Raw genomic sequence first — 576,716 nt, 5'->3', positions numbered from 1 at the left:
TCAGCAGATATACATCTAAGCAAACAAATCGCGCTAGAAATAAAGGAATCTCGAAGAGGACACGGACTCACTGATCCAACCCGAGTCAACAGGAGTTGCAACATTACCTTACATAAAAGGCAGCGGGGAGTAAATCAGAAGAATCCCAATCCATCGCTAAGTCACCAACCAAAATAGGGCGAATGCTGAAAACCTCGAAGGACAAAGAGCCGCTATTTTACACACCAATGGTATGTAAAATTCCTTGCTCATGCGTAGTTTACAGTTCCAACCCTTCCACCTAATTTCGGGTCAACAGATGTAATCTTTTCTGTATGTTGGAGACATGCAGACAGATTTGTGAGGAGTTGCCCGAGTTTTTGATGCGAAGACAAAAGTGGGTATAGGAAGAACACTCTGAAGAAGAAACCAATATGGAGGAAGAAAGGAGATAAAAACTTATCATGTAGCGCTCGGAACCTCAGTGTTAGCGCCTTTTTGGAGTGGGCAAGCAAGTTCCCAGTCGGCGATGCAGACGAGAATTCTGCAGTTCTTCGATGGTGGACTACTTGACCTTCTTTGCATTTAATTTTAAAAAGTAGCTTGGAGAGGCAAGAGGCATGAAAAAGGAATATAAAGAGCACTGGCTGGAAGGATAAAGAAAAAAGAAAAATGCTTCCCTAAAAGGGAGCATGAACCAAGGTTGACGGAAAGAAAAACGTGACACGCAAAAGAAAATTATAAGTGATTATAATCCTTAAAAATGATTTTCTCAGGATGGTCAAATCAAGTCAGCCGAATCAGACGTTCCCAAAAAGGAGAGCGCACGATGGATAAAAATTTTCCCACCAAAGTGGAGAAATCTTTTGTGGGAGAGGCACAATTACGGGCCAAAAAGTAGGGCATATTATTACAACGTAGAGACATTGATGAAATCACAACCAAGGAGGATATCCGCGAGGCTTTAGAAAAACCGGTGTTCAGCACTCCGCAAATATGGGACCTAGCAAGGCATATGGCGACACGCTAACGAAAACTACTGGTTGAAAAACTTCCAGCAGTAAAGGAAAGTAAAATTAAGTTGGTTTATGTGCTAACTCAGAGAGCAGGTGGTCCTAAATCGCTGTGTTATACATATAAACGGTTGACATCCATAAGGCGCTCATGCTTCCTGGGGCGATCCAGTCGGCATCTTGGGGGAGTCGTTTCCACTGCATGGTGTAGTCAGCAATGCACTTGCCGCCCCTCCGGTATGTGTGACTTATTCACAGTCACTTCCCGCATCGCCCACAGTTGAGACACCTCCTCGCCGACAAAGTTCTTTGTTTGAAATTGTACCAGTCCAGCGGCTTTGACGAAGATTTGATGTGGTGGTCACTTTCAATGTGTTACTCCCATATAGCACAATTACAAAAAGAACACTAGTACAGGTCGGTCTAAACTTGATCTTGGCGTTGACGGAACTGTATTTCCAGATTTTAGGTAATGAAGCGAAAGCGGATTTAGCGCTGTCAATTTGTCGGGCAACATCAGTAAGGTGCTACCTTAGGGAGAATTGACGCTTACGTGATATACAAATCGATTGAAACTTTCGATACAAATAGGGAGAGTCTGACGACCCGCCAGACTGGGAACCTTAGTTTTGCTGCTGTTTGTCTTCATTCCACATCAACCTGCCTCTTTTATAAATCCATGACCATTTGGCCAAGGTTCATGTTCTGAAAGGAGAGCAAACAGATGTCATCAGGCTAGCCCTCCAGAGAGGGCAGCGCGAAAAACGTCACCGATAACAAGAAGAAATAATATCGATGACAAGATGCAATCCTTGCGACTGCCGTTTTGGACCTCTTCCTTCCATATTCACGTTGTTCAAAATTTTTTCGAAATCGATGTAGAACATTTGCACGTTATGATGACTAGCCCTTTCATCCATAAGAGGCGGAACCTCACCGCATGTAATATGTTAAAAACGGTGGTGAAGTGTTTTTTCCAGCTGCTCATCACTGCGGATCAAGAGTCGACCATTGCCGTCCTTCACAGGACCATCGCAAGGTTTGTGAGCACATGCAAGTTCTTTGGTGATGCGGTATACACTTTCAAAATCATTGCGAATTCCCTTTATCCCTCTGGCCATTGATCTATTCGCATGATTCTACAATCAGCAGACATACGATCTGTCTGCTTTTCAGAATCTGACCGATGACCTGCGTAGCACCAGAGAAAAAAGCGTCTATGATGACTGCCGAACGTTCATTGATATTTTCAAGCGGATTGTTTGTCTTCCGAACGGGAAGGTCGATCTCCCACTGTTGAGCGATTGTTCATACGGGGTCGGCCAGTGAAGATCAAAATCACCTTCAGGCAAGCTCTGTGCACTGTCTCAAATGACTTGAATTTGGCTAGATAGTCGCCAAAGGCATCGTGACTGTGATAGGTCAAAGAGGTGCAAATGATGAGAAGGAGGCCATATGTTCAAGGAGTGCAGACCCTGGATATATGTTTTGCAAAGAAAAAAGGGCGTCAATTGACATCGCAGATCGCAGAAAATACCCAGTATTTAGGATGCAATGAAGAAATAAGGTTGATATATCTCTACTCGGGCAAATTACCTATGAGATCACCAAGAAGTGATAGAGTTTGCTATAGTTGGATTTAGAGCAAGATTAGCAGCACCAAGCGCGAGACCCCGAAATCATAGCGGATGATTTCAACTCATTGCCTGTGGTTTGTGGTAATCGAACTACGAACACCAGGGATTGTATTTAGCCCGAGATTTTCGCGGAGAAAGATTTGATGCTTGCAAACACCGGGAGAAGCTCGGCTCAATCCTTGATTTGACATATCTGAGTACCACATTGGGGAGGACATTGGTCTGGTTTATCAATGAGGACAACTCTTATAGCGACCACCAGGCAATTTGCCTCCAGATCGAAAATGGGTCGTGCACCAATACGCCTTCCCACGGGACTGTAAATTAGGGACGCATTCATAAGGATGCTATTGTGAAGCGATAATGCCGATAGTATAGTATAAATGATGAGACAGGCAATGAGAGGATGTGTCAAACTATTGGTAGAACAAAGAAATCGCTAAGTTGCGGTCTCTATGCCTTCGATTAAGAAGGATTTGCCGCCAATGTAGAGCAAGGCCAGACTCCAGCAAAATTGGAAAGTACACACGAACCTTCGAAGTAGGCTTAGTAGAGGTATACACACCAGCCGATGCGAGTTTTGCTGACAACATTGGGTCATTTCGCCGCTTCAATTGGGAGGTCTATTGTGGTAGGCTATATACCACCTTGTATTTTTCTTAGTCTTATCACAGTGGATTCACCTACATATAAACCGAGCAGTGTTTTTAAAGTGTTACAAATCTGTACTTTTGTAGTTCACACCATTTTTACCTCTCCTACTCCACCTAGGATGCTTCGATTTTCTTTTGGAGGTATTCTGACTTACTTTCGTGGCTTGTAATAAGTTGCTTGTTTGTGTACGCCTTATGCGATATACCCATTCGCCCAGATCCAATAAGGGACCGCCTGCCTCATTTTTCTACTACTTTGGAGTTTGTCATGGAGATTTTGAATTTGTATCTCTGCGCCGTTCACGGGGCTTTAATATTTCCTTTCTACCTCGAAAGCACTTTTCTGCTGTGTTAGCCTCTCTGCTATTGGAAGTATTGACATTTGAGATATTTGTGTGACCGCATCTGCGATCAGTTTCTCTTGGAGAAGGTTACCTTGGTCCAGGTCCGAAATACATTGCTCGTATTTCACGCACCAGGTTTTTCATTTCGTTGCGAACTAATATTGGGGTGGTACAAGCTCCACGTTGTTTGCAGCATTGGCGCCAGCAGGTTTCCGTCCCAGCTTCTGGTCAATTTCATATTTGCTTTGCGGCGATCTTAATATTGTTATGCTCAAAAGGGTCGTTTACGTGTGTGGTAAGGCCCCCCTCCTTATTTCGCCGTAGATCTAAACGAATTAGTTTATAAACTGCTCCCATTGCTGCGCCGTCTTCCGTGTGCCTGTAATAGCAAATTTTGCCAATTGTAGTGAGTCGATTAACGAAATCCACACAAGTGGCGATAGCACATCTCCTTGAGGGTAAACTTTCGTTGCTGTTGTTGTTAGATAGCGATCAACACCCATTTCAGCGCAGAAATCTCTACTTGAGCATAGCATAGATCCACTTAAGTAAAGTGTTATCGCCACCATGCGCTCAGGCGGCATCACACAGTTTTTCTAAGGGCGCATAATCGAAGGCCTTTTCAATGTCCACGAACACCCCTGTTGAGTATTGATCTTTGGGAATTGCACCTCTGAAATAAAAAATGAGGAGCAAACTCTCAGTACTGTCCAAAATGTTATGCATGTTGGTTTTCATGTAGTGGGGGAGAACTTAGCGCTTTCCCACGAATGTGACGTTTAACACTCTCTCCAAACATTTCAGCTAGAATTAACTGAAGCTGATTTGTTTGAAGTTCGTCGGGTTTGACTAGTCATCGTTCCCAGGCTTCGGTTGGAAGGTAGGAAGGTTTTTCCTTCGCCCTCGCCATTCGCCATCCAATTCCTCACCGCATCTTCTAAAGGAGCTTCGTTTCGAATATTTTAGTCTTTTATATGGACGCAGTGAATGAAGTTAGTCAGCTCAGTCTTGATTCGCGTTGCTTTCACAAGCACGATTCAGAAGTCTGATTCAGTTTTTAAACTTTTTTGCAGTTCTTGGTTCCACTAAGGAACTGTTTTATGATATTTGCCTCGGGGAAATAGAGCAAGGCTTTTCATACCACTCTAAAAGTATGCGATTCACAGATTCCACTTGGTCTTTTATCGCTTATCGCAAAACATTTAGAAGTTTTTACCACGGTCGGAGTGTAAGCAATTTTCCACACATTATTATTTTTCGCTATCAAAAGGAAGATGCTCTACAGTTTTCTAGTACAGTAGAACCCTGGCGGTCTGTATAGCCAAGGGACTGACGATTTGGTATGAAATATCGGGAATAGCAATTATCGGGAGTGCAAAATAAAGAAAATGAACTTTGGCGAAATACGAATAATTGATGCACTAATTATCAGGATTCCATTTTGTAATTGAATTCCAATCCATGTAGAAAAAAGTGAACCACCATATGGTGATTGTCCTTGAGCACCTTCGGACTGTTTTGGTCTAGTTCGAAGAACCAACCTGAAACCTCAACGAAATCAATGCCCAGGTTCACCCAGCACGTTTTCGATTTTTCCTTTCTATTTTTTGAGTGTTTTCATCTTATCATCTGTCCGTTTCCCCGTCTTTCTGTCATACGCAATTTTCTACAAATTTTTTGCATGTCATAGCCCGTAATGGAATTGTCTTCCCTCCTTAATATGCGACCTATCCACTGTCACTTTCGCCTTCCGATCACAATGCGTGCAAGTGCCAAGCCTGTGCGCCGACCGAATTTTGCGTTTGAGATAGTGACGGGCCAGTGTACTCCGATGATACGACGCAGACAGGTGTTCGCAAAGGCTTGGAGCTTCTCAGCAACAGTGGAATTCACTTTTCGAATCTTTTGCCATATAGTAAAAGAATGGAATATTAGCATAGAACATCTGATCACGGTGTTGAGATAACTGCATTTCAAGATTTTAGACAAGCCAGCAAAACCTGATCTCGCTGTTAATGCGCCTGGCAACATCCACTTCTTAGATATTTAATTAAAGACAATACACAGACAGTAAATTCCTTGTTACATATTGCCTTCCGTGGAAGAACAAGTAAATGGCTTACCTTAGGTTTAAAGCTTAGAATGGAGACGGAGTTGGTATGAGGAAAATAATATCGGGATCGGAACAGTTTATCAGGTAATTACAGTGTTCGAAAAGGGTGCACATATCAAGCAAGGGAGATTGAGGATGCGGAGCGGTGACGGATAGTCCACCCGGTGAAGGTTCCTTTTAAAAAAGGGGATCCGGATGAATTTACGTTGTACAGCTTTAAGAGCGCCACGTTCTTGGTTGCGGAAGGGCACCAGAATACATAGCAATATTAAAGGGTGTTTCTGACAAGAAAGATGAAAAGTGTTAAGTAGGGCTGAATTGAGATAAAGCCGGAGGAGGAATATAAAATAAAACTAGACGTTTTGGAAGCACGATGATGTCAATGAAGTCGAAACTGAAATAAAGTTTGGGGAGGGTTTAAGCGAATAGCACACCCAAGTAGCATTTGCTGACAGCTTATTAACCGAGCACCTACAGATCAAAGTGTGAAGAGCAAGAGAGCACAGCCCAGTGGAGGTAAAACAGAGGCAAGTAATTTAGGGTCGTAAGCGTACAGTAAACGCGGATATGTGAGAATGGAGGGGAGGTCACTGGTAAAAACAAGAATAGTAGCAGGCCAAGTATGGAACCTTGGGGAACACCAGAGGAAGGAGAGAATGAGCGGGATGAGTGTCAATGAAAAAAAGTATGCAGAAGCGATATGAGAGGTAGGAGAAGAGCCAATATATGATTAAGGGCGGGGGAACGTTGAGCAGAGAGAGTTTGGAGAGGAGAACATTGTGGTCAACGGTATCAAAGGCACTCGTGAACTGAGGCATTTAGCAACGAAGTTGGTAAAGACCAAAAGGTTTGAAGTAGTGTTTCTATGTTTCTTTTACAATAGCCAGAAAGTCATGGAAAAATCACAAATTTATCGACGCTTTCGATGCTCTGTCCATTAATGCAGATGGGGAGAATGCGATGACCCGTCAGATTGAGAACCTTCGTTTTGTTGATGTCCATCTTCAGTCCAACTCTACTTACCTCTCTTTTCAAATCCAGAGCGATTTAGCCACGGTCCATCATCGGGTGAGGGACAAATAGATGTCATCACGATAGTCAAGGTGTCTGTGAGGAAAGATGTTCATTGAATTCCTCCACATCTTCCGCACAAGGTAGCATGAGGAAGGCGATAGGATGCCACTCGGCTTTCTCCTCAAAATGCTTCGAGATTTTATCTCAATGCAGCACGCGACATTTGCGACATCATGTCGCGCTGATAACTGTTTTTATTCAAAAAAGTGACTGACGGTTTCGTTCAAGGCAGAGGCAACTCTTCAGATGCTGCCTCATCTCTGCCCTGGGAACAGCGTAAATGAAAGTGGCTACTGGTGGTAATTGCTCCTTTATGTATAATCAATATGAGTGCGAATTATAACTAAGTAAAATCCGAAGCGAAAATTATTTAGAATTTTTTGTATTTTTGGGTGTTAAGCCCAAAAGAAGTGGTCCGTGGAGGGAAACGTAGAAGAAAGTTTCTTCCCAATTGGTTCAGTCGGATATAAACTGGATGCGGACTAAGGGCTCCCTCAATCCTCAAACAAAAATAATAGCGATTAGTTTCTCCGGATACACTGCCTGTTCACACTATCGAAAGTTTACTTGAAATCGATAAAGAGCAGCTGCAGCAGATCTAAATTCCGGGCACTGTTTCAAAATGATTCGTAGGGTGTTGATGTGGTCAATGCAGGGGATTCGGAGGGGAAACCCGCTTGCTCTCTGTCGAACAAGCTCCCAAAATATTCTTTGATGAGTTCTTTCTTCTTTTAGCTATTTTCTTTGCAAAAGCAGGGAGCACACAGATACACTTCCAATTGTTGGATTCAAAACGGGTGCCTTCCTTTCGAATCTTCACGATCATTCCCTTCTTCCGCTCTCTGGGAAACGTCTCGGACTATTAAAATTTCCATACGAGTGGAAGCAGTAGATCTGCAGTAACTTCAGGTGCGGCATTAAATAACTCTGCAAAAGAACCGCCAATCCCACCGGCTTTACTCTGAGTGAATTGATGGCTGAAATGATTTGTCTTCTGCTTGGAGGAACAGTCCGTATACTATGCCGACTCCTATTTTATCCGCCGAATGTGATGTGGTTAAGAACCGTGTCCAGTTTTCTTTCTACTTCTTCATTTCCTCCCCTCATTGAGCAGTCGACCATCCTTCATAGGAGCATCGAAAGAATTCCGCTTCCTAACTCGCTTGCCAAGCCGTTATTGATGTTTCGGTAGCAATAAAGTTTGACGATTTGCAGGTTGCTAGACCACAAATTTTTGCCCCTTTTAGTCGCCTCTTACGACAAGCAGGGAAGATTTTGAGTGTATTCATAAGCCTCAAGTCCCAGGGCGCGAACCCATTCAGTAAGTGGCATTAATAGGTGGAATTCAAAGAGGAATCCGTTCAATACAAAAATGGTGTACAACTTTTTTTTCCTTCTGACATTCGTGTGTGATACCTGTGTAGGGTTTAATACCCTACGCGAAAGTCGAAAATCTCAATTAATATACTGGTGAACGACGCTGAAGAAACATAATAAGTGTAATTTACAGAATGAAAATAATTAATGTTATATTTAAGGATGGAGTTGTAGGACGACCAGTGGTGATTCTTACTTACCTACAACCAACGGATGCAGTTTGCGAGGAATGTTGAAAATTTTTTCTGAGTTAATCTACTATAATTTGTTACAAATTCATTGCCTTACCCAACATGTAGTATTTCTGCTTCCTTGTAGGTTTACATCACTGTTGTAAGTGCTCCTAAAGTCTTGCTTTATCGTGTCAATTATACTTGCTTTAAACTTTCTCCTTTTCCACTGGGGCTACAAAACATAAGTTTTCTGCATTTTCCATAATATCCTCCCAATCTCTTATCCTGCAGCTTCCTGCCGATGATAGTATGGTCTTTCTGAATTGTCATAAAACGACAGTCAAGGACGAGAGGAGGTGGCAAATCTCTCGCAAAGGATTGGACAATAAATCGCTCCAGGGGAGTACGGTGTCAAGCGCATCTAGAGCAGCGTTATTTAAAGTTCAAAAGTTGGACATCCACAGGGCACCGAGGCAGTAACAAAAAAAGTAGAAAAAAATAAAAAGAAATAATAGAAGCGAAACAGGACAAAACTGTACTGGAATCTCCTTCCGTCCATGTCTGTTCGAATGAAGCGAACAGAGAACAAGTAGCTGCAGGCTATTCCAGAGACTCAATATGGGAGCAGAACGGCAGCAGTGCAGTGTACGGATGAAAAAGTTATCCTGCGAAGCAGGGAAAAACGGAAAGTTTATTATGCGAGCACATTTTTCGTCCGTTAAGGTGAAGGACGTTCTATATTAAATTATTCAACTTTGCGATGGTGTAGTTCTCTCATCGGACGCACGTTACCTGATGAGTTTCAATGAAGTTTTTTTGTTAGTCAAAGAATTACTTTCTATCTGAATATCGCATAAAAGAGTATGGCACATGTTCACACTGTGATTCAATTCTCGGGAGAGGAGCTGCTGCTTCACCAAGTAATTGAAAAAGGACTCGCCTCTCGGCACTTTATTTTGAAGTTCAGACATGTCATAATAGCAAATCTTCTCTTTTAATGTGTTCTTTGAGAAGTGTGTACAGTTGAATTTCACATAGTAAAATGAGTCGAGTTACATGATCATTACCAACTCTAACTTAGCCCGCTAGGCCCATATTAAACGCATTATATGTCGACACTTTGTAGTTCTTGAGCGAAGCTACAAATGTTATAATAGATTTTCCTGCTTTCCTGAAACCACATTATTCACGTAATATTCCTAATTTTGTAATATTTCATATATTTAACGAATAAATTTATTGCTTCTCGTTAAAGAATGCCTTGCTGACGTGTTCGTAGTGATGTTAGACTGCCTGAACGAATATATTTGATTTTTCCAGTGTTTACGATGTTTGTTTTCGTCTGTGTGCCCATATCCGTTTTCCATTCCAATAAATTCCATTAAATTTACTCCCCGATCGTCGTTCGAAATGAGTTATTTCACCAGCGTTCCCACATACATATGTAAATACGAGTACATACCATATATGGTTCTACTTCCTTAAATCAAGAGACCCAGCCACCGTACCACTCTGCATCTATCACACTACGTATGTAGCAATAAATTGGACATACATACAAATCAATAAGATATATAAAGCTGCCAAAACAATTCAACGTCGTGGACTCGATGCCAAAAGGATGCTGTTTCTGCGGTAAATCGGGCACACATTTAATGGTTATAAATCAGTCAAGCTACTTTCGGTCCTTCTGTGCTCCACTATTTACAGGAGCGATTTTTCCGGCCTCTGTTTTCGGATATCCTTTTTTCATCAAACTAATTTACAGGAGCTTTGTCGGTCACTATTGAGCAATTGAAAGCTAAGGATAGAAACAGCTCGCTGGAAAGTACGAGCAGTCGTCCTTCACTTTGGGGAGATACAAATTTTTATATCTCTTGCTTTCCGTTTTCCGTTTCGTTTCCGGTAGTTTAAAATTTGAAATCTACTTGCTTATCAATTTCCTGTCAGGATACATCGGTTTATTTACAGTTTCCGAGTAAATATAAACAATACAAAGAAAAAACAAGGAAACACATCCTCGTACACGAACTAAAATGTTGGATGTAATCTCTGTGGCAGCTAATCGCTGAAGCCGACACGGAAGTTTATCCTTCCGAAATATATACTTTTTGTGCTGCGCATAATGGAACTTTCGAAAATCTTGCTAGGATTCTAGGAACAAGGGATATGCATTGAAATTCCTCTATTTCATAAAATGATTCATATTTGTTTAAAACTTGGAGCAGTTCACGAGAATTGGACTAGAAGAGAGAAAAAGGGATTCAATTTCATTGAACTTTACAGAGAAATATCCTTGGAATAATTTAGCAAGTCTTCAAGAAAATCGACTCGCGGAACTGAAAAATGGGCGTAGGGGAACGCTCCCAATTGCAATCTGTGCGTACTTTTCCGTATACGTATGTAACACACTTAGCCATAATATCCTTGTTGAAGGGTCAGAGATTTTTTTCGCGGCTAAAATCAATGCGTCCCAACCTCGGTGGCCGACGCTTTAAACAACCAATCATATAATCTCAACTTCAGCATTCCTTACACGATGCTGAATTATTGTTTTGCTTGAGAGAAAATCTATTTAATTTGATAAATGAGAATATGTTTCGGACGGAAAGGAAAGTAATCTCCAATCGAAATAGAAATATACGCAACCTACTCGCAGTGTACAAATGGAAATTGCTGTCAGAGTGGACGTTCAATTCCCGTAAGACGTTGTGTTGCTATGCAGAGAGGCGTAACGTTCACCGACAAAATAGAAAATAAAAATTAAATCCCCGGGCAGAATAAGGGTCAACGAGTTTAGAATTTCTGATAAGGTTAACGATTGCTTCCTGTTTTACTGTTTTCAAGTAGATGCCAGTGAGAGCCTCAAGCGGGAGGCAGAAAGTATCGGATCGGATGTTTCACGTAATCATAACTTACGGTTCTTGAAGCTATTATGGAACGTGCAAGGACCCATAACAACATTCTTTCATGGTCATTTCCTTTTCTTCTCCATTATGGCGGCTGCCTGTCGTCCGGGTAGCCTTTCCTCTGCATCCATGGTGGCCAAGGAGCACTTGTTTTCCCTGCCCCACCCAACCGAACCATTTCGAAATAAGTTTGCGATGAGTCCTTTCTTTAGCACAACTTTCGCCAGCTTTCAGACACCGCAGGAAGAAAGTGTACAAGAGTGAAAAGATTACACAAAGTTAAGAAGCACAAGAGTGGAAGGCGAAGTGGCTTCCCTGGATTGAAAGAAATGGAAAAAAGGATTTGTACGACAGCGTTGTCCTTGTTTTCAATAAATCAAATGCGGCTTTGCACAAGATTAATGAGGGTCGGCTGATGAAAATTCCTTGATACCAAGTATTTGAGTCTAATGTCAATTGTTATTTTGGTTCTGGCTATTTGGCAGCGGTACAGGTCCAAGGTTGTCTATGAAACTCCTTGTGTTTACTTCGAGGAGGTGTCAGGATTATTAAGCGTGGGTAGGTGCCTTTAACTTTACTTGGAGAGGATTTCTAAAAGCAGATAATTAGAAAAACTTTAAATGATCTCGGTTAGTCCATGAGGTAGCAACGTACAGAGTACTTATAGACAAATTGGCTTGAAATTAAAGTAAGACCATTGAAAAGGACATTGCAGAGTAGAAACGAATGAACGACACGATAAATCCGGAGTTTAAAATTGTTATCGAGTATCGAAGAAGCAAAGTATGCAGTTGAAGGGCTTGTAAACCTAGACAAGCCTAGTGCATCTTGTCCTATTTTACATTGATAAATACTATAATCGGAAGTATTCAAATTAGTATCAACCAACCATGAAATTATGATATTAATGATTCATTAAAACTCCCCAAAAATTTTCCACACCAATTCCCTCCTTGCTGAGTAGTTCAGGAGGGCTTTAGCTTGTCCTAATTAAAGCCGCTGTGCAACTTTTCATTTACCATATCGCTAATGACCCCAAACGCTTAATGGGGATACTCAGATTTTTCTCAACTCGCTGCCGACAGAGGTATAATAATAACCAGATATGTTGGTACAGAGAGGCGGAATTAATAAATTAATAAAAACAGAGAAACGGAGCGAGAGAGTGAAATAAAAAACCAGTGATTCCATCTTAGAAAATTCATAAATCCTGTGGTTTAATCTTTATTTTTTTTTTGGAGTAAAAATCGGAAAAAGCAGTGTCTAAGCCATAGCTCAATTGAAATGGGAACAATTGAGCGGAACGCTTGCGATGTGGGAGCTTTGCTTGCGTCGACCACGTTCTTTGTTTATATAGTGTCAATCCAGCGTACTAGAATTACACCATGTAAACAGGTGTTGACGTAGGCTTAGAGCCTTCTAATGAGAATGGGGGTCACTTTCATTCCCATACAGCAGCACAGAAGAACACTAGCAGAAAATAGCCTCAACTTGATATTGCTATTGACAGAAATGTATTTCCAGGTAATCAAGGACATTGTGAACAGAACAGTAGACAAGGAGTGCGGGCGTCTTGGGACGTTGTGGGGGGAGCTGAAGCGCATTTGAAGTAACCGCTAGCGATGGCCCCTAAGTGTGGTTGACGCGCTATACCCTTCGGCTACCATACATTCATATTAAAATAATGAAACGATCGTTTGTTCCTGGATTTATGCAATTTATAAATTCCAAAGACGGCAGACTGGTCAAGGACAAAGTTGGTTTCTGAAATACAGTATATGAGTATGTCCTTTCTAACTACAGAATTTCAGCTCAACCGGTTTATTTCATTTAATTCCAGACTATAAGGCTCAACTGTTCTATACTACTCGCGTTGCATGTATTATTATGAAATGCAAAGCAAGTAGTACGTTTCGAAGGCAATTTAGATTTTAAGGTAATCGTATTTTAATTTATGAGAATTAATTATGGGACCAGTATAGTTGAAACTATTGGAAGTTGTCGTAGTAAATGACTGAAATGCTTAAATTGACAATTTCTGGTGGGATCGACTTCTCAAAAACTTTCTGCCGTAGCTTGCTTTTCTTCGGAGATTTCGGTCGGGATGAATGGCATGAAGTATTCTCTGGCGGAGAGTGATTGGACGTAGAGATTGTAAGGTTGGGTCCAGTCACCGAATTTAACCTAAGTGCCTGTGAGCTGAATGTGCCCTGTGAGTTTGACTTTAAGAATACGCTCAAAGTCTTCCCTATTTGTCGTATGAAGCAACTAAAGGGGATGGAAATTTGTGGGTTAGCAACCTGCAAATTTGGAAACCTTATTGCTGCGGAAAGGTCAGCAACGCCTCGGATAGGAACTAACTTAACGGATACGACTTTGGCTATCCAAGAAAAACTACAACAAGTAACAAGGTCATCAGAGTGCTCACTTTCTCCAACTCAAGCGAGAATTCCAACGATATAAGCTGGACATTCTGGGCATAAGCAAAGTAAGATGGTGGGACTCTGGAGAGTCCTCCTCTCCCTCTTTCGACTCTAACGGTAATATGTTTTAATACTCTGGCAAGTCAAGTGGTAGAAGACTCGAATCCGGTGTGTGTGTTGATTTTGACGGGGCTTCATAAGATGTGGTTGACTGCAGAGTTGTAGAAGCGATAGATGATCAGGAAGAGTTGAAGGCTCTACTGACCGCTGCGAGTGATGGGGGACGTATCCCCAGAGACTGAAAGACGGAGATGATTCTTAAGGATACCCGTTTTGAATGTAACAATTGGAGAGGTATTCGCGTGTTCCCGCCGTCGCAAAGATAATAGCTAAAATAATCCTGGGTCACATCAAAGAACATGTCGAAAGGTTGATGCACAAAGAGCAAGCTGGGTTCGGCTTCGGATTCTCCTGCGCCGACCACATCAAAACCTTACGGATCATGTTGGAACAGTGCACGAAATTTAGATATCCGCTGCAACTGCTCTTCATCGATTTCAAGAAAGCCTTCGGTAGCCTGAAAAGAGGGGAGAAATCAGGTGAAACTAGTAGCTGTTATCAGTTTCTGAGAGTAGAATATTGAAAGTGACCTCCATTGCTATTCAAAAGCTTCAAGCTTTCGTCAATACCTCTCTGTGTCGCATCATCGGAGTGCGTTGGCCCGACACTATCTAAAAGGAAGAACTTGGTCGGTTCACAAGCCTAGCGCTTGTATACACGGTGATCGGAAGACAGAAGTGGCAGTGGATAGGTCAAATACTAAGGAGGGGCGACAACCGCGTTCCCACTACGCCATGTAGTGGAGTCCACTCTCCTAAGATTGGCGCAGAACAGTAGAGAATGAGTACGAGCTTCTCGGGAAGTCGTGGGGAGTGCGAACGGGCATTTCAGGTAATGCACAGAACCGCGTAGGTGTGGGTTATGCGCCATACCCCATCGAAGGGTGAAGGAAAACCGTATAAATATGTTGCAGAATGACCCAACGATTTTTTCTTCCGGAGATAAGATAGGAACATGTTAATTTAATTTATTTAATTTGTTTATAACAAAACTTTGAAAGGAAAAAACTGATTGCTCAGAAGTATGCACTGTGTGAAATTGGCAAATCCCACAGTTTACGAAAAATTGAACGTATTTCAGCGTATTATTTCGAATCGTAACATATATAGATAATTTTATGAGATTTTTATTTTTAAACATAAAGTTTGCATCTGAAAATTGGATGCATTTTACAGGTACAACGAGCCGAGTTGAGAGTGTTACGAAAGTGTCCAACTCGTAACGTTAGAAACGTAGAAATGCGTCTCTTTGCCTAATAACGAATGTCCAATATTTGTGTTGTATTATGGATAAGATGGCGGGTCAATAATATAACAGGCAGTGCAGAAATTGTGTAAGATGTGCGATATTGATTTGACTGAATAAATTATTAAAAATCGTAGATTTTGAACTCATAGATTCCATCGCAATCGCTTGATTGCATCATCGTTTCCCTACTTAGCATGAAGCCCTCGTAGAAAGCTTCAAAAGATCATGCGTAGGACTTGGAGTTCAACAAGGTTGACAGGTTCTCTTAAACGTGGTGAAAAGATCGAATACCATTAGGCCAAGTCATGTCCCATTTGTGCATTCTTCGCTGCAAGAGGGGCTCAAATGGCAAATGGACCGTCCGGAATTTCTGAGCTTTACTAGTACAGAAGCAAGGAAGCGGGTACCGACAAGACATTTCAGTTGAGCTATATATAGATGTAAACGGAAATTCACAGTTTCTGAATACGAGATGTCCCTCTATAGCTCTCTGTCAGCCCAAATAGATGTAGGTTGCCTCGGTGAAGTACGCTTGCATGTCTCTATGCTAGACTGCCTCAGAAATGTACTGTGAGTTGCCGCTAAATGGAAACTTCAAAGATTGACGAGAGAAAAAGTGAAATGTGCCGACCAGCTGGGATTCAAAATTTGAAACATAAAAAGAAAAAATAGCGACTAGAGTACTCGCAGAGCCGAACGAGCCGGATCTAGTAGCGAATCAGTTGTGGACAATCCACATCACCTCCACGACGAAAGCCTCCATCTAGCCTGAGATGATGAAGTATGCACACCGCAATGTCCTTTCGCTTGCTCCCTGCGACTGCACACGAGCGACAAATTTTCGTGGCCGCAAGCGTTTCAAAGATTAGTATTTATTGACTTCATTAAAAAGTGTGTAATGAAAAATCGGCCAAGTTTTCAGCTTGTTCAAGAAGGGAAAATTTGAGAGAAAAACCCTTATTTATTGAAATATTTTAAATAAAACGAATTATTATTTTGGCATTCCGACATTAAATGAAGTTTCAAGTAGTCCGTTCAAGCCGCAGATCATTATAGGGTAGCCGAAAATGCACAAGACCCCCTTACCCATCGCAGTTACCTATACTTTTATAAATGTCTGGTTGGATTTCTAGCCAATCTACGTAAGTACACTTTCAGACGCCTCAGCTTTTTAGGAATCTAAACCTCACAGGCTTGTCATTCCTGCTCGCCCGTTGAGGAAATGCTATTCGCTCGCCACACGAATCCACTGATCAGATTCAAAAGTTTAGTGGATTTTCTCCTTATACAAAATACTACTGCTTCAGAACCTGCAAAATCGATCACACTATTGGATTATTTCTGTTTCTTTGCAAAGTACACGTTACTTTTGATGAATGCATACGGGGGAAAGTAGCTCGAACAAAATGTTGGGTGCTTTTTCGATTGTGTGGAGCACTCACCTTTACTGAACGCACCTTTTTCTTTAGCCTTTGTGCCGTTCACAAACGGAGCTGGTTTGTCGTGATCGGTTGCGTCATTTTTACCTGTCGTTTACCCGATCTGGATTTATTCGTGAGGCCTAGAAATCACCATCCACCGTATCAAGGCATGTTGTTTCCGCCGGCCTTTTCGTCCGTTACCAACGACCTCGATGTTCAGATCAATCTTGGCAAGTGAATTCTAAGTTCGATACTTTCGTTGATTCGTCGATCAGAAAGAACATCAGTTTTGGAACGCCACTTCATCTAGATCGCATTAATGCGTGAAACAATTTCATAACGCAATTCTCCATTCCCTGATGGCATTGACTCGAGATATTTAAATCGCTCAGTTCTGGGCAAGTCACTGCCATTGACAATGATAGTGCCTGTTTCATGCGGATCGATCGTCAAAACTCAGTTTTATTCAGATTCAATCTGAAACCGTGTTGCATAAGGCGATCATTCCATTTTGGTCAAGTTGCTCAGATCATTTTTGCTATGAGCTGCATCTGAATGAAGGTGTGTATTGGGCACTGAACGTTGGATGTCCCGTGTGACAGTGTCCACAACAAGAACAAAGAGGACTGGTGAGAGGGCGCTTCCTTGATGAATGCCAACAAAGACACGAAGCGGTTTTGATATACCCACCACACTTCGAACTTTACTTTTCGGATCATGGTAGGGTAATTTAACCCAGCGCACGAGTTCTTCTGGCACTAGGTGTTTTCGTAGAGTTCAAAACCTGGGGATCGGCTTTGTAGTTACTGACAATGGTAAAATGTCGTCGTTTTAAGAGAACATAGCTGGTTTGCGGTGAAATGATCGTTTTATGAACCATGAATTGGAAATATTTGTCAGTGCCCAAAAACGATTACACGCTCGCCGCCCTCATAGCGTGCTCCAAACTCACCAACGTAACCATTAAGATCGGCTGCAAACATTGAGCAGTGAGAAGTTGTCAGTCATTTTTCTTGGCATCAGGTCGACCTGTCTGTGGTACATATGCAGTGAAGAAGTGAGTCCTGCGATCAGCTGATATAAGGTGAGCTTCATCAGGCGGTCATCAGATCGTTCGACTTCTTTAATGGTGTCTCGAAAATCCTCTGAGATGGAAATACCAACAGCGTATTGAGTGTGTGCGCTACCAAAATGAAGAAGTTGATAGTCACTTTTACCGGGTTGGGGTTCAATGTCGCAGTTTTTCGCACCAGAATATCGGGTTTCTTATAGAGCGTAGATATTAATGGGCCTTTTCCGTAGGGATCTCGCTCATTCCGCCTTTGTTCAGATTAATTTATTTACGTCTTAACGCCGTCCATGCATCAAGAACCCTTTCCTATTTCTCGAAAGGACCATGGTGCCGACTGAGATGAGTGCACTAGCACACACAGCTGGTGAAAAACGAGCAGCATAGATTCCGAATTATAAAAAGATGTGAATTTTGAATTTTGTTTTTCATCGCGGTGCTCCACTTATGGTGAATTTGATGCTTTGCTTCTCGTAAAATGCTTCAAAAAATCACAAGTAGGGCTCGCAGTCAAAAAAGACTACAAGTTTTTTTTAAAACCAATAAAAATATGGACGACCACTAGCCCAAACCATGTCCGACTTGCAGATTATTCGATTAAACAGGGGTCAAAATGTCCAATGGATCACCCCAAGCAAGCATGTGCGCATCGACAAGACATAGATGCAGGCGGAAGTATACGATCAATATTCGCCAGTTTGCGAATATGGGATGTAGTTGTCTGATAGCCTAAATAGATGAAGGGTGATTCATTGGCCATCACAGATTCGCGCCGAAACAGAACTTTCAATTTAGGAATGTACCGACAACACGGGATTTACAATTTGAAACAAAAACAAATCGGAAAAACCTAAGCTCGGCGATTCAATTGTGAAAGGTTTCGTGTATTTCATATTTAAGACTATTTGAGTCTCCATTTACTCCATTTGTACCTACCACCTCAAGTATCTCAGACTATTCGCTTTGGTGTGATATTGACATCCTGTCACAGATTGCAATAAATTTGCACGGAAGAGAATGTAGTGTCCGCACTTTTGCAATATGGGCGGTATTTCATTCGTCTTCCTCAATCTGAGAAGAGAAGGCTTTCAATAATATATAATATTCTCTCCTATTCTCCTATTTTACCCCCCTTAGCTTTCCTAATTACCCTTATGAATTTAATAACTCCCATCTCGACATTCATTTATATTCAACATCAAACATTTAAAATAATTAATTTTACTAAAAAAACCCTAACAATTAGTCTCTTTACACTGAACCCAAAAAATCATTTTCATTTGAACAATCCCAAATTTTATTTATTAATATTTTTCGAAAAGTCCAAGCGAAAATTGACCCAGCAAACCCCTCGATGATCCTCCTAACAAGGTATTACCTATTATTGGATGCAGGCAACGTGATTGGCCTTTGAGGAACCCAATGTGCATGCTGATTTTAATACAATGCAATTTGGTGTAGTTGTTACTTTTCCTTCACTGGCTTTGTATTTCGAAGTTCAAGGTCGGGATCGGCAAAAGGAGGCATTAGCAAGACCGACTGATGGAGGTTGCCAACTGACCAGCTGGACAGAAAGAAAGGTCGTTTTTCCGTTTCAAAGAGTGTGATCTTGAGAGTTTTGTTGTGGTGGCTTGACGGAGTTTACTTCCTCCTTATTAACTGTTCATTGCTGTCATAGTGACAATTGGCGGAAAACTTTTAAAGAATTGAAGTGAAAATAATTTAATTTGTACAATTATTCCAAAATACAAGAAATATTTTCCGAAAAATCAGCTCGTGTCGGTTGAATCCTTTTTTGATGAAAGACTCGTAATTGTACAGAAGTGCGGATGAATAGTGAATTAATGCGGTTCTTTAGATGTTGATATTCAGCAGGGTCCTCAGGGCCATGAGTAAGTAACTTCCCTGAGTATTACCGCAAAGACTACATACGCCCGATCGTATCACTATTAAGAGTAAACATAAGAGTTTTGAACAGGATTTTTTTTATTATATATGTGCAACAGGCAACAACTTTCTTGAGGAGGTGAAGTAGAAGTTTCGGATTTGACTTTGTTCTTGTTCACTCATCAAACATCTTGACGAATTTGTTCCGTAACATATCATATAAAACGGCAATAAATCATTTCTAACAGGAAAATGATGAAAGACTTATTCAATCAGTAAATACAACAAAGTTATCTCTTGCTACGAATATCGGTACGCTCGTATTCGCATCTTTTCGCCGACCTCGCTCGGGTGGCAAAAATGCCATACTGAATGGGACACATGAATCCTTTCAACTCATCAAAAAGCTATCCAGCACACAGCTATCTGACAAATGTAAATAGTTAAATGGTTATCAGAGGCAATTCATGTGTTTACGGCGCATTCCTTTCGACTTCCATTTATCAATCCGCTCTTGGTCCGACTTCAGCCTACTCAGAGGATTGAAAGATCGACACTTCAAGCTAAGTGAAGTCAGTCCGCAATCTGCCTTACAAACAGCTACACGTAAGGAACTCGTCTGCTCTTTGCTGTAAAAATAAGCATGTAGCGAGTCGACTTGGCGATGATGGTGCGCCGTCACGTTAACCATACCCCTGCCTCCGATGTCACGAGGCAGGTTCATCCGCTCCACGGCAGAGTTTGGATAATATATTCGGAAATTGGACATATGTAGTAGTTCATATCCGCGGTTGGACGTTTTTGAAGCGGTTTTGGTCCATGACAATAATCCGATTGCATATGCCAGTGAAGGGTTAGTGAATATATTCAGTGCGCCTATTTCATTTTTCCCTGAAAGATGCGATTTCAGCACATGCTTTATACATCGCAGGAATTCGAACAGCAGAGCATCCTTCAGATCACCAACTCGAGCGCGGGGTTTCGGTTATAGCTTGGAAGTGGAGATCACCAATGATATGTTGCGGATGTGGTTCGCAATGATCTTTGCGCATGGTTTGGATTCGATATTTATATTTCTAGGCCAGATTTCCTGCAAATGTCAGGATTAAAAATGCCAATTATTCGCTTGATGTTCTTTAACTACATCAAGTATGTCATCTTGCACTTAGCACCAAGGCCATATTTGATGGTGAAACCATGCACTCTATCATCATTTAGCATTAATGAAAGGGGGTTCAGTGGCATGCAAAGCCAAAGGAAACTCACCACATCCTCCTGGAAAATACCGTTCCGGGTACAGGTGGGCTCTGAGATGTTGGTACCCTCAGATGAATCCACTGATAAGGTGGTATGCCATACTTAGCTTTGGATCACTGCTGTATAGATATAGAGCTCGATTAGCCAAGTATATGCGCCGCTGTCAAAAGCCTTAACATAATCGACATCGCAGCTAAAGACATTTCTTTGGTCTCTAGTTGCTTGTCCTACAGTTATCGAGTCCATAATGAGTTGCTCTTTTCAACCCCTTGACCCGGCTCGCAACCTTTCTGCTTCTCAGATAGAATGTCGTGGGTCTCGAGGTGTTCGTTGGACCTTCCACTAACAATGGATTTTATAAATTTGTTTGTTGTTTGTTGTCCTTTTTAGGGACAAACTAAGTAATTCCGGCAGTGAGGAAGGGTAGACATTCTTGAGGCCGAGCATTGACCTGATTTATACCATGTGCCAATCGACTATGCGTACTGATAATTTTCTACAACAGAAATTCCGCACCCGATCGAGACCAGCACCTCGCCAATTCTTCGAAGTATTTACATCTTGCCGACCCTCCTGTTCGATAACATCCGCAAAATCTCTTACTCGATGTAGCGGCATGGCGGGTACCTTCAGCGGTAATCTACTGAGCACGCTCAGTATACTGGCTGGGTAAACTCCAAAGCCCACCCCGGTATCCTTTCGCTTTCGTTACCGAAAACTGCACTGGACGCTCTGAAATTGTGCTGGGATTCTCTGATAGATCAGAAAAAACTCCGCTGGTTCCTCGCGTACGTTTCATTATGAGCACGTCTGAAGTGACTATTGCCACACCGTCATAACCGAATGGATACGACAGAAAGTTTCTGCTTTAAAGTGTTCAAAATTTCAAGTACGAATGTCTCACTGTGTCTCACTACATATGGCATGGTTCCGATGAACTTTTCCACTTCATTTTTCACAATACACAAGTAATTGTGTAATGTTGCAGCGGTGACATATAAGCATACAGTTGAAACTCAATCTCTCTAACGGAAATATTATACGTAGAACCTAGGAATACATAGTTTTTGGAATTTGTCCCAAACCTCAGCGGAGACTTCAGCTGGGCGTTGAAGGAGTGAGCTTCGGCGAGTATTGAAACTGTTGCTTCCAGTGTGCTGCCGTCTCGGCCCCCATTGTGTCGTATCCACCAGTTTCGGCGATGAGTACAAGTCCAACACGGTCTCTGATGACGGCCGGTATTGCGTTGCTGCAACTGATAAAGCGGTCCTAGTCTGCGACTCGCTGCACAGTGACGTGCACGTATTGCGGGAACCGCTGGAATCTCTGGTGCGACAAGGGTGGTAAGATGTTGTGCCTACCCTCGCCGTAGTTATTTCGCAGTTGGAGCGAATGATAAATTGATTCACATACTCAGTCTACTTCATCCGTTGCCAACCCGAATCTGCTGAAATAGTCGACCCAGTTTGTGGCGTTCGTAGCCATGCTCCCTGTCCTAGACATTTTTCTCGGAGATGGTTACAGCGATTGACACCAAATTTGGGAGAATGCTGTGAACGCTCACGCATACTGTGAGTTACATGATTTTACCGCGAATTTAAGGGGGGTCCCCATACATTCAAAAGAAGGCGTACATTTTTTTTCCATCAAATATAGGTCTCGGATAGTAATTTTTGAAGCCGGTCTTAGTTTTGACATTTGTTAGAAAGGTGGGGAATGCGGGGGGTTGAAAGTGATCATTCCTCTAAGGGAGCCATTCGCAGAAACTACCCAACTGTAAAATCTGAATGAGGAGGCTGTCACTATATGCGGTCGGGGCTCGGAAATACCTTCCATACTGATATCTGTCCAAATAAAGTTAACAATAGTACAATTTATATTACTATAATTTTTGGTAATTGGCTGCAAAACCCCCTTAAGTTCATGCTAGCAATAGCAGCATCATCTCACCAAGTTTGGTGGAAATCGCACTATTACTAACAAAGTTATAATATGCCAAAGTTGTCGCTTCTTTGCAAATTCAAGACTGTGAATGTCAATATCATCCGAAAGTGGATATTCTCACATAATATATGCATATATTACGTGCTACGTACTAAGAAATACACAAAACCTTTCGTACCTGAAGCGTCTAGCTTCCGATTTCCCGACTTGTTTAAGGTTTTGTATAAACACGAAACGTTATTAAAATCGGTTTACTGTTTGTCTGTCCGTCACACGCACTTTTCTCGGAGACGGTTGTAGCAATTGACACCGAATTTGGTAGAAAGGTGGGAACTGCGAACACTCACGCATATAGTGAGTTACATGGTTTTACGTAGAATTTAAGGGGGTCCCCATACCTGCAAAAAGGGGGTGTACATTTTTTTCATCATATATAGTGATGTGGGGTATCAAATTAAAGGTCTCGGTTAGTACTTTTTGAAGCCGGTCTTAGTTTTGGCGTTTGTTGGAAAGGTGGGGAGTGCGGAGGGTTGGAAGTGATCATTTCTTTGACGAACCCATTCTCAGAAACTGCCGAAAAATCTGAAAAAAATCAGAAGGCTGCTACTGTATGGTGCCTAGGCTCCGAAACACCCTCGACACCGATACCTGTTCAAATAAAGTAAATAATAGTACATTACTATAATTTTTAGTAATTAACAGGCAAACTCCCCTTAAGTTCACCCTAGAATCACGAAGTTTTGCAGAAATGTAGGCTACAGCATAGAGCACTATTGCTAACAAATTTATACTAGGTCAAAACTGTCGCTTCTATGCAAATTCAAGGCTGTGTGAATATCACTTGAAAGTGGATATTTTCACATAATATATGTATATTTTAAATGCTACGTACTAATGGGACAAATTCACACTCAAATTTCTTTATAAAAGAAATATACAGAACCTTTCATACCTGAAGCGTCTAACTTCCGGTTTCCCGATTTGTTCATTCTTGGAATTTGAATTTGATACCTAACTGCCAGGTGTGGTGATAGCTTCCTCAGCAAGTAATCTGCTAAACTGCAAATTTCTTGGACTTTCCTCGTCTACCTCCAGAGACACTGCGATGGCTTGCAGCCATTCAAACTGAAGCTATTCATTCCTGTTCGTTTCACAACTGGATTTAGGATCGGCTTAGGTCTGAAAGCAATGTTTATCAATCTACATATATTTACTTTGACTTTAGTTACTAGAATTTTGACAAACAGCCACTCACTAGAAGGGTCTGGTCGCACGCGTTAACTTCCGACGTCCTTGGGCGACAGTTAGCGATAACTTTTCGATTCTTGCGGCTTTTTGATTGATTATCAATAATAATATAATATAATTATAAAATTAACTCTGAATCGTCTGAAACAAAAATTGCAATTGACTAAATCTATCGGAATCAACATAGGCAAATAAATACCAGATCATTCCATTTAGGTTACACTTAACCAGAATATTTTTATTAAAATGAATTACTAAAGTAAGTAGTTCCTAATAGATAAAATTGACTTACATTATATTGATTGATTGTATTGCTAATATTGATTATATTGATAATATTGGACTGTTATCGTCTACGTTGAAGTGGTGAAATCACTCAACATCATCTTTGAGTGATAAACAATGAATAGTTCATGGGAGGGAGGCAGAAAAGCAAGGTCCAGTGACTGGCAAGGTCCACTCTAACCGGCCGTTAACAAATTCTACAGAGCTCAGTTGGACTTCTCTAGACGCACACATGATAGAAGCTAAACGAAATTAGGTAAGGGCTGACTAATTTTTAAACCTGAAGTAAATTTCAATGTATCCCTCATCCTGGAATATCCATTAAAATAATACAATCTTGATAATTTCGCCTAATTTCCAGAGTTTTCTAGAGTATATCTCTCATTCGCAGCTTTTCTTGATTATAATTAGTCTGTTTTGTGGCGGTATGCATAGAAAGCAATGAATCGACAAAAGCTCATCGGAATTCTTCATACAAGTTATGTAATTATTGTAAATGTATTATAATTATATATAAATCAGACCTTTTAGTGGAATGAGTATATATATACATATACGTATAATCTAGCTGGTAGTTGGCATCCCCGGAAAAATGAAACGGAATTAACCATGAAACCCACATACATTCTATTATATGTACATTTAACATAAATACGAATGGACAGATATATGTACATAAATACATTTTTATCCTTTGGGTAATTTTCTCTTCCTTGACATTATCTGAGTATTCTCAACTTGATCCAATTACCATATGTCAGTCGAGTTTTTAGAAATAAATGTGTTTATTGTGTAAGGTTTTCTCATCTGGATAGGGCAAATTGGGGTTGAAATTGGAGATTTCAGAGAGACTGAGTAGTCAAGAATCTGCTGCCTGGATAAAACTGGCTTGCAACTATTTCAAAAAACATCCTTTTTTAGGTTATTGTGGTAAAATGTGAGTCCAATAATCTTTGTGGATATCGAGCTTCCATTAACAGCCATGAAATCAGCGCTCGTCCTACTTAATATTTTGATGCATGCTTACCATTATTGATAACAAATATGAGGAACTCTTCATAAATTTGTAACTGAGAAAGGGCTATCTTTGACTACTGTTATAATAAAAGTCAACACATCATGTAATGCGACTATCCCCTATAAAATGCGGCCAGAATATGACCTCCCAATTCATTTGAAATGAAAACATTCACCAGAATACAGACTGTCGTAAGAAGCGATTCAGATATGTACTTTCCACAAGTTACGTTTCATTATGCCTTCCCTTGTATCTTTCCGTATATTTGGGAGTCATACGGATCGGTCACACTGTGCTTATCAAAGGCTTTTATCTATACGATACATGTCAAAGTGAATTAGAAGGCTTGAATGTAATTGAGTTGGGAATAAAGTAATTAAAGCTGGTGGCAACGTGGTCACAGTTAAAAGAGATCGAGGCAGATAAACTGGTGCCTTGTTAAATTCATATAAGAAATTTAGTGTTAAACGAATATCTGTTGACGTAAAGCAAAATATAAGAATAAGGTCACAAAAGGGCAATGAGCAAAGTGAAAGGTTTGGATTAATTGTAAGTTTCTATGGCCATAGATGTGACTATCTGATTCCGAGGGTAATTTCATTGTGACATTCTAATTTCTCCTAGAAGAAAATAGGTTCGAAAATATTCGAGAAGTAAAGATAGGGGAACTGCACACAATTTTGGCTTTTGACAACAAAATAAATAGGAAAAAGTAGCTATTTTATTTATTCTTCTAATGTTGGCACCTCTATGTGTTCTCCAGTAATTATGATAGATTTGCTTTACCATTAATTACAAAACTAGAATCTTTTTCTATGAGGGGGAAATTTTCAAAAGACTAATCTCGGAGTTCACGATCCCTGAGAATGTGAGATTTTTACCCACTAAAACCACCTCCGCCAAGCTATGATTGAGATTTCCCCTTCCAGCAGCTTTCTTTGCATATTTAGGTTTCGTTCTTATTGGGAGAAGACCTTGTGAACCGTCCAAGCACTTTGGTTGGCTTCGCTGAGAAACTGGCTATTCGTTAGTAGCTTATATCTTTAGGTATCTTTATGTTAGCAAGTCGTTTGGCTTCACTTTTTTCAGTCGTCTCATTATATTAGCGATATCTGTCAATTTCTGGACTTCGTTATTTTCATGTGTTCATAGTCCGTAACTATGTTTAGTTGCTTGATCTGGCACTTACCAACTGCACCTTCAGGTTCTTATGCAGCTCCTTGAATGAACAAGGGAGCGTCTATCATGCTTCTAAGCACTTTATTTTGGAACGTTTGTATAACCTGCTGGAGCTGGATGTCATACGTTCAGATGGGCGCTAGGATCTGCTTATAAATTACCAGCTTGTTGTCGATGGTCAGCTTTGAATTCGCTCCCAATGGCGCGTACATCTGTATGTCTGTATCTGGCATTTAGCTCGCCCTTCTTTCTTAGGATACGTGAGCTTACCATCAAGAACCAACTGCCTGTGGCATATCTTTTCCGTTTATGACGTTGGCTGAATTCTCTTTTTTGTTTGACGATGTTAATGCACGTTGGTTTGCATTCGTTGACTTTTATTTTCCATTTCTTGATCCACTTTACAATGTCAATAGCTGTTTATAACTTTATTTTTACTTCTTCCACAGTTTTATCCAATTGTCGCTATTTTGCACGACATACATGATTTTAAAATATCGAAAAATGGGCGACATCGTGAAAAATGGCTGAACACACCTGCTTTTTTTTCAATGCTTTTCGCGGAGTCGAATCGGTGGGGTGGTATTAGATTTCGATCAATGATTTGCTTCAGTCTTTTAAGGAGAAGCCGAAGAGATCTGCCTTATCCTGTGCAGAACGAAGCTATTGCCCATTTACCTGTTTCACCATCAACAACCTGCCTTAATAAGGAAGTCCAGACATCCCGGTTTTGCGCCGAGGTCCACCAATTCGATATAACTAAAAGCTGTCTGGTTTCCTGACCTACACCATCGCTCCATCTCAGGCAGGGTCTGCCTCGTCTTCTTTTTCTACCATAGATATTGCCCTTATAGACTTTCCTGGTTGGATCATCCTCATCTATACGGATTAAGTGACCCGCCCACCGTAACCCATTGATCCGGATTTTATTCACAACTTGACAGCCATGGTATCGCTCATAGATTTCATCGTTATATGGGCTACGCAATCGTTCATCCTCATGTAGGGGGCCAAAAATTCTTCGAAGAATTCTTCTGTCCAACGGAGCCAAGAGTTCGCCATTTTTCTTGCTAAGAACCCAAGTCTCCGCAGAATACATAAGGACTGGCAAGATAATAGCCTTGTAGAGTAAGAGCTTTGACCCTATGGTGAGAAGTTTCGAGTGAAATAGTTTTTGTAAGCTGAAATAGGCACTGTTGGCTGCCAACAACCGTGCGGGGATTTCATCATCGTAGCTGTAATCGGTTGTGATTTTCGACCCTAGGTAGGAGAAATTATCAACGGTCTCAAAGTTGTATTCTTCTATCTTTATTCTTCCCGTTTGACCAGTGCGGTTTGATGTTCTTGGTTGGTTGGTTTTTGGTGCTGACGTTCCCATCATATATTTTGTCTTGCCTTCATTGATGTGAAGGCCCAGACATTGGTCAGGGTCAGCCTAGGCAATCTTATCAATTTCGTCGGGATACCGAATTCTCTTATGGCCGTGTAGAGTTTTACCCTGGCTATGCTATCATAGGCGGCTTTAAAGTCGATGAGGAGATGGTGCAACCGTTGTCCATATTCCAACAGTTTCTCCATCGCCTGCCGGACAGAAAAAATCTGATCTGTTGCTGATTTGCCTGGAGTGAATCCTCTTTTCAATGGGCCAATGATGTTTTGGGGGTACCTCAGGGGTCGTTAGCGACTTTTAACGGGTCGCTTCCGATACGGTGTGTGACGTCCCCGAGGTACCCAAGTAAGTAGTTCTGACCTCCTAGCTGGCAGCATACCTACGTCCTAGGTAGTAGCCTCGAGAAAGCTTCTCGGTGAAGAGTGAACCGCGAATAACCGGTACACGTCGGGACACACTGGGAGTCTCCGGAGCCGGCGACAACTCTCTGTCGGTATCGACGGGGTGATGTGAGCGTAGCTCTGCCAAGGTGGTAGTTGTGACGTGTATCAGGAGCCAGCCCCTTCGGGACCCTGGTCGGGAAGTGTGCATTGCACCGGTGTTAGTAGACCGCGTTGCCCCGAGCGAGCGCTGATCCGTCCGTGAATTCCGGGAGCGTAGGTCAGGCCTCAGGGAACTGAGGTAGGGGCTGTGTCCACGAGGGTACACCCGTTCCTGACTATTGCGGCCCGCTTCCTTGCACACGAAGCGCTGGTTACTTTTTCATGGAGAATATTCATAAATTTATAAAAAAGAACGACGAAACAACAGGCAAGGAGGAAGAGGTGAGTGCGTTTGGGCGGAGCACAAAAATGTGTCGTTCACCGCAACATTCAGCGAAAGAGGCAAAGAGGGCTGACATACCCGATGTGACACCGGGGCACCCAAATACAGAGAAAGCCTCATCAAGTGGCGCCACTGACCGTGCAGAGATGGCAACTTCAATACCTTGCAGTGCCCCTGTTCTGGAAGTAACCTCATCAAATCGAGCGGAAGTGCATTCGACCGTCCTCGCTAGAGCCGAAGACGAAAGGCTCATCAGAAAGTGCGCAGCAGTGGTGAAACGTATGCCGTCGGCAACGTTACTTCAGAGGAACGTCAGCAAAGGCGTAAAAAACGGGGTGATGGAACTGGAGGAACTACTGAACCGCATTTCCTTTTGTAGACGAACGTGGAGAGCAGCGGAAAACGATTGTAGAGCAGAAACAGTCGCACTCCCCGCTGAGAATGCTGCTTGCGTCAAACCGACCGCAGATAGCATTCTGCAAAGTGAACTGGGGAAAAAGCGGAGAGAGGACGACGTGCCTGAAGTAGATTTTATCGAAGTAGCCTCCAGGGCCCAAAAAAAGAAGGCGAAAAAGGAAAAAAGGAAACAACGGATTCCGTCGCCAGAGACACGTCTGTCCAAAAACAAGGAGGCTGCCAACCAAAAGCCAGGAGCCGAAAAAACGAAGAACCGAAGAAGGACTAAACCGTCGGCTCTGCTCATTAAGCCGACGGAAGGAAAGCATTTGCGGAAGTCCTTAGTGAAATCCGCTACAGGATGAAACTCGAAGAAAACGAGGCAGAGGTGTCTTCGATACGGAAAACGAGGAGTGGTGGAGTTCTCGTCGAACTGGCTCCCTAAGACGACCGACAAGAGCACGTTCTGCGAAGCGGTCAAGGGGCTATTGGGGAGAAGGCTCTTGTTTCCAGCCTAGAACCCATGTGCTCTCTAGAAATACGGGATCTTGACTGCCTCACAGAAAAGGCCGAAGTAGAGGAGGCGCTAAAGCATGAATGTCCAGAGGTAACCAATGCCAGGGTAGGTATTACCTCTGTAAATGCTCGAGGCCAAAACCTCGCCGTGGTGGAAATCCCTGAGCAATATGCAAGGAAACTCCTTACCAGCGGGAGAATCAAAATCGGATCGGTATTATGCAGGGTACGAATGCGGATAGTCTCCACCAAGTGCTACAGGTGTCTGGACTATGGACACACGTCAGCAGCTTGCAAGGGTCCGGACAGGAGGACAGCATGCCGGAGATGCGGCCAAGTGGGTCATCAAGCCAAGACCTGCAAGGAAAGCGAAAGTTGTGTTCTCTGCAGGAATCATGGCGCGTCTGGTGAAAGCGTCGCACACACTGCGGGCTTGGGACGGTGTCCGATCTTCAGGGCGGAATTGGAGAGGGTTAGGGTACGAACGCTATGATCCGCATTTTGCAAATTAACATGAATCGGAGTGCAACCGCTCACCAGTTGCTAGCACAGTTCGCTGCGGAAGTAAATGCTGATCTAGTGCTGATTAGCGAACAATACCGAAACAAGCGCCCTTCCTGATGGTATCTCGACTTATCAGGTACCGCTGCCATCTGGGTTCGGGACAACGTTCGACTTCGTGTTCTTGCCGAAGGTCGGGGGGACGGGTTTGTCTGGATCCGGTGTTTAGGGATAACGTTTTTTAGCGTTTACCTGACGCCGAATGAGACAATGCTGGATTTTCGGCGCCGGCTTGATGCTCTGGAGGACGCCGTTTCGAGCACGGAGTGACGAATCCTGGTTGGCGGTGATTTTAATGCCAGGGCTCTTGAATGCGGCATGCCTCAGTCAGACTCCAGAGGAAAGCGAATTCTGGATATGGCGGCAAGAACCGGCTCGTAGTTTTAAACACCGGATCCACGCGAACGAAGCATTCCTGACATCACTTTTGCGTCGGAATCTCTGGCATCATCGGCGGACGGGTAGCGAGTCCTAGAAGACTTCTCGACATCTCATCATTACATTGCGTTCGAAGTGTTTGACGCTACTTGCCGGTGAGCACCAACACGACGTTCCCCCTGCGTGTGGAATGTCGCGAAAGTGAACATCGCAAAGTTCGTCGAAGCTCTTGGAGCAGGTAGGGCCGCGCTGGGGAAGGGCACTCCGGGGGGTGGTAGTGTCGCAGCTGACACCGTCGTAAATTCAGTGATGAATCTGATAACGACGGCGTGTGAGGCTTCCATGCCACGGAGAGGCCCCAGGCGCGACAAGCCTTCTATGTACTGGTGGACGGCAGAAATTGCCGACCTACGGAAGGAGTGTCATAAGCTCCGCCGTTTGGCACAACGTTTGTACGCCAAAGAGGAGGCATACGCCATAAAGGCACAATATAGTTCAGCAAAAAGGAGACTCCGCAGCGCTACAAATAAAAGCAAAGCGGCTGGCAAAATCTTGTTAATTAGGTGAATTAGGATCCGTGGGGACTTGGCTATAAGCTTGTCACTCGGAAAATCGGGGCTCTGCGGAAGCCCTGCATACAGAGCACCGGCCAGATGGACCGCATTGTGCGGGCATTGTTCCCCAGACACCCTGTACGGGTTGATGTAAATAACGCGGAAAGCGTCGTGGATTGCCCGCTTTTCACGATGAGAGAGCTCGAAGAAGTGGTTCTCACTATGAAGAACAGGGAGGTGCCAGGTCCCGATCGCATCCCGGCGGAAGTTTACAAACTGATGTTCCGCCAACGGCCAGAATTGCTGCTTGAAGTGTTCAACGCGTGCTTGAAGAAGGGCATTTTTCCTTGTCGCTGGAAACTGGCCAGACTCGCGTTGATCAGTAAGGGTAAAGGAGACCCGGAGCTCCCGTCTGCATACCGACCGCTGTGTATTCTTGACACGGCCGGAAAAGTGCTCAAGAAGCTCATCAGGGGTAGACTCGCTGAAGCGATCCGTGCTGCCGGGGACTTATTCGCAAGGCAGTTCGGGTTTAGAACAGGAAAATCTAGAGTTATGGAGGAGGTCGTAGATGCGTTTAATCGAGCCGGGGCATACAGCCGCCGATCTCAACGGATAGTACTTCTCATTACGCTTGATGTCAGAAATGCCTTCAATTCCGTAAGATGGACAGATATGCTAGGCACACTAGAGAACTCCTTTCACGTCCCAAGCTATCTTTTCCGGATATTAAGGGATTATTAAAAGACCGCTCCCTGCTCTATGAGACGCTAGAGGGCCAGAGGAGGATGGAAATCACGTCGGGAGTAGCACAGGGATCCACTCTAGGGCCGGACCTCTGGAATGCTTCCTACGATAGTCTGCTGAGACTCGATATGCCCGAAGAATCGCGCCTGGTCGGTTATGCAGACGAAGTTGCGGCACTTGTTGCCGGGCGCACTGTTGAACAGGCGCAAAGCAGACTTGGCATATTGATGCGACGGGTAAGCGGATGGATGACTGCTCACGGTTTCAACCTTGCGCTAGAAAAAACCGAAGCAGTCATCCTGACCAGAAGGATAATGCCGGCCCTGCGTCCCATATCGATCGGGGAGTCAAAAGCAGCGATTAAATACCTTCGTTTAATGCTCGACTCGAAGATGAGCTTCTTCGAGCAAATCAAAGCAGCAGCGGACAGGGCTGCAGCTGGAGTCGCGGCCTTGAGTCGGCTAATGGTGAATGTCGGGGGCCCTATATCAACTAGGAGACGCCTCCTCATGGGAGCAACGCAATCCGTTCTTCTCTATGGTGCGGAGGTATGGGCTGATGCCCTTGACAAGGAGGTGCATCGTAAACGCCTCGCTCAAGTGCAGAGGCGGGGAGCTTTGCGAGTGGCGTCTGCTTATCGCACCGTCTCCGAACCGGCTGTGATGGTGATTGCGGGAGTGATCTCCGTTGCGCTCCTTGCCAAGGAGCACAAAGCTATCTATCGCCGTAAGGCGAAAACTTAAGAGAAGTGATTGCTCGTGAAGAACGTCAACGCACCCTTAGCGAGTAGCAACTTTCTTGGCAAAATGAGCCAAGGGGCAAGTGGACTGCGCGGCTCGTCGACAAATTAGGCCCGTGGTTGAACAGAAGGCACGGTGGGATTGATTACTTCCTTACCCAACTTCTAAGTGGGCATGGAGGTTTTCAATCTTACCTGCACAGGATTGGAAAGGCGAGATCTCCTGATTGTGTATTCTGCAATGGAGTGGCGGATGACGCTGAGCACACCTTTTCCTCTTGCGAGAGGTGGGACGGCTTCCGCCAGCAGCTTTATGCAGACACAGGGGAGCTCTCTCCAGACAACATTGTCAGAGAGATGCTGAAGAGCGTTGGCAGCTGGAATCGTATTGCGCATTATGTTCGGGCTCTTCTTATTACGAAGAAGATTGAACTCGACCGGCAGAGGGATCGGACGGTAAGGGGTTCCCTGAACTAACAACAACTCCCTTCCTCCCCTACCCTCCCGTTGGTGAAAGGAATTCTCTGATTTGAAGGCTTCCAAAGCCGGGAGAACGGGAGGGCTAGCCCGAAGTAATGTGTCAAACGGTTCCACGTTAGTTCTCTGATGACAGGGAGGTGTTTAGTTGGTAGTCCGCCAGCGTTGTTGCGCTGTTACGGGAGTCCAACACTCTGTGCGTATTCACCTACCCTACTCCCAAAAAAAAAAAATGATGTTTTGGGGGTATGTGGCTATCCGGCCTAGCCCGATACCGGGGAATATCTTATAGATGGTACTCAGTAACGTGATACCTCTATAATTTCTGCACTGTGTGATATCTCCCTTCTTATGTGTGAGACAGATAATGCCTCTTTGCCAGTTGTCAGGCATTGATTTGCTGTCCCACACCTTGAGCACAAGTTGATAAACCACTTGGTGTAATTGGTTGCCTCCATATTTAACCAATTCGGTTGTAATTCCATCGGATCCTGGTGACTTATGATTTTTAAGCCGATGAATTACATGGACTGTTCCTTCCATACCTGCTGGTGGCAGTATTTGTCCGTCGTCTTTAGTTGGCGGGACCTCCAACTCGCCGATATTTTGGTTGTTCAGTAATTCATCAAAGTACTCAACTCATCACCCCAATATGCCAATTCTGGTGCGGTTGCTCCCCTGTACTTTTCGAGTTCATAGGCCTTTGGTTCTCCCAAGCTTGCTTTCTCCATCTGTGAAGTCACTTCTTGCTCGCCGGAGTTCGTGATAAGTCTCTGTGCGTCCTTTGAGGATGCAACATTACTCGGTATGCAGCATGCTCTTCCCTGTTTATCGAAAGAGGCGACTAAAAGGGATAGAAATTTGTGGGCTAATAGCCTACAAATTTTAAAATCTTATTGCTACCGAAACGCTGCTGACTTCATGACTACGATCTTTGGCTATCGAAAGCGGACTATGATTGGTTTCTGTAATGCCCACACGTTCCTCGACAGAGGTTGCGGAAATGCTCGATTTCCCTAAATAGAGCGAAAATCCCAGTTGAACATTCCGGGCCGCGCGAAGCGAAGTGAAGTGTTGGGACTCGAGGTAGTACTCACCGCCCCCCCCTGCCCCATTAATGGCAATGTACAAACTAAGTAGGTGCAGACGCGAATCCGGTGTCAGGTTGTTTCTAACGACTACCGCAAGTCGTGCCCTCTTGACTTGGAAGCCGGTTTCTGCCGGACTTCTCCCTATTAAATTCCGGTCTAGGTTAAGGAGGAGCAAAATTGTACAATGCTACACACCAACGGAGACTTCCGATATAGTGGAGAAAAATGCTTTCTACGAGGAGGTGACATTGTAATCGTGATGGGTGATCTGAATACCAAGGTAGGATCTGACAACACCTTGCTCGGATTTGTGATGGGAAAACATACTCTTGTTGACCGCAATGGTAATGGTACGAGCTTCGTGAATCTCTGCATTTTACGCCACCTCGTCATTGGGGGTACATAGTTCGAGCATAAAGTCTGCCATAAGGGCAGTTGGGTTTCAATTAACCGACGGCGTACGAGCAACCAGATCGACCACTTTCCAGTCAGCAGTAAGTCCAACGTCGATCGCTTGTGTGACCCAGCTGTCGCTCGACAGTGGGTCTATTTTTCTAATCGAGCAGAGAAATGCTGAGTAACCCGCCTGCTAGTATCAATGATGATTAGGTTGAAGGTTCTATTGACCGCGGTCTGTGATGGAGGGCATGATGCGCTCGAACTTCAATACAAGCAAAATTTCGAGAAGTTCGGCGTAGTGCACGCCGTTACAAGAGAGAAGTTGCTATTGCGTTGGTCGGGAGGCGGAAGACGCCACAGATTGCAATTATGCGATTGCAAATGTTCCGATGGTTCTGTGAAGGACGTCAACGGTCAACTTCTCAACCACGATAATGAACAACTGAAGAGAGAAAGAACATTTCACCATAGTTCTTAACCGTATCATATCCGGTGAGGTTCCTCCCCTTGCGGATGAAATGGCTAGTCGCCGTAATATGCGGATACGGACTGTTTCTCCAAGCAGAAGAGAAATCATTTCGGCCATCAATGCACTTAAACGGAGTCAATCTGGCTTGACGGTCTCCCCACAGAGTTATTTATCGCCGCAAGTGCAGTTACTGCTTCCACGCTAGGGAGGGTTTTGAGTGTTACAATTATAGGGGTATCTGTAAAAGATGATAGCTAAAATAATCATTGAAGGCATCAAAGAACATTTCGAAAACTTGATCAACAGAGAGCAGACTGGCTTTCGTTGTGGATTCTCCTGCGTTGACCACATCAATACCATGCGGTCCATTTTCTGACAGTGTATGGAGTTTAGATCTTCGCTGCGCCTGTTCTTCATTACTTTCGAGAAATCTTTCAATAACGTGGATAGAGAGTGTATCTGCAATGCTCTACGCAGGACGTTCTACATGTTTCCTTGCCCGAATCAGTGTTGGGCATATTTGTATTCGTAAATACGATTACGAATAAATCCGCACGACGATTTTCTATGAATACGAATCTATCCGGAATCGGAAAAGTAGATATTTTGGTATTTTATACAAGTGAATATGAATGCAGCTGTATTCTCACGTCCAAAAGTGAATACAAACGTATTCGTATTTAGGAGTACGAATACGAATTCTATTGGATTAAAATTTCCAAGTGAAATACAAATTTTTTGTGTATTTAACTGTTAATATTCGCCTGGATAGCGAATACGAGCCCTTTAGTGATCTGATGACATTCTACATACAGGGTGCGGCAGCATAATTTCCTTTTTTCAAAACTCAATAAAAACTATTGTATGCATCGGAAAATATTTATTTATTTTTGATGTGACGTCCCCCATTCTCCATACATTGCGTAATCCGATTTCTGGCGTTTGCCATGACTCTCGTTAGCATAGCAGGTGTTATGTTGGCAATTTCTTCTTGGATGTTGGTCTTCAAATCTTGTAGGGTTCTTGAACGGTTCACATAAACACGGGATTTCAAAAAACCCCATAGAAAAAAATCACAAGGGGACAGATCGGGAGAGCATGCCGGCCATTCCAAATCGCCTCTAATTGAGATAAGGCGCTCTGGAAAGTGTTCCCTCAAAACAGCCATCGATGCTCTTGAAGTGTGTGCTGTTGCACCGTTCTGTTGGAACCAAGTGTCCCCCAAATCCAAATTTTCTAGCCGTGGGAAAAAAAATTCTGTAGCATGTTTACATACCGGTCCGAATTCACTGTCACTGTAACCTCATTTTCCTCAAAAAACCACTGGACCAATAATTCCAGCTGAGGAGATTGTACATCACACTGTGACTTTGGGTGAATGCAAAGGCTTTTGATGCAATTCTCGAGGGTTGGTGTCAGCCCAGTAGCGCATGTTTTGTTTGTTAACCGACCCACACAAATGAAAATGGGCTTCATCGCTAAAAAAAACAATAGCACCTCGGGAACAACATCAAGAAGAAGCTCACACGCGTTCATCCGAGAATTGAAGTCACGTTCTGAAAGTTCCTGCACTATCGCCATCTTATAGGGATGAAAATGAAGATCATCACGAAGAATTCTTCTCACAGAACGATCGGATAGTCCAAGGGCAGATGCGTGTTTGCGCGCAGAACGCCGTGGCGATCGCAACATTGACGCTCTCACTGCTTCAATGTTCTCAGGTGATCTAACGGGCCCAGGGACTTTGTCGCACTTGCAGTTTGTCTGAATGTAGTGACCCATGTAACAATTGATTTGCGGTCTGGGACGGGAGCCAACGGGGCTAAATTAAAGCGATTCCGAAATGCACGCTGTGTTGCAATAACCGAACATCCGCTTGAAAAGTAAACCTCAACCTCAACCAACGCATGATGGCGACTGAACCGTATCGGGACAAAACTTTACAGTATCCCCTCCTGAACGAGACCACTAGCGCTCCGCTGACATCAACTAACTGAGTGGCGCGCATTTTAAAAAAGGAAGTTATGTTGCCGCACCCTGTATATATGGAAGTGTCTGACTTAATATCCAAAAAGAAAATTTAAAGGCGTTGCAGATGTAGACACAGTAAGTACATCGTATAAACTCGAAAGATATTTTCAAGACTGAAGAATTGTTTTGTGAAGAAAAAGCACTTGAAAGCAAAGACACCCACTTCATCAGACAGATAAATGTCTGTGTCAAACAAATTTCTGTTTCATACAAAGTCTGCTTCTATATCAGACAAATGTCTGAATCTCCCCCCTGAATCTCTCCTCATCAGGCAGGCAAATGTCTGCGTTTTTGTAAGACAAATGTCTGCCTCAGCTAAATGTCTATTTCTGTATTAGACAAATGTCTGAGTCTGTCTCGGATATCAGACAGTCTGTATCCGACAACAGGTAGACAGATGCCTGTGTCTGAAGCCAGCAGGTGGTTGGGCAATTGACCCACACAGTCCATGCGTATAAATAATTGCCACTTCATAAGTAAATATTTAAGCTTCTAAATGGAGGATCGCCAAGCTCACAGTGGACACGTACACACACCTATTGTGTGAGTCGATTGCCCAACCACCTATTTACTCCAGGTAGACATTTGTCTGGCGGCATCTTTCACCAAACACATCGACTACGCTGATGACATCAATTTGCTCTCTCACTGTATCATGAACCTTGACCGAATGGGTCTAGAAAGGCAAGTAGATTTGGACTGAAGATAAACACCAATAAAACCAAAGTAGTCAGTCACGGGTCATCAGTGGAGGAGGAGAGCGAGCGTCTCCGATAGTAGGGGGGAAATTAAAGAAACTGAATGACGTCGATATATGATTTATACTTTTTTATGAAAAAAAAGATGATCTAGCTCGGGGAAGCACACAGCTTTTTGTGGTGGTCCGAATGAAAAAAAGATATTATGTATTTTGTGTCGAAACTTGTCGAAGTATGTAAAATATTATTTAAAAAAAAACAAAAGGGCGAATCTGCAAAAAAGAAATTTTCAAAATTGTTGTTAAAAAAAAGATGAATTCTAAGAAAATTAAATATATACCTATAGGTGTAGAAAATGAAGGATTCAAATTTCAACTAAATTGGCTGAGCATTTTTTTTTGTGAGTGCTTCCCCAAAACTTTGAAAACATGTCCTTAAGTAAAACGCATTTAAACTGTAAACTGTTAATTTTTCGTAACGAAACTTACTAACGTGGCGTTCTTCACTCATTGTGCTATAACTGTTGATTTTAACTTTGACTTACTGTCACTTTGTTGTTAATATGTAGCAGGATTTAGCGAGATTTACACAAAACTTTGCACCATCGTAATACGCCTTGATCACATCCGAAATGAGGATGTCCACGATCGATGTGGGGTTGTACCGATGGTGGAAAAATTGCGAGAGTAACGCCTTCGATAGTATGGTCACGTAATTCGCACTAACAAGAATTAACTCGCCAAGGTTGGTCTAAACATCGAAGTAGATGGTAACCAAGCAAAAGGTCGACTGGAAAAACGGTGGCTTGATAGGCTGGATGGGAATTTAAAAGTTTCGCGACTGCATTCAGATCAGGCCTTTGATCACGACGAGCCGACCTCACTTGTGAACAAGACAATGGCGAAAGAAAAAGTGGAAGATTTGTTTCTTGCAGCTGGGTATTCACTTAATTGCAACCGATTTGGGACCGAAGGGAATTTTGGGAATATTTTTTGATACTTACACGATACATATGATTTTCAACTGAATCAATACAGAATATAAGAATAATTGATTACGGTTGTTTGTATTTTTATCCATTGTTGATGTTTCAGAGGTTTCATTGTTTTTTCCACTGCTGTGTATTCAGTTTTTTGCAGAAGTGCATGTACATATGTACATACAAAGCAATTATCCACACAAAACTTTTTCGTAAAAAAGCCATAAAACATTTCCATTGGAAATTTTCCGTTTCCCTTATTGTTTAAAAGTTCATAATCTGTTTTACGTTTGGCAGAACTTTTGCAAACAAGAAACTACTCTTGGAAATTAATATTTTTCTTTCGTATTTTCAGAAAAAGTGATTAAATTATCAACAAATTCTTCCCAGCATAATTTATAATGAAATATCCAATTACCACATTACTGACAAGAATTTCTCAAAGCTGATTCCAAGTGCACTAAGCAGAAAAGTTTTTATTTAAAGGAAATCTTTAAGACAAGATAACAGATAAATTCATTTCGGGAAGAAATAGTTTTGTTTAGCTATTATGGTCGCAATTGTATTTCATTGTTCCGAACGTTGCTTGGTTGCGGAGTTGGAATGAACAAGAGCAACTGGTTCTGCCATGAATAGAATCCGTGAAGGACTTATTTTTCTCGTTTTTTTTCCCAAGATTTCTTCTCATCTTTGCCAGGAGTGTGTTTCTTGTCTTATTGTTCCGGTAAACTTACCTGATAACAGTTTCTGCTCTCGAAACATTATTTCAGGCTATCGAGGATTTTAACCTGGAAATTACTTGTAGGGGAGGTGAGTGATGCTAAAATTGAACTTTCCACAATTGTAGAAAAAACACGAGAATAGAAGCGATAAAATAATGGATTTTTTTTTGGTTGGCAAGTTCATTTTATGATCTCAATTTCGATACTTCATCGTTTCTATTTTTGAACTTTCCCAGCATTACGGTTTTCTTTAAATAAAAAAACCTACCCTTCGGTTCCTCTATCTTTCTGTGGTTCCATTCTATTACTATAATTTGGAGATGCACGATGGTTGCTTTATGTATGTACTCTGACTATTTATGTCCTCCACCGAAACAAGACCTAAGGGAACCGATACCGTATTTGGCAACATATAGTCGTGAACACCTGATAGGTTGCGATGAGAAGAAACCGCAAACAGGCGCAGTTGATGGGGATACTGGAGGTATTGTAGTGGAACACCAAGTTTACTGGAACAGCAATAGAAAAAGCATCGGAGCTACCCTAGCAGATATACCCAGCATGTGACGTTTCCATGCCAAGACGTGCACACTCTCAGAAGCGAAACCCTTATAACTGGTGGAGCACTGAAAAAGCGAAGTGTCGTGTGGAATGCCTGAATGCCAGAAGGCGAAGTCAACGGCGAAGAAACACGCCAGAGCATGAACAAGCTACCCGGAACATAAACAGGCACTCAATGATGAGAACGCGTAACATATTTTATGAGAAATAATAAATATGGTCCAAGAGAAGAGAGACTATTTGATTTCATCACTTCAGCTGGTCTCATTACTCCCAATTAAGAGGTCAAGTTTTTCTTAAATTGGAGGCTGCTGGTTCAGTTACTACAATTTTGAGTGTCTCGGAACATTAACACTAGGACAACGACCATCAATATCATCGCAGAAGTCGCTAGATCACAGCGGGCCCTTTACAACAGATGAGGAAAGTTAAGAGCATTTCATGAAACATTCTCGAATGTTTAGAATATTTACACTACCTACAATCTAAAGTAAAGTAAACCAAGGAAACCCCCAACGTAGGGCCTGTACAATCGGTACTTATTCAAGAATGCAAATTTGTGTCAGTTTAGAGGGATCGAGGGCAAATCATAGTGTTCAGTTTCTTTAACATCAACAGGAATACAACAGGTTTTATGTAACTGCGATACCTCAGGCGGAATAAGGACAATCCCTAATCTCTTGAATAGGTACCATGATCGTTGTTGCCAACTTTAATTAAGAAAATTATATATTTATATATATATATAGGACAACTTCTTCTTTCGGTTTTCAAAATATACAAAAGACGTCAATCTAATCCTAAACTGCATGATTGAGACGATATACGAAAGACCAAACAAGCCGAGTTTTCCAATGGATAACATATTAAACAGTTAAACATCATGCAAGAACTGATGGCACCAAATTGCTGGTTATTCATGAGCAATAAATCTGTAAAGGGTAAGGAGATGAGGTATCTTGCAAGATATCCGAATATTTGGAATATTCTGAAACTTGTCTAGTACAACCGAACGGAATGCTATTTACATCAACCCTGGCGGAGATACGAAAGGTCATGAGAATCATTATGAAGGGAATTTAGCTTGGCAATGTCACCAACCAGAGCAATTCATATACAGTGGCAGTCCTAATAGCCATTCGTAGGAGAGAAAGGTTGGCATCTTGTCTAAAGTAACCCACAAAAACGGCAGCAGTCCTGCAGGACGAAAAGATTCCACTGTTCCAACGATTATTACGACATGTTCGTGCCCGTCCCCTATTAAATTATCTGCAATAGATGATAACTAAAATAAGTTACTATTATATCAAAATAAGTTACTACTCTTACTACAAATGATGAGACAATCGCTTGGAGAATCATTCACAAGTACAAGGTCTTGAGTATTCGCAAAATTGACTATATGCTCGTCACCCTCATTGCACGCTTCAAACCTGTCGCCATTTACCATTTCACTTGCATGACCATTAAGGTCGATACAGTGATCGGAAGGCAGGTTACAAGTCACTCGCATCAAGGAATTGCCAGGAGCCATCTCGACATCTGGTTCACCTGTTTGTAGTGCGTGTGTGGTGAAGGAGTAGATGGTGCGATCAGCTGATATAACGGTGAACTTCATCAGTCTGCCAACAAATTGTCCGACCTCTTTAATACCATGACGGAAACTCTCTGAGATTGAATGCCAACACCGTAGGGGTTGTGGGATACCAAAATAGCGAAATTTATAGGCAATTTCACCTAGTTCTATGTCGGAGCTTTTGGTACTACACCATGAGATTTCTTGTAGGGTTCCCCATTGGCTGATAGCATTGACCCGAGATATTTAAATCGCTTAGTTTTATGCAGGTCACTATTACAGGCAGACCGTGATAGTGGCTGTTTCGTGGGGATCGGTTGACAAAAATTCAGTTATGTTCAGATTCAATTCAAGACCGTATTGCAAGTTGCCCGAGATCAACTTTGTTCTTAGAAGCTAGGAGACCATGTGGTCATGAGCATTGGACGTCCCATGTTATAGTGATGGACACATCCAGGACAGAACAGAGGCAAAGAGGAGTGGTGAGTGGGCGCTTCTGAGAGAAACACGAAGCGATTTTGATACATCCGCCATAATTCGAACTTTGCTTTTCCGATTGTGGTAGAGCAATTCAACCCAGCTCTCGATTTCTCCTGGTTCTAAATATTGCCACAGAGCATCCCGAATGAGTTCGTGCGGTTCATTAAATCCAGAAATCCAATGTGAAGGGGGCGATGCTTCTAACAATGTTTCTCCATCTGTAACCATGCAAGGTGCATTATGTCAGTAGTTTCGCAGTTCTTCACTAACCTGGCTTCGTTCATAGTTATTTGAACGATACTGCGAATACGGTTGTCAAGAATTCGTTCAAAAATCTTCATGTTTTGGGGCAGTGACCGGATTGGACGGTAACTGTGATATCTTCTTGTATTCAGATGGTGTTTTCCTTACACACTGTTGGATCTTAGCTCCACGCTTTACAGAGCTCAGATGCAGCGTCGTCAGATCCTGTAGCTTCCCTCAATTTCATTACTTTTATTGCTTCCTCGCGCTAACAGGCGGGCTTTTGATAAACAAGGGTAGTGAATTTGAGGTAGCGTTTCGTTGAAATCTGTTTGTCATCTATCCGTCTTGGCCATCGATAAGCCAGCATTTTATCGTAGAGGAGCTTATTATAGAGCCATTTCTTCTTAATTACCTGCATTTAGACATTCTCATTCCAAAATCAAGTGCCTTGCTTGATAAACCGACTTCGAGGATTGCATGGGCCGCTTGTAGATCGTATTTATCTTTTTTCACGATTCTTCGACATTCGGTATGATTGGCAGTCGCGTAAGCGAGATAATTTCTCCGTTTTTATCACGAAATCGCCACACCACACAGATTTTGAGGTGCAAAGAAAACGGCTTTGCAGTTAGTGATGGCGACAAATTGGAGGCGTCGTATGAAGGTGTATTCGGTTGATGTTTTATTGCTCCCGCTATAAAATGTAGGAAGATGAAAAAGTCATTTGATACAGCACGTGATGACAATTATAAGATTCTGAGTTTCCGCAGAAACGACTATAAGCTCGTCATCCTCATTACGGGTTTAAAACCGTTTTCTCCATGGCGCCGGTTGCCATGGAGGCACGTACGTCACAGGTTAGGTGCAACGATAAATTGACTGAAGCTATCTGTCTCGACGTTAAGTCGACCTTTCTGAAGTGCGAATGCAGTGAAGAAGGGAATCGTGCAATCAGGTAATATAATGCGGACCTTTATTAGCCTAGTGCCCTGTCAGTTGGGGCTTAAGAATACACTTAAAGTCTTCCCTGCTTGTCATAAGGGGCGACTAAAAGGGATAGAAATTTGTGAGCAACAACCTTAGCAATTTTCGAAATTTTATTGCAACCGAAACGTCAACAACGCCTGGCATATGGACTGACCTCACGGCAACGACCTTTGGCTAACGAAAACGGATCATGATTGGTTTGGATGTGCGCATGCTCCTCGATATCAGTAATGAGGTTCCTCAGAAAGCTCGTTTTCGCTAAGTCGAAAAGGAATTCCAGCGATATAAGCTGGATATTGAGTGTATGCGCTACCAAAATAAAGAACTTTGTACTAATTTTTACCGTGCTCGCTTTCTATATCGCAGCATCATCGAAATTTTTGTAAAGTGCAAATATCATTGCAGCTTTTCCCAAGTTCTCTTCTGAGTTTCTTCGTCTTTCTAGAGGGGGTACTAATTTTTGGAATGCAGATACGTATTTTGTTTGCTCAGTCTAATTTAATTGTTTCCTGACACCGTCCATGCGTCAAGAACTCTTGCTCATTTCAGGACAGGACTGTCCTGCAACTGCTAACGATTTCTAGGAATTGATTTGGTAGACGTTATCGATGAAGCACTATATCACCGTTGCGTAATTTTAAACCGCAACGCATAGAATTTGAAAACTTTTGAATGTGTTTAGTTCGTATGATAAAAATATAATTTAAGGCAACCATGGAGTTGAGCAATATGGAATAAACATAGTGAACGGCAGGCGAGATTTACCTTCAAAGGATCAAAATCCGAGGGGCTAATAGGAAAATTCTATTATTTTATGAAATTGCTAAGGAGGTGCGAAGGCGTTGAAGAATACAATTTTAATAACGAATGGTTAAATTATGCAGAGTAATAGAAAATGGTTACTATTTTCCTGATGAATGGCACACAAATTTAATGGTGTGATAGGGACTCAAATATCTAAATCCCGATCCACCTCCTAAAGTCGTAAGCCAGTAATGAGCACATTTGGACAAATGTCTAGGTTGGGCTAGCGTAAGGTGTAGATAGAGCCACCTTTTCAGATTATTTGAAACCCCTGGGTTTGGTTGATTGCATTTGACAAAATTGTTCATATTCCACTCCCGGATTCTTTACAACGTGTCATAGATTTATGGAGACCCAGCAGTAAAGATAACAAACAGAAAGTTCCTCTTGAATTTTAAATGTTCAAACGTAATTTTTATTTGGAGAAACACGAGCGGAAAGTCATTTTCAGTTACTTGGACACGTTTATCCAAGGGCACCGTCATTTTTACAGATTGGATGATTCTTTTTGATCTTCGTCTTTATGCAGGTATAATGCTGCGATTTTGATTCTTTCAAAGTATTTAATATTGGCTCGGGCGCCGTGTTATTCCCATCTTTCACTAGACTTTGTTTCGAATCTAACTTTGTGTGCTTTGTTGCAGAATTCCTTTTCATGTGGTATAAGGACACTGTACATCTGGATTGCCTTCAGGATATATCTGATTTATGAGTATTTTTGTGTGATTACCAAATTTTTCATTCCACTGTGGCTTATTACTTGAGCATTGTAGGCTAAATTGATTACTTCGGGAGGAGCTATTTCGACCGACTCCATGTCTAATCCAATAAACAACCATATCGACCTCTTTTAGATATACTTATAAGATAAAGTCACGAAAGGAAGGACTGGGTGCGTCGAAAGAAAAATGTCTACAATTTCCAGAGTCATGAAAAAATGCCCTACAAAATGCACTCTCCTGTGTCGACAACTCTACTTGATCCTTTTCTACCTTTAAACTGCCCGATTCCCAATTCTACCTCGACTTCAGAACCAGAACAATGCCTTTGTGAATGGTTCTGCTTAATGGCATTTCACTGGTTTCCCTCTGTTTCCTCCATTTTATTTTGTTGTTTTCTTTCTTACTTCTTTATCTCTCCTCCACTTGCTCTAATTTTTTTCTGTTCCTGTTTAAAGATCAGTATTGTTTCCATACTTGTGCGGGAGGTTAAAAACCTCCTTGTGATGCAAAAGGTCGAATGCTTTCCACTGTAGCGATTCTTATATGAAGTAGTCAACTATTTTATACTCGTGTGTTTGAATCGCAAGTTGGTAGTTAGATTCCAGGGAAAATAGATGAAGAAAAAGAGAAAGAACAACTGTAGAAAGTTTTCCTTTTTTACTTCCGAGATGTTCTTTACCCTCTCACAAGTTGTAGAACATCTCTCTTCGCACGAAAGGCGAATGTTTGTGTTAGGGTTTTCATTATTCTATTACGATACTGCAGTTTGCAAAAAGGATTTGGTATACATTTCCCATGAAAAGAAAAATGAGAGTTTCTCAGAATGCATTCTCGTCCTAGATGCAATTTATCGATCTGCAGCAGGGGTTTCTGGCTTTTCTATTAAGATTGAAGCGTTCTGTAGAGGAAGGAACCTATATAAAAGCTTGTTATTGTTGTCAGGATTCATATATATTATAGTATTGGATTCTTGTCTGTGGTTATGTTTGTTAAATTATTATCATCTCGAAGCCTCTGGCGCACCTGCGAATATATGTAAAGGATGGTACAATAGTCAGTATCCCAAAGCAATTAAACTAGCAAATTATTCTAAGAATATGAAGGATAAATATAATTGGAAGCCTCTGAGCGAGCAGGATAGATTTTTTCATTGCGATATACCAAATGTATATATATATATATATATAATATATTCCAGTCACTTTAATATGGTTTTAGTCAATTGATTCTGTAGCTCTGAGCTCTAGCAATTTCACTTATTCAACGAAGCCAGGAAGTAATAAACAATTTATCAGATAGCAGAGTTATTTGTAATTTTTCCTAATAATTGCTTAAGCCTGAAAAATCCAAGCGGCAAGTTCACTTATATGAACACGTAACTGTTGTTCCATCGTGTTATATTCTTCTCTACAGAACTCCCGAGATTCCTCTATAATGCTGTGGATCACATTTTTCATTGCATTCATAAAAATACTTGCTCCCTTTTAATTTGAAAATATTGATATCAAATCAGAAATTAGTTCTCGTTGTGAAATTTCGAGCATTTAGTTTAATGTAATGAAGTTGAAAACGTCGACTTCTATTAATCTGTGATAATGTAACCATTTATATTAGTTATATAATTAAATAGAGTAATGCACGACTTTTTCTGTAATTTTGAAGTAGGAAAAATTAAAAACTTTAATCTTAAACATACTCTGAAATGACTTCACCCTAATATAGAGCCAATAATTTGTTTTTGGATAGGAAATACGACTACCAGCGAAAAAGAAATTTATTTGACGCTGCTTTACCTGTGCATTGGGACCAGTGCGACAGAAGTGGTTCCAAGCTGTTGATTCCTTCTGCATTCATAGTATGTTAATATACATGAGAGCGAACGATTCCATAGCCTACAAAACAACTCCAAAATTTGACTCAATAGGTAAGACGGTCTGGTCCCTTAACCCGTATCGGTAAGGATAATCTAGCTCGGAATGTCGTATAAGGACAATATCTGTGGTAAAAAAGGCACGGCAGACCACGCCTCCGATGGCATTGGATAGGACACTAGACAATTTTTAGGGATATGGAATTGGTGAATCTTGGAATGGCTGAAGTTAGCTTGGGATCAGTCTGAACATAAAAGACTCATAAGAAGTCAAGCGAAACAAGCGCCACTATTTTAGAACATACCGTGCAGAATTCGAAGGCGAAAGAGAGACTTCACGACGTTGCGCAGTCTTCAAATGGGATGAATTTGTGGCGCGGCAGGATTCGCAGCATTCGAAATTTATTTCGAATGTTGCGAATGCGAACAAATAGATGGCGCGGACCTCGCCACTTTTTTTAGAACTCGCCACGGGAGTGGAGGACTAGCGGTGAGAAAGTGCCGATGGTTGGGACAGGAAAATACCGCATAGAAATAAGCCGGTCTCTCCTGTCTTGACCACCGGCAAGTAAACTCGGCACGTTTTCAAATAAAACAAAAAATTCATCGTTGATCGGAATTTAGGCGTTCTTGTATTGTGTAGTAGTTTTGTAAAATTAAGTTCAATTAATATTAATACTTAACTAAATTTTACATATCGTTTTATTTAAACAAGAAAACGGCGTAGAACTGTGAACGTGTGGAACAGATAACTGTTTGGTGACGCATACGGAGAAAAGAAGTGAAATTTCACAACAAATTGGCCAAGTTGGACTTTCTTAAAGAACAGGGTGATAATTTCATAAACCTTAGAATTGAGTCAGTACAGACCCTTTTGAAAGCACATCATTCAAGAAAGTAGACAATGAATTGGACGGGAAAGAATTAATGGTTTCTGCACACTGTGCAACACAAGGTTGCTGAAGACGAAGCCGAAACACTACGAAAAAAGTTCTCCCCTTTAAGTATCTCAAAACACTTGGATGGATTACACTTACCCAACGATGCTAGTAGTGTATCGAGCCATTAGAGCGATTTATAGGAAATAGTTTCCTAGCATGTCTGACTCTAGGCTAACTGCCTACATGTTGACAGAATATCATGGAAGCGTTCATAGCCAAGCTTTGGAAAGATGACCAGTCAAACCCGAAGAGCTTCAGAGAAGCTAGGTTAATATCAGTCTCCCTGATATGTCCCGAAAGACTGGTTGATTTTCACATTCGTGAAAGGGCGAATAGTCCTACCTGTTTTGTGGAAATTAACGTGCTTACCAGTTTAGAAAGTTTTGCGTTTCCAAGATAGAAAGCTTTTATGGTTACCAAGATTGAAATAAGGAGTATACGCTGGGGATGTTCCTGATCGTTGAAGTGGTTTTCAGTGAATCCAAATAGGCAACATCCAAAAGTGCGCATCGCAAGGTGACTATGCGAAAATGTGTTAACACATCCCGATTCTCCCAAACATTTCAAGCAGTGACGCCGTGATTTTAAACTGCAGAGACATAGATTTCAAATCGAACACAGTGCGAATCAAGACTGGAGTCCACTAGGCCAAACTGTTACCGTGTCTGACTCTTCGGGCTATTGTACAGGTTACTAGATGACCGCTCTTTGCATCACCATTTATAATCGAGTAAGTGCTTCGGTTTCATAGAATAGTACACTATTATTCAACCATTTGTTGGAGGCTTCGATGTCAATGTCTGGCAACAACAAATTCTCTATATGACCTCCGTGAATGGGTTTCTCTTTACAAATGTCGATCTTCGGTTAACCTGAAGTAACATTCGACATGGCTTTTCACGTATTATCTGCCTGAGGGTAACTTGATGCATTTGGCTAGAAGATTGTTTCTCGAAAATGTTTTTTGAATCAAGTACCAACTTTTCGGCAGCTCGGCTGTGTATGTTGTTGTTTGCAAGAACTACCCTTACCCGTCTATTGACAGATTCTAAATCAGCATTACTTCACTGTGTCACACCGAAAGTACATATATTGAAGGACGGGAATGGCGAAGGTGTTGATTGCCATGACTTCATTTCTTCCAAACAGCTCAGTTTTCAGAACAAGATGCAGAAGTCGTTCAAAATTCCCCAGGGACTTAGATTTAATTATTGCCTTAGCAGGTATTATTGCTTGCAACATGCTGAAGTATTTGTAGACGTTGTTCGAATTCAGACCTTGAATTTGGATGTTATTTTGGCCGTATCTTTTGTTATTAGTGTGTTTTCCACGAACAATTGTTTTCACGCGACATTTCTTTAAACCCAACTGCATACCGACGATTGATTGACGACGTTCTGCTTCGAAACATGATTTAGTTTCGGAAAGTGGGTTGTAAACGCGTGATGGAGTCGGTGTCTGTACCCTGATGGATTCTTTCCAAACCCGTGACCCGGTAATAGCCGCGGACAATAAATTCGTTGAATTTTTTTGTCCAAACCATACGACGTCTCGCTCTCCCGTCCCAGGTGGTTGACATCATAACCGCCAAAACATCCCAGTGCGAAGAACCGTTCAGGTTTTTTTGAGCGAGTCTTAACCCTGTTGGGTACTGTCTTCATGTACCTGGGGTCCTATAAATAGAAATGTCCCTAACTTTATTCCCACGAGTAATGGGATTTGCGAAGGAGGTTTACTCCTCCAGAAAGGGAAGAATAGTTTAGGGAAGATGAACGCATATGGAAAGTTTCTGCTTGTCCGCGGCTACTTATTTACAAGAATATCTTGCAATATTCGTAACCGACCCTATGGGTTATGTCATTATCTGAAAATTATGACATACGCCGGGTCGTATTCAGATCTGCGTTTGTAACTCAGGTCGGAATTAGCCTGGTACGCCAGGTATATATTTTCTGTATTTCCTTTTTATGGGTGTGCCAGTATGTTACGGTGGCTTGCTACTATCGTGGATAAGAAGCTTGCCGTGATCGTTCCTCACAGGACCATCGAAAAACTTTTCTTATCTGCAACTTTTTCGTGATTTTCGGTGTGTGTATACGGTTTTAAGTTTAGGCTTTTATTTTCTAATAGTGACTTAATAATAATAATAATAGTGACCAATATAGTGACTTATACCTAGGTATGATTTTTTTTTAAATTGATGATGGTAAATAAAAAAGAAAAATATCCTACTTGCTTCAAGTGATTTTTTTTGTGTTTATTATATCGATCTTAATATTTGTTATTTTTAAGAAACGTATTTGCTTAGACTGTTTTTACGGTGGTGAGATGGTTGTTCACTCCGACTGTCTGAGCTTCTATGTCCAATACAGTAATGCAATTCCATTACCCACGACTGACTCTTCTCACTACTTCTCGTACTTTGCCCCAGTAACAGGGCTCAGGCGCGTCAAGTTCATCCCGGCCATCAACAGGGCATTCAGTTCCTTTCCGTCTTCACGTTTCTGTAGTCAGCCTAATCTGGCGTCCTTTTGGGATGTGGCCGACAACTTCACCCATGCGAGTGATGATGGCACTTTTTATGCCACCCGATGCTTATCTATTTTTTCAGGCACTTTGCTTGGACTTTGTGTCTTTACACAACAAGAATGTTTTCTGTTTACCAGATAACAGTGAACTCATATTGCATGTCTACGTTTTGCTTCCTTGCGAGCAAACCAGCATTGTACACGCAGTACCGACACATAAGCGACCATCACATTCTGCTCCCTTTAGAGGGTGATACCGGCACCCCTTTTGTTACGCACATTCAATCAATTTTACCTGTATTGTTGTGAATATCCAAAAGAATGGCCGGAATTCCTTTTCACAGTAGATTTTGTAAGTTTAGGATTATCTTCCTTTTTATGATGGATGAGAAAAGGCAAATAATGGTCAAAGGACCTGACAATAGTAATAAGGAAGAATGCATTATTTAAAATAGACCATCGTAGCGCGGTGGTCAAAGGGTAGTATAGGTCCCAGGGCGAAACGTGGATTGTTACCAACGATGGAGCATAAAACCTGGGAAATGCCTGCTGAACCAACACCAACAGCTCTACTACTAAACCCTATCTCCACCTCCACGTGGTGACCGCTGGGAGCTCTTTCTTAACGAAAAGCTGCAGACGGAGAACGATGAAGGCAAGTCTCCCGCGCCTAAAAACGGGACAAATTGTACCAACTGGTCCTCCAGGTTGGGGTTGGGTAGGGCTGACAACCCTACACGGAAAACAACTTGTTACGAAGCCACAACAGGAGCCTCGGACAGGACGGATTTTAAAACGACGGACCCGGCAACGACAACGGAATAACGATTTGCGCATTTTCTAATGGAATGTGCGCTCCCTGTACAGAGATGAAGCTGATGAGCAGCTAGCCGATACCGTATCCCAATATAGGGCTGATATAACAGCCTTACAAGAGATGCGATGGAGAGGAACCGGTTTCCTGGAGAAGAGCCGCTACACCATATATTATAGCGGTCATCCAGTAAACCATGTGCTCGGAGTAGGCTTCTTAGTCAGCCAAAAAATGAAACCTGCTGTTATCGGCTTTAAAAACATAAACGAACGGCTATGCACTCTGCGCTTACGAGACAAATTTCAAAATATAGGCCTCATTAACGTTCACGCCCCTACAGAGGAGACTGCAGAGTCGGAGAAGGATACCTTCTACGAGGCAGTAGAACGAACCCTCGAAGCCTGTCCCAGATATGATATCAAAATCATACTTGGGGATTTTAAGAGCCAAGTAGGCAAGGAGCCCGTATTCAGGCGATACGTTGGCTCCCACTTACACGAAAAAACAAATGATAACGGACTGCGGACTATTCAATTAGCAGGGTCGCACGAAATGGTTGTTGGAAGTACCTAGTTTGCGCGGAAAGCGGTCCACAAACATACGTGGGCCTCTCCAGATGGGACCACTTTCAACCAAATTGACCACGTGTTGATCGAACGCCGCCACCACAGCCTTGATGAATGTTAGAACATATAGGGGGGCCAATATAGACTCGGATCACTATCTCGTTGGCATGGTGCTCCGAGCTCGAATAACAATATCACCTAAAATCCCCTCTGACAATCAGGTGAGAGTGAACACTAAAGACATCCACAACACAACCCTCCGCAACACCTATAAGAGGGAAATGGATGCCGCAATAACCGCAGCCAACAGAGGACCTGGAGATGAAGCATCAACAAATGATTCTCACAATCACTTGAAGAACGTTATCATGGATACGACCACAAACATACTTGGCCCCAGCCGCAAAAGGAGTCGGAACCGCTGGTTTGACGATGATGTAAGTTAGCAACGGAACGGAAGAATGCCGCATACCGAGTAATGTTGCATTCTCAAAGAACGCGGGCACGCGCAGAGACTTATCACGAACTCCGTCGAGCGGAGAAGCGACTTCACAGACGGAAAAAGGAAGCCTGGGAGAACCAACAAGTCTATGAACTAGAAAAGTACAGGGAGCAACTTCACCAGGCGCGGAAGTTTTATCAACAAGTCAGCAAGATGGAAACCTATACACCTCGATTCTCATCCTGCCGAGACAAAGAGGGAAATATGATTTCCGACAGAATGGGCATATTAGAGCGATGGGTTGAGTGCTTTGATGAGCTACTGAACAACCAGAACATCGGCGAGTTGGAGGTCCCGCCAACTGAAGACGACGGGCAAATACTGCCACCACCAAGTTTGGGAGAAAAAGTCCGTGCAATTCATCGGCTAAAAAATCATAAGTCGCCAGGAGCCGATGGAATTACAGCAGAATATGTTAAATATGGAGGCGACCAATTACACCAAGTGGTTTATGAACTTGTGCTCAAGGTATGGGACAGCGAATCAATGCCTGCCGATTGGTAACGAGGCATTATCTGTCTCATACATAAAAAGGGAGATATCACACCGTGCAGCAATTATAGAGGTATCACGTTGCTGAGTACCAGCTATCAGATATTCTCCTCTATCTTGCTAGGCCGGATAGCCCCATACGCCCAGAACATCATTGGTCCATACCAAAGAGGCTTCACTCCAGGCAAATCAGCAACAGATCAGATTTTCTCTGTGCGACAAGCGATGGAAAAATTGTTGGAATATGGAACAGTTGCACCATCTGTTCGTCGACTTTAAAGCCGCCTATGATAGCATAGCCAGGGTAAAACTGTACACGGCCATGAGAGAATTCGGTATCCCGACGAAATTAAGACTGATTAGGCTGACCCTGACCAATGTGCGAGGCCAGATAAAAGCAGCAGGATCACTCTCAAGACCATTCGGCATTAACAACGGTCTACGACAAGCGGATGCGCAATCATGCGTCCTCTTTAACCGGGCCCTCGAGAAAGTGATCCGTGATGCTGAGGTAAATGCAAGAGGTACGATCCTCTTCAAGTCCACCCAACTACTGGCCTATGCTGACGATATCGACATCATGGGAAGAAACACCCGAGACGTTCAAACTGCCTTCATCCAGATCGAGTAGGCTGCGCGGGATCTTGGGCTGCACATCAATGAAGCCAAGACAAAATATATGGTGGCAACGTCAGCACCGAAGACGAATCAACATCAAACCGCACTGGTCAAACACAAACACGAAGAAGAATAAGGATAGGAGAATATAACTTTGAGACCGTTGACAATTTCTCCTATCTAGGGTCGAAAATCACAACTGATAACAACTACGATGATGAAATCCGCGCACGGTTGTTGTCAGCCAACAGAGCCTATTTCAGCTTACAAAGACTGTTCCGCTCGAAACGTCTGACCATAAGGTCAAAGCTCTTACTGTACAAGAATATGTATGATCTTGCCAGTCCTCATGTATTCCTCGGAAACTTGGGTTCTTAGCAAGAAAAATTGCGAACTCTTGGCCGTGTTCGAGAGAAGAATCCTCCGAAGAATTTTTGGCCCCCTACATGAGGATGGACGATTCCGTAGCCTAAACAATGACGAAATCTATGAGCGATACCATGACCGTCCGGTTGTGGATAAAATCCGGCTCAATAGGTTACGGTGGGCAGGTCACTTAATCGGTGTGGATGACGATGATCCCACCCGAAAAGTCTATAAGGGAAATATCTATGGTAGAAAAAGAAGGCGAGGCAGACCCTGCCTAAGATGGAGCGATGGTGTGGGTCAGGACGCCAGACAGCTTTTAGGGATATCGAATTGGTGGACCTAGGCACCAAACCGGGATGTCTGGAGTTCCTTATTAAGGCAGGCCTAGACCGGATACCGGTTGTTGCGCCGTTGATGATGATGATGATCGTAGCGCGCAGTGAAGACATTTTCAAATGATCCTCCTAAAAAAATAGAATAAAATGAAAGTTCTTCAAATAATTTTCTTGTTGTAGTAAAAACTTCTTGACCATTATTGATGTAATTACAGCATATCAGACCGTAATTAACTGGAGGGAAACTGTTGGGAAACACCACGCTCAGTTCTGTCAATGGCAGTAACCTGCCCAGAACTGAGCGAATTAAATATCTCGGATCAATGCTTTCAGCCAATGGAGAACTGTGTACTGAAATTGCTTCTCGCATTAATGCAACCTGGATGAAGTGGCATTTCACAACTGGTGTTCTTTGTAATCGACGTATTAGCGAACGTCTCTAAGCTATCAAGATATCATCATGGAAGGTACTTCAGAACTTAAGTATGAGAATGGGTTTTCAGCCCTTGCGCTCCCCCTTGTGCATTAAATGCTACAACTGAGGCCATCATTGAGCACTAATCGAGACTTTTCATTTGATATCCCACATGACCATATTTAGTGGAAAAAATGCTCCACTTTTTTGCATGTACTGACCCCTCCATTAAGTTCCACTTAGTACGATGTAACTCACTGTTTTGCTATTTTAACCCTTTTGCAATTTTTTCCCAATGAAAAAAATGTTTTCTAGTATTAAATTATGATACAAAATTTTTAATTAACGAATTTGATAATTCTTAGTATTTGTCTTCAGCGGCCAAAGTGGGCTCCTCTAAAAAAGGAAAATCGGGTCATTGAAAATCCAGAATAAAAATAAGAAATTATAAACAGAAATACATAACCATAGTTCAGATCAGAACTACTGATGTGTAGAATGTATAAAAAATTCATCACGATCGGTTCAACAGAACTTTGTTAGTGCTTCGCATCAGCTGAAAAAATGTGTGAAAATTGTCGTTTTGTAATCATAGCATCATCATTTGCTGTAACTTCATCAATATTTAGAAATTTTGTCTAAAATTGTATATTCCCAACATATTCTACTTTCAAAATACATGCAAAAGGAAACCCCCCTCAACAAATACCAAAAACCTGTTCTCGTTGAGAGAATGAAGGAGTCGGTCAAGAACAAATGCTAGACGGCGTATATTTCGCGACGTTATTGCATTTCCATAAATGGAGTTCTGTTCCATTTACATTGCTAAAATCCCAGTATTTATGTCAAATATTTGTACCTGACTATCAGCTCCTATAAAATAAATCTCATCTCTTTCACGTGCGATATAACATTTGTTTGCCCACGGCATCCTTTTGATTTCCGGCGAAAACGGCATCCGATGTCCTGAAACACTTAAACCGATTAGACTGATACCATCCGCTCCACTACAAATCACACGGATACCAACTTAAGGCCAAATAGCACCGGTAGTAAACAAAAATTAAGTAATACGATACTAAACATTATATTACCAGCAGAAGTGAAACGGAAAGCCCAGCTAAACAACGTAAGATAAAGATCAGTTCTAAAAGCAAATCGTTTCAAAAAATTTATGAGCCCGTAGTAAATAAGGAGGAACATCCCATAACTGGCAGCTTAATGGACCATTCAATAGTGGCGCGCTCTAAAATGTGAGTTATCTACATACGTACATCCGAGCATGTGTATTGTGCGGATGTGTGGATTTTTTGCCTATGCTCCCGGAGCAACATATAAGTGGGAAAACTGTATTTCCTTTACAATCTGCCAGCGAAACCATCATGGCAAAATGCCTTCAGCCCGCATATATAACGTTCATAAAATACCGGACGGACATCTTCGTACGGGGTTTCTGCAATGATGGTTGCATTATTTGAATGGAAAATATCTCAAAAATAAAATATGACATTAGAGATGGAAATTTTCACAGACGCTTGTAATTCAGGTTACGGACCTGCCGAAAGAATTTATTGCGGATTTTCATTTCAGCGGAGTTTTCTCGATAGAATGCTCGCGAATACCGCACGGAAAAGTGGTTGGAACGAGTAGATTTAAGTTTCGTGTCTAGGTAGACTCCAGCCCCTCAAATTCCGTTAATAGTAGAAGGCAACTGTTTGAAAATTTCATCTTTTTCTGGTTGCTTCCTCCCAAACTATCAATAAAAATATGAATCCACTTTACAGTTTTACAAACCTATGTTGAGCACGTAGTTATTTAGATGGGCTGTAGCATCCGCGCTGATTTTGTTTTTTAAACGGTTTTCCTCAAACAGATCTTGTAAACTCAACTATCACGTAGTATTGGTAGTTTAGCGACATGTAGGCAATTTCGTTTTAACCTTTTGTCCTGGGTCGAGTTGTAGAAAAATTATTTGGCTTATATATAGCATTCCTCTACTATCTAGTATCCGTTACCTACACTATCCTCTTTTCAAATGTCTAATTCAAATGGTCGTCTATCTTCACCTACTTATCAATAGTAAATCCATCCCTAATATATTGTGAACACAACAATGGCAATAAGTAGTCGGCAGTAGAGCTAGGTCGGCTCCCCCCTGCTATTATCAGTAATCGAGGGATTGTGACCAGCAGAAAATCGGCATCAATTCATGAGATGGCTGGCCCATGGCGACAGGTGTCTGAAGATGAGAACACAATATTGAAAACTGCATTTTGAAAGAATATTTGGGACGCCAACTTTAACTGTACTATGCTGGTTGGCGTTAACTATTCGACATTCCGTGCATACAAGTAGGAGGATCTTCAGCTCATGGTTAATTTGCTTTTTAAAGGCTTCTTCATTTCTAAAGCTTTATTTTCAAAAGTGTAGATATTTCCCTAAGCTTTAGATGACATAATAAAAGGGAAGTTCCAAGGATTTTCTTTTCTACGCAACAATCCATATTGGATCAGGGCCATGAAGTGTGTGTGCACTTCATTCAAGACCGTAACGGTACACTACAGTAAATTGTAGGAGGCAATATGGTCAGCATTCGGCTCGTCCGAGATTATTACCCTGATTTGACTCAGGTACTCATTCACAGCTGAGCCGACTGGTATCCGACGTCAAATCACGATACAAATCCCACTGCCACCAGTGAGATTTGTACCGCGACCTTCCGTATGACAGCCTTGCGCTCTAACCACTCAGCTATCCGGACACATTTGCCTGTATACAAAATGAAAAATACCAACTGTTTGAAGTAGTGATCATCTTTATTCCAAATAATATTTCAAACACCTAGAAGTTTTTATCATGAATCCTTTCAATTCAAGATTAGAGCTCTGATAGAAGAGATCTTTGCACAATCGGGTGGTCAATTCACTGATGTGTTCTTGTTTTGAAACAAATCATCATCATCAACGGTGCAATAACCGGTATTCGGTCTAGACCTGCCTTAATAAGGAACTCCAGACATCCCGATTTTGCGCAGAGGGCCACCAACTCGATATCCATAAAAGCTGTCTGGGATCATGACCTAGGCCATCGCTCCATCTCAGGCAGGGTCTGCCTCGTCTTCTTTTCCAACCATAGATATTGCCCTTACAGACTTTACGGGCTGAATCATCCTCATCCATACGGATTAAGTGACCCGCCCACCATAACCTATTGAGCCGGATTTTATCCACAACCGGACGGTCATGGTATCGCTCACAGATTTCGTCGTTATGTAGGCTACGGAATCGTTCATTTTGATGTAGGGGACCAAAAATTCTTCGGAGGATTCTTCTCTCGAACGCGACCAAGAGGTTGCAATTTTTCTTACTAAGAACCCAAGTTTCCGAGGAATATATGAGGACTAGCAAGATCATTGTCCTGTACAGTAATAACTTTGACCTTATGGTGAGCTTTTGTTAGCTGAAATAGGCTCTGTTTGCTGACAACAACCGTGTGCGGATTTCATCATCGTAGAAAAATTATCAACGACTTCAAAGTTGTAGTCATCTATCTTTATTCTTCCCGTTTGACCAGTGCGGTTTGATGTTGTTGGTTGGTTGTCTTCCGTGCTAATGTTGCCCCCATATACTTTGGCTTTCTGTGCAGTTTGTACGTCTCGGGTCATTCTTCCCATGATGTCGATATCGTCTGCATAGACCACTAGTTGAATGGACTTAAAGATGATCATACCTTTTGCATTTACCTCAGCATCATGGATCACTTTCTCGTGGGTCAGGTTAAAGATGATGTATGATAGGCGTCACCTTGTCGTAGACCGCTTCTCATGTCGAATGGCCTTGAGAGTGATCCTCCTGCTTTTATCTGGCCTTATTAATTTCGTCGAGATACCGAATTCTCTCATAGCCGTGCACAGTTTTACCCTCGCTATGCTACTAACTGATGTCCATATTCCAACAGTTTTTTCCATCCCTTGCCACAGAGAGAAAATCTGATCTGTTGCTGATTTGCCTGGAGTGAAGCCTCTTTGGTATGGGCCAATGATGTTGTGGGCATATGGGGCTATCCGGCCTAGCAAGATAGAGGAGATTATCTTACAGATGGTAATCAGCGACGTGATACCTCTATAATTGCTGGACTGTGTGATATTTCCCTTTTATGTATGAGACAGATAATGCCTCGTTGCCAATCGGTAGGCATTGTTTCGCTGTCTCATATCTTCGCCTCCATATTTAACTAATGCGGCTGTAATTCCATCGACTCCTGGCGACTTATGACTTTTAAGCCGATGAATTACACGGACTGTTTCTCGTATACTCGGTGGTGGCAGTATTTGTCCGTCGTCTTCAGTTCGCGGGACCTCCAACTTCGCAATATTTTGGTTGTTCAGTAGTTCATCAAAGTACTCAACCCATCGCTCCAATATGCCCATTCTGTCGGAAATCAGATTTCCATCGTTGTCTCGGCAGGATGAGCATCGAGGTGTGTAAGGCTTCATCTGCTGACTTGCTGTAAAACTTGCGCACCTGGTGCGGTTGCTCCTTGTACTTTTCTAGTTCACAGACCTGTTGGTTCTCCCAGGCTTCCTTTTTCCGTCTGTGAAGTCGCTTCTCCGCTCGATGGAGTTCGTGATAAGTCTCTACGCGCGCCCGCGTTCTTTGAGAATGCAACATTACTCGGTATGCGGCATTCTTCCGTTCCGTTGCTAACTTACATTCATCGCCAAACCAGCCGTTCCGACTCTTTTTGCGGCTGGGGCCAAGTATGTTTGTGGCCGTATTTATGATAACGTTCTTCAGGTGATTGTGAAAATCATTTATTGATGCTTCGTCTTGAGGATCTGTGTCGACTGTCCATTTCCCTTTTACAGGTGTTGCGGAGGGCTGTGCTGTATATGGCTTCAGTGGTGTTCTATGTGTTCTATAAGAAAATACGCAAATCGTTATTCCTTTGTCATTGCCGGGTTCGTCTTTGTGTTATGCGTCCAATCCGAGGCTCCTGTTGTGACTTCGTAACAAATTGTTTTCCGTGTAGGGTAGTCAACCCTACCCAATCCCAAACCTGGAGGACCAGTTGGTACAATTTCTCCCGTTTTTAGGCGCGGGAGACTCGCCTTCATCCTTTTCCGTCTGCAGCTTTTCGTTAAGAAAGAGCTCCTAATGGTCACCACGTGGAGGCGGAGATAGGCTTTGGTAGTAGAGCTTATGGTGTTAGTTCAGCAGACGTTTCCTAGGTTTTATGCTCCATCGTTGCTACCAACCCACGTTTCGCCCTGGGACTTATACTATCCTTTGACCACCTGAAGCAAAGCTTCAATAAAAACGAGCGTTGTCTACGTGTCAGTCGGTCTGTGGCTGGCTTGCTTTAGAATCTGGAGATTAAGTACATCATTCCATATGATGTTCCACAGCTCAGACAATGTGCACTTGTGGTCCCTCATTGGTATCATACCAGAGCCTTCTTTCCGCTAAATAGCTATCCTCACTAGCAGGCAGATGAGAATAGCACTCTTCGCTAGGCATTTTCGTATGCAATTCACACCTTAGCATAACAACCGTGTAATATTGACCGGTACTACCCTGATCTGGATTTTCGGAACTTTTGCTGTCAATCTGAAAGGCTTCACGGGGTCTCAACAAACGGGAGCAATCTATTGTAGATTATCCACACTAGAATTTTCTTTACAGTGTTCAGAAGACATACGAGTCTGCAGGCGGATGGCTCACCTGAAGGTTTACCGGCCTCAAGGCCGCCATCCACGTAAATTCGGGAATGCCGGAAGAGCCCGCAATGCAATCGCCCACAAGTTGAAATGAATGCAGCATCCACGTATCGGCAAACCGTAACATCATTAGTTTAGCTCTAAACCTGGAAGGACTTGAGACGAGATTTTGAGATATTTTTGATTGTTAGCATTTATCAAAAATGTTTATTAGCGATAAAGGTGCCCATAAAATTCTCGCTTGCAACCTAAACAAATATGAAATTCTCGCTCACAACCTAAACAAAGATATCTAGCCGTTTGGCCGAGTCATTTTTGCTGCTATCAGTCAAAAGGGGCAGACCAAATATATCCTATCTACGTAAGGGCCGCCGGTCAAATCAGGATCCTTCACGTGTAATTGACAGGCAGAACTGTGCGTGTATGACGGGCTTTAGGCGGCGGTACCAACTTTTGCCACTTCCATGCTACAGGAAATATTTCCTCGGATATGCACGATTCAAACAACTCAGCTTCCAGTCTGGATTTCACGGCGGGCGGGGGTTTTACTGTCTACTATTCTACCGTAGATCTCCAGTAGTCCGCCTCTGGTGACAGACGCCGTCCAAGGTTTTATGTCCGCTTTTGAGCAAAGCCTCTTAAAGCATTTTCTCTTACTTCGCCATATAGGGAACTCGAGAATTTTGCGGGCTTCTTTATAAGGACGTTCTTTTTAAACCTGATCAAGCAAGCTGGCTAGTTCGCCATTCCATCGTTTGTTGGGTCTTCTCCCGGAGAATGTGTATCTCTTTGGCATGGATGCGGTACGTACTTTGGCGATACATTGTGTTCCATGGATGGATCCCGCTTTATTAGGTCGGCCTCGCCGCACCTCTATGAAAGTCTGCTCTTCCAAAGCTTTCGCAGATCAACCTGACATTTCTTGCTCTACCCTGCGCTTTTCACAGAGTTCAAAGGAGATCTGGTGACTGATGTGAGTGTAGCTCTAGCTGATACGACAGTTCAAGGCTGACAAAAGATTAGTCTAGAAAAAAGGCTTGAAGTACCCCTTAAAGCTGCTTCTGGACTACCCCACTGGAGAGTCCAAGCGTGGAAGTTACCGACAAACACCTTTTGAATGTGTTCTTGCTATAATTCGATGAAAACATGTAGTCTGTAAGTCGCTATAGATACAGCAAGTGACGTCGTTTTGCCCGAGAACTGTACAACTCGGACGGATATATACATATCTAGGTTATTACCACAACTAATCAATTCACGCACATACATATGTACACATATGCGCTTTTACATATGGAATAAAGCATAAATATTCAGCTGCTTTCCTAGTCATTCACGGTGGTAGAAAATTTGAGAAACACACGTCCGCTCCAGATCCGACACCCGAAGACCCGCAAGACCACTATTTTGAGCTGCCTTTACGACGAACTTCCACCTTCACGATGTTTTTAAGGTTTTGTGTAAAACAAAACCTTATTAAAATCGATTCAATGTCTGTCTGTCTGTCTGTCTGTCACACGCATTTTTATCCAAAACGGCTAAACCGATCCGAACGAAATTTGGTGGACAGATGGGAACTATGAAATCCCACGCATACAGTGAGTGGCATAAATTTAGGTGGAGTTTAAAGGGGGGCTCCCCATACATGCAAAGGGGGGATTCAAAAATTTTTTTCACCGGATATAGTTGTGTATGAAATGAAAGGTCTCGATTTGTACTTTCCCAAACTGACATTAGTTTTGGCATAAACTGCAAAGTGCGTAAGGAGTCAAAATGTACGCATTTGAAGTGAGACAGGACTCATTTTCGGAAACTACCCAACCTAAAAATCCGAAAAAAATCAGGGTGGTGCGCCTAGATGAAATCTAGGCCTCAAAATATGTCCCATTTCGATATCTGCTCAAATAAACTTACTAATAGTATATTACTACTTTTTAGAAATTTACTGAAAAACCCCCCTTAGATTCATCCTAGGACTTCCGAATTTTGTACCAGCATAGGGGACAATATTTCGTATATATGTGCTAAATTTCATGGAAATCAGGCAATTAACGCCAAAGTTATAGCAGTTCAAACTTAGCAATTTCGTCGAGTTTACTGCTTCCAAAGCCATGCAAATCAGATGCTGACGTCATAATTACCCAGAATAATTGACATTCGCGTGGAATATTAAAGTCACAGTTATGAAGAATCTATTTATCTGCAGCTCTTTTTAAGGTTTTGTGTAAAACACTTATGTGAAATGTAATCTTCGAGAGATGTCCCATTCCGGCATCTGCTCAAAAAATTTACTAATAGTATATTATCAACTTTTAGAAATAGACTAAAAAACTCCCCTTAAGTTCATCCTAAGCGTACTAAATTTTGCACCGACATAGAGGACAGCCTCGTGCATACACATGCCAAGTTTCATGAAAATCCAACTATTAGTGGGAAAGTTATAGCAGTTCAAACTTATCAATTTCGTGCTAATTAACAGCATTCTAAGCCATACAAATAAGATGCTGACGTGAAATATTAAAATTCCATTCAAGAAGAATCTAATTCTCCCTAGCCCTTTTTAAGGTTTTGTGTGAAACAAAACCTTATTAGAATCGATTCGATGTCTGTCTGTCCGTCTGTCTGTCTGTCTGTCTGTCTGTCTGTCTGTCTGTCTGTCTGTCACAGCCGATTTATTCGGAAACGGCTGAACCGATTGTCACGAAAATTGGTAGGAGTATGTGATCTGCCGTTCCCTTTACATGCAGCAACTGACGCCATTTTGTGTTAAGTTTAAGGGGGGGCTCTCCATACATGTGAAAGGAGGGTGCAAAATTTTTTTTTATAAAATGTGGCCATGTGGGGTATCAAATGAAAGGTCTCAATTAGTACTTTTTGAAACTGGTTCAATATTTGATATTGGGTGAAACATAGGGGAGTGAGAGCTCAAAATATGACCCCCAAAAAGTGTAACAGGTCTCGTTCTCAGAACCTATCCAACCGAAAAATCTGAAAAAAATCTCAGTAGTGCATCTCTACAAAATCTAGGCCTCAAAATATATCCGGTGCCGATATCTGTACAAATAAAGTTAATAATAGTATATTTCTACATTTTAGAAATTTACCCGGCACCCCCCTTATGTTCATCCCAGAAGTACAAAATTTGGCATGGGTATAATGTAGAAAAATCCAACTATTATTAACAAAGTTATAGGGGGTAAAACTTTACCATGTTTCGTGAATTTCATGCACTCTACACCTAACCTGCATGACGTCATCATTACATATCAATTCGTCAATACCACAACGAAATGAGTTCTTAAGAATGAGGTCGCAAAGAATTATTTTGTTTTAGTTTTTTAGTCATTTGCATATATCAATTACTCCAACCAGACATGTTTGTATGTAGGCATATAGTATATGCGTGCTAATGAACTTTGCGGGTAGAGCCTAATTCAGATAGATATAAGATGTAAATCGGAAATATGGATATGATCAATTTATATACGTGCCTATATGTGTACAGTATTTGAAAATAGGCAGTTTGTTTGTTTAGGGTGAGCGTAACATCTAAGGCTGTAATATGTACGTATGTCTCGTAGTTTTGTAGCTGTATACGGGTAGAAAAATGTGCGTTGATAAGATGAACACAAAACCTTTATACCCGAAGCATGAGCTTCCGGTATTCCGACTTGTTTGTATTTGATGTTGGTTAAATTGTTTTCATTCGCTAATAATATTAAATTGAGAGCATGAAGCGTATGAGGTTGACCATTATCAACACAGGGCTTTCCATCAAATGATTTATTTAAATCGCTTTCTAGAAAATAGAGGGCAATGGAATTTTTAGCTATATTACACGGAGCTGTCGTGCACTCGTCGCTCCTCACATCTTTTTCTTTTTCTTCAGCCTTCAGTTCACAAGCGGGGTCGGCTCGTGATGATCGGTTTCATCATTTTGTTTTATGACATGCCTTACCAGGATGTAATCGCGAGACCTTTAAATCCCCATCCAGCGTATCAAGCCACCATTGTTTTGGCCGGCTTTTTGGTTGCGTACGATTCCTTTCGATGTTCTGATCAATACTGGTTGTTGAATTCGAAAACGCCTCTCTTGCAGTTTTTCCACGATCGATGCAAACCCATATCGATCGCGGATATTCTCATTTCAGACGTAATCGAAACGTGTCACGCCACCAGTGCAATGCAACATTTTCGTCCCCATTACCGGAAGATGCCGTTCATTGTCCTTTATAGTCGGCCAACACTCAGAACTATAGAGAGTGGCAGACGGACGACATTGCAGTAAATTTTAAATTTGGGACGTGTGCTGATACGTCGATCACAAAGAACACCAGTTGGGGAATGCCACTTCATCCAGGTTGCATTAATGCGTGAAACAATTTCATTACGCAGTTCTCCATTGGCTGATAGCGTTGACTCGAGATATTTAAATCGCTGAGTTCTAGCAATGGCAGTAACCTGCCCTTCGAGATACTTAAATCGCTCAGTTCTGGCAATGGCAGTAACCTGCCCAGAACTGAACGATTTCAATATCTCGGGTCAATGTTATAAGCCAATGGAGAACTACGCTATGCTCCTCACATAGGGAAACACAAAACCTTTTATACCTGAAGCGTCAAGCTTCCGGTTTCCCGACTTGTTTATAGTTTTTTATTAACACCACTCCTGTTCCTCAGGTCTCACCGTATCCGTTGCGTAAACCTCCACATCCTCTCGGACGAGAAGCATAGGCACTCCATTAAACGTGACATTTCACAAGAAGGAATTTAGTACCGATCCATGCGGTACCCCCGCTGTGACTTTGTACTTTTTCGAACCCTCAACCGTCCCATATCGGAGAGTTCTCTCTGAGAGGTAATCTTCGATGCGCCTCGCCAAATATCTATGAGTACCTGTGCTAGCCAATGCGTTTTTAATTCTGCCTCAGTTAGCGAAATTGAATGCGTTGTTGCATGGATCCAGGGCGTCTTTTGCCAGGTTTATTGGGCGTGCTGAAATCCGTACTGGTGCTACGATAGACCATTGCCACTTTCGATGATTGGGAACAGTCTGTTATAGAAGATTCTCTGCAACATCTTCCACATTGTATCCAATAAATAGATCGGATTATGTGATTCTGGATCTCTAGGTGGTTTATTGGGTTCGGAAAGCAACACTAACTTTTGGTTTTGCAATTGACCAATGAATATTTTGCCTTATAGGCACGCCTCGAAGGTGTTTGGCTCGCGTCCAGTCTTCTCTGCTTGCTTCGAGGCTCAGTTAGAGATATCCTTCAAATCTGGGGCCTTACTGTCACAGATCCTACCACATATTTCCATTAGCTCCTTCTGGGTAACTGTAGGTATCGCGCATTCGCTGACCTGGATCACAGTTTGTATTCCGCTGTTTTGGTGGTTAGGAAAAAGAGTGGAAATAATTTCTTTCAGGAGGCACAGACAGGTTACCTGGGTGTCCGTAGAGTACACGGCAACCCACCAGGCAATCCTTGCTAGCTCCTTTCTGAGCTCCATTCGCCCTTGATCTCCATGGAAATTGCTTGGCGGTCATTGTAAGCGTAATCCTCATTAACTTGCCAAGCAACTTTTTTTTACTAAAGCAGCGACCACGTATGTCAGGTTCACCCCAGGCCCCTTCCCCTGAATGTGTATGAGGTCGCCACATTCGCGAGTACAACATCTAGCTCCGTGAATGCTTCTAGCAGAACACGTTCTCTCACATTCGTTGTCCAGCTGCTTTGTCCAAGAGCCTACGCATTAAAATCATCTAGTATGATTATCGGTCATCGTCCTGATGTGTCCCTCTGTTCCGCATTTCCTGTATTGCTTCGACGTGTAATACCCACTGGAACATGTGATGTGACCGAAATCAAGGCATCTTATGCTCCCTAAGACCACATATAACCCAACCTTCTTACACCCGCTGCTGTCAACAGTCTGAGCGCTGCCTCTACTGGTATACTGATGGTGGTGGTTTGTACCCCACCGTATGCTTTTCCCACAACATCATTCTCCCATACCAAACAGGCTTCACTCCAGGCAGATCAGCAACAGGTCAGATTTTCTCTTTGTGGCAAGCGATGTAAAAACTGTTGGAATATGGACATCAGTTGCACCATCCTTCTATCGACTTTAAAGCCTCCTATGATAACATAGCCCGGTAAAACTGCACATGGCCATGAGAGAATTCGGTATCCCGACGAAATTGAAAAGACTGACTATGCTGACCCTGACCAATGTCCGAGGCCAGATAAAAGCAGCAGGATCACCCTCAAGACCATTCGACATCAACAACGGCCAACGACAAGGGTATGCCCTATCATGTGTCTTTTCTAACCTGGCCCTCGAGAAAGTGATCCGTGATGGCGAGGTAAATGCAAGAGGTACGATCCTCTTTAAGTTCACGCAACTATTGGCCAATGCTAACGATATAGACGTCATGGAAGCACGACTCGAGACGTACAAACTTTCTTCATCCTGATCGAACAGGCAGCGGGAGATCTTGGGCTGCACATCAATGAAGGCACCCAAAATATATAGTGGCAACGTTAGCACCGAAAACCAATCAACCATCAACATCAAACCATACTGTTCAAATAGGAGAATACATCTTTGAGACCGTTGACAATTTCTCCTATCTAGGGTCAAAAATCATAACCGATAACAGCTACGATGATGAAATCCGCGTGCGGTTGTTATCAGCCGACAGAGCCTATTCCAGCTTACAAAAACTTTTCCGCTCGAAATGTCTCACCATAGGGTCAAAGCTCTTGTCAGCCATCATGTATTCCTCGGAGACTTGGGTTCTTAGCAAGAAGAATTGTGAACTCTTGGCCGCGTTCGAGAGAAGAATCCTCCGAAGAATTTTTGGCCCCTACGTGAGGATGGATGATTCCGTAGCCTAAATAACGACGAAATCTATTAGCTATACTATGACCATCCGGTTGTGGATAAAATCCGTTTCAATGGGTTACGGTGGGCGGGTCATTTAATCCGTATGGATGAGGATGATCCAGCCTGGAAAGTCTATAAGGGCAATATCTATGGTAGAAAAAGAAGACGAGCAGACTCTGCCTGATATGGAGCGATGGTGTAGGTCAGGACGCCATACAGCTTTTAGGGATATCAAATTGGTGGACCTCGGCGCAAAACCGGGATGTCTGGAGTTCCTTATTAAGGTAGGCTTAGACCGGTTACCGGGTTTTGGGCCGTCGATGATGACGATGTATGCTTTTTGTACCGTTTTTACCGTTGACTCTTGGAGTCCAGTATGGCTGAAATCCGGATGGCTCAAGTGGTTAGACCGTTGACCGGCTCTCGTAGCGGAAGGTTGCGGTTGCAGAAGGATTTGTTATTGTGACTGGATGTCGGATACCAATCGAGTCAGCTATGAATGAGTATCTGAGTCAAATCAGGGTAATAATTTCGGACGAGTTTAATGCTCACTACATTGGTCTTGAATACAGTGTTTTAACACATTTTAATGATCCAATTGGGTTGTTGCTCCATGGATTATTATGTTTAAAGTCGAACTCCTGCTGCAAGGCTTAGTGATCTCATCTGAATCTTTCCGAAGTTACAGCTACATGAGCAAGCAAACAGCTTGAGCTGTCCTTGTACCTGGTGCACTTTTTGGTGGTTGAAGTTTTCTTTCTAAGGGTTGATGGGTGAGTTGACTCGTTTAACCGTTTGTGCAACCTCTTCTACGGTTTTTCCTCTCCCGGATTTTGATTGGATGTCAATTGTGTTGCCTGTCTAGTTGATGCCTCTTATCATGACTTTATATTCTGATGAATATTCCTGCGTTCTTTGATAAATTCGCAACGCTCCAAGTTTTTATTACCTAGTACGATAAAGGCAGCTCCCGATTAGTCGCTCAAACTTATGTCGTTCGCTTAATTAGACGTCATTATTTCCTCCTTCCCGTATGCCGCTATACCCTTCCCCAGGAGAGAAGCATTTTCATTTGCAGGGACTATTGTCTGTAGGGGTGGGGATCAGTATGAAGAAATATTTATTTTTTGCTTTGTATCAATGGAAGAACCTGCATAGAAAGTTTCTTACATAAGATGAACAAACCCCTTATATTCAAGGCGCACAGTTTCTGGCATTTAAATTTTTTCGTACCGTTCTTTTCTCACTACTACACTTTAATTTACCAAATAGTTAGCACAGTGCTTCAAATTGCATCTGGTCCAGTCGAGATCTCACTGTTCTTCCATCTGTCTGTCACAAGCACTTTTCTCAGAAGTGGTTATACCTATTGACACGAACTTCGGTAGGAAAGTTGAAATTTTGAACCCGGCGCATGCAGTGAGCAACATCATTCGACGTGGAGTTTAAGGGGGGCGAGAGACTAGTTCCCATAGAGATGAAAGGCGATTGCAATATTTCTATTTCGCTGAATGTTTCCAAATATCAGAAAAAAGGGGGAGAGGACGGGAAATAGTTTTAACTACCCAACCCAAATAGGATATCTAGGGTCCAAAGTAACTACCATAAATATATAATCGAGATTTTTTAGGGTTTTGGTGTATGTCTGTTCTATTAGTTGACTTCAGTCGACTTGTAATTGACTAAGCCATCACAGACCGAACAAAAATGCAATTGAATTTTAGAATTTCGCAAAAGAGCGGCATATAGGGGAAACAAAGGCGTCAATATTTAAGCATGTATGCAGGAAGATATTCTGAAAAGCTTCTACTCACTAAGACGGAGTACAGAAGGCAAAGTAAAGTACTTAATTTAATTTATTTTTATAACCAAAAGGCAACGTGTATAATTCCTCAAAGCCCTAACAAATCTACGCTAGATAATTTTCCAGAACTATAAATACTTCACAGCAGGTGGAACCTATAGAAGCCTCTGCCTTTCATAAATATGCATATTTGCTCTAGTCGGTATCAAGGGTTATCATACTACAACTACTCATTTACAAAGACTGAAATTAAATTCAAATAAAATATCACTTTCAAAATAATGTAAAGGAGAACTTAATATTCCTGGCACAGCAGAACAAAAGCGCTTTCATCGAGATGTTAGGGAAAGAATGCATATCCTTGACAACAAACAACTTTTCAAAAGCAGGAGAGGATTGCTGATACGACCCATTTCGTGCTCGTAGAAGATGAGAATACAAACAATGACAATTCTAAGCTAAAAGGAATTCATAACGTTATGCTTCCTTTCAGAATCTACCATTAACAGATTAGATATTTTGTAACGGATTTTGAGTCGAAAATCAGAAACATGTTAACTTCTGCATACATAGGTGTAACGGAACAGTCGCCGAAACTTTCAGGTTGAATGCTTTGTTTCAGTATCTTTCTTCCAATTTCTCTAGATCGTTTCGCACAAACTGGGTTTTTATTGCTTCACAGAAACAGGGCTTTATTCAAATTGACGAAGCATCTCCCTATATGGAGTAATTGCAGGAAGTGCGAACCGAGGAAACAAAAGATATGGAAGTAAACTTCTGTTAGACTAAGTGAAAGGTTGTACCATCCATAAATGAGGATAGGGTTCGAAGATATCCATAGGAAACGTACGTACACATGTTCTATTTAAAAGTGAGAAAAGCACAGAAACCGTAAAAGTGGGACGGCAGCAAAGTGGGTTTTTACGGAAGATTTTGCCCCAATCGCAACGCCAGTCTAACATTAATGAATGTGCAAATCGAAAACGTATTAAAATCGATGCGGAAAAGTCGGTAATTTCGGTGAGATGCAAACCGAATGCCGCAGACTCTTCAGTAAATGAGGGTGTTCACATAAGAGTACACTTATGTCTACAAACATAAAGATTAGTTGAATTATCATCCTATCGGCTAGCAGCAAGGCTGGTAAATTTACAGGACTGCCCTTGTATATTTCTGTTGCATTAGACTGGTATAATAAAATCTGTCGAATTGGATCGGTAAAAGGGGCTAGGACCTTATTTGATGAGAGATCCACGAAGTCGAGAACCTGCGTCTTGGTGTCAAAATTGTTCGCCACAACCATGTTAAGAATATTCTAGGTCCTGGGAACACCTAGTTGCGATCATCTTCCAATACCAGGTTAATAGCGAAAGGAAAAACGTTGTACTAGCCTCTGCTTACTTACTCTTTGACCTTTTCTGTCGTCCGCCGACGCAAGAACTGAGGGATCTGGTAGTGTATGCAAAATCAGGCGGAATCAGCAAATGCTAACAAAGAGGTGAGAACCTATTTGATTTAATTACTATAATTGGTTTGAGGATCGTGATCATAGGGTGCGTCCCGACGTTCGTAGGGCCAAGAAGAAATTAAGTAATTGACCTAACTCTAAGTTGTTAAAGGTGATCAGAGAGGGGTGGGTGCTAGACAAAGTCTCACTTATAGATTACAGTTATTTAGAATTTAGTCCGATTGTAGTCTGTAGATTGTAGTCTGCCTATTGAATTCTAGGAAAACGGCTTGAATAAAGTGGAGATATTTAGGCGAATAAAAACTCATTGAACGACTGAAGACCTATTGGAAAATTTTGTTCTATTTTGCGAAGCAAACACGGTAAAACGGTTTCCTAGTGGAACCGAGAATTGCAAAAACTTAAGGAATTGACCAGACGTCTTCTGAGTCGTGCTTGTAAAAGCAATAAGAGGGGTTAAATTTGCGGAGTTGAAAACGTGAATAAAAGAAGCTCGTAAAACGTTCGAAATCAGGCACTTTTAGACAGAAAGCTTTGAAGAGTGCTTAAAAGCGGTGATTTGGAAAAGTTGGACTCTCGTTGAAAATTGGGTGGAACTTTCACGATTTCCAGAGTGGAGTCTGTACAGATTCTCTTAGAAGCCCACCATTCTTGAGAGCGGGTAACTAAAGTGGCAGAAAGAGAATTGGTGGTTTCTGTAAGCTTTTCGTCACCCATGTGTTGCAAGGGTAATTGGAACACTGAAACTGGTTCCCAATGATAACGCGAGACTTGCTATATTATTCTTTGAATATTTCAAAACAGCTAGCATGGACAGTATCTATCCGAAGCTAGAGGAAGGGTAGAGCAACTTCTGAGAAATATTTTTCGAGTGTGTCTTGAGTAAGGTTAAGGTAGTCTTCATATCTAACCTTAGAAAAGATGGTCAATTAAATCCAAGGAACTTCACACAAATCACCTTAATATCACTTTCGCTGAAATTACTGGAGAGATTGGTTAAGAATCACTTTCTTTGATAGTCGCTAACGCTGCAGCCACTGAATCAAAGCGAACACGCTCACCAACGTGGAAAAGCCTATACTACGCTCTTCACGCTGTAGTTCCAAAGATGAAGGACGTAACTGTAAAAAGGGAGTACGTTGGCGGTGCTCGTGGACATTGAAGAAACATTTGACTGAACGCCTTTCAAAACATTTGTGATGTCGTCTGAGAGCGTGGTGTCGACGAAACTTTAATTAATTAATTTAATTTAATTAAGTTTACGATCGCAGAGATTAATAATAATCGTTGGCGCAACAATCCATATTTGATCAGAGCCTTGAAGTGTGTTAGAGCACTTCGTTCAAGACCGTAACGGTACACTACAGTATACTGTAAGAGGCAATGTAGTCAGCATTATGCTCGCCCGAGATTATTACCCTGATTTGACTCAGGTACTCATTCACAGCTGAGTCGACTGGTATCCGACATCAAATCACGATGCAAATCACACTGCCACCAGCGAGATTCGAACCGCGACCTTCCGTATGATAGCCTTGTGCTCTCACCAAATAAATAAATAAATAAAGAAAGTAAGATGCATAGAGCATTGGAGGAAATATTGAGAGAACTGAATCAAAAACTGGCAATGCCTTCTGATTCACAGAACCCCACCCATGTGTCTGGTAGAATATATAAACTTATCCTGAAACGTACAGAAACCTAGGACGAATCAGAAAAATGCATAGTGGGATATACTAGCGATCCCTGATCTGATCTGATTCTGATTCAACACTGATGGCTCAAGAGAAGAAAAGGGTTCTGGAGTAGCAGTTTATATTTCAAATGATAGCCATTGGGATGATATGCAATGGTCTTTCAGGCTGTATGCTATCCTAAGGGCGGCAATCTGTATGACTGGGGCGGGCGTAACGCTTATGATGATGCTCAGTTCTCTTGTTGCTAATAATGGACATTAAATTTATCGAATTTTCTATTGTCGAACGAAGACGCGGACACGAATTCAAACTGTTCCTAAAAGATTACAAACCCTAAACTCAACAGCCAACTACAGACGAGTTCCCCTACTGCTGGTGCCCCTGGCAAATTGCAAACCAATAGAGTAGCCAGTGGCCAAATAGAAAATATTCATCTTCCCGCCTCCTACCGAATTCCGAATGACTCGATAGCTAATCCCTAAGAGAAGAAGAAACCCTTCGGCGCAGGCTGTTCAGGAGCAGATACTCAGCACATTTTAACACCGCTCAAGCAAGAACAAAATGTCAACCGGTTTTGACAAAATCCAAACCGTTCCTTCCTTTCGAACTCAGCAATCCACAAATAGACCCAGTCCTCAAAGAACAAGAAAATCCATTTCAGCAAAACAGCTTCCGGCCAATTTCAATTCTCGCATCTTTAGTTTAAGTCTTTGGTCGAACCATCAAAATTTCCGTTAGCCGCAACTAACCCTCCCTTTCTTCCTCTTTCACTCTGTTTTCCTTGCAGTCTATCTCCTCCTTGCTTTTTTTCTACCTCTTTCTCTCCTCCCTCCCCCCCCCCCTTTCAACCAATTATTATAATAGATTGGAGGTTTTTATTCCAAGTTTTCCTCCGAAGTTCTGTGTACAACTCAACAATGCTGTTTACCTTTCATATAGGTTAGTTCCCTAAAAGTATTGTCAAGGAAAGCCGCACTACCTCCTAAAAAAACTAACGCGCACTTTTACTTGCTATAGTACACATAGTAAATATAGTATGTAGTCCAACCTTTTAACTAGCAGGAGCTTTGCTTTGCTTTGCTTTGAACTGTGGCTTTGAATGAACAGACCTTCAAAGAGGTGTGGTTAGACCACCCTAATAAAGCAAGTATCTCTTCAGAAAGAGCTGTCGATATGATACAATGTTTCGCTCAAGCACGTAGAAGACCCAACGTCTGCTGTAACTGTGAAGGAGGAGGAACAGGAGACAGCACTGCCCCTGACCTGGATGGGATATCGCACAGGACCCTTAAACTTTCCATGAAGTCTGGACCGGATATGTTCACTGAGTTGTTTGAACCGTGCATATCTGAGGCGATATTTCCAGCAGAATGGAAACGATAGAAGTTGGGACTGCTGCCTAAGAATGGTAAACATTCAAGTGAACTATCTCCATATAGACGTGTATATCATGGTTACGCCGCAGATTGGTTGGTAAGAATCCCGCGTACTGATTGGCCCAGGGCTTTTGAAGATTTTCACTATCTAAAAAAAGGTGACTCAACCAACCACCTAAAAAAATGTGACTCAACCTACTTTGCCTGACATTGTCCCACAGCAGGTGTAAAGGTTTCGTCCCTCTCCTCACAGAATCTTCAAACAGTGTTCACAGATATCGCTACCTACATTAAGTTAGACTGCAGTGAGCAGCGAATATTGCTACTATGATCTGGGTGCTCCTCGTGGTGAGGTTTAAACCATCTTTGGTTCGTTTCCGCTAATCTTATTTAGTTGGTCGAGTATGGTTTTCTCCGCCGTTCCTCTTGGCTTTTCAGCGTAGTGATCATGAACCCATTTCCGATTCCACAGAGTAGTTCCGGCTCGTGCAGCTAGTCCGATGCCTCCTTGCCTTCAAACCAAGGCACAATACGCTTACGCATTAGTGTCCGATAGTTGAGTGGTTAGAGCACAAGGCTGTCGTACGGAAGGTTGCGGTTCGAATCTCATTGGTGGCGGTGAGATTTGTGTCATGATTTGACGTCGGATACCAGTCGACTCAGCTGTGAATGAGTATCTGAATAAAATCAGGGCAATAATCTCGGGCGAGTGCAATGCTCACCACATTGCCTCCTACAGTGTACTGTAGTGTACCGTTACGGTCTTAAATGAAGTGCTCAAACATACTTCAAGGCCCTAATCCAAAATGGATTATTGTGCCAACGATTATTATTAGTTCAAAGTGCGTTTTCTTTGGACAATGGACAACTTCGTTATGAAATTGCTTCATGCATTAACGCAACCTGGATGAAGTAGCGTTCCACAACTGGTGTTCTTTGTGCTCGACGTATCAACGAACGTCCCAAATCTAAAATTTACCGCAATGTCGTCCGTCCAGTTGCTCTCTAAGGTTCTGAGTGTTGGCCGACTATAAAAGACAATGAACGGCGTCTTGCGGTAATGGAGACGAAGATGCTACGTTGGACTAGTGGCGTGACACATTTTGATCACATCCGAAATCAGGATATCCACGATCGTTATGGGGTTGCAGCAATCGTGGAAAAGTTGCGAGAGAGGCGTCTTCGATTCGTGCAGGCCTAAACAACGATGGCTTGATACGCTGATACCTACCGATTAAAACAATGTCTTCAATATAACCATGGACATGGAGTGTGTTAACTCTCCAAGGGTTTCGTCAACATGCTCCAGATTAATAGTGATAATACCCTACCCTGTGGAAAACCTTGAGTAGTCTTCATCACAATTGAATTTGTATCCTTTGGTACTTCTATTTGCCTATTTTCTAATATTCTCTCCATCCGGAAACAGAATATATTTCCCACCCTCTTGCGGATCAGGGCATTTCGTATTTTTATGTATTTTACCTTTATGGCATTTTATATTACATCTGTCAGCTGATACAGGACAATTTCGGTTAATCGTCTTGCCCGGCAACCGTGTTAACATGAATGTTAGTTCTAGTATAATATATACCTTTTTTTTTTTTGTTTTTTTTTTTATGGATGGAGGTGGAAATCTTAGAAAGACGCTGCTGCGCCAGGTTGCAGCAGTGTGTGGGATTCACACCCACTAAAACCACCCCCACTCTTCCGCCCCTCCCCGCGGGACCACCGTGAAGTATTACTTCGCGGGGGAGGCTCTGGTTCGCTATACCAGCTCGTCCATGTCACGTCTCCGTCGCGCCGCCTTCCGAGCTCGATCCAACTCCAGGAGTTTTGCCTGCACCACGGCTACTGCCTCATTTACCGCCATCCAGTTTTCCTCCGACTTCAACATCTCTTCCACCAGGTTGGAGGGCTCGATGTCCGCCCCTAAGATGCTGTTCAACCTCCTTTTCTGCTGTAGAAATCTGGGACAATAGAACATAACGTGCTCCGGGTCCTCCAGTGTAGCACCGCATTCAGGACAGTTGGGAGACTCGTCCAACTCGAAGCGATGCAAGTACTTCCTATAGCCACCGTGTCCCGTAAGGAACTGTGTCAGGTGGTAATTCAATTCTCCGTGCTTTCGGTTGACCCATTTCTCGATGCACGGGATCAATGTATGGGTCCACCTGCCCTTGTCGGAGTTATCCCATCGTTGTTGCCACTTGCCACACAACTCTCTCCTGATGGCTTTTCGGAAATCCGCATTCACCTCGGCTGGATTTGCCTTCCGTTTTTCGTAGAGCCAGTGTGCCTCGCTCGCTAGAAGATCTATAGGGATCATTCCTGCGATAACACACACTGCCTCCGTCGACGCCGTCCTAAATGCGCTGCACACCCTTAGCGCAATTGGCCGGTATGCCGAACATATCTTCCTCCGGTTGACCGCGTGGTTCAACGCTCCCGCCCAGACAGGGGCCGCGTATAGCAGGATCGACCTCACCACTCCCGCGATGAGTAGCCTGCGACTATACTTCGGCCCTCCCACGTTAGGCATCATCCTTGCAACGGATGAGCTGGCATTTGCTGCCTTTTCTCGCGCATAATCCAAGTGTGCCTTGAAACTCAGCTTGGCATCGATCATCACCCCCAGGTATTTGACAACCGATTTTGAGACGACCTCACGATTACCAACCCGGATGGTAACCGTGTTGTTCTTCCTACGGTTGGTAATGAGGACCGCCTCCGTCTTTTCGTTCGCCAGGTCCAGCTTGGCCATTCGTAACCATGACTTGATGGTATGAATGGCTTCATTTGCATAAAGCTCCACGTCCTCGGGATGCTTTGCAATTGCAATTACCGCCAAGTCGTCCGCAAAACCAATCAGCGTTGTCTCCTCCGGCACGCGAAGGCCAAGCACTCCGTCGTACATTATGTTCCACAGCAGCGGTCCCAATACAGAACCTTGAGGTACACCTGCTGTCACAATGTACTCCTTCGGCCCGTCGTCCGTCTCGTACCAGAGAAGTCTATCCGAAAAGTAACTCTCGATGAGCCGAGCCAAGTAGCTAGGAACACCCAGTTTGGCCAAAACGCCCTTAATCCAGCCCCAGTTGGCTGAGTTAAAAGCATTTTTGACGTCCAGCGTCACCAGAGCACAGCATTTGCCCATGGCCATCGCATTTCGAGCCAATTCCACGACCTTTGCTACTGCATCGACCGTAGAACGGGCTCGCCGAAACCCATATTGCCGCTCTGAAAGACCACCCGCAAGCTCGATGAACGGGAGCAGCCTGTTGTATATCACCCTCTCCAACATCTTCCCCATGGTGTCTAAGAGACAAATAGGGCGATATGAAGAGGGCACGCCGGGTGGTTTTCGAGGCTTCGGTAGCAAGACCAGTTTCTGCCTCTTCCATTGGGCGGGAAACACTCCTTCCGCCATGCACGATTCGAATGTGCTTGCGAACCACCTTGGTCTGGCCTTGACCGCCACCTTCAGAGCCCTGTTCGGAATTCCGTCCAATCCCGGAGCCTTGCTGTCCCCAATACGTCTGCAGATTTCCCAAAGTTCCTCTTCGGTAACATCAGGGATCGAGAAGACGTCCTGCTGAGCTGCCAGTTGGGGTTCTCTTTCGTCCTGCTCCTGCTGCGGGAAAAGAGTTGCAATTATTTGCAACAAGAGCCGTGGGCATGTCACCTGAGGTGATTTTCGCCCGCGGATCTTCTTCATTACAATTTGGTAGGCTGTACCCCACGGATTCGTATTAGCCTCCATGCAGAGCTTCTGGTAGCATCCCCGCTTGCTTCTCCGAATGGCCTTCTTAAGGTTGCTTCGCAGATCCCTGTATTCTTCCTCACGCTCCTGGTGCTCCGGCCTTCCTCTTGTCCTGTGGGAAAGTCTCCTCGCTCGGAGACAAGAGGATCTCAAGGCAGCGATCTCCGTGTTCCACCAGTAGTTTGGCCTCTTGCCGTGGTGCAAACGTCGTCGTGGCATCGTAGCGTCGCATGCTTCGGTTACACGCTGAGACAGCTGTGTGACCCTTTCCACCGCTGTTCCATCCGGATCATGGGCTCCCTCCAATGCGGCCAGGAATATCTCCTCGTCGAAAGCTCCGATAGACCAGCCAACCGCCTTAGCCTTTCCACCTCCAGAGCGTCGTTGACTGCTTCCCCGGTTCCCAATGTGGAGGAAGATGGCCTGGTGGTCACTGTGGGTGTAGTGCTCACTCACTTGCCAAGCCATCCCCCTCACCAGTGAAGTGCTAACAAATGTCAGGTCAACGATCGAACCCGACCCTCTTCCTCGAAAGGTGGGCACGCATCCAACGTTGGCCAGCACGATGTCCAGCTCCGCAAATGACTCCAACAGAATTTGACCTCTGGTGTTCGTCGATCGGCTTCCCCAGTCCAGGGCCCACGCGTTGAAATCGCCCGCAATGATTTTAGGGCTGCGGTCTCTAGCATCCAACACCAGACTGTCTAACATCTCCTCATATTGTGCTAAGGTTGCACTAGGAGGAGCGTAGCAGCTGTAAATATGGACACCGTTGACCTTCGTCCTTATAAAACCGGCTGCCGGGGGGGCCATGACTTCCTGAATGGCCTGTCTTCCGCACGCCCAGATTGCGGCGTTGCCAGACGCATCCACCGCCCAAGTCGCACCGCCGTAGTTTCTGTATGGCTCGCAAATAACCGCGACATCGACATTCGACTCTCGAATGGTTTGCGAGAGCAGGTCCTGAGCTGCCTCACAGTGATTGAGATTGATTTGTATCAATCTCATTTTCCTGTGCGGTTCAGCTCCCTCCTATATACCGGACATCTGCTGCTTCCCGCAATATGCCGGCCGTCCACGCCCTCTTTCCCACTGCATAACATACACCGTGGATCTCCGGTGCAATCTTTGATGAAGTGGCCCTCTTCCCCACACTTCCTGCAACTCCTCGACCTATCATGCTGGCTAGTGCATGCCGCCGCAAAATGGCCGAAATCGAGGCATCTGAAGCATCTCTTTAGAGAGATTTGTTCCCTGAGCCTGCACACGACCCAACCTACTCTTACCTTGCCCGCGGTAATCAACTTAATAGCTGATTCCGCCGGCAAACTAATAATAGCGGTCTGTGTGCCACCATATGCCTTCTTCATCCTTTTTATGGCACTCTGGTCTATATCGCCAAGGTTGAACTGCTGCTTTAGCGCAGCACAGATGTCCTCCCGTGAGGTGACTTCATCTAGGTCCTTGCACTCAACCACTATCTCCTGTTTCCGAGCTCTTACCTCAGCTTCCTCTCCAAGTACACTTTCCACCTTCCCGCGGAAGTTATCGGCCGACTTGTCGGCGGATTTACTTAACTCCAGCATCAGATCCCCTTTCTGTGTTCGCCTAATACGGCTCACATTATCCCCCAAATCCTTCAATTCCGGATCTGACTTCACCTTTCGCAGGATGTCGGCATAGGACATATTTCCCTTCTTGGAAATAATTATTATTTCCGGGCGGAGCTTCTTTTTGTCCTTTTTCCTCTTGTTGCTCACCTTAGTCCATTGTTCGGGCCTCCGGGCGTTGGTTTCTTCCACTTTTGTAGGTGTTGTGGCTGCAATCGTGAGATTACCGACTTTCGCGGGTACTCTCGCCGACTCCGCCTTCTTTGGTGAAGAGGCTTTTTTCTTCTTCGGGGCTTGCTGTGGTCCAAGAGGCTCGCTGGTACCGTCTCTAGCCCGTTTTCCTGTCTTCCCGCCTGCTTTATCACGGGGAGGCGTCACCTGCGTTTCCCTTGTGACCTTGCCAACTGACGCTTGGGAATTCTTTTCTTCGAGTGCCCTGATATAAGACAATTTAATGCCTCTTATCAAGGCTCGAATATTTTGATGGATATTCCGCCTCTCCTTGATGAACTCACACAGTTCATTTATTCGTTCCCCAAGTGTAACGAACGCCATTCCGGTATGTTCTCGTTTGCTTTCGCGCCTTGCGCCACAAGGAATGATCTCGATTAAGGGACTATTCGTATTTCTTTCAGAGTCCCGTGACGAATCTCGACTACCAAAAAGAACCATTGTTCTCGGTGGTGATCTCCCAAGCTTCGAACTCCTCCTAAAGGGATCCGGTGTGGACCTAATTTCCAATCCACCATTATCTCTTGTAGCATTAGATGCCACAGTAGCCAAGTTTCCCACTACTGAGGCACTGCGGTCGTTGGATATCGACGGCCGGGAGCCCGCTTGCTCACTCCCAAAAACCGCCGGCACTGGGTTTCCGAAGCCCTGCACCGTAAAAAAACTACTTTTCTCCTCTTCCATATTTGGTTTAATTTCTGGGTGTCCTTCCCATAGCCAATTTTTATCCACGGGTGGGCGTTTACTTCCCACCTACCCGGCCTGCGCATAAGCATGCCCATACACGCACATCTCCGGATGCGTGCATATGCATGCCCATGACACATTCGCCGAGCATTCCCTTATCCGCACGAAGGGACGCGCCTGATGGGAGATTTGGCAACTCCGCACAGGAGTATAATATATACCTTTTTAAATACGTTTTAAATACGACTGATTTTAGGCAGATTGGTGTGAAAGATGTAGGGTGGCTTTATGGTTTGGCAACCGATTGGAAATTAGTTGCACAGCACAGCTGACAGCTGGGAAATTCTGTTGCCTTAGTATACCAGAATGGCATCTCGCCCAGATATTAATCTTGACAAGGCTGCAAGCATGATTAAAGCTATAACACCAATAAGTTGGCAGAGTCGACTCAGTTTAGATGGAGTACTGGTTAGCCGCTGATCTCGGCTCCGAACAGGAGCTCCCGTAAGGGTTTACGTCAACTCGCGCGTGACCTCCCCGCCCCTCGTAGACAATGACGTGGACCATTTAAGGCGATTGTTTTTTCTCAAGGGGAAAGCGCTTGCGGCTGCAATCCAAACTACAACGACAATACCAACGACCACAATAGCTACAATAATTACGACGACACAGCGGTGAATAGTTGAAACTTTTTGAACGAGAAACAACACACCGACATATAGCAGGGGCAGGACAGAAGAACCCAGATACAAAGCAAAGAATGCTATGCCCTTTGGAAGAACTATGGTATGCAGAAAATATGGGACTCATATTCCCGGTTACGGCGGTGCCCGGTCTTCAAAGAAAAGTTACACATATTGCAAAGAAACATGCATTGAGGGCAACTGCTCGCGACCTTATGATGGTGTAAGAAAGAAGACTTATTGCTTCACTGCGAGCAACACCGATAGGAGCTCACCCTTGTTTTATGCTGATATATCCGCCATTGCTGCGATCTGGGTGAGAGATACGGTTAACCTGCGAGTGTAGGCCCATGGATGCAGAAATGGCTTCGTTTGGATTCGTTGTGCCGAAGTGTCTTTAGTGTCAACGGTCAACGATGGAATTTACTGGATGATTTCAGGGCCAGCAATCATCAGTACATTTCCTTCAAAGTAACAAATAGCTCCTCTCAATGTTCTATTGCCCGGCAGACATCTACTGGGTGAAACATCAGGAAAATCAGCGCTGGAAAATTTGCGGAAGATCTCTCAAGAGGGGTAAATCATCGACAACGCGCAGACATACAATGCTGGGCTGCGCATATTCAAAGTAGCAACGAACCCCTCGGTTATTAAGAATGCGTTCAAAAATCTTCATGGTAAGGGAAAGTAACCGGATCGAACGGTAATTTGAACAGTGCTGGACTACTATTCTTTTTCCATATTGGAATAGTGGTACTTTCTTGCCAGTCAGGATGGTGTTCTTTCTTCCTGAATAACCCGATTAAAAAATTCACGGAGCCACAGTGTTGGGTCCCAGCTCTTCGCTTTCCAGAGCTGAGATGCGATGTCGTCAGGTTCTGTTGCTTTCCCCAATTTCATTCATTTTGTTGCCGCCTCGACTTCAGTTGCGCTGACAGGTGGAACTGGTCCAAATGTCGGCAATGATTGTGGAAACATTACAAAACATTTGTACTTAGCAAAGGGGTGGTACAAATTCTTACCCATTTAGCAGTAGTGATGTTCAATGAAGAATTTTTATCCATTTCCCAAGTCATGGACGTGTTGGGGATTACTTTCGAAGACGAAACGCGCTTCAGTGACTTTGCATAAAGGGCCCTGATTCAACAGAAAGAGGAAAATGCAGTCAATTGAGAACATTGTAGATTAAATCGTAAGTTTCTGCAGTCTTGTTTTATACCGCACTTTATCTTTTAACCAGTTTTCTTGAAAGTTGACTTTTTTATACATTGGACCATCACTTCTACCAGAAATATTTATCGAATTCATTCAATTTTTTTGAGTTGTTCAGTGAGCATTTCGCTATGACTACCCGAGCCAGACTTTGGAAATTTTGTCTTTTTCCATTTTTATAGCCTCTCAAGGGTTAAAATTTTCAAATTTCAAAATAAAAATTCCGAACGGGGGAACACAGCCAAGGGAACACTTGTTAATGAGAAATATTTTTTTTTATTTCAAGTAGAAAAAATGACAGTTCAGGTGCTTCAAGGTCGCTCGTGATATTTCGACAAGGACTACGTCAAGGACGTTTCAAGAACATAAGAAAAGTGGGGGGTGCTTTTCAAAAATATTTTTTAACAATAGTAGTAATAGTAATTGCGGAGCCTAGATACCATATAGTGGCAACTGCCTTTTTCATATTTTTTTTTGTTGGGTCGAAGACTGAGAATGGGTAACCGAAAGAAACTACAAACCAAGACCAGCTTTGAAAAGTACTAATCGAAACCTTTCGTCGGATACACCACATGACTTTATTTTCTGAAAAAAGAGGGTTTTTTTTCTATTTGTGGGGAAACCCTCTCCCCTGAAATTCCAGGTAGAAGGATGTAACTCACCATGTGAGTGAGCGTCCACCGTTCCCATCTTTCCACCAGATTTGGTCTTGATGGGTATAACTGTTTGCAAGAAAAATGCGTGTTACAAACAGATAGACAGACGGACAGACTGTAAACCGCTTTTAATAAGGTTTTGTTTTACAAAAAATCTTAAAAATGGTCCTAAAATTTATGTTTGTTGGTAGAAGACCGCCTTAAGACGAAGAAGAGAGAGGTGGGCAGGAAATGTGCCGGTGAGCTGAGTACGCTTGACCAGAGGTAATGTGTCAAACGGTTCCGGGTTAGAGTTCTAAACGCACCATGGGGGTATTTTAGCCAGTAGTTTGGCTGAAAGAGTAATCTAGCGTTAATGCATTTTACTAAACAAAAAAAAATTGTTCCAGCCTAAGACGAAGTATTGTCAGTTGATTAAAAGTGCAGTATAGTTTTTAGCTTCTCCTCTAACAGGATTTGGACGGGGCAGTGCTACTGCGCTATCCGTAGGATCTCAACTCCTCGCTTTTCAGCTTTTGATTTCGCTCTCCACATGGCAGAAGAAAATATATTTTCCATTTGCCTCATAGCTTCCGTTATAAGTTTTCTTGTCATATTCCTGTAAAGTTGTATGACAATTTAATATTTGTCATAAAAAACCGTTGGTAAAAACTCGTATGTTCATTATAAGCTAAAGACCGTTATTAGCAACAACAGCAACATTATACAGCATATTTTAATGTGCCTGTGTAGTTTTTTGCGGAGGTGCCAGCAGCATACACTAAAGTAGTGCCACTAAGGGTGTCATTAAAGCTTAAAAGGATACCAAGGATGATATCGCAGTAGCACTTAATTACATTCCCCTAAATATTGTCAGCATACAACAGAATGTATGCAGCACTACAACAAAACACAACACGACACAACCAACTTGATAAACCATAATGTTCCGTCAGGATGAAGAATACCTTTTTTCTCCCTACACTTGGTTTCAACTATCGTAGGGACATACTGTGCTACCCTCATTTCTGTTCTAGGATGATAAGAAATTATTACATTTCCTATACATACTTGTGAACATAAGGATTGCTGATGAGCAGGGTAGAATTTCGTCCTTTTAAAATTCTTGAGAAAATTTATGTTTACTTCCTGCTCCTGGGGAGTTATTAATTAAGGAAAGGGGGTGAACGAATGCCACCTCGTTTTTGTTGATTTTCTAATTTTCTCCCATGCCAAACTGAATTTAGTTCTGTGGCATGGAAGTGAATATAAATAGGTTCATTCCATGGCATAGAACACCAACAGCATGAAAAATAATGGCATTGTTATGTTTACGTTTCCTACGCTCAGCATCTAGGAATGCCGGGTAAGTCCCCAACATTTTGAAGTTGGGTCGTCTTTAAGGTTCGTTTGAGTAAGCTGGGCAAAGCTTAAATCATAACCAGAAAATGGTCCATGGTTAAGTTTTCGGCTCGGAATGTCGACTTACGCCCCAGCAAAATGGGGGTTCAAGAGGTAACCCAGCATCTTGAGAGTTTAAAGACGGCCTATCTTGAAAATCGGAGTGGATTCGCATATATTCCGCTAATATTGATTTATGTGGCACAAGCACACGCAAAATAACTTCAGCCATTAAACATCAATCATATCAATCAATCGGATTCCAATAGAGATGACATAATGATCCAACTTAGCAAGATAAAGGGGGGAAATATAGGTGGAAGAAGCACGTGTAGTCATTCGCTCCCCGGAAATGGAACTCGGAAAATATCCGTAGGTTCGATCGGTGTGCGTTTGTCTTTGGATCGTCATTTTATTTTCGGGAGGTTTACGATGAATAACAAGAAAATTAAACTCAAGATTGAGAGGGAAAGCACTCGGTGAAAGCCAATGTAGCAGAAGCTGCTCCATAAATTTTACTATTTGTAGTCGGAAAGATGAAATAATTGAAATAATTATTCGCATTTGTTGCTTGTTTTTGGGATATTTTCGGCCGAAGGTACGGAGCGTGTTCGTCGGTTGGACATAACTAAACTCTGGGTTTGGCCCCCAAGTAGGCATCATGATATCTTTCGAAATTACTGAAATTAATGACAAATTTATCCTCTTTTAGGAAGTTTTAGTGCTGAGTTCTTTTGATAAAAGAGGATTACCTTTCAAACCTGCAGCAGTTATGATGTTTCCAAATTTCTATTGTATATTTCCTTCAAGTATTTATGAATGTCCAATCTGTTGGGGGAAGGATATTTACTAATTATGAGTTGCTTGGATTTATTGCCTTGGGCAGTACGTACCGCGTTGTAGAAATATTTGATTTATAATCGACAGCAAAATCAACTCTTATTTTTAAAGACCCGACTTTCTCATTTTATTGGCAGAATCGAGATTTGAAGTGGAAATCAAGGAGCAATTTGTAAGAAAGTGCAAATTTTCCAGGTATGTTGCTATCTGGTTAGGGCCGTAGAGAGAAAGTTTAGAGCTAGAATGAAAACTATGTAAATAAACCAGGCCAAAAAAGAAATGCGAGCCCCTTATAAGAATTTCTTTTAGCAGAACGTTATTACAATGGGTTCGTTGTTTGCCAGCCTTTTTTCCTTTTGGGGAAATGGACATTTTAAAAAGTGACTGACCTTGGGATGTCGCGTGAGACATTTTCACCAACTATTGTAAAACGGCGGGTGATGGATAGGATGGCAGTGATGGCATTGAATTATGATTTGGCAAAAGAATAGGTTGTACATAAGCTGACAGCTGTGGTATTCTATTACCTTAGTACATGAGAGTGACGTTTCGTGGAAACGGCTTTCAGGTTAATTATGCAGATGCTTCCGTTACTATAATAACCTTGACAGCGCTGCAAGTACATTCAAAGCTATGACACCATTAAGTTGGCAGTGCAGGTTCAGTTGAAATGGACTCCTGATTAACGCCTGATCCCAGCTCTGAACATAAACTCCCATAAGGATTTGTATTAATCCTCGTTTGACCTCCTTGCTTACGTAGACAATCACGGGGATCATTTAAGGCGACTGCACTTTCTAGCGAAGATAGCGGCTTGCAGCTGAGACCCAAATGACAACAACAGCAACAACAAAAGCGACGACACAACCGGCCAAAGCTGAAATTTCCAGGAGGAGTAACAATATACTACGATCAGCGCTTCAGGCAGCTTACATTAGGGATTGGACTATAAATCTCTTTCCAAGGAGCGTTAGTTAAGACGACGACATGCTGAAAAAGTCCCAACGGTGAAAACGACTGGAAGTGGCTGCGGATCCTCTCAGCCAACAAGAAGAGACACCATTTAAGTCGAGTTTAGAAAAGGGGCCACGAAAATAGATGGCTAACTCCGAGTTGTGTGTCACCCCTTTGTCTGGAAAAAAGGGTAATGAACTTACCAATTAGACGGAAATGCAAGTCATCTCAACGGAGACGATGGGCCTCATCCATAAGACAAGAGTAGAGGAAGAGAGGCTACTTAAAAAAGTCTGAGGTGGTCCTACGGAAGACTGCTACTATCGTCCAGTGAAACATCTCCATGGATATCAAAAATGGCATAATGGAAATGGAGGAACTACTGGAACTTATTGCACACTATTGAAACTCCAGGAAGACAGCCGAAGAGGCGCTGAGGAAAACGCACATCGTTAGTGCAGCTCCCGCCAGAGGGGGAAAAAATAGCAATCAGCAAGAAGAATTTCGCGAGTTGGTAACCAAGCGGACCAAGCAACGTGGAAAAAAGCGAAAACTAAGAAACAACAACCTATGATAAGTTGAATAGTGGAAGCAGTGGCCCAACTATACCATAGCCGAAGTCTACTACGACGACAACATCAGCGGTAACAAAAAAGAGAAGGGCAAGGTACGAAGGGGAATCTTTCGCGGAAGCCTATTGATAAGTCCTAAACAACGCTAAACCAGAAGACGCTGGGGTAGAAGTCAAATCTATCTAGTGGAGTCGAATCGGTGATATACTTGTCGAGCTTGGGACAAAAACCGATAAAAAGACTACATTTTGCGAGGCAGTTCCGAACATTCTAGACATAAAGGCAGTGGTTTCCAGTCTAGGACGCATGCGCACCTTTCAAATAAGGAATCTGGATTGTGTCACTAATACGGAAGTGGTTAAAGAGGCGATAAAAAGGGATTACCCGGATGTGAACAAACTTAAGGTGGGAGTTATATATGTCAACTCCAGAGGACAAAAATTGGCCATTACAACTGCTTTTGAGAAGAAAGAGAGCCAACTTCTATATTGTGGGAACAAATGATCGCGTGGATCATTTGCAGAATAACAAGAAGGGTAATTTAAACCCGCTACTTTAAGTGCTGGGCGTACAGACATACGGCAGAGGCTTGCCAGGGAAAGCATTTTATGTTACAAAGGTGGCGAACACGGACACAAAGCAACGACTTGTGAATCGGCATTGCTCAGCCCACAGGAGGGGGCGGGGAAAAGGAACTCCGCTATGAAATCAACAGGCAGAAGGCACGTTGCTGACGGGGCCTCAGGTATAAGCTGGTTACGAAAAAACTCGGTGTGCATCGATCACCCTGTTCTATGGAAGTAGTGAAGATGGAAGAAATCGTGCAGGTACTTTCTTCTCTCCACTCCATCCGAACAGATTCTGTCGATGAAGGAGTGAACACTGGGAAATGCCCACTCTTCACTGCAAAGGAGCTAAAGGAGGCGGTCCTGTCCATGAAGGACAAAAACGGTAGCAATAATTCTGATGATAAGTAAGTACCCCCGGGGCGCTGTCAGCGTATCGTCCTTTCAGTATGTTGAACAGAGTGGGAAAACTATCTGAGCAGCTCATGAAGCCAATGAGTGTTGTGAGACACTACTCACCAACACAATATTGTTTTCGAGCGAGGCGATTCACAATTGATGCTATGGAAGAAGTGGTGGCGCGAAAACTGGCTGGGGCATGCAGTCGCCACTGTCAACGAGTTATCCTCCTTGTGACCCTCGACATAAGGAACGCCTTTAATTCTGCGAGATGGTGCGACATGCTCGAGGCACTGAAAAATCGTTTCCATAATCTAGGCTGCTTATTGGGGATGTTTCGGGACTATTTAAAGGACCATACTTTACTCCACGAGGAGAGCGGAGAATGAAGATAACATCCGGGTCGGCTCAGGGATACATCCTCGGCCCGGACTTTTGGAACGCTTTACGGGATAGCCCTCTATCATTGGAGGCGCGAACCTAGGCGTAAATATGAATTAACCTCCGGCGCCGCATTAAATGGCCTCAGAAACAGCTGACGGACTGACATGAGATTGGGGTGACAAACGTCAGGAATAACAATTTGTCGACAGAGTCACGAAAAAAAAGAGTCACGCCCGTCGACCAGAGAAAAACGTAAAGAAAAGGATTGCACAAACAAAAGTATAATTACGGTATAATAAAATGTAAACATGTTGTTCATTATAAGATTCGAAACTAGGATTCGAGATGTCTGATGAATCGCATCGTTGAGCTAGCTCATCGCACGCTGGGAATGGTGATGCGGCGAGTAAGCAGATGGATGATTGAGCATGGATTCTTTATACCTCTGGAGACAACCGAAGCCGTTGTGCTGACCAAGGAGAGGGTTCCCGCAATCCTCCTTATTCAAGCGGATGAAACCATGTTCTTGTCGAAGCGGCAGTGAAATTCCTCGGCATCATGATAGACACGAGGATGAGGTTCTTCGAGTAGATTCGCAACACCGATTTGCCGGTTGATAGCCTCTTTTACGGTTTCAAAATATGGGCCGACCCCCTCAGTAAGGAAATGTACCGTAACCACCTAGCGCAAGTATAAAGACGAAGACGAGTTCTGTCCACCTATTGTATCGCCTCCGAGCCAGCGGTGATTACTATCGCGGGAGTCATTCCGATCGCTATCCATGTTGCCGAGTGAAAGTTTATATACCTCAGAAAAGGCGATGGAAATATGGAAGCTGTCCAGAGCTGAATCCAGAGTTAGAAGGACCACACATCTCATGAAAGACGTGCGGTTCAGGTTCAGTCGAAAACATTGTGCGGTTGACTATTACCTAATCTAGCTGCTCAGTGGACATGAGTATTTTCAATATCAGAAAACCACAGTCGCCCGACTGCTTTTATTGCAAGTACGTGGTGGATCATGTTGCAACATATTTTTCGTCTGTAGAAGAGGGGAACGCCATCACTATCACTTTTCGAGGAAAGGGTGTTTTGCGTTCCCGGACACCATAATTGAGGTCAAGCTGCAAAGCGAGGATATGTGGAGCCGAGTGGCACTTTACACTCAAGTCAGAAAAGTAAGATTGATTGGAGAGATTTCAGGGTAGCTGAGACTCCCCGAATCCCCGGGGTTTTGCTCCTATACTTAATAGGCCTGGCCTAAGGTAATGTGTCAAATGGTTCCGGGTTAGAGTGCTAGACGCGGATGCAGCTTTAGTTCTGATTTACACCGCCAATTTGTAAGTTCTGGAACCTGGTATCAACGAAGGCATGGGATATAGCAATCATATAACAGTCACCTTTGCGGTAGCTCTTCGGTTGTTGCTCGAATGTTTGACATTCTACGCAATTCGATTTGGAATCGACGTTGAACTTTCTTTCCAGGTCTTACTTTCATTGAAGCCCTCCCCTCTTTCATTCAGAATCATTCTTATTTATGGCACGCTTCGTCTACCAATGCAATTCCCGCTGTGATTCTTTTTTTCATTTTCATTTTCCTTAGCTCCTTACGCTCATTCATTTACAGACTAAGACTTGTTGATCTGAAATTTGGAGCGTGATCAATAACTTAGTTTTTGCCAAAAATTGAAGCATTATCAATTGTTTAATGTATCTTCTTCTTCCTTCGGTTTTGTTCGGTCAGTTGGCTTGTTTTGATCGATTGGTTTACTTTCTTCGGTCGTAGTTCTGATCTGGATGGATCGGAAACGCACTCAAATAACTATAACGAATAAATTAAATAAATAAATTATCCAGCCACTCTTCTTTCGGTTGGCTTAAAGTGCATGCCCATGCCATCGAAGACATCTCTCTCGCAATTTTTCTACGATCGCTTTGCTTTTGAGATGTGATCATAGCATGTTGCGTTACCGGTCCAAAGCAACATCTTTGCATCCAGTACCGCGGGGCGCCATTTACTGTCCACCAACAACAAACAACGTTGTTGGCTGCCAACATAGCCTATTTCAGCTTACCAAAAACTGTTTCGCTCGAAACGTCTCACCATAGGGTCAAAGCTCCTATTGTACAAGACAATGATCTTGTCATTCGTCATGTATTCCTCGGAGACTCGGAGGTCTTAGCAAAAAAAATTGCGAACTCTAGGCCGCGTTCTACAGAGAAATCCGCCGAAAGTATTTTTAGCCTTCTACATGGGGATGGGCGATTCCGTAACCCACATAACGACGAAATCTATGATACCATGATCGTCTGGTTGTGGATAAAATCCGGCTCAAAAGGTTGCGGTGGGTGGGTCACTTAATCCGTATAGATGAAGATGATCCAGTCGAGAAAGTCTTTAAGGGCAATATCTATGGTAGAAAAAGAAGACGAGGCAGACCTTGTCTGGGATGGAGCGATGGCGTAGGTCAGGACGCCAGACCGCTTTTAGGGATATCGAATTGGTGAAGCTCGGCGCAAAACCGGGATGTCTGAAGTTCCTTATTAAGGCAGACCTAGACCGGATACCGGTTATTGCGCCGTTGATGATGATGATCAGCAAGAGGCTTTCTAAAGGTGACGTTGTGATCATGATTGGTGGTCTTAATATTAGGGAGGGCTCTGATAACGCTTGTGGCATGTGATATGAAAACGCGGTGGTAGAAATTGCTACGACAAAAATGAGGGGTTTGCGACTTTCTGCGAACCATAAAGCCAGTTTCCCCTTAACTGGCCGGTAACGGTTATCGAATTAGATCGACCACATCGCGATAAATAGTAAATCTCGGATCTAAATGAAGTAAAGATTTAGCTGATTGCCTGGTCAGGGAGGTAGATGGGAGACGGTAGCGAACTGAACCTAATCTGCTTGAGATGTGGCAAATCTTGAAATCTTGGTAAGAAAGCAGACGTTACCCCCAATGGCAATGATTTTAGATTTGTATACCTTATCACGGAAGAGCTTGCAGGTGTTCGCAAGTTTCTTGATGGTCCTGTGAGGAATTTTAACGGCCACGTCATCCACGAAGATGAATAGCTTAAGATGTGGAGGGAATATTTCACCGCGGTTCAAGTTCCACCTCCGGTTGAACAAATGACTAGGCACCGTCAAATGTGAGGGGAAATAACCTCTGCCATTAATGCCATCAAGTGAAGCAAATTCGCCGGGTTCATGATCTCCCTGTGGACCCGTGATTGTTAAAACACTGAAGGAGCGTACTTGTTTTCAATGTGACAATTGAAGCGGTATCGATGTGTCCACTGTCATTGCGCACAGTGTAGCTAAAATTGTCTCGCAATATATTAAATGGCATCTCGTTTATTTTCGGTATGCATACTCCTGTATGCTGGTGTTGACGATCACCTTACAAGTCTGTTGCGAATACTAGACGTGTTCTGCCGTGATATTCGGATGGAATTTGGATTAGATAAGTATCGAATTCTTGCCATCCGTAAAGATCATCACGAGGTGCATTCCGGACATAGCATTGGTGGCCTCCATGTTTAAGCTATGACCTAGACAGACTTCTACAAATACTTCCGAATTCTGTAAGGAATCCATGCTTGATCCGATGGATGCTTTGCTTCCCGAATTCCTGTGACATGTATAGTTGGTACGGAAATCGCATCGCAGGGGGAAAGTATAAAAGCATATTGAATAAATTCGCTACCTCGTTACCTCTTCACTGGCTCCTGGAATCGTAATATTGCCTTGGACGAAAACCGATTTGGAAAACGTCCAGCGGCGATACGGATAACTGCCGAATGCAGCATCCAAACTTTCTCGTGGAGCGGATGAACCTGTCTCGTGACATCAGAGGTTGACGTAGCATCACAACATCAACGCCAAGTTGGCTCGCAACGCGCTTACGTTTTCAGCAAAGAGCGGGTCCCTTGCATGTGGATGTTAGAAAGTCTCACTGTGGGTTGACTCCACTTAAGTTGAAGGATCGATTTTTCAATCCTCTGAGTGAAGCGTGGTCAGACAAATAGCATGTCGATACATGGATATCGAAGGCAATGCACTGTAAACACGTGAATTGTCTTTGGCAACCATTTGAACCATTTAAACAGATGACTGTGTGTTGGGGAGCTCTTTGCTGAGACGGAGGGATTTATGTGTGTCATTTAGGACGTGGTCGCCACCCGAGGTTATAAAAAGCTTATAATGAAAGAGCGGGTGGAGAATGACCAGTGCTGAACGTCCGGTTCGGCGTTAGAGACGTTGGACCATCTCTTTTCTGGCTGCATTGTGATGACACCGGTGCAACAGGCATAAATAACACTAGCGAATAGAACAAGCAAGTTTTTATTATTTCAAATAAATTCATCGGTAGAAATACCGCGTAATTATACTCAGAAGTGGTTGTAGTTCCTATAATATTATCACCTGCGGGTAATGCGCCTAAATCACTCACAGCTTCGCTTGATATGCTGGGACTCCCGTACAGTCTAGTTCAAGGGGTATCACATCGCATCCTAAAAGGAGTATTACTTCTTTGCTGGTTATAGTATATGTTACCTATAAACTGTATGTCGTTTAAACTTGTAACTGACAGAAATGTTATTATGTTTAGTACTTTCAAGTATTTGAACCAACCATCTGTATTCTCGCAGGTGCCTTAGCCTACTTTGCACAAGTGCCGGACAGTGAACATGTGTGATGGTTACCTTTACCTTTCGAAATAAAGACCACCCTTGCCCGCCTCCATGCCGTTGATATATATTTCGGGCTGCCCCTTACTACCTTTTAGGAAAGATCCTAGCAGCATGATTTCTTCATCTCTCTGGAGTAGTGCTGGGAAAATACCATCTACCCCGAGTGATTTCACTGGCTTAAAGCATACCCCTTTGCTAGTTTCCACTTCAATTTTTCTCCCTGTGAGGCTTACTTACTGAGGCGATCAGGCATCAATGAGGATCTGTTCGAATACAGTCAATTACCCCCGTGCAATGAGCACGGTTCGCTTAACACCCTGGATTGGAGGTGTTTTCGATTCCGCAGTCTAAATCTGTTGCGTTTTGTTAATAGTGGGGTTACTTTGTACATTGTGTGGCAGTCCCCACCCACTAACGGTCCTGGTAGACCTTCATAGATTTCGACACTATGAGTACGATTTGGACAAATTTCTGCATTTTTTGAATAAGATTTCTAGTTAAACCAATACATTAACGATTCACTGCTGGTGGTTGGCTGACAGAGCGCGGATGGAGAGTTTATTCTTCCTCTTCAATATCCTTCCCTAATTAATTTTAGATAAGACTATCTTTTAGGTTGGTTGCATTTCATGCTGTCCACACGAGAAGTCGACACCAGCAAAGTAAAGACAAAGACAAACAAAACTTGAACAAAGATTTTCGCCCAGAACAAAAGATCAAGGAAACTGTCATGCGTAGTCTCGTCCAGTAATGCATAGTTTACTTGTTTGGTAACGAGTTTCAAAGGCACAGAAAAATCATCTTTGAAAATTAAATCATCTCAACTAATATAAATGCACCGTTTGTTCGCGATAAAACTAAACATCCATAAACTAAGTATTACAAAGAAATTCTTTTCCATTTTCATTTATAAGGAGACAAAATACCATAAATGTTCAGCTGCACACTCACCGGGATGAAGTCGACTTATGGAAAGAATATTATCTTTCGATGAGGCCTTTCTGAAACAGACTTCCTAGAGAGCATATTCAGTTACAAATTGTATCTTTTTCCCGCAGTCATTTCAGTTCAAATTAAATTCCCAAGTATTTGAAAGTGAGTTACACGAGCGGAAAGAAAAGGCAGTAATTATTAATCAGTCAGGCCAGATCGCATGCAATAGACGCAGAAATAAAGAATTCATTACTTTGAGAGTTCATGCGGAAGATTTGGTAATGTCACGCACGTGACACACTGCTTAAAAGTGACTTTTCTGATTCCTACAAAGCACCCTGTGTTGATTTCTCATTTTACTAAGCCACGTCCCTTTATTCTGTCTGTTGCTAATATAATTGTGTACCTAAGTCTGTCTTGCAGCTCTAATGGCCGCGAAAGCATAGTTTCTATTAAGTATGCTCCTCGCCCGATGCGAATCTTCAAATGACATCCCGATGGGACAATGAATGTACAAGTGATTGTTGTTGACAATAAAGTCGTAATCCAACAATCTAAATTTTTATGCACATTAAAATTTTGATGGGGCAGCTTGTCTTTCGTGGCCCCAGCCATCACATTCCGAGCGTCTGTCGGTTGGATTTATCTTTTGAAAGGCTCCCATCATAAACTTTCTGCGTATGATGTCATTAAAGTTACGGTGAAAGGAAATGCCAGGGATGTTTAGCGGAATACCTTTTACGGTAGAGGAGAAGGACAAACCGAATGAATGGACGTTAATGATAAAACACTTTAATGTCTTAATTATTTCCATTAAGTTGTCATTATTAACAACGAGGATACAAAAAGGATCTTTATGATTCGCTGAATAAAAAACGTGACTCTAACGTCGCGTTTGCACAGAGCTCCCCGTCTCGCATTGGGAGCAGGGAGAGCCTTGTGTGCCTGGAGTGTATGGCGTGAGTGAACTGCGTTTGCCCCTTTCACTATCCTTTCTAGATAAAAAGTGATGTGGTGTTGTTCATTAAAGCTTACTTTCATGGGGACCATCTGAAGTAAACTCGCCGTCATTTCGGAATCTTCTATTCAGGAGATGTTATGTGAACGCTTTATTTCGTGTTCTTATTAGAAAATTTAATGAGACTAGTTGCGCGCATCTCATGCTCGTAGGTTTTAATATTTTATGCATGGGCTCTTTCCCGAGCTGAAATATCCGAAACTTTTTTCCAGACTGTGCCATTTTCTCCTACATTCATTCCGATGGACGAATCTAAAGCAGAACAAAATGGAGAGTGGGAAGAAGATTACCCTTGACAGGGAGAATCGTTTAGGTAGTTTCGCTCGTTGTCTTTACAAGCTTGCTCCTATTAAAATGATTTTTACAAAGGGACGATGGCCAATGTATATTCATTTGTTCTAACATTTCTTTTAATCAAACTGACATTAATGATGGACCTTTTGTCCCTAATTAATTATGAAGCATGGAAAAGGAGGGACATCGCTATATACTGTGCACAATATTTGAAAAGATTTTTTCAACTTTCATTTGGATATTTGGCGCTGAATGTGGGCAACGTTCTTAATGGCGGCAATAGCTCGAATATTTCCTCAGAACTTTTGTTGGTTTTGTTTCCTCCTTGACAAGAGGAAGAAGCAAATATTCCCATTTCTATGTACGCTGCGAAGAAATGCTCGTAAACGCTATTGGGCGAGGTAGTTTCGTCGACTACGTAACTCCAATCGTTGCTTTTTCCGTGGGAACTTAGTACTTATTGAGCAGTATCGTTAGGAATTTCCACGCATTTGGTAAATGGCATCATTTTACATTTGGACATCAAATGAAACGTCTTCATTAGAACTTTATAAAAGAGGTCTTATGATAATTTTGCCATTTGTTTTAACGGAGCGGAGTGAGTGGTTAAAAGGTGCTCATTCTACCTTATCGGAAAGTTGCTCTGATTTCTCTATGTAAAAACTAGGCGTCAAAATATATATCGCGCTCTTTTCTGCACACAGCACATTTAGAACCCTTATTTCCTCCTTGAAGTTCATCCTAAGCGTAGAAAATTTTACGCGAATGCTGAAGCAGAGGAATGTGATCATCCGCGTTGACCATACTCAACCATGCGGGCAGAGCTACTCTAATAATCGAAAAAGTAGCCAATGTTGACTTTATCGGTCCGCCTGCACCCAAGTCCTCACGAAGTGTCACGTCTACTACGTGATTGCTGGTTTCTGCGCCTTGCGGGCGGAATGTGGGAGGGCGGATGGGTGGCTTGTTTTTGAATACATGGTCCCTCATATATCCCTTACAAGAACCTACGTGCCCCGACTCGGGTGCATCGGGATCGCAGTCGACTCATAAAACGAGAAGTATCCTTAAGAAGTTGCTCACCAATTTTTTAACTAGGAACTAAACCAAACTCGACCACATCTCAATTTCTTACACCTTCTTCTTCTGTAGCGCTACAGTCCGATGACGGTCCTTGACGTCTCGTCTTTATTCTTTTCGTTCCTCCAATTTTGGAAACTTGTGTTATCTACTGGGTCCTCCCACCTGTTTTGGTGTTTTTCCTGTTCTGGGTGGACGTTGCCCTCCAATTTGCCTTTCAGTAGGCAGCTGGGAATTCCTCAATCGTCATACGCTTTATATGACTTACGCACTCGACCTTTCGAGTGTTAATATGGACGAGGACTTCATATGATAGGTACTACTCACTGGTGTAACGGATTGGGTGTCTGTCATCCAGCTTCATAAAACCTAAAATTCTCCTGAGGACCCAATATTCGAAAGCGTTGATTTTTTTGCTCTTCAGTCTAGTGAATCGTCCTCTTGTCGCTGCCATAACATAGGACAGGCCGAATCAAATTTTTATTATGTGTTTTGTTGGCAATAGTGATTGATTTGATTTCGTTGATTTCGTCTATTTCGAATGTTGTGAATTTGATTTGACAGTGGCCACCATCGATGTTCTCTGTGGCGGAGCAGGCCATGAAGAAGGAAAAATTGAATTAGTGAAAAGTCAGAGTGAACAGACTGAAGTCGTAGACATTGAATAAAATAAAATAACAAAAATAGATTAAAGTGTTGTTATAACTAAATTGGTGACCCCAAAATCGGCAACGCGTGTTCTCAAGACTGCTTTTCGACGACCTAAGGGACCCTGAATATCTTGTCGTTTTTCGGACTACTAGCATTTTTCGATAGGCGACCGCACGTCTGGTGAGAGGATACATCAGCAGGACTAGGATTCGATGACGAAGTAACCGAGCCAAGAAAATCAGACAGCAGATAAATACAACTCAATATTTTCCTCCAGGAAGTTCTTTTATTGATGCGGCGCGGCACCATTGATTGTTACACGACTAACCAACAATCAACCGCCATCGTCATCTTCCCCTCGACTAAACCATAATGCATCGAGCGCCTTTAAGACTTCCCTCCATTGGGTCATTTCGCCATTCGTGATGGGCGATAAACCGTCTCTGTTGACGTAAACAAGGCTTCTAATTTTAAGGATGTCAGCAGTGGCAACGTGACCAAATTCCAGAATCCCACCAACTTGCGGCAACAAGCTTAGCTGCATCGGGACCATCAATTTTGGAGCTGCCGTCAACTCCACAATCGAATATAAATTTCCCCCTCAACCGCAAACGAGTGAAATCAATTATTTATCGATTCCTGAACAAAGCATTTTTACCCAAAATGGACCTGTTTTATATGTCGTTACAGATGATTACATGTACATCTTTCAGGTATCTTAGGAACAAATTTTAACCCAGCCTAATTACATTTTATGCTATCTTTATTCTATTGGTATTACATGTCAAACAGATTTTTTACACTTTGCTTATACGTTAGTCAGTGGAGTTTCGCCTTTGTTGATGAGCTCTTTTTTTTCTTTTTGGCCTACGCATCCGCTTCGGAGTGCGTTGCTGGTATCTGCGTTTTGCTCGAGCGGGCATTTGTGGGTACGATCTGCCGGAGTTAATGCAGGGCCTTGTTAGAATTCGGTACACCCACGCCTTCGACAACACTCGCGTCGTTAACTTAGCTTTAGTTATGTTGTGTGTCAATGAAGACGCGCAGGCCCATCAGACCCTCATGTGACCGCCCTCGCTGTCCGCGTCCCTCCATTTTGGCGACGGAGTCCGGAGCTGTGGTTCGTCCATTTGGATGCACAGTTCCAGATGCCCGGAATAACGGCGGACGCGACCCGGTTCAACTACGCGATAGTCGGTCTGGGTGAGGAGTCCATCCTACTGGTGGTCGACGTAGTAAAATCGGACTCTTACACACTGTTGAAGACTCAGCTAATCAAATGCCTGTCGGTACGTGGATCACTTCCTGGCAGGTTTGTCGTTGCGCGATCGAACTCCCAGCCAATTGCTGTGCGAAATGAGGCAATTGAGTGGGAGTAAGATCGACGACGACTTGTTAAAATAACTCTGGCTGCGACGACTCCCGGAGGGCACCCAGGCGGTCCTCGCGTGCGCCTCTGGTTCTCTGGAGGCGCTGGTCGCTGCGCCAGATAAGGTGCACGAAGCGCACGCGCGTCCAACAATAGTGGCCGTTCAGCAGGCTTCTGACGAAGTTCGCGAGCTGAAGCGTGAAATAGCCGCGGTAGTGGCCAGTATGGCTGAAATGAGGGCGACGCTGGACGCTCAGCGTTTGGGCACCAGGTCGCGAGCTCGCTCGCGGTCTGCTGCTCGAAAAGGGCGATCTGGTAGCAGGTCGTCAGGACAACCTACGAACCGAAGTACAGTGGGGGGTCCTGGCGACGGCCACCCAGAACGCAGCGCCACGCCGCCTAACAATTTACGACCCTCTCAGCAGGCACAGCTGTCTCGTAGATACTGGCCCATCCACCATCCACTATTTCTTCAATTGTTAAAACTGGCGGCAGCAAATTCCTCTCGAATTAACACATACGGATATAGGCAAGTGGACGTGAGTCTTGGCTTGTATAAGACGTTTTCGTGGCGATTCTTCCTGGCGGAAGATAGCTTCCCCATACTAGGCGCAGACTTCTTGTGTCACTATGGGTTGCTGGTGGACTTGCAAAACAAGTCTCTTATAGATCCCACGAACAACCTTAATTCGTCGGGCCAAATGGCATCTCACCCAAGTTACAATCTTTCCGTACTTTTAGAAGACATTACCGACTTTCGTGTTCGGGTACTTCTCCATAAGTTCAGCCAGATTACTACCGAGTGTAGTCCCTCTAAACCAGTGAAGCACAATTTGCAGCACCATATTAACACTACTGGTTCCCCGATCTTCTCGAAGGTGCATCCCCTATCACCCCAGAAGCTGGCTATTGCAGGGAAAGAGTTTGAACAACTTATGCAACAGGGTATGCTGGTTTTCCCCACTCCATATGGTCCCTAAGCTAAACGGCGAATGGCGTCCCTGTCGGAATTAAAGAAGGCTAAACACGCAGACTGTTCCAGACCGATATCCTATTTCTCTCACCCACGACTTGGCGCATCATCTCGCAAACTGCCGCATTTTTCGACCTTGGATTTAACCAAGGCCAGGGGGGTCTGGCCCCAAAACAAAGGACACACGAGAGATCGTGTGGTCTGAAGAGGCTGTCCGCGCATTCAATAAATCCAGACAGTAACTGGCTGATGCTATACTCTTGGCATTTCCTCGACAAGATGCACCCCTAACCGTTTTTCTTGATGCCTCTGACATCGCAGTAGGTGCTGCTCTTTACCAAAAGGTGAACAAAGTCTGGCAGTCGTTGAGCTTCTTCTCCAGATAGTTAAACCCTGCTCAACGGAACTACAGCGCCTACAATCGAAAGCTGCTCGCCGCGTACTTGAGGATTAAGTACTTCTGATTCTCCCTTGAAATCAGGCCGTTCACAGAGTTCACGGACCATCACATATGCTTTAAAACAAAAGCCCGACAAGGCGTCACCTCGTCAGCTTCGACACCTGAATTTAAAAACCAGTTTACGTCAGACATCCAGCACGTGTCCGGCAAGGACAACATAGTTGCTGACGCTTTATCACTTGTCTCCGAGGTTAACATCCCTGCCGCACTCGACTTCTCGGCTATTGCCAAGGCACAGGAGGATGACGCAGTACTTCAGAACTTCAAATCCAGCCGCAAATACAAATTTCGGGAGTTGCCCATCTCCGACTTGAACCTCTTTCTCTGCTGCGAAGACTCGGAAAAGGCACCCCGGCCATACATTCCGGCCATCTTTCGCAAGGAAGTGTTCCACGCGGTTCACGACTTAGTGCATCTAGGCATCAGGACAACAAATCGGCTAGTCACCACAAAATACTTCTGGCCCTCCATAAAAAAAGGATGTCAACTCCTGGGCGTGGGGTGGGGGTGTAAAGTCACCAGGCATGTAAGGAAAGAGGTCGGCTTTTTCCTACGCACTACCTAGCCGTTCCACACCATACACCTCGACATAGTAGGACCTTTGCGAGACTCGCACGGTTACAAGTATTGCCTCACAATCATCGACAGGTTTACGTGGTGGCCTGAGGCAATACCTCTGAAAGACATTACGGCGCAATCTTGTGCCGAAGCCCTCTATCGATATCGACATCATGGGAAGAACAACCCGAGATGTACAGTCTACCTTCATCCAGATGGAGCAGGCGGCGCGAGATCCTGGGCTGCACTTCAATGAAGGCAAGACGAAGTATATGGTGGCAACGTCAGAGATCAGCTGCAGTGCTTAATATGGAGAATGAGTACTCTATGACTACGTATTTGAAGTGTTATATATACCGTGTAGGCCTGCCACATGCTCATATTACAGTTACCTGGCCTGATGTGAAGGTGGTTTCTACTTTCAAACCGGAGAACTTACAGGGACGCAGAAACTTTCGGTCGGTCAGTCTAGCTTCCTTTGTAAACAAAAAGAAAACTAGAAGGACTAGAAGATCAGTTCATAAGGGACGCCTACCTATATCCCTGTGTGAGAAATTCACTGCAGGCGAAATGCCCACTAGAAAGCCAACCAACGGTAGCAGCAACGCATAAGCTCACGGAATAAATTAAAAAGGTGATGCTCGAAAAGGAATACGCCTTAGGTGCATTCATGAACATTAAAGGTGCCTTAAATCTTCTCTCATTCATGGCGATTTATTACGCGGCAAGAAAGCATGGAATCAATCCGGAGGAACGAACACATAGTAGCCAGATGCAGGTCTATTATAGGTGTGTTAGAAGATGCCGACAGGGAGAAGGATACCTTCCTGGTGGTGGTGGCTGGTGGAAAGCACAAACATCTTTGTGCAAGCATTCACGGACGATTTAGCTATAATAATTATCGGCACTGATGAACTGAACAAATGGCTTTCGAAATATCAGTGTTGGAAAGTATAGTAAAACTAAAACAAGTCTTAATTGTTCCATATGATTTAGGCTAGAAACACCGCAAATTAACACGTACAGATTAGTTATGTTCACTAGCTGTTTCTTGCCGAGGCTTACTCAACTGAACAGAACATTCCCGATGTGGGTACCAGGGCCCTCTAGAATCGTTGTCAGCGACGAAGCTGATAGATTGGCTCACCAAGAGTCAGAATCCACAATGGTCGAATCAGGGCCAACATTCGGTATACGGCTATTCACTGCCAAATCTACCTTAATAGGTGAAATTGCAAGGATTTGCTGGCAGGTGAAAAGGAACATGCAAACTCTCTTAGGTCTTTTAACAGGACGCTGCTGCTTAAATTGATATATGAGAAAAATCGGAAGGTAGCCTCGGCTATAAGAAGCCAATGTAAGGAAGTGGATAAGATGGTCCTGCACTTCATAAATATAAATGTAGGACAAAGTACCTCAGCAAAGTTTTCTTCGGGAAAAAATTTGCATACTCTCTGCTCATCTTCTAGAAGCAAAGATCAAATTCCCCTGCGAACGCCGCAAGGCGGAGGCCATTGTATAAGCAATATTGCATGGACTGTGGCTCCTCTCACTAAGCTAAGCTTACCTAGCATTGGTAATCAGACGTTTCAAGAGTCAATAAATTAGAGGCGCAAATTTTCGTAAATTTTATTCATTTTGTGAACGGGCGACTGACTCGCCGAAGTGATCCAGAATATCAGAATTTTTCATCGAAAGAATACCTGTTTATATATCTTCCCGGGATATACATGCACTTTAAGTTCCTCCCTTCGCAGGGCTCAAGCTTTTCCTTAATGAGAATAACATAGAAGCTTTTAAGTAACAATATTATATCCCTTTTATTGGTTTGGTGTTACGGGTTTCAGCCAGTTTAAAATTATTATGAAATGACCCAATTGATGGAAAAGTTAGTTAAAGTCTATAGTATTCACTGTGTGCCACCATTAAAAACTGCGTTGGAAAACAACTAAACCCCGATGTCCTGGAACGTAAATTGAGTTTGCAAACACTACTTAAAGGACAAACATCGAAAAAGCTCCCGGCATTATCTTGCAACTGTTGTTCATTACCCGTAAACATATTTATCTCCGACCAGAAGAGCCGCAACACAGCAGCAATATGTTTCCTCTTTACTTTAGCCCGAGGGCGAACTGCAACTTTATCTCAGATAAATAAAATTTGGTTTTCGATACGCCAGCAAGAGTTTGTTCTCTATTATGCGAGTGAGCTGTTAGTCATAAGTGTCCTTTGTAGCTGCATCTCGTTCGCAGTGTGAAACGAGGGGCAGAAGTTAGTAATAACGTTCTAGTCCTAGTCGCTGTGGTGACCGGGTACAGAGTGCTTACTACTATAAAATACAATTACTCACATGCATCCTTGGTAGTGCGGCTTTGGTACACAGCTCACTTAACATCCTACCTTGGTTACCGAGCTACAATCACTTGGGAGAAGGTGTGTTGGCGCACGACACGGCACAGTAGAGACATTGAAAGCGATATATCTCGTCTACCATTTTTGAGGGTCTACTTTGTGACGAAAAGGAACAATTGGATTCCCACGTATGATTCTCTATCTTTTTGCGCTTTGTGAAAACATTTCTGCTGCTTTGAACATCGAGAACCCAAACCCTATCCGCTCTTCACAGTGCTTGATAACCGATATACAAAGTCAGCCGGAGGATATTAGTCCGCAAAAGGTATCTGATGTTTATGAATGCTTTTTAGCAAAGAATCAAAAACTGTAAACTGTTTTGCTAAAACGATGAATCTGCTGGCATGCATGGTAATTTTGTTGTGCTCCTCTTTACAGGAAAAGCACGAATTGGCCTGTTTAAGTTTGGTGCGCCCATAAGAACGCCAACTATATGGAATATTAATTGAAATCAGCGTGCATCTCATCCTGAGGCATTACACTCATCTCCGTAACCACGAGACATTAATTAGACTATTAGAGTCAATTGAATCTACTGACGCGCTCCCAGTATGCAGCCACCCAGCCTGAAGTGAGCAACGATGCTGATCGCCCTGATCGCTCTTGCCCTCGCCACATCCATTAGAATCAGTTTTAAACAAATCCTGTACAAGCATTATTCTAATTACAACACAATTTCAATCACTTCCAGGCTTATTTACCGGAATTGCAGTGATTCGATTCATATGTTCCTACAATAGCATTTCACTTTATGGAGCACTCCAAGAGTCGTTGGGAACACCGTTTGGAGCTTATGGCGTCGGGTATTGGCTTCGTTCGAATGCTATATTCTGCCGTGAGTGTCAAACGTTATTCCGCACGGCAAGAGTGCAAATTGTATAAAGTCTCAATTTGCTTAAAAGCGTTTTCATGTTTCCCATCTACAGGGATTGTGTGTTCAATCGACGCTGGATTCAGTGTTACGGTGGCAAAAACATAATGGCGGGTTGTTGACTTCCTACTTTCTTCTTCTGCGGAAGATGCCACGGATTTGCCTCTTTTATTGTTTGAATCCTGTGCAGCTACGCTTTCGTCTATTGTGGGATTAAACAAGATGAGTTTAATTAAGTACAAAAGCTATTTGCCAATTACAATCTATGTCTGTATGTGTACCCCTAATGATTTGCATGCGCGAAGGCAGAGTGGCATTAACTCTGTGAGCAAGAGAAGCAAGATGTGGCGAAAACTAACATTAAAAGGAGATATTGCTCGTGACCATGTAATCAACAGTCCGCGCATAGATCAGTGTTAGTGGAACCATTTTGCACTCTAAATATGAAATACATCTACATATATGGGACAAATCATATCACCCCATTGTTGACAGTTCCGGGCGATTTACTGCAGCTCCCTTCATGGTAGTCGAACGTACACTCCCCTCTTCTATGTCGTGTAGCCCTGCGGGAATCGATTCAGTTTTGCAAGCTTTACTTCTTCCTCTTTTCCTTTAGCTATTGTCCCATTCACAAGCAGGCTCGGCAATTTCATAACGCAGTTTCCCATTGGCTGATAGAGTTGACCTGAGGTATTAAAATCACTCAGTTCTGGGCAGATCACTGCCGCTGACAGTGATTGTGCCTGTTTCATGGGGATCTGTCGTCAAAAATTCAGTTTTGTTTGGATTCAATCTGAGACCGTGTTGCATGAGGCGATTATTCCATTTTCGGACAAGTTGCTCGAGATCATTTTTGCTATCGAATGCTAGGAAAACATCATCTACATAAAGCAATGTGTAGGACGCTGGAAGTTGGATATCCCGTGTGACGATGTCCACAACAAGAACAAAGAGGAGTGGTGAGAGGGAGCTTCCTTGATGAACACTAACAGAGACGCGAAGCGGTTTTGATACACCCGCCATACTTCGAACTTTACCTTTTGGATCGTGGTAGAGCAATTGAACACAGCGCACGAGTTCTTCAGACACGAATTGTTGTCGTAAAGCATACCAGATGAGTTCGTGTGGTACACGATCAAACGCTTTCTCTAGATCCAGAAATGCAATGTAAAGAGGGCGAAGCCTCTCACGGTGTTTCTCTATTAGTAACCGAACAGCGTACATTACGTCAGTAGTTTTGACAAATCCGGCTTGATTCACGGTTATTTCAACAATTTCGTGAATACGGTTGTCAAGAATGCGTTCAAAAATTTTCATAGTATTGGAAAGTAACCGGATCGGACGGTAATTTGAACATTCTGTTGGATTTCCTTTCTTTCTCCATATTGAAACAGTGATACAGTGATTCTTGCCAGTCAGATGGTGTTATTCCATCCTGAATAATCAGATTAAAGAATTCACTTAGCCACAGTGTTAGGTCCCAGCTCTTCGCTTTCCAAAGCTCAGATGCAATGTCGTCAGGTCCTGTGGCTTTCCCTGATTTCATTCGTTTTATTGCCTCCTCGACTTCAGTTGCCCTGACAGTTAAGTCCTTGAGAGTTTTACGTGAGTACCTGTCTGGAAGACTTAATCCTACGGTCTTCTTAAGACACGGATTGATTTTGTGACCACAATCAGAGCCCCGTTGAGACAAGCAACAACGGTACCAGTCTACCCCAAGTGCATGGCTTAGCGTTCATACTGGTGGATGCAAGACATACCTAAATCTCTACCGAACTAAGGAGTACGTCACCCGTGTTGAAACGCAACCCCACGCCGAGGCCCGAAAGGTCTCTTCTCGCTTGAGCATAACCACAACCCCCATGAAACTCCCACTAGGAGGCCTACCGCAAATAACCGAGCTGTACTTACATACAACGGGAGTTCACCCGAAGTATGAGAGTCAAGGAGCTATCCCGGTTCCCATGGTACCAGTGTACCCCGCGCAGACTCGGGTCTGATCACCCTGATTAGGCATTTGGAGCATTTGCCTACTGCATCACGGCCGGCAAACCAAAGTGAGTACAGCATCTCCCGGTGCCCCCACTATGATGTGGAAGTGGAGGATGAACAAATCCTTTAGTTGAAATCTGGTCAAGGTATTCTCGCCATCTATCCGTTACGGTTTTTAGCAAGTCGATACAAATCTTACTCGCCATCCCGAGTGTCCAGTTTATCGTACCGATTTTTGCAATGGTTCGCTCGGGTGACAGCGACTGATTTCTTTCCTTCTTCCCGGTTGGCATTTTTATAAATCTGCCAATTAGCAAGCGTTTTATCGTCGAGAAATTTGTGGTAGAGGCGTTTCTTTTCACGGGCCTTCATTTTAACATCGTCATTCCAAAGCTAAGTATCTCGGTTGATGTACCGCTTACTCTGCTTGGTGACCCCGAAGGTTGCAGACGCCGCTTAGTGGATCGTATCTTTCATTTGGTTCCAGGATTCTTTCACATTCGTAATGGCCGGTAATCTTGTAAGTGAGATCGTTTCTTCTTTCTTCTCACCATTTAATGCGTCGCGGGTCAGTGCGTTCCCCACGCGTTTTATCGGTGGCATAGTTCGCAGGACGGTAATCAACGGCCGTTGTTGATGGTCTCATAGGGAACGGCTTTGCAATCAGTGACAGTGGTAAAATGTCGGCGTCTTATGAGAACATAATCGATTTGCGTTTTATTGTTCCCACTATAAAATGTAGGAAGATGAGACAATCGTTTTGTGAACCATATATTCATAAGTACAAAGTCCTGTGTGTCCTCAAAATCGCTAGCCACCTTCATTGCGCGCTTCGAACCTCTTTCTCCATGGCGCCTGTTACCCGTCTGTTTTTTCATCCACATGACCATCAAGGTCGCCGGCAATGATAATATAGTCGTTAGCAGGCACGTGACAAGTCTTTTTATCGAGAAGTTGCCAGAAGGCATCTTTCTCGGCATCAGGTCGACCTATCTGTTGGGCGCACGCGGTGAAGAAGTGAATAGTGCGATCAGCTGATATAATGGTGAGCTTCATCAGCCGATCATCAAATCCTTCGACTTCTTTAATGGCATCACGGAAGCTCTGATATAGCAATGCCAACACCATATTGAGTGTGTGGGTTACCAAAATAGAGAGGTTTGTAGCCATTTTTACCACGTTCGCGTTCAATGTCGCAGCTTTTGGTACCAAACCATCGGAATTCTTGCAGAGCGCAGACGCCGACCATGCGTCAAGAACCCTCGACCATTTCTCGACAGGACCGGGGCCCGACCTTCCGCGTCGACTGAGGTGGACGCCATAGCATTTCTCTGTGACTCAATACGATCATCATGTTTGTAACGAAATTGCATGCATTTTCTTGGTCGGCCTATCACTGGAGCTGTCACCAAGAGAAATCAGGTAGGATTTAGTATAGTGGAATAACTCCAACTATACTCTATTTATCTCTTTCCTTGATCACAGCATTTCATTTTTGTTTTACTGAGGATAGTACAAAGTACGTTGCCTCAAACCCTCCTTCTTTACCTGGGCTTCATAATATTCTGTTAAGGGGAAGTTGCACCGCGTTCTTAAAGAACTGTCATTCCCCTTTTTTGCTGGTTATAGTGTACTTATTAGCTATAGTATCTCAAGCAAGCCTATAACTGTTAGGAATTGAATAGAATATTCCCGACTTTCAAATCTTTCAACTTTGCACCGGGTATTAAGTCTTCTTCCTCGACTTACTTTGCACAGGGTCGAACACTGCCCCAGAATGTGTATAAAGGTGTTAACATATTCTGCACAGAACTTGTAGGCGGTGTCTGGAGATATCCCTAGCTTCCCTAGGTGATAGTTATTCAATCCCCTAAGCCATTTAAGTGCTTTGATCGCCGCTTGGCTGTCAGTCAGAATAGCAATGTCCGGCCTCCTGTAGTTCCTTTGGAGATTAGAGGCGCGTCTGCCTATATATGCCTATATATATATTTCCGCCTGGAATATGCTAGTGTGTTTGCCCATTTGCTTCAAGTACATTTTCCTGCGACCAATCACCTCGAAACCTTGAAAACATAACCAAACAGCTATGCGCTCTGCGCTTCCGAGGCAAATTTAAAAATATAAGCCAAATTAACGTTCACGCTCCTACACAAGAAACTGCAGAGTCGGAGAAGGATACCTTCTACGAAGCAGTAGAATGAACCCCTCGAAGCCTACCCCAGATATGATATCAAAATCATACTTTGGGGTTTTTAACAGCGAAGTAGGGACGGAGCCCTTATTCAGGCGATACGTTGGCTCCCATAGCTTACATCCAAATACAAATGAGAACGGAATGCGGCTTATTCAATTAGCAGTGTCACACGAAATGGTTGTTATAAGTATCTGGTTTACGTGGAAACGTGCGCAGAGTGCATAACCGTCCGCTTATGTCTTCAAAGCCGATAACAGTGGGTTTTCTTTTTTGGCTGACTAAATACCTGCTCCAAGCACATGGTTTACTGGATGGTCACTATAATATATGATGTAGTGACTCTTCTCCAGGAAACCGGTCCCTGTCCCTGCATCTCCTGCAACGCTGTTATATCAGCCCTATATTGCGATAGGGTATCGGTTAGCTTCTTGACAGCTCCATCTCTGTACAGGGAGCGCACGTTCCATGAGAAAATACGCAAATCTTTATTCCGTTGTCGTTGCCGGGTTCGTCGTTGTATTAACAGTCCCGTCCGAGGCTCCTGTTGTGGCTTTGTATCAAGTTGTTTTCCGTGTAGGGTTGTCAGTTCTACGCAACCCCCAACCTGGAGTACCAGTTGGTACAATTTTTCCCGTTTTTAGGCACGGAGACTCGCCTTCATTCTTCTCCATCTGCAGCTTTTCGTTAAGGAAGAGTTCTCAGCGGTCACCAAGTGGATAAAATCTCGATAATCTGGGTTCCGGGCGATATTGAGTTAGTAGATAATGGGTAGCAGATGAGCTAACCAGGAAAGGAGCAGGGTCGCGTCTATATGGAACAGAGCCATCCTGTGAAATCGGAAATGGGTTCATGACTGAAAAACAGAGAAGAATGGTTGATTGAACTGCACTCGGCGAACTTCCTAGAAATGGAACAGGCCAAGGCTCCCACGGGAGGATACAACCCTAAGCCCTCGAAAGATCGCTTAAAACTCACCAAGAAGAGCCTCCGGATCAGTTGGAATATTTATTGATCACCGTAGGTTAAACCATCACCTGGGGAAGTTTGAGATAATTACGGACGGTATCTGCAGATTCTCTGAAGGGAGAGATAAAACTTCTATAAATTTTTTGGGATAGTGTGCGGAACTTGTGCAGATGCAAGTTCAGGTACCTGCGAGAACACTTACTTCTAGATACCTGGTTGAAACACTTGCAAGTGGGGATTATACTAAAGTTCCTGTCGGTTATTGGCTTAGACGACATACTATGGTTTATAGGTGTACTGTTCCCGTTAAAGAGGTATGCCCGGATAGCTGAGTGGTTAGAGCACAAAGCCATCTTACAGAAGGTCGCGGTTCAAATCTCACAGTTGACAGTGGAATTTGCGTCGTGATTTGACGTCGGATACTAGTCGACTCAGCTGTGAATGAGTACCCGAGTCAAATCAAGGTAATAATCTTTCGCGAGAACAATGCTGGGCGCATAGCCTCCTACAGGGTACTGTAATCCTGAAGTGTACCGCTATGGTCTTGCGCCAACGATTATTATTATTATTAAAGGGGTATAATGTTTTTTTAGGATGCAGGGCGATGCATCTTGACAATATTATATTATAGTTTATAGTGAATAAACATGAGAGCGCTACCTAATACAGAGACTGTTGAACTTCGCAAGAAGTATTAGTTACACCCTCGCTTTCTCACACCCTATCTGCAGCTTAAAAAACAGCAGAGCAAACACCCCAGGTGGTAGAGTAGTTGTACAAGAAACAGAGTGCGATCCTCTAAGTAGGTCGATTCTATAGAGAATGGGAGAACCAATAACTGCGGTTCATTGAACCCTTATGTGGAAGTTGGAGAGTCAAAATAAAGAGGATCTCATTAGTACTAAAGGTACAATAACAAGTAATAATATTGCAAAGCAATTGCCAGCGCCGGTCGAGTGCGCGAGCACCCAAATCAAGAATATTTCACTCAGTTGATCGAGTTTCAGCAGTAACTGGCGACAACCCAACACCAATTGACTAGATAGACAATAAGTATTGGTATTGAGTGCTGATAACGCTTCCTGGCTGTTGAAATAAATTCGAATGGTAGGACCCGACCAATTTTATCGAAAATTTTCTCCTGATTCCAATAAGATGCTATACACCTCTGCCGGGCCGCTCTTTTAATAGTTTTTTTTTTTTTGAAAATATCATTCAGTCTGCAATATCACGCTGCCATTTACTAAAAACTTCCCAAGATTAAGAGAGTATGTCTTCTCCCCGTTAAATCAGCAAATAATCATAGATTTGGGCTTGTCCCTTGATATTCCCAAAGGGATTTCTAGATGGATTTATTTATTTTATTTATTTGTTTAATTTATTTAATTTAACGGACAACAAACAGAGTAAACTCCAATCCATTATTGTCCTCAGGAGGAGGAGAAAGCAAAAATCTCATATTACGTTTAGAATTACTTAAAATAGAAAAGTTAAAAGGACCAAGCTGTTCTGCGTTGTAATTTCGGCAATGCCTAAGAATCGGAGAATGAAAGTAGACTTCGAGCTCTGCAAAGAACACGTTGAAAATGTCTGCGCTACATGTGTTATAAGACGCAGGACGGCAGGTGATGTCGTCAGCGGCGGAGCAGTCCATCAAACCCGAGGAAAGTTTAAACAATGTCCATAGATCCAGATACGATCTACGCTGTTGTAGGAAGGGAAGGTTCAGAAAGTGGAGGCAGGAGGAGTAGTCCACACGAGGGAAGCTTTCCTTAAAGAAGAGGGAACGGGTGAATTTACGTTGCACATTTTCAAAGGCAAGACAATCACAGTTACGGGAGGGTGACCAGATCACGGGGCAATACTCGAGGGTATTTCTCACGAGTGAATTGAAGAGAGCTAAGGAGGGTTGAATGTAGTCAAAATCAGAGGAGGAGCGAAGTATAAAGCTTGATAATTTTGCTGCTCGATTGATGACATTGAGGCAATGGGTATCAAAGTAGAGCTTATTGCGGAAAGTGACTCCGAGGTCTTGAGTGAAATTTAAGCAGGATAAGGAATGTCCGTTAAGAGAGTAGAAAAAAGAAGCGGGTGACGATTTTAGAGAGTAACAAATAGAGTGGCACTTTCTGACGTTTAGTGTTAAACCATTAGTCGAACACCAACGAACCAGAGTGTCCAGGTTAGATTGAAGGGAAACACAGTCCACAGGCGACGATATAGCGAAAAACAGCTTAAGGTCGTCTGCGTAGAGCAAACAGGGACAAGTAAGAAGGGGAGGAAGGTCATTAATAAAAAATAAAAATAACAAAGGAACCAGAATAGATCCTTGTGGGACGCCAGAAGAAGGGGAGAAGGAGCGGGAAATACGGCCGTCAAAAGGGACGCGGCAGGATCGGTTGGAAAGGTAAGAGGCAAGCCATAAAAAAAGTGGTATGGGATCGTTTAGAGACGAGAGGTTGGCTAGAAGTATTTTGTGATTTACAGTGTCGAACGCTTTCGCGAAGTCAGTGTAAATGACGTGCACTTCTTGCCGTGAATTTAGACATTTGGCGACAAAGTTGATAAAGTCAAGCAAGTTGGAGGCAGTGGACCTACGTTTAGCGAAGCCGTATTGCTCTTTCACTATGTGGTGGCCAAAGTGGGCGGACAACTAGTCGCTGACATATCTTTCCAGGATTTTGGAACAGGAGGAGAGGAGGGAAATGGGACGGTAACTCTCGGCAAGCGTACGATCGCCACTTTTATGAATGGGGATGATGAGAGCCCACAAGCCGGAAAATGATTCTCTTCGAGGCTTTTGTTGATGGATAGGGGAAGGAAGATGGACTTAGCAAAAAGAGCTTTGGAAGACCATCGTAGCCAGGTCCGACATTGGCATCAAGTTTGCCAATGAGGTACTCGAGAAGGATAGGGGTAAGAAGGGGCGCGGTAGGCGATGCAGGGCAGGCTACATCCACTATCGGGAGGGATTCGGTGGAAGGAGGGGGAACATAGACTGACGAAAAGTAGCGGCAGAGTAAATCACAAGATAGTTGGGGAGAGTTAACTGAGAAGTCAGAGAATTTAATGGACGAAGGGGATAACTGGATAGGGCAGCGGTAGTTGCGAATGTGGGACCAGACTACACTAGTAATGTAGTATAGCTGCGCCAGTGACATAAAGTCTAGGTGTGTTGTTAGCTTCCCACCGTTTTGCGCCTAAATGCCACGGACGGAGTTGTTCTCAACGCTACAGTAAAACCAAGGCAATCAATTTTAAGATCTGTTCTGGAGATTTTCTGCTGTTAGCAATGTTCAGCAAATGATGCATGCATACATTGAAAGTGATTTTATAATGGATGTGCAGATCCAGTGTACACTTTTTCAACTGATTAGGACTTGATCGATTCAAGGCACAGTTAAAAGCAATTTCGACGCCCCTAAATGTGCCCAAGGGGTATTTCTTAAAGTATATCGCTTTCTCAATTTATGTGTGCCGAGGTAAACATTTTTCGGCAGACAGGCAGGCACTTCCCTATTTTGGTAACTCACGGTGTTTTGTACTTTTTTAGCGCCAAGGGATCCCACCGTGATGTCAATAGATCGACTGGCCACAATAAAGAAAAGAGTTTCGATAACCAAATTGTGAATCTGCAGTTTGACCCAAGCTAGATATCCTAATAGCCTCAACCCCCTCGTGTAAGATCTTCAGAACTTTGTCAATAGGAATGTTGGGCATTTGCATCGCAGTTTCCCACCTTTACTTGTGTTATCCCATGACTTTACTCTTGCATAAATGTTTGAATGGAAATTCTATCGTCGTTTTAGGGGAAATAAGCAGAGACATTACTAATAAATGTCTTTTTCTTGTATGCTTAATTTGGTCATAGCGGTGTCGCGATTGCCAATATAAGGAGGCCTTTTGAAACCACCATGCAGGAGCGGAAGTATACACTTCCGTTAACATACAATAGGTTAGCGTGACGATAATTGAACCCGCTAATTTTTCCATTAACAACTCATGGATTGTATTTAGTGTATATATGTGGCGCGGCAGGATTCGCAGCATTCGAAATTTATTTCGAATGCTGCGAATGCGAACAAATAGATGGCGCGGAACTATCCACTTTGTAGAGCTCGCCACGGGAGTGAAAGACTAGCGAGGAAAGTGTGCCATGAGTTAGGGGCAGAAAGAAACACATGAAGCGAGATGATTCTCTTCTGCCTCTAACGTGTAAATAGTCGTTTGCTCTTACTGATTCATTAAAATTAATAAATTCTAATTATTACATCTATCGAGTATTGATTGTAAAAACCTAGTCTATGTTCCGGTGTACCTAAAAATTGTGGTTTGCAAAGAAATGGACTATTTTAGTTAAATATACATAAATGTCTAACAGCAATTTATTAGAGAACTCGTTAGAACACTGCTCCGTTTAAAATGTTGCAAATATATTCAAGAAATATTTCATCCTCTCATCACTCGGTTCAAAAACGTCGATAGTGGTGAGAGCTCACAACTGATCACCAATTCCTCCTGCTTTGCTGAATTGCAGCATCTAGGTTGCAGGGTTGAAGCCCATAAATTGATCTAAAGCCTCAGTGCAATTGCAATCTCCATTGGAAAGCCAGAAAAAATACTTATTGAACGGTGGTAGCCCAAGGACCCGCATCAGGGTTAGGCACGCACCCTCCGACACTTTTTTGAGAAAGGAGCAGTCTGTCTGAACCAATTATTCATACTATATATTCATCGACTACGTTTAGCCGTATAATAAGGTTGCAAAGTCGAGCAAGAGAGAAGCATTGTTTCTGCTGATCGTGGGAAAAAACTTTTTATCGATTATTATATTGTCTAAAGTTAGGAATAGCAACATCTAAATGCCAACGTCAGATTAAAGCTGTCTCACGTCAACGTTCTATACTCCGCGGCGTCCGACGATTTAAACAAATTAGTCTGAGCCAAATAAACCCATATCTGCAAGCACTGTGGTAAGACGCAGAAACCTCGAAGATCCCTTCGGAGGGGCACATTGATGTCTGCACTCTACAAAAAACTCTGCACAATATGGGGCGGTGTCAAAAGCTGCAACAAAAAATGTGAACGGGTTAAAAACGTTTATGAACTTCTTTGTTTTAGTAGCCCACATTATGTCTAGGACAATCACAAGAAATCGTTTGGCACATTACTCCATCACTCATTGTAAGACGCACCGACAGACAATGGCTCCTTCCGCAAAAGAAAAGGGTGTGACTGACTTCCTTTCAGTAAATGCAGTTGGGAAACCTTGATTACCCGATTATGTCCCGACTGAAATACTCCCATCCGCCGAGCAGCTGCGTTAGGTAATAGCCAAACCGACCGCGCTTTCGATTGAACCATGCGCTGAGAGTGCAGGCTTCCTCTTCACAAGCGACGACTTTCCTATTTCCTTCACTATTTCCGACGTCCGCTCAGCAGCCCGCAGAGCAATCAGAATAGCTCCTGCTGGACGCAACTCTAAAAGTTCCTTGCCATTTTACTTGAACTAGGTGCTTACGATATATTTCCTCCTTGAGGGCGCCAGTCCATACTTTAGAACTTTAACGAAGAGCAGACCGAAACGCGCATATCAGCAACCCCAGGATTAGAAATTGCAAATATTCAAGCTGAACCCTTGCCTGTGGTGTTCGGAATCTGCTCAAAGAAGTCCATCTTCGTGTCTATCATGATGCCGTATCTTATCACAACCTTGGAATGAAGGGTTTGTTAAGGTTTCGGCTCATCTTTTTACTTAGCAAGAATAACGCAAACGACTACATCATAAGACGCAACCATTTTCTCGTTCCCTATGAGACAATCGGCGGTCAAAGGGTAGTATAGGCTGCAGAGCGAAACGTGGATTGGTACCCACGATGGAGCGTAAAACCTGGGAAACGTCTGCTGGAGCATAACTGGCAGCTGTACTACCAAACCCTTTCCACCTTCACGTGGTGATCGCCTCGGACAGGATGGATTCTAAAATGGCGAACCCGACAAACACAACGGAATAATAATTTGCGCATTTTCTCAAGGAACATGCGCTTCCGATACCCTGTAACAATATAAGGCTGATGTAACAGCGTTACAGGAGATGCGTTGGACAGGACCCGGTTTCTTGAAGAACAGCCACTACACCTCATATTATAGCAACCATTCGGTAAACCATGTGCTCGGAGTAGGCTTTTTAATCAGCCAAAAAATGAAACCCGCTGTTATCGGCTTGGAAATATTTTCAAGCGAGAGGTTACGCACTCTACAATTGCGAGGCAAATTTAGAAATATAAGCCTAATAAACGTTCACGCCCCCACAGAGGAGACTACATAGTTGGAAAAAAATATCTTGTATGAAGCAGTTGAGCGGACCCTCGACGCCTGCCTCAAGTATGATATCAAGATCATACTTGGAAATTTCAATAGCAATGTCACACGAAATGGTTGCTGGAAGTACCTGGTATGCGGGGAAAGCAGTCCACAAACAAATAAGGGCCTCTCCAGACGGGACCACTTTCAACCAAACTAACCACGTGCTGATTGAATGCCACCACCTCTCAGCCTTGATAAATGTAAGAACATATAGAGGGTCAATATAGACTCGGACCACTATCTCGTTGGCATGATGCTCCGGGTTCGAATAACAACATCACCCAGAATCCCCTCCGGCAACCAGGCGAGAGGTAACACTGAAAGCATCTCCAATACTGCACTCCATAAAACCTATAAGAGGGAAATGGATACCGCAATAACTGCAGTCAACAGAGGTCCTGGAGATGAAGCATAAGACTGACTAGGATATCTGTGATCAATGTACGAGCCCAGAAGAAAGCAGCAGGATCACTCTCAAAACCATTCAACATCAACAACGGTCTAAGACAAGGGGATCTATCATGTGTCCTCTTTAACCTGGTCCTGGAAAAAGTGATTTGCGATGCAGATATAAATGCGAGAGGCACGATCCTCTTCAAGTCCACCCAATTACTGGTCTACGCTGACGATATTGACATCATGGGAAGAACAACCCGAGATGTACAGTCTACTTTCATCCCGCTCGAGCTGGAGTCTTGGAGGCAAGACGAAGTACATGGTGGCAATACCAGCGAAAAACCAAAGGAATGAGCAACATCGAATCGCACTGGTCAACCGAAAAAAATGAAGATAGGAATCTACAACTTTGAGACCGTTGAAAATTTCTCCCATCTAGGGTCGAAAATCACAACCGATAACAGCTATGACGATGAAATCGGCACACGGTTATTGGCTGCCAACAGAGTCTATTTCAGCTTACAAAACTGTTTCGCTCGAAACGTCTCACCAAAGGGTCAAAACTCTTACTGTAAAAGACAATAATCTTGACAGTTCTTATGAATTCCTGGGAGACTTCGATTCTCAACAAAAAGCTACGAACTCTTGGCCGCATTCGAGAGAAGAATCATACGAAAAATTTTTGGCCCGATGAAATCTATGAGTGATACCACGACCGTGTGGTCGTGAATAAAAACCGACTCAACAGGTTACGGCGGGCCGGTCACCTAATCCGTACGGATAGGGATCCAGCCCGAAAGGTCTATAAGGGCAATATCTAAGGTAGAGATAGAGGACGAGGCAGACCCTGCCTGAGGTGGAACGATGGCGTAGGTCAGGACACCAAATAGCTTTTTGTTATATCGAATTTGTGGACCTCGTCCAAAACCGGGGTGTCTGGAGTTCCTTATTAAGGTAGGCTTATACCGGATATTGGTTGTTGCGAAATGGGTCATACCCGATAAGGGCTGAGGCCACTAAGAATTTAATGGAGGTGATTTCATGAAAAAAATTAAGAATCGCGGAATCACGGGGAAAAACATGATCCATAAGCTATCCATGCAGCTGCTATGCAGGTCCATTACAAACATGTTTATGATAAACTAGTCAAAGAGTATTATCATAATTCTTCATCAACGCTAACAGAATAGCAAACACTTCTGCAAGGACGTTATTCTGATCGCAGAACTGTCGCCATTTGGAGGAAGAAGCAATTAAACCAATGAGCCAGTGAAAACGACTGGACGTGACGATATCGCAGCAAAACAAATAGTGTTACTGAACAAGGTAGAACAGCATCTGACTGGAATGGAAGCAAGACCGCTACCATTTAAAAAATAAGGTGGTCCAGCAGAAAATTGGAATGATGTTCCAATAAGCGTGAACTATGCTGGGTTATTCAAGATCTGCGGAACTACTGACGCAACGCACGATACGCTGTTACATATGGAAAACAACTGTGATCGATATACCAACGAACATTGCAAGTCCAAAATGTATATATGTATGTTTGTGAGTACCCGCCGAATAAAAAAAACAGTGAATGCTGCCTCGCGGAAATGGAAGCGAAGATGTTGTGTTGGACTAGTGGCATAATGCGATCATATCCGAAGTTAAGAAATCTGGGATCGATCAGGGGTTGCACAAACCGTGGAAGTGAGGCATTCTCAATGCTATCGACTTGTAATTCGCGCTGACGGGAACTCACTTACTAAGATTTGTCTACGCATCGAAATCGATGTGAAACGACGAAATGACTGACCGAAACCTCGATGATGATTTCAGAGTCCCGCGCGTCTAGATATTTTGTTTATTCAACTCACACTGCAAATCAATTTCTTTTTTTCCCCCTACCACAAGCACCGGGAACTATCGACGTTGAGTAAATTTGACGAATATTGAAAGATTTAGCTACTAGATTAGCATTCTAAAAGGAATCGGGACGGGTCTTTCTTCAACGAGTTTACCGGTGTTCTTGACTTAAGTGGAGATTGCTAAAGACTTGCGAATGACGGCCCAGTTGCTCATGGAATTACATTTGATGTTGCCGGGGACACCAAAATCCGTCTACCATCGGTGGTTTTAACTATTGCCACCACAACGGAAGAAGTTTACGAGTTCTCGACGGCGACTTCCACAAAAAGATAATCTTTTCGGACAGGTAGAGAACGCATGTCCGGATAGTTGAGTGGTTAGAGATTATGAAATCCACGCACGGTTGTTGGCAGCCAACAGAGTCTATTTCGGCTTACAAACTGTTTCGCTCGAAACGTCCCACCATAGGGTCAAAGCTCTTACTGTACAAGACAATGATCTACCCAGGCCTCAAGTACTCCTCGGAGACCTGGGTTCTTAGCAAAACACTGCGAACTCTTGACCGCGTTCGAGAGAAGAATCCTCCCAAGAATTTTTGGCCCCGTACATGAGGATGGACGATTCCGAAACCTACAAAACGACGAAATATATGAGCGATACGCCGCCCGTCTGATTGTAAATAAAATCCGGGCTTAACAGATTGCGATGGGCGGGTCACTTAATTGGTATGAATGGGGATGATCCAGCCCGGAAAGTCTATAAGGACAATATCTACGGTAGAAAAAGAAGACGATTCAGACCCTGCCGGAGGTGGAACAATGGCGTAGGTTAGGACGCCAGACAGCTTTTAGGGATATCGAAAACCAAGGTGTCTAGATTTCCTTATTAAGGCAGGCCCAGATCGGAAACCGGCAGTAGCGCCGTTGATAATGACGATAAGGCAATCGCACTTGAATTGTTATCGTTTTGAATAATGTGTATCGAGTGAAGTTTACGTTACGCCCACTTTTAAGGTGGGGCTTCGAATTGCAATATAATTCCACTTGCAGAGAGTTGATCAACAATTGGGCAGTGCAACGTTGGGCGTGTGGGATCAGAGACGCGGAGTTAAATACGACAATAACTTAATAAGGTAAGGATAAGTTTAATTACTCGTTGCTGGACGTAGAAGCGAAAGCATCAACCAATTTTTGGAAACACCTGTTTGGATACTTGATGCTCGCTTGATTCGCTGAGGTTGATCAAACTCTGTGAAAGTTGAGTCATTATTTCCTTGACTGAAGATTTCTCAGCGTGTGCTCAGTTGCACCGATAACTTCCGTCGGGGAATTCTCCACGCGGATGTTTCTTCGTACATTATACACATCTGTGCACTACCGAGAAAATTTAGTCGATATGCCCGAAGTTTTTGGCAGTTTTAATACTGCACATTTTTTAGTTTCACATTTTCGACGGTAATCTTTGAAGGATGTACATATTTCACCTTGAAAACTTCACATGACTGGCTATAAAAATACCAGATTGATATTTGATAGGGAGCGGGGAACTCCCAATTTTAAAGACTGTACTTTGCCTGGTCACAAAATTTGCAACCGACCGAATTTTCATAAGTGGGTGCTCTGAAACGAGTTCGGCCATATTTTTTTCGTGGTCAGTTTCTCTGTGGAGACCACGGATAATTATGGACTGAATTCAGAGGAATGGAGGGGTTTTTGTAGTGACACTAAAGCCTTGCTCTTTAACGAGTGAATAAGTTTGGTATCCGGAATAATGATGGTTCTATCACCTGTCGTGTTTTATAGGGTCGTTTAAAGCCGTTGTCGTTTTGCGATTTCAGTAGCTATGTGATATTAATATTACATACCGCAATTGAAAGAATTATTTCCTTTTTGAGCTTTAAGGCTCCTAGTAGAGGAGGCACTGACTCTTGGGGAGCACTTACACTTTTAGTATTGACCTGCCGTTTTTTGTCTTTTTGACTAATACTGTTGCCAGCATAGATTGCAGGGGTTTTATGGCGTTTCTAAGTTTGGCGATAGTTTTCACCAGCAACTTAATTTAAATACGTTGATTCTCACCTTGCCGCAGTACATCATCATACTTAGCTCGCATCTCGTCGATCCCGCTTTGCTCTATAGGCATTTGTTTCTGTGATTCTAAATCATTGTTGATTTCGTCCTCAGATCACATGGGTAACTTCAGCCTCACGTTATTCTTGGAAACATGGTTGATACACAGATCGCCCTGGGTAGTTTTGCTAAAATTTAATTTCAAAAAAGCATTTTGTTAGCTTATAAAAGTAAAGGAAACTTAATTCTGGAAACTAGTCGGCACAGAGTGCCTAAAAGTTTGTTTGTTGAAAAGTCACGACGTCTGACGGCAATAAAAATCTTTGCTCCTGAAAACTGACAGTTGGTAGCAGTGGTGAGGACTTTCCCTGGGAAGGCACACGTTCAGGCTGGTGGCAATCCACTTTCTTGGAGCCTGAAAAAAGCGTATGTTCTCCATAGCAAGCGGATGCAGAGTGACCGATAGTAAAACGCAAGCAAGGCTTTATATGGAAAATCCCAGAGGAAAAAGAGGGAGGGGGTGAATTACGCGGAAGAAATGGCCCACTGATGAAAATTATGTAGGCCCTCTATTACCTTTATTTTCATTGGAATTACCTTTCCGGGCTCCCGAGAAATGTCTTAGCCTGGGAGAATCCTCTCTGAAGTATACTTTCATTAAAATACCATAGTCTGACACAATATAGTGAATGAGAGATATATGTACATACATACTTCGCTGATAGCATGAGAGTCTTTCAAATCAAGACGTCTTCTTGAATGACCAAAGCATACAAGGATTGATGAAAAATGACGTGTATAATATGAATAGTCCAGATTGAAGTTATCTTCCTTTAAATTTCTCTGATTATAATCCTCCTTTGACATGAACTTTATGATACTATTTATGAATAGTCCCATTTTCCACCGTCTACACATACTCGTACAAAAATTCATTTCTGATTGAATTTTTCCTGATTGAATTTTTAAATGAAACTATCTTACTTCTGCTTCAGCTTGAGGGGTATTTATTCCATTCTACCCCTATGACGACGGAATCAAAGGTAACCTTTGATATATCAAAATACCAGCATGAAATGCCCACAAGGGCAGTGTACGATATTCACATAAAAAGTAATATTATATCCACATGTCATATTCATTCGCCAAAATATTGCATACTGCATGCTTTCATCGAACACATGTACATACATTTTTCAGTATTTTTACGAGGATACGGTTGAGCAGATGCTTTTGGCATAATTCTTTGACGACTGTCCTTTTGCCGATTCACTCTCTAATTTGTTGGCAAGTATGAACTGGAAATTTTCTGGATTAGAGTTTATTGAAACAAAGGCCACTTTGTCGCGGAGTCCATGCCAATGGATAAAGGACGGCATGGACCACGTTCATTTCCTTTTGAATGAAATGTTTTATTCGGTTTATATGGACACCAGTAAACTGCGTGCTTTGTAGTTTGGAATTTAACTTGTATTAAGCCGCCCCAAAAGAAATGTGTCTAAAGGCATATGTGTACATGCATAAAACACAAATCAAATAGCTGCAAACATTGATGTTTCGTCTTAAATGTAACTTTATAGGCAACTTTGCCACTACAGTGTTGTTCGCTACCTTGATTACTATAAACAAACAAGTCGGAAACCAGAAGCTCGACACTTCAGATTTGAAAGGTTTTGTTTATCCTTTATGTAATAATATTTGGATACACGATGGTTTCAATTATAAATATCTTGCGTTTCATATCCGTTCAACATGGACGATGTTCAATTCGATGTGGTACTGACATTTTATCTCTTATTGAGTACCAATTTACCTTTGAAACTTGTTAATAATTGTAGAATTTCCACCAAACTTTCCAGTAGGCTGCTTAACATTAAAACTTGTATTAATGCAAAACTTTAAAAATTTTAGAATAAAGTGAGTGGCTTCGCGGTAAATTTCGAAAATATATTAATATACCATTATTAACTTTATTTGAGCAAATATCGGTACGGAAGGCATTTCATAGCCTAGGTACAGATACATATATAGTGGCATCAATGCCATTTTTTTTCAAAATTTTTCTGATGGAGAGTTTATGAGAATGGTTTATTTAATTTCAGAGACCCATCACTCCTCCGTTCCGCAACCGGCTTCAAAATTAATACCGGATTCGCAAATAACTAATCGAAGCCTTTCATTTCATACATCACATGATTATATTCGACAAAAAAAAATTGTGTCCACAGTATCCGGTTCGTAGCTCATCCTACCGTAGTTTCGGGTAGTCCACCTACTTATGTGTGAGATCAGCCTGTGTGTCCAATGGCCATTCTTCGCGTGGTCTATTTGTCATGAAGGTAATGACCTCATTCGCTAATTTTTCTTGCTTCTTGCTTCTCGTACAAGCAGCTTACTCGATTGTCTAATATCCACTGGGATCATCGCCGCAATATGCATAATCATCATCATCAACGGCGCAAAAACCGGTCTAGGCCTGCCTTAATAAGGAACTCCAAACATCCCGGTTTTGTGGCGAGATCTACCAATTCGATATCCCTAAAAGCTGTCTGACGTCCTGACCTACGCCATCGTTCCATTTCAGTCAGGGTCTGCTTCGTCTTCTTTTTCTACCATAGATATTGCTCTTATAGACTTTCCGGGCTGGATCAACCTCGTTCATACGAATTAAGTGACCCGCCTACCGCAACCTGTTGAGCCGAATTTTATCCACAACCTGACCGTTATTGCGCATAGATTTCGTCGTTATGTAGGCTATAAAATCGTCCATCCTCATGTAGGGCCAAAAATTCTTCGGAACACTTTTCTCTCGAATGCGGCCAAGAGTTCGCAAGTTTTTTTTCCAAGAATCAAAGTCTCCGAGGAACACATAAGAACTGACAAAATCATTGTCTTGTACAGTAAGAGCTTTAGCCCTATGGTGAGACGTTTCAAGCGCAACAATTTTTGTAAGCTGAAATAGGCTCTGTTGGCAGCCAACAATCGTGCTTGAATTTCATGGTCATAGCTGTTATCCGTTGTGATTTTCGACCCTAGATAGGAGAAATTTTCAACGGTCTCAAAGTTGTAGTCTCCTATCTTCATTGTTTTCGTTCGACCAGTGCGATTCGATGTTGTTTTGGCGCTGACGTTGCTACCATATACTCTTGCCTTCATTAATGTGCAGCCCGAGATCTCGCGCCGCCTACTCGATCTGGATGAAAGTAGACTGTAGATCTCGGGTTGTTCTTCCCACGATGTCAATAGCGTCAGCGTAGGCTAGTAGTTGGGTGGACTTGAAGAGGATCGTGCTTCCTGCATTTACATCTGCATCGCGAATCACTTTCTCTAGGGCCAGGTTGAAGAGGATATCAAAGGGCATCCCCTTGTATTAGATGGTTGTTGATGTTGAATGATCTCGAGGGTGATCCTGCTGTTTTTATCTGACTTCGCAAATTATACATGCTGCTTTATAAGATGTTGTCCGGTAGGTGCAATATATTCGGAGGGCACTTAGCGGATGTGCAGGTTGAAGCTGTCTGCGATTTTCTTCGATTTTTACGGCTGATGTCCACACTGTTTTAGCGTACAAAAGAAAAGAGCTGACGACTCGAACTAATCGTCGGCTGTGTTTCGGGCCGCCAATATTTGGAAGCACCTTTGCCAATGTTGAATTGACGGGCGTTGCTTTCTGCCCAGAAAGAAGCGAAATATATGTGCACCGATTCTATTCTGAATAGTTTTCTGTTTCCCCCACTTTGTAAAAAGTATCGACTCCGTGTTCAATTCGGCAAGCCTGAGCCCGAAGTCTTCAAGCTAAAACGTTATCATCCAGATAGTCCCGCTCGCATAGAGTGACTGGTATGATTGTATGTGACGATCACTCCGACATCATGTGCGAATCTGACGACAAAGTCTTGCTTAAGTACTGGAGCCGTAGGAGGCGATCATGTTCCGTAGCAGAGGACCCAGAGTAGACCCCTGCGGAACTCCTACCGTTATATTATACGCCTTCATTTCTTCATCCGAACCATGTCGGAAGTAGTCGAAGATTATATTTAATATACGTATATTTTGGCGGGGTTTGCATCTGAAGAAATTGAACGCGTTCTTGATGTCGATATTCACCAGTGCGCAGTATTTCCCTTCGTCAAAGGCTTTTCTTGGTCTCTGGTAACTGCATCCAGAACTTCATCTGCGGTTACTGGGGAGATGTCTTCGCCATTCATCAGTATCGTTGTTAAGGGTTTCCGGATGTTGGGTAAACAATGTCGAAATTATCTCACACAGCATCTTTTGGCTCGTAATAAGAGGATACCTTTTATTGCTATCCTAATCGACTTGCACCCTCCTTACCATCGGTCAGAGCCTGCCTCAGCACAGATTCGCTTAAAACAATATCTTATACTTTTTGTGATGGTCCGCTGCAAATTTTTGCAGAAATGTTTATACTCGAGGTATTGTTCTTCATACTCTGGCATGTTTCTTCGGCGTTGACTAGTTTTCTTGCGTTCCGCACGGCATTTCGTTATTTCATCGTTCCACCACTAGTTGGAATTGCGCTTTTGAAAATGTACGCGTTTTGGCATGGAAGCATTTTATACTCGATATATTTGCTAGTACAACTGCGACACCTCATCAGCATTCTCAGTAAACTTAGTATTCCGCAGCAATACCTTCAGAAATGTATCCTCACCTAGTGATCTGACCACTCTGCTTCTGGTGTCTTGATGAGGATTAATTATTCTGTGCCGCTTATCTATCGTGACATATATAGCCTGATGGTTGCTATGCGTCTACTTTTAACTTACATGCCAAGGTAGATCCTTGATCGGTGAGTCACTTACGAAAGTTAGATCCACCATGGAGCCTAATTCATTACGCCTAAATACGTTTCCAACATTAGTCAGGTGACGTTTAGGTAGGAGAACACTTCCAGTAGAATTCTTCCCTTTCATTTTTTTTACCGACTTCCCCACTCCACTGAAGTCGCCAGCAATAATTTTAGGGTTGTGCTCTTTTGGCTCTTTTATTAGTCTGTCTAGCATATTGCAATAATCTGGTATTAACATACTTGGAGAGGCGTAGCAGCTGTAAATCTAGAGGTCATCGCTCTTTACCCTCACGAAGTCATGCTCGCGATGATTCACTGGTTGCTGTAAAGCTTGATACTCTAAGCAGCCAGCCGCAGTCTTACGTCCGTTTCCTAAGGGTCTTGATGGATACTCTTGTATTGTTCACAGACAAAAACAATTCCGATTTTCTGTGCTAGCAGATACTGAACGGTTCTGTAGGATGGACATCTGGAACTACCCGTTATGTTGTTGCAATTGCGAAGTTTGATTTCTTCACATAAAAGGCAGTGAGGGTTTTTAATGCAATCCTTTGTCAAGTGATTTTCTCCTTAATATTTTCGTCACAGGTTGAAGCTATCGTTGGTGCTAATACAGGACTTTACCCGCAGGGAATACTTTCGTAGCTGACGCACCGACATGGTTAGGGTCACTGTCTACGTTCCGCTGTAATCTCTTATTAAGCTCGTGATATCCGCTTCCTATACGCTTTCTATTATATTTTCACCTGCCAGTTATCCGTGGATAATGTGATCAGAAGGCGGAAGTAGCAATCAATAAGTAGTACATTAAGGAAGGGCGACAATTCCATTGCTGGCTATGTCATCCCATGTGATAGATGCGCTAGGCCCCCCCAAAGGGTGAATTACTTTCGTATATATAGTTTTATACTGCATGAAACATGCAATGATTGAAAAACGAGTGCGTTTTATAGGACTAACACCCCAAACGTGTTAAGTGGCTTTTGAACCGTCTCAGGCGGAGCAACCTACTAAGAAACGAGAATGATACTGATCGATATTTTGGCCGAAAAGTTGACACGTCAAAATTGCTTAAAGGAAAAAATTGTTGAGCAAGTGGCAATTGCGGAGAACGGTCGGTGGATCCACAAATTGATTTTCAACGTCAATGTGTGGACGCATGGTGAGATAAACTATAACTTCACGCAGTTTCTGATGCAGCATGACGGATGACATTCCAGCTGCGATGGTATTCCATGGCATCCGGAGCATTTGTTCCTCCAGTACTGTAGATTCGTAGCTGAAGCGAGGGGTGTAGTGAGATGGACTGACCGATAGGCATGGATGGATTTGGAGAAAAAAGTGTTTACACGTAGTAGCACCTTACCGAGAACACCAGTAGCAAATCCGAAGAAACGCCAACACTGGTCAAACACTGTAATAACACTCACCGCATTTTTTTAAAACGCGCAACAGTCGAGGGGATCTGAGATTTGACCAGAAGTGTCAACCGCACCTCAAAGACCCAAAAAGGGATTTTCAAAACATTCAACTGATTACTTTCGCACTGACTTTACCTACCTACTTGGTGAGAAAGCCACAGTGCGCCTCCAAAAATATAAGATCCACATACAATGTAGGGTTCATGATGAGATGACATCGAAAAGAGGAATCTTCACTGCCTTGAGAGAACGATTCTAGTTGGAGAAATTCGCGGCGATTGCGAGAAAGCCTTTGGTGGTACTGAAACGACCACAACATGATTACCAGTAGAGGCAGTGCAGAAGTTGTTGGTGATCGGAAAAGTGCGTATTGGTCAAGTTGTTTGACTGATGGAAATGCCTCATGCATTTGGTAGCACTGGTAGAGCCGATCAATATAGAAGGAGTAAAATTTTTTCCATATTGGCCATGTTGGCAGAGAATGGCTAAAGGGACCCCAAATGCCTCTTGTGTGAAAGAAGGACCCGATAACTGGTATATTGCTTGAAGCGGTTAAAGTTCGGAATTCAGGATCAAATTTATTGAATCAGATATCGTTATGGGGAGGGTTAGATATCATGTGCAAAGTTCGCTATAATTTTCTTCAGATTTTCTAGCGTAGTTTCTGAGAAATTGTCTTTGAATTGAGTAATTGAGCCTTTTCGGACTCCTCCCATTTGCATCCAATGTCAAAATTAATATTGGCTTCGGAAACTACTAATCAAGACTCTCTTTTGGTACCCCGCATAACTATATCCAGGGGAAGAAAGTTGTGCACCTTCTTTCGCATGTATAGGGACCCCCCCCCCCCCTCCCCATTAAGGGGGTCATCCCGTGTGTCGGGTTGGAGAAATAGATTTTTTTTGCATGAATTGTACCTATATATAGTGGAAAATAAGTGGGCAAAGGGATTTTCCGATATTCCGAGTCGTTCAGAAATTACAGTGTTAAACAGGTAAGGAGTTTGCAGCCGCGGCTAGAGTACTCGATGAGAAAGAGCATCGAATCTTTTTTTACCTGTTAGTTTTTTACCTGAGCCTTATAAATTCTACCACAGGTATATATATAGAAAAATGGAAAACCAATCAATTGTCTAAACTTATTTGCTGTTTGGAATAAAAAGGATAATCCAGCCTACTGAAAGCACTGAAAGGCTTTCAAGCTATACTCAGTTATATTTTGTTGTAAGTATTGTGCTGTTTGGGTGTTCAGTGATTTTTTTAAATGGATCGTTCGAAGGGAGATCTCTTTAACGTTCAACGTCATGATCGCACTAAAAAACGAGTATTTCATGGGTATCAGAGAGGAAAAAGGACTTCGCATTAACATGAGCTAAGAAACTTTTAGCAAGCATGAACATGGATATTCCAATGCGACAAGTTGTGTATATTGTATATTGGATTTTGATGGAGTTTTCTCCGGTATTTCTGCAAATAATAAAATATACGTAGTAGTAAAAAAGAAACGCGTAGGACATGTCGAGAAAAGAATGGGAACGCGGCTCAGAAATGCAAAGAAGAATCACAAAGGCATTGGTGGAAAAGGGGCTGGAAAACTTACTGATAAGGTTAATAACGACCTCACTACATTTTTTGGGCTAGCTATTCGTCGACAAGCAAATTCGATAGAAGGAATGAAGCAAGAAATTTGGGCAACTTGTTGCCTCTCCAGACGAAAATCCTCAGCATCAAAATTGTCCAGCAGGCGAGGACAGTTGGTGCAAATGGCGCAAAGCGGAAGCTAAAGGAGAACTGGATAGTTTCCACCACGAGAAGGCACCTTTGAATGAAGAAGTTCAAACAGTCATCAAACCAATCTACCAAGATTTGTCACGAGAGGATCTGTTGAACAGATGTTTAGGAGCAGAGACCCAGAATAACAATGACTCGTTAAATGCATTGATCTGGACTTTTGCTCCTTAACACCATCATTCTTGGGCCAGAAATAGCCACTTTTCTGACTGCAATTATTTTCAATGAAGGATTCAATGGCATTCTCAAAATCCTAGTGACAATGAGATGTCAAGTTGGTCACATATGTCAGGTTTATGCCGCCCGCCGTAATGAAGCGCGAATTTGGCGGACCGAAAGACGATCGACTGACCTCGCTAAAAAAGCCAGAATTGAAACCAGAGAGCAACAATCGGCCTTGCAAGACTTTTTTGAAGAAACGGAGGGTGCTCTCTATGGACCAGGTATAGCAGATTAATGGTGAGTTAAAATTTTACTGTTGATTATCACATTTAAATTTTCAAATGCGTTTTTCTCGAAACTGCATCTTAAAAATTGGCTGCCACCATAGCTCAAAATCTATCCAACCAAATTCTTTGAAATTTTCCGCAAACTAGGATAATTGCAATCGGACGTCGGTCGTTTTTTTTATTCATAAAAGAAACCAATCTACGAATTATTCATAAAAAAACACCAAAATCCAAAAAATTAAGTTTAAAAGCCCACCAAAAATTTACCTTTTAATATTTTCTAATTATGCTAATTTGCGGACCGTGGAATATTGTCCATATTAAAATGCCGTTTAGTTTTCTTTCCTCAGATGAACACAGCGCCCTCCAGCGTGGCAGCAGAAAAACAATTTTTTTTGGAGATGGGTGCATAATTGACACGTATGAAGCTGAAAAATTTGTCACATATACTAGAGATATCAATAAACATATGGTGAAAAAATCACGTTTCTATCTTTATCCAGTCCTCCAAAATAATTTTTCAAAAAAAGGCAAAAGAAAACGGCCTACACACGGAATGTCCAAAATCTGGAAAGGATGCTGTGAACGTCAACATGAAGTAAAGTCTCTTCTTCACCAATACTCTTCTTGTACTGTTATAATAAAGTAGCACGTCTAAATTAACCATGACTATCACCCAAAATTCCAAGCTTTAATCAATGCATCATAAAAACAAGTCGGAAAACCGGAAGCTCGTCGTTTCAGATATGAAAGTTTTGTTGGTCTTCCATGTAATAATATTCAAGGGGGTTTGCAGTATATTTTAAAAATATATTAATATACTTTTTTTAATTTTTTTTAGTAGATATAGGGTTCGGAGGGTATTTTCGAACCTAGATCTCATATAGAAGCATCATCATCTTTTTTTCAGATCTTACTGGTGGATAGTTTCTGAGAATGGTGCTTTAATTTAAGTAATTCTTTAGTGACCCCTTCGATCCTCTGTTTCGCAATCAGCTTCAAAACTATGTCCTGGTTTGGAAAGTACTAATCGAGACCTTTAGCTGGGAGGAGAGAAGGAATCACTAACAAAACTTGAAAAGAGTGTTATCAAGTTAGAATTCCACAAATTCGAAACAGGTTCTGCTGCGTTTCCGGTATTTTTTTTATCAAAGTACCATCTCCCCTACCAAGGAGTGGACAACCTGCGTGGGAAAATTGCAACCCAAGTGAGCTAGAAACATTGATAGTCAATCAAATAATTCTCGTGCTTTGAAGAAAGTTTTGATCAATTATTTACTTATGCATTGTACGCAAATTCGTTTCATGCATGGAACCAGCTTGTGTTCCGAATCGTAATCGATGAAATGTATTGCCACCTGCGAAACGAGGCAGTCGATAAAAAAAAGTTATGTTCATTATCTTTCCATTTATTCGGACTTTCCGCTTGCAGGAGATTCCTTTCCAGAATAACACCAAGCATTAATTAAATATTTAAGGATGGGTGGCCTGCATGAAGACCGACTAAAGTATTCATTTAGTTACATTGTTCTTGGGTATACTTCTTTGGGTATTGAAAATAATAAGGAGCATTATCGGGAAGGATATGGTCCATAAAATAACCAAAGGGCACACGTGACCTGGGATACACTTACACTTGCCATGTATCCCAAAATGATATAAACCCACACATCCTTTTCCCAACTAACCCACTTCATCATGAGTCGATGTCACGTTGGGCGCCCCATGCGAAAATCCATTCTTCATCTCGGAATATCATAAAACAAATCCTCAGCTCAACTTTTCATACTATCTCCCAATCTCTCTTCGATAACCTCCTTTCACGTCGCATCGTTTCTGCTGTAGTTTGGGGCCTGTTTTCCTATCGTTCTCGGTCCATTCTCGTCGACTGACTCGTGTCCATACAATATTTGCTTAGGGCATTGTTCGGATTTCACGACTATTTTTCATTTATTACTGGTGACAAATTACAGCCAGGTATGGATAAATTTAGGATACCACATACGGAAGAATCACTAAGAATGGATGCTGTGGAACTAGTGTGGCCATGTATATTTCCACATTTAATTTTGAACAAGGACATGGTTGTTGCTGGCTCCACAATATTGATTGAAGTTACTCGGAGGAAACGCATGCCAGGTGCTTAATTGGAAAGATTATTTGGACCTCATATCGCGGGAAAGTTTCCTTAAAAAACGTAGGCCAATCATAGATTTTACCAAGTATATGTTGAGGTGGAATGTTCGTATTTGATCCATTTTAGCTCGACAACCCCTACCCAGCATGAAACTGCGGCTGGGTCGAATGGTTACGTTCTAAAATTGCTGTTGCACTTTCATACCTACCTGCAAGCCATATCAAATGTTGGCAAATTCCTGTATATGTATGTAGTCATCTATAATCTGGACCAGGGCGAAAACTAGGATGGGACTGGTGATAGATGTGTCTGGAATTTGTCTCCTTCAATTTGAAATAATTGTGGACGCCCATAACCAATAGGCTGCATGGCAGATTAACAAACTCAAATAGATAGGACCCACATGACCTGCTTCGATCCGGTTAGTGATGTTATCAGCTTGGTAAGCTTGAAATCAATGTGTGAGGGAGGTCGCCTCGAGCTCTGCAGTCACCTCCATTTCCGAACTGTGCATTTACGTGAATGTTACCGAAACCTGTCTGTGGGAAATGGCAGCACCTAAATTGAATAACCCCAGGAAGGCAGAAATGTATGATTCTACACGAGTGCAGCGCAAAGTTTGCCGAGTGGAAGGCAATGTCATAAATGTTCATACTTCCTACATGTTTGAATGTGTTAATGGAATTAGCACAATAAACAGGTACGACGGTCACCGTAAATTCATGATTCCCTTCATAAAATCAAACTACGAAATAATGACATTCGGATGTGTAATGAATAATCGCTCTAGTATTTACAGCAGTACTTCCTCCCCCACCCTAAGCGGATCATGGATATCCAAAAACCTTTTCGTTCAATCGTTTATAGAAATTCATCGCAGTATGCAAGTCAACAGTTTATCATAAATTTTGCATAGGACACCGTAAACAAACTCACTGAAAATCTTCTCTTTATATGTACTCGTATGTATCTTCGAAATCGAATACGCAATTTTGTTGTCTATTCAGAAGCGATTTGAATGAAATTTGGGGTGTGTACATATATATTATAATTTTACCACTAATGGTAGGATTTCCGCTAAATTTCATAGTATGTTTTATATCTTACATTGTTGCTAAATTTTATGGTTCTAGGATAAACTTCAACTCAATTTCCCAAAAATATAATATTATAGTGTTATCAACTTTGTTTAAACAGTCATCGGTATAGCGGGAATTTTCAGCCATAGATATCAGATAGGATAAATTTTCTTAAAATTTTTTCGACTGGATGGTTTCTGAGAATCAAATGTTTCAGTTGATACCCACATCCTTATATTTGGCGAGGCATCAAATTCAATGCCGAACGATGTTATTCATTACAGGCGAGGTTGTTCACAGTTTCAACCTTGTCCACAAATTTTGCATCAATTGGAACAGCCGTTTCTGATAAAAGTACAAAAGGCAGACAGACAGATAGATGGACATCCGTGAGGAGTTGCCTCTCCCATCAGGCGCGGCCTCTCCCATCAGACGTGCGTATAAGTAAACGAATGTAAACTTGCAAGCATTTGGAGGAGCGGGTGCATGGCATGTAAAGGTCAGGAAGTGGACAAAATTGCAAGAAAAGGACAACTATGACGGAAAACCGAAAAGTTGTTGGTACCTGAAGACTAGTTGGCAGTAATTGCGTCCCAGGCACCTGTTGATGTAAGCTACAATAAAATTCTGTATTACCTTGAATACACCGATATGTGTCAATGAGACGCCCACGTTCCTCCTCGAGTGGGTGGGTGGTGCGGCGCTAATTCAGAAGGTGTGCAGTGGAAATTATGTCTGAAAGGTTATTGGTTAAAGAGGCACCCGGACTGGATGGAATACTAAACGTGGTTTTCTTCCCTCAAACATCATCTTGTCGTGGTGGGGTAGGAGTGTGGTAGTTTACTACGCATTAAGGGTTTCTAACAATACATAAAGATGGAAGCAATGGATTGTAATTCTCCTAATGGTAAGGAGCCACAGACATCCAATTCACTCGCGACTTTGAGAAATCAGGTCGTGGTCGAGGCACGGAATTTGGAGGCTTCACCGGATTCATGCCCCCCAAGGAAAAATCTTTAGAAGACAGACTCTTCACTGCAGTGGAAAACCGGCACCCAGTGGCTACGGCGTGGTCATCGCGAAAGGATAGTAGGGGGCTAGAAACTTGACTACGGCCGGCCTGCTGATGACACTGTTCCATGACTCTTCCAAAAAATGGGAGATGAACGCTTGGCGGAAGTAAACTTCAACCAGAAAGAGAGGGGACTACAAACTTGACTGTCAGAACCTTCTGTTTCGCCGCTATTACGAAAAGCGGAAGAAAGGAAAGCTGTCGATGTGGACGCAACGGGTCTAATTCCAGTATATGGAAACAAATCCATGCAGCTCGGACACCGTGAACCTGGGAAGGCTCGCAGACGATAACAATGGAAGGCACTACGCAAGAAAGTGTAGTTTCTTGGGAATGTGGCGATAACCAGAGAGCCAAGAGAGTGGAATTTTGGCGGAAGGTGAGGACTAACTGGTAACCCCGGTGAGATCCACACTGGACCTAGCAGACTTTTATTTATTTCAACAAACATAAAAGCTAGTTAAATTAACCCCTTCCTATATATTGGTAGGATGGCTGAAAAATTTCCAGGACTGTTCTTATATATTTTTAGTCCAAGAGCCATGTGTTCGTTTTAGCAAAATCTGTGGTATTGGATTAGTAAAAGCGCCTGCATCCTGATATCAAAATTATAGGAGGCAACCATAATAATAATAATCGTTGGCGCAACAATCCATGTTGGATCAGGGCCTTGAAGTGTGTTAGAGCACTTCATTCAAGACTGTAACGGTACACTAGGAGGCAATGTGGTCAGCATTGCGCTCGCCCGAGATTATTACCCTAATTTGACTCAGGTACTCATTCACAGCTGAGTTGCAGTTAACTTACCAGGTTATTGGTAAAAGGAGCACCGTCGTAGTTGCTTCTGCTTACCTACTCTCTCTGTTTACTCTTACTCTGGTGTAAGTTGAGTCCTTCTGAGAACTGGTCAATTTTTCGAGTGGTACCCATCCCAAAAACACTTAAGGACCCAGAACTTTTGACCAGTTACCGTCCTATTGCACTCATTGATGTGTTTGCCAAACTACTTAATTTTATGATCAAGGTCCGTATCAATAATTTCTTAAATGAATATAAAGTTTTGCCTGCTGTTATGCCCGTTCGGCAGGCAAATCTACTCTACTTGCATCAATGATATCCTTTGCACATTTTGATAGGAGATGGTTTACCTACCTACCTTGGCTGTAGTATTGGAAGTGAAGAACGCCTATGAGAAGGTTGATCTGGCTACCCAAAGCGAAAAATTGTCACATTTCTGCTTTCCTGTTGAAATTGTTTTATGGGTGTCCAATTGACGCTTACAACTAGAGCTAGACAGGGTTCAAGTTGGAAATGCCATGTTGTTAATGTTGTTTAATCTCTATACCAAATCCCTGTATAATAAAGGATCTGATAGTATTGAAATCTTCCATATGCGGACGATTTCCTCATTTTGGCCACTGGAGATGATTGGCTGTTAAGTTCCAAATGTTTGCAAAGGCAGGTAAAAGTTTGTTGATGAATCCTGAAGATTGGTGGTCAAAGAGTAGTGTAGGTCCTAGGGCGACAAGTGGATTGGTACCCACGATGAACCATAAAACCTGGGAAACATCTGCTAAACCAACACCAACAGCTCTACTACCAAAACCCCATCTCTGCCTCCACGTGGTGACCGATGGGAGGTCTTTCTTAACGAAAAGCTGCAGACGGAGAAGGATTTAGGCGAGTCTCCCGCGCCTACAACCGGGACAAATTGTACTAGCTGGTCCTCCAAGTGGGGGTTGGGTAAGACTGACAACCCTACATGGAAAACTGAAGTTACGAAGTCACAACAGGAGCTTTGGACTGAACAGATAACACAACGATTAACCCGGTTACGACAAAAGACTAACGGTGACAGCGTTACAGGAGCTGCGTTGGGCAGGCACCGGTTTCCTGGAGAAGAGTCGCTACACCATATATTATAGCGGCCATCCAGTGAACCATGCGCTCGGAGTAGGTTTTTCAGTCAGCCAAAAAATTAATGTCAACATAAGCGAACGGCTATGGGCTCTGCACTTGCGAGACAAACTACAAACACACAAACAAATATAATACTCATTAACGTTCACGGCCCTACGGAGGAGACTGCATAGTCCGAGAAGGGCACCTTCTACGAGGCAGTTGAACAAACCTTCGAAGTCTTTACCAGATATAATATTAAAATCATACTTGGGGATTTTAGCAGCCAAGCAGGGAAGGAATTTGCATTCAGGCGATATGTTGGCTCCCATAGCTTACATCAAAATACAAATGATAACGGACTGTGGATTATTCAATAAGCCGTGTCAGACGAAATGGTTGTTGGAAGTACCTGGTTTGCGCGGAAAGCGGTCCACAAAGGGCAATATCTACAGGGTGCGGCAGCATAACTTCCTTTTTTTAAAACTCAATAAAAACTATTGTATGCATCGGAAAATATTTATTTATTTTTTATAATATAGGTACATGTCTAAAGTTTTTATTTAAATTATTTTGAAGATCAAATCTATTAGGTGACGTCCCCCATTCTCCATACATTGCGTGAACCGATTTCTGGCGTTTGTCATGACTCTTGTTAGCATAGCAGGTGTTATGTTGGCAATTTCTTCTTGGATGTTGGTCTTCAAATCTTGTAGGGTTCTTGGACGGTTCACATAAACACGGGATTTCAAAAAACCCCATAGTAAAAAATCACAAGGGGACAGATCGGGAGAGCGTGCCGGCCATTCCAAATCGCCTCTAATTGAGATAAGGCGCTCTGGAAAGTGTTCCCTCAAAACAGCCATCGATGCTCTTGAAGTGTGTGTTGTTGCACCGTCTTGTTGGAACCAAGTGTCCCCCAAATCTAAATTTTCTAGCCGTGGGAAAAAAAATTCTGTAGCATGTTTACATACCGGTACGAATTCACTGTCACTGTAACCTGATTTTCCTCAAAAAACCAGAGACCAATAATTCCTGCTGAGAAAATTGCACACCACACTGTGACTTTGGGTGTATGCAAAGGCCTTTGATGCAATTCTCGAGGGTTGGTGTCAGCCCAGTAGCGCATGTTTTGTTTGTTAACCGACCCACACAAATGAAAATGGGCTTCATCGCTAAAAAAAACAATAGCACCCTCGGGAACAACATCAAGAAGAAGCTCACGCGCGAGAATTGAAGTCACGTTCTGAAAGTTCCTGCACTATCGCCATCTTATAGGGATGAAAATGAAGACGATCACGAAGAATTCTTCTCACAGAACGATCGGATAGTCCAAGGGCAGATGCGTGTTTGCGCGTAGAACGCCGTGGCGATCGCAACATTGACGCTCTCACTGCTTCAATGTTCTCAGGTGATCTAACGGGCCGAGGGACTCCAGTTTTTCCTTTTGTCGCACTTGCAGTTTGTCTGAATGTAGTGAACCATGTAACAATTGATTTGCGGTCTGGGACGGGAGCCAACGAGGCTAAATTAAGGCGATTCCGAAATGCACGATGTGTCGCAATAATCGAACATCGGCTTGAAAAGTAAACCTCAACGACAAAGGCACGCTCCTCACTATTCCAACGCATGATGGCGACTGAACCGTGTCGGGACAAAACTTTACAGTATTCCCTCTTGAACGAGACCACTAGCGATCCGCTATGACATCAACTAACTGAGTGGCGCGCATTTTAAAAAAGGAAGTTATGCTGCCGCACCCTGTGTGATAGAAAAAGAAGACGGGGCAGATCCTGCCTAAAATGGAGCGACAGTGTAGGTCAGGACACCAGACAGCTTTTAGGGTGGAACTCGGCGCAAAACGGGGGTATCTGGAGTTTGTTATTAAGGCAGGCCTAGACCGGATACCGGTTGTTGCGCCGTTGCTGATGATGATGAATTAGATTAGTATAAACAAGTCGGGAAACTGGAAGCTGGGCGCTTCAGGTATGAAAGGTTTTGTTTGCTTCTTCTGTGAGTATATATATACTCGTTATGTATATGCATTTAGCATGTCAGACTATTCACTTCAGTGTGATATTGATATTTAGTTGCAGTAAATTTATACGGTAAAGACAGTGACTTTGTTAGTAATAATATGATTTTGATCAAGCTTTCGGATAATATGCTTCATATTATGTTTTATACTTCTACCAACTTTTATAACTTTGGGATAAACTTAAGGGGGGTTTTACTCAATTTTACCTAAAATATGGTAATATACTATTATTAACTTAATTTGAACAGATATCGATATGGAGAGGATTTTGAGGCCTAGGCACAATGTTGATTGGGTAGTTTCTGAAAATTAATTCCGTTAAAGAAATCATCACTTTCCACCCCTCCTACTCTAACGAATCTCAAAAAACGGCTTCGAAAAGTATTAATCGGGACCTTTCAATTGATACCACACATGACTATATTCGGTGAAAGACAGGCTGACAGACTGACATTGAACCGATTTTAATATGATTTTGTTTTGCAAAGAAAACCTTAAAAATAGCTAATAAACCCACTGATGAGCAAACTTGTTAGTACTCATGAAGGGAACAAGTGGTTCCCGAAATATCGGGAATATAAATCAACACTAGCGAATAGGAAAAACAAGTTTTTATTATTTTAAATAATTTAATCTCTGGAAATACCGCGGAATTACACTCAGAACGACCATGATTGCTTTATGGAATGTGCACACGCTCCTCGACAAAAATAACGAGGGTCCCCAGAATGCCCTCCTACTCAAACTCGAGCGAAAATTCCAACAATATAAGCTGGGCATTCTGGTTATGATGTAGAAACATTGAGTAACCATCACATTGGCCGAGAAGTTCAAGTACATGGTTTTTGCGATGCTTCTGAGGAGGTTTTCACGTTGATAATTTATATTCGGATCATTGATTTTTGCGAAGAAATCAATATTAACCTTTTGACTGCTAAAACAAAAGTTGCACTACTTAAGCTGTGCGGAGCGGTTTTACTCATCCAGTGGCTGCAATCCTTCGTAGAAACACAAAACATTCAAAGTCCATATAATGTGGTTAGCAAATTGTATTAGCTTGAATTGCTAAGGATTCAGAAGCTTGGGACTTATATATAGCCGACAGGGTATCCAAGATTCAATAAACAGGGAAATCATTAAATATGTGTCCTTTAATGAAAGTCCTGCGGATGTAGCTTGAAGAGGAGTAAATCTAGCTAAATTAATATCGCATAACCTGTGGTGGAGAAGTCTACAATGGTTAGCCAACAATGATAACTGGCCACCCAACAAATCAATTACCCCGATAATTGAAGAGCCTTCGAGCTCGATCGTTTCACTAGTTTCACAAGGCAGCTAAGATTAGTGGCTTACTGCCTGCGTTTCGCGAAAAACTCGAAGCTTCCTCGTTTTGAATGGATTCATTCATCCCTCACTTCAAAGAAATTGCAATGTTTTAGTGATTGTATCATAAGACTGATGCAACAAGAAGTCTTTTCGCAGTTTACCAGTTACTTGAGTGCTACGCCCTTCCCCCACCCTTTACGTGCTGCGGCATTGTTTACAGGGGCCATTCGACATTAAAATGTCCAAGGGAAGAGGAATGAGAGTGCTCGAAGGCTACGTAGCAGTTTTCATCCGCATGGCAACAAAACCAGCTTATCCGGAGCTCGTAAGGGAACTATCCACTGACACCTTCCTGAAACTTACAGTAGTTTGTAACTCATCGAGGAAAATGCAAGGAAGTCTATAGGGGCAACGGAGCGGATTTCGTCGAAACAAAGAACCAATTAAGAAGAGATCTTCAGGAAGCCATGTTGCAGTCATGTAAATACGCTTCAGAAGTAACAGCGAGCTATGGTATAACTTGGAAATTCATTCCGCCTGAGAGATTCCATATCGGAAGGATCTGCGAAGGAGGAATTAAATCGATGAAGTAACATCTGAAACACCTCCTGTGTGAAGCCATCTTAATATTTGAGGAATTTACAACCTTGCTATGTCAAGTAGAGGCATGTTTCAAATCTAGACCAATCAGGCAACTTTCGGGTGATCCAGGTGATCTTGAACCACTAACTCCAGGGCATTTTTTGATCGGTTGACAGATTTTATCCCCTCCTGGGCCATATCCAGATGATTCTGATATTCATGAAAAGTAAAAATGCTTAAAGTAGCTCATTGTAGATATCTGGAGAAGATGGTCTAATGAATATCCTACATTTGTTTCAACAAGGGACCAAATCGAAGGTTACGGGAACAAATGCGAGAATCGGTGAGCTGGTACTCCTGAAAAACGAGAACTTGCCAGGTAGAATAATCTGCTCGAATCCTTGAAATGGTGAACTCATACGAATCGTCTCCTTAAAAACCAAAAATTAGACGAAGAAAAGACCAGTTAATAAGATATATCAACTTCCCATTATGAGCTATGAAGACAATGATAGCCGTATGATCGTCTCACCATCGACCATTGACCATCATCCTCAGCAATCTCAACAGCAGCAAGTCATTCGCAACAACGATAGTCTCATACTCAAGGGAGCGACAAAGACCTGTTTCTTCTATAGGTCACCAACAAGATTCACACACATCGTAAGAGGAGGATACGACCTTGCACTTGGGCCTCCAAGCTGCTAACACTAACATTCCTCATTCTTTATTGGATAATATTGGCATTTTGCAAGTGAGTTGGGAATAATATATCTTAAAGCTGGAATCTACTCGTATGTTGAAAATCTAGGCAACGCTAAAGAAAAACAACGCAATCTCCATATACAAGTGAGCTGAAGCATATCAGGTTCAACTATAGGTAAATAATACGTGGCTTGCAATAAGTGATTTACGCCAAAAACGAAGCAACTCTCACATATCACATATCATATGGTGACAGTTGACTGTATCATATGGATAGCAAGAAACAAGGTTTAATCCAAAACATAAACGAGGTGATTGCTCAAGCATCATCCAGTGAGAGGAAATGAAGAGGAATTCTCGGAAAACTCCTAAATAGTCCTAACTATTAACAATGACCTACAACGAAATGGCATCCTATTACTAAATGAGAATCTAGTTGTTTAGATGCCGCCAATAATCCACCACATTAAGTACAGCGTCGACTGCATCATCGATGAAATCTATAATCACAACCCTAAAAGGCGTGTGAAATACAAAGCAAAATCAATTAAGAGGCATCATCTGGAAGAGCTCATGATGCCTAACACGCGGATGTTTGTTGCTCAGGAAAGCAGGACAATTGCTCGTTTGTGCTGGCATGAGACAGGAAAGAAAGATATACAATACATTCAAACAAAGGAAGTCATATTAAGGTAAATCTCCGTCAAAATTGTGACAGCCTCTGTAAAAATACATCACTAAACATGACCAGCCCAATAATAAGGAACCGAGCGAATATTATTGAAAATGCCACCCACCTATTAAAACCTGAACAGCAGATATTTGATGTTAAAACTGGCCTTGACCTACAGGGCATCATTAACCACCAACGCAGGATAACAGGAATGATAATTACGACCTTAGGAATTGCTCTTGTGCTGTTGCTCGTCAAAATAATCACCCTGCCTACCTTCACAGTGTGCAAGCAACCTGGCAGAATCTCTTCTCCAGCATCGGTTCCACCAAGTATCATCGAGCAGAACAAATCACGAATGATGTCTCCACTGGCGCTTTCTCAGCAGATATCTTTTTGATGCCCCAACTGATGTTTCTGATCTTTCCCAACCGCCAATCAAGAGGTAAGGAAGATCAGCTTGAATTACATCTACCATAGCAGGCCATCGATGCACTCTTTCCCGCTTCAATAACTATATATTAGAATAAACTATTCACGCGTAAACAATACTAGCTCGAGATATTCGTAATGATAATTACAATTTAGTAAATTTGAAGTTTGAAGGTCAATTTGGGAAAATTATTCATTTCCGTATTGCATATTAGCGACCTATCAGAGCTCATAGTATAGTTCGATGCTCTGTATGCTCGTATTTCATTTCTTAACGTAAGACATGTGGTCTACCCCGGCACTTTTGTTGGCTTCGCTGAGGAACTGGCTCTTCCTCATTAGTTTATATCGTTAGGCATCCTTTATATTAGCAAATCGTTTGAGTTTACTCTTTTCAGTCGTCTCATTACATTAGCGGTATCGGTCAATTTTCGGACTTTGTTATTTTCATGTGCTCGTAGTCAGTGGCTACGTTTAATTGCTTGTTCTTGATGACTTCACTTATCAACAGTACCTTAAGGTTCCTAAGCATTCCCATTATGAATGAACTAGGGAGCCTCTACTCTGCTTCAACGCACTTTATTTTGGCGCGTTTGTATGCCCTTCAGGTTAGATTCTTTGGCACAATCCAAGAGCTGGATGCCGTACCTCCATATAGGCCTTAGGATCTGCTTATAAATTAGCAGCTTCTTGCCGATGGTCAAGTGGAAATTGCTTCCCAATAGCCAGTACATCCCTCTGTATCTGTATCTCCTCCGTGAGTTGATAAGCAGTGTTGATTTGTTTCCTTGAATGTGCTTCTTGAATACTGCACATTTTGTATATTAGTCAGCCTGGGAGGATAGTCTTTTTTCCTCACATATTCGCTGACCAGCATCATAAGAGGCTAGTAATCGGACATTATATTTTCATTATTGACAACATGGATGTATTCCCCTGAAATCCGCTTAGTAATGAAAAAATCGATGACATAAGGTGTTTTTGCTACGTCAATCGGTCAGTATGTAGGCATGCAGCTGGAGTAGTGTACTGTGCTCTTCCTGCTTCAACGAATGCTTTGCCTCTGGATGTTAAAGTCCCCTTCGAAAATGAAGGAGCTTCCTATGGAAGAGTCGAACGAAATCTTCTTTATTGACACCGAATCGGGGCGGACAATATATATTCTTGTCAAAATTTTGTTTATTTACTATTTGTTGTTCGTCATGTCTTCTATTCAAAATGGTAAGTCTATCTAAAATAATTTTCAGTATTTGATTATCATTGTCATTTTTTTGGTTAGTACCTTGCTTAACCACCTGCGAGTATTCTATTTTCTCGGATCTAATAAGAGGCGTTGGGTGGCTTTTGCGTAGCTTAGGTTGACGTTTTTCTGGAGCAGCGAACTTTGGCGGTAGCGGTCCTTTATGTCTTAGCTTCCGCAATTCTTTCCTAACTTCACAGTCTCTGTAACTGGCTGGGTGTTGGCTCTTACAATTTGCCGATTTTTCCGGCGAAGCTCTTTTGTTTGGACATTTTGATGATTTATGGTCACCAGCCCATTTGACATAGCCTGGATTTCGATTACAATAACTTTGAGTGTGATTGAAATCTTGCCATCTTTTGCACTAGGGTATTAGGTCGCTGACTTTTCCCAGTGCTTCCATTTTGACCTATAAATTAAGCAAGCTCTTCAGTTATGAATTCTGTTTTGTTTCTTCACTATTGTCGAACGTAAGCATGAACGATTGAGTTATGGTTGTTCCCTTTTCATTGAAATTTTTTTCTTTATTCAGTATATTCACAGACTCTAGGATCTTAAAACCCTTTTCCTTTTGGAATTCACGTTGGGTGGACTCCCCTAGCCATAACCCTGAGAGGCCTATTGTTTTTGTCTTCATAGGTGTACCATTATATTTTTTCCATATTCAGTTTTTTCAAGAGTTTCTCAAGTTACTCAAGTTTCACCTTCAATCTCGTTTGAATTTTCGCATTCTCACTTTTCGCGGGACTTTGTCTAACGATTTCCGGTGACGAGTCTGCCTTTCTTTTCCTAGACGCTTTTCTTATTTGCAAGATCCAGTCAGTTCCTCTGGCCAGTTCTTCTTCATCTATGTGGTATCCTTTTCATTCACACTAGGGCTGCAATACCTCCTTGAGGGTGAACTAGCCTGAGTAGTTTCCTTGAGGATTTCATTCTCCTGTTATAGTTCTTTAATCTGCTACCTAAGCTGTAGTTTGTTGAGCATTTTGCGCACTTTCTCGTTTTTAATTTTCTGAGATTTTTACGCTACATCACTAGCTGATTTTATAGTTTTAGGTTTTCCTTCCTTTGGTGTTAGCGGAATTTTTTTGTTATTTGGATTATGTTTTTGATGGTGGTGATCTTATAACCCTCGAATTCCTACGAAAAGGCTCAAACAGTCCTTCCCAGAATCCGTAGGACCAATTTTGTAGTAATGCCATCTGGGGTATATATGGTTACATGTCCTGTAACATGCGTCACTCCACCTTACACAAACGCCACATGCCCACAATACGTATGAGTCATGAACACCTTATCTTATCTTACTAAACTCGAGCGAAATAATATAAACATTGTCATTCGAACAAGAAGCTAGAATCTATCCATAAGAGATAAGCGACATTTGAACATAAACAAAAACATGACTCAAACGAGCATTGAGCGATATCGAGTTACAAAAGATGCAACTTTGCAAACTCAGCAATTTGCGCCCTTTGTTCAACTCAACTATAAATAAGGTAGAATTGATCTAAGTCTTTAGTCTTAGGCAAAATTTCATCGAGAAAATAAAGCTTACTACTCCGAGTAACCGCCGTGTTTTTATTTTTCATTAACCGACGGTACAAGCTCGTAACTGGCGCAGTCGGTTTCGGTCGTCACTTAGTTATTTTGTAAAAAAAAAATTCCGCTAAGCCAAACTCAATCTAGAGGACACGGCAAGGAAAAAACATACAAAAAAAAAACAAACGCGATCGGGAACTTGCAACAATAAACGGTCACCGTAACACCAGTTGTGATTCCGGTCAACCTAACAAACATAAAAAAAAAGGGTATTGCAACGCCCAGACTCAGAATTTTAAGAGAATTCGGGTCAAACCAATATAAAAAAGGCTTGCATCGCCTCATAGGACGAATTTTAAAAGAATTCTCCTCCAACCAGGACAAACTGAGTTGGCTAATATATAAACATCAAGTAACATTATTAGTGAAAGTGTTATATTAAAAAAAAAAAAAGTCATCACCAGATCCTGACAACAAAAAAAAACTGAAAATAGCACGCTACCGGTGGGGCGAGTACGCCTACGGAAGCCCTTAAATCAGTTCAACTTTAAATCCTGAACAACTATAGTTCATCACCAGTATCCAGCAGTGTCTCGACCTCGTAGACATTCATACTGTCATCGCAAAGTAAGTATCTAAGGAACTAGAGGCCTTAGGTAAAACCTTTAAACCAACCAACCAACCAATCAACAACCAACAAAATGGCTACACAACAAGGACCAAGTGTCAGTAGACCAGAAGTCCAACCCTTCACAATCCCATACAATGAAGTCCTTCGACGAGCGGAAAACATACCGATATTCGATGGCGACAAACATATGTTAACTACGTGGATATCACATGTCAACAAAATACTAGCATTAGCACCATTTGGCGACGAAAGAATGTTCGTCTACGATATTATAATACAACGAATAAAAGGCAGAGCTTTACAAGCCTATTTAAATCTCCCAGACAAAGGCTGGCACTCCGTTGCATCAGCATTCAAAAACGAATTTGGCGTATCAGAATCATACGACTCAATCATCGCGAGACTACATAGAATAACTAACTTTAACCATAAATTAAACAAAAATTATACAATATACGAACTGTATCACAAATTATTAGAAATCAAAAATCTGCTTTCGCTTAAATATGAGCAGGATCCTAACCAACTCGACTCTATCATCTACAATCATAAAAATTCCGACAAAATTGTCTTAAGTAAATTTCTAGCGCTTCTTCCTAGAGCAGAATTTTGGGCTCTAGACGCGAAAAAACCAACCAATTTAACTGAAGCTTACAACTACCTCAAAGAAACCATTGACAGAGTGGATGCTACGGCAATGAAAGACGAATTTCAACCCACTAAATATCAGAAAAACCCCAATTATAATAAAAATAATTTCAAATACAACAAAAGTTTTAACAAATTTAATAGTCAAAACATTGAACATCCTCAAAACAGAGACAACAGTAATTACAATTTCAAACAAACTAACCAAAGTTTTAATAAACCCCAAAGGAACTACAATTCCGAATATAAATATAACAAATTCAATAACCATTCTCAAAAAAGGAACGAAACTAATAGGTCAGAAATTCCAGACGCATCCATGCGAACACAAATTACCAATCCTAAATACAATTCAGGATATACTCCCAGACCAAACCTAGACCCCAAGGACATGAGTTATATTTCCAAAATGTCCACACAAACCATTCAACCTGAGCAAAATTTTCAAATATTTGCCTCGGAAACCCTTTACCAATAACAAATTTATCAATCGATGGTGAAACAATTCCAATTCTGATAGACACAGGAGCAACAACATCTAGTCTTGATCAAAATTGTCTTCAAAACCTACCAAAAATTAAACTCGACATTCCGATCCCAATAGCAGGATTAGGCGGTAACTACAATGTTACACACAAAATTAAAACAAACATGCCAAAAGAATTTCAAATGCCAGAAGATCACAAAATCTTATGGAACATCATGGATTTTTCAAACAAATCTTTCAAAGGTATAATAGGACAAAATCTTCTATATCCACTGAACGCAGCAATATTCTCTGGATTTGGATACCTACAAATAGGAACAAACAGAATCCCTTTCAATTACGCTCCACCACAGGAGATCAATAATGCTGAAGTCATAGAACCCGTTATTGAACAAAAATACCAAAATTTAACCAAAAATTTAAACTTAGAGGAACAACAGTCTCTCACCAAAATCCTAAAAAAATTCAACAACTTAATGTATAAAGACGGAGATTTACTTACAGCAACCTGTCAAACCCGTCACAAATTAGACTTAACGTCAGACAAACCCATCTATACAAAAATTTACAGATTTCCACCTGTCCATGAGCAGGAAGTGAACAGACAAATAACCGAAATGCTAGAACAAGGCATTATCAGAAAAAGTCAATCACCCTACAATAGTCCAATTTGGGTGGTCCCCAAAAAACTTGATAATTCAGGGAAACAAAAATGGCGAATCGTAATCGATTATCGTAAATTAAACGAAATAACTGTCGAAGACAAATTCCCAATTCCAAACATAGAAAACCTGTTCGATAAACTCGGAAAGGCACAATACTTCACTACATTGGACCTTGCAAAAGGATTCCACCAAATTGAAATACAAGAAAAAGACAAGTTCAAAACAGCCTTCAGTACACCTCAGGGACATTTCGAATTTAATCGTATGCCCTTCGGTTTAAAAAACGCACCTGCTACTTTTCAGCGCATGGTAAATGAAGTACTAGCGGATCATATCAATAAAATCTGCATTGTCTATCTAGACGACATTTTAATCTTTGGCACCTCCATACAGGAGATGGAAAATAATACCAAAATAATCTTCCAAAAATTACAGGAACACAACCTGAAAATACAAGTTGATAAATGCAAATTTTTCGCAAAAGAAACCGAATTTCTAGGTCACATATTAACTTCGGATGGTATAAAACCCAACCCAAATAAAATTGAAGTCATAAAAAAACTTAAAATCCCTAAAACTTTGAAACAAATTCGCAGTTTCCTAGGTATCACTGGATACTATAGAAAATTCATCCAAAACTACGCAAAAATAGCGACACCTTTAACAGACTCACTCAAAAATGAGAATCAGATCGATTATAGCGATCCCAAATATATAAACTCCTTCGAAAAACTCAAACAAATGTTAATCAACTATCCAATCCTGAAATATCCAAACTTCAAGGAAAAATTCACTCTAACCACAGACGCTAGCAATAAAGCCATAGGAGCCATTCTATCGCAGAAAGGACATCCAATCTCTTATGCTTCGAGAACCCTCAATGTACATGAACGGAATTACTCTACCATAGAGGAAGAGCTTTTAGCAATTGTTTGGGCTACAAAATATTTCAGACCCTACCTTTACGGTGTAAAATTCGAAATCAAAACTGATCATAGACCATTAGTATGGTTACAAAGTCTCAAAGACCCCGATTCAAAAACCCTTCGTTGGCGCATAAAACTCAACGAATATAATTTCAACATAAGTTATGTAAAAGGTAAAGAAAATCAAGTTGCTGATTTCTTAAGCCGCATCAATACAGACCAAAATGAAATTAACTACCAAAATAAAATACCATCAGATATAGCAACAATTCACTCAGGAAAAGAGGAATTGAACGACCACATACACATTCGAGAAGGGATAGTAAACACTTGCAAACATCAAATAATATTAGTAAAGGAAAAACAAAAAGAACTCAAAACAGTTCATAAAAATAGACATATCTACATCGATGAAATAGATCTTAACAGTGAAAATTTGACAACTGAAATCTTAAAACGCAATCTACCAGAAAAAGGAAAAATCGGAATATATAGTGAACTTCCATATTCAATATACAACAAATTACAAATACTAATCGTGAAACTATTCAGTAACAATCTAAAATTGCACTTTATAAAGTATAGCAAACGAGCAATCGATCTATTAGATCAAGAACAAACACTCAAAATAATAAAAACAGAGCATGAGGAAAACAAACACCTCGGCGTTAATAAAACCTATGAAAACCTAAAAGAAAAATACTATTTCCCTAAACTAGAAAAACTAATCAACGAATACATCGATAATTGCGAAACATGCGGTAAAACCAAATACGACAGAAAGCCGTATAAAATCAAATTTGAAATTTCAGAAACCCCTAATGACATTAACGAAATAGTCATAATGGACATTTACATGACTAAAAACAAAAATTATTTCACAACTTTCGACAAATTTTCCAAATACCTTCATATAAAATATACTCTCGATAAAAACCCTATAACCCTAATAAAACTAATACAAGAATATATAACGACATTCGGCAAACCCAAAAAGGTTATATTCGACAACGCTTTCGACGTAATATCAATAACACAATTTCTAAAGTCAAGAGACATAGAATACCACACAACAGCCCCAGGATCCCATACAGGAACGGCAGACATTAACAGATGTCACAATACACTCACCGAAAGAATCAGAACTATCCAAGAAATAAACAAACAAAAGGATTTAGACTTCGTCATATTAGAAGCTGTAGAATCATACAACAACACAGTACATTCCACAACAGGCTATACCCCATTCGAAATTCAATTCGGAAAAATCAACAAAAACAAATTAACAGAAAGAATGCAAAACAGAAAAAACATATGGATTTCAAAAATTAACCAAAAACGTGAACAAAAACCCGATATAGAAAACAAACAAGTCTACGTAAAGAAAACTTTTAGAAGAAAAAACGAACCTCTATTCGAAAGAAGAGAAATAGAGAAAGACAGTAATCAAAATATAATACAGAAAAAGAATAATAAGAAAATTAACCTTGATAGAATCAAACGTCAACCCAAATACTATAAAAACAAAGAAACTAATACAAAAGAACTAATAAAGAAAGACCCTATCAAATACCCAATAGAGAAATACGGTATTTCCATTTACGAAAATGATCTAAAAACCCTCGATAATCAAAACTGGCTCAATGATAATATAATAAACTTTTATCTAAACCTCATAATAGAAAATAACAATAAAGTATATGTATTCAATACCTTCTTCATAAACAAATATTTAGAACAAGGATACGACTCTGTTAAAAGATGGACCAAAAAAGTCAACATATTTAACTACGACACAATCTTGATACCAACCCACATAAAAGGTAATCATTGGACATTAATAGTCATCAACAACAAAACCAAAACAATTTCCAACTACGATTCCCTTGGAAATAACAACAACTACACGTTAGAAAAATTACAGAATTATTTAAATCTTGAATCCCTAGACAAACTCAAGAAAGAGTTACCCGAAAAATATATAACCATTAACGAAATAGACATCCCTCATCAGCACAATAGTTATGATTGCGGAGTCTACACCCTTAAATTCGCAGAACTAATAACTCAAAATAAACCCCTAATATTCACTCAATCAAACATACCCTTGTATAGACATCAAATCAAAGAAAATATCCTTAACGGAAAAATAATTTGAAAAACTTTCTTTTTCAGATGATAACAATCATCTTTATCATGTTACTATCCATGGTAACTAGTGAACCCCAGTACATTAAAAACGAGAAAATTAAATCAAACTCAGGAATAATCTTAATCCCCAAGAACGAACCGGCAACTTGAATAAAAGATTGGTACAGAATCTACCACACCATTAACCTAAAATCCTATGTAAAAGCCATAAATAACATCCAAAACACAAAAATCAATAACAGTTTCATTAAACACACAATTAACTTAATAAAATCAGAATTAACACTAATTAATCCAAAAATTAATACAAAAATATCTCAAATAATCACAAATAACAAAACCCTTGAACAACAAAAGAAAGAAGAATTCGAACATTGGAATGAATGCACCTTCCTGAAATATAACGAAACATTAGATAAAATGAACAAATGCCTAGAAGTCAAAAACTCTTTCCCAGATTACAAACACTTACACTCAGTCAACATGACTACTCTGGAACTTTACGTTCAACATTGTAATGATAATCCCAAAAACGAAGAATGTATACCACTGTTTAATAACGCCTCAGAGCATAGCAACTTTTTCAAGTGCATGAAAAAAGACACAGTCAAAAATTGTCACACCCACCATGTCATACACAAAAGAGGACTTTTCAATTTCATTGGAACTGGATATAATTGGTTATTCGGACTAGTTGATAGCGACGAATACAACCAGATCCTAGAGCATATGCAGATCATTGATTCCAACAATCATGAAAGTATAAAAAAATTAAATAATCAAATTAAAATAAACTCAATATTGCAAGAAAATATGAACCAAATCAATAAAAATATAAATAATATTCAAAAGCAAGTTAGCACAGAATTTGTAAAAAAGTTAAATGAATTTCAAAAGTTAATAAACGAAGAATTAATTGAAATTAAAATCACTCAAGCCTTAAGTCATATTCAAGACGAATTAGAAAAAATTATTGACAATATTAACTCTGCAAAAATAGGAATAGTGACAAGATCTCTATTAACAAAAGACGAAATAAATTCCCAAAACATCAGTCTTAACCAATTAAAATTAACAACACTAGTTGTACTACAAAAAGAGAATAAACTAACCTTTGTAATATCAATACCAAACATTATTGAGTACCCACAATTCTTTGTAAGAAAAATTGTAAACCAAAATTTTGAATACCTAAACATAACCAATTCCATTGCTATAAAAACATCAGATAATAAATATTGTAAATTAGAAAAATACATCAAAAATTTATGTAAACCAATAAACTGTAAATCTTGTAAAGTAAGAGATGAAAACTTCTCATACATAGAAGAAATCGAAAATGGAAAAATACTCGTTGTAAACGCAGAAAAATTAAATTGTGTACAAAAATGTAAACAAACGAATGTAATAACACTTGAAGGAAATTATGTAATAACCTTTGTAAACTGTGAAGTTACTATTAACAATAATACTTATGTAAATAAAGTAATAAACCATATTGACAACCTTGTAACAAGTCCAATTACAAACATATCAGACATACAATTTGAGTTCAATTTCACAGAAATTAAAATGAAAACCTTTCAGAACAATGAAGAAATTAAAGAATTGCATTACATAAATAAGAAGACCTGGATATCAACTTCTACTATTCTCCTAATAATCTCAATAATTCTAGCACTAATTCTTTTCACTTATTGTAAACTGAAAAATAAAACAATAAAAATTAAAAATTTCATCCCAACGGTAAATAAAATTAGAGAAAACCAGGCAAAATTCAATAAGGAGAACGAATCTGTTTCCTTTGAGGACAAAGTAAAGTCAAAGGAGGGGGAGGTTACATGTCCTGTAACATGCGTCACTCCACCTTACACAAACGCCACATGCCCACAATACGTATGAGTCATGAACACCTTATCTTATCTTACTAAACTCGAGCGAAATAATATAAACATTGTCATTCGAACAAGAAGCTAGAATCTATCCATAAGAGATAAGCGACATTTGAACATAAACAAAAACATGACTCAAACGAGCATTGAGCGATATCGAGTTACAAAAGATGCAACTTTGCAAACTCAGCAATTTGCGCCCTTTGTTCAACTCAACTATAAATAAGGTAGAATTGATCTAAGTCTTTAGTCTTAGGCAAAATTTCATCGAGAAAATAAAGCTTACTACTCCGAGTAACCGCCGTGTTTTTATTTTTCATTAACCGACGGTACAAGCTCGTAACTATATATATTTCATTGTTTTGTTCTCTTTCATATGGGTGGGTACAATTTATACCTTTTGTCAGGTCTAGCGGTCTCTGTATTAGAGTGCGCGGTGGAACACCGTCCATGTTTGTTTACCACACGACGTTGTCTAAATGGGAGGGGAAGAGGAGGGAGTCGGCTTAATCCAGACATGGACCTTGTCACTGGTCACTGGTTTTTGCGAGTTAAAGGCGATCAAGAACCTTACCTTGTGTATCTGAATACATTGAAGCCCTCGTTTTCGTTTTATATAAACTTAGTTGATAAAATAAAATCAAAGTTTCAAACCTAACGGTATTCTTTCTTTCTTTTGAAATCACTATATTCTGCAGCCTTTTCCGCTTCCCTGGCCAGCGTAATAGTAAATTGTCCCTTATCACGGCGTACACTAAGCTGAACTTCTCGGGATTTCGTCTTCCATCGCTCGCAGTGGTCAATAGAGCCTTTAATCCCTTCTGCAATCGATCCACTTCCACGATTCCGCAGTCAGTCAGACCTTATGAAGCGCCTTTGGGGCGAGACCAAGGACCTGTGTACCACCCGAGAAAAGAGCACCTTTCAGGGTAGCCCATTGCTCATCGATATCTTCAAGCAGGGTGCTCACTATATCTATCGTCCAATTAGCAAGATCGCTCTTCCGGCTTCGAGCGTTTAATTGCTCTCAAAAAGCATCTTTCTCCATTACATCGGAACACTATGTTGATGCATAGTGTTGCACAACTATGATGCTGTTTAACCTGGACCGGAATCTTGCAGTTAGGGGCCGGTTCCGGCTCCCAGGTTAAGAGAGCATGTCTTTCGGTAGACGTCAGAGGCAACCCGACAACGGATTCATCACTGCTACCATTTGGCCCTCCAGAGTACAAAACACATTGCCACAAGATGGAGAGGAGTACTCTCGAGAGTCCCACCATCTTACTTCACTTAGGCTAGAATGTCTAGTTTATAACGCTGAGATTCTGGTTCAAGCTCGAGAAAGCGAGCATTCTGAGGACTCCCGCTATCGTTGTCGAGGAGAGTGCGCACATTCCGTAAATCATTCATAGTCAGTTTTCGATAGCCAAAGGTCGTAAGTTAGTACCTATCCGAGGCATTGTTAATGTTTCGGTAATTGAGTTTCAAAACGCTCAAAAATATTTGTCGCTTTTAGTCGCCTTTTACAACAAGTAAGGAAGACTCTGAGTACATTTTTGAGCCCCAACTCACATTGTTGTTATGTCTTGATGCCACTAGAAAACTGGTAATGACGGTGAGATGAAATGCGCAACGATTGGGCGAAGCGCACTTGCACTCAGCAACCTGAAAGCGAATTGCTAGGGGAACACAGAGGTTGTGAAAACTATCTGCATTGATTCAGGTAAAAAAATGCTCACTTTTGAATGAATATCATAGCAAATTTAAAGACACCACACGGAAAAAGGATGCTCTCAAAATCAGCACAACATCACAAGATATTATTAAGGCGCTGCTAAGTGGGTAGAACTAAAACCCGCAGTGAACTTCGTAATAACTGGTATTTAGGCAAGCTGCGCAAGGAAAGCGTGATAAGGCAAAAAAATGCTTGTTTGGAGCGGAAGATCTTTAACCAAATAATAGTGCCCGACAGCTCCCCAAAGAAGAAGGCTAGAGGGAAGGAGTGGTTTTAACGAGTGTGAATCCCACATACCTGTGCAACCTAAAGACATAGTATCTTTCACACGAAGCCTTATCAACAATAAGCAAAGGCAGGAATACTGTGGAAACATATTCTTTACAGGAGCATATGTATAATAAATTTTTGCTTTTGTATTTATTTCAAAATCATTGTGAAATCGACCAGTTTATATTCATTTAAACTATTATATGCTTGCTTTTCAATGTATATATCTGCAAATTTCAATAATCAGCGAATGAAGTCGTATAGAAGTTCACAAAAGTTGGAAGCAGTTTATGATTCCTCAAGCTCAAAGTGCAACCTACAAAATTCTCCTGAATGTTTTCATCATAAACAATGGCGTATGCATTAAACACCTAATCCACCCCAGCAGATTTCCTGTACTCCATTCTACCAGGAATTCACGATCCAATCTGGCGACTTGACACTACCATATAAAGCTATTGTCACATCAAAAACGGAATAATATAAAAGGATATCCACACATGAAAGCAATCCTTGCACGCTTCCTCCTCTGGGCAGTACTTTGAATACCAAACTCAATATCAGGACGGGAGAACAAAAGCCAGATCATAGACAACGGAATAAATTTTGCGGTGCACAAAACTAATTCCCGAAATTTGTTGTAGAGTTATGGGAGGGGAAGAAAGTCATAAAATCTCGTCTGGTTACGTATTCCTTTATAATTGTTGGACTTATGCTCTTCCGGTACACTACGGAGCACATGGCAAAGCTGTGGATTAGTGGCGGGATTGCTTTTACGTACTGGGCATATGATGATGCTACCGCACTAGTATCATATGGCTGGGGAGAGTGTCCTCATTTGCTATATTCCTGGGCACAGTGGTCGCCACATATTTGGGATACCCAGACCCTGGGTCTAAAAAGAAATTTTTGGGTGATATTTCTGAATAGAAAGGCATGTTTCGAATATATACTTTAGAAATTAAAGTAACCGAAAAGTATTGCTTATATTTGATAACAGGGTTAATTCAATTATAATATAACAACATAACGCGATGGCCGAGTTGGTTGAGAGTCAGTTTCTCGATCTCTTTCCTCCGGGTTAGAATCCTTGCTCGCCATGGATGTTTGTATTCATCTTAGTCATTTCCTGCTGCTGAAACTTATTATTTGCATAGAATTGAGTGTGAAGGGAATGAAACTGATGCATAGTCTCTTTGGAAATCAAATAGCGAAGAAATATGAGTTAGTCTATGAGGATGGTTTATTCTCTACAAAAAATGTATAAAGTACACTATAGTGGCGGACACTAGTATGGTATTCTCGTCTCTACTTCTTATGGCCGAACATTAGAGCAAAGTTTTATAAAGATGTCGAAACCTTGCGTTTCAAAACTTCCACGCATTTGCCTAATTGAAATTTATGAAACCTCGATTGCGACTTACTCATTTGCTATCATTAAAGAATAAGCTTTTCAAAACTAAGATCTTTAGATTTGGATTTTTATGACGGAAATAATTTTATACACATACAAACGTTTTCAAAAATGAGCAATATACTTTTTCAAACATCACTGTATTCTGAACTTAAAATAATTATACTCAGGGATTCAGGACATCAGGGAAAAAAATTCAGCCACAACAAAGTACGTTTCATGTAATGAGCGCGATTTTTAATTAGGAACGGGTAACACAACATACGTCACAGTTGGGATATTTTTTATTATAAATTATAGTCAGTGCCACCACTTCTGTCCATTGTCGTTAAAAGATCCTCACATTTTCATTTTATACTTTACGGCAGTGAACATCCACTGGCAAAGGAGAGTCTAAGCCATTATCCGAGCAATAGATGTTTAAAATATTTGGTTGCCTAATATAGATGTAAGAGTTGCTTATTAACAGTGCTCAATTTTGTCTTGTTTAAGGTTTCGTGTGAACAAACCCTTATTAAAATCGATTCAATGTCTGTCTGCCTGCCTTGTTATTTTTGTAAGAAGGTGGAAATCTTCAAAAAACTCTGGCATGGATACGCAGGGTGTGGGAATTTTACCCACTAAAACCACCACCGACCGCCCCCCACCTACCCCGTGGAAACACCCTAATATATTACATCTTGTGACGAAGTTAGCTCAATTTCTTCTATTTTCCATGCGCGACGTTCGTAACCTCTTTCGCTTTTCACAGTTCGTCCTGGCTTGTTGCGATCATTGAGTTGATCGCATCCCAATTCTCCTGCGATGTTAGCATTCTCCTCACTACATTTTCCAGTATTAGTGCTTTACCTTCCTCGGGGACTTCCACGCAGTTTGGACAATTGGGTTAATTGTCCAAGTTCACCCTGTAGAGGTACTGGCCATATCCCCCATATCGCGTCAGAAACTGAGTGATGGTAGGGATCAGCCTGCATGCCCACCGGCCCTTTTCCGAGTGGTCCCAACACCCCTAGCATCTATTTATAGATCTCACCCTCTCAGCGTCCTTTGTCTGCGACAAACGAGAGTCTTTTGCTAAGCTATCAATTAGCATCATTCTGGCGATGACGAATGCAGCCTCATCTAAGATGGTTCTGAAACCAGAACACACCCCAAAACCCGGTCCAAACGCTACGTTTTGTAAAACTTTTTGTCTGCGCAGTTCAACATGTTGCAGGCAAAATGTAGCGTGTGGACACGAAAACTGCGCAGTTTTGAGAAATGCGTAGACACGATAAAACTGCGACGCTAACTGAGCAAAAGGGTTCAGTTTTCCCTAAACTGCGTAGGCTAGTCGCACCGCGGACGCTAGCTAAGTTTTCGGTTCATTTTTAAAGAGAGAATGGCAGACCTTTGGCAATGTTCCCAAGAGTTTTTGGCGGAGTTTACCCCGTTGTACGAAAGTGTGCCATGTGTTTATGTGAAATCCAGGGAATACTGTATTAGGAATAAAAAGTGGCAGGCATATGATTCGAAGAAATTGATTCGACTGCAAATAGAGAAACAGTTGTAAGAAGAATCAGTTTTTGAGGAGTGTTTATCGAAAAAAAATCTTGTCGATCTTTGTCAGGAAAATATGATATGACAAGCCATCTCTCAGGTATTTTGATTTATTGCAGGCAGTCCAGGAATACCATGGATGAAGATGAAGAGTTAACATTGGGTGAAACACGAGGACATGAGGTAAGAAAAATAAATAACTTTTTCCTTTATGTAAGAAACTATTCATCATCATCATCAACGGCGCAACAACCGGTATCCGGCCTAGGCCCGCCTTAATAAGGAACTCCAGACATCCCGGTTTTGCGCCGAGGTCCACCAATTCGATATCCCCAAAAGCTGTCTGGCGTCCTGGCTTGCGCCAACGCTCCATCTTAGGCAGGGTCTGCTTCGTCTTCTTTTTCTACCATCCATATTGCCCTTATAGACTTTCCGGGTGGTGGGATCATCCTCATCCATACGGATTAAGTGACCCGCCCACCGTAACCTATTGAGCCGGATTTTATCCACAACCGGACGGTCATGGTATTGCTCATAGATTTCGCCATTGAGTAGGCCTATTTTGCTCATACAATATTCTATAAACTTATGATGAAGCGAGCGTGTTCATATTGTTCCTTCATCTATTCCCACGGGTAAATGGATGTTGAAATGCTAGAAATCTGCGAAAATCAAATAATGCAGAATATTCCTTACCAGGATAACCGATATAATAAAACAAACCACCAAAAGAGCTGAGCTCCTGAAGACCAACGCATTTATTTTTCCTGTTCCACATACATCCATCTTTCAAGAATGTTTATAAGTCTTGGAACTTCAGGCTCTCTTGTGCTGTCCCCTGGCTTTCCCAAGCCACCGAAATACCTCGTAATTTGCCCGCTCTTTATTTTTTCTGTTCATTAAGTTTTTGTCTACTTGGGGTTTAAAAATACACTTACACTCTTAACTGCTTTTCGCAAGAGAATACTAAAAGAAATTTGTGGGCTAGCAACCAGCAGTTTTTGAAATTTGGCTGCTACTGAACAGTGAACAATGCCTCAAATAAGGTCTGAGCTTACGTCTGGGGTATTTCGCTATCGAAAACGGAATATAATTGGTTTCTGGAACAGTATAGAAGGTCCATAGTATGCTCGCTTTCTTCAATTTGAGCGAGAGTTCCAATGATATGAGTTGCAGATTCTGGACCTAAGCGAGGTAGAATGATAGAACTCTGAAGAATACTCCTCTCATATGCTTTTCAACTCTGGAACGCCCAGTGTTGGGAGATGCGAATCCGGCATAGGGCTATTTCTCATGGCTACTGGAAGGGGCGCTCTCTTTACCAGGGGGGAAGCTGGTTTCTGACGGAATTTTGACTGCAAGAACCTGACCTAAGTTTAGGAGCAATTATACAATGGTATGCACCAACAGAGGCTTTCCATATAATGGAGAGAGATGTTTCCTATGAGGAATCACACGCAGTTCACGCAAGGCTTCCTAAAGGTGACATTGTGATCGTGATGTGGGATTTAAATCACAAGGTGACCTCTGAGAATATCTCGCTCGGACAAGTGGTAGGGAAGCACAGTCTGGGAAATCGCGACGATAATGTTGTGAGGTTTGTGATTCTTTGCAGTTTCCATCAGCTCATCACTTGTTGCACATTGCTAAAGCATAGAGCTTGCCCTAAGGTCAGTTGGTTTTCAATTCGCCGACACCGTACGAGTCTTCAGATCGGTTACCTTGCGACCAGCAATAGATAGGCGCTGACATCAGCCTGGAAAAGAATCACCATCTTATGGTCATCTTCACTCGCTTCGGTGTCCGCTCCGATTGGGGAGTTGCGACCCCCCAATTTCGACATAGACCGCCTCTATTATTCAGCTGTTGCTCAACAGTGCGAGAGTTATCTTGCTGATCGGATGATAGCTACATGCTTGAAAATATCGGTGAGCATGGGATCGCCATCAAAAATAATATTTTCACGAGTACTACGCAGGTAGTCAGCTGTGTCCTATCATAAGATCCGGCTGACTGAGGGATCGTCTAAGCGTTCGAACTTCGATAATGGTCGAAATGGCAAGATGTTTACAGTAGCATGCACTGTGACGAAGGGGAATTTGCTATTGCGCTGGCCAAGGAAGCGCAAGATATGCGCAAAATGCAATGGTTTCAGAAGTGTATACCGCATGGCGAAATAATTTGCTTGCCATTTCACTGGGTCATGGGCCTTGACCAAATGATTTGGAAATAGAGGCAAGTAAAGTTGGACTAAAGATAAGCACTAGCAAAACTGATCAATTTGTATGTCGTTATTTCTGCCGAACATTAACAGCGTTCGTTTTAGCAGCTTTGTCTAAAATCTGGAAAGGTAGTTATCGCAACACCAAGATCAAGGTGAAATTGCCGCGTGCTTCTCTCTGTGTTGCTATATGGGAATAGAACATGGAGAATTACCCCCACTGTCACCTGAAATTTCCTAGCCTTCGCTAATACCTGTCTGCGTCATATTATCGGACTACGCTCTTGTGACACAATTACAAACGAAGAAATTGGCCGGCCCACAGGCCTGGCATCCGCAGGTACATAATATGATCAGAAAGCACTGGATTGGTAACACATTAGAAAAAAGCGACCATCTCATGGAACAAACTCGTCCAAGAGTAAGAGCACCGGGCGTAGAAGAGTAGAGGAAGAGCGCGATGGCCTCAGGAAGTCCTGGTGAAGATGAAGCGTATTTCACGTAACCGCGCGATGGCTCGTAGGCATGGTTGATGCACTATACACCACCCCGGTAAATGGCAACATATATGTATGATCTCTGGTATCTCCGAAGCTAACTCAACCGGGAAATCTGAAGGAAGTCTTAAAGCGGCCGCTATACAGTGTCTAGGCTCTACTCGTCCCTTCATCCCGATATCTACTCAAATAAACTCAATAATGCAAACACACTACTGGAATTAATTTAAATTCTAAAATTATGAATATAGTATAGGCTACTATATAAAGTAAATAAACCCTATAATAATATGGACTACTAGCTGACCCGACAGACGTTGTACTGTCTTACCGCACTGCCGTTTTCGCATCAACTTCCGGTTTCCTTCAAACTACTTTAGACCATGTCAATTGAGAGTTGCCAACGTAGGTTGCACTAGCCAGATGGTGGTAGGAATTTACTGATTTACATTATGTAATACTTACCTTGAAAGTAGTACTCCAACATTTCGATGCCCTGGTTACGAAGGCTTTATCCCTGAGGTGACCTTTACTACGGTATTCATAGATTTAACGGTGCCATATTGAAAGGTACTGGAAAATTTCGTGACCAGTATTACTAGTACATTTTAGATGTAATAAACGTGCCCAAAAGGATATTTTGTCACAGAAAGTAACCCGTGAACTGGTGGAGAGTTGAAATAATACCTCTACGAAGGAACTATCTCAGATTTCGGTGGATTGCTCAACGTAAAAGAGCCCAAGATGAGCTAGTCAATAGTTCACAGAATACAGGATGCGAAAAAGAACTCAACCACGAAATCAATTAGCAAAAACCATAATGCTGGCAGAAGCTAATCAGTGATATTAACATTGGATGGATAGAGGAAGTTGTCCAAATGGTCGAACTGGCTAAGACTGTCACCACTTTCGACGAGTAGCGCGACGCCAAATGTTACAAACCTTCTCAATTGAGGGAGATGAGTCAATATGCTCAAATTCCAGTCTATCTTCGGTGGATATGGAGGGGCTATTTAGACCGGGCCCTATCCTGCAGGAAAAGCAACGCATAATGAAGGTCACACTGTCGCGTCTTAGGGATCTATCCTTGGTTTGGAACTTTCGAACACCTGATGAATTAGCTTACATACAGAATTATGCTTGTTCGCATATTGCATACGAGCCGTAATAGCGCAGCCAGAAATGTGATGGTCCAACGTCCGTAACGCCGAACCGAGTTTACCGTGCATTGCCTTCGACTTCCATTCATTTATCCGCTCTTGGTCCGACCTCACCGCACTTAGAGGATTAAAAGATCAATCCATGCCGCCGCATGTAAGGGAACGATCTGCTCTTTACTAAAAAATAAGTGCGCAGCGCGTCGGGTGATATCAACAAAGTGGGCCTTATTTTATTGTGAAACCATGCCTTCTAGGATCATTCAGTAGCTGTGTAAGGGGTTTTGTGGCATACAAACCAAAGAGGACTCAACGAACCTACCTTGAAGATACCTCTCCGTATAGGGATGGACTCTGAGGTGTTAGTACCCTCAGAAGAACGCACTGACATAGAGTATGGCACTCTTCCGGGGCTGTCGCCAAAAACTTTATTAATTTTGGATCAATATACTACAGACGTAGAGCATTGATTAACCAGGTGTGCAGAAAGCTGTCGAAAGCCTCAGCGTAATCGAGAGCAGCCAAAAAGACTTCTTACGCATTTAGTTGGCTGTCCTACAACTATCGAGTCAATAATATATTGCTCTTTGCAACCCCTTGACCCGACTAGGCATCCCTTCTGCTCTTCGAACAGAATGTTATTGGTCCCGAAACGCGTATTGACCATTCCACTAATAATGGATGTTATGAATTTGTAGAAGGTTGATAAGCAAGTAATCGGTCTTGTATCTGCGGGGTCCTGCACCATGTCCTTTTTGGGATAAAGTAGGTAATTCCTGCAGTGAGGAAGGGTAGAAATTTCGCCGGCCGACTAATGACCTAATTTATGTTATGTGCCAGCCGACCAAGTATACTGGTAAACTTTTTATACGAGAAATTCCGTTCCAATCCCGAGCAACTCCTCCTCTTCTTTGAGCTTTTTATGGCTCATCAAACCTCCGCCAAAATTCACGCCGGCATTTTGGCATTGCGGTTGCCTTTCACTCAGTATATGCAATATGTTAAGGGAGAGCTGAACATATTTTTTTGGGAATTGCGGGGTCCTAAGTCCGCATCCACACACACAGACCAAACGACGAGCAACTTACTCCCTTTTTTTTGGTCCGCAAACCACTCGTTTAAGGCTTAGCGTTCATCCCGAACCTTAGCAGAAACTTCAACTGGACGGCGGAGGAGAATGCTTCGGCGAGTACTGAAACTGAAACAGTGCGGCGTGGTGTTGCAGATGCCGCCGTCTCTGCCTGCATCAACAGTGGGTTACCAGTTTCCGCGATGACATCAAGTCGAACACGCTACCTGATGATGGCTGAGATTATCGCGCTACGAGCAACAAAGCGGTACTGATCTGCACAGCTTATTGTTGGAAACGCTCGACGAATCTCTGATGCAACAAGGGACGGTACGATATTGTACCTGCCTCCGCCCGTAGTAGAAAAGGAAAGGTGCATTTCCACAGTCTACTCCACCCGCTGCATAAGAAAATCTTCTTAGATGCTTGGCGCCGATTGTGGCGTAGCAGCTGTAACAGGTGGAGCTGCGCTGCTGGTCATCGTGGCGCATAGACGTCGATCTATCGTGCTATCCATTACGGGAGCCCGACCGAGTCACCAAGCCATACGACTCTCGCCGGTTATCCCTGCTGTATTTTCAGTTTATACGTAGCTGCTAGATGTGGTGACAGCTTTCCCAGTCAGTAATCTGCAGAGCTACAAAGTCACTGGATTTTGCTCACCTATCCCCCGAGAAGCTAATCCAAAATTCACGATAATGGAATTATTTATACAAATTTGGAGCCTCACAGTATATTCCATTTGGACATCCGGTCAAATAAGATATTACTAATAGATTACTAGGCCATTAAAATTGACTAAGAAACTTCTTCATGGTAGGAGTGCGCAATTTAGAAGAAGCATACCAGGTAATACAACGTGTGACACTTGAACGCTTGTTTCACTCTTTTGTGAAATATCCACACCGCCCAGTTGTAATTTTCATTTTTTCCACAATTTTATTGCAATAGGCTTCAGTTTTATTGCCATGACATTTAGCGCTATATAGGTGACCAGCCTGCAACAGCAGGAAAAACACAAAGACAAACGGGCCAGGTCTCCCACAGAAAATGCTAAAAAGCCGTTTAATCCTAAATAGTCAAGAGTCCGGTTTCCAACTTGTTTCCTTGACGTTTGAGAAAACGTGGTTTATTCTTCTAGTTCTTTCATCATGGATATTATTTCAACCACAGTTTAATAATACACCCATTCACTTGATAAAAGTATCTTATTTTGTATAATAAATGAAATTGTTGGTTGCGTACTATGCACGAAAATTGTCCATTAGAGCTGTCCTAAATCGCTACAGCATATATGATGCTGGAATCTAAAGCAGATGACATCCTAAGTGCCCAAGCGACTTGCCAGAGAATGATCCCTAACAGGCATTTTTCCCTTCATTTGCATGTTTGTTCCATAAATCAAGAACTGATGGGCACAATACGTATAGAATATTCTCGAGAAGAGTAGAGCTTAAACACTGCATTTGAATCCTCAGAAAGGGAGCAAAAAACTCTCTGGGAAATAACATTAATAGAATCTTCTTCAATGTGCATATGCATAGGGAATCGTGCAGACGATAAGGACGAATTCTTTTGAAATTCAAATGTGAGCATTCCACTGTAAAAGGGGCCACTTTCTGTATCTCTCAAAGCCCCGGGCAAGACATCAGGTATAAAATGTCTGATGTCAACTGCTTGTAATGCAATTTAACATGGATGCGCCCTATCTTTTGTTTCAATTGTGACAATTACCTCTGAACGAAACAAAGAAATACTTGAATAGAAGAAGGGCGTGTCTGATGTAACTGCTTCTTTGATTGAATTCTGAAATGTATGTACATTGCGCTCAATGGGTTAGCCTTGGGTGTTGTTCAGACTTTATCCTGTGGAATAACCCTATTAAGAGTTATTGGGTTGAACTTCTTTAAGTACCTAGTATGTGTAATGCCGTTATGCAATATATACATATTTTGAAGTTTTTGTGTCAAACTAAAAGTTATTAAATTGACTGCAATCTGCCATGTCTTCAAATACCGTGGAATATCAGTATCATCCTATCATACTGAAAACTTAAGGCCCAAGAGCTTTCTTGCTACCTGTAATCTACTGCAGAGCTACTCTAGAATCTCAGTCACCTCAGTAAATAGATTTTATTCTAAAAACGAAATACCTTTGTATTGACAATTGAAGTTAAGCGTTATTGGTAATGGCAAATGTTTAAATCAAGAACAATTCAAATTATTTTGAAGGATTTGTTGAAAAAAGAGGTTTATTAAAATTGGTTTACTGTCTGTCTTTTTCTTTTTTTGAGCAGGTGGAAATCTTCAAAAGGCACTGGTCTGGACATACCAGCGTGTGGGATTTTTACCCATTAAAAGCACCCCCGACTCCCTCCCTGCCCCGCGGAACCACCATACGGTATTGCATCACGGATTACTGTCTGTCTGTCCGTCTGCCTGTCTGTCACAGTTGTTTCTATCCGAAACAGTAACACAGAAACAACAAACAGAATTTGAAACTATGAATCCCAACGTATGTGATAAATTGTATTGCTCCACATTGAACAAATAGGGTCCCCCCAAATATGTAAAAGAGGAGTGCACATTTTTGTTGACCAAATATAGTCACATGTGGTATGAAATCAAAGGTCTCGATTGTTTCTTTCCAAAGCGGTTAATAATTGTAATGTGCGTGGCAAACGGAAGGAGTGCGCGGGTGCTGAAAGGATGAATTGCTTTAAGAATCCCTTCTCAGAAACTACCCGCATACATACATTTGAAAAAAGTGTGATGGTCCCTGCACATGGTGCCTACGCTCTGAAATGCTTTACGTTACCATATCTGCTTAAATAAAGTTAATAATAGTATATCTTTATTCAGTGGAATCCCAATAATTCGTATGGTCAAGGGACTGACATTTGACTCGAAATATCGGAATCACCAATTATCGGGAGTACAAAATAAAGAACACCCTCTTGAATTAAGGTGGTCAAACAACTATCCTGAGTGCCCGAGATGACCTAGAGGGAAGGGTTATCCCAAAGCTTAAAAAAAATTGGGTAAGTGACCGTGAATATCTGCCTGATATGTGTACGATCCCTCACGTGTCATTTTTATAAAACAATGCATCTATACCGATGCGTGGGTCCGCACCGAATCTAAAAATAACCCAGTGAAGGGAATTCGCGACGGCCTAATGAGATAAACCAGAACGCGAGCTACACCTGAAAAATAAAAAACGGCTCGACCGCGTGCGTGGAGCCGACTATCTACAGACTCGAGTGTCGCCGCCGAGGGACGGAAATCCACGACGGATCACAACCACAATCACTGTTTCGTCCGCCTCAGATTTTCAATGAGACGCGGCCCCTGTGGTTCTTTCTCATCCTTGACATCCTCCCGCTAATGTCACTATTTGTTCAACACCTAATCAATTCCGCAAAACCCTCGGATGGCCAAAATGTCATCCCAACCATAGAAAATTTGTTTCACCTGTGTGCTAAAAAACTTCCGCTCATGGTGTTTCTTAACCAAAAAACAACAATCGAGTTAGATATTGTCTTCTATTTGTAGTTAACTCTAAAATTGATAGACCAGTAACTTACTCCAAACTACAATTTTATTTTATAGTGTATATATATATTTCGGGAGCAACTTACCCTCTTCCAAAAAATTGGTTGGGTAGTTCGCCGATTCAGGAAGCAAGTGTTCCTCAAGCGAAATGCACCGGCGGTAGGTCCAAAAAATGCTGAAAATGTAAAGGAGAAGGTCATATGTTCCGGGTGTGCAAAGTAACAATAGCAGCCGTGCCTGGACTACAGATGTAAGTGACAAGGCGGCAATATGAAGGAGTGGAAATCAAGCCAAGTTTAAAGAAGTTGTATTGCAATGCTCCACCAACCGCAACGATAGCAGAATTTGGAGTAATGTTAGGTATGCTAGTTTCGGATGCAAGAAGTCGAAACTCGAAGATCATAGCGGGCGATTTAAACAAGTGGGTCGTAGATTGGGGCAGCCCCACTGCCAAAGGAGGCCATGATAATCGGTTTCGCAGATGATTTAGCCATGGTTGTCGTTGCGAAACAACTTGAAGACGTTGAGGTGTACGCTAAAGAAACCATTAGTGTCATAAAAGCCTGGTTGTAGATGGTTTGACCTTGCGGAACAAAAGACGGCGGCGGTCTTGATTACCAACCGTAGGAAGAGGAATATGGTTAATGTCCATGTTTCTGGTCACATCCTCACTTTGAAGTTCGTTTTCAAATACCTGGGAGTGATGATTGACGCTAAAATCAATATTATGACACATTTGGACTATGCCTGTAAGAAAGCGGCGAATACCAGCGTCTCATTAGCGCGGGTGATGCCTGACATCGGAGGTCCAAAATACAGTCGCAGATTACATGTGGCCGGAGTCCTTCGCTCCACACTATTATATGCGGCACTAGTTTGGGAGGAAGCATTAGCGTACGAGAGTATTCGGAGAATAATATCAGATAAGGCAGCGTGTGTTATTGCGGGAATGATCCCGATGAACAAGTGAGACGCGCTATATGTACGCATCCAGCAATGACACGGCTAGATTAAGTACCATTTGACGCAATTCTTCTCAGGGCATGGTGGTTACAGGAAGTATCTGTACCGATTCAGTTTGGATGATTCTCCCTTTTTTCCTGAATGTGGTTGCACATCTGAGGACTGGAGCATGCTATGTTCCACTGACCATGATTTTACGCAGAGAGGAGAAGCCTGGAACACTCTCTGAAAATTAGCATAAGCCCGCAGAACATTGCCGAGGAAATGCTGAAGTCGGAGGGAAACTGCTGAACTCCACAATCAAAAGTGCACGGAGTCCACAAGGAGAAGAACGGACGGTTTGATCGCTTAAAACGTAGTCCTCCCATTCCACATAGCGGCAGTGTCTTTCTAAGATTTCTACCTCTATCCATGAAAAGAGACAGACAGACAGACAGTAAACTCATTTTAATAAGGTTTTGTTTTACACAAAACGTTAAGGGGGTTATCCCGTGTGCCGGATCCGCGGAATCGAAATTTTTTTTGGTATCAATTGTATCTAGATATAGTGTAGAATATATGGGCAAAATAATTTTTTGATATTCGGAGTCGTTCGGAAATTATAGTGTTTTTTTTTTTTTTTTTTGGGAGTAGGGTAGGTGAATGCGTTTACGCACAGAGTGTTGGACTCCCGCAACAGCACGCTGGCGGACTACCAACTAAACACCTCCCTGTCATCAGAGAACTAGCCTGGAACCGTTTGACACATTACTTCGGGCTAGCCCTCCCGCTCTCCCGGCTTTGGGAGCCATCAAGTCAGGGAATTCCTTTCACCAACGGGAGGGGAGGGGAGGAAGGGAGTTGTTAGTTCAGGGAACCCCTTACCGTCCGATCCCTCCGCCGGTCGAGTTCAATCTTCTTCGTAGTAAGAAGAGCCCGAACATAATGCGCAATACGATTCCAGCTGCCAGCGCTCTTCAGCATCTCTCTGACAATGTTGTCTGGAGAGAGCTCCCCTGTGTCTGCATAAAGCTGCTGGCTGCTGGCCGTCCCACCTCTCGCAAGAGAAAAAGGTGTGTTCAGCGTCATCCGCCACTCTATTGCAGAACACACAGTCAGGAGATCGCGCCTTCCCAACCCTGTGCAGGTAAGACTGAAAACCTCCATGCCCACTTAGAAGTTGGGTAAGGAAGTAATCAATCTCACCGTGCTTTCTGTTCAGCCACGGGTCTAATTTGTCGATGAGCCGCGCAGTCCACTTGCCCCTTGGCTCATTTTGCCAAGAAAGTTGCCACTCGTTAAGGGTGCGTTGACGTTCTTCACGGGCAACCACTTCTCTTAAGTTTTCGCCCTTACGGCGATAGATAGCTTTGCGCTCCTTGGCAAGGAGGGCAACGGGGATCACTCCCGCAATCACCATCACAGCCGGTTCGGAGACAGTGCGATAAGCAGACGCCACTCGCAAAGCTCCCCGCCTCTGCACTTGAGCGAGGCGTTTACGATGCACCTCCTTGTCAAGGGCATCAGCCCATACCTCCGCACCATAGAGAAGGACGGACTGCGTTGCTCCCATGAGGAGACGTCTCCTAGTTGATATAGGGCCGCCGACATTCGCCATTAGCCGACTCAAGGCCGCGACTCCTGCTGCAGCCCTGTCCGCTGCTGCTTTGATTTGCTCGAAGAAGCTCATCTTCGAGTCGAGCATTAAACCAAGGTATTTAACCGTTGGTTTTAACTCTATAGTCAACTCGCCGATCGATATGGGACGCAAGGTCGGGATTCTTCTTCTGGTCAGGATGACTACTTCGGTTTTTTCCAGCGCAAGGTTGAAACCGTGAGCAGTCATCCATCCGCTTACCCGTCGCATCAATATGCCAAGTCTGCTTTGCGCCTGTTCAACAGTGCGTCCGGCAACAAGTGCCGCAACGTCGTCTGCATAACCGACCAGGCGCGACTCTTCAGGCATATCGAGTCTCAGCAGACTATCGTAGGAAGCGTTCCAGAGGTCCGGCCCTAGGATGGATCCCTGCGCTACTCCCGACGTGATTTCCATCCTCCTCTGGCCCTCTAGCGTCTCATAGAACAGGGAGCGGTCTTTCAGATAATCCCTCAATATCCGCAAGAGATAGCTTGGCACGTGAAAGGAGTTCTCTAGTGTGCCCAGCATATCTGTCCATCTTACGGAATTGAAGGCATTTCTGACATCAAGCGTTATGAGGAGCACTATCCGTCGAGATCGGCGGCTGTGTGCCCCGGCTCGATTAAACGCATCTACGACCTCCATAACAGCATCCACTGTAGATTTCCCTGTTCTAAACCCGAACTGCCTTGCGGATAAGTCCCCGGCAGCACAGATCGCTTCAGCGAGTCTACCCCTGATGAGCTTCTCGAGCACTTTTCCGGCCGTGTCAAGCATACACAGCGGTCGGTATGCAGACGGGAGCTCCGGATCTCCTTTACCCTTACGGATCAACGCGAGTCTGGCCACTTTCCAGCGAGAAGGAAAAATGCCCTCCTTCAAGCACGCGTTGAACGCTTCGAGCAGCAATTCTGGCCGTTGGCGGAACACCAGTTTGTAAACTTCCGCCGGGATGCCATCAGGACCTGGCGCCTTCCTGTTTTTCATAGTGAGAACCGCTTCTTCGAGTTCTTCCATTGTGAAAAGGGGGCAATCCACGACGCTTTCCGCGCTGTTTACATCAAGCCGTACAGGGTGTCTGGGGAACAATGCCCGCACAATGCGGTCCATCTGGTCGGTGCTCAGTATGCAGGGCTTCCGCAGAGCCCCGATTTTCCGAGTGACAAGCTTATAGCCAAGTCCCCACGGGTCATCATTTACCTCATTAATAAGATTTTGCCAGCCGCGAGCTTTGCTTTTATTTATAGCGCTGCGGAGTCTCCTTTTTGCTGATCTATATTGTGCCTTTATGGCACATGCCTCCTCGTTGGCGTACAAACGTTGTGCCAAACGGCGGAGCTTATGACACTCCTTCCGTAGGTCGGCAATTTCCGCCGTCCACCAGTACATAGAAGGCTTGTCGCGCCTGGGGCCTCTCCGGGGCATGGAAGCCTCACACGCCGTCGTTATCAGATTCATCACTGAATTTACGACGGTGTCAGCTGCGACACCACCACCCCCCGGAGTGCCCCCCAGTGCGGCCCTACCTGCTCCAAGAGCTTCGACGAACCTTCCGATGTTCACCTTCGCGACATTCCACACGCAGGGGGAACGTCGTGTTGGTGCTCGCCGGCAAGTAGCGTCAAACACTTCGAACGCAATGTACTGATGATCACTTGCCGAGAAGTCTTCTAGGACTCGCCACCCGTCCACCGATGATGCCAGAGATTCCGACGCAAAAGCTATGTCGGGAATGCTTCCTTCACAACCTGAGCGCCGAAACGTTGGCGTGGATCCGGTGTTTAAAATTACGAGCCCGGTTCTCGCCGCCATTTCCAGAATCCGTTTCCCTCTGGAGTCTGATTGAGGCATGCCCCATTCAAGAGCCCTGGCATTAAAATCACCGCCAACCAGGATTCGTCCCTCCGTGCTCGAAACGGCGTCCTCCAGAGCATCAAGCCGGCGTTGAAAGTCCGGAATCGACTCATTCGGCGTCAGGTAAACGCTAAAAAACGTTATCCCTAAACACCGGATCCAGGCAAATCCGTCCCCCCGGCCTTCGGCAAGAACACGAAGTCGAACGTCGTCCCGAACCCAGATGGCAGCGGTGCCCGATAAGTCGAGATACCATGAGGACGGGTCCTTGTTTCCTTTATAGTGTTAAACACGTAATAAGTCACATTCCAGATTTATGTCGACCGCCCTAATAAAGCGCCTATTTATCGATCCAAATGACGTTCGAATGACTTCACTACAAATACAAGAAATGAAGCCAAGGCTATATATGCATTTATTGGAGAAACCCAAATTTTATAGACTTGGTAGAGCAGATTAATGATCAGTTAAGATTTTATGGCTAAAAATCACATTTTACTTTTTAAATGCGTTTTTCTCGAAACTGCATATTGAAAATCGGCTGTCACCGTAGCTCAAAATCTATAAAACTAAATTCTTTGAAATTTTCACCACTTATTCAAAACATATTTCTACAGTCCGTAAACTAGGATAATTGCGATTCATTCAGTAGCTTTTTTTATTCATTAAAGAAGCCTTAAAAAAACACCAAATTTTACAAAAAAAAAGTTTAACATGGCATCAAAAATTTTTTTAATATTTTTTTTTCTTTAAGATGATCGTACCGCCCTCTAGCGTGGCAGCAGAAAAACACTTTTTTTTGGAAATGGGTGTATAAATTGCTCTATATTTCAATAATGCACTAAGCTATCGGCCTGGAAAAATTATTGCGCCTGCTCAAGATATTAACAAATATATATGGTGAAAAAATCGTATTTGTATCTTTATCCGGTTCTTCACAAAAAAATTGTAAAAAAAAGCGAGAAAAAACGGCCTTCACACGGGATGACCCTTTAAAATGTGTATAAAATCTCGCAAAGCCTACATTTTTGTCCGAATTGCCTTTAATTCAATAGTTGTTACTCAAATTTCATAGAAATTTTAGTTTCCCATAGATGTTTTTGGTTGGATTTTGCGAGTCCTATATTTTATTTTTCGCGAGTAGCATTATGTCTGACTATTTAAAACTTAACTTTGCTAAGTATACGAGTATATAGTTGTTACTCACCCATCTTTAGGTATAGTGCGTTAATCATATCTGCACGCCATCGATTCCAGTTAGCTGAAATCTGCTTCAGATCTTCCCAAAAATTCCCGAGACGCTTACACTTCTTCTCTACTAATCTGCGCCAAGTGTTCCTGGGCAACTCACTCGTCGGGCATCCTGGGAAAAATTGTTCCACTCCATGGTGTAGCAAGCAATGGAATTAATGCCCCTTTAAGTGTGGCCTATTGCTTTGGCATTCCGTCACCCACGGGTGACTACGCGACGGCGAAGTGCTTTGTTTCAAATACTACGAGAGCACCGTACTCCGATGATGCATTGTAGGCTGGTGTTGACAAAGACTTGGAGCTTTTGAGTGATAGTGTGAAGTCACCCCCTTGTGTTTCTACCATATAACAACACAAAGAACACTAGCACAGAACAGTCTCATTTTGATCGTGGTGGGGGAACTATATTTTCAGATATTAGACAAGGCAAAAACAGATCTAACGTTGTTAATGCGTCGAACGATACCCAGTCGTCGCTAGCATCGATACTTGCCTCCCTTTCCAACTTCGCCCCATTTAGCCAAGGTCCATGCCCAGGTGAGAGAGCAGACAGATTCCATCAAGAGCATAGTCGTTTTTGAGAAGAAAAGTTATAGTCCGTTGAACTCCTTCCCATCCTCCGGACAGAGCAGTATGAAGAACGTCGCCGATAACAAGAAAAAATAATATCGGCGACAAGATGCAACCCTGGTGGACTCCGCTTTGAAGATTTTACCTTAGTGCTAATCGTGTTTCGCTCTGATAATGGCTATTAGTGTCTTCGGAATGCCCCTCCTACGTAAAACACCCCGGATACATTCCCTGTTCACTCTGTCGAAAGCTTTCTCAAAATCGAAATATACAGAAGCTGGAGGTGCAGCAATAAGTAACTCTGCGTAACACCGGGAGAACTCCTGTTTGGTGCTCGAATTCGAACTTTACTTACAGTTACGGAAACCGTTTAACTAAATATCCGGAACCAATTATATACCATCCATTTTCAGTCAACAGATGCAATTGAAAATTATCTGCAGGTATCAGCAGACCGGACATCCATTTTTGCACTGTAGTCAAACACAACCAACTCAACTAGCTTCAATACCATCTTCTTCGTTTTATTTTTCTTTAAACTCCATGGAGCGTCACCAGCCGACGTACTCTTAGAAACAAAGCTCCTCTCTCACTTCCAAGAGAACTGATTTTTGCTTAGCTGATTCCGGAACTCATGTGCGGATTAGAGCTCGTTGAGGCGACGGGCTTTAGTAATACCGGTTCAATGCTTATCCCCCCTCCCCCCAAAGGGGCTACCTCCTAATTTACACCACAATAATTGTTGCCGGCGACGGCCTCAGTGATTCCTAGTGTATCCCGTCTTGCATCCGCCATACGCAGTATACACATTACCGAGAAATTTTCTTAACGCTATCACCTATGACGCACGTATAATGCCAGCTGTTAGTATTTTCAATTACGTTAGTTAGTTAAAAGAACTCTGGGGGTCTCATTTTAAGTTTGCACTTTTTGACCTTTTGCAACAAATATTTAAACTTACATTTGTTTGTAAAAGTGCTGATTGACACTTTTAATTTGACATCCCACAGATGCAGCAGCATTTGTCCATCGTCATCAGCTGGTAGGAGCTCCAACTCACCAATATTCTATTTGTTAAACAGTTCATCAAAATACTTAACGCATTGCTCCAATATGTCCATACTGTCTAAAACAGATTTTCCTTTCTAACTTGGCAGCATATGCATCAAATTGTATATGGATTCATCCTTCTGACTTATTGGTAAAATTTCCGCACCTGTTTCGTTCTGTGCCTCTCGACTTCACAGACCTGTTGGTTTTCCCATGCTACCTTTTTCTGTCTATGAAGTTGTTTCTTCGCCCGACGGATTTGGTGGTAACCCTGCATGTGTTCTTTGATGTTTCTGCATTGCCGGGAATATAGCATTCTTCCGTTTCACTGCTCGCTCAAAATCACCATCGAACAAGTCTTCCGACTTTTTCTGCGACGGGGGCCAAATAAGTCCTTACCAATGATAACTTTCCTCAAGTGGTTGTGAAGATCGTTTGTCGGTTCTTCATCTTCAGGACGTCAGGTATATTTCCATCCATCCCTTATAGGCATAAGCCAAGAGTTTGTTATGAATGTCTTTAGATGCATCATCTGGTTGTCAGAGGATATTAGAAGTGATGACGAAAAAGTTTCGTTCACATATGATCAACTTGGTTGCAAGTGGTCTCAATTGACGATACGTGTGTTTTTTTGTAGATCTTTTTCCATGCAAACAAAGTACTTCTAACAACCAATGACGCTGTTAGTTGCATACTTCACAGTCCGTTGTTGTGGTAGTTTTACGCAAACTATAGAGGCCCACGTATCAACGGAAACTACTCAACCCAAAAATCTGAAAAAAATCAGGGTGATGCGCATATATGAAATTAATGAAATCTAGGCGGCAAAATATATGCCATTCTGATATCTGCTCAAATAAACTTTTTATTTTTACTATATTGCCAACTTTTCAAAATTGACTGAAATATTACCTTTAGGTTTAACTAAGGATCACCAAACTTTGTAGGAGTGTAGAAGTCAGTATTGCACATAATACTGACCGGAACCGATATTTTTGTGTATTTTACGGTGCCTCTCCATACTCTTTAGGCTGCTCATCAACCTACATTACTTACTAATATACCCACCGCCTCTAAGTACATCAAAAATCCTGTTAACTGAATGGTGAGTTTCGCAGTACAGCTGAACAATTTCGAACTGTCGTTGCGACATTTGTCTCACCATGATGATTTGCCGAACAAACGTCAAATAACAGTTTGACATGATTCACACGGCATATGTTAAAAAATCCTATTTAAATAAAGGTCGAAATGAGTCCTATATGTGTACGGTATGGCCTCTGTATAGTGCATATCTTGCAAAGTGGTGATATAAGCTCTATTTTTTTTTTGTGCGTACACGGAGGTGGAAAATCTTAGAAAGACACGTCCGCCGCCCGAATGGCGGTACTACAGCGGGCGGGTGTGGAATTCGCACCCACTAAAAACCACCCCCGGTATCTCCAGCCCCAGCCCGGCGGGACCACCCTTGAGGTATTACTTCGCGGGGTAGGTTTGCTCTTAGGCACTTATCCTTCTCCTATTTGCAGCTTTCCTCCTTCTTTGTTCTTTCAGCAACTCCTCCTGCATTTGGATGATTGCGGAGCCAACCGCAAGCCACTTCTCCTCGGACTCCAGCATCTCAGTAACCAAGCTCTCCGGGGTCCCGCTCCTGCCCAGCACCTGGTTTAAGCTCCTTCTCTCCATCGCAAATCGTGGGCAGTAAAACATCACATTCTCTGGATCCTCCGGTATGCCATCGCATCTGGGACAGTTCGGAGAATCATCCAACCCAAAGCGTGCCTGTAGCAACCACCGTGTCCCATGAGGAACTGGGTAATGTGGTAGTTGGTCTCCCCATGTTTTCGCTCAAGTCAAACTCTAATGTTGGGAATGAGTCTGTGCGTCCACCGACCTTTCGTAAACTCGTCCCATCTGCGTTGCCGGAGATCAAGCGACTCTGACCTTGCCGCATTTCTACGCTGTGCATGCCCCTCCATTCGTCTTGCATTCTAAAGGACACTCATTTCTTTGGCCAGAATGTCAACCGGGATCATGCCTGCCACCACCAATACTGCCTCATCTGATGTGGTTCTAAAAGCACTGCAAACCCTCAAAGCCATCCGCCGGTAAACCGAGTTCACATGCTTCCATCTCTGAGAGTGTGCAAGCGCCTCTGCCTACACAGGCGACGAGTAGAGCAGGATGGAGCGCACTACTCCGGCTAGCACCAACCTCCGGCAATGTTTCGGTCCACTAATATTTGGCAAAATTTTTGCAAGTGCCGTGGTGGCACTGGCTGCCTTTTGGCATGCATACTCTAGGTGTTCCCTAAAATTGAATTTGGTGTCAATTATTACCCCCAGGTATTTAATAGCCGGCTTTGATACGACCGTATGTCCACCGACCTCCACTTTCACAGTGTTATTTTTTCTGCGGTTCGCTATTAAGACCGCTTCCGTTTTCGCGTCCGCCAAGGTCAGCCCGGCCTTTTCTAGCTAGGGCTTTACCGCTCTCACTGTTTCCGTTACGTAAACCTCCACATCTTCTGGGTGTCTTGCTGCAACAACCACAGCTAGGTCATCAGCAAAGCCGACAATCGTAGTCCCCTCTGGGACGGGAAGGGCAAGCACCCCATTATATATGATATTCCACAACAGGGTACCAAGTACCGATCTCTGTGGTACCGCGGCTGTGACAATGTACTCTTTGGGGCCCTCATCCGTCCCGTAGCAGAGAGTCCTCTCTGAGAGGTAGTTTTCCACCAAATTCGCTAAGTATCCGGGGACACCTATGTCAGCCAACGCCCCTTTAATTCTATTCCAGTTGGCCGAGTTCAATGCGTTTTTCACATCCAACGCCACCACGGCACAGCAGCAACCAGAATTCAGTGCGCCTTTTGCCAGGTTTACCACCACGCCAATTGCGTCCACTGTCGAGTGGGCGCGTCGGAAATCAAACTGGCGTTCCGACAAACCATTGCTGGCCTCGACGATGGGCAGGAGTCTGTATCCAACAAGCAGATAGGACGATACGACACTGGGTTTCTAGGTGGCTTGCCAGGCTTCGGAAGCAACACCAACTTTTGCTTTTTCTACTGGGCAGTGAATATTCCTTCTTTTAAGCAGGCCTCGAAGGTGTTGGCGAAAAGGTCGGGCCTAGTTTTCACTGCCAGTTTCAAAGCTCGGTTGGGGATGCCATCCAAACCTGGGGCCTTGTTGTTACCGAACCTACCACACATTTCCCGCAGCTCCTCCACAGTTACAGGCGGTATTATGCCGTCATTTAGCTGGACAAAAATTTGCCTTCCCCTATTTTCGTGGTGAGGGAACAGAGCGGTAACAATCTGTTTCAGGAGCCGCGGACAGGTCACCTGGTGTGATTTCCGCAGCCTTTTCATCACCACTCTGTAAGCCTCGTCCCAAGGGTTTATGTCGGCAGTGTCGCACAGCTGTTTGAAGCAGTTCTTTTTGCTCCTCCGGATGGCTGCCTTTAGGCGGCCACGCAACTGCTTGTGTGCCTCCTCTCGACCGTCGCCACCGGGTTTTCCCCTGAGCCTCTGGCAAAGCCTCCTTGCCCGAAAACATGCGGCCCGCAAACTTGCGATTTCGTTGTTCCACCAGTAGTTGGGTTGCCTACTGGGGAGCAATCGCCTTCTGGGCATAGTAGCATCGCATCTCTCCAGCCGTACCATTCAGGGATATGTCGGATTTGAGCACCGCGGAAAACGTGTCCCCCTCGAAAGCTTTCACTGTCCAGCCAAGCTTACCACCCGGCATTCTGCGAAAACTCTTTTCGAGCTCGATCCGCCCTTGATCTCCATGCAGATTGCCTGGTGGTCGCTGTGAGTATAGTCCTCACTGACATGCCAAGCGATTCTTCTGACTAAAGTGGCACTCACGTATGTCAGGTCCACTATAGACCCCAGGCCCCTTCCCCAGAAAGTGTACGAAGATCCAACATTCGCCAGTACCACGTAAAGCACCGTGAATGCTTCGAGGAGAACACGTCCCCTGATATTAGTTATCTGGCTGCCCCATTCAAGAACCCACGCATTGAAATCGCCTCCTATTATGATCGGCCAACGTTTTCTTGCATCCAAAACAAGAGCGGCAAGCATCCGCTCATACTCGGCGAGTGTAGCGCTAGGTGGAGCATAGCAGCTGTAGATGTGGATGCCCTTCACCTTCGCTCTGATGAAGCCCTCCTCCGGGTGCTCCATTATTTCCTCGAAGGCTTGTTCTCCATAAGTTCACAGCGCTGCTTGGCCCGTTTGGTCTTTGACCCAAACGCTACCACCGTGGTTTCGGTATGGTTCACTTAGTGTGGCCACATCGATGTTTTTCTCGCGGATGGTTTGCGCGAGTAGATCCTCGCAATGGTTGAGGTTGATTTGTATCAATCGGGTCCGCTGTGATGTTAATTCGGTCCGACACTCCTTCTACAGATTGGAAGCATATTATTTTCATGTAAATTCGTAAGCCCTATCCAACCCCGAATCTGGACGACCAATTTAGTAGTTCATCCCGGTTTCAGGCGGGAGAGACTGGCCTACATTCTTCTTCGTCTGCAATTTTTCATTAAAGAAGAACTACCAACGATCACCACGTGGAGTTAGGGATAGGGTTTGGTAACCGAGCTGTTGGTATCGATTCAACAGGCACTTGTTTTTTGCTTTAACCACTTTTTGTAAAGTAATCCCCTAATATATGCTCTTTTAAACAAAGAATGAAGGAGACTTATGGTTATCTTCACGCTTTATTGCAGAACTCGTTACTTTCATGTTAAAACATAGACTATGGACAAAATTCTCGATAAACCTTTTGTTCTACCAGCGGATGGAAATAAAATGGATAACTTTTCCGCTCCATGCAAATGCTACCATACAAACGTAAACGCCGAGTTTACATTTTGTGAATAAATTAGTTAAGTAGTTTTTAACGGTTAACATTTTGTGAATAATTCAAAAGGTTGATTCGCTCACAAGCAACTAGCGAACAGCCGTCCTTGTAACAGTCGGTGTAGCAGTTTTTTCCTTCAGTTCACATTCACGGTTCAACTTTTACGTAAACAATATCTTTGAAGATATAACCACTTTTCACAACCTTTCAAAATATAGCTTGAATTAATTACTAAACCAAAAAAATCGTCCTGCGAGGGTTTCCATGTAATGGTTTATGTAATTAATTGGAAAATTGTCTGAATGGAAAACTTACTGGATAGGAAAATGAGATGTTTCCATTCGATGTAGATTTTTCATCAGAACCGTCATTTTAAAATTGTTATCCAATTCCCTAAATTTATCATAAAACATAAATCGCACTCGATTACAAACTGACTACATTTCACATATCTCCCCAGCTTCATAAATGAGGACAAACTTTGTGCCCGTATTTCACCAGCACGTACTTTTGTTCCTTCAAATTTGCATGGCTGGATTCAAAGCAGGACTACAATTGTAATAGACAGAAATGCAACCATTCTTTTATTCTGTTGTTGTATTGTTTCGCCATTACCACTAGACCCGTTTTACACTCTATTCTCCATTAGATTTCGTTCAATGGTGAAACGCTTTCTCCGCAAATCTTGCTGAAAGGAAAAGTGCCGGTGGAAGAAAAAAGGAATAAAGTACAGCAAATGAAAAGCGGAAAAATTATACCTCCATTCCAGAGAAAGGCGGGGGAAATGAAACTGAAGCAAGTTTTTATTACTTTGCTGAGTCCTTTTCATAAATTGTAGCTCACAGCCAGAAGCTACAATTGGGAGTACCTCGATATTGATGTTAGGGATGGGGATAACGTTGCGTAACGTCGGGCTCAAGCCGTTGATTTGCAGGTGCTGAAAGAAAACTTAAACGTAAATTATAGCGAGCGACCGTGAGAGGGATTCATTTCATCAACCCAGAAAAATGTTCAAAGCGCTAACCCACAGTAAGTGCAGCACATATCCTCGCATATTTCGCGTTCTTTCAGGAGTTGGTAAATCGATTGATGTTTCTAAAGTGGGTGGGGACCGGTGGTTTAACATTCTTGGAAGGATGGTGTTCACTTTCTTATACTAAATACGTGCAGTAAGATTACTTCCGAATGTTGAAAGATAGACTTTTCCGTGCAAGCAGCTCTCGCTGTAAATATGTGCTTGGTTAGTAACGAGATGGTAAAAGTCTCACCAAATATGGGTTAAGCCCATTATCACTTACAACGGAGTCACGAGTGGAAACCCCGGAGAGTCTACAAAAGTGTAAGGTGTTGTCCTTACGACAACGCTCATGTTTGCGTTACACTCCTGTAGGACATTTTACAAAAATTTCGTTCTCTTCAAGTGGTAGTGAATTGAAACGCCAAATTGTTTTCTTTCACATCTTTGATTTTACGGTAATTGCTGGAAGGACTTGGCATCTGAGTCAGTGTTCCGTGCCACACTCCTGCAACCTTCCAACGCGGTGTTCAAGTCGTCCGCACACAACCTTTCTGCTCCAAGAAATTAAATAAAACACGTTCTTTTCCATGTTCTTTGTGCGCTTTAAGAAATTTTCATAGAACAACTTTTGGCAACGAGGCGGGGGCTTTTTTCTCCTATTATTTACTTGAGCTGATAAAAATTTAAAGTCAAAATAATCGTAAAGTTTGGAATCTTAACGATGATTGTTCGTAAGAAGACCAGCGGGATGAAAGTAGGAGCTCGTTGCTAAGAGAGGGTGGCAAGCTTGTATGACATCGCGACGTTATCATCACTCCTGAAGAGAGATTTGTTCAGTGAAATCATTTACGGGTATTATTTACATAGTGAATTTGTTTGGCTGCTTGATAGCTTAATTAGGTGCCTTTGCATACTTTTGGTAAACTTTGAAGTTTATGTTCAGAGCTATTGGGAAATGTTTTGCAGATGATTTGAAGGACTTATTTGTTTAATATTGTATGAAATGAGAACCTTCTTTATAAGTTTGAAACAAAGTGTCGTTTGGAAGTGATAGAATTTCAACTTGAGAAGGCCGGCATTTTCATTTGCAAGTATGGAGGAATTTGTGTACTATATGCAATAATTCCATGAAGTAGCAATTGGCGAGAAGGACCACTCGGGTTGACCATGGTCAATCATGATGCTCTTCCAAGACATGATTCAAGATTCGCCATCTAAATGCATCAGCCATGAAGTGCGCAATCCAGCCGGGGAATATCTTGAGAGGGTCTTTCTGACCTTACTTCCTTACACCTAATTCACAAAATTTCACGCAACGCTGCAAAGCGACAGTCGTTGCATCAATAGCTACAAGGAATTTAAATATCACGTATAAGAACCATGGGTTGTTTATTGGGAATTCAGGGGCTTGAATTACCTAGGTACAGACTTCTTGTATGCCAATGAAAGTGATAGAACCCGCTTCCGCAAAGTGGTTCCAAAGGACCTTCACACTATCTTATTCAACAACATACGCGGCGGTGACATCACAACGGCCAAACTGACAATAAAAAATCAACCGGGAGATAAGGAGATTCTTTGTGGCTCTGCTTATTTCCCTTATGACCTACACGGAATTCGTAAAAAAACAGATCTGACGAAATTAAAGGCAAGGGGGTTATCAGCAAGATGGTGTTAACGTCCACCATATATGCTGGGGAAGTTCCAACATCAATTTGGATAAGGAAACCACTTTCTTTAAAGTAGTCAGGCGAGGGTATCAAACGGTATAAAGCTCCCGGATCACAGGTGCATGAATTTCATAATGGGCATGGATTCAAATCCAACCACTCCATTTCGGAATCCGCGAAAGATAGATTTCGCAACGTGCAAATTAGAAATGAGCGCTCGAGTTACGACCTCTGGGAGGCGCATCATATTCATTGCTGGGATTATTTTCTCAGTCCCCCCCCGTCTAACTAAGACACTAAAGAAATGCAAACCATGGTGGAACGGAGATTTGGTTAACTAGAAAAGAAAGGCAACGGTGGTCTTCAACCCACCTCTAACCTCTGATTCAGCCGCTGATTGAAATCGATACATGGAGGCTCAGAAACCTCTAAAGAAAAGTATAGGTTCGCCTAAGCGATCATTATGGAGACGTTTTAGCGAAGAGGGTAATCGTCTCGAGTCAACCTCAAACTGGGTTATCCACGTTTTACAAAGTGGAAGGTACACAATAAGCGATGAAGAAACAGCAAATTATTTACTCGAGCTAAGTACAGCTCACCAACATATAAAATCTCATCTCAACCAAGAGATTAGATTCTGACATGCAACGTGGTATCACTGGAATGGATCGAGTGAGCATTTACCTTTAACGGATGTCATTATTAACTGCCCTTACGTCACGTAAAGGTCGCAAAAAGCTTCCGACCGGTCAGCCTAACTTCCTTTCCACTAAAAGCATTGGAAAAGGTGGTAGATTTCTTCATAAGGGATATATACACACATATTCCACTTCACTGATAACATGTCTTCCGGAAAGGCAAATCCACGGTGACAGTACTCCATTGAATAGTAGCAAAAGTTGAGAAGGCGATGTTTAAAAAAAGTACGGCCGAGGGGCATTACTGGGCATCGAAAACGTCATCAATCATTTGAAGTCCAGTGAGATAAGATGTCTTAGGTTCTATTCACAAGGAGGGTTTCTCCTCCCTCAAGTCAGGTCCCCCGCAGGGGTTTAGTGCAAGCATTTACGGGCGATCTATTCGTAATAATTATCGGCAAGTTCGCGATCACAGTATGTGACCACTTGAATGCAACTCTGCATGTAATCCGTAGTTGTTGCCTGCGTAACGGACTCATTGTGAACGCTAGGAAGATTGGACTAGTAATAATAATTCACAGTGAACGTGAGGTGGCGCAGCTATGGCGGAAATCCAGTTGGAACAAACAGTGAAAAATTCAGGAGTACATTTCAATTCGAAGCTAACGTGAAAGCATCATATCCAGGATGGATCTATACATTCAAAATAAAACCTATTTTGATGTTCACATGCATCATTTGGTGGCCGAGAATGAACTTTGGAAACATGTGCGACTTGAGCGCTTTGCTCGCTATAAACGCAACTCCATACTCCTTGTGACCCAATGGCTTGCCACTTTTGAAAATTATTTGCGAATTCATATTACTTCATTCGCTACTAATTGAATTTGTTTCCTGGATTGCAATCATGTTCAATTTGTAAATCTTGACCTATTGTAGGAGGGCTTTGACGGCCCTTGCTTTGTTGAGGGAGCATACATCTCAAGATTCGAAAGAATAGTCCATTAGAAATTTGCTTGGTCGTCGTTGTTTATCCGTCCAATCCCCCGCAAATGTTCCATGTTCCTTAACATGGAGTAGTTGTTACACGGATCGGCTTTCGGCCCATCGCAAATCTCTATCCAGGGGGGGCCTCCGTGATAGCTACTTCATGCGGTTTGAAACATGCCAACGATTAAGTGGCGACTACCATGGCGGTTTCAGGCCGAGACTATCCACAACCGACCAGCTATTGGCCGTTAAACTAATTTTGCAAAAGAGCTGGGAATATGACGTTGACGTGTATCAAATCTTTGTCGACTTCAAACATGCATTCGGCAGTATATGTGTAGATCGTGGAGTACTGTACAACATAATGCTACAGTTTGGTATACCAACTAAACTAACACGACTGATGAAGATGACTATGACCAACTCCATGTCACATCTCTTCAAACTAGCGCTTGAAAACGCTACCCGGGCAATGAATACCAACACAATTGTTAGCGTGCGCAGATGGCATCAACATCATGTGCCGGAAACTGACCGACGCAGAGGAACTTCTTCATACTCTTGATGCTGCTGCGATAGAAGTTGGACTGCGCATCAGAGAGGACAAATCGAAGATAGTGATGCAATCAAGAAGCAGGACGCCAGCTCATCGCCGTAGTGGACCTCAACAGCAAATTCGTAGACAACTTTATATATCTGGGTAGCAGCCTGTCAAAAAACACCAATGAGACTGACGGGGTTGAGCGATGGACGCAGCTAGCGAATAAGACTTTCTTCTCGATCGTTTACATAATGAAATCGGAGCATGTACACAGAAACACGAAGCTCCGGGTATACAAAATCATCATACGACCAGTGCTATGCTATGGTTGCAAAGCCTGAACCCTAACCCAAGCCTCCGAAAATTTGCTAGACACATTCAAAAGGAAAGTACTGCGACGAACTTTCGGAGCATTCCGCGACTGTGGTGGATGGCGCATTTGGTACAACCAAGAGTTGTATGAGCTGTACGATGAGTTAGAAGTCGCGAAACTTGTTAAACTAAAACGCTTTCAGTGGGCAGGGCATATCCAACGAATGAGCGACGATCGTATGCCTAAAAAGACTATGAAGGGACGACGTGTTGGCGGAGCGAGACTGGGAGAAAGACTTAGAGCACGGTGGGAGAGTATAATATATATGGACGCCAAGTAACCACTGGGCTTCCAAGATTGGAAGACGTTATCACGTGACCGAGATAAATGGGGGACAACGATCCAGGCGACCGGGGCCCAACGTCAGGCGACGACGTTGTGCCATGATGATGATGATAGCGATGGCTTTGGCAACCACTAATCTTAACTGTCACTTTTTCACTATGAGTTCATATGCGATACGTTCTTGAATAAACGAATTCTGGTGTACAAAGAAGATAACCCAAAACAAATTGTATCCAGGTGAACATCACCTTTAATGTACAAATTACTAAAAACTTTCAGAGTAGCCCTGAAAATAAGACTTCGTTTTTGCGGTAGTTTGTGTAGCGGGGTTATATACTTTTGCATGTACCATTGTAAGCATCGTTGTCCGCTTTACGGAATACAACTTTCCTTCCTGTAAAAGTATCGTATTTTGTAAAGTTTTGATGACATTTTGCATATACTGAATTTCATCTTGTGTTTATGCCCACAGTTCATAAATATCGTGGTGGGTTCGATTTTGCGATAGTGTTCTGTGTTTTTTCTACCATATGTTAGTCAAACTGGCAAAAAGTACTTTGAAAAATATTGGAATTTGTGGCATCATTCCTTGGTCTTTTGCTCAAATTGTGTGATTAGTTGCAGCCCTCCTTGCTAATTAGCTCTAAGAATTCACATTCATCTCTTCTTAGGTCACATAAAACATCCTTCAGTATGGTTAAGCAAATTTTGAAGATTTTCTTTTGTGTATGCTTCCATCAGTTCATATGATTCTTTGAGAGGTTAGCAATTACTTTTTGCTCTCTGTCGGATGCTATAAAAAGTATGTAAGTTTTTATTGGCACTTCTGATTATTTCATATCGCCTTCACGAAAGATTAGCTTCCACAAAAAGAGAAAGAGCCGATGAAGGGGCCAACAATTTTACTTTATCGGTTTGTGCAATTCTGTATACTTTTTCCAACTCTGTAAATATTGCTTTTGTTTAAATTCCAACTTCGAATTTGAAAATTTATGCTTCAAATGCTTAAATTCATCATTAGAACAGTGTTTGCTATACAAAGTTGAACTTTCCAAGATTTGAATTTTTTGTTTTTTCATTTTATCAAAAAAAGACCCGGGGTCACTACCCTAACCCCTAAGCCACCAGATGACACAGAAATAGAAAATTTTTCAGGATAACATAACGTGCGATTTTAAAATCCAATTATCTATTCTTTTCACTGTCTTGATATTTCACCCGTAGCTAAAAACGGGGCAGGAGTGGGTGGCTAATTTGATTATAATTATATTTTCTAAACTCTAGCCTCTCATTATAAACCGGGAAGAAGCCGGGAGTAAAAGAAAAACCTTTATAAATATAAAGTTATGTTATATATTGAAGCAATTCAAAACGATGTTTTCAAACAGTAACAAACCAAAGACCTATCAGAAAAAAGTACAGTGAAATATTTCAAGTGTATGTATTCTTACCTGCTCTATCCAAATCCAGAATAATATTTTTAAACAAACAATGATGCTGTCACACTTAGGAAGCAGGAAAAGATAGCTGCACTTTAAGCTACGGCGAATTTCCGACTAAAGTCAGAGCGCGGGTGCAGCCGACAAAAAACCAATAACGGCTGCCAATCGTTCTCTATCCGCTTAACAATGACAATAACCAGTATCTTTCCATTTACAATGAATTTGTAGAAATTGATTTTAGACCGGCCAGATCGCCCAAATATCTCTATGTGTGGCACCTGGCAAGGCGGTCAATCATAAGGACATGCGTCCATATGGAAACTCTTTGCAAACATCAAATGGAGTTGATGCCCGCTGATCATCATCCAGATACTTTCTTGAAAAAACATCATCATCAACGTCATAACAACCGATATCCGGTCTAAGCCTGCCTTAATACGGAACTCTAGACATCCTGGTTTTGCTACGACGTCCATCAATTCGATATCTCTAAAAGCTGTCTGGCGTCCTGGCTTACGCTATCGTTCCATCATAGGCAGGCTCCGCTTCGTCTTCTTTTTCTACCATAGATATTTCCTGGCTAGGTCATCCTCGTCCATACGGATTAAGTGACCCGCCCACCGTACCCTATTCAGCCGGATTTTATCCACAACCTGACGGTCATGATATCACATAGATTTTGTCGTTACGTAGGGTATGGAATCCTCCATCCTCAAAATTCCTCCGCCAAAATTCTTTGGAGAATTTTTCTCTCGAATCCAAGTCTCCGAGGAATACATACAGGCAAAATCATTGTCTTGTATTGTGTGAGCTTCAACCTTATGGTAAGACGTTTCGAGTAGAACAGTTTTTGTAAGCTGAAATAGGCTTTGTTAGCTGCCAACAACCGTGCGCGGATTTCATCGTCGTAGCTGTTATCGGTTGCGATTTTCAACCCTAGATGGAAGCAAGAAAAATAAAAAAACCTACTCTGGCGTAATCACCAAAAGAAAAGAATGGTCAATCAATATCAAAATCAGCATCGAATATATAAAAAATGTGCTAAAAAAATTGAAACGGTCGAGTTTGTAATCTGGAGTTAATTTTGAGGATTATGACGCATGACTCAAATAAATTTAAAATATTTTTAATTAGCACGGGTGGAACCAACTTGTAGCTTTTCTCTCACAAAAGATATAATTCATTGCTTTCTCAAATCAAAATATCTTCAAAATAGAGTACGATATACATGATTAAATCTAGCATCTTTTTTGTAGTTCACAACGATGGACGTGGATTAATCTATCTATCACTAAATTTTCTGTTCTCTTGTCTGCCAATTTCCGTAGCACCCTAGGTATAAGAATCGTAAATTAATCAAAAGTGCATACTTTCTGGCCGCTAGTTAAAGATTTAGCCTGCATATCTGCAGCAAAGCTCCTTCACTCGTATTTTGAGCTAGCGAAACGGAATTAAGTCTAAAGCCTTCCACAAAGTCCACTTGGAACAGACTACGTTATATTGCTTGTAGGGTTCATTGACAACTCCATATATCACAGAAGCGGAAAAAAGCTGTGCAGATGACATTTCCTACAATTTTTATCTACTTCGTCCAACCTTTTATTCAACTTGATGCAAAGTAATCCGTTTATGTTATCTTTTGCATTTGTTCCGTTGATTTATCTTATTCAATATTAAATATAGTTTCCCATAAACAAAAGGATATTTGGAGATTTTTTTAAAAGCTACAACTTCAAGGGTAATTATTCTAACTTTATGGACCAGCAGGACAGAGATATTTTATTTCAAAAATAGTATTTGAAAGTGCAGACCCTGCCGAATATATTCCATACTCGGACACAGGCTTCTATTCAAAATAAAGGGGGTTTCACACGAAAGCTAAAGTATAACTGATGAAGCGATTATTTAAAGTAAGTTGAGAAACCAGAGCGCTCCAGATATGAAAAGTATTGTGTATTGCTTATGCATATTTAAGTGGGCATTTGTCCCAGTTGTATCTAGCTCCGATTGTTTATGCTGTTAGTTTGTCAAACCATTCACTTTAGTATGATACTGACATTCAGAGTCGTAGAATGCAAGAAACTTGCAAAAAGTGGCAGCTTTGAACTATTATAACTCTGTTAGTAATAGTCCGATATTCAGCAAACTTTGAGGTATTGTGCTCCATATAGCTCATATTACTGATGATTTCGGGATAAACTTATATGAGGTTACCAAATAATTTCCAAATGTGTCCGGATAGCTGAGTGGTTAGAGCACAAGGCTGTCGTACGGGAGGTCGCGGTTCAAATCTCGCTGGCGGCAGTGGGATTTGTATCGTGATTTGACGTCGGATACCAGTCGACTCAGCTGTGAATGAGTACCTGAGTCAAATCAGGGTAATAATCTCGGGCGAGCGCAATGCTGACCACATTGCCTCCTACAGTGTACTGTAGTGTACCGTTACGGTCTTGAATGAAGTGCTCTAACACACTTCAAGGCCCTGATCCAATATGGATTGTTGTGCCAACGATTATTATTAAATAATTTCTAGAAAATATACTTATGATAAACAGTTTTCGGCATTGGAAGTCTTTCGGGGCCTACATACCAATCAAAAAATTTCTTCTCAGATATGTGGATTGCGTAGTTTCCGAGAACGGGTCTTTGAAATAACTGCCCCTTTCCGGGCCTCCGTACTCCATCCCTTTAAAATCAATTTCATAAGTAATATCGGTTTCAAAAAGCACTAATCGAGGCCTTTTTTTTGATAACCCACGTGACTATATTCGGTGAAACACCGCTCCCCCCCCTCCCTTAAGCTCAATGTGAAACTATGTTACACTTTGGATGCATCACAGGTCCCATCTTTCCACCAAAATTTCGTATTAATAGGAGTAACCGTTTCTGAGATACAAGACAGACGGACAGTAAATCAATTTGAACAAGGTTTTGTTTGACACAAAACCTCGTAAAGAGTGATTTCTCAACTTTCACTATTTTTACCCACTTAATAATGTGCATGGACCACCATATTCTTTTGCAGATTTTTCGATTGGATAGTTTTTGAGATCAGATTTTGTTTTTGCAGCAAGTGATGGAAAAACTGTTGGAATATGGACAACAGTTGCACCATCTATTCATCGACTTTAAAGCCGCCAAGGATAGCATAGCCAGGGTAAAACTGTACACGGCCATGAGAGAATTCGGTATCCCGACGAAATTGATAAGACTGACTAGGCTGACCCTCACCAATGTGCGAGGCCAGATAAAAGCAGCACGATCACTCTCAGACCATTCGACATCAAAAACGGTCTACGACAAGGGGATTCCCTATCATGCGTCCTGGTGGAAGAACCACCCGAGACGTACAAACTGCCTTCGTCCAGATCGAGCAGGCGGCGCGAGATCTTGGGCTCCATATCAATGAAGGCAAGACAAAGTATATGGTAGTAACGTCAGCATCGAAAACTAACCAACTAATAACATCCAACCGCACTGGTCAAACGGGAAGAATAAAGATAGGAGAATACATCTTTGAGACCGTTGATAATTTCTCGTAGTTAGGGTCGAAAATCACAACCGATAACAGTTACGACGATGAAATCCGCGCACGGTTGTTGGCAGCCAACAGAGCCTATTTCAGCTTACAAAAACTGTTCCGCTCGTAACGTCTCACCATAGGGTCAAAGCTCTTACTACAAACTCTTACAACGACCTTGCCAGTCCTCATGTATTCCTCGGAGACTTGGGTTCTTAGCAAGAAGAATTGCGAACTCTTGGCCGCGTTCGAGAGAAGAATCCTCCGAAGAATTTTTGGCCCCCTACATGAGGGTGGACGATCCTGCCTAAGATGGAGCGATGGCGTAGGTCAGGACGTCAGACAGCTTTTAGGGATATCGAATTGGTGGACCTCGGCGCAAAATCAGGAAGTCTGGAGTTCCTTATTAAGGCATCCCTAGACCGGATGCCGGTTATTGCGCCGTTGATGATGATGATAGTTTTTGAGAACGTTCGCTTGGAATAATTAACCCCGTTCGAATCCGACAATGCACCCCCTTTGCAACTAGTGTAAAAACCAATATCTGCTTCGGAACGTACTCCTCCAGACCTTGCACTTGATACCCCACATGGCTATATTCGATGAAAAAAAAATTTGGACTCCTTAAGTTCAACGTGGAACAACGTAATTCACTGCGTGGGGGTTCATAATGACAACCTTTGTACCGAATTTCGTGACAAATGATGTAGCCTTCCTTTTTCGTGTGCTGCCTTTAAAATAGCTTAGCATGGCTTCTACGAATACTTTTTCAGATTCATCAAATTCAAAATTTTGGATCTTGAAAAAAAGTATCTTGCATCCTTTTCCTATAAAATACATGGCTATAAAGTGCGTTTTCCTTGCATCGTTTACAGTATTTCGAGAGTAATTATCTTCACATATTCGCTTATCGTGCTTGTGCTGAAAGTAATTTATTGCATGGGTGCATCATGTTTTAATCAAATTAATGTCCTATTAGAGTGCACATTTCACTGTAATTACATCTTATTAAAGTTTCATTCTGTCGATGCCGTCCTACTTTATATATTCCGACCTTCATGATTGCACCCAAAATAATTTGCTGAAATGCCTCAGTCATTAAGGCTATACCAACGGTTAATTGTTTGATAGGACTAATTAGCCAAATAAAATTGCATGTAAATCTTTCATCCAGGCAATTTAATTAAAGATTACAACAAAGATATTTGGCGATTTAATGATTGTTTTAATGATATTTGCTGGATGGAATTGAAATTTCCAATCAAATGTAATTCAGAGCTGATTTTATGGAGAAGCAATTGATTGGAAATCCATTTTCTGTGAAATGTGTGCGTTCTTTAGAATTCCTACCCCATCAAGTGATCATCAACAGCAGTAAAAGGGAAAAGAACGTGTAGAACGATACTCGTGAAACCTCAGATTTGCGTATTCAGTTCTAATTGCCTTCTTCACTCCGAATTCAACAAATTAATTGAGAATGTGGCAAACCAAAAGAATTCAGAACCTCTCACTCTCGGGGCACATGCTACGTTGCAAAGACAGTAAAGGTTTCAGAGTCGTCATGGTACGATACAATAAAATACCCAAAGGCCAAAGACCATCCATCCCATTCGTTGTTGATTTGACGAAATTTCAATAAGTTTTTCGTTCTTTGTGAAATTATCTTTAAATAGAGTCCTTTAATCAACAGTTTAATATCTACTTCATGGTTTGGATTAGTGCGTACACGAGGACGTAGGTAGGCATCTTTGAGTGTGGTATGCGTATAAAGTAGAACCATTGAGCTGGGGGAGTAGTGGGATATTCGCAGCTGCTTTATGTTTCCCGCATTTCGATTAAATGTGATATTTCCTGAGATCTCCTTTGGATATTTTAAGTACAGATGTTTCAATTCAGCAGAGTAAATGAAAGGAAGTGGAAATTCATACAAACGCAGATACGTTGTGCGTGGTGAGAAATGCCTAAACGTAGCTTTTATTGGGTTCTAATGGAAGAAATTACACTATTACGCACTATTAGGTTGTCATAGCAATGCGTTCAAATGAACCCGGTAGTTGTGAATTTTATGCCATTGGAACTCCTCTCACTGGTGGCAGTGAGGTTTGTATCGTGATTTGACGTCGGATACCAGTCGACTCAGCTGTGAATTAGTACCTGAGTTAAATCAGGGTAATAATTTCGGGCGAGCGCAATGCTGACCACACTGTCTCCTACAGTGTAAGGAAGTGTGCCGTTGCGGTCTTGAAAGAAGTGCTCTAACACACTTCAAGGCCTGATCCAATATGGATTGTTGCGCCAACGATTATGTTATAGGGGCTAGTGAACGCAATCCTAAGAGCAACCACTTGGGTGCTTAAGGGGGTCATCCCGTGTGTCGGGTTGGAGAAATCGATTTTTTTTTTTGCATGAATTGTATCTATATATAGTGGAGAATATGTGGGTAAAGGGATTTTCCGATATTCCGAGTCCTTCAGAAATTACAGGGTTACACAGGTAAGGAGTCTGCAGCCGCGGCTAGAGTACTCGATGAGAAAGAGCATCGAATCTTTTTTTATCTGTTAGTTTTTTACCTGAGCCTTATAAATTCGAACACAGGTATAAATATAAAAAGATGAAAAACCAATCAATTGTCTAAATTTATTTGCTGTTTGGAATAAAAAGGATAATCCAGTCTAGAGGGAGCACTGAAAGACGTTCAAGTTATACTCAGTTATATTTTGTTGTTCAGTGATTTCTTTAAATGGGTCGTACGAAGGGAGATCGCTTTAACGTTCAACGTCATGCTCGCACTAAAAAACAAGTATTTCATGGGAATCGATAGTTATCAGAGAAGAAAAAGGACTTCGCATCAACATTAGCAAAGAAACTTTTAGCAAGCATGAACATGGATGTTCCAATTGTGACAAGTTTTGTATATTGTATATTGGATTTTGCAGGAGTTGTCTCCGGTATTTCTGCAAATTTCAAATAATAAAATATACGTAGTAGTAAAAAAGGAATACGTAGGACATGTCGACGAAAGAATGGGAACGCGGCTTAGAAATGCAAAGAAGAATCACAAAGGCATTGGTGGAAAAGGGGCTGGAAAACTTACTGATAAGGACCTCACTACATTTCCTGGGCTGACTATTCGTCGACACGCAAATTCGATAGAAGGAATGAAGCAAGAAATTTGGGAAACTTTCTTCCATAAATGTTCTACAGACGAAAATCCTCAGCATCAAAATTGTCCAGCAGGCGAGGACAGTTGGTGCAAATGGCGCAAAGCGGAAGCTAAAGGAGAACTGGATAGTTTTCACCACGAGAAGCCACCTTTGACTGAAGAAGTTCAAACAGTCATCAAACCAATCTACGAAGATTTGTCACGAGATGATCTCTTGAACAGATGTTTGGGAGCAGAGACCCAGAATAAGAATGACTCGTTAAATGCATTGATCTGAACTTTCGCTCCTAAACACCTACATTCTGGGGCCAAGGTCGTAGAAATAGTCACTTTTCTGGCTGTTATTATTTTCAATGAAGGATTCAATGGCATTCTCAAAATCCTAGTGACAATGGGATGTGAAGTTGGTCACATATGTCAGGTTTATGCCGACCACCGTAATGAAGCGCGAATTTGGCCGTCCGAACGACGTTCGACTGACCTCGCTAAAAGAGCCACAATTGACATCAGAGAGCAACAATCAGCCTTACAAGACTTTTTTGAAGAAACGGAGGGTGTTCTCTATGGACAAGGTATAGCAGATTAATACTGAGCTAAAATTTTACTGTTGATAATCACATTTAGATTTTCAAATGCGTTTTTCTCGAAACTGCATCTTGAAAATCGGCTGCCACCATAGCTCAAAATCTATCCAACCAAATTCTTTGAAATTTTCACGGCTTCTTAAGTACATATTTCTACGGTCCGCAAACTAGGATAATTGCAATCGGACCGGGAGTTTTTTTTATTCATAAAAAAAGCCGTAAAAAAACACCAAAATCCAAAAAATTAAGTTTAAAAGCCCACCAAAAATTTACCTTTTAATATTTTCTAATTATCCTAGTTTGCGGACCGTGAAATATTGTCCACATTAAAATGCCGTTTAGTTTTTTTCGCTCAGATGAACACAGCGCCCTCCAGCGTGGCAGCAGGAAAACACCTTTTTTTGGAGATGGGTGCATAAATGAACACCTATTCCAAAAATTAGCTACCCCCTTAAGGGGGTCATCCCGTGTGAAGGCCGTTTTTTTTGCCTTTTTTTGAAAAATTATAAGGACTGGATAAAGATAGAAACGTGATTTTTTCACAATATGTTTACTGATATCTCTAGTATATGTGATAAATTTTTCAGCTTGATTTCGTAGCTAATTTTCGGAATAGGTGTTAATTTATGCACCCATCTCCAAAAAAAGGTGTTTTTCTGCTGCCATGCTAGATGGCGCTGTGTTCATCTGAGCGAAAAAAACTAAACGGCATTTTAATGTGGACAATATTTCACGGTCCGCAAACTAGGATAATTAGAAATGTGATTATCAACAGTACAATTTTAGCTCACCATTAATCTGCTATACCTGGTCCATAGAGAACACCCTCCGTTTCTTCAAAAAAGTCTTGTAAGGCTGATTGTTGCTCTCTGATGTCAATTGTGGCTCTTTTAGCGAGGTCAGTCGAACGTCGTTCGGACGGCCAAATTCGCGCTTCATTACGGTGGTCGGCATAAACCTGACATATGTGACCAACTTCACATCCCATTGTCACTAGGATTTTGAGAATGCCATTGAATCCTTCATTGAAAATAATAACAGCCAGAAAAGTGACTATTTCTACGACCTTGGCCCCAGAATGTAGGTGTTTAGGAGCGAAAGTTCAGATCAATGCATTTAACGACTCATTCTTATTCTGGGTCTCTGCTCCCAAACATCTGTTCAAGAGATCATCTCGTGACAAATCTTCGTAGATTGGTTTGATGACTGTTTGAACTTCTTCAGTCAAAGGTGGCTTCTCGTGGTGAAAACTATCCAGTTCTCCTTTAGCTTCCGCTTTGCGCCATTTGCACCAACTGTCCTCGCCTGCTGGACAATTTTGATGCTGAGGATTTTCGTCTGTAGAACATTTATCGAAGAAAGTTTCCCAAATTTCTTGCTTCATTCCTTCTATCGAATTTGCGTGTCGACGAATAGTCAGCCCAGGAAATGTAGTGAGGTCCTTATCAGGAAGTTTTCTAACCCCTTTTCCACCAATGCCTTTGTGATTCTTCTTTGCATTTCTAAGCCGCGTTCCCATTCTTTTTTCGGCATGTCCTACGTATTCCTTTTTTACTACTACGTATATTTTATTATTTGCAGAAATTTGCAGAAATACCGGAGACAACTCCTGCAAAATCCAATATACAATATACAAAACTTGTCACAATTGGAACATCCATGTTCATGCTTGCTAAAAGTTTCTTTGCTGATGTTAATGCGAAGTCCTTTTTCTTCTCTGATAACTATCGATTCCCATGAAATACTCGTTTTTTAGTGCGAGCATGACGTTGAACGTTAAAGCGATCTCCCTTCGTACGATCTATTTAAAAAAATCACTGAACACACAAACAGCACAATACTTCTAATACAGTATAACTGAGTATAACTTGAACGCCTTTCAGTGCTCACTCTAGACTGGATTATCCTTTTTATTACAAACAGCAAATAAGTTTAGACAATTGATTGGTTTTCCATCTTTTTATATTTATACCTGTGTTCGAATTTATAAGGCTCAGGTAAAAAACTAACCGGTAAAAAAAGATTCGATGCTCTTTCTCATCGAGTACTCTAGCCGCGGCTACAAACTCCTTATCTGTTTAACACTGTAATTTCTGAAGGACTCGGAATATCGGAAAATCGCTTTACCCACATATTCTCCACTATATATAGATACAATTCATGCAAAAAAAAAATCCATTTCTCCAACCCGACACACGGGATGACCCCCTTAACCAATAATTAAATGGAAGCACTTTATAACTGAAAGTAGGCCGGAGATAGTCCTCTAGATGTGCACAGCTGGCAGGCGCTGAGCAAGAGGAACAATAGAACCAAGCTTGACAGAGTCTACAGAACTGCAGGTGTAGGCGCTACTGCTCGACTGAACTCATCAATAGACTGCTACACTTCCTTCCCTGTACCTCCATATTTAAGATACTTTACCGTGCAGTTGACATGAGTCCGAATTCTGGATAGAAGAGTCTTTATTACCCGAAGTTTCAAAAGGAATTTAATCCACTTTATCAATTTATTTGTTTTAATGAACAATACATAGGAAACAAATTTCTAACTGAATATTGCATTCAGCGAGAGAAGGAAGGAGGCAGAACCAAAACAATGCTGCAGCCCATAATAGGACCGGCATAGTCTCGGCTCCATAAAGCGGTCTAAGAAAATGTCCGCACTGAATATGATACGAGAGGCGAAGCGGAAAATAATATCTGAGTTGGCAAAATAATAAATCAAGAAATTTCAGGGTTTGAAAAGGTTCACGTATCAAAGAAGACCCAGCGTTGTCGGAGGTAAAGGAGATTGAGCCTGCAAATAGACAAAACGACCCAGGTGGATTTTGAAGAAGAGGGGCCAGGTGTATTTTCGCTGCATAGCTCTAAAAGGATGACAGACACAGCTAGTGAAGGAAAACCGCACTACTCAGCAATATTCAATGATGTTTTTGACAAGGTAGATCCCACACTCTATATACCATTTAGCAGGTCAAACCCTCGTCTGGACCCAGTAACTACAATTTAGCTCCTTTTCTAGAAATTTTTAATATTAACGCAGATACAATCGTTTAAAGTTCTCCCCAAGATTCCTTCATTCTTACGTAATTTTCTTGCCAGGGGGGCCCACAACGTAAACACCATTTTGCAGCTCAAACTATTCTCTTGAAAAAGTGATCACGAGACCCCACAACCTGTATAACATTTCACAGCTCACCCTTTTCTGGACGCAGTGATCATGAATTAGAGATACAGGCATTTAAAGTTTTGCCCAAAATTCCTCCATGCTCCGCAATTTTCCCTCCAACACCCACAACCTATATACCACTTTGCAGCTCCCACCCTCCTGTAGACCCAGTGATCACGAATTCAGCTTCTATTCTTGAAATTCTCAATATGAACGGAGATACAAACGTTTAAAATTTTTCCCAAGATTCCTCCGTAATTTTCCTGCTACTCTGACCGCACAATTTTGCGGAACAGACCCCCGTCTGGAAGAACTGATCACGAATTTAGCACCTTTTCCTGAAATTCCCAACATTAGCGGAGATAAGAACGTTTAAAGTTTTTCCCAAAATTGCTTGGTTCCTATGTAATTTTCTTGCCAAAGGTACCCATAAACTACATACCATTTTACAAATCCATCCATTTCTCTAGACCTTGTGATCACGAATTCAATTCGAAATTCTCAATATTAACGGAGATACCCAAGATTCCTCCAATTTTTCTGCCACCAGAACCCCACAAACTGTACACCATTTTTCCGCTCCAGCCCGCCTTTGCACACAGGTATTACGAATTTCTCGAAGCCCTGAACATTAACGTAGGTGTAAGGTTGTGTAAGTAAGTAAGGTTGTGTTGTGTAAGGTTTTCCCAGGATTCCTCCATTCCTCCACAATTTTCCTGGCAGCCTCATCCGATAATTTGTATACAATTTAACAGCTCCAACCCTCCAGCTAACATTAACGGAGATACAAGCATTTCAGGCTTCTCCCAACATTCCTTGATTCCTCTACAATTTTGCTGCAACCCAGACCAGACAATCTATAGACAATTTTACAGTTCCTCTGTTCTCAGTGATCACGAATTAAGGTCCTTTTCCCGAAATTCTCAATATTAAGGTTCAAATTTTACCCAGATGCCCCTATTCCTCCACAATTTTCCTGCCACTCAGACCCAACCACTTTTATACCGTTGTGCAACGCCAACCCTCCTCTAGAACCCGTTATCATGAATTTAGCTCCTCTCCACGAAATTCTTAATATTTAAAGTTTTCCCCAAGATTTATGCATTTTCCCGCAATTTTCCTCCCACACACACAGCACAACATATACACACTTTTACGGCTCGGATCTTTCTCTAGACACAGTGAGTACGAGTTCAGCTCCCTTTCTCAATATCAACGGAGATACAAGCGTTTAAATTTTTGCCAAGATCCCTCTATTTTTCCGCAATTTTTCTGCCACCCGGACCCCACAACCTATATAGCATTTTACAGCACCAATCCTTTCCTGGACTTAGTTATCACGAATTTATCTAGTTTTCTCGAAAGTTGCAATATTAACAAAGATAAAGCTTTTCCCAATATTCTTCCCCAGAGCCAACAAGCTTTATCCCATTTTAAACCACCAACACTTCTCTAGACCCAGCGATCACACATTAGCTGCTTTCTGGAATTTCTCAATATTAGCGGAGATACAAGCGTTTAAAGTTTTTCCCAAGATTGCTCAATTTTTCCGTAAATTTCCTGCCACGCACACGCATAATTTATATACCATTTGACAGCTCCAACCCTTCTCTAGGCCTAGTGATCACGAATTTAGCTTCTTTTCTCGAAATTCACAATATTAACACAGATATTAGCGTTTAAAGTTCTTGACCAGATTTCCTATTTTTTCGCAATTTTCCTGCCACACAAAGCCAACAACCTATATATCGTCTGACAGCTCCAACCTTTCTCTAGATCTTCCGCAATTTTCCCGCCACCGAGCCCCAACAGCCTATACATCACTTTAGAGCTCCAACCCTTCTCTAAGCCCAGTGGTCACGATTTAGCTCCTTTTCTTGAATTTCTCAATATTAACGGAGATACAAATGTTTAAAGTTTTACCCAAGATTCCTCCAATTTTCTTGCCATACGGAGCCAACAACCTATATACCATTTGACAGTTCCAACCTCTCCCCGCAGTGATCACGAATTAGATCCTTTTCTCGAAATTCTCAACATTAACGTCCTCGGAAATTTTCCCGCCACCCACATCCAGCAGCCTATACACCATTCTACAGCTCCAACGCTTCTTTATACCTAGTGATCACAAATTTAGGTCCTTTTCTCGAATTTTTTAATATTAACAAAGATACAAGCGTTTAAAATTTTGCCAAAATTCCACCATTTTTCCGAAGTTTTCCTTTCCACTTTACAGTTCTAACCCTTCCCTAGACCCAGTGATCACTAATTTAACTCCTTTTATCGAAATACACAATATTAACAGAGATACAAGGATTTAAATTTTTCCTGAGATTCCTCCTTTTCCCGCATTTTTCCAGCCACACAGACCCAACAACCTGTATACCATTTGGCAGCCGGAACCCTCCTGCAGATCTAGTGATCACAACCAATAATGGAGAATGCCTAGGAGCATGTCTCATTGATGTGGAGAAAGCCTTCGATACCGTGTCGTTGGATGGATTAATTTATAAACTGCTGCAGAGCAACGAACAGTAGCTCCACCCACAGTTTTTGCTGTATTTGCCGGCAAGCAACTCGATTCATTTGACTTTAACAAGTCACCAAGTCGGCCTATAAAACGGTGACTGACGTGCAAGTTGAAGATGTTCAATGAGTTCCTCACGGACAGCTGGCGCATAAAAATCAATGCATAAAAGTGCGAACGTGAAAAGGAATTGGAAAAACTTCCATATCGCTCCAGAGACTTTTCTATGCTCCTCACATGGGCCGAAAGGTTAAGGTAATCTGTTACCTTATTCTGGTAAGACCAATAATCACCTATGGGTGCCCAATTTAGTTTAACGCGGGTGCTAATCAGATGGAGGAACTAAGGATCTTTGAGAGGAGATGTTTGCGAGCTTGCACGGAGCTAAACAGGACAGCTGCGTCAAATTATGAACACTACGTCGAGAATCGATACGGTACTTGTGAAATTGATTCGGAACAACATCGTGCGATCCGCGTCGCATGGCGAAAACTCCTGGATTTCGCAGCCTTTCTACCCAAAAGATGGGTACTGTGACAAGACTCTCACCACAATCTTCATTCCTCCTGAAGCGTTCGTGTATCTGGGCAGGAATGGCTTAATTATTGATTCTGCAGGCGTGCCGGTTATACATGATATATCATATATAGGCGTAGCACCGACAAGAAAATACAGTACTCTTCGAACTTGTCTGTAAGGGCTCCGGAATTCGACTGGAGATACTACAGAGCGATGGCAGTTGACATTACAATATAGATTAAATTAATCTAAGCTAAGTTTTTTTTTCAGATTAAACTATGTATATTATTTTTAATTCCCTTCTTTAAATTCATATATTAGAATAATTTTAAGTCTTTGCTGATAAGTATCTTTTATACCCAAGAGGTCAATGCTGGAAGTGACGGATTTTCGACCATTTTCCGGTACAAATTAGTAATAAAAAAAAAACTTAAGTAAGAAGAGGATTAAGTTAAGAGGAGTACCCTATGGGGCAATTTAGTTTTGATAAACGTTGTTAGCCTGTAAGATCAGTTTGTATACATATATGGTCACAAATAAGGCACTTTTTTAAAACTAAAAAACAAACCTAGTGATCACAAATTTACCTGTTTTTCTCCAAATTCTTAATATTAAGACAGGTGCAAGCATTTAACATTTTTCCCAAGACGCCTCCACTTCTCGGCAATTTTCCTGCCACCCAGACCGTAAGACCTATATACCATTTTACAGCTCAAACTCTCCTCTAGACCCAGTGATCACAAATTGAATTCGTCTTCTCGAAATTTCCAATATTACCTTATATAAATGCTTTTGAAGTTGTTCCCAAAATTCCCCCTTTCCTGCAAACCAGTCCCAACAACCTTTATACCATTGTGCAACTCCCCTGTCACCTCAGGTTGCTTCACCCTTCGCGAACGGCACACCCAAAGTCACCGTTGCCTGAGTTCCCGGTCATAGAAAGGTATAGGCAAATAATGGGGGTGACTGAATGGCCAGTTAAGGCTCCGTCCTTGCCAGTCTCTCGGTAGGCACATAGGAGCGGAATCGTCTCGGGCTACTTAATAACCACTGGCTTCATATGGCGAAGTCTCACCACCTGCGCCAAGTCAAGGAAGATTTGGTTCACCTCCTGTGCTATTTTCGTGCAAATGCATACAAGATTGCAGTGGTCTGCATGGGCCTAGTACCCTACAATTCGCATTGCTGTATCTGCGGTGAGGAAGGAGAAAGCCTCAAGCACCTTTTTTGCGATTGCTCAGCTCTAGCTAGTGTCAGGTTACCGACGCTAGGCAAACCTTGAGGACTTCAAGGAGGTCTCTTATTGAAAAGTGCAAAAGCTGCTATCCTCCGTAATTGTTACGGGCTGGCTCTGAAAATCTGGGCCTGACGGACTCTGTCCTCCTTGCTCATACCATAGCAGTCATAGCCAGGCTTAGGAATTTGTGATCTCAAAACGGCTCGCCATAGGACTCATTGGGCTCTTCGGATCGGCTACTGGTACCTATCTATCTACTCAGGTAATTTATCCATTATTTATGAAATTACTACAAATATATGTGTGAACGTGAAACAAACTGCAATAAATTAATTAGAAACATTTCAGTGAGTTCAAAGCGTTTGCTTTTCAAATTTTACTTACGCACAGTAGAAGCTTTCATAAAACTCTAGTTATCTATTCATATCATAATATAAATGGTTCGGATAAGGTTTGAACAGCCTTTTTACCCATAGCACATATTTTGGCACGCATCTTCACGACTCCCGGAAAATGTAGATATTTAAATACAAGTACTTTCCTTTGTTTTTCTCCTGTTGTCGCTTTATAATTTCTTATTCTGTATTCCAATGAAAAGTCCCTACAGTACCTACCCTGATATTTTTTTTTCAGAAAATATGCTGGAAATATTTTGCCCCAAATTACTGCCTCTTTAGGAGGGCTCCTTAATTGCTTGGTATTTACTTACGGGGACATTATCACCAAATATTCATTACGCTCCCAACAACCAATAAATTTTTATGGAGAATGGCTACTTGTTCTGCAGACTAATGAAAAAAGGACGATTTAGGAATGCATACTTTTTTTAATGTGACCCATTAAAGAGTCATTTTTCTTGTTGTTGATGCTCGAAACAGAATCGGTGTAATTAACCCGGTTTTGTGAGCGTCCTGATATTCCTGCAGTTCTCGGAACAGACGATAATTTGATGCCGCCATTTGGGAGACTTATTCTCGGAAGCACTTCTCCAACTTGGCTTCTAGTACTGACACCAAGAAAAGGATGAGTCTCTCAGCAGAGTTTATAAAATCAACTCCGTGATAGACATTTTATCGTATGGATTAAATTTGTAGTAAAAAGAAAGTACAAAGCTGATTATGACGTAACTTGCTAGCTTCATGTAATAAGTATTAATCCGACGGAAAATATGCCAGTCAGTTGTTTCGGGCAGACAAATATCCACAAGTCATTTATTACCGTTTAAAAGGAAAAAAGTCGTTTAATTGCATGGAGACTTGATTAGGATCTGAATATTAACTTAATTCGCTCCTGACCTGCGAATATTTTGTGTTTGAAGGGGGGGAATTCGACCGTGCGGTTATCATTATTTCATCTCAATTATATAGAGAAATTTACCAAATAATGATTTTAGCCACCCTGCCCTGCCCACAAGAGTGGGTACCTTTGCTAGACGGTAAGAACCGACCTTATATCGTGGAGACACGGGCAATATTCTCATAGTTCCCATAGTTAGGTCCAGAACTTAAGTTGCTGTAGTTGGAGAAAGGCTACATATTCAGAACCTGATGAGGAGCGTTTGGAAATTCCACAAACCAAACACAAATCCTTTCTATACCGAAAACCCATAGCCGTGGGATCAGTTCCAATCGGAAACATTGCTGGTGTTTCGGTAACAATAACGTTTCAAAACTTGCAGGTTGTCTATCCCTTTTAGTCACTTTTTATGATGATCAGCGAATATTTTGAATGTGTTTTTCTTTCGCATGTCGTTTGCGAAGAGAAGTATTGGTACCAGGTGGAAAAGTGGATCTGTACCCACGATGGAGCTTCAAACCTGGGAAACGCCCGCGCAACCAACACCAACAGCTCTACTATCAAACCCTATCTCCCCCCTTCCCCGTGGTGATCGCAAGGAGTTTCAGTCAATGAAAAACAGCGAAAAGAGAAGGATGAAGGTGAACCTCTCGCACCTAGAAACGGGACAAATTGTACCAACTGGCCCTCCAGGTTGGGGATTAGATGTAGAAGCCACAAAAGGGTCTTCGGGAAGGATGGCTTCTACAACGAAGCACCCGGCAAAGAAAACGGACTAATGTTTTGCGCATTTTCTCATTGAAAATGCGCTCCCTGTACAGATCTAATGCTACTCGGCAGCTTGCCGATACCGTCTTCCAATATAAGGCTAATGCAACAATGCCGCAAATGATGTGTGGGACAGGGACTGGTTCCCTGGAGAAGAGCCAATACACCATAGATTATAGCGGCCATCCAGTAAACCATATGCTCGGAGATGGGTTCCCAGTAAGCCAAAAAATGAAACCTGCTCTTATCGGCTTTGAAAATAGAGAGAAACCGCTATGCGTGCGTTTGCCAGGTAAACTTATAAATATAAGCCTCATTAACGTTCACGCCCCTACAGAGGAGACTGCAGAGTCGGAGAAGGATACCTTCTACGAGGCAGTTGTACGGATCCCCCCAAGCCCGTCCGAAGTATGATATCAAAATCATACTTGGAGATTTTAACAGTGAAGTAGGGACGGAGCCCGTATCCAGGCGACACGTTGGCTCCCATAGCTTACATAAGGATACCAATGATAACGGACTCTGGAGTATCTGCAGTAGGTATACGCTGACCTACCCAAAACCAGTTAACTTTTTCACCAGGATGGTGTTTTACTGCTTGGTGAAATTTGAACGCAGCTTCGCCAGCGCAGGTGGAAAACCCCAGCTGCTTCAACTGTAGGGAAAATACGCAATCGGCGAGTTACATAATAAGACCCGCATTAATCATATCCGCGCACGGCAAACACAATCCGTTCTCTCAGCTAAACGGACCCCATAACCCAAATTCACAAATATCATCTAAACATCCAACCCGCAATCCCACGCACTTTCCTATGCATTCAACGTAAAAACACTCGTCCTTACCGAAATACAACAGTTTCGTCACCGATCGCGCAGTCAGTGAACGCAAAGGAACTGCCATTCTTGTCACACTCACCCCGCTCCGGGGATCGCTGTTGTTTCCGTCTCCAACCACAAATCAGATAAGATTAGATCAGGATCGTCCAAATGACTCACAAGAAACGTCTCTCCTTCGTACTAAAACTTTAGTGCCGAACATAATTCGCGGTAAAAAATTATCATAAACCAAAATGGCAGAGGTCGGCCAGCTGGACCCCCACTCCTTACAACTTTCCCTCATTTCAGCGTTAGAGCACCTAATCCTATATCGACTTCTTCCTGTAAAGCAACAACCTTCTTATCATTCTCACGGCATCGCCACCTCTCAAGACCTCTCAACCATCCTAAGCCTGGATGACTATAACGGTGTACTCCTGCTCAATAACACTGCAGACACATTTGCTTAAACTCACACAGCACAATATACGCTAATCAGGGCAGACCTAGGGCACGTATCCTGTTTGGACCTGATTTTCAGTAGCTTAGTCGTGGTCAGACTGGAGGATGCGTGGGCAGAGAACGAGTATATTATATTTCCTCGGCTTACATGGCTCACAACCGATCAGCTCCGCCAGTAGCATTTGACGACCACCATAGTAGCAAAGAAGGCCAATCGGCTGATAGGCTGGAACGCCAAAGCAAGGCTTATGCTTTCGGGTAGCTCGAAAATCAATGGAATTGATGAGTCATTCTTTAATTTTATTATTAATGCAAATCTATCGATGTGAACAGTGGCAGTACACCAACCTTCCATTTTCGCAGCTCGGAAAACTCAGACGGCTGGAAAAAGGTCCTCGATATGATCGCATTAACCAACAATGAGACTCTTAAGGTGGAGAATTGGAAAGTGCCTTACTAGAGACCTTTCTCAGATCATAGCTAGATATTTTTCAATCCACCGCAGAGATCTCCAAACCTTTCAGAGACCCCAGGAAAATCGACTGGAGTCAATCAGCGATGCGCCAATTGGTAAGATTGGAACGACAAACGAAATGGGGGGACATTCGATACCGCCTTAAAAGTCTCATGTCCTGCTAAATGTAGCAAGAAGACACTGCCATCAGGATGGAATTAATATCCATCCAGCCTCCTTAAGCTAACCAAGGAGATCTTCCACATCTGTTATAGGCGCAAATATTGGCAGCCATACAAGCACTAATTGAAAAAGTATAAGTCTGCTATCAAGACTGTCAAGAGGCGGTCCTAGTTGGACTATTTTCAGAATATTTAAGTACTAGCGAAACACTCAGTATGATTTTGTCCCAGAAATAGGAGCCCCCCCTTTCTGAAAAAGTCAGAAAGTTCCTAGACAGAATTTTCTGGTGAAATTTTTGGGCTGTTGGTTCTGAGGCACTTTCTCGCCAGTGAGGAGGATTGTGAGTAAGAGCTTTTGTTCGGAGGGTATGTAGCTGCATCAGGGATTACTGAGTACAAGATGGGCTCAGCTATAAACAACTTTTCTGCATATAAATTCCCGGGTCCAAATGACATAATGCCAGTCATATTACAGAAGCAGCAGTGTCTTGGGTTGTCTAGATTTATCGGAGCTGTATCTCTTTGGGATACGTACCATAGTCTTGGATACGCGCACCAGTGATTTTCATACTGAAAACGGGCAGGCGCGACCAGGTGTCCGCGAAGGACTTTCGCCCAATCAACCTAACCTCTTTCGTGTTGAAGACACTAGAACGCGTCCCGCACTTCTAAGTCCGAGAATGTCAACCACAAAGGCAGATCTACATAAACCGGTTTCCACGCGGTAATAGACACGGTTCAGCGGTAACTGCAGTACAAGTACTTTAGCCCGAGATATAAATTAGATATCGGAGGACCATTGAATAATGTTCGCAATCAAGGAAGCCTTGACTAGTATTGGATTGGAAGGGTATCCCACGTATTGGATAATATCCATACTAAGAACCGGGACTGGATTAGTCCAATCTGGGAGGCAGCTACATGGACAGAGTGGCGCCATCTCTCTGATCCTCTGGTTAATAGTGATGAAGGAAATTTTGTGAATATTGAACAGCAGTGAGGTGAAAGTGGTGGCGTGTGCCGACGACTTGGTGATATTAGTGTCAGGGATGTTTCTTCCCATTATTATCAGTTTTGGAAAAGGTGTGCTGTGGGCCGCAAAACGCGGATAACAAAAACAAAACTGTTGCTATTCACCACCAAGGTAAGGGTATCCAAATTTCATTTATCGCGGTTGAATGGACAAAGGTTAAGTTAAATTGGAGATTAAACATAAAACTGCCGGTTAAGGAGGCCTATATAACCTTCTATGCTTGCAAAGAAATGAGACTCCGGGCAAGGATGGTTCTCTGGATGTACACAGCTGCATCCTATCCTAACGTACGGCTTTGAGCAACAAGCACAGTAAAATGAAGCTTAATAGGATTCAAAGAACCGCGATGCTACCAAGGCTCTGCAGTGCTGCCCGGCAGATGTCGTCAATGCACACCTCCCCTAGTCTTCCACATTAAATACATTAAATACGTTGCAGCGCGCAGTGCCGTTAGACTACGTGAGTTCGGATGCTGGATAGCGAAGCCATACGACCATATTTACATCGTATATGACTTCGGGAAAATTGGGCATTTCTCACGGACTACGCCACATGCAAACCAAATTTAACGAAAAACTTTAGTGTGGCACAGTACTCTTCATCAATGGATCAATGATGACCTATGAAGTCGGTGCCGTATGGTCTCCCAAGTTTCACAAGTGTATTCCAAGCGGAAGTCCTCACCATCCAAGTCGTCAACAAAGTTCTGCATGACTAGAAACTCCTCTTAAACCACTAGTGAGAATCTATGCGTGGTACAACCGCTTTGAACTTGAAGATGGTGATGTGATTCGCGAAAATTGCAAATCAACGTTGGGGCAGCCGTTAGCCCCTCTGTCTACTACACCCATTCACCTCAATGGCGGGCGATAACTAATCTCACGCGTCAATACTATTATCCGACATCCTTTCCGGCATGATCTGCTAAAATAAGATGGATAATCTGTGATATTCCAGCTTAATATCAAAGTTCCGAAGATGAATCAAACCTATAGGAATTGCCTCGTAGTATTCCTCTTTGAGATTTGTTGAACATGGCCTTATCGAAACAATCATGGGAAAATAAAAGCATCCTTTCTTTGCTTTATAAAGAATAAACTTTCTCGTTTTGTAAATTAGAACATTTTTGCGTTTGACCTCTTACTTTGTTACTATAAGGATTTGCCATCCTCATTAATTAAAGGCGCTTGTCGGTTTTTTGTTCCATCTTAAAACTTTTAAAGCCCTGCAGAGCAATGTCCTTCAAAAAGGAAAGTAAAAAATAAATACTCTGCACAAATGGAAAACCCTCCAATTAAGCGCACTAGGCTAAAACTCAACTATAAATCTTTGGAAATCTTAGAAAATGCTCACGCTGAAATACCGTGCAAAGCACAGAGAAAACTTACCGCGGTTCACAACTTTCTCCACATTATAGGAACTCCAGTTGTGGCACTAACTCAGAAAGTAGACAGGAAACAACCCCAAGGCTAGTACAATGCAGTATGTAGACACCCCATAAGATGGAAGACTAGAAGCTAAACTTTGAAATCACTTAAAAACACACCCCAAGACGAAAGGGTTTGGCACAGAGCGGATAAACTTTTATTTGCGCCTTTCCACTATCAGCACCTCGCAAGCAAACAGCTCAGGTCCATTTCCATCCAACCGTTCAAAAGTTATCCTGTCGGGGCACTCACGTTGGCCTTGTTTGTAGTCCCATTCGGAACGATGGAAGTTTTCCGAACACTTACCGATGGCACTGACATTCATAATGTTTAGCGTGGATTTGAAGGAAGCGCGCAGACTCGTATTTTTTTGATTCCAACTACGTGTTGTGGACTTTATGAAGCTAACAGTAATTTTCTAATGAGTTAACTGCCATCGAGATTTTAAACCAACTTGTAGATGACGTTTATTTTTATGAGAACATGATTTGACATTAAATTATACCTAGGAATACTACCAGCATAATTTGAAGGATCTAACCCCATTCATCCTTAAAAGCAATTCAAAATTAGCAAATGTATTGCTTGCGCCTATTATTTTTAAACTTTTCGAACATGTAAACTTTGGAAAAGGAATTCGTCTTCTCCTTTAATGACTCAAAAGGCGAAGTTGGTCCTTGGTCTCCAGGGATAAAGGATTTTGAAAATATGAATAGTTTTATGTCTACAAGTGAAGTTTGCAACTTCCATTGCGATAACTAGTACATTCAGGCTAAATTCCATTACGGCATCTGAAGTGTTAAGGAAAACTTCCTTTTACTGAATCCTTACGTGGATATATCCTCCGGGCGCATACTCATCGTTGATACACAACTTTGCAGTCGTACGGCTCCGCGTCGCATAACTACTGTGTAGTGTGGACCAGAGACCCGCGAAAATGTTTGCCTACTACCCCAACTTGAGATACAGGTGGGGTTCGTCCAATATCCTTCAGTTATCTCTTTTAGTTTATCCCGGACTAGAATATGACACAGATGGTCTGTACTGATTGCAACTCGTACGTTTTTACTACCTGTCGGATTATATAAATATACATATATATGCAGATGCAAATCTTAGGTTGAGCATCGACATCTCAATGTGCCCGTTATCCTTGTTTTGTTCTGCCTCTAAATTTCGGGATTATCGGTGAGGGATCAGTTGTTCCGCATAGCAAATTCTGTTGGGATTTTCAGGAATCTGATTCGGTTAAGTGCTAGTGATTTCGGAATGTGATCTCAAGGATGATGTGAACCGGTCCAAAGCAAACCTCAAGTGTTTTCGCATTTTCGTTGACCCATAAGATTGATGCCATCCGATAATATCGATAAAATGGTGCGAGTCCTGGTTGATGCTGTGCACATGCATTGCTCCTTCAAAACGTGAAGATCCCCCTTTAATCCAAACAATTCGCGCTCCATAATATATCATGCGGTCTCGGGATTATCTGCTTCAACGGTAGTCTGATATCGTATCTGTTAGTTTGTTGTATCTTCACCAAATAAATCAAAATGAATGAAGAACGGCAGCTGGTCCGCCCAATACCGCCGTTTTAGTGAATGAATAGATGAATAGAAAATTATCGCATTTGGGAAGAAAACGAGATGAAAAAGGGAAATATCAATGTCGATAAAAGTGCTGAGTTCAGGTTCCGTCAGTAAGAAATTGAAGAAAAGTTAGAGGAGTGCGAGGAAAGTCTTAGGCAATTGTGAAAATATGTTTGATCTCGATTCGGTGTAATAAAAATGTTGGAAATAAGAAACCCAAATGGATTTTTAATTGAATTCCGAGTGGATAATTTCAATTAGTCCCGCTTTTCGGTCTTTTTGGCGGAGTGCAGAGAGAGGCTGTAGCGTGGAGTGTTTTGAAAGTGTATTGCGTTTCGTTCGTCCGATTGAAGAGGGTGAGAAAGCTCGATAATCGCGTCAATTCCAGACCAAATGTATAAATGAAAATGAGAATGGAGCTGCTGCCTGTTGGGGTTATATTGTTCCACTTAGCCCTAATGATGGATATCGTGGCAGGTGTTAAAGATGGTGAGTAATATCTCATTTGTTCTCGTACAGTTACATTTTCTGGGGCACATTTATTTCTATTTGATTAAGAGTAACGGCTCACCAGTCACATATGGAACTACCAAGGGGTGTAGAATTGCTCGCATCTGTCGTGCCTCAATATCTAAAAGATTGAAGGGGGCCGTAGTTGACCTATTTTTTGTTATTGGCCCATTTACTCATTGGAGGGTAGGCGTAAATTCCTTTTAGTTCTAGACTCAGAAAGGAAATCCTGCTGCACGTCTTATGCTTTTTAATCTGATGTTATCCAAGGAGGATTCCCTTGATGCCTGATATGGTTAAGCATTTTCGGAATTGATATCAATGCAGCCTTTGAAAGCTATTGCAAAGAATATTGGAATTCTTGGATAAGGAGAAGTTGTGTATGCCTTTCTCACAGATAAGGGTGACTATACTTCAGTTATATTCGACAAAGTGCAATATGCACTTTTTGTTAGAAGGTTGTAGTTCGTTCATGTTCTTAAGGATAAATACAATTTCATATGGAATAGACCATTGGCTCTGTCGCTACTTCATTCTTTACAAATCTGCATTTTTTAACGAAAAATATCCGAATGGCTGCTTACTTCCTGATATTCTTCCCAACTTCTATCTATACAAATTTAGATTCTTTCTTACCAAAGTGTGCGGTAAATACTTCGTACGAGTGTAAAAATTTAGTTGTAAATAGTTTTTAATAGATTTGTGGTGGTTTGATGATGTTAAAATGAAATATTATTCAATATTGCTTGTAGTTTAATTTTTTTTAATAATAAACTTTGATTTTCTGCCTTCGCGAACAATTCTATACATATCAAGATACATGCAAAGCAATGAGGAGGAGAGTGTTTATAATAGCTGGGTCCGAGAAAGGAAAAATATTGTTTTAGAATTTTCACATATACAGAAACGATTTGCGGAACTCCCAAGAAAGCGATTTGCAACTGCATATATATTATGTCCCCTGTTCACTCCTCAGAATCATGGAAAATATTCTTTTCCTCTCATTATTGTTTTCCGGCCTACCTGATTTTCAATGAGACAATGCTTCAACTTCATTTGTAATCAGTGGTGATAGGTCATAAGCTTACAATAGCAAGAGAAAACAAAGACGAACACAAATTTCCACGGCCAAGAAGGATTCGAATACAGAACAACAAGGTCGATAGGATGAGCCTCCCGAGTTTCTGTTTCTAGCTGTAAGCTTCCTTCTGTATAGACATATCTGGATAGATAGAAGAAAAGTATCTACATTTTATTGAGATCTACCAAATATTTCTCCATGCTTTCGTTTGTTTAATGGACTAAGATTTGAAGATAAAGTCGGTCCCCAGAACTAGGGATCAGAACGTCAATTGTGAAAATTTTGTATAAGGTTGAACCGGACGGGACCACACGGTGCTCATGAGTTTATACCAGTCGTGAAAATGTTACATAGGATTGGACTAGAAACGAATTTAATTTCTTATAATAACAAGGAAATTTTACTTTAAGTTATAAATCCATTTACCTACCATAAGGAGCCGAAGGGCTTTTCTAGGTCTACTGCATACCGTTTACCGGATGCCATTAAGACAAGATGACAAACAAAATGGTCAAAGAAATCACCTTCTACGCCATCAAGGATTTATTTAAGATATTGAGCGCGATGACACGTTTTGGTTACTTCTCGAGCATGTGAAAATGTCATTGTAATTACTCCCGTAAAACTAGGAAAAGGTCTGAAGCAAGTACATGATTACTAGAATAGTATCAAACGATCAAACGTCTTTACAAAACTGCTAGTATTAAAGATTGTGCTTGCTAAAAATTTTCCGATGAATTTGGCTTCCGAGAAAATCGTGACACAACAGAATTGGATCATCATTTCGTTTCAACAATAAGGCACTCTTTCAACGGAAAGAAATATTACTTCGCCGTCTTTCTCGACATTGCCTAGTCTTTTAACAGAGTATGGCACAAAAGATTATTGTGTAAAATTAGGAAACCTATACGAAATTTTGATTCTGATTAAAATACTGATCATTCTATCGAAGCATGTGTCCCCCAAAGAAGCGTATTAGGACCATTACTCTATCTGATACATGTTTCCAACATGTAAGTTGACGATAACTTGCTAGCATATTCGGTTGTGGAACACACAGTGATCCGCAGTTCTCACAGAAATAGCTAAGGAGGCGTCAAGATCCTTAGAATTCTATCTCAAGAAGCTAGAGCAATGGTTAACGACATGCAGAAACCGCATGAATGAAAGCAAATACTGTCATCTTATATTAACTCTAACTTGGTAAACTAATTTTGGACTAATGAATAGTTCCAGATATTATATTGACCGTAAGTCCGCCTATACTTGGGGCCAGGGCTTGGCCAGCTCTGGGGGGTCCGTGGAGCAAAAAAGAGGGAGTAATTTGCTTCCCATTAGATATGGTCCAACTTCAAATGGATGCGGATTTAGGACCTTTCTATCCTTAAACAAAGAGTTTATATGTTTTCTTTTGTCTGTTAGATTTGATCACTAGCATTAATTCTATAAAATCAGAACAGACAATAATAAATAAAGTTCTCTAAAAAATAAAAAAAAGAGATTATCGTTGACATCGAGTCAGGTATTCACGATGTCATGGAGATAGCTTAGAGCGTACCGGATCCGGAGTTCAAAGTTGTGGTTAGAATTAATATTAAAGGTCGAATCAACTCGAATGTCCTAATCCGCTCAAAAAGTCTTCCTAAATTTGACAGAAGGAGAAAGAGATTAAAGGTTTTTATTTCGAAAGAGATACATTTCATTATTTATTAAGAACTGCAAAAAAATTTATTAAAGGTGGGGGAAGGTTCCTGATTACGGATGACTTTCTGTTAATGTCTTGAATGTAAGGGTCCAATATGCTTCAAGGCCAACAATTAAAAGTGCTGAGTTTATGGGAGTTTGCGGAATTGAAGTTTTTGGCTGTCAAATCGAATCTATAGCTTGTTTCAAGAAGGAGGTACTTTTAGCTAACTCCCAAAATATTCTGTAAGGACTTCCGCTTTTCTGTCATTACTGCAGATGCACTGTTCTTTGTAGGTAGATCATTATGTTTTGAAACATGTTTACGAATGAATTCTTTATTATGAAATTTCGCCACCATTTATTAGACTGTCATACTCAAAACATTATTCCAGAAGAGCAATGCTCTATAATCAGTTCTAAGTTTATTTCCGTTTTTATGGAAATTCCGCTTGGGAATTCTACGCCAAATCTGTCCGATCTTCAGGTGTAACACACTGCTCATCGAAACAGAGCATAAAACACGCTCATATACGAACGCTCCCCAAATACGGAAACCAAGTTAGAGGGGGAGGAAGATGTGGTCTTCGAATTGTGCTTTATACCTTGGACTGGGTGTGTGTATTCTGCTTACTTTAGACCAAAAGGACGAAAGAGACCTTGGTGCACCTGAGTACTAAATGATTTTTCTCGTACACGAAAATAGTACCATTGAACAATTCTACTAGGAGGCTTATCTCCACCTTTCTCTGATATTGACTTAAATTGGAAAAATGGAAAGGGACAAAAAGCGATGGGATGATATAGAGATAAGTTATTAGATGTCTTTATTAGGGGATTGCGAATGCCTAAAGTCTTTAGCACGGAACGGGTATCGATCTAACGCAAGCACTGAGTTTCCGTTCAAAACTACGAATGCTAGTAGTACAACAATTTCGCAAAAGAGCCCAATCATTAAACTACACTTGCTCCGTCTAGGCAAAAACTTGATGCTGCCACCAAGAGGAGTCATCTATACAGAGCTTACCAATCAATATCAGCTGTACTCAACGCCTCCATATCCAAACAAGTGGTACCAAATCAAGGCAAGATCCCACACTCCCAGGAGGACCCTAGAGGCCGTACCTTGGCCTTAACCATGATTTGAGCCAATAGAAGTGGATCTGTTAATAAGAACACTCATAATGAATACCAATATAGGTTCAAGCACCCTAGATACTAATTCTCTTAGGGCATCAACCTGACAAAATACAATGAAATTTCCCCCGGAAACATTAGTCGATCAGTCACAATACCAGGAAAAATCAATTACGAAGAAGATCCTCACGAGATAATTTCGCCTGAATATGTGGGAGATAAAATTGGCGATATTCACCGACAGCTATCGTATCAGGAACTCTACTAGCTCAACGAAGTAGAGGAAATATGTTGAGGTCTAAATTTTTAGAATAAACAGTTCCTCCCTTCCGTATTTTGAATATGAGGAGAGGAGCATTTTGATAGACAATGAGTCCATCAAAAATTATATTCAACCAGTTTGTAAAAAATCCAGCGCTAAATCATAAAATCTTTTTCGCCAACTCTGTAGGCGGTAACATCAATCAATGTCATGCTTCTATTAGTCTCTTTGGACCACCAACTCTATCGCTCAATTTCTATTGCAATTTCTATCGTAAACCATAACCTACGACATTTTCACGGTACAATTCACACCATCATCCGCTATCTTCACCACAATAATAACATTCGTTTCCGCAAACACAACGGCCATCACAATTGATTAATAGAACGGCATACAAACTGACTTTACAATTAAGATACAGGCGGAAATTCGCTCTATTGATTCTAAGCCAAATACCCTTTCGCACTTAAACAGGTAGTGAAAGATGAAATCCAGAAACTCTGAAGGGCGGCATTATTGAAAAAGAGTTTATGCATCAACAACCAAGAAGTATAGGTTAAGAATAGACTCTAGAAAACTATATACTATGTTATTTTTGCCCTAAGTCCACATTTAGTTGATGTGGGACCGGATCATTTGGGAATAATCTTTCTTCCACATTTGTCCTCCACGGACCAAATATAATACCACGACTATGCCAGTTGTATATCCCATCTTAGAGATTATTAACATATTGTATCATCTAATCTAGTGCTATCTAAGATCTGACAACCGAGTTTAGTCACATCGCTTTGATGGAATTTGGCCACTAAAATGCTGCCTTCTTGGTTAATCATGTGAAATACAATTCCAGTTCCCTCCTAATTTGTAGAATGGTTGTGAAACCTTTCAAAGAGTATTTCATGCAGTCTGAAACATCATACTGGAAAAAGGGTAAAAAAGGTATATAGACGATATTATAATAATGGGAAACTATGAATTAAACCACATGAGTAATATTGACGCAGTCTGGACGGCACTAGATGTGGCGAAGCTTAAAACCCAATTGGATATGCATATTTTCATGAAGACTTCAGTGAAATATTTGGTATTTGTTGTCTCCTAGGATCGCGTTAAGACTGGCCTATGAAAGGACGAAGTCATTGTGATATTGCGATTCTGCACAATGACGAAAAGGAACTGCGTTCACACCTGAGGCTATCTGAATATAGTATTCGGGCGTTTTATTTTCGAATATCAAATTGATGACGCCCCCAGTTAGAGAATGAGACGAGTGCAGGGTTCTTACAATTAACCCCAGTAGAATACATATCCAACTGGGTGTTACAGCTGAAGTTGAAGTGTTCAACAATGTTGGTTTGTTCCAACTTTGAGAAGGATTCCGAGCACACCATAGACAACTTACAACACGCTGCTTGCGTAGTCTAGGCACAAAGCAGCAAATCTATAATATTTTTGTTACGCACACACAAAGCAGTGTAATCTCTGCTTCCTGTACGGCACCAAAAAGGTGAATATTATCAGTGATGATGCGTTAAGCAATAAGAACGCCAATACTACAATGGCAGGTAAAACAAAGACGCATCCTCTAGACCTCCGAAAGATTCAAATGTTGATCTCATGACAGTAAATGTCACCAGTGACGATAGTCCGTCACATGCAATGGACAGCGTATAGCTAAGAAAGATGTAAGGAATAGTAGCAGATAGTATATCCAATTTAGGTTAACATGTAGGGGTTTCATCAAAATCATACCTTCTGCTGACTAAAAGGGCTTCGCCGGTTTCGTAATCATTCTTTATGCTAAAGGTGGTTTTTTAGCTTACTTTAGAAATTTTGTGTGAAAAACTGGATAAAGGTACAAATACAAATTTGCACCACGTAGAGGCCGCAGTGATCATTTTAAAGAAAAAATGTAAAGGACATTTTAACGTGCGGACTTAACCACAGTCCGTAAAATGGGATTGTTAAAAAATATTGAAACCTACATTTTTGGTGCCTTGTTAAACTTTTTTTTGTAAATTTTGGTGTTTTTTCAAGGCTTCTTCAATGAATAAAAAAAAACTACTGAATGAATCACAATTATCCTAGTTTGCGGACCGTATAAATATGCTTTGAATAAATCGTGAAAATTCCAAAGAATTTCGTGAGATAGATTTTGGGCTATGGTGACAGCAGGTTTTCAACATGCAGTTTCGAGAAATCGCATTTAAAAAGTAGAATGCGATTTTTAACCATTAAGTCTTAAGAAACCATTAATCTGGTATACCTAGTCCATAAACCCAAGGTTTCTTGAAGAAGCACATGTAAAGGCTTGGCTTGGATTCTTATGATTTTAGCGAAGTCATTTGAACGTCATTCGGGCCTATAAATATGCGCTTTATTACGACCATTGACTTAAACCTCGCATGTGACATTTTACTTATTAAACGCTGTAATTTCCGAACGACTACGAATATCAAAAAATTTTGCCCATACATTTTACATTATATCTAGATACAATTGGTACAAAAAAATCGATTCCTCGGATCCGACACACAGGATGACCCCCTTAAATGAGCCTCTAAAATATAGTGGAAGACTGTTTTCAAAGAACCAATCAATACTTGGGCAGTGGCAGGTTGAGCAGGTTTGAAGCTAACTACAGAGTAGAAGTAACACTATTTAACTCCAGAAATGGGTAATAAATTTGATAACAACGAAGGGTCGCGGTTCATTATTCTGGGCTGAAGCAACTGTATTTTGAAAGATGTTAGAGGAGGAAGTAGAAATAAATCGGGTCACAACTTTGGTAAGAGATGCCGCAGGAAAACATCAGATTTAGTTAAACTCTCTGATATCTGTACTGCGTTTACTGCGCTGGGGTCATTTCGCTTATCTTTTTATTTTCTCAGCTTCGTTTCTGGTAAACATGTACCTATGTTCCCGTATGGGGACGTTTTATTATTCTTTTACAACAAACTTAAGGAAAAATATTTCATAGTTTCGATAGAATGTATCTTCCACCTAAGATTCTGAGAAGTTTCTTGAGAAACTGCCATATTCTCTGAAGTAAAAAGCCATTGTATCCAGAAACATACTGTAAGGAGCATGTGCTTTGTGTTTCTAATTTGGCTTGCCTTTAGGGCTATTGGCTTAGTTCCTGCCATAATAACTACTATTATCTTAAACAAACTGGAACCGGAAACCGGAAGCTCGGCACTTCAGGTATGAAAGATTTTGTGTGTTTCTTCTGTAAGCATATTTGAGTGAAGAACTATCCAATTTCTAGGTAGCATTTAGCATGTCAAACTACACACTTTAGTGTGATATTGATATTTAGTATTTTGGGTGGCATTAAATTTACACCGTAAAGAAAATTTTGAGCTATTTTGTTAGTAATGTAGCGATTTTGATCAAGCTTGTTCATACTACATGGGGGGGGGGGGGTTCTATTCACTTTCCCATATACGCATAGAGGCAGCTACATAACTCTTTTCAGATTTTTCGGTTAAGTGGTTTCTAAGAATGGGTCCGTTAAAGAAATCATTACTACACCTATCACTCCCCGTCTTTCCAACAAATGTCAGAACTAAGACCGGCATCGAGAAGTACTAATCAAGACTTTTCATTTGATACCCAACATGACTAAATTGTACACCCCTTTTATATATATGAGGCCGTCCGCCCTTAATCGCAACGTAGAATGGTGTTACTCACTGTACGCCTGGGCATTCACAGTTCTCACCTTGTCACCAAATCACGTGTCAATCGGTAGCCGTTTCTGAGAAAAGTGCGTTTGACAAACAGACAGATAAATAGATAGACAGACAGACATTGAACGGATTTTAATATTTAAAAACCATACTTGCGCATTGATTGCACGTAACATACTCTTCAGTTACCGGCGGGTATCACATTAGAAGACACTTATGCTTACAAACATAAAATTTATCCAAATTAACCTGACGGATCCTCGAGACCGAGAGCCTGTATCCTGAAATCAAAATGATTAAAGACAACCGTTGGTAAACAGCGGATTATACAATACCTGATTTGGCACTTTGAAGCCTACAATGAGGGGCTTACTAATTTCCTGTTGAGTTTTTCTTCTTTGAATGTTCCGTATGTACATATGTAGTGATAGAAACTTCATCATCGGTGCATCAACATTCGACATCCCTAAAAACTGTCTAGCGTCCTGGCCTACAGCATAATTCAAGCAGGGTCTGCCCCGTCTTCTTTTTCTATCATAGATATTGCCTTTATTGACTTTCCGGGCTGGACCATCCTCATCCATAAGGATTAAGTGATCCGCCCACCGCACCGTATTGAGCCGAATTTTATCCACAACGATCGTGGTATCGCTGATCGATTTCGTCGTCGTTGAATCGTCCATCCCCTTGTAGGGGGTCAAAAATTCTTGGAAGGATTCTTCCCTCGAACGCGGCCAAGAGTTCGCAATTTTGCTTGTTAAGAACCCTATAGAAACTTACAAACTTCAATTGTATAAAAATAAACTAAACCGCCAAACAAGGTCTTAGTGGTTGACATTTCTCTGAATGAAAACTTGTTCTTTCCCGTTCGAAGGTAAGTTTACTAGCCACTAGAAGTTTCTGTTGAATATCGCTAACTAAATTTACCTAGTGTGTTTGAGTCCCATATTTTAACTAAGCTCTTTGTAAGGACTCTAATCCTCGATATTGCAGATCACGTTTCTGTGTTTCCGGATTCGTAACGAGGGCGAAGCGAAAAACGGCCGATGAGTTATAAGTCAATGATAGCATATTCTTTACCAACAAATAAAAATCGTCGCATGTATCGTAAGAATACAGAAGCATCACGAGAAAGTTGTTGACCGATGGGGATCCGCTCTTGATAGCCCTTCGGTACCTGTATTGAAAAGAGAAAGATTTGGCCTTCGTTACATTATAACCTGGATGCGGCACTTTATAAATCAGATGGGTGTAGGTGTGTACAGGGGGCCACGGGCCGATAGCGAGCCATGCTCCAGACTTGACATAACTTAAAATACGCACTGTTGAAGTTATGCAGAAGCAAGCTAGATTCTCATGGACTATCTTCTAGTATAAAGCGCTTTCCACAGTCAAGCAATGGACTCTTGATTAACTGTTGTTTGTCAACCTCATAGGTAGCATAAAGGAATTAATATCTTTCGTTAAGTCCACGAACCAACTTTAGGGTTTAAATTTCACTTCCTTACCCCCTACAACGGCCTTGAGAGTTGTTACATCAAAATAACCTGCGCTTCATAGAGTAGTCACTTTCATCTACAAGCCTACTTCAGTAAGAATTTTGACTTTGCTAGCTGGTAATAGTAATTATAATCGAAATGCCGTGAAAGGTTGAAAGCTCAATACATATGTAAATACGTACATACACAATTGGACAATGAAGATAAATTTAAATTGCAAATTGTAATTTCTCTTAGAATATTAAGGCGACGAATAAGATAAATGGTGAATTTACATTTCTTGGTTGGTGGTGTTATTCTGGCGGAGAGGGATGTCATGAAGTGCAAAGCTAATAGATTTGGAGAGAAATATTTAGCATGCGAGGCATTTTAAGAAAATTAAATTACAAATAAGTCAAAGAAAGTTCAAATTCGGACAAGTTGTTTTCAATATCGGTTGTAGGAGTTTTCATGAAAGTTTGCTTCTCTCTCCATGAACTCTGTGGGCGTAAATTGAACATTTAAAACTCGATACCTGAAAAGGTGAAGGAAGCTGGTAATGGAATTTGATTGGATAAAGTAAAGAGCAAATTGTCAGTTTTTGAGAATGAGTTGAACTTTTCAAAAATTATAATATTTAAAAACCAGCGGAATTTCTTATTAGTATTTGTTTCTCAAATATATTGAAGGAAACTGAAATATATTTCAGAATCATCTCTATTCCAAGTGTTTAAATCTACCGGGAACCCCAGAGACCTTAAACCATTGACACAAATTTGCCTATTGAATCAAAGCTGCTGGTACATGACCATAACCAGTAGATCAAAGAACTCACCATGAGCACGGTGAGCGCATTGAAAAGTATTGCTAACCGTTACTCTTTATCTACTTAATAGGGAAAACCACTCTTGAACTTTCGTGAAACCCACATCATTTTCATGGTTTTGTGTAAAACCAAACCTTATTAAAATCAGTACTGTCCGCTTGTCTGTTTGTCTGTCTGTCTGTTCGTCTGTCTTTCTGTCTGTCCGTTACACGCATTTTTGTCGAAGACGGTTACAGCTATCGACACCAAATTTGGTGGAAAGGTGGGATTAATGAACGCTCACGCATACAGTGAGTTATACCCTTTTATGTAGAGTTTAAGGGGGAACCCAAGCATGCAAGGGGGAGTGTACATTTTTTTTACCAAATAATTATCATGTGGTGTATCAAATGAAAGGTCTGGATTAGTATCTTCCAAAGTCGATTTTAGTTTTGAATTTTGTTGGAAAGGTGAGGAATGCGGGGTTTGTAAGTGATCATTTCGTCAATGGACCCATTCTCAGAAACTATTATACCAAACTGAAAAATCGGAGAGAAATCATGTGTGAAATGTCTTTATGTAAGCTTGCGGTTTCCCGACTTACTTTCATTTAGGCTTACTTTAATATCTTAAAAATCACACAGAAAAGGCGTATGAATGATGAAAATCTATAATAGTTCGAAATGTGCGGTCATTTTCATTGCTAATGAAATCGTCAAAAGAGGCATCTGTTCCGTTCTAGTGATGGCACTTTTAACTTCTATTTTGTAATAATTTATATAGCTGATAACATCGTTTTCAATAACTGAATTATGAAATAAGTAAAAATAAAATATTTTTAGCGACCGTAAGGAGCTCAGGTTTAAAATATTGATGAATCTTTGAAGGCCACAATATAAGTAACTATTTGTTTCGAAATCTACTCAAAATCTTCATCGGCACAATTATCGGCACATAATGCAAATATTGAACTCGAAACGCATAGGGATGCGGTGAAATTCTTGTCTGACGCTGCAAAACAGGCAGGAACCGACGTAAAATTGCTAAGGAGTAAAACGCAGGAAAAGGGCGATAATCTAGAAAGACAAGCATTGCAGATTAAATGTAAGACGGACTTGTCCATATCTTTCACTATCCTGGTTTTTCCCCTTAATGGAGGTATGCTGATGATGAAAGATACAATAATCTAATATTTCACTGATTCTAATATTGATACCTTTGCGATAAAACAACGTGGACCAATCAAGATGAATAATTTGTTGAAAAATTAGATCTTTTTTTCTTGTATTTGCTATTTTTGTGACGTTTTGGTCTTTGATTTACGCCGTTCTTTGTTATTAATAACGTAATCTGTAGTGCCAGATCGCACTTCTGTTTAAAAATGCGAAAAGCAAGTTGGATTAACGTTATCTTTGAAAGGATACAGAAGTAACCTACGTTATACCAATCAAATTGTTTTTCAGTGCTAAGTCACAGCTGCATTGAACGTGACTCACTTAGCCTAGCGCATTTCATATCATGTATATTTCTTGTGGACAAACGCATTTTCTTAACATCATTCGACGAATATAATTAGTATAATTTGTAAGAAATAAGACAAAATCGGCAGCCTATAAGTATAAGAATTATTGAAGAATTCCTAGAATTTCTCGGCAATTATTTAAGTGGAGTTCATTCTCAGTGCTCATAAAGTCCAAGCATTACAAAAAATTAGTATTTTTTTGTATGATCATAAGTGTCACTCAAACTTGAATGATTATTATTATATTAATTGTTGCTTCTCCTACGTCTTAGAGATGTTTGACAGTTGTATTTTATTCCAACAAAAACACACGTAATCTACAAATTCTAACCGCTGGTTGCCTCTTATCGCTTGGTATATAGCACTTTGTTCGCAAATTAACGATATTCCAGATAAAGTTAACAATTTTCTGTATCAAAAGAAAGAACTTCCACGCAATATATATGTCTTTTCAAAGCAAAATTCACGATTTTCCAAGTGAAATTAACATTTACCAAAATCGCATTCACTGCTTTCCAAACGAAATTAGCATTCCCCTAAATAAAATAAAATTAGCATTTTTTGTGGGTGCCACGCGAGCTCATGATCGACTAAAAACAACAACGAGTTGACGATTCCAAGCAGTGTTTCAAGTTTTCCCTTCGCACAAATCCGAATTTATAGACGAATCGTAGCTCCATTATTTCATACCAGCATCAAAACGATTGTCATCTGACTGGACTAACGTGGTGAACTGACTCCAAAGCTTGCAAAGATACAACAATCGACTGGGAAGGCTATGGCAACAGTATTTTGGGATGCGCATGGTATAATGTTCCTCGGCTATGTCGAGACGGGACAATCATTAACAGCGACCATCTCGTAGCGTTATTGGAGCGCGGAAGAATGTTCCCATTTGAAAAAAAAGAAAGATCTGTTTTGATCAGGATAGTGCTCCATGTCACAAATCAATGAAAACGATGGCCAAAGTCATAAATTGGGCTTCGAATTGCTTCCGTATCCACCTTATTCTCTAGATCTGACCCCCAGCGATCCTTTCCTGTTCTAAGACTTCGAGAGAATGCCCGTTAGAAAGGAATTTACCACTGATAAAAAGATGATCGCCGAAACTGAGGACTTTTTTGTGGCTAAAGACAAATCGTACTATAAAAATGTTATCGAAAAATTGTATGACCGCTATTATTGTTGTATCGCCCTCGCAGACAACTATATTGAAAAATAACATCGATTTTTTCTATGTTTAGCTTCAGCATTTTCGTCGAAAGCACACCCTACCATGACAAAAAATTCCGGGACTAGTCACAATTCCAACAGTTCATAGGGGAAATGTAACTCCGATTGCAGCCGTGACAGATCAAAAAGTTCATTACGCGAACGTAGTCTTTCCATCTTAGATTAACGACAATTCAGATGAAATTAACTATTTTCAAAATGAAATTATCCAAATTCACACATTTCCAATTCAGATTCATGCCTTTCCGAAAGAAATTAATATTTTTCCAAATCATAACTATAAACGTAGTTTTGTGAAAGGTTTTTTTTTTAAATTACTTAAGAATTGGATCCTGTAAATTTGATTTGGAAAAATGTTATTTTCATTTGGAAGGCCATGAATTCGATTTGGAAAGTTGCTGACTACCCTGGAATATCATTAATTTCAGGTGGCATTGTGTTATATTTTGATCCAATCAACATGGGGATGGGGATGGGGAGAAATTGTGCATATTTTTAAAGGTCATGGGAAGGAGCGTTAACCATAACGAACAATGCCCAGATCCACAAAGGGAACGAAATCAATGAAATATTATACTGTACAGAAGTAAATTTCACGTTTTTACTGCTATAATCCTCTATAATGAATCTAATTGAGAAAGTATTTTCAAAAGTCTACTGATCTGTTCGGGAATGCTGCAAGGGATTTTTCATGGTATCGTACCTTCACAAATTTAATAAACTAAAAAGATATTTCAGTAACATCCGGAGATTTGACATGCTACGCACTTGATGTGGTGATGTTTCTTCCACCTACACCAACTGGTGTCGAGTTACATTAACGAGTCTCACACATTTGAAACTTAAAAATTAAAGACGTTTTCACCTCAAATTAATGACTTTCCACATAAAATTCATGTCTTTCCAAATAAAATTTATAATTTTCAAATCAAGTTAACATGTGTCCAAATGAAATTTACAGGATCAAATTACTAGGTAATCTACAAGGCAATGTAGTTCCAAATGTTCGCAATTAACAACATTCCAGACAAAATTGATAATTTTCCAAACGAAGTTAACATTTCTTCAAATTGAATTCACGACTTCCCGAATGAAACTGAGCAGTTTATCAAAATACTCAACCAGTGTTATCGGAAGCAATTATTAAAAGGCGCTTTTATATGAGCGAACTTAGATTGAAGCAAAAGGAAAATATTTTCACGTCTGCTGAAGCGAGGGGGTTGAAACACGCATATTTAAACAGTGAAAAGACCGAAACATTTATTTTAATGTAATACAGATAATACAAGGAAGGTAAAGAAATTGAACATAACCGAATGCAACAAAAGTTTGAGGGCAGCAAGAAAAACGGATTATAATCAAAAACCAATCAAATTCGAAATCCAGTTTCAATTTTCGCTGTTACAACTGTAAGACAACAATGCATCGAATTGGAAAAGGAATCAATTCGACAGAAATTTTGTTCCTAGCTTCCTTCAGTATATCTCGGAAATAGTTTTTTTGAGGAGATGTGCCTTATATGTACTTCAAGTGGTAGCAAATGCTACAGATGTTCAGGTTGGCTTTGAAGCCTCAACTTAGCTGATTTTCACCACGGTTGCATTTGACAGTTGCATATATGTATGTTTATAGTTTCAAGTTAAAGACGTTGCATTTACTTTTGCCAGACCACAGAATTGAATATCAATGTTCAAAATGCTCTGCGTAGGCCCTAAAAGTGATGTTGCCCACCCGTGCATATAAGATAATTTTCTTCTAATGTCGTGCCGTTTCTAAACGGACTTTTATGAGATTCGTCGCGATATTTTTGAACTGCCAATTCCGCAGTTGCTCGTACCACTTTATATCCAACTGAGTGTACTTTTCTATACTTTTCATGGTATAGTGAGCTGCATTCTTTCAAACCGATATTTTGTTGCTGCGATTTTACTGGAATTTTGACCGAATTCACGAAGTGACCGCAAATGGCGTAACATTACTAGTTCAGCTTTCAATCACTTTTTCATTCAGCAAAATGCGAAAGTACTGAAAGTACCTATTTAAAAAATAATAAGTACTGAGGTATTGATGAACTTCAGAAGGTGCCAAACTACCTTTGGTACTAAAAAGGCATGACTACGCTCAACCCATCGCTAAAATATGCTTCCTTGTCTCAACAGGATGAGCACCGAGGTGTATACGGCTTTATGGTACTAGGCTTTTTACTAACGTCCATGCCTCCTGCAGTTGCTCCATGTACTTTTCCAGTTCACAGATCACTTGGTTTTTTCGGGCTTCCTTATCCTCCTTATCCGTGAACCTCCTTGTCCGCTCAATGTCGAACAACGCACCCGGCAGTAAATTATAAAAGGGATTTGTAAGATAAAGAATGATTCCGCACAATTTTATGGACTTTCTACTTTTATTGTATCTGGATCGATTGCGTATTTTTTGTCGCTTATATCGCTGTCTAGATTCAAAAAGCTTATGATCACATTCTAACGTTTCAAGCCAACATTGCTTCGATGGGCGTTTGGTCGCTTGATATTGAGTTCGTGCCACGTGTTACCCCCATGATCCAAACATCTTTGTATTCATAATCGCGAAGGGCCGTTTATTGTCTTGAATAGTCGATCAGCATTGAAAAATACTAAGGGCAACAGAATGGGCAATACTGTAGTAAATTTTGGGTTTGGGATGCCCGTTGATCCGTCGATCACAAAGAACCTCAGTTGTGGAACGCCACTTCATCCAAGCTGCGCTGATACCGCAAGCCATTTCATAGCACAGTTCACCGTTGACTGACAGCATTGATCCGATATATTTAAATCACTCAATTCTGGACAGATCGTGTTCCGTGATCGTTCTACTTTTGGGCAAGTTTTTAGAGATCAGCATTTTCTGAGACGCTTGGAAAACATTATCTACCTGGGCCAGAGTGTTGGACCATTGAATTGAATGTCCCGTATCACTATCCATAACAAGAGGAAAGAGAAGTGATGAGATGGCGCTTTCTTGATAAACATTGGCGGAGGAACGGAGCGAATTTCGTGTACCTGCCATACTTCGAACTGTTCTCATCGGATCACGGTATTGCAGTTTAACCCAGCTCACGAGTTCCTCTGGCACTAGGTGTTGCGACAGTGCGTACAAGTTCAATCCCTGTGGCACACGGTCGAATGCCTTCTTTAAAACCAGAAATGTGATGTAGAGAGAGCGATGCTTCTCAGCATAAATAACCTTTACTCAGAGACGAGCTAAGATTTAGCATATTGAAGTAACTGAAATCATACTTAATTTATCTCTATTCCTGATCTGTGTTTCATTTCTCTTTTACTGATGGTAACACTAAAAAGTTGTGATAAACCTTCGTCTTTTATCTGGGTTTGGGATTAGGATGTTATATTTAAGGTAGGATCCTTTGGTAACAAATATATAAAAATGCATCTCGTTCGTGTAAATTTACTACATATACTCGGAGTATAATAGGAATACTAAACGAATTCATTTATTAGCAATGAAAACATAAATCGGAAAACCAGAAGCTGGGGGCCTCAGGTACAAAGGTTTTGTGTTCATTTTATGTGGTTAACTTCCTATGCACGTTTTTCGATTCATCAATTCAGTTTTAGCTATGTAAGAATTCAAAATATTTCCATATATTTTTCCAAACTTCAAGAGATATTTACATGTTAAGGATAGATATGGTTCTCATCCAAAACAATCATTGTCCATGCCATACACGCAAATACATATACATATGTACGTTATTGGGTAAAGGCATCTCGATATTTCTTCTTTACTCCATGCCCAAAAGCATACGTGCAAACCAAGGTGCGTATACATATGTACGTAAATTGAATATTGCTGGTAATAACTTACATTCATTGGATACCACCCACAAATTTCATTTGCATATACCAATGGTTGTCTCGAGTAATTGATACTGATATACAAATAACTCAAAAGGCTAAAGGGAAAACTAAGATATGCCCTTGTGACTATCTATAACTTTGTTAATAATGGGGGAAGCGGATTTACTTCAAACTTTCCAGAATGATGTCTTATTTTATCACTTATACAGATGTCATCTAGGATGAACTTAAGGGTGATTTCCGGCTAAATTTCTAAAATACACTAATATGCTATTATATATCGGAATGGGGTGTATGATGAGGTCTAGATCCTGTATAAATGCCTCATTTTGATTTTTCGGATGGATAGGCTCTGAGAACGGGACCTGCTTCACTTTTTGAGGCTCACATTTCGAGCGCTCATCCCTCTATCTCCCCCCCCCCTGTGTCACCATCAGTCTGAAAATGTACTGCTGGAGTCATTTCATTAGATACATTTGTGAACCCCCTTTGCATATATACGGAGCCTCCTCTTAAACTCAACAGAAAATGGCGGCGCTACTTACTATATGTAAAGGCATTCACAGCTCACAAGTTCTCACCAAATATCCATTGAACCGATTTTAATAGGGTTTAGGTCCATACAAAACCTTAATAAATGGTGTATCAGTGCATAACTTTGTAGTACATAAACTGTTGCAGAAGTTGGGCAAAACGGTCCGCATTCGATCACTGAGTTTAAGTGTTTTTGGGGGTAGTTAGTACTTATTTAGATGCGGGAACAAATGCGGATATCTTATTTTCACTTTCTTGACTTTCTTAGTCAATTGTAAAACAGGTTCAGACACTACAGAATAATAAACACTTTTATCAGTCATTATTATAATTGTAAAGGAGCTCAGCTGTTGCTGTGAAGATTTTTCTTTTTCTTAAACTTTTACTTAAACTGGATTTGCTTGAATTTGAAATTTCGCGTTTATTAAAAGAACATTCCATAATTTCCATTCCGACTAACAAATGATTCCAGATGATTTGTCAGGGCGAACCGATTACTGTGAAAACTTGTAAAAATAAGGCAGCTTCCAGATAATTCAATAAATTATTCAAAATTTATTCCTTTTTCATATCATTTTCTTATGGGACTTAAGTTGGAGGACATCCAAGTAATCAATAAATAAATTGGAGGATAACATTCACCTAAATTTACCATTTGCATACTTACTTGAAGTTTCCAATTTCATTGGAATCTGAGTTGAATGCCAATAGTAAAAATGTTAGGAGGCCTACCAATGGCAACGGGAAAATTTATCTTAAGTTGAATGAATTGATTCCTGTTGCTATGCGATTGTAGGCTGAATTTTCCATTGTGTGCATTTAAGCTGAGATTCACGATTGTCCGATCAAAATTGAAGAATCTTGACATTGATACCGATACACTATTATGGGGAATGCTCGTTTGGGGTTTCTTCGTAAATTGTCCAAAAATATACCGACTTACCTCGTACAGACAGGATAGAGACGACCGTCTGCTGTGCCAACCTTTCAAGTAATTTAACCATAATTGGATCGTCTATATGTGAATTTATTTCCAGTTATGCTTTGAATTTGAAAAAATATTTCATCATTTGTGATTGAAAATGTCCCAAATAACCTTAGAATACTGTGCTGGTAAGTGGCGAGACAGTGTAGGATTTATTTTTTTCTCATTAAGGCTTGTTGATATATTCTTGAAAAACTGAGGGATTGAACTTTGGAGGTCACTGTCATTATTTTTTCGTGTTTGAGCGGAGGTTGGACTTTCAAGTTCATTCCTTGCTTTCAGATTATCTAAATCCCGACTCCAATTATATTGTCCAGTTACAAAGTTATTTACTTTCCTATAATCTTATATCTACGGTGACCGTTTGCAACGCAATTTCTCATGGTCGACATATTAAAGCTTTAAGATGGAAAGAAATTTATAATATCTAGAAACCTTTTCAAGGTTTTGTGTAAAAAAAGCTTCATTAAAATCGGTTTAGTATTTATGTTCCGTCTATTTGTCACACACACACGCTTTCCGCGAATGGCTACACCAATTTGCAAGAAATATGGTGAAAATTTGGGAATTGTGAATTTCTACGAATGCACTAAGTGACATCATTCTGTGTTGAATTAAAAGATTAGAAAGTTCTTATTCAAGCAAAGACTTTTTTTCTCCATATGTAGCCTCCGAAAATGAAAACTATCGATTAGTAGTTCACTCACATCTGGTATTGGTTGCAAAGTTAAGGTGAAAAGATAGGAAGTACAATTTTGAAGTAAGGCAGGCCTAATTCTAATTCTCACTACGCAATGGAATAATCTGAAAAAAGATAATAACATCTCATATCGCTCGCTACTAAAATAAAGTTAATAATAGTGTAGTACATTACCAACCAAGCCTTTCAGAATAATGATCAGTCGATTTTCCAATACGCTATAAAAGATAAATTTGACAAAGATATGAATCAAAATTTTGTAGATTTCAACGTGCTATAAAACTTTCTAACATTTTGCAAAGAGTATAATAAATCTCTGTTGGAACTCTGTCGATAGGTTTGAAAGTTTCTTTAAGCGGAATCGTTAGCGTATTATCTAACAGATATACATGTATATGGTCAAATTTATTTTTTATAGCGTGTTGAAAAATCAACGGGTCATTCTTCTGAAAAGCTATAACTCGGACCTTAACCGCCCAATTGAAAAAAAATACAAATTTACTCAAGGTTTTAAACAAAACTTCGCCTAAAAGGTTGAAGGTTTTTGGCAGAAAGGTACACCGGATAGGCAGAAAAAAGTCGATTTGAATATTTACTATTGAGTTAGAACTGCAGCAAATTTGAAAAAATGCAGTTTTGAGAAAAATGGGAATAAAGATGAAAGTGCTGATTGAACTGAACCTAACCTGCAATTCCACGCCCATATAAATTCTCTTCCTCTGTTTCGTAATTCATCTGCTGATCTGTTTCAGTTCTCCTTCAAGCTGACGGGGCCTCTTCCGATATTCTGCTAGGCACAGCCTGATGGCATCTCTCTCGTTAGCAAAATCTTTTGCTTTTGCCCGATTGTCATCACACTGGTGGCAAATGGTTTACCGTTTCTTCATCGCTTTCTGTATGTCTCCAGATCGGCTTATGTTCTTAAACAAGGATCCGCTTAAGTTTTGAGGCTGGATCAAGAGAGTTAGTCTATTCGCAAAACCGTGTGCATGATGATCTTTTAGCGCATCTGGTCCTCTTTTTTAGAGCTGTCTGTGCCTTTTTATACCTATTCCAGCCAGCGGATGAAGAAGACTTCAGAGGACGATTGAGAAGCACCTTTGTCGTTCTCCTTTGTTTTGCCAAATCCGAGTTCCACCTTTATCTTTCTTTGGTGCCTTGAGTTGGTCGCTTTCTTTGAAAGCTTCTATCGTGTTAGTCGTGATCATCTGGGTTGTCTTCTCAATTCCAGTAATGGATTTGGTATGTCTCCCAGGGATTGTGACCGGGGCGCCCAGTCGCCCAATCTTCCTGCCGTGGATTCTGAAATGGAGCAGTCGGAGGTGGATCCAAGCCGATTACGAAATCATAGCGCCCGAGCGGTCCGAGAGTGTGATATCGTTTGATACTCTTCACTCTCCGACAAGAGCTGCAATGTCAGTGGATGCCACGGCGATGTCGACGACCTCTCGCCTGATTACGTTGAAGAAAGTGGGTTCATTACTCATATTGGATAGCTGTGATGAATGTCCCACTGGGAACTTCTTTTGCGTCATAGGGAAATGTGCAGAGCACCATAGAAACCCATTGTCTTCTTTTGGCCTTCTGTGGTTAGTTTGACCGTGGAGATATTTCGAGACCACCATGCATGTCTTGCCTATTGCCTATTGATTCAACGTCTGGTAAGTCTGGTTGCCTCTTTACGATGCTGGAAACTTTCACAATAAGTAGATTTCACAAGTGAATCGATCATCTTTTTACAATACTTTCCTGCAAGAGGGGTAACGCCAAAACGTGAATAATGCCCACGGTTTTTCATGTACCATCTCCTGACACCGTCAAATTTGCATCAGTTTGTTTTCTTCTGTTACAGATATTTTTTTGATTCTGTTGTTGTCCATAAATTCGCGAAGCAACTGGCATAAGTTTGTGAGTTGAATTTTGTTACAAGATCCATTAAACGGCAAAGAAAAGTTCACTCCGTTTATTCTAATACCCAACAGACGCATCCGATTACACGCCATTTTATTTCAAATGCGTTTGAATCATAGGCCCGGAATTAACGTATGAAACACCGCATTCGCACTTCGCAGTGAATTTAAATCTTAAGCCCGGTGCGGCCTTTTAAAGCACTGCATTGCTAATTGCAGAGAAAAAAATGAAGAATGTACTATCCATAAATTTGATCGATCAGAATTTCTTCGTCGTTTGTATGTAGCAGTTTCTCAACCGACGTATTGGTATTTGCAACGGACTGTTCAAATTTCTTTTAATTCCCGGTAAATTTTTATTTTTTGGAAATTGACACATACCTAGGATCATAGCGAAAACCGCTTCGGTTAGAATACCGAACCTTTCGACTGAGTTACGCCTATTTGACCACCGACCTTTACGTGGGCCGGGACGGCCGGTATCGAATGGAAAACGTTTTGGTCAACCGGCCAGATATCTTTGTTCAGGCTGTAAGCGAGGATTTCCTGTTTATTTAGGCTGTGAGCAAGAATTTTAGGGGCATCCTCATCGCGGATGAACGTTTTCGATAAATGCTCACTCAAAAAACATATCTCAAACTCTCATCTCAAGGTCTTCCACATTGAGAGTCACACTGATGACTTCCCGGTACGTGGATGGTACTTTCAGTTCATCTTGCGGCCGGGTGCACCCGGGTTCTGCCGGCGTAACTAGCAGGCAGAGATGTATGTATGTGGGTGGCAGCATTAAGTCGTCCAAATTGGCCAGTATCTAACTGCTTTAAAAGCAAGGGACTGCCAACTATATGTGAAAAATTCCTCACATTATTATCTACTCATATGTATCTGTGAATGCGAAGATCAACAATATTGTCCATAAATCTATTATAGTTATTTATAACCCCCCTCCCCATTTTCAAAGCAATTAATTAGGGACGGCCTCTCAGGTAGCCTACATTTCTAATCGACGAGCAGCTAGCTACTCTCAGAAGGCGGTAATTCAAAAAGTATTTAAGAAAATATCTTGAAATTTTGACACGTTATTTTTAAAGCTAGAAAATATCAAAAAAATCAAACTGGTTATGTCTTTTAAATAAAAGAAATGTCGTTTTAGATTGGCTATTTTCTTTCCATCAATACAATTTGGGTAAAAAAACTACAAAGAATAAAGCAAAAAATAACATTAAATCCAATTTGAAGTTCGGCGAAGTAAACAATTTAATGAAATCTTTTTAATGATTACTCCATCAAAATCGTAGGTGCCTCGGTGAATAAGCGAAATAAAAAGATTGAAAAAAAAAACATTCGTACGATGTCCCTTCCAGCATTCATTTACTAAAATTATTTTGCTTCCGCTTCCTTAATTTGCCGAGAATCGTTTAAATGGGAACCTCTTAGACTATCTATGTATTCTTGTGCGGATTACGCTGCCGCTAACCTCAAAGACCATTGACTTCAATGGTCTATTCAACTGAAGTTACAATGAAATTTTTTAAATTCATTTTGGTGTAGTGAATTTAATGATGATCTTTTATATGTTTCCTGGTTTCATAAGTAAACAACCCTGAATAATAAAAATATTTGAATGGACGACCAGGCTAGCCTTTTTTTTTGGTCTCGTTTTGGTTTCTCTCAGTATTTTCATCTTATTTTGGACTTTTTCAATAATCTACTTTCCCTGGAAACGTATAACTAGAAATAGACGACAAGGCGAGCAAACAGGAGATGTAGTTAAATTTGGTTAACTTGACTGACACATACTGTCTCATAGCTGCTCCTCTTAAGTGATTACTTAAGTAAAAGCAAGTATTTATTAAATAACAAGTCGGAATACCGGAAGCTCGCGCTTCGGGTATAAAGGTTTTGTGTTCATCTTATGGAAAAAAACTTCAACGCACATTTTTCTGTCCGTATATAGCTACAAATCCAACATAATCCTTCATATTTTTCCAAACTACGAGACATACGTACATATTGCAGCCATAGATAACACGCTCACCCTAAACAAACAAACTGCCTATTACCTACTGTACACATATATGCACGTATCTAAATTTATCGTACCCATATTTCCGATTTACTTCTTATATCTATTTGAATTAGGCACTACCCGCAAAGTTCATTAGCACGCATATATTATATACCTACATACACACATGTCTGGCTGACAAATAACTAAAAAACTAAAACAAAATAATTCTCTGCGACCCAATTCATAAGAACTCATTTCGTTGTGGTACTGACGAATTGATATGTCATGATGACGTCATGCAGGTTGTAGAGTGCACGAAATTCACGAAAAATTGTAAAGTTTCACCCCCTATAACTTTGTTAATAATAGTTGGATTTTCTTCAAACTTGACCAAACTGTGCATTATATTCTTCGTTACAGGCATGCCAAATTTTGTACTTCTGGGATGAGCATAAAGGGGGGTTCCGGGTAAATTTCTAAAATGTGGAAATATACTATTATTAACTTTATTTGTGTAGATATCGGAACCGGATATATTTTGAGGCCTAGATTTCGTGGAGATGCACCACTGTGATTTTTTTCAGATTTTTCGGTTGGATAGGTTCTGAGAACGAGACCTGTTACACTTTTTGTCGGTCATATTTTGAACCCTCACTCCCCTACGTTTCATCCAATATCAAATACTGAACCAGATTCGAAAAGTACTAATTGAGACCTTTCATTTGATACCCTACATGGCTACATTCTGTGAAAAAAAGATTTGCACCCTCCATTCACATGTATGGGGAGCCCCCCTTAAACTTAACACAAGATGGCGCCACTTACTGCATGTAAAGGGATCACCAGATTACATACTCTCACCAATTTTCGTGATAATCGGTCCAGCCGTTTCCGAATAAATTGGGTGTGACAGACAGACAGACAGACAGACAGACAGACGGACAGACAGACACCGTCTCGATTCTAATAAGGTTTTGTTTCACACAAAACCTTAATAATAAAAATGAATACACACATTAGGGAATGCGTTCAACTTGAAGACATCGCAGAAACTGGCTGCCAGAAGTCAATCGGCCAAGGAGAGCCTACATCAACGCAAAGAACATTTTGACGGACTACGGGCAGTAGATTCAGTATTCGTTGAAATATCGTCAAACCATTGTTCGGATATCACATTAACTATGTGTTGATATATCGCTACTGAGTGTATAGTCAGTCGTTTATTGTGGTGCGGTTGCGGTCAGTCTGCCCGGCCAGAAAATGCGCTTTCATATTAATGATTTGAGTGAACGAAGAGATCGACCGCAGAAACCTGGTGCAACTCATTAAAGTGTCTCATAACCGTATCTATGGCAGCTAGATAGCTATGGCATTACTAGCTAGTCTATTTTATAAAAGGAAGGTGTGTAGAGGCTGCCTCAGGTAGAACGATGGCGTAAACCAGAACGTCAAACAGCTGTTAGGGATATCGAATTGGCGCAAAACCGAGATTTCTGGAGTTCCTTATTAACACAACCCTAGATCGGATACAGGTTGTTGAATCATTAATGATGGGAATGATTACTAGGCTGACCCAAATCAACGCTGGCAATTCCAGCAGGCATGTAAAAAATAAAATGCATAGATTTTACCGAATCAACGTTATCCGCAGTGAAATGCCCATAGTTGAAATTCTGGACACAGTGAAATAGAAACTCTATTGTATGCAGTTCAATCGAAATTACTGAATTGCCGCCGAAACCTCTTATCAAAGCGCTATCTCGGGCTTAGCGGAAAAGGAGGCTTAGTGGGACATTAACGGATCGAGCCTGAGGCCAAATGCCCCTAAAAATGACATAATGGAGAACACCGCGAATATAACACCGATTACTTGCTTGCTAAGCTCATACAAATTCAGAGCATCCGTTACCAGTATAACGATGAGCGCAAATTCTGTCCTAATAGCAGGCTGTTGAGTTGTATAGAGGGATTGACAAGAACAAAAAGATATCAACTTGATAGATAGCGCAGGCAACTAGAGGTCAAAGGAATTTATTTAGGGGCTACTTCTCTGATTTTAAAGCTTTTGAAAGCATTCTTCATACCTGGCTAATCGATCTGTACTGGGTGGATTAGATAGTAGTAAAAATTTTGGCAACGTAGTCCAGCCATATTTTTCGTCAATATTGAAGCGTTCTCCTTCATTTAAAAATTTCATTTCTTCAGTTATGTTGATAATGTCCCTTACATTAACTTTCAGATTTAAGTAGAGATTGATTATAGGGCGCTAGTACTGTTTATCAATTCGGGTCATAGTCAACGACACATTATTTAATCATTTGAATCTGTTACCCACAAGATTCTTAACTAAATTACAACTTGAGTCTATTCAGGGCTTATTTCTGGTAGCAAATTCATCTGCTCTTCGATGTGAAAAAATGTGAGCAATCCGAAACTGCTGGATTTTCAGCACGCCTTCATTTAAGCTCGTTTCTATTAAATTGTTCCCATTTTTAAAAGTTCCTAAAAGGAAGTCGCGATGATCGAAGTGATTAAGCACCAGCCTTCCAATACCATTGTACCGGGTTCAAATCCACGTTTCACAAGACGTTTTCGTAGTTTTCTTCTCGGAATGTATCTAGTGTCCCATACCAAGGCATCTTTCTTTTAACCGGAAATTTTCTGCGCTCTGCACAAATTCTGAAGATATGTTATCTTATTTTCATTTGAAAAAAATACACACAAATACTCGCTACTGATATTTGTCTCCCAAAAGAGTTGTCAATATGCAACTTAATCAAGGCAGCTCAAGACATACAGCTAAAGTACCATAAAGGAGGTGGCCAATAACAAATGAACATAATTCCAGTAATATAATGTAACTCTGAACGTGGCATTTGGGCCCATCTGATATCACTCTGACAATACTTACTATTTTGCCCGGAGTGCCCTTCTCCTATGGAGTGCTTCAAATACACTTTCCGTTAAAGCTAAAAAATAATCTTTTCGACTCCGTAAAAAGAAGGTAGAGAGGGAACCTAAACCCTGGAAATCAACCTGTTTCAGTTGATCAAGTTTTCGAGGTGTTTTTGGTGCATGGTCATTATATATAATATCATCGTTGTGATAGGAAGGGCCTGCAAATAGATGGTATCTCTATATGTCGGATTTGAGAGAGGTACTTTTCTATGGGCCTTAACGATGATCCGCTTTCTCTACCATCTGGGAAAGATCTCAGTTGCAGAGGTTGAAGGTAGGCGTAGTTCTGCGGGGAGACAATCAAGACTGGCATGTATGGTAGACCCGTTGCTGATCAAAGAGAATCGTTTATTCTTTTCTTGTCTGGCTTCCTCTTACCAATGTTGTGATGTCAGCGAGTCAGGCGCTAATGCTTCTTGTTTTGATTTTTGTTTTTTGCAATCCAACTTCTGCTCAGCAGTACTGTTTTTGAAAATCTTCTTTGTTGCTCCAGCGTGTACTACTTCACCTTGATCGTGTTTATTTCGTTCGCACTCTGTTAGACTGGTTGAGCATAGGTTTCGGAGCGTCATTCAGCTTATAATCCTTGTTGTGTGGGGAGTGAAAGTGGATGATGCATCCTGAAGCAATTTAATTTAAGTACCAATTTGGTTTTACGGACCCTTCCGTTCACATGGTCAATGTATCCAGATAATTTGCTGAATCCGATCTCCCCAAGAGAATACATCTTCGCGTTGTATGAATTGGGGAGTCGTCGACTAACTTCCCCGACGGGCAATGTAGTCGCTTGAGGTTGTCATCTAACAGTTCCTGCAATCCATTAATCCTTTTTTTTAATTTCATCACTAAATGTGTTCTATCAAATTTGTTTGGTTGTTCCCATATATACGGCCTTATATTCTTTGTTAGTTTTTCCTTCGCACAATATCTTCTTCCACGTTGATTTGGCTAGACTTGATTCTCTCTCTTCCAATCAACACGAGCCGACCCCGCTTCTGAACGGAACAAAAACAAGAAGGAGAAGCAGATTGCCTTCGTGTGCAGTATTTCTTGACGTGGCTAGGGCCTCCGAAATTGGGCATTTAACATCTGTTTTCGGAAAGCCATTTTTTTAATGTTTCAGCCAGATTCTACAGTCAACTGCAGTTACATAAGGTATCAGATAAACTCCTGGAGAATTTCGCCCACTTCTGCCTTGGAGAGGTTCAGAAATTATGTTTAGTAAGGCCTTCATTGCAACATCTACCATGACGGATGGTGGTGGCCTGTCCATTGTGTTTATACATATATACTCTCCATGAAACTGAACGTATTGTGGTCCACAACGTAAATCCATAGGACTTCCAAGAATTGATTCTTAGGAAGTTTGGCATAACTACTAATGATTTGCCAGTTTTCAATCATGCTTCTGAACGCTAGTCTGGTAGGGACAAAGGAAAATGTATATTATACAAACTACATCTTTTCCCCCTTTGTGGAGTTTTTTATTTTCTCTCCAAATCCTACGAATTTGAGGGTAAACGCTACTCTCTAAATATTTCTCCAAGAATTATTTTTTTCTTTCTTAGTGCACGTCATTTTGTGGAATATATTTAAATAATTTAAATAACATTCATCTTACAATCTTCGAAATTCTCCGGAATGGTTATACTTTCGATATATGTGAATGAAGGCCTATTTGAAGCATGTGTTGATTTTCTGGGGAAACGCTTATTGGTATGTAGCTGTCTACGCCGTAGAATTATTCGCGATTGCTCAATAATCTCCTAAGCGGTTGTTACATGCTTTACATCTATTAATAGTTAAAACCTTAGGGATTAGCGATTTTCTTTGAAGTTAAAATTTTCAGTTTGATCTCATCATCTGTGTGACATACAATTTTCTACTGCTAACTCATTACATATCAAGTATTCTAACGTCTTTGATTATTTGATTTATTACGGCTTTGGAAATGTTTTGTAGAAAACTCATCAAAAGAGATGAATTTGTCAGTAATGATGCAACGATATTCGTATTTTGAATGAATTGATTTTTTTTTTCCATTCCTATCATTGCACAAAAATACAATGTTGAACTATATTTTTGGGTTTCACTTTTCCGATTCTTCAATCCTGCCCTGGTCTCACAATCATAAGAATGTTAAGACAGAAATAATCATTAACCATCTTTTTATGAAAGTTAACATCACAAACCTATGTGCGTGCCCATGGTAGCTTGCAGTTAGGTACATTTTGCCTAGCAAGTCAATCCCGGTGATGGGATGACATTTGCTCATGTGTTGCAGTGGGATTGCAATATTTGCACAGAGATAGGCGCGAGTCTGTACTTGCTGCTGAAGCATCAAGTTGGTGACCTGATAGAATGCGATCGAGTGAAAAGGGACGGATCATGTGGGGGCGATCACGGATGATCTACTATTGGAGTGGTTTTAAAAGATTGCTGTTTGCAAACTGGTGAAATAAGTTTTGCAGGCATGTTAGAAAAATTAGCCCGCAATTTCGTAAGGATTCTATTTGTTTTAATATTTTACAAGGTTCAATTATTATACCGGGCCAGAAGATGAATGCCTGATGCTTGGCTAAGTTCCAATAAGCTTTCGGAGTTCACTTTACATTCCAGGATTATAGCTGGCCAACTGCTTAGCGAGTTATTGTTTCACCCCGTGGCCATTATTTGACAAATCCAATGAGGAACATCTAAAAAAGTAGTTTTTCCTTTTCTTACAAAAACATATATTTTGCATATACATACATATTTCGGAAACTAGTTATTGCTTAGGTACAAGATCTATAGCAAAGATTCTAGGTTACCAAGGATCAGATGTTAACCGAATATGCATAATGAAAGTAATGGACATATGACAGTGCGAAATGGGTAATCCAAGAATTTGCTGAGATGTGAGATGCATCCAGCAAACCTGCCGTAGAGAATACAACCGAACTAATTTGGAAACTACAGGATGCTGGGAACATAAACGGAAATGAGTCAATGATATCTTTTAATGTAAAAGTGCCATTCTCCAGTGCACTGGTGATTCAGGCGATATACCAACTAGACGTGTGGTTTGGCAAATTCAACAAAAACTGCAAATGGAGGAAGAAGGTAAAATCATAAATAAACTTCATCATCACTTTGCATAAATAAAAACTATTATCCTACACTATCAAATACTTATTTTAATATTAAAAATCTTATAATGAAAAGAAACGATATTTAGTCTAATGAAGAGCTTTTAGAGCCCTGCCAAACGAGGCGAATTTATTCGTCGCTATAATTGCCCGCAATCCGACTCGAGAGTTTACTAACATATACGGCTATGAATGGGAATTTCCACATCAAAAGGTGCGAGACCCGCATTGCTGCGATGGAATTATTATAATTCCAGAGGCGAATTGTGTGTGATCATCGCATCCCACGGCAATCTGTCCCTGCACTTACAATGACAACATCCACTACTGGTGGATCTTAGGTCAGTAATATAATACTTGCGGTTGGAAATGCTACCAAACACAAAAGATGTGAAACGTGTAAACGTACGATCTGAGAAACAGCATTTCCGAAGTTATTTGCCACTCTAGAACGCGCACGGATTATTGGCAAATATAAATTCGTTGTTAATTTGAATTTTACGCCTTATCATTACTGAAACTGGTCCAATAGTTGTGAAATGGTCCAATCTCCGATAATGACCACTTTCATATTATATCATTGATATAAATTTATATAAAAGTGTTGATAAAGGTTGACCCATCTTCAAGAACAAAGAGTTATATTACAGCAAAACCTTACTTCATTTAAATCAGAAGTAAACGTATAGTTATAAAACGGACCGCATTAATGAACCGTTCCACCCAATACTCTCATGTGCCTATTAAAGCCATAATTTGATTACAGCAAGAATTGGCAAATCAGTTCAATGCTATTATTATTTTGTCTTTCCGTCATCGCACAAGCCTCTGTAATTCATATATAATAGCTCCTATTATTTCTTGGAGGGAGATCTGTGATTCAAAGTAGACTAGTGAATATTGATTATTCGCACAAAGGTGAAAAAAAGCTATAATTTGCAAAAAAGTAAAAACCAACAATTTTTCGGTTCCTTGCAATGAAATCTTGTTCTCAATCTATCAAAATGCATTACAGTGCCTCATTGTTAATGCTATACTCTTATGCCCCCGCATTAATTCATCAATCTTTCCACAGCGAGGCATTTATAAAAATCACCTTTAAATTACTTTTCTTATCCTCTCATATCAACATTGTATTCTCCGTGAATGGTTGTATACATATATGAACACAAACCCATACGTACACATCAAGGACCTATAGATGTTGAGCAGCTGCTTACTCCAATGATAAATGTTTTGCGATTACACGTATTGTGAGCACGAGATATCGGGTTTTGATATGAAATCAGAAAGGAAACCCATTTCCAGCAAACTAATTTAGACCTTTCCCATCAATCTTAATGTCTACCTTGAAAACTCTACCCCAGACTCCATTCCATTGGTATAATTTCATCCTGCTTTTCTGTTTTGCTTTCACTGAATTCGGGTTGAAATTTTTGACCCTTTCATTTATTGGACATTTTTGCTAGAAAGTTAGTAGTCAAAAGTAGAACCGGCAGAAAACTTTCTAACCATTTTTTGTACCAAATTAAAATTTCTGTTGTTTTAAAAACTTTCCTTTTTGTCTTTCTTTTAATTAAAATTGTTAGTATAAATAAACAAAAAAAATCAAACTTGCGTGGGGTTTCGATTTATGTTTATGTTTAATGTCAAAGGGACAACACTCAATGGAAATACTTTCTCCTCAAAGATTGGCGACACTGTGGAAGGAAAGACAGAAAATGTCACCAGGGAGTATCCAAGATTCTTGATACTTTTAAGTAACATTTTTCTTAGTGCCCAGATAGACGACGAAAATTAAAAATATCACAGCGAATATACAGTCTACAATGCAAATTTATTGAATTATACAAATTTTGTGAGAACTTTCTCTTCCGTCAAAAATAAATACTAAAATAAAGTAATTCTTTTAGAAACTGAATACGAAACATCGGTCGTGTGGGTGTTTAGGAAAATCATTCTAAAAATAACTTGCGATTCGAGGCAACTAGCATCTTATAAAATCCCAGATTTCTACATTAAGCCAGTGACTTGGGTTAGACAATTACCAGCGAAGTTGGAGGTTCAATTTTGTGAGATGAAACCGTACATTCGAATTGAATGTCTATATTTGAATTGATATTAATTATAATAAAGCTGTTATTGATTCCAAAATTAGTTGCTTTTAAGGCCAGCATAATTAGTTAATCGGAATGAATGCGAACAGTTTCGAAAGTTAGGTTAGATACCCAAACATTTCTAGGAAATTTGATTCTCACTATCCTTTTATTACATTACATGAAGTGCGTTACGCAAGAATTTCCCTGTGATTAGTAATTAACAATAATTGTGTCTCAGCAACGCATCTTTACGCCACTTTAGATTTTCACATTTTCCATGTGTAACCCTTTACTGAGCTTTTTGTAGACAAGCAATTTTGGACAATGGACTATTCATTTAAACAGGAACTAAAGTGAATTATGAAATTGCTAACTAAATTGAAAAACAATTGCAGGAAAAAATGTTAAAACAGAATCATTTTTAGCAATTTCCACAGAATAGATGGATAGATGTCCTTCAAATTAATTCAGAGACTTCGACAATGAAAACTGTAATAGCTAATGCATTCAATCCCGACTAACTACAGTTCCTTTAAAATATTTAAAACAAAATGTTCTTCAAAAGTGTCTGCTGTTGAGTTTCGTTCTACCTTCGTCAAAGAATGAACAGTTAACAAACATCTAACACTGATTCTTTTTAATACTTACTTAGACCTGTCACTTAATCCGTATGAACCGGAGTTCCCAATTTATACCCTGATCAAATGATGACATCAGGTTAGCCTCAATGGTATTGTTACTGACAAATAATCCGATTGTAATTGAAATTTTAATTTAAGTTACTATAACGATTTTGTAGTTGTGAGTTATATAGAAATGTTGTCCGAAAGTATATCGTATCACATGATACCCAAACAAATTTATAATGACACTTCTAGCTTCTCTGTATCTAGATACGCGAGGTGACGTAAGGATGTTGAAGATAACATATTTTTACATCTTAACCAATAACCACCATTTCGTTTACCTTAAATTAACCACCTTTAGTGCTTTGTGCAGAATTTGCGCTACTAATCCCGTCGTTCAAATCACAACTGGGACTACTAAGATTCCCTAGAAGTCTCACTCTAAGGGGCCGCAGTTCCGAGTTTTTCAACTTCTTTCACCGACAACCACACTGACTGCATCACTATGCCTGTTCCTCATTGAGAAATAGAACTAGAATGGATCTATTGTGATCAAATCTGTCGTTGGTAGCAATGCTGTAGTCCCAAAATAGTTCTAACATTCAGGACGCAGATGCAATGTGCTGAATAATCTCCTCTTCAAAGATTTTTAACTGCAATAGGAGTTGGTAATTGGAGAGTCATGAAGAATGCGCCATTTACAGATTCTCTTGAGAAGTTATAAGGCATTGACGTTTTGCTCCCCAACCTGATTCATCGTAAACATTTCGCTGCTGTAACACAGGACTGGTTGAATCAACATTTTGTAAGCTAAAAACTTTCTTTTCCTGAGTTCAGAAGCTATGACGGCTTTACGGTTCCTGACAGGGAAGAGGAAACTCGTCAGGTGCTGCCTCACTTCTGCTCTGGAAGCAGGGTGACTGAAGCGATTCACAGAAAATAAATGCTCCTTTGTATAATTTGCAAAACACGACGTGAGTGCGAATCATATATTATATATATTGAACGTAAATCCACCCATTTTATTTTTAAAATTGGCAACACAACGAGAACGTTTTGTTCATAATCATAATCCGCCTGTTAATTTCACCTACTTTGTTGTTGTCCTTTGTGTGAGTCGCGCCTAAATTCACAAAACTGTTGGCTTTTTTAAAGCTGCAGTCGTCTAGTGTCGCCTTTTGTTTAACGGAAATACTTTGTCTGGTCTGTGTCATCTTATTGGTCATCTCTTCATTTATTTTTCGGACAACTTTCTTTGTTACTTCGTCAAGCTAATTTTGTATTTTCGCTTGAGCGCTGGACCCACTCATTTACGTTCTGCTGAGTTTAATCCGTTTTACTAGTGCTTCAAATCCTGACAACATTTTGTTCAATACCTACCGATCAATACTGTTGCATGCCAATTTGAAGTCAAAGACAATTCAATATATTCCCAGCATTTCTTCAGTATCTGTTTTACTGGAAATATCTGATCAATAATTTACTTTTCACGTTGAAATACTGCATTCGTTAACATTGTAATTTTGAGAAAGCCTCGTACCATCTATCGATTGTTTCTGACAGCACTTTGTAACACGTATTCAACAACGATATAATGTAACAGTCCTTGCATCATAGTTTCGTCAGACCAAATGGTGTTTAGGATGCCATGAAGCTTGGTCGCTTATCCTGTATTTCTTGTTTGTAATCACCCGGCAAGGTATTCCAGACGCCTCGTAACCTTCCGTCCTCCTCTTGTCCATCGCGGGACTGTTGTACATACCTACGTTACTGGTGGCTGTATTTGAAGATGAGCCCGGCACTCGGCAAGGGTAATTGCCCTCCGTGTGCTATTTGCCGAGCCTGATCTAGTGCTTTCGATGACCTCCTTCGACTCGTCTCATGGCATCTGGGACGGGGATGATTGCGCACCGTCCGTCCACCTAGACATCAGGCAGGCTTTTAGGGTTCACTGTGGGAGAACAAAGGAGAGCAATTATGGCTCCTATAGCCCTGAAGTGACCCAGTCACTTTAGTCCCTATCTAAGGCAAATGATTACCTTTGTAAAAATACCAAAGTACAGAAAGAAGCTGTCATCTTTCAAAGAAGGATCTGGAGTAAAGAATAATAGTGCCGTATTTCAAATTAAAATCGCTTTATGTCCTAAACGACAAAAGTGTAATTACGGAATAACTACAGTTAAGCCGCCTTTACATTGACAACTACACCACCGTCGTCCAATGTTTGCATGGAGGTACTTCCCTGCAAGGGGCAACAAAGTACGTCCACGACTTGATTTAAGGCTTTACAAAAAACCTTGAAATAGTCAGATGACGGCAACAGCCCAGATCAAGTGACTATTTCGGATGTTGGTACTTACGCAGAGTAGGTAGTAACGAAGAAGTTGCCTCTCACATTTCCCTACGCCGTTTAATTTTCGCCGACATCAGCATTCAGACTTTGGCCGAGATGTTGATTGTCAACTGTGTGGACGTTTCCACGGGGCCTATAGCCCACTGCCTGTATTGCGTCTCTATTTTAATCTACTTGCTTTGATTGTAACAGCAGAATACAGATATCTTTCCAATTGTTGAGCCCCGCGTTGGTTAAGAACCGTGGCGAAGTGTTGTTTCCATCTTTTCAATTGTTCGTCATTGTGGATGAAGACTAGTGCCAAAACAAATTCTCCTTTGCCACGGTGCATTTTACTCTTTTGTTCATTTTGGCATTCAAATCACCTAAGAGAATCCTACCGCAAGCCTCATAAAGTCTCTTCTGAACTATATGTATTTGTTGATAGAAAGCATCCTTCTCCACTATATTGAAAATTTTCGTTGGCACATAGCACTGTACACATAAGAGCTCCATAAACCGGTCCAGAATTTTGCAGTCAGAAAGCAGGCCCCAAATCAAAAGATGCTTGCGATAGTCATCAGTAACAATCTCACACTCGATTCGCGTCTACCATCACTTGCCTTTTCAGAGTTAAAAACTACATTGCCATAAACAACAGTAGGGAGATGGCTACTCTCCAGAGTCCCACCATTTTACTTTGCTTAAGCCCAGAATGTCAAGCTTATATAGTAGGGACTCTTGGTCAAGTGTCAGAAAGCAAGCATTTTGAGGTCCCTCGATTCCATTATCATGGGGCATGCGCATCACCAAGTCTTAAGGTCCATTCCAGCCATTCCTATCCCAGTATAGGGTAAACAGGTTGGCCGTCTATTGCACAGCCGCGAACTGGGAGGACCAGACCCCTTATCTCTATTTTAAGGTACAGAGTTTTCGCTAGACATCCTCTCTCGTCTACTACGTTGCTTTATCTGGGGATGATCAACAAGGGCAGGGAAACCTACATAAAAGTAGGAAAGTTCACCATGCAGGTGCGCCAGCATATAAACACAGCTCTGTTGAAGTCCCTGTCGTGGTATGTGGAAGGTCTTTCTCACAAAGCGAACCAAAAATACCAACAAGCCAGAAGCCGGAAACTCGTCGGTTCAAATGTTTTTTCACTTTAACGTAAAAATGTTTGATTGTCTGATGGATGGATTCACCATCCAACTTTCCATTAGATGAAAAAAAATATTATTTTTTGGAAATTTTTAATTCTATTAGAAAATTCTAATTGGGAACATCATTCAACTTAGGTTGTTGTTAACTGTTGGCGGCATCTATCTTCACTCATTCAATTGAGATAATAGAAGCGCTGATTTACAACTTCAATTATGCAGTGTTGGACTATTAAAATTTATTGTTTCGAAACATTTTCAAAGATATCTTCTGCATCTCAAAATACCCAAATATGGAATGTAACTCATCAGTGAATTGACAATGGGGTCATTCAAAACGCGATCGGGCGGAGAGAAGACAGCGCTCCTCTCGTTGCTGAATATTTTACATTGACGAAGTCCTTCTTCTCCCTGATCAAACAAACCCACGTGTCTTTAATAACTTACCGAAGGTGAAGATGCTTCGATGGCAACCACTTCACGAAGCACGTCGGTAATTATAGATTTAATTTGTATGCACTTATTGCCTGTGCAACCCGATGCCAATGAAGTGACAGTTTGTCACCTTCTTTCGCGATTGCATTAATTGCCTTTCCTTCTGAATTTTATGGGTGCCTCATTTGTACCACGGAAGGTAAAGGTGGCATATCTGGCACGAATTTTAAAAACAAACAAGGGTTTTGGCTCTGTGGTTACAACATCAACCAGCGTTCAGCAAAGACGACTCCCTTCCTTTCACTTTCCGGCTCGAATTCATCCTGCGACAACGATCTTTTAAGTGGCAAACTAACTCTTCAAATATTGGAAGCGGAGTACATTTTAGGTCAAAAGACTGAACACGTACAAAATATTCATCTTAAGCTGACCATATCTATTATCTAAATTTGGTATATATTAAGCGTACTTGCTTTTCCAACTTGAAAATTCCGTCACTTCACCGGAGCCAACTACACACTTGTTCTCCGAATAGCGATGACACCAACAGGATTTTATGAAACCGCAATCAACTATTCTTTAAATTGTATCTAGTCAGATAATGGTACATTTTGTACCTTTCATATTTCTTTTGAAAGCATAACATTCAAATTTAAATTTGGAACGAAATTAGATGCGATAATAACGTTTTTGATCGATTTGCTATCCACAGCCTTCCAAATCAGGGACCTTTATGAAGTTTCACAAATTTTAACCTACTTTTGGAAGAACTAATGATTAACACTTTCTATAAGGAAGCGTCGATGGCGCAACGGTCGAATTTGAGCCTCTTAACCTCGTGGTCATGGCTGTTTGTGTTCGTCTTTGCGGTCCCGGTACGGCAGCTTTGCCACTTGGAAAATTAGAATTAGAAAATTAGAAAAAACGTTTTTTTCTTTGGGAAACCATTTTTGATTATCCATTCTAATTAATATTGAAACTATAACTGACTTATAGTTAGTTATACTAAATCTGAGGTATAATCTAAAGACTAAACTAACTAAGGTACAGGTATAAAGAAAGGAAGTCTTTCAAGACATTTTGAAGGAAAAGTAGTATGAGCAGATGTTTTAATTAAATTTTTTATGGGAGCAGCCAGTGGTACGATTAGGGACAGCGCAAAGGGTAAAATACGTGTAGGAAAGGTTTGGCCATTAGGAGGTAGGGATTGATAATGAAGATAGGTAGGTTTTGTAAATTGGGGGGAGTAATTACCAGTGTTAAAGGCTACTCTATCTTTGGGGTCGAAGGGGTGGAAGGAATTGAGGGAACAGATGAGTATGAACTTTGGTCAAACTGAATAACCTATACAATAATGGATTTGGGGTGTGTTTGACATTTTGTTGTGAAATAAATGGCGTGACGGTCGAAAGCAACATCGACCTGGTTAGTTTTGCAGGAAGAATTGGTTGGAAACATATTTGGAATGTTCAATCGGTCGGAGCCCTTCTATTTGAAATGTGGAACTATCGGATCAAAAGGGGTCTGATAAGCTGTTGGTAACAAAACAGCATAATTTACTGGAGCGGCTAGGCACAGTATTTTAGAACAAGATATAGGGATTTGCACCGTTTGCACTGTCCAGTTCATTCGAAATATGGCGTACTTGGGAAAGACGAGAGTTCATTGTCAACCCTAGGTAGGTGACTTCATTCACAGTAGGCATGGGCGCATCACGGATATTGCGGGAAAGAACAGTAATGTCACTGCTTATTTTCGGCGCGATCATCATGTTTCCGCGGAACACAATTATTTCACACTTCTGGAGATTGAAGCATAATTTTCAAGGGGAAAAAGTAAAGCTGGTCCAAATAAGAAAGTATAAAGGATCAGGTAATCCGAGTATGGGGCATTTTGATGCGCTTAGGGTCATAACTTCGTTTAGGAAGGTCAGCGCTAAATAAACAACACAACATTATATATGGTAATAATACAACTGAAGCATGTTGTCATTTAAAATCAAATAGCAAAAAGTAACAATACCAAAAAAGGTTGCCACAATAGAGTGATCAGAACACATATATAAGGCAATACAGTTTGGAAGGATTGGAAAGAAGGGTAGACTGACATTTATGAGTACAAGGAAACTCTTCTAGCAAGATCTAACGAAAAGGATTTTTTCCACAAAATCGTCGATGAAACACAAGACCAGAACTCATCAGGCAGGTCTAAAATAACCACAATTCAGAGGCTTGTCTCCAAAATAACTAAATCTATTTTTTTAACTTTTTCGAATTTCCATTATTTTTTTTTAGAAATCCCACAACAACAACGAGAGTGTACAAAAATATTGCAAAATGCGGGGCTGAAAAACCTATTTCGTCCCGAAACATACTATATTTATTTATTTATTTTGATCGACAATAAACGGAGAGTACTATATATAGTGGCCATACCAAGCAGGGAAATTATTATATATTATCTTTTAAACACATGCTACTATTAGAAGTTTTTATTTAATTGATTTATTCAAACGAGTGGTTTTAATATAATGCCAGCAACAGAGATAGATACGCATAGATTGAGGGAAGCAGCTAGGAAATGCATCCGGAGTTAAGGACACTTCGGGCTATTGCCTTCCAGCAGAGCAATACTTACCTAAGTTACACACATCTTCGGTGGCTTTCGACTGCACGTCAGTTCTAATGAGATGTTGAAATTAGGTGAAAAAGTGAGTGCATAGCGCTACTATAATTAGCTGAAGCGTTTAACCAAAGTACTGGAGGTGTAGGGTGCGTTTCTGATAGTTTCTATGCAAGGATGTCAAAATAGCGAATAGCGAATTTATAACATTCAACTTTCAAACTTTTAAAGCAGTTACGGTAGCTGTTGGTGAAAAAAATATTTTTAAAAATTGTCTGAAAAATCTTTCATTTGGTCGAGTTAATGCTGTTTTGTTGAGAAAAGCATGAATTAATATGTACACTTAATATAAAGTTGAATAATCAATTCGTGAAATTTTTTCTTCAAATTATCTTCACCTAGCGCTATCTCTGGCGCCTTTGCAATTATTCTATAAAACTCCCCGCTATTCACTTCAATACTAACTTGCCAGGATAATAACGTTCGTCGAAAGCCTCTCGATTTTCAATGTAGGGTGAGTCAACACTTTTCGGCGGCCGTGCACCTATCGTAGAGTTTTCTTTCTTTCAGTTGTAATTTAAAAGGTCACATGACATCGACTCCGAATGAAACATCGTTTTGTTAAACCCACAGCTTTTAGGAGGACCGCTTTTCCGAGTACAATGCTCTGGACAATATAATATTGATTACGAGTTTTCCGGTCTCCGTCCCCTTTCCACCATTATCGCGTCACTACTTGTATTGGATGGTGGGCGTCCGTTGAAATAGACGGAGGAAAAAAGCGGACAAAAACTCAATTCAATAAAGCAGCTACACCGTGAACGTATATCTAAAACAGGATCCTATGCGAGATTTATTTATGGTGCTTGGCCACGGTATCTGGACTTCATTCCCGAAATAAAATGAATAGCCCGTTACATTTGTGTAGAGGAAAGCATTTACACTATACATTGTTAGATTTAGATTTCTAGCCTTTATGCTCTGCATTCGTTCGTTAGGCATCCTTTATTCATCTAGCCGAGAGCTAGAGCGTAAATTCACTCTGTACAATGTATCCTACCTCCTTTCATCCTATTTTAAGTTTCATATATAATTTAAATGGTGAGTTGTGTGGATTTGACACCGTTTTGATATTCTGTGCTTTGTGTAGGTAGCACGAATTTTCCGTACGCTCGTACGAGTATGTTTCCAAACCTATTAGTATTTCCGCATATTTTACAGTTGAGTTTTTCCATTGCCCAAAAAAAAACTCTGCACTTCGCTGGACGAGCAACACATTTTCGGGCTTTGAAATTGGATTTCAACATACAGACACCGGGCAAATATGATTTGAATCTAAATTGAAAAAGGTCCTTTATACATACAGCATGTGCCAGTGCATGCAACGCATTTCCGTCGTATTGTATGGGTAACGTTTTGCATATGATTTAATAGTCAATTAGAATCAATTGAATTAATTGACGTAGCAAACTCATTACAGATATGCCAGCTGCGAATCGTGCACAACATGGACAATTGACAAAATTTCACAATAATGAAATGGTCGAATAATCATAAAATTTTTCAATTGAAATTTTGCATTTAATAATGCAATTCAACCAGCAACACTAGAGGTAATGGTAAAAGCACAAAATAAATCTGATTAAACAGTAAATATATACACATATCGACATTTGATGTCTCCGCAATATCATGCTCGAACTGCTAGATATGCGTTATTAAAAGAAAACTTAGTATTGGCATAGACGGTTATTGCATAGAGAATACCTATCTACACAATAGCTTTAATGATTTCTTCATTACTTCTTACCCAATATATTAATTTTTCTTAAATTCAACATCCATTGCCTTGAATTAAATTTAAAAACAAATTGCACAGAATGAATAATGTACCATATGGCATCGGTCAACAACTACCAAGTTAATATTTTTGTCAGTTCACCTTCAAAATCCTGAAAAGCAATGCTCCCAGCACTCCTACACGCGTTGAAGTCATCATATTTTGCTCCGTTCTTGTCACGATGTTCGCTGCTGACATATCACTGATTGACAGCAGTTTATGAGGCCTCCAGGAAGACATCAATAACACAATAATGGAATGCCTCTCCGGCATTTTCTCCGTCAATGGTGAATTCCCAATAGGGAGGTCACGAATGTATTATTTTATTGGCAATTAATTTTCCTTGTCGTTGTGATGATAACAAAATTGATAAAATACCCTCAGGAGTTTTTGTTATCTTCTTTTGCTTTCTTCTCTTAGGGTGTGGATTGATTTTCCCGGTATTTCAATCGTTAATATTTTTAACCGTCGTCGCCGAACAGGGGATATATTGGGTTTAGTCGCTTTCACATTTAAAAACGAAGTAAATGTCGCTCAAGGAAATAAATTAAGAATACAACAAAGGATTTTAATTAGTCTGCCGCTTCTTTAAAATGTTAAGCGAGTCTCAAATGTAAATATTTGATGTAGGCTCTTCACTTGCCTATTATGTATCTGCCTACAAAGCAGGAATAAGAAAGGCCGCAGCAATATGTGTATGCGAGTTTCAAAAAACACCATTCGTTAGAATTGTCTCCAACGCTTTATTCGAGAAGAATTTTCAGAAAAGCATTACACTTTTTGGTTCATTCACACTTTGGAATCATCGAATATGGAAATTTAAAAGAAATATGGTAGAGATCTTGCAACAAGAAGAGAATACGTAACAATGTTACTTTGTATAATATCTCCAAGTCGTTTAGAGCTCTTTATCTAAACGCGTTATTTCCCTTCCCCCATCAGATATACATACAATTGAAGAAGTAATGCAAAGCTACCCAGCAGCACAACTTAGCGCAAAGAACACATAATTGGGTTTTTATTATCGGCTTTTGCATTTAAAGTCTTTAGAACTCTTGGGAATGAGGGTCTCTCTCACCTCCATCAATAACATTATGTAGTGCAAAATGCGGTTGGGTGCCTCCATTCATATTAGTATTAACATTTTAAGGTTTTGTGTTCATGCATAATTCTCTCCAATAGGACGCAGTGTGCCAAGCGTAGGCAGCCTCCCTAAAACTAAATCATAATGGAGGATCTGTCTGCACATGATTACGAAAGCGCTTATCAGATACGTCGATGTAATTTAAAATAAGAAAACAAACCAATAACAAGATTGCTTTTATTCCCTTTTTCAGTGCTATACATTTACTCATAATTACGATTTTTTGTGTAATTACATAATTAAATTTGATTACAAACGTCTCTAAAGTGACCGACAAGAGTTCAGACAACACGACCCCGTGGACGTTCTGATATGAGGTCTAGATGAAGATGCAAACCACTGAGATTTTCTTAATATAAAATCTTAAAAATAGATCCAGAATTTGACCGTATAAAAAAGAAAACCGTAAATGGTGAGGTGTATTGAATAATAATTCCACTGAACTCGACTCTTCTTAACGAGGCTCGGCCCGCTAAGTCTTCACTTGCAACCAAGACTATCGAAGCCGACAGATGGGTCTATAATGACACCAGTCCATTCAGTGACGACATATAGCACTGCGAATAACATAGGAGGAAACTTCTCCTAGGTGTAAAGAGCACATCCTCGAAAGGCATTAAGCTTGGCTTTGAGTCGGTGCTAAGATAATCTGCCGTTAAGAGACGTAACGTCTATTACGGATCAAACATCCCTTCTCCCAAATGTATTGGCGCTGCCAGTATCTGCTAGAACGACATTCAGACGTGGGTTCGCTTCGCAACTACCCCAATCTTCGACCCAACCGTTGGAATCGAGGAATGCTTGGGAAGCTAATGTTCCTTCCATCAGTTCGAATTCATCTAGCGTGAGGCTTGCGCAGCGTAGCAATTGAATATGTGGATATCGCCTACCTTAGCTCGTATGAATCCGTCTTAGTGTCTTCGATTGCTCCGTTTCCACAGGTCCAGATTGTAGCGTTCCCACGTACTCGAGGAGGGTGATCAGACCCGAGTCTGCAAGGAACTCATCTGAAGTGGCTCTGTCACGAAGCCTCACCGGAGGTTATCTGGTACCATGGGAACCGGAATGGCCCTCTGAGAGCATATGCTCCAGGAGAATTCCTGGAGGATGTGTTCTCGGCTCGGTTATTTGCGGTTGGCCCCCTAGTGGAAGTTTCATGGTGGTTGTGGTTATGCCTACATCGCGGGCAGAGCCCCTCGGAGTTCAAGCGTGGAGTTGCGCTGTACAACTCGGGTGCCGTACCCCTCAGCTGCGGCAGAGGTGTTAGATAGGCCTCGCATCCACTGGTATGAATGCTGAGCCTGCACTCAGTATAAACCAGGACCGCTCTGCTTGCATGGCGGGGCTCTGATTGTGGTCACAAAATCAATCCGTGTCCGAAGAGGACCGTGGGATTATGCCTACACGGCAGGTGCTCACGTTAAACCCCCAGGACTTTCGGTCCAGATTGTAGATTTTCCGTTTTTGTCTGGTATCAAAACACCACTGTGGAGATCTTTGTAGTATTCACATATGATGGCAACGTTAATTTCATTTTCAAGCACGCTTTGGGACAGCAAGTTATGGACTGCTTGACAATGGTTAAAATTCAGCTGAAGGAATTTCGTTTACGAAAAGCTCAAATCGTTCTGTTGAAAGCCAGACATCTGTTTATGCTTGTAATATGGTCGATGTTACTCTCCTGTGCTTCTATGCATAGTAGGCATTTAGGATTCGCATTGCACTCTTTGGCAATATGCTCTTTTTCTCCGCGTCTCCGGCACAACTTACACCTGTCATAATTGCTTGTATAGTATCTCAAAACATATCCTCTTTGGCGATATCTGTTCTCGCAGTCGATAGCTGACCCAGTCAACGCAAATTTTACCAACAGTACCTGAGTACCACCGTATGCATTACGTAGCCTGATCACATTGGACTTAACGATCGAATCTAGCCCAAGTGGGGTTTTTAAGGCTTCGCATATCTCCACTTTCGTGGTGATTTCATCCAGGTCCTTGCATTGCAGCATTGAGTCCCGGATCTTCTTATGGAGATCGTGGGACTTACTCTTTTCAGGTCTAAGCTCAAGCATTAAAATGTCTGTATTGACCCAAGTCCAGGAGGGAACTATTTGCCTTAACTTTCCGCAAGATTCTCGCATATGTCGGCTTGCTTGTTGTTTTTATCATCAGCGCATCTGCCTGCGATCTGGTCTTCTTTTTTCTACTTTAGTCTAAGTAGACTCATTCATGCTTTTCACCAGATGGTTCAGTACACTCTCATTAGGTAAGATTGTTTAATTGCGTCGGTTTTCTTCTCCCCTCCTTCCACTTCGGGGTTCGCTCTTTGGATTCTCTGTTAGTATTTCTATGTTGTTTGTGGGCTATCAGGTTCGAAATCATCAACCTAGGGGTTTGAGAACGTGTCTTTCTCGTCGCCAATTGCAGCATTTACGCTGTTTGCCGCTCAGATTTTTTTCGTACTTACATTTTGTGTAAGCTCCAATTTCCGGTCCATATCTCCTTTTCCTGTTGGCGATCTCAATATTCTGCCGCTGCGCCTAAAACGATCGTTTATGTTTTCAAGTGACTCTTTGTCCCATTTGCTCGTAGATTCTAGGAGTACTAGTAGCTTGCTGTCACGATACCCTTCAACAACGGGGTAGATATTTCTCCTTTTTGTTAGTCCCTCGATCCATTTTTTATTTACTTTTAAAATTTATAAAATCACAATCTATTAAATTAGCCAGTAACAACAATGGCCATGGTATTTGTCCGAGTAATTGTTACTTGTATGCACATTACTTTATTTTAGGAAAAAAGATTCAGGTCGAGATTGATTTCGTCACAACGCAACTGAGGTACGCGCTCTAGCACTAGGTTACACGCTGAACGATGTTATTTGTCTCCATATAGCACTACCTAGCTTGCAGTCATTGTAATAGAGACAATATAAGTTGCTGATCGTCTGTCTGCTTGTCACACTTTATATCTCAGAAACAGTTATTCTTATTTAAGCAATACACAAAACCTTTCTTACTTGAATCGTTTAGCTTCCGGTTGGTTATTAACACCATAAAGACGTGAATTTTCATAATATCCTATTTGAGGCTACATTTTGTGTAAAAAATGTTCGAAAGAGTAATAGAAAATTTTTGTTTTTATACTTCAGGAGTATATTTATGGTACCCAAGAGAATTACATTAATATGCTGAGTTTTGAATTTGCGAGAAAAAGTCCCGAAAATGACCCACATTCCAGCCTATCAATTAGGTTACTCCCTCCAGTTTAGAGTGAATATAATTTTCAAAAACCACAACTTTTTTCTTCAATCGTTGCGTTTTTGGAGTGAAATCTTCTAATATCAACAGTTTTACCATTAATGGTTTAACGACTGTGAGAAATGATCTAACTCACTACGAGATGTCAAAACCTTGCGTTTAAATAAGTTCCTCGGAGTGTATTTTGGATATTATGTAAGTTTCCAAAAAAACTTCTTCCGAGGAAGTGTTACTCATTTGCGAGAACGCACTCTCAAATTATTAAACAAGTCAGAAACCGGAAGCTCGACGTCTCATGTTTGTGATATTGATATTTCATCTCTTAGGGAATCGTAATTTAACATAAAAGTGGTGAATTTGACCTAGCAAAATAATAATCATTAGCGCAAAAACCCATATTAAATCAGTCTTAAAGTGTGTTAGAGTATTTCGCTCAAGGTGGTAACAGTACATTGCTGCCCTGATTTGACTCAGGTACTTATTCGCAGCTAAGCCGACTGCCACCAGTGAGATTTGAACGGTGACCTTCCGACAACCCAGTGCTCTGACCACTTGAGCCATCCGAACACTAGCGTAACTTTGTTAATATTTCCAAACAACTTTCCAGTATGCTGCTTCATATTAAAACCTATATTATTACAATTCTATGGATCAAGGATGAACTTCAGCGTGGTTCGCACTAAATTTTCTTTATATTATTATTTTTTTTATTATTCTGTTAACAACAATTTGAGCAGATATCGTAACGTAAAGTATTTTGAAACCTACATAGATATTCTTACGAATTTGCTTTTATGTAATTCCGACGCTGTCACCCATTTTTTTAAGGTTTTGTGTGAAACAAAACCTTATTAGAATCGAGACGGTGTCTGTCTGTCCGTCTGTCCGTCTGTCCGTCTGTCTGTCTGTCTGTCTGTCTGTCTGTCTGTCTGTCTGTCTGTCTGTCTGTCACAGCCGATTTATTCGGAAACCGCTGGACCGATTGTTACGAAAAATGGTGAGAGTATGTAATCTGGCGATCCCTTTACATGCAGTAAGTGGCGCCATTTTGTGTTAAGTTTAAGGGGGGCTCCCCATACATGTGAATGGAGGGTGCAAATTTTTTTTTCACAGAATGTAGCCATGTGGGGTATCAAATGAAAGGTCTCAATTAGTACTTTTCGAAACTGGTTCAATATTTGATATTGGGTGAAATATGGAGGAGTGAGTGCTCAAAATATGACCCCCAAAAAGTGTAACAGGTCTCGTTCTCAGAACCTATTCAACCGAAAAATCTGAAAAAAAATCACAGTGGTGCATCTCTATGAAATCTAGGCCTCAAAATATATCCGGTTCCGACATCTGCACAAATAAAGTTAATAATAGTATATTTCCACATTTTAGAAATTTACCCGACACCCCCCTTATGTTCATCCCAGAACTACAAAATTTGGCATGCGTGTAATGAAGAATATAATGCACAATTTGGTCAAGTTTGAAGAAAATCCAATTATTATTAACAAAGTTATAAGAGGTGAAACTTTACAATTTTTTGTGAATTTCGTGCACTCTACAACCCGCATGACGTCATCATCACATATCAATTCGTCAATACCACAACGAAATGAGTTCTTATGAATTGGGTCTCAGAGAATTATTTTGTTTTAGTTTTTTTAGTTATTTGCCAGCCAGACATGTGTGCATGTAGGTATATAATATATGCGTGCTAATGAACTTTGGGGGTAGTCCCTAATTCAGATAGATATAAGAAGTAAATCCGAAATATGGGTACGATCAATTTATATACGTGCCTATATGTGTACAGTATTCAGAAATAGGCAGTTTGTTTGTTTAGGGTGAACGTAATATCTATGGCTGTAATATGTACGTATGTCTCGCAGTTTGGAAAAATATGAAGGAGTATGTTGGATTTGTAGCTATATACGGATAGAAAAATATGCGTTGAAATTTCTTACATAAGATGAACACAAAACCTTTATATCCGAAGCGCGAGCTTCCGGTATTCCGACTTGTTTAGCTTTGCGTATTCGTCACTAGTTAGGTTACTTGCTTTACGTAGGCTCGTGTCACTGGATTGCGTAGCACTAAACAAACCCCGTTCTATAACTTTAATACAAGCTTTTATTAAACACTAAATTATACACACGTACTGTATAATTAATCATAGAACAAATTCCTTTAACTGGTACAATTCGAGGCGTATTCATAACCGACGCGATCTGCTCTAACTTTAGAACTAGACTGATTTTGTGGGCGGATTCCCGGCCCCTTTACACCCCGCAGAACATTCCAGAAAGGCATGTAAAACTACTTTGCGCCTTTGACAAAATCTTCTTGCCGACATTAGAGTCTGTAAACAATTATCGCAACTAAATATTCGCCCTACTGGTATACAATGTAGGGCGTCTTGGCTAATTGTCATAAATACGATTTACATTGACGTCACACATAATTTTCGGAAGTGATTTTCGTGACAATATCGTGTGCATGGACCACCATGAATTTTTCAGATTTTTTGGTTGGATTGATTTCAGCGAAACCTTTAAAAGAAATTACCAAGAAAGAAAATAATGCATGTATATATATGCTCCACCAAATCAAATGCAGCGCTGCAATTATTATTAGAAACTCAATTTTTCCATGAATTACTACGCAGATATATAATTTGAACCCTTCGAAGATTTGGGCCATCGGTCTATATATATTCTCGCTTTACTTTTGTTAGTCCTCAGTACGACTGCTTTTGCCTCCATTTACGAGTGTAGAGCATTTTGACCAATATTCATCAGTGTCAACAAGAAGGACAAACATTACCAATGTACATAGCGGAGGTACATTGAGTTTCTGTACTTTTTGCCAACAAAACCCTGCTTATAATTTACTAATAACCATGTAGTCAGCCTTTGTTCCGAAATCAATTCTCAGGTTGAAAAGGAGTTCTTTGAATACCTTGAGCAAGAGCTTAGCACTAGCCTGACATCGATTAGAACCCATGTCATAGATATTTTTTTTTAATTAAGGGGATATAAGGTTCACGATGAATGTAATTCAGTGTAATTGTAGGATTGGTTTTCACAATAATACATAGATTGAAAGACAATTAAATTCAGGTACACTAATTAACGTTTCTTCTCTATTAATTATGGGGTTTGTCACTCTTCAAGTTAATAGATTGTACAACAAGAACCCATTGACGAAAAATAAAGATAAATGAGTTCTGCAAATGTCAGAAGAGGATTAAAGAGAAGAAATTTATATTTTCGGTGAGAATACTGAACAACGCAAATGTTTAGATGAATGACCAAACAGTTAAGAAAACTATAAGTTGCCCTGCTTAACGAAATTCACCGTCTTCTTACTAACTAGGATCATGTGCGAGTTTTTAGACTTTCCTCTAGTATAATTCAATCTTTCTAAAAGGCTTCCATATGTCAGAAACTATAGATCAAACATAAAAAAAGTTATGAGTCCCACCGTCAGTTATTAAACGAAGAAAACCGAGAAAGTGTAATTACTGTCATAACTTACATTCGTATTCACACATACGGAATTTGATAAATTATGATTCACTTATCATTTCTCAAGCAGAAATAGTTTCGTAGTTTATGAATTATATCCTATTGTATGTTAAATGTCGCTTTTATTTATAACCTGTTGTATATTATTATATCCTGAACATACTTAGCCTAGTAGCTGTTTAGATTTCGTTAATTTATTACCTGTAACTCATTTATCATATACCTGTAGCTCTATAATGATATGTTAGGAAGTCTTGCATGTAAAGAGATTATTTATTTTTGTTAGATTATCGTATAATGTCCTTAATACATACGATTAAAGAATATTCTGATCACACCGCATTATATAAGCAAATCTTACTAACTGATTACATTCATCCTGTCATATCTTTTGCGTACGTACTGCATGGATTATATCTCGGGGAATTTTATATATACATACAAATCGGAAAAAATTATATACATTTGATTAAAGCAAAGCTGATTACCATAACACAGGTCTGATTATATCTCCATACAAGATGGATTCCTCCTCAGGTTGCAATTGACTCTTCCTTTTTAGTAGCACTGCCGTATTCAAACTTCTGTATCACAGTATTTCCTGATGCTTAATGAGTTGCTTAGTACCATCAACAACATCGTAGTATGATGTTATAGTCGGCAGTTGATGGCAACATGAAAAACCTTCGGATAGATCCCTTAGAGGAATGCTATAGGTGCCGGTTTCCTGTGTAAGTCAAACGACCCTTTTTGGAGTTATCCCATCGTTGCCATTTCCTGTACAATTTATTTCCCTTAGGTTTTTCAGAAACCCGTAGTTGCTTGCGACAAACACACATTCCTTGTTTCCTAGAGACAGTGAACCAGGTACGCTAGAAATTCTATAGAAATAGTTTCCGAAATTTTGCACTACCCCACACAATGCTATCACACACGCCCTGCAAAATCTCAGCTTTTCCTCCGCCAATTCAAGTTTGCTTTTAATATAATGGCATGAATGGTTTGACTTCTATGAAATGTGGTTCCCGTAAGTCAACTAACACCAGGTTGTCTGCATTACAAGAGATAATATTTCACAAGAGGTTTTCCAAGGAGGAGGGACATTTGCTGCTATAATGTGCTCGTTTGGTCCGTCATTCCTCCCAATACGGAGAAGCTTATCTAAGAGGTAACTCTCAATTAACATTTTTAAGTAAGCAAGGACATCTAATTTAACCAACAGAACTTGGCTTAAGTAGAAAGATTTTTGACAACTGGTGGTGATGCATCACACTAGCCAACCGCCAATATCACCCCCTGAAGTAGATCTACGACCATTGCTACTCAAACCCAGACAGCTTAGTGGTTAGAGGAAGGGGTTTCAATCATGACTGGATGTCGGATGCGTAACTGATTCAAATCATTCATACAGTATACCGTAGTCCTGTGTTGTTCCATTACGGTCTTGAATAAAATGTCTAACACACTTCAAGGCCCGGACGCAATTATTCTACCCGATCCGATGATTTTCATTATTATTGTTACCCTATCCACTCTAGAATTGGCTAACCGAAACCAACGCTGCTGTTTTGGTGTTCCACCTATTATTTCAATAACTTGGAACAGCTTGTGATATTCGAAACAGATAACACGTTATGAAGGGAGCATTTTTGGGCTTTGGTGAAAGGACCAACTTCAGCCTCTTGTACCTGCTGAAGAATAATCGCTCAACCATCCATGATTCAAATGTGCTTAACGCCCACTCACGCCTGGTCTTAGTAGACAATTTGAGAGTTTTGTTCGCAAGACTGCTACAAATTTTCAAAAGTTCCTGCCCAAAAATCGCGAATTGAGGTCCAACTATCTCCTCGCTCCCTTCCTTATGCTGAAAATGTAATTATTTTCAATAATAGTCACCGATACGTCACTTAAGATGCTTTTTGTTTACGCTCCTTATTCTTTAGAACTTTGAAGGCAGTATTGTATTAGGCTCATGATGCGGTAGCATGTAGTATTTTTGAGATATTACTACTCCCGGTCCTCCAGTATCATTATTGCCCCTAGGCAAAGTCTCTTTGTTGGGAGATAAAACGACCTCAATATTGAAATTTCCGTGTTCCACCGGTGGTTTGGTTGCTTGTTGTGGCGCGAACGACACCGCGGAGTTACATGCCACACTTTTCTATTTCTGCCTGATCGAGACCTCTTTCTAGAACACTCTTTCATATCTTTTCCTTAAAGGAATCAACCCACTATAGCTTTTTATTTCCAACGTGCCTTTGAATGCTGCTTCCAAGGTCGGGAAAAGTGGCCTGATGCAGTGTTCATTTTCTTCCTAGTCCATTCCTCTCACAAACGATAAATTGAGGAATATCGAGCCAAATTCCGAGCCTAACTCTTTAATCGAAACGTACGTATGCATTCTCAATTGACTAATTTGATGTTATATCATCTCACTACCTGGCATAACCAGCAATGAGTTATTGCCCTTTCCCTTCTTAGCATGTGGCCTATCTACTGCCACTTCCGCCTTAGGATCGGATAGTCTGATTATTTGCCTGCGCGCTGACCAAGTTCTTTGTTTGAAATAACATCAGACCAGCGTATTCCGATGATAGGTTCTTGAAAGATGTTCACAGAGGCTTGGAGCTCTTCAGCGACAGTGGAAGTCGTTTTCCATGTGCAGGGCAGCGAAAGCGGATATAGCGTTCACATACAATTTGGTGTCACTGTCGGCAGAAACCACGCTTCCCAGATATACAAATTGATCGACGTTTTGGATACTTTGCCCAATCATGCAAATGGGGAAAGGGTATTGGCCTGTCAGACTCACAACCTTGGATTTATGGTATTTACATTCAATTCAACTGTGGCTGCCCTTTTTTCAAATCCAGAACCATCTGTTCAAGGTGCATGACACGGTGAGAGGGCAAACAGATGTCATCAGTCTCCATGTGTATCAGTCAAAGTGGTAAGCGCTCAAGTAGCTTCACAAAAATTTGGGTAAGGTTCACAAATAAATGCTGCATCAACATTCAGCTTGCAAATTGCTTGTGGGTGTAGTTTACAACTGGCTCGAAATGGATTTTTTAGTTTCCGTGCCAACCACGCATCTTTTTCATGTATTAATTCCGGTACAATTTCTAATAAGGTAGTTCCTTCTCTTCACCTTCTGCATCTCTTCGACTTCATGCCAATTGGAGCATACCATGCAAAATAGCTAAAACCTAGTCGTCTGAAGTATCTTTATATGTATCTTTACATTTCGCATCACCTAACCTATTATATTTTCAGTTGCCCGCGATAATCAATTCAATTGCCTTCTCCCAGATATAGTGATCATTCATTTGGATTAACTGTCCTTTTTGATAGTATTTTCTTTAGCACCCAAATATCCTTCCCACAAGTGACCTTCTATTTGAGTGTTACCTCCTACTTTAGGGCTTTAATTTCAGCTCACTCCACCAACATCTTTTCTACCTTGTTATAAAACTGGTCAAGGGCTTCTCGGGTTCACTTAATATGGATCAGATTATCGCTCAATAACGTCAACTTCAGGTTCGTGAAAGCAAAGCAAGGATATTGGTGGGAGGATGCAATTACCATTTCCGAGTTAACTTTACTACAAGCGGTTTGAATGTTTATCTACTCCAGTGTCTTAATGCTATTAAGGAGTGAATGGCAACAATTTAAACATACAAATATATATATTAATGACAAAATTTCCACTTCGTACCAAAAATGTTAATATAGATTCGCGAGCCATCGGAATGTTTTCCTAGTCATGATATCAATTTCCACTGCAGCAGGGCGTAATTTTCGTTGGCGTTAACCACTTACATTTAAAAATCATCCCAAAACTGATTCGGTGTAAATCCCCCCTACCATTACCTTTTGGAACATTAAAAGACATAGTAGCCAGGTTTGTCACTACTGTGTGTATCGATGGGAGAGGTAGAGTTTACCAACTTGCATTCCGCTTCCATTTACATTAGACTTTTCTCTCTCGGTTAAAAATTAGGCAAATATATAAATATATAATAATATTGTTACTGAAACTTGGACTATGTCCTAGAAGCTCCAGTATGGCAAGAACACCTCTAATTAATAGGAATCTTAATATGTTTCTTACTTCCAAATATTTCAACTTGACATGTGGTATTAAATATTCTCCCAGGTGCCTCACCCTAGTTTGTACAAGTGCCGGACACTTTGCTAGAACATGAATGGAGTTTCCCCTCGCAGTCTCCTAAGAAATACTTAGCTTCCCCAGGTGATAGTTTAGCCTGCAATGAACAGCATTTCGACTTTGATCTAGAGGCTCTTCTTAGGAAAGTTTAAACAATCTACCCACAACTATTCATTTCTTACATGTAGGTTAACCCAGTATAGCCCTCTCAGTGGTTTTTGTTTATTTTTAAACATCGTAGTCATGAACTCATTTCCGATTCAACAGAAGGGTTCGGGTGCGGGTAGTGGCGCCCCCGTTCGTTCAATGGCCAGCTCGTTCGCTGGCGCATTGTCTTTTAACCCAATATGGTCTGGAACCAAGAGTATCCAGACCTTGGGCGAACACAGTCTATCAAGGCCTTCGCATTCCAAATTGAAGTCCACCTAGTTGGGCCTGAATGCCTTAATGCCCGCTTCACTGTTGGTAGGAACTACAATACTCTGCCCCCATTATTCCTTTGGAAGTTTAAGTAGGCACATCTATCTATGGCGCAAGTTTCCGCCTGTAATGTAGTAGTCTAATTTCCCATTTGTTCAAAGTATGTTTCTATGGTCCAGTGACCCCGGCACTTACTTCCTCTTCTGTGGGGGATCCGTCAGTGTACCAGATAATCAGTTGTCGATTTAAGCCGTTGGTCGCCGCTTCGTTTTCCCAACTGCCTGTTACTCTGACGAGTTTCAAACTTCACGTCTGCATGAAACCTCGTTGTCATGCTCTCCCTTGGTATAAATATTTCGGGATAATGCCCAGAAAGAATATACATCTTCCTTTGTTTTAGGCAACTTCCCGCTATCCTGAAGGTCGCCCTCCTTGCCCTCCTATCTCTTGGGGAGAGGTAGAGAGTAGTTACTCAAAGAAGGACCTATTCTTAATTCTCCACTGGTACTCACGCAAGCAGTCTTTTCAGTTTGTCTCTGCAGATTGCCGCCTCATAAGTAATCATTGGCCCTATATGTATATCCAAAATTGTACTTTCAGGGTTAATCTCCATTTCTTCCAGCAATGGACCTGTAAGCAGCCCTTACAGCTTTCATATATGTTTCCACGATGTCTCTTCTAAAGTAGTTTTAGTCTAGTGTAATTCATAAATATTTGACCTCTTTTCCTCGTTTCAATTCTATACTATTTATTCTAATTGCTCTCAGGTTATAAGTTTGCGATTCCTAGTGAATGGTACAAACTATAAAGTCGGCTTCCATAGTTTGCGGAAAACTTGCAATGACAGAGGACTCCGTATTATTCAACTAAGAGTGTCGTAGGAAATATAGAAAGGTATCGATAAATGCCTTTGACAATTACATGAAAAATGTCATTATTGCAAACATTTTTTGCGGAGGACGGAGCAAAAGAATACTGGATACTGGCCAATGCAGAAATCTCAAAGAACGCGACAATGACTTCACAGACAAGTTAGAGGTATCTGGGAAAAATAGCTGTGAAAAGTACAAGAAGTAACTTCACCAAAAGCGAATGTTTTACTAACAAGCCTGCAAGTATGAGGCGCATCCTGTCGAAATAAAGAGGGTAAATGTATGAACTTTTGGAGTGATGGGTTGTGTATTTTTATGAATTACTCAAGGTCGTTGAATTGAAAATCCCGCCAACTTAAGACGAAGGGCAGTTGCTCAGAAAGTGTCCATACAATTCAATGCCTTAACAATCACAGGTTCTCAAGAGCCCATAGAATCACAGCCGAATAAGTTACATTTGTAAATGACCAACTGTACAAACCTGTTTACCAATGCTTAAAGTTTGGCACACTAAACCAATGCGTAATGACTGGCGACGTATGATCCGTACATTAAAGGGAGGTACCCCTCAATGCAGCAAATTTAGAAGTATTACGCTGCTGAATAAGACATTATGCTAGAATGGTTAGTCCAATATGCTCAGAATACCATTCGCCTATAACAATTAAGCTACACTCTAGGCAAATCAGCAACAGGTCGGACTTCCTTTTTGCGACAATCGAAAAAACAGCTGCCCAGGAGAAAATTCTGAAAAATATAACAAGACTGATTGGGCTAACCCTGATCAATGTCCAATGCCATCGGCCATCACCAACAGTTTAAGAAAAGTGGATAGTCTATCTTCAAACCTTCTTAACGTGGCCTTAAGAAAAGTGGTTTGAATATGCTGACGAAAACAGCGCATGATTGTTGGCAGCCAGTTGACACTAGGTCAGCTTACAAAAACTGTTCAGTTCAAAACGTCTCACGATGGGGTTACAGTTCCTACCGCACAAGGCTGATCTTACTAGTCCCCATGTATTGCTCGGACCTTGGAGACTTCGGTTCTTAGCAAGATATATTACGAACTGCTAGCCACTTTGAAGAGGAGGACTTTCCGAAGAACTTTTGGCTCTTACAAGAGGATGGACAATTCCGTAGCTTATCTAACGATAAAATTTAAGAATGATACCACGAACGTTTGGTTTTAGATGGAGCGATGGCGTAGGCGAAGATGCCAAATACCTGCTAGGGATACGAATTGGTAGACGTCAATGCAAACCCGGGATTTCCACAATTTGGTATTAAGGCAAGTCTAGATCTGTAACCGATTCTTACGCTGCTTATGTTGACGCTGATTACTAATGTCAACCATCAGCATGTGCTATCATACTTCGCCAGGTTTAGTCGTATGACTTCATATATTCACATATATTCGTTAAAAAAATTAAAAATTAAATTTAACTAGTACGTAATTTTCCAATATTTATCTTACAACTCAAGTCATTCAACCATTTATTGGCAGCAATACTCATTCTGTAAATACATATGAAAAGCCACATCCTGGAAGCATATTATCCCCAAGCACAAACCAATTCAAATTGAATACAACGCAGATATTTCCTCGGGGCTTTTCAGACTAGGTCATGATTATTTAAATAAACAAATACTCTGGGATACTAATCGCTGCACGGAGCAATCGAATTTTCTATCGACCTTCGAATGGAACCCTTGCCTACGCGATGAGCGTCATTTTACCTCCCACGAAACGAAGTGTTTAGGGACCAAATCTTATTTCGTAATCGAACTTGCTTACCGGCAACTCCATTTATTATTACCAACATTTCATCCATTATTCAATACCAGGCAAGATATTAACGTTCATCAATTATTCATTTTATGTTATTCGTATTAAACAAGAGTAATTTCCCTTTTTGAACGAAATATTACCGTAACATGGCGCACAGGTCGATTTGTTGAAATTAACTTCGTGACCGGTTAATTTCAAGCACTTTATAAATAAATGAATTTTCATTTTTCTCATCTGGGAGATTTTCATTGAAATCTTGCCTTGTTCATTATTTATTTTTAATTAGTTACAGATAAATTGAAGGGATATGTTGATGGACAGCGCCACACTCGAGGGTTTTCTTTTAGTGTTACGAAATATACTGAATATCTAAGTACATTCAATTACGTACTTTATAGCTACTGCGGATTTAATTGTTTGTTTCGCTCCACCTAACTAAGCTTCTTGTGGTTTAAAAATTTCTTCAGATTCAGAATTTATAATTGAACATTTTCAGGCGGCAATAATATCTTTTTTTAAGTATGGCTAGGTAATATTCACCAAAATTGACAGTGATTATACTGTCTTCAGGCCCAAGGAATCTTGGAGCTACCATACACATATCTAGCTTCAGAGTTTTCGCATGGGTCGTCGAAATCTCAGGGACCTATATTAGGCAATATACAATTGAAAAAATGATTAAATAATGGTGGCCAGTCAAAAGAGATTTGCTTAGAGAAATCTTAAGTCCATCTCGCATTCAGCTGGTCCATCAATTTAGCATTGTTATTAAGAAGGATGTAAATTTCAGATGAACTTTACTTTGTGCTTATGCTAACGAAGTCGCTTTAATTGCTTGATAAAAGTCGACTTGAGCACTAGACGCAATCTTGCAAGTCGCACGGACGGAGCCCTAGATTAAAATGGACCTTTAAAATCGCGAACCGTAAAGTTGGTCGAGTCCTTACACCTTCGTCCTGTAGCAGCCGCCGACGTAATTACACCTCAGCTCACAAGTCATAAACAAAATTCCATCGTTATAGAAAAACGCACATGCAGCAATCGTACACCATCCGCCCACTTGAATTTTAATATGCTCCAAGTATTTAGACGCGAATTTGTTCCTTAGGTTCGAGTTTAACGTTAATCCTGGCCATAAAATTTTCCAGCTTAAGTGAAATTTGGCTGACGAATGAGGTTTTTACGAGTTTGCAGTAGATAAGAGGTGACTTCGTAACGAACGGGATTGAAACGCATTCCGCACCCCTACCGCTACAGCGTTCGCGCTTCCGGAATGGAATTTAACGACTTTATAACGGATAAAATGCTGATCTATTAAAATCCAAATAAAATATATACAATCCCAAAATTCTCCTCTTGTCGGAAAATTCTAATGACAACTAGCGTATCGCTAGGAGAACATCTACACGGATATGTCGTGAGAGTGGCGGAAAATTTATTACCAGTTTAGCGAATTTGGGAGATAATTTCAAAATAAATCCGTTTAATTAATTTTCGTCTAAGCTTTTCATGATTTCAGCGAGAGTTGAGAGTTGTTAGAACGGTTGACGGTGACGCGTAATCAGGTTGAAATTTGTTGCAAAACAACCCTGTGTAGAAGTGGAACAGGATTTTGATTTGAGAAGTGGATTGTTCGCAATTAATTTTAAGCGAATACAGTATTTTTCACTTTGTCCGCTTTGATTACTGCTTGCTTTGAGGGGACTCGACATGTTAAAATTTGAAGCACCTCCTATATTAGAGCCACACGAGGATCTTCTTGTGTTCTAAGGTCTCTAAGAACTCTAAGTGACTCGCAGTGCGCCACCCACTCTTAGACATAATAACTACTGGTTCTTTATTGCTTTACTCAGATTCTTTACTACTTTACTCAGATATATCTATTTCTATAATTGGAGTACGGAAGGTCACGGTTCAAATCTCACTGATGGCAGTGGGATTTGTACACGGTTCGTTGATGATTTAAATGTTAAACGTTTTTGTCACGACACCTGCAAACACATGTAATGACAATAAAATTGGCTTTGGTCAAAGACCTTCCTAAATGGACGAAGATGACCAAGAGGGGAGAATTATCCCAAAAACCTATAAAGATGGCGAAATTGACCTTGCTGGTCTGTCTGCAAATGATAGGTATTTGGGGTAGGGGGAGGCGGTGGTTCTTCGAACACTTTGATTCATCATGTACCATGTGACAAAAATTCATGTGTCTTTTCCGATGCGTGAATCTGCACATAAAATAATAAAAGGGAAATTCACGACTGAAGTCGGTCCCAAACCCGGTTGTGAAAGGAGGAGGGTTGGATAGTTTCAGCCTGAATGGTTGTACGCCGCCGCAGCGTCTCAGGGGGTAGGTGAGGAAAGTGTAGTAACTTTGCAGTCTTGCAGATTACTCACTGAGGAAGCTATAACGATACCGGGCAGTTAGGTATAAAATGCAAATCCATATATGAGAAGGAGAAGAAAGTTAAGGTCCAGCGCGGATAACCGGTGGGAGTCGTCTGACTTGGTGACTGGGTCGGGCTCTCGTAATGGATAACACGGCATCGAAACCGCTAGTCGTGGGGCGGTTCGACGTCTAGGCGCCACGACGCCGCAATCTGTGCGACCATTTCAGCAGGTTTGCGTTGGCAGCGGATGAAATGGACTGAAGGAATGAACCTCTTCATCATCCGCTCCTATTACGAAATAACGGCGGGGGCGGGTACAACATATTACCACCCCTTATTGCACCAGAGATTCGTCGAGCGTCCAGACCAGTACCACTTTATTACTCGCAGCGACAAAATCCCGGCCACCATCAGGGAGCGTGTTCGACTTGAGGTTATCGGGGAAACTAGTGACCTGGAGCCGACGGGGGCAAAGGCGTCAACAATACCACGCCACACTGCAGTCAACAGTTTCAGTACTCGCCAAAGCACTCTTCTCCACCGTCCAGCTGAGGTTTCCGCTAAGGTTCGGGACGAATTCCAAAGAGTGTGTATAGAATTCTCAGATATGGATCCTTTACATAGACCAGGTATTCCCAGGCTCTATGCATCTCCAGCAACTCCGGGAATTCTATCTCAAATCAATGATGAGATTGCATCTCGACTTTGTGCTGATATGTCGCTGCTGCGACTGCAATCACTTGTGTATTGTGGTGCAATTGCGGCTATCAGATTGCACGGTCAGAAGATTCGCTTTCTTGTTGTTGGTTTGAGTGACCAAAGAGATCCACCATGGAAAATTTGTCTGGAACGTCGGCGGGACTCATTAAGGCAGGACATTGCTAGACTGGTTCAGATCAACACTGGCAATGCCAGCAAACGGGTGAGAAATAAAGTGCAGAGGGTTTACCGGAACTATGCCACCCCCAGTGAGACACCCGTAGTTGAAATTCTGGACACACTGAAACAGAAACTTTCTGTCATATGCAGTCAGTTGCGACGGTATGGCGAAAGTTATTTTAGACGTGTCCAGAATGCAACATACGCGAGGAACCAGCGGAACTTTTTCATATCTCTCAGCGAATTCCAACAGAGCGTGCAGACAGTGCAGTTTTCGGTGCCGGAAGCGAAGAATATTGGGATGGACTTTGGGGGTTACCTGCCCAGCATGCTGAGTGAACCACCGCCAAAGGCACCCACCATGCCAATATGCCTGGCATGAATTTTGCGGAAGTTATCGAAGAGGAAGTTCGACGAGACATAAACAGCTCGAAGAACTGGAAGGGGCCAGGTCTGGATCGGATGCAGAATTTCTGGTATAAGAAATATAAGATAGCGTACACAGTCGGTTGGCACGCAGTATAAAGGAGGTCATGAGTCGGCCGAAGGAATTTCCACCCTACCTCACTGTCTACCTTATCCCTATGAAGGACACGGTGTAGGACTCCGCAGACACAAGGCCGATTACTTGCTTACCAACTCTCTACAAATTCATCACGTCCATTATTAGTGGAAGGGTCAATGCGCACCTCGAGACAAACAACATTTTGTCCGAGGAGCAGAAGGGCTGCCGAGTTGGTTCAAGGGGTTGCAAAGAGCAACTCATTATCGATTTCAATAGTTGTAGGACAAGCAACTAGAGGCCAAAGAAACCTCTTCAGTTGCTATATCGATTATGCCAAGGCTTTCGACAGCGTTCCGCATACCTGGCTAATCGACATCCTACATCTGTATCGCATTGATCCGAAACTAATAAAGTTTTTGGCGACAGTCATGGAAGGGTGGCATACCACCTTATCAGTCCGTACATCTGAGGGTGCTAATACCTCATCTTCCAGGGGGACTTATTGAGTCCCTTTTGGTTTCATATGGCACTGAACCCCTTTTCATGGCTACTGAATGATGCTAGAGGGCATGGTTTTGCAATAAAGTATGGCCTACGTGCTAAGTGCGAACTGACACACTTCATGTACTTAGATGACATCAAGCTGTATGCTGGGACTGACAACCATCCTAGAAGTCTGTTCTGAATTATAGACATGTTCAGTCGTGATATTCGGAGTTTGGATTAGACAAGTGTGGAATCCAAGCCATCCGCAAAAGTCATCACGAGCCGCATACTGGACATAGCATTGGTGACCTCCACATCGAAACTATGACCGAAACAGACTTCTACAAGTACCTAGAAATTCTGCAGGGAACCCATGCTTGAGTTGGTGATCTGAAGGATGCTCGGCTGTCCGAATTCCTCCGACGTGTAAAGCTGGTGCTGAAATCGCATCTCTCGGGGAAGAATAAAATGAGCGCGTTGAATGTATTCGCTATCCCTTCACTGGCTTATGCATTCGGAATATTGCCGTGGACGAAGACCGATTTGGAAAACGTCCAGCGGCGGATACGGACAACTATGTCCAAATTCCGAATGCATCATCCAAAGTCTGCCGTGGAGCGGATGAACCTGCCTCGTGACATCGGAGGTAGGGGCGTGGTTGACGTGGTGGCACAACTTCATCGCCAAATCGACTCGCTGCGCGCTTATTTTTACAGCAAAGAGCAGGCAAGTCCCTTGCATGCGGCTGTCTGTAAGGCAGACTGTGGACTGACTCCACTTAACTTGAAGGATCGATCTTTCAATCCTCTCAGTGGAGTGAAATCGGACGAAGAGCGGATCGATGAATTGAAGTCGGAGGCAATGCAGGGTAAACACATGAACTGTCTTTGGCAGCCATTCGTCGATTTGCATTTGTCGAACAGATGGCTGTGTACTGGGGAGTTCCTTGCTGAGAAAGAGGGATTCATGTGTGCCATTCAGGACGGGATGGTCGCCACCCGAGCTTATAAAGACCTCATCATGAAAGAAGGGGCAAACAGTACTTGACAGTTCTGCTTATAGGATGTATTGAGACCAGCAAGTGCTGACTGATCGCCATACTCCACACAACAAGCCTGACGTACTGTTAGTTGACAAGACAGGTCGTTCCGCGTATATTATTGATGTTACTGTCTCCCATAATAGCATCGTTGAACGGAAATACGTGGAGAAGAAAGTGAAATCAAAGAAATTTGGCGTCTCGAGCGGGTGGTTGTAGTTCCTATAATTTTGTCAGCTACAGGTATTGTACCTAAATCTCTCATTGCTTCGCTTGATGTCCTGGGACTTTCGCATAGTCTGGTTGAAACCATGCAGAAGTACACCATTTTGCATACGTATTCGATGTTGCGGGGAGTTCTCGATGGATTCTCCCATTAACCTACCACCGGCCACCACCACCAGCGCCCCTTTAGTTTTTAAGTAGGTAGGATCGTCCGAGCCTAAATGCTTGGCACTTAGTGCTAGTATTAGGTAAAATCCGGCATTTGCCGAAACTGTGATACCTAGGGGTTACTAGGGGTTAAAAACGAAAGAAACGTAAAAATAATGTAGGAAAGCAAAATAAATCAAATAAACATCAAGTAACAAAAGCGAAGATGAATAAAAAATGTTTAAAGTCCTTCACCCAGAGCTCTGTGCGACCAAATTTTCTCAAGTAGTTTTCTTTTCCAGATGAGATACTAAGACACCGCAATGAAATGTGTTCAATAAACGGAGAAAAAGAATGAAATTAAGTTAAAACTTAGCCTCCTAACAAAAAAAAAAAATCAAAACTGCTGTCCAAATTCCATATGCAATAAAAGATAATAAAAGTTGGGTTACATAATACAAATCTTATCCAAAATTTTCTATATTTACTGTGGGTAATGACATGTTCGGCTATAAGTAGGTTTTGCTGTTATATTCCAAAACTCGCATCCACATTTGTTTCTTTTTGTTTGTGTTAGATGAAAAATAGATTTTGAGGTTTTGTAAAGAATTTTTGGCTAGTCTTACCATCATTTGGGCTACCAAAGTTAGCTTTCGGTATGTCGAGGAACAATCCAATTTCTTTTGTAAATCTTTACTAAATAGATTCTTTAGTAAGCACTCCTAATTCAAAGTTCTCGTCAGTTACTTTGTCTGTGTACTATTTTACAGATAACTTATATGCCAGATTCAAAATGCTTTCAAAAATTCGATCTTGGCGTGAAGGAGGAGGATTTGAGGCAACGTACCTTGTACTACCCTTAGCAAAACAAAAAGTGCTGAGATCAGGGAATGAGATGAATAAAGTTTAACTGGAGTTATTCCACAATGTTAATTCCTACATGATCTATCTTTGTGGCAGGTCTGGCCAAAGGCTGACCAAATAAATGCTTTCAATGTTATTAAAAACAAAATAATCAGATTTAGTCGCAAGTCTCGCAGAGATAAAACACCGTGAGGAACACACATTAAATGGTGGAGATTTCGTGAGAAGGTAGACAAAGAAATCTTACTTACATTATTATCAAACATTACGAATGTCCTAGTGATTTGACTAGAACTGAACGATTTAAATACCCCGAGTCAGGGCTATCAGCTAATGGAGAACTGCGTTATGAAATTGCTTCATGCATTAACACAACCTGGATGAAGTGGCGTTCCATAACTAGTGTTCTTTATGATCGACGTATCATCGAACGTCTCAAATCGGAAATTTAATTTCGTCCGTCCCATCGCCCTCTATGGTTCTAAGTGTTGGCCGACTATAAAAGACAATGAACTGCGTTTTGCAGTAATGGAGACGAAGATATTGCGTTAGACTAGTAGCGTGAGATGATTTGATCACATTCGAAAGCAGGATATCCGCGGTCGTTATGGGGTTGCGGCGATCGTGGAAAAATTACGAGAGAGGCGTCTTCGATGGTATGGTCACGGCAATTCGTGCTAACGAGAATTCACTTGCCAAGATTGGTCTGAACATGGAAGTCGATGGTAGACGACCAATAGGCAGGCCGAAACAACGGTGGCAATACGCTGGATGGGGATTTAAAAGCCTCGAGATTGCATCCAGATCAGGCATTTAATAGAGCCAAAAGGCGAAACTGATCACGACGAGCCGACTCCGCTTGTGAACGCGACAAAGGCTGAAGAAAAGGAAGACGAATGTCGGAGAAGCGTGGAAGTTAAAGGCACGATCCATAAAGCGGCTGATACAACCCTCGTGGTTCGTGAAAAGATGCCTCTACCGCGAGTTTCTTTATGATTTGGAAGCCTCCCGACTACATCCAAATCAGTCGTATTGTAAAATATAATGGTTCAACCAATGACGACCAGCCAGACGGAGCGGCGCTCCCCATAGACGTGAAACGGGGGTACACATTTTTTCTCGGAATATGGCCGTGTGCGGATGGCTCAAGTGGTTAGTGCGTTGGGCTGTCGTAGCAGAAGGTCACCATCTAACATATGTCAGAAAAATTCTTTATCGTGACTGCATGTCGGATACCAATCGACTAAGCTGCGACTGAATACCTGAGTCAAATCAGGGTAATAATCTCGGCCGAGCGCAATGCTGACAACATTGCCTCGTACTGGGTGCAGTAATCCTGTAGTGTACCGGTCTTGAATGAAGTAAACTTTAAAGCCCTGACCCAATATGGAGTGTTGTTGGTGATTATTATTATTATGGCCGTGTCGGGTATGAAATGAGAAGGTTTGATAGTGTTTTTCGAAACTGGTTTTTGGTAGTGGGTGAAATACAGGGGAGTGAGAGCCCCGAAAAATGGGGCAGGTCTGCTTTTCAAACCTTATCCAACCGAAAAGTCTTGAAAGAATTACAATGGTGCATTTATCCGAAATCTAGGCTTCAAAATTCATCCCGCTCCGGTATCTGTGTTAATAAAGGTAATAAGTTAAGTTCATCGTAGAAGTACAAATTCTGCCACCAGCGTAAGAGATATTTCTGAAAAGTTTGGAGGATATCTCACAATTTTTGACAAAGTGATGGAAGATGAAAGTTTTCCATTTCGTTTGAATTTATTGAATTCTAAGAGGCTTAGGGTGGCATTATTATACGTCAATTCATCAGTACCACTTTAGAGTAAATACTCTTTTCTGGGTAAATTCTCTACCTTTGCTATAGGCCGATAACGGCGTAAATAACTTAATTGGGACGTTGAGTTCCACAAGGTTTCCCGGTGCACGGCGTCATCCATCCGTTCGTATCAACAACATTCGGAATAAATTTCGAAAGTTGTTAATCCTGGTGCGCCACACCACAATAAAGTAAGTTCATATGAACGAAGCCAAGTATCCTGCACACAGGAGATTCGTCTGCGGCACATTACTTGAATTCGTATGCTGGAAGGAAAGCGTTGCACATGTTCGACGTTTTTCGATGATTTGCGTCTGAATTTCGCGCATTTACTCTCATGTTAGTGCAGTGTATGTGACGCAGTGCATTGTTTAGCAACCATGTGGTTACGAGCACATGGCCGCAATTGTAGACGTATTTGTTGGAAAGTTGAGCCCAGCCAAAATCTATTTTATCTGTCAATGTCCAGGCACTTTGACACATTGCAGAGTTGTTTATGATTTGCCGCATCAAGACAAGAACCATAAGGGTCATGGATCAGTTAGCTAGCTTACCTGGCGAATACGCAATGGCATTCCGTGTCCCCCTTCTGTATTTCCCTTTAAGGGTTGGAGTACTAATATTTTCTTTTAATATTTCTGAAGCTTCCCTCTTTCCTCCATTCTGCAGTCTAGTTGGGCAGAATGATCGATTAATTCATTACCTAGTAAATAATGGATTTGCCGGATTTTCTTCTCACTGGATTCTCTCCGCGTCACGTTTGTTTATTTACTAAGAGTTCAAACCTTCTTTGCAGCTAAACACTAACAACTAATACAGTTTAGTTTTAAGCAACACTGTTTCTTTTCTATGGACTCTAGACCATTTTCTCTTCATTTCTATGGGCTTTGGACCATTTTCCTTTCATAGACATTTTAAAATAAGCAAATCGTTTATTTAAGCCGTCTAAATTATGTACGATATCATCATCTCAATACAGCAAGTGATTTTCCAAATATTCCAGCTTTTCACTAAAGTTAGGTAAGTCCTGCTCTTGCATTGAGTCATAAAGGTGTATCAATGTTATAGCAATTCAAACTTTCCATAACCCTTTTTAAGGTTTTGTACGAAAAAAAGTCAACTCGACGTCTCAATTTGGTCAGAACCTGTGTTCTGTAAATCCCTCTACATCGGGCAAGTGGTGTCATTTTCTGTTGAGTTTAAGGGGGGCTCTCCACACACGCGACAAAAGAGTGCACATTTTTTTTACAGAGTATGGCCATACATTAAATGAATGAGCCTGATTAGTACTTTTCGAAATTGGGTCTCAAAATGTATGCTCCGAAAAGTGTAAGTAGTCTCGCTTTAAGAAGTCTGTAACAGTACAATTTTGTACCATTATAAGTAATAATATAATACACAATCTTGAAATCTTTGAGAGAAATTCAACTATCATTTACAAAATTATAGAGGGTCAACATTTTTAATTTGACGTGAATTTATCGCAATCTAACACGTGTATGACGTCATCATCATGTAAAGTGAACTATGAACAGCGTAGCTGGATATATATATTTTGAATTTTGAGCTTTGTGCGAATGGAATGACGTGTTTAGGAAATTCTTCACACAAGATGAACACAAAACCTTCATAATCGAAGCGTCCGGCATTCTGATTTGTTGTAGGTGAACTTCTTCATATTCAATTTTATTGAACTCCTAGCGTGAATCGTATGAGGGTGCCTATTAGCAATGCAGTGCTTTTCCAGATCAAATTATTTAGGTAAATAGCTCTTTAAAAAATAGGGCACAACCGAATGTTTAACTATGTACACACGGAACTGTCATGCACTCATCATTCTTCGCATAGGGAAAGCGTTCAGCTTGCGGTTTCCCGTCTTGTTGTATACAGGGGAAGTCTCTAAGGGCGTAGTATTACTGCGATGCTCCTCAGGCTGGACTTTTATATTAAAATTATATGTATATAAGTTAATGCGTCATGGTATTGATAGTTTATCCAGCCACTTAATCCTAATCTATTTGTAACAGCTTTTTGAATTTACAGATTTCATTTCTTTCGCCACCAGAGCTCAATGCAAATGAAATTGTTTCTGGCCAAAAACGTACTAAATTAATGCGAAAGCTTTTGCAAAGTGACACAGTTTCGGCAAACTTTGAAAATGTTCAAACCGAGAAGCAGACAACCTAATTTGCTCATTCTGCCAGCATCTATCTAAGCAAATTTATAATGGTTGTGCACCATCTGTTCCATATTTCTTTATTGACCGCGTTAATGGAACTTCTGTCATTTCCCCTGGATTTCTCAGATACACATCCATTTAGCAACGGGCTCGCATAAAATGGAAAACATTTTATATCAGCTTTGTACGAGTATTTATCCAAGTACACGTAACTTATTTCTGAGTATAACTCACGAGCAACTTTTAGCGAAACCACCTTAAACTTTATGCTTTAGGCGTCTCCTCTCGCTCTACTCACTCATATTAATGGACAGGGATGATAAAAGGGGCAGCAGGTGAAATGTATACCTGTCCTATCGCATAACAAAGAACAAATACTGAAAGAAGTTAAGTGAAAATATCTTTCCCTCCAGAGCGCTTTGAAAAAAGTGCATCTGCACGAACGTACATATATGCATGGAGAACGATTCTTCTTTATATGTTCGCCCCAGTGTTTCTTTTCAACATCTGTGTATTGATGACTCGAAGAAGTTATCTTCTGCAGGGGATGTGGTATTGGAATGGTACTCGAAAGTTTGCTGAGCAAGTCATTTAATGAGCATCTAGAAAACATGCTTTATCTTGGAGAATGTGTTGTTGTACGTTCAGGTAAAGGGACAGGTAATGCTATTTCAACGAAGTATCAAACTTTATTTCATGACATTTCCTGGTAACAGGAAGGGTTATGCAAGCAAAGTTGCCACCGCTGCTCCGAGAATACTATTAGAAGTTTGTTTTTGTAAGTTCCAACATAATGTGATTACTTAAATGATTTTTTCCTCAATTTTTTCTTCTGTGGGAGTACGCGTCCAATACTGGCTTCACATCAGCAGTATAAGAAGCTTGTTTCCGAAGCCAACCAAATTAATTTTTGGAAATAATTTTCAAAAATAAAGAGTTAAATAATCCGTTTTACGTATATTCCAATAATTCTTTTATTCGAAAAGGTACTACATACATATCCAGCCTGTTTTATTTTGTATAACACGAAGTCCTTCAAGTTTATCCATGATCATTCGAATTTTCGTTCTTAAACGTTCTAAATCCCTTAAAGGGGACATACGGCGTCATACACGGGCCAAATCTGTCGATTCCTGACAAGGTCATTAAGCTCCTATCATGGTTTCCCGATAAGTTTGCACTTCTGCTCCACTGTTCTTGCACGATTTGTTTCTGGAGTGACCCACGTGTCCGCATCCTAGGATACTGGATTCCAGTGTATGGTTTAGTTTGCAACAGATGTAACGTATGACCTATCCACTGCCGCCTTCACCCACTTCAATACATCTGCTGGGAGCTGGCTAGTGCCTATATTAAGTGCTTCAATCTAAATGGGCCAAGATGTAATACTGAGATGATAAAACACAGATAAGTGACAGCTGAGGTCACTTCTTATGCCCTACCCCCATGCAGCATCACAGAAAGAGTCAAATAATTTCAATTTTATGTTGGTATTGAGACAGTTCCATTTTCAGATTTCATAGGAAACTGCAAAAGTGCGCCACCCAAACACAAAATTCTTTGCAGTGAGGTTGGTTTAAAATGAAAACTGTTTTGGCTCCTTACATACGGAGGGTGAAGAGTTCATTTCTTCTTCCACTCTAAATGCTTGTTTTGCAGGTTTCGTTTCATGATCCGCTAACACAGATTTTATTAGATCAAACCCATGGTCTTGGTGCCAGGAATATATGAAGGCAGCTGCAATTTTTATTTTGGGATAGAGTTGCCTTTGTGGCTCTGCACCACTCTATTCCAAAGCAAAAATTGTAGGTGTCTAATCGGAAACGTTCAAGGTTGTAAGCCTTGCGGTTTTAATGAATATAATACTTTTAAAAAAAGTCAAGCGACGACGGCTTTACGGTTTCTTACCAGGGCAGAGGCAAATCGTCAGACGCTGCCTCACCTCTGCCCTGGGAGCAGCGTGACCGTTGCGGCTCGCAGATGTTGAATGCTCCTTTATATAATTCGTAGAACAAGACATGCCTACGAATTATATTGAGCACGACTCCTCGCTTAGGGCTTGCACCCAAACTTTTAAAAAAAGTCAGTAAGTAGGCATGTCGTGTTCTACGAATTATATAAAGGAGCATTCAACATCTGCGAGCCGCTACGGTCACGCTGCTCCCAGGGCAGAGGTGAGGCAGCGTCTGACGATTTGCCTCTGCCCTGGTAAGAAACCGTTAAGCCGTCGTCGTTTGACTTTTTTTAAAAGTTTGGGTGCAAGCCCTAAGCGAGGGGTCCGTGGACCAGGAAAGAGGGAGTAAGTTGCTCCCCATTTGGTCCGGTCCAGCATTAAGTTGATGCGGACTTTGGACCCCATCATTCTCAAAACGAATATAATACACTAAACTTGCCGTGTTTTGAATTTAATATAGACTTAGCAAACAAGACCTGGTTACGCTGCTACGCAAGGGAAAGGCGCGAGGCAGCGTCTGATGTGATCATCTCTGCTTTGCGGTTAAAACTTATCATCCAAAATACCATATAAAGGCGGCCCTGCGCCCTGCCCTCACGTGCATTTTCCTGTTTATCCCTATCTTTCGCCCAATATGCGCTTCCTTGGTTCCGACTTGACTAGATCTCCTTGCTAACTGCCATGCAGAATGCCTTCCAGGGATTTCTCCGAATGTGATGAAATCCCCGAACTCAATTGCATCTTAATTATGTATTTATAATTGCGGGGAGATTCGAAGTCTATTACTTTTTACTACTTTAATAGTCAGTATCAGTTGCTTCCTTATACATGATTGGAAGGCTTCCAGTGTAGTAGTACACTATTGTAGGCTACCACTTCATTGTGGTGTCCGTTCGTATGACACTTTCTTTTAAGCTACCATAACAGATGCGATGACTCCAATCGGTTTGTTTATTAGCGATTATATAGTAAAATCCTGATTTCTTTGTTGCCGTGAGGCTAATGATGTTCATGACCATATTCGAAACAGTTTTGCCGATCAAAGTGTACCTTTTTGGGGGTTGGGTAGGAGAATGCATTTACGCACAAAGTGTTGGATTCCCGCTACGGTACGCAGTCTGACTTTCAACTAAACATCTCGCCATCGTCAGAAAGCTAGTCTGAAACCGTTTGCAACAGTACTTGGGGCTAACCCACGAGCTCATTCGCCTTGCAGAGTCTTCAAATCAGGAAATTCCCTTCACCAACGTGAGGGGAGAAAAGGAAGGGGACTGTTAGTTAAAGGAACCTCATGCGATCCGGCCTCTCCATCGGTCGAGCTCTATCTTTTCTATAACGACAAGAACCCGAACGTAAAGGGCAACATGGCTCTACGTGAAAAAGCTCCTCAACATCTCCTCGACAGTGTTGCCTGAAGAGAGAGCCCCTGTGTTTAAATGGAGCTGCTGGCGAATCCTACACAACCTTCCACAAGAAAAAAGGTGTGATGGGCGTCGTCTGGAACGCTATTGCAAAACACTCAATCAGGCGATCGTCCCTTTCCAATCGTGTACGGAGTGAGACTCAAAACTTCTATGCTCACCTCCTGGGCGCACAGATGGGTAAAGAATAGGCAGTCTCACTATACTTCTGATAAAGTCACGCCCCTAAGTCGTCAATTAGCCGCGTAGTTTATCTGCTTCTAGCCCCATTTTGTTAAGAGAATTGTGCATCTGGTGCACGTTCCCGTTTTTCACGAGCAATCAAATCTGTTGGCTCTTCCCCCTTGCGCTTGTATGCGGCAATACGCTCCTTAGCAAGAAGGGCAACGGAGATCACTCCTGCGATCACTGTCACGGCCGGTTCGGAGACATCGCGGTACCCAAACGAAACTCCCAAACCTCCTCGACTCTGTAGTTCCGTGAGATGCTTACGATATTCTACCAAGAGCGTGACCCATGCATACATGTGCGTCATAGAGTAGGACAGACTGCGTTGAACTCAACTGCTAAACTTAGGACCCCAATATTTCCCATTAGCCTACCTAACGGCGAAACTCCAGCTGCAGCCTTGTTCGCTGCTGCTTTGGTTTCTTAAAAAAAATGATCTTTAAGTCAAGAGTCAGTCCAAGCTAATTAACCGTCGGTTTTGACTGGATTATAAACTTGTCGATCGATATGGGACGCAAGCTCGAAATCCTCTTCTTATTCAGGATGACTACTTCGGTTTTTGGTAGTGCAAGGTTGGAACCATGAGTAGCCATGCATCCGCTTACCGTCGCATCAATATGCCAAGTCTTGTTTGCGCATGTTCGACAATGCGTCCACCAACAAGCGCCGTGACCTAAATAACCGGCATGTTGAGTCTAAGCGGGATATCGTAAGGATCGTTCCAAAGTTCTGGCCCTGACCTCCATCCTCCTCTGACGCTCTAGCATCTCATAGAACAGGGAGCGGTTTCTCAAATAATCCTTCAATATCAAAAAATAGTTCGACGCGTGAAGAGTATTGTCTAATGTGCCTAGAATGACTTTTCATCTTACGGAATTAAAGACATTTTTGTCGTCAAGTGTTACGCAAAGCACGTCAAGCTCGGCGACTATGTGTTTCCACTTGATGAGCGGTATTCACGACTTGCAAAACAGCATCCACTGTGGATCTCCCTGCTCTAATGCCGAACGCCGTGAAGATAAGTCTTCGGCAGCACGTATCGCTTCAACGAGTCTACTTCTGGTGAGCATTTTCCCGGGAGCGTCGAGCATACAAAGTGGTTGGTATGAAGCCGCAAATCAAGGTCCCCCTTCCCTTTACTGATCACCGCAAAGCTCGCCACTTTCCAACGGGAAACATAGTCTCATCTTAAGTATTGAGATAATTATATTTCTAAATTTCGGACAAAAGGTCGAAGACGAATTAAGCGTTGTTAATGCGTCGAGTGTCATGTAGTCTGATGGCACGGTCCACAGAAACAAGGCTTTCAAGATATTCAAATTTATCAATGCCTTCGATGTGCGGTCCATTAATCTTAATATGAAGGGTGCGAAAACTCAGCAGGCTGAGAATCTGAGTTTTGTTGGTTTATCTTCACTCCAATTGGCCTTGCTTCTCTTTCCAAATCAAGAGCCGTTTGGTCAAAGTCCGTAACCGGTTGAGAGCAAACAGATGTCAACAGCTGGTTAAGAAAAGACAACATGAAAGAGCCCATTGAACTCCTCCATGTCCTGCAGTCAAGGCATGAACGCAACGGAAGGAAAAGCATCGGTCGGACGATTCACCCAAGGTGGACTTCGCTTGGATTTCAAATTCCTCTGAGATTCTACCATAGCGCAGAAGATGACAATTTGCTGCCTTAGGAATAGCTAATAGTTCCTCCAGAATTATAACATTATTCCGGAGACATTCGTTGTTAAGGCTGTCGAAAACTTCTTCGAAGCCGAAGACGACACCTGTGGTTCATTGAGCCTGAATGGAAGCCATCTTGTTTGTACTTCATTAAGGTTTCTAGAAGTTCCTTGATGTGCTCGGGTACGACTTTAACTAATGTCTTTTGTATAGCACGAACCAACTCTTCAGTTGTCGCACTGAAGTCAGGTGTCCTGGACTCTCAATGATCATATGATCATAAGACTCATATGGAAAGATCTCACATTCCTGGCAACTACGAATGAGCAGTAGCTCTATGAAAATTACAAGCGTTTTACCGAAATGTTTCGAAGGAAGAACCTCTAAATCGGTTGCTTTACTCAGTTTGAGTACATAATGCTAAAGAAGATCGTATCCAGATGTTACGGTGGATTGCCATATCAATTACAAGTGATGGAACTTCATCAGATGTCATACGTCAGTAGGTCTTGTAACGTCTTTTTAACACATCCGTCAACCTAATCTGCACCGGAGATGAAAACATCTGTCTTGAGGGAGTGATGATGGTTTTGCCAATCTTGACTATTGCCGTATCGTGGAGAGGGCCCGTGTTGAATTTAGTACCTGACAATCTCCCCCTTTGCGAGCAGATGCAGACGAAGGTAGGCGGTCATTAGAGGATGGTGCCTTTCGAGGCCGAAATCAGAACTAGTTTCTTTATGCACATTCAGGTTGCAACCTCTAAATCTAATCTACCGCGTTAGTTAAACGCAGAATGCCGGTTAATAGTTAAACAATAATAGAAAAAAAAATCAATAATTAAAAATGACATTGATAGAAGTGATAGTTCGTGATTCAGTTCTCACAGCAGCAATCTCTTTCTGTTTATTTGGGTAACTTGCAAGTTTCAAATTGCATTCATTCATTTTATTGATAAAACCCCGTCGTACATTACAAAGAGCGTTCGTGCTCAAAAAATAAGGACAAGAGGGTCATCAGAAATATCCGAAACTATACTGCACACTTTTTATCACTACTCATTCGCTCACTAATTAAGGTACTTATTTACTCATTTCCAATTAGCACTGAATGAAACCATTCTACCCCTCTCCTGTCCCTCCAGCGGAATTCCTCTTTCGTTTTTGAAACTTTGTGAATTCTACATAATTTTGACCCAATTTCCTAAGAGTATTGTTATTGACGTTCCTTTTCGTCGAAGACGGATTTAACGAGGCTTGCGTATTGCTTGGCAACATAAAGGAGATTATGTTGTTGGTCTTTAAGTGTCATTAAAAGAAGTGTAAGTACAAAGAACAGTGACCTGTTTTATTTTGCTTATTTTGGCTGAGTACCGAGTGTTATTAAGTTTTATAACCGCTTTTTACGGGCGGAATTTATGATCTGACTAAAGACTACCATCAAGTCATATGGCGCATGAAAACTGACTGTAAAAGACTGAAGGTATCAGTTCGTGAAGTTATTTTTTTCGTCCCTGCAAATTAAGTTGCCTGGTGTTGTTACTACCTAATAAATTTTACTCTCCACATCTATAGATACAAATATATACATATGTTGATCGGGAATTGACCGTATTGAGTTTTGCGACCAGATTCAATTCCTCCAAGTCCTTTGACATCAAGGACATAACTTTGGTTAATATCATAGCTCATGTTTGTTTAACTTTACGTGCGAGACTCGCTTTCAGCAAATAGACCATCCTTTTCAACTCTAATTAACCCAAGTACCCTACCCGATTTCAAATCTGAATGGCGACGTTATCTTATAAACTGAGAAATTTTGCAATTATAATATAACAAATACCCGAATATCAGTCAAAGATACACTTTAGCCTCCCGGAAAAAGAAGGAGCATTTTATTTATGTGCATGGAAACTCATCATGTAATCTATGTTTATTTTTCTTCTTATAACTGAAAACATTCAAATTCGTAAAAGTTTGCCTCGAAAGATATTATGTTGCGTTGGAGGATTTTTTTGTTTTATAGGATACAGAAAATATCCCAAATTAGACTTTTATCGCTTTGAGGCTTGCTACCTACGAGCTCCGACTTTTGTTTATAGGTATGCCATCGTGCCTCCTCTTCATAACAATAAGTTCCGGAAGGAAGTATCTAATTACTTCGTCAAGAAATTTCTTTTAGAATGACAATGAAGATCATTGCCTGGAATATACTGGGGCGTACTGGAAGTTTGGTTTATTTTACTACCCTTCAGGGAGGGAATTATCGAAGTGGAAAGTATTGATTCGAGGAGCATCTCCTTGGTTGAGCGGAAGAGACGACAGATAACCAAGTAGGAAGAATCTGAATAAAAGCAGCCATCAAAAGAAACAAGCATAACGACTTTTCTTCAAGCTTAACTTACTTTCATTCTACCTTGTGAACACTTGAACTCACTCCGAACGGAAAATGATTCTAATCCGCATTGAAAATTAATCGAAAACTGAGTGTTCTTGAATAACTCGTAATTGCAAATCCTATTTAAAGCAAAGTTGGATACTTTTGCAAGTTAGCAGTTCTCTCTAATCAAATCAAGAAATCTCCCTCCGTCCCCATTTGTCAGCTTTAACATTTTTTTGCATGAGTTCGACTTGCTATCTTGTCGGAAAATTGAGAAAGAAAGAAAAGCGTAATTAATCATTTTCGGGGTTAACAGCATTAGCATATTTTGTCTGCTCTGTTTGGAAAGTTTTCTGAACGAGACCAGGCAGAAAGCGAAATTAAAACAATATTTGGTGGATGACTACAGAAAATCCGGTAAGTATCGAGATACCAAGTAGTGAGAGATAGTTCGGAGGAAAACTAAATTAATGTATAGAAAATGGCAAATTCATTACATAGTTTACAATATCCAGGACTCCAGGAATATTTTCCTTTATGCCGTGACCAATATTTCAATTGCTATTACTTTTTAATTGACTCAGTTTTGCCTCTCAATTTTAAAAACCGATTCTTCTCAGCCAATTAAAATATATATATTTTGATAGGCACTGCTGTTTTCCATCCCCTTCGTAACCGAGATCGAAACAAAAGCTTTTCTAGCTTTGGAAAGTACTACTCAAAATCTTTCACTTGATTCCCAACATGACTATATTCGTTATTAAAAAGTTTTAACCCTTTTTGCGCTTTAAGCTTAAAGCAGAGAGCTGAATGCATCAAGAGTTCATAGTTCAAATTTCCCCTCCAAATTTGATGTCAATAGGTATCCCTGGCCTCGAGAAATATGCCGATTTTAATAAAGTTTTCTATTCCACAGGAACTTAATAACGGGGAAATAAATACTCACTGGCCTGACGAACCTAAAACCAATCGTCATTGCACCAATGGAAACGGAAATATGAGTTTTTAAAGATAAGCCATCTTCAAGAAACTACTAAGAATGGAAACAACTCAGCCATCTAAATGAAAAGACTTCTTTTGATTGACCCAACCCTATTTTATTTATCACCACATATCGATATTTCAGATTGTATGCACTGACGAACTGGCTCCCGAAATATCTATATATGCTGATAAAAAAATTACGGTTGCATTTGGCATTTTGTCACCGATACTCTCCTCTCTTTCCCCCTCTCTTTATCGATGAGGTTCTTCTTGCTGCCTTGGCTGGGGAATTTGGCGGGGTTCAGTGGACCATGTAATTTTTCCTCAAAAACCTCGACCACGCACATGATATTTGTTTGCTCTCATACTGCTTAGCCAAATACCTGTGCATTTGGAAAGCGAGGCAAGCAAAGTTATATGTTATCCTTCACCCCATAGTGCATCAACCTCACCTGCCCGCCACCGTCCGCGGTTACTTGAAATGCGCTTCAGCTCCCCCACGATTCCCCGAGACGCTGGCACTCTACTGTCAAGTGTCTTTGACGCGACCCATTGGTTGACCATCTGGGGAGAGTGGATTCCATTGCATGGCATAGCCCGCAATGCAAATGTCGCCTTTCCTCATTGTGTGGCCTACCCACTGTCACTTTCGTCTTCCTATGAGACTGCATACGAAATAGTGTCCATCCAGCGTAGTCGATGATACGACGCAAACAGGTATTGAGGGCTTGGAGCTTTTGGTGCACAATGCACACTTGCACAGAACAGCCTCAACTTGATCTTAGGGTTGAGATAACTCCATTTCAGGATTTAAGACAGAGCAGCGAAAGCAGATCTAACGCCAATGCGTCGGGTAACATCTAGTTCGATGCCACCATCAGCAGGAACCATGCACCGTTAAAGCAGATAGAGAGGGGGCGGTGACCCGTCAGACTGAAAACTTTGGTTTTGTTGGTATTTTTATTCAGTCCAACTTTACTCAACTCTCGTTACAAATCCAGAACCATCCATGCCACTTGATATCGTACTCTTGTGTTTTGCGAATTATATGCTATAATTATTATGCTATAATTATGCTCCCAGGGCAGAGATGAGGCAGCGTCTGGTGAGTTGCCTCAACCCTGGTATGGAACCGTAGCCGTCTTCGTCCCTCTTTTGAATAACTATTAGTTTCTCCTGAAAGCCCTTCCTACGTAGAACACTCCAGATACACTCACTATTCGCACTGTTGAAAGCTGTCTCGAAATTGACGAAGATCATGTGCAGTCAAGATCTACATTTCAGGCGCTATTCCAAAATGATCCGTAGGGTATTGATGTGGTCATTGCAGGACGATTCCGATCGGAATATAGCCTGCTCTCTGTCGGTTAAGTTTTCGAGAGGTTCTTGGATGCATTCCAGTATTATTTTAACCATTATTTTTGCGATGGCTGAGAGCACGTAGATATCCCTCCGATTGTCAGACTGAAAACATGGGCCCTTTTCTGGAATCTTAATGAACATCAGTGCAACCAACAGATCTGCAATAGTTGTTTCTGCAAGTGGAGCTATAAATAACACTGCGGGAAGAACGGCAAACTCAGCGGTTTTACTCCGTTTGAGTGCATTGCCGAAATCTATTGTACTCCCTCTTCTCTTTGGAGGAACGGTCCGTATTCACATGTTACGGCGACTAGCCATTTCATCCTCAAGAGGAAGAATCTCATCGGATGTAATACGGTTAAAAACGATTTTGAAGTGTCTTATCTATCTATTCAGTTGTTCATAATCGTGGTTGAGAAGTCGACCGTTGACGTCCTTCATAGGACCATCGAAAGACTTGCAATCACATGCAAGCTATTTGGTGATGCAGTATACAGTAAGACAGTGCATTTTGACGAGCGCAATAGCAATGTCTCTCTCGTCACGGGGTACATTACGCCGAGCTTCTTGAGATTTTGTTCGATATCGGAGTGTGAGCGTATCACTTCTGTAATTTCTTGCAGCGTTGAGTAGAGCCTTCAACTCCTTTCATTCATCTATCCGATTCCATGACTTCACAGTAAGCCAAATCGTATTGCGCACCTTCGGGACGTGGGCAACGACCTGTGGACACCTGAAAAAAGAACATTTTTGGTGGCGACCAAATGTTCATCGATAATCTCAAGCGCGTTACTCAATAGATCTGCAGTTCGATCAACAAGATAACTCTCTCACTGCCGAGCAACAGCTGGGTAGTACAAACGGTGGATGTTAAATTTTGAGGGTCGCAGCACCCCACTGCTGCGAGAGGTGGCGAACACACCACGCAAGCGATGATGGTCCTTTTCGAGGCCGATGTCAGCGCTTCTCTTGTTACGTACAACCAGAAGCCAACTCCTAAATTTACTACTGATCACAAAGTGGCCAATCTAATTGCTCGCATGGCGTTAACTAAAACCTAACTGACTTTTTGGCAGGCTCTGCGCTGTACCACCAATGTCGAGGTGGTGGAATCCACAAACCTCCCACCATTATCGTTACGGTCGTTTTGACCTTATTTTCTCTTATTCTTTATTTTCCTTTCTTCACTATATCGGAAGTTATCCTTGGTGCATAGCATTGTACAATTGTGATGCTCCTTAGCCTGGACTAAAACCTTACAGTCTGTCCGAAACCGGCTCCCAGGTCAAGAGAGCCTTGCGGTAGCCATCAGAAGTAACTGGATTCGCGTCTGCTACCACTAGGCTTTCTAGAGTACAAAAGCACATTGCCGCAAAAAGGAAAGGAATACTCTTCAGAGTCCCACAATCTTACTTTACTTAGGCCCAGAATGGCCCGCTGGAATTCCCGTTCAAATTGTAGAAAACGAAGACCCTCACTACCATTGTCTAGAAGCGTGCGCACATTGCAGAAAACAATCATAGTCTGCTTTCGATAGTCAAAGATCGCATCGGTAGCAGTGAAGATTCAAAATTTACATGTTGCTAGCTTTTAAATTTGGCTTTGAGTGTATTCTTAAGCACCAACTTGTGAGTTGCGACAAACAAAGTTAGACTGGCGATAAAAACCAGAAAAACCAAGGTTGTCATTCTATGATCGTTGTCTTCCTATTTGCATGGGCTGAACATTGAAGTGAGTAACCAATTTGCAAATTTAAGAAGCTTAGCATCTGCAAACGACGAACTTGATGCCGGTTAACCCATTAACGACGCTAAATTCTCTTTTGACAATGGACCTCTACTATTACTCGAAAACTCCAAGTCTTCGTTAACACTTGCCTTTTGTATAGTCGGATATTCTGGCTTACGAGAATAACTATTTATTGGTCGGCATTCTTGCCAAATAACCGAGGACTTATTTATCAAGTGGTGGTAGTCACATATTGAGAAAAGGGAACACCTCCGTTGCGGGTTATGCCATAAACTGGACATAATGTGTTGTTGTATGACTGACTCATCATGCCCCTCAAAGGGCTATGGAAAGCATATATAAGTCAAACATGATAAATGAGCATCAATACAAAAACTCCTCGAAGAAAATAAAGCTTCCTGCAAATATTATGTTTCAACATGATATAGACCATAATTATTAATCTTACAGGTTCATTTTCCTACTTGAAGTGAAGGTTTCACTGGACTCTAAACAAAATCCGCACACTACTCTCCTAAAATATTTTTTAATTATGTTTAAGTAAGCTGGCTATTGCGTGCTTTATATATGTAATCCTATAAACCTCTTCGATTCATCCATTCTTGATGAACCTAGTCCAGTATCACTCTCAATTGTTTTAGAGCTTTTCAACTCGCTTTCGAAAACTGATGGCTCTGGGCGTAATGTCCATGTTTGTGTATGAGTCTCACCAGATTTATTCGTCTAGAATGGACTACACCGAGAATCCCATTCCATTCAAACCAGACAAGTGTGGGTGATTTTGTGTGCTTCTTGCCTGCGCAAAGACCAGGAACCTTAAATGATCTGGAAACACATCAAGGAACTCCTTGAAAACTTGGCCCACAGGGCGCAGATTCCGCTCTAAATCTACATAGAACATATTAACGCTATTTTCCTGCTGCGATTTTGAGAAGACTTTCGTGAGAATTTGAAGCAGGTGTAACTAAAGCCAAGAAGTGTATTTCAGAAAAAAACTACTATTATAAAAAGATCAGGGCATGACTGCAAAAAACGACACATGCTAGATAAAGGTAGACTCCCGCAGGGATTTCAAATCAAAAGGAGGGTCTGCAAGGGATGGTCCTGTCTCCGGTACTTTTTTCTCTCGTTATCAATAGCGTTCATGTTGCCTTGGCTATAAAAGCGAGTGGCGTTTAATGGACTATGTTGTCTTTTTCCAAATACCTGAACTACACTGATTCATTGTTCATTCACCGAACAATGGCATTTAGTTAAACGGGCTGGATATAAAGAAACAGTCAGGCTTCGTCTAACTATTAATAGACTTGAAACAATTCAAAAGTTGCACGCTTCAGGTATGAAAGGTTTTGTGTATTTCCTATGTTAGAGTATTCGAATGTACGTTTGCCCCACTTGCACCTAGCTCGTAATGATTATGTACTTAGTATGTCAGAAGATTCGCTAGCGCGGTACCGCCATTCACTTTTATATTGCAGTAAATTTGCAGAAAAAGAGAACTTTTATCTTTTATAACTTTAATAACTAGATGGTATCATTATCTGTATTATAGCATAGGCTGCTGCAAAACTTGATTATTCTAGGATAACCTTAAAGAACTTTATTTATACAAGTTATTTTGAAAAGAGAGGTCCGCGGAGCATAGAGAGGAAGTGGATTACTATGGTCCGTTATAAAGTTGGTGTGGACTCAGAACACCCTCAATCCCCAAACAAAAAAATCACTGTAGCCTAGTTTAGGCCTAAATATACGATAGACTTTATCTCGCGCTCATGTTGTGTTTCCCAACTATATATAAATGGATCGAATATCACTCATCGCCGTTGGAGAGGAGCTGCCTCTGCCCTGGACGAAACCGTCAGTAATTTTTTTTCCAGACACTACCGCTGTCTCGAGTTATTTTTTTCACGTGACTCTATTCGCTGAAAAAAAAATGCCCTCCTCTTTTACATGTATCGTGATCCCTCCTCCCTGGAAACACAATGAAACGATGTTACATTGCATCTGGGGGATTGATATTTGTCACCTTTCTACAAAAGTTCGAATCAATAGCAGTAACCATTTCTGAGAAATGAGTGTAAAACACAGGCAGATGTATAGGCAGACGGATAGACAGTAAACCTATTTTAAAAAGAGCTTTGTTTATCACAGGTTCTTGGTCCGACTAATCATTGCACTTTTCCTATTTGCATTATTGCCCAAAAAAACGAAGGCTTCGAAGAGTTTGCTTGCCGGCAAGGATACCTTTTGAAGCATTAATAACGCTTGATCCGCTTTCCAAAATCGTGAAATGTTGCTAACTTGACACCAGGGCGAGCCTATTCCACAGCAATGTCCTCTCTGAGCTCCAAAGCATGAATACCAATTATATCCAGCAGATTTACGCTGGAAATAATTCGTAACCATGTTGTGTTGTATGAATTTATAAAAGATGAGCGTTAACATCTGCGCACGCTACTACCAGTACAGAGGTGAGGCAGCGTAAGATGAATCGTATCTACCCTGGACCTGGAGCCGTTTCCGTCCCTGACGTTTAAACTTAAAGCGTTAAGCGGGTCTGTGTAACAAAAAATTGGGAGGAAGTTGCTCTCCATTTGGTCCGGTCCGGCATCAAGTGGATACGGGCTCAAGACCCGTCAATCTTCAAACAGAAAATGGAATAAAATTTAAAGTGGTTAAGAAAAATTAAATTTGTTTACCCCAAAAAACGAAATGATCTCCTGCATGTGTTGTTCAATATAATTGAAAAAGCCAATATATTCGTTTAAAACTCAGAAATTGAGGCACCCACACCAGCCCAATATCTTTTATAGTGCAAAGAGTTTGTCCCTAAACAACGGCTCCACTAGTGAGTCTGGGCCACCTTAACTGCCGCAACTCTAACAATCCAGAGAAACTTGACTCAAGAAACAATCCAGTTTCTGAATAGTTGCGATGAGTTGTTGGCCCGCCGATCAACTCCCAACCAATGTTTTGTTAAGCTCCTATACGAAGAGGTGAGGTCAGGAAACTGGCATATGATAAGCGTTCACCTATGGAACGCATCCCGGAGTTACTGGGGCACACCACCTGACGATATTTAAAATAACCAATCTAGTCATCTATAGTAAGTATCATTACGAGATACAAGATCGGGCATTTTCAACTTAAATCTAGACTGAGCACAATAACCTTTAGCCCGTTTAGAGAATGTGGCGTCAATGATAAAGAACAATTTTGTTCGTTGAAAAAGATTCTGTTCAAACGCCCTATCAGAAGTTCACTCGACACTTCACTCACTCTTACTCACTCCCATTCTGAAATTTTTTGGGCATTCTTGATGCGGTGCGTTGGAGGCGAAACAAAAATTTTAAATAGATCGGGCGAAGTTGAAGGCGAGACAGACATGAAGATGAGAATGGGAAAAATAAAAGATACACGACATATCACATCCTCAGTCGATGTCTCTGCTGTCTCAAATGTTTAAGAGACGCGGCTTTGTGAGTTCCACGGAGGAGTCTTGGTGTTCTTAGGCCTCTTTATTGTTTTTTATATGGATTTCACCGGAGCTAGGAACCGTTGTGGAATTGGAAAGGGGTCCATAGTTATGAAGTCTAAGAATGATGACGTACGGCCGAGGAAACTATGCTGGGTGAACTGACCAGAAATGAAAAAGTGGACTGTGGTAATGGAGGGATGCGAACCCAAGCGAGGGCATGATTGTTCAAATCGCACCAAGAAGAGGATACTGCCTACAGATTCTAGGAGGACAGCGTCCAGCACTTGTACGCTGAGATTAGACTTACTAAGAACAACTTAAAATTAATGTCGCTTACAGGGTTGATCAATATGCTATAATTAAAAGGGTCTAATACCCATTAATGTGTGCGGATAGCTGAGTGAGTAGAGAACAAGGCTGTCATACCGAAGGTATCGGTTTAAATCTCACTGGGTATTATAATCCTGTAGTGTACCGTTATGGTCTTGAATAAAGTGCTCTAACACACTTCAAGGTCTTGATGCAATTGGATAGATGCGCCGACGGTTATTATTTTTATTAGTGGGTCGCCTGAACATCAATCAAATCGCATTATTAATAACAAAGCCATAGAAGGTCAGATTTGTTGGTTCAGTGTAATTTCTAACACCTTCACTGTCAGTATCGCGCTTAAATGAGTAATAAATACACCAAACCCATTATATCTGCCACCAAAAATGGACGTGTTGTATCTGTGCGGTCCTGCACCGTGTCCTCTTTAGGGACAAGACAGATAGTCTCAACAGCAAGGAATTCCTCCGGCATACAAATAACTTGACAAATGCTGTTGGTCATCTTGGCTCCTAGACATCAACTCGCCCCGCGATTTGCGGTTTCAAGATCGTGCTATCCATTGCGAGAGCCCGAACCAGTTTCCAAATCAGACGACTCCGACTGGTTAGCTTAAGTTTCTTCTTTCCCTCATTTGAGGGATATATATTTTATACCTAACTGTCAGGTAGTGACAGTGAGTACTGTACAAGGCTACGAAGTGCATGCACTTTTCCCATTGAGTTCCGGGGGCCTTGAAGACAATGTTTTATTAATTAAATTCAGGTTTCCTTTAACTGAGAGCAATTGAGCAATTTAAAGAATTTAATAGAAATGTGCGTGAAACTACTCGCAAAAAGAAAGGAAATTGCAAGGGGTGACATTTTTGTAAGCGATTTGTAATTGCGCTGAAAGAAACAACAGAGAGAAGAAACTTAAAATTACCTAAATAGATAATGTGGAGAGTAACGCATTCAGCGCAATGAATACATCGTGTGCGACAATACGGAAACGGCATGAAAGAGAACAACTGTAATCAACTAACACTGCACCAAGTTGTCCTTCCTGCTTCCGTCCAAATCTAGACTACACCGAACAACACTAGTGCGACTTTTCCCCGCTGTTTTCCGGTGAACGGTGATTACTCGCATTCTAAAATCAATCAACATTTCAACATGAATTTGAATATGTAACAGTGATATGTCAGTCAAACGTTTGGCGATTCCCTAAAACGATCGTTAGGGAAATATACACTTTCTAGTACTCACTATGGGCCGAGCAATAAAATTTATCGGGGAAACAAAAAAGAAGCTTATGATGATGAGTTTAATGCTTGCAAATTTATGTAGTTGAGTAAAGTTCAAGACTTCGGGGAATTGGAAGGTGAAAGGCTTTTGCAACAGAGATTTTAAAAAGGAATTGAAATGGTTATTTATAAATGGGTATTTGAATGATGTTAATACTTTTATGTAATAGGAAGTCGGGATGAGATTTAGGAAGTTGAAAAGAGGTAAATTATCTCAATTTATCCAAGAAGGATAGGAAAAAGTGGAAAAATGTTGCATGCAGGCAAATGGACTTTTTCGGCAGCTCGGTGTAGTACAAAGATGGAACAAACCACTTATACTACAGTGTCCGCAACTAAAATTCTCTTATGTAAATTCGAAGAATTCGAATACATATGTTTTCGACATACATACATCGTGATCATGTCGATAATGGCATTTGTAAATTTCCAATTTTTTTAGCTTCTAGCCTCGTTTTCGAAATATAAGATTGTCTGTTTAGATTAAAATAGGACATAGTTATTTTTTATTCTGCATATAGAAGGTTGTGAAATGCATTGAGAAATGAAACATGCGTTTCCTGGAATATCGAAGTAAGCGGCATTTAGCAATACTTTAGTGGCGGAATTTTCTAGCCTACCATCTTCTTTGAATTTAGGAATAGAAAATTTGGTTTTGAATAGGATAAGTGGTGCAAAGCTGCGAAACTAAAGAATTCGGTTTTAGCTCACCACATTTTCAAAATAACCAAAAAGAATAACCTACCATGGAAAGATCAGATTTTTACCTTCATTGGCAAGTGGCTTCGTTCCAGTACATTACATGATGGTGAGTGGCTTTACGTCATCTGCCATGATATAAAAAAATACGGGGACCATTTTGTTTTCAAAACTAGGGTTTGCCACAGTTGAATGTTATCACTATTTCCTGATTCATTATTCATGTGAAATAACTTGTTATATCCTCAAATAAGTATTTTGAACACTTGTTTTCGAGGACAAGTTACGAATTTTCTTGTGAAAAACAACGCGGAATGGAAATTCTTTGTGCTTACCTTTTGTTTTCCGGGTATTTTCCTAACCTTAAATATCCTCCATGTTTCTGCCTCTATGGATATTTCCTTTTGAAATGCTCTATGGGGTGCAGATGTTCGTACCTAGCATCCTAAATCGACTTAACCGGATTCCTGGTGCCGTTGTAAGAACCTATTCACTTCTTCCGAAAATGAGCACGTGACCCATTCAAAACAAAGGCTGTATCTGCACTGTTCCGTATTCTATCTTCCTGCAATTTCTATATTTAAGCCATTCAAAATATATTTTGCAGAAGGAAAGTTTGTTGTGTTCTTTCGCTCTCAACACCCATTGTACATCTAGACGTAGGCAGACGTTGTGACAACAGCCTCCTTTAAGAATTATTACAGTACTTGAATGATTAAGAGCATTCCTGATATTTTCAAGGATGGTAGCGATGGCGGCGGCTGTAAGCTGATTTATACATTGTTTTTATGCTTGTCATTAATTACGTAAGTAGGACAGCAACTCTGAATAGAAAAAGATTTTCGTTTTTTCCCTCTCCCAGCGTTATTTCTTTTCCTATGTATATATTTTTTCTCTAACCTGCTTCCATTTCTGCTATCAAAAAGATAAATCTCAAACTTTCTCGAGACTTGAAGGCACGGTACGATAGAAAATGTATGAAGGCGCAAATATAATGCTCAGTGTTTTTCCTATTCATAGTCTGTAGAAGGAAAATTATGAGTAGTTATTGAGGAGGTGTAGGAATATTTAGTTCAAAAGAGAATAAAACTTGGAAGGATCTACTTTTGATTAAGTATGCACTGAAGCGTGCAATTTCAGAAAGCCTGTTGCCAAGGAAATAAATCGATTCCAACTGGGATATTGATTTCGGCTAAATTAGAAAAAAAATCTCCATAAAAAAAACTAATTAACTTTCTTTATAAAATCTAGAGGGAAAACAGTTGGAACAGAGAGTCTTAAATTAAATAAAAGTTTGACGTTATGGAAGATCCCTATGACCTTCCTTGCTGGAAAAGATTGAGTTTGTCAGTATATCCTCTTGTTAGCCTTGCCCGCAGATGGTTAATTTGTGCTATGCCCTTTGTGTGAAGAGTTTGTTCAAGGATCTTATTGTTTACTAACCTTTTCACGCAATAAGTTCATGGTAATTTTAGGGTTTCGTCTAAAAGAAAATCGATCTGCCCCCAATACATAGTTTATTTGCAAATGGTTGCATGAAATTAGATGTGGATGTTACATTGGATGATGTTTATCTCTTTTCCTATGGTGGTTCCTATATATACCCAAAAGCTTGGCAAACGCTAATGATATTTCAGGAAAATTATTACCAATTATATCAGTTCATTATGGTGCAGATCACGGCCGGTTTCGACTTGTATTTGTGTTGAGATTTCATCATTTCCAATATCAACCGGCAGATACCTTCTTATGGGAACGGCTATCAAAGTAGGTTAAATATTCAACCTCATTCTCGGAGACTATGAAAAGTTTACGGACGGAGAAGTAAGAGGTTTCTACATTTCAGACTCAACTCAACTCATAGCGACTGCGCGCGTGAAGCCGTAAAACTCCAAACCCGAGTGCCGCGATCGAGAGGGAAGATCCACGATGGATTGCATCCTCACTTAATGCTTCCTGTGCCTCAAATGTACAATGAGGCGCCCTGCCACTTCCCCCCTCAATTTTCATGCCATTGTATTGCAGGATGCCGTTTGTTAAGATGAGAGTCGCGGGGTTACTGAGAAATAAAAATAATCCAATTTTTTTTCAAAACAAAACCAAACAAAAAATATTTCGAAAGAAATATTACGAAAAGCATAAACTAAAAGTAAAAATATGACAGAAAATATGAAAAGAAGAATCGAATACAAAGAAAACGAAAAGAAAAATCAAACAAAATTAAAATAGCAGAATAATTATAAATTCAAGTATGGAATGGTGCCATGCATGTTGAATCTAAATAATGTCGATTTAAAAATTGCGATACAACATCAGCTCTAAATGTAAAGCTAACACCTCGATAGGATCATTCAATAATAAATTACATAGAAAACCAGTATCTGGAATCGACGGATTTGTTCCATGCGCTATAGATTCATCATCATCATCGGCGCAACAACCGGTATCCGGTCTAGGCCTGCCTTAATAAGAGGCTCCAGACATCCCGGTTTTACGCCAAGGTCCACCAATTCGATATCTCTAAAAGCTGTCTGGCGTCCTGACCAACGCCATCGCTCCATCTTAGGCAGGGTCTGCCTCGTCTTCTTTTTCTACCATAGATATTGCCCTTATTGACTTCCCGGGTGGGATCATCCTCATCCATACGGATTAAGTGACCGCCCACTGTAACTTATTGAGCCGGATTTTATCCACAACCGGATGGCCATGGTATCGGTCATAGATTTCGTTATTGTGTAGGCTACGGAATCGTTCATCCTCATGTAGGGGGCCAACAATTCTTCGGAGGATTCTTCTCTCGAACGCGGCCAAGAGTTCGAAATTTTTCTTGCTACGAACCCCAGTTTCCTAGGAATACATGAGGACTGGCAAGATCATTGTCTTGTACAGTAAGAGCTTTGATCCTATGGTGAAACGTTTCGAGCGCAACAGCCTTTGCAGGCTGAAATAGGCTCTGTTGGCTGACAACAACCGTGCGCGGATTTCATCATCGTAGCTGTCATCGGTTGTGTTTTTCGACCCTAGATAGGAGAAATTGTCAACGGTCTCAAAGTTGTATTCCCCCATCCTTATTCTTGTTCGTGCTTGTGTTTGACCAGTGCGGTTTGATGTTGTTGGTTGATTCGTCTTCGGTGCTGACGTTGCCACCATATATTTTGTCTTACCTTCATTGGTGTGCAGCCCAAGCTCTCGCGCCTCTGGATGAAGACAGTTTGTACGTCTCGGGTGGTTCTTCCCATGATGTCGATATCGTCAGCATAGGCCAGTAGTTAGGTGAACTTAAAGAGGATCGTACCTCTTGCATTTATCTCAGCATCACGGATCACTTTCTCGAGGGCCAGGTTAAAGAGGACGCATAATAGGGCATCCCCTTGTCGTAGATCGTTGTTGATGTCGAATGGTCTTGAGAGTGATCCTTCTGCTTTTATCTGGCCTCGCACATTGGTCAGGGTCAGTCTAGTCAGTTTTTCCATCGCTTGCCGCAGAGATAAAATCTGATCTGTTGCTGATTTGCCTGGAGTGAAGCCTCTTTGGTATGGTCCAATGATTTTCTGGGCGTATGGGGCTATCCCGCCTAGCAAGATAGTGAAGAATATCGTATAGATGGTACTCAGCAACGTGATACCTCTATAATGGCTGTACTGTGTGATATCTCCCTTTTTATGTATGAGACAGATAATGCCGCGTTGCCAATCGTCAGGCATTGATTCGCTATCCCATACCTTGAACACAAGTTGATGAACCACTTGGTGTAACTGGTCGTCTCCATATTTAACCAATTCGCCTGTAATTCCATCGGCTTCTGGCGACTTATGATTTGTCAGCCGATGAATTGCACGGACTGTTTCTCCTAAACTTGGTGGTGGCAGTATTTGTCCGTCGTCTTCAGTTGGCGGGACCTTCAACTCGCCGATCTTCTGGTTGTTCAGTAGCTCATCAAAGTACTCAACCCATCGCTCTAATATGCCCATTCTGTCGGAAATCAGATTTCCATCTTTGTCTCGCAGGATGAACATCGAGGTGTATAAGGCTTCATCCTGCTGACTTGTTGGTAAAAGTTTCGCGCCTGGTGCGGTTGCTCCTTGTACTTTTCTAGTTCACAGACTTTCTGGTTCTCCCAGGCTACCCTTTTCCGTCTGTGAAGTCGCTTCTCCGCTCGACGGAGTTCGTGGTAAGTCTCTGCATGTGCCCGCGTTCTTTGAGAATGCAACATTACTCGGTATGCGGCATTCTTCCGTTCCGTTGCTAGCTTACATTCATCGTCAAACCAGCCGTTCCGACTCCTTTTGCGGCTGGGGCCAAGTATGTTTGTGGCCGTATCCATGATAACGTTCTTCAGGTGATTGTGAAGATGCTTCATCTCCAGGTCCTCTGTTGACTGCGGTTATTGCGGCATACATTAAAAAATCTGTGAATGTTTTCCATAATTTGAAATTATAGCGACGTTTACATTCATCCTGTAATTAATTCCTTCCCCGATCAACTTAATCACCCGGAGATAAAAGAGTAGAAAATGATCGTTTTAAAGGTTATGTGTAAAGGAAAACTTGATTCAAATTGGTTTACTGTCTGTCCGTTACACCTTTTATCTAAAAAAGGGGCTACGAAATTTGTTATTAAGGTGGTCCCACTCAATCATAGGTCCACATTGAGTTAAAGGCGGGCGGTCAGCTGCTGGTTCCCTGAATTGATAAATTATAATTTTAAAATTGGCGAATGTGCGAATTGTAGGGAGGGAAATGGAGGTGTTCAATGGAAGGGTGAGTGAAACGGAAACATGCTACATACAAGCACATGAATCTTATATTCGCTCGACACTGAGCAAAGGGCTAGAGGATATTGATGCCGAAATATGACGGGCACTGCAATCGTCACGATTTTTCAATGGAATTTGAGAAAGAGATCTATCGGTTCTCTCTTCAGAACTATCACCCCTGCTTAGTTGGAGTTCAACATTAAACCATTTTGCCATAAAAAAAGTCCGCCTTTGAGGCGCCATGGCTTTTCAAAGGGGATAACCGCAGCAATTATTTAGCGGACCTACCCATGATTACATAAAAAAACCCACTTTAAGGGGTCATAACTTTTTAAATGGTTGAAGAGGGAGGGACATCCCCTGAAACGAGGTTTCTTTTAAAGAGACTACTAAGCCCATGAACTTTTTGAAGTGTCAGAAACTGACTTTAGAGTAATTTCTTTCATTTGAATGTATCAGTTGTTAATTGAACGAATTATACTGGTATTGTCCATTTTTTCCATCTTCTAAATAACGATGATTGCACAAGAGAGAAACATCCACGTATTTGGCATCATAAGTTACTTCCGGTTGATGTCTCTTAGTTGCACCTTTTGCATTTCACAGGGCATTATTGTATTGCGATGATAGGTTTTGCTGATGATACAACCAGATGGCATACATTGAACTAGTTTGTTCTGGAGTAATAGGCAGGATGATATGTCACTTCTTTGCATATTAAAGTATGCTTGCTCGTTGTTATTAACCGCTATAGTTTAAAACGCAATGTCGACCATTAGAAAGTTGTGATATGGACTGTTTTGTCTATACTTCTTTCAGCGGTATTGAAATAAACAGAAACATTTTAAAAATAGGGCACTAATCTTCAATGCAAACGTTCTTGTAGAGCACCTCAAGATTTGTGGCTGGTATTCCGCATCGTGATGCCAGATGTTTGTCAATCACTGTAATAAAGTTCGTATTTAGCGGTCCGAATGAATTGAAGCCAAGGCTGTAGGTGTGTTTCTTGAAGAAACTTAAGGTTTGTGGACTAGGTATAGCAGATTAATGATCAGTTAGGGTTTTATAGCTAAAAATCACATTCTACTTTTTAAATGCGTTTTTCTCAAAACTGAATTTTGAAAATCGGCTGCCACCATAGCCCAAAATCTATCCAACGAAATTCTTTGTGATTTTCAGATCTTAGTCAGAACATATTTCTACGATCCGCAAACTAGGATAATTGGGATTCATTCAGTAGTTTTTGTTTATTCATTAAAAAAACACCAAATTCACAAAAAAAAACTTTTAACACGGCAAAAAAAATTTTGCTTCTAAAATTTTTTAAAAAATCCTAGTTTGCGGACTGTGTTCAAATGCCGTTTTTAAGCAAGCAACATTTTTTTTTGGAGATGGGTGTATAAATTGCTCTGTATTTCAATAAAAACTATGCGATTGGACTTGAAAAATTACTATGCACGCTCAAGATATTAATAAATCCAGGGTTGAAATCGTATTTGTATCTTTATCCAGTTCTTCACAAAAAATTTCTAAAAAAAACCAAAAAACGGCCTTCACACGGGATGACCCCCTTAACCCTAAAATTAATTTAAACACTTTGAAGTTAATATAGAAACTTTTCAACTATTTCGAAAACGAACATTTACTCTTTTTATTTTTGCATCTACCTTGATTTAATCATGTTTCAAATAACGAAATGCGCTACTAACGCCTGTTTCAGGCTAAAGGGATATATTATACATACGAGTGCTGGGATCTAGCGGCATCGTTATTGAGTGAATGCCGCCTCGAGAAAGATCGGCTGAGCCTGTGCTAAGCATTTTATTGGGGGGCGTTGCATGTTAGTGGGAATTGGCCGCACTTCATTTAGTTTTCTTTCTGAGGAGTTTCTCTTGCAGATAAGTATCAAGTAGTGCGTTATTTTAAAGCAAATTGAATTAATATATTTCAAGTTTAAATTAAAGTGGTAAAGTCGATCAAAGTACGAAGGCCTAGATATTGACTCTGGCTAATAATTTTCTTAATAATTTGCGGAGGAATCAGTGCCCTCTATCTCCTTTAGATTTGATCCACGGTGGTGGCGGTGACATCGGTGGAATCTTTGGAATCTTCATATTGGCAATCTACATAGAGGTAATCGTTATAATCGTCGTGTGCCAGCACGAGGCAAGGTGGCGGCAGCTTTTAGTTCAAAGATTAAAACGCTAAGGTAAATTTGTTAGATAACCACCCAGGAGGAGCGAATTTGGGAGATAGAATTGGTAGGTTGTTCTTGAGAGGAGTTGAGATTCGGAAGCAGTGCGGCGAAAAAAATGGAAAGAACTGTGATCATGAATATTTTTGCCAATTCTTGTCGATTACTTACTCAGTGGACATTGAAATTAAGTGGAATAGGATATTGCATCAGTGTAATGCTCGTTGGCTGAAGGTGAAGAACGGAATTTGGTTACTTAGAGAAAGACAGTTTCAGCACTCCTGACTGACCGTTCTCAACTGAATTTATGCGAAAGAATGTGAGAATAGGGATATCCTTTGGTGTTTCGCAATATGTATGGCCGGTGCTTCATTGGCCAACAGTGGACCGATGGGGTGAGGATGACAGGATTCCCACCCGATGGTTGGCTGTATGCATACTCCATCTAAACAAGGCGGATCAAGCAAATTGAACATCATTCCCGTTGTAGACAAGCTCATGTCAATTCCATTCACGTATAACGTCTTTTCAAAAAAGTGTAATACTACTGTATAGCTCAATCTTCGTGCTTCACCCTTTAGATTATGGCTTGCGAATTGGAACCTCTGTAACAAGACCGTGGTCTAAAATACTAACCAGTCTTACGAATCTTTCGATTCAATAAGCAAAAAAAAAATTGTTTGCGCTGTTTATTTGATTTACTATTACATGAACAAATCATTATATCAGCGAGAGTATTCCTCTGAGACAAGGACTTAGGACTTAAACGTCTCTTTTTTCAGTTATCGCTTTCCTGATTTTTATGATATTGGCATATTTACTCCTAAAATCATTAGGACTTTGTTGCTTTTGATGTAAACCAAACCTTACAAGCTCTCAAGGAAAGTCCTTTATTCTATATCTTCATTTATTATTAATCGCTATTTGTTCCCTAGTTATCTCAATCTCGACAGATGCTTGTCTAATATTAGGACTAAGCACTAAGCATTTAGGCTCGGGCAACCCTACCTATATATAAAAGCTCTGCTGGTGGTGGTCGATGGTAAGTTAGTCGCAATAGTGTATCTATGCATGGTCTGAACCACTCTGAATAAGCATCCCAGAACATCAAGAGGACCGTGAGGGATTCAGGTACAATACCTATAGTTGAAGGTGCAAAACTTTTTTGATTTCCCGAGCAAGTGTTTCATAGTCCCTTCGTTCCTTCTTCACCACATATTTCCGTTCAATATTGCTTTTATGAGGGATGGTAAAATCAATAGTATAGGCTGAGCGGCCACACGTCAGGCTTGTTGTGTGGTAAATGGTCATCTGTGGTACATATCATAAGCGGAACTATCGCGTCCTGCCTGCGGCTCATATCAGCAAACCGTACGTGTTCACGTCATCACCCCGTGCTTGTAAGCAAAGGTTTCGATGAATCACTTTAATTGATGTATTATCCCTGTTCGTGGTGGCATGAAAGTGCTAAAAAAATCTCTAGACTTCTTCTCTAAAATCTTTCTATATTTTTAAAACATTTTTAAAGTACTAACCCTAGCACACAGTCGTCTGTTTATGTGTTTACCATGCATTGCCTTCGACTTCCATTCATCGTTCTACTTTTGATCTTACCTCACTCCACTCAGGGGACTGAAAGATCGATCCTTCAAATTAAGTGGAGTCACTCCATTCGTACTGTAATAATAAGCGTGTACTGAGTCAGCTTGGCGAACATGTCAACTATGTGCTACAGACTTCTAAGATGGTGTTCAGTAGCAGCGTACAACTTCATGTCATCGAAGCACCACAAGTGTGTCAGCTAGCATGTGGAATTTATCTGAGTGCCATGTTCATGCCCTATGAGTTGGGGCTGAGGAATACACTCAGAATCTTCTCTACTTATCGTCAGAGGCGACTGAAAGGAATAAAAATTCGTGGGCTGGTAATCTCTAAATTTTGAATCTTTTTTGCTACATTTCCTTTGTACAGTCAACAACGCCCCGGGTAGGGACTGACTTCAAGGCAACGACCTTTGGTTAATGAAAATGGACTATAAATGATTTTTGCAATGTGTGCACGCTCCTTGATAACGACAGCGAAGATCCACAGAATACATGTTCAATGTTGAGCAGCACTTACAGCTATATAAGTTAGACATTCTGGGTCTAAGCGAAGTACGATAGTCGGATTCTGAAGTGTACTCCTCTCCCTTTTGCCACACTAATACCAATGTGCTTTTGTATTCTAGAAAGCCAAGTGGTAGCAGCAGACGCTCTGGTGTCGGCTTGTTTCTGACGGCTACCACAAGTCGCGATCTCTTCACCTCAGAGCCGATTTCTAACAGACTTATAATTGCAAGATTCTGGTCCAGGTTAAGGAGCGTCGCATTTGTTCACTGCTATGTACCAACGGGGACTTCCGGAGGTGTGGAGAAGGATGCTTTCTACAAGAAGTTAAATATAGTTCGGGGAAAGCTTCCTAAAAGTGACATTGTGATCAGGTTGGGAGATCTGATTGCCAAGGTGGGATCTGACAACATCTTGCTCGGATATGTGATGGCGAAACACGGTCTTGGTGACCGCAATGGCAATGGTGGAAGGTTCGTGGATTTCTGCAACTTCAACCGCCTCGACATTAATGGCACACTGTTCGAGCACAGAGCCTACCATAATATCAACTGGATATCAACTGACCAAAACCGTGCGAGCAATCAGATCCACCACTTCAGCGATGAGCAGCAGAATTAGCAGCTACCTCCTGAATATGCATAACAACAGAGGCACTCACATCGGCCTCGAAAGAGATCACCGGTCAGCTTACGTGCTGAGCCTGCCACTTCTCACAGAAGCTGCTGTGGCGCGGCAGGATTCGCAGCATTCGAAATTTATTTCGAATGTTGCGAATGCGAACAAATAGATGGCGTGGAACTATCCACTTTGCAGAGCTCGCCACGGGAGTGGAGGACTGGCGAGAAAAGTGTGCCATGAGTTAGGGGCAGAAAAGAAACACATGAAGGAGATGATAATTCTCTTCTGCCTCTAACGAGCAAATAGTCACTTCACTTTTTCTTCATTCTTTAAATAAATTATTTAATAAAGTCTAATTGTTAAATCTATCGAGTATTGATAGTAAAAACCCAGTCTATGTTCCGGTGTACCTAATAAGTGTGGTTTGCAAAGAATTGGACTATTAAAGTTAAACTGCGACCTCTTAAGTTCAGCATCAATTGCTTATATGACCCAGCTATCGCGCGGCAGTGTAAGAGCTATCTTATAAATCGAACGGCAAATATACTGAGTCAGCCACCTGGGAATATCGGTGAGCATTGGGCCACCATCAAAAGTGCTCTTTTCCGGGCAGCTATACAGAGGAGTTCAGCGTAGTGTGCACCGTGGAAAGAGAAAGTTTACTATTCTGCTGGTTAAGGAAGTGTAAGATGTCGCAGGTCGCAATGATTTCAGGAATATATACCGCATCACTAAAAAGCTTGCTTGTCTTAAATCTTTCAATGGTTGAGTCAACGGTCAATTTTTCATCCACGATGATGAACAACTCAAGGGGGGGGGATATATGCATGCTCCCCGCCGTCGCAAAGATAATAGCTAAAATAATGCAGGAATGCATCAGAAAATATCTCGAAAGCTTAATCGACAGAGAGCGCTGGACGTATCATTTCGGAACAATCCGCGTAGTTTGGACTTTCGGTGTACCCGATCTTCATCAATTTCAAGAAAACTGTCTATAATGTGAACAAAGAGTGTATCTGTAGTGCTCTACGCAGGTGGGGCATAATAGAGAAACTAAAAGCTATCATCAGAGCGCATATGATGGTGCAAAAGGACACATGCGGCACCGAGGTAAAATCTCGAAGGATTTTGACTTCCTAGTGGAGTCCACCAAGGTTTTACCCTGTCACCGATAATATTCCTTCTCGTTATCGGTTACGTTCTCCATGCCGTTTTGTTTGGAGGACGAGGCCGCAGAATTAAATGGACGATGACATCTTTCCTCAAACTCCTCGACTACGCAGATGATATCTGTTTGGTCATGGGGGTCATGGATTTTAGCCAAATGGCTCTGGATTTGGAAAGAGAATCAAGCAGAATTAGACGTAGGTTTCTGTCAACGGTGGCTCCGAATCGGATGTTGCCCGATATATAAACAGTGCTATATCCGCTTTCGCTGCCGGATCTAAAATCTGGAAATGCAGTTATCTCAACATCAAGATCAAGATAAGACTGTTCTGTGCTAGTATTTTTTCTATGTTGCTAAATAGGAGTGGTATATGGAAAGTGAACTCTACTCTTACCCGCAATCTTCAGGCTTTTGTTTATACCTGTATGCATCATGTCATCGGAGTACGCTGGCCTGACACTATCTGAAACGAAGAACTTTGTTGATGCACAAGTCCGCCACACTGTGATCTGATGATGGAAGTGGCAGTGGATAGGACACACTTTAAGAAGGGAACAATCGCGTTGAGGGCTATGGACATGCAATGGAATCCACTCTCCCAAGACGGTTGGTGAGTGGGTCGCTCCAAGGGCACTTGGCGCAAAATAGAAGAGGATGAATGCGAGAATCTCGGGAAGTCGTGAGGGGAGCTGAAGGGCATTTCAGGTAACCGCGAGTGATGTAGATGAAGTAGACGCGCTATGGGTGAATGGCAACCATATATATTTATTTTATTCTTTCATTTTTTCATCTTATTCTTTCCTCTGACTTTGATTGGATTATAGTGATGTTGATTCGATCTAAAATTGTTCCCTCTTTCCCAACTTTTTCCTGCTTTCTTTTAATTTCAGTTTTAACTCGAGTGTTATCTTCTGTTCTTCTGTTCTGTTTTTAACGTTCGAGTTTTTAGCACTTATAAACAAAGAAGTTTAACTCGGGCGGTTCTTGTTTATTATTTGATGGAATTTCAAATATATAATTAAATATTTTAAAAATTTGGGTTGTATTAATTTATTAGTTCAAAGTTTAAATTTTATTAAATCTACTACGTAGAAACTTAATCCTTTGAAGAAAGCACTTTGACATAAATCCCCCATTCAGCGTTCTACGCTCCAAGCACCGTTCCTCGGGGTGTATTTAATATTGATAACATACAATTTAGGAAGTAAAACGTCTCTAGAAATGTGATACTACTAGGATTTTAATAACCAATTTGACACGCTGAAAGAAACTTTCATGAGGAGCACAAAGGAGCACAGATAGTAAGAAGAACATGGTGAGGGCACTGAATGAAGGAGCTTTGTTACATTACTTCACAAATTAACTTTAAGTTTATGGTTAAGGATATGTCTGCAGTCATTGCCGTTGTCATGCTCCACCACCATGCATTCAAGCCCCACACAATATATGTGTGCTCCTTGCCACTACAAGACAAAACGAATATAACTTGAAGAAATTACAACATAAAGGGTGAAATTCTTCCCACCCTGGCAAATTAGCCGAAACAGGGGTGAAAATCCTTGAATATTACAAGCATCCCAAAAGGCAACGGCCCTCCGTTGGAATTATTGCCATGTACGTTTTGGTAGTTAGTTCTTCTAATAGGAGACATAATGACAAAGTGGAAAATTTGGACGTGAGAGGATTGGAATTATGAGGGATGTATGATTCTATTGGGTGTTTCTAGGTGTCATTGGCTTACCGATGTGTCCTGATAATTTGAGGAAGGAGATTTTAACTCCCGAACATTCAACTGCTTACAAGCTTCTGGACTTTCATAAGTACACATGAATTGATTCAGGATGTATGTATTAACAAATACTATCTGGACCGAAAGAAGTGTGATATTGTTGACAGCTTGAGCTAAATACGGCATTCATATTCCATTTGGATCACAGCTTAATAATATAAGAGAAGTGAATTAGAGCTGACTTTCTTGTTTGCCCTCGCTTGCGGTACGTCTACCATCTCGCTGACACCGCGTTCCAAATACCAGTGCATGCGCTGATACTTGCGGATTACATAGAAAGAGCACGAGCATATTTAATTAAATTTCAAAGACGAACAGCCAGGTAGGTTACTTGTTATATAAATTCTCGTTGAAATTACAAAGGAGCAAAAATTTGGCATTGGGTGAAAGTCAAGTACTGGTAATATCCACACTAAAACTCTGTTATTCCTTCCTTCCGCCATCTCATCGAGGCAGGCATATGATGCTCGTGAGTTTAATGATACGCTCAAGAATATGTTCTCGAGCACGTATGTAATACATTGAGAATGGTCGGAAAGAAGGACGAGATGGCTCACAAGCACTACTCGTAACAAAACAGCAGGTGAGACATTGATTATTTATTATATCAATTAGAACGTGTGCTAATGTGTTAAACCTAAGAGGATGAATTCAGGTGTTAGCTTATCCAAGAAAGATTCGATAAATTTTTCAGGTACTCCGTAGCAGTATCAAAATGTTATTAGATTCCTTGATAATTTGGCGCTTACCTAGCGTTCGTAATGAAATATTTCGTAGAAGCGTCATCACTCTCTGACGTTTAACAAGTGTTATCACATTACCTAATAAATTTAATTGGAACTGAAAAGCGCACTAAGTGGATTATGGGGGAACAAAATTGATTAAAATTGATATGCCTGGGAAGAGCACTCTAACGATGTACTCAAATATTAATCAGGATCGATGTGAGTGCTTTCTCAGGAGGACTTTTTCTTACAAATATGTAATTGTAAGTTTTCCAATCATTGCTTGTTGGTTTCGTGATCAAACAACATATTATTTTCCTCATTTTATTTTGCACAGCCAATAATTATTTAACTGCGATTTGTTAGTAAAAATTAATGACGGAGTATAAGTAATCCAGTCATTCTGTAAATTAAGGTTTCTTTTTATTTCTTGATAAGCAGAACCTCGCAAAACTCACACACCAGTCCTACTGACCGCCCATTTCAAACCCATGTCCTCCCCTCCGACATCCTAAACCTTCAATCCTTAGGTCGCGTTTTTCGCAACGGTAGACTAATGTATTACCATCGGCCCTACAACGAACATCGCTCTGACACTGTTTACTCCATCTCTCAATAATTTTAACTCTCCCGTTATGCATCCTTCTCCCATCCTTTTACCGGTAATTTTTTCATACGCAATCTTGATATTATGGGGGGTTTTTCCTGACTTTCCCCTGGAATTTTGGCCCATCTTTTTAGCCCACCCCATATTTTCTCCACACTCTTCCCGCGGGACCACCGTTATGGCATTGCTTCGCGAGGCTGCTAAGTTTATTAACTGCTCATGGAACAGCTGCTTCAACTTTATGTGGTGTTAGTTTCATCAGCTTCGCTTCGTTGCCTCCGTTCCGATTTTGTTTCTTTTAGATGTAGGTGCATCCGTTTCACCGATCTAACTACTGCATTTCCACAGTTAACGGGGACCCCAACTCATTCTCGAGGTTTTCCTTGGAATTTCGAATCTTGGGCAGACGTAGAAAATGTGTTCTGTATCTTCTGCTGCACCTTTACTATTAGGACAATCTGGCAATTCATCCAAACCGAACCTATAGAGGTTCCTTCTGTACCCACCATGTTCTTGACAATTTCAAGTCGTAACTCGTCTCGCCATGGTTTCGTGTAGTTCACATCCTTATGTTCGGAATTAGTCTGTATATTCACCGACCATTCTTCACCTCGTCCTGCTGTTTGCTATACAGCCAATAACCTTACTCGCTCAGTTTGTTTGCTAAGGCTCGCTTCGTACTTCTCGTACAAGGGGCTCGCATCATCGGCTAAAACATCCACTGGAATCATCCCCACAGTTACGCATGTTGCCTCATATGTCCGTTGGGCAGAGCATGTGCGGAGAGCACTTAGCCGCCATGCAGCTTGGAACTGTCTGTGCTTTTTTTACAAAAAGTTGACGATTCGCAATAAAAGTAGGCCGCCGATATTTGAAAGCATCCTTGCTAGCGTCGAGCTGATGGTCACTGCTTTTTGCCCAGGAAACTTCAAAGGAGGTTTAAAATTAAGTCGAAAGTTACTTCCAGGTATTTTAAAGATGGCTGGGAGTGAACGGTATGTGAACCGATGCAGATCTGGATGTTTTTTTTTATTTTCGCCGCTTCGCAAAAAGTACTAACTCTGTTTTCTGTTTGACAAGCCTCAGTCCGAAGTCTTCAAGCCAAAACTTGTTCGCACAAATAGCCTCGCTCGCATAAATTTCTACTTTGCCAAGGTGATTGGATGTTATGGCCACCCCAACGGACCGTAATGCTGAGCACGCAATAGAATTGTCGTCCTTCCTCAACGTTTAATCTTTTCGTCGGTGCTTCCATCTTCCGATCCATTCATACGACGCTGCTGATTAGCTGATAGGACATAACTCAGCCTTGTCGGACTTCGTTTTGATTTCAACTAGTTTGACCTCAGTGCAGCAAGTGGCTTTAGCACCGTCGCGATTCGTTCTCATAAAATTTCTGCAATGCTCCAAAACAATTTTGTGATGAAGCTATCAAGTCGGATGGCTTTTCTCCGTTTAAGAGCGATCCTTGTATTTTGCTTCTATTTGAAGGAGCATTCTGAATCCACATGTTAGACAAATTGCCCATTCACCAGATGGAGAGCTTCAGTTGAGAGTCGTGATGACGTGCCCCCAAAATTATTATTAGTGGCAAGATAGATATTTCGGTTCTTCTAGCAATTAAGATAATTTCAAAAAAAAACCGAGGAATTGCTATTTTTAGCAGTATATTTACTTTATTTGTTTAGTAGTCGTTCCCATTTATTGTGGTGTAGGTCATCTGGCATTTTTCGAACTTTGACACAGTACTGGAGCACTAGTAGCACATGCTCTACCCATTCTCCTTGGACCTTCAAGGCCCATGGCTCCATGCATTAGACCCCACCGTAGTTCCTAAGTAGCCTGGCCCTTTTTTGTGACGAGGTCGAAAAATTCGCCTGCGCGAAAGTTGAAAATATTGTTATTGGCGGGCAAGGGCGCAACAACAATCTCGGGCAAGTTGTTTAAAATTTATGTCTTTTTTGTGTCTTTGTGCAATAAGGAAATTGTAATGTGTAATACTAGAATCCTCTTCAAGCATACGCAGTGGTGACCCCCAAGCGAAAGTTGTCAAATATCTATTTCGTAGCCGATGTCATAACTTCAAAACCCTTCCTCTTCCTCAGTTGGCATTTAACAATGTAGTGTTGCAATGACTCGATTTTTGCAGTTCAAACCATTTAAAACCGATGCCGAAGATCTGATGGTATCTCTTGATGAAATTTACTGGCTGCCATTCTCTTCCTTTCAATCGCCTTTCGCGATTTCTAATTTTCAGTTAAAAGTGAAAGTGTTTGAATAAGGATCCAAAAAGTTGATTAGCAGGGAGGATGTCAGAATAATTGAGTGTTTTCCTAGCAGTTTAAATTCCGTGAACCATTTGTCTTATGCGTTGTAAACTATTTACAAACTAAAACTAAACTAAACTATTTTTAATAGCAAAGTCGAGGAAGTGCCGCACTTCGTTGTACCATACTCTGATCATCGGCAGAATCACTCGTGGCTTCTGTAAGACTAACACATTTCCTGAGTTAACATGATATTTGAATCGCATTACGAAATACTCTTTAACTTCTTTTCTTTCAAAGTACAACCTCGTTTACACCATACTGAAGAAGAAGATCGCCCAAAACGTTAACCAGCAATTGTGGTCTAGCCAATGTAGAATAGTGGAATTCCTCTAATCTCCAGTCGATTGCATTGACGCAAGTGTGAAGTAGCGGTGGAGTTCCATTCAGTCCCTTAGAAGCGACCCGCTTAATAGTGCCAGACATCAGTGTATGCAATTTGAGCTGATAGTCAACTAATTACCCATTTTTAAGGTTTTGTTTCCAAAACAAAACTTTATTAAAATTGGTTCAGTGTCTGTCCATTTGTCTGTCTGTTTGTCTGTCTGTCACACGCACTTTTCTCAGAAACGGCTATATCGATTGACACGAAATTTGGTAAAAAAGTGGAAAATGAGAACGCCCAGACATGGAGTGAGTGACATCTTTCTACATTGAGACTAAGGGGGGTCTCCATACATGCCAAAGGGTGTAAAATCTTTTTTCACCGAATATAATTATATTGGGTATCAAATGAAAGGTCTCGATTAGTACTTTTCGATGCCGGTCCTAGTTTTGACATACGTTTAAAAGGCGGGGAGAGGGAGGGGTCGAGAGTGATAATTTCTTTAACGGACCCATTCTCAGAAACTACCCAACCAAAAAATCTGAAAAAAATGATGAAACTGCCTCTATACGGTGTCTAGGCCTCAAAATCGATATCTGCTCAAATTAAGTTAATAATAGTATATTACTATATTTTTGGGGAAATTGAGTAAAAATCCGCCTTAAGTTTATCTTAGAGTTATAAAAGTAGTAATATAGAATATAGTATGAAGCATGTTATCTCCAAGTTTGGTTAAAGTCATAACATTATTAACAAAGTTACAACAGTTTAAAGATGACTTTACCATGTAAATTTACTGCAACCCAAGGTACTAAATATCAATACCACACTAAAGTGAGTATTTTGGCATGTTAATGGACATACATAACGGGATATGTACTAATGGAATAGCTATACACTCAAATATACACACAAAAGAAGCAAACAAAACCTTTCATACCTGAAGCGTGGAGCTTCCGCTTTCCCGACTTGTTATTATTGAGCACCATTAGGTCATTGATTTCCCATTAAAAAGCAGCTGTTTATCTCGAAATTCCTGAGAAACTGTATCCGAAATATTTTCGAATTTGTTTTCCTGAAATCTCATCTATGTATAAGGAAGAAGCACCCAAATTTGCATGAATAAAGTACTATAGAAATATCTAAAGCCGCATTTATACATATTTTACATTTAATAGTTCCATCCGAGACGTAACGGATACACCTCAGGTTTTATCCGCGGCGTTCAAAATGTGTGCCTGCCGTTTAGATCACCAGAATCAAAATATATAGTCTAAAAACCTATTTAATTTGAGTTTCATAAATATGTAATGGAAATTCTCTTGAAGCTTCGTTCGGAACTTTGCTACGGCCTACATAGACCAAAGGTTTCCTTTCCTATTCAATGAAATTAACGTACATGGAACCTCCAACTCCCTCAAGGCCTTAAATTCGGGGCGTCTAAGAACCCTGAGTCGACTTTGGCGATCCACAAAAATTCCTGAACTGCCTCCGCCATTGCAATTTTGCCTAATGTTTCAAGAGGCCCAAGCGGTTAGGGCGCTGGGCTGTCATAGCGGAAGGCCGCGGTTCAAATCTCACTGGTGGCAGAGGGATTTGTTATCATGATTAGATGTCGGGTACCAGGCGACTCCCCTGCGAATGAGTACCTGAGTCAAATCAATGTAATAATCTCGCACGAATGCAATGATGACCACATTGCTTCCTATAGTGTACAGTAGTGTACCGTTATGGTCTTGAATGAAGTGCTCTAACACACTTCAAGGCCCTGATCCATGATGGATTGTTGCGCCAACGATTATTATTATTATTATCAATTGGTTCAAGGTACGTTTCCCTGAGACTAAATACTCCTCCGCCCGCTACTTATACAGTGGAAGACCCATTGTTGTACCAATCCGACAGGCGTTTAAGCTCTCCCAATTGGAAACTGTCAAACTAAAACTATTCACTATAATGTAATACTTCATATGTAAGGTGAAGTGGGGTGATGTGTAAGACTTTTTTCCTTGTTCAGGGAAAATCTTTTGGCTTTTGGCGTTTTTCCAAAAACGTGATGTGATGGGCAATACCGGTGAAAATCAGAAAATACATGCTATGATATCTATATTAATGGCTGTAAATATTAAATATGGACTTCTTAAAGAGAAAATAATCAAATTTTGGTGAAAAGAAATTTATTATTTAGAAATTTAGTGGAATATCGTAAGTATTGCAGTGAACTGAATTGTTGCGATTCATTTATTTCAGCAAAACTCGTTCACATGTCGGACAAAAGTCTCCAACTTCTTCATCAGATGAAGAGGACTTGCGATTACATTTTTTCAGTGGCTAAGCGTTATTTTTGACCGGCTTCTGCGGCGGTTGTGTCAACTTTTTCTTGGCCCGTTCATTGGCTTTCTTTTGCAAATCAGAGCGGGTCATAATACTGCTTTTCAACAATTTTCTGCCACGATTGGTTTTTAGTGTGGGAGCAGCAAAGTGAACTTGGCCAACACCAGCTAATGCTGCCCGAAGTGATTGGGATGTGAACGCTGCATTGAACGTAGAAGATGAACATTCTGTTGCAGATGATGTTTTTGCAACATTAGACTCTATTATTCATACCTCTCCGATGCGGCCAATGTCCATATCGTTGTCTAGAAAAACCATATTGCATCCTCTTCACCGCAAGAAAAACGTCAGCTGTAAATATGTCAGAATTTACAGGAAAAATGCTCGTTGTTGCGAAGCCTTTTCGGATATTCAATACCTTACAGCTCTGAACCAAGGCCTTGTGAACCATTCCAGCTACATAGTGTTTCTCGAATTTACTGGCATTACTGAGTCCACTATTCATGGGCTTTCGCCGCGTACGACTTTTTGACGGGACCAAAAACAGACACATCTAGCAGTTGCATGCGGTGGCTACAATGAGGTGGCAGTGCCAAGACAGTAATGCATTATCAATGCACATATCGATAGCATCAATCGAAACAGGTGGCCCGTGATTGTCCATGATCAACAGTAGCGAATTGAATTTCGAGGCCGAAATGAATTCGATGAAATGTTTCAGGAAAACGACAAAATCCAGCCGCCTTCATTTGCATATCCAACAGATCCCAGGTGAGAATTTTTCTTGAAAATGGATTCTATGTTTTTGTGAGGAAACAAAAAACAAGTCGGGAAACCGGAAGCTTGACGCTTCAGGTATAAAAGGTTTTGTGTTTCCCTATGTGAGGAGCATAACGTAGTTCTCCATTGGCTTATAGCATTGACCCGAGATATTGAAATCGTTCAGTTCTGGGCAGGTTACTGCCATTGCCAGAATTGAGCGATTTAAGTATCTCGAAGGGCAGGTTATTGCCATTGCCAGAACTCAGCGATTTAAAAATCTCGGCATGTGTATGCACGAGGCTGTCCTCTATGTCGGTGCAAAATTTAGTACACTTAGGATGAAATTAAGGAGAGTTTTTTAGTCTATTTCTAAAAGTTGATAATATACTATTAGTAAATTTTTTGAGCAGATACCGGAATGGGACATCTCTAGAAGATTAGATTTTACATAAGTGTTTTACAAAAAACCTTAAAAAGGGCTGCAGATAAATAGATTCTTCATAAATGTGACTTTAATATTCCACGCGAATGTCAATTATTCCGGGTAATTATGACGTCAGCATCTGATTTGCATGGCTTTGGAAGCAGTAAACTCCTGCGAAATTGCTAAGTTTGAACTGCTATAACTTTGGCGTTAATTGCCTGATTTCCATGAAATTTAGCATATTGTTTCCTATGCTGGTACAAAATTCGGAAGTCCTAGGATGAATCTAAGAGGGGTTTTTCAGTAAATTTCTAAAAAGTAGTAATATACTATTAGTAAGTTTTCATCTAGGCGCACCACCCTGATTTTTTTTCGGATTTTTGGGTTGGGTAGTTTCCGAAAATGAGTCCTGTCTCACTTCAAGTGCGTACATTTTGACTCCTGGCTCACGCACTTTGCAATCTATGCCAAAACTAATGTCAGTTTCGGAAAGTACAAATCGAGACCTTTCGTTTGATACCCTACACAACTATATCCGGTGAAACAAATTTTTGAATCCCCCCCCCCTTGCATGTATGGGGAGCCCCCCTTTAAACTATACCTAAATTTATGCCACTCGCTGTATGCGTGGGATTTTATAGTTCCCATCTGTCCACCAAATTTCGTTCGGATCGGTTTAGCCGTTTTGGAGAAAAATGCGTGTGACAGATAGACAGACAGACAGACAGACATTGAATCGATTTTAATAAGGTTTTGTTTTACACAAAACCTTAAAAAGGTAGAATGGTATTGCCAGCAGCGCTTACACCGACGGCAACGGTTACGTTGGTCCCATGCTTATCTGCAGTAAAAGAACCAAGTTTGGCTTTTTTCTGTGCGACCACTCTCACAGGTTGGCTCGGTACGGTTGAGAAGCTACTTTCGTCGATATTTCAGATTCGTTATTCCGCAAATTGCGCCTCCTCCAAAATAGCGTTCAATTTAGCGAAAAAGTCGTCCGCTGACGCTCTACAAAATCCTTTCAATCGTTGCAAGCTGCTTGATTGTGGCTTCAGCAAGGATAAATTGGGATGGGGGCCCATGAAGCTGTAATATTAATCCGTGGTCGCTTTACCAGCTTCCGTCTACTGTTCCGGTACCGCACACGCACACTTTCTCCCAGATTCGTAAGCCAAACTAAGAATATCATTTATGGATAGACCATAATTCATTTCCACACATTTCACAATGAACGACATTAATCCATTTTCCTCAGGCGAATTAAGTATCTAAATCGGAAGAAATCGGCAATTAAACATGGACGGACAATACAAGAAGGGAGAAAAAAAAGGAGATTTTAGGTTATAATTAGGAAAATCACCGGCTTTCCATCAAGAATCGCAGTTAATTTAAAAAAGTTAAGTCCTTCGTTATCAGCAACGCCGGTAAAGCTGCGCTCAGCTGGTGGAAACTGCGCGTTGAACTTCTTTAAATGCCGTGATAGAGTGGAATGAAATCGGATGATCGCCTTTCACCAATTTAGTTGCTGGCCAAATTGCTTCAAAGTTAACCGGAAGAGCGATAACTTTATTTTGATATTTTCGTGGCATAGTTCCCAGAAACATCCGAAAACGAATTAAATTTCTGCAAAACTTCACAATATTCTGCCCATATTGTGTGCAAATATGGCACTGCTGGACGAACTCAAGGGAGGCGATTGAGCAGATATCGAAATGGGGTAGGATATTCCCATGAATGGGTCTGTAATTTATGCAATTAGGTCTTCTACCTTTCCCGTGCTGCCCCTTTATAAACAATGGTCGGAAAGGTGCTGGTCGACACTCTCAACCTAATATTTAGTGATGACATCCCCCCCCCCCCCCCCCGTTTGCATCTATTGATAACACCCGCAGCGTCAACGTGAATGAGGACATTTATTGTAGGTGTGGGGCTTCACACTTCTAATAGTTACTACTAAATGTTCCCACTCCATTTCTTGGAACGACTTCCATGCATGCGAAAGACAGATCCTCAGTGAATTGACTTTCTGTGCAAAAAGGGTTTTACAAAAATGATATACCACTATATAAAATCGTGGAAAATACTAAGTCCAGAGGAGGCCAGAAAAGTGTTTAATTGTGAACTTCCTTCCGCCTGATTCGAAACAATTGGGATACACCTGGCTTTCCATAAAACATCCAGAATTAACAACTACGTATTACCAAGGGTACAGGATCCAAATATTTTCAAAACCCAGTCTATAGGACTGCTACACTTCCTCTTTGACCTCCTGTTGCCTTGAACATGCAACTTTTGAATCGTCTGCCATAGCAAACTCAAATGGTAACCGCTTACCTATCAATTCAAATTTCACAATTGAACATAATCGCAGTAAATTAATTTTCTAAATGTATTCACATTCTTTCAGCATCATGCATCGCATCTTGTTTTTGGAGTGTGCTATGAAATAAGAATGGTCTCGATAAGCGTTTGCTACATTTTTCATACATTTTTTACTGGATGACACTTCTCAGCATTCAGAAGCAGGACCCAAGCCTATGCGAATATAAATCACACGTTGTGAAGAAAAAAGTCACTTTTGGTGTTGCAAACATAATAATAAGACTACTCAGGGCTATGACATATTTAGAGTATTATTACGGCTTTAAGCCAATATTCTTCATTCTTAGCTCCTGCAGCTCCCACTTTCCCATGTTTGCAGAGAACATATTCATAAGGAGTTCCACTAACGTTTCCTATGCCCCGCCCGGCTCCTTTGTTTGTTTCTTGTCATTTTTACATTCCCGAGTGCACAAAATAAAATTGAATCACGTACGAAATTTCCTATTTTCTATATGACAACAGCATAATCCAACACGAAATGTTTCCAAATAAATCTCTCTCAGTAAATTTTCCGTGTGTGCTGCATGAAATAGTAGTAGACAAAGAACATGGCTCAAGAAAATACATGCCACACTCGCGTGAAGGGGTAGAGGCGGTGGCTAGCCCAGAATGGAAAGATAATAAATACATGTTTCCAGATGGAATGGAATACTAAGTGGGACGTTGGGAGGTTGACCTTCTTCCTTGCCGTATTTTCTCCGAAACGGTCAGAGATTTTCAATGGAAGTGATCGAAAAGGCGTTATCTGCACAAGTGGTATATGTACCACGTTTGTATCAAGATATGTCACATACGTTTTATCCCAGTGAGAAAGTAATTTAAATATTTTAAATCTACCTGTTCAGAGCTGGAAAAAGCCACGCACCCTACCTGTTTGCGATACAAACACGAACGGGTTCATTTGCATTTTATCAAACATATCCTTTCGAACGATATGGGGCGTTCTAAAATGAAAACATATACAAAACAAGGGTAGCAAAGGATGAAAAATGGATGGATTTTTTCTGAAAAATGCCTGTTGCTATGAAGAAATTCGCTGGATTTGCTCATAAAATAACCTAAAAGGCGTGAACTTCCAAAAAAACAGCAAACACAAATCTCCTTTCCCGTTGAGCATTTTACGCCGCGGAATTAAGGTAATGAAGAATAACGAAAGTGAAAATTCTTGAAGGATATCTAAACGTATCGATATTGACAGCAAATAGTGCAATATTTTTGTGCAATGGTCTTATCCCCGAATGAGTCTTGTAGAGTGGACGTGCTTAAAACAATGGACTCAAGAGCTATTAACTAAACAAGAATAAACAAGTCTGGAAACCGGAAGCTTCAGGTACAAAAGGTTTTGTGTTTCCCTGTGTGAAGAGCATAACGCAGTTCTCCATTGGTTGATAGCATTGACTGGAGATATTTAAATCCCTCAGTGCTGTTGCCGGTTGTTACCTACCCAGAACTAACCGATTTAAATATCTCCGGTCGATGCTATCAACCAATGGGTCCAAAAATTCTTCGGAGGATTCATCTCCTTGTATTAAACTGTTGTTAATGTCGAATGGTCTTGAGAGTGATCCTGCTGCATATTGGTCAGGATCAGCCTAGTCAGTTTTATAAATTTCGTCGGTATACCGAATTCTCTCATGGCAATGTACAGTTTTACCCTGGCTATGCTGTCATAGGCGACTTTAAAGTCGATGGAAAAATGTTGTAACTGATGTACATATTCCAAGAGTTTTTCCATCGCTTGCCGCAGTGCGAGAATCTGATCTGTGGCTGATTTGCCTGGAGCGGAGCCTTTTGGGTATGGGGCAATGATGCTCTGGGCGTATGGGGCTATTCGACCTGGTAAGACAGCGGAGAATATCTGATAGCTGGTACTCAGCAACGTGATACCTCTATGTATGTTTCACCTAATATCAAAAATAAGATCAGCTTCGAAAAGTGCTACCGACATGTCCTTATTGCGAGAGAAACAAATTTTACACCCTCCTTTCGCATGTATTGAGAGCCCCTCTCAAACTCAACACAAAATGGCGCCATTTGCCATATGTAAGGTATTAACACAGAACCTTAAAAATAAAAGTACCCCAGCAAAGAAGCCGCCTCCGCAATGAGATCCTTCTTTCAAATAAACTCAAAATGGTGCCTCTATAAACGTTTTCAGTTTCAATCGCTTCCAATAAATTAGTCATGAAAGACAAACAAAATTTCAGTTGTTTTTAGAACAGCTTTATCTTATATCAGCACAAAACCTTAAAAAACAGTTCCGATTTAATTTGAAAGCACCCATAATTGTATCTAATCCCCTAATAATTAATTAAAATATTTGCAAACCAATTAGTACTTGCACAGATCGCAAACAACATCCATCGTAATGGTAACTACGGTGACTTCATATGATTTCATGATTATGATTACGGAGATTACGATTTGAAGATGCAATCATAATCATGGCCCTTCATTATGATTACAATCGTGTAATCATCAAATCATGCTCATTTCTGATTATAATCGCAATCATAATAGTAATCCATGATTTTGATTTTGAGTAACTCCGGTTTTAAAGCATATAAAAAGCGGACAGATTTGTTTTTCATCTAATGTACAAGTGTTGGTTGTGAAATGAATCTTTTCAATTAGTACTTTCACAACATTTCAGCTTTGACGTAAACTGCAGGAAAGGCGAGTAAGCGACCAAAATATTCCAACTTAAAGTCAGACAGAATCCATCTTCGGAAACTACTCAATCCATCAATCTAAGTAATTTGCTAGGCCTCAAAATAGTTCCCATTCCGATACCTGCTCGAACAAAATTAATAATAGTAAATTACGGACCTTTTGAAATCGCCCGGCGAGACCTCCTAAATTTATCCCAGGCAGCACCATTTTTTGTAGTAGCACAGAGGGTAGTAGCGCACATACTCCTGGTGTTAGAATCCAAATTATAGCAGTTCAAACCTATCAATTTCGCGGCAAGAGAATGCATCTTACGCCTTAAAAATAACATCATCATCATCATCAACGGCGCAACAACCGGTATCCGGTCTAGGCCTGCCTTAATAAGGAACTCCAGACATCCCGGTTTTGCGCCGAGGTCCACCAATTCGATATCCCTAAAAGCTGTCTGGCGTCCTGACCCACGCCATCGCTCCATCTTAGGCAGGGTCTGCCTCGTCTTCTTTTTCTACCATAGATATTGCCCTTATAGACTTTCCGGGCGGGATCATCCTCATCCATACGGATTAAGTGACCCGCCCACCGTAACCTATTGAGCCGGATTTTATCCACAACCAGACGGTCATGGTATCGCTCATAGATTTCGTCATTCTGTAGGCTACGGAATCGTCCATCCTCATGTAGGGAGCCAAAAATTCTTCAGAGGATTCTTCTTTCGAACGCGGCCAAGAGTTCGCAATTTTTCTTGCTAAGAACCCAAGTTTCCGAGGAATACATGAGGACTGGCAAGATCATAGTCTTGTACAGTAAGAGCTATGACCCTATGGTGAGACGTTTCGAGCGGAACAGTCTTTGTAAGCTAAAATAGGCTCTGTTGGCTGACAACAACCGTGCGCGGATTTCATCATCGTAGTTGTTACCGGTTTTGATTTTTGACCCTAGATAGGAGAAATTGTCTACAGTCTCAAAGTTGTATTCTCCTATCCTTATTCTTCTTCTTGTTTGGGTTTGACCAGTGCGGTTTGATGTTGTTGGTTGATTCGTCTTCGGTGCTGACGTTGCCACCATATATTTTGTCTTGCCTTCATTGATGTGCAGCCCAAGATCTCGCGCCGCCTGCTCGATCTAGATGAAGGCAGTTTGTACATCTCGGGTCGTTCTTCCCATGATGTCGATATCGTCAGCATAGGCCAGTAGTTGGGTGGACTTGAAGAGGATCGTACCTCTTGCATTCACCTCAGCATCACGGATAACTTTCTCGAGGGCCAGGTTAAAGAGGACGCATGATAGCGCATCCCCTTGTCGTAGATCGTTGTTGATGTCGAATGGTCTTGAGAGTGATCCTGCTACTTTTATCGGGCCTCGCACATTGGTCAGGGTCAGCCTAGTCAGTCTTATTAATTTCGTCGGGATACCGAATTCTCTCATGGTCGTGTACAGTTTTACCCTGGCTATGCTATCATAGGCGGCTTTAAAGTCGATGAACAGATGGTGCAACTGTTGTCCATATTCCAGCAGTTTTTCCATCGCTTGCCGCAGAAAGATCTGATCTGTTGCTGATTTGCTTGGAGTGAAGCCTCTTTGGTATGGGCCAATGATGTTCTGGGCGTATGGGGCTATCCGGCCTAGTAAGATAGTGGAGAATATCTTATAGATGGTACTCAGCAACGTGATACCTCTATAATTGCTGCACTGTGTGATATCTCCCTTTTTATGTATGAGACAGATAATGCCTCGTTGCCAATCGCCAGGCATTGATTCGCTGTCCCATACCTTGAGCACAAGTTGATGAACCACTTGGTGTAACTGGTCGCCTCCATATTTAACCAATTCGGCTGTAATTCCATCGGCTCCTGGCGACTTATGATTTTTTTGCCGATGAATTGCACGGACTGTTTCTCCTAAACTTGGTGGTGGCAGTATTTGTCCGTCGTCTTCAGTTGGCGGGACCTCCAACTCGCCGATGTTCTGGTTGTTCAGTAGCTCATCAAAGTACTCAACCAATCGCTCTAATATGCCCATTCTGTCGGAAATCAGATTTCCCTCTTTGTCTCGGCAGAATGAGCATCTAGGTCTATAAGGCTTCATCCTGCTGACTTGTTGGTAAAACTTCCGCGCCTGGTGCGGTTGCTCCCTGTACTTTTCTAGTTCACAGACACGTTGGTTCTCCCAGGCTTCCTTTTTCCGTCTGTGAAGTCGCTTCTCCACTCGTCGTTCGTGATAAGTCTCTGCGCGTGCCCGCGTTCTTTGAGAATGCAACATTACTCGGTATGCGGCATTCTTCCGTTCCGTTGCTAGCTTACATTCATCGTCAAACCAGCCGTTCCGACTCCTTTTGCGACTGGGGCCAAGTATGTTTGTGGCCGTATCCATGATAACGTTCTTCAGGTGATTGTGAGGATCGTTTGTTGATGCTTCATCTCCAGGTCCTCTGTTGACTGCGGTTATTGCGGCATCCATTTCCCTCTTATAGGTGTCGCGGAGAGTTGTGTTGTGGATTTCTCCAGTGTTCACTCTCACCTGATTGTCAGAGGGAATTCTAGGTGGTATTGTTATTCGAGCTCGGAGCACCATGCCAACGAGATAGTGATCCGAGTCTTTATTGGCCCCCCTATATGTTCTGACATTCATCAAGGCTGAGAGGTGGCGGCGTTCGATCAACACGTGGTCAATTTGGTTGAAAGTGGTCCCGTCTGGAGAGGCCCACGTATGTTTGTGGACCGCTTTCCGCGCAAACCAGGTACTTCCAACAACCATTTCGTGTGACCCTGCTAATTGAATAGTCCGCAGTCCGTTATCATTTGTTTTTTCGTGTAAGCTATGCGAGCCAACGTATCGCCTGAATAGGGGCTCCTTCCCTACTTGGCTGTTAAAATCCCCAAGTATGGTTTTGATATCATATCTGGGACAGGCTTCGAGAGTTCGTTCTACTGCCTTGTAGAAGGTATCTTCTCCGACTCTGCAGTCTCCTCTGTAGGGGCGTGAACGTTTATGAGGCTTATATTTCTAAACTTGCCTCGTAAGCGCAGAGTGCATAGCCGTTCGCTTATGTTTTCAAAGCCGATAACAGCAGGTTTCATTTTTTGGCTGACTAAGAAACCTACTCCGAGCACATGGTTTACTGGATGACCGCTATAATATATGGTGTAGTGGCTCTTCTCCAAGAAACCGGTTCCTGTCCATCGCATTTCTTGCAACGCTGTTATATCAGCCCTATATTGGGACAGGGTATCGGCTAGCTGCTGGTCAGCTTCATCTCTGTACAGGGAGCCGTTCCATGAGAAAATGCGCAAATCTTTATTCCGTGTTCGTTGCCGGGTCCGTCGTTTTAAAATCCGTCCTGTCCGAGGCTCCTGTTGTGGCTTCGTAACGAGTTGTTTTCCGTGTAGGGTTGTCAGCCCTACTCAACCTCCAACCTGGAGGACCAGTTGGTACAATTTGTCCCGTTTTTAGGCGCGGGAGACTCGCCTTGATCCTTCTCCGTCTGCAACTTTTCGTTAAGAAAGAGCTGCCAGCGGTCACCACGTGGAGGTGGAGATAGGGTTTGGTAGTAGAGCATGCTGCTGCTGAGTATGCTCCATCGTGGGTACCAATCCACGTTTCGCCCTGGGACCTATACTACCCTTTGACCACCATATACCACCAATAACATACTGACATCATAAATAACGAAAATTGTTGACATACGAGTGACATTTTACAGTCCGACATATGGAGAAGCTACCTGTTCTCAGTCTTTTTAACATTTTATGTAAAATAAAAGCTCACTACAATCGGTATACGAGTACTGTCTATTTATCTGTCCGTCTTACTGCTTGACCCCAAATTTGGGGTGAAGGTGGGAACTGCGAACGTCCATGCATACAGTGAGCTACATCGTTTTATTTTAAACTTCAAAGGAGAAAGTCTCCGCACAAATAAAAGGGGGTGGACAATTTTTTTCACCAAATATAACCATGTAGCCATGGGTATCAAATGGGAGGTCTCGGTTAGTACTTTTCAAAGCTGTCTTAGTTCTGACATTTAATGCACACAGGGCTAGGGCGAGGGTTGAAAAATTGTTTTTTTTTTTGACGGATAAATTCTCAGAACGTACTTAACGGAAAAATCTGAAAAAAACACGAAGCTGCCACTATATGATGTCTAGACTCCGAAATACCTACCGATACCTGTTCAAATGAGGTAAATGTAGTTTATTACTATAATATTTAGTAATTGACCAAAAAAAACCCTTAAATTCATGGTGGAATGATGAATGCAGCACAATAGGTTGTAATAGGTTGTAATTCCTCCAAGTTTGGTAGAAACCGTATTATTACTAACAAAGTTATCATTCAAATGCAAAAATACATTACGTGCTAGTTACTAATGGACCGAATGTCCACTGAAATGTTTCAAATAAGAAATATGCAAAACCTTCCACATCCCGACGTCCAGCTTTCGGTTTCCTGAGTTGTTCGTATCTATTTTCGGTGAACTTCTTCACAATGTTGAATTCCTCTTGTGAAGCGTACAAATTTGACCATTCTCGATACTGCATTTTTTAGATCAAATTATTTGTGTAAATGGCTCTTGATGAATTATGCTCTTGAGATTTCTCACATAAGGCAACACAAAACCCTTTATACCGAAATGTCCAGATCCTAAGAAAAATAAGCAATTTTTTAAAAAGTGGTTTCGAAATTAACGCTTTTAAAGATCCAGAAGATATTTGCGACCATTCAGCATGTTAAAGCTTCATAAGTAAATCACAAATCCATTTTTATTTTTATTCTTCGTTCAATTATCTCTGAACGTTAGTCCTGTCTGGCCCTATTGCGATGAGTACAAACTCTTCTCCTCTGAAATTTCCTCAATAGACTGTGTGTTTCTACAGTGAAAATACCCCTAGATCATTAGTGAAGCTCTTTTCGTCAGTAGTTGGTCCCAACAGATTGTGTGTACCTAGGGTTGTTCTATTAAGTCTTCCCCTATGCTGTTTTTCTGTTCTCTTGGTGGCCACTCTTTATTAGACTTGAGCTCCACCCAAGAACTCGAACTTAATTTCGATGAGAAGCTCCAATTCGACTCTGCCTTGATGTTAGCAACCGTGTTTGTCTAGCTTAATTTTACGTACGTGTTCTGCATTTGGCTCTGTCCAACCCGTCTTAACACTCTCGAACTCCTTCGTTTCAAGCATTCTTCAGGATTTTTCCCTGACTGGGATTGTCTTCCCTTCGAAAAGTAATTCGTGGCAAATTCACCCGATCTCTCTCCTTTAAAAAGAACTTGCCTCGCAGACAATCGTATCAGTCTGCACCCTCGTTTAGTTATTACTACTATAGATAGTCTTATGCGTAGGATAAGCTTTCTGCTTTCTTCTCTTTTAAGTGGCAATATTTAGCCGAATTTCATCGTATTTGAACAAATGAATATGGCAAACATCAAGGAATTTCGAGAAGACTGGTTTCACATTTTCATTCGTTAGCTTTTCTTAGAAAACTTAATGCCAATGAACATCTCTTGAACTTCAATTGGCCCCTCCTTTATTTTCTTGGGTAAAGACCTCAAGACTGGAAAAGTCCTTCCCTTAAATAAAACTATTAAAAGAAAAAGAAAAGTTGACCATTATAAAATAGATTTATTTTTTCAAACTGAGAGATGTTTTTTGAGAGTGCGAAACCACCACTGAAGAGGGGCACTCGGGTTTGCGAAATGTTCTAAAATAAATCTATATTATAATCGAAAACTTTTTCTTTTAATGGTTTTAATTAGACGAACTATAGAAAACAAAGGAATTACCTTCATAGAACCTATAGTCCTTCCCTTTTTTAAGATCGAGGACACTTGGTTTTTTCCACTGTCCGAAAAGGAGAAAATAACATAGTTCAACAGATTATTGGACTGAATGCAATAATTATGTATGGCACCTACTTTGTAGGTACGGGTAAAATTTTTAGGTCTTTATGACAAAAGGATGCATTGCGTACATATTTGCCCATAAATTGCGTCTAGCTCCTGCTAGTCAACGATGGCCCTTGAGCGCCAATACCCACCATGATTATGATACGTGGCAACCCGAATATATATATGAATGTGCCAATGAGTTAATTGTACTTTTCTAATTTTGTTTTTTATCGTTATTACTGTTGCGTGCACATTTCTCCTCACACAACTTCTACGAAAGTTAACAGTCCTTGTCAATCTTTACAACATCGTTCCACTTTGAGGCAGACGGTGTCGGCTCTGTTGAGATAGCGCTATTGGCATGTCACATTATATATACATTCACTGGCAATTTCTCCTTACAAGTTCCTTGGGTTGTTTGCTCCTCGGAATTGAGCAGAAAGTCTGCTCATTTCATATCTTTGAAAAATGCACGTAGGTGGTCGCAATTATCATATCTCAACATACATATACGTAATCAATTCCTGCACTCCGAAGATGGAAACCTCTTTTCAGCTACTGGAATCAAAGTTAAGCAATGCTATTAAAGTGCCGTAACCACATTCAGAGAGGAGGTAACATTTCGTGGAATTCGACTTTGATGTCATCATCGGCATCTCCTGTCGGCACAGAAATGGATACTCAAGAGACACCCACATTTGGTCTCGACATCGCGCCCGTATGAAAAAGGAATAATCGAAATCGAGCTGTTCGTATGTGTCCCGATGAGAATACAATTTCAGAGACGATTTAAATGACCCAACTCCTATTTTTGCCTACTCGGCGTGGCTGTACTAAGCAATTTCATTCAGCGCGTTCCTACTGTAGGCGTATTACAAAGTTCCAAGAAATATAAGTCGCTGAAATTGAACAATTATCTTTCGGTAGACAGGAAACCGTATAAAATATGACAAATCGAGATTTCCTCCAGCCACCGGGTATGAAAAAATAATAGGATCTATGAACATGATGTTAAATTACGATTACTTACTCCTTCCAAAGACATTTACCCCGACTACAACCCATGATGATTACCCTCCTTTTTTGGTAATATCCCACTAAAAGTAATTACAGGTCCTTTTCATCCTTGACTGTATAGAAAATCTCTCAATAAGGCATACATAAGGCTCGATGTTGTGAGGCAACAAAAGTATTTGTGTGCTGCAGGAACAAGCGTTATTTACGAGTATATGGATCAATCTACATAGACTCGTTGCTTCTATGGCTCTTATATACGGAGATATATATAAATACAAGTGGATTAACAATGGGGAGGTACCACTTTAGAATAACTTCAACTAGTGAATATGTACTTACGTATCTTTCAATTTAGCCAGCAGTTTTCATAATCTCTCTGATAACTTGAACAATAATCCGTTGATCCACAGTCTGTATTGTTTCCACACAGGACAAAGAGGGCTAGTAGAAAGTAGAATTTATGCGTAGGCCATGCACACAATGCTCAATTAAAATTCTCTAGACGAGAACTTTAATCACTTTTTTTAAAAAGAAGACTTTTTACAACTCATATTATTACTCTTCAGAATCCATTCATGCACCCTCGAACAGCTTCATTGAGATTTAGCTTCCTATTCCGCAGAACTAAGGGTTAACAATTTCAGCACTAGTTAGACTTTGGCTTGATTATGGAGTTTACTTGTTTACCACCCCGTTGCGCGTATAGTCCATCGTCCATTAAGTATATTCTAACGATTTAACACTATAACTTCGAAAACGTTGTTTTAATTTTTTTAATATTGAGGACTGAGGGTTTCCCATCCTGATACGAACAGTGGTTTCCTTTCACCGCTTCGTGATAAGCACCGCCGCGAGTGCAAGACCTGCATCCTTAAGCCACCTCTTTATAGCAGTAATTCCTTCCAATGAATACCATTCCACATCCGTCAGATGTTTTGTTACAACAATCACCGCATTATCCTGGCTGTCGACAAGCGCAGTTGAGTAGCTGGCTACACCAATCGCCGCCAGAGGCATCTTTGTAAAGTTCCAACTGGCCGAGCTGAAAGCATATTGCACGTCAAGGGCAATCACTGCGCAATGCTTGCTAGTGCCATCCTTTCCGCGCATCACATTTTCGGTTAAGTGGCTCGTTTAATCGCATCGACAGTTGATCTGGCTGTACGGGAGCCAAACTGTTAGTATGATAAGCCTCCCATATTCTCCTCAGCAGGAATCAGTCTGCTGTAGATTATTCGTTCCACCATTTTCCTCATAGTGTCCAATAGACATATAAGTCTTTCGGAAGATAATTCAGGGGGAAGTTACACAACGAACACTTTTCCATGTCTCGGGAAAAATCCCATCCACCAAGTATGCTTCAAATAACTCTGCAAATATGTCTTGCCTCGATTTAACAGCCAGCTTACAAGGCTTGTTGGTATACCGTCAACACCCGGTACTCTATTGTCTTTCAGCCTACCGCAAATCTCCAGTACTTATTTCGTCGTTACTGGGGGTACTAAAACCACATCTAAAGATGTCTGCAAACTATAACCTTTTGTGCTCTCCTAAGGAAACAAACTCAAACAACAGAGCTGCCTGACTTCTAAATCTCTCCATTATAACCCGGCGTACAGTTGTTTAATTGTTTTGCTGTATAGCTAGCTTCCTTGTAAGTACGCTGCTTCTCCTCCTGGTCAATCCTACCCACTATTCTCTGGGCCGCTCGTCTGGCCTGATGACACGCTGACCAAAGAACAGAGGATTCACTATTCCACCAGCAGTTGCGCCTTCTACTGGGCAAAATATAACGTCTCGGCATCGATGGGTCGCATGCCATCTATAAATGTTTTCTAGTCAATTTGTTTCGCAAACCAATCTGACGTTCTCCTCATTCTCGGTTGAACAGGTCTCCAACACTTTGGCGTCAAAGACGATTGCTGGTGATTACTCTGGGTGTAGTGTTCACTGACGTTCGAAGAAATATCGCGTGTTAATGAAGTATAATACTAACAAAAGTCATATCCACAATCGAATCGAGCCCCCGTTCCGATAACCTGACCATCGTTAGCCAATATGATCTGTACCTGCACGAAACCTACCAAGAGGCAACGTCCTCTTGCGTTCGTCAATTAACTCCTCCATTCTATCGCCCATGCATTAAAGTTGCCCGCGATGGTTTTTAGAGGTTTTCTGCTGATATGGACCATTCCTGGGCTGCCTTACAGATTCCTGTATAGCTTGGTGCCCGCATGCCCACGAGGATCGGCTACCCATATATTATTCTTAGGGTTTCTATTCGGTTCGCTTATTGTAGCCACTTGTACCTTCTATTCGCGCGTGATTTGAGAAAAGGTGTTGTGCGTGTACAATGATTGAAGTCGATTTGGATCAACCTCATTTTCTCACAGCATTTAGCGCGGTTTTGATCTCAGGACCCTTGCCGTAGCAATATGTCCGCTGTTCAGGCCGCACTTGATCGTGCTTTCGCCAAATGTTCGTATAAGAGACATTTGAAGCATCTCTTCAAAGAGATTTGCTCTCTAGGGCGACAGAATGCCCACCAATACGAACTTTCCCGACATCTAGCTGGCGCGTTTCTTCTACTGGTGACAGAATGGTCGCTGTTTGTGTGCCTTCATACGCATATATCAGGCTTTCAATGGATGCTTCCTGTAAGCCGTTCAACGTGAGCTGCTCCGATAAGGCATTGCAGTTTTGCGCCTTAGAGGTGATCTCATCTAGGTCCTTGCATTTTATAGCGATCTAATTCTTTTGAGCACGCATGGCAGCACTTCTTTTACTTGGCTGCGGAAGCCTTCGGTTTTGTCTTTTCGGACCTTTTCAACTTCAATATGAGATTCCTATTTTGGTTCCTCCGAATCTTGCTTACATTTCCCCTCACGTCTTTAAGATCAGGGTTCGCTTTTATCCTTCTTAGTATGCTATCCCTGCTTGATATGATGATCGCCTCGAGACCCTCATTCTCTTCTTCTTCTTTTAAGTTTTTTGGCCCAACCTTATTAGAACCATCGCGTACCTGATGATCGAACATCGGCTCCCTTGGTGGCGTTGGTATTCAAGACACTATTTCCCCCCCTCCTCAAGGTAGCGATAAGATTTTTTTGTGTTTTGGGAACCTGCTGATTTTCTGGGTGGTCTTTTTTTAAACGAACCTTCTTTTTTCTCTCCCATCGACGATTATACAGTTGGGTGTGAACTGCGTTGACTGCGGTATCGTTGAAGAAGTAATTTTGATTCTTTTGCATCTTCCCGCGATTTGTTATGTAGAACTCTGATAGCTCTCACCACACACCACCATGCTCTACACCACTGCTTGGTGTATGTTGTGTTTCTGATGACTAAATAATTTTTGGTAAAAGCAAAATGAAGGAATACTCTTCCAGGTCGAACTTCTGTTCCACGCCATTCTTCTTTCCGCAGATTTTGAGACATAAGCGGAGTTCTTTTGGCCCATGTCTTTTTCACCTTGAATATTGCATCCGTCTCTCGATCCTGAGAAACTTTCCCTAACCCCTTTCGCTGGGATGCAATTGCTGTAAATATTGCTTTTGACACTCACCTTTGGGCACATCCTGCAGCATTTTTGTAATTTGATACTTCACATGACTATAATCGACGAAAAAATATTTTTACACTTTAAACTTTTACACTTTGCACGTATGGGGAGCCAGCCTAACTCCACATAAATTTACGTCACACATTGTATGGGTCGGATTTTTTAGTTCCCATTGTAGGGAAGTGAAGTCGACATCGTGAAATTATCCTTTTTTTTTTTGAGGATTCCTAACTCCGCAACAATCTGCGGAAGCTTCAATCAGCAGCGGTCTGCCGTTGGTCTAATCGACACAGGAAGAGCTTAGGATAGATATCACTGTATAGCAATTATCTATCCTTATTGAAAGCAACTAATCAAGTCTGTCAAGCCTTGGGGCTCTAGTTCTTTTATTCAATTCTTACTTATATTCTAACATATGTAAATTCCTTATTTTCCATGCGCTTACATTTTCTAACCAATCAAAATTCCTTTAATTTCCTACTTGCAATTTTCTTGACCAATTGGGTCTGTACATAACAATATTTCTCTACTATGATTGTGACGTCATAACTTTCTCTTTCTTTCAATTTACAAATCTAGAAACATACGGGTCGTGCTGGTCATATGCCTGTATGCATTTCTTATGCATAGTCGTGTAGCTATGTAGATGGTCATATGCCTGTATGTTGTGACTCAAGTGGGTCTTATTTCATGTGTTTTGTTCGGCGGTAGATACAAAGTGAACTCTAATGACTTATGAGGAAATATGAGTCGGTTAATGACTGATTGCTATTGTTTACGTAACTTTAATTGAAAATTTGTGTGAGGTCGGGTAAGTTGTCTTTTCGGTTTCGTATTATTAATGAATTAAATTTATCGTTTGGAATGATATCACTACACCATATGTCTACCTGATTTCGATTGGATCGATTAAGCCGTTTTGGAGAAAAGTGCGTCTGACAAACAGACAAACTGTGAATCGATTTTAACATGGTTTTGTTTCACACAAACCCTTAAAAAGGGAGAGTCATTCGATGTAAAAAAAGGCAACTCTGTGATTTTATAGATTACTCACTAAGGAAGCCCTCAATTCACCTGATAGTTAGGAATAAAATGCACACCGATTAATTGAGAAAACAACAAAATTGAAGGCCCTATACGGATAAAGCACCAATGTAATTTGATTTGGCGATTGGACCAGGTTCCCCTAGTTGACAGCATAACATCAAAACTGCTATTCATATGGTGAATTGAAGATATCTGTGCGAAGCAGATTTGATGATAATGTTGAGGTAACTACAGCATCAAAGCGTCCCTTGTTGTGCACAATATTATAGGAGAGTTTCACGCAATTCTCACACTTGACTGTGCAGCCGGTTTCAGGTTAGTACCACTTTATCACTCGCAACGCAATCCTAACCGCGTTGTACCGTACGACAGCTACGTGTGCTCTAACCACTCAGGTATCCGGTTAATTACCTTGGTTTAATGCTCGACTCGAAGATGAGCTTCTTCAAGTTAAACAAAGCGGCAGCCAACTGGGTCTCGGCCTTGAGTCGGCTAATGGGGAATGCGCGGGGCCCTGTATCTACCAGGAGATGTCCTCCAATGGGGCATTGCAGTCCCTTCTTCTCTTTGGCGCAAAAATTTGAGCTCATGCTCTTGACAAGGAGGCGCGTCTTAAGCGCATTGCTCTAAGTGTAGAGACGGCGAGCATTACGAGTAACGTCTGTTTATCGCACTGCCTCTGAAACGGCTGTAATGGTTATCGCGAGAGTGACCCCCGTTGCCCCCCTTGTTAAGGAAAGTAAAGCTATCTACAGCCGCAAAGGAGAAAACTTAAAAGACGTGGTTGCCTGTGAAGCATATCAACCCACAATTATCGAGTGGCAACTCTGTTCGCAAAATGAGCTAGGAGGCACATGGACTACGCGGTTCATCGAAAATTTAGGTCTGTGGCTGAAACAAAACTGAATACTTACTTCCCCAACTTCTAAGTGGGCGTGGTCTTACCTTTTTCTTTTGTGAAAGGTGGGACGGCTTTTGCCAGCAGCTTTATACAGGACACAGGGGAGCTCTTTTCAGACAGCACTGTCAAAGAAATGTTGAGGAGCGTTGGCAGATAGGTGAATTTTCTCGCTTCAAGGCTTCGGAAGCCAGGATAGCGGGAGGGCTAGTCCGAAGTAAAGTTTAAAACGTTCTCTGATGACAGGGAGGTGTTTATGGCAGTCCGAAGGCGTACTGTTGAGGAATTCTAAAACGAATTCACTCACCCTCCCAAAAAACTGGCATAATGGTAAAAACAGCTCTTTATGTGCAAACTAACTTCTTTCAAATCGAGCAGGTGGTGCGTGATCTTAGGTTGTACATTAAGGAAGGCTTTATGAAGTTCCTGGTGGCAACGTCAGCACCAAAAATAAGAACAGGAGCAACAATGCTAAATAACACTGATCACTCATAAATAATAACAAGTGGGAAACCAATAGCTCGGCGATTCAGGTATAAAAGGTTTTGTTGATTCTTTATGTAAAAATATTTCGCTGCACGATGGTTCTACTTAGTGCAAATACGTTGAATATACCCGATATTCAATTCGACGTGATACTGACAGTTTCTGACTTGACGCGAATGGAACAATTTTGGCCAACTATACTATAATACCTTGTCAATAATTGTGCGATTTCTACCAAACTTCCCAGTATGATACTCTCTATCAAAAGTTATCCTACTACAAAATTCAACGGATCTAGGATGAACTTAAGAGGGGTTCGTAGTAAATTTTAAAAATATAAAAATATACTGTTAGTATCTTTATTTGAGCAGATATCGTAACGGAGAGTATTTTGAGGCCTAGATACCATATGATCGGACCACCATATTTTTTTCAGATTTTGCGGTTGAGTAGTTCCTGAGAATGGATCCTTCCAGAAATTCTTCCTTTTTGAACCCCCAGACTCCTCCCCTTTGCAATCAATGTCAAAGCCAATACCTGATTCGAAAAGTACTTATGGACTCTTTTCCTTTGATACCCCACTTGACTATATTCGGCGAAAAAAATTGTGCACCCCTGTTTTTACGTTTATGGGGATCCCCATTAAGTTGCACCTGCAGCAATGTAATTCACCGCATGTGCAAGGTTCACAGTTTTCATCTTCCCACCAAATTTCATGTTAATCGGTACAGTCGTTTCTGAGGTAAGTTTTCAATAAAACCTGAAAAAGCGTGAAATTTCTCGTCGGAAAATCACAAGCGATAATAACTATGATAACAAAATATGCACATGGTTGTTGACAGCCAACAGAACCTGTTTGAGCTTGCAAAAAGTATTCCACTCGAAACGTCTAAGCAAAGGGACTTTACTGTACATACTCGAAAAATTTCGAGTGCTTTGCCTTTTTTTGATGAGAATTCTTCTAAGAATTTTTGGTGCTCTACAGTAAAATTGACGACAACGCAACCAACACGGTAAAGAAGTTTGTGTTTGCGATCAGGACTGTTTGACTGTTAATAAAACGCCGCTAAATGGGCTACGGGAGGTGGAGGCCTAATGCGTATGGGTGAAGGTGATCTAACCGGGAAAGTATTTAGTTATAATATTTATTGTAGGAGAGGAAGACGTGGTGAGCTCCGTCCTAGAAGGAGGGATGGTGTAGGTCAGTATACTTGCAGCTAGGGATATCGAAATAGTAGTGGCCGGCACAAACTGCGATGTCGTTCCCTAGTACAGTGGGTCTTGACTGGATGCCAGTTGTGACACCATTGAAAATGATAATAACCAGCGGGTTTTTGTCATTGTCATTTTTGTCACTGTAATCTTAAGTCTTCACTCGGTTAGATTTAAACAATCCCGCGCGTTTCATGATAGTGAACTTCTTACCGATCCTTCAGATGGATAAGGGTGTATAAAATGGCGTATTTTCCTTCCGTTACTAGTTATCCAATGCCTCATTCCCCATATGACTCGAAAACCAGAATATGCAGACCTTATTGTATAAGTATGCTTAATTTAGCAAAGCCTTCCCATATCAGTTTAAAGATCACCTGATTAGATTCGAATTCCAATACTTCGTTTGAGGGTACAAATAGACGTACCTAGCAGTGGTATATATTTTCCCCTAAAATGTGGCCATTGGCTACTCGTCTTCTCATCAAGCACTCTTAGATTAAAGGAATCTTCTACCGTTGTGGTTTCAATAAATCAATTTTTTGCGATCGCTCCGCTCGTCTAGTGGCGTCAGGCCGAGATCGAAGACACTTTTACAACTTTTCAGCATGTCAGAATTCCCATCGTTCCCAAATTTACAATTGATGAAATCGACAAACGAGGTTCTGTCTTCTAATAATTTATTAGAAAGATGCTTGATTGTACACACACAAAGCAACACCGAACTCCTCAAAAGAGTATTTAAATTTTGGCTCCAAAACATTTACACCCTGGCAAAAGGGTGGTTGAAGTTGCTACCCACTTAGCAGCAGTGATCTTCGACGAAGGATTTTTGTCCATTTTGGGAGACGAGAAACGCAGCTAGTTTTTGAAAATTTTGATTTTCTTTTCATTTTTACAGCCTCCAAAAGTGAAAAATACAACTTTTTTATAAAATGATGCATATTTTTGCCAAATTTCAAAATAATAAAAATTCCACTCGGGAAAACATAACCAATGGCCACTTATTAAGAAGAAATATAATTTTTTGGATTTTGGATAGACCCATGGATGGTTCAGACCCATGATATTTCGACAAGGACTATAGCAAGGGCGTTTCAAGGACATAAAAGAAATGATGGTAGTTTTTCAAAAATCCTTTTGAAAAGTGAAAACATGTACAAATTAAATAAAAAAAAACCATTAGATTATCTTCAGTGATTGCTTTGGAATTAATTCCCAAAAATAGGTATGAAATTTACGCTTGACGGTAGAAGACCGCCTTAAATGTTTATATTTTATTCTATAAATATACTATATATATAATATAATTCAATAATTTACCTGTCAGATCTAATCATAGTGGATCTATCCCTCTTCACACTTTTCTCCTGTTGTTGCGCCTAACCCTATTTCATTTCTGTCGCAAAGGCGTCGTCTTTCTTTCCATGGCTGGTAGCCGTCAAAAATTATGATCATATATGCGCATATATAAGTGCTGTATCTGCATATATAAGTGCTGTATTTGTAAAGCTCCGCTAAATTGCATATGTGGTACTTTGCTAAGTCCTTTGTAAAAATAAAATCAATTCCCATTGGAATGAGTGCCTTTCACGCGAGTTATAATTCCGTTCTCCGGGATTATTAAAAAATATATATTTTAATTGGGCAACCGGCCTAATGGAATGAAAACACTTTATTCAATTTGAAACAATACTTTATTTAATTCACTTTAATCAAGATTTACACTGACCGTGACTTAACTACTTGAGGAAGAGCACAACAAGAACCATCTTCTATCCGTGGTTCTTCTTTATATACTTTGCGTTTGATTCTTTAATTGACTTCTTATCAGTTTATTCCCATAATGAAAAGAATGATTTGTTATTTGAGCGGATGCGATTGGGATAAACAAATGTGGATATTAATATGCTGAATGCGCTTGGCTTGTAATATTTGGATATTCTTATCTGGATAGGCCGGATGTTTATAAAGTCATTATTTTGGGTTGTGAGATTTAATTAAATGCAAAATGTCAACTAATGCAAAATGATACATTGTTGCAGTTCTTGGGAATAATTCATTCTTGGAATAATGGGGTTATGTGGGTGTCTTTATGGGGGTGAGGAGTGGGTAGGTTGTGAAGAATAGGTGAGTCATGTGTAACTCCTCCCTCCTTAAGATTGACGTTATCCTTGACGTCTTTAATTTCTAATAGTTCTACGTCTTTATTTATTTCTACTTTTATTGATGTTTTTTGTCTTTTACAATATAGGTATGCTATGGTAATAAGAATCATTATTATGATTATAATTGCAAATGTAGAACTTGTTGTTATTATATTTCTTTTATGTTCAAATTTTACTTCTTCTATCTTTTTCTGATTTTCTATGTTTTCCAATTGTATTTTTTCTAAATTTACTTCGTAGTTAAAGTTGGTAATATTTTTAATTGGATTTAAAGTTAATATTTGTTGAAATTCTCTAACCGTATTAGTATATGTCTTGTTTTTGATTTCTATTTTACAATTGCTAAATCTCAAGATATAATTTCCATCAAGGTGATATGTTTTTTCATTACAGTTTTGTTTAATATTATCGTGTATATTTGTTATTAAGAGAAGTCCTTTTTCTATTTCTTCTATTATTGTTTCATTATTGTCTATTTTTGTGATACAGTTAGGATTCTTACAAGTTAATGTAGTTTTTAATAACTTTACATGTTTTTGTGTTTTATAATACTGATCGTTATATAATACTACTTCGCTTATGTTTATATTCAAATATTCTGATATATAGTTTGGTATTTTTCTTACATAGTATGTTAATAATGGTGGAGTGAGTATAGGGATACTGACGACAAATATTATTTTATCTTCATTACTTAAAACATTTACTGTTATTTGTTTTAATTCTTCAAAAGTTATCCTTTGGGAATCAATTTCATCATAGGTTAATATTGATCTAGTCATTATTCCTGCTTTGGCTGAATTTACATTATCTATTATTTTCTCAAGTTTGTCTTTTATCAGATCCAGATTATGATTTAGTTGAATTGTTGTTAGTATTTCGTTTATTTGTTTTGTGGCATTATTTATATCGATGGTTAATTTTTTATATTGCTCGTTAGTTTGGTTGATGCTAGATACAATCTTATTTAAATTATTTTCGAAAGCTTTATTTATTTCGATTTGTTTATTCATTGACTCTATTATAGCGTGATTATTAGTATCAATTATTTTTAGGTCTTCCGTAATTTCTTCATAATCGTCGTTGTCCATTAGTCCAAATATCCATTTGTATACACTACCTATCGGATTTATTAATCCTCTTCTATTTCTGATGTTATAGTTACAGATATCTTTATATCCAGATTTTTGTCCTAATGCTGAATTGCATATATCGAATAATGGGTCTGATGTTGGCATAGCTTGTGGGATTATGGTTTTTGGTTTTTTGGAATTTTTCTTCCTATTCAAGTTTTTAAGTTTGGAAGTATTATTTTTGGATTTGTTAACATTTAATAGTTTTAATTCTCCATTGATGGTTTTTATAGTTTCAAGGGTGTATGGGTTTGGTTCGATAACTTTAGTAACTTCTTCTAAAGCTTTTTCATATTGTTCCAAATCTATTTTATGGTATATTCTACGATAGTCTTTTATTAGTCTAATTGGGTCCTTTTTGATTAAAATTATTCCGGATTCAGATTTTACGTTTTCAATTGTTATTTCGGCACTTGTTATCTGACTGAATGTTAGTAGAATGAATATTATAGTTGTCCATAGGATTGGTCGCTGTAATATTAGAATAGTTTTCCGTTTAATATTTCTAATATCATTTTTTGTCTAAATTGAGGAATGTCTTTTTGGGTAAAGTTTAATTCAGCGTTTTTAGTTATGTATTCCGCTATTTTACAACTAAAGATTCCACAATCGCTTCCATTATCTTGTTTTGGTGCGTCTTCTATGTTTACTTTCGTAAAGGGTGTGATGTCAAAAATTTGGTTACGTTTATCTAATGATTCCTTTTCAAGATACTCTGATAATATTCTTAGTACTTGATCGTTTGTTCCTCCTAATGAATCGTAGTATTTTATTGATTTATTTCCTAGGTCTACTGTTGCTATACACCAATGATTTTGATTTACATGTATTGGGATTAATATTATGTCGAATGCAAATATATCTACTTTACGTGTCCAACGGCTTACTGCATTGTATCCTTTATCTTGAAGACGGGGCACAAAGAATGTATTCATTACGTATACCTTTGGTAGGTGATTTGCTTCTTTACTTCTTTCAGCAATAAGGTTCAGATAGAAATTTATAATTTGATCATTTATCCAGGTGTTATCTCTCAATGTATTAATGTCTTTTCTAGTTATATTCATTCCAAATTTTGTTATTAATGTTTCATTCTGCGGTCCTTGATTTAATGCTTTTTCAATAGTTAGTTTTTGTTCATCAGTTATCTCTGTTTTAGATTGCTCTATTACGTTAGTGTATTTCTTTATTCTTTTTATTCTTTCTGGATGAATTTTATTTCGGATTCTGTTATTTTTCACTAATAGTATTTCATCGTTTTTACCTTTGATTATATCAACTTTCCTAAATTTTGGTTGTTCTTTGTGTCTTTCATTTGTATAATTTTTAATATAGATTTCCTTCTGTTCGATCTCTGGTTGTTTTTCTCGTTTCCTATTCTGATAGTTTATCCATTTACATTTTTTGCTTTTCAGTTTTTCGTACAATTTTTCTTTGTTGATTTGGCCTTGTTGACTGTTATAATATTCTGTTGCTTTAAGGACTTTTTCTTCGATTTTAAGTTCCGGCTCTGTAATTGCTAGGATTCTAATTTGTTCTGTCAAGGAATTATGATATCAATTCATATCAGCGTTTCCGGTATGTGATTTTGGTGATGAAAAATGCACTTCTATATTTTCTTCCCTTAAATATTCCTTTATGTTTACCATGTTAAATTCGTTGTCAGCAATTAATTTTTTCGGTTTACCAATTATTGCATTTCTTTCTCTGAGAAGATTTATAAATGTAATTGCGTTTTTGTCTAGGGTTTCCTTCGTATAGAGGTGTTTGTCTATTGTGGTGAAAAACTGTTTCTTTCCTATTTGAAATATATCGATGTGTGCTATTTCGTTTATATTTTTGGGTGTTTCCGAAATTTGAAATTCTGGTTTAATAGGTTTACGATTATATTTGGCTAGATTGCATGTTTCGCAATTGTTTATAAATTTGGTTATCACTTTTATTATTCCTTGAAAGTAAAACTTGTTTTTTATTTCTTCGTAGTTTTCTAAGATTCCTCTGTGGTTACTCTTTTCATGAGTTTCCTTGATTTTTTCAAGAAGTTGGTCTTCTGTTAAGAGGTCTACGGCATTGTTTGTACACTTAATAAATTTTAGATTACTATTGTTAGAATATAGACTGACAATTATTAGTTGGATTTTGTTCGATTCACTGTCACTTAATTCACAGTGTATTCCTACTGTTCCTTTCTCTGGTATGTATCGTCGTAATATATCTTTTACTAGATTTTTATTATTTATGTCTGTTTTATCTATATATATTTTCCTTCTTTTGTTAATAGTTTCGGATTCTTTCTTCTTTTTATTTAGTATTACTATCTGCGTTTTGTATAAATTAACAATACCTTCTTTAATTGGGATAAGATCGTTTTGGTCTTCTTCCCCGGAGTGTATTGTTGCATTATCACTTATTCCTTCGTAGTATCCATCATCTTCTAACATATTTATTTCATGATTATCTGCGTTAATACTACTGAGGAAATTAGCAACTGTGTTGTCTTTTCCTTTTACATATTCTATATCGAAGTTATACTCGTTCAGTTTGATTTTCCAACGTTGTAATTTACTATTAGGTTCTTTTAGGTTGTTAAGCCAAACAAGGGGTCTATGATCTGTGCGGATATCAAATTTTACTCCATACAGGTAAGGTCGAAAATACTGGGTAGCCCATACTATGGCTAGTAACTCCTTTTCTATTGTCGAATAGTTCCGTTCATGTTCGTTGAGGGTTCTACTCGCGAATGAAATAGGATGTCCTTGTTGCGATAGGACGGCTCCAATTGCTTTGTCTGAAGCATCGGTAGTTTGGACGAATTTTTGTTTAAAGTCGGGATAGTGTAGTATAGGATAATTAATTACTAAATCTTTGAGTTTTTCAAAGGCTGAGACATATTTAGGATCATTTATGTTGATTTTGTTCGTTTTCTTTAGGGCGTCTGTTAATGGTGATGCAATTTTTGCATAGTTGTTTATAAATTTTCGGTAATATCCTGTGATGCCTAAGAAAGATTTTATTTTCCATTGTGTATCTGGGATTTTGAGGTTTCGGATTATGTTTACTTTGTCTAAGTTTGGTTTTATTCCATCAACTGATAGTATGTGACCTAGATAATCGGTTTGTTTAGCAAAAAAATTACATTTGTCGATCTGAACTTTTAATTTGTATTTGCGGAGTGTTTCGAATATTTTTCTGATGTTAACTTCCATTTCCATTCCAAGTTGCAAATATTAGAATATCATCTAGATATACAACACATATTTTATTGAGGTGTTCCTTCAAAACTTCGTTCATCATTCTCTGGAACGTAGCAGGAGCATTTTTTAATCCAAAGGGCATTCGATTGAACTCGTAATGTCCTTGTGGTGTAAAAAAGGCTGTTTTGAAACGATCATTTTCGCAGATCTCAATTTGGTGGAAGCCTTTAGCTAAATCTAGTGTTGTGAAGTATTGGGTTTTTCCCAATTTATCAAAGATGCCATCTATATTCGGTATTGAATATTTATCCTCTATTGTTTCATCGTTTAATTTTCTGTAATCGATGACTATTCTCCACTTAGTTTTGCCAGAATTGTCCAATTTTTTGGGTACTATCCAAATAGGTGCATTATATGGTGAATTTGAAGGGCGGATAATGTTTTGTTTCAACATATCCTCTATTTGGGTTCTTACTTCTCCTTCATGTACTTGGGGAAATCGATAAATTTTAGAATACAAGGGTTTATTCGTTTTTGTTACGATCTCGTGTTTTGTTTGAGTCGTACAAGTCAAGTTATCGCCTTCATTGTAGAATATATCCTCGTTTTCCTTGAATATTTTCCTTAATGTTTTCGATTCTTCACTGTTCAAACTTTCGAACAACTTGTTTCTAGTCGTAGTGTTGGATTTGATGATTTATTGATTTGATGATTTATCTCATCAGGTACCGCATAGTTGAAAGACAACTTAACGTTATTTATTTCAATATTCCCTTCTCCTATATTTAACTTTGCGTTAAGAGGATACAGTAAGTTTTGTCCTATTATGGCTTTGAATTTCTTGTTTTGGAAATCCATAACGTTCCATAATATTTTATGACTATTAGGGAGATTGAACTCGAGTAGCATATTAGTTTTTAATTTTTGATTTACGTAATATGTATCTCCTAATCCCAAGATTGGAATGGGGTTTTCTAATTCTTTTATTTCGCCAATTTTGCAATATTTTCCATCTATACTTGATGTAGAAGATCCTGTATCGAATAGAACAGGAATGATCTCCGTTTCTATTTTCAAATTAATTATTGGTAGCAAGTTTCTGATATTTCCGAGGCTGTTTCCTGAAAATTTACATCCATCGGTTCTTGGACTTGATTTTGATTATAATTATTTCTACGATACTGATTGGAGTTGTCTACTTGCATAGACTCTGTTCTGTTATTCTGATGGTAGTGGTGTTGTTGTCTATTTTGATTTTGACTATTATGGTTATTTTGATTAATGTAGTTATTAGGTCTGTTATTGTTGTTTCTATTATTAAACCTATAATTGTTGTAACGAGGGTTTTGGTTAAAATGTTGCCTGTTATCTGTTTGTCTGTGATTATTATTGTAATTTTGGCTGGGTCGATTATTATTATTACGTTGATTTTGGTTATTCCTGTGACTATTTCGCGGGTTATTATGGTAGTTGTTATTGTTATTACGTGGTTGATTATCATTGTCAATATTTTGACGAACTTCAGATAATATGCTGTAAGCTTGATCTAATGTGGTACAATTTCTAATTTCTAACAAGTATGCCTTGTATTCAGGAATTAATGACTTGAATTTATTAATTACCAGACTTTCGTTTCTGATAGGACTAAATTCAATATGGGTTGCTTGTTGTGGGTCTTGGATGAATTTTGTATTTAGTTTATTTAACAAAGAGTTAAGAGTAGTATAAATATCGTCAATAGACCTATTACTATTACTCACCCTATGAATTTTATTTATTATGCTACTGTAACTGTTCATTTACGTCAAAGGTGAAGATTAAAGCTGCTTTGATGTTCTGCCAGTTTTGTTCGCTAACTTTTTGAATTGCATCTCTAGCTGCTCCTTGAATTCTATGAAGTATCAGCCTGAAGATGTAGGATTGCTCGTTTCCGGGTTGTGTTAAAGCCAATAGTGTGTTCACTTCGTCGATCCAGGTATTCAGTGAGTATTCACTGCTGTGTCTGGTATAGACTGGTAATTGTCTAGCTTCTTTAATAAGCTCTTGGAATGGTAGTTCCAATGGTAATTGTGGGTCTACCATGGTTGATTGATTGGTTTCTGTTCACTGGTGTTTTTACTGTTTGTTAAGAACAGGTCTTTTACCCAGCCTCTTAAGAGGTTAATGGTCTAAGAATACTGTTCGGTTTTATCCTTGTGAATTTTCTTCACAAGGGTTGTTAAATATTTTCTATTAACAACACTGTGCACTTTGAGTTAATATTTTTATAAGTCAAAGAAGTTTTCCTTCTTATGACTGAATATTCACTTTGTTAGAGCACTTTTATTTGACTAGGTTGTTTTAGATTTAGAAGATTCTCCTTCATAAATCCGTACGACTGCGCCAGTTATAATTCCGTTCTCCGGGATTATTAAAAAATATATATTTTAATTGGGCAACCGGCCCAATGGAATGAAAACACTTTATTCAATTTGAAACAATACTTTATTTAATTCACTTTAATCAAGATTTACACTGACCGTGACTTAACTACTTGAGGAAGAGCACAACAAGAACCATCTTCTATCCGTGGTTCTTCTTTATATACTTTGCGTTTGATTCTTTAATTGACTTCTTATCAGTTTATTCCCATAATGAAAAGAATGATTTGTTATTTGAGCGGATGCGATTGGGATAAACAAATGTGGATATTAATATGCTGAATGCGCTTGGCTTGCAATATTTGGATATTCTTATCTGGATAGGCCGGATGTTTATAAAGTCATTATTTTGGGTTGTGAGATTTAATTAAATGCAAAATGTCAACTAATGCAAAATGATACATTGTTGCAGTTCTTGGGAATAATTCATTCTTGGAATAATGGGGTTATGTGGGTGTCTTTATGGGGGTGAGGAGTGGGTAGGTTGTGAGGAATAGGTGAGTCATGTGTAACTCGCGTCACTTTTTCTCAAATAGTTCACCAGATGAATTAGAAGGTACAACCTTAACTTAAGCGCGTTAGAATATCTATAACTAATGGGTCTACGACACGTCGATATGTATGTTCTCAATAAATACTTTGCAGTGCTAAAAGTACTCAGTTTCTTTTACCTTGATCGAACATCCTCCATACCGTGAAGATAAATATACATTCAACGCGACATAAAGAAAATTTATTATACATGCACTCCTTATCCTTCCTCTCCTCTCCTGAAATTTTAATAAGGTGCCCCAGAAAGGAAAAAACAGAAGCAGAATAAAAACATCTACAATATTCCATTCGCCCGCTAATAATCAAATTTGTATCGTCTTTTATTTATTCTTTCCCGAACAGTTCCAATTTACAAAATGGAAGCCCTAACTGGCGAGACAATTTATCTTCCGTGTAATGTGAGCACTCACGAGCATGGCGATGATATTGTCTTAATACTCTGGTACAGAGAGGACAAAGGAACAGCTCCAATATACAGGTGAGTGGGAACTCCATATTATATTACTAGCAAGATACAGGAATTATATGAACAAGACGAAGAATTCATTTACAGGAACAGTATTTTTGAAGTTCCTCCTGAATATGATGGTTTATGTGAAGAGGGTACTTTCAGGAGTACTTGTAAGGACGGAGTAGCAGTTTGAAGGGCATGCGAAAGCGGCTGAATATTATTTTATTTCCAGTTTTGGCTTTGCTAGATTCAATTTCGAGAACATGCGACAAGTAGATGACAGATTCTGTCAGTTCCCTACCAACAATTAAAATGGCTTCAGGAAACTTGAAAATTTAATTAAGTTAATTCCACCACTGGTCAGTAAGCAAGTTGGAGTGGCATCATCAGATTAGAGCATCTTACACATTCAAGGGAATACCTAAATTGCCCACGCAACACCAAAGAGCCACAATACGAAAATTTGGATTTAGGATTTTCATTTTCGGTGGAATTTCCTCCACAAATATTGTCATAAGTTGCGTTCCATATCCACCCGTAGTGGGCTGTAATGACTTATTTTCTAGTCAGCGGTGAAAAAGCACGTGCCGACCTCGTCCTGCTTATGTTGCTTGCCCGATCGATTCTGCTTGAGCACAACAAGTGAAGTATGGAGTGGGATATCCTCGATTATATAAATCCTATTATATGTGTTATGTACGTTTTTTGCCAACCTAAATTATAGCATTTGAAACATTTCAACTTTATCTATTTTCGTATTAATGTCAGGAAACTTTAACACCCACACCAAGACTGCTTCTACGAAATAATGCTGTGGTTTGTTTCCTCTAGTTAAGTTTTTGTCTAAAAGGAAATCTTATCAAAATCGACTTACCGTCAGTCAGACTATCTGCCTGTCGCCCGTGCTTTTCTCAGAAACGGTTATACCTATCAACATTAAATTTGGTGAGAGGCTGAGAACTGTGAACGCCCATGCATGCAGTCAGTTACACATCGTTCTACATTGGTTTTAAGAGGGGATCCATAGTGAAGCTCCAAAACAACCTCCATACTGATATCTGCTCAAAAAAACTTAATAATGGTGTATTATAAAAAAATATAAGTTATTGACTACAAACTGAATGAATCATGCAGTAATATAGAGCATAACAAAAACTGTGATATTACCAAATTAGGTGAAAGTTTCATTATTACTAAGGACGTTAGACACAGCCCAAACTTGCCGCTTCTACGCAAATTTACTATAATGTGGATTAGCTCCAAATGGAAGATATGGGCTTTTGATAAGTCGATACAGATCTCTTTCCGACTGTTCAGTTTATCGTAAAAATCGTCGTAATAGACCGCTCGGGTAACAACCGTGGCTTTCTTTTGCTTTCCAGTTGGCATTCTTGTAAATTTAGCAGTTGACTAGCGTTTTGTCATAGAGAAACTTAGAGTAGAGGCGTTTCTTTCCACGGACTTTCATCTCGACATCGTGTGTAAGTGTGTTCTCTCACCATAAGGCTACCATTTATTACGAGGAGGGCCAATGCGTTCTCCACGCTTTTTTATCGGTGGCTTGATTCGCAAGAAGGCAAACAACGGCCGGTGATGTAGAGGTTCAGTCGGGATAGGGAAGTCAGTAGCGGTGGTTAAATATTAGCGCCTTATGAGAATATAGTTGATTTGTGTTTTACTGTTTCCACTATAAAGTGTAGGAAAATGAAACAATCGTTTAATAAGCTATACATTTATTCACAATTGGAAGATCACGGGTGCCCGCGAAATCGACTATATGCTCGACACCCTTATTACGGACTCCAAACCCTTTCCCCTCATGGCACCTGTTGCAGTCCGGCTTTTCTCCCACACGACCATTAAGTTCGCCCGCAATGACGGTGTAGTCATCAGCAGGCACGTTGCAGATCTCTGAATTCAGAAGTTACTAGAAGGCATCTTTCTTGACTTCAGGTCAATCTGTCTGTGGTGTCTACGTGGTAAAGAAGTGAATAGTGCGACCAGCTGATATAGACTAATTCTAATTCTCTGCCTCGCTCTGTTCCAGTGTATCCATAAAAGATGGTATCAACCCGATGACGTCCGCTAGCCTACTGAAAAATCCTCCATCCGAGGGACAAGTTCCCTACGCAACATCGGATGCGCTACGAAGTTCTGGCGTTTATCCTACAGTCGCTACATTAGCACCACCGCACGCTTCCTCCTGTATATCATCGACGCCCGCCATCGCTGAACCGCAGGCCTTTCCGACCTCATGTCGTCCGAGCGGACCCCAATTGAACGTCGCCTCGCCGTCGAAACCGCTGTTCGTGTCAAGGCTAGCGTACTCCACTACGCCCGACGAAATTCTGGCCTATATCAGAAGCAAAAGCAACTTAACTTTGTCACCTCTTTCCTATGTGAAGCTGACGAAGGATGGCTCTCCTGACCGAGTGATAGCTTCCTTCAAAGTGACATATCCCCATGACTTCGATGCTATCGTCCAATCCTCCTTTTGACCACAGGGGGTCTTCTTTAAGCTTTATAAGCGGTCTAAGCTTCGTGAAAATTTCCGACCTGCCCGCCTGCCTCGCCGAATGATTGAACGAATGATTCCAATAACTATACGCTATTTTATCAAAATGTAAGGGGTCTAAGGACCAAGATTGTCGGATTTCAAACTGTCTGCCTTAGCATTCCAATATCATGTCATCTGCATTTCTGAAACCTGGCTGGATGGCAGGATTTTAGATTCTGAGCTCCTCGAAGGTTACTCTGTCTTTCGTTGTGACAGAGACCGCGTTGCGCTTGGCAAGACAACTGGCGGAGGTGCCCTAATAGCTGTTAAGTCCCCTCTCCGTGCCGAAACCATCTTTTCCTCCTCCTCCTCCTCCTACGATTCTGTTACCATACGTGTCCTTCCGCCAAACGTATGTCCCTTTATCATATCGTGTGTATATTTTGCATGCCTGAGCCCGCCTTCTCTGTACGAGGATTTCTTCGACAGATTATCAGAGGCCCTAACCGTTTTGTTTCCCCCACTTCCTTTCATCCTCTGTGGTGACTTTAATCTTCCTATGCTCTCCTGGCCCGTTACTCCTGGCCTTCCCTCCCTCCCTAATAACTCGACCCACCCTTCCCTTCCTCTATCTACTTTCATGTACACCTGTGGGGCCCTCCAATTTAACCTTTCTAGAAACCACTTAGATCGCACTCTTGACCTTGTCCGCTCTAACCTTCCTGTACGTTATCTTTCCCAATCCCTTCATTCTCCGTCTTACGTTGCCCCTCACGCCCATCATCCTGCTCTCGAGTTCGATGTTCAGATATCCCGACTCCACTCCCCTTTCGCTCGCAAGCCTGCCAAGTTCAACTTTCGTATGGCAAACTTCGAAGGTCTGAACTCAGCCCTGACGTCAATCAACTGGGTCCCCCTGCTCTCTCCATTGACATGTGACCGAGCACTCAACACTTTCTATACCATTTTATCTGATCTTCTTCCTTGTTACTTTTCCTCCTCTCCTAAGTGCTTACGCTCTTACCCCGTCTGATTCACCACTGAAATTTACAAAAAACTACGTCAAAAACAGACTGCGAGAAAGAAGTTCCTGTCTTCTAGAAACGTTGCTCACTTAGTTTTTTTCAAATCCCTTCGTTTCTCGGTCAAACCCTTAATACGTAAGTCCAGACACGAATATTTGTCCAGCATGGAAGACTCACTAAAGCGCGCAAATCTGAAACCTTTCTGGTCCCACATTCGCAACTCCCGCTGCCCTGCCCAGTTATCCCCTCCATCCATTAAATTCTCTGGCTTCTCAGCTAACTCCCCCCAACTATCTTGTGATTTACTCTGCCGCTACTTTTCGTCAGTCTATGTTCTTCCCCCTTCCTCCGAATCCCTCCCGATAGTAGATGTAGCCTGCCCCGCATCGCCTACCATTCCCCTTCTTACCCCTATCCTTGTCGAATACCTCATTGGCGAACTTGATGCCAAAGTCGGACCTGGCTACGATGGTCTTCCAAACTTCTTTTTGCTCAAAACTCCAAAAGTTCATCTCCCTTCCCCTATCTCTTATTTTCAACAAAAGCATTGAAGAGAATCATTATCCCGGCTTGTGGAAAGAGGCTCTCATTATCCCCATTCACAAAAGTGGCGATCGTTCGCTTGCCGAGAATTACCGTCCCATTTCCCTCCTCTCCTCCTGTTCCAAAATCCTGGAAAGATATGTCAGCGACTGGTTTTCCGCCCACTTTCGCCAACACATAGTGAAAGAACAACAGGGTTTCGTTAAACGTAGGTCCACTGCCTCCAAACTGCTTGACTTTACCAACTTTGTCGCCAAATGTCTAAATTCACGGCAAGAAGTGCATACCATTTACACTGACTTCGCGAAAGCCTTCGACACTGGAAATCACAAGATACTTCTATCCAAACTCTTGTCCGTAAACGTTCCCATAACACTTGTTTTATGGCTTGCCTCTTACCTTTCCAACCGATCCTGCCGTGTCTCTTTTGACGGCTGTACTTCCCGCTCCTTCTCCCCCTCTTCTGGCGTCCCACAGGGGTCTATTCTGGGTCCTTTGCTACTTTTATTTTTTATTAACGACCTTCCTCCCCTCCTGACTTGTCCCTGTTTGCTCTATGCAGACGACCTTAAGCTGTTTTCCGCTATATCGTCGCCTGTGGACTGTGTTTCCCTTCAGAATAACCTGGACATTGTAGTTCGTTTGTGCTGGGCTAATGGTTTAGCGCTAAACGTCAGAAAGTGTCACTCTATGTGCTACTCCCTAAAATCCTCACCCACTTCTTTTTCCTACTCGCTTGACGGACATTCCTTATCCTGCTTAAATTCGACTCAAGACCTCGGAGTCACTTTCGACAATAAGCTCCGCTTTGACACCCATTGCCTCGATGTCATCAATCGAGCAGCAAAATTGTCAAGCTTTATTCTTCGCTCTTCCTCTGATTTTGACTCCAGCCAACCCTCCTTAGCTTTCTTCAATTCCCTCGTAAGGAATACCCTCGAGTATTGCTCCGTGATCTGGTCACCCTCCTGTAACTGTGATTGTCTTGCCCTTGAAAATGTGCAACGTAAATTCACCCATTCCCTCTTCTTTAAGAAAAGCTTCCCTCGTGTGGATTACCCGTCCCGCCTCCGCTTTCTAAACCTTCCCTTCCTACAACAGCGTAGATCTTATCTGGATCTATGCACATCCTTTAAACTTTCCTCGGGTCTGATGGACTGCTCCGCCGCTGACGAGATCACCTGCCGTCCTGCGTCTTATAACACACGTAACGCAGTATTTTCAACGTGCCCTTCGCGGAGCTCGAAGTCTATTTTCATTCCCCGATTCCCAGGCTTTGCCGAAATTATAATGCAAAACAGCTTGGTCCTTTTAACTTCCCTACTTTAAGTAGTTTTAAACGTAGGATAAGTTTTTTTGCTTTCTCCTCCTCCACCTGAGGACAATAATTAATTGGAATTCTCTCTCTCTGTTTGTTGTCCGTTAATTTATATTTATATTTAGCGAGCAGAGACATGTTTGTTTTGTTCAGACTAATTTACTAACGTCTTGTCGCCGTCCTCTTAGTTGCGACTTAAAAATACACAAAAAGTCTTCCCTGCTTGTCGTAAGAGGCAACTAAAAGGGATTAACATTTGTGAGCTAGCAACCTACAAAGTTTGAAACTTGAATGTTATTGAAATGCCAACAAAGCTTCGGATAAGGATTAATGTTATGGCTATCACCTTTGGCCATCAAATGTGCGCACGCTTCTCAACAACGGTAGCGAGTATCCTCAGAATGCTCGTCTTCTGCCTCTGGAGCGGGAATTATTGTTGGAATTCTGGACAAGCTGGACATTGTGGGCCTAAGATGGTTGAACTCTGGAGAGTACTCCTTTAAATCTAAGTGGTAGCAGACGCCAATCCGGTGTTAGGTTGTTTATGACGGTTACCGCTTGGCGCGTTCTCTTGATTTGGGAGCCGGTTTCTAACGACTTATCACTTTAAGATTCCGATCCAAGTCAAGGATCATCACAATTGTACAATGCTATGTACTAACGGGCACTTCTAATGTAGCGGAGAAGGATGGTTTATTCGAGCAATTGAGCGCAATTCAGGGGAGGCTCCCAAAGGTAACACTGTGATCATGATGCGTGACCTGAATGCCAAGATGGAGTCTGACAACACCTTGCACGGATATGTGAAAAGAAAACACGGTGTGGCAAACATAGCGATAATGGTGGGAGATTTTGCAACTTCCATCGCCTTGCTATTAGTGGCACATTATTTGAGCACAGAGCTTATCATAATTTTAGTTAGATTTCAACTGACCGACATCGTGCGATCAGCAGTAGATTTAGGAGTTGTTTTTTGGATGTGTGTAACAATAGGGGCGTTTACATCGTCCTCGAAAGAGATCACCATCTGATGGTTGTTCACGTTTGTTTGCGCGTTGCGTCCGCCATTTCTCCCAGGGTTGGAGAGCTTCGACCCTCCAAGTTCAGCATCGACCGCTTGTATGATCCAACCGTCGCTAGACAATGAGAGAGCTAGTTTTCTGACCGAAGCGCAGATATGCTGAGTAACCCGCCTGAGAGTGTCAACAAGCATTGCGCTTCCATCAAAAATGCTCTTTTCTCGTGTACTACACAGGCTGTTGGGCTCGTCTCATAGACTAGTCATAAAATCTGACTGACTCCGGAATCGTGGAAATGGATCAATGAATAAAAGAAAAAAAAAGATTAAAGGCTATACTGGCCGAGAGGTGATGACGGGAAAGACGCGTTCGAACAAAGATATCGATCGAAATCCCAAGAAGTTCGGCATAGCGTACGTCGGGACAAGAGAGCGCCGGTCAGGGAAGCTGTAGATACTACCGAGCATAGTGATTTCAGAAGTATATAATGCATCACGAAACAGCTTGCATGTGGTCGCAAATCTTTCGATGGTCGTCTGAAAATGTCAACGGTAATGATTTCAGTGATCAATGGACTCCAACGGAGTAAAGGTGCTGGGCTTGACGGTCTTCCCGAAGAGTTATGCATTGCGACACCTGCAGTTACTGCAGATCTGCTACTCCCAATCGTATGGAAATTTTGGGAATCCCCCTCCCCTGGAGAAACTTCCGGAGGACATGGAGGATTGAATTGAAAACGATGTATCTTTCTCTAAACACCGCGACTACGTTGATAACATCACACCGGGTCATGGACATTGGCCAAATGGCTCTGGATTTGGAAGCAAGCACAGTTGGACTGGAGATAAATACCAACAAACCCTATCTGCATTAATGGGCAGAGCATCGAAGGCGTCGCTTCCGTCGACGGTGACACCGAATTGGAAGGAGAAGCCTTGGTGAACACCTTTCTGCGTCGTATCATCCGAGTAAGCTAGCCTGATACTATCTCAAATGAAAAGATCGGTCGGCTTGCAGGAGATAGGTAGATAGGTCACATATTAAGGAGGGCGTCAATTGAATTGCTTTCTACATCATGCAGTGCAATTCAGTGGGTCGCCCTAAGAGCGCTTGGGGCAGAACAGTAGAGGAGAAACAAATGGCAAGCATGTATTCAGATCCGTCCAGAACCCTTGCCCATTACCCGATGGGACCAGGGCCGGTCCTTCCTCGTCGACTGATGTGAAACCCCTAGCATTTTCAAAGGCTTAGGATCACTTAATTAGATTATTTTCAGCGACATTGGATTCATTTTTTTGGTCGGACTGTAGCGGAATCTTCCACCTGGAGAGATCAGGTAGTATCCAACCTAGTGGGATAACTCCAACTATAAATAATTTATCTCTTTCCCTGAACTCAGCACTTTATTTTTCTTTTACTAATAGGATAGTACAATGTACGTTGCTTCCAACCCCTGAATACCTTTATATGGGCTTGGGCTAGCATGCTATGTCAATAACACGGCCGAGTTACCATAGTCAAAAGTATAATCCAGCAACGTTGTAAAGGGATGAACAAAGAACAGAACAAGAAAGAACGAATCTTCAACAACCTTTGCGAGAAAACAGTTCTATACTTTAAAATAGACAAAGATATCAATTTTTGATGCTTGACCGAACAACTTATTATGATCTGGTGCTATAAAAATTAAGTAACGACAACTTCTGAAAACTAAAAGCAGACCATCTCCCCCAACTGATAAAGAACGGTGGATAAGACACTGCGAGAATCTACCGAACTCGTAAAGAAGATCGCTGCACTACGCATGCTTGACCCATCACCACCAAAGATTGAGAATAGACAAAAATCATCGTCAACATCAAAGTATCTACCTGTGACGACTACTTTGACAGTTGCAATCAGAAAAAGAAACTTAAGTGCCAAGATTGAGAAAGTTAGCGATAATAGAGGAAATTACTTTACATATAGATGCTTCGTAATATCCTTTCCGAAATCACAGCAGGCACAGCGGTGGGCAACCCTTTTTCATCAGGTGCACTTCAGGAAAATGATTATGGCAGGTTTATAGGACCCAATGATTCAGCGAGAAATAATACACACTTTTAGGATCAGGGGTATTGATGAACCACTAGCTATGGGAACCGAACCAGCATCGCTCCATTCCTTGGTAAAACGCAAATATTAAAAGCGAGTACACGATGGGGTGTTCGTAGGCATTGAGATGCCCTTTGATTATGCTCCTTATCAAAAAGTTTCAGAAGCCGACAGAGAGTACAGTGTCAAAAATACTTTAATTAAGTAAAGTATTGCTGCCTACTGAAATGTGTTGTTCTACTGAAGTATGCTGTTGAGGTGCGCTATCGCAACTTCTGTAGAGTATGTTGATCGACACACTACTATATGAGTTGGAGGTTCTGGAGATTTAACATGAGTACCTGCGAAGTGTACATAATCTCATTGTCTTCTTGCGGCACAGATTTGGCGACCACAATCAGAGCCGCGCTGTGACTAGCACAACGGAACTAGTTTCTACTGTGGTTGATCACTTTCTGGAGGTCGTACCTCAATTGTCCACATATAGTTATTCTTGGAAATCCAGCCTTTCTTCTGATCGATTCTATGAATATACAGGGATTATGCCCCGAATTTCTTTAATTCTCCGTTCCACTAGCTGTATCGCAGATGTTGACAGAAGCTTAAAATAGCGGTTTCCTGGTCCTGGTCTAATCCTGGATTCATACTGGCGAAATCCATCACCAAGTCATCGAATCCATTTTGAAACCGTCAGTTTGAGATTCTGCGCCTTCATGTACTGTTTTATTTCAAACATTACCGCTTGATAATCGGTGTATGTAAATGTTTTACTATCCGACCGTCTTGTCAAAAGTTAACAGCTGGCAAGATGACGGTAATAATAAAACCCATACCGGCTTTACCATATCTGTTTAACATACCGTTATTCGTAAGCCCATTTCTAGAGGCGCAAAAGTTTCGAGTAACCCACGACCTCTGACGTTGGCATGCCAGCTATTCCACTGGATTGCCTATGGATTGAAGTTAGTGTATGCAGCTGGGGCTACATTGTTCAGCATTATCTACTCTACTCATCTTTGCGAATCTGGATCATCCCCAGCAACAGCAAAAGTTGATGCCGCTTATTTGACCCTGGACGAAACTCTCTGCTTACTCTGCTACTTCGTGGAACGCTTGCCTCCTGCGCACCCATATTGCGACTCGTTTACTCCTGTGATGAATCCACGCATTACTTTCGGGAATCTTATAGTATACGGCTCGTTGATTAGATCAATGTCTGCTCTCTCGCCTAGTGCATTTTTTGAATGAGCAGTGATTGACGTCTATTTGTCCATTTCATGATTATCTCATACCATCCAAGCCCTTCTTGAAAACTGGATCTTTATTTATGCCAGCGTCTTTTGTCCAGTGATCCTTCTCATTTTTACAGTTTTTGACTAAGGGTCCAAATTCCAGGCATTTGAAGCACTTTATAATAATTGTCTGTATCCGAATACGACAAACAGTTCAACGTATTTTTATCCTTCCTGCTTTCAAAAGCTTCTTCGCGCAATCATCTGTTAAATAAACAGGTTCCCATTTTGAGTCCTCCTAATTTCGGAAATTGCTTTGTGCTTTCGTTAAAAAAAGGCAAAAAGTTGACTGACGGTTTTGTCCAGGGCAGAGGCAACTCACCAGAAGCTGCCTCACCTCTGCCCTGGACGAAAGTGGCAGTCAACTTTTACCTTTTTTTGTAAACTTGGGTTTAACTCAAAAAAAGAGGAGTCCGTGAACTACAAAAAAGGGAGTAAATTGCTCCCCAAGTGGTTCGGTCCGCCACTAAGTGGGTGCGGTCCTAGCATCCTCAACAAAAAGATTTCGGTAAGTTTTAACGTTGTGCATTGGAACTCGGTTTTTTGGTTTTTTTCGTAATTCGTTTTCTTGTCATTTTTGTCTGTACTCCAAATACCCGGTTCCGGCTTGCAATGGATGTTTGGTTAATTATATTCCCCGTCCTAAATTGAGGTGTCACTTCATGTCTACATTTCAGATTAGAGTCTTTTTTCTTGGGATACTTTATCTTGACCTCGGAGGTGGTCAATCCAGGAGTCGTTTGCGAGGAGTCATTGCTTCGACCCGCTTCCCTGGTCTTCTCACTGCCCCACTCAAGCCCTTACTTTGCTTCATGTGAAACTTTATATTTCTCTCTCAATTCCACCCTCATCAGTCGATGGATGAATTTCATAATTCACTTCGCAAGTTTCTAGAAGTTTCTTTCTTCGGTGTCAAAGTTAACTTACGCACCCACAACGGCTTTTGAGGCTCGTATTCGTTGATACTCCATTATGAGGTTGTTCTCGATGATCTTAGAATTTTTAAGCTTCTTGGAAGGGCTTTTTTTTGTTCGCAAGCCATTAAGAAGTCATGCGCTTATGGTCAGGTCAGCGCTAATCAAGTATGGTTCAACCGGGCACATAGGCCATCAACCTAAAGGTGAAGAAACAGAATGCTCATTAAGGCTTGCCAAAGTTTTCATGGGACCAAAACATTCACAGCAATAGCCTATATACTATTACAATATAGTCCAGTTACAGAAAACTGCAAATATGACCCCAAAGTTAATAATTGCAATTTAGTTCCAATTGTTCCAGTGCCATATTTTTCTAGGTGACCATTCCAAAGCTTTATATACCACTCGCCAGCAAATCAACAGGATAAAGCCTTATACACCCCGATGTTCATCCTCCCGAAACAAAGAGGCAACTCTAATTTCAAACACAATGGGCATATTGTAGCAGTTGGTTGAGTATGCGATTATTGGCTGTCAACAGAGCCTATTTCAGCTTACAAAAGCTGTTCCGCTCAAAACGTCTCATCATAGGGTCAAAACTCTTCCTGTACAAGACTGTGATTTTGCCAGTTCTCATGTATTCCCCGGAGATCTGGGTTCTTAGCAAGAAAAATTACGAACTCTTGCCCGCATTCGAAAGAAGAATCCCCCAAGAATTTTTGACCCGCTACATAAAGACTCCGTAGCCTAAATAACGACGAAATCTATTAACGATACCATAATACCATGGTTGTGGATAAAATCTGGTTCAGTAGGTTGCGGTGGAAAGTCTATAAGAGCCAATATCTATGATAGAAAAGAAGACGAATCAGACCCTGCCTGAAATGGAGCGATGGTGTAGGCCAGGACGCCTGACATCTTTTGGAGATACCGAACTGGTGGACCTTGGTGCAAAATCGGGATATCTGGAATTCCTTCTTAAGGCAGGTCTAGACCGGATACCGGTTGTTGTGCCGTTGATGATGATCATGGTTTCTCATTTTCACTTTGCACATACTTAACTGTAAGCACAGCAGTTTTGAATGCGTACTCTAAGCCTTAAAAGACAACAGAACTGATTGACTTTCAACTCAAAATGATGGATTGGAAAAAACTGACAAATAACATTCTCACTCCAGCGAAAAACAAATGTGGCGCACTGAGTGGAGTTCTTGTCATATAGATCGAAGATGTCAACTGCTTCGAAATGCATCTCGATCGACTACTCATTTAAGCGAATAGTGTGAACTAGCCTCTCTAAAAAAGGTAAAAACTGCATTTAAAATGTAAACTTTTACTATACAATATCGGAAGAAATTAATGAAATGCGTTTGAAAATGGAACTTACAACAAAGTAGTAATTTTTATCGTTCTGAGGTTTTTGACATGAATCAAGGTTTCTTCCATCCCTTCCCTGCGTGTAAGCATGCATTGCAGTTAAAATCCCTCAAAACTAAATACGTAGGCAATGCATAGCCTACTAAAATCCTTTTATGTAGCTTGCGTGCGATTATTCCCGATTGAATTTGAATTTTCTTCCATCGGAATTAGCATACAACTCCTATCGAAGCGAAAAGGTAATATATCTGAGTATCCTCGATGCAATAAAAAGGAAAATTTATACCAACATTTGTGTTAGTTGCTGAGGCAATAAAAATATCTGTAACTAGAGAAAACATGATAAAAATGTGCATATGTAAGTATTGAAAAGCATTTTTACTGCATGCGCTCATAAATTAGAATTCATTTCCGAAAACAACTTGGGATAGATAATGAAAAGCATGAAATTATTGTTATTCGATTCTGGGGGGTTAAATGGTTATTGAGAAGGAAAACAAATACAACATTCGGAACAGAACAGGAATGTTTAGGAAAATTATGTTTCGTTGAAAGGATTCCTATGAATATATGTATATTTCAATGAATATGTGTTGTCATGTTGTTTGATATCATTTCTGTCATGAATAAGAATTTATATTACTTCTGTGGAAATGAATTGGAAAAATTTTCATAAGCAATTGAATGAAGGGACCACTATGACAAGAGGAGCAAAGTACTATTGAGAACAACAATTTAATCTCTTGACAGTACTAGGAGCGATTTTAGTGTATGATAAAATGAAATGTTTTTACCATCTGAAATTTCATTTAAGTATTGCTCAATACGCTTTTTTACATTTCGACATTAATTTCGTACCCAATTCATCAATTTTACGCACTTCAATCGATTTTTTTTTTATTTCCTAGCGCTATAAAATCCAAAGTAATGAGGTGACCTTGCAAATAATCAACTTATTGTAAGCTTGACGTAAGATATGAACTTCTTAAACATTCTGATGGCTATTTCAGTTTTTATAAGATATTTTAGATATTTATGACTTGCCGTTATCTTGGCAAAAACTATAATCTATAATTATTAAAACAGATTGATTTTGTCTCGTTCAACCATGATACATTTCAAGATTTATGCAATATCAATCATCGCGTTACAAATAACACTTTTATCGATCTTACTAACAAAAGCATCTATTTTGATCGATATTTGACTGCGGGGTAACGAGATCGAAAACGGTTTAAAGTAGGCTTCTGGAATGCACAGACGCTCCCCGATAATGATATTGAGGGCCCTTTGAATACTTGCTCTCCTCAACTCGAAGGAGAACGACGATATACATTTATTTGATACAATTAAGAAACAAAATCCTTTATTATTTTTCAATATTATCTTCTTTTATTCTAACACATTTTCAGAACGCTTTATTAATTCTTCTATACTGAATATTTACTATTAAAATGATCTTAACTGTCTTTTTAATTTTATCATCATGATTATTTGAAGTGGCGGTCCACAACTGGTGTTCTTTGTGATCGACCTAACAACGAACGTCTCAAATCTAAAATTTACCGCAATGTTGTCCGTCCTGTCGCTCTCTATGGTTCTGAGTGTCGGCCGACTATAAGAGACAATGAACGGCTTCTTGCGGTCATGGAGACGAAGATGTTACGTTCGACTAGTGGCGTCACACGTTTTGATCACATTCGAAATGAGGATATCCGCGATCGTTATGGGGTTGCACCGATTGTGGTAAAGTTGCGAGAGAGGCGTCTTCGATGGTATGGTGACGCAATTCGTACTAAAGAGAATTCACTTGCCAAGATTGGTCTGAACATCGAAGTCGATGGTAAACGACAAAAGGTGGGCCTAAACAACGGTGCCTTGATACGTTGGATGAGGATTTAAAATTTTTGAGATTGCACCCAGATCAGGCATTCGATAGAGCCAAATGACGAAACCGATCACGACGAGCCAACCCCGCTTGTGAACGGGACAAAGGCTGAAGAAGAAGAAGAAGATCATAATAACATTGTTTTCATCTTAGATTGAAATTTAATTTAAGAAGCAAAAATAATCTAAGGTAACTTGATAAGGACTGTAGGGGGTGACCAACTTCTTTAAAGCCACAATTTTAAACACAGAATTGTAATAGTAATCTTCTTAGTGTTTTGGGTGATTTTACTTATTTTTGGTACCCGCTCCTACTTTCAATGCCTCTCCATCGAATCCCTTTTGGGTGCTACATCATAATATAAAATAATAATTTCCTAACATGTCACCAAAGGTTTTTTCGTGGCTAAGCTCTAATAACTCTCCACAACATTTGGCGCGCTTTGGAATTGAGCTAAAAATTCTCATCAAATCTAAATGTGTATTATGGGCTCTAATTTCCTCAGTTTTGAATCGACGATCACTCAACATAATATTTTTCATGGATTGAATATTTGAATATTTTCGGGCGTAGTCACAAACGCAGAGCTTACTTCACATCCCATATATTCAAAGGGAGGTGTAAACTTTTTACTTTTTCTTTCCAAAATCAGTCTTATTTTTGAGATTTGTCGGAATGACGAGAAATGGGGTGTAAAGTGGTCCTTTCTTTAATTGGCCGTTTCTCAGTACTCAACCGAAAAATCTGACCCTATATGGTGTTTGGGTCTAAAAATACACTCCATACTAGCATTCATTCGAATAAGGTTAATAATAGCATATCAATGTGTTTTTGAGAAATTAATTGAAACTTCCCCACCATAAGTTTATCGAAGATCCATAAAAAAAAGCAAAGAGCACAACATCCAAAAAGTTGGGTTAAAATGGCACTATTACTGGCAAAGTTGTAATAATAATCGGGGGCCTCGAAGTGTGTTAGAGCACTTTATTCAAGACCGTAGCGGTACACTACAGGATTATAATACCCAACAGAAGGCACTGTGGCATTGCGCTCGTTCGAGATTATTACCCCGATTTGACTCAGGTACCCAGGTACAAATCCCACTGCCACCAGTGAGATTTGAACCACGACCTGGCGTACGACAGCCTTGTGCTCTAACCACTTAGCTACCTCGACAAAGTTATGGCATTCATATACAGATTATAAGTTACGTACAAATGGAACACTTTTGCACTTTAATATACTTACTCAAGAAGCACACAAAACCTTTCATATCTGAAGCGTTGAGCAGTTTTCGACTTGTTTACTGTTACATATAAGTGGCAAGCTTCACTATACATAACCGCTATCCTCTCTTCTATTGAACTTCATAACAGTATGATATTAAATTTTGCAGATTCTCCTAAACCACTCGACAACAAAGTATTTGTGTGTGTGTTTATGTGTGTTCATCTCTTGGTGAGGCATTACGCGTCAACTACTTCCAATGAAATGCATTTCAACTACCCCCAAAATTTTCGAAAAACCTACAGCCCTCCTCTACTATTCTACGTCAAGTGCTCTTGGACCGTCTTAGAAAAGAGGATTCCACTGCCTGGCGTATCCAGCAATACCATGGTCGACCCTTAATGTGTGACCAATCCATTGCCACTTTCGCATCAAATCGCGGGCTGACTTAAACGCTGAACAAGTTGTTTGTTCGAAATAGTACCAGCGCAACATAACCCGAGAATATGCAGCAGACAAATTGCAACAAAGACTTGAGCAACAACGGGGTTCACTTTCCATGTACTACTTCCATATAGCTGCCCAGAAAGAACGTTAGCAGTGAACAGTCTTAACTTGATTGATCTTTGTGTTGAGATAACTGCATTCCCAGATTTTAAATAAAGCAACGAAGGCCAATTTATTGTTAATACGGCAGGCCATTTCCGGTTCGGTGCCACCGTCAGCAGAAACCACGCTTCTCAGATACACAAATGAATCAACGCTTTGAAGCCCTGCCCATTAATACATGCTGGAAGATTGCCATGATCCGTCAAACTGAAAGGACCTTGCTTTTGTTGATAATTATCATCAAATTCAACTATACTTGCCTCTCCTTCCAATTTCAGAGCTACTTGGCCAATGTACACGACTCGATGAGAGAATAAATTGCTGTGGTGAGAATAGCCCAGGTATTTGCGCAAAAAATGTCATGGCCCCTAAACTATCTATCTAAATTCTGTGTATTGTTTCACGACTACCCATCGGTTATTGCTGTAGGCAATGCAACAGTATCCACAGTCGGAAACTTGCCTTCTGTTAATCAATCCTTATTTCTTGATGCGTTCTAGGATTATTTTAGATATTGTCTTTGCGACGGCAAGGTTGCACGCGAGTATCTTTCGAATGGTCGCACTCAACATTGTTGCCCTATTTCGGAATTTTAACAGTTTTTCCCTCCCGATTCTCTCACTCACTGTAGAAAGGTCTCGGAATCTCAGGCTTTCCGCACAAGTGTAAGTAGTAGATCTGCAGAAACCGGGCAGCACCGACGAATAACGCTGCACCGCGGCGGTCTCTGCCGAGATGATTTCCCTTTTGCTAGGAGGAACAATACGTTTTCGTATCTTACGGTTCGTCCGTTTCAGCGAAATGTTCCATCTACCTCTTCAGTGACTTATCTTCGTAAAGGTGAGGTTGACCGCTAACGACATTCACAGAAGCCTCAAAATATCTGTGACCACATGGAAGTTGTTTCATGATGCGATATTCATTCCTCATCATTGAGTTCTGTCACATCTTTCGCTTCCCTGATCAGTACAATAATAATTTCCTTTTTTTCACGGTGCAAGCGACGCTGAACTTTGCTAGATTTTGCACAATATCGGAGGCTGAACGCGTCGCGCTCGCTATTGCTCGCTCGGCTCAGTAGGGACTTTAATCTCTTCCGTTCTTCAATTCGCTTCCATAACTCCGCAGTCATATCGATTTTGTGATGTCCGCTTCGAGACGCGGCCGACGACTTGCGTAGAATAAAAAAAAGAGCAGCTTTAATGGAGGTCCAATGTTCATCGATATTTTCAGGTGGGTTAGTCAATTTATCTACCCTCTGATCAGAAAGATAGTCCCCTCCCCCCCACTGTCGAGCGAAAGCTAGATCGATATTGAAATTGGGGGGTCACAGCTCTTCAATCCTGCGAGAAGCGCAGTTTCCTTTAGGAAACTTAATTACCCACAAAATTGTGTGTTGTAATTGCCCACAAAAATCACCCTTCTTTTTAATCTGGAGCGCCACCCTCTATTCAGAATCCTGTCGCTGATGATATTGATATCATTTGTAGGAACGAAAGTACCTTATAGGGAAGTTTCATCTAGAATGGGCAAACGGCCAATAATCTAGAATAGTGTATCAGCCACGACACATAGTGGCCAATTACTATTAACACCGACCTAGGTTAAGTAGCATATGGTCAGAAGATCGATGTAGTGGAGGTGGATGCTTTTTGTGAACATTTATGTTGAGTTCACAAGAGGCTCCCTAAAAATGGCATGTTAATGACGATGGGTGGTCTGATTGACATGTTGGGCTCTGACATTACTTTTCTTAATCATGTGAAGGGGAACTTGGTCTTGATGTCCGTAATAGCAGAGATCACAGGTGTGCAAACTTTTGCAACTTCGCGGTCGCGGTAGATTGAAGATAAATACCAATAATAGAAAGGGTCTCAACCTTTCAAGTTATCGAAGTTTTCCTGCTTCCATTAATGGCAGAACATTAAAGGGGCTGAACAATTTGTATATCTAAGCTGTTTCTGCCGACGTTGGGGCCGTATTTGGCTCTTTTGCCCAAAATCTAGAAATGCAGTAGTTTCATTATCATCAACATCTACTCGTTGGCATGTCGATGAGAAGGAAAAGTGCCAGTAAATAGGTCACACACTGAGAAAGGAATAACGCCATGCAGTTGAACACATTATTCTAGGATGACAAGCAGGTGAACATGGCGTTTAACAGTATAGAGGCAGTGTAAGCTTCTCGGACTTTGTGAAGCAATTCTCAGGAACCGACAGCTATAACGCGTAACTATTGCTGACGTAGTATGCCTTACATAGGGGTTTTACGACAACCATATGCATATTATAAGTAACATTTGACATATGTATGAAACGTTAAAAATTTTAAATTGTTGGATATTGTGCCAGGTGTTTAGGTTATTTAGCTGTACATAGTGAAGTGAGCTCCGCAATCACCAGATTTCACGACACATGCATTTTTGCACGTGACATGTGAAAGGTTAAAGTACCTAAGAAACCCAACCCACTTTCCCAGGCCCACATGCCGATGTAATACTTCATCTGAATTTAGCGTAGGTGTAGGTAGGCTTGGCCAGTCAGATCTTGCCACTCTTAGATTTTGTGATAGGTCTACCCCGTGGTTAGTTATAATCAATACATAGCTCATTTTGAATTTAGCCTACTTAGTAAGAGTTGGAGTCTTGTTTTAACAGATTCAGTCAGTGGTAGAAAAGTACTATCGCAGAGATTATTGAGCATTTAATTTAGATCATACCTCTGGATTCAAATGAGCAGATATTTTATACAACACTAACGGTAAACATATTAATGAAAAGCTTTATCAATTTCGATTGCTTCTACTACTTTCACATATATAAAGGGACAGCAACTGGAAAAGAAATTTACAAAGGAGCAAAAGTTGGCTTAATATAATTAAAATGTCTTGTTATGTCCAGGTGATATTAGAACTCTTTCGATTTTATAACATTACAGGCTCCTGGAAATAATTTTCAGTAAATACCCAAATCTTTCTTATGACATTTTCTTTATAGACCTGCTCCATTCTATTCGACATTGCCTTTATTTTACTTGACAGCTATCTTTCAAAATGGAATATAAATATTCGGATGAAATTGTGAAATTGGGAGCCAGTCTTTTCAGAGTTTTACTCAGAATCGGCAAGTATTTAAGAGTATTTGAGACGGTTTTCTTCCAAAAACCATTTAATCTAATACTGTGGCAAATCTTTATAAATGATTATTCTACCATCCTTTATCAGAAGTTCTAATTCACGGAGAGCAAATTAATCCGAAATCATCAGCTTTACAATTTCTAGCCCATAGACAGTTCAGTGTGGTTGTTGCCTAGCAACTGGGCACTGAATCCGCACATTTCTTTCCGAGAAGTTTTGTTGATTCCAATGTACAATTCAGTACAAATTGAAATATACTAGTAAAGGAGTTCCAGTTATATAAATTTTGGCAATGCAAATAGTAGCTCAAAGGCAGAAAAAATTACTAAAAAAAAAAAAAAAAAAATAAGTCGGAAAACTGGAAGCTGGACGCTTCAGGGTTTTTGTTCCTTAGACGGGGGGATCTCGAGTGAATAATGATTTTGCTTGTATGTAGTTCACAATTCAATTATGAACTTCACATAAATAATTTGATCTGGAAAGTACTCTATCGATAACAACTTCATACGAGTCATATAAGTAATTCAACATTTTTAGGAAGCTCATCTAAAACAGATCGAAAATCAGAAGCTTGATGCTTCACACAGGAAAGGTTTTTGTGTATTTTTTATGGAAGAACCACTCCTGCATCAGATACCAAAAACGGGAGCAGCTCTGGGAAACGCTAATCGAGGCATTTCATTTGATACTCCACGGGACTATATTCAGTGAGAGCAATTTTACACCCCCTTTGGCATATGTGAGGAGAACATCCCACTCCCTCCCCAAAACTTAAGGTAGAACGATGTTACTAATTGCATGCAAGATATTTTTCCATTTATATTTTTCCTTCAAATTTCAATACGAGTAACCAATACTGAGGAACTTGGTGTGACCAACAGACAGACGGATGGACAGACAGAGAGTAAACCGATTTTAGTAAGGTTTTACTTGACACAAATCATTACAGGGTAAAGCAGACAAAATGATGCGCATGCACCGAAACCGCGAACACTAACAGAATGACAAAACGTGCACTGGCCACTGCCTCAACGGGGAGAGGCCTCACCACCAAGAAAGTCACTTAGGAAAAGCCATTTGCCAAGGATCGCAGCCGATTCAATTTCTTCAATAACTGAGTACAAAAGCGCCACTGGAAACAGCTTGCAACTGACTAAATCGAGTGCATAAAGGGCAGTTTTGAACGAAGAAGATATAATAATAAAACATCTGTTTCTAAATTTCAGAAAACAGATCTTACAGCTGACCACTTGATTTGCATCAGAGAACCTCTTTAATGTACAATACTCTTCAATATTTCCCAGCTAGCTGCCCAAGCGCCTTTCTTGCTTTGCACATCCAGAAGACAATACTAAAATCTATTGACCATATTGCAGATTTTTCGCTCGATCAATACACCGCCTATACAATTAAAAATTTCCCATAAATGTCTCATCATCGTCATTGCAGTTTCCAAGACCCCAAAGTGTTGCCAGAGCCCACTTTGGAGTTCAGATCACCCATCATCTACTATCTTGCCTCACAGAACGCGATAGCATTGAGTCTGGATTGCCGAAATTTCGCAGGAAATTTCGAACAAGCGAGCATCCATGGGAGCATCGCTACAATTTCAAAACCAAACTACAAATAATTGAGAATGGCGAACGGTAGAAGCGAAAAAATTAGTCGGTCACTTCCATCAGGCAAACATCATCATCATCATCAACGCGCAACAACCGGTATGCGGTCTAGACTTGCCTTAATAAGGAACTCCAGACATCCCGGTTTTGCGCCGAGGTCCACCAATTCAATATCCCTAAAAGTTGTTTGGCGTCCTGAGCTACGCCATCGCTCCATCTTAAACAGAGTCTGCCTCGTCTTCTTTTTCTACCATAGATATTGCCCTTATAGACTTTCCGGACGGGATCATCCTCATCCATACGGATTAAGTGACCCGCCCACCGTTACTTATTGAGCCGGATTTTATCCACAACCGGACGGTCATGGTACCGCTCATAGATTTCGTCGTTATGTAGGCTACGGAATCGTCCGTTCTCATATAGGAGGCCAAAAAGTCTTCGGAGGATTCTTCTCTCGAACGCGTCCAAGAGTTCACAATTCTTCTCGCTAAGAACCCAAGTCTTCGACGAATACATGAGGACTGGGAACATCATTGTCTCGTACAGTAAGAGCTTTGACCTTATGGTGAGACGTTTCGAGCGGAACAGTTTTTGTAAGCTTGAAAAGGGTCTGTTGGCTAACAACAACCGTGCGCGGATTTCATCATCGGAACTGCTATCGGTTGTGATTTTCGACCCTAGATAGGAGAAATTATCAACAGTCCCAAAGTTGTATTCTCCTATCCTTATTCTTCCTGTTTGAGCAGCGCGATTTGATGTTGTTGTTGGTTGGTTTTCGATGCTGACGTTGCCACCATATACTTTGTCTTGCCTTCATTGATGTGCAGCCCAAGATCTCGCGCCGCCTGCTCGATTTGGATGAAGGCAGTTTGTACGTCTAAGCCAGTAGTTGGGTGGACTGGAAGAGTATCGTACTTGTTACATTTACATCAGCATCACGGATCACTTTCTCGAGGGCCAGGTTAAAGAGGACGCATGATAGGGCATCCTCTTCTCGTAGACCGTTGTTGATGTCGAATGGTCTTGAGGGTGATCCTGCTGCTTTTATCTGGCCTCGCACATTGGTCAGAGTCAGCCTAGTTAGTCTTATCAATTTCGTCGGGATACCGAATTCTCTCATGGCCGTGTACAGTTTTACCCTGGCTATGCTATCATAGGCGGCTTTAAATTCGACGAATAGATGGTGCAACTTTGGTATAGGCTAATGATGTTCTGGGCGTATGGGGCTATCCGACCTAGTACGATAGTGGATAATATTTTATAGATGGTACTCAGCAACGTGATACCTCTATAATTGCTGCACTGTGTGATATCTCCCTTTTTATGTATGAGACAGATAATACCTCGTTGCCAATCGTCAGGCATTGATTAGTTGTCCCATACCTTGAGCACAAGTTGATGAACCACTTGGTGTAACTGGTCGCCTTCATATTTAATTAATTCGGCTGTAATTCCATCGGCTCCTGGCGACTTATGATTTTTTAGCCGATGAATTGCACGGACTGTTTCTCCTAAAGTTGGTGGTGGCAGTATTTGTCCGTCGTCTTCAGTTGGAGGTCCCGCCGATGTTCTGGTTGTTCAGTAGTTCATCAAAGTATTCAACCCTTCGCTCCAATATGCCCATTCTGTCGGAAATCAGACTTCCCTCTTTGCCTCATCAGGATGAGCATCGTGGTGTATAAGGCTCCATCCTGCTGACTTTTTGGTTAAACTTGCAGCGCCTGGTGCGGTTGCTCCCTGTTTTTCTCTAGTTCACACACTTGTTGGTTCTCCCAATGTTCCTTTTCCGTCTGTCGAGTCTCTGCTCGATGGAGTTCGTGATAAGTCTCTGCGCCTGCCCGCGTTCTTTGAGAATGCAACATTACTCGGTATGCGGCATTTTTCCGTTCCGTTGCTAGCTTACATTCATCGTCAAACCAGCCGTTCCGACTCTTTTTGCAGCTGAGGCCAAGTATGTTTGTGGCCGTATCAATGATAACGTTCTTCAGGTGGTTGTGAAGATCATTTGTTGCGGCATCCATTTCCCTCTTATAGGTGTCGCGGAGGGCAGTGTTGTGGATGGCTTCAGTATTCACTCTCACCTGATTGTCAGAGGGGATTGTAGGGGTGTCGTAATTCGAGCTCGGAGCACCATGCCAACGAGATAGTGGTCCGAGTCTATATTGGCCCTCCTATATGTTCTTACATTCATCAAGGCTGAGAGGTGGCGGCGTTCAATCAGCACGTGGTCAATTTGGTTGAAAGTGGTCCCGTATGGAGAGGCCCACGTATGTTTGTGAACCGCTTTTCGCGCAGGTACTTCAAACAGCGATTTCGTGTGATGCTGCTCACGGGATAATGCGCAATCCCTTATCCTTGTGTAAGCTATGGGTGCCAACGTATCGCCTGAATACTGGCTCCGTCCCTACTTGACTTTTGAAATCTCCAGGTATGATTTTGATATCATACTTGGGAGAGGCTTCGAGGGTCCGCCCAACTGCCTCGTAGAATGTATCCCTCTCCGACTCTGCAGTCTCCTCTGTAGGGGCGTGAACGTTTATGAGGCATGTATTTCTAAACTTGCCTCGCAAACGCAGAGTGCATAGCCTTTTGCTTATATTTTCAAAGCCGACAACAGCAGGTTTCATTTTTTGGCTAACTAAGAAATTTACTCCGAGCACATGGTTTACTGGATGACCGCTATAATATATAGTGTAGTGGCTCTTCTCCAGGAAACCGGTCCCTGTAAATCGCATCTCGGTTCGTCGTTGTAGGATCCATCCTGTCCAAGGCTCCTTTCGTGGCTTCGTAACATCGGTTTTCCGTGTAGGGTTGTCAGCCCTATCCAATCCCCAACCTGGAGGACCAGTTGGTACATTTAGTCCCCGTCGTCGTCCCGGTTGGGGGTTGGGTAGGGCTTACAACCCTACAAGGAAAATCAAAGTTACGGAGCCACGAACAGAACCGCAGATTGGATGGACAGAACAATGACGAACCCGGGAACGAAAACGGAATAACGGTTGGCGCATTTTCTCAAAGAACGTGTGCTCCATTTACAGAAATATCAAACAACTAGCCTCTACCCTGTCCCAATACAAGGCTGCTGTAACAGCGTTGCAAAAGATGCGTTGAATAGGGACCGATTTCCTGGACAACCTCTAATACATTATTTATGTTTTAGTGACTAGCCGGTAAACTATGTATTGGGAGAAGGTCTTCTAGTCAGGCAACAAATGAAATCTACTATTATCGGCTTTGAAAACAAAGGATAGGCACCCTGCTTTTGCAAGGTAAATTTAGAAATATAAGTTTCATGAACGTTCATACCCTACAGAGTCACAGAAAAATACCATCTACCTAGAACGAGTCCTCGAAGCCTGCACCAGATATGTTATCAAAATCATACTTGGAAGTTTTAATACAAGTATCGACTGAGCCCGCATTAAGGTGATACGTTAGCTTCTCTAGCATACATACAATTACCAATGACAACGGACTACGGATTATCAAACCAGCAGTGTTGTACGAAATATTTATTGGAAGTACCTGATTTGCACGGAAAGTAGTTCACAAACATAAATTGCCCTCTCCAGATAGGACCATTTTCAACCAAACTACGTGCTAATCGAACTCCGCCCCCTCTCAGCGTTGATAAATATCAGAACACATAGCTTGGCCAATATAAATTTGAACGAATTCCCTCTGACGATCAGATGAGAGTGAAGACTGGAGTCTTCCACAACGTCATCCTCCGAAACACGTATCAGGGGGTGATGGATGCCTCAATAACTGTAGTTAACAGAGGTCCAACAAATTAAGTACCAACAAACAATCTTTATAACCACCTGAACAACGTTATCTTCGATACAGTCACGAACATACTTAGCTTAAATCACAAAAAAAGTCGGATCGACTGGTTCGACAATGAATGTAAGCTAGCAACAGTACAAGCGAATGATCTAACATATTTATCACGAACTTCGTCGAGCACAGAAGCGACTTCAGCCTGGGAGAACCCTTCAGTACTCGAAAAGTGCAGGAAGCAAACGCCCCAGGCGCAGTAGTTTTACCATTCCAGTCCATCCAGGACGAAGCATTGTAATTGCGATGCTCATTCTGGCAAGACAAAGAGGCACATCAAATTTCCGACCATATTGGCATGTTGAAGGGATGGGCTGAGTGGTTTGATGAACTGCTCAATTGAAGACGGCCGACTGCTGTGCGATTTATCGGTTTAAAGATCAAAAGTCGCCAGCCGAACTGGTTAACTACACCGAGCGTTTTACAAATAAAACCTTAAATCCCTTTTGATAATTTCGGCTATCTAGGGTCGAAAATCAGAACCGATAACAGTTATGGCAATCAAATCCGCGCACGGTTGTTGGTAACAGAGCCTATTCCAGCTTACGAAGACTGTTGCGGTCGAATCCTCTTACCATAATGTCAAAGCTCTGAGTGTTTAAGACAATGATCTTGCCAGTCCTCATGTGTTCTTGGAGATTTTTGTCCTTAGCAAGAAAGATTGTGAACTCTTGGCCGCGTTCGAGAGAAGACTCTTCTGAAGTAATTTTGGCCCTCCTATGGATGGACGATTCTGTTGACTACAGGACGAAATTTATGAGCGATACCACGACCCTCTGGTTATGGATAAAATTCGGCTCAGTAGGCTGCGGTGGGCGGGTCACTCAGTCCGTATGGATGAGGATGATCCAGCCTAGAAAGTCTGTATCTATGGTAAAAAAAGAAGACGTGCAAACCCTGCCTCAGATGGGGCGATGGCGGAGGCTAGGACGCCAGACAGCTTTTAGGGATATCGAATTGGTGGAACTCGGTGCAAAATCGGGATGTGTGGAGTTTCTTACTAAGGCAGGCCTAGCTTGGACACCTGTTGCACCATTGCTGATGATTGAATTTTTGCATGCGTATAAATAGTCGTGCATCAAAAGTTTCTAAAAGTTTTTATACTTGAGGCGTTGAGTTTCTGGTTCCCCGAACCGACGACAGCTTCTTCTTCGAAAACCGAATAAATTACATCATACATTGCTGTTTTCGCACCGTTCGCTAGCACTACCGTCCAATAACACAGGATGATTATGGTTTAATTTGAGTTAAAGACGGATACAATACGCTTGGAGATGAAATGATTCATGAAAATGGTGACCATCAACTGTCATACTCCATCTTAGAGATCTTAACAGGTCAGATTTTCTCAATATTCGCTTAAGTCAATTGCTTTTCCCTATTTTTTTCAATAAAATACCAGAGTTGAAGAAAGACAGTAAAGTGAATTATTATTGTCGTTTTGTTTAGAGGACACTGCGTCCTCAAAGACCTATTGTGTCCCTTTTACCGGTAATAGTGTTCCTATTATTTACAGTATGTCAAGTCTTTAACCGTCAAGAATTTTAATATATTCTCTACCTCCATGTATTTTAGCCTGGCCTCTGATATTAACTATTCTCCCAGGTACCTCGACCTACTTTTCACAAATGCCAGAAACTGTCCAACAATGTGTATGAAAGTTTTGACACACTCTTCACAGAACCTGCACAGAATGTCCATACATATCGCTAGCTTCCCCAGGTGATAGTTTTGTCGGCAGTGACCAATGACTATCCCGTCTATAATCCGGGTGTTCCTTTTTGGTGACGTTTAAGCAGTCTTGGACTGCTCCATTCCTGGTAGGCTGATCTATTATAGTTCTTTGGGAATTACCAGGAGAGGTTGGTAACAGACACTCAATGGAAGCTTTTTTTATAAACTTGAGTTGTTTATTTGAATGCAAACCGATCCTGCTTCTCATTGTTGTATTCACAATGTGAGAGCTGTGAGTAGACTGACCCTACTACCGAGTGACTGCTCCACTTAACCCTCTAGCAATTAGCTAAATTTTAGGTAGAAAAGAAAGGTAATTATTTTAAAACCCCAGGTAAGTGTCTGGAGGTGATTGGCACAGGCACAGTTACCTCAGCCGTTTCTTTTTTTTTCATATTCTTTCTTTTTTAATATTTTTTTAATGCCATTGCTCCGACCCCGTTTTCGATTTCACAGAAGTGAGCCGATCGTATTCAGCCCCTCGAGGCATTCCTATACCAGTTTGAAATTCACCTGGATTGACCTAAGTGCCTTGATTGCAACTTGGCTGTCAGTCAGAATAGCAATATTCTGTCGCTTGTAGTTCCTTTGGAGGTAGGCACATCTGCCTATGACGTATATATCCGCCTAAAATATACTAGTATGCTTACCCATTATTTCAAGGTACATTTTTCTTTGACCAGTGACTCCGGCACTAGCTCCCTCTGCTGTGAGGGATCCGTCAGTGTACCAAGTAATCAATTGCTGGTTTAAGCCGTATATGACAGTCACGGTCTCCGAGTTTGTCGGTTTTTTCAACATGTTTTAAATTTTTTATCGAAGTGGAACCTCGTTGTCATGTTATCCCTTTGTGTCAATTGTTCGGGATACCGCCCAGAAAAATATGAATTTAGGTCTTGTGTAATCCCCAAATATTTTTTATTGTTATAAATTGGGGGAAAAAATTTACGGTGAAAAGAATTATACTCGCTTTCTGAATAAAAACTACTTTTGCCCGTCTCCATCCGCTTGATATATATCCCATAGCTGCCCCTTTTCAGCCTAAGAAGAGCTTTAAAATGACGTCTAGGCCTTTCAGGAGTAATGCTGGGAAGATGTCATATACTCCGGGTGATTTCAGTGGTTTAAAAGTTCCCAATGCCCATCTTACTCTATCTTGCGAGCATATCTCTTTTGCTAGTATCCAGTTCTCTTTTCTTCCCCTTTTGTTCATTGTTGGGATATCAGGCAGAATGGGCCCGGGAAATGGGTTCTGAGTAGTAGGTCTACTATGTCCTTCTCATTCTCGGTGAATGCCACATCTTCTTCCTTCAGACAGACAGAAGATATTGCCCTGTCTTTGGTTATAGTTTTGAATAGAGTGGCTGCTTCCGTGGTTTATTTGATCCCCTCATAGAATTCTCTGTAGTGTTGCTATGCGCAGTCAGTGCATTTTTGAAGTGAATTACCAAAAACTGAAGTTATTATGTAGGTTTACTGAGTTGTTTGAAACCCTGCAACTGCACATAGCGTTAATTTTACTGGAGTGAGAACAGTTTCATACTTGGGGATTTTAACAGCCAAGTAGGGAAGGAGCCCGTATTCAGGCGATACGCTGGCTCCCACAGCTTACACGAAAATACAAATGGTAACGGACTGCGGATGATCCAATTAGCAGGGTCACACGAAATGGTTGTTGGAAGTACCTGGTTTGCGCGGAAAGCGGTCCACAAACATACGTGGGCCTCTCCAGACGGGACCACTTTTAACCAAATTGACCGCGTATTGATCGAACGCCGCCACCTCCCAGCCTTAATGAATGTCAGAACACATAGGGCCAATCACTATCTCGTTGGCATTGCGCTCCGAGCTCGAATAACAATACCACCTAAAATCCCCTCTGACAATCAGGTGGGAGTTAATACTGAAGCCATCCGCAACGCAGCCTTCCGCGACACCTATAAGAGGGAAATGGATGCCGCAATAACCGCAGTCAACAGAGGTCCTGGAGATGAAGCATCAACAAATGATCTTCACAACCACCTGAAGAACGTTATCATGGAAACGGCCACAAACATACTTGACCTCAGCCGCAAAAGGGGTCGGAACGGCTGGTTTGACGATGAATGTAAGCTAGCAATGGAACGGAAGGATGCCGCATACCGAGTAATGTTGCATTCTCAAAGAACGCGGGCACGCGCACAGACTTATGATGAACTCCGGCTTGCGGAGAAGCGACTTCACAGACGGAAAAGAAAGCCTGGGAGAACCAAGAAGTCTGTGAACTAAAAAAGAACAGGGAGCAACCGCACCAAGCGCGCAAGTTTGACCAAAAAGTCAGCAGGATGGAGCCTTGTACGCCCAGATGTTCATGCTGCCGAAACAAAAAGGTAATCTGATTTCCGACAGAGTGGGGATGTTGGAGCGAAGGGTTGAATACTTTGATGAGCTACTGAACAACCAGAACATCGGCGGGACTGACTCCCAAAGACGGACAAATACTGCCACCACCAAGTATAGGAGAAACAGTCCGTGCAATTCATCTATCTTGCCAGACTAGATAGCCCCGTACGCCCAAAACATCATTGCCCCATACCAAAGAGGCCTCGCTCCAGGCAAATCAGCAACAGATCAGATTTCCTCTCTGCGGCAAACGATGGAAAAACTGTTGGAATATGGACAACAGTTGCACCATCTATTCATCGACTTTAAAGCCGCCTATGATAGCATAGCCAGGGTAAAACCGTACACGGCCATGAGAGAATTCGGTATGCCCACGAAATTAACAAGACTGACTATGCTGACCCTGACCAATGTACGAGGTCAGATAAGAGCAGCAGGATCACTCTCAAGACCATTCGACATCAACAACGGTCTACGACAAAAAATTCAAGAGGTACGATCCTTTTCAAGTCCACCCAACTACTGGCCTATGCTGATGATATCGACATCATGGGAAGAACCACCCGAGACGTACAAACTGCCTTCATCCAGATCGAGCAGGCAGCGATGGAGGCGAAATCTTGGGCTGCACATCAATGAAGGCAAGACAAAATATATGTTGGCAAGGTCAGCACTGAAAAACAACCAACCAACAACATCAAACCGCACTGGTCAAACAGGAAGAATAAAGATAGGAGAATACAACTTTGAGACCATTGACAATTTCTCCTATCTAGGGTCGAAAATCACAACGATAGCAGTTACGATGATGAAATCCGCGCACGGTTGTTGTCACCCAACAGAGCCTATTTAAGCTTACAAAAAGTGTTCCGCTCGAAACGTCTCACCATAGGGTCAAAGCTCTTACTGTACAAGACTATGATCTTGTCAGTTCTCATGTATTCCTCGGAAACTTGAGTTCTTAGCAAGAAAAATTGCAAACTTTTAGCCGCGTTCGAGAGAAGAATACTCCAAAGAATTTTTTGCCCCCAACATGAGGATGGACAATTTCATTGCCTGCACAATGACGAAATCGATGAGCGATACTATGACCGTCCGGTTGTGGATAAAATCCGGCTCAATAGGTTACGGTGGGCGGGTCACTTAATCCGTGTGGATGAGGATGATCCCGGAAAGTCTATAAGGGCAATATCTATGGTAGAAAAAAAAGACGAGGCAGACCCTGCCTAAGATGGAGCGATGGCGTAGGCCAGGACGCCAGGCAGCTTTTGGGGATATCGAATTAGTGGACCTCGGTGAAAAACCGGGATGTCTGGAGTTCCTTATTAAGGCAGGCCTAGACCGGATACCGGTTGTTGCGCCGTTGATGATGATGATGAGAACAGTTTCCTTAGCCGTTTCTCGTTTTTCCATTTCTGCTCCCTTCCTATCAATTGCCTTATTGCCTCCTGACCTATGTAGCCTGGAACCCACCCCATCCCGGTCCAGTTGTAAGTCGTAAGCAATTTGGGATTTACGTGATTAAAGTAGACACTCGTATCTGTAGTGTATATTTCTGGATGACATTTACGGATGTCCTTTCCCATTGGTATAAAGTGCTTTTTCCTCGGACGCCAGTGGTGTCTTCCTTCGCTCGGTATCTGTAGCTAATAGTAGTTTACTTCTATAGTCTCCTAATCCATCCTCTTGCGCAATTATGTGTGAGATTCTTCATCGTGAGATGAAGAAAGGATGTCAATCTCCTCTGCGATGTGTGCTAAGACATTCAGTCTCTGAAGGTGGCTGCAATCCTTGGCACTTTAGTCCTTGACACCTCACTAGCAAAGATCATGTACTTTAAATCCAGAACATCGGAATTAGCACCCAGACAAGTTTTAGAAGCAAATCACCCACCAAAATCAAAATACCTAGTAATTGGAAACTTAAGAGGAACTCGAAAAGAGAGGTTTTGTGTAATTCTTGTCCCTTTAGCGTGTAGGGTCTTCGCAATATTTGAAGGAAAAAAATATACAATATACGATCCTTTTAACTTCATACAAAGTCATGCTTTTATCGGGTGTCCGGGATTTGACACTAAGTTTCATTTCAATAGGTGTAGCCATTTCCAAGAAAAGATAGCAAATCGATTTGAATAAAGTTTCATTTTCAAAAAAGAAACCTTATCAGAAACGTCACTTTAGAATTTCAACTTTGAAGGCAAGTCATATGCATACATTCCATATTTCACTGTACTGTAATATTGTATAAATATTGCATCCGTCATATATCTTATATGTTAGGGCGGCATCGACTCCATAAACCAGTTAATAGCAGTCATTAGCATTTTCGCTGTCATCCTATATATTACTGAATAAAACGAAATGATTTATAAAACAATCCAATCAGGCAGTATATTAACTTTATTTAAAAAGGATCCGTGGTGCTTCAGGCCATTCCTATACGAAGCCTGATTATAGGATATTTCATGAAAACTGCCAATTATTTTAAATGATAATGTAATTGACTTTCACGCTTCGTTTACCCCTTATTTTATAATAATATAAATAAATAATTATGTTAATTTGTTTTTTCGATATTATTCATTTCAGTGTCGACATTCGTGACAGGACAGCGAAAGAACCAAAGCGATGGTCAAATGAAACAGTTTTTAGCAATCGAGCCTATTTTTTATTCGATAAGGAGCCCGGAGAGTTGGCAATACAAAGCATTAATGAGTCCGATACAGGATTATATCGATGTAGAGTGGATTTTAAAGTAGCGCAGACTAGGAACAGTTTCGTCAATTTAACTGTAATAAGTAAGTAAAAAAGTTTCTTTTTTCAACCGAAATCAATGGAGAGTCAGATAGTGAATAAATTCGTGGTGCAATATGTATTTTTTTCAAAAGTTGTAAACTTAACCTACTCAGATTTTACACATCCTGTTATATACTATACCCCGCATTTCACAAACAAGCAGATAGTTACTAAACTGATACCAATAAGGGTTTGCTTGTAGGGAAAACTTGAAAACTGGGGAGAAAATTAGGGTAAGGTACCAATAGCCTGCGGCAGTCGTTTGACTTGATGAGTAGAACGAAAATGGATACTTTGCCAAAATTATCAATTGTAGAGCAGTTCGATATTTAAACGACAAGATAACCACGAGCCTGGCCATTTGTAGTTCCTCCGCGGGTTTATGGAAGATGAAGATTGTAAAATGATTTGATGTGTTCGTTGAAATTGTGCAATCAGTCGCAGGCCTTGACCTACAGAATGCATACCCTATAACCCTTTTATCACGTCTTCCAATTCTCGAATCTGTGTATGGAATCCGTCAAATACTTCCTTATTTTTCCTACTAAACCTCATCGTACTGGTTTCTCTTTTTTAAAAATTTGAGTATTGTCAAAGCTTTGCATGTGGCCAGCTTAGCGTAACTTTCGCATTTTAGCAACCGTGCAAACTTTTCGCCCGTCAAATATTACATATCGATCTTAGATACACCCCCCCCCCCCCCCCATTCATCATGAATTTTCAAGACGCTTCGCACGAAAACTCTTGTCAGAATTTACATTTAAAAGGCATCCATTTTTAAGGTTTGATGTTAATCAAAACCTTATTAAAATCGACTCACCGTCTGTCTGCCCAACGCACTTTTTCTCAAAACGGTTACACCGATTCAAATCAAATTTGGTGGATATATGGGAATTATGAACATTCTGCTGGACTACCTTTCTTTTTCCATATTGGAATAGTGGTACTTTCTTGCCAGTCAGATGGTGTCCAAGAAGGAAGAACACCATCTGACTGGCAAGAAAATACCACCGTTCCAATATGGAAAAAGGAAATGTTGTCCAACAGAATGTTCAAATTAGCGTCCGATCCGGTTACTTTCCCATACCGTCAAGATTTTTGAACGCATTCTTCACAACCGTATTCGCAAAATCATGAAAATAACCATGAATCAAGCCGGATTTGACAAAAACTGCGGAACTACTGGCGCAACACACGGTGTGCGGTTACTCATGGAGAAACACCGTGAGAAGCATCGCCCCCTTTACATTGCATTTCTGGATCTAGAGAAAGCGTTTGACCGTGTGCCACACGAACTCATCTGGTATACTTTACGACAACACTTAGTGCCGGAAGAACTCGTGCGCTGGGTTCAATTGCTCCACCAGGATCCGAAAATTAAAGTTCGAAGTATGGCGGGTGTAACAAAACCGCTTCGTGTCTCTTTTAGTGTTCATCAAGAAAGTGCCTTCTCACAACTCCTCTTTGTTCTTGTTATGGACACCGCCACCAAGACATCCAACGTACAGCGCCCTACACACTGCTTTTTGCTGATGATGTTTTTCTAGTATCTGATAGCAAAAGCGATCTCGGATTGAATCTAAACAAAACTGAATTTTTGACAACCGATCCCCACGAAACAGGCATAATCACTGTCAGTGATCTGCCCAGAACTGAGCGATTTAAATACCTCGGGTCAACGCTATCAGCCAATGGAGAACTGCGTAATGAAATTGCTTCACACATTAACCCAACCTGGATGAAGTGGCGTTCCACAACTGGCGTTCTTTGTGATCGGCGTATCAACGAACGTCTCAAATGTATAGTTTACCGCAATGTCGTCCGTCCTGCCGGCCTCCATGGTTCGGAATATTGGCCGATTATAAAAAACAATGAACGGCGTCCTACGGTAATGGAGACGATGTTGCGCTGGACTAGTGGCGTGACTCGATGAGCCGACACCGCTCGTGAACGGATAAAGACTGAAGAAAAAGAAGATGGGAATTATAAAATCCCACGCATACAATGAGGGACGTCAAGCTACGTGGAGTTTAAAGGGGGGTGCAAATTTTGTCCACCTAATCTATCGGTGAAGTTTTTTAAAATTTGAATGCAGTCCGTGGACCTGAAACGTGAGCGGCAGTTTTCATCTAATTGGTCCGCCGTCCAGTGGATGGCAGCTTCAGGGCTCCCTTAATTACTTATTATATTAGATAGTGTTATTTCTGCTTCGGGCGGTCTTGACCAGCGGTTTTTCCGCTTGATATAATTCGTACCCATGACGTATTTGCATATTTATAAAAGGGAACGAACTAAATCTGCTAACCACTTCGGTCACGCTGAGGCCAGGGCAGAGATAGAAATAGCATCTAATGAGTTGATTTTGCGCTGAATGAAGCCATAATCATCTGTAAAATAGTTTTACAGTGTTATTGAAGTTTCTATCATAGACGTGAAGGATTGTGAACGTAATATGATGTTAATTTCAACCGTTTACTATTTGACTGGACTTAGACCTCCGATATCTTCTGAAAGCTTACGAATGACGTGCCCTAATAACAGTTATTCAAAATTTCATATTCCAGTAAATTTGTACAAGACAACTTTGGTATTCGCTTCTAGTTGCATTGCGATTTCCCCTCAACTTGGCAGTATCTTGCTTTATATCACGGCATTTATTACTGGAGCAGCTCTGCCCGTGATATAGCACAATCACAACCACCATGAAACTCCCACAAGGGGGCCAACTGCAAACAACCGGGCCGAGAACACATATCCCAGGAATTCTCTCCGAGCATATATTCTCATGATACCAGATAAACTCCGATGAGGTTTAGTAAAACAAACCACTTTAGATGGGTCCCATAGCAGTCTTGGGTTTGATTACCTTTTCAAGTACTTGGGACGGCACTCCCCAACCGGTTGATTGGAATCAGCCCCTAACTTCCCCTGGGAGACACACATTTCACGTACTCATATGTGATCCGTCCTTTCCCATATTCGTTTTATTTAAGCTGCCACTTAAATGTAACACTCCTTTCTAACAACTTTTTGATCGAGCAAGCGGTCCTAAGCTCTCCACTAGATCTCGATTAACTAATTTTTGTTTGCAGCAAACATGCACCTCCTCTGATCCTGTAGGCCGTGGCACGCCAGGAAACGTTTAGATTAAAAGGGGATCATCCAGTGATATCTGTACGGCGTCAGTCGAAAATGTGCACCATATAGGAAGACACACAGCGCCTCTCGTTGACAACCGTAGGGAAATTTTCTGTGCTGCACTGTCATCGCCAAATGATACCACACAGGGGATACGTACTTAGAAAATGCAAGACAGAGTCCTACATATATAAAACTAGTATCTCTCCTGCTCAGGTCACACACTTATACACATATACGAAGTTAGTTAAACCCGTTGTAAGTTCCGTCAGGTACAGGCGCGATTGTGACTCCCAAGTATGTCCCTGTCTTTCGGTTTTTTTAAATCCGCTCTGGTTAACTTGAAGTATGGCGGCCCATTGAGACCGCGATAACGACTTTAAGAAGCACGCTGCTCGATTTCAAGTTGGCTGTTCACCTCAATAAGAATATGGAGATAATCTTCCCCCCTTTAGCGCGATCGCCAGGATACACCGAAGGCGTGGAATTCAGGATCAGTTTGGTAAGGATAAACCCCTCCCCAAGAATCATTGCCATGCTTATCGACACTATAATAAAACATGCCGCCTGTAGGCGTGCCTAAATTTGTCAGCGTCAACATGGAGATTTATAACACTTTGACGACGGGCTGTTGAGTCTTTTCCTCATTCGACGGGATTTCTTCCGCTAACTGTGAGGAGCGTTCTTACACTCCTGACATGCTTTGGAGCTCTCCGTTTAGGCTTCGCCAACATATCAGCATTCGCTATATGCATCCATTTATTCAATAATTCCACTTTTTATAATTTTTTATCCGCACATCGGTAAATACTCAGAGAGGGAAAAACTCTTCCATCCTAGATACACCTAAGCGTATTCTAACGAGCTTGGGAAGTGAAGGATCAACACTCACATTTATATCCATCAATCAAGATCCAGATTAATATTCTGCTCTAGGTCATTTGTAGTTGGACACCACGTGCTTACACAAAACTACCCTCTCAATGGCCTTGTGACTGAGGCATATACGCCGGACTCATTAGTGGAAGTCCCAACGCAGACACATCTAGATGCGTATCATTAATGACAACGGCCGCCTTCGCTGCCCCAGTAAATACTCTGCACGCGCAAGTGTTGGCCGTACGCGTTCAGTTATTCTAGCGCCGTTGCAACAATTTCAGCGACATGGCACTTAGTGGTGAGCATCGAACCTAGCCACCCTTGTGGCGTAGACAGGGCACGACATCGGCCGGGCATATGCTCGGCAGAAACCATTCGGGACGCAGACCTCGGCAGTGCATTTAATTGCCCCAGTAGGAGTTCATATGGTCACTGGGAGCAACGGGGGGAAATATATTTGCTTTGCCGCAACACGTACGTACGTAGACTATCTGACTGCCATATTCTCCAGTTTTTGGCAGCGCACAGTGCGACCATTGTTGCTTGAATATGTTGAATACGCCACATCCCTAGCAGAAAAGGAGCCGCTCCCCAAATGGTCCTCCCATTGGTATTCCCCTCACTGCGGTCCCAGCGCCCACGTAAGTATCTTCTACCTAGGCTTCCTCCCTTCGCTCATCCTGGAACGTACTGCCAGCCGGAGAAGTTAGTTTCTCCAGACAACGTCGAGCAGTTCTAGCAGGAGTGCTTAAGAGGGTTGATAGCCGTAATTTTAGGATTCTGTGCATGGCCTGTTGCGTCGTCAATAGTAAACCATGTCTTCATATTTCTGCACACTCCCGCTTTCGCTTAGTGCTGCAAGTAGTCCTCGCCGAACTCCTCGAACTCCTCTAATGATTTTCTATTTACGCTAGATTAATTCTCCCAAATGCAAATTTGACGCTGTATTATGGAAACGGGCATGCAATCGTTCAAGTCTTCCCAGGGAAAGTTATCAACACACAGACAACAGGGACCGGTGGTTTTTTTGGTTGTTGCCGGTAAAGAACAAATAAATTCCTCTTGCAGTCGCATTTGCATCATCATTCAAAAAATTTACTGCCATTGATCGACGACACATGGGCAATTCTCTACTTATTAACACCTCTGGTGGAGTTTCTCGAACTAGTCCGTAGAAGTTGTCCTCTGACGGTTGAAACATGGATTGAGGATGTCATCCATCGTGCATTTTCCCTTTCTATCGCCGCATTCGAATTACACGCAATTCGCAGTCCTGACGTAACGTTGTGCAATATCCTGTTTTGTGTTTGAGGTACAAGTGAGGTCAATGGTATCAACATCAGGCAATTCAGAGTTTTGATAATAACGTGAGAGATATTGCCATGTACTTAGCCGAACGGACTAGTAAAGATGTGTATAAGGGAGAGCTCCACTTTATGATAAAATTCTTTTTGGGATACCTTTGCCCTCATGGTTGACCTTGGTCAAACTGGATGATAAGCAACCCCAGTTGAAGGAATCATTACAACTGAGTGCAAACATTTGCCCGTAAGTTGAGCTACCGCGAAAGTGCGGGAATTCATCCTGCGGGAAGTCCATGCCATTCCTTGAAAGATATGCTTGATGTCAGTTTTGAAAGTGTTAAGTAAACCTGAATAGTCAAATATACCAGCTCCCGTACCGAATGTAGTAGGTCGCAACTAGCCTCTATGTTGTTCATTCAATATTTTTTTTTTTTTTTTTTTATTTTTTTAACACATTCAATTTATTTACCCTATTATTTACACTGCTAAGCTTAAGGCTATTACTTAATACTAGAACTTATTTCTAACGACATTAGTCTTTTCTAGAAATTAACCTAAAGCTTAATAATAAAAGTAATATACAGTTCAACTTAACCTAAGCTTATAAGCTAGTGGGGGGAAAGCCAGGAAAAACCCCCCATAATATTAAGATTGCGTATGGAAAAATTACCGGTAAAAGGATGGGAGAAGGATGCATAACGGGAGGGTTAAAATTATTGGGAGATGGAGTAGACAGTGTCAGAGCGATGTTCGTTGTAGGGCCGATGGTAATACATTAACCTACCGTTGCGAAAAACGCGACCTAAGGAGTGAAGGTTTAAAATGTCGGAGGGGGGGATATGGGTTCGAAATGGGCGGTCAGTAGGACTGATGTGTGAGAAGATGGAATTTCGGACAAGGCTATTGTCATGATTCAGGGAGTGGTAAAGGAACTTTATGAGGGATTTGATGAGGCACACGTCTAAACGGGTCGAGTTGACCCGGTTGTAGACGGCTTGGTTAGAACGGGGATGCGAAGGGCCTAGGGATATTCGGAAGAACTTCCTTTCGTTAGCTCGTAGGCGCTCCATTTGGTGGGAGGTTAGATCGCACCAGGCTACAAAGCCGTATGCCATTAATGGGCGTATTAGCAGCTTGTAGCAGTAGAGCTTAACGTCAGGACGGACAGAGGATTTATTATTAAGGATGGGCCATAGGGATTTAAGACCCGTTGAAGTGTTGGAGAGGATCGAATTAACGTGAGGGATGGGAGAGAGACGGGAGTTTAGATGGATGCCGAGGTATTTTGTAGAGGTAACGGTGAGGATTGGATCTTGGCCAATTTTAATAAGGAGGTCGGAAATATCGCAGCGCATCTTAAAGGTGAGTTTTATCCTGCCTCGAAAGACGATGGCATGGCATTTAGACGGATTGAGAAGGAGTTTCCAGGAGATGAGGTAGGAGTTGAGGGATTGGATGGAGAGGTTTATACGGGACTGGGCGGCACGGATATTTCTGGATGGGGTATAGAGAATTAGGTCATCGGCATATTGGAGAGTTTTGACTGTGTAAGGCGTTGTAGAGGAGTGGTGAAGAGGGATGTCAGCAGTGTAGAGAGAGAAAAGGGTTGCCGAGAGGACCGAGCCTTGTGGGATGCCTGCAGGGGGACTATAGGGATCGGATAAGGAGTCGAGGACTCTAACTTGGGAATGGCGATTGGAGAGGAAACTAAGGATAAGTCGACAAAGGTGGGGATGAAATTTAAAGATAAAGGAAAGTTTGAAAATAAGGCCTTCGTGCCATACGGAATCGAAGGCCTTCTGAATGTCTAGGAGGCAGGCGGTGGTGGGGATGTTATTATTTAGGTATTTGTAGAGGTCGGATTTGAGGACGAGGAGGGCATGTGATGTGCCGTGACCTTTCTTGTTGGCAAATTGGAAGCTAGGGATGGTATTGTGATCGGAGATGTGGGAAAGTAGAAGATCATGGATGGCGACTTCAAAAATCTTCGAAAGGGAGTTGAGTAGGGAGATTGGGCGGTAGCTATTGGGATTGGATGCGGGTTCTTGTTTCTTGCGGATGGGGACGATGTGCGCTTGTTTCCAAGGAGTGGGGAAATGTGCTAAGATAAAGCAATGATTGAAAATTTGTGAAAGGAGAGGACTTAGTGTTTTGGCGCACCTCTTAAGGATAATGGTAGGGATTTTGTCAGGACCTGTGGATTTTTTGTTTTTACGGGAAAGGATTATGGATTCGACGGATTCTTGGGAAAGGGATGGGATTGGGTCGCAAAAATGGGGAGCGGGGCCTGGGGGTGGAATTGGTATGCTGGTGTAAACTGGGAAGTTGGACGTAAGGTCGGAGAGGTGTTGGGAAACTGAAGATTCGGTAGAAGGGTCTGAAAGATGGAGGGTAGTGCGATGGGCTACGAGGAAGGCTTTCGCTAATTGATCGGCATGGACTTTAGGAGAAGTGTTGTGGGGAAGGGTGGTAGGAGTTTTGGATTTGGCTAGGCGGGGACAGATGTGGCGGAGTTGGTTACATGTTTGATTATTTATGGAAATACCTGAAAGTTTGACGGTGTGGTGTTCGGCGTAGAGGGATTGGATTTCAGATCGGATGGTATGTGTTAGGGAATCAATGCGGGTTTTAAGGAAGTTGAAGCGGAGATTGTATCTGTTGCGGTGGAGTTGGCGGCGGAGGGTGGTTTTGAGTTTGATTAGGTCGAGGATGTGGGTGGGGAGGGTGATGAGATTGTTGTAGTTTAGGGGACGCATAGGGATGGTTTGGTTGCAGACTTCTTGGGTGATTTCGGTTATTCGGGATATTGTATTGTCTAAATACTCTGGAGAAGGGTAGGACGGAAGAGAGATGGATGCCAGTTTGTCAGCTAACTTGTAGTTAACGAGATTCCAGTTGGCTTTGGAATAATCTGGAAGTAGTTTAGGTTGGATTCTAGGGAGTTGATCATTAGTGTAGAACTCTAGAACTACACCGTCATGATCACTGAGGCCAGGAACAGTTGGGAGATCGGAGGGAACTGTAGGGAAGTGGGACTGAGTGAGGAGATTATTACTCACGAAGAATAGGTCAAGGAAGGAATGGGAATTGGATGAGTGGTGGGTAGGTTGATTGGGCGGGAGAAGGGTTAGCTGTAGAGGGAGAGAATTCTGGGAATACCAGTTGGCTAACCTGTTGCCATTGGGGTTGGGGATGGAATTGAACCACATACTGTGTTTGGCATTCAGGTCGCCGCCTAGTATGAGGAAGACTTGTTTATTTTGGGATTCTGCGAGGGCTCTGAGGAAATGAACAAGTCGGGTGAGGTCAGCTGGGTCAAGGATCTGTTTTGGGCAGTAGAGGCTGCCGAGGAAAGTGATAGAAGAACGGCAAATGACCGAGATAACCGTAATCTCAAGGGAGGGGGTGATGGATGATGGAACAAAAATTTGATTGGAGTTTATGTGATTGGACACTAGGATAGCTGTACCTCCGCCCGGGCGGTTTATGCGGTCGGTTCGGAAGGAAGTGATGTTGGGAAAGGAGAGTCTGTGGGTCGAGTTAAGTCTTGTTTCTGTGAGTAGGAGGAAGTGCGGATTATGGGTGTTATGAAAGTTGAGGAGTTCATGTCTTTTTTGTCTACTCACAATGGAATTGGGATTGAGCAATACCACTTTAGTGGACATTGCTAGGAGAGACTTGGCATAGGAAGGACAGTAGGGCAAGTCTTTTTTCCATGGGAGAGGAAAGGGAATGATAGGTGGGAATGAAGGAGTTGAGTTGGGAGGCAAGCTGAGGAGTCGGCATATTGAATAGTGAATGGATTTCACTATCCAAATTGAATGAAGTGTTAGGACGAGTGGCGTTTCGGGCTATGGAAGCGTATGAGAGTGTTTGTTGATGGGGTGGGATAGGATTGTTGATTTGGATGGGATTGTGTTGGGGGTGGGGTCTATGATTTGGGACTGTGTTGGGGTTGGTTGGTTGGAGGATTGAGTTTTGGCGGGCGCGGGCTTGAACAAACATCGGGCAGTTCCGATAACTCGCCGGATGAGTGTTAGAGCCGCAGTTGATACAAGTGGGGTTTTGTTGTTGTGTTTTCGGGCATTCCCGGGGACCATGAGGGGTGTTGCATTTGACGCAACGGTATGGCAGATTGCAGTTTGAAGCCGCATGCCCTAACCTTTGACAGTTCCGGCACTGGGCAATTTCGTGGAACTGTACGTTTTCAAACTTGACAAGGCAATGGAACATCGCTCGGGCCTTGGACAGTGAGGATTGTTGGAAGCCTGGTTTGAAGGTTGTAAGGAACAGATGAAGTGACTTATTGTTGCGTCTTGATGAACTCGTCTCATAAGGACGGACACTAACTGCCTCTGAGACTCCAAGGCGATGAAGTTCATCAAGAACCTCTTGGGGGGTGTAAGTGAAGTCTAGTCCACGTAGAACTAGATTCACTGGTTTTTGGTGGGAAGGCGTGAAGGTAAAGAAGGGATGGTTCCCTTCTTTAAGTAATGCTTTGGTTGTTTCGAATTCTGTTTGGTTCGAGACGAGCACATGAGTGGAGTGGATGCTTGTTTTCTTAAGGGAGACGTTAGGGGAAGCACTAATTATTTTCGAGGTAACGGATTTGGTAACAGTCGGGTCGGCGCGGATTATTATTGGAGGGAATTTTTCCTGACTTACCTTAGGTGTAATGTTACTATTGCGGATCACTGTTGATTGTTGTTGCGGTGTGCTGATGGTGATAGGTTGTTGGGTTCCGGTGAGATGCATGTTGGGTGTAGTTGTTGGATTGAGAGTTGTCTGCTGAATGGTTGAAGTATTGGTGGTTGGTTGTTGCTGGATCAGTGTGTGTGTGAGCGGCTGTTTGGTTGATTGAAGCATGTTTGCTGGGTGGGTGTGTGGTTGTATTGGAGATTCGGAGAGGATTTGAACTGAAACTTCTGATGGCGACGCTTGTGTTGATTGGTGCTGTAAGGTCATTGACTCTGCTTCGTGTGTGTGGGTGGATTGGTTGCCATGGTTGCTGGCATAAAAATTCCTGTAGACGGCCATTTTGCTGGCCAGGTTGAGAACGGATTCCTCGTTGTCGAGGACTTCGGGGCCGTCAATGCCAAGAAGAGACATGAGCCGGATGTTATGGCACATCAGTCTCTTGTTGGTTTCCCTGACTTGCTGCAGCTGGCACTCGAGGTCGGCCAGCCTGAGATCGGACTCGCTCTCCGCTTCGGAAGAGCAGTCTATGGAGGCAGCTTCGGGGCTGCCCGGCGGTGAAAAGGGGTCATCAGCGTCCCCAGCAGGGTGGATCTTCTTGCAAGGATCCACCTCCTGGGGGATACGGACCTAACGTCCACATTGCGCTTCGACATAGTGTCGAAACGCAACACACAGTCTATCACTACAAAAGCTTCTAATTGCTATGGCACTATACTACTACTACAATACCAAAATACAACAAAAAGCGAAACTACTACTACTTCAAATATTACTACTTTCAACTTTCAACTTACAAGAAAACACGACTGGTCCGTGCGAACTCACGAGTCGAACTGATCATTCAATATTCCGGAAAGCTTTAGCAATATATGCTATGTGGAATGGAAAGGGTAAAAGACACAGACGCATACATATACGAATAAAGACGACGAATGACAATATGTAAACGAGGCCAGATCCTCATTCCCCCCTCCCCAATTTAACTTTTCGCTTTGTGGTTGCGACTACTAGCACCAGCCCAGTCTTTAGCTTGCAGCGCAACATTCACTACATCGCCACATCATACGTAAAATTCTATCCAGGGCAGTACACGGATAAGACTGTCCACGGAAAAAAAGGAGCTGCGGCTTTACCGTATGAACACTGCCGCCCACTTGTTTTTGGTGGCCGTCTGTAATTAGAAGTACATCACGTGCTCCTGTATCTAACTGCCTCTCGAAACGTGCTACGTGTGGCAATTAAACATTTGATAGATTGCTTCGATAAAGTATTTCACATTATTGCGGCCAACTCTTTTTATCCTTCCTTTGCTTAGTTCGTGATGTTTGTGCTTGTGTACGACAACATTTTCCTATAGTTGCTTGACAGAGGAAAGGAAGGAATAAAGATAAGTTGGGTATGAAAGTTGGAAAAAAAGTTATAGCAAATTATTTCCCACTCTTTGTAGCCGACAAATTTTAGTGTATTTATTGCGAATGTTTATTCAGTAACTTGCGAAATTGCGCTATCTTACACTTATGACGAATGAATTGAAAATTATTGAGAAATTTAATGAACTCAAGAGATATTTGTCCTGAGAAGCATCTGAATCAAAGCAGTATAAATCTGAAGCACAATACCTTTCTGAAAATGAAAAATCAATACTCCGTCCAGAAAGGAAAAAGGAGGAAAATGTGCACTCCTAAATACCACTATTTACTTGAAACTATATTCCAACGTCTGCCCCTCGCACTAAATCCATTGTCCTGGAGTTGACCGTTCACATATAGATTGTATCCCCCGGCGTCATTGTGCAGGTACAATAACCGTTTATATGGGGCAACTGCAATGCCTAATAGCAATTTGAATGACGTGACAAATACACTAATGAATAAATTGCAGAATTCATAATTACATGGCAGAGGTGATGGTTTAACACAGAACGGCTGAGCTTTGAACACGGCATTCAGGGATGTATATGCTAAGCAGTGAAAAGTCCTGCGGTAGCTTAATGCTGGTGCTCTGGATTTAATCGCCAACGAAAATATGTGTTCGTGACAAGCAGATATTATAAAGATTGCAGAAGTATATAAATATTTTTTGTGGCCAATATTAAAGCACGTCAATTGAGAATATGAATAAATGCTATGATTATGCACGCAGGTGACGAAAAGGTTCACATTGACGTTTGATTGGGACAAATTAGCTTTGCAACTTGCAACCAAACCCCGGGGTCTTTGCGCTTAGGGTGTTTGATTTAGGGGTGATTTGCGTGAAAATGCTATAATTGTAAATAAGATGCAAATGGAATAGCAAAACGAATAGAATTTTGCTATGAATGTGGTTGGAAGTGGATTGAAAGCAACAGCTAGCTTCATATTTTTCTATGAGTAAGTAAGTAAGATACCGTAGTCATTAAACAGTATCTAAGATATGTAATATTCGAATGTCATCTTGGTTTCACTTTCATCATGACGATCCAACAATGAGCAAAGGGGCAACCCTGAATTTACCGACGGAGAACTTTAATTCTAGATTCAGATTCTGCACTTATTTAAGTGGGAAGAAAACCAAATGGGTCTCAATCCCTAACGGACGAGCCGTAGTAGTCCTCCTCTTCTGTGAGCTTTCTTGACCCTGGGCTCCAGTCGACGCCACTTGCAGGGAATAAAATTTTCCTTACGAATAAGCATTACTGCCCATAAACAGCGTCTAGGCATACCGTTTTCAAGCAAAATAATGCCTCCGGGCAAAACAGCTCCGTGTAAACTGCCTCCAGGAAAACCTCGTCCAGGAAAACTGCCTCCGAACAAAACGCAACTTCCGGGTTATGTCAATGTTGAAGGAAAGGGTCGTCCAGGCGTCGTTAGTTATGGGAAAAACCAAAGCGGCAGTGTTCTCTGACGACCCTAACTTCTCGGATCAAATGGCTACAAAGAGAGCTCGATCCGCAACTTTCAAGTATTCATTTGCAGCGAAGGCTATCAATGCCGATGGATGGGTCTTGTATGACGACACCAATCCATTCGGTTACGATACCTAGCAGTGCAGGCAGCTTAGGTTGAAACTCCTCCTAGTAAGGACCTCACAGAGGATTATACCACGCTTTGAGTGGGTAGGTGTATATCGTAAAATGTTACGGATAAATTTTGCCGGCGAAAACAAAAACGAGTGCCTCAGACAGTACTGCCCCTCCTTCAACGACGTCCAGGAGGGCGCGCGGCTGACCTTGAAGAGAGTTTCCGAGCTGTCACCGTTTAAAAAGTGAAAGGGGCATAATGGTGTTGAGGTTGTGGGAGAACTTGGTATCCAGAACAACACCTCCACCTAGAAGCTGTTAAGCAGCAAAGCATCAGATAGAGCCGATAGGAAGAGAACTTTCCTTACTATCGGCCTTCCCGAAGAGGATACTAAGAAGGTTCGAGAGTAAACGAGCTGCCAACTCTACTACAGACTTGGCACCTTAACATTATAAGTATCGGCTCCTCAAACCATCGAAGGGGACGTGCTGCTCACGGGATCTTTATCTGAATCGTAGATGAGATGTAATATCTCTCAAATAAATTTGCTGCATTGTAAAGTGACAACAGCCCTTATTAGTCGTTAGATCAATAGCTGAATAAATACCTCTTTCAAGAACCACCCATTTTTGGTAAAGAAATTAAGACTTAAACTTGCTACATGCTCTCAAATGACCTTCAAGCTGTCTTGGTTAACGTCCTATATGATGGTGAAATCACAACGATCAAACTGATCATAAAAAGTCAACAGGGTGATAAGCGATTCTATAATGCTCTGCTTACTTCCCTCGTGGCGTACCAAATTCCCCGTGTAAAACTTTCAAAACCAACCAATACGAGAATTAATGGCTTCAGAATAATAGCAGAATGTGATGTTAATGTATATTTGCTGGAGAAGTTCGAACGCGTAGGGTGAAGTATCTGGTGGTCAGGCGTCATCGACATCACGTTGGCATTGCGGCTTTTGTTGGAGAGTATTAAACGATATCACACTCTCGGAACAGAGGCGCATCGATATCATAATTGGCATGGGTCCACCTTCACACACAAATAGCATGAGTGAAGCTTTCGAAGAGAGGTGCCTACTCAAGACGCCAAAGAAAGGAAAAACACCATAGTGAAACTCGGATTTGGAGAAAGAGAAGAGGACGACAAGGGCGCGGTTGCTCGGTTGAGTTCTAGAGTCTAATTCAGTCGCTGGGTGGAATCGGTGCAAAGAGGCACAAATGGAGAGCATAAGGTCGGCCAAACGGTCGTCATGGAGACGTTTCTGCGAAGTGACCATCTCTCTTGAGGCAATGTAAAGTACATGGCCAGCAGTTGCATTATGGACATTTACAGAGCAGGAGGTACAGAGAAAGCGACGAAGAAACGGCAAACCCTTTGTTTGAAATGGCAAGGCAGCATCCAAAATCTCATTTCGGCATGCAAAGTAGTATCACTGGTACGAGTGAAATGGGCAATTAACTGTTTCCATAGATGCAAGTCTGTGGGTCCGGATGGCAATATTCCTAGTCTAGTAACAGAGAGAATGGATGCCCTGGGTCAACACATTGGGAATATATACAACACTTGCCTAGAACCCGCTTATATTCCAATTAACAGGAGTGTTGAGAAGATAATATTTATTCCCAAATCAAGGAAACTCACCTACACGAACGCAACAAGCTTACGACCAATCAGTCTAACTTCCTTTTGCCAAAAGAAATGAAAAGACAAAAAGATAATGCTATAAGGGGTACATATATCCTTAGGTGGCCTTTCACTATAGACTACATGCCTACCAGAAAGGTAAATCCACGGAGATACCAGTCCGTGCGCTAATGGAAAACGTTTAAAAGGCAATCTCCGATGAAGAATACGAATTAAACACATTCATGAACATCGAAGGCACCTTCAATTATGCCCCATTTGTGGCGGCTTGTAACGCAGTAAGATAAAATTGAGTCGGTGTGATGTTAATCAGTTGGATCTTTCGCATGTTAGAGTGGAGAAAGATCCACATATTGGTCGGACAGAAGCTTACCAACAGTCCTCTGTTATGGCACCTTGTTTTGACTCCTAGAGAACACAAAGGTGTTCACACAAATATTTGCGGACTATCTAGCCATAATAATTACCGGCAAGTGTGAAAGCACCATATCCAGCGAGAATATCAGAAATCTTGCAGATTCGTCTGGTGCTGCAGGATTGTAATAGGTTAGACAAGGAGACTTTCACCAAAACGGCTTTATTGGATGTATACATCCATTATAAAACCCATTCTAATATATTCCCAAACCGTTTGGTAGCCGAGACTGAACTCTGCTAACAGCTGGAAGCTACTGACGCAGATTCAGAGGGTTGATTGCCCAAGTATTATGGAGCAATATGTAAGTTGCACGCCACCCGCGACGCACGAATCCATTTGGAGGTTAAGCAGAGAGTAGCTAACGAGGAACATAGGCTTGATGCTTTTGGAACGTGGAAAGGCGGCTAGTCGTATGGTCACGCGTTCATCTGGAAATTCCTTGAGAAACATCGGGTGGCTCTGATGATCATACGGTTTCTAGATTCGTCTGTGAAAAGACTACACGGTCATAATCCCCTCCGCCCACGAGTATTTTGAGATTATAGGTTACCTCTACGAGTCAGTCATGGAAGACGGATCGGACGCACGCAGGGGTGTTTTTGGAAAACCCGATTGTCGAGCTGGCTCGACCTCCTTCGAAAAGTAACGGCCATATTCCAAGGGGAGATATATGCCATTTCATTGGCAACAGAAGATTGTTTGCGACAAACATGGAGAGGTCGCACCATTCAAATCTGTTTCGGCAGCCGGACAGCATTATCAGCACTAAACAGAAACCAAGCCAGTTGGTGTGGAGTTGTCATCAAGTGCTGCAGAAACTTGGCCGACAGAACGAAACGTTTCTGATGTGGATGCCAGGGCATTGAAACATCACTAGTAATGAGGAAGCTGACAGACTGGCCGCCAAGGCTCTGGATCCAGAATAGTGGAACCACAACCAGCTTTCCGCATCTACCAATTGACTGTCAGCTGAAGCGGAAATGTCAAGGATTAAAGCAGCCGAAAGGAGAAGTTTGAATTTCGTCGGCAGGTGAAAATCTTGGTGAAGGAACCCGGGGCCGGTAGAACGTTTTTTTGTTGTCTCTTAAGAAGTGAGACGTGAACCGGGACACTGCTTTTCAAACTACCACATGGAAAAGGTCGGAGTGATGGTCTTGCCCACGTAAAGACCCGTTATTCTGCTTGGTCATGGTTGTTTGTGTTCACCTTTTTGCTTATGCAGCATTTTTTTCCAGGCACAGCGTTAGGTATTAAGCGACCTTCTGCCTCTGTCACGGGTTCACATTTACGAGGCATCGAATTTACAAGGATTATCCCGAAATCAATCGGCGTCTTCGCCCACTTTTCCTGTGATACAAACGTTAAAAAAATGTCAGGCGATGACGACTTTCTTGACGGTTTCTTACCAGGGCACAGGACTAGCGAATGCAACACATAGACCCCCAAAGTAGGATAAAGACTCGCTTAAGTTATTTTCCTCAGATAACCTGTGTAAAGCAGCTCCCATGAGTTGGGAAATTAAGTCCTTAATTCTAGTGGGAGGTTATTTATACTTACAGTACTATCCTTGGTTGAACGAGCTAGCATACCAAAAGATTCTATGGAATAGCATGAATACTCAAGAATTCTCCTGAAATATATGCTAGTAGAAGACCAACTCGGTCCCTATGGTACCAGACCAACGACTTGACTGGACTCTGCCTGCGTAGAGAACCGCGACAAAACCTGCCCTCCAATCAACTACCGCTCTGTCTAAAACACAACACATGAGACAAGTACGTCACTGTCTCGTAAGTTTTCAAATTTGTTTCGTTCAACTTGACGTGTGGCGAACGACGTAAGCCGCATTGCGACCGCTTTTTCCGTTGAGACGGCAACATCGACTTTAAGAGGCCACGCATTTACAATGAAAAGCAAAGTTTCCCATATGAGTTAAGGCTTTCCGACGTCAGATTGGCTAATTTTACCCTCATCACTAGACGACATTCCTCACCAGACCTTGCTTAGGGTTGTGAGAAGAGATATGGCCCTATACCACCGACGGTTAAAATTATCTTTCTCTGATGACTTCAGAAGCACAACAACCTGCCAGTCTTCCGAAATGCTGGGAAATAGCCCTCGTGTATATAACAGTCATACAGACGCAACGTGAGAGGGGATGGCTCGCAAAATGGTTTTGAACAGAAAACGAAGATTCGAATCTGGAAAACAGTTCTCCCGATAAATATACAAAAAACTATCACGGATTCTCCTTTCACCTTAACGCCGACAAAGCCGAGGCCTCCCTTTTCCTTTGCATATCCGGTAGACCCTTTCCTGCTCACCAACGATACACCTGACTCAAAAGGGTGGAGATTTGTGTTCTAGCAACCGGCGAAGTTTGAAAGTGACCTGGTAATGGCAATTAATTCACGCTTTAAGTAAATTTGTATCTTCCTGCGATTTTCATCTCCTCGTAGTTGAATACATATTGTTCGCAGAATTTAAGTTGTCGATCACATTTTCATGCGATAAGGTCTGATTGACTCTTGACTCAAAGATGAGCTTTTCTGAGCAAATGCAAGCAGCAGCGAACAAGGCTGCGGCTGGAGTTTCGGCGTTAAGTAGGCTAATGGCAAACATTGGGGGTCCTACGTCTAGTAGGCGACGTCTACTGATGAGGTCAACGCAGTCTATCCTGCTCTACGGCGCAGAGGTATGGACTGGCTCCTTAACAAGGAGGTATATCGTAGACGCCTCGCGCAAGTACAGAGACGGGAGCTTTACGGGTGGTGTCTGCGTACCGCACAGTCTCTGAACCGGTCGTGATGGTGATCGCGGGAGTTATCCCCGTTGCCCTTCTTGCTAGGGAGCGTCAGGCCATATACAAGCGCAAGGGAGATGAGCCAAGGGAGGTGGTTGCTCGCGAAGAACGGCAACACACTCTAGACGAGTGGCAGCTCTCGTGGCAAAATGAAACTAGAAGCAAATGGACTGCGCGGCTCAACGGCAACTTAGGTGCGTGGTTAAATCGGAAGCATGGTGAGACTGACTATTTCCTTACCCAATTTTTAAGTGGGCATGGAAGTTTTCAGTCTTACCTGCACAGGATTGGAAAGGCGCGTTCTCCGGATTGTGTGTTTTGCAATGGAGTTGTGGACGATGCCTACCACATTTTTTTTTCTTGTGGAAGGTGGGATGGGGTTCGTCAGCAGCTCTATTTAAACACAGGGGATCTCTCTCCAGACAACATTGTGGAAGAGATGCTGAGGACTGCTGACAGGTGGAACCGTGTTGCCCATTACGTTCGGGCCCTTCTCGTTCCTAAGAAGATAGAACTCGACCGGTGGAGGAACCGGATGGCAGGGGGTTCCTTGAACTGACAGTTCCCTTCCTCCTCTCCCCTCCCGTCGGTGAAAGGAATTCCCTGATTTGAAGGCTCCGCAAGCGGGAGAGTTGGTGGGCTGGCCCGAAGTAATGTGACAAACGGTTCCAGGCTAGCTCTCTGACGATGGGGAGGTGTTTAGTTGGTAGTCCGACAACGTACCGAATCGGGAGTCCAACACTGTGTGCGTAAATGCATTCACCTACACTACCCCAAAAAAAAAAAAAACAAAAAAAAAGGTCTGATTGAGAGAGGAGAAAATTTAAGGCGATTTGACAAATCCAATTAGCTAAGAAGTATGATTTTCGGTTAAGTGGAGGCGATTGCGGTGTATTAGAGCTCCGTAACGTGACAAAGTACAGGTAGCGCAGCGTACGTTATAAACGAAAATCTACCATCAGTTGGTAAGGAAAGCAGTTGTCGTTGATGATCTGGTGACAGACGATAACAGCATATTTTTCAACTACGAGAAGCAGCAATTAACTAAGATTGTCAATGGTTGGAAAAACGTAAGTTCAGGAAATAAGGTGATCCATTGAAACTGCAGATATTAAATTAATTGCACTATCCCTTAGATAACTCCGAAGGGCAGAGGATGCCATACTGACTGAGGAGCCCGGGCTGCAAATAATCGAGCCCAGTAACTCATTTTTCTTGAGGTGATAGTTTAAAGATCTGTACCCAGATTTTAATGTCCACTTTTTTACAAAATAACGTTGCTTCTCTATCGACATTATCTTCTTCATAAAGATTCGTGCTTAGTAGCATGAGATGAATTTTCTTCATTCGACTATGTAAATTTTTATGACTTTTTGATTCGGAGCAAATTTAAGATAGGATGAGCTTTTTCCCAAAAAGATAAACTCGCGAAATGCTGGTCATTCCTTGCGATGAGTTCGATAACTGAGTTTTCCATGACGGCCCCGTTGTGGAAGATTGTTATGCCCATAATCGCAAATGAATCGTAGCTCAAACCAGAACCTGAAAATCGTATGATCGGCAGGAATTAGAATCTCCCAGGGATTTTCAAATGGACGCATGACTATATAGTATGGCTCATTAGCTGGAATACTATCTCCGATGATGGCAGACAACTTGGCCACCGTGGCATCTACGGCCACAGGTGAGTTAGACCTGTTTAAATCATGGACGTCGCTCCCTAGAACACCCACAACAAAAGCGCAAAAGAATACGTCCAACAGTGAATCACAGGCGTCATAAGTCGTAATGACACGCATCTAGGCGTAAGGAGTCACAGATCTATACCAATATCCAAGAAAGTAAGAGTCCTGAGCCAACGGAGCTCCGTTAACATTCCGAAATATGAGGAAAAAGTAATGGAGGTCACTCCGGAGAGTTATCCTTCATTTTGGTTGGAGCCAAAATTGCTGAGCTGTCGGAATTAATTAAATACAAGCACAAGGTGTGTCAAGCAAACAATAACATGGTGAGAACGATCAGGGTTCTTCACAGTAATCGTGGGAAGATGCAAAAAATCGTCTGGAAGCCCTAAAATTACTCCTTCTAGGGTAACACAGTCAACCCAGGTGACAATCAACCGTATGCATGCAAACGCGTGGAGAGAGAGTTCGGGAAAAATAGGAGGAACAGCAGGGAAAAAAATAGGTTCCCAAAAACTTTGAGGGAAAGGGCTGAAACTCCTGCTCCAACGAAAGCAACACTGAAGACTTTCGCAGCAAGTTAAAAATCTACTTGCTGAGATTGTTGCCGTGCATGCTCGAAAGCGTGGAATCGCTATACAGAAGGAGGACTTAGACGAGGTTACAGAATTCTCCACTGTTTCAGCAGAATAGTTTAAGCTGCACATTTGTGTAATTTGTAGTTTTTCGCTTCGCAGAGCAGATCCCTTCGAGGAGGTATATTAAGTGTCTCCTGTATATACATCTGGCCAAGGTATGGACAGGTGCGATTAATCGATCTGACTGATGCTAGCGGTGCAGGAGAATAGGTTACATTGCCTGGACACAATATATATAGCTGGATAAGTTCTAGAAAGCGGTAACTGCGGTGGTGAGGTTGACTGAAATTGACTGAAATCAATTTCAACCACGAAATGGTCGCTTATAACTTCATGTCGCACACCGCCTACGAAATGCAAATTATAGAAACTTTAACAACAATAATCGAGCCAAAAAGGAAAGTATGAGGCAACAGTCTGAATTGGAGTATATGTCCAACAGCGGAAGATTTTTGGAGAAATGCTGGCGTGCCAGGAGAGCTGGAATACAGTTAACAGCATGGTGAATCGGATCCAGTGCAGGTTGATAGACGAGGAAGGTTTAAATGCAATGGATGGATAAAAGGAACCCACACCGTGACATAATATTGTGGTCTTTTCGCAGGGAAGAAAGCAGGAGTTAGTAGGTAAAAATCCCACAAACTAGAAGGTATATTCCCGTGCCATTTGAAGAGTTCTACTTCCGAAAAAAAACGGGCAAACCAACATTGAATTCATTCAGGTATTGCTGTAATCAAAACCTTAATAATGACCTGAACGGAAGGTTATTGCATTGCAAGTGCGGTCAAAGGGCAGTATACGGGAAAAGGGAGCCTGAGAGAACCAACAGGTCTGTGAACTCGAGAAGTACAGGGAGCAACCGCACCAGGCACGGAAGTTTTACCAACAAGTCAGCAGGATGAAGCCTTATATACCTAGATGCTCATCCTGCCGAGAGAAAGAGGGAAATCTGATTTCCGACAGAATGGGCATATTAGAGCGATGGGTTGAGTATTTTGATGAACTGCTCAACAACCAGTTGGAGGTCCCGGCAACTGAAGACGACGGACAAATACTGCAACCAACAAGTATAGTAGGAACAGCCCGTGCAATCGAGCGACTAAAAAATCATAAGTCGGCACGCGCCGATAAAATTTCAGCCGAATTGGTTAAATATGGAGGCGACCAATTACACCAAGTGCTTCATCAACTGATGCTCAAAACATGGGACGGCGACTCAATGCCTGACGACTGGCAACGAGGCATTATCGGTCTCATACATAAAAAGGACGATATCACATAGTGGAGCAATTATAAAGGTATCATGTTGCTGAGTATCATCTACAAGATATTCTCCGCTATCCTGCTAAGCCGGATAACCCCATGTGCCCAGAACATTATTGGCCCATATGCCCAGAACATTATTGGCCCATGCCAAAGGGGCTTCACTCCAGGCAATTCAGTAACACATTAGATTTTCCCTCCGCCGCAAGAGATGGAGAAACTGTTGGAATATGGCCATCATTTGCACCATGTTTTCATCGACTTTAAAGCTCCCTCTGACAGTATAGCCAAGGGAAAACTGTACACGGTCATAAGAGAATTCGGTATCCCGACGAAATTAATAAGATTGACTAGGCTGACCATGACCAATGTTCGAGGCCAGATAAAAGCAGCAGGATCACTCTCAAGACCATTCAACATCAACAACGGTCTACGACAAAGGGGTGTCCTATCATACGTCCTCTTCAACCTGGCCCTCGAGAAAGTGATTGCGAATCACGGATGCCGATGTAAATGCGAGAGGCACCATCCTTTTCAAATCTACCCAACTACTGGCCTATGCTGACAATATCGCCATCATGGGAAGAATAACCGGAGATATACAGTCTACCTTGATCCAGATCGAGCAGGCTGCGCGAAAACTTGGACTACACATTAACTACATTACATTACATTACACATGGGTCAGCGCGAAAACCAAAAGAATGAACATCGAGTCGCTGGTCAAGCGAAAACAATGAAGAAACGAGGCTACAACTTTGCGATCGTTGAAAATTTCTCCCATCTAGGGTCGAAAATCACAACCGATAACAGCTACGACGATGAAATCCGCGCGCGACTGTTGGCAGCCAACAGAGCTTATTTCAGCTTACAAAAACCGTTTCGCTCGAAACGTCTCACCATAGGGCCAATGCTCTTACTGTACAAAACAATAATGTTGCCAGTCGTCATGTATTCCTCGGAGACTTGGGTTCTTAGCAAAAAAAACTGCGAACTCTTGGCCGCATTCGGGAGAAGAATCCTCCGAAGAATTTTTGGCCCCCTACATGAGGATGAACGATTTCGTAGCCTACATAATGACGAAATCTATGAGCGATACCATGACCGTCTGGTTGTGGATAAAATCCGGCTTGAAAGGTTGCGGTAGGCGGGTTACTTAATCCGTATGAATGAAGATGATCCTACCCGGAAAGTCTATAAGGGCAATATCTATTGTAGAAAAATAAGACGAAGCAGACCCTGTCTGAGATGAAGCGATGGCGTAGGTCAGGACGCCAGACAGCTTTTAGGGATATCGAACTGGTGAACCTCGGCGCAAAACTGGGATGTCTGGAGTTCCTTATTAAGGCAAGCCTAGACCGAATACCGGTTGTTGCAAAGAAATACGATTAGATAGCCTGAAACTGATAGACCAGTAGCATTCTCCAAACTACCTGTTTTATTTTTCAATGTTGATATATATTTCAGGAGCAACGTACCCCCTTCATCAGCACAGCTGGCTTTGTACTGATGAAGGGGGTAAGTTTCTCCCGAAATATACATCTACAGTGAAAAGTAAAAATTGCAGTTTGGAGGAAGCTACTGGTCTATCAATTTTAAACTTGGTGAAGCGACTTCGTCAAGGAACTCATAATTAACAACCAATATTGCTATCAATATACATTCACATTATATTGAAATTACTCGGATTGATTTATCAATTCCCCTATAAACCGCATGAAAAGGAGACCGAACAGAACTAAATTAAAACAGGAAGTGAATGTCAATTGACTATTAAAGTTCCCGGTGCTGTCGTTATAATATCTCTGCTTCGAACAATTGCTCCTCAGCGATTTATTGTGGGTATACTCTTACCATTACCATTCTACTCTGACATCGTGCTATGCTGATTCATATATTTTAATCATATTCACATTAAGCTCATCAATTCCCATTCAAATATATATTTCATTTGCTGTCTCCATGACCTCGAGTCAAAAAACACACAAACTTGAACGAACAATAATATCCTTCTGATGTCACTTTTTTTTATTTGGTGCTTTCTCTACTTTCTTTACCTTCAAATAAATTTCCATCGAAATACATTGAATCTCTATAAAATTATTTATTGCAGCTCCACCTGAACGCATAAGTATACGAGATGATTCGGGTATCGAGAGATCAGCTGTGGTGGGTCCTTACAGCGAAGGACACGTAATGTCACTTCGATGTGAAGTTTATGGTGGTAAGTTTAACGTTCTACATGCTTTTCCCACTAATGTTCCAACAGGAGCGATTGTGGATTCTAAAATTCGTCTACGTTTGCTTTTATGTTAGAAATAAATGCGAAATGTAAACTTTGCAATTCCTAGATAAATGAGTCCTCCATAAATAAATTGAAGTTGATTAGACGCTGACCCAAATACATATCTATGAGCATCTTCGAAACATTGGCAATAAATTTGCATATTCATTTAAGTATAATATAAAATGTCTGACACATGTCACTAAACTGGACTGTTTACCTAGTACAATAACTCCAGCTTCTGTGTTCTGTTTTATATACCCATTTTTAAGGAATTTATCTTCTTTCATGGAATCCGTATTTGAGTTCAGATAGCTGAAATTCCTGACGCGTTTCATTCAATTGAAATTCCCTAAACGAGCAACCTTAAAACCAATGTTTCTTAAAATTCTCGAGCTCAACGCGTCCAAATTCAATCATGCAAGCAACAGTCGGTTATAAATACCGCTTCAAGTTGGAGCTCCAGAATCTACCAAGTCCTTACACCTTTGGGCGCCAATCCCACTCTACTCTTGTTTGGAATAGTTGATCAATTGAATAATTTCCTACAAATTTTCTGTAGGTACCAGAATATTCTCATCCTTCTATCCTTTTTTAATTTCCAGGAAAACCAACACCGGTCGTGAGCTGGCAACGGGACGGGATTCCAATAATCTCGGAAACAAATCATGTCCCGGGTGGTCGTTACGTGGAGAGTGAAATTATGCTTGGTCCTCTCGGCCGTGAGGATTTAAACTCAAGACTGACATGTAGAGCTACCAATCATCCTAGGGCCACGCCTGTCGAGGCTGTCGTCCAAATCGATATGAACTGTAAGTATGGGAAGCTCCTCATTCGTTTTCTTCCTTTTTCGATTCGTTCCAGTTCTCAAGCTATCCCAGGTTTTCCCTTTGGGCACATTACGTTGCTCAGGAAAGCTGAAAGGGAGTGTTTTCAAGCAATTTCAAAATGTGATTTTGTTCTGCACCCCAGTTCTTTTCCACTAGTATGAATTTCCTCGCTTTTTCCTCAGGTCTGTGGAAATTGGAAAGTTAAGGAAATTTCATGTATTAAATTTTAATAACCCTAAATGCTTTATATTTTAATGTTAGGCGTTTATTATATTGAAGTTATAGCAAACATTTTCCAGAGAATAACAGCGTCCTGGTTATCGTTTCGGGGGTAAAGAAAGCAATACCTTTTCCTTCTCTCTTAGGGGTGGGATTGTTGGTAATTGATTTATGTATTTACCACTTAAATAGCTTTCAAGTTCCATCTAACGAAACATTAAGTGAACAGGATTCTAAAATAAGTAAATGTAAAGGTTCCAGAAGTGTCCAGTAAGGTATTTCTTTAATAATCACTTTCGAAAAAAGTGTATCTATATTCTGTACGCCATGCTTTCCCTTAAAAGGCTTTGAATCAGTGCGGAAGTAGTAGTCAATAGTAACAACAGAGAATTGACTTTCTAATTAATATTAAAGGAAATTTAAGATGGTGTTACATACATAAGTACATAGTATGTATTGTAGGCTATACTAGTGTCCTCCGTTCGGGGTCACATAGCAATATAACACTTGATTATGTCAATGCATTGATTTGATTTGGAAGAGCGAGCTTTTACAAAACTAGACTTATCTAAAGGAAAACGTTTGAAGAAATTTAGCTGTGCATGCGTTAATTTTCTGGTTTTGTTGAATCTTCAAAAGGAAAGTCAATTCACCGCATCTTTACAAGGTCTAGTAAAAAGACCCAATTTGCAGTACAACACAAAGCGCCACTTGTTTAAACAAGGGAAATTTAAGCAAATATATTATGCTACTTGCGTGTCTACGAGGTGAAAGAAAAGCACAGGTTCTGTGGACTCAGATCATAGTGGTTCATTTTATATAACTATAAACGAAGATCACGCTGTATAAAGGAATATCATTGATTAGTTTACGTATTACTTGGCCCTACTCCAATGTATATGTATGCACCGAAAATCTGGCGTCTCATGCATCCATGCACTCACATAGGAAATGTTTCGTAGATTTTCATTTCTCGTTACACAATGGGCACACACAATCCGTATATCTCCTGGTTTTGCACAGGAAAAGTTTTGCCAAATGCTTGTTTGGAAAAGTCTAGTGTGTCCGTATGGAAAATTTGTTCCCAGTTCCTAAAAACAGCATTAGGTACTGACACTCCAATTGCCAGTTTAAGTCCGGGTATGGGAGGGACTAAACCTTCTTTTGGAAAAGCATCTGAGATTTCATTTCAATCTACAACAGATTCACCGTACCGAAACTAAGTAGAGCTGTTCCAAATTTTAGAATGATTTCAAAGATGATCAAAAACGGTTTAACACTCTCAAGGTTGCTTATCTTTCGGTGAAAATCGCGATGCAGCTGTCTTTCAACAGCTTTATTAATCACCTAGGTTGCAGTTCTTAGCGTCACACATATCTCAGCCTAAAGACCCGTTATAGTGTTTTCGGTTTGATAAGTAGACTTCTACTCCAGAATCTTGTTCCGTTTTTGAGCCATCAGGGCAAAAGACCTCACGCATTATCTTGGTTCGCACTTATTTTTTCTAAGTTTGCGAACAATTTCAGATTTTCTACCAAACAAATGTATAGATTCATTTCTCCCATCTTTCCAATGCCTCACGTCCGCTGTTTGCCCATAGACCTAAACCAATTACTCCCTTAGTAGGTCTCATTGCATTGCTCTGAGTATATTTATCCGGGGGCTACAAATTGGTGAGTGCTGCATAGGATGTCATCCTCAAAGCACAGTCTTTTTGTTGCAAGGGTAGATTACAGCGAAACTCCTAGGTCTCGCCTTAACTAACCACACGCCGGATGAATAAGCGAATATTGGCCTAATGGTATTAACATACATATGTACTTTATTGTTAGAAAGAGGCGTCCTCCTCCTTCTTACGAGCTTTGGGGGCAGAACATCCGTTTATCGGATTCGCACCTACTTAAAACCACCTCTAAGTCTCTCGAGCCTCAGCTCCGTGGGTCCACCATTTGAGTACTATTCCAGGGGGTGAGTTTGCCATTAGGTACTTATGTTTCTGCTGCTTTGCACTTTCGTCCTCTTTACTTGCTTGAGCAGTACCGCAACTATAATGTCCATTCTTACCCAACGCTTGATTCAGATTTCTTCTCCCAATGGTGAACCTTGGACAGTGAAACGACATGAGCTTTAGATCCACCATTATGGCACTTCATCTCATCTGTATTTCCGGAGATTATGTAACTCCAATCTTGCCACATTCTAGCATTTTGAATGCTTCTCCTCTTCTGTGTCCTTAGCTTTGTTCGCAAACGGGGTCGGCTCACCGTGATCAGATGCACCATTTTATTTTGCCAAAAGCCTGATCTGGATGTAGTCGTGGAACCTTCAAATGATCATGCAATGTTGTTTTGGTCGACCTTTTGGTCGCTTACCATCGACTTCGATGTTCAGACCAATCTTGGCAAGGGAATTCTCGTTAACGCGAATTACATGACCATATTATCGAAGCCCCCTCTCTTGCAATTTTTCGACAATCTTTGCAATCCCATATCGACCGCGGATATCCTCATTTCGGATGTGATCAAAGCATGTCACGCCACTAGTTCGACGCAACATCTTCTTCTCCATAACGGCAAAACGCCGCACATTAGCTTTTATAGTCGCGAACTCTCAGACCCATAGAAGGTGGCAGGGCGGACGACATTGCGATAAATTTTAGATTTGAGACGTTTGTTGATATGTCGGCAACAAAGAACGCTGTCCTCCATTGGCCGTTAGCATTGACCTGAAATATCTAAGTCGTTCAGTTCTAGGCAGGCCACGGCCATTGACAGCGTTAGTGCTTCTTTGATGGTGATCGTTCGTCAGAAATTGAGTTCATCTGAATTCATCTGCATAAAGCGGTGTATAGGGCTTCCTTGACGAACGCTGACAGATACACGAAGCAGTTTTGATACACCCGTCACATTTGGAACTTTATTTTTCAGCTCATGGTAGAGCAATTTACGCGGGACACGAGTTCCTCTGGTACTAGGTGTTGCCGTAGAGTACCAGATGAGCTCATTTGGGGCACGGCCAAACGCTTTCTCCAAATCTAGAAATGCAATGTAAAGCAAGCGATGATCCTCACGGTGTTATTGCATGAGTAAGCACGTAGCACGTATTGCGTTAGTAGTTCCGCTGTTCTTAACAAACCCAGCTTGATTCACAGTTATTTGAAAGACTTCGCGAATGTGGTCTTAAGAATGCGTTCAAAAATCTTCATGGTATAGCGCAGCATGGTTGTAATGTGATAATTCTGCTGGACTACCTTTCTTTTCCCTTATTGGGACTATGGTACTTTCTACCTTCTGTTCTGTTCTACCTTCCTGAATATTGATTGAGGAATTCACTGAGCCACAGTGTTAGGTCCCAGCCCTTTCCTTTCCAGAGCGTAGATGCGATGTCGTCAGGTCATGTTGCTCCTCCATATGTCTTGTATAAGACAGCAAACTCATTTCGTTTGCCGGAATGTCAATTAACATTATGTCCGCCACTACCAGTTCTATCTCATCCTATGTGGTCCTAAAAGTGCTGAAAACTGTTAGAGTCATAAGCCGGTAAACTGAATTCCCCTGTTTCCTTCTCTGAGAGTTTACGAGTACCCGCAGCCGCAATACTCCTGCGAGAAGCAACCTCTGACAGCGTTTCGGCCTGCCAACATATGGCAAAATTTGTTGCAAGTACCGCAGTTGCACTGTTGCCTTTCGACATGAATATTCCAGATGTTCCCTAAAGTTCAATTTGCCTTTAATCATGTGCTTCTGGTATTTGATAACCGGTTTCGAGACAATCGCATGCCTACCTGTTTCTTCATTTCTTTTCTTTTGTTCATCTTAAGCTTATTAAGACCGCTTCCGTTTTCGCATCCACTAGGGTTAGTCCGGTTCATACTAGGCGGGATTTTACTGCTATCACTGTCTTCGTCACATAGATTGCATATCCTGTGGGTGCTTCGCTGCAAGAGCTACGTTGAAATCAATGCCAAAGCTGATAATCTAAGCCTTCTCTGAGATGGGAAGGTCAAGCACCCCATTCTACATGGGGAGCTGCTACTAATCCCTGTGCATCCATGTTGTGATAATGCATTCTTAAGAGCCCTCATCTATCTCGTACCAGAGAGTCCTGAGATGTAATTCTCAGCCAGACCCGCCAAATATCGAAGAATGCCTAAGTTAGCCAACGCTATTTTAGTTCGGTCTGTTGTAGTTGGCGAAGTTGAATGTATTTTTGACATCTAATGTCAACACGGCACAGAATTAGCCAGAACGCAGGGTGTCTTTTTGAAAGATTCATTGCCATGTTTGTTATCTTAGAGCGTGCAGGTCATAGTAGTGTTCCAGCAAGCCATCGTTACTTTTGAGAATGGATCTTCGGTATTGTATCCAACAGGCAGAACAAGCGACATGATGCTGGATTATGATGGATTATGAATTCCTTAAGTTTAACCAGTCTTCATTCTTATTCCCTTTAGGAGCACGATTCAGAAGTCATGTGGTTGATGTCGTGAGTTTTTGTAGTTCTTGGTTCCACCAGGTGACCGTTTTAACGCATTTATTTCCAGGAATAGGACAAGCCTTCTCAAAGCACTATATAACTATGCGATTTATGCCCTACTTAGTCAATACGGTCAAAGACTGGCTGTGCAGTGTCCGTGCTGTCATTCACAACAAGGATACCATCTGCCTCTCTTACCCAGCAACTTGATGTTAGTCCTTCTTTTGGTAGTAGCGACGATTTTTGAAGTCCCCTTGATGAATCTCCCCCTGAAAGTGAAATAATAACGGACTTCTTCCTTCCAAACGGATGACTCTTCTCTCTTCTGCAGTAATGCAAGTCATTGAAAGGTTTCGGGTAAAAGTTGACTGGACCGGAAACCGATTCCAAAAACCGCGGTGAATAGCCGCCTCTATACTTGCCTTCTGTTCCCGATGGAGTAGGTGGGGGAAGGTTTCAACTATTCAGACGATCTGCCCAAATTTGTCATTCATTTTCAACTTCGTTCTTTTCCATTCTATTCATGACTAAGCTGCAATGTTTTTCTTCTCTTCTGCTACCTTGCAGTGTTGCTTGCTGGTCGTCGCAAATTGTACCCAATCCAACGCTATTTACGTTTTTGAATTGGTTAGTTGTTCTTTTGAGTCTTCCCATAGCTCTTGATTTACTATTCGCCTTATTTATAATATCCTGCTTATAAATTTTTTAGTGAATTATGTTTAGGCAGATGAAAAAGCGTATCCCCCGTCATAAGCATAAATAAGGCTTAATTTGCTTCTTTCTTTTCATTCAATGTGGCTCTCCCCATCGATTGAAATATCCGCCGAGATCGTCCCTGTTCTCATACTATATTGCCGGCAGCATGTGAAACATATATAGTGCTATCCATAGGGCGCCATATATAAAAGAACCGCGCTGTGATAATAATCGGCTTTGTTTCAAGCGGCCTACATTTGGTATCATTCCCTCGCCCAATAACCTTTCATTGTCGTTTGAAGTATAGCTTCGAGACTGACTTAGAGAGAACAACATTTTCACCTATGCAAATTTGAACAGTGTTTCGTTTCCGCCGATTAGTAGTAAAAGCCTTCAAACCAAGATTCTATCGTCCAGATAGTCTTGTTCGCGTAGATTTCAACTTCGCTGAGATGACCGAATGTTATGACGACCACGATGTTATTTATGAATCCAACGATAACAGCTTACTTAAACACTGTGAGCCTTAAGATGCTGTCATATGTTATAAGAAGTTTCCCCTTAGTCAAAGGCTTTGTCGGCTAGATGGTAGGCCACTTTACTTGTATCCACCCCTGATTGAACCCTCCAGAAGCTATACTGTCCGCCTGCCCGATAGCCTCTGCAACACCTGCAGCCTCTGAATATATTAATTTAAAAACCCGATCTGAATATAAATTGTATCGAACGAACTGCCATCGTCTTGAACTGTCGCTGACTAGAGCTTACAACTTTTTTATTTGAGGACTCTGGCCCTGACTCTCCCGTCCACTTAGTGGTGGATAGCACTAATTTTGTCATACCGCACACTAATCGAAATTACCGGCTTTTGCCCACCTCTCCATGATTTGGAAATTGACTATTTACAAGGCCCAAAAACTAATCTTTTTAGCTTTTCATATTAGCCTATCGCTTCTTTTTACTGGGGTGTTTATACTAGAGTCAATGTTAATTCTTTGGCGTGCTCTTCGAAGTGCCGTGTTCGAGGAATAGTTGAACTTCCATTCTAGAGAGTAAGCAGATCAAGGCACGAAAATGACACATGATTTTGAAAATTTTTAAGGGGTATTTTCCATACAAGCGTAGAGGGCGTTGCTTTTTTTTCCAGGATATAGGCGTATGGAAACTGATTAGTCCGATATATTTACTTCTTTCTTACATTTCCTTGAAAGAATAGATGCGTGAATAAAGCAAGTATATAATACACAAAACTTCCTTCAATGCGGGGGCAATGTTGGCTGAGATTTGACGAAGAAGGGAGTCTGATATGAGCGGAATAGCAAGATGACCACTAAGTGGAAATCCCTTACCACGCTGTAGTACATGGTGGAGATAAATATATCCAGGCGGCCCAAATTTTCAGAGCCGATCCCTAGCATTTAAGAAGAACAGCAGCACCTGCACACTAGATATCTCGTTATGGCCAAGAGATAATCATGCAACTAGTGTTCCCAGCATGGCTTTGGAGCAGGGGAGTCGTAAGTAAAGTGCTTGAGAGTTTCTTCCTCCTCTCCGCAACTTCGGCACTGCGAATTGTAGGGTATACAGAGTCTTGCTTCCAATGTGCTCCGTGCAGTGCATGCCTTTGCGCGCGGGCCCAAAAGGCAAAAGGTCGCGATTGGATGGCGTCAATGGGTGGCTGAATCATCCTCAACTTGGTGTAGATGGATATTCTTCGCCATCTCAAGTCAGCATCTGTTAGGCAGGGTGAGTAGATTCTATGCTTGACAGACGCTGCTGGCCATACGATGGGTACCAAGATCAGTCCTCCTGCTTCATCATTCTCCTGTAGACTCCTATGACCGAAAAGGTAATTATAAGTGGGCCACTCAGACTGCTCGTGGGTTCTTACAGCGCCTATAAACCTGGAAGGCGTCATTACTTAATACAAAGCTTTAATGTTGGCTCGATGTCGGTCAGAACGACTATAATATGTTAGGATAATGCTCCAGTGACCGATAAGCTTCCTGTAACGCCAACACCTCCTCCTAGGGTACATTCGCCAATTCTGTAGGAGAGTACGGATTGGTTGCACTGTCCGCTTTTGAAAAAACTCCCGCACTGATTCTAAACGCGACCGTTGATCCTTCAGTGAAGAATGTCATAACCGGGCTTGCGTGTGGCGTAGTCCATTAGGAATACACGGCGTTACCATCTATGGTGCTACTACTGCCGTAGTAGTAACATCCACGTGCATGTAGGTATCTGCATGTTCAAGGGCTATACAGGCCTTTTCTTCTCGATATTCCATGTTCAGTCTCCAGTCTCTCTATATTGGAAAAAAAATGTGAACTTGTTTTCATTTATCGCCAAGAGGTGGAATCCAGCCCTGAATTGGTGGTGAATAGCATCAGTTCCATTTTGGCTGCTTTTCCACCAAGTCAGCACCTTGCTCACCTTCCTCAAGACCATCTTTCCTAAATCGCATGACATGATTTCACTCATAACTGAGGGCAACATCCCTGACACCATTGTGACCCTTTAACATTTGAGGCAGCAGAGGTATAGGTTAATTGGATGGACCTTCCTTCTCGAACGCGGTACTCGAGTCCGGAGTTTTATAGCTCCATCTCGCATCTTTATCTTCCATTAAATTCGAACATGATCCTGATGTTTGTTAAATTTTTCACGGTCTGTTGTAGACCCACGCTTCGGTTCAAGGACACGTGAAGTTTTCGTAAAATAACACGTATGAGAGTGAACTGTTCCAACGAACCTCCTCCCCGGCTTACCCGAGCGTGACTACTAATAAGGCGAGTAAACGTATCTCGATAGCTCATCTAGGCGAAGCTTCAGTATTTGCGAGCGGAGCTAACGGTCAATTTCGCCAATTTTATAGATTCAGGATGATTTTTGACCACCCCGCATTCACATTAGTTATAACAGATTAGGTTGCATATATCCCAGCAAGGTTTCCACTCAAAGTCCCCCTTGCTGAGGGGAAGGGCGTGTAGACTAGCAATTCCGAAGCGCACCAAAAGATTCCAGGAGCCTGCCGATGTTCTAAGAAAGGTGAGCTCCTCTGCTCTTTCACCAGAGTGTTATTAAGTGCCGCAGGCTCCCTAGTGCCTTGAATGTTCTGACAATATTCTAGCCAGGACCGCTTCCTGACAGTCTCGATGGTCGATTTGTATCTCTTCAGGCAGTCCTCATATGGCTGTCAGCTTTTGTGTTTAGAACAGATGGCGAGGACCTCCCTGATCAGTTTTCTCGGAGAGTTTTGACAACTTGATCCAATTGATCCTCCTCGGGACTCTGAGTCAAGATTTACACTGAAAACTATGATCTGAGAAGCAACCATGGTCAGACACTTTCCCTCAAATTCCCTTTTTCGGGTAGAAGAATGAGGAGGTCTTTGATCCTCAAAATCGCATTGTATTGTTTCACAATAATATGTTTGAGTTGATAATAATACTAAAATGAGGCACCCCTTGCTTTGATTTCCGTGCTGCCATCTCATTGGCGTCACAACCTAACAAATGGTTGGCCTTCTTGGCTGCATTAATGTACGCCAGGTATTGTAGCTCTTTTGGTTGAACTCTTGGGTCATGCAAACCAAGGAGATATACACGTTCTGGGCTCCCACCTGTTCTACTTTGATTAGGTCCCTGGAAGCGAAGCCCCGGCATATTGTAGAAAGGGGTGCAGGCTCTTCCTGGTGAGAATAATGCTTTAGGTCTGTGCTGATCAATGTCGTTTGTAGTGTGGAATTAATTACAGGTACGCACGACGAAAATAAAAGAAATATAATTTAGAGAAATATTTTGCCTTGGAGGCAGAGACAAGCTTAAGATGACATAATTTTAAACACTTTTTAAAATCATGGAATGGGATCGTATTGGTAGCATTGCAAATTATGGGTTTCTGTGGTTTGAGTTTATCTCAGTGCTTCCTTTTGTTTGTTTGCCGGGGAAGGTCAGTTGACTTTTGCAAAACTGATGAATTGGATAGACTGGCTCTGAACCTCTATAACAAGGAAGGGTGCCACACTTTAGCAGTAAATCGCTAATACACGGTGTCCAAACATTGGATTGCAGATTTTAACCCCCCAAAAGTTAAAAAGTTACGGACTTCGAATTTAGCCATGGCGCGGATTTCGGAACTCCCACCAGATTCGTATTCCGCCACGAAGGAATTCGTGGAAAAAATGCTCGTCACTTCAATGGCTCCAGAAAGGAGAGTACATTTTCCATAATGAAAAGAACTGCAAACCCGAATAAAGCCGGTCTGCTATGGTATCGTTGCCCAATTTTTCCACAGGACGTAAAGGAGAGGAGATTACAGGCTATTTTTTTCCTGATAGAACCTTCTCTCACGCTTCTATCAGGAAGAAAAGAAAGTTTGTAATGCCAGTGTAACTAGTTTGACACCGGTATGTAGCAACAGATTCGCGATTAACACCAAATTAATGGGAAAAAGGGAAAGCTTTTGAGGGGGACACGTTTTCCACAGCCACAGAAAAAGCCAACCAAATCATCCGCTGGGTGGCAGAATTATACGAGGTTATCATGCCCACAGGGGAGCCGCTTAAAAGAAGCCATTCGGAGGAATAAAAATAACTACTTTCAACACCTGTGCCATCACGCAGATATTAACGCCGTGTAGGCCTAAAGGCTGATAATGAAAAGACCACAAAAATCGCCTGAGGTGCCCTGCCTGCGCCTCCTGAAGGAGACTATTACCACTTCGTTTCCCCACCACGAAAAAAAAAGAAGGTAAATATTTGTTCAGTTCAAAGGGCACAATGCTTTCAGTAACTGAGACATTGTGGAAAATATACGGTTGGACCAGCGACAACGAGTCTTTAGGTTTGGATGACATCATTACAGAATTTTTAAATTGACAATGAAGACCTTTTCGCTAACAATAAAGTGTGCCGAAAGGAAGTAATATTCCCCGCGCAGTGGAAAAAGTGAAAGTTACTGTTGCTTCCCAAACCCGATAAGCCACCTGGAACCCCAGCATCATATCGCCCGAACTACCAGTTGGATACCATGGGAAAGATAATGGAGATAGTCACCTACAACAGACTCCCATCCATCCTCGAAAGCCGCAATGGCTTGTCGGAATGCCAGTATGGTATTCAGCGTGCCCACGACCACAAGGTGGATGAAAACCAGCTGGCAACTGCTGTGCCGAGTTGACATTGTCTGCCCCCATCGCATTCAACTCGCCTAATTGGAATCGAATTAAAGGGACGTTGGCCGACGTAGGTGTTCCCGGATATTTAGCCTATGGTGCTTTACGGATCAGAACCCCAAAGAGTACATTGTCACAACAGGGATACCACAGGGCTCGGCACTGCCGTGAAAAGGCATGCATAATGGGGTGCTAGCTCTTCCTTTCCTAAAATGAGTCTTTGTGTAAGTGACCCCTGGCTACGTCCTTCAAGGGATTCGCAGTGCGTGCCTCTTCTGCCGACCGTTACTATGCCTGTTTTTTTAAGCCGTTTGGCGTCTATGCCCTGGCACACTCTACTCATCTTATTAATTTAATAAAAATTAATTTGTTCGGGATACCGAACTCTTTCATGGTGGTGCAAAGTTTTACCCTAGCTCTTTTCCCATAGCCCACCTTAAAGTCCATATAAAAATGGTGTAAATAATGGCAGAAGGTAGTCATTTTCCCATTGATCGCGACGGACAGAAAATCTGATCAGTTTCTGATTTGTCTGGAGAGAAGCCTCATCGGTTCTTTCAAGTAAATTTAAATGTGCCTTAATTTTCAAAATGCGTTCGTCACCTACAGTATCTGCAAGCTTAGATGCTTAGTCCAAGGTAATTCTATTTTATACTTGTCTTGTACTGTGGCTAAAACAGAAGAAATGGCTGAGAACATTTCTAATACAACTCCTAATACGAATTAATCAAGTTAGTACCACACTTTGCCAATGGACGCGAGATTGTAATGATCTCGAAAAAGGGACTTTTGAATGCAGTGTTGTTTCCTGAAGTCGCAAGGATAATAACAAGATGGACAAAGAGCACGTTAATTTTCATTCCCCATCTTGCGTTGGCCATTCAATTATTTTGGAGTAATCCAGAAATAAGTTCTATTGCACTCGAAGAGCATTAACTAATAGTATGAAGAAATGGGGCCCGTGTAATCGGATAGATTTTATCAGGAAATCATTCCAACGGCGTCAAATATATTTATTATTTACGCGTGACCTCTAAGTCTCCTGAGATGGAATCAAAGGAAACTCAACGCTTTGAAATCCCACCTCGTTTAGATTACGTTATTGTGACATTACCTCAAATGTTCCTATAAGCCGTGGAATATCCTAATGTGGAACTTATTTATATCATCTGCAGAAGAGTGAGTTGCTTCTGCCTTACCAATAAATTCAAGATGAACTGAAATATGGTTGCCACTATCAACCAAAAATTCCAGTATTTGCATAGGTCTTGAATGCAGTACTGCAACATTATTTGAGAGCCATGCATGTCAGCAAGCATATTCGGACAAAGGATTCAATAAAGGAAGAGGATAAATTCCAGGTGACCAACTGACAGCTACCACCTATACACACCAACGGACGTTGATAGCTTTCTGTCGGACAAGCTGTTCAGTTAAGATTTCAAATGTTCCTTAAATCAAATGTCCATGGTTGCCGCACGGCACCATATTGTGGACAGAACGAATGAATTCAACTTGAAGTTCAATTTTGAAAATTGCAGCATGTTCAGCCTATGTTGAGCGATGTTTCAGAAATCATAGAGTAAATTTCATTGGTTGAGTGAACATTTGTTTTTTTCTAAATCTTCATTTATAATCAACAAAAAAAATCACATATCAGAATCCTCGATCCTGAACAGGAAATACATTTTTGCCACTTGTTGTCCTACCTTCTTGAATACACACTTTTGAGGCTTTGCCCCATTTTCGACTACAAAAAGTGCTAACGTTCTGTCAAAAGCAATCTAAGATACACATTATAAGCAAAGTGGTAACGCCCTTTTACGTTTGATGGCAGCAATATAGGTAATGCTAACTTCCGGGCGACATATGCCGTCTGCCAACCGTATCGCCGCTCTGAATGTATCTTGACTTCCACTTCTCCCTGGGTATCACCCGGTTCGTCTCCCAGTCATTTCGTATGATGGTTCTGTAATATTCTTGTACACATGAATCGGCTCAAATCCATATTCAATGGTCCCACTTATCAGTATCTCTCCCTATGTGGATGAAGTGGTGTTCAGTTTGTTGATTTTCCATGTATTCATCTCCAGGCATCGGTATATATGCACATACAGATATGAGAAAATGTTATAGCAAATAAATTCCATCCGGATATACATATTTACAGAACTTCATTTCCTGTTTTCTCTTTTTTCTTTCTTCTCTCATTTTGGTCCTTTTTACAGTTGCTCCATTAAATATAAAACTGCTGGGGGCACATCAGCCATTATCGGCAGGACGTAGATACGAACTATTGTGTCAAAGCGCCGGGTCTCGGCCAGCTGCGGCGATAACATGGTGGTTGGATGGACAGCGATTGGAGACTACCACGGAAACGGTATTACGTTTTACATTATTTGCACATACACTTTGGATACATTAAACACATTTTTTCCCTTATGCTCTGCGAATTTATACAAGGGCAGCAACAGCTCCTCTCACCTTCCTTCAAGCTTTCATATCGACCTTAATTTTGTAGATTAATTGAAAGTCAGCAGAACACAGAAAATAAACAAAATTCATTTGCATACTTAGTCACTCAAAAACGCTTTCACAACCAAATTTCAAAGAGTACTGTTAGAATGCCCCCGACAAAATTTCTTTGCAACGAATGTGCTGGGCGATGTACAAGATTTTTGAGATAATTCCATTAGGAATTTCTATTTCCCAATATAAGAAAAATCAGTAACGATAGGAAAATCCTTGTCCAGAGCCAAAACTGAATTTTAAAGTAAATAACACAAATCACATTTGTTGTTTGCGTTTTTAACAAACCAAAATTTAAAAATATTCTGCCTGTGAAACTTCTAACTTAAACTGTGTACATAGAGTTGCACGCCTTCCCAGATTTCTCCACTCTTAGGAGGTCCAGTATTATATACATTCGACATCAGGTATATACTGGAAAGGAAAGGTATCTGAAAGCTTACTACCAATAATGGAATCGTAATTGAATATCTTTTCGAAGGTTATCTACTATCTTCAGAGTATATGGTACACATGGATGTAGGTATCTGGTTGCTCGTTGAGTGTCGTAGAGCATAATTCCTAATCGAATTCGCAAATCCTTGAGTGTTCCGATCTGGTAGATAGGCCAGGCCAACACACATGTCCATATATACATATATATAGTATATAGATAGTACTTGGAACGCTACTTACAGTACATTTTGTGTTTTTGTTTAACAGACATCAAGTGATGGAAATCAAACAACGAGCACCCTGTCAATAACACTAAGCAGAGCCGATGCCGGCAAGTATTTATCCTGCAGAGCGTATAACCAGGCTGTGCCATCAGATACCTTGGAGGATGGATGGAAATTAGATATACAATGTAAGTTAATTGAATAATCTGATGCGTTACATACTTGTACGCCCGTGTATACTCGTTTTTCCACAATGTTTTCCCACAATTTATAGTGAAATTAATGACATATAATTATTGTTGGACCTTCCTACATTAAAGCTCTTTAAGACTTTAATATTTGCTTTGAAATTTTAGTTTTCCTATTAATAAAACACTAAAAATATTGTTTTTCATTGAATTTAGAAGTTCGAAAATGTTTTCTTTTTCCTGTTAATGATCTTTTCAACAATCAATGTTGTCCATAATTATGTAGACTGTCAGGTTGTTCTACCTTATGATTCCTTGTCCGACATGTGCAGTGTGTGCGGCCATATAAACGTGGTCCAGGACCCGGGTTATATACCTATATCTAGATACATCTATATACACATTAGGTATGTCCATATGAAAGGCCGATAGATATCTTTACAAATTTATGTTTAAGGACTAATCTAGGGTTTGAGGCTATCGCGGTTTTAATACTTGAAAATTGAGTTTGGAATTGCGGTGATTACAGACTGAAACGAATGACGCTTTGCTAATTGTGCCGTGGTCTCGTGGCCAATTCGCCAAGCTCATGCTGCTCTGCCTCCATATCACTCTCCTCGAGTGAGCAGGTGAGAGATGCGTGGAGGTTATAACACTTCGACATTTGATGTTGCGAAGGTTACGTTCTTTATCGGGATACTTCTTTTATCATATAGTTTTCAGGAACTCGAGCCGACTGCTCCACTATGGGTTTCATTCGCTCGACGTGGACGTTAGTATCTTTTCAACGCACATTCATCGTGGAAACTCGACGGACCCTAACGAAAACGTGCGGCTAGGTCCCCAGCTGGTCACAAGTCACATTTTTTCCGTAATGATGGTACGCAGTCGTCGTCGGACGTAGCCGTTTCTTTTGAATTTTGAATTTTGCTGGGGACAGTTGAGGATTTGCCAGTGCGTCCTTTTCCTGGTATCTACATTGGAGTTCTGTATATTGATTTTACCGGCGATGTCAATGCATCTTCCCCGATGGCCTTCTTGAATCCCAATGGTATTTCAGCAGGGGAAGGAGCCACCAATGTAAATGGGAACGTATTCGAACCTGTTGCCTGGTATTATGATGTGCTAGTGTGAAAACTACGAATTCCTGCTAGTTTTACTCAACTGACACAACAAACAATACTGCGCCCAATTGTTGATATCTTTTGACATGGACCAGTCAGATTTATGCATACGCAACTCCACTACCTGAATGCGCTGTTCCATGTATCATATGGAACACCTGTTTCCTCATGCTGGCGGAAAAATTAAGTCATATCCTACCCGTCTCCGTGTCACAGTAGACAGACACTGCAATACTTTATTGAAATTCATAGAAAACATTTGTTACGTAGCTACAAAAGGAGCTTAATACGGAATAGGTCTTCAAACGATGGACCCTGCAACGAAAATGGACAAGCGATTTGCCCATGAATGTCAGAACATACAGGAGGACCAGTATCTACTCAGATCACTATCTCATTGTCGTGGTGCTCTAAACTCGAATAACAACGCCACCAAGAATCTCCTCTACTAATCAGGAGTGAGCGAGCACTGAAATCATGCGCAACAAATCATTCCGTAATAGCCATAAGGGGGAAATGTCTGCTACGGACGAAGTATACTCAAATGATCTTCACATCTGCCCGAAAAACGTTCCTAATAATACAGCCACAAACATATTTGGTCCCGATCGTAAAGAAAATCAGAATCAGACACCAGCAGAGACCTACCACGAACTTCGTCCAGTGGAGAAGCAGCTTCTCAGGCAGAAAAAGGCAATCTGAAAGAACCACCATATCTGCGAATACGAAAAGTACAGGGAATAACCGCATTAGGAGCGGAAGTATTACCAACAAGTCAAAAGATGAACCCGTATAAACCTCGATTCTCATCCTATCGAGACAAAAAGGAAAATTTGATTTCTTATCGTGTGAGCATATTTGACCGTACAATAATACAACGCTGTATGAAAAGTATAATTTAGAAAAACACGTTCTGGCTGTAAGATTCCGGTCCAGAGGGACTATATAACTTTCGATATAGTGGAAAAGATGATTTCTAAGAGCAATTGCGCGCCGTTCAGGGGAGGCTTCCTAAAGTTATGTCCCCCTACGGCATGCTTTCCGACAGAATGGAGAGCGGTAACTGGTAACCCCAGTGAGACCGACACTGAATGCACCAGAGTCCTCTATCGGTGTTAATACGCGCAAGAAACGTCAGGCCAAGAAACATCTCTGGTGAGCAATGCTTTATTGTGCTCCCCACACCAGGGGCGCGTGTTGCGAGGATTCCGACGGGTGTACCGGGAGTTGATTAAATCAGCCCGACAAAGAAGTCCTTCTCATAGGAATGCGGACTGGATGGCCTTGAAGTGGCTCCAGCAGGTAATCACTGAGCTGCGGAGAACAGAACAGAGGTAGAGGACATCATACGAATTTTAGGTGAAAATAACCTGCGCATGGACTAATCTACAAACGTGAAGGGTTTCACCTGGGTCTTAAGGTCGTCTGGGCAGGCACCATTTTATGCCCCACTTTTTCCTCGATAGATTCAAATTAAATCATATCAGGAAACTCTCGAGCAGCATCTCCATTTTCAAAGCCAAGGACAATGTTGGTTTTCGACTTACACAAGATGGAGCAAATTGCAGGATCTTAGGTGCGGTTTCCCACAACGGGGCTACGCGCAGAGGAAAGTGCATACAGTGGCGTCATCCCCTTTTTGGGCATTCATACTGACGAAGGGACTGCAGAGTAAATCTTCCTTGTTAGTAACTTCTCCTACACCATTTACGGAACAGGCGGAAGAAAGGGAAACCAGAGACTTGAACGGAACAGACTTGATTCTAGTTTGGGTGATCGGTCAATGCAAACTGGACAGCGCAAACCAGTGAAGCTGTTAAGTGGAAAACAGACAAATGCTCCGCGTGATGACATGCAACTTTTCATGGATGAGGGGGGAACTGCTCTACCTCCAACTGCAGCTATTCTCAGAGAAATCAGACACAAAGGGTTCAAGTTTTTAACGGCATGGTGTAGGCAAAACCTGATCAGACGACAACTGTGGCATATGTTCTAACTGCTTTCCATTAACCATTAGACTAAGTTTATGCCAGAAAACATAAACATTGGTCAGATTAACCTGCAGCAGTGTCGCTTACAAAGCTGCAAGACTACCCCTAAATTTTTCTGGTACCAGTGCCATGTGTTCGATTTAATAGAATCTGTGGCATTGAATCAGTAGAAAAGGTAGCATCTTTTACGATGAAAGATCCATAGAACCGAGAGCTTGTATCCTGATGTTGAGACGGTTAGGGGCAATCATTTAGCGCAGTTCTATTCAGAGGACCTACGGAGTTACAGTCATCTTACAATACCATATTAATGGGGAGAGGAAAAAGGTCCACTGCTTATTTACCTTATGATTCTTTGTGTGCTTCACCGAAGTAAGAACTAAGGCAGCATATGCAGAATTAAGTGGTTTCGAACTCTTGATAGGTTGCGATGCAAACGCCCAACATATTTGTTGGGGTAGTAGCAAATGCAATCTAAGAGGGGAGAAGCTTTTTGATTTCTTTTTTTGCGCCACTACGTACATAGGACCGAGAAGAAGTGAAGTATTTGACCTAACAATCTGTACTTCAAAAGTTCATCACTGTCAGATCTCCCATACCTAGAATTCAATTTAGCTATTGCAGGCGGACTGGATAAAATTCAATAAACTTCTTGGCAACAGAGTGCAGCTCCCTAGGCAACAGGGGCCTCGTTTGGCACCTGAAAATGATTTGGAAACTCTGAATTTTACACCTTTAGAGTGCTATGAAGAGGCTTGCCCTATTTTCGGGGCAAAAGCAAAAGCAAAAGTAAAACAACTTCCAAGTGGAACAGAGAAATGCAAAAATTGAAGAACACAGACGGTTTCTGAACTGAGCTTGTAAAAGCAATAAGAATGAAGACTGGTTAAACTTCCGGAACTCACAGCATGGATATAAGGGGCTCTCTATGTCTCCTTAAAAGGGATGCGTTTCCAAAGTTGGACTTCCTTAGAAAACTTTCTTGGTACTTTCACATACTCCAGAACGAAATCTGTGCAGACTCTCTTGGAAGTATGGATGGTACCACGAGAACTGTTGAAAGAAGTGGAAGGGGAAGGGTTGTCGGTTAATGGATTAGCATTCAGCATGTAAATGTTGCAAAGTGAACTGTGACGCTGCGAAAGTGGTTGTTACCAATGAAAAAGTGAGAGCTGCCATAGTGTCTTTTCAACACTTCAAAGCACCTGGCATTGACGGTACACATTTAACAAAGCGAAAGAAAGGTATAGATTACTTAGAACGACTGCCAGAAAATATTATTCTAGCATATCTGACTTTCGATCTCGTGCCCACTTCTTGGCAGAAAGTTAACGTTGTCTTCATACCGATTCCTGGGAAAGATAATTATTCAAATCCATAGAATTTCACAAAGATCAGCTTGACATCATTCTTGCTGAAAGGTTTGCAGAGACTAGTTGAGCATCATATTCGAGCATCATAACGACTTGTCGCTAGTCTGATAGATAGTTAGTGCCTAAGGCATTGTCTTTCAGTTAATTCAAATAAAACCACAGTGCTATTATCCATAAAAAGGATAAAACTGGATAGACTTTGCCTCCCATTGATTTCCGCCTCCAAATTTCCGAAGAAGTGAAACATGCATGAGCCATTCTAGATAAAACCTTCTCTGGAACAAACATGTAGAGGTCAAAATGAAACGAGCTCTCACAGCCTATGGGCTATGCAAACGAAACTTTGCACGGCATGGGCACTTAGGTAGTATGTGGCAATCTAGATATATACGTTTCTATCATTAGGCGGTTGTTCGCTTATGAATCTATAGTGTGGTGGATTAACGTGAGACAAAAATTTTCACTGTAAACTAGCCGCACTGCGAAAAACTGTGTGTCTGGGTACTATATATGCAAAGCACTGCAATGAAAGCAATACCTAGACTAGATCTATGGGGAAACAGCGGACGCGGTGGGCATAGAGCATTGGAACTTACAGAACTGAATCCAGTTCTTACAATGCCTTCTGTTTATTGGGCCTCTATGCATCTGCGGGGTAGAAGAGAGAGTTCCGGAGTCGAATAAAAACGAGAAGTAGGCTTTTCTTTCTTTCTTTTCAAGAAACGGTTACTCCTATTGTAGCGAAATCCGGTGAAAAGGCGGGAACTATGAACCCCCATACATGCAATAAATATCATGGCACTACGTTGAGTCTGAGGGATGACCCCATTTATACGAAAGACAAAAGAGGGGGGTGTAATTTTTTCTTTCGAAAGAAGTCTTGAAATATCAAATAATACGTCTAGATTAGTACTTTCTAAAGTTCCAAAGCTCAGTCCCGACATATGATGCAGGTTGAAGGTTGAGGATGGTGGAGCTGACAACCCTATACGGAAAACTGACCCTACGAAGCCACGGAACGAGCCTTGCACAGTAAGAATTTTACAACGACGAACGCGGCAACGCAAACAGAACAACAATTTGCGCATTTTCACATGGAACATGCACTCCCTGTATAGACCGAATGCTGCTCAGCAGCTAGCCAATCACCTGTCCCAATATTATGCTGATGTAACAGCGCTGCAAGAGATGCGCTGGACAGGGGCTGGTTTCCTGGAGAAGAGCCACAACACCGTATATTACAGTGGCCTTCCATTAAACCATGTGCTCGGAGTAGGTTTCTTAGTCAGCCAAAAAAGGAAACCTGCTATTATCGGTTTGAAAAATAAGCACTTTACATTTGCGAGGCAAATTTCGAAAAATAAACCTCATTCACGTTCACGCCCCTACAGAGGAGACCGCAGAGTTGTAGACGGATACCTTTTGCTAGGCAGTCGAGTGAACCTACCCACCCACAGTGAAAATGTTATATTCAGGCGATACGTGGGGGGGATGTGGGCTTCCGTTGGTTACATAAGGATACCAACGAGAACGGACTATGGGTTATTGAGTTAAGAGTAGCGCACGAAATACCAAGTTTGTGCGAAAAGCGGCCCTCTCCAGATGGGATTACTTTCAACCAAATTGACCATGTGCTGATTGAACGCCGCCACCTTTCAGCCTCGAGGAATGGCAGAACATAAAGGGGCCAATATAGACTCGGATCACTATCCTGTTAGCTTAGTGTTGCCCGCTTGAATTACAACGCCACCTACAATCCCATCTGACAATCAGGTGAGAGTGAACAATAAAGCCTTCCATAACACCTATAAGATGGAAATGGGTGCTGCAATAACCGCGGCTAACAGAGATCCTAGAAATGAAGCATCAATAAATGATCTTCACAACCACCTGAAGAGCTGTCTCATTGATACTGCCACTCACATACTTCACCACAACCGCAAGAAAAGTCGGAACGGCTGGTTCGACAACGAACGCAGCTATCAGCGGAAAGGAAAAATCTTGAATTTCGAGTAAGTTGCATTCTCAAAGAACGCGGGCACCCGCAGAGACTAATCACGAACTCCGTCGAGCGGAGAAGCGGTTTCACAGACGGAAAAAAGAAGCCTGGGAGAACCAACAAGTCTGTGAACTAGAAAAGTACAGGGAGCAGCCGCACCAGGCGCGGAAGTTTTACCAACAAGTCAGCAGGATGAAGCCTAATACACCTCGATGCTCATCCTGCTGATTTCCGACAGAATGGGCATATTAGAGCGATGGGTTGAGTATTTTGATGAACTACTTAAGAACCAGCATATAGGCGAGTTAGAAGTCCCGCCAACTGAAGACGGTGGGCAAGTACTGTCACCACCAAGCATTGAAGAAACAGTCCGCGCAATCGAGCGGCTTAAAAAGCAAAAGTCGCTAGGGGTCGATGGAATTACAACCGAATTGATTAAATATGGAGGCGACCAACTACACCAAGCGATTCATCAACTGATGTTTAAGGTTTGGGACAGCAAATGAATGCCTGGCAATGAGGCATGTCAAACATAGAAAGTACCATCTATGAGATATTTTTCGCTATCTCGCCAGGTCAGATAGCCCCATATGCCCAGAATATCATTGGCCCATACCAAAGAGGATTCACTCCAGGGAAATCAGCAACAGATCAGATTTTCTCTGTGCGACAAGCGATGGAAAAACTGTTAGAATATGAACATCAGTTGCACCATCTTTTCCTCGAATTTAAGGCTGCCAATGACGGCATAATAGTCGTAAAAATCGTTGGCACAACAATCCATATTTAATCAGGACCTTGAAGTGTGTTAGAGCACTTCATTCACGAGCGTAACGTAATGGAGTCGCCAAGATCATTACCCTGATTTTACTGAGGTACTCATTCACAGTTATTATTATTCTGTTAAGGGAAAGTCGCACCGCGTCCTTGAAGAACTATTGTGCCCCTTTTACCTGTTATAGTGATCATAGTATCTCAAGCAGGCCTGTAACCGTTAGGAGGTTAGTATGTTCCCCACTTCCAGAAGTTTCAGCTTTGCATCTGGTATTGAGTGTTCTCCCAGATGTATCGACCTACTTTGCACAAGTGCCGGACACTGTCCCAGGACGTGCATAGAGGTTTCGTCCTCCTCCTCACAGAACCTGTAGGCAGTGTCCGTAGATATCCCTAGCTTCCCTAGGTGATAGTTCAGCAGACAATGACCAGTGAGAATTCCCACTATGATTCGGAGGTTCTTTTTGGTGAGGTTTAAGCAATCCTTTGTACGCATGGGTTCGTATCCCCCAATAAGCACCCTGGACTGCTCCATCCCTGGTAGGCCCGCCCAATATAGTTCCCTCAACCGTTTCTCTTCGTTTCTTAGATTCATAGCCATGAAACCGTTTCCGATTCCACAGAAGGATTCTGGCCCGTGTAAAGGCATCCCTGCTCCCTTCTTGGCTAGTTCATCAACTGAATCATTGCCTTCCAACCCAGCATGGCCTGGAACTCAAAGTATCCAGACCTCGTTGGACGAGCCCCATACCAGTTTAGAGTTCACCTGGTTTGACCTAATTGCCTTGATCGCTGCTTGGCTATCGGTGAGAATAGCTATGTTCTGCCCCCTGTAGTTCCTTTGCAGATTAAAGGAGGCACATTTGTCTATGGCGTAAATTTCCGCCTGGAATATGCTAGTGTACCTGCCCATTGGCTCAAAGTACATTTTCCTTGGACCAATGACACCGGCACCCACTCCCTCTGCTGTGAGGGATCCGTCAGTGTACCAAGTAATCAGTTGCTGGTTTAAGCCGTATGTCGCAGCCACGCTCTAGTAGTTTGCCTTGTTGCCACGTTGGAGTAGTGTTTCAAACTTTTTATCGAAGTGAAACCTCGTTGTCATGTTGCCCCTTGGTATCAGTAATTCGGGATACCACCTAGAAAGGATATCAATTTTCCTTCGATTTAGGCAGCTCCCCGCCTTTCTCATACTACAGGTCCTCCAGTCCGATATCCTTAAAAGCTGTCTGGCGTCCTGACCTACGCCATTGTTCCATCTCCGGCAGGGTCTGCGTCGTCTTCTTTTTCTACCATACATATTACCCTTATAGACTTTCTGGGCGGGATCATCCTCACATATACGGATTAAGTGACCCGCCCACCGTAACCTATTCACTCTTACCTGATTGTCAGAGAGGATTGTAGGTGGTGTCGTAATTCGAGCTATGAGTACCATGCCAACGAGAGAGTGATCCGAGTTTATATTGGTTCCTTATATGTTCTGACTTTCATCAAGGCTGGACCGTGGCGGCGTTCAATCGGCACGTGGTAAATTTGTGGACCGCTGTCAGCGCAAACTAGGTACAAGTACAATCATTTTGTGCGATACTGTTAACTGAATAATCCGCAGTCCGTTATCATTGGTATCCCTATGTAAACTATGAGAGTCAACGTATCCCCTCCGCCTACTTGCCTGTTGAAATCTCCAAGTATGTTTTTGGTATCATACTTGGGACAGGCTTCGAAGGTCCGCTCAACTACCTCGTAGAAGATATCCTTCTCCGACTCTGCAGTCTTTTCTGTAGGGGCGTGAAGATTTATAAGGCTTATATTTCTAAACTTGCCTCGCAAACGCAGGGTGTATAGCCTTTCGCTTATATTTTCAAGCCCATAACAACAGGTTTAATTTTTTGGCTGACTAAGGAACTTACTTCCAGCACATGGTTTACTGGATGGCCGCTGTGATATATGGTGTAGCGGCTCTTCTCCAGAAAACCGGTCCCTGTCCATCGTATCTCTTGTAACGCTGTTGTATCAGGCTTATATTGGGACAGGGTATCGACTAGCTGCTCAACCGCATTCGGTCTGTGCATCGTTAATCCGTTGTTGCCGGGTTCGCCGTTGTAAAATCCATCCTGTCCGAGGCTCCTTTCGTGGCTTCGTAATATCGGTTTTGCGTGTAGGGTTATCAGCCCTACCCAACCCCCAACCTGGAGGACCAGTTGGTACATTTTATCCCGTTTTTAGGCGAGGGAAACCTTCATCCTTCTCCGCCTGCAGTTTTTCATAAAGGAAGAACTCCCAGCGATCACGACGTGGAGGTGGAGATAGGGTTTGGTAGTAAAGCTGTTGGTGTTGGTTCAGCAGGCATTTCCCAGGTTTTATGCTCCATCGTGGGTACCAATCCACGTTTCGCCCTGGGAAACTACTACCCTTTGACCGCCGAATAGTGATTTTAGTGTATTAAAATCCAACAAAAGCCGGTTTACACCTCCCATGGATAGATGAAGATCAGTTTTAGTGAGTTAAACGGAGTTGATTAGCATATTCAACCGCATGGGATTTTTTAACACAAAAAAAAGAATTATGAAACTGAGTACCTTGAAGTCTAAACCAGTTTAATAACAGAAATGTTCATCCTTTAAATATTTTACACTACAATTGGCTGTCAATGTTTCCGTATATACAACTATAATCCCCTGCCAAATGCTCCGCAAGCTCATTCTAGATAACAATTATGCACTAATGCATATCTCGGAACACTAATCAAATAGCCAACGCCATGTGCAAACATCAATATAATATTGTATTCGAGATACATTGATGCTAGATTCAATTTGAGTAATGTCCTTGCATTTCTGCCTAGATGTTCCTGAGACAACTGTTCGCCTTGGTACGTCCCTCGATCCAAATGCTATCCGGGAAGGAACCGACGTTTACTTCGACTGCCTTGTTACAGCTCATCCGGCTGTCTATAAGGTTGAATGGCGGCATAATGTAAGTATATCTGAGTGAATGCATGCGCTTGTTTGTGCATATATCTATCTGTGTTTATTTTCAATTAACATATTTTAATACGCATAAACATATATAAGTTCGCATTGGGGAAGATAGGACGCATATGTGATGCATTAGTTACTGCAGAGTTTATTACCTTTTATTTCCGAAATCTCCACATTGTGGCTAGATTTGATATTCCTATATGCATACATATACAGCTACCTTTTCAATTTTCGATAACTTCCTAACTAAATGCGTGGAATATCTTCCCCATGGGAAAAAGACAAGACCAAGTGTAATTTATTAAATCTGACTTTAAAACTGGGTGATGATAAATGATCCTCCACGCCAGGGTAAACAGTTGCAGTAACTTTTCGGGTAGAACCACCTCGTTTTAAGCAAACCGAGAAAGCTATTTGCAAATTGATGACTCAATACCATCTGCTGTATCTTACAGGGTCGCCCACTGCCCCATAACATCTCGCAGGGCGTAATTATAAGTAATCACTCGTTGGTCCTTCAAGGTGTGTCGAGGTCAACGGCTGGTAATTACTCTTGCGTTGGTTACAATGCGGAAGGCGATGGAATCAGTCCACCGTTCAAGTTGAACATTTTATGTAAGTATTCAGACCCGTAGCTACCTGGTTACTGCACATCAGTTCATAGCGGATCCATTACTCCTCGTTCATTAAGCAAGAGTCCGAAAATGTTCGCTTCATGGACCATAAACGTTTCTATTCTTCCGCAGATGCACCGACATGTATGCCGAATCAGCCTCGAATTTATGGCGTCGCTAAACAAGAGGATGCAAAAATTAAATGTACCGTAGATGCTAATCCACCCGATGTTGAGTTCAAATGGACTTTCAACAATTCCGCTGAGAGTATTGATGTGGCAACAAATCACATTAGCCGATCAGGTAAGGATATTTGTATTTCGATTTAATTTCACGGTATGCTTGAACATGAATGTAATAAGAGTAAACACCTAGCTCTGGGGAATTGAACAATTTGTTCCCGAAATATCGATATACGTTCAAATAAAAACCACTATTAGCGACGGGGATGTTGTTGCGTTTTTATCCATTAGTAAAACAAAACTCCTGTGTGTCTATCTGTCATATGTTTCATTCGGAATCAATGATATCTACGGAAATGGAATTTGGTGCAAATGTTGAAACTGTGGATCAATGCAGCGGGTAACATCATTCTGCCATGAGTGTCGATATAGGACGGGATATCACCATAGGGTCAAAGCTCTTACTGTACAAGACAATGATCTTGCCAGTCCTCTTGTATTCCTCGGAGACTTGGGTTCTTAGCAAGAAGAATTGCGAACTCTTGGTCGCGTTCGAGAGAAGAATCCTCTGAAGAATTTTTGGCTCCCTACATGAGGATGGACGATTCCGTAGCCTACATAATGACGAAATCTATGAACGATACCATGACCGTCCGGTTGTGGATAAAATCCGGCTCAATAGGTTACGGTGGGCGGGTCACTTAATCCGTATGGATGAGGATGATCCAGGCCGGAAAGTCTATAAGGTATAAACCTCTATGTCTATGGTAGAAAAAGAAGACGAGGCAGACCCTGCCTAAGATGGAGCGATGGCGTAGGTCAGGACGCCAAACAGCTTTTAGGGATATCGAATTGGTGGACCTCGACGCAAAACCGGTTGTTGCGCCGTTGATGATGATCATCATATATAAGCTGATGATTAATTTTTTATAAATTATTCTGTTTATTATATTTTATTTACAAAAGTCTTTTGTTTTTCTACACACTCTCCTGCCGCCGAAGGCACTGGCATCGTCACTAAAGCGCTTTCCTCCAAGCGCTTTTTTAATGGCCCAAATAGATGAAGCTGAACGCTTCAGGTATGAAAGGTTTTGTGTATTTTTTATATCAAACTATTCGAGTGGATGTTAGTCCCATTAGTACACAGCACGTAAAGTATATGCATCTATTATATAAAAACGGAAGTGGTTGGTATATATATTCGTTTGTGATCGGTAGGCTCGGAAACCATTGAACCGATCACTATGAAAATTAGTGCATACATGTATATTTTAATAGTATGTAAGTTGCTGTAGCTGATCACTAGATGAGACTGCTAAGGATCGACTTCCATATCGTTCACCTGATCACCGTGAGAATTGGTATTTCGAAAGGATTTTGGTCTCACCCACGTCGTTGCAGATCAACTTCTGCAATATTCATCAGACCGGCATGAAAAGTGGGTTTGCATTTTGAACAACACTCTCATCGTTGTGCGAAGTTTATGTAGAGGGATAGGGCGCACCTTCAATCCTGATGTCCCCCTTCCCTTAAAAATGTAGAGCGCTTCTAAGTGTTTTTGGTATCTCGACTTGGTAGTGTTTTAATTTTTCAACCATACAACATCAAGGAGAAACGATGAAGGGAATATGCAAGATAGAGACCGAAAGATTCCCTTCTCTAACTCCCTTGAAAAAATGTGCTAGGTTGGGACTATATTCACGCCGAAACGGTTGAGCTTAACTTTAGACACTATCCTACCCCTCCCTCTCCCCCCCCCCCCCGAAGGGGAGAGTATGGATAGAGAAGCGCGAGATCTCTTCCTCTCTCTTAAAACCCGCTGAAAAATCGGAATGATCGCCCCACTTTAAAAAAGTGAGAGTGATTTGCTCTCCATCTGGTCCGTTCTAACGTCAAGTAGATGTGGACTTAGGATCCCTCGTATCCCAAGCAAAAATTTTGCTTTAGTGTGGCTTAGGCTATTTGAGTGTCAGTAGTTGTAACTGTTTCTGAGGAAAGTACGTATGACAGACAGACAGACAATGGACCGATTTTAATAAGAAATACATCGCAAATTCATTGAAAGCATAGGGAATGGAAGAAGAAGAATTTTTGGCCCCCTACATGAGGATGGATGATTCCGTAGCCTTCATAACGACGAAATTTATGAGCGATACCAGGACCGTCTGGTTGTGGATAAAATCCGGCTCAACAGGTTGCAGTGGGCGGGTCACTTAATCCGTATGAATGAGGATGATCTAGCGCGGAAAGTCTATAAGGTCGATATCTATCGTAGAAAAAGAACACGAAGCAGACCCTGCCTGCGATGGAACGATAGCGTAGGTCAGGACGCCAGACAGCTTTTAGGAATATCGAATTAGTGGACCTCGGCGCAAACCCGGGATGTCTGGATTTCCTTATTAAGTCAGGCCTAGACCGGATACCGGTTGTTGCGCCGTTAATGGTGATGGTGATGGGGAATGGAATACTGCAAATCCATGGCGACGGCATTGGAAGCGGATTAAAATAAACTAAATTTTAGTATCCGAGTCGCGAACCGAATCAGCTACGTAACTATACCGGGAACTCATAGGTGCCTTTGTTTGTCTTTCGAACGTCAATTGTCCACATATCCCATTATTTTGAATACATTGAACGAATTTTCTCCAAAGTGAACCATCTGAACTTCGCTACTCTTAAAGAGATATGAACTTTAAACTAACAGTTAGAAAAACAAATCTTTCGACTGGACTGGATGGATGAACGTCACTTTAGCAAGCGTTCCTCTTTGTTGAAGAGTTTCCAAACAAAAACCCGCCACCTCACCCACGATGCAAGTGGAGCATAGTAATAAGGGAATGACCGATGTGTTAAAGGAAAAGTTGTTAAAATTCACTTGAAGAATTGAATCTAAAACGATTAATAAATGAACCGACTCAAACCTTAGTCATAATCAGACCACAAAGTGGCACTTTCGTCTTTCTTGCCCTACCGGTGTGTACTTTTGGTTTTCTCTGTTTAAGGGTTGAGAGATCTGAATTCGCTATCCACTTGACTGGAGAAAATGGAAAGCAACAAAGTTCCACTTTTTTTAGTCCACGGATATCACGTTTAGGGCCTAGGACCCAAGTGCTCAGTAATCAGAGCTAATAAAATGAAGGCTTAAGGCTTCGGCCAGAGTAGAAACAACTCATCAGATGTTGCCTCACGTCTGCCCTAAGAGCAGTGTGACCGAAACGGTTGGAAGGTGTCAAAGCTCCTTTTTTTACATTCGCAAAATCTTTATACCTGGTATTTCGACTTTCTTAACTGTGGTTTTGTACTATTTACAGAAGGATGTTTGTTGGTAGGTTTCGTTCAAAACTTTCAAGAATGATTTTGTTTTTTTTTTTATCATTTTTCTTCATTCCTGCACTCCTGGATTCATTCTGTAACTGGCCTAAGCGAAAGAAATAAGATTAGGTGACCTGTACCAAGTAAATTGCCCCATAGAATTTGCCAGACTAGCTGCTGCGTCCAGGGCTTATTCTACGCATTTTAGCTTTCCGTCATAGGAAGGATGAGACACTATATTCTGAATAATTGTGTAGTATTTAAAATAAATTTCACTCGAATTAATAGGGTTAACTATTAAGCCTGAAAGTTGATATAGGCTGAGGTAGTAACTTATGAGCTGAGCAGGGTTTCGAATTCACTTAAAGTTATCTTTGCTTGTCGTGAAAGACGACCCAAATAAAAAGAGATGTGCTTGTAAGTTGTGAACCTCGAATCTGGTTATATAATGCTGCTTACTGCATCTAAATGTATTCTCATATCATGGCAACCAATATCAGACAGGAGGAACATATAAATAGAGCACTGTCAATCACCCACGAAGACCTCCAGTGCAGAGAAAAACGAGGTTTTATGTAAGCAATTGAATACCTAAAGTTGACATTGAGCCTGCTTTCTACCTTGCACGCGTAATGGGAAACCCAGTCCTGGGGATTTTAATAATGCAGATGGTCGAAAATCTTTCGATAGTCCAGTCACGGATGCTAACGACCGGTTCCTCAGTTATGATAACGTTTAGCTCAAAAGTTGGAAAGCGAACATCACTACGATTGTGAACGTTATAACATTCGAGGCGCGTGTGTGGGGTGGGGGAGTGGGGAAGAGGCTAAGTCTCTGAGCGCTCAGGCTCTAGTGGTCTACTGAAGTCGATTTCCCGCCCAACGAAATATTCCGGATTCGTTCATGTGTCGCAGGATTCTCGTTAGTGTATGCGAGACTACCCTTTGCAGCTGGAGCGTATCAGCATCAAATGCTGATGTACCGTAGGCGGGGCGCTCCCATAGAAAATGTTCCGTAGATCGCCCTTCCTCATTACAAGATGGACGCATCATCTAACCGGTTAGTGAATAACGACCAGTCAGAATGCCTACAAAACTCCTGCAAGTCTTTCTGCTTTTCGACAGGACAAACTTTTTGTGTATTTAGCAGGATTAAGGCTTTGCCATCTGCCACTATGGGAAACTTGTTCCCAATTTCTGATAATAGCATTAGCCAATGATACCGATACCCCAATTGCTAGTTCTGACCCGGGAATAAGGTAAATTGAACCTTCTTTTGCTATAACATCCGAAATTTTTTATTTCCTCTTACATCACAATAACCAGATACCCAGAGTAGTTCCACCGCATTGAATCTAAAAGCAGGGTTCAATCGATTTCCACGTGCCTGAACTATTTTTGAAATGATCAGAGGACTGCTCAACGCTCTCAGTGCAGCTTGCCTGTCGTTACAGATTACGATGCCCCTCCTTTTCAACCGCTGGTCAATTACCCAGGTTGCTGCCCTCAAGACCACACCGGAAGACTCCTGTATATTTTCCTAAGGAAAAAGCCTATTCCTCAGTTTTATTCGGAAAGAGAGGATCCTGCTCCAGAACTCTGTTCTGTTTTTGAGCCACTGTGCAAGAACGTTAGTGTACTCTGTCCCTAGTCTATAAGCTGCTCTCTTTGCAGTGCTCTGAAACAACAAATAAATAAATTGAGTAATTGTTTAAGAGCTGCGATGTCATGCTCGTAACAGACAGTTCTTCGTAGTGTGGCTTGTATACAGTGAAAATACTTTGTTTTACCTTGACCTACCACAGTACGGATGAAATAAAGGAACATCGGCCAAATGATACTAACATATATCCACATTACTAACTAAGGCCTAAGTCCCCATGTCGAGGCGAAGATGCGCTTACACAGCCTGTATACTGCAAGAGCTCGTTTCATCTTTACCTCTGCATGTTTGTTCCAATGACACTTCTTGTCTACAACACCTCCAAGATATTTCACTTGTTCGGAGAGCTGAATGGTTTTTCCCCTCTTCTCTGGAAGGCAAAGACTGGGAGCAGTAACTGTCAGTCAAATCAATGGCGCGTTGTGTATTTCTATCCATCATCCCGAGAATTGCATCAAAAACTAACACAGCTCCATCATCCGCATAAGCTTGGGTGTGCATTGGCAGATTTTGCAGTTGGCATAATATGTTAGTGAGTCGGTCAACTCAATACTCCACAAAAGTGGGGATAGGCCATCCACCTAGGGCTAGTTTTTCGACGCTTCCATTGTTAGGTAGCGTTGAACATCTACTTCAGAATATCGCAATATCTGCGTTAGCACAGCATAGATCCACTTAATTAAATGTTCATCCACACCATGCTCTCTGCCGGCACCACAACGCTTTTGAACTGACGCACAGTCAAACGCCCTTGCAATATCCACGAACAACCTTTTCCCATTGCGTACTTGGCTTTCAGAGTTGCGAGTGAAAAGTTACTCACAGTACTTTCCACGCTGGAAAGGGTGTTGATTTGTGGATTCGACCTTAGAGCACTCTTGTGAATTTGACGCTCAACCAGCTTTTGCATATATTTAAGTGAAAATAATGTTAAGCTGATTTGTCTGAAGTTCCTTTGGATTTGAATATTCATCTTTCCTGGGCTTAGGTATGAAGACTACCTTAACCTTCTCCCAAGAATGTACCTCTTAGCCCATAGCAAGGCATTCTCGAAAAATATTTCTCACAAGTTGTTTTAAGTACCGGTATAATCTTGCCTCATTGCCTTAAAACCATAGAATCTTTCTTCTTGCGGTGCCTCCCAGTATGCTTTCAAGCGTCTTGTTTCGAATGTTTTATGGGCCTCTTATATTCATGCTATTGTTTTTTATTGCTTTTACATACACGATTCAGAAGTCATCCGAGGCTTGCAGTTGTCGGTTCCACTATGGAACCGTTTTATCACCTTCGCCTCGGGAAGTAGGACAAGCGTTTACAAAGTACTCTAAAAGGGGGTTTCCAATCCATCTTCTAGCGCCAATGGTGTCATTAGTCGACAAGGGAGTTGAAATTTGTTGCCCATAAGTTCATCGAACTTTGCCCAGTCCGTTTTCCTTGAATTTTGTTTTGGTATTACAGACTGTTCGCCTGCAATAGACAAATTCTATTCTGTACTGGTGTATGAGTGCAGAACATGAGAAGTGACTGTCGGTCTAGTCTTCGAAACTTCGTAAAACCATTCCAGGCTGCACCACGCCATCTGGTTACCTTGACTTGACAAATTTTAAACAAACGCGTCCTTCCCACCTTGTGAGCGTTCAATATCTAAGTCATCATCATCATCATCAACGGCGCAACAACCGGTATCCGATCTAGACCTGCCTTAATAAGGAACTCCAGACATCCCGGTTTTGAGCCAAAGTCCACCAATTCGATATCCTTAAAAGCGGTCTGGTGTCATGACCTCCGCCATTGTTCAATCTCAGGCAGGGCCTGCTTCGTCTTCTTTTTCTACCATAGATATTGCCCTTATAGACTTTCCGGGCTAGATCATCCTCATCCATAAGGATTAAGTTACCCGCCCACCGTAACCTATTGACCCGAATTTTATCCACAACCAGACGGCCATGGTATGGCTCATAGGTTTCGTCGTTATGTAGGCTACGGAATCAATCGTCCATTCTCATGTAGGGGGCCAAAAATTCTTCGGAGGATTTTTCTCTCGAACGCGACCAAGAGTTCGCAATTCTTCTAGCTAAGAACGTCTCCGAGAAATACATGTGGACTGGCAAGATCATTGTCTTGTACAGTAAGAGCTTTGACCCTATGGTGAGACGTTTCGAGCGGAAAAGTTTTTGTAAGCTGAAATTATCAACGGTCTCAAAGTTGTATTCTCCTATCCTTATTCTTCCTGTTCAACATTTAAATAGCTAGAATTAATAAAAAAGGCTTTCTGATTTTTTCAACAGATATGTTAGCAATCATAAATCGACTATTTCGACGAGAAAAAACATAGTTTTCAAGCCGGAAAGTCGACTAATCTAGAATTCCGGGCAAGCGTATTATATTTTGCAATGTGTTAAGTACTAATTATTTTAACGACTTGGTTAATTGAAAATTCCTTGAACTGGTGAACCGATGGGCCTCCAATCACAAAAGATATGTGCTGTTGTGAATGAGGGGTTCTCAGATAGAGAACCAAATGAAGGTTTTGTTATCATTTGTCATCCATTCCCATCCACCTCTCTTCTAATTTCAGAACGAACCATAGGTTACTGTGCAGTAAAACACTACTATTATTTAGATGGTTATAGGCATTTAAATGGCGTGGACTTCGAGTATAAGTGACTACTGTGATCTGTCTACTTCGGGGTGAGTCTTTTTGCTCACCCTGTATACACGAGTTTAAAATCCAAGTTTCGACTATGCACTTTACTCGGGTATGAAACTTGGGCAGCTCACACTTGAAAACTTTTTGAACCAAATTCAGAATTCTGTAAAATTTCTAGCAAAAGGTATAAATTGCACCCACCCATACGCAATTGAACAAAACAGTGGAGTATATAGCCTAGGTGGCAGACTAGTTGCACTAGAAAACCCGCCCTTTATCTACCAAAAACGCAACCCAACTAACGACGAAAATATCACTAAAACCAAAGGAATGAAAATCTAAAACTATAGAACTAACTAGAAAACTACAGGAAAAGGAAATCCTCCAGAAAACCATCCCAATCCCCCCCTAGTTTACTCCCAGCGAAGTACCACAGCCCTAGGGTAAATGAACCAAAAGGATACCACAAAGATGAAGAAAAATTGGCTAGAAAAGCTGACTGGATCTTGCAAACAAGAAGCGCGAGAAGCGCTAAAGTGAAAAATCGAACGAAATTGAAACTGAAACTTCCTCCGCCGATCAATATTAGCGCAATCGAAGTACCACAAAGTTAAACGCCTTCTATTGGCAGCCATGATCAAGGAGTATTCAATAATTGCTCTAAACAACAACTTTTGGAAAGTATCATACATACTGCACACGCAGGCTGAACATGGGAAAACCAATAGTGCACGTGTGAAGAGAAAAAGCAGGCCTGTCAAGGTTATGGCTAGTGGAGTCCCCCAACGTGCTGAAAAGACCACATTGTAGAAGACCTAAAGGAATTTCCTAGTCGCAGCGAGTATATTGGAAAAAGAAAAAAATGTCAATGAAAAGGAAGAAGCAATAATTAGTAAGCGAGGACTTCCACTGTTCATGCTTACGTTCAATAATAGTGAAGACCCAAACTTGCAACTTATGAGCTATTTTTAATATGAAGGTAAAGCAGCCTTGAATAAAGTGGGTGACCTAATACCACAGTGCAAAAACTGCCAAAGTTTCAATCACACTCAAAGGCACTGTAATCAAAATCCAAGCTGCGTGAAATATGCTGGTGGCCATGAATTTTCAAAATTCAGACGTAGAGGACAGCTGCCGTCAAATGACAACCTGAGCCCCGCAAAACCAACCCAACGCCTATTGTTAGATTTGAGAAAATAAAAACTCGCAGGTTTACCCAAGGTACACTAACCAAAAAAAAAGACGATCGTAATCAAATACTGAAAACAATTTTAGATGGACTTCACATTTTAAATAGAAGACTTGACGGACAGCAAATAGTTAACCAACAAATTTTTGACAAACTTGGGTAGTGAAACGTAAGGAGACAAAAACCTAATAAGAACACCATCATGCAACACATCCCAGTCAACAAGCCAGAGGGGGAACTACAATCTTCGCTAAAGAAGATGTCAGATACCACGAAGAACGGAAAAATGTAGATTGTGACTATTGGTGTACAACTATTAAGCAAAGTTGTGTAGATCTCCTCAACATACTGTTCGCCCCAATTCAGTGTTAAAAAAAGATTTTGCTCGACTCTTCGAGTTCACAGAAGCTCCTCTATTTTAGCAGGTCACTTTAACGCAAAAAGTGTATTCTGTGGATTACGGTTAGCAACGTACCAAGGCAGAGCATTATTAGAAACAGGAAGAGCACAAAAGTGCAATTTCCACTCCAGCGGTAAACCTAAATACTGGCCGACTGGCGTAACAAAAACACCCGATTTCATTGATTATTTCGTAACTAAGGGAATTTCAGACAAATACATCCTTGTTGTCAATAATGAAAATGTAATGTTCGATTACCCGCCTGTTATGATGCCGGTCAGCGAAAAAGTGAGAAGGAAAGACTATCCTCTTAGGCTGACTAATAGACAAACAAAGTGGGCAGTATTCAAAACGCACATCCTAGAAAACTTTTGCATAAATGACCAAATACAACTGCTGCAACTCGGAGAAGAAATCGATCTGCTAACAATGAAGATAGAACAGGTGGCTTGGAAAAGCACTAATGTTCATGTACGACTGAATAAAACATATACTGACTCTCCTACAGAGGATAGTGAACTAATTGCAGAGAAAGGAAGAGCTCGTAAACTATGGCAAAAGAAACCGCCCAACGGACAGAAAAAAATCCTAAACTTCTGACAAACAAGCTACAGGTTTTAATTAACAAATATAAAACGAGCCGTTCAGCATATATGTCTAAAATCTAAATCTAAAAGCACTAAAAGACATTGGCTACTCTCTGTGGAAAGCCGCGAAAGTTCTAAAAAGACCCAGACAGCAAATTCTACCTATTAAACAAGAAAACGGGAAATGGATTCGTGTTGCACAGGATAAACCAGGACTGTTTGCGAAGCATCTAGAAAATACTTTCCAGTCTTTAGATACACAAGCGTCTACATGCTTGTCGCCAGTCAGGAAAGTGGACCATTACCCAATAGGCCGCGTAAAGCTAAATGAGCTAAAGATATAAATGAAAACAAATATGCTTCCTAACAAAACTCCTGGCTATGAAGTTATTAAAGGGAGAATACTAAAAAAATTGCCAGAAAAGGGTCTAGCCAAATTATTACAAAAAATTAATCCAGCTTTCAGACTAAAATACGTCTCTTGAAAATGAAAGGTGACCGAAGTTATAATGGTCCTCAAACTAGGGAAGGAACCAAGTGGGAGTCGAACCATATTGACCAATATCGCTACTCCCTGCTACAGCCAAGCTATTTGAAAGGCTTCTCCTTAAGAGACTGAAGCAAATCATTGGAGATCGAAATCTACCACTACACTACGAAAATGCATTGGAAAAATATCCAGGTGCGCTTTTTTCTCGAGGGTCTCAGAGAGCCTTTTTAGAGTGAAATATGAAGGAACCTACTTTGAACTGAAAAAAATTGCAGCTGCTGTACCGCAGGGCAGTGTCTTGGGCGCAAGACTCTTTCTTTTGGGTACCAATGATATAACTTGCTGTGAAAAAGCCCAAAAAGCGACATTTCCGGACGATACTGCTATCCTTATCAAGGGTAAAGCTACGGAAGAAGCAAAAATATTGTCACAAACAACTATTGACAACAATGTCAAATGTTCCGATTTACTTCGAGCAAAAGCATACATATGTACATATATAGTAGGTATATTAAATACGGCTGCTTTAACGCACAAATATATCTATCTGAATTGGACTCTACCCGCAAACTTTATTAACACGCGTATACTATATACCTACATACGAGTCGACCCCGCTTGTGAACGGGACAAAGGCTGAAAAAAGAGAAAATAAGAAGACTGTATACCTACATAAACACATGTCTGTTTGAAGTAATTGATATTCATATACAAATGACTAAAAAACTAAAACCAAATAATCCTTTGCGACCCTCCATTCATATGAACTTACTTCGTTGTCGTATTGACGAATTGATGTTATGTTGACGTCATACACGTTGTAAAATGCCCGAAATTCACAAAAAATGAAAAAGGTTTTCTTCCCACTTGACCAAATTGTGTACATTATCTCTTACACTGATGCCAAATTTTGTATTTCTGGAATGGACATAAGGGGGGTTGCCGGGTAAATTTCTAAAATCTGGAAATACATTGTTATTAGCGTTATTTGTGCAGATATCGGAACTGAATGTATTCTGAGGCCTAGATTTCGTAGAGATGTACTACTGTGATTTCAGATTTTTCGGTTAAATAAGTTCTGAGAATGAAACCTGTTATACTTTTTGATGGTCAAATTAAGCTCTAACTCCTCTACATTTCCCCCATATCAAATATGGAACCAGTTTCGAAAAGTACTACTACTACTACTCGATATACCACGTCACCACATTTTGTGAAAAAAAAGTGTCGCACTCTCTATTCACATGTATGGGACCACCCCCCCCCCCCCCCCCCCCCCCTTTTAGTTAACACAAAATGGCGTCACTTGCTGCATGTAAAGGGAACAATAGATCACACGCACTTACCAATCTTCGTGACAATCGGTCTAGTCGTCTCCGAATAAATTGGGTATGACAGACAGACAGACAGATACCGGCTCGGTTCTTCTTGTGTTTACACAAAACCTTTGAAAGAGAATCCAGCTAGAATCATCATAAACGGACAAATATTTAGCTATAACACTTGACGCTAAGCTCAGTTGGAAAATATACATCTTAAGAAAGAAGGATGGGCTAAAGGTAAGATACAGACAGATGTACTGGCTATGGGGATGGAATTCCCAGCTGACTATCGACAACAAACTGCTAATTTATAAGCAGACACTAAAGCCTATATGGATGTACGGCATCCAGCTTGGGGGCTGTGTCAAAAAAATCAAACCTGAAAGTCAAATAAACGTTCCAAAATAAAGTGCTTAGAAGTATAGTAGACGCTCCCTGGTTTCCTCGTAACGAGAATCTGCAGAGGGACCTGAAAGTTCAGTTGGTTACTGGAATCATCAAAGACCAAGCAATTAATCATAACTACCGACTACGGTAACATGATAACGAAGTTCGAAAATTGGCTGATGTCGCTGATATAATGAGACGGTTGAAAAGGGTAAAGCCAAACGACTTGCCAACGCAAAGATGCTTAAAGATAAAACAACAGCCAGTTCCTCAGTGAAGCCAACCAAAGTGTTGGGGTGGACCAGAGGGTCTTTTCTCAATAAAGGAAAATTTTCAGTCTCAGGTTGACGAGAGGTGGTTTTAGTTGGCAAAAATCCCACACTCTTAGGAACCGTGAATTCTGATGTTAGTCTTTTGAAGATTTCCACAACAACAACAACAAAAAAAAACAGATGAGCATCGAATTCGGAGAGAGGGTGAAACATTATGAGTTGCAGCTCGTCAATGTCATCAGAAACGTAGCTCTCTTGACATTTGTGGGGAATAGGATATCGGTGGGATTTAAAAAACAAGATTCATGAATGAGAGGCAAAACGACTTCCGAATTCGATTAAATTATATTTGAAACAGGCAATATTTAAGTTAAGAACTTGAAAAGTGTGCAAACTCTAATGGAAACGATTTTGGTGTAGCAACTTTTTTGAATTTTTATTATTCAACTCATTGCAGATTTGTTTTACCCAGCATTCCATGACAGTTAGCATACATACATATGTATTAATTCATCTTTACCCTGAAAATCAATCATATGTCTTTTCTGCTATCTAACTCCGCCCATGTTCCTTGATAAAACTCATTGATTTCACTTGTACAAAGTTTGGTTTGGGCTGTAGCTGAAATCTATATAATATCTCTTTACTGTATTCAGCAATCAATTTCCAGAATGAAACTTGTTAATTAACTTATGGTTCATGTTTCCAAAATTTTCTAGGGACTTCGTCGACCGTTACATATACGCCTATCACAGAGCTGGACTATGGAACTTTACTGTGCGTGGCCACCAATAAAATCGGACGTCAAAGGATACCATGTGTGTTTCACATCATTGCTGCTGGTAAGGGAATACAACATGATTGATTATTAGATTTATGAAATAATGAAGAATTTCGGGAGCACGGAGAATAATGGTGGAGATTAAATTTAGCAAAATACTTCATATAAGGGAATAGTGCACACGATTGCAAATAGATTGCCCGTTTGTATGCAGCTGATATTACTAGAGGTTGAAGGTCGTTTAGAAATTGCCCATCAATCAAATAATTAATTCAAGAACATGACCTGAAAACTAGATTATTCACTCTTCTTGTCGAATTCTATAGAACGTTAGCCCTTGGTATCAGCCGAACAGAGTTTCGATGTAATAAAGCATGCACCCGTACATATTTGACACCTGGAAATTCATGCGCTACTAAGTTTTAAACTTTGTGAAACTAATAATCGAATAGATCACCTAGAGCAAGTGACTTTTAAAGTTCGACTGTATAGTGAGACGTCTTTTCAGGCTAAGGTTGGCCTTGAGTTCACAAACTTTCCAGTTTAACGCAGATTTTGGATTAGCAGCATTTTACCGGAGGTCAGAGTGCGAAGTTATCTAGGTGAGTTCGTCTCGTCTTATCATCGCAATTGGACTGAAATGGCATTGAGAATCTCCTAAATAAAACCAATTTTCTTTCAATAATACTGTACGTATTGCTTTCCAAAGGCACGCAACCTATTCAAATCAAAATCGATATATTCTAACCTGACAAACTAAGCATTTGGTCATTCAAGCTTAATTGCGATGCTCCTAACAGATAGAAATTCTTAAATACAACAAACCCCTTGATGAATTCATTGTTGACGGAAAATTTCCAACTGGTTCAAATCCGATAAAAGGTATTTAAAACACCCAATGAAAGCAAAGTTCCTTGCATCGCCCCACCACTCGATACTTCTACTTCCTTATATTCTTCCTTTACAACTGTGTATCACATTTTCCCAGAAAAAGAAAATCGTTTCCTGATACAATGAAATCGTGTTTTCCTCTTCCCAAACAGGACGCCCCGACCAAGTACATAATTGTACACTTACGAACATCTCAATGACATCGCTAAGTATCAAATGCACCGAAGGGTTTAATGGAGGACTGCAGCAGTCGTTCATGGTTGAAGTGAAAGACATGAATTCGCAGGTAAGTACAAGTTACAAGGAATGTCTATTTCTGTAATCCTGTTCTAATGGTTTCTGCTTTTGGTTTCTCTGGTATTCCCTTCCGTCAGGAAATCAAGTCGAATTATACGTCGCCTGTACCTAGATTCGCTGTTTCTGGATTGGTGCCGGGAAGTTTGTACCTTGTATCGGTTTTTGCATTCAACACAAAAGGACGATCTGATCCAACGACATTAAATGCTGCAATGCTTCGAATGCCTGAGAAACAATTAACATCGGAGAGTGGTAAGTTCAAATGAAGAGCATTTAATAAAGATGAAAGCGTATATGTAGGTATGTTTGAAAATGGAAGGAAAATATCGAGAATGAATATGAGAGTATATATAGGTGCTCAATTTCTCTGCGATTGATTTTAATCAGCACATAGTCTACATACATACATATTGTATACTCAATCTAACGACGTAGGAGATAATCATAAAAACTATAATAGAAAAAGTGCTGAAATATTCGGAGATATCTCAGGTGAAAGAAAGAAGAAAATGAAGAATGAATCGATATTTTGTCAGAAGGATTACACCACTGGTGAACTAAATATGTCCATATATCTTCCTTGCAGTAATTAATAACGGAATGGTGAATGTAGAGCATTTCTTTGTCAAGGTCTTTTACTGAGTTCTGAAGAAAGAACAAATTGAACTATTAAAATCAGTCTGTCTATCTATCTATCTGTACAACCGTGCATCTATCTGTCATACTCATTTTCTATGGAAAGGGATGCACTAATTGATGAAATGAGATAAAATTTGCTCGTTAAGAAATCCCAAGTATTCCATGGTTTGTACAATTTTTGGACTTATGGGTTCAATAGCGATTACTCAAGATATGATTGAATGATAAAAGGGACTGATTTCAAGTCAGAGAAATTCTACTAATTTTTAAGGCGTTACAGGTAAACTCACCGTCGGGACGTTTGGTGATATTTCGGCCGCGGCTTCCATTCCATTATATTAAGCTGTGTTTTCCGTCTTCGTCAATTATGCTTTCCTACCGTGTATCGATGTTTGTGTTTCCTGGAGAGCGTGTTCTTTAAATATCATCTCAGGTATTTTCGTATCAGTCGCTCGTCCGATGTGTCCAGCCAATTGAAATTTTCATAGTTTGATCAAAGTGGATGCTCAATGTTATACAACAACTCATTAAGATTTGTTTACGCACAGATGCGAATACCTTCCAAAAAGTTCGGTATAATTTCTTTCAGCACATCGAAGTTGAGTTTTTCTGTCTCATTGAGGATCTTAAAAAGTTGGGTCGAAATGTCAACATCAAATATCGCTTATGGTAATTTATTGTCATCCTTGAATCTTTCCTGACCTCAAATTAGCTTTATTGCCTAGAATACTTGCATGCTATGAGTGTTGTCTGTTAATATCCACGTCATTCGCATAAGTCAGTGAGGAAATTTCATTATTAGCATCCCTTTTTAGTACGTAAACGAATTTCGGTTGACTACTTAGCCTAGGGACAAATAAAAAATTATAAAAGGAAGATTACCACCCAAATTAATCGTACCTCCGAGTTGAAAGTTTCTGTAGTATGAAATATGACTTCAATTTGGCCCTTTAGATTATCTCCCAAACTAGTTACGAATAGGTTCCAAACTCCAGCATTAGTCTATGTGGAGTGTTATGATTAATGCTTTTATAAACTTGAAATTCTTCAATATTCATCCACCAAGTATTGATATACTCCTTTACAATATATTGGTAAGTCGTTGATCGACTCGTTCTGGGACAGCTTGGTATTCCCCAATAGTGTCAACAATGTGAATTCTCCTCTTTTCCGATCGGTAGCACCCGCAACCACATCTCCGTCGTCTTTTTCACCTCTTTCAGTCTACCTTGAATGTACCTCACAACATAACTAATTGCATTCCAGTTTGGCTAGCCCAAAAGCTTTTACTAAGTAGGCTTTCCGATCTGACTATCCTTCCCAATGTCTCCCCGGAGAACGGAAGCTGGGATAGTGATAACCTCCACTGGTATCTATAGTATCTGCCATGCGCATGAGCGATTACGTAAGATTATATTTTATTTCTGCGAGCCTTCTTTGTGTCCAGACTTTGATGCTGGCAATCAACCCGTAGCCCATCAACCTCCAATTCAGTATTTTTCGCGCGTTGCTTGTTGTTTGGTATTATTCCTGCTATCATGCATCATGTTGCATTGACCGTGCCGATTTTGAAGGCATAGTAATTTGTAAGGGGGTCCTTCTATAAACTACACTCATCTTTTGTGCGCGTAATATTGTATGCAGTGCCGCTTGAAACCCAGCGTCTACCATTACTTCAGCGTGCTTTCTTTGAAGCGATAATGTAGTTCGCCCCCCACTTCTTTGATGCGAACAGCCATTTCCCTACAATGCTTCGTGATAAACACTGCATCTGTTTTGACCTTGCAAGTGCCAACCATGCATTTTTTAGCCACAACTTCATAGCAACGATTGTTTCCGATAAATGCAACTTCACATACACGAGATGTTCTGCAACAACAATCACCACTACGCCATCTGCACAGCCGGCTATCGTCGCCTCCCTAGTGAATAGGAATAGTGAGAATATTATTATATATAATGTCCCACAATAGTGCGTACATGCGGAATAGCCGCGAAGACAATATACTCCTTGGTTCCATCATCGGCGTAATATCAAAGCCTTTTTCCTGTTAGGGAGCTTTCAATAAGCCCAGCCAAATAGCTGAGTACATGTCGTCAGAGACCGGCTTATTAGGTTCCAATTGATCCCACTAACAATTACTGCGCAGTTTTTGCTGGTATTGCACTACCCTTTCCATTAATTGCTTTCTCTGCTAAGCTAGCAACTAGCTTGAAGGCATTGATTGTCGACTGGCTTTATGAAAGCTAAATTGTCAAATCAATAAGCCTTCCAGACTTTCTACAAAAGGGTGCAATCTATTATAGATTATTTGTTCCAGCATTTTCCCCAGAGGGTCCAGCAGGCATATCGACGTTCAAGAATAATCCACCAAGAGGTTTAACAGTTTTAGGTAAAAATACTAGTTTGTGGCATTTCCTTACCTCAACTTCACAAATATGTCGGCCCCCGACTTAAGAGGCAGTTCAAAAGCCTATTACCAGAACTCAGCGCTTAGTCTCATGTTGAAAGGTGTGTGGAGATTATTGCCGCGTCTACCCTCTAGAGGAAGTAAAACCTGAATCTTTTTTTGGGGGTGGAGGGAGAGAAGGCTTTATGTTATACAATTAATTGGACCGCCTGACCTTGGGTTTGTCTCTTACAACCCTTCGACCTGGCTATATATCTGCCTGCTGGAAGTAATTCCTTTTGCTGCTTCCTTTTAGGCACGTTCCTTCACATCTTTATCAATCCTCCCTACTATTCTCTATTTCCCTCACCGACCGAGAATTCACTGTTCTACCGACAGTTGTATTTTCTACTACATAACGCCTCAGCACCAATTAGTCACATGTTTTCGCAACGCACCCCGTGACACAGAGAGCTGCTCCCAATAAAGTGTCCTGATCCAGCTCCGTCCGCATAATTGTTTGCATGTTAATTGCCTTCGCAAACCTGTATGGTGCGCTCCGTCTTCTTGCACATACAGGTCGCCAAACGCTTCAAATCGAAGACGCATATCTGGTGGTCGCTGTTAGTTTAATGTTAACTGACATTCCAGGACATATACATAGGAGGTTAACGAAAGTCAGTTCAACAAACAAAGCAGCCTCTTCTTGCCTGTATCATATAATCTAACTACTGTTTCCCAACACCATCTTGTTCTCCAAAAAAAAACGTCTGTCTGCATTTACTATAAAAAAATATTACCTGAGTGATCGGTGATTTTTAAGGAGGAATTTTGCACATATGCGAAAGAGGGGTGTAAATTCTTTTCTTCTCGGAATATAGTTAAGTTAATCATCGAATGGAAAAGTCCATTTAGTAATTTTTGGAATTCGTGAGCAGGAAGGGTGCCGAAATTAAGGCTGAAAACGTTGGTGCTACGAAGTTTAGTGGGTGTTATTCGAAAAACCCAATAAATTCACAAACTAAAAAAAAAATGTTACCATGATTTTATGCAAAATCCAGCTCAGAAAATACATGACAATACGATGCACTTTCAATTGAAACCAATAATACTATTTGACTTCTTCTCCTTCTTTAAGCTGTATCCCATTCACTAACGACGCCCCCTTGGCTGGATTGAATTTGCCAATTTTCTCGGTCAGAAGTTTTGAATTCTCCACCTAACTTATCATATCATCGTTGTTGATCCGCAGCCCAATCTTAGTTAGTGAATGGGGAATGCAAATTTCCATACCACAGAAGGAGATATGCTCGCAATTGTTTCACGAAGGGTGCACCCCCCAATATTAAGCGGGTATTTACAATTCGTATCTGATCATGTCGTTTTAGGTCATTGATCTACCTCATCATCTTCGTCTTCATCAGCGCTGTTCATTGTCTTGTGACCGTGGATATCCCCCTTCTCTAGATGATAATTGACCCCGCAGTGACTCTCTTCTTGTTAAGATTTACATAATCTTTCCAACGATTGGGTTTGTTACCCCATGAGAACCCCGGACTGCTCGCTTCCTGGTAGGTTCGCCCCGTACATGAGCCGTTCCTTATCATTTTCCAGCCATATAGCGGCATTCCTGCACCTTTCCTAGCTAGCTCCTCGGCTGCTTCATTGTCTTTCAACCCAATATGATGTGGACCCCAGAGTATCCAAACCTTGTTGAGCGAACCGAGCATGTTCAGTCTGGTAAAGCATTCCATATAAGTTTGCAATTCACTTTACCTGTATATAACCTGGATGCTGCTGTGGTTTGTTCGGTCCCTTCACAGAATTCCCTGAAACTGTTTCGCTTTGCTTCCCTTATCTATACAGTCCGCTATACTTTGCCAGTGCAGATTTCTACCTGAGTTCTGCAGTTTTTTGACACTTTTGAAGAGACGTGAGGTGACTGTCTTAGCCAGGTAGCTGGTCTCATTTGTGTGAACGGCGACTCTGTTGAGATCATACATATCAATTACGACTCTGTTGGATCTCCCGCTCCTGATGTTACCATCCAATCTGTTCTTCTATTCTTTCTATTTCCACGCTACCCTTAATGTCAAGTCTGATTATTCTGTTTTTTCTATGTGACCATAGAGAGCCAGAGGCACTCTTCAATTCTTGACCAGCCCGTTCACAGGACGTTGACTAAAGTCATGTCCATTAGCTCTTGCTTGGTGCTGGTCACGAATGTTGGTGTATTCTATATATTAGATACATTTTTAAGAAGGTACTTACTTCTCCGATTGGTGAGTTTAGCGTCTTTCTCCTTATCCTCTTAATACTTCATTGATGCTATTTTATTTATGCGTTGGGTGGAGTCTCCTAACTGTTAGGTGCTTATCGATTCCATTTATAATACTGGGCGAGGGAAGTTTCACTTAGAATTTTCACTTTACCCGTTTTCACTAGGCTTTGTCTATGACCTTTGGTGACATTTCTGCCGGTCTACTCTTAGAAGCTCTTCCCATTTATAAGGTTTAGTCAGTTCTTCATCGTTTGTATATGGTACCCTAATGGCTTATTTACAATGAGGCTACCGTATTCCGCGGGGAGTGAATCAGTATGATATTTTTCCTTGGGGATTTCGTTTTCCGGCTGAAATTTTGTAATTGGGCAGCTAAGCTCTAACGTGTGCTTCTCTATTCTGCTGAGAATTTCCTGAATTTCCTCATTTTCCTTTTCCCGGGGCATTTTTGCTACACTATTAATTACTAATTAATCGCTTATATTCAGGAATAAAGAGTGTTAGAGAATTCTTTGACGAACTCAGTACACAAATATAATGCTCACAAAATGCCTAAGATTTTATAGTTGATGTAGGTATTGTTTTAATAAGTTCTGAGAAAAATAGGTTTGCTAGAGAGACAATAAACCAATTTTGAAAGCCCCTCAAATAGTACAATGGAAATAACAAACACATGACATATCAAAGAAAATTGAGGACATTCTAAACGATTGAGTAAATAAGAATAAAACAATGATAACCATACACGAGATGATACCAACAATTCAAATTAACAAACACATGAAGTTAGAAACTTCAGCTTTTGTAACCCAAATTGTCCAGGCAATCCCGACAAAGTGGAAAGTCAAATAGACCACCACCTACAGAACCTATGCATGTGGAAAATTGACAAGAAAATCCTACTCAAAGAAACCACATAGATACCAAAATCGATGTCAAAGTTGAAGCTGATAGAAGACAACATGACAATAGAAGCGACGAGCTATTGCTGCAATTAGCTTCGGAAGAATTTCCTTTAATTGATAATAATATGGTAGCCCTACGCTAGATGCATCGTTAAATTCGTTGCTTTCTTTAGATAAAATCCAATCCATACATTTTTCAAATATTAATGGTAAAGAGCCTATCAGTTGTACCAGGGCATAGTGTAATTTTATAACCTGAGGGAATAGGGAGCGAGGTTACTAAATCGAAACATCCAAACGAATATTTAGCCCATATTGAACAAAATTACTTAATAGCTATAGATACATTTTCTAAAGTTGCAGCAGACAAGATAGAGACCACCTTAGAGCAGTTTGGCCATATCAATCTGACACAATTTCTTCCATAGAAATATTTTAAATTTCATTTATGTCACAGCTATTACAGAATTCTTAATGATTCACAAGATAATAGTGGGAAAAATCCAAGCGAATGCTTGGATATCAGCAAAAAGAATTATAATATATGGAAGCAATTCATCAGTATTTTCAAGGGCATGACAACCGGTATCCGATTTAGGCCGAGGTTTTGCGCCGAGGTGCACCCATTTGATATGCAACCTACGTTTTATAACTTCCCGATCTGGATCATTTTCACCCGTACGGAGTAAGTGACGTGCCCATCACAACCTTTTGATTCGAATTTCATCCATGACTAGACGGTCATAGTATCGCTCATATATTTCGTCGTTATAAAGGCAACCAAATTAGACATCTTCTTGTAGAAGACCTAACATTCTTTGAAGGGTTCTGCCCTCAAACTTCCGCCGCTCGTAGGTGTATGCTATTCTGAGTCGTTTGGCTTTTCTCTCCCTAAATCATTCATGATTGAGTTTTTTATTGAAAGACTTGACCCCAGTATGGCAGCTCATCCCGATAGGCTTCCTAACCTTTTGCTAGTTAGCTTTAAATAATATATCTTCTTCTCGCTATATACTTGATTCAGAACCCGAATGATGAAAATGGCCTTTTATCGATCTATAAGTCGTTCCGCAGCTTGTTTGACACTGTAATCCTCAATGTTATTCCCGCTACCTCTAGTAAGATTCAGGTTATCCTATCGTATGGTTTGGGGGCCGCCTATAGCAGAGCCCAGGCTGCGTGTGGCAGCGCGGTGGAGGGCTTCAAATCAAGAGATATTCTGATCCTGGCTTCTGATGTGGTATTAATGCATGGTGGGTCTGCCTGTGTGGCGGTTGGTCCGAAGGGATGCAACTCTCATGTTTTTCCTCAGATATCGGTGGCTTTCAGGATGGTTGAGGGGAGGTTTCTATCTTTACAGAATATGTCCATACTTGTAAATTACTCAAACAAACAATATCATCACATCACCTAGAGGGAAAAATACATGGACTTTTGAAGACTTAAAAAGGGGATCAGAAGCGAATCCTCTTTTGAAGTCTCCAAAAGTTCTATGGTACCCGGCGCACGCAGAACACCAATTAAATGAACTCACCATTGTAGATGCCCGTAAGGCTCTGGACTCTAGCCCCACAAGTTTGGTCCCCTGTAGATGTTCTGAAGACAATTCAGGAACACTCCTATATAGAGTGGGAGGATGACTTTTTACCAATATCATGCGCCTGTACCCATAATTCAACCGGAGGCTACGCGTACGCTTACAGCTTCCGAAGAACAATTACTGAATCGCCTACAAACCAATCACACATATAAGAAAGTTTTTTTCAAAAGGTTTGGAAACATAGATTTGAACAAATGTAACACTTGTATTGGGTAGAGAAACTAACGAATATATTATCTTTGAGTGTAAGGGTTATTCCCGGTTTCGGGTTGTTTTTTAACCTTGAACGAATTTTTTCGAGTAGAGATCCTTGCATGGTTGATGACCTTTCCAGGAGGAGGCTGGAGTCAGATTATAATATAATACATAAAGTGTCAGTTTCTTCACGCGTTGCATTTTCTGCCATCCCCGTTCTTTTTTCTTGCATTGATCTATCATTACCCCTTTGCACTCTAATGGTTCACAATGGTTGGTAGAATTGCGGAGAAGTACCTGATCCATACGGTGCTAGATACATTCAGACTACCGAGCAGCCTCTATTTATTCTGCGTAAAGCTGCTACCGGCCTTCTGGTCTGGACTGTTAAGCTTGCAACACGTGTTCAGTCTGTTCGAGCAGGCTATGTGTACGTATGTGTTTGGAAGTATGTCGGTTAATTAAACTTAATAAATTTGTGTTTGGCTGTTTTTCCCCATAAGCATAGTGTGTTTCTCGGAACATAGGCCAAGTGCCTGCCATCGGTCTTGTTGGTGTACTTCGTGGATGGTATCAGGTCAGTTTGGGCTGTTAGCCTGCCAGGTTCCAGGAATAAAAAGAACAACAACAACAACGCTATATACCGTCTTTGGTAAAAAATTAAAAAAATTTCAATTTCTTCACTGCTCTTTGTATCCTCAAAAGCAACGTCCTTACTCTAGTTATGAACTACTGTCCTATCCCACTCCTCTCGTCTTGTTTTATAATCCTGAGGAAATACCTCTATGACTGGCTGATCATACAATTAAGTCACTGGAAAGCGAAAGAACAGGACGGCTTTGTCAAACCTGGTGCCCTAATCATTTCAATCTTTGCCAACTTGGTTGCTTAATGTCACAGTTTATGCTACTTAGATCAATTTCTCTGAATCCTTTCAGCCCTTATTTTACAATATTCTCCTCTCTAAACTCTCTCCACTTGACTTCCCCTCCCAAATTTTCTTTCCGCTTGTCTCCTACCTATCTAATCATTCCTGTAGAGTTTTTTTCATAGCTACTCATTCCTTTTTTTCTTTTTCCTTGGGAGGCCGCAATGCCGTATACTAGGTCCTCTTCTATTTCTATTTGTTATCAATGCTACCAAAGATTTTCAGCAACTCCCCTTTGGCGGCTGTCGGAATTGCTGTCACATTCAAAGCTCTTTGGACGGTGCCAACGCCCCTCTATTGCTATCCGAATAGCCCCCGGGTGATTTTCAAGATGATTTTATAGGCACTCGCTCCTCCTTCCCGAACGGAGCTTTCTGACTCAGGAGCCCTTGTATTACAGTCACCAGCAATAACCTTTGGACTTCTCGCCCCGCGTTGGAGCAACATTTTTAACAAGTTTTCAAATTAAGCCAATACGATCCTTGGTGGGGTGCTGCACGAATGCGTCACTTATTTTTGCCTGCACAAAACAACTAGTGGCTTTGTGATCCCACACTAATATTGCCAATTTACCAGCCGAACCTGGGGCCCATACACCATCGGTACGGTTTCTGTAGAGTTTACTTATGATAGCGATTTGAATTAACTACATTTTTTCATTGCATTTCATTTTGCTTAAATTGAAGGCATTTACCGTTTCACTTAGAGGGCAAACAACCCATACAATTCAAGGGCACATTGTGCCTTAGATAGGATTTTCATAGATTCACGATGGACTTTTCTCCAAATTCCTCCAACGTGAATTGTTCTTTCAAGGAAGTATAAATTTCTTCTCTGAACGTCACACCGAAATCCATGCAAGGGCTTTCTCCCTTTATGAGACCGGTCAGAATGTGGGTTTTTCTTTTAGTCGTATATTTACTTGTAAAAGGTTCTTCCTTTTTGTGCCGTAAGTCGGTGGCTATGCCATTTGGTGTCACTTGAATCACCTATGACACCGTTTGGACAGCATGTATCGGCTTTTCCTAAGAGCTTCTTTCTTCATTTCATTACCTGAGGACCCTAATGGCTCCCATCGTACTTTAAATGGCTTGACGCATACTGCGATAGACTCGGAAAATTCAGCTAGTTTAGCTACGAAGTGCCTGAAAAACAATTCTTGCGGATTAGCGTTCCATTCTCACTGAATTTCTGCAGGATTATTCCTTTCCTCACATCTGGCAGTAATTAAGTTTTCTTGGGCTTCCTCTTTTGCTCGCCTTGGAATGGGAGGAGATTTGAAAATTGATGAGCTTTTCCTGAATGAGTACATTCTCGCTTCGAGAATATCTCTTGAGCATATGCAGTAGGTATTGAAATCGCCCTTGTGGGTTAGTCATCTTTTTTCATCTCGGAAGACTCATGCTTCATTTGTGCCCCTCCTTCTTTGAATCTAAACCACTTGTAGCAATAGATATTACGGTGGCTGAGTTATCCAGCACCGAGGCATTGCAGTCGAGGGATATCGATGGCAGCGAACCCGCTTGCTCTCTTCTAAAAGTAGCCGACAGTGGAGTTTTGAGCCCTGTACCTTTACTCCTTCTCTAACCTTCTGTCATGATTTTATATCTGGCTATCATTGCCAAAGTCATCACGCACGCACCAGAGATGGACAAACACGTGTCCATCTGAAAAGGAAGTATATGAATACGTTTTTACAAATCGCCTGATCGGAGATCTGACCGACATAAGCTGTCTATCAGCCTTTCACTCGATTTACGCGGAAACAGCTGAAGGTATTGGAAATGTGAATTTTGTTGAGAACTTGTGTTGTGTCAATTATTTTAGGCATGAGAAAGTTTTCATTTAAATATGGTCAAGTGGGGTATTAATAAATAAAGGGTTAAATTAGTGCTTTACAAAACCGAAGCAATTTTCCACATTAACTGAAAAGTAAGGGAGTAAGGATCCAAAATGTGGGAATGATAAATTATAACCTGTCCAACTCAAAAATCTGGAAAAAATCACAAAGATGCACCTATACAAGATGCCAAGTTCACAATGGTAGAAATTTTAATAGCACCGAAACATAAAAGAATAGTAAATAGAAAAATAGAAATAGAGAAAAGCTTTACGGTTTCTTACCAGGGCAGAGGCAACTCACAAAAGGCTGCCTCACATCTGCCCTGGGAGCAGCACCGAAGTCGCTCGCAGACCTACTTGGAACTATGATATATCTGGAGCCTGAGAGACTGATCGCCAGAAAGATCGAGGCTCTGCGAAAACCGACTTAGCTAATGCCAAACAGATGGACAGCAGTGTGTGTAGATTTCTTATGAAATCTCGTTCCGGTTGATGACAACAGCATGCAAAACGCCGAGGATTGCCCACTTTTCATCATGAAAAACCTGATAGAGACATTTCTCTCTCTCTATGAAAAATGAGAAGGCGCCAGGACCCGACGATATTCCGATAAAGGACCGGATCTATGTAATACTTCCTGTGATAGTTTGCTAAGATCCACTATGCCAGAAAAGTCGCGCCTGGTCAATTACGCGGATGATATAACGCGCCTGTCACACGCACTTTTAAACAGGCGCAAGGCGGACTTGATATGTTGATATTATGGTTTTAGCCTTGCGCTGAGAAAAAAGTAAAATAGCCATCTTGACATCTTGCGTCCCATAGCGATCGACGACTTGAAAATGAGTTTTTTCGAGTATATTAAACCAGCAGCTCATAATCCCTTGACTGAAGTTTCGGCCTTAAATCGATTGATGGAAAACTTTGGGGATCCCATTGTGCCGGTCGTTCTGCCCAATGGCCGGGAATTTTCGACTGCTTGTGAGATGGGGTCTGGTCACGCGGGAGTGATCCCCGTTGCCCGCCTCACCAAGAAACGTGGAAATGTATACAACTGCAAAGAATATTTCTTTTTCATTTTCTTTTGTGTAAGGTGGGGTGACATTCGGCAGCAACTTTAGGCAGGTACAGGGTAGTTTTCTTTGGACACAAGTTATCAGTGAGATACTGACGAGCGCTGGCAGTTGGACACGTTTTGGGTATTATGTTCGAAATTTTGTTGCGAAGAAGATTGAGCGTGAGCGGTGGAGGAACCGAGTGGCAGGGAATATTTTGAAGTAATAACTCCTTTCCTCCTCTCACCTCCCTTTTGGTGAAAGGAATTGCCTGACTTGCAGGCTGCTTGTGACGAGAGAACGGAAAGGCTAGCCTGAAGTAAAGTGGCAAATGGTTCCAGGCTACATCTCTGATGACGTTGAGGTATTTAGTTGATAGGCCGACGGCCCACGGACGTCCAACGAGAATATGAAAAAAATAGGAAGTAAAACGTAAGACAAAACGACGTAAACAGAAAATAAAATCCAATGCTCGGAAATTTGAACCATTTATTCTAATTTCAGAGCGTCATATGTAAATAAATTGTTATCTTTAATTTCCAAGTTTTTGTAATTTTTGAATGTTTCAATTTTCGAGTGACTACTGTATGATATATATGGACGATACATTCATACGTAGCTTCAGTCCTTTACAGTGCATAGCTGCTTATACTTGACAAAAACTTCTCAAGAATGGATTTACTACTAGGACCTAAAGTTTATTCCTTCATCATCATGCTCTGCTGGTTTAATCATCCTAGCCTTCCAATTCATTCCAGCAACCTCTCCCATTCTTCCCTTACAACTTTCTTCCTTTATGAACACTTGCTTTGCGGTAAATTTCAATACCACCAACACTCCTTGGGGCGCACACTCGATCTCTTCCTTTCGAACCTCCTCGAGCGTCTGTTTCTTGGCACATCCCCGCATGTCAAAATTGACGCTCACCACCCTCCACTTGAATTGAAACCGGAGCTCCCGTTCAAACTCCAAAAGTGCGCATACTATTAAGTTCAATTTCCGCAAAGCCAACTTTAACGGTGTCAACTCAGCTTTAACATCTATCAATTGGGATCACATATTATCTAACTCGATGCGTGATAAAGCTCTTAGCACTTTTTACAATATCCTGCCCGATCTCCTCTCCTGTTTGTCCCTTTGCTCCTACTTGGCTGCGTTCGTACCCAATTTGGTTCACAACGAGATCCTTAATAACATCCACTTGAAACATGATTGCGAAAGAAATTTAGAGCTTCTAAGAAAGGTACTCGTTGAGCATCGAAGCCGACCTTGACTGCGGTAAGTTGAAACCGTTTTGGTCCCACACTCGCTATTCCCGTAACCCCACCCAATCTCTCCCTTCTTCCATTAGTTTTGCTGACTCCAATGTCAACTCTCCCAAATAATCTTGCAAGCTTTTCTGTTCTCACTTCTCTTCCTTGTTTATTCCCTCGACCACCCCGCCCTCTATGATTTTTCTAACTGCAGACTACTCCCAATATCTGAATATTCCTTGGTTGAGTTCCTCATTGGTAATCTTGACACCAATGTTGGTCTTGTTCAGGATGGACCTTTTCCATCATCACTCTAAAAAATACATTTTACTCTCGCTCTGTATAATCAACAACAAAAGTCTAGAAGAATGCTATTTTACCCATTTCAGGAATGAGGCCTTTATCATTCCTATCCTCAAGAGCGGAGACCCTTCTCTTGCTGTGAATTACCATCCCATCTTTATTCTCTTCATTTGTTCCAAAATCATCGAGAGATACGTCTATGATTGACAGACCATGCACTTCGGTCACTCCGTTCACCGTAATATTCTCCTCTCCAAAATCTCTCTCTACTCAACTCCCCCTCCCTTCTCCCTTAATAATCTCCTACCTTTTCTCCTATTTCTCATACCGTTCTTGCAGAGTTTCTTTTCATGGTTATGCATTTCATTCCTTCCCTCCTTTCTCTGGTGTTCTCCAAGAGTTTCGACTTGGCCCCTACTTTTTCTGTTTTTTATCAATTTCTTTACTCAGAAGGCCTTAAAATATTCGCCTCTGTTCCATCCCCGCTGGACTGTGGTCTCCTGCAGTCCAACAAGCTGACATTGAATGTTAGCAAATGCCACTGGATGTGTTATTCGCTTAAACCTTCCCCAACATCTTTTCTCTACTGTCCTGGCGGACAATCCCTGACCACCACTGACCTCCGTTCAAGGCCCGGGTGTAATATTCGACGACAAACTTCGTTTCAATTTCAACTTCGTTGACATCATCAATTGAGCTTCTAATTTTGGACATTTGTCCAGTTTTACCCTACGTTCCTCCCCCAACTTTGACTTTACCCCGATTTAGCCCTCCTTAACACTGTTCAACTCCCTTGTCAAAAACATCCTTGAATATGTGTAGTCTGGTCCCCCCTTCCGCATCCGTGACTGCCACGCTCTTGAAGTTGTACAACGTAAATTCACTCGGACCCTCTTTTCCAAAAATTATTTTACACGGTTTGACTACCCACCACGGCTCCGCACCCTGAAATTCCCTTTCCCTTCAGCAATGCCGCATATTCCTTGTGTAATTGCCTGATATACTGTTCCGCCAATTCTGACTTTTCTCCGCACCGCCTTTCTTAGTACCTATAGTGTAGACATTTTCGAAGTATCCTTCGCGAAGCTCGACATCTACTTTCACTCCCCGATCCTGAGGTTATGCCGGTCCTTAGCTTGAAGCATAAAGTAAATCCATTTTCTTATTTTCAACTCTGGCCAAGCTCTGGTCAATAGTATAGATGGATTTGCGCTCAATATAATTCGTCGTGATGTTGTGTTCTACAAATTATATAAAGGATCACTTAATATCTGCGAGCCGCTTCGGTCACACTGCTCCCAGGGCAGAGGTGAGGCAGCGTCTGATGATTTGCTTTTGTCCTGGTAAAAAACCATGAAGCCATCATCGCCTAATATTTTCTTGCTCCTCCACTTGCGGATAACATGTAACAAGGAATTTGCTTTTCTGTATATTGTCTTTAATTAAATAAACAAATAAATAAATAAATAAATTTCAAAAGGGTTTCTCGTTCAATCCAATGGTTCAAGTGCAGTGTTCCTAGAGCTGTGGTTTTTGCAATTTTCTGATTTTCACTTGGAAATTTTGCGGAAATATTTTGTAAGTATAATACTACCGATTAAGAAAAACAGGAAAAAATGAATTTTCGGAAACCTCTAATTGCATATCTTCCCTTAATACAAATGGAACAGTTGGGGACATAAATATTTTTAAATAAAAGATGCACAAAACCGTCCGCACCTGAAGCGCCGAGGTGCTGGTTTTAACTCGTTTATATTAGGTACGAAATCCCATGACAAAAATGGGTAGTTCCTTAAAAAGCATATTGACCAAGATGAACTATTTCTAATCTATATACACCTTTGACAATCATTACAATCATTGAGAGTTTAAGCATTTTGCAATATGGGACTCTTAGTCGTAAACCAAGCAATTTCTAATAGGATGCAAGGAAACTTTATCCAGGACTGTGTATGCCACATTCTGCTCGCCAACCAAAATTAAACATTTCATCTGTTAATTGAATTTAATTCTAAACAAGTTTTCCTCTCATTCATAATTCCCTTAGAGAGTCCTCGTCAACCTTTGTTGCTGTCACCTGTACTGTCGCTTGCAATCGGTCTGACGGCAGCAATTATGGTAGCAGGTTTGGCAGTTATCTTTGCACTCCGAATTCCCTGCAAGAACTCGAGGCAAAGACGAAAAGAGCTTGCAACAGATAACACGTCGCGTGATGGTTCGCCGGGTCCAAGTGACAAAAGTACCGGTAGCAAGGATGGCATGGATGGTAACGAGAGCGACGAGAAAAACCCCGACATTATTCCAGATACAATGGATTCCGACGACCAAGTAAGTACTGCTACGATTTTCGTGAACTAGAACGTTGATAACAGTCATAATGGGTGGCATTCTAAGGGAAGAGGGAATAATATAATATAATGCTTCAGTTGCCCCCGGTTTGAAAGGAGTGAATCTCTCCTTTGTTATATTTTATGTCGATTTTCGTCAATCGGGAACATTAACAATTTAATTTAAAATTTTCAACTTAAACAACAGAATAGAGGTGACTTTAATTCCGCTTCTGTTTCAAATAGGTTTACACGTTTATCTGGCCGAGTTTAGTTTCATATTAGTCAAGTTCCCTTTTAATTTCATAGCTTTATTGATAAGGAAAATGCGGAGACATGACACTCCTGCCGTGAACTGTGTCAAACCAAAAAGTGGAAAAAAGTAGCGTAAAGTTCACTCAAGTATTCTGATTTATGAACTATGCCTTACAAATCCCCACCCGGGCGTAATTGCAAAAGGGCAAGACTTGAGAGATACTATTTTATGCAACCACAATCTCAGATCTTTCATTTTACCCTTGTTTTCCCTTCTGACACAGGTTGATTACATAAGACGTCGACAACATATATCAACGATAGATACAAGCAGCCCGACAAGAGGTTTATTGTCCTCGAACACACCTCCACCACAAAAATACAACACATCAGGGATGACGCTGCATGCATCCCACAACAACATGGGCTATTGTACCCTGAGAAATGGCTCGCAACCTCCAGCATCTGTGGGCACCCTTTCCGTGGTAAGTAGTTCCTTGCAACCTTTAATTTCCCATTGTATTGTAGTCAAGCGGAGGACGTATAAAGTGGTACTAGCTCTTGCGCCAGTTGGCAGGGTGGCGACCCAGCCATCATAGTCAGTGGCGTTTCACTATACATTTCATAGCGGAAGATCGGCATCATGTCGTGCAATAAATGGGATAAAAATAAATTTCTTGCGCTTGCACTCCTTTGTGTCGGTTATGAAAGCGGTTTTATCATTATTTTATTGTTATGGAAACTGCAAACTTGATAGCTGCATGTAGGATCCAAGCCAGTGAATGCAAAAGGATATCAACGTTATGTTGGGACAACAATGGCACGAGCGCATATAGTTGTTTTCAAGAGAACTTGGGGCATTTCGAATTAGCAGAAATATAAAGCAGTCGAAAAACATTAAGATTTAATCGAGGGATTAAATTCGCAAACGTAAGACTGGATTCGTTTTAATTATTTGCAGTGGAGACGAATTACTGCTATTGTCTCATAAGTACAGACAATGATTCTCGGCTGGTACTCCTCAGAATATTTTGACGCGGCAATCCTGAAAGTGTAGTAATTGAAGGACTTGTTTCCAGAAAATATTATATCCATTTGGAATAACTTTTCAGGATTAGTATTTTCTAGCTTATTTACGTGAAAAACTTTATATATATCGCTAACAGCGGGCGACCAACTTACGGATGGGTTGAATGCAACAACCAAAGGCTCGCGTTACAGCAGTGACGCGTTTTAATGCAAAGTGTATGCAACCACGCAAAAATGTATCGCTACATCTCCAATTTTCGCAAACATTTCAAGGAGTACAGCAATGGTTGTTAACTATAGAGACATCTATAGATGTTAAATAGAGCAGAGCCGAATAAATTTTTACCAGACACTGAATTATAGCGTAGGTTACAAAGACGACAGCGTTTTGCATTTCCATGTACAGCTCGCTCCCTAGATGGAGTATCTTGTGCGATTTATGTAAATTTTGGTGGACTGATCCCGTTGCTGAATTGAAACTGGAACTACTGGATCGTTTGTAAGCTGGATATCTGCATACTATCGTCCGAGAAGGGGCCGTAGTTCTTATTTTTCCCTTGTTTTTTTTTTCAACAATGTTCCAGCGCTACATCAATTATAAACCACGCTCGTTGATCTTTGAGAAGCAGAACTCGATCGGGTCTATTAGATTAACAATGTAATTTGTGGATCTATAGTACTATATCCCATAGCAGTTTAATCCTATACTTATAATATGGATGCGAGTTTGTCCCTAACTTATACTTGAACCTAAAGTTTTGATGAGGATTTTTGCAGACGGAGTTATGACCAATGATGTACTCGATGCTACTCAGCACCCTTAACGCATATGTTATCTACTGGATGGTTTCCTCTTCACAGTTGTATAAACTTTTGATGATGATTTTTGCAGACGGAGTTATGACCAATGATGTACTCGATGCTACTCAGCACCCTTAACGCATATGTTATCTACTGGATGGTTTCCTCTTCACAGTTGTATAAACTGTGTAATGATTTAATGATTTAGCGATGGCCAAAAGACGATCCTGTGTAACTGAAGTTGACCTAGAGGGGAGAGCTCTCTCAAATACCCAAAAATTTGGAAGTAATGACCGTGAAGGTCCGCGCCGGAACTTTAAATTCAAATCAACATCGGGATATTGTGCGTTCCTATTGCAATATAACATACGAGCTGAAGCTGAAAAAAGAATAACTGCTTGATTGCACGGAGCCGTAAAATTCCGAACCCGAGTGGCGCGTTGGAGAGGGAACATCCACGTCGGCTCGCATCCTCAATCGATGCTTCTCCTGCCTCAAATGTTGAGGAGGCGCAGCCTTTGGCGTTTCCACTCTGCCTTGCTCACTTCATTAAAGGGGAGGAAGCCCTTTGTTATATTGTGAGTTTCAGGGGTTAAAGGGGAGGAAGAGAAGAGAGAACTTAAAATTAAAATTTGTTTCATGTGCATTTCGCTACAATTCAACGTAAGGGAAATATAAGTCGAACTATAATGCAAATACAGGGTGCGGCAGCATAACTTCCTTTTTTAAAATGCGCGCCACTCAGTTAGTTGATGTCATAGCGGAGCGCTAGTGGTCTCGTTCAAGAGGGGATACTGTAAAGTTTTGTCCCGACACGGTTCAGTCGCCATCATGCGTTGGAATAGTGAGGAGCGTGCCTTTGCCGTTGAGGTTTACTTTTCAAGCGGATATTCGGTTATTGCAACACAGCGTGCATTTCGGAATCGCTTTAATTTAGCCCCGTTGGCTCCCGTCCCAGACCGCAAATCAATTGTTACATGGGTCACTACATTCAGACAAACTGCAAGTGCGACAAAAGGAAGAACTCGAGTCCCTCGGCCCGTTAGATCACCTGAGAACGTTGAAGCAGTGAGGGCGTCAATGTTGCGATCGCCGCGGCGTTCTGCGCGCAAACACGCATCTTCCCTTGGACTATCCGATCGTTCTGAGAGAAGAATTCTTCGTGATGATCTTCATTTTCATCCCTATAAGATGGCGATAGTGCAGGAACTTTCAGAACGTGACTTCAATTCTCGGATGAACGCGTGTGAGTTTCTTCTTGATGTCGTTGCCGAGGGTGCTATTGTTTTTTTTAGCGGTGAAGCCCATTTTCATTTGTGTGGTCGGTTAACAAACAAAACATGCGCTACTGGGCTGACACCAATCCTCGAGAATTGCATCAAAAGGCTTTGCATTCACCCAAAGTCACAGTGTGGTGTGCAATTTCCTCAGCTGGAATTATTGGTCCCTGGTTTTTTGAGGAAAATGAGGTTACAGTGACAGTGAATTCGGACCGGTATGTAAACATGCTATAGAATTTTTTTTCCCACGGCTACAAAATTTGGATTTGGGGGACACTTGGTTCCAACAAGACGGTGCAACAGCACACACTTCAAGAGCATCGATGGCTGTTTTGAGGGAACACTTTCCAGAGCGCCTTATCTCAATTAGAGGCGATTTGGAATGGCCGGCACGCTCTCCCGATCTGTCCCCTTGTGATTTTTTTCTATGGGGTTTTTTGAAATCCCGTGTTTATGTAAACCGTCCAAGAACCCTACAAGATTTGAAGACCAACATCCAAGAAGAAATTGCCAACATAACACCTGCTATGCTAACAAGAGTCATGACTAACGCCAGAAATCGGTTTACGCAATGTATGGGGGACGTCACCTAACAGATTTGATCTTCAAAACAATGTAAATAAAAACTTTAGACATGTACCTACATTATAAAAAATAAATAAATATTTTCCGATGCATACAATAGTTTTTATTGAGTTTTGAAAAAAGGAAGTTATGCTGCCGCACCCTGTATAAAAAATCAAAAATAAATATAGAAAAAATTCAAACATAAATATAAGAGACGAAAAAATATTCGAATCAGAAAAGAAAAATAAATAAAAAAATATGAAAAAGACAAAGAAATGATTAATCATATTGGGGGAATACCCGCCCATCACGTTGAGTTGATCATCACCGAAGGCAAGATCCATACCACTAAGCCGGGCAAAATTGTCCGGATGTTATGGGAAAGGAGATTCGACGAACCGTAAAAGGCTTGAAGAACTGAAAGGGTCCCGATATGGATCGCATGCAGAATTTCTGGTATAAAAAATATCAGTATATACAGTCGGCTGGCACATAGCATAAATCAGGTCATTATTCGGTCGAAGGAACTTCCACCCTTTCTCACTATGAGAATTATCTACGTCGTTCCAAAAAAGCACACGGTGCAGGATCCCGCATACACAAGACTAATTACTTGCATACCAACCCTCTACAAACTCATAACGTCCGTTCATAGTGGAAGGGCGAGTGAGCACCTGCAGACTAATAAAATTCTGTCCGAGGAGCCGAAGGGCTGCCGAGAACAGCAAGTAGCAAAGAGCTACTCATTATCGATTCGGTAACTGCTAATCGATGTCCTAGATCTGTGAGGATTGAAGAGTGGCATATCACCCTATCAGTGCGCCCATCTGAGGGTGCCAATATCTCAGAGCCTATCCATATATGGAGGGGCATCTTCCAGGGGGATTCATTGTGTCTCCTTTGATTTTGCATGGCACTGAACCCCATGGTTACTGAATGATTCTAGAGGGCATGGTTTTCCAATAAAATATGCCTTACTTACTAAGTGCTAGCTGACACACTTGATTTACTTAGATGTTGGTACTGATAACCATGTTAGAAGTCTGTTGCGAATGGTAGACATTTTCAGTCGTGATATTCGAATGGAATTCGTGTTAGACAAGTGTCGAATCTAAGCCATCTGCAAAGGTCATCACGAGCAGCATGCCGGGCATAGCATTGGTGACCTTCGCATCCAAGCTATGACCAAAACAGATTTCTACAAATACCTCGGAATAATGCAAAGAACCCATGCTCTAGTTGATTGTCTGAAGGATGCTTTGCTGTTCGAGTTCCCGCTACGTGTAAAACTGATGCTGAAATCGCGTTCCTCTGGAATTTATAAAATAAATGCATTGAAAGTATTCGCTATTCCTTCACTGGCTTATGCATTCGGAATATAGCCGTGGACGAAATCCGATCTGGAAAATGTCTAGTGGCGGATGCGGACTACTATGTCCAAATTCCGAATGCATCATCCAAACTCTGCCGTGGGGCGGATGTGACGTCAGAGGTAGGGGCATGTTAAATGCTTGGTACTTAGTGCTAATATTAGGTCAAATCCCACATTTGCCGAAATTCTGATAACTCGAAAAAATAAATAATAAGTGTGGAATAGGGACTCCTTTCCCAAACTTCGAGGGTTTTTTCACAAGATTGGATTTTATGAGTGCTCCAACGATGATACTGTATTAAAATACGTCTACATTGTTCCAACACTAAGATTGTTGTGTGCTGTCTCAATAAGATGGGGGTACACCACTTATGTTAATGAAGTGGTTGTATTATCTGTTGATGGAAACTTTGGAATGGTGTGTCAAAATAGCAAATCGCCGTAGATTTAATTAAAAGTTGGTGCCTCAGGTATGGGCTCTAAATAGATCTAAATAAAGAAATACACTAGACTTTCTCTTTCTTCAAAAGATATGGAGAATAACCATTCAATTCTGCAGAGAAATTAAATATTTGAGAGTTATTCTGAATAAAAACCTCTTTTCGAATAAACATATAGAAGCCAAAATAAAGTGAGTTGTACAAGCGGACATTTTCTTCGGTGCTCATCGAACAATTTGTTTGGCCTATGGGAAACGGCGTACATAAAGGCATGGAGCGTTACCAAACATTCTTCTTCAGTGATCCTGTAGTTTCGCTGAGCCTGATTAAACTTTTTCGCTGCTTGATATTGTTTTGCAGTGTTACGTATGATCTTGGAATGGAAAGCGTCGGTTTTCTTGCAATGGAAGGCGGCGCTGTTAGATCCGTGCTTGTCACAGCTGATAAGTCAGACCAAGGCACATAAGAGGCGGGCGAAAAGGGGGGATTTCCCCGGGCATCCCAATGGCAATTTCTGAAAATTGTACGTACATGAGTACACAACAGAGTACTGTAAGGTTGAGTTAACCAGTGGATCCATGCGGATCATAAATTGTTTGATGGGCAAAGATGTTGATGCGCTATCATAGACTAGATCCCGGGATGCGATGCCACCCCGCCCCATACCATACACCACCCCGAAAAATGCTATCTCAACTCCAAAATTTGTTTACGACTTGTGCAAAGGAAAAATCCCCGTAGAAGTGCATTGTCATATGGAGAAACATCAACCGAGTTTATCCGTTTAGAAAGTGGAAGGAAAAGACACCCTTCACGTAGATCCAAAGACAATTACCTACGAGTTTGAAGAGAAATATAAGAAACGACAAGTTCTTGAGATATGCTACCAAGGAAAAGTTAGTAAACTAATCTCCAACGTAGGATGGCAAAATGAGGCTTGCTTCCTTGGAAACGAACAGCATGTAACCCAAAACCTAAAAAATGAAATCAACTATATATGGAGCCTAGGTGGGGAGAAAGTTGAGAAACTGTTGTTTCTCTATACGACACATCGAAGCGAAAGTAGGAGCCTTAATGAGCTATCTTCCACTTGTTTATCGTAATAGAACCAATCGAAGGTAGGGTCCCACGTGCGCCATCTGCCATTACTTAAGTTGGGAGAAATTTAAAAGCTCAGAGGGGTTTGTATTTACAATTTTCAAAATGTTATCACTTTTAAGTTAACATTTTAAAATAAGTGAATGACTTGATAATACGATGACGGCAAATAGGAACTTGAAGGAATCATAATGAAGAAGTCGGAAGAAATAAATGGGAGAAAAGAGATGCAACATATGAGAAACGAATCACTCATCCGCTAATCAAAGGACAAATCCAACAAACTGGTGAACATACTTCGAAGCAGGGAATACTACACTTCTTCTTTTCATCAGCTTTTGTTCCGTTCACAAGCGGGGTCGACTCGTCATGATCGGTTTTGCCATTTTATTTTATCAAATGCCTGACCTGGATGTAATCGCGAGGCTTTTAAATCCCCATCCAACGTATCAAGCCACTGTTGTTTCAGTCAGCCTTTTGGTCGCTTACCATCAACTGCGATGTTCAGTGAATGTTCAAGTGAATTCTCGTTAACAGGAATTGCGTGACCATACCATCTTTCGCAGTTTTTCCACAACCGGTGCAACGTCATATCGATCGCGGATATCCTCATTTCGGATGTGATCAAAACGTGTCACGTCACTAATCCAACGTAACATCTTCGGCTTCATTCTCGCAAGACGAAGTTCATTGTCCTTTATAATTGGCCAACATTCAGAACCATACATAGCGAAAAGATTGACATTTCGGTAAATCTTAGATTTGAGACGTTCGTTGATGCATCGATCACAAAGAACATCAGTTCAGGAACGCCACTTCATCCAGGTTGCGTCAATGCGTGAAGCAATTTTATAAGTCAGTTCTTCATTGGCTGACCAGAGGTATTTAAATCGCTCAGTTCCGCGTAGGTCACTGCCGCTGACAGTGATCGTCAAGAATTTAGTTTTATTTAGATTCAATCTGAGAGTGTTGCATGAGGCGATCATTCCATTTTTGGAGAGTTGTTCGAGGTCATTTTGCTATTGAGGAGGGTAGGAAAACTTCATCTGCATAAAGCAGTGTATAGGGCGCCGGACGTTGGATGTCCCGTGTGGCAGCGTCCACAACCAGAACAAAGACGAGTAGTTAGAGAGTGCTTTCTTGGTGAACACGATGAAGCGGTTTTGATACACCTACCACACTTCGAGCTTTATTTTTCGGATCATGGTAGAGCAATTGAACCCAGCGCACGAGTTGCTCTGGCACTGTTTGCGCAGAAAATACCAGATGAGTTCGTGTGACGCACAGTCAAAAGCTTCCTCTAGATCCAGAAATGCAATGTAATGCTTCTCACAGTGTTTTTCCATGAGTAACCGCGCAGCATGTATTGCGTCAGTAGTTCCACAGTTCTTGACAAATCCGGCTTGATTCACTTGATTCCAACGATTTTGCGAATACGGTTATCAAGAATCCCTTCAAAAATCGTCATGGTATTGGCAAATAACCGGAGTGGACGGTAATTTGAACATTCTGCTGGATCACCTTGTTCTACTTTCCTGAATAATCCGATTAAATAATCCACTGAGCCACAGTGTTGAGTCCCAGCTCTTTGCTTTCCAGAGCTCAGATGCAATGTCGTTAGGTCCTGTGACTTTCCCTGATTTCATTCGTTTTATTGCCTCCTCGACTTCAGTTGCGCTGACAGGTGGAACTGCTTCAAATGTCGGCAATGATTGTGGAAGCGAAGGATGAGCAAATTCTTCAGTTGAAATCTGCTCGAAATATTCCCGTCATCTATCCTTCGCAGCTGGATGGTTGATAAGCAAAGTACCGTTCTTGTCATTAACACACAGAAATGTTCGATATCCTGTGTGCGTTCATTTCGGCTTTTGGTAAGTCGATACAGATTTCTTTCGCCATCCCGACTGACCAATTTTTCGTAAAGATTTTTGCCACTCGGGTGGCAGGGTTCGTTTTATTTGCTTCCCGGTTGTCATTTTTATAAGTTTGCCAGTTGCCGAGCGTTTTAGCGTCGAGAAACTTGCGGTAAAAGCGTTTCTTTTCACGAACCTTAATTTCAATATCGTCATCCCAAAGTCAAGTATTTTGGTTAATGTTACGCTTACCGGACCTGATGACCCCGAGAGTAACAGAGGCCCCTTGTGAATCGTGTCTTTCATTTAAGAACACTTCACGATTTTAGAAAATATGCTTTCAAGATGCATGGACCCTTTTTTCAAGCCTGGTCATCCTGTTAGTTTTTGGTTTTCCCCACAAAACTAGTTGTGAGTCTAGTTTCTAAGCCTAGTTTTATTGAGACGACACCTTGGAGAGTAGTCTCTTCGTTTACAGGAAGTCCGAAGAACGTTCAGATTTTCACCCCCGGTTCTTTAAGTGGATGAAACGCCTCTAATTTCTGCAGGCTAGCTGTTAAGACTGAAAATGTCTACAAAACAAAATAATTACTTTGCTGTCGGATAACCACCGGCTGAATAAAAATCACTAAACATCGATTTTTGTTTTAATTACTGCAATATTTTATTATTAGCACAACGCTTCTACTCTACATTAAATCTACAATAAGTCCTGTCAACAAATTACTTTTATTTAGGCTGATGTTGGTGGAATTGCAACGGCATTCGAGGCTTCCATATTCGAGTACCACATTATCTTTATTTTGATCTGGCACATGTCAACTTTCCCCTGAATGTTTGGGCCGCACAATGTGTGCAAGAAAAAGATTCGTTTAATAGTGCCAAATCAGCCTACTACGGTGATACGACGCAGACAGGTTTTTACAAAGGTTTGGAGCCTTCGAGTAGTAGTGGAGTTCACTTTCCATGTCTACTTTTATCCAGTAATACAGAAAGAACACTAGTACGGGACAGTCTCTCCGTGTTCAGAAAACTAAATTTCGAGATTTTGGCCAGGGCAGCACAAGTGCTGTCGTCATTGATAGCAAGAAGCAATAATACCAGCGACAACCCTCGCGCACTCCAATTTGGACCTCAAACTCCTTTGAGATTTTACCTCGGTGCAGCACATCTGTCTGTCCGTCTGCCACATCTAATGTGCTCGAGGGTGGTCGAATGTACTAGTCCAAAATTTGTGAGAACATACGAGTATGATTTTTGAGTCCCTTTACATGCAATAGGTGGTACGATTCTGTGTTAATTTTGATGGGGCAGGCACGCCGTTCTCAAATAAAAGGGTTCAGTTCATACTTTTTAAAACTAGTGTAGCTTTTCATATCATTAGAAAGATATGGGATTAAAACTCAAAACAAGCTACCCACCTCAGCACTCTATAGAAAGAAGACACAAGTACTAAGTGATGGTTGCTGTTAATTGCTTCTCTAAATTTTGCCTAGATGTGAATTCAGGATCGAAGTGAAGTTTCTTCTTGAAGTTTTTAAAAAATATCCGCTAATTGGTCAATAGAATTTTTTTTATAATGTCTATTCCACTAACGTAGAAGTACTTTCAAATAATAATCCGCGTAATGTCTATCATTTACTAATATTTGTTCTTTTTAATACAGGGCGGTCATCCCTACACAGGTTCCATGACGGCGTGCACTTTACCGAGGCATCCTAACCACCTTTGGCCTTCGTATAGTGGAACTATTGCCGGTGTCCGACAGCTACAACCAATACCCTCGATACAGCAACTCCCGCCCTTACAGCCAGGTCATCAGGTGCAACCGCACCCCCAACCACCACCAGATATGACAGTCGTGACCCCCGCTACGATAGCCCTCCAGCATCTCGGCTCAAGTCAGCGACCCCGAGTGTGTATTGGATTGAGTGATGATGAGGTCAACGCTCAAACCCCTCTCATGCTCAAGCACGAGAGCACAGTATGACTATAGGAGCAACACGGGGTCGGTGATACGGCCCTGTGATATAGTTTAAATTAATAAATTTACCGTTCGAAAATTAATAAGAGGTGTTCTCCGTTGTTTTCCGAAGTAGTATTTAGTTGTGACCTCTGATTTTTTCCAATTTTGATTTACACTCTTGGTATGCGCAAGAATATTTTCAGAGCTCCGCTTGTGGAAAAACATTTCTAGAACATTCACAACTAATGAAAATAAAGAATAACATGACAAAATTTACGAAACGTTGGGAATTATGGTAAGTCCTTTTTTACGTACATATATAGAATAATTCAGCGTAGGAACAAACACCGGTTTGAATAATATTTGCCAAAATGGAATGAAATCGTGAGAAGTCCCCAATAGGAAATATGTAATGTTGAAATCTGTTGAAATAAATGTAAAAAGTAAGAAAAGTGAAGAAATAAACTGAACTACTCGACATTTTTACGTGTGTACAATCGAAGCAAAATACAACTTTATCCAGATAACTGGCGAACATGTACTTACGGAAAGCGTTTTTATAAACAGAGCATGTCCCTTTAAGGTTGCAGTAGTAAAGCAGGTCATACATGTTTGAAATTTAATTTCGGTTATCCACGTTTGTACGTTGACAAAAAGTAATGGTCGGCTAAGCTAAGCTTCACTTTGCTGGGAGCATTTTCCTTTTATCGTTTCTGGTCACATCGAAATCGAGGACAATGAACACTCCAGTGGACTTATCGCCACCTTAACTTCTTCGGGCTAAATATGCAGCATTCGCCAAAGGTGGATTTCAATTCATCAGTACTACGTAAATCAACTGAGAATAATCAAAAGTGTGAGGGGTGCATCCCCATCCATCATCATCAATCAAAAAAGTTAGTTGATTTTAGGAGAAATAAATCCTAGTTGAAATTATATTCTGTAAAATACTAATTTCCTCGTTGGTTTTTGGTTGAACGTTTCTAAAAGAGAATATTTATTTAGTGAATATCTACGGCTTTGTGATAAATTAATTATGTATCAAATTTCTAAGTATTATGTCGTCAAACGCGTTTCATGAAAACCATTTCGACTTTTGTTTGTACTTTGTTGCACGTTCTCCATTCGATCGAAATATTCAATAAGCAAACTGAGTTGAAAGGGGTAGTAACGAAGGTGGTTAATTGCGACTGCAACAGACTTGTTTACATACTCATGTAAATAGACAATTTAAATGAAATAATTTTTCAAAGAAATGTGAATTAAAGTTTTTTAACTGAATTTGAACCTGTATATAAATAAATAGATGTATAAAATTTTTATTATATAGAATAACGGTGGTGAATGGTTAGGAGAAAAAATCAAACATAAAATATATAAAAAAAGAACCTAAAATATATGAAGTAAAATAGATATATTTTATGAAAGAGAGAAGCGAGATATAAATAACCAAATACTCTGACAATTTTATGTCAGAAAATATTCGTGGTTTATTGAAATAATGTGAGAATTATAAATTAAATAATTTATGGAATCTGGTTGGGGAATGTCGCGTTCCGATGTACCAAACATGTTGCTATTTTTTACTTATCCACTATATGTATGTATGTACATACTACATATATGTTCAACTTATTTTCGAAAAAGATACGAAAAACTAAGCAATTAAACAATAAAACAGGGTGAAATTCACTATGAAAATATCCATAATATGCATCCAACTCATATAAGATATGATTTAAATGGTTAAAGCAGTTGTTCTTTGATTACCGAGTTTTTAGACAACGAAAATGCGAACCCATATTTCCTTTCGTTCTCCTTTGATTCAAGGTTCACACTTGAAATTGTTAGAAAAAGCTTTAAATTTAGATATTGTTATTTTCGTTGTTCCATTGCTTTTGTATTAAGTTTCAGTGAGTTAAACCCAAAAATTTACTAGCATTTTGCGAAATATTAATAACGAAAAAACTGATGTTCAGTCATTTTTTGTGCACACTTTGTATATAAATTATGAATATATTGTATGGAAAATTTTAAATATAAGAATTACCACTTAATAATCAAACATTGTTTTAATGAACTTGGTAATCAAAAGGTAAGTTTCCTTATGATAACATTTTGGATTATATTTTCGTATTCGTTGTTACTTTCCTTTACGTGGGACGAAATACTGAGCGAGGATGAAGAATTTCACTGCGGTAGTACAAATTGAATGTAAAAGATAATCAAGGTTTGGTTGAAAATAAAACTTTATGTCCTGTCGCCTTAGGGAGCAAATCTCTTTGAAAATGCTTCAAGCATCTATTGTACGGACATATGGCGAGGAAATGGACAAATGCGGTTGATTGATGTAATAATGATCAGAAATGCATGTTGTGGCATGAAAAACAGGGCCGGCACAGCGGAAAGTGGCTGGCTTAATCATTGTAGGATCGCTCAAGGCCTGCTTTCGTAGACCACCCATAAAGCGGAGGTCCAAGTGGCTATAACAAGCGAACCCTACAGAAACCTCAACAGCAGTATATGGGTAGCTGATTCTACGGGTGGGGCAGAACCAAGCCATACATGAATATATAAAGCAGTCCACAAGTAGTTTCGTATGGGCAATAAAAGATGGCATATACGCTACTATAGTAAGACGGTAAGGAAAAATCATCGCCGGTGATTTCAATTGATGGACCATAGAATGGGGAAGCTCATTGACGAATGCAAGACGGTAAGACGGTAAGGAAAAATCATCGCCGGTGATTTCAATGGATGGACCATAGAATGGGGAAGCTCATTGACGAATGCAAGAGGCGTTATCTCTTGGAGGCTTTGGCGCAGTTTGACATCAGATGGGTTAACAATAGTCAGATTAATACTTACTGGAGAAAGGCCCGGTTCCGTTGTGGATCGGACTTTTGTTAGTCCTTCACTAGCTCGCGATGTGGTCTGGAACGTCAGTGAGTACTACACCCACAGTGATCACCAAACAATCGTCTTTGACCTGAAAATCAAACCAAACGATTGGAGATCTGCTCCTCCAAGAATGAGGAAAACATCAAGTTGGTCTGCAAAAGCAATTGACGAGTGAACGTTCTTAAATATATGGTTAGGTCAGGATACTACACCAAGCGCACCATCAGAAGGAGCCCTCCCTATCACGGAGTCTATCGCGACGGCATGCAACTCACCGATGCCGAGAAGTTATACTTACCCTTCTACTAGTATAAGGCCCTACTGGTGGTGGAATAGAAAATTGTCTGATCAACGGTCGGCCAGACGAGTGGCCCAAAGACCAATAGGTCGGATTGATCAGAAGGTGGAGCAGAGTGTTTCAAGGAAGCTAGCTATAAAGCGAAGCAAAAGAGACAGCTTCAAACAATTATGCGCCGAAGCGGATATAGGTACATGGAGAACCCCCTTCAAGGTTGTGATTGGGGGATTCAAAGGTCAGGCAGCTCCGCAAATTACATGTTCCGATCTCCTAATGAAAATAATTCAGGGTTTGTTTCCTTAGGAGATCTCGCGGTCATACTCTGCAGACACCCTTAGATGTGGCTGTATTACTCCTGTGATGACTAAAGAAGTAATGGAGATTTGCGGTAGGCTAAGAGACAACAAAATATCAGGCCTCGATGGCATATCAAACAAAACCGTTAATCTGACTGTTAAGTCGAGGCCAGACATAATTGAAGAGTTGTTTGAAGCCTGCTCGGTGGATGGCATCTTTCCCGAGACATAGAAAGGAGAAAGGCTAGTATTGCTGCCTGGTAAGCCCCCTGATGAACCATTTTCCTACAGACCTTTGTCTATTGGACACTATAGGCAAAATATTGGAGTGAACAATCTACAACAGATTGCTTCAGGCTGTAGGGAGTGTGGGAGTCTTATCAGATCAACGATTTGGCTTCCGTATGACCGGATTACTAGCTTGGCCGCGAATCACGGAAGCAAGTATTGTCCTGTGATTACCCTTGACATGCAAAATGCGTTCAACTTGGGTATATATAAAAAGGACTCTGACGGCGATTGGCGCACCCAGATACTTAAGTGCGCTTGACAACAGCTAGAAGGTAGAAGACTCTGGTGCGACACAGACAGAGAATACATTGCCTCAGTGTTCGAAGGATGCTATTGGGGAACATCATGTATAACGACGTGCTCGACATCCTAGTTACTAGCGAGGCCACAATAGTCGATTACGTCGATAAAACAGCGGTGGTTGATGTTGAAAGACATCTCGTGGATGTGGAACTGTATTCATCACACTGTTATAAATAAGTGACTGAAAAATGCTGGTTTTGGACTCGCAAAGCAGCGTAAAAAAACCACTGTTCGTATCAGAATGGGAAAGTATATCATCACTTAAAAATGAGAACCTAAATACCTTCGAGTGATGATTGATGCGAGATTGAATTTCAAACACCACTTATAACATGTTTGCACTAAGACTTTCAATGCAAACATGGCCCTGGCAAAGATGATGCCTAACTTTGGGGGCTCGCGATACACTCGTAGGCTGCTTATAGTTATAGTTTTCTTTTTTTGAAGAGGCATAAAAAATTTTCAAAGGACTAAAGTCAGGGTTCACGATCCCTAAGAGTATGGGTTTTTTACCCACTGAAATAACTTCTCGTTAAGCTACGACTGAGATTTCCCCATACAGTAGCTTTCTTCGAATATTTAAGTTTATTTAAGTTCATCATCATCATCATCATCAACGACGCAACAAGCGGTATCTCGTCTAGGCCTGCCTTAACAAGGAACTCCAGATATCCCGGTTTTGCGCCGAGGTCCACATTCGATATCCCTAAAAGCTGTCTGACGTCCTGGCCTACGCCATCGCTCCATCTTAGGCAGGGTCTGCCCCGTCTTCTTTTTCTACCATAGATATTGACCTTATAGACATTCCGGATGGGATCACCCTCATCCATACGGATTAAGTAACTCGCCCACCGTAACCTATTGAGAAGGATTTTATCCATAACCTGACGGGCATGGTATTGCTCATAGATTTCGTCATTGTGTAGGCTACGGAATCGTCCATCCTCATGTAGGGGGCCAAAAATTCTTCAGAGGATTCTTCTCTCGAACGCGGCCAAGAGTTCGCAATTTTTCTTGCTAAGAACCCAAGTTTCCGAGGAATACATGAGGACTGACAAGATTATAGTCTTGGACAGTAAGAGCTTTGACCCTATGGTGAAACGTTTCGAGCGGAACAGTTTTTGTAAGCTGAAATAGGCTCTGTTGGTTGACAATAGCCGTGCGCGGGTTTCATCATCGTAGCTATTATCGATTGTGATTTTCGACGGTCTCAAAGTTGTATTCTCCTATCTTTATTCTTCCCGTTTGACCAGTGCGGGTTGATGTTGTTGGTTGGTTGTTTTTCGGTGATGACGTTGCCAGCATATATTTTGTCTTGCCTTCATTGATGTGCAGCCCAAGATCTCGCGCCGATAGCCGCCTGCTCGATCTGGATGAAGGCAGTTTGTATGTCTCGGGTCGTTCTTCCCATTTAAGTTCATTGTTGGTAAAAGACCCTACTGTTCATCCCAACACTTTGGTTGCCTTCGCTAAGAAATTCGCTGTTCCTTCGTTTCGTTTGATTTGGCTTTACTCTTTTCAGTCATTTCATTGTATCAGAGATATCAGTCAATTTTCTGACTTCGTTATTCTTATGTCATCGTAATCGGAAGTTGTGCTTAATTGCTTGGTCTTTTACGGCTTCAGTAATCAACGGTTGTTTCAGGTCCCTGTTCAGATCCTCATTACGAATGAACCAGGGAACGTTTACTATGATTCTAAGCACTTTATTTTGGAACGTTCCTATGACCTACAGGTTTGATTCTTTGGCGTATCCCCAGAGCTGGATACCGTATAATGATGATGATGAGTATCTGTTTATAAATTAGAAGCTGGTTGTCGATGGTTAGCTGGGAATTCCTCCCCAATAGCCAGTACATCTGTCTGCATCTAGCATTTAGCCCGTCCTTCTTTCTTAGAATTTGTCTTTTCCAGCAGAACTTTGCATCGAGTGTCATACCTAAATATTAGACCTCACTCGCCTGAGGCAAATATTGACCGTTTATGATGACTGTAGATAGATTTTCTTTTTTGCTTGTGAAGTTAATGAACGTTGATTTGCTTCCGTTTAATTTTATTTCCCATTTCTTGGTCCTTTGTACAAAATTGTCAATAGCTGTTTGTAACTTTTTTTTTTGTTTTTTCCGTAATTTTACCAGTGATGAGGATAGCAGTGTCGTCCGCAAATGTCGCTATTTTGGCTTCTTCACAGCAAGATCTTTTTAGATCTTTCGCGGCCTTTCACAGATAGTAGCCAGTGTTTTTTTGTATTGTAAGATTTGAGGCATATCTGGTGAAGGACTTGTTTCTATATTTGTTAATTAAAACTTTCCGCTTGTTTGTAAGAAAATTTTGGTTTTTTCCTTTCTGTTTTGCGGTTTCTTTGCCATAGTTTGAGAGCTCTACGTTTCTCTGCAATTAGTTCGCTAGTCAGTATATTTTTTATCCATGATGAGCAGAAGTGCTTTTCCAAGTCGTCTGTTTTATCTTTGTGTATGATTAAAATCTTAATATCTTTTGCACTGTGGTATAAGGTCGCTGACTTTTCTCAGTGCTTCTCTTTTGGCCTTCATATTAAGAATAGCTCTTAAGTTGTGAATTTTGTTTGTGGCTTCACTATTGTCGAACTTTGGCATGAAAAGTGGGTGTCCTTGCTTACTGATTATTGCTTCTCCCTTTTCATTAATTTTTTTTTTCTTTCTAATGTTTTGTGTAAAACAAAACATTTTGTGTAAAACAAAACCTTATTAAAATCAATTCACTGTCTGTCTGTCACAAGCACTTTTTTCCAAATCGGCTAAACTGATTTCCACACATACCATGCATAATCATGTGGGGTATCAAATAAAAGGCCACGATGAGCACCGATACTCGCATTAGTTTTGGCATAGATTACAAAATGCTCGAGTAAGAAACCAAAATGTGTACACTTGAAGCGAGACAGGACTTATTTTTTAAAACTGTCCAATACTGCCTGCTTCATGCAAATCCGGCTATCACTATCGAAGTTATACCAATTTATACTTATCGATTTCGCGCGAATTTTAATAATTGACATTCGAATGAAATATTAAAATTCTATTCATTATAAATCTACTTCTCCCCAAGTCCTTTCTGGGTCTGTTGTAGGTTAACGTTTTCACATTTGTTGTTAATATTGAACTCCTAATGTGAAGCGTGTGAGGTCGACTAGTATCAATACAGTGCTTTCCACATCAAATGATTTATGTAAAATGACTTTTGAAAAATAGAGGGTAATTGAATTTTTAACTATGTGCATACGGAATTGTCATGGTGCCTCACATAGGGAGACAGAAGACCTTTTATACCTGAAGCGTCTAGCTTCTGTTTTCCCGACTTGTTTCAATATATTCATAGCGTTTAGGTCTTCTACAATATCGTTTTTTGGCACTCCTGTTACTTTTGTCTTCATACGTGTACCATTGGATTTTATCCATATTCAGCTTTTTCGAGAGGGCTCTGTACACATCTATACTTCGAGTATGCACTTTTCAAACAAGCAACAATTATTAAATACTCTGTTATCATGGCTGCTGGTAGAAGGCTTTCAACTTTCTGGTACTTATCGATTTCGCTAATATTAATTGGCAAAGGAAGTTTCACTTTCGATTTCGTTACATTTTTCGCTTTTCGCGGGATTTTATCTAATCCTTTCCGGTGGCGAGTCTGCCGTTGCTTTCTTAGACGCTCTTTTTGTTTGCAAGATCCAGTCAGTTTTCCTAGCCAACTCTTCTTCATCTGTGTGGTGTCCTTTTAAACCTAAGGGGTTTTTCAGGTAAATCTCCAAAATATATTAATATATTCTATTATTAATTTTATTTGTGGAGATATCGGCACAGATGCAACACTATGATCTTTTCAGATTTTTCGGTTGGGTAGATTCTGAGAACGAGACCTGTTTTACTTTTGGGGCATACATTTTGAGGCCTCATTTCCCTAGGTTGCACCTAATGTCATTTGATACGCGACCATATTCTGTGAAAAAAATTACACTTCTTTTCGTATGTATGGCGAGCTCCTCTTGAAAAGACGAAACACAAAATGGCGCTGCATGCAAAAGGACATATAGACGACATGTTCTCAGCTAATTTCGTAACAATCGGTTTAGCCGTTTCGGAGTAAATTGGTTATGACAGACAGACGAATAGACCGACATTGAATCGATTATGATAAAATTTTGTTTGACAAAAACCTTAAAAAAACGGCAGGTGAGATGAGAACTGCAACAGTTTAAATCGTCAAATTCGAAAAAGAATCTGGTAGCACCTAGAAAGGAACTGCAAGAAGCAATGCAAATGGAGAGACATAAGGATCTAAAGTGTTTCCCCAAAAATATAACATATTCTCCGATCACGGATTGTTATTCCCTTTGGAGGGGGGGTGTAGAAGCTTAACAGGCCAATCCTGGGCGAGCCAGCAATTTGATTGACGGCCCGCATCTAGACGTGCGGTGATGCCGAGAAAGGTACAATCTTTGCTCAAAAGGTGAAAGGCGTTTTTTTAACCAAACTCACAGCTAACGGAGAAAAAAAATATCACTTTCGATTACGAAAGATATTTGTTTGTTTTGAAGTTTTAAATCTTAATATTTTCCCAAGATTACACTAATCCCAGAAACGCTCCTGCTTTCTACTTTATTACTGCCAATCATTCAACAGACACACATATTTAAAGGTGTCTTACATCTTAGTTATTTTTCTGCTGGAAAATGTCGCAAATAACGATGATCCCAAAGGACGGTCCTATAGACCGATAAGCTGATTGCAGGAGATTCATTACTAAAAAAAACTTTCACCGTACGAGAATCCAGCATAAAAACGGGGTACCCAAAGGCAGTACCTTCGGCTCTTTGCTTTGTTTGATATATATATGTCACAAATGAGCACCTATTTACTTCTACCTTCGCTGATGATACGACGATACTCTGTACACATTCCAATTCTAATGTTGCATCTCAAGAGGTTGAGTGGAAAGTGAAAAATCATAGTAAACGAAACAAAAAATACTCATGTTATTTCCGATTCAAGTAAGGAACATATTCACCCTGCCCCCATTAGGTTTGATAGCGTATCCATTCCTCAGTCTAAGAAGTTAAAATACCTAGGTATGTGTGTTTGTACAGAGCTTAAGAGTCACTTGCAGGAAACATATTAAGGTCAACCTTAGATTCAAAAATCTCCACTTAACAAATTTTCGAACCTGCCTTTGGAGTTCAAAGTGCTGATATATCAAGCATATTTGAAGCCAATCTGCACTTATGGTGCACACCTTTGGGGTCTACTCGCACATCCAACATCGAAGTCCTTCAAAGAATGCGGTGTAAAATATTGAGAATGATTACTTCCGCACAGTGGTACACAAAAAATTTCAATATTCGCCTTTACTTGGAAATCTTACAAATAAAAAACGAAACTAATCAGCTGAAATGAACATACTTTGATAAACTTGATCTACATCCAAATAGCCAGGAAATATCACATTATTTTGTTTTAAGAATGCAAGGGAGTCCTGAGTTGGCCATCCGGACCGGACCAATTCAGAAAGAGCTTTCTTTCTCGTTTTCTAGTCCACGGACTCATCTGTTCTGGGCTAGAATCTATGTTTAAAAAATAAAGGACTTGCGGTTTCGTTCAGGGCAGAGGCAACTCATCAGAAGCTGCTTTTGCCTCTGCCCTGGAAGTAACGCGCCCGGGGTGGTTATTGTTTTTTTTTTTGCCTGGACGGAACCGCGAATCGTTCTCACATAAAATTCAATACTACTGACTAGAAGGGAACATTTCTTTGCCTTCGGGATTTATATATTAATATATTTAAACTAAAATAATAATAATAATTTGCTAATAAATGGCTGCTACTCTATATTCTCTATGGTGAACAATGCAGACTGTTTTTAAAGTTTTGTGTAAAACAAAATCTTATTAAAATCGGTTTACGGTCTATCTCTTTAAGGTTTTGTTTGCAGAACAAAACCTTATTAAAATCGGTTCAATGTCTGTCTGTCTGTCTGTTCGTCCGTCTGTCTGTCTCTCCTTTTTTTTTTTGAGGAGGTGGAAATCTTCAAAAGACACTGGTCTGGACACACCATCGTGTGGGATTTTTACCCACTAAAACCACCCCCGACTCCCTCCCTGCCCTGCGGAACCACCATAAGGTATTACATCACGGGGCGGAGTCAGCTCACTCTAGCTTTGTCACCTTCCTTCCACACGTGGCGCACGTGACCGCGCTTTTCTCCTTCCCTCTGCCTTTCGCAATTTATCTTGAATAGATGCGATCATGGAGTTGACCGCATCCCAATTCTCTTGATGTGCTAGCATTTTCGGCACTAGATTTTCTGGTACCAGCACCTCTCCTAGAGTCTCCTCTAGATTACTCCTTTCTTCCACAAATCTCGGGCAGTGGAAGAATACATGCTCTGGGTCCTCTGGGACTCCATCACAATTTGGACAGTCGGGTGAGGTCTCCAATTTAAACCTATGAATGTATTGGAGATATCCTCCATGTCCCGTAAGAAACTGGGCGAGATTATAATTAATCTCACCGTGTCGTCTCTCCAACCACTCCTTGATGGCAGGAATGAGCCTGTGAGTCCACCGACCCTTTCCCGAGCGTTCCCACCGCTCTTGCCATCTATTTATGGATCTCTCTCTCTCAGTCTTCTTCGTTCGCGATGATAAAGAGGTTGGCTTCGCATTGTATATATTCGCCATCTCATCTGTCAAGATGTCAATCGGCATCATTCCAGAGATGACGAATGCTGCGTCATCTGAGACAGTCCTGAAGGCAGAGCATACCCTCAAGGCTGTCTTCCTGTATACTGCAGTCAGTTTGTTAGTGTTAACTGACGTCTGCAGTGCCCCACTCCAAACTGGGGTCGCATAGAGTCCAGTTTGGAGGGAGGCACTGCAGACGTCAGTTAACACTAACAAACTGTCTGTCTGTCTGTCACAGGCACTTTTCTCAGAAACGGCTATACCGATTGACACGAAATTTGGTGAGAAGGTGGGAACTGTGGACCCCCAAACATGCAGTGAGTAATATCCTCCTACGTTGAGATTTAGGGGGGGTTTCCATACATGTAGAGGGGGGTGTAAACATTATTTTCACCAAATATAGTCATGTGGGGTATCAAATGAAAGGTCTCGATTAGTACTTTTCGAAGCCGGTCTTAGTTTTGAGATTTGTTAAAAAGGCGGGGAGTGGGAGAGGTGGAAATTGATGATTTCTTTAACGGAACCATTCTCAGAAACTACCTAACCGAAAAATCTGAAAAAAATCACGAAGCTGCCTCTATACGGTACCCAGGCCTCAAAATACTCTCCATATCGATATCTGTTCAAATTAAGTTAATAATAGTATATTACTGTATTTTTGGGAAAATTGAGTAAAACCACCCTTGAGTTTATGTCAGAGTTATAACAGTTGGTGGCAGTATAAAATATAATATGAAGCATATTATCTCCAAGTTTGATCAAAATCATACTATTAGTAACAAAGTTACAGTAGCTCAAAGTTGCCTTACCGTGTAAATTTACAACCCGAAGTACTAAATGCATTTAACATATGCATATTCTTAACGGGCTACGTACAAATGGGATAGTTCTACACTCAAATATACTCACAGAAGAACAAAACCTTTTATACCTGAAGCGCCCAGCTTCCGGTTTCCCGACTTGTGGGATCTGTAGGAGGTGGAAAGCTTCCGCAATATTCGGGCACTTTGGAAATATGGGGAATCGTCATGCCCCGATCGATATAGATATGCTCCGAATAATCCTTCTTCGCTCAAAAACTGAGTTAGGTTGTAACTTACTTCGCCGTGGGGTCGTTCGATCCATTCCCGAATATTTTCTATGTTTCTGTGGGTCCAGGGGCCTCTTTCTGACACGTCCCTCTCTCTTTGCGATTCACCGATAGATCGTAAAAACGTTTATCTCTCGCTACACTGCTTGAATTATTCTCTTATTCATTGTATTTTTCAGTGCATCTAGGGCTATATATAACAGGATCGAATTGATCACCCTCAAAATAAGGATTGGGCTGCTCGGCCTCGGGCCACCTATATTTGGTAGTATTATCGCAATCAGTTTTCCAGTGTGGTATGCCTTCATTGTTGCGCACTCCACAAGTGATTTTAGATTCAGTCTCTGGTGAATCATTACAGCTAAGTACTTGAGCATAAGCCTGGAATATGTTGTTTGTGTTCCAACTGTGATCGTTATGGTCGTGCACTTTCTCCGGTAATAAGTACTACTTCCATCTTATGTCCTGTGAGCAATATACCAGCATTTTCCAACCAGAACTTAATCTCATAGACTATTTCATTCTCATAAAGTTCGACTTTTCTGGGAAGAGTTCAACAGCCGACAGCCAAATATCATCCGAGAAACTAATAGAGGCTGCACCAGTAGGAAAGTTTAGCTTCAGTACTCCATTATATACCATAATCCACAAGAGTGGGCCTAAGATGTATTCTTGTGGGACTCCATATAACGTTCGATATGATTTCATATCGTCATTTGATTCGTAGCACAAAAGCCTCCCAATTAAAAAGTCAGCATTGGTACGCGCCAGGTACTTCTGTCCGCCTAAGTTGACTAGCGACTGATATATTTTGCTCCATCTCGCGGAATTGAATGTTAGCTGTGTTACCTACCAGATTATCTGCATCAGATATAGATCTCCCTTTTCGAAAACTGAACTTATTCTTAGAGAAACCGTTTGCCTTTTCGGCAATTGGAAGAAATCTGTTATAGATTATTCGTTTGAATAATTTGCCAGTACTGTTTAGAAGGTATATCGACCTCTACGATGAAGCTTCACCCAAAGGCTTGTTTGACTTGGGGATTGGCATTAGTTTCCACTTTTTCCATTGTTTAGGAAATACTCCATCTTTAAGACATGCGGTAAATACCCAGCAAACCTGTTTGGGGCTGCTTCGACTGCTGCCCTGAGGGGTTTATTGGTGAAGCTATCCAAGCCACGTGTTACATTCGAGACTATTTTTTTTCAATATCCTCCTCACTTATCAAGGCAAGGTTGATGTCTATTTCATAAGTGGAAAGGTTGGCAGGACTCACATTTTGTGGATTCGTTACTATTTTATTAAGTAGGTTGGAGCAAGAAAATTGTGGAGAGCGTTTGTCTTTGACTTTTGACATTATTTTCTTGTAAGCGCCACCCAAGGGTCCATGTCAGCTTCCTTACACAGTCGCTTAAATTGTTCACTTTTACTTTTTATGAAAGCCCCCTGTATTTTCTTCTCAACCACTTTATATTCTTCATGTAGCTGCTGCTATCCAGATTTGTTTCTATTTCGCTGACTGCGTCTTCTGGCCTTAAGACAGGTTTTGCGGCATTCTCCGATTTCAGAGTTCCTCCAAAAGTTCGAAACTCGCTTCAAGGATACAGTACAGCTTAGCTTGGATGCGTCACATGCTCGCTATAACTTTTCGCCCATCTCTAAGGCTTTATCATCTGCGAGTGGTATACGTCTTCCTTCGTTCGTCTCTCGGCTGGCCCATTCTTCTGCCCATGCGATTAAAGCGCCAGCTATTATCTTGGGGCTATGGTCAATTTGCAACCATCGTTAGCCTCTTCACCATACATTGCAACTCCTCCCTCGTAAGGTTTGGCGCCGCATAGCAACTGTAGATGGACACTCCACCTATTCTTGCTCTCATGAAGTCACTCTCGAGGATCTTCATGTTTCCTTCAATGGCTCGATTTCCGCATGCCTGTATCGCTGCTTTTCCGCAACCCAAATTCCACCGTCTAAATCTTTGTACTGCTCACAGACAATGTCAACGTCGGTTTTATTTTTTATAACCGTCTTGGGGAGCACGCCTGGCAATGGTTCAGGTTTACCCGTAAAAAATTTATTTGCGCATAATGTCGATCACTTTGATAACATGTGCTGCTATCTGTGATGTGAACAGACAGTTGGGTCTTCCTCCACAGTCTTTTGCAATGAGGCCTTTTTCCGGATTTTCGACACAGCATAGTTTTCTGATTGTTGTCGCCTCGTTTAAATTTCTGCAATAATTCGCTCTTCTCTATTCACCTTATGCAGTCAAAACTTTCACCCAGCTCTGCCAACGAGGTGTTTGTTTTGAACTTGCGTAGAATGTCAGCATAAGTAAATTCAAGTTAATTATCATTAGCACATCGGACCGAACTATCTTCTGCACTTTTTTTTCTTTTCCACTCTAGTCCAAGTGGAACCTTGAATGCACTTACCATCTTTCGCTGCAGGAACTTTTTTTTTTTTTATTCTGCATTTTAATTAATTACAGCAAGAATTAGATCATTACTTAGACCTCTGGCTTACTTTGTTACAATTCTTAACCTAGGATTTAAGCGCTAACAGTGCCAGTGCATCTGTGAGCTTTTTGTTTAAAAAAAATTTTTTTTTTTTTTTTTTTTTTTTTTTAAATGGCCTCAAAGCATCATTTCTCAAGATTCAGGGTTATACCTGTGGAGATTTAGCACTGCCCGAGCTGATTATGTTGGATATGTTGGATATGTATCTCTTGTTCAGGCTCCTGCGATAGTCCTTATAGATCTGATATCCAAAGGAAATGCCGACAAGCGATGTTAATATGATTAAGATAAGTTCTATTTGTTTTGACTGGACGTCTACCGGGTTAACTATTACTGAATTTATCACCTCACCGGCATTGTCGACTTGTTTGGTTTGGCCGCCACCCATGTTCTTTGTAGTCTGTTGTTTAACTGTAGCGGGTCTGTTCTGTTTAGTCTTATATACGGTTTGCTTTTAAGGATAGTTCTTGCAGTTACATTACGATGGGTCTGTAGTTTATTAAGGTATTTATTGCTAACTTTCATGGCCTCGGCCTCAATCGTTGCGATATTTGTGTCACGTTGTATGATTTTATTATTTACGTAACTTGGTGCGCCAAGTATTGCGCGAATAATTTTTGTTTGAGTTCTTTGAATAATCGCTAAGTTGGATTTTTTTGCAGAGGCCCATAGTTACAGTCCATATATCCATATTGGTTTTAGTACCGTCTTGTAGATCAAAATTTTTGTTGTTGTGTTCAACTTTGATTTTTTGTTTAGTAGCCAGTATAGTTTCCTAAATTGTATGTTTATTTGTTCTCGTTTTTTGTTAATGTGCGTCTTCCATGTAAGTCGTCTGTCAAGGTGCATACCGAGATACTTGATTACTTTCGTTTGTTCGATTGGTTTGTTATTTATGACAATTGGTTTGCATGTTCTTTTCCTCAGGGTAAAGGTAATCTGTTGGGTTTTTGCTTGGTTTATTTTTATTTTCCATTTATCCGCCCAATATAGGATTTTGTTTGTTAGTTCTTGTAGTACCCTTGAGGCAGTTTGCGGATTTATATGGGAAAAGAGTATTACAGTGTCGTCTGCGAATGTGGCTGTTAATATTTTTGCACATGTTGGAAGATCAAAAGTGTATAGTAAGTAGAGAATTGGCCCAAGGACGCTACCTTGGGGCACCCCAGCTTTTATCAGATATTTTCTGCTTAGAGCCTCTTTGTATTTGACCTTGAAGGTCCGTCCTTGAAGGTAACTGAAGAGGATTTTGTGAAATTTCGTGGGGAGGTACCTAGCTATTTTGAGGAAGAGGCCCTGGTGCCAAACCTTATCAAATGCTTGGGAAATGTCGAGAAAGAGTCCTATGCAATATTTTTTCTCTTCAAGGGCCAGTTTGATATAATTAGTGATTTTGTGAATTTGTTCAATGGTACTATGACCGCTTCTGAACCCAAATTGATGGTCGGGTATTATTCCATTCTCTTCTAGGGAGGGTAGAAGCTTATCTAACAAAAGTCTTTCAAAGAGTTTGGATAGAACTGGCAGCAGGCTTATTGGCCTGTAGGATGAGACTATAGATGGGTCCTTGCCGGGCTTTGGGATCATTATGACCCTAGCATGCTTCCAACTGTTTGGGTAATAGTTTAAGCGTAGAATTGCGTTGAAGATGTGTAAGATGGCTACTAATCCCATTTTAGGTAATTTTTTGAGCATCTTTCCAGTGATACTATCATGTCCTGGGGCTTTATTGGGGTTTATTTCGGAAAGTTTGCTACGTAGCTGGGGGAGTGAGAATTTCAAGGGCCTTCCCTCATGTATGGTCGGTGAGTCTATGTTTGGTTCAAGATCCGTGTCCTCTTGGCTGAAAACTTCGACTAAGTGCTTAGCAAATGTTTCGGCTTTTGCTTCGTTATTCATTACCAATGAGGGGACATTACCATTCATTACCAATGAGGGGACTTTGCGTTGAAATCGCCTGCCGTGAGGAATCGCGGTCCCAGGGTTCTGAAGAAATCGTCAAATTGTGCGGAGCTTATCGTTTGCTTGGGGGGGCAGTAAATTGCTGCAATATTAAGTGTATAGTAACTATCTTGCATGCTAATAACCGTGTGGTGGATATTACTGAGTTGGGTAGTAGGCAGTGGAAAGTGTTTTATCCGATTTCTGATCAGAATCGCTGTACCGCCGTAAGGTTTGTCCTCGGGATGATTATTGCTATAACATGTATAACCATAAATCTTAAAGAAATTTTTGCTATTGAGGTGAGTTTCTGAAAGTAACATTATGTCAATACTATTTGTATGAAGAAACGTTTCTAGTTCTAACTTATGTTTTAGGATACCGTTTGCATTCCAGTGTGCTATTGTTATTTTCCTCATTATTTACCGAGTAGCTTTGATAATATCTCTGTCTGCTTGTTGAGAGCTGCTTGCATTTGATTCATAGTGCTGGTTAGCTGTTGAATATTGGTTGTTAGTGATAAGAGGATTTGCATGATATTACCTTGGAAATTTTCATTTATGAGGGGGGCTGCTGTTGGTTACTTTGTTTCGCTGATTGATTGTCTTGAGTGTGGTTTTGGCTTCTCACAGCGTCCGCATAGCTAGTATACTCGACAGGCCGATGCTTGGAGCTTTGATGGAAGTGGGTGATGTTAGTTTTCAGGTCGTATTTCAGGTTTCTTCTGTTTCCAATGTTATTCGTGTTTCTGTTGAGGGCTACATATACTGGGCATCCACGATAGTTAGCGGTATGGTTTCCTCCGCAATTGCTACACTTTCTGGTTGTTGGGTCATCCTTCTTCTTTTCGCAGTCTTTTGTTGGGTGTAGATCTCCGCACGCTACGCAGACGTTCAATAGTTTGCAATAGGATTTCGTGTGACCAAATTCTTGACAATTTTGGCACTGTACCATTGTTGTTCTTTTATAAGGCTCATCAATTCTCACTTTTCGATGGAATATGTACTTGACATGGTATATTGGGTGTATCCTTCCTTTAGGTATTTTGCTCGATTCGGGGGTGAGTTCAATTTTGAACATGGGCTGTAGTATCTTGGATTTGTTAAGTACATTATGGGCTGTTTTTACATCAAAACCTTTCGTTTTGAGGTCAGTGATTATGTCGTTTGGGTCGACATCTGAGTCTATTCCCTTAATGATAACACGAAGACCTTTTGCACTTTTTAATTGATAAGTGTAGTAGCGACTTCCTTTGCCATCAAGCCAGCTGACAACCTGGCAGTATTTTACTTCATCTGATACCTGGACTTTTGTTTCTCTTATCTTGCCTCTTTTCAAGTCGACAAGATAAAAATTGTTTTTACTAATTAACGATTTGAGTTCTGCTACTAGCTTTGAGCTACTTGGTTCCCTGCTGTATATGGGTGGTGGTTTGTGTTTGGGGCGAGGGGGGTCTTGCCTTGTTGCTTGCTCATTTTGACTATTAGTCATGTCAACATATTGTTCGGTGTCTTGGTCGGGGATGCTGTAGTAATTGGATAAGTTTTCGTTATCTTTGACTATTTTAGCTGCTCGATCTGTAGTAGGACTGCCTTGTGGGCTTCTCTTTCTTTTCTCGACAATCGTCATGTATCTTTCTAGGCCAGTCTGAATGATGACCTTAGGCTTGGATAATTCAGTTCCTGCACTTCTTGAGGTACTGGGTTCAATGGTCGTTTGATTCATTTTATTGGTATGTTGCGTAGTCAATTCATTCAACGTTCAACGTTCATTGAATTAATTTCGCTGACATGGTTGTGTGTGTCAGGCATAATCATGTTGTATGCACATATTGATTTCACTTCACTTGGTGATTGTCTATTTTGCACTTTTTGCTTTCTTTGCACTTTTTGCACTTTCGCGAAATGTGTTGCACACGGTCTATTTTTCTTTTCCACTAAAATGCACTTTTTGCGAATTTTGCACTTTATGTTTAATGTTGGAATTATTTTCTAGAGCTACTGAAAAATGCGACTGTTCGCTACCACAGCTGGGATGGCTGTGGAACTGGTGGCGTTTCGTGTGCCAGCTTGCTTAACTCCCGTGGAAGCCTTTTCTTCATTTTCCGTTTTTGGTTTCGTTGAGGACATTCCGCTTCATCATTAGACTCCCTCAGTTTTTTCCGGAGATCCAGAGTTTTTCTTGTGCGCAGTATACATTGTGCTGCTGCATCCATAAAAGTGTAGGGGCTGCTCCTGTCCATCTGTCTGTCTATCTGCCAGATGCATTTTTCTCAGATATGGTGCACCGACTGACACCAAATTTGCTAAGAAGATACTACTGTGAACGCCTGCACATGAAAGGTCTCGATTCACTGCTGGCTCAACTCTGATATTTAATTCAAATGGAGATAGGGCAGGAGCTTGAAAGTAGCCATTTCTGCTTCAGAATTTACCCCACCGAAAAATCTGAAAAACTCATGAAGCTCACCACATAGTGGCCTAGACTCCGAAATACTCTCCAAACTGATATCTGTTCAAATAAAGTTAATAATAGCATGTTACCTTAATTTTTAGTAATTGACTGTAAATAATAATAATAATCGTTGGCGCAACAATCCATATTGGATCAGGGCCTTGAAGTGTGTTAGAGCACTTCATTCAAGACCGTAACGGTACACTAGGAGGCAATGTGGTCAGCATTGCGCTCGCCCGAGATTATTACCCTGATTTGACTCAGGTACTCATTTACAGCTGAGTCGACTGGTATCCGACGTCAAATCACGATGCAAATTCCACTGCCACCAGTGAGATTTGAACCGCGACCTTCCGTATGACAGCCTAGTGCTCTAACCACTGAGCTATTCGGACTTGACTGTAAAACTCCTCTTAAGTTCTCCCCAATCATCCCCCCATCAAATCATGAAATTTTACAGTAATATAGGCCATAATATAATATAAATCGCGATACTACCAAGTTTTGTGGAAATTACACTATTACTAACACAGTTATAATAGGTCAAAGTTGACGCTTCAATGCAAATTGCAAGACTTTGATGGTTAGTATCACACTTAAGGCAATATTCTGACATAATATATTCATATGATGGAAGCAGCTATATGCTGGATCCGTACACATTCGTAATCATTCATTAATGATGGAGACTTTGTCATTTATGATTAATGTAATTTGAAAATCCACGTTTACAATATCATTTGGAAATTCATCCTCTAAGCAAAGTTAAATAACAGGAAATTAAGAAAATATGACTTTTCCGCCTTAGGAATAACGCCTAAGAATGGATCCGCAAATATACGACTCCATACACAGTTGCAGTCACGAATTCCGAATACCCCAATACATATCGGTTGGTTTAGGTAAGAAAAATTTATAGTCAGAGCTCTAAATTTTAGATAAGCTTGTTTGGAAATTAGCCTAAATGAGTACCCCATATGCTTCTTCATCCCCGGCTCAATTCATTTGCTGCCTCCATTATTTACACCTTCATTTCATTAGATATCAATAAAACTCGCCCACGGCCTAGACTTGCGGGTACAGTTCGGCATATTTGGATAAACATTTTATGCTCCCGCATGAAGGACTGAATGCACGGCAACTTCATGATCATTAAATTCTATAGACCAACAAAAACCGCTATCATATTCTTAAAATTGGATCCTTAAAGATCGAGCCATTACATTAACTGGGGGAAAGTTGCTCTGGTTGTTAGGTTAGGCCATCCTATTTGGAGCTCCTGAACGGCGGTAACGGGGAGCATGCCAGCAGATCCCATAAATGCGTAATACGCGCATTCACTTACAACGCATCTGATAAGTTTCATTAAATTCCGTACGGTAGTTGCGGCCAACACGGCACGGTACTTATATGAAAGATAATCGCAAACATACAGACATCCTTCGGGTACTAGTGGGAAAATTGCACGTTGCGAACTCTTGTGTGCCAGATTTGTCTCGGTAAGGATTTCACCCGAATGTTTTGTAGTTAGGACAAAAAGTGCCTTGTTTACATACGTACAAATATACACATGCGACACACAAGAGTCTTCTTGATTCGGATATAGGCAAGGGAAAGTTTGTTACCATTCTTCCACTTATGTACACAAGAATGTGAACTATTTTGTATTACTTTGGTCGCTTTAATGAGAAATTCATAATATTTCCAGCTGGTCCAGGACGCAAAGGTATATGTAGATAGATGAGATGAATGAGGGGTTTTATGAGACCCAAAGCTATAAATTTTCATTCTCCGGTTTTCCAGCTAAATTATAGGCTCAACGATAAGGATAGTCGTGATGGATATATTTATAGCCTTCTCTCTTACATGCTCTCAACAACAAAACCAACCGTAGCAGAGCAACAAAACACACACTTGTACGTACATATCGATTTTTTCTATTAGCCTTGGCTATTTCCTGAAAAAAGTTCCAGTAAGCTCGACCGCCCGGATGCTAGGGCGGGAAATTCTGGAAAATACTTTGCGAAAGAACTTTCCGGCAAATTAAATTTTGAAAAGCACTTTACTTTTGAAATTTTCTATCACTCGAAAAATTCTGTGGTGAAGTGTAATATTTTCTTTTTTTCTTCATTTGCTTCCATTAAAATTCAGGAGAGAGCCATCGTGCGAATAATCCTTGAAGAGCCGGGAAAGCAGCCTGAAATGAAAAATGCTTTATGCTCTTCTGAGATCTTTCATCTCAAAATCGCAGTGCGGATTTTGAACGTTAATCTAAAATATTATCTTATCTGGTTTTAATTGGTTCTCCTAATTAACATTTTGTTTGCTGTTTATTTGCGATTTACTTTCTACCTAAGCGGACTTATGGTATGCTCTCTGCTAACTTGGTTAGTTAAAATTGCCTGTTGGCTGTTGTAAATTCTTTTAACGTCGCTCTTCAGGAAATTCCCAGGAATTCTATGCCAACTTAACCGGAATAAACCAAAGATATCGTAGTTGGACCATTAGGGCTATCGAATTATTTAGAAATTTCAAATTAACGGAGCCTATGCTCTTAGCGAAGAAGAGCTTAGAGTTCATATCACTAAAAAACTAAATAAGTATCTCGAAACCACAGGACACACTGCATACAAAATTGCATAAAGACCATTAAAATCCTGATATCGGATTCAAGCCAGTGGCCGATTTTGCCAGATAAACTTGAAAGAGTCTGAACTCTTTTCATTTTAATGTTAGACGATGAGGGAGTTAGTTTCTGGATTATGTCCGTTGATTATTTCGTCAATTCTTCGGTTTTTTAAAGTCAACTAATTTGTCAGTTCAAATGAAGGTTTGCCTATCTGAAATTGTGTTAAGTTCTGCAGAATTTTTATTATATCCTTGGTGGATTAAACTGGCTTTAGAGCAAATGCTAGCGCATTCAAATACTCAACACAAGGCATGAGAAGCCAATTGATAAGCAGCCTTTCCATCTTCTCTTGTCTTTTACTTGCCACAAGGAGTCCGTTCAGAAACAACTGACTTATCGGTCTCGAGGGTTGATGATTAATTTGGTTTTGTAAATTGGGTGTTCAAAATATGTGTCCAGGTTACATTTTAATAGGATTAATTCCTGGAGAATAATGAGGATTCTATTGTAGAAAGTCAGGATTTTAATGGAGAAACGATTCTAAAGGAATCAATCAATTTAAATCCTAAATTTATATTACTCTCATAAAGGATATTTTGCCAGCAGTAAGCATCATAACAGATTTGGCATCCCGTTTGCAAAATAAAATTCATCACTAGTCTATAGGAACCGAACTAATTTTTGTTTTGGGTAAGATGGGTTTTCGACTCCGATAACGACAAAATATCGGACTGCCCTTCGTTGAAAAACTAGCCTCTTTTATATATTACTAGCTAGTTCTTCCACGCTGGGGAGCCTGCAAGTCAGTGGTTCCCTGTGTTTGCACAGAAGCGCGGATAAACGTGATCCCACCTTCCGCCAGAAAAATAGATGTAATCGACATTATCTATCACCCTCTTTATGAACATACAATCAGGAGATTATTTCTTAGCGACTGTGAACGCGCGATGTCTCAGGAGCGACCACCTCTTCCTCGGCCTTATAAATGGCCTTGCTTTCCTTAGGAAGGAGGCCCACAGTAGACAGTCAGATATGCAGACGATTTTATTTCCCCCTACACCACCATGACTGGATACCCAAACTAGTTCCACCGTATTGAATTTAGAATCAGAGTTCAATCGGTTTCTACATTCCCGAACAATTCTGAAGTGATCAAAGGAGCGTTTAACACCCTCAATACCGCATATTTTGCCATGGATTCTTCTGATCCGTCGCAGTTTTCTCTACCTTTGAGGGTAACTACATATCTTCTACCAAACAACTGGGGACCCTAGGATCAGAAGGCATCGCAAAAAGTGGATTCAGTTCTCCCAATTACTCTTCTAATGCGTTGTGCACCCATACCTATTGTTATCCCATAGACCTAATCGAAATAGTCCATGTGCTGCTCCCATTACAGTGATAAACAAATCAAAAGGTTGCGAATTAAAGAATGCATTTAGAGCTGCGGCGAAGCTTGTTCTCATGGCTCCGGTAATATCCAGATAAAGTTTTCTGTTTACAGCAAAACTCGTTTATTTCCCTCAACGCACCACACTACGGCTTCATAAGCGAACATTAGCCTAATGATAGTAACATCTATCTACATAAGTACCTGAGGCTTAAATCCCCATGTCGAAGCAAAGGTCCACCTACACAGTCGAGAAACTGCAAGGGCTCGTTTCATCGTTACCTCTACATGCTTGTGCCATAGAACCTAGAGTAACTCTCAGATATTTAACTTTTTCGGAGAATTGAAGAGTTGCACCCCTTATGTTTGGACGGCAAAGACCATTCGGTTTCCTCCTTTTTGTAAATAAAACCACTGTGGTTTCATTCAGATTTAGTGACAGTAGACTCCTGGGGTGCCAAATGTAAATCAAATCAAAGTTGTGTATTTCTACATACTGTTTCAAGATCTTGAACAGCAACTAGCACAGCCACGTCATTCGTATAAGCTTGAGCGTGTTTCGGTCGATTTTGCCGTTCACATAGTAGTTCGTCGATCAACACATTCCACAGAAGCGTTTTTTCTTGGCTGGGGTAGATGAATGCATTTACACATAGATTGTTGGATTCCTATAACGATACGTTGTCGGACAACCAACTAAACACCTCTCGATCGTCAGAGAGTTAACCTGGAAGAGTTTGTCACATTACTTCGGGATAGTCCCCGAACTCTCCTGCCTTGGGGAGCCTTAAAATCAGGGAATTCCTCTCACCAATGGGAGGGGAGAGGAGGAAAGGAACTGTCAGTTGAAGGAACTCCCTGCCATCCGGCTCCTCCGCCGGTCGACCACACATACATCTTCTTTAGAACCAAAAGGTCCCATGCAAAATGGGAAACACGGCTCCAATTGTCAGCACTCCTCAGCATCTCCTCGAAAATTCTGCCTAAAGAGAGAGCATTTCTGATTTAAATAAGACGAATCTCATTCCGTCTTCCACAAGAAAAAAAGATGTGATGGGCGTCGTCCACAATTACATAGCAAAACATACAATTAGGAGATCGTACCTTGCCTATCTTGTTCTCTGTCCCTACCTACCTTCATGCCCACCTGCGAACTGGGTAAGGAAATAGTCAGTCTCACCATGTTTTCGATTCAGCCACGCACCTAAGTTGCCAATGAGCCGCACAATCCATCTGCCGCTAGTTTCATTTCACTAAGTGAGTGGTACTCATCTGGGTTGCGTTGACGTTCTCACAAGTAACCACCTCCCTTGGCTCTTCCCCCTTGCGCTTGTATATAGTTTGACCCTCCTTAGCAAAAAAGGGCAACGGGGATCACTCCCGTGATCACCACCACACCCGGTTCAAAAGCAATGCGGAACGCAGACAAAACCCCCGAAGCTCCCTGTTTCTGCACTTGCGCGAATCGCTTACGATATACCTCCTTGCCAAGACCGTCAGTCTATACCTCTGCCCCATAGAGCAGGACAAACTGCGGTGGACTCATCAGGAGACGTCGCCTGCTAGACGTTGGATTCCCAATATATGCCATTAGCCTACTTAACGCCGAAACGCCAATTACAGCTTCATACGCTGCTGCTTTGATTTGTTCGAAGAATTTTATCTTTGAGTCAAGAGTCAGTCCAAAGTACTTTACCAATGGCTTTGATTCGATTATCGATTCGCCGAATGATATGGGACGCAGGGTCTTTTTAGTTAGGATGACTACTTCGGTTTTTTCCAGTGCAATGCATGAACAGTCATCCATACGCTTGCCCGTTGCATCAATATGCCAAATCTGCTTTCCGCCTGTTTGACAGTGCGTCCAGCAATAAGCGCCACGACATAATTTGCATTACCAACCAGGCGCGACTCCTTCAGCATATCGAGTTTAAGTAGACTATCATAGGTAGCGGGGTTCCGGCCCTAGGTTGGATCCCTGTGCTCTCCCGACATGACGTCTATCCTCCTCTGATCCTCTAGTGTTTCATAGAGTAGGGAACGGTTCCTCAGATAGTCCCTCTATATCCGTAAGAGATAGTTCGGCACGTGGAAAGTATTGTCTGGTATGCCTAGAATGTCTTTTCATCTTACAGAATTAAACGCGTTTCTGGTTTTAAGCGTCAAGAGGAGCACTACCCATCTAGTCCGGCTATGTGACCTGCTCGAGGAATGGCATCCATAACTTGCACCAACTGTGGATCTACCTGCTCCAAAACTGAACTGCCGTGGAAATAAGTCTCCGGCAACGCGTTCCGCTACAGCGAATCTAATTCTGATGAGGTTTTCGAGCACTTTACCAGCAGTGTCTAGCATACAAAATGGGCGGTATGAAGAAAGTAACTCAGGGACCCTTTGATAATCAACGCAATCCTCGCCACCTTCCAACGAGAAGGAAAATGCCCTCTTTGAAGCAAGCGTTGAATGCGTCGAGTAGCAGGTCTGGTCGTATACCTCTGCTGGAATACCATTGGGTCCTGGCGCCTTCGTGTTGTTCATAGAGAGGAGTCCCATTATATACGACAGTGTCAGCTACGGTGTCACCACCCTCAACAGTACCCTCCATCGCGTCCCAACCTGTTCCACGATTTTCGATATATCTCCTGGTATTCACTATCGTAACGTTTCATGCACAGAAGGAGCATCGGAATGGCGCACACCGAGAGTTTGTGCTAACCACTTTGAAGGTAGTGTATTGATGCTCGCTTGCCGAGAACTCCTCCAGAACTCGCCACCCGTCCACCAGCAACACCAGTGACTCCACCGCGAAGGTTACGTCTGGAGTGCTTCCCTCGCAGCCTGGGAGCCGGAATGTTGGGGTGAATCCGGTATTTAGAACTACCAGTCCTGTTCTCGTCGCCATTCCCAGAATTCGTTTGCATTTGGTTACACACTACTCAAGTGAGTACACACTACTCAAGCAATTCTGACTTTCCCGCTGTTTAGAAGCTTCTTCGCGTATTGCTCGGCACCATTCCACCACAACTCGTTTTTGGCCTCGGGAGTTCGCAGAGGCGATTCCAATCCCGACATTGGTAACCTCAGGAAATTCGCATTTGAAGGCCTCTTCTACCTCGTTCTTTTCTGTGAGGCAGTCAGGGTTTCGGAATTCCAGCGAGCGCGTGGGTTTCAGGCTGGGAACCAAAGTTTTCTCTCCCAGAAGCGTTTATTGTCCTCGCGCCTAGGACTTCACCACCCTTGATTTTTCGAATGGAGGAAGTGTTGCTTCCATTGTTAAGTAACGATCGACACAATTTCATCAACACAATGCCCACTGGCGGTATCACAGAGCTTTTGAGGAGGCGCACAGTCGAATGCCCCTTTACTATCAACGAACAAAAGCTGCGTCATATGTCTTTGAAATCAAAGAGTAAAAGGTAAATTCACAAGACTTTCCACGTTTGTAAGCGCGTAGGATTTCATTTAGTACCTCTCCAGACATTTCAAGGAGGTTAAGTTGATTTGTCTGAAGTTCTTTGGATTTGAATAGTAATTTTTCCTAAGTTCAAGTGTGAATATTCAAGTGTGTGTTAGTTTATGTGTGTTTGTGTGGCTTCCGCGTAAACCCAGAACTTTAGTTACTTTCAAGAACCATTTCGCGCGGCACTGCTAATTGATAAATCCGAAGTCCGTTGCAATTGGAATTTTATATAGGTTATGGAAGCCAACATACTGCCTGAGTACTCGTCTCGTCCCTACTTGGCTGTTAAAATCTCCAAATATGATTTCGATATCATACATGAGCAGGCTTCGAGGATTCGTTCTACCGCTTTGTAGATGATATCCTTCTCCGAATCTGCAGTCTGAAGGGGCGTGAACGATAATGAAGTTTATATTTTTAAATGTAGTGCATCTCTTTTATCCCTATTACATCAGCCTTATATTGCCACAGGATATCGGGTAACACATTATCATCATAAACAACGCAACAACCGGTATCTTAATAAGGAACTCCAGACATCCCGGTTTTGCGCCGAGGTCCACCAATTTGATCTCCCTGAAACCTGCCTCGTGTCCTGACCTACGTCATTGCTCCATCTTAGGCAGAGTCTGCCTCGTCTTCCTTTTCTACCATGGATATTGCCCTTATAGACATTCCCGGCTGAATCATCCTCATCCATACGGATTAAGTGACCCGCCCACCGTAACCTATTGAGCCGAATTTTATCCACATCTTGACGACCATGGTATCGCTCATAGATTTCGTCGTTATGTAGGCTACGCAATCAATCGTCCATTCTCATGTAGGGGGCCAAAAATTCTTCGGAGGATTCTTCTCTCACACGCGGCCAAAAGTTCGCAATTTGTCTTGCTAAGAACCCAAGCCTCGGAGCAATACATGCATTGTGAGACGTTTCGAGCGAAACAGTTTTTGTAAGCTGAAACAGGCTCTGTTGGCTGACAACAACCGTGCGCGGATTTCATCGTCGTAGCTGTTATCGGTTGTGATTTTTGACCCTAGATAGGAGAAATTATCAACGGTCTCAAAGTTCTCCTATCTTTATTCTTCCCGTTTGCGGTTTGATGTGGTTGTTTGGTTGGTTTTTGGTGCTGACGTTGCCACCATATATTTTGTCTTGCCTTCATTGATGTGCAACCCAAGATCTCGCGCCGCCTGCTTGATTTGAATGAAGGCAGTTTGTACGTCTCATCGGATAACTGCTGGGCTGAATTCGAAATGTTCAGAGAGCGCCCATTTCATTAGAAAATGCGCAAATCATTAGTCCACTTTCATTCCCCGGGTTGGTTGTCTTAATATCCCTCCGGTCCGGGGCTCCATTCTTGATTTCCCTTTCTATCGCGGATATTTCGAACAACACTCAATCCAGTCAGGATCGTCAGCATTTACACCACTACCACATAGTACATAGTACACTGAATTTATATTCGTTCGTATTTAAGTATTGAATCCTTAATTAGAAGAGTTCTACTGACACCGAATAAATTGAAAGCTAGCCTTCAGCCCACAAAAATGACAAACAATCGCCTTTAAAGGAAAAATGAGCGAACGAAGACAAAGAAAATAGTTACCTTCTATCGCTTCCAATTTCAGATCTTCTTCTTCACCATTTCCCATTATTAGGTGAAGAGGGTTTGCATCAAGGACCGGCAGATCCTCCGCCACTACACCGGTATATGTGAAAATGAAGATGGTATGAACTAGATGTTCAACCAGATCTTTTATAGGACCTCTAAAACACCACACGTCACAATCCTTTAGCCGCAAAGTCTCTATGGAACGAGATAAGCTAGAAAAGTCTTCGCCAGAACCAATTCCCATAAATCCTTCTTCTCGATAACAGTGATAGCCGTCTCTTCGACAGCGAAGGTGCAGTCATCCTTTACACAGGTCGTTTTTCTCGCGTCCAATACGTTCCACCACTCAAGAAAACGGATCACGTCCCCTTTCCCCAACCCTATTTTAGAATCACCAACAATGACGATTACAAAATTTTGTTGTTGTTATTCCAAACCCCGCCGATTGGGGAAACAGATACTTGGTGTTTCTAAAAATAGAAACTTGACGCAATATTTCCAGAAATAGATAAATTAAAAAAAGTCAAGCGACGACGGCTTTACGGATAAATTAACTTGGCTCCAGCCATAATGTCAATAATCCATCCAGGTTCAAGTCAGAATATTTGTGATAAGGGAAACCCCGATTATGGGAGTAAGCTCAACGACTTTAATCTTATTCATTAATCACGAAGTTTCCATTGAAACTAACGAAATTTGTTGAATGATGTACACTTAGAAAATGGACCGCTTTCTGCTTTTACGACGCAAATTCTACAAAGTGCGGACATCAATCCTGAATTTTAGGAAGCCCAGAGATCCGACTTTTTTTTGACTTTGCAGCGTCAAAGGTATTTCGCGCTTGTAGATATTCGAAAATTTTCTTTATTATGTGATCATTTGAACATTTTCATTTTGCTTACGGAAATTATTGCTCCTGTTTCTGCTATTCCTTTTGACAGCCATTAGCGCAGAACAACGTCCTTGTAACTGGCATTCTTGTCTTCACGTTTGCAGATTTCTAGAAGCTCGCAGAAGAGAAAATGTTAAATTCTTTAATAATAAAAGTGGCATGCATTTGAAGGTCGCATGTCCCTCCAGTCTCGATCTCATTAACGCAAATTGCTATTAAGAGTACACAAACTCATGCAGCGAGAAGTCCCTGAAGTCTAACACGCCACCGACTCTGAATACAGTGAATCTGAAGCTTAGCGAAGAGTTGATATATTTTCTGGGAAAATAGCCTTCCACCTAAATTAACCTTGAATGAGGCTCAGTCTCAGCGAAACCCATATGAAAGAGCTGGTGAAATTTATCCAATTTCCCTCCTGACGAGTGATTGTTTCTATGACAATTATTTCCAAATATCTCAGTTGGCTTCTTCAATGCCCTAAATAAATGAAATTACTGCTCTGAGCAACTGCAATTGTTTTAAGCAATAAAAGGCGTAGGAAAACCGAAAGCAGCAGTGAGTGAAATGGAAGCACCTCATGCAAAAGACATATTGGACGCCAGCCCTATTGAAGTGTTTTGATGTAATTTTCTAGCTCCTTAATCAGGAAAATTCCTCTTCAGCCAAGTCAATTAATTCGGTAATGATGGAAACTCTTTGAAGTAGCTCCAGCGTTTGGCTAAGCACTTCACGTGTTTGCCATCAAATTCATGCTTGCTGATGATTATCTAGAATGAGTTATCTTTTATTGCTCAGAATTGAATTTATTTATATTTTGCACATTTTATCTCAGATAGATACCAATTTGTTCTATTTGATTAATCCATTGCCTCTTCTATTATAGCTGGTTCCAGTTCGTTTGAAAAAAGGGGGATTCACGATAGTTTGAATGGTCGCTTAACAACGAAGTATCTTCGAGAGAAGGTGAAGCAAATCTCCAATGTCGTTAGCGATAATCTCTATTAATTAATCCAAAGCAGAGAATTCTTCATTCTGACAGCGACACCGCTTTAAAGTGCAGGCAAGGAATTAGCTAAAAATATTTCCTGCTTTCCGTGAGAAGCGAGTAAAAGGACAATAGCGTCTGGACATTCTTGGAACAAGCACCCCTTGGTAAGCACTCTACTCATTCAACGGCACAGTACTTTTGACTGCTGGTAAGTCTTGCGATGCATCCAAATGTGGTATCGTATCGATGTTGACGAATGATCAGTCGCTCGTGACCTAAAAATCTTGTTATCACTTTTGCGTAATTCTAATTAGGAACCCCGGAATTTGATAGATCTCATGAGTTTTGAATCGATATTGATAATGGCCTAGTGTGCCGGAAGAGATAATAACTTTTTTATCTTAGCCAGTGGATAACGAGCGTTTTCCTAGGGAATTTTGTAAATATTTTTTCTTTTTAGCTAATTGGATTCGGAAACTAAATCATCGTTTGAAGCAATTGATTTGTTGCCACGCCACCGAAAAACAATTAGTGCCATCATCGGATACGAATTCCGATTATCCCTACGCTCAAGGAAAATCATTCGGAGGCCTAACATCTGTGCATAGTTGAATGATTGTTTATCTAATTATCTAATAAAAGCCGACATTACTGCATTATATTGTACTTGGGAGCAAAGAAGGTATAATATGCTTTCGCTTTTTCTTGAAGGCGATTAAAGAAAAAGAAACCAGACGGCCAATTTGCAAGTACTGGCCAATGGAAGAAGCACAAAAGCTCAGCGAATGATACCTCAAAAAAGTTGATATTGTGACATGTCACGGTGTGGTATTTCACAGACTATAGAATTAAGCATAAAGTCGTTACAAATTTGTTGGAGGAGGTCTGCAACAAAAAAGATTCTACCCTATTATAAATAGGCAGATTTACACAAATCCGGAAACCGGAAGCTAGACGCTTCAGGCATGAAAGGTTTTGTGTATTTCTTTTATAAAGAGATTTGAGTGTGCATTTGTCCCATTAGCATGTAGCACGTAAAATATGCATATATTATGTGAAAATATCCACTTTCAAGTGATATTGACATTCATAGTCTTGAATTTGCAGAGGAGCGAGGTTTTGATCTAGTATAACTTTGTTAGTAATAGTGCGATTTTCACCAAATTTGGCAGAATTATGCTCTATGCTGTAGCCTACATTGCTGCAAAATTGTGATTCTAGGGTGAACTTAAGGGCGGTTTTCCTGTCAATTACTAAAAATTATAGTATTGTAGTATTATTAACTTTATTTGAACAGGTATCGGTATGGAGAGTATTTCGGAGCCTAGGTAGCATACAGTGGTAGCCCCCTGATTTTTTTCAGATTTTTCCGTTGAGTAGTTTCTGAGATTGGGTTCGTTAAAAAATGGTTACTTTCAACACCCCGCACCCCCCATCTTTTCAACAAATATCAAAACTGAGACTGGCTTCAAAAAGTACTAACTGAGATCTTTAATTTGATACTCCACATGACCATATTTGATGAAAAAAAAATTTACACCCCCCTTTTACATGTATGTGGACTCCCCTTAAATTCGACGTAAAAGGATATGACTCACTATATGCGTGAGCGTTCATAGTTCCTACCTTTCTACCAAATTTGGTCTCATCGCTACAACCGTCTCCGAGAAAAATGCGTGTGACGGACAGACGGACAGACAGACAGTAAACCGATTTTAATAAGGTTTTGTGTTTACACACCTTAAACAAGTCGGGAAACCGGAAGCTGGACGCTTCAGGTACGAAATAATAATAATAATCGTTGGCGCAACAATCCATGTTGGATCAGGGCCTTGAAGTGTGTTAGAGCACTTCATTCAAGACCGTAACGGTACACTAGGAGGCAATGTGGTCAGCAGTGCGCTCGCCCGAGATTATTACCCTGATTTGACTCAGGTACTCATTCACAGCTGAGTCGACTGGTATCCGACGTCAAGTCACGATACAAATTCCACTGCCACCAGTGAGATTTGAACCGCGACCTTCCGTACGACAGCCTTGCGCTCTAACCACTCAGCTATCCGGACACCGGATATTCAGGTACGAAAGGTTTTGTGTATTTCTTAGTACGTAGCACGTAATATATGCATATATTATGTGAGAATATCCACTTTCGGATGATATTGACATTCATAGTCTTGAATTTGCAAAGAAGCGACAACTTTGACGTATTATAACTTTGTTAGTAATGGTGCGATTTCCACCAAACTTGGTAAGATCACGCTCTATGTTATACCCATATTGTTGCGAAATTTCGTGGTCCTAGTATGAACTTAAGGGGGGTTTTGCAGCGAATTACTAAAAATTATAGTAATATACTATTATTAACTTTATTTGTGCAGGTATCAGTGTGAAAGGTATTTCGGAGCCCAGGCACCATATAGTGGCAGCCTCTTGATTTTTTTCAGACTTTTCGGTTTGGTAGTTTCTGAGAATGGCCCCCGTAAAGGAATGGTCACTTTCAACCCCCTGCACTCCCCACCTTTCCAACAAATGTCAAAACTAACAACGTCTTCGAAAAGTACTAACCGAGACCTTTAATTTGATACCCCACATGACTATATTTGATAAAAAAAAAATGTACAGCCTCCTTTTGCATGTATGGGGAAATTCGTCGTAAAAGGATGTAATTCACTGTATGCGTCAGCGCTGCAACAGTCTCCGAGAAAAATGCGTGTGACGGACAGACAGACAGACAGACAGACAGACAGACGGACAGACAGATAGACAGACAGACAGGCAGATAGACAGACAGTAAACCGATTTTAATAAGGTTTTGTGTTTACACAAAAGAGAAAAAAATAGAAGAATTACAAAGGATGACCGAGGCATGGAACACATGACAAATCAAGACACTCTAAAGACTTGCTCGATGTTTGCTGAAACCAAGCTTACTACATATCCGGCTCGTTGTAAGTGGTTATCGTTGTCTGGTGACTGTGGGAAGTTCCCAGTGCATGACATAATGAATAGAATTTGCTAGATTTAAGTGCCAATTTATTCCCTTATGCTGAGGTTCAAACGCATGCAGTTTTATCCAATAATCGATAATAAAAGCCTGTTTCAGGCCCATGGCGTTTAGAAGACAGGACGAATTGAATAAGGAAGGGAAGTCATTTATGAAGAATGTAAACAAGAAAGCGTCAAGAGCGCAACCTTCATTTGCACTGGTGGTGGCAATAAAAGCCTACGACCCTCAATCCACCTTCCTGTCCCAGCAGTCCATCTGAACTTATGGCGCCCCATCGGGACGTGGCCATCCGGCAAGCTGGAAAAGCTGTCTTCCGATCTACCAGATAAATTCCTCTGTGTCGTATGACAACCCGATTCTCTAAAGTCCGCCATCCATGTTCAGGTCGGCCTGAAGCGACCGCATTAGACCGCCGACCTAAATGTGGATGGGATGCAGTTGGTTTGTCAGTTTTGATTACTCAGGCAGCCCATAATCGAATGAAAAATGGTGTGGCCAATCTACTGTTGATCGATCTACATAATTAAATATACTTTGTCGAATAACTTAGCGTCCTTAGGTTTTATCAATCTAAATAAATAAATATGATAAATTTCATAATTTATTACAAACATGTATAGTTTCTAGTTGAACCTATAAAATTTTAAGAACTTTCAAATTTTATTAAATATTTTAAGCTTTAAGCAACAAATTTAAAATTCTCGGTAAAAACTGAGATTTCTAATGCTTTAAAAAAATATTTTCTTTGGCATTTTTTTGGTCTAACGAGAAAGTATTAATCTATAAAAGATGTGTGGAACAAAATTAAACAAATCGGGAAACCGTAAGCTAAATACTTCAAGTAAAAACGGTTTTGTGTATTGCTTATATAAGCATGTTTGAATGGGAATTTGTCCCATTTATAATTATATCGTAATATCTATGCAGTTTGTCGGACTATTCACTTTGATATTATACTGACATTCAAAGCCCTAGAATTTTGAACAAAAGTGACAACTTTCGTTTATCATAACTCTGTTAGTAATAGTGTGTGTAATTTCCATCAAACTTGGTAGCGTCAGGCTCTATAATATTCCATATATTACTGCAAATTGGTTCTAGGATAAACTTGAGGGGGGTTCTCGGGCAATTTAAAAAAATATGCTTATAATAAATATAGTCATATACTCTTATTAACTTTATTTAAGCAGGTATCGGTATGGAGATACAATTTTTTTTAAATATGAGGCAGTTACTGAGAATGGGTTTATGAAGTATGATAATTGAACCCTTATAGACCCCTGCACCGACTCGAAAGGTACTAATCGGGACCTTTAATTTTATACTCCATGCCCCACCCCTTTTGTGTGGGGACTCTCCCTTCAGACGGTTTTCTAACGTCAAGCGTAAATTTCAGGCTTATTTTTGAGAATTAATTGCAAAGCAACCACTGATGTAATGTAATAATTTTTCTCTTATTTGTACTTGCTTTCACTTTTCAAAAATGTTCTTGAAAAATATGCGTCGTTTGTCTTATGTTCTTGAAACGTCCTCACCATAGTCTTTGCCGAAATGTCTTGGGTGACTTTATGGCACCCTAACCGTCATTTTATCTATCTAAAATGAAAAAAGTTATATTTCTTATTAATAAGTGTTCCGTTGGCTATGTTTTTTCATTGTACAGTTTCTGTAAGCTGAAATAGGCTCTGTTGCCAGCCAACAACCGTGCGCAGCTTTCATCGTCATAGCTGTTATCGGTTGTGATTTTGGACCCTAGATAGGAGAAATTTTCAACGGTCTCATGTAATTCGTCTTGCATTCATTAATGTACAGCCCGACATCTTGCGTCGCCTGCCCGATCTGGATGAGGGTAGACTGTAAATTTCGAGTTTTTCTTCTTATAATGTCAATATCGTTAGCCTGGGTCAGTAATTAGGTGGACTTGAAGAAAATGGCGCCTCCCACATTCACATTTACATCACGACTAACATTCTCCAGGGCCAGGTAAAAGACAACGGATGATAGGACATCGCCATTTTTCATTTTATTTATTTCCAATTAGTGTCTTACATCTGATACATTTTGCTTAAGAGTAGCTTAGAATTTGCTTAGCTAGCTTAGAATTATTACAATGGGTGGCTTTTCATTCTTTGGCCTACCCGCCCTTCTCTGTAATTAACTTTATTGTGTAAAAACAAACTGTAATTTACAACGTTCCTTGGCTTTGTATTTAATTAAAACATTACTTAACCTGTTTTCAAAACTGCGTCCGCACTAATGACGCGAGAAGGTTTTATTTTACTTACTTACATCTACCTTATTACTAATTTTTTACTACTACTTATTTCTACTTACATAAATACTTAATTCTACCATATACAATAGCACTTAACATTCATATAGTGCTTAGCGTCTTTGCACTCCTACCAGGCAAGGTGTGTCGAAGAGGGGCAGGATTATTGATTTTAGGTCAGGGTTCAGTATCTGGCACGGCCTAAGGAAAGTCGCTAGTGGGATGGTTTTGCGCTGCTCATGCAGTCTTCTAATTTTTGGGTTTGGATGTTTTTCAAGTTTATTGAAAATCCGCTCCGTAATGTTGGGAATATATTATCTAATGGAGTCTATATGCTCGCCGGTATACTATGGCGTTCCTGCCACACTTCTTAGTCTTCCAATTGTAAGACAATCCAGTGCAATGTCTTAATATACGGCGTTCCAAAGACATGCATTTATCCATGGCTTTCGAAGAGCAAGTAATCCACGAAGGAGCTCCGTAGCATATGATGGGCCTGATGAGAGTCTTATATAGGATCAGCTTAGTTTTGCGTTTTTTTTTGCGGAGAAGAAAGTAGATCTTGCGCAATGCACCATTTGCTTTGCCAATGGCGAGTTTAACATGGTCGTTAAATCTTAGGAATACGTTGAAATTCATTCCTAGATATTTGATTGATTTCGACCCTCTTGTATTCCCGATTTTCAGTTTCAGGCGTTTAGCCTTCCTGTGGATGGATCTAGACCCCAAGTATCTAGATTTCCTCCTCAAGATGCAGCCTTGTGTCTTGGTTGAGTTAATTTTAATACCCCAGCTCTGGTAGTAGTAGCAGAGGTTAACCAAGTAATCCTCTATATCGCTAACTGTCTTGTCTGGTCGGAAATTGGAGGAGTAGACGAGTGTGTCGTCGGCATACTGCATAAGCTCTGTACCGACCTCAGGGGAGGGAACATCAGCTGTGAAAATGTTGTATAAAGTAGGACCAGAAATAGATCCCCGCGGCACCCCAGAAGTAACCGACAAGAAATCGGAAATCTCATTTCCAACACTGACGTAAAAATGTCTATCCTCGAAGAAACTGATGGCAAGTCTGATCGTCGGGATTGGGAATTCGTATTTGATCCGTTTATAGATTAGCCTGTTTATCCAGACGGAATCGAAGGCCTTTTCTAAATCCAGAGCGCAAGCTACCGTTGGTTTATTATTGACGTTAAGTCTGCTGGCCACAGTATCGTGGAGGTAGCTCAGGGCGTGCTATGTTCCGTGTTTAGCGCTTAAACCGAACTGATGGTCTGGAATAATGAAATAAGATTGCAGTGTTGGACCAGCCCTACGGTCCAGGCTCTCTCAAAAAGCTTCCCCAGGTTAGATAGAAGTGAAACGGGTCTGAAGTTTCCAGGTTCACAGGAGACATCTCCTATCCGAATGGCTATAATTTTGGCTATTTTCCAGGTGGATGGGAAGTACCCATTATTAATGCAGTTATTAAAAACCAGCAGGAACTTAATGGAGGCTACTGGAAGATTTTTTAAGATGAAATTCGTACTTCCATCTAGGCCTGCTGACTTTTTACCATTAAGGTTATGGGTAATAGCAGTCAGTTGTGATAAACTCAGAAAGTTGCTCGAATCAGTAGGCTTGTTGGAAGAGTTGTAGGCAGAAAAAGACGTGATTCTGTAGCACTTCCTAGAAGTGAAATCTCTGACCGTTGAATCGACAGTCTTAGTGAGAGCCGTTCTGTTTGCTCAGAGGTGTTGCGTTGAGCTGCCGCTCGAAGAATTCCCTAAATGTTTTTGCTTTCTCAGCATCACTGTAGACTCACACTTTGTTTTGGGTTAGAACAAAGTTGCGGGCTTTGTATTTCCCCCTTAGCCTGTTGATATTTTGGTACATATTACCTCCAGGCTTAATGTCTGCAAGTTTGCGGGTCAATTCCTTGCTACAGAAGATCGCCACCGTAACACGGATTAGCGTACTGAGACAGTTAATCCGGGAGAGTAATGCTTTATATTCCGCATTTATTTTATTCCTGTGCTCGTGAAATTTTCGCTTGAGATTACGCCTCCAAATCTGCCCAACTTTCATGTGGAAGAGAATTGAATTCAAACTCATCGACTTTTATCAGCTTAGACTTCCTGCGTGTAGCAGTGTCAATAGCCTCAGACGCCAAGTTATTAGCCTCGTCGATTTCTTTGTCCGACAGGTTGCGATTATTTGAGAGCTTTTTCAAGTTGAGTTTTGGTGCTAACTCAGCCCTGAATTTATCCCAGTCAGTGTGGGCGAAAGACCTAATTGTGGTCATTACTCTCTTTTTAAGAGAAAGAGATGAGGACAGTTTGAGATTGACCGCGAAATGGTCGGACATGCCTGGTAAGATATCACATAATATTACCTGAAAGCTTTGCTTCGTTTCTATAGACAGAACGAAGTAGTCTAATATAGATTGACTACTGGGCCTTGACAGAGAATTCGGCAAGACCATCACGAGATTGGTAGACGAGAAAGGGTCGTGAATCCATTTGAGCAGGGTTTTCCCATTACAGTTAATGGCCGTGTCGCCCCAGTGAGTGTGCCTGGAATTGAAGTCGCCTCCAAAGACAAGGTAATTGGATTTCAACTGGAGATCGCTCAAGACTTTTAAGTCATGGCCCAGTTCCTCATTTCTAGATTGGCACCTAATATAAACGGAGACATGAGAATCCGTTTCTTGCCAGCCGTTTCAATAAAAGCCGCCGCAGCGGAACAGGTTAGCAGGTTGTCTATGGCGACTTCCTTGAATTCATAATCTTTTTTGATTAATAGGGCAGAGTCGGTGTTGTTGTCGTCCCGGATGGTATTATATTCGGTGAAGTTCACGTTATGCCTGCTTTTAAGATGAGTCTCCGAAACGTAATAAATGTCTGCTTTCAGAGAGTCGATCAATACCTGGTCAGTGACACGTTTGTCGTGAGATACAAGGGACGCGGAGTTAAAAGTAACGATACTTAACTCCATAAATTAAGAATAACTTTAATGGCAGTGAATTGCCGTTGTTCATTCGTGCTGGCTGAGGTGAGGGCTCCAACCAATTCACGGAATGCAGCCGGCTGGTTTGGGAGAGACTTTGTTGGAGGTGGAGGTGCAGGAGCCACCCGGGGCGGTGATTATTTCATGGCTTGGGCGTAAGATATGCCCGGTTTGGCCAAACTTTGCGACAGTTGGGTTACTGCCTGTTTGGTCTGCTGTACTTCTTTAGATTTGCGGGCTTTGGCAGATTCTTTTCGGGCCAACATATCTTTATATGCTGGGCAACCGCGGAAGCTGCCGGGATGTCCAACTTTGCCCCAGATGCAGCATTGTGGTACCTCCGTTGAGGGGCGTGGGCAGTCGCCACGTGGGTATTTTGTGGTAAACTTCTTCTTTTTTTCTTCAGCCTTTGTCCCGTTCACAAGCGGGGTCGGCTCGTCGTGATCGGCTTCGCCATTTGGCTCTATCGAATGCCTGATCTGGGTGCAATTTCGAGGCTTTCAAATCCCCATCCAGCGTATCAAGCCACCGTTGCTTAGGTCTGCCTTTTGGTCGTTTACCATCGACTTCGATGTTCAGACCAATTTTGGCAAGTGAATTCTCATTTGCACGAACTGCGTGACCATACCATCGAAGACGCCTCTCTCGCAACTTTTCCACGATCGGTGCAACCCCATAACGATCGCGGATATCCTCATTTCGGATGTGATCTAAACGTGTGACGCCACTAGTCCAACGTAGCATCTTCGTCTCCATTACCCCAAGACGCCGTTCATTGTCTTTTATGGTCGGCCAACACTCAGAACCATAGAGAGCGACTGGACGGACGACATTGCGGTAAATTTTAGATTTGAGACGTTCGTTGATACGTCGATCACAAAGGACACCAGTTGTGGAACGCCACTTCATCCAGGTTGCGTTAATGCGTGAAGCAATTTCATAACGCAGTTCTTCATTAGCTGATAGCGTTGACCCGAGGTATTTAAATCGCTCAGTTCTGGGCAGATCACTGCCGCTGATAGTGATTGTGCTTGTTTCATGGGGATCGGTCGTCAAAAATTCAGTTTTGTTTAAATTCAATCTGAGACCGTGTTGCATGAGGCGATCATTCCATTTTTGTGGTACACTTAACGCACCGATGTACAATTGTACAATTTTGAGCATCGTGCCCAAAATTTTGACAATCGAAACATTGAATCTGTCCCAACGGTCTTATTTTTTCTAAGGTAACCTTCTGGTGTAGAATATATTTCACCTTGAAGGCGTCGTTGAGCTCTTGATAGGGCTCGAAGGTCACTATAAAAAGTTCCGATTGAGACTTCATTGGGAGAGACGATTCCTCTTATGTAGAGCGTTGTCCTGATTTGACAGGAAGTTGGCTACAGAGCGGATTTTAAGCTGTGGATGCTCAGCTTTGAGCTCCGCCAGAATTTCTACAGCATCGGTTTCCCGATGTAGTCCTCGAATAATGAGGGACTGCGTCCTCAGGGATTGAGTGGTGCTCGTTGTGGCGTTTAAGTCTTGCTGTTTGATAACAGTAAAGATTTTGCAGTGATCTTCGATGGATTCGGCAAAAATGAGGGTTTTATCCGCCCTCGTGTTCTTGAAAGTTGCCTTTATCCCTTTTGCCTTAAGGGACCTTAGCAGAACAGGGACATTTAGTGAATATCCTGGTAATTACCGGTATCTTTTGTTTCTTTGTTTTCTGAGCGGGGGTTGAGGTAATATTTGCCTGGGGAGTGCTTACACTAATTTTAACAACTTTTGGCACTAACCTTACTTCTTTTTGGTTTAGGTCTTGTGACGAAGTTTAATGGGCCTCCGATGTTGCGGCAGTGATGTTGTCGGTTACGGTGTTGTTGGCTCCAACGTTGTTGGCTTCAATGTTGCCGGCTACGATGTCGCTGGCTTCTAATGTATTCGGCTCTACCAAGACAGCTCCGGCGAAAGCAGATGCACATCCCACGATGTCGTCCATTTCAATGGGCTGTCTGGTTTGCAGGTTTTCCTTCTCCTGCCGTTTTTCACGTTCTGCTCTGAGCTCTGCCCGGGGCTCCGCGATCTCCTCCTTCAGCATTTTAATTATCTCGAGCAGATTTGCTCGATTCTCATCTCCGGGGCTCGGGCCCCCCTCTTCGTCAGAGGGGCCCCTGGTCTTCGCCCTCTTGGCGGACATCCTGTCCCTAAGCCCGTCCTGCGTGGATGCCAGAAATTGGGTTCACTAAAAGAAAACAGAAAAAAACAATCGCATGTAAATTGTACTTTGATATACGGTGTCTCAATAATATTGAGATCCACTATATATTGTTAACAGAACGATACTTCCTTTGTTTAATTGCTCTACAGAGCAGTCTGCTTAACACTTCCGACTCTTTTGTCACTTTTTGATTTTCCGTTCCTAGAACACTCGGTTTGCTCCGCAACACGTCCGTTCACTACGAGATCTCGAAGCGAGCTAGAACATCCCTTTATCTTAGACCGTTGTTGATGTCGAATGGTCTTGAGAGTGATTCTACTGCTTTTTTCTGGCCCCGCACATTGATCACAGTCAGCCTAGGCAGTCTTATAAATTTTTTTGGGATACCGAATTTTCTCATAACCGTATACACTCTTACCCTAGCTATGCTATCATAAGCGGCCTTAAAGTCAATGAAAAAATGGTGCAACTGTTGACCATGTTCCAACAATTTTTCCATCGCTTGTCGCAGAGAGAAAATCTGATCTGATGCTGATTTGCCTGGAGTGAAGCCTCGTTGGTATGGGTTAATGGTGTTCTGGGCGTCTGTGGCTATCCGACCTAGCAAGATAGTGGAGAACATCGTATAGATGGTACTCAGCAACATGATTTCTTTATAATTGTTTCACCGCGTGATAGCCCCTTTTTAAGGTTTTGTTTGTAAAACAAAACCTTATTAAAATTGGTTTACTGTCTGTCTGTCTCTCCGTCTGTCTGTCTGTCTGTCTGTCTGTCTGTCTGTCTGTCTGTACGTCACACGCATTTTTCTCGGAGACGATTGTAGCGATTGGCACCAAATTTGGTAGAAAGGTGGGAACTGTGAACGCTCACGCATATAGTGAGTTACATCCTTTTACGACGAATTTAAGGGCAAATCTCCATACATGCAAAGGGAGGGTGTAAATTTTTTTTTTCATCAAATATAGTCCTGTGGGGTATCAAATTAAAGGTCTCGATTAGTACTTTTCGAGGCCAGTCTTAGTTTTGACATTTGTTGAAAAGGTGGGGGGTGCGGGGGGTTGAAAGTGGTCATTTTTTAAAGAACCCATTCTCAGAAACTACCTAACCGAAAAATCTGAAAAAAATCAGGAGGCTGTCACTATATGGTGCCTAGGCTCCGAAATACCCTCCATACCGATACCTGTTCAAATAAAGTTAATAATAGTACATTACTATAATTTTTAGTAATTGACAGGAAAACCCCCCTTAAGTTCACCCTAGAATCACAAAATTTTGCAAAAATATAGGCTACTACATATCCTGCCAAATTTGGTAAAAATCGCACTATTACTAACAAAGTAATACTAGGTCAAAGCCGTCGCTTCTCTGCAAATTCGAGACTATGAATGTCAATATCACTTGAAAGTGGCTATTTTCACATAATATATGCATATTTTACGTGCTACATGCTAATGGGACAAATGCACACCCAAATCTGTTTATAAAAGAAATACACAAAACCTTTCATACCTGAAGCGTCTAGCTTCCGGTTTCCCGACTTGTTATGGTTTTGTGTAAAACAAAACCTTATTAAAATCGGTCTACTGTCTTTCTGATCGTCTGTCTGTCCGTCATACGGAATTTTCTCGGAGACTGTAGCAGCGATTGACACCAAATTTAGTTGAAAGGTGGAACTGTGAACGCTTACGCATATAGTGAGTTACATCCTGTCACGTCAAATTTAAGTGGAGCTCCCCATACATGCAAAAGAGGGGTGTATTTTTTTCACCAAATATAGTCATGTGGGGTATCAAATGAAAGGTCTCGGTTAATAATTTCCAAAGTTGGTCTTAGTTTTGATGTTTGTTGGAGAGGTGGGGAGTCGAGTTGAAAATCAAGAGGCTACCATACCGATATCCCTTCAAATGAAGTTAATAATATTATTACTATAATTTTCAGTAATTGGCTGGAGAACCCCCCCTTGCAACAATATAGGCTATACTATAGAGCTTGATCCTACCAAGTTTGGTGTAAATCGCACTATTACTAACAAAGATATAATAGGTCAAATTTGTCACTTCTTTGGAAATTTAAGATTTTGAATATCAATATCACCTGAAAGTGGATATTCTCATTCTCTATTACGTACTAATGGGACAATTTCACACTCAAATGTCTTTATCAAAGAAATACACAAAACGTTTCATACCTATATAATATATAATAAAATAATATATAATATATAATATATAATATATAATATATAATATATAATATATAATATATAATATATAATATATAATATATAATATATAATATATAATATATAATATATAATATATAATATATAATATATAATATATAATATATAATATATAATATATAATATATAATATATAATATATAATATATAATATATAATATATAATATATAATATATAATATATAATATATAATATATAATATATAATATATAATATATAATATATAATATATAATATATAATATATAATATATAATATATAATATATAATATATAATATATAATATATAATATATAATATATAATATATAATATATAATATATAATATATAATATATAATATATAATATATAATATATAATATATAATATATAATATATAATATATAATATATAATATATAGTATATAATAATAATATATAAGAGAAAGGTAATTCCTCCTTGCCAGTCGTAAGCCATTGGTTCGCTGTGAAAAAAAATCATTTAAAAAAAAATGCGTGTGAAAAAAAATTGGTGGAGAAACCCTGTTTCGAATAAGAAAACATTGAACACTCTTAATTACGAACAAAATACAGTTACAGTGAATAGAGATGAACTCGTACAAGGGACTGACGTCGAGTATTTATAAAAACACCATTTAAATAACGGTTCCTGTTTTCGTAAGGACATAAAGTGGCAGGCAGGCCATGGACCCCAAGCCTGTACCCAATAATCGCTTACTCTATAAAATCTAAAGGACCATGAATTTCGCTTTGAAATTTCTGCAGCGTGTTAACGATCTATGTAATAAAAAACCGATTCTGTGGTTTCCCCTCTTTAACTCAATCTGTAACTACGCGGGGGGTCCCACCTTTCTACGAAATTTCGTATTAACAGGGGTAACCGTTACTGACATAATAGGCGTGACAGACAAAAACAAGCGGACAGACAGATCTACAGTAAACCGATTTTAATAATGTTGAATGTTTTAAGAAATTTCGATAATGAAAAATAAAGACTTACTGCCATTTATGGGCTCCATCCTATACTGTGATTCTGGAGCTTCCTTCGAAAGGTTGCTATATACCTGTATTTTGTTTGTGTGTATACATATGTAAGTATATATAACGGTTATTCGTCGAACAATTAATCAGAATGTGGGAGATTATAAGAAGGTCGGCAATATCTCCCTAGCAGAAGCACGGAGCCTGACCACATTGTGGAAACTATAGATACATCAAGTATTAGAAAACACAATGTCCAATAACAAATTTTAAACTTTGCTTTCCCACTCGATAGGCTTTGAGGTTGCGATGGGTGTGTTCTTACGTCTCGCACTAGTTTTTTTAACCTTAGCTCATATTTCAGGATTGGTCAAACATAGCAACCATTGAGGTGAGCCTCGTTAATTGTGGGGTTCGCGTGACTTGTTGCGGTTGTTCCTTCGAATCTTCCTATTCTACAAATTGTTGGTTTGCTAGTAATCTACCCATCCGTAGCAAGTTTTTTGAAAGTTCTTTTATACCTCAGCACTTTCGTCTGGAATTTGAAATTACCATTACCGTACCAATCCTCTACACTCTGGCATAGTAACGCTGTTGAGCACCCTCGTAGGCCAATTCCCTTAGTTTGAGCTCCTTTATAAAGGCGGTTGAACGTTCTTTCGTTGTTCGCATTCTCCTGGAGAAGAAAATAAGAGCGACCACCCTTATCCTCGATTACAATGGCATCCCTCCTTCTTTGGCTTCAAAATTATCCTAATATTTGCTCATTCTGCCTCTTTTTCTTTAGCCTTTGTCCTGTTCACAGGGGATGTCGGTTCGTTCGCAATATCTTCGTCTTCAGTGCCGCGAGACGTCACTCAGTATCTTTTATAGTCAGCTGACACTTAGGTGTCGGGATAGCTGCGTGGTTAGAGCACAAGGCTGTTGTATGGAAGCAGTGCAAATCTCACTACTGGCATTGGGATTTGTAGCGTGATTTGACGTCGGATACCAGCCGACTCAGCTGTGAATAAGTACCTGAGGCAAATCAGGGTAATAATCTCGGGCGAGCGCAATGCTGATCACATTGTCTCCAACAGTGTACTATAGTGTACCGTTACGGTCTTGTATGAAGTGCTCAAACACACTTCAAGGCCCTGATCCAATATGGAATGTTGCGCCAACGATAATTATTTATTATTAACACTCGGAGCCATTGAGGGCGAAGGGGCGGAAAGCATTGAGGTAAATTTTAGATTTGAGACGTTTACTGATAAGTTGATCAGGAAGAAAGCTACTTCATTCAGGTTCGGCTAATGCGGAATCTCATAAGACAGTTCTCCATTCGCTGATAGCATCAACCCGATCAGGTCAGATCACTGCCTTCCATAGTGTCTGTTTTATGGGGATTGGTTTACACAAAGTCTGATTTATTCAGGTTCAACCTGAGGCACTGTTGCATGAGGCGATCATTCCGTTTTTAATTAAGGGTGATAACCTTGTGATTTTTTTCCGACTACTTTTCTTTTATTCATTAGAATGCTTCCTCAGCTATTCAAAAATTATATCCAGAAGTTTTTTTATCAAAAAACAATATAAATGGCCGAAAAAGTGCATTTTTTGGGTAAAGTAATTTTGTAACAAATTCTGCCATTTAACTCTAGACCTTGGCCAAATGGCATTGGATTTGGATAGAGAGGTAAGTAGAATTGGATAACAAAACCTGCCAATCTGCACTAATGGGCAGAGTATCGAAGCCGTCAATCAATTTATATATCTCGGAAGCCTGGTATCCGCCGACGACGGTACCGAACTGGATGTTACCCGACCCATTAACACCAGTAAATTCGATTTCGTTGCCTTGTATAAAATCTGGAAATACATCTGCAATCTCAACACTAAAATCAAGTTCAGACTGTTCTGTGCTAGTGTTCTTTCACGATGTGACAGAAAGACGACAGACAGTAGAATCGACTCTCCCAAGATGGCCGACGAGTGGGTAGCCCTAAGAGCACTTGATGCGGGATGGCGCGTAGGTGTAGTTGACGTGCTATATCCCACCAAAAGGCGAACCTATATATATAATTATCGCTGTTTATAATCTTTTAAAATACGTCACTAGATGTCTCCAGTACTTGAATATTCATCCTAAAATAAGAGATTATGCCAGAAACTCCGTAAGAAAACGCAAAATAGGTTCTGTCGTGAGTAGCTCGTGCTCTTCGCAATTAAATTGATTTCATTAGGCATTTATACTGTAATACATTATAAAAATGAGTGGAAATATACGTAGAAACCGCAACTCAACTGAAGATATAAAAAAAACCTGCTTGTACCATTTGTCACTGGCATAAAATTTCTAAGAACGCGAAACCCCAACATCATTTATACCCTGAGGGAGAGAGTTCATGGTGTGCTTGAAATGAAAGGCAATCGAAGAAAATGAATGTAATTCCGAACATGGTCCAGCAATACCGGATATTGTATCTGAAGCCGCAAAACCTCATTATATATTGATTAAACCAAGATGGGTTGCATAACGGATTTATTCAAACTCAAGTTCTAATGCAATTGTATGGTCAATAGGTCCTAAATCTGCTTACAGTAACAAAATTGTGTCCGATATTGCTGGAAGCAAGTTATAAATCACCTCTGTTTCATAAAGGCATCTTATTATTATAACTTTTGCTCAGAAGCCCAGTCTGAGAGTCCCCCCACTAACGAAGCTAGAGGGAAGGAAGGATGAGGAGCGTGGAATGTTTTCTAAAAAGACTGACTGCATGGTACAGGCATCGTAGATTAGAGATAGAATATGAATTTCCTAAAAATTTTAACGCTCGCGTTTTTCTCGGAGCCACGGTTTTTCAATTTAGCGAATATCTAGCGCCTCCAATTTTCAACTGATCGAATACAAAATGTTATTTCTAATAATATTTTCAAGTGAAGTACGAAGGATTTTTGCGAGTGACTAAAATTTCCTATTTAATGACCCATTTTAGATCAATTTTTTATTGAAATTGATCCCATTTTCAAAAGATCCTACCAATTTCACTCGATTTTTATGTTTACGTTTGAAAACTTTATGGGTTATTGCTCCAGATAAAAAATTACGATCTGCAGACTTTCGCTCATGGAGGTCACTCAAAAATAGAGGGCTTAACTAAATCAGCTATTGTGCCGTAATTTTGTTTTAAAATAATGTAGAAATATTTTTTCTTCTACCTTTAGTCTTAAATAAACAGGCTACCTTTAATTCAGAAATGCTATACAAAAAGGGCGATACTTGTCACAGCTCTACGAGTAATCACGTAGAGTGTAAAGCATCAGTAGATTCGCAGTTCCTAACAAACCCCACTTGATTCAAGGTTATATGAATGACTTTGCAAAAACAGTTGTCAAAAATCATCATGGCATGGGATCAGATCGGACAGTGATTTGAACATTCCGCTGGGCTGCCTTTCTTTTCCATATTGAAACTGTGGCGCTTTCTTGCCAGTCTGATGTTGTTCTACCTTCCTCAATAACCGATTGAATAATTCACTTAGTTACAGTATTGGATCCCAGCTCTTCGCCTGCCAGAGCTCAGATTTGATGCCGCCAATTCCTGTTGCTTTCCCCGGTTTCATTCGTTTTTTTGCTTCCTCAACTTGGCGCTAACATGTGGAATTCCTCCAAATATCGACAGTGCCTGCTAACATTTTTCTGTTGAAATCTGCCTAAACTTTTTCCCCATGGCACCTGTAACCGTCTACCTGTTCACCCATTTTTAAAGTTTTGTGTCAAACAAAACCTTATTAAAATCAGTGTACCGTCTGTCTGTCTGTCACACGCATTTTACTGGAAATGGTTATAACGATTGGCACCAAATTTAGTGGAAAAGTGGGAACTGTGAACGCTCATCATACAGTGAGTTAAATCATTCTACATCGAACTTAAGGGGGTGGTCCCATATTTGCAAAAGGGAGGTGTACATTTTCTTTACCATGTGGGGTATCAAATGAAAAGTATCGGTTAGTACTTTCCGAAGTCGGTCTTAGTTTTGATATCTGTTAGAAAGGCGGGGAGTGAAGGACGCCGAAAGTGTTCATTCCTTTCACGGACCTATTCTCAGAAAATACACAAACCAGAAATCTGAACAAAATTAAGCGGCTACCACTATACGGTGGCTCCGAAATAAAATAAAAATAATAATCCTTGCACAACAATTCATATTGGATCAGCGCCTTGAAGTGTGTTAGAGCACAGCAAGACCGTAACGGTACACTACAGAACACTGTAGGAGGCAATGTGCTCAGCATTAGGCTCGCCGAAGATTATTACCCTGTTTTGACTCAGGTACTCATTCACAGCTGAGTCGATTGGTATCCGACGTCAAATCACGATACAAATCCCACTGCCGCCAGCGAGATTTGAACCGCGACTTTCCGGCGAAGCCGGTCCCAAGCCCGGTTGTGAAAGGAGGAGGGATGGATAGCTTCAGTCTGAATGGCTGTACGCCACCGCAGCGTCTCAGGGGGTAGGTGAGGAAAGTGCAGGAACTTTGCAGTCTTGCAGATTACTCACTAAGGAAGCTATCTTAACACCTGGCAGCTAGGGATAAAATGCACCACCAAAAATGAGAAGAAGGAGACATTTAAGGTCCGGTACGGATACCCGGTGGGAGTCGTCTGACTTAGTGACTGGGTCGGGCTCTCGTAATGGACAGCACGGCGTCAAAACCGCTAGTCGTGGGGCGGTTCGACGTCTAGGCGTCACGACGACCAGGAGCACACCTCTGCCTGCTGCAGCTGTTTCGTCACAATCTGTGGCGACCACTTCAGCAGGTTTGCGTAGGAAGCGGATGAAATGGACTGAAGAAATGAACCTCTTCATCATCCGCTCCCACTACGAAATAACGACGAGGGCGGGTACAACATCTTACCGCCCCTTGTTGCACCAGAGATTCGTCGAGCGTTTCCCGCAATTCGCGCACGTGACTGTGCAGCGAGTCGCAGACCAGTACCGCTTCATTACTCGCAGCGACACAATCCCGGCCACCATCAGGGAACGTGTTCGACTTGAAGTCATCGGGGAAACTGGTGACCGAGGGTCGATGGGGGCAGAGGCGGCGGCATCAACAACACCACGCCGCACTGCAGGCAACAGGTTCAGTACTCGCCGAAGCACTCTTCTCCACCGTCCAGCTGAGGTTTCCGCTGAGGTTCGGGACGAATTCCAAAGAGCGTGTATAGAATTCTCGGATATGGATCCTTTGCATAGACCAGGTATTCCCAGGCTCTATGCATCTCCAGCAACTCCGGGAATTCTATCTCAAATCAATGATGAGATTGCATCTCTACTGTGTGCTGATATGTCGCTGCTGCAACTACAATCACTTGTGTATTGCGGTGCAGTCGCGGCTATCAGATTGCACGGTCAGAAGATTCGCTTTCGCGTTATTGGTTTGAGTGACAAAAGAGATCCACCATGGAAAATTCGTCTGGAACGTCGGCGGAACTCACTAAGGCAGGACATTGCTAGACTGATTCAGATCAGCACTGTGCAGTGCCAGCCGCCGGGTGAGAAACAAAGTGCAGAGGGTTTACCGGAACTATACCATCCCCTGTGAGACACCCGTTGTTGAAATTCTGGACACACTAAAACAGAAACTTTCTGTCATATGCAGTCGGTTACGACGGTATGGCGAAAGTTATTCCAAACGTGTTCAGGATGCAACATACGCGAGAAACCAGCGGAGTTTTTTCAGATCTCTCAACGGATCCCAACAGAGCGCCCTGACAATACAGTTCTCGGTGACGGAAGCAAAAGAGTATTGGGGTGGAGTTTGGGGGTTAGCTGCCCAGCATGCTGAGTGGATCACCGCCGAAGGCACAAGCGATGCTAATACACTTGGCATGAATTTGCGGATGTTACCGAAGAGGAAGTTCGACGTGCCATAAACATCTCGAAGAACTGGAGGGGCCCAGGTCTGGATCGGGTAATTTTAATTAATGGTATAAGAAATTTACCAGCGTACACAGTCGGTTGGCACGCAGTATAAATGAGGTCATGAGTCGGCCGGAGGAATTTTCACCTTTCCTCACTGCGGGGATTACCTACCTTATCCCTAAGAAGGACACGGTGCAGGACCCCGCAGACACAAGACCGATCCGATCCGATTACCAACTCTCTACAAATTCATCACGTCCATTATTAGTGGAAGGATCAATGCGCACCTCGAGACCAACAACATTCTGTCCGAGGAGCAGAAGGGCTGCCGAGTTGGGTCAAGGGGTTGCAAAGAGCAACTCATTATCGACTCGGTAGTAGTAGGACAAGCAACTAGAGGCCAAAGAAACCTCTTCAGTTGCTATATCGATTATGCCAAGGCTTTTGATAGCGTTCCGCACACGTGGCTAATCGACATCCTACATCTGTATCGCATTGATCCGAAACTAATAAAGTTTTTGGCGACAGTCATGAAAGGGTGGCATAACAGAGCCCATCCGTATACGGAGGGGCATCTTCCAGGGGGATTCATTGAGTCCTCTTTGGTTTTGTATGGCACTGAACCCCCTTTCATGGCTACTGAATGATGCTAGAGGGCATGGTTTTGCAATAAAATATGGCCTACGTGCTAAGTGCGAACTGACATACTTGATGTACCTAGATGACCTCAAGCTGTATGCTGGTACTGACAACCATCTTAGAAGTCTGTTGCGAATAATCGACATGTTCAGCCTTGATATTCGGATGGAGTTTGGATTAGACAAGTGTCGAATCCAAGCCATCCGCAAAGGTCATCACGAGCCGCATGCCGGACATAGCATTAGTGACCTCCACATCGAAGCTATGACCGAGACAGACTTCTACAAGTACCTAGGAATTCTGCAAGGAACCCATGCTCGAGTTGGTGATCTGAAGGAAGCTCTGCTGTCTGAATTCCTGCAACGTGTAAAGCTGGTGCTGAAATCGCATCTCTCGGGGAAGAATAAAATGAGCGCGTTGAATTCGCTATCCCTTCACTGGCTTATGCATTCGGAATATTGCCGTGGACGAAGACCGATCTGGAAAACGTCCAGCGGCGGATACGGACAACTATGTCCAAATTCCGAATGCATCATCCAAAGTCTGCCGTGGAGCGGATGAACCTGCCTCGTGACATCGGAGGTAGGGGCGTGGTTGACGTGGCGGCACAACATCTCTCTGAGTGGGGTGAAGTCGGACCAGGAGCGGATCGATGAATGAAAATCGAAGGCAATGCACGGTAAACACGTGAATTGTCTTTGGCAGCCATTTGTCGATTCGCATCTGTCGAACAGATGGCTGTGTGCTGGGGAGCTCTTTGCTGAGACGGATGGGTTCATGTGTGCCATTCAGGATGGCGTGGTCGCAACCCGAGTTTATAAAAAGCTCATCATGAAAGAACGGGTGGAGAACGACCAGTGCAGAATGTGTGGTTCATCCTTAGAGACGTTGGACCATCTCATTTCTAGCTGTACTGTTATGGCACCGGTGCAATACATCACCAGGCATAATGCTGTATGTAAGGTTATTCATCAAAACCTTGCATATAAGCATGGGCTAATCACGGGAACATGTCCGGTTTACTGAAATAAGCGGCAAGCAGTACTTGATAGTTCTGCTTGCAACATGTATTGGGACCGGCAAGTTCTGACTGATCGCCATACCGCACACAATGAGCCTGACGGACTGTTAGTTGACAAGACGGGTCGCTCCGCGTATATTATTGATGTTGCTATCCCCCATAATAGCAACATTGAATGGAAATACGTGGAGAAGAACTATGAGCCATTGGCTCGTGAAATTAAAGAAATTTGGCGTCTCGAGCGGGTGGTTGTAGTTCCCATAATATTGTCAGCTACAGGTATTGTACCCAAATCCCTGACCGCTTCCCTTGATGTCCTGGGACTTTCGCACAGTCTGGTTCAAACTATGCAGAAGTACACCATTCTGCATACGTGCTCCATATTGCCGGGAGTACTCGACGGATTCTCCCACTGACCTACCACCGGCCGCCACCACCAGTGCCCCTTTAGTTCTTAAGTAGGTAGGATCGTCCGAGCCTAAATGCTTGGCACTTAGTGCTAGTATTAGGTAAAATCCAGCATCTGCCGAGATTGTGATAACTCGGAAATAATCGTTGCACAACAATTCATATTGGATCAGCGCCTTGAAGTGTGTTAGAGCACAGCAAGACCGTAACGGTACACTACAGAACACTGTAGGAGGCAATGTGGTCACCATTAGGGTCGCCGAAGATTATTACCCTGATTTGACTCAGGTATTCATTCACAGCTGAGTCAACTGGTATCCGACGTCAAATCACGATACAAATCCCACTGCCGCCAGCGAGATTTGAACCGCGACCTTCCGTACGACAGCGTTGTGCTCTAACCACTCAGCTATCCGGCTCTGAAATACCCTCCATAATAGTATATTACTGTAATTTTTCGTAATTGACTGCAAATATCCCTTAAGTTTATCCTCGAATCCCTAAATGGAGCAATGCAGGCGGTAAGATAGAGCATGGTCCTACCAAGTTTGGTTGGAAATCGCACTATTACTAACAAAGTTATAATAGGTCAAAGTTGTCGCTTCTGTGGAAATTTAAGACTTTGAATGTAAGTATTACGCAAAAGTGGGTATTCCCACATAATATATGCAAATATTACGTGCTAGGCTTTAACGAGGGGTCCGCCCAAATATTTTTATATAAAAAATACATAAAACTTTTCATACTTGAAGCGTACAGTTTTCGGACTTCTTATGAGTAGGGTATGTGAATGCATTTACGCACAGGGTGTTGGACGCACGCAACGGTGCGCCGTCGAATAACTAACTAAACACCTCTCCATCGTCAGAGAGCTACCCTGGAACCGCTTTTCACATTACTTCGGTCTAGGTTTGTACTAATGAGTTTGTTAGTTCAAGAAACAACAGGAACCCGATAGTAATGCGCAAAACAGCTCCACCTGTCAGCGCTCCTCACCATCTCCTCGACAATGTTGTGTGGAGGGAGATCCCCTGTGTTTAAATAGAACTGCTAACGAATCTCATCCCACCCGCCGTACACAATTCCGTAGGAAAACACAAAATAAGGAGATTGTGCCTTTCCAATCTTGTGCAGGTAAGACTGAAGAACTCCACACCCACTTAGGGACTGTGTAAGGAAATACTCAGTTTCACCATGCTTCTGATTCAGCCACGCTCCTAAGTTGCTAATATGTTTTGGAGTCCGCTATCTTCCGGGGTAATCCTATAATAGATTTCGCTGAGGACTAAAGCAAAGGTCGTGCCTTCCATCGGCTTAAAAAGCAGAGCTGCGATCTAGCCCTCCTTCGTCTTCCCACCTTTTCTTTTGGTGCTCCATCTTTCTACCATTTCAATGCACACTGATCAGGTGACCAGGGTCGTAAAGGGTGCATTGCAGTTTGCTCTTCACGAAGAAACTTTCTCCAGGCTGCTACCTAAGATGTAGGTGTTATGCTAGCTAATGGGTTAGAACTACTTGCTCGGGCATTCCGGGATGTCACTTCCCGTATCTTAAACAAGCCGCTAAGGATCGTAGAGAATCCCTAGACCCATTTGACCATAAAGATCACACGGAAACATGTTACAGATTTTTACAGTGAGAAGTTGCCAGAAGGCGTCTGTCTTCATCAGCTGATATAGTTGTGGTCTCCATTACCCGGTCATCAAATCGCTCAATTTCTTCAATGGCATCACGAAAACTCTCTGAGATGACAATACGAACACCATATTGAGTGTGTGCTACCAAAATAGAGAAGTTTATAGCCCTTTTCCCACATTGGCGTTCCAAGTTGCAGCTTTTCGCACCAGACCATCGAATTTTTTATTGAGTGGAAATATGAATGCGCCTTTTCCGAAGGGCTGTTCAGAGTTCCTCGATCTTTCCAGTTAGGGTACCAACATTTAGCGTGCAGACACGTATTTGTTTTGCTCGTTTTGTTCGGACTTAGTTGCTAACGTCTTGACGCCGTTCATGCGTCAAGAACCCTTGCCCATTTCTCGACAGGACCGGGGCCCGTCTTGCCCGTCGACTGACGTGGACGCCCTAGTATTTTCCCGAGGCTTGTTACTCGATCCGATCATGTTGTTTTTAACGACATTGGATGCATTTTCTTCGTCAGCCTGTCGCGGAACCTATCACCAAGAGAGATAAGGTAGGATTTATGATAGTAGAATAATTCCAACTACACTTCGTTAATCTTCTTCCCTGATCACAGCATTTTATTTTTGTTTTATTGAGGAGAGTACAAAGTACGTTACCTTTACCGGAGCTTGGGACCATCATGATATGTAAATAACATGGCGGATTTCGTAGATAGTATGAATACTTCCATATTAAATCTATGGAGGAATTCTTTTGTGTCTGACAGGCTCTGTGTTTGTCCATCTGCTGAATTGTCTATGCTGTGCTGGATACGGAACGCCTGTTGCTGGATAGTATGAATACTCCCATAGTAAATATATGAAAGAATTCTTGTGTGTTAATATGATATGATATGTTAAATTCTGGACGCGTTAGCTGCTGTATTCACGTGGAATACAAAACTGTGACCTAAAACTTTGTGAATAATAGTTGGATTGCCTTCAAACTTTTCAGTAATATGCCCTAAATCTGTTATACTGGATTCAAATTTCGAGTTAATTTTTAAAATATGATAATATACTCCTCATTAATTTTATTTTGTCCCAATTGAAATTAAGATCCAATAGCTCCGGAGTGTGAAAGGGAAAATTAAATAGAAGGTAAGAAATTTGACTAACAAAAAGTACGATTGAATGAAAGTATTATGGGTGTTGACATACGATAATAGACTTGAGACAGGATATCTTTCGTAAATAATCCATATAGGGAAAATCACGTTGAAAGAAACTAGAAAGGATTATATTAAAAGATTAAAGCGAGACCATTTAAATGAAGAAGAACGAATTTGAGAAGTTGGTTCAGAAGTTTTAGGACGTATGTTAGAAAAAAGGGATAAATTCAAGTTAACATGTACAAAGGAAAGTGGACATGAAGTTATTGCGACCACTGATGTAGTTATTAATGCTAAACTTTACTGATATCCGCCCAAATATGACAGGCCATTATAGAGGACTGAGGGCTCAAAATGTGTGCACTAAAAAGTCAAACAGGACCCGCTCTCAGAACCTATCAAATCATGGTGCATCTATTGTACATGAAATCTAGGCCTCAAAATTTATCCCGTTCTTAATCTGCACAAATATAGTTACTAATAATACAGGGTGCGACAGCATAACTTCCTTTTTTCAAAACTCAATAAAAACTATTGTATGCATCGGAAAATATTTATTTATTTTTTATAATGTAGGTACATGTCTAAAGTTTTTATTTACATTGTTTTGAAGATCAAATCTGTTAGGTGACGTCCCCCATTCTCCATACATTGCGTAAACCGATTTCTGGCGTTTGTCATGACTCTTCTTAGCATAGCAGGTGTTATTTTGGCAATTTCTTCTTCGATGTTAGTCTTCAAATCTTGTAGGGTTCTTGGACGGCTCACATAAACACGGGATTTCAAAAAACCCCATAGAAAAAAGCACAAGGGGACAGATCGGGAGAGCGTGCCGGCCATCCCAATTCGCCTCTAATTGAGATAAGGCACTCTGGAAAGTGTTCCCTCAAAACAGCCATCGATGCTCTTGAAGTGTGTGCTGTTGCACCGTCTTGTTGGAACCGAGTATCCCCCAAATCCAAATTTTCTAGCCGTGGGAAAAAAGATTCTGTAGCATGTTTACATACCGGTTCGAATTCACTGTCACTGTAATCTCATTTTCCTCAAAAAATCAGGGACCAATAATTCCAGCTGAGGAAATTGCACACCACACTGTGACTTTGGGTGAATGCAAAGGCTTTTGATGCAATTCTCGAGGGTTGATGTCAGCCCAGTAGCGCATGTTTTATTTGTTAACCGACCCACACAAATGAAAATGGGCTTCATCGCTAAAAAAAAACAATAGCACCCTCGGGAACGACATCAAGAAGAAGCTCACACGCGTTCATCCGAGAATTGAAGTCACGTTCTGAAAGTTCCTGCACTATCGCCATCTTATAGGGATGAAAATGAAGATCATCACGAAGAATTCTTCTCACAGAACGATCGGATAGTCCAAGGGCAGATGCGTGTTTGCGCGCAGAACGCGCGCCGTGGCGATCGCAACATTGACGCTCTCACTGCTTCAATGTTTTCAAGTGATCTAACGGGCCGAGAGACTCCAGTTCTTCCTTTTGTCGCACTTGCAGTTTGTCTGAATGTAGTGACCCATGTAACAATTGATTTGCGGTCTCGGACGGGAGCCAACGGGGCTAAATTAAAGCGATTCCGAAATGCACGCTGTGTTGCAATAACCGAACATCCGCTTGAAAAGTAAACCTCAACGGCAAAGGCACGCTCCTCACTATTCCAACGCATGATGGCGACTGAACCGTGTCGGGACAAAACTTTACAGTATCCCCTCTTGAGCGAGACCACTAGCCCTCCACTATGACATCAACTAACTGAGTGGCGCGCATTTTAAAAAAGGAAGTTATGCTGCCGCACCCTGTATATAATACCATGTTGTAGAAATTTACCGGAAAACCCTCTTTAAGTTCATCCTAGAAGTTCAAAACTGGCATCAAAATAAGTCATAATATGGAACATAATTCTGAAAAATTTATAGCTGATCTAACTATCATTCACAAAGTAATAAAGAGTTACACTTTTGCATTTCAGCTAAATTAATTACACTCTAAGCCTGTTATGACGTCATGATTATATAAAATGACCATATTATATAATATAAAATAACCTTATACAAATAACTAAAAAATTGAATGCCGCCAATTTTTTAGTTATTTGAATATCAATGTCAGCTACTGGAGGCAGGCATATACGTTATAACTTATCACTATCAAAAATTGCAGTGTTAATATTCCCTGATTTAAAAGCCTCTTCAGTTAACCACTGATTCTTCTAATTGTGCTTTGCTAATCCTCGTTCCGCGATGTTCTTTTACACTGCTTCTAAGCGAATCTCAAACGTTATGGTCATGATCGGCCTAAATAAAACACCGCATCATCACCAAATATTGAAGTAGGTGGCTTAGCATTTTCGTTTTGTTGAAAGAATACTACAAGTTGCCCTATACAAGGGGGTGCACAACTGCAATTTTAGCGTGTCTCCAACAATATTATCCAATTTCTTTTCTCTATTTATTCTTGACATAGTGCGGAAATATTCCGCATAGTTGACTAGGTTTTAGGTGAAGCCGCAGGACCCAAATTGCAGAAAAGCATTATTCCCATCAACAAAAGTACTGTAAATGTAATCTGGCTCACGATGAGAGCCTGGGAAATTGACAGAATTCGTATGTTCCTTCCGCAGCAATCGTTTTGTGATCCCTAACAATTGACTCGGAATTCAAAACAATGGTTTATACAGCTTTAATTCCTTTCATTCTCGCTTTGAAGCATTCAACTCGTCCCTCCCTAAATTAAACTCAGAGAAAAGTGAGCTTTAAAATACCTTTCTGAGAGACGTGTTTCACAAGAACTGGAAAATTTATTCAAACGCTTCCCACATAGAGGCAACTACTCAGCGTACAGTCGCTTGACATTATTTCAAAATGCCAGACATAAGAAACACACACAGGCGAACTTATTATCTTGAGTAAGCAACTAAGTATTTCAGATGTAAATGACTTCTCTGTAGCGTAAGGGTACACAGACTGTGTCAAGTACTCATGTAGATGACTTTTTAGGTGGCGTTAGCCAATACATCATTTTAATCTCATCGCAGGATGTGAGTTACTTCTGGGTTAAGTGCCCTAATGTGGGGAAATCTAGAATGAATGCATTTTCTTTTGTTAGCATCCAAAGTAAGATTTCAGCAAAATTGTTGATAATTTTCGGTGCATATGCGGTAATGTGGCAATTGGGAGAGCTCAACAACGGAGAGTCTAAACCTGAACCTGCAATGAAGGGGATGAAATTGTGCAAAATGCTCAAACAACTTTGCAACGTTTTCCCATAACAAGACATAGCCTTGGCATGCTTAACAAATGGGCATCATGTTCACAAACCTTAAGTTAAATACTTTTCCGTCAAGTACAAGCAAGAAAATCTGCACATTTTGAAAAGACTCGCACTTCAAAGTTTGCAGTGGAAGTGCTGGTACTCATGACTGCAAAGGTCTCTTGGAATCAAAGGACAAATTTCGAACGGCGGAACGGAGATAAGAATTTTCAACAAGCTATATGTACAAGTTTTGTGTTAGTTTTGAACCAATTAAGAAGCAGGAAAATTTAAAACAACGGTACCAAAGATAGTGGTGAAAGAATGCAACTTTTGAAAGACACTGGAGTGTAGATTGCCACAAATTTGCAAATAGGAAAACTGTGCAGTCTTAATTAACTGTGTTTCAAAGGATAAAAAGGCTTTAGTAATGCATTCCTATTTACAGTAATGTATGAATTTTAGGGCCTTATTTTCAGTCCGCGAGTTTGAGTGAAAGTAAAATGGCAGTTACAGCAAGTAGAGGTTTCTAAAATTTTACGATAGGTGTTCCTTTCTACGGCGCAATTATTACTGTTTGTCTCCAAAGAGCGCTGTAAAACATCGGGAGGATGGAACAGGTCGACGAGTACAAGTAACTTATCGCTTTACTGGTCACTGTTTGATTGTCACGTGCACTCATGCAGCACGTTTGAACTCCATTATCGGGACAGATTTGTGTGCCATAACTACAGAAAATTTATCATTGCGTTAGTCATAAAAGTAATAGCCCTACACATCACATCACGAAAGAATACACAGGTGATGACAAGTCATATATAATATAATGACGCTTTGCTTGAGAAATGAAGGAAGGAGTTAACAACCATTTTGTGGTTTTCCCCCTAAAGCTCCTGGAGTCGACCGAATACTAGTCTCGTGCTGAGTGAGAAATATTATATTCTCAATTTGGTCGTCGATTCTGCGAAAATTACAGAGGATTCTCATTGTTAAGGCTTTGTGTAAAACAAAAGCTGATTAAAATCACTTCATTGTCTGCCTGCCTCCAGCTTTTATTCTATACGTGGTATCCGTAACAGCGCTTTCCTGGCCTCCACCATCTTCCGCAGATTGCAGTGGATAGATGCGATCATGGATTCCAATCCTGTTGCCCTACTCAAATTCTTTGTATGGCATTTTCTGGCGCTAGCACTTCTCCTAGTGTTGCCTTTAGGTTCCTCCTTTCTTCTAAGTATTGGATAGTGGGAGAATACGTGGTCTGGGTCCCCTGGGATTCCATCACAGTTTGGACAATCAAGTGGAGTGTTCAATCCAGCGTAAACCTGTACAGATATTGGCAATATCCTCCATGCCCCGTGAGAAACTTAAAGAGATCATAAAGGATCTCACTGTACCGTCTCTCCAACCACTTCTTTACGACACTTGGCTTTGTTCTTTTTTTCCGCAAATGACACACCGCAACTCTCTAGCCAATCCTTGACAGCACTGATTGCTTTCGATGAGTTTAACTCAACACCTTCAAGATGCTTGGCAATCACAATCGGTGCTATGTCGTCGGCATAACCCACCACCGTGGTTTCCTCCGGAATTGGAATAGTAAAAGTATTGTTGTGCATGCTTTTCTAGTACGAAGCCCTGTAGGATGAAAACAACATACTCCTCCCATCCGTCATAGATGTCACAATAGAACCACCTAGATAAGCGGGAATATCAATCTTCGCCCCATTCGATTCCAATTTGCCGAAGTCAATAAATTTATCACGTCAGGGTCACCATCACGCAAATATTTATGTTATTTATATTTCGCTTCAGTTGCCGGAGCTCGCGGTGGGGGACGTGCTTTCCATGCCATTTTCCGGAACTGGTAGTATGTCGTTTCCCTCTTAGGCGTCGGGTGATTTGCTAGAGGATCCGCATTTTTTCTCACGCTGCTTTGTTTTAGCAGGTTAATGACAATACTTTTAGATGGCACTACTTGTGGCATTATTGGGGCAGTTGATTTTGGTTTGTCCTGGATTTTTCGTTCTTCGTCCTGCGATCTGTCATAGAGCACACATACAATTCATGATAAATTCCGAGATGAGTCCCGACCGGGTTACTCTTGCACTCTGTGGGAAATGCTCCCTCCATAAAGCATACCGCAAATATATTTGGTACTAGGTTTACGGCTACCTTAAGAACTTTATTGAGAATACTATCGAAGCTACCTTAAGAGCTTTGTTGAGGATACTACCGAAGCTAGGAACCTTATTTTCTTATTTACTTTGCAGCTTCCAGGACCTCTTCTTCGATTACCGTTCGATGATGTTGGACAATTGGAAGACTACCTGTATTCACATTTAATGACAAAAGGTTATCACTATCTCGTCTAAAAAGCTAAGACAAATAGTCGATAGAAAGCGTTTACCTTTGATTTTGGACATTACTGTTTTGTAGGCGTCAATCCGTGGTGCTTTTACTTCTTACAATGCCTACATGACATTTTACCGAGTCTCTTTATATAATATTATTCATGTAGCTCCTTATACCCAGATCGGTTGCTGATTTGTTGGCTGCATCTGCCATAAGGTCTTGCCGTATTCCTCGATTTTAGGGTCCCACCAACAGTTTGGGGTACTCGTTTCTGTGAACCATTACACATTGTTACTTCTATGGCTCGATTTCCACATGTCCATATCGTGCTCTTCCGCTTGTATTGGGCGCAGACAATGGCGACGTCGAATTTGTTTTTAAGTCCAAAAATGCTTGGCAATAATTCAGGTTTAACTGTAAGCGCCTCATTTGTGTATAGTGTTGACCGTGATGTCATTTATTTGACAATAAAACAGACAATAGGGTCCTTAGACCTTAGCAATGTGACCCTTTTTTCCACGTTTACGGCACAGTTCTGACCTGTCGTATACATTTGTACAGTTTTTTGCCATGTGCCCAAATTCTAGACACCAATCTCTTTAGTGCTCTTTTAGCTGGTAGATGACCAAACGCTCTTTTCGCCGCTTTAAGAGATAGACTTACCGGCGCAGTTTGCATGTCGCCATACGTTTTCCATATCAGCAAAATATCGGTCTCTTGAATTAACTGTACACCTAGTTAGACCGCAAAACTTGGCAAATGTGCACTTTCGTTATGATGATTCTGGTTAAAATTTAAGCAGTAAGTCACCTTTCAGCGTTCGCCTTATACGGTTGAGACTTTAACCTTTAACGATCTGTCTGCCTGTCATAAGCAGGGGGGGTGTGTGAATTAGGGTCTCTGGTAAACGGTCTCGAATAGTACGTTCCGCAGCCGGTCTTAGTTTTTACATTTGCTGGAAAGGTGAAGAGTGCGTGAGCTGTAAAACGATCATTTCTCTCAGAAACCACTCAATTGAAAATTACGAAGCTGCCTCTGTACAGTACGGTACCAGTGGAATAGTTCTGCACTCAAATATACTAACACAAGAAATATACAAAACCTATCATACCTGAAACGTTCAACTTCCGGTTTTTGACTTTTTGTTATATATTATAAAGTATTCACAAAAGACGACAAGTACAACATTGTAATTGGGGAATATCAACGTTGCTTCAGATCTGGATGATCAAACAAAGACTAGTTATCCTTCTTGTTGAAGCAAGTGCTTGAAAATGATGAAAACATGCTACCGACGGTTATCAAGTTTTTGGTCGCTTGTGCAATAGCAATGATCGTAACACTCGAATCCTAGTTTTACTACAATTTTTAGTCTGACCCGATGAAAGTAGGCAGAAAGACTTTCTAATGAAACAGGAGTCAAAACCCGAGATACATTTACCTTCAATCGCTTTAACTTGGTGTTTAAGCAGTTCCAAAGGAAGTGAATCCCATTTGACACTGCCTACAAAATCCAAACAATACACTCCTCATTTTAAAAGGTAAGCTTATTTTTTTGTGTAGAAGTAGTTGATTCATTGTGCTCTATTGACGTAACGGTTGAAAAAAAATCCCCTTGCACTTCTACTATTCTTTGTCATGTAGATGCTATGCACAACATAACCCGCAACGAATTCGCCAGTCCTTAATGAGTGACCTACAAAATATTGTCGCGGGCTGTTTATCGCAGTGGTGGTGAAATGCATCCTGCTATATGCGGCTTCCTGTTGGGAAGAAGCACTTGACAACGCGGTGAATTGGAGAAGGGTGAGTTTGGCATAACAGGAAAACGCGATGAACGCGTAATTTAATCATGTTTCTGTAGACTAGAGATTTCTCCACAAACTGATACATTACGATGTTCTCACGGAGATATGCGCGGAGAATTAGGGATGGTCTCAGTGTATGAAAATCACACAGTTGCAAACCACGTATCAGCTTCCTTTTATGCTCTCCACCTCCATCCATAAAAAAAATTTCATCATCGTCAACGGCGCAACAACGACGTAAGAGACTCCTGACATCCCCTTTCCCGCCAAGGTCTACCAATTTGATATTCCTAAAAGCTGCCTGACATCCTGCCCTGCGCCACTGTTCCATCTTAGGTAGGGTCTGCCACATCCTCTTTTTCTACCATTGATATTGCCCTTTTAGACTTTCCAGGCTGAATTATCCTTACCCATATGGATTAAGTAACCAGTCCATCGCAAGCTGTTGAGCCGGATTTTATCCATAATTTGACAGTCCTGGTATCGCTCATAGATTTCGTTGTTATGTAGACAACGGAATCGTCCATCCTCATGTAGGGAGCCAAAACTTCTTCGGGGGATTCTTCTCTCGAACGCGGCCAAGAGTTCGCAATTTTTTTTTGCTTAATACCCAGCTCTCCGAGGAATACATAAGGATTGGCAACATCATTGTCTTGTACAGTAAGAGTTTTGACCTTATGGTGAGACGTTTCGAAGCAACAGGTTTTGTAAGCGAAAATAGGATCTGCTGGCTGTCAACAACCGCGCGCGGATTTCATAGCGGTCATCGGTTGTGATTTTCGACCCTAGATAGGAGAAATTATCAATTGTTTCAAAATTGTAGTCACCATGTACTTCGTCTTGCTTTCATTAATGTGCAGCGAAAGATCTCGCGCCGCCTGCCCGATCCGGATGAAGGTAGACTGTACATCTCCGGTTGTTCTTTCCATGATGCCAATAACGTCAGCGTAGGCCTGTGGCTGAGTGAACTTGAAGTGGTTGGTTCCTTTCGAATTAATGTCTGCATAGCGGCTCACTTTCTCCAGAACCAGGGTAAAGAGAACGCATGATAGGGCATCTCCTTACCTTAGACCGTTGTTGATGTTGAACGGTCTCGAGAGCAGGTCAGCAGGTTCATTTGGATACCGAATTCTCTCATGGTCGTGAACAGTTTTACTCTGGCTGCCTCAAAGTCGATGGAAAGGTGGTGCAACTGCTGATCATATTCCGACAGCTTTTTCATCGTTTGCCGCAGAGAGGAAATATAATCTGCTGCTCATTTGCCTTGAGTGAAGCTTTTTTGGAATGGGCCAATGATCTTTTGGACATTTGGGGCTGTCCGGCCTAACAAGATAGGCGAGAATATCTTATAGATAGTACTCAGCAAAGTAATTGTAGTTCTTTTCCCGCAAGATGAAGAAAAAGGACGTCAGTCAAGCAGTTACCAGGATATCTTCCTGATCCCTCAGAACCGCGGGGGAACTGCAAGAAATTTGTACACGAATTGAGGATAATGAAGCCGCCCTGAGTCTGACTAATACAACAGGCCCAGTTGGTTCCTAAGTACATTTGAATCTGACATGGTGAAAGAAATGTTTCCCACCCGGTGGAAGCGGCAGAGGTTGGCTCTACTACTGGAGCCCTACAACGAAACCTGGCGCACTATCTTCATATCATCATCATCAACGGCGCAACAACCGGTATCCGGTCTAAACCTGCCTTAATAAGCATCTCCAGATATCCCGTTTTTGCCTCGAGGTCCACCAATTCGATATGCCCAAAATCTGTTTGGCGTTCTGACCTACGCCATCGCTCCATCTCAGGCAGGGTCTGCTCGTCTTCTTTTTCTACCATAGATATTGCCCTTATAGACTTTCCGGGCTGGATCGTCTACAACGGATTTTATACGGATTAAGTGACCCGCCACCATAACCTATTCAACCGGATTTTATCCACAACCAGACGGTCGCTCAAAGATTTCGACGTTATGTAGGCTACGGAATCGTTTATCCTCATGTAGGCGGCCAAAAGAACCTCGGAGGATTCTTCTCTCGAACGTGGCCAATAGCTCGCAATTCTTCTTGCTTAGAACCAAAGTCTCCGCGGAATACATGAGGACTGGCAAGATCATTGTTTTGTACAGCTTTGACCCTATGGTCAGACGTTTCGAGCGGAACAGTTTTTGCAACCTGAAATAGACTCTGTTGGCTGCCAACAACCATGCGCAGATTTCATCGTCGTAGCTGCTATCGGTTGTGATTTTCGACCCTAGATAGGAGAAATTATCAACGGTCTCAAAGTTCCAGTCTCCTAAACGCTGCCTGACATCCTGCCCTGCGCCACTGCTCCATCCTAGGTAGGGTCTGCCACATCTTCTTTTTCTACCATTGATATTGCCCTTTTAGACTTTCCAGGCTGAATTATCCTTACCCATATGGATTAAGTAACCAGTCCATCGCAAGCTGTTGAGCCGGATTTTATCCATAATTTGACAGTCCTGGTAGCGCTCATAGATTTCGTTGTTATGTAGACCACGGAATCGTCCATCCTCATGCATCCCCTTCTCGTAGACCGTTGTTGATGAAGAATGGTCTTGAGAGCGATCCTGCTGCTTTTATCTGGCCTCGCACATTGGTCAGGGTCAGTTTAGTCAGTCTTATTAATTTCGTCGGGATTCCGAATTCTCTCATGGCCGTGTACAGTTTTACCCTGGCTATGCTATCATAGGCGGCTTTAAAGTCAATGAATAGATGGTACAAACGTTGTCCATATTCCAATAGTTTTTCCATCGCTTGCCACACAGAGAAAATCTGATCTACTGCTGATTTGGCTGGAGTTAAGCCTCTTTGGTATGGGCCAATGATGTTTTGGGCGTATGGGGCTATCCGGCCTAGCAAGATAGAGGGGAATATCTTATAGATGGTACTCAGCAACGTGTGCTATCTCCCTTTTTATGTATGAGACAGATAATGCCTCGTTGCCAATTGTCAGGCATTGATTCGCTGTCTCATACCTTGAGCACAAGTTGATGAACCACTTGGTGTAACTGGTCGCCTCCATATTTAACCAATTCGGCTGTAATTCCATCGGCTCCGGGCGACTTACGATTTTTTAGCCGATGAATTGCACGGACTGTTTCTCCTAAACTTGGTGGTGGCAGCATTTGTCCGTCGTCTTCAGTTGGCGGGACCTCCAACTCGCCGATGTTCTGGTTGCCCAGTAGCTCATCAAAGTACTCAACCCATCGCTCTAATATGCCCATTTTGTCGGAAATCAGATTTCCCTCTTTGTCTCAGCAGGATGAGCATGAAGGTGTATAAGGCTTCATCCTGCTAACTTGTTTGTAAAACTTGCGCGCCTGGTGCGGTTGCTCCCCGTAATTTTCTAGTTCACAGACTTTTTGGTTCTCCCAGGCTTCCTTTTTCCATCTGTCAAGTTGCTTCTCCGCTCGACGGAGTTCGTGATAAGTCTCCGCGTGTGCCCGCGTTCTTTGAAAATGCACCATTACTCGGTATGCAGCAATCTTCCGTTACGTTGCTAGCATACATTCATCGTCAAACCAGCCGTTCCAACTCCTTTTGCGGCTGGGTCCAAGATTCTTAGTGGCTGTATAAATGATAACGTTCTTCAGGTGGTTGTGAAGATCATTTGTTGTTACTTCATCTCCAGGTCCTCTGCTGATTGCGGTTGTTGCGGCATCCATTTCCCTCTTATAGGTGTCGCGGCGGGCTGTGTTGTTAACTCTCACCTGATTGTCAGAGGGATTCTGGGTGGTGTTGTCATTCGAGCTCGGTGCACCATGCCAACAAGATAGTGATCCGAGTCTATATTGGCACCCCTATATGTTCTGACATTCATCAAGGCTGAGAGATGGCAGCGTTCGATCAACACGTGGTCAATTTCGTCCCGTCTGGAGAGGGGCCACGTATGTTTGTGAATCGCTTTCCGCGCAAACCCGGTATTTCCAACAATCATTTCGTGCGACACTCCTAATTGAATAATCTGCAGTCCGTTATCATTTATATTTTGATGTAAGCCATGGGAGTCAAAGTATTGTCTGAATACAGGCTCCGTTTCTACTTGGCTGTTAAAATCCCCAAGTATGATTTTGGTATATCTGGGACAGACTTCGAGGGTTCATTCTACTGCCTCGTAGAAGGTATCCTTCTCCGACTGTAGGGGCGTGAACATTAATGAGGCTTATATTCCTAAATTTGCCTCGCAAGTGCGGAGTGCATTGCTTATGCTTTCAAAGCCGATAACGGCAGGGTCCATTTTTTGGCTGACTACTCCGAGCACATGGTTTACTGGATGGTCGCTATAATATATGGTGTAGCGACTCTTCTCCAGGATACCAGTCCCTATCCAAGGCATCTCCTGTAACGCTGTTACATCAGCCCTATATTGGGACAGGGTATCGGCTAGCTGCTTGGCAGCTCCATCACTGCACAGGGAATGTAAGTTCCATGAGAAAATGCGCAAGTCGATATTCTTTGTCGTTGCTGGGTTCGTCGTTTTGTTGTGAGTCCGGTCCGAGGCTCCTGTTGTGGCTTCGTAACAAGTTGTTTTCCGCGTTGGGTTGTCAGCCCAACCCAACCCCTAACCTGGAGGACCAGTTGGTACAATTTATCTGGTTTTTAGGCGTAAGAGACTCGCCTTCATCCTTCTCCATCTGCAGCTTTTGGTTAAGAAAGAGCTCCCAGCACGTGAAGGTGGAGATAGGGTTTGTTAGTAAAGCTGTTGGTGTTGGGTCAGCAGGCGTTTCCCAGGTTTTATGATCCATCGTGGGTACCAATCCACGTTTGGCCCTGGGACCTATACTACCCTTTGAGCACCCACTCTTCATATCACCCTAACTATCTCTTAGATATTATGAGAATTATGTTGGCGAGGGCGACATATGATAGGCTGCTTCCGCTCGTCGAGCCTACGGGTAGTCGGCTGTATGTACTTCGGCAGGTCTATTCTATGGCCAACGCAATAGCAATCACCAAGGGTCTAGCTGAGGAGGCGCCGGTGCTGAAGGATTTTAAGTTGGCTTAGATTAAGCGCCTCTTGGGTACACTGGGTTTCTGTGATTATCTGGCTCGGATAATTGAGAGTTTTTTCTCTAAAAAACTGCCCTGTGACTGGAGCGATAATGGATGCAAAATATGTTGTGACAGAAGCAGTTCCCCAAGGCTCCGGGCTGCGGCCCCACTGTGAAACATAATGTGTGACGGACTGCCCAGCCTCAGTGGATTAAAACGACCTGGCGGTGTTGGTAGTTGCGAGGCATCCTGAGGATATGTAAATGTAAGAAAATAAAACCATTCATTCCTTCAAAACATACATAGACAATAGGAACTTTTCACAAATGACACCATCTGGCAACCAAATTTTCTTACGTAGAATACCGACAAAGAATTTCGTACCTAAGCTGAAAGTTTCCGACTTCTTTATAATGCACATGGTGTTTCACAATTACAGAATTTTGTCACAATAATTTCGCTTGGTTTTTCTGTGAAGTAATTACTAAATAATTACAAAGGTAAATACAGTACACGTGACCCTCACCATGTATAAACACACATACATATTTACTTTTATTCATATTCACTCACTTTAGAATTTGAAGAATATCCAATTATGGTGTACAAAAATAGTATACAAAATATCGATTATTCAACCTTGTCCCTGGCAGACTAACGACATGTTGTCTGCTCTTTGCTATATTCCGCCAGAATACAAAGACGAACAGGTACACCTCGTGTAAAGTATCTTTCACTTGTCTAACAAGATAAAGAAACTAATATGAGAAGCCCGGTCCTCTTGATACCCTTTCACCATATGCACTGTGTTGATGCTTGAATCCTTCAATGAGCACCAAAATACCGCTCTAACGAAGCTAATCCTGTCACGTGATATGCAAGCAAAATGTACAACATCCTTATTTTCTTTGATGGAGCCGGGGAGCTGAGTCGAGTGAAATGGTGATGTTTCTGCCATGCCAGAATAAAGGTTTACAAGGAAGAGAGGTTTACATGATAGGAAAAGGTTAAATTTACCTCCTTTCCTGCAAAACACATTTTGTGGAAAAACTGATGAGACAGTGGCGTATCTGAACTTGTTTGAAAAATAAACAAAGACTGGATCATTTGAAACGTAATGGTTTGTGGAGGCGCCGGAATAGGGTGTATGTAAGTTTTAGGACTTCTGATGCAATATTATTTGCTATTATCTATTACATTTTGTCATCAAAAGGATTTCGTTTTAAATATTTAAAAACTGAAGTATACTTATAAGACATATGTAAGTTTACTTCAGTTTTTAAATAACGAAATTTCGCGTGCTGTTTCCGAAATAATTTGAGATTTCAAGCGCAGCTTTAACTTTCCGTTTCTCAAATAAGTCCATACGTGTAGGCACTACTCATATTTTTACATATATGCAGATAGCTGTGTGTATAACTTTAGCTTATAATACCTTGCAAACGATTTCCGTCTTTTCACGTCTTGGGTCGGATCTTCGCCGTTACTGTACTGAAAAATGAAAAGCCTGAATGAGGCGAAGAGCACGTGTATGAGTCCTAAGGACCAAAATATTCTTAACATCAAGTAGTGGAGGGATACTAGACTCTCACTATAGAATGAGACTCCTGGCATAATTAAAAAGCATACTGCTCCCTGAAGAAGCTGGTACTGCTGAAATGGGGAAGATGTGCTAAAATCCTTTTCCACATCCCCATTAATAAATCATAAATATTAATAGTATTAGATTGGCGCCATACCGTGTAACACGGAATTTTCATACATACATATGGCTGCCTGCGTCAGTAGGTCATAAGAACTGAAAAGGAAGCAGAGTAGGGTAGAGTAACACATAAATATGAGTACACATATGTGTATATGTGTTTAGGCTTGTAGTTTTCCTTAATCCTTTCATTTTTCAAGCCTCCTATGTTGAAAATAAATTGCCCTGGAACACAAGTTATTAAGTTTTAAAATTAAACGAGGTCAAGGGTTATTGTATGTGTCCTCCGAAAAACTACCGTCACACATGCTAACTACTGATCACTGCTGATGCTGCAAATATATGTGTATTTCTCCAAAATTTAACAACTCTCGACTTAGTTTATTCGCTCATTTTTGATTAGGTTGAATTTTTATATACAATGAATTGTAGAAATACGATAGAATATTCACATATAAGGTTTATTAGTGAACATTACAGACAGGTTTCGAACATAATTCATTTTTTTCCAGAAGAATACGCTTGAATAAAGTGGAATTCGATATTTACCTAAATTAAAAAATTCAAATTGAAAGATAATCGTTGGTGATTATTATTATTATCAATTAACTGAATTAGATTTTAACTTATGATGTGATGTGGCATTTGACAGGGAGAATTCGTTACATAGGAATTTTCTCTTCCCTTCGTACTGTTATAACACAGCATAATAATTGGGACAAGTCCCTTAGCTCGACCGTCAAAACACAACACAGGGCTTGAGCCCTAGTAACATCCTGGTCATAAGTCGCCTGGAAACAAATCGATCAATGCCTTTCTTGCAGGAATTTTTATCAGGTATTGAAACTGATGTACGCCCTTCTCTTTTTTGCGACAATGTATTTTTGAAATCAGGAAAGCCAAGTGGTAGCAGATGAAAATTCGATGTCGGATTGTTTCTGATGACTACCACAAGAAACGTTCTCCTGACCAGAGAGCCGGCTTCTCACAGAGTTTTAAGTGCAGGATTCAGGTTAAGGAACATCGTAATTGTGATATGCTATGCACCAACCGAGACTTCTGTTAAGAGTGATTTTAGGAGCGATTACATACAGTTCAGGAGAGGCTTTTGAGAGAAGGCATTGTGATGGTGATGGACGAATTAAATGCCAAAGTATACTTTGACAACATCTTGCTGGGATATACAATGGGTTAATAGTTGTTTTTGAATTTCTGCAGTTTTGACCGCCTCGTCATTAGTTGCACCTTGTTCGGGTGTAGAGCGTGCTGCAAGATCAGTTGGGTTTTAAGACCGACTCCGTCCGAGTCAAAATCGACAGTTTACTACCAAACCCCTCCATAAAAGTTGACTGACGGTTTCACCCAGTTCAGAGGCAACTCATCAGCTGCTGCCTCACTCTCAGCACCTTCAACAAAAAGTTCACTTCGGCCTGGTTTAGGTGTGAACTTACGATGGACTTAACTTCAATATAACTCGTACTCATGACGTGTTTGCGATTATACATAAATAGAGTAATTATCATCTGTCGTTACTTTCGGTCACGCTTCTCCCAGGGCAGAGGTAAGGCACCTTCTACGAGGCAATTGTTTACACAATGCAAGCCTGTCCCCAGTATGATATCAAAATCATACATGGAGATTTTAACATTCAAGAAGGGATGGAGCCCATAACTTATATAGAAAGACAAATGATAATTGACTGCGGGTTATTCAGTAAGCAGTATTGCACGAAATGGTTGTTGGAAGTACCTGAGCTGCTCGAAAGGCGGTCTACAAACCTACATGGGCCTCTCCAGATGAGACCATTTTCATCCAAATTGACCATTGTTGTTAATTGAACGCCGCCACTTCTTAGCCTTGATGTACAGGGACCTACCGACACACGCGCGCAAGTTTTACCAACAAGTCAGCAGGATGAAGCCGTATACACCTCGATGACCATCCTGCCAAGACAAGGAGAAAAATTTGATTTCCGAGAGAATGGGAATATTGGTTGAGTGCTTTGATGAACTGCTCAACAACGAAAATATCGGCGCATTGAAAGTCCCTCCAATTGAAGACGATGGACAAATGCTACCACAAACAGGAATGGAAGGAACAGTCCGTGCAATTCGTCGCTTAGAAATCATAAGTCGCCAAGAGCCGATTGAATTACAGTCGAATCGGTTAAATATGGAGGCGGTTAACTATACCAAAGGGTTCATCAACTAATGCTCAGGTTGTGGGACAGCCAATCAATGCCTGACGACTGGATAATAGCTATGACGATGAAATCCACATACGGTTGCCAACAGAGCCTATTTCAGCTTGCAACTGTTTCACTCGAAACGTCCCACCATATTGACCCTTTGGAGGTGGTGACTGTTACTGCACAGGACAATGATATTGCCTTATGTATTCAAAAAAAATTGCGAACTCTTGTCCGCATTCGATTTGCGATGCGATGAATTTTGGCTCCCTATATGAGGATGGACAATTCCGCAGCTGCTATAATGATGAAATTTACAAGTGATACCACGACCGTCTAGTTGTGAATAAAAGCCAGGTCAATATGTTGCGGTGGACCGGTCACATAATCCGTATGGGTGAGGATGGTTCAGCCCGGAAAGTCTGTAAGGGTAACGTCTATGGTAGAAAAGTAGTCATGACAGACTCTACATCAAATGTAGCGATAGCGTAGATCAGGACGCCAGACAGCTTTCAGTGATATCGAATTGGTAGACTGATATGATAATTATGGAGATAAGAGATCAAGTCGATCCCTTGAGTGGCCGATAACGACCTAGAGGGCAGAGCTATCCCAAAAAGCTAAATAAATTGGCAAAATTTGACCGTGAAGGTCCGCCCACAAAGATTGCAGCTCTATCAAAGCTCTCGGTCGACACGTTCTTGCACGCCTCTGTGCTAGCCAGGCTCGGGAATGTGGGGGGGTCCTTTGAGCGCTTTGATCCCTCACGCTTCATTACTAAAAACAACGTGCCTTTTCCGATGCGTGGGTCCGCACCGGATTTTAAAATCGATTTTAAGTAGAATTCGCGACGGCCTATCGAATGTAAACCAGAACGCGAGCTAAATTGGAAAATAAAAAAAAAAAAAACCGGCTCGACCGCGCGCGTGGAGCCGTTTGTCTCCGGACCCGAGTGCCGCGATCAAGTAGGGGAAGATCCACGACGGATCACCGTCCCGATTGCCGTCCCTTCCGCCTCAGATCTTGTACGAGGCGCGGCCGGTGAGGTTCCCACCCTTCCTCGACATCCTCCGGCCAGTTATTCGATGAGAGGATGTCCCTTTATATAAGAATTCCGCGGGAGTAAGGAGGAACTAAGGGGAGGAAGTCCTCAAACTACTTCTGATTATTCACACATTATTTATAAGAGTCAAATTATCATAACAATAAAAAAAAAAAGTAAAATAAAAAAAAATATGGTAAAATTCAAAGGAAAAAAAAAATTCAAAATTCAATTCCAAGAAAAAAAATATGGTAAAATTCAACTAATAATAGTAAAAAAACAAGAAAAAAAAAGAAAAATAAATGAAAGGAAAGTAGTAACCAGGACTCACCCAGTTCGTCCCTCCGAGCTCGGCTGGCGGCTGGTGTAACAGATTCTAAAACACAAATTTTATATAAAAAAAAACAATTAGGTACAATTAATCATTAATATAAAAGTATGTTTGTATACGTGTTAATATATATATATGTAAAACTTGTCATCCAGACGTTGCACTGCTCGAACTTCCACCGCAACGATGATTATAACATGTTCGAACTCGCCCGTTTCCCAGCCGTTCAAAATCTGTCTTCCTCCATTCAACGAAATCTTTCCGGAATATATCACAACGTTTGAAAATGAACCAAGACTCCAAGACTTTACACAATTCACTTATTGTTCCTTTTCTTTTTTTTTTTCTTCACAAACTTGTCATTTTCCGAAAACTACTCCCAAAACATCTTCCGAATTCTCTGCCACAACCAGAACTTCTCGACACAGCCCGATGTGATGTGCCACCTTATGTGGTTGTTGCCAGTCCACTTGGCAATCCCTGTGATGTGCCACCTTATGTGATTGTTGCCAGTCCACTTGGCAATACCTTACTCTTCTTTCTTTCTAGATTAGATTATGGTTAGTCGGAGCAGCTAAATGGCAAAACTCCAGACTAACCAGCTATGGGAGCAGCAATTGCCTGAACTCCACAATGATCTAGTCAAGCAGTGTAAATTTTGGGAGCAGCAAATTGCTTGGACTCCACAGAATAAAACACGTTAAGCTTGAGTTTGATAGTTCCAACGAACTACGTATTTTTAATTTATATTTCCTATTTTATACAATTTTTACCTATACTTAGTAGGCCGGCACATATGAGTTTACAGTATTTTAAAGAAAATATTACATAGTAGGCAATGATAAGTTTACAGTATTTTTAGAGAAAATATTACATAGTAGGCAATGATAAAGTGGATAAGTTTACAGTATTTTACACCTTACCCCTTTTGAAAAAAATGAATTGTCTTTAGGAACGGTAGACAATTCGTTTTTTCTTTATTGTTTATATTATGTATAGTTAGAAGTTTTTTTTTTCTTTTTTTAACAATAATGAGTAATATTTTTAAAGTCTACTTATTGTAATATATTGTATTGGTATTGATTAATTAGGTGGTATATTTATATTTATAATAGTATTTTCAACAGTATAGGCAATTTCAAAGCAATTTTGTTTATTTTATTTATTTATTTATTCGTCTTAACCTATTTTTGTGAATTTTAGATATTTTATTGTCCTGGTCTTTTATCAGGCAATTTACATTGTCAATTGATATTATGCTATAAGGACCTTCATACAATGGGTCTAGTTTTCGTCTGTTTTCGACGGATAACAAAACTTGATCTCCTATTTTCAATGATAATGGGTTACATTTTGGGTCATTTTGGTTTTTTGTCTTTTTCTTTGTTTTTTCCAGAAGTTTTTTATACATTCTACTCTGTCCAATGTGTCCTGCTGTTGGAGTAGAGTGATTGTTATGCAATACTTCTATTATTTTCGATTTGTCCGTTATTGTAATTAGTGGTTTGTATATTTGGATATCCATATTTTTCAAAGTATGATTCGCTAGCGTTTTAAATGCGGTCGTATTTAATATAGTGAATAATTCACTTTCGGCCGATAGTTTCAGAGTCTTGGTCTGAAACCTATTATTTAGATATTTTTCCAACTCTGTGAGTTCCTGCACTAATGCCGGTTCAATTGATTGGTTATTATTTAAATTTATATACCGCTTTATTTGGACTTTATTTTTATGTATTACGTCTATTTCTATATCAGTATTTTTATTTTTATATTGCGCAATTTCAATTCCGGTAAACGCACTACCTCATTAGGTGATAGAACTTCGAAAACGTGCAGTTGATCAGGCTGCATGTTTTTGTTAGTAATATGGTTTTCTGAAGTATTGTGAATGAGTTTTGATTGATTTGTGTTTAATTCCTCGGATACCGCGTATTTGGCTTTGCCGGTTATCCGGGTTTTCACAAATTTAAGTAGAATACCTTTGTGTTCTACTGGTGTGAGTTCGTTCAATAGTGAAACTGACTCAATGAAGGATTCTGTTTCCTCTGGGTTTCCGTCAAAGTATTTGACTAAAGCTGTGGCTGTTTTAATGTCGAAAGCCATGTTCCCTAATTGTTGTTTGTCTAATATTGAAAGTATTTCAGCAGATAGTTGCTGTATTTCCTTGCAAACTCCCTTAATTAGAGTTGCTGTTTTAACGTCTGTTCGTATATTTTGTTCAGTCGACTTTGCGTCTATTAGTGTTTGTTCAATTAATTCGCGTTTTTCACGTATAGTTTTTTCACTGTAAGGACGATTTACACTTTTCCGTAGATTTATTAGTGTAATTTGAAGTTTCTCTTTTAGAGATTCTAATTTGTCCATTTAGAAAAAGCAAAGAATAACATTTTCAGACATCTACTTTTATATTGTTATATTGTCGTGCTTTCAATCATGTGATATAAATACTAACATTATTTAGAACAAACAAAAAAAATCATTTATTATTTATTACTATTACATTTATTAAACTATCATAATTCTAATTTGGAACAAACATTTTTTTTTTTATATTATTTTACTGATTAACTTTATTATTTTTTTTTTGCATTTTTTTTAAATAATTTATTTCTTTTTTAACTTTGGTTATTAAATATTTATACTTGTTGGTCTCTTCTGGTGTAGCTGCGATTTCCTCTAATCGTTTATATTTTATGAACTGCCGCTGGAGTTCTCTTCTTCGTCCTCCTTTAGCGCTGACAGATTCGTTATTGGATAGTCGTTTCGTACGTTTCTTATATTCTTCTATCGTAAGGCGTCGAGGTCCCGCAAGTTTATCATCAACCGTAGTTGTCGATGTTGATTCTGACGGCTTCCAGCGTGGTGGTTGCTCTCCAATTTTATATAGTGTTATGCCTCCATTGTTTTGCTCTGGTTTTTTGAGCAATTGCCAGATTTTCTGGTAAAGCTGGTCGAACTTTTCCCCAATGTCGTTCATTTACACGACCTTGATTTCCAAATTTTCACGATAATAAGTAGAAACGCTAGTAAGCAGAAGTCTTTAGACTGTTACTTATGTATGAAGTCTTTAGACTGTCACGGTCGCCATGTGATGTGCCACCTTATGTGGTTGTTGCCAGTCCACTTGGCAATCCCTGTGATGTGCCACCTTATGTGATTGTTGCCAGTCCACTTGGCAATACCTTACTCTTCTTTCTTTCTAGATTAGATTATGGTTAGTCGGAGCAGCTAAATGGCAAAACTCCAGACTAACCAGCTATGGGAGCAGCAATTGCCTGAACTCCACAATGATCTAGTCAAGCAGTGTAAATTTTGGGAGCAGCAAATTGCTTGGACTCCACAGAATAAAACACGTTAAGCTTGAGTTTGATAGTTCCAACGAACTACGTATTTTTAATTTATATTTCCTATTTTATACAATTTTTACCTATACTTAGTAGGCCGGCACATATGAGTTTACAGTATTTTAAAGAAAATATTACATAGTAGGCAATGATAAGTTTACAGTATTTTTAGAGAAAATATTACATAGTAGGCAATGATAAAGTGGATAAGTTTACAGTATTTTACACCGATGAGCCAAACTCCTCTCGCTATTTCTCCTCAGAATTCTCCGCCAAGACGCTCCAACCACCGTTCTCTAGATCCCAAACCAAACTCCTCTCGCTATTTCTCCTCAGAATTCTCCGCCAAGACGCCCCAACCACCGTCCTCTAGATCCAAAACCAAACTCCTCTCGCTATTTCTCCTCAGAATTCTCCGCCAAGACGCCCCAACCACCGTCCTCTAGATCCAAAACCAAACTCCTCTTCCCGCCAAAAACCTTCTCTCCAGCAACATCCTCGCTGTCTTTGTTCGTGCACCGCTTCTATTCCCGCTACATAGCCTTTCTCACTCGGCAATGTTGCGGCAACATGCGCATGCCAACAATTCGAACCTGAATTCATGGATTTTAGCCATTGTCAAAATGCTCTTGTGACACGGTGCACTATCCTGATGAAAAGGATTTTTTTTCTTCTGTAAACGTTTTTCACGATTTTTTCCAACTAACCTACTAGTTACAATAATATTCAGAATTTATTGTTTTACCAGTCTGCAAGTAATCCATAAATAAAATTCCTTTCGTATCCCAAAAAACTGATGCTAACACCTTGTTGGCCGATTTTTGTACACGAACTCGTTTCGGAGCCGAAGAGCCAGGTTCACTTCAGTCTTTCCGCTTCTTTTGATTCAAGATCATGGTGATAGACCCAAGTCTCATCCATATCCATGAATCGACCTCCAAAATCCACCCCATTCTTTCGAAAATGTTCTAAATGTTGCTAAGAAAGTCGCATTCGAATGTGTTTTTACTCCATTGTTACCGAATGCGTCACTCATTGTGCGCACAGGTTTCTCAAACCCAATATTTCAGTCAAAATATTGCTTACACTGCCCAATGAGATGCCTAGAAGTTCTACTAAATTTCCAGTCGATACGAAATGGCATGTAAACAAAGAATGAATTGACAGATGGGAAAGAAACTTCACATACGTTTAAATAAAGAGTGTACCAACGTAACAAAAAAAAAATTAGGCTAGTAGCAAAGCCCTCTCTTATCGAACCCTAAAACTTATTGAACAACCTATTAATAGTGTAAAGTGGCACCTGCTGCATCAAGGTAAGCTCTCGATGTGCATTAGTGAATAGAGCATTGAATGCATTGATCAATTTGTGTATATTATACCGTCCGTAGCTTCTCGAAATTAGCATGATTTCATCCTCTTTGTGCGATGACGAGCGGATGAGAGATTCATATTTACTTTTCTTCCCCTTAAGTCCCACCAATGCGTCAATTTTTCCAATATTTGAGCTGCTAAATTTCTTTGATTTCCCGGGCCAGCGCTTTTATAAGAGATTATATTTTTGTCTGCTACTTGTAGTCTAGTCTAAAATTGATAGACGTGGGGTAGTTTCCTCCAAACTACAATTTTCAATTTTAAATGTTAATATATATTTCGGGAGCAACTTACATCTTTCATCAATACAAAGCTACTAAAGACAATTGTGGTTATAAGGTTCTTTTATATTTATTTACTAATTACTTAAATTAAATGATGTTGTCTGTGAACTATTCTTCTCCACGTAATTCTTTTCATTGTTGCTATTTTAGCAAGCAAGGGTATGACTTTGTCAATAATATACGCAGAGCGACCTGTTTTGTCAACTAGCAGCACGTCAGGCTTGTTGTGCGGTATGTGGTGATCAATTAAAACTCGCCGGCCCCAATACATGCTGTGACCAGAACTATCAAATATTGGTAAACCGGACATGTTCTCGTGATCAGTCCAATGTCTTGATGAATCATCTTACAAACAGCATTTCGCCTCTTCGCGTATTGCAGTGGTACAGCCAGAAATGAGATTATCTAACGTTTCTAACGCCGAGTGCCACATTCTGCACTGCTCGTTCTCTACCCGTTCTTTGATTATGAACTTTTCATAAGATCGGGTGGCGACCACGCCGTCCAGAATAGCACACATGAATCCCTCCGTCTCAGCAAAGAGCTCCTCAACACATAGTCATCTGTTCCAGAAACGCAAATCATATGGCTTCCAAAAGTAATTCACGTCTTTATCGTGCATTGCATTCGACTTCCATTCATCGAGCCGTTTATGATCTGACTCCATCCCACTCAGAGGATTGAAAGATCGATATTTCTATTTAAGTGGAGCCAGTTCGAAATGCAAAGGAATCGCCTGCCCTTTCCTGTCAAAATTACTGCGCAGTAAATCGACTTGGCGGTGATGTTGTGTCGCAATGTAAACCACGCTCTTGCTTCCGATGTCACGGGGTAGGTTCATACGTTTTGAGTGATACATTCGAAATTTAGACATAGTAGTCCGTATCCACTATTGCACCCTTTCCAGATCGGTGTTCGTCCAGGTAATATTTCGAATGTACAAGCCAGTAAAGGATAGTGAATACATTCAATATGCTTATCGGGAAGATGCGATTTCAGCACCACCTTTAGACCTAGCAGAAGCTCAGCAATCATTATCAAATCACCAGCTCGAACGTGGGTTCCTTGAAGAATTCCTAGGTATTTTGTAGATGTCTGCTTCGGATGTACCAATATGCCGTATCTGAAATGCAACTCACTTCCCATTCACCCAATCGAAAGCTTCCTCGAAATCGATGAACCGCAGGTGAAGCGGAAATCTGAACTCCGCGCACTAGTCAAGAATGATGCGAAGGGTTTTGATGTGATCAATGCTGGAGGATCCGGAGCGGAAACCAGCCTGGTTTTTGTCGATCAAGCTTTCCAGATGTCCTTTGATGCATGCCAGGATTATTTTAGTTATTATCGGGGAAAAGGGGGTATCTGGGGGTGGGAAAGGAAGGGAGCGGGTCGCGCTTTCCGACCTTGCGAGAAATGGCGGACATGGCAGGGAAGGGGCTATCGTTGCGCACATCCAGGGAGAGGACTGTTGTCTAGAATTCCACCATGTTTGTTAGCTTACGCCCAAAATGTCCAGCGATGTCCAGAGCGAAAATTTTTACAGTTTACAGAGTATTTCTTATGCATGAAATAAATTCTAGTGGATAAATTTATCTTCCAATGACGATGCTAAATGAGATTAGCTGTTTTTAAGGTTTTGTGTGAAACAAAACCTTATTAGAATCGATTCGATGTCTGTCTGTCCGTCTGTCTGTCTGTCCGTCTGTCTGTCTGTCTGTCTGTCTGTCTGTCACAGCCGTTTTATTCGGAAACGGCTAAACCGATCGTCACGAAAATTGGTAGGAGTATGTGATCTGCTGTTCCCTTTACATGCAGCAACTGACGCCATTTTGTGTTAAGTTTAAGGGGGGCTCCCCATACATGTGAAAGGAGGGTGCAAAATTTTTTTTCATAAAATGTGGCCATGTGGGGTATCAAATGAAAGGTCTCAAGTAGTACTTTTCGAAACTGGTTCAATATTTGATATTGGGTGAAACATAGGGGAGTGAGGGCTCAAAATATGACCCCCGAAAAGTGTAACAGGTCTCGTTCTCAGAACCTATCCAACCGAAAAATCTGAAAAAAATCTCAGTAGTGCATCTCTACGAAATCTAGGCCTCAAAATATATTCGGTTCCGATATCTGCACAAATAAAGGTAATAATAGTATATTTCCACATTTTAGAAATTTACCCGGCACCCCCCTTATGTTCATCCCAAAGGTACAAAATTTGGCATACGTATAATGAATATAATATAATGCACAATTTGGTCAAGTTTGAAGAAAATCCAACTATTATTAACAAAGTTATAGGGGGTAAAACTTTATAATTTTTTGTGAATTTCTCGCACTCTACAACCTGCATGACGTCATCATCACATATCAATTCGTTAATAAGTACCTCATCGAAGTAAGTTCGTATGAATTGGGTGGAAAAGAATTATTTTATTTTAGTTTTTTAATCATTTGTATATGAATATCAATTATTCCAACGGGACATGTGTGTATGTAGGTATATAGTATATGCGTGCTAATGGACTTTGCGGGTAGTGCCTAATTCAGATAGATATAAGAAAAATCGGAAATATGGGTACGATCAATTTATATACGTGCCTATATGTGTACAGTATTCGAAAATAGGCAGTTTGTTTGTTTAGGGTGAGCGTAACATATACGGCTGTAATATGTACGTATGTCTCGTAGTTTTGTACCTGTATACGGATAGAAAAATTTCTTAGATAAGATGAACACAAAACCTATAAGGGAATGATATTCAGAGATTTATTATTCGCTTCTCATCTCTGCATACATGAGTACTGAGAATATTTACGTAGTTGAGACTATCTATCGATTCGACATAGCTCTTCCCAAGAGTAGCTTGGTAAATTATCCGAATTCTTCCTCTTTCTTGAATTCTCGACCAAGATGTTCCGTTGCCTGCATATTCGAAACAGAACAATTAATATGTATTTCGTATACTATCTTATCTACTTCTTTTCTTTATTTAGAAAAGGTTTTTGTATGGTAGAGCAAAACCTATGTACGGGTGACATAAGTGTATGTATAGTCAATCAAGCACCTCCTGGGTGGAAAATTAAGTTCTTATCCACAGAAGAGGAATTCAGTATTACGTCTTTATTGAAAAAAAAAACTTATAAGACTTCATTTGTCGTAAAGAGGAACAGAAATGAATTTTGATAGCCCTGTCATATGTTCACTCAGAGGAAATAATCCTGAAACTGACCAAGCTCTGCAACACAGTTCGGCACTCTGTAATCTGCGATTAATTTGCGTAACAAGGATTATAAGCGGTTAAAAATATTGCTTTTTCAATTATCTATTTATCTTTTCTTCACACTTAATTTCTATAAAGTACAGAAGATAATTTAGTCATGATTTCAAAAATTATTCAGTTTCTTGCTTAACATCAAAATCCATTTCTCAAAGTTGAAATCAAGTCGCCCGTTAAGAACATTTTACGCTAAACACCTGGATTCCTCTCTACGGACAGCCAGAAGTCCACAAGCACTCAGTTTTAATTCAGATACTCAGAACTATGTATGTATCTTGACTGAGTGAATAATTCACCACCATGGTGTGGTAGGGTCGACTAGTTGGACGAATTTTTTATCCAGAACTCCAGAATATACTGCGCTCTGAATATTTCCACGTTCCTCCGCAGAATGGTCACCTTTTTATCATGTGATAATTCATGGCAAAGTCTTTTGGACGGGTGATTATATCTCACAATTTTCTATCTACTTCTGGGTAATGCATGAATACCGTAGATTATTCATAAGCGAATATCCCTGCTACGGAAGAAATTCCCTGCATTATGCACCACAAAAGGCGATTATGTACCCTGGAGGTATCGATACAAAGGAACTCCTGAATACATCCTGCCCGAAGTATTGAGTATTCGTCTTTTGCTATCCGTAATCTCTTGCTTCCTAAAAAATGAACACAATATACAGGGAATCTTCACGAGGAAGAAGCGATAGAACAGGATGAATGGAAAAAAGCGAAACGTTTTACGATTCATTTCCCTGTAGATCACTTGGTGACAAGAAAAAATATTTCACTCATTAATAACTCAGAAAAGACATTTTCATTTATATCATTCCTATTTCACGAGTATTGTTTATATCATTGGATTAGTCGCCAGGACTTCGAATTTGCAGACCTCCTGGGATTGTTCTTAATTAATATCTCTCGCCTTCTATCCTTCCCTTCATCGTTTGTCTCTTAGCGTCCATTATCGTCTTTAATCTGAATCAGGATTTTCACTTGTACGTTTAAGAACAACAGTGCTAGCAAATCACTCGTCCATCATGAAATACTGCTTACGTTCTATTATTTATACCAAAGCTGAAGAATGAAACGAAATTAATCATGTACCCAAAATATTTAATGTGTTCTGTGTGTCCGTGACTGTCTGTCGTGCGGTAAAAACGAGACGATTTCTTATCCCAAGTTAAATATTTCAGTTAATGCTTTGATAACCATATAAATGATGCAGACCAAAATTTTTGGTGCAGATTTTCATCGTTTTCACAGATAATTGATGATAATACGACGACTCTTCGTATTTACACTCCCCAGGTAGCCTAGTCAACCGTGGTGATTTCAGACAACTTTTTTTTTATAAAAGACGAGGACATTTAAAGGGTCTCCATTTTGGAAAGGAATTCAGATATGAGGATTCCTTTCAGTCTCGCTCTGGTCGTTGTTATGGTACACACATACTCGGACTAGCAGAAATCTATATTCAAGCTACTATGCATGAAACTATTAAACTTTGTTGCAAGTTTTTGGTATATTTTGATAGCTAGAGGCAGGATCTTTGAGAGAATACTACTGAATGCAAATAATGGAAAATATATATGCACAGACCTACGTATTATCATTGTCGGTTCCAGGCTTCAATTTCTTGCAAGATGTTATATGAAATTCACTGCCACCATCGGCATAAAACAACCGCTTCCTAGAAAGGCAAATTGATCGATTCATCATCTGGCATTTTGCACCATCATAAGTCGCTTCGATAATAACTATTGGCTTTTTTGAGTAAATTCTCTTCAGCGTAAATTCTCCACCCTTTAACTGGATTCCACGATCACTCAAGATTGAAATATCCCTTCTATTTACGAGCTAGGTATTTGCAATAATACTTCCGTGCACTAATGAATACGCGTCGTTCACAAGAATTGTTTACATTTTGCTCGCTAAATAATAGATCAAACTTTAAAAATATCGGTTCCATCCTTTATAACAATTTTCAATTGATTATTAGAGTAAAATCCACTATTTAGATTATTTATTTAATGTGCAATAAGACGGTTAATTTAACTACTCGAGTGACTCGGGCGTTCACACCGGCGGTTGGAGCAGAAGAGATAGGTTGTTTTCCATGCAGAACTTTTTCACCGCTGGCTCTCCACTCTCATGGCGAGTTTTAAAAAACCACGGAGATCGCCGGTGGCGTCATCTATCTGCTCGCATCACCATTGGTGCGCCACATCATTCCGCCCCCAGATGAAACCTAGGGGTTTCAGCGACTGAACCCGGAACTGTGTTCTCCATCATTCCGCGAAGCGAACGCGATGTTGTTTTGGGGCGCACATGGGCTTCAGCCTGGAGGACCGCCTTTTTGTGTCCTCTGATCACGAGCTGAAAGAAATGTTCTCCCCGCTCGAGAACACGGTAGGAGCCTTCATATGGAGGTTGCAGCAGCTGCCAGACGGCACCCGTCCTGACTAGGACGTGCGTGCACGTGTCCAGTTTCCTGGGCGCACTGACAGGTGCGGACGAGTGTCGGATGGGAGATGTGGCTTTGATGCGTCGAAGATTGTCCCTCAGCAGACGCAGCAGCCCCGAATCTGTAAGACCCGATCACTTGGGAGCTTTGGGTTCTCCCCGTATACCAGCTCCGCGGGACTGGCAGCAAATTCCACTCGGCGAGTTGTTCGTAGGCCGAGCAGGACGAGAGGCAAGACTTGAGTCCAGGACGGATCGTCGCGGGCGATAATGGCGATTTCCAGCGTCCTGTGCCAACATTCTAGCATCCCATTGGATTGCGGGTAGTATGCCAAAGTCCGCTGGCGTTTGAAACCCAAGAGTTTGCCTAACTCCAAGAAAAGGGTGGATTCAAATTGCATTCCGCGGTCAGTGATAACCACTGCAACGACGCCAAAGCAAGGTATCCACTCTCGACAGAGGCTTTTTTTTTAGTTTTTTAAAATCATTTTTATTTTTAAGAAATAGGTAACAATAGTATATAGATTGGAAAAATGAACAATAAAAAACACTGTGGGCTCTCAAAGTTTTCGAATAACAATTTACAGGCAGAGAAGAGAGACAGTAAGAAATAAAAATCTAATTTTACAATAAGTTGTCGGGAAATGGTCAAAAACCCGACAGAATTCACTTGGCCTTAGTGGCAAATAAAGAAATATAAAAGTAATAAATGTTTTATCGCTACAAAAGACACTTTTAACTTAAATTATTGTGCTCAAAACTACCATAATTATATATTTTATATTATATATTTTTTTTTTTATTTTTTTTACAATAACATCCATTGTTAGAAAAGGTAATAATAACAGTTGTAATATTTACAAAGAAACAAAGAATAATAACGTATGTATGTATAAGCTATTATACAACTGGAGGCAAAATCAGCACTCGTTCAATATGTACATATTTACAAAGCCCCACCAAGAAACAAATGGAAGAACTGAGCACGGCCACCGCTAACCGGCATCCTGCAGCCACCAGTACCAGAATTTCACTTTTTCATCCCGCTTAATATCAATTGCTCTCGCTCTGGAGTATCTCCAGTCGAATCCCGGAACCCCCACTGTCAAATTCGGGGGGTATTCTATCCTTTTGTCCGTGGCCCGTCTATGTATATGATAAATAACCAGATCACCGGCAGAATCAAGAATTAGACCATTCCTGTCAAGATACACGAACGCTTCGGGAGGAATGAAGCCTATCGTGAGAGTTTTTTCGAAATACCCATCATTTGGGTAGAACGGCTGCAAAACCCAAGGGTTCTCACCATGCGAAGCAGATCGCACTATATGATTCCGAATCAATCTGACGATAACTGTGTCGATTCTTGGCACAGCAGCAGCTGTATACATCACTTCATTAGTTACATAGTGCTCATAGTTTGACGAAGCAGTCCTATTAAGCCCCGTGCAAGCACGCTGACATTTCCTTTCAAAGATCCTTATTTTCTCCATTTGGCTAGTACTCAAATTAAACCAGATAGCACACCCGTAGGTGAGCACCGGTCTAACCAAAGTAAGATAACAAATAATCTTAACCTTCTGGCTAAGATGTGGAGCATAAAAGAGTCTTCGAAGAGACATGAATGCCTTGCGAGCGCTCTTTGACGCGACTTTGACGTGCTCGTTAAATTGGAGACACTCGTCAAGACGCACACCCAGGTATCTCACGCACTTCTTATGAGGAATGCGCTCAGAACTATCCTCATTCGCGATAATGTGGAAATCTCTCCAATTCCTTTTCAACAGAATCGTTTCACACTTTTGCGCATTGATTTTCATCCGCCAACTGTTCGTGAAGAACTTAATATCATTGAACATCTTCTGAAGTTCAACTTGCACCTCAGTTACCTTCTTGTGCGCCGTGTAGGCTATCAGATGGTCAGCAAAGGCAACCAACCACCTTTTAGGAGATTTATTAAAATCGAAAGAGTTGAGTAATTCGCCGGCAAATACCGCAAAAAGTGTAGGCGCAGTCGTGTGTGTGTGTGTGTGTGTGTATAGCGGGGGAGAAGCTACAGCTTCTGAGCACTCAGGCCATGTTGGCCCATTGTACTCGCCACCCCCATCTAACGGAATATTCCGGATTCGTTAACGTATCGCAGGATTTCCGTTAGTGGATGTGATGCTACCCGTCGCAATTGAAGAACATCGGCACCAAAGATCTGATGCCTGATGCGTCCATAGGCGGGGCATTCACATAGGAAATGCTCCGTAGATTCCGCTTGCTCATTACAGAAGGGACACGTATCATCTTCGGTAATTCCTATTATGAACATATGCCCAGCTAGTGAATTATGGCCTGTCAGAATGCCCACAATACACCTGCAGGTCCTCCTGCTTTTCGACAGGATAAACTTTGCAGTACATATGTTGGGTTCTGGCAGGAAAAGTTTGGTGTGTCGAGCAGCATTTAGGCTCTGCCACCTGTCATTATGGGAAACTTTTTCCCAGTTTTTGAAAACAGATTTAGCCAATGCTACTGATACCCCAATTGCTGGCTCCAGTCCCGGAATAGGGGAGATTGACCCCTCATTCGCTAAAGCGTCGGAGATTTCATTTCCCTCTATGCCACAGTGACCAGGTGCCCAGAGTAGTTCCACCGTATTGAATCTAGACATAGAGTTCAAACGGTTTCTGCATTACTGAATGATTTTCGAGGTGATCAAAGGACTGCTCAATGCCCTCAGTGCAGCTTGACTATCACTGCAGATTGCGATGCGCCTGCCCTTCAACCGCTCGTCAATCATCCAGTTTGCCACCCTTAGGATCGCATAAACTTCGGCTTGAAAAACCGTTGCATATTGTCCCAAAGGAAAAGCCCACTTCTCATTTTTATTCGAGAGGTAGACTCCGGCTCCAGAACCCAGTCACTGTCCCTTGCTGTAATCCATTCAGAACATGAAATTCTCTGCTAGTAGTGAGATTTCCATCCTTAATGACAAAGCACTTGCCATACAGCATACTACACATCATCGCAACGAGGTGGCTGGGAAACTCATTCTTCAGGAGCCTGAAAATCAGTCCATCGAACCAGACAGTATCAAAGGCTTTCTCCATGTCTATAAGGCAAGCGCCTACGCACTCACCATTGTTAATCCGCCAGCAAATATCAGACGTTACCTTCGTTATTGCATGTATTGTCGAATGTCCAGATCGAAATCCGAATTGCGCGTTCGGCAATAATTCCTTCTTCTTGATATGCCCGTTCAAGGCTTTCAATACCAAAACCTCAAACACCTTGCTGATGTTAGGCAGCAAACTGATTGGGCGGTAGCTTTGAGGGCTGGATGAATCCTTCCCTCTCTTTAAAATCGGGAATACTCGGGCTTTCTTCCATTGTCCTGGAAAGAAGGGATTGTTCAATAAATTATTGAACAAAATGCAATAATTACGAATGGTAATGTCTGGTAAATGCCTGAGGACCACGTTGGGAATGCCATCCATACCAGGTGATCTCTTATTGTTTACTCTTCTAAATATGGAAGTTAACTCTACACATGAGACAAAGTAATCAAGCAGATTATCACTCGGTATGAGATCAGCCTGCAACTCAGAGCTAAATTGGAGAACTGTGGTGCCGTTCAGGCTATATTTGAAATTGTGGACATCTCGTCCCCTATAAGTTCGAGTTTCAGAGCATCATCCATCACGATGTAATTGCCTTGCGCATCAGCAGTTACACTATTCGTGCCTATACCTGAGTCAATAAGGTGTTGTATCTCGCTGCCACCGACTTTAATTCTCGGTACAGTTATTCGTGACTTCTTCCGGAATAACGTATTTATCTTAGTAAACATAGAATCTGGATCGCTTGGTGAAATATCCTTTAACTTCTCCCACCATTGGCAGTTCACTTCATTTACGTAATGTTGATGGATAAGATCCCGCGCGATCTTTAGAAGTGATTTGAACTCAACCAATATGGCATGATGATAGTCCCCATATCTCCGATAGATTTTGTTGACGCGAGTGAGCAGAAGGCTTTTCAATTTTTTCAACCGTTTTATGGCTGCAGTTTCATATCCTTCCATATTATTGCGAGGTTTAATCTTAGGGACGACTTGTTCAATTGTTTCCAGCGTCAAGTTCTCCAGCTTGAGAAGATACTGAAGTATTTCCTGGTTGCTCAAGTTCCTGTCACCTGGTGCAATTGTACCATCGTTTTCCCCATCAAGAGGTGGCCTTCCTCTCGATATCCCCGAATAAACCTCTCTTGGAATTTCTTCCAAGCTGTTTGTTTAAAGTTCAGCCTGTGGACGCCATTGTCCATCGGCAGAAGGCGAACTCTTCGTCCATCAAACAGAACTTCGATAAGTATAGCGTTATGGTCGCTATCGTAAGGAAGAATCTGTAGTTTTCGTTAAGGATTCCTAAAATTAAAGTTCAAGCGCGCGTCAGCAATGCACAAATCCAGATAGGAATTTGCCCTGGGCCAGGTTGGACTCTCTGACCCATATAATTCGCATTTATGGTATACTCGATCTGGTATTGCTCTATCCAAGATTTGAGGAACACCCCTCTGGGATCGTTTGTGGCGTTTAGCCACGAGGTATGAATGCTAAATTCAAGTCGCCAGCTATAATATAATAATTATGCAGCCTATTCAGTTCGAGTATCGTAAACAGAGAATGGAATTCCTCCTTGAAGTTGGCTCGGTTGTTTCCCACTGCATAGACTGACAGAATGTATAAATTCCCTCCTCTAGGCAGTGAAAACAGAATACATGAGACTTCGATACACTCAAAGGTTTCAAATTCAGGCCTATTAATATGCCTGAAACGATAATGGCGACCCACAAGTATTCCGGTACCACCTCCTCCATCACAATTTCGTCTATCGTTCCTCACGAATTCAAAATCCTTGAATGTTATCGAATGCCTCGGATTGAGGTGGGTTTCTGAAATCAAGACTATGTCAGGCTGTTGTCTGGCAGCGAAATCAAGGAGCTCCGCTCTTCGATGGATGCCTACGATAGAATTCACATTAATCTCGATGATCCGGAGACCATCCAGTGGTACCGCTGTGACTGCAGACCTAGCAGCGGGCATGCTGTTTGTGTAAATATTCTGTTATACTATTTATTTTTATATTGTGTACGTGTAGCGTATGCCGCATGTTTTCACACATGGTTAGTATTTTATTGAGGATGGTGTTCATCGCGTCACTTGCATCTTGTTGGGGCTTCTTAGCTCCCCCTTGTCGAACTACTTCTGCAAATAGGATCCCCGAGACGATTGGTGCCAAAGGGACGGTACCGTTCAACGCCGCTGACACCTTCGTTCTTTGGGCCCATCTCAGTGCCTGCTGCCTTGTGACCTTAACATTGCGGTATACAGGACATCTACGGTACGAAGCCGGATGCCTTCCGCTTCCGCAGTTGATACAGAAAGTTTTTTCCTTGCCATCTGCTTTAGTCAGCAAACATTCGGCTGCGGTATGGTCTTTCCCGCACTTTACACATCGTAAGGGCATTTGGCAGTTCACTGCCGAGTGACCATAGTGCTGGCATCTTCGACACTGAACCATTTCGCCCCTTAGCAGGCGCTCAAAACGAATGGCCTGGTAATTAAGCAACCTGATGCCGATCAGATCGCTTCCCCGGCTCTCCGGGCTTATCTACACGAGGAAGTGCGGCAGGATTCGTTTTTCCAAAACGGATCTCCTCGTACTAAAGCGTGACACTGAGAGGAACTTGACCTCAGTTCCCGTCTCCCGGAGCATTTTGAGCACCTCATCGGGCTCTCTCGGCCCCCGTCTTTTTAATAACGAAATTCGAGAGCCCCGCGCTCCGATTAAGTAGAGTGGCTGAATCTCTACCACCTAATTCATAAACATTGATGTCGGGCACCCTTTCCCCCTTTTCTTTATTTCGGGTGCTAATTGTATCCCCAATCGGACCATTTTTAAGGTTTTGTTTGTAAAACAAAACCTTATTAAAATCGGTTTACTGTCTGTCTGTCTGTCCGTCTGTCTGTCTGTCTGTCTGTCTGTCTGTCTGTCCGTCACACGCATTTTTCTCGGAGACGGTTATAGCGATTGACGCCAAATTTGGTAGAAAGGTGGGAACTGTGAACGCTCACGCATATAGTGAGTTACATCCTTTTACGACGAATTTAAGGGGGGGTCCCCATACATGCAAAAGGGGGGTGTAAATTTTTTTTTCATCAAATATAGTCATGTGGGGTATCAAATTAAAGGTCTCGGTTAGTACTTTTCGATGCCGGTATTAGTTTTGACTTTTGTTGAAAAGGTGGGGAGTGCGGGGGGTTGAAAGTGGTCATTTTTTTAACGAACCCATTCTCAGAAACTACTAAACCGAAAAATCTGGAAAAAATCAGGGGGCTGCCACTATATGGTGCCTAGGCTCCGAAATACCCTCCATATGGATACCTGTTCAAATAAAGTTAATAATAGTATATTACTATAATTTTTAGTAATTGACAGGAAAACCCCCCTTAAGTTCACTCTAGAATCACCAAATTTTGCAGCAATGTAGGCTACAGTATAAATCATGATCCTGCCAAATTTGGTAAAAATCACACTATTACTAACAAAGTTATACTAGGTCAAATCTGCGCTCCTCTGCCAATTCAAGACTATGAATGTCAACATCACTTGAAGGTGGCTATTTTCACATAATAGATGCATATTTTACGTGCTACATGCTAATGGGACAAATGCACACCCAAATCTCTTTATAAAAGAAATACACAAAACCTTTCATACCTGAAGCGTCTAGCTTCCGGTTTCCCGACTTGTTTAAATTTTCACTCGTACTTGCATTATTTTTTACATTATTTAGCATTTTTTCTTGAATTTTGTTTTTTTTCTTTAATTTTTTGGAAACATAGACCAAAAACTCACCCAATTTTCCATCTTCACTACTGCAACTTGCCTGGTTAGCACCCTCTTCTGGGACATTTCCATCGCCACCGTTGTCGCTGACTCTCGTATCGTCAGCTTTACTGTTCTCTATGTCCTCCATACGGACAGATTCGCTGCCGAAAACTTGTTCGCCCTCAGGGCAGCCCGGTTCTTCCAGGACTGCAAAAGTAGTCGAAGAAAGCTTTACTTTTTTTCTGGCTACCTTTAGAGACGGCGGGCCCGCCTCCCCAGCCATTAGCTGCTCCGTAAGCTTTCCATTTTTTTTTATCAATATTGTCATTTGATTTTTCAAATCTTCGAGTGTCTTCGCCAGCTCGCCATTTCTTCTTTCCAGATCGGCTATTTTCAAGTCTGGATCCTCCTCGTTGCGGACTCCACGACCGATCCGAGTGCCCCTAGACTTATGGTGGGGGGCCGGTCTGGTCCGCCAGCCGCCGGCGGCTCGCCGCTCATTCCCCCCAAGCCAAAAAAAACGAATTTTTTTTCAAAACTTTTTAAGGAAAAAGTAACTTAGATAACAAATCAAAAGTAAATTATTTTCAATTAAGTTTTAAATTATATATTATTAATTAAGTAATATAAATATTTCTTTAAATTCTTGATAAAAGTTAATTTAATTTCAATTTTAAATTATTGTTATTTTATTATTGGTGGTGCGGGGAAATGAGCCCACTTTTTTTTTACATGCCTGGTGACTTTACACTTCTCGCATGCGATGCACTCTCAGGTGTCGAAGCTGATGAGGGGACACTTTGTCAGGCTTTTTTTTCAAAACATACGAGAGAGGCTTATGGTCTGTGAACACTGTGAACGGCCTGCCTTTTAGGAAGAAGCGGAAGTTTGTAGAGGAAATGCGAAGAGTGTAGCGTTGGCCAGTTGTTGACGAGATTTGTCAAATGCACGGACAGCCTCTTCAGACCACACAATCTCTCGTGTGTCTTTTGTTTTAGGCCCAGACAAGTATGCGTTCAAAATGGACTGGTGTTGGGTGGTCTTGGGCAGGAAACGACGATAGAGGTTAAGCATGCCCAAGAACCTCCTCAACCCCTTCACTGTTTTAGGACGCGGCAAGCTTGTAATTGCTTACACCTTGTCTAGGTCGGGCTGTATTCCTTCAGGGGAAATAGAGTGGCCGAGTAATCTCACCTGCGTTTGAAGAAACTTTCATTTCTCAACATTTCAGACTAACTCGGCCTCAAGGAGATGTTAAAAAATGCACTCGAGATGGGCTAAGTGCTCAGGCTCAGTGGAAGAAGCGACCAGAACATCACTGAAGTACACAAAATAGAAATCTAGGTTTCGCAGGACTGAGTGAATGAACCTTTGAAAGGTTTGCGCCGCATTGCACAATCCGAAAAACATGCGGGTGAACCCGAAGAGTCTAAAGCCTGTGCATATTGCCGTCTTTGGTATGTCTTCTGGAGGGATACAGGGATTTGGTGATATGCCTTGGTTAAATCCAAGGTCGAGAAGATGCGGCAATTTGCGAGATGATGCGCAAAGTCGAGGATGAGTGGAATCGGATATCGGTCTGGAACAGTCTGTGCATTTAGCCTTCTGTAATCCCCACAGGGCCGCAATTCGCCGTTTGGCTTAGGGACCATATGCAATGGGGAAGACCAACAGCCACTCTCGTGGCGAGTTCTAAAAAACCAGGGAAAGCGCCGCGGCGTCATCTATCTGCTTGCATCAACAACATTCGAAATAAATTTCGAATGTTGATAATCCTGCTGTGCCACAGCTTCCCATGTACAGCATTACAGATATGTTGTTGACACCGTCGAAGAACGCCTCGAAAACGATCAAAAATAGGTGGTAGATAGATGCCAATGGCCGTTTCAAGGAGCGCTGCAGTGCATCATTTCGATGCCGGAAACTGCTAAAAACCATGACTGCTGTGATGAGGGCAAGGGAAGCCGGTTCAGATCTTCAGAACCAGGCAGTAATATTCACGAAGGATAGCAGCTATCCCAGACCTCTTTGAGGCCTTCCAAGAATGGTTTACCTAGTGTCCGTAGCCAGGCTCTAGCTAGAGTTGCGCAAACTCAATGGAAGTGCGAGTCGGAACACAGACGGTGCCCGTAGAGGGACTCACAAGAGCAGAGCTTCCCTGGCCAGTCGATCAGCTCTCTCATTTCTTGGCAATCTGTCGGACCCTTGCATTTGGGTTCCTGCAATCGACAGACTTCCAAGATTAGTAGCATTTCCCTTTGAAATAGACTGGCGAATCCTGGAAGACCGTACCGTAAACCTCCGCACTGACTCTATAGATCATCGTTGATTCACCGGTCTTTTCACCGGATTCACCGTCGTCCTTCATATGGCAATGACCTGCAACTTCGAATATGATGCGATATACAGTCAGGTCGAAGGGTAGTATAGGTCCCAGAACGAGACGTGGATTGGTACCTATGGTCCACAGATACACGGGACCCCGTACAACCCAAATGACCACGTGGTGATTGAACGCCGCCACCTCTCCGTCTTGATGAATGTCAGAACATATAAGGGGCGAATATAGACTTAGGTCACTATCTTGTTGGCATAGTACATCGCGAGATATACAGTCTACCTTCATCCACATCGAACAGGCAGCGCGAGATCTTGGGCTGCACATTAATGAAGGCAAGACGAAGTATATGGTGGCAACGTCAGCATCAAAAACCAAAAGAATGAACAAAATCGTCAAATCGCAATGGTCAAACAAAAACAATGAAGATAGAAGACTACAACTTTGAGACCGTTAATAATTTCTCCTATCTAGGGTCGAAAATCACAACCGATAACAGCTATGACGATGGCATCCAACAGAGCCTATTTCAGCTTACAAAAACTGTTTCGCTCGTAACATCTCACCACAGGGACAAAGCTCTTACTGTACAAGATGATGATCTTGCCAGTGCTTATCTATTCCTAGGAGGCTTGGGTTCTCAGCAAAAAAACTGCGAACTGTTGGCCGCGTTCGAGAGAAGAATCCTCTGAAGAATTTTTGGCTCCTTACATGAGAATGGTCGATTCCGTAGTCGAAACGTAACGTCGAAATCTGTGAGCGATACCACGACCATCTGGTTGTGGATAAAATCCGGTTGAATAGGTTACGGTGGGCGAGATAAAAATGATCCAGCCCGGAAAGTCTATAAGGGCAATATCTATGATAGAAAAAGAAGACGAGGCAGATCCTTCCTAAGATGGAGCGATGGCGTACGCCAGGACGCCAGACAGCTTTTAAAGATATCGAGTTGGTGAACCTCGGTGCAAAAAAAGGGTGTCTGGAGTTCCTTGTTAAGGCAGACCTAGACCGGATACCGATTGTTGCGCCGTTGATGGTGATGGTGATAGTGCTCCGAGCTCGAGCCGATATAAAAATATTTATAATATATGTCAAAATAACTGCAGTTAACAGATGTCCAGCTGATGAAACACCAACAAATGATGTCTACAACGACCTGAAGAGCAGCATCATTGATACGGACACAAACATACTTGGCCCTAGCGCAAAAAGAGCCTGAACGGCTGGTTTGACGATGAATATAAGCTAGGAACAGAACGGAAGAATGCTTCATACCGAGTAATATTGCATTCTCAATCTCGAACGCTGGCGCGCACAGAGACCTACCAAAAACTCCGTCGAACGGAGAAGTGACTTCACAGATGGAAGAATTAACCCTGGGAGAATCAACAAGTCTGTTAACTCGTGAAGTACAGGGAGTAATCGCATCAGGCGCGGAAGTTATACCAACTAATTAGCAAGATGAAGCCTTATAACCTCAATGCTCATCCTGCCGAAACAAAAAGGAATCGAATGGAGCGATGGGTTGAGTATTTTGATAAACTGCTCAACAAGCAGAGTTGGAAGTTCCGGTCACTGAAAATTACCGACATATACTGCCGAAGGATGGAAGAAACAGTCCATGTAATTCACGGGCTTAAAAATGATATGCCGGCAGGAGCCGATGGAATTACAGCGGAACTGGTTAAATACTGGTGGTGACCAATTACACCAAACGATTCATCAACTGATGCTCAAAGTGTGAGACAGCGAATCAATGTCTGCCTGTACAACACAATGATCTTGTCAGTCTTTATGTATTCCTCGGAAACCTGGGTTCTTAGAAAAATTGTGAGCTACAGAACAGTGAAATCTGTGAGCGATACCATGGCCGCCTGGTTGTGGATAAAATCCGGCTGAACAGGTTGTAATAATCTAAGCGGAAAAAAGATGATCCACGCTGAATGAGCGGGGGTAACCTAGAGGGAAGAGCTATCTCAAAAACCTGAAAAGTTGGCGATATTGGCTATATATGATATATTCGCCTGCTGGAAATGAGGGAAGGATTCATTTCACCCATCACTTCATTCCGACAGAAATTTTTCGATGAGTGAAACGAAGGTAGGGAAGGACACTCCACGGAAGCTCGGACGGCAATTTCTTTCAGCGTATAGTCGCAAAGGCCCGTAGATCCAAAGACTTCTGGCAGGTAATCATCTACGAGGCGTTAAGTCTCAGAGATAAACACAAGAAACGACTCTACTGTAGGTGGGAAGGAAAAATTGAGTCTAAAGGACACCTGCTCCTGCAGGAAACGGAGTGAAACGTAAAACTACAAAGATGAAGTCAAGTCTACGTGGAGCCTTGCCTGGAACAAAGTTGAGAATCTATTAATTTTCTATCCGACACCACAAAACGAAGTTGTGAGCCGAAATCTTCCACGAAATCAAAGAGCCTTCAATTAAGATATTTTAGACCTGAATTTAGGAAACGTTGGGCCCAACATTGGGCCCCATTTGTAATGAGCTTATCTGGAAAAACGAGGGTCAGACGAAGAGCTATCTGAAAAGCCTAAAAAATTGGCGAAATCGACCGTGCCGGTCCGCCCGCAAATACTGAAGTTCCATCCATTGGTCCACACGTACTTGCACGGCTCTATGCTAGCCAGGCTCGTGAATTTTCTGGGATCTATTGAGCGTTACAATCGCCTTGAACTTCCAGAGTTGATGTTCGCAGCAACATACGCTGTAGCGTTGACGGATGCCGCAGATCATTCCCCTCATTCACTATCCTTTACTTTTGATGTCTTTTTTCATGAACGGAGCTCCAACGTACCGCGTGTACCTCGTTCGCCGTCGTCATAGAGCTCGCGGCTACTTGCGTTCACCAGTCCGCTTCCACGTTTGCCAACTCAGGTGTTGTGACGTAATTTTTGGGACATGGCAGTGAACTTCGTCCGCATCAAAGATTAAGATACTTTTGATGATGGTCCAGTTCTCATCAATATTCTCGGGTGGATTTCTTACAGTTTGTGCCCGTGCAAAGTGTTATCAGAGCTTACCTTGATTTTCAAATCATCCATCGTGATAACAATGTCACCTTTCGGAAAACTCCGAAATGTGGGTGTCATACCCCTCAACGTGAATCGAAATCTCGCGGTTAACATATTGCCAGCAACTGATATCCAGTCCATAAGAAAGCCTCTTGCAGTAGCTGCCCGCAATAGTCCTACACCGGGCTTACGTACACAGTTTTGATTTTTCGCTTGTATAATAAGCGGTAAGTTCCTAAACCCAGATAAGGCTTGGAGCAACGTACTTTATATTATATCATATTATTCTAAATAAACTTAAAATAAAATGCTGCGATAAGGGAAAGAGTTTGTTAAAGTGTAATGTGTAGGAGCCACTCCACTATTCTAAGTTCTACATTATCTCTCTTGGTGACAATTCCCTCAACTGGTGGCGTTGCCGTCTCTGATTCCATTAATGAAGTCAAGCGGTTTGACGATCGGTTGATAGAACTAACTACCATCTCAGCTGAAGGCACCATGTAACATCTGAAACTCCGAAAGTGACAAAAACGTTTTAACTCGAAATCTTAGTCCGACTAAGAAAAAGTGAACGACATATACCTTTGAACACGATTTAATGTTCATTTTTCACATTTAATAGTTAAACTTTGATCGCTTTGATTTGCGTCAGCTGACACAATATGAGTGGACAATTTTTTAAGTATCCGGATAGCTGAGTTCTTAGAGCACAAGGCTGTCATACGGAAGGTCGCGGTTCAAATCTCACTGGTAGCAGCGGGATTTGTGTCGTGATTTGACGTCGGATACATGTCGACTCAGCTATGAATGAGGACCTGATTCAAATCAGGGTAATAATCTCGGGCAAACGCAATGCTAACCCCATTGCCTCCTACAGTGTACTGTACCGTTACGATCTTGAATGAAGTGCGCTAACACACTTCAATGGCCTGATCCAATATGGATTGTTGTGCCAACGATTATTATTATAATAATTTTTTAATAATTTGTTATTTGTTCTTAAGAATGCAATGACTGAAAATGGGGTCATTACATTATTCGACTCGTTGCCGAGGAAGATGCTCTCTAGCTACTATTCGACGTAAAGACCTATAACGTATATTGCCATTGGCCATTGCAATTTTCCGACTGAAGTCACCAATAATGCCAGTAATGCACTGGTCTGCCGCAAGTTAAATGATGGTGATTCCACGAGAAAAGGGAAGAAATATGCTCACTTATAGGGTTGCTACCCACTACTGGCGGCCTGTGCTACCGTCGGGGACCCCAGGTCTGGTAAGTGGTTCATCAACCTATACATTTGGCTTTGGAATAACGATATATCCAAATAAGGGTCTGTGAGAAGAAACGCCTCTACCATAAGTTTCTCGTCAATAAAACACTGGCTAATTGGCTAAACAGAGCTGAAGCCAAAGATAGGGAAACGTTCTCTGTCTGCATTGAAAATGCAGATGGAAGAAGGACAGTGCATTACCTCCTTGTCGGAGCTCACTTCCCGGAGTCCCACCCCACAGCGGAGGCTGTGAGAACGCTTAAACCATTGATATCAACGAGAATAGTTGGGGTTTTCCCAGCAGTACTTCAGCGAGTCCCAAAAATCATCTTAGGATCTCTGCTAAGAACGGTAATAGGCAGCATAGCCTTCGGTAACTACCAAAGGCATGGAGCTGACAAAAAATGGCAGGTGAAAAAGATCCTTTTCGCTATTCTTTCAGACCATTTTGTTATGATCGTTCTAACGTAAAACGGTGGGGAAGGTCAAAGTCAACTATATTAGAGTTGGATATCTAATATGTAATCCTCATACTTGCATATTACACCCTTATCGGGCGAGACGAACAACCGAAACCGCCCTGTACCAGCTTACGGATGTAGATAGATACAGATAGAAACAAAAGAAATAAAATTGTGTGCGTTTTCGGACATTAAATGACCGTTCGACAGCACGTCGTTCGTTCGATCTGAAATGCCCTAAACCGCAAAGGAATACACATTGACCTTCTGGATGGGCAGAATGTTGGCAAATAGAAATGCTAACAGGTACAAAATTCATTGTAAACGCTACACAAGATTGTCGACGGGGTGGAATTACTGTCATCGCTAATGAGGAGTATGGTAGTCGATGAACCCCAAACCTGACCAAACAAATTCTAGAAGAGTGAATGGTGGCGACATTGTTTTAATCTGTAAGGGCTAATAAGAGGAGACCCGAATATTTCGGCAGAACATGTCTATTATTCTCAACAAATTTCTAAGGTGGTCATCAGTATTTAAGTACATCACCTGTTTAACCTTACACTTAGTATGTAGGCAATATTTAATTGCGAAAGCATGCCCTTTAGCTTTAACTAGTATGGAGAATAGGCGCCACACAAATGCAAAAAGGACTTTATGAACCCTCCTGGAAGATGTCTCTCACCATATGGATGAGATCTGAGGTTTCGCTCCCCTCAGATGCATTTGAAAGGTGGTATTCCACCTTTTCGAAAACTTAATTGGCTTAGGGTCAATGCGATGCTGGTGAACATTTTGTCCCGAAAATTTTGCACCCGATCCACAGCGCCTCCACTTCTTCGAGCTGCTTTTGACTCGTCGCCCTTGGGTACAATCCATGCCCTGTATATTGTCTTGACGGGGGGTCTTCAGCGGTAATCCAATCAGCATGCTCAGAAGGGTGGACGAGCAACCCCCAAAGTTGCCTCAATATTCTTTTGTTTCCAAGATAAAAAAAAAAGTATTTTCTGGATGCAGATTCGCTGAGTGATCTGAGAAATAGTAATAAATACTAATCGTTGACACAACAATCCATATTGGATCAGGGCCTTGAAGTGTGTTGAAGCACTTCATTCCATACAGCAATGGTACACTACGGTACACTGTAGGAAACAATGTGGTCAACACACCTGAGTCGACTGCTGTTTGACGTCAAATACCAATGCCACCAGTAGAGCCTGAACGCAACTTTCCGTACGATAGCCTTGTGGTCTAACTACTCCGCTATCCGATCGGATCTGAGAAAGCTCTGATAGTATTCTGCCTACTTTCCATTCTGAATAATCCGGAGCGATTTTCGTCATACCTTCGCAAATGATAAAAAGTTTTTACTGTAGAGTGTCCAGAATTTCAACTACAGTTGTCTCACAGGAGATGGTATGGTTCCGGTAGACCATCCTCACTTTATTTTTCAGCCGTATGCTGGCATTACCAGTGTTAATTTGAGCCAGCCCAGTAATGTCCTGCAGTAATGAGTCCTGCTGACGTTCCTGACCAATTTTCATGATAGATTTTTTCGGTCACTCATACCAATCTCACGAAAGCAAATCTTCTGGCCATTCCATCTAACAGCCGTAACTGCACCACAATACATAGGTGACTGTGGCTGCGGTAGCGAGATGACAGCACCCAGTCAAGAAACAATCTAATCATTTGTTTGAAATAGAATTCTGTTCTTCATGCGTGGTGCTAGTGTGCGATTCGCTGCACAGTTTTCTGCGAGAATTGCGAAATTGCACCACAATACACAAGTTATTGTAGCTGCAGCAGCGGCATATCAGCCCACACCCAAGATGCAATTTCATCATTGATTTGCGATAGGATTCTCGGAGTTGTTGGAGATGCATAGAAACTGGGAATACCTGCTCTATGCAAAGGATCCATTTCCTAGAATTCTATACCTGCTTTTTGGGATTAATCTTGAACCTTAGCGGAGACCTCAGCCGAACGGCGAGTACTGAGACAGTTGCCTGCAGTGTGGCGCTTTGTTGTTGATGAACCTATGAACCCATCGACTTCCAGTCACCAGTTTCCACGACGACCTCAACTTCAACGGGTTCCCTGATGATCGCTAGAATTGTGTCGCTGCCAGTTATAAAGTGGTGCTGGTCTGCGATTCGCCGCACAGTTTAGTGCGAGAATTGCGAGGAAATGCTCGAGAAATTGCTGGTGCAACAAGGGGTGGTAAGATATTATACCTGGCCCCACCTTTATTTCCTACTAATAGCGGATGATGAAGAGGTTCATTTCCTCAGTCCATTTCATTCGCCGCCTACGCGAATCTGCGGAAGCGGTCGTCACAGATTCTGCGAAACAGTTACAGCAGGCGGAGCAATGCTCCTGGTCATCGTGGCGCCTAGACGTGGAAGTGCCCCACGATTAGCGGTTTCGACGCCGTACTGTAAATTGGCCAGACCTAGTCACCAAGTAAGACGACTCCTTCCGGTTTTTCGTACCTGACCTTACCCTTCTCCTCATTTAATTGATATGCATTTTATACCTAACTGCCAGGTGTGGTGATAGCTTCAGCTGAGTAATCTGCAAGACTACAAGTTCCTTCACATTCCTTACCTACCCTCTGAGATGCTGCGGTGGCATACAATCATTCAGAATACAGCTATCCACCCCGCGATCTTTCACAATCTCTTGTTATTAATATTGTATGCCTGCGATGCCATCACTCGTCACATTGCTTGCTTAGATAATTTTGAAGGTCTTCGTGGCTTGTATTTTTTAGATATATGATTTGGGCCCCGGCAACATATGTCTAAATATATTCATTTGCCATGATTTGACGAGATCTTTTAAATTGGTTTGAGTATCCTTAATCTAAGTAATTGGGGAAATCCTACACTTCAGGTTACTTTCATTGCTAAATTATTTATAATACATCTGAAAGTCATTAAAACCGAGTAAGTGAATAGTTCCACAAAGACACGAACTCATCATACATCACTTGACCTTTTCATAATTAAACGTTTTTGGTTCAACAGCTCCTAGAAATATCACACCGAAATCTTAGAACCAAAAAGCAATATTGAAAGTTCAAGGCAAAAGGACCCTCAACTACTGAAATAACGAAGCATTAAATCACACTGGCGTAATGCCTAAAAGGGAATTGAATTCATGTTCTCGTCAATGCTTGCTATTTACCAAACGGTGAGCCCTTTATCTCTCTACAGCGAAATCTTTTTAAGATAAAACTCACTGATAGTGACTGCTTTCGATTTAAATGAATGAAAGGTGAGGAAGGTGACTCTCACAAGAGATGCCTCGAGCTACTCATGAAAGTGTTACATACTACTGTGCGTCACTCGGCGGTGTGATATCCTTTAAAGTGTCAACTACACTATGAGTAAGATTTCCTGAACAACGATAATCCGGCAATATGCTACGTTCAATATCAATGAGTTAAGATGACACTACTGTGTTCGTATGTACATATGTGGATATATCCTGGGAAGCTTATCATGGCAACCAATCCGCTTTCGAAATTGAACTGGAATATTTTCGGTAATTTCATTACGAAGTGAATAGTTAGGACATTTAGAAGATGGCATCTCAGACACTCACGTTTGGATCGGCAAAGATGTGAGATACCTTACAGCCGCCAGAAATCCTCTATCTACTTTCGATGTCAGTTTCGGCTGACAAAAGCAGAAACTTTGAAACGTTCCATTGGTGACACCTCAATCAATCAAATTGGAAATGAAAAGAGAAAGCAATTCATATATTCAAGTGAAAAAGGAGGAAAAGGAAATTAAAGTTTTAAACAATTTTAAAAATTATTAAAATCCTTTGATAATATCTAACTTCAGCTTACTTATGAGACACAAAGTTATGAAGAAAGCTAATTTTCTAACCAAATGTCTTAACTCGTAAAACTCCATTGAATTATCTTCATCGTCATCAACGATGCAACAACCGGTGTCAAATCCAGGTGTGACTCAGTATGGAACCTCGGGTTTTGCTGTTGTCCATCAATTCAACATACTTAACTGCCTGGCCTACGCCATCGCCCCATCTGAGGCAGGGTCAGCTACATCTTTTTCAAGGTTTTGTCTGAGACAAAATCTTATTAGAATTGTCTGTCTGTTCGTCTGTCTGTCACAACAGCAAGCAAATTATAACGAAATTTGGTGAGAGCGTATGGTGGTGTTTTGCACTGAGTGTAGGGAGGGGCCAAAGGGGGTGAACAATTTTTTTTATAGTATATCGTTGTGTGGGGTATGAAATGAAAGCGCTCGATAAGGGCTTTTCGAAACTGATAATAGTTTTCATTCTTAGTGTATCACTAAGAGGAGAGTGAGGGTTCGAAATGTATGACCCAAAAAGTGTAGCAGGTCTCGTTCTAAGAACCCATCCAACTAAAAAATCTAAAAAAATCCCAATGGTGCATCCATACGAAACCTAGCAGCATATTCCCATATTCATCCTAGAACCACAAAACTGGGCACTAAAATTATGTATTTCACGTGAATATCTGTGACGTACATGACGTTATGGTAACAAAAAGTGAACTTATATGGACGGTCAATTTGGAGTGTGCAACTACGTATATATTTATATTTTGAATTTATAAGTATGTACAAATGGGAAAACTTGTATACGAAATTTCTTACACAACATGAACACAAAACTGTTATATTCGAAACCTCCAGCTTCCGGTATGCCGACTTGTTTAAGGTTTTGTCCGAAAGAAAACCTTATTAAAATCGATTTAATGTCTGTTTGTCGGGGGCGCAAAATCTTTCTTGCGCAGAATTAGGAGTTCGTGCAGTTTGCTCGATTTTTAGGCAAGGGGGACTCATATCTATCGAATTGAATGGATGCAAATAAATACCCTGACATCCAAAAGAGATTATCTAATTTCTTTTCTGGCTAGGTGCGCATATATTTTGTATCGTGTACCAAAACAGATTTCATCCTTAAATTGCTAGGTTGCCTTGTTTCTTTGTTCTTAATTTACTAGTGATGGTGGAAGGATGGCCTCAAATAAAATTAATAACAGGAATTTGCAGTTGTCCTCAGCCAGTGATCTGATCTGTAACCCTGAAAACTCACTGAGAACATAAAAAGTATGAGCCGTTTCAGTGCGATATCCACCCAGAGCTGGAAAATGACTATTATGGAAGAAGTTACGTTGGTAAGAAAATAGTGTTAAAAGCTCTCCGAAAATAAATAATCATTTCTCCCTGAATCATTTGAGGCATGTGCATAACTCATTCGATGGACACAAGGTACTGGCATCATAAAGTGCAAGTATGACCTTACGGACATGCCAGGGCAAATCAGTAAAGGGAGGCGATGAAAAAAAATACCATTACTCAAATACGCTTTTCATTGCACAATGATTTCGGAAGTTCATACTGATGCATACATGTGGTCGCGCATCTTTCAACGGTCCTGTGCAAAACATTAATGATTGACTTCTCATCCATACTTTAACACGGCCCATAACTGTATCACATCCGGTGGGGCTCCTCCTCTTGAGGATGAAATGGTTAGTCACCACTAAATGCAGATACCGATTGTTTCTCCAAGACGAAGAGAAGTCACTTCGGTCATTAATGCACTCAAACGGACAAGAGCCGCCTCACTTGACGGTTTCCCCGTAGAGTAATTTATGCTGCACCTGCAGTTACTGCAGAACTGCTCATTCCACTCACTGCAACTGCAGCCACTGCAGATCTGCTACTTCGATTCGTATGGAAACATCGAATATCTGACAACTTCCCCAGAGAGTAGAGAAAGGGGATGACTATGAAGATTCCAAAAAAGGGCACCTGATTTGAATGTGACAATACGAGAGGTATCTACGAGCTCGGTTTGCAAAGATAATAGCTAAAATAATCCTGGATGGCATCAAAGAACATCATCTCGAAAGCTTGATCGACAGAAAGTAAGCTGGTTTCTGCTCCGTATCTCCCAGCATTGACCAGATCATCACCGTATGCGTCAGTGAACGAATTTTAAATATTCGCCTCACCTCCGCTTCCTCGATTTCAAGAAAGCTCCCGATAGTATATCCGGAGTGTTCTACACAGGGGGGCTATTCCGGAGAAACTAATATTTATTAAAAGAACGACATATGATGGCGCATAATGCCATGTTATGCACAGAGATAAAACCTCAGGGGAATCAGCCAGGGTTACCTCGTGTAACCGATATTATTTTTTCTTGTTATCGGTGATGTTCTTCATACCTTGCCCAGAGGATGTCGCAGAGTTCAATAGACCATGATATCTTTACTTAAACACCTCGACTATGCCGATGGCCCCTGTTTGCTCTCTGACTGCATATAGCAGGTGGTTGAAGATAAACATCCGTCTTTGCCGCCTAAAATCTGGAAATGAAATTATCTCAACACCAAGACTAATTTAAGACTATTTTAGGCTAGTTTTCTTTCTTTGTTGTTATATGGAGTGTTACTCAAAAGCTCCAAGCCTTCGTGAACGTCAGACTGATTCTTATCATTGGGGTTCGCTGAGCTGATACTCCCGCAAAAGAAGAACTTGGCCGGCGCAAAAGCCTAGCACTAGTACACACTGTGTTCGAAAGGTGAAAGTGGAAATAAATAGATCACGCATTAAGAAAGGGCGACAATTGCATTGCACTCTCCCGAGATCACCACAAGGGGCATTTAACTTGACTCAGGAGATGGTGGGGGAGCTACGACGCCAGGCAACCCCGAACTTTGGCGCGTGGGTGTGATTGACGTGCTATACCCCACTAAGGGGTAAATGGCAATGGCGCAATATATGAACAGGCATAATGCTATGTGTAAGATCACCCATCAAAACCTTACATACAAGCATGGGCTGATCACGGGAATATGTCCGATTTACCGGAATGAGCAGCATGTATTGGAACCGGCAAGTACTAACTGATCGCCATATTGACAATAAGGCTCGCTCTGCGTATATTATTGATGTTGCTATACGTAGAGAAGAAGATTAACTATGAACCACTGGCCTACGAAATCAAAGAAATTTGGTATCTCGAACGGGTGGTAATGGTACCCATAATATTGTCAGCTACAGGTATTGTACCTAATTCCCTCACGGCTTCCCTTGATGTTCTGGGAGTCTCACACAGTTTGGTTCAAACCATGCTGAAATATACCATTCTGCATACGTGCTCGATTTTGAGGGGAGTTCTCGACTGATTCTCCCATTGACCTGTCACCGGCCACCACCACCACCACCCCTTTATAATTGGAGTAGGTAAGATCGTCCAAGTCTAAATGCATGGCTATGCTAGTATTAGGTAAAATCTGGTATCTGCCGAGATTGTGACAACTCGGGAGTAATTTTAATAACGGTGAAAAATATTTCTTAAACCTTCCTCTTTAGAGCTCTGAAACGCATGGCTGACGCGAGGTGAAACCCAAAATAGCGCACGCGACTCCTCCAGTGCTTAACAAACGAATTTACCTTATTGTTCTAAAATCACACACAAATAAAACTTTCTTACACAGGACGATTATTACGATTGTAAAATTCCACCAATGCAGCCGCCGCGAAGCGAATCCAATGGAAATGGGGAATCTTTATTTCTTCGGAAGTATTTCAGGAAATTTTCAGCGAGAATTAATGCCTAGGCTTTTCTACCTTGGTTTTTGCCACCATGATTACTTTAGTTTACACGGGAAATATATTAAAGAGGTCATCTGGATCTGAACTGGATGAAGATACAAATACCAATTTTTCCTAATAGATTCATTAATATCTTGAGGGTGCATAATAATTATTCTAGCCCGGTCGCATAGTTTGTTATTGAAATACAGAGCAATTTATACACCCATCTCCAAAAAAAAGTGTTTTTCTGGTGCCACGCTCATCTTAAAGAAAAAAAGTAAACGGCATTTTAGCGTACAGACTTAACAACGGTCCGCAAACTAGAATTATTAAATAATATTAAAAACTAAATTTTTGGTGCCTTGTAAAACTTTTTTTTTAATTTTGGTGTTTTTTACGGCTTTTTCAATGAATAAAAAAAAACTACTGAATGAATCGCAATTATCCTAGGTTGCGAACCGTAGAAATATGTTCTGAATAAGTCGTGAAAATTTCAAAGAATTTCGTTGGATAGATTTTGAGCTATGGTGGCAGCCGGTTTCCAGCATGCAGTTTCGAGAAAAACGCATTTAAAAAGTAAAACGCGATTTTTAGCCATAAAATCTTAACTGATCATTAATCTGCTAGACCTAGTCCATAAACTTTAGGTTTCTTGAAGAAACGCATGTACAGCCTTGGCTTCAATTCTTGTCCTTTTAGCAAAGTCATTCGAACACCATTCAGAATGCTAAATACGAGCTTTATTACGACGGTCGACATAAATTTAGCATGTGACTTATCACGTGTTTAACACTATAATTTTCGAACGACTCCGAACATCAAAAAATCACTTTGCTTATATATTCTACAATATATCTAGATACAATCGATGCCAAAAAAAAAAATTCGATTCAGCGGATTCGACATCCGGGATGACTCCCTTAATTCGATTTTTCAAAAAATAGCATTGTCAACCACAAAAACTGCTTACAAGGAGAACGCGGTGAATTGTAAATAATTCTTATTAACAATGCAACTCAACTGTACAGCTGTCTTAGCTGACCATTCTCGGGCCGCCAACCACACAAAAGCGATACTGCTAGATCCCAGAATCCGCATGCACAATATTTCGTTTTTGTCAGAATCAAGTATTAGAAATGTATTTCGTAATATGCAAAATGATTAAATGTCTGTGCAAAATACGACAAAAAAGGTTAATGATCGTTTTCGAAGTGTTAAAAAATTTTGTGGAAAATTAAAGTGTGATAGGGCTTTGAAAATAAAATAATAAAAAGGAAAATAACCATTTTTAAAGTTGTTAGTTTAAAATAAGTGGACGTTGAGTTGCCAAACTGAGAGGAGGGCAATGAAGGTAGGGAAGGAAGTTAAGTACGAGAAAACAATTTACCGCATGCCTGGGAATGAATCTCTCATCCGCTCGTAGAAGGAAAAGAGAACCAAATGATTGCTTGTGGCAAGTGTTAAGACCGGCAAGCACGTAGATATTTGAGCGAGAGGAATTTAATTTGTGTAAATTAATGAACAAAAAACAAAATAATAGCCCTTATAAGCACAGATAGTTATTCAGATGCAATGCGAAGATTATTTGATACTCCTGGCGTCAAAGATTTCATATATAATGCGCTTCCGAAACATTTTTCTAGTCGAAAATCTTCTACAAATTTTTATCCTTCCTAACGAGTAAGATTCAAAGATGGTCTCCGCCGTAACTTGCCTTCTTCATTTGCTGCTCCTTCATTCCTTCTTTCTCCAATTGACTGGGCGAAACGGCTCCTTACGAATTCCCCTATTGGAGTGTCGTATCTACTGTTGCGGAGTAAACGGCTGACAACTTTGAAAGAAAGCAATCAGGCAGGCACGTTTCAGACTTCTTGCTTATTTTCCAGCAAGGAAAACTGGTTTCATTTGGAAATTCGCACGAATACTTTCTCTTCGTGTATTATGGCCCGAATGAGAGAAGCTTCCGACGGCACTCGATGGTAATGTGATATTAAGTAAGGCAATAATGCATGTTCGTATGGAATTTATCCTGTTCGCTTTCAGTTCACCGAAGCTGTGGATGCTCTTGCCTAAATAAATTTAAATGATAATTTGATTTGATTATCATAACCTTCCAAACGATGTAACATTATGCAGTGTGCGGAGCAGATACATTTAGATCGTAATAATGATATAAAGAATATGTGTAAGATGCTCCATTATTCCAGATACGGAGCGCGATTCGTGAATATCGACGAATGACGTTTAATTGGATTCAGTGAACGGTTATCAGACTATTCCGAACAGCAAAGTATGGGGGTTATAAAAGTTGTTGAATGTATTGCGTGTCGATAAACTGTGGAAGGTCTTCCAAGTGAAGCCTTGAAATCTCGGCGGCTAACTTCATCCACAATGAGCAACCGAGACCATTTTCCAAGAAAAGTGAGAGTTTATGGAAAGAACTCCATTAAATCATTGATTAGATAACAACTTTTCGCTTTTCAGTTCACTTGGATTCCCAAGGGATTATGGATAATTATCTCACGTACTGGTAGAAGAAGGAGCCTACACCCAAATGATTCAGTAGTCAAATCAGCAAAATAAATGAAAGCATTTCACCCAGTTGATTTTTTCTTTCTATCCGTTGGCATATACGCATAGATGGAGATGGCTATCATCCCTTATTACCTATTGACACCATACATTGATATTTCCTGCAATAAAAGGCTTTAATGAGCAAAAAAAAAACAAATTTGAAATCGCAATAGTCTTCAGATAATAGAGTTTACCAACTATCTTCTAATTCAGAGTTTCAAGGTCAGAATGTTAATATATCACCAAAAAAGCCGATTATGATGGCCTATAATTGCTAAGCATCGTTTACTTATCAGACTGAGAGAAACTACAGTCTGCATCCAAGTGATGATAGATTGGTTCATTTGGGGAGCAACTGTTTCTCGGGATGAAGTCATATAACTAAAGAAACGGTATAAACATTAAAAGAAACCAGATGATGGGTACTTCAGGTATTTCTGTAATTTATATACAATTCATACAATTTTTCGTTACCGGACAATTCCATTTAGAGGTAACTAGCAGATCACAGCGTATATGAATTCAATACTTTAGAATATTCATATTAGTATGATACTGGCCTTCTATGCTGCACTAGGGCGCAGCAAATTCACTCAAAATATGCAACTTCAGCTTACAGTGATTTTGTTAATAAAAACACGATTCCCTTCAAACTTTCTAGTATTACGCCTTATATTGTGCTGTATATGTCTGTATTCTTATCAGAATAGCGACCGATATGAGATGTATTTTGAGGCCTAGAATTTATCAAGAGCCATGTTAATGATTTTTTTTCAGATTTTTGGACTTATTCATTCAGTCTAAGTTCGTAGTTTTTGAGCTATGACTCCCCAGCTTTTGCAACGGATGTCAATGAGCGGGAATTTGCATATGTAAGATTACTCCCTCGACCGCATACTTGCTTTTTCTTAAGAAGTGGCGAGGCGGGTTTGCCTCTCCCTCGGTTTCTCCTGACCGAAATATAAGGAGGTGTTTCTTTTTAATCATCGAAGTTGAGTAGCGGAAGTTAGAGGAATGGGATAGAGTTCTTAAACGAAAGATAATTTAGCATATGAAAATTGAGGTTGAAATAACTACCACGAATGTCATTTTCCTTCAGGAAAAAATTTTATTAATCACATGAAGCATTCCTGCAAATTGAGCCAAAACAAGGATGGACAGAATGGAGGCTCTACGTGGGTTTCGGTTTTGCTGCCCTATTCCTGTTAGCAAGTTGTATATTCTCCCTAATCATTTATGTGTCCGGATAGCTGAGTGGTTAGAGCACAAGGCTGTCGTACGGAAGGTCGCGGTTCAAATCTCGCTGGCGCCAGTGGGATTTGTATCGTGATTTGACGTCGGATACCAGTCGACTCAGCTGTGAATGAGTACCTGAGTCAAAACAGGGTAATAATCTCGGGCGAGCGTAATGCTGACCACATTGCCTCCTACAGTGTTCTGTAGTGTACCGTTACGGTCTTGAATGAAGTGCTCTAACACACTTCAAGGCCCTGATCCAATATGGATTGTTGTGCCAACGATTATTATTAATCATTTATGTGTCTTGTGCTAGTCGTACGAATAAAAAGATATTCCACTAGGTGCATCTGATCCAGCTTTTTCTCAAGGTCCGTTATTCCTAGGTAATATTAGGTGAAAGTGTCGGGCAGTTTTGGCATCTTCATCGCAACCTAACTCAAAATCCACACCGCGTACAGATGTTTCGATACAGAATAAAGGCAGTTTATTGGACCTATCAGTATCCTCAGTCTCAGAGCTACGCCATGTTATTTACATAGCATACTGGTCCCAATCCCAGATAAAAGAGGAGGTTTGAGGCAAGGTTGCTTGTAGTACCCTCAGTAAAATAAAAATAAAATACTGAAATTAGAGAACAAGATAAAAAAATATAGTTGGAATTATTCCACCAAGTTAAATACTACTTGATCTTCCTTAGTGACAGGTTCAGCGATAAGCCGACCAAGAAAATGCATCCAATGCCACTAAAAACAAAGTGATGACAGTGTTGACAGATTCTAAGCCCCTGCGGCAGGACAGGACGTAAGGCAATTAGTAAAATAAATACGTGCCTGCATGCTAAATATTAGCATATTTACTGAAAGCCCGAGCAACTTGCAAGAATCCTTCAGAAAAGCAGCATTGCGCCCTACAATTAAAACCGATGATCTGTATCTGCGCTCTACAATGAAAACCGATGATCTGCCGGTGAGAGAGATGTGTATATACTTGTCAAAAGGCAATACCGATGTGCATAGAATATCGAACTCTTCTATCGTGTTAATGACAAGAACGGTATTTTGCCTACCCATCGACCCACGATGGAAAGATATCGAAAATATTTCGAATAGACTTTAACTGAAGAATTTGCTGATCAGCAGCTTTGGAGCAATTCCATCTATCAGCGGTACTGATTTCGATGAAGCAATAAAACAAATAAAACCGGGGGAAGCAGCAGGACCTTGCCACGGGGTAGAGCTAGGACCCAACACTGTGGCTCTGTGAGTTTTTCAAATAGGTTATCAAACAAGGTAGAATACCATCTGATTGGCAAGAAAGCACCACCTTTTCAATATCGAAAAGCAGAGATAGTCCAGCAGAATTTTCAAATCAATGTCCGATTCGGTTGTTGTTTTATACCATGAAGATTTTTGAACGCATTCTCGACAACCGATATAGCGGTATCATTCAAATGTGTACCACAGCAGAGTTTTCAAGAACTCTGGAATTACTAACGCAATACACGCTGGGTGGTTACTCACTGAGAAACATCGGTAATTATTTTACATTGCATTTCTGGATCTAACGGAGGCGTTTGACCGGACGCCATATGAACTCATTACCAAGGAAGCGCTCTTTCACCACCGCTGTTTGGTTCTAGTTATAGAAACTGTCACTGCCACCCGCCCTATACACTGCTTTGTGTAGATGATGTTTCTCTTATGTCTCAGAGGAAAGCTGATTTCAAGCCACTTATCCAAAATGGAATGAGCAGCTCAGGCAGCACGGTCTGAAATTGCATCTGAATAAAACTGAATTTTTGACAACCGATCCCCATGAATTAGGCACTGTTGCTGTCAGTGGCAATGCCCTGGCCCGAGCCAATGGAGAACGGCGTTATGAAATAGCTTCACGTGTTAGCGTAACCTGGAAGAGGTGGCGTTCTACAAATAGCGGACATATCAATTAACGTCTTAAGTCGAACTCTCCATGGTACTGAGTGTTGCAGACAATGAACGGCGTCTCGTGGTAGTGGAGATGAAGATGTTGTATTGGGGTAGTTGCGTAACACGCCTTGATCACATCCGGTCTTTTGGGACGCTTTAGTCCCTCACGTGTTGTTTACCAAAACCTTACGTGTCCTTAAACCGGAACCTCGAAAACCAAAAGGGGAATATCGCAGCGACCCATTGCGAAGCTAAAACTGCAACAAAAAGAAAACATTGGGCCGGTCGCGAGCGTGTAAAACTCCAGACTTGAGTGTTGCGATCGAGAGAGAAGATCTGCGATAACTCACATCTTTTCTCCACCACCTCCACCCACTTTTTTTGACATTCTCAACCTATAAAAATGGTGGATTCCCGCTTTTAGTGGAAGCCCCGTCAGAGCTAGGGGAAAAAAGGGAAGAAGGAGTACTCAAATTAATAAAATTACTTCTCATTTATATACTACTCAAAAATTAAAAAAAAAACTTAAATCAAAGAACTCTAATGGACTCAGTTCATAAGAAATCGTTGAGGTAAATGACTATTATCAGCCAGACTTTAAATTTCGAACAATCTCATTCACCACTAAGCAAGCGGTACACACGGACGAGTTAGAATAAGACTATACACATCTTGGTCGTTATCCATACGTTCTTTCATGATGAGCTTTTTATAAGCTCGGGCGCCGATCACGCCGTCCTGAATGACACACGTGAACCCCTCGGTCTCAGCAAAGAGCCCCTGAGTTCACAGCCATCTGTTTGACAAATGCAAATCGACAAGTGGCTGCCAAAGACAACTCACGTGTTTACCGTGCATTGCCTTCGACTTCCATTCATCGATCCGCTCTTGGTCCGACTTCACCCCACTCATGGGATTGAAAGCTCGATCCTTCAAGTTAAGTGGAGTCAGCCCATAGTCTGCCTTACAGACAGCTGCATGAAGGAACTCGCCGGCTCTTTCCTGTAAAAATAAGCACGCAGCGTCTTCCGAATGCATACATCAGTGAAGAGATAGCGAATAAATTCACCATCAGCATCATCATCATCAACGGCGCAACAACTGGTATCCGGTTTAGGCCTGCCTTAATAAGAGGCTCCAGACATCCCGGTTTTGCGCCGAGGTCCACCAATTCAATATCCCTAAAAGCTGTCTCGCGTCCTGACCTACGCCATCGCTCCATCTTAGGCAGGGTCTGCCTCGTCTTCTTTTTCTACCATAGATATTGCCCTTATAGACTTTCCGGGCGGGATCATCCTCATCCATACGGATTAAGTCACCCGCCCACCGTAACCTATTGAGACGGATTTTATCCACAACCGGACGGTCATGGTATCGCTCATAAATCTCGACATTGTGTAGGCTACGGAATCGTCCATCCTCATGTAGGGGGCCAAAAATTCTTAGGAGGATTCTTCCCTCGAACGCGGCAAAGGGTTCGCAATTTTTCTTGCTAAGAACCCAAGTTTCCGAGGAATACATGAGGACTGGCTAGATCATAGTCTTGTACAGTAAGAGCTTTGACCCTATGGTGAGACGTTTCGAGTGGAACAGTCTTTGTAGGCTGAAATAGGCTCTGTTGGCTGACAACAACCGTGCGCGGATTTCATCATCGTAGTTGTTATCGGTTGTGATTTTCGACCCTAGATAGTTGAAATTGTCAACGGTCTCAAAGCTGTATTCTCCTATCCTTATTCTTCTTCGGGTTTGTGTTTGACCAGTGCGGTTTGATGTTGTTGGTTGATTCGTCTTCGGTGCTGACGTTGCCACCATATATTTTGTCTTGCCTTCATTGATGTGCAGCCCAAGATCTCGCGCCCATTGCCGCCTGCTCGATCTGGACGAAGGCAGTTTGTACGTCTCGGGTGGTTCTTCCCATGATGTCGATATCGTCAGCATAGGCCAGTAGTTGGGTGGGCTTGAAGGGGATCGTACCTTTTGCATTTACCTCAGCATCACGGATCACTTTCTCGAGGGCCAGGTTAAAGAGGACGCATGATAGCGCATCCCCTTGTCGTAGACCGATGTTGATGTTGAATGGTCTTGAGAGTGATCCTGCTGCTTTTATCTGGCCTCGCACATTGGTCAGGGTCATCCTAGTCAGTCTTATTAATTTCGTCGGGATACCGAATTCTCTCATGGCCGTGTACAGTTTTACCCTGGCTATGCTATCATAGGCGGCTTTAAAGTCGATGAACAGATGGTACAACTGTTGTCCATATTCCAATAGTTTTTCCATTGCTTGCCGCACAGAGAAAATCTGATCTGTTGCTGATTTGCTTGGAGTCAAGCCTCTTTGATATGGGCCAATGATGTTCTGGGCCTATTGTGTTATCCGGCGTAACAAGATAGTGGAGAATATCTTATAGATGGTACTCAGCAACTTGATACCTCTATAATTGCTGCACTGTGTGATTTCTCCCTTTTTATGTATGAGACAGATAATGCCTCGTTGTCAATCGTGAGGGATTGATTCGCTGTCCCATACCTTGAGCACAAGTTGATGAACCACTTGGTGTAACTGGCCGCCTCCATATTTAACCAACTCGGCTGTAATTCTCTCGGCTCCTGGCGACTTATGATTTTTTAGCCGATGAATTGCACGGACTGTTTCTCCTAAAGTTGGCGGGGCCTCCAACTCGCCGATGTTCTGATTGTTCAGTAGCTCATCAAAGTACTCAACCCATCGCTCTAATATGCCCATTCTGTCGGAAATCAAATTTCCCTCTTTGTCTCGGCAGGATGAGCATCGAGGTTTATAAGGCTTCATCCTGCTGACTTTTTGGTAAAATTTCCAGGTGCGGTTGCTCCCTGTACTTTTCTAGTTGACAGACTTGTTGGTTCTCCCAGGCTTGGTTTTTCCGTCTGTGAAGTCGCTTCTCCGCTCGACGGAGTTCGTGATAAGTCTCTGCGTGTGCCCGCGTTCTTTGAGAATGCAATATTACTCGGTATGCAGCATTCTTCCGTTCCGTTGCTAGCTTACATTCATCGTCAAACCAGCCGTTCCGACTCCTTTTGCGGCTGGGGCCAAATATGTTTGTGGCCGTATCCATGATAACGTTCTTTAGGTGATTGTGAAGATCATTTGTTGATGCTTCATCTCCAGGTCCTCTGTTGACTGCGGTTATTGCGGCATCCATTTCCCTCTTATAGGTGTCGCGGAGGGTTGTGTTGTGGATGGCTTCAGTGTTCACTCTCACCTGATTGTCAGAGGGATTCTAGGTGGTATTGTTATTCGAGCTCGGAGCACCATGCCAACGAGATAGTGATCCGAGTCTATATTGGCCCCCTATATGTTCTGACATTCATCAAGGCTGAGAGGTGGCGGCGTTCGGTCAACACGTGGTCAATTTGGTTGAAAGTGGCCCCGTCTGGAGAGGCCCACGTATGTTTGTGGACCGCTTTCCGCGCAAACCAGGTACTTCGAACAACCATTTCGTGTGACCCTGCTAATTGAATAATCGGCAGTCCGTTATCATTTGTTTTTTCGTATAAGCTATGGGAGTCAATATATCGCCTGAATACGGGCTCCTGCCCTACTTGGCTGTTAAAATCCCCAAGTATGATTTTGATATCATATCTGGGACAGGCTTCGAGGGTTCGTTCTACTGCCTCGTAGAAGGTACCCTTCTCCGACCCTGCAGTCTCCTCTGTAGGGACGTGAACGTTTATGAGGCCTATATTTCTAAACTTTCCTCGGAAGCGCAGAGTGCATAGTCGTTCGCTTATGTTTTCAAAGCCGATAACAGCAGGTTTCATTTTTTGGCAGACTAAGAATCCTACCCGGAGCACATGGTTTACTGGATGACCGCTATAATATATGGTGTAGCGGCTCTTCTCCAGGAAACCGGTCCCTGTCCATCGCATCTCTTGTAACGCTGTTCTATCAGCCCTATATTGGTACAGGGTATCAGCTAGCTGCTCATCAGCTTTATCTCTGTTCAGGGAGCACACGTTCCATGAGAAAATGCGCAAATCGTTGATCCGTTGTCGTTGCCGGGTCCGTCGTTTTAAAGTCCATCCTGTCCGAGGCTCCTGCTGTGGCTTCGTAACAAGTTGTTTTCCGTGTAGGGTTGTCAGCCCTGCCCAACCCCCAACGTGGAGGACCAGTTGGTACAATTTGTCCCGTTTTTAGGCGCATTCAACGCGCTTACTTTATTCTTTCCCGAGAGATGCGATTTCAGCACCAGCTTTACACGTTGCAGAAATTCGGACAGCAGAGCATCCTTCAGATCATCAACTCGAGCATGGGTTCCTTGCAGAATTCCAAGGTACTTGTAAAAGTCTGTCTCGGTCATTGCTTCGATGTGGAGATCACCAATGCTATGCCCGGCATGCAGCTCGTGATGACCTTTTCGGATGACTTTGATTCGATACTTGTCTAATCCAAACTCCATCCGAATATCACGGCTGAACATGTCTATTATTCACAATAAACTTCTCAGATGGTCGTCAGTACCAGCATACGGCTTCATGTCATCTAAGTACGTCAAGTGTGTCAGTTCGTACTTAGCACGTAGGTCATACTTTATTGCAAAACCATGCCCTCTAGCATCATTCAGTAGCCATAAAAGGGGGTTCAGTGCCATAAAAAACCAAAGGGGACTCAACGAATCCCCCTGGAAGATGCCCCTCCGTATACGGATGGGCTCTGAGGTATTAGCAACCTCAGATGTACTCACTGATAACGTGGTGTGCCACCCTTCCATAACTGTCGCCAAAAGCTTATTAGTTTCGTATCAATGCGATACAGATGTAGGATGTCGATTAGCCAGGTATGCGAGACGCTATCAAATGCCCTGACATAATCAATATAGCAACTAAAGAGATTTCTTTGGTCTCTAGTTGCTCGTCGTACGAATACCTAGTCGATAATGAGCTGCTCATTGCAACCTTTTGACTCAACTCCTCCTCGGACAGAATGTTGTTGGTCTCGAGGTGAGCATTGACCCTTCCAATAATAATTGACGTTATGAATTTGTAGAGGGTTGGTAAGCAAGTAATCGGTCTTGTGTCTGCAGGGTCCTGAACCGTGTCTTTCTTAGGGATAAGGTAGGTGATTCCCGCAGTGAGGAAGGGTGGCAATTCCTCCGGCCGACTCATGACCTTATTTTTACTGTGTGCCAACCGATTGTATTCGCTGGTAAATTTTTTATATCAGAAATACTGCACCCGATCTAGACCTGGGCCCCTCCAGTTCTTCGAGCTGTTTATGGCTTGTTGAATATCGCGGATGCCTTTGGTGGTGATCCATCCGGCATGCTCAGCATGCTGGGCGGGTAACCCCCAAAATCCACCCCAATACTCTTTCGCTTCCGTCATCGAAAACTGTACTGTCTGGACGCACTGTTGGGATTCTTTGAGAGATCTGAAAAAGCTCCGCTGGTTCTTCGCGTATGCTACATTCTGGACACGTCTGGAATGACTTTCGCCATACCGTCGTAACCGGTTGCATATGACAGAAAGTTTCTGCTTTAGTGTGTCCAGAATTTCAACTACGAGTATTTCACTGGGGATGCCATAGTTCCGGTAAACCCTCTGCACTTTATTTCTCACCCATCTGCTGCCATTGCCAGTGCTGATCTGAATTAGTCTGGCAATGTCCTGCCTTAGTGAATCCCGCCGACGTTACAGACGAATTTTCCATGGTGGATCTCTCTGGTCACTCAAACCAATAACACGAAAGCGAATCTTCTGACCGTGCAATCTGATAGCCGCAACTGCACCACAATACACAAGTGAGTATAGTTGCAGCAACGAAAGAGGTGCAATTTCATCATTGATTTGAGATAGAATTCCCGGAGTTGCTGGAGATGCATAGAGCCTGGGATTACCTGGTCTATGCAAAGGATCCGTATCCGAGAATACTATAAACGATTTTTGGAATTCGTCCCGAACCTCAGCGGAAACCTTAGCTGGACGGTGGAGAAGAGTGCTGCGAGCCCGATGCAGTCACCAAGTCAGACGAATCCCGCCGGTTATCCGTATCGGACCTCAAGTTTCTCGTTCTTCTCATTAGATGGATTTCCATTTTATACCTATCTGCCAGGTGTGGTGATAGCTTCCTCAGTGAGTAATCTGCAAGACTTGAAAATTCCTGCACTTTCCTCGCCTACCCCAGACTTCATTCAGACTGAAGCTATCCATTCCTCTTCCTTTCCCAACCGGGCTTGGGACTGGCTACGGCATATTTATTATTATATTGAGAATACGTAGTACTTTTTCAGTTCGATTATATAGCTCACTATTGAATTACAGAGAAACTTATCTAACGGCGTTTTGATGTGAGGAGTATACCCCCAACTACGATTCCTAGAAAATATCGAAAGGTAAATTTATGGTACCTCGTTAGATGTTTTCAAATATTATTAATATAAGATTTTTGAGAAGTACTGAAAAACGTCACATACAAAGGGAAGTATTATATTTAGGCTTAGTTATGATTACCTAACTGTGCTTTACCTAGTAATCTACACAATTACATTTTTATATGGACATGCAAAGTTATGAGGATCAGTGTCGTTAAAATTAGAATCTCTGACACCTGTATTTATATTCAAATTTACTGCCTGCATATCTTGGGATAGTTATCTATTCCATGGAATTAAGTTCCTTTCAATTTTATGTAGAACAAAACTACCAAAACCAACTGAATATTGATATACATAAGTACATTAATCACTTGCGACGTATGACATTCTGCTCCATTTTTAATGCAATACGACATTTTGTATTTTGTTCTAACAAACTCCTAAATTTTCTGTTAAAAAATTCATCCTAAATGTCCTTCATTTGTCTCCAAGCAGTACCAACTCCGATGAGCTGAAGAAAAATTGTTTCCATCTTAGAAATTGGAAAAAACAGACTGGAAGCGAATAGCAGAAAAGCTGGGGGTGAGTTATAAGGGAAACGAAAACAAACATAAAACACATGTGAACTCTTATGATCTAGTTTTATCCTGTAAATCTTTCTGCGGCCAGACGAAATATATTTTATTTAACGTCAGATTAACTTATCTAAATGCTATCTCAGCAGAAAAATATTGAGACTATTCTCGGGGAAAAAGTTTTATACGTTGTTATGCGTGCATGTAATTTGTTTCAGTTTTTAGCCGGATACGGGCTTTGTTCCCATTCGCTCTTCTGGCGCTTTTTTTCTCAGGACGTAAATAATATTTTCGGGGTCAGAAAAAAGAATTTTATTGAATTTTCTGTAGTAAAAGTACTGCGTAGGCAATGATTAAGAGTGATGTTGAATCTCATCACGATTATTGTACGAGCGCATGTAATATAATCAGAATCTTCCATCCATACTTTTTATAGATGGAACCTCATAAAGTTTCTTGCATATGAATAATATGAATTTCGTCAAATTCTAGGACTCACCCAACGAACTTGTAACTAGGTATCTATAATAGCTTTATTTTTTTAATTCCTGAAAAATCCTGAAACGAGTGAAATTTGTATCTGGGATGTTTGGATTACATAGAAAGCTTACATTCTCTTGAGCACACACTGAAACTGTCCCCGAAATACGTATTTGTTTAAATGAGATACTTTTGGGCAATTAAACGACTGACTATCAAGACAATAATCCGGATCGCACTGAAGAAATAGTGCTTATTGCGTTAGTCGTGTGCGTCCATATCGTCATGTAGAAATAATCTATTGAAAACCTGCAGGGTATAAATTCAACGTTACGTAGGTTGTTGAATAAGCAATCGCATAATCGTAGCGTATCTAAAATGGCTGTATTTTAAAATATTTGCAATGTTTCGCAACCTTCTGACTTTGGAAAGGACCAAGAATCGACACATAAAGAATAAAATAAAAGGTCGAGAAACCAGAAGGTGGATTTATGTATGAAAGCTTCTACGTTGCCTTATTGGAGGAACCCGGGGTGCATGGAATTCCAGCATGTACACAGCTAAA

At 41.3% G+C, this 576,716-nt stretch overlaps 1 protein-coding gene and 1 long non-coding RNA gene across 2 annotated transcripts; one reads left to right on the top strand and one right to left on the bottom strand.

The window, feature by feature from the left end:
* Positions 1–83,828: 83,828 nt before the first annotated feature.
* On the bottom strand, positions 83,829–84,199 carry LOC119656567. Its single transcript, XR_005250062.1, has 2 exons — positions 84,101–84,199; positions 83,829–84,028 (listed from the first exon to the last, which is right to left on the bottom strand). It is a non-coding gene; the product is annotated as an uncharacterized LOC119656567 (long non-coding RNA).
* Positions 84,200–203,602: 119,403 nt separating this feature from the next.
* LOC119658032 (kin of IRRE-like protein 1) lies at positions 203,603–460,767 on the top strand. Its single transcript, XM_038065264.1, has 16 exons — positions 203,603–204,653; positions 337,125–337,260; positions 368,338–368,546; positions 392,133–392,243; positions 392,909–393,115; positions 405,931–406,082; positions 406,934–407,078; positions 417,188–417,318; positions 417,779–417,938; positions 418,070–418,240; positions 431,110–431,232; positions 432,215–432,348; positions 432,437–432,611; positions 447,798–448,078; positions 448,617–448,817; positions 458,439–460,767. The coding sequence occupies exons 1-16, from the start codon at positions 204,566–204,568 to the stop codon at positions 458,760–458,762; spliced, it is 2,748 nt and encodes a 915-aa protein (XP_037921192.1). The 5' UTR covers positions 203,603–204,565; the 3' UTR covers positions 458,763–460,767.
* Positions 460,768–576,716: the final 115,949 nt, after the last annotated feature.

Source organism: Hermetia illucens, chromosome 5 (genome assembly GCF_905115235.1).
Source record: "Hermetia illucens chromosome 5, iHerIll2.2.curated.20191125, whole genome shotgun sequence".
NCBI lineage: Eukaryota > Metazoa > Arthropoda > Insecta > Diptera > Stratiomyidae > Hermetia > Hermetia illucens.
This window is presented reverse-complemented; position numbering and strand designations above follow the sequence as displayed.

What these genes read in the sequence shown, in the direction of transcription:
- LOC119658032 (XM_038065264.1), top strand. Translation starts at nt 204,566, where the DNA reads ATGAAAATGAGAATGGAGCTGCTGCCTGTTGGGGTTATATTGTTCCAC. An exon ending in CGTCAATTTAACTGTAATAA is followed by an intron (nt 368,547 to 392,132) that starts GTAAGTAAAAAA and finishes TATTTATTGCAG; the next exon opens with CTCCACCTGAACGCATAAGT. An exon ending in ACAATTAACATCGGAGAGTG is followed by an intron (nt 432,612 to 447,797) that starts GTAAGTTCAAAT and finishes TAATTCCCTTAG; the next exon opens with AGAGTCCTCGTCAACCTTTG.